Source organism: Schistocerca nitens, chromosome 10, assembly GCF_023898315.1.
Source record: "Schistocerca nitens isolate TAMUIC-IGC-003100 chromosome 10, iqSchNite1.1, whole genome shotgun sequence".
Classification (NCBI taxonomy): Eukaryota; Metazoa; Arthropoda; class Insecta; order Orthoptera; family Acrididae; genus Schistocerca; species Schistocerca nitens.
The window spans coordinates 193,748,842-194,325,557 of NC_064623.1; the positions used below are offsets into that span (position 1 = coordinate 193,748,842).

At 43.0% G+C, this 576,716-nt stretch overlaps 1 protein-coding gene and 1 pseudogene across 1 annotated transcript; both read left to right on the top strand.

Annotated features, from left to right (window-relative positions):
• Positions 1 to 155,351: 155,351 nt before the first annotated feature.
• Positions 155,352 to 464,866, top strand: LOC126209990 (endothelin-converting enzyme homolog). Its single transcript, XM_049939099.1, has 20 exons — positions 155,352 to 155,364; positions 155,423 to 155,498; positions 166,255 to 166,361; positions 175,872 to 175,928; positions 183,876 to 184,037; positions 199,429 to 199,512; positions 216,827 to 217,079; positions 241,602 to 241,890; positions 250,877 to 250,981; positions 260,191 to 260,347; positions 270,083 to 270,200; positions 334,167 to 334,266; positions 354,874 to 355,050; positions 369,273 to 369,376; positions 373,981 to 374,045; positions 379,970 to 380,018; positions 395,165 to 395,232; positions 400,831 to 400,961; positions 433,729 to 433,896; positions 464,693 to 464,866. The coding sequence occupies exons 1-20, from the start codon at positions 155,352 to 155,354 to the stop codon at positions 464,864 to 464,866; spliced, it is 2,457 nt and encodes an 818-aa protein (XP_049795056.1).
• Positions 350,460 to 350,577, top strand: LOC126211034 (5S ribosomal RNA; annotated as a pseudogene).
• Positions 464,867 to 576,716: the final 111,850 nt, after the last annotated feature.

The following is a 576,716-nucleotide window of genomic DNA, read 5'->3' on the forward strand; positions in this document are numbered from 1 at the left end:
CAGCATTTCCTGTGTCACTTGCTTTTGATTCCGATGCACAACTGCAGGTTAACTGTAACCCTTGGACCTTCACATTGACGATGAAACACAGAAATTGCATCGGAATTAAATACAAAATGCATAATGCCGACGTAGGTACAAGAAGACTGACTCTTCTTACTGTATATGATTTCAGTCTTTCCTGTGTCACCTGTTTTAGATTCCGATGCACAACTGCAGGTTTACTGTATCTCTTGGACCTTCACATTGCCGAAGAAACACAGAAATTGCATCCGAATTAAATACAAAATGCACAATGCCGACTTAACTGCAACAAGACTGACTCCTCTTACTTTCTATGATTTTAGCATTTCCTGTGTCACTTGTTTTAGATTCCGATGCACAACTGCAGGTTTACTGTATCCCTTGGACCTTCACATTGGCGATGAAATACAGAAATTGCATCGCAATTAATACAAAACGCACAGTGGCGACTTAAGTACAAGAAGACTTACTCTTCTTACTGTATATGTTTTCAGCCTTTCCTCTGTCACTTGTTTTGGTTTCCGATGCACAACTGCAGGTTTACTGTATCCCTTGGACCTTCACATTGACGTTAAAGCACAGAAATTGCATCGTAATTAAATACAACAGGCACTATGTCGACTAAAGTACAAGAAGAATGACTGTTCTTACTGTCTATGATTAGAGCTTTTCCTGTGTCACCTGTTTTAGATTCCGATGCACAACTACGTGTTTATTGTATCCCTTGGATCTTCACATTGACCATAACACAGAAATTGCATCGGAATTAAATACAAAATGCATAATGCCGACGTAGGTGCAAGAAAACTGACTCTTCTTACTGTCTATGTTTGAGCCTTTCCTGTGTCACCTGTTTTAGATTCCGATGCACAACTGCAGGTTTACTGTATCCCTTGGACCTTCACATTGACGATGAAACACAGAAATTGCATCAGAATTAAATACAACAGGCACAATGCCGACATAAGTACAAGAAGACTGAGTGTTCTTAGTATCTATGTTTTGAGCCTTTCTGTGTCACCAGTTTTAGATTGCGATGCACAACTGCAGGTTAACTGTACCCCTTGGACCTTCACATTGACCATGAAACACAGAAATTGCATCGGAATTAATTACAAAGTGCATAATGTCGACGTAGGTACAAGAAGACTGACTCTTCTTACTGTCTATGTTTTAGCCTTTCCTGTGTCACCTGTTTTAGATTGCGATGCACAACTGCAAGTTTATTGTATCCCTTGGACCTTCACATTGACGTTAAAGCACAGAAATTGCATCGGAATTAAATACAAAATGCATAATGCCGACGTAGGTACAAGAAGACTGACTCTTCTTACTATGTTTTGAGCCTTTCCTGTGTCACCTGTTTCGATTCCGATGCACAACTGCAGGTTTACTGTATCCCTTGGACCTTCACATTGACGATGAAACACAGAAATTGCATCGCAATTAATACAAAACGTACAATGGCGACTTAAGTACAAGAAGATTTACTCTTCTTACTGTATATGTTTTCAGCCGTTCCTCTGTCACTTGTTTTGGATTCCGATGCACAACTGCGGGTCGACTGTATCCCTTGGACTTTCACATTGACGTTAAAGCACAGAAATTGCATCGTAATTAAATACAACAGGCACTATGTCGACTTAAGTACAAGAAGAATGACGCTTCTTACTGTCTATGATTTGAGACTTTCCTGTGTCGCCTGTTTTAGATTCCGATGCTCAACTGCAGGTTTACTGTATCCCTTGGACCTTCACATTGACGATGAAACACAGAAATTGCATCAGAATTAAATACAAGAGTCACAATAACGACATAAGTACAAGAAGACTGAGTCTTCTTGGTATCTATGTTTTGTGCCTTTCTATGTCACCAGCTTTAGATTCCGATGCACAACTGCAGGATTACGGCATCCCTTGGACCTTCACATTGACGTTAAGACACAGAAATTACATCGGAATTAAATACAAAAGGCACTATGTCGACTTAAGTACAAGATGAATGACTCTTCTTACTGTCTATGATTTGAGCCTTTCCTGTGTCACCTGTTTTAGATTCCGCTGCACAACTACATGTTTATTGTATCCCTTGGACCTTCACATTGACGATGAAACACAGAAATTGCATTAGAATTAAATACAAGAGGCACAATGCCTACTTAAGTGCAAGAAGACTGACTCTTCTTACTTTCTATGTTTTCAGCATTTCCGGTGTCACTTGTTTTAGATTGCGATGCACAACTGCAGGATAACTGTACCCCTTGGACCTTCACATTGACGATGAAACACAGAAATTGCATCGGAATTAAATACAAAATGCATAATGCCGACGTAGGTACAAGAAGACTGACTCTTCTTACTGTCTATGTTTGAGCCTTTCGTGTGTCACCTGTTTTAGACTCCGATGCACAACTGAAGTTTGCTGTATCCCTTGGACCTTCACATTGACGATGAAACACAGAAATTGCATCAGAATTAAATACAACAGGCACAATGCCGACATAAGTACAAGAAGACTGAGTCTTCTTAGTATCTATGTTTTGAGCCTTTGTGTGTCACCAGTTTTAGATTGCGATGCACAACTGCAGGTTTACTGTACCCCTTGGACCTTCACATTGACGATGAAACACAGAAATTGCATCAGAATTAAATACAACAGGCACAATGCCGACATAAGTACAAGAAGACTGAGTCTTCTTAGTATCTATGTTTTGAGCCTTTCTGTGTCACCAGTTTTAGATTGCGATGCACAACTGCAGGTTAACTGTACCCCTTGGACCTTCACATTGACCATGAAACACAGAAATTGCATCGGAATTAAATACAAAGTGCATAATGTCGACGTAGGTACAAGAAGACTGACTCTTCTTACTGTCTATGTTTGAGCCATTCCTGTGTTTTCTGTTTCAGATTCCGATGCACACCTGCAAGTTTATTGTATCCCTTGGACATTCACATTGACGTTAAAGCACAGAAATTGCATCGGAATTAAATACAAAATGCATAATGCCGACGTAGGTACAAGAAGACTGACTCTTCTTACTATGTTTTGAGCCTTTCCTGTGTCACCTGTTTCGATTCCGATGCACAACTGCAGGATTACTGTATCCCTTGGACCTTCACATTGACAAAGAAGCACGAAAATTGCATCGGAATTAAATACAAAATGCATAATGCCGACATAGGTACAAGAAGACTGACTCTTCTTACTGTATATGATTTCAGTCTTTCCTGTGTCACCTGTTTTAGATTCCGATGCTCAACTGCAGGTTTACTGTATCCCTTGGACCTTCACATTGACGATGAAACACAGAAATTGCATCAGAATTAAATACAAGAGTCACAATAACGACATAAGTACAAGAAGACTGAGTCTTCTTGGTATCTATGTTTTGAGCCTTTCTATGTCACCAGCTTTAGATTCCGATGCACAACTGCAGGATTACTGCATCCCTTGGACCTTCACATTGACGTTAAGACACAGAAATTACATCGGAATTAAATACAAAAGGCACTATGTCGACTTAAGTACAAGATGAATGACTCTTCTTACTGTCTATGATTTGAGCCTTTCCTGTGTCACCTGTTTTAGATTCCGCTGCACAACTACATGTTTATTGTATCCCTTGGACCTTCACATTGAAGATGAAACACAGAAATTGCATTAGAATTAAATACAAGAGGCACAATGCCTACTTAAGTGCAAGAAGACTGACTCTTCTTACTTTCTATGTTTTCAGCATTTCCGGTGTCACTTGTTTTAGATTGCGATGCACAACTGCAGGATAACTGTACCCCTTGGACCTTCACATTGACGATGAAACACAGAAATTGCATCGGAATTAAATACAAAATGCATAATGCCGACGTAGGTACAAGAAGACTGACTCTTCTTACTGTCTATGTTTGAGCCTTTCGTGTGTCACCTGTTTTAGACTCCGATGCACAACTGAAGTTTACTGTATCCCTTGGACCTTCACATTGACGATGAAACACAGAAATTGCATCAGAATTAAATACAACAGGCACAATGCCGACATAAGTACAAGAAGACTGAGTCTTCTTAGTATCTATGTTTTGAGCCTTTCTGTGTCACCAGTTTTAGATTGCGATGCACAACTGCAGGTTAACTGTACCCCTTGGACCTTCACATTGACCATGAAACACAGAAATTGCATCGGAATTAAATACAAAATGCATAATGTCGACGTAGGTACAAGAAGACTGACTCTTCTTACTGTCTATGTTTGAGCCTTTCCTGTGTCACCTGATTTAGATTCCGATGCACAACTGCAGGTTTACTGTATCCCTTGGACCTTCACATTGACGATGAAACACAGAAATTGCATCAGAATTAAATACAAGAGGCACAATGCCGACATAAGTACAAGAAGTCTGAGTCTTCTTGATATCTATGTTTTGAGCCTTTCTATGTCACCAGCTTTAGATTCCGATGCACAACTGCAGGTTTACTGTACCCCTTGGACCTTCACATTGACGATGAAACACAGAAATTGCATCAGAATTAAATACAACAGGCACAATGCCGACATAAGTGCAAGAAGACTGAGTCTTCTTAGTATCTATGTTTTGAGCCTTTCTGTGTCACCAGTTTTAGATTGCGATGCACAACTGCAGGTTAACTGTACCCCTTGGACCTTCACATTGACCATGAAACACAGAAATTGCATCGGAATTAAATACAAAGTGCATAATGTCGATGTAGGTACAAGAAGACTGACTCTTCTTACTGTCTATGTTTGAGCCTTTCCTGTGTTTTCTGTTTTAGATTCCGATGCACAACTGCAAGTTTATTGTATCCCTTGGACATTCACATTGACGTTAAAGCACAGAAATTGCATCGGAATTAAATACAAAATGCATAATGCCGACGTAGGTACAAGAAGACTGACTCTTCTTACTATGTTTTGAGCCTTTCCTGTGTCACCTGTTTCGATTCCGATGCACAACTGCAGGATTACTGTATCCCTTGGACCTTCACATAGACAAAGAAGCACGAAAATTGCATCGGAATTAAATACAAAATGCATAATGCCGACGTAGGTACAAGAAGACTGACTCTTCTTACTGTATATGATTTCAGTCTTTCCTGTGTCACCTGTTTTAGATTCCGATGCACAACTGCAGGTTTACTGTATCTCTTGGACCTTCACATTGACAAAGAAGCACGAAAATTGCATAGGAATTAAATACAAAAGTCACAATGCCGACTTAAGTACAAGAAGACTGACCCTTATTATTTTCTATGATTTCAGCATTTCCTGTGTCACTTGTTTTAGATTCCGATGCACAACTGCAGGTTAACTGTACCCTATGGACCTTCACATCGTCGATGAAACACAGAAATTTCATCGGAATTAAATACAAAATGCATAATGCCGACGTAAGTACAAAAAGACTGACACTTCTTCCTGTATATGATTTCAGCCATTCCTCTGTCACTTGTTTTGGATTCCGATGCACAACTGCAGGCTTTCTGTATCCCTTGGACCTTCACATTGACGTTAATGCACAGAAATTGCATCGCAACTAAATACACAAGGCACAATGCCGACTTAAGTACAAGAAGTCTGACTTTTCTTACTTTCTATGTTTTCAGCATTTCCTGTGTCACTTGCTTTTGATTCCGATGCACAACTGCAGGTTAACTGTAACCCTTGGACCTTCACATTGACGATGAAACACAGAAATTGCATCGGAATTAAATACAAAATGCATAATGCCGTCGTAGGTACAAGAAGACTGACTCTTCTTACTGTATATGATTTCAGTCATTCCTGTGTCACCTATTTTAGATTCCGATGCACAACTGCAGGTTTACTGTATCTCTTGGACCTTCACATTGCCGATGAAACACAGAAATTGCATCGGAATCAAATACAAAATGCACAATGCCGACTTAACTACAACAAGACTGACTCCTCTTACTTTCTATGATTTCAGCATTTGCTGTGTCACTTGTTTTAGATTGCGATGCACAACTGCAGGTTTACTGTATCCCTTGGACCTTCACATTGACGATGAAATACAGAAATTGCATCGCAATTAATACAAAACGCACAGTGGCGACTTAAGTACAAGAAGACTTACTCTTCTTACTGTATATGTTTTCAGCCTTTCCTCTGTCACTTGTTTTGGTTTCCGATGCACAACTGCAGGTATACTGTATCCCTTGGACCTTCACATTGACGTTAAAGCACAGAAATTGCATCGTAATTAAATACAACAGGCACTATGTCGACTAAAGTACAAGAAGAATGACTGTTCTTACTGTCTATGATTAGAGCCTTTCCTGTGTCACCTGTTTTAGATTCCGATGCACAACTGCAGGTTTACTGTATCCCTTGGACCTTCACATTGACGATGAAACACAGAAATTGCATCAGAATTAAATACAAGAGTCACAATAACGACATAAGTACAAGAAGACTGAGTCTTCTTAGTATGTATGTTTTGAGCCTTTCTGTGTCACCAGTTTTAGATTCCGATGTACAACTGAAGTTTACTGTATCCCTTGAACCTTCACATTGACGATGAAACACAGAAATTTCATCTGAATTAAATACAAGAGTCACAATGCCGACATAAGTACAAGAAGACTGAGTCTTCTTAGTATCTATGTTTTGAGCCTTTCTGTGTCACCAGTTTTAGATTCCGATGTACAACTGCAGGTTTACTGTATCCCTTGGACCTTCACATTGACGATGAAACACAGAAATTGCATCGGAATTAAATACAAAATGCACAATGCCGACTTAACTACAACAAGACTGACTCCTCTTACTTTCTATGATTTCAGCGTTTCCTGTGTCACTTGTTTTAGATTCCGACGCACAACTGCAGGTTTACTGTATCCCTTGGACCTTCACATTGACGATGAAATACAGAAATTGCTTCGCAATTAATACAAAACGCACAATGGCGACTTAAGTACAAGAAGACTTACTCTTCTTACTGTATATGTTTTCAGCCTTTCCTCTGTCACTTGTTTTGGTTTCCGATGCACAACTGCAGGTTTACTGTATCCCTTGGACCTTCACATTGACGTTAAAGCACAGAAATTGCATCGTAATTAAATACAACAGGCACTATGTCGACTAAAGTACAAGAAGAATGACTGTTCTTACTGTCTATGATTAGAGCCTTTCCTGTGTCACCTGTTTTAGATTCCGATGCACAACTGCAGGTTTACTGTATCCCTTGGACCTTCACATTGACGATGAAACACAGAAATTGCATCAGAATTAAATACAACAGGCACAATGCCGACATAAGTACAAGAAGACTGAGTCTTCTTAGTATCTATGTTTTGAGCCTTTCTGTGTACCAGTTTTAGATTGCGATGCACAACTGCAGGTTAACTGTACCCCTTGGACCTTCACATTGACCATGAAACACAGAAATTGCATCGGAATTAAATACAAAGTGCATAATGTCGACGTAGGTACAAGAAGACTGACTCTTCTTACTGTCTATGTTTTAGCCTTTCCTGTGTCACCTGTTTTAGATTCCGATGCACAACTGCAAGTTTATTGTATCCCTTGGACCTTCACATTGACGTTAAAGCACAGAAATTGCATCGGAATTAAATACAAAATGCATAATGCCGACGTAGGTACAAGAAGACTGACTCTTCTTACTATGTTTTGAGCCTTTCCTGTGTCACCTGTTTCGATTCCGATTCACAACTGCAGGTTTACTGTATCCCTTGGACCTTCACATTGACGTTAAAGCACAGAAATTGCATCGTAATTAAATACAACAGGCACTATGTCGACTAAAGTACAAGAAGAATGACGCTTCTTACTGTCTATGATTTGAGACTTTCCTGTGTCGCCTGTTTTAGATTCCGATGCTCAACTGCAGGTTTACTGTATCCCTTGGACCTTCACATTGACGATGAAACACAGAAATTGCATCAGAATTAAATACAAGAGTCACAATAACGACATAAGTACAAGAAGACTGAGTCTTCTTGGTATCTATGTTTTGAGCCTTTCTATGTCACCAGCTTTAGATTCCGATGCACAACTGCAGGATTACGGCATCCCTTGGACCTTCACATTGACGTTAAGACACAGAAATTACATCGGAATTAAATACAAAAGGCACTATGTCGACTTAAGTACAAGATGAATGACTCTTCTTACTGTCTATGATTTGAGCCTTTCCTGTGTCACCTGTTTTAGATTCCGCTGCACAACTACATGTTTATTGTATCCCTTGGACCTTCACATTGACCATAAAACACAGAAATTGCATTAGAATTAAATACAAGACGCACAATGCCTACTTAAGTGCAAGAAGACTGACTCTTCTTACTTTCTATGTTTTCAGCATTTCCGGTGTCACTTGTTTTAGATTGCGATGCACAACTGCAGGATAACTGTACCCCTTGGACCTTCACATTGCCGATGAAACACAGAAATGGCATCGGAATTAAATACAAAATGCATAATGCCGACATAGGTACAAGAAGACTGACTCTTCTTACTGTCTATGTTTGAGCCTTTCGTGTGTCACCTGTTTTAGACTCCGATGCACAACTGAAGTTTACTGTATCCCTTGGACCTTCACATTGACGATGAAACACAGAAATTGCATCAGAATTAAATACAACAGGCACAATGCCGACATAAGTACAAGAAGACTGAGTCTTCTTAGTATCTATGTTTTGAGCCTTTCTGTGTCACCAGTTTTAGATTGCGATGCACAACTGCAGGTTAACTGTACCCCTTGGACCTTCACATTGACCATGAAACACAGAAATTGCATCGGAATTAAATACAAAATGCATAATGTCGACGTAGGTACAAGAAGACTGACTCTTCTTACTGTCTATGTATGAGCCTTTCCTGTGTCACCTGATTTAGATTCCGATGCACAACTGCAGATTTACTGTGTCCCTTGGACCTTCACATTGACGATGAAACACAGAAATTGCATCAGAATTAAATACAAGAGGCACAATGCCGACATAAGTACAAGAAGTCTGAGTCTTCTTGATATCTATGTTTTGAGCCTTTCTATGTCACCAGCTTTAGATTCCGATGCACAACTGCAGGTTTACTGTACCCATTGGACCTTCACATTGACGATGAAACACAGAAATTGCATCAGAATTAAATACAACAGGCACAATGCCGACATAAGTACAAGAAGACTGAGTCTTCTTAGTATCTATGTTTTGAGCCTTTCTGTGTCACCAGTTTTAGATTGCGATGCACAACTGCAGGTTAACTGTACCCCTTGGAGCTTCACATTGACCATGAAACACAGAAATTGCATCGGAATTAAATACAAAGTGCATAATGTCGACGTAGGTACAAGAAGACTGACTCTTCTTACTGTCTATGTTTGAGCCTTTCCTGTGTTTTCTGTTTTAGATTCCGATGCACAACTGCAAGTTTATTGTATCCCTTGGACATTCACATTGACGTTAAAGCACAGAAATTGCATCGGAATTAAATACAAAATGCATAATGCCGACGTAGGTACAAGAAGACTGACTCTTCTTACTATGTTTTGAGCCTTTCCTGTGTCACCTGTTTCGATTCCGATGCACAACTGCAGGATTACTGTATCCCTTGGACCTTCACATTGACAAAGAAGCACGAAAATTGCATCGGAATTAAATACAAAATGCATAATGCCGACGTAGGTACAAGAAGACTGACTCTTCTTACTGTATATGATTTCAGTCTTTCCTGTGTCACCTGTTTTAGATTCCGATGCTCAACTGCAGGTTTACTGTATCCCTTGGACCTTCACATTGACGATGAAACACAGAAATTGCATCAGAATTAAATACAAGAGTCACAATAACGACATAAGTACAAGAAGACTGAGTCTTCTTGGTATCTATGTTTTGAGCCTTTCTATGTCACCAGCTTTAGATTCCGATGCACAACTGCAGGATTACTGCATCCCTTGGACCTTCACATTGACGTTAAGACACAGAAATTACATCGGAATTAAATACAAAAGGCACTATGTCGACTTAAGTACAAGATGAATGACTCCTCTTACTGTCTATGATTTGAGCCTTTCCTGTGTCACCTGTTTTAGATTCCGCTGCACAACTACATGTTTATTGTATCCCTTAGACCTTCACATTGACGATGAAACACAGAAATTGCATTAGAATTAAATACAAGAGGCACAATGCCTACTTAAGTGCAAGAAGACTGACTCTTCTTACTTTCTATGTTTTCAGCATTTCCGGTGTCACTTGTTTTAGATTGCGATGCACAACTGCAGGATAACTGTACCCCTTGGACCTTCACATTGACGATGAAACACAGAAATTGCATCGGAATTAAATACAAAATGCATAATGCCGACGTAGGTACAAGAAGACTGACTCTTGTTACTGTCTATGGCTCTGAGCACTATGGGACTCAACTGCTGAGGTCATTAGTCCCCTAGAACGTAGAACTAGTTAAACCTAACTAACCTAAGGACATCACAAACATCCATGCCCGAGGCAGGATTCGAACCTGCGACCGTAGCGGTCTTGCGGTTCCAGACTGCAGCGCCTTTAACCGCACGGCCACTTCGGCCGGCTACTGTCTATGTTTGAGCCTTTCGTGTGTCACCTGTTTTAGACTCCGATGCACAACTGAAGTTTACTGTATCCCTTGGACCTTCACATTGACGATGAAACACAGAAATTGCATCAGAATTAAATACAACAGGCACAATGCCGACATAAGTACAAGAAGACTGAGTCTTCTTAGTATCTATGTTTTGAGCCTTTCTGTGTCACCAGTTTTAGATTGCGATGCACAACTGCAGGTTAACTGTACCCCTTGGACCTTCACATTGACCATGATACACAGAAATTGCATCGGAATTAAATACAAAATGCATAATGTCGACGTAGGTACAAGAAGACTGACTCTTCTTACTGTCTATGTTTGAGCCTTTCCTGTGTCACCTGATTTAGATTCCGATGCACAACTGCAGGTTTACTGTATCCCTTGGACCTTCACATTGACGATGAAACACAGAAATTGCATCAGAATTAAATACAAGAGGCACAATGCCGACATAAGTACAAGAAGTCTGAGTCTTCTTGATATCTATGTTTTGAGCCTTTCTATGTCACCAGCTTTAGATTCCGATGCACAACTGCATGTTTACTGTACCCCTTGGACCTTCACATTGACGATGAAACACAGAAATTGCATCAGAATTAAATACAACAGGCACAATGCCGACATAAGTACAAGAAGACTGAGTCTTCTTAGTATCTATGTTTTGAGCCTTTCTGTGTCACCAGTTTTAGATTGCGATGCACAACTGCAGGTTAACTGTACCCCTTGGACCTTCACATTGACCATGAAACACAGAAATTGCATCGGAATTAAATACAAAGTGCATAATGTCGACGTAGGTACAAGAAGACTGACTCTTCTTACTGTCTATGTTTGAGCCTTTCCTGTGTTTTCTGTTTTAGATTCCGATGCACAACTGCAAGTTTATTGTATCCCTTGGACATTCACATTGACGTTAAAGCACAGAAATTGCATCGGAATTAAATACAAAATGCATAATGCCGACGTAGGTACAAGAAGACTGACTCTTCTTACTATGTTTTGAGCCTTTCCTGTGTCACCTGTTTCGATTCCGATGCACAACTGCAGGATTACTGTATCCCTTGGACCTTCACATTGACAAAGAAGCACGAAAATTGCATCGGAATTAAATACAAAATGCATAATGCCGACGTAGGTACAAGAAGACTGACTCTTCTTACTGTATATGATTTCAGTCTTTCCTGTGTCACCTGTTTTAGATTCCGATGCTCAACTGCAGGTTTACTGTATCCCTTGGACCTTCACATTGACGATGAAACACAGAAATTGCATCAGAATTAAATACAAGAGTCACAATAACGACATAAGTACAAGAAGACTGAGTCTTCTTGGTATCTATGTTTTGAGCCTTTCTATGTCACCAGCTTTAGATTCCGATGCACAACTGCAGGATTACTGCATCCCTTGGACCTTCACATTGACGTTAAGACACAGAAATTACATCGGAATTAAATACAAAAGGCACTATGTCGACTTAAGTACAAGATGAATGACTCCTCTTACTGTCTATGATTTGAGCCTTTCGTGTGTCACCTGTTTTAGATTCCGCTGCACAACTACATGTTTATTGTATCCCTTAGACCTTCACATTGACGATGAAACACAGAAATTGCATTAGAATTAAATACAAGAGGCACAATGCCTACTTAAGTGCAAGAAGACTGACCCTTCTTACTTTCTATGTTTTCAGCATTTCCGGTGTCACTTGTTTTAGATTGCGATGCACAACTGCAGGATAACTGTACCCCTTGGACCTTCACATTGACGATGAAACACAGAAATTGCATCGGAATTAAATACAAAATGCATAATGCCGACGTAGGTACAAGAAGACTGACTCTTGTTACTGTCTATGGCTCTGAGCACTATGGGACTCAACTGCTGAGGTCATTAGTCCCCTAGAACGTAGAACTAGTTAAACCTAACTAACCTAAGGACATCACAAACATCCATGCCCGAGGCAGGATTCGAACCTGCGACCGTAGCGGTCTTGCGGTTCCAGACTGCAGCGCCTTTAACCGCACGGCCACTTCGGCCGGCTACTGTCTATGTTTGAGCCTTTCGTGTGTCACCTGTTTTAGACTCCGATGCACAACTGAAGTTTACTGTATCCCTTGGACCTTCACATTGACGATGAAACACAGAAATTGCATCAGAATTAAATACAACAGGCACAATGCCGACATAAGTACAAGAAGACTGAGTCTTCTTAGTATCTATGTTTTGAGCCTTTCTGTGTCACCAGTTTTAGATTGCGATGCACAACTGCAGGTTAACTGTACCCCTTGGACCTTCACATTGACCATGATACACAGAAATTGCATCGGAATTAAATACAAAATGCATAATGTCGACGTAGGTACAAGAAGACTGACTCTTCTTACTGTCTATGTTTGAGCCTTTCCTGTGTCACCTGATTTAGATTCCGATGCACAACTGCAGGTTTACTGTATCCCTTGGACCTTCACATTGACGATGAAACACAGAAATTGCATCAGAATTAAATACAAGAGGCACAATGCCGACATAAGTACAAGAAGTCTGAGTCTTCTTGATATCTATGTTTTGAGCCTTTCTATGTCACCAGCTTTAGATTCCGATGCACAACTGCATGTTTACTGTACCCCTTGGACCTTCACATTGACGATGAAACACAGAAATTGCATCAGAATTAAATACAACAGGCACAATGCCGACATAAGTACAAGAAGACTGAGTCTTCTTAGTATCTATGTTTTGAGCCTTTCTGTGTCACCAGTTTTAGATTGCGATGCACAACTGCAGGTTAACTGTACCCCTTGGACCTTCACATTGACCATGAAACACAGAAATTGCATCGGAATTAAATACAAAGTGCATAATGTCGACGTAGGTACAAGAAGACTGACTCTTCTTACTGTCTATGTTTGAGCCTTTCCTGTGTTTTCTGTTTTAGATTCCGATGCACAACTGCAAGTTTATTGTATCCCTTGGACATTCACATTGACGTTAAAGCACAGAAATTGCATCGGAATTAAATACAAAATGCATAATGCCGACGTAGGTACAAGAAGACTGACTCTTCTTACTATGTTTTGAGCCTTTCCTGTGTCACCTGTTTCGATTCCGATGCACAACTGCAGGATTACTGTATCCCTTGGACCTTCACATTGACAAAGAAGCACGAAAATTGCATCGGAATTAAATACAAAATGCATAATGCCGACGTAGGTACAAGAAGACTGACTCTTCTTACTGTATATGATTTCAGTCTTTCCTGTGTCACCTGTTTTAGATTCCTATGCACAACTGCAGGTTTACTGTATCTCTTGGACCTTCACATTGACAAAGAAGCACGAAAATTGCATAGGAATTAAATACAAAAGTCACAATGCCGACTTAAGTACAAGAAGACTGACCCTTATTACTTTCTATGATTTCAGCATTTCCTGTGTCACTTGTTTTAGATTCCGATGCACAACTGCAGGTTAACTGTACCCTATGGACCTTCACATCGTCGATGAAACACAGAAATTTCATCGGAATTAAATACAAAATGCATAATGCCGACGTAAGTACAAAAAGACTGACACTTCTTCCTGTATATGATTTCAGCCATTCCTCTGTCACTTGTTTTGGATTCCGATGCACAACTGCAGGCTTTCTGTATCCCTTGGACCTTCACATTGACGTTAATGCACAGAAATTGCATCGCAACTAAATACACAAGGCACAATGCCGACTTAAGTACAAGAAGTCTGACTTTTCTTACTTTCTATGTTTTCAGCATTTCCTGTGTCACTTGCTTTTGATTCCGATGCACAACTGCAGGTTAACTGTAACCCTTGGACCTTCACATTGACGATGAAACACAGAAATTGCATCGGAATTAAATACAAAATGCATAATGCCGTCGTAGGTACAAGAAGACTGACTCTTCTTACTGTATATGATTTCAGTCTTTCCTGTGTCACCTATTTTAGATTCCGATGCACAACTGCAGGTTTACTGTATCTCTTGGACCTTCACATTGCCGATGAAACACAGAAATTGCATCGGAATCAAATACAAAATGCACAATGCCGACTTAACTACAACAAGACTGACTCCTCTTACTTTCTATGATTTCAGCATTTGCTGTGTCACTTGTTTTAGATTGCGATGCACAACTGCAGGTTTACTGTATCCCTTGGACCTTCACATTGACGATGAAATACAGAAATTGCATCGCAATTAATACAAAACGCACAGTGGCGACTTAAGTACAAGAAGACTTACTCTTCTTACTGTATATGTTTTCAGCCTTTCCTCTGTCACTTGTTTTGGTTTCCGATGCACAACTGCAGGTATACTGTATCCCTTGGACCTTCACATTGACGTTAAAGCACAGAAATTGCATCGTAATTAAATACAACAGGCACTATGTCGACTAAAGTACAAGAAGAATGACTGTTCTTACTGTCTATGATTAGAGCCTTTCCTGTGTCACCTGTTTTAGATTCCGATGCACAACTGCAGGTTTACTGTATCCCTTGGACCTTCACATTGACGATGAAACACAGAAATTGCATCAGAATTAAATACAAGAGTCACAATAACGACATAAGTACAAGAAGACTGAGTCTTCTTGGTATCTATGTTTTGAGCCTTTCTATGTCACCAGCTTTAGATTCCGATGCACAACTGCAGGATTAGTGTTTCCCTTGGACCTTCACATTGACGTTAAGACACAGAAATTACATCGGAATTAAATACAAAGTGCATAATGTCGACGTAGGTACAAGAAGACTGACTCTTCTTACTGTCTATGTTTGAGCCTTTCGTGTGTCACCTGTTTTAGATTCCGATGCACAACTGAAGTTTACTGTATCCCTTGAACCTTCACATTGACGATGAAACACAGAAATTGCATCAGAATTAAATACAAGAGTCACAATAACGACGTAAGTACAAGAAGACTGAGTCTTCTTGGTATCTATGTTTTGAGCCTTTCTATGGCACCAGCTTTAGATTCCGATGCACAACTGCAGGATTACTGCATCCCTTGGACCTTCACATTGACGTTAAGACACAGAAATTACATCGGAATTAAATACAAAAGGCACTATGTCGACTTAAGTACCAGATGAATGACTCTTCTTACTGTCTATGATTTGAGCCTTTCCTGTGTCACCTGTTTTAGATTCCGCTGCACAACTACATGTTTATTGTATCCCTTAGACCTTCACATTGACGATGAATCACAGAAATTGCATTAGAATTAAATACAAGAGGCACAATGCCTACTTAAGTGCAAGAAGACTGACTCTTCTTACTTTCTATGTTTTCAGCATTTCCGGTGTCACTTGTTTTAGATTGCGATGCACAACTGCAGGATAACTGTACCCCTTGGACCTTCACATTGACGATGAAACACAGAAATTGCATCGGAATTAAATACAAAATGCATAATGCCGACGTAGGTACAAGAAGACTGACTCTTGTTACTGTCTATGGCTCTGAGCACTATGGGACTCAACTGCTGAGGTCATTAGTCCCCTAGAACGTAGAACTAGTTAAACCTAACTAACCTAAGGACATCACAAACATCCATGCCCGAGGCAGGATTCGAACCTGCGACCGTAGCGGTCTTGCGGTTCCAGACTGCAGCGCCTTTAACCGCACGGCCACTTCGGCCGGCTACTGTCTATGTTTGAGCCTTTCGTGTGTCACCTGTTTTAGACTCCGATGCACAACTGAAGTTTACTGTATCCCTTGGACCTTCACATTGACGATGAAACACAGAAATTGCATCAGAATTAAATACAACAGGCACAATGCCGACATAAGTACAAGAAGACTGAGTCTTCTTAGTATCTATGTTTTGAGCCTTTCTGTGTCACCAGTTTTAGATTGCGATGCACAACTGCAGGTTAACTGTACCCCTTGGACCTTCACATTGACCATGATACACAGAAATTGCATCGGAATTAAATACAAAATGCATAATGTCGACGTAGGTACAAGAAGATTGACTCTTCTTACTGTCTATGTTTGAGCCTTTCCTGTGTCACCTGATTTAGATTCCGATGCACAACTGCAGGTTTACTGTATCCCTTGGACCTTCACATTGACGATGAAACACAGAAATTGCATCAGAATTAAATACAAGAGGCACAATGCCGACATAAGTACAAGAAGTCTGAGTCTTCTTGATATCTATGTTTTGAGCCTTTCTATGTCACCAGCTTTAGATTCCGATGCACAACTGCAGGTTTACTGTACCCCTTGGACCTTCACATTGACGATGAAACACAGAAATTGCATCAGAATTAAATACAACAGGCACAATGCCGACATAAGTACAAGAAGACTGAGTCTTCTTAGTATCTATGTTTTGAGCCTTTCTGTGTCACCAGTTTTAGATTGCGATGCACAACTGCAGGTTAACTGTACCCCTTGGACCTTCACATTGACCATGAAACACAGAAATTGCATCGGAATTAAATACAAAGTGCATAATGTCGACGTAGGTACAAGAAGACTGACTCTTCTTACTGTCTATGTTTGAGCCTTTCCTGTGTTTTCTGTTTTAGCTTCCGATGCACAACTGCAAGTTTATTGTATCCCTTGGACATTCACATTGACGTTAAAGCACAGAAATTGCATCGGAATTAAATACAAAATGCATAATGCCGACGTAGGTACAAGAAGACTGACTCTTCTTACTGTATATGATTTCAGTCTTTCCTGTGTCACCTGTTTTAGATTCCGATGCACAACTGCAGGTTTACTGTATCTCTTGGACCTTCACATTGCCGATGAAACACAGAAATTGCATCGGAATCAAATACAAAATGCACAATGCCGTCTTAACTACAACAAGACTGACTCCTCTTACTTTCTATGATTTCAGCATTTGCTGTGTCACCTGTTTTAGATTGCGATGCACAACTGCAGGTTTACTGTATCCCTTGGACCTTCACATTGACGATGAAATACAGAAATTGCATCGCAATTAATACAAAACGCACAGTGGCGACTTAAGTACAAGAAGACTTACTCTTCTTACTGTATATGTTTTCAGCCTTTCCTCTGTCACTTGTTTTGGTTTCTGATGCACAACTGCAGGTATACTGTATCCCTTGGACCTTCACATTGACGTTAAAGCACAGAAATTGCATCGTAATTAAATACAGCAGGCACTATGTCGACTAAAGTACAAGAAGAATGACTGTTCTTACTGTCTATGATTAGAGCCTTTCCTGTGTCACCTGTTTTAGATTCCGATGCACAACTGCAGGTTTACTGTATCCCTTGGACCTTCACATTGACGATGAAACACAGAAATTGCATCAGAATTAAATACAAGAGTCACAATAACGACATAAGTACAAGAAGACTGAGTCTTCTTGGTATCTATGTTTTGAGCCTTTCTATGTCACCAGCTTTAGATTCCGATGCACAACTGCAGGATTAGTGTATCCCTTGGACCTTCACATTGACGTTAAGACACAGAAATTACATCGGAATTAAATACAAAAGGCACTATGTCGACTTAAGTACAAGATGAATGACTCTTCTTACTGTCTATGATTTGAGCCTTTCCTGTGTCACCTGTTTTTGATTCCGCTGCACAACTACATGTTTATTGTATCCCTTGGACCTTCACATTGACGGTGAAACACAGAAATTGCATCAGAATTAAATACAAGAGGCACAATGCCTACTTAAGTGCAAGAAGACTGACTCTTCTTACTTTCAATGTTTTCAGCATTTCCGGTGTCACTTGTTTTAGATTGCGATGCACAACTGCAGGTTAACTGTACCCCTTGGACCTTCACATTGACGATGAAACACAGAAATTGCATCGGAATTAAATACAAAATGCATAATGCCGACGTAGGTACAAGAAGACTGACTCTTCTTACTGTCTATGTTTGAGCCTTTCGTGTGTCATCTGTTTTAGATTCCGATGCACAACTGAAGTTTACTGTATCCCTTGAACCTTCACATTGACGATGAAACACAGAAATTTCATCTGAATTAAATACAAGAGTCACAATGCCGACATAAGTACAAGAAGACTGAGTCTTCTTAGTATCTATGTTTTGAGCCTTTCTGTGTCACCAGTTTTAGATTCCGATGTACAACTGCAGGTTTACTGTATCCCTTGGACCTTCACATTGACGATGAAACACAGAAATTGCATCGGAATTAAATACAAAATGCACAATGCCGAATTATCTACAACAAGACTGACTCCTCTTACTTTCTATGATTTCAGCGTTTCCTGTGTCACTTGTTTTAGATTCCGATGCACAACTGCAGGTTTACTGTATCCCTTGGACCTTTACATTGACGATGAAATACAGAAATTGCTTCGCAATTAATACAAAACGCACAATGGCGACTTAAGTACAAGAAGACTTACTCTTCTTACTGTATATGTTTTCAGCCTTTCCTCTGTCACTTGTTTTGGTTTCCGATGCACAACTGCAGGTTTACTGTATCCCTTGGACCTTCACATTGACGTTAAAGCACAGAAATTGCATCGTAATTAAATACAACAGGCACTATGTCGACTAAAGTACAAGAAGAATGACTGTTCTTACTGTCTATGATTAGAGCCTTTCCTGTGTCACCTGTTTTAGATTCCGATGCACAACTACATGTTAATGTATCCCTTGGACCTTCACATTGACCATGAAACACAGAAATTGCATCGGAATTAAATACAAAACGCACAATGCCGACTTAAGTACAAGAAGACTGACTCTTCTTACTGTCTATGCTTTGAACATTTCCTGTGTCACCTGTTTTAGATTCCGATGCACAACTGCGGGGTAACTGTATCCCTTGGACGTTCACATTAACAATGAAACACAGAAATTGCATCGGAATTAAATACAAAAGGCACAATGCCTACTTAAGTACAAGAAGACTGACTCTTCTTTCTTTCTATGTTTTCAGCATTTCCGGTGTCACTTGTTTTAGATTGCGATGCACAACTGCAGGTTAACTGTACCCCTTGGACCTTCACATTGACGATGAAACACAGAAATTGCATCGGAATTAAATACAAAATGCATAATGCCGACGTAGGTACAAGAAGACAGACTTTTCTTACTGTCTATGTTTGAGCCATTCCTGTGTCACCTGTTTTAGATTCCGATGCACAACTGAAGTTTACTGTATCACTTGGACCTTCACATTGACGATGAAACACAGGAATTTCATCTGAATTAAATACAAGAGGCACAATGCCGACATAAGTACAAGAAGACTGAGTCTTCTTAGTATCTATGTTTTGAGCCTTTCTGTGTCACCAGATTTAGATTCCGATGTACAACTGCAGGTTTACTGTATCCCTTGGACCTTCACATTGACGTTAAAACACAGAAATTACATCTGAATTAAATAGAAAAGGCACTATGTCGACTTAAGTACAAGAAGAATGACTCTGCTTACTGTCTATGATTTGAGCCTTTCCCGTGTCGCCTGTTTTAGATTCCGGTGCACAACTGCACGTTTACTGTATCTCTTGGACCTTCACATTGACAATAAAGCACGAAAATTGCATAGGAATTAAATACAAAAGTCACAATGCCGACTTAAGTACAAGAAGACTGACTCTTATTACTTTCTATGATTTCAGCATTTCCTGTGTCATTTGTTTTAGATTCCGATGCACAACTGCAGGTTAACTGTACCCCTTGGAACTTCACATTGTCGATGAAATACAGAAAATGCATCGGAATTAATTACAAAAGTGCCAATGCCGACTTTAGTACAAGAAGACTGGCACTTCTTTCTGTCTATGTTTTGAGCCTTTCCTGTGTCACCTGTTTTAGATTCCGATTGACAACTGCAGGTTTATTTTATCCCTTGGACCTTCACATTGACCATGAAACACAGAAATTGCATCGGAATTAAATACAAAACGCACAATGCCGACTTAAGCACAAGAAGACTGACTCTTCTTACTGTCTATGCTTTGAGCATTTCCTGTGTCACCTGTTTCCGATGCAGAACTGCAGGTTTACTGTATCCCTTGGACCTTCACATTGACGATGAATCACAAATTTGCATCGGAATTAAATACAAAAGGCACAATGCCGACTTAAGTGAAAGAAGACTTCCTTACTGACTATGTTTGAGCCTTTCCTGTGTCACCTGTTTTAGATTCCGATGCACAACTGCAGGTTTACTGTATCCCTTGGACCTTCACATTGACGATGAAACACAGAAATTGCATCGGAATTAAATACAAAATGCACAATGCCGACTTAACTACAACAAGACTGACTCCTCTTACTTTCTATGATTTCAGCATTTCCTGTGTCACTTGTTTTAGATTCCGATGCACAACTGCAGGTTCACTGTATCCCTTGGACCTTCACATTGACGATGAAATACAGAAATTGCATCGCAATTAATACAAAACGCACAATGGCGACGTAAGTACAAGAAGACTTACTTTTCTTACTGTATATGTTTTCAGCCTTTCCTCTGTCACTTGTTTTGGATTCCGATGCACAACTGCAGGTTTTCTGTATCCCTTGGACCTTCACTTTGACGTTAATGCACAGAAATTGCATCGCAATTAAATACAAAAGGCACAATGGCGACTTAAGTACAAGAAGACTGACTTTTCTTACTTTCTATGTTTTCAGCATTTCCTGAGTCACTTGCTTTAGATTCCGATGCACAACTGCAGGTTAACTGTAACCTTTGGACCTTCACATTGACGATGAAACACAGAAATGGCATCGGATTTAAATACAAAATGCATATTGCCGACGTAGGTACAAGAAGACTGACTCTTCTTACTGTATATGTTTTCAGTCTTTCCTGTGTCACCTGTTTTAGATTCCGATGCACAACAGCAGGTTTACTGTATCCCTTGGACCTTCACATTGACGATGAATCACAAATTTGCATCGGAATGAAATACAAAAGGCACAATGCCGACTTAAGTGCAAGAAGACTGAGTCTTCTTACTGACTATGTTTGAGCCTTTCCTCTGTCACCTGTTTTAGATTCCGATGCAAAACTCCAGGTTTACTGTATCCCTTGGACCTTCACATTGACGATGAAACACAGAAATTGCATCGGAATTAAATACAAAATGCACAATGCCGACTTAACTACAACAAGACTGACTCCTCTTACTTTCTATGATTTCAGCATTTCCTGTGTCACTTGTTTTAGATTCCGATGCACAACTGCAGGTTTACTGTATCCCTTGGACCTTCACATTGACGTTAAAGCACAGAAATTGCATCGTAATTAAATACAACAGGCACTATGTCGACTAAAGTACAAGAAGAATGAGTGTTCTTACTGTCTATGATTAGAGCCTTTCCTGTGTCACCTGTTTTAGATTCCGATGCACAACCACATGTTTATTGTATCCCTTGGACCTTCACATTGACGATGAAACACAGAAATTGCATCGCAATTAATACAAAACGCACAATGGCGTCTTAAGTACAAGAAGATTTACTCTTCTTACTGTATATGTTTTCAGCCTTTCCTCTGTCACTTGTTTTGGATTCCGATGCACAACTGCAGGTCTACTGTATCCCTTGGAACTTCACATTGACGTTAAAGCACAGAAATTGCATCGTAATTAAATACAACAGTCACTATGTCGACTTAAGTACAAGAAGAATGACGCTTCTTACTGTCTATGATTTGAGACTTTCCTGTGTAGCCTGTTTTAGATTCCGATGCTCAACTGCAGGTTTACTGTATCCCTTGGACCTTCACATTGACGATGAAACACAGAAATTGCATCAGAATTAAATACAAGAGGCACAATGCCGACATAAGTACAAGAAGACTGAGTCTTCTTGGTATCTATGTTTTGAGCCTTTCTATGTCACCAGCTTTAGATTCCGATGCACAACTGCAGGATTACTGTATCCCTTGGACCTTCACATTGACGTTAAAACACAGAAATTACATCGGAATTAAATACAAAAGGCACTATATCGACTTAAGTACAAGATGAATGACTCTTCTTACTGTCTATGATTTGAGCCTTTCCCGTGTCTCCTGTTTTAGATTCCGGTGCACAACTGCACCTTTACTGTATCTCTTGGACCTTCACATTGACAATGAAGCACGAAAATTGCATCGGAATTAAATACAAAAGGCACAATGCCGACTTAAGTGCAAGAAGACTGAGTCTTCTTACTGACTATGTTTGAGCCTTTCCTCTGTCACCTGTTTTAGATTCCGATGCAAAATTCCAGGTTTACTGTATCCCTTGGACCTTCACATTGACGATGAAACACAGAAATTGCATCGGAATTAAATACAAAATGCACAATGCCGACTTAACTACAACAAGACTGACTCCTCTTACTTTCTATGATTTCAGCATTTCCTGTGTCACTTGTTTTAGATTCCGATGCACAACTGCAGGTTTACTGTATCCCTTGGACCTTCACATTGACGTTAAAGCACAGAAAGTGAATCGTAATTAAATACAACAGGCACTATGTCGACTAAAGTACAAGCAGAATGACTGTTCTTACTGTCTATGACTTGAGCCTTTCCTGTGTTACCTGTTTTAGATTCCGATGCACAACTACATGTTTATTGTATCCCTTGGACCTTCACATTGACGATGAAACACAGAAATTGCGTCAGAATTAAATACAAGAGGCACAATGCCGACATAAGTACAAGAAGACTGAGTCTTCTTAGTTTCTATGTTTTGAGCCTTTCTGTGACACCAGTTTTAGATTCCGATGCACAACTGCAGGTTAACTGTACCCCTTGGACCTTCACATTGACGATTAAACACAGAAATTGCATCAGAATTATATACAAGGGGCACAACGCCGACATAAGTACAAGAAGACTGAGTCTTCTTAGTATCTATGTTTTGAGTCTTTCTGTGTCACCAGTTTTAGATTCCGATGTACAACTGCAGGTTTACTGTATCCCTTGGACCTTCACATTGACGTTAAAAGACAGAAAATACAACTGAATTAAATAGAAAAGGCACTATGTCGACTTAAGTACAAGAAGAATGACTCTTCTTACTGTCTATGATTTGAGCCTTTCCCGTGTCACCTGTTTTAGAATCCGGTGCACAACTCCACGTTTACTGTATCTCTTGAACCTCCACATTGACAATGAAGCACGGAAATTGCATCGGATTTAAATACAAAAGTCACAATGCCGACTTAAGTACCTGAAGACTGACTCTTCTTACTTTCTATGTTTTCAGCATTTCCTGTGTCACTTGTTTTAGATTCCGATGCACAACTGCAAGGTTAACTGTACCCCTTGGACCTTCACATTGTCGATGAAACACAGAAATTGCATCGGAATTAAATGCAAAATGCATAATGCCGACGTAGGTACAAGAAAATTGACTCTTCTTACTGTCTATGTTTGAGCCTTTCCCGTGTCACCTGTTTTAGATTCCGATGCACAACTGCAGGTTTACTGTATCCCTTGGACTTTCACATTGACGATGAAACACAGAAATTGCATCAGAATTAAATACAACAGGCACAATGCCGACATAAGTACAAGAAGACTGAGTCTTCTTAGTATCTATGTTTTAAGCCTTTCTGTGTCACCAGTTTTAGATTGCGATGCACAACTGCAGGTTAACTGTACCCCTTGGACCTTCACATTGACCATGAAACACAGAAATTGCATCGGAATTAAATACAAAATGCATAATGTCGATGTAGGTACAAGAAGACTGACTCTTCTTACTGTCTATGTTTGAGCCCTTCCTGTGTCACCTGTTTTAGATTCCGATGCACAACTGCAAGTTTATTGTATCCCTTGGACCTTCACATTGACGTTAAAGCACAGAAATTGCATCGTAATTAAATACAACAGGCACTATGTCGACTAAAGTACAAGAAAAATGACTGTTCTTACTGTCTATGATTAGAGCCTTTCCTGTGTCACCTGTTTTAGATTCCGATGCACAACTACATGTTTATTGTATCCCTTGGACCTTCACATTGACGATGAAACACAGAAATTGCATCGCAATTAATACAAAACGCACAATGGCGTCTTAAGTACAAGAAGATTTACTCTTCTTACTGTATATGTTTTCAGCCTTTCCTCTGTCACTTGTTTTGGATTCCGATGCACAACTGCAGGTCTACTGTATCCCTTGGAAATTCACATTGACGTTAAAGCACAGAAATTGCATCGTAATTAAATACAACAGTCACTATGTCGACTTAAGTACAAGAAGAATGACGCTTCTTACTGTCTATGATTTGAGACTTTCCTGTGTCGCCTGTTTTAGATTCCGATGCTCAACTGCAGGTTTACTGTATCCCTTGGACCTTCACATTGACGATGAAACACAGAAATTGCATCAGAATTAAATACAAGAGGCACAATGCCGACATAAGTACAAGAAGACTGAGTCTTCTTGGTATCTATGTTTTGAGCCTTTCTATGTCACCAGCTTTAGATTCCGATGCACAACTGCAGGATTACTATATCCCTTGGACCTTCACATTGACGTTAAAACACAGAAATTACATCGGAATTAAATACAAAAGGCACTATGTCGACTTAAGTACAAGATGAATGACTCTTCTTACTGTCTATGATTTGAGCCTTTCCCGTGTCTCCTGTTTTAGATTCCGGTGCACAACTGCACCTTTACTGTATCTCTTGGACCTTCACATTGACAATGAAGCACGAAAATTGCATAGGAATTAAATACAAAAGTCACAATGCCGACTTAAGTACAAGAAGACTGACTCTTATTACTTTCTATGATTTCAGCATTTCCTCTGTCACTTGTTTTAGATTCCGATGCACAACTGCAGGTTAACTGTACCCCTTGGACCTTCACATTGTCGATGAAACTCAGAAATTGCATCGGAATTAATTACAAAAGTGCCAATGCCGACTTTAGTACAAGAAGACTGGCACTTCTTTCTGTCTATGTTTTGAGCCTTTCCTGTGTCACCTGTTTTAGATTCCGATTGAGAACTGCCGGTTTATTTTATCCCTTGGACCTTCACATTGACCATGAAACACAGAAATTGGAACGGAATTAAATACAAAACGCACAATGCCGACTTAAGCACAAGAAGACTGACTCTTCTTACTGTCTATGCTTTGAGCATTTCCTGTGTCACCTGTTTTAGATTCCGATGCAGAACTGCAGGTTTACTGTATCCCTTGGACCTTCACATTGACGATGAATCACAAATTTGCATCGGAATTAAATACAAAAGGCACAATGCCGACTTAAGTGCAAGAAGACTGAGTCTTCTTACTGACTATGTTTGAGCCTTTCCTCTGTCACCTGTTTTAGATTCCGATGCAAAATTCCAGGTTTACTGTATCCCTTGGACCTTCACATTGACGATGAAACACAGAAATTGCATCGGAATTAAATACAAAATGCACAATGCCGACTTAACTACAACAAGACTGACTCCTCTTACTTTCTATGATTTCAGCATTTCCTGTGTCACTTGTTTTAGATTCCGATGCACAACTGCAGGTTTACTGTATCCCTTGGACCTTCACATTGACGTTAAAGCACAGAAATTGCATCGTAATTAAATACAACAGGCACTATGTCGACTAAAGTACAAGAAGAATGACTGTTCTTACTGTCTATGATTTGAGCCTTTCCTGTGTCACCTGTTTTAGATTCCGATGCACAACTACATGTTTATTGTATCCCTTGGACCTTCACATTGACGATGAAACACAGAAATTGCGTCAGAATTAAATACAAGAGGCACAATGCCGACATAAGTACAAGAAGACTGAGTCTTCTTAGTTTCTATGTTTTGAGCCTTTCTGTGACACCAGCTTTAGATTCCGATGCACAACTGCAGGTTAACTGTACCCCTTGGACCTTCACATTGACGATGAAACACAGAAATTGCATCAGAATTAAATACAAGGGGCACAATGCCGACATAAGTACAAGAAGACTGAGTCTTCTTAGTATCTATGTTTTGAGCCTTTCTGTGTCACCAGTTTTAGATTCCGATGTACAACTGCAGGTTTACTGTATCCCTTGGACCTTCACATTGACGTTAAAACACAGAAAATACATCTGAATTAAATAGAAAAGGCACTATGTCGACTTAAGTACAAGAAGAATGACTCTTCTTACTGTCTATGATTTGAGCCTTTCCCGTGTCACCTGTTTTAGATTCCGGTGCACAACTCCACGTTTACTGTATCTCTTGGACCTTCACATTGACAATGAAGCACGGAAATTGCATCGGAATTAAATACAAAAGTCACAATGCCGACTTAAGTACCTGAAGACTGACTCTTCTTACTTTCTATGTTTTCAACATTTCCTGTGTCACTTGTTTTAGATTCCGATGCACAACTGCAAGGTTAACTGTACCCCTTGGACCTTCACATTGTCGATGAAACACAGAAATTTCATCGGAATTAAATACAAAATGCAAAATGCCGACGTAGGTACAAGAAGACTGACTCTTCTTACTGTATATGTTTTCAGTCTTTCCTGTGTCACCTGTTTTAGATTCCGATGCACAACTGCCGGTTTACTGTATCCCTTGGACCTTCACATTGACGATGAAACACAGAAATTGCATCGGAATTAAATACAAAATGCACAATGCCGACTTAACTACAACAAGACTGACTCCTCTTACTTTCTATGATTTCAGCATTTCCTGCGTCACTTGTTTTAGATTCCGATGCACAACTGCAGGTTTACTGTCTCCCTTGGACCCTCACATTGACGATGAAATACAGAAATTGCATCGCAATTAATACAAAACGCACAATGCCGACTTAAGTACAAGAAGACTTACTCTTCTTACTGTATATGTTTTCAGCCTTTCCTCTGTCACTTGTTTTGGTTCCCGATGCACAACTGCAGGTTTACTGTATCCCTTGGACCTTCACATTGACGTTAAAGCACAGAAATTGCATCGTAATTAAATACAACAGGCACTATGTCGACTAAAGTACAAGAAGAATGACTCTTCTTACTGTCTATGCTTTGAACATTTCCTGTGTCACCTGTTTTAGATTCCGATGCAGAACTGCAGGTTTACTGTATCCCTTGGACCTTGACATTGACGATGAATCAAAAATTTGCATCGGAATTAAATTCAAAAGGCACAATGCCGACTTAAGTGCAAGAAGACTGGGTCTTCTTACTGACTATGTTTGAGCCTTTCCTCTGTCACCTGTTTTAGATTCCGATGCACAACTGCAGGTTAACTGTATCCCTTGGACCTTCACATTGACGATGAAACACAGAAATTGCATCGGAATTAAATAAAAAATGCATAATGCCGACGTAGGTACAAGAAAATTGACTCTTCATACTGTCTATGTTTGAGCCTTTCCTGTGTCACCTGTTTTAGATTCCGATGCACAACTGCAGGTTTACTGTATCCCTTGGACTTTCACATTGACGATGAAACACAGAAATTGCATCAGAATTAAATACAACAGGCACAATGCCGACATAAGTACAAGAAGACTGAGTCTTCTTAGTATCTATGTTTTGAGCCTTTCTGTGTCACCAGTTTTAGATTGCGATGCACAACTGCAGGTTAACTGTACCCCTTGGACCTTCACATTGACCATGAAACACAGAAATTGCATCGGAATTAAATACAAAATGCATAATGTCGACGTAGGTACAAGAAGACTGACTCTTCTTACTGTCTATGTTTGAGCCCTTCCTGTGTCACCTGTTTTAGATTCCGATGCACAACTGCAAGTTTATTGTATCCCTTGGACCTTCACATTGACGTTAAAGCACAGAAATTGCATCGAAATTAAATACAAAATGCATAATGCCGACGTAGGTACAAGAAGACTGACTCTTCTTACTATGTTTTGAGCCTTTCCTGTGTCACCTGTTTCGATTCCGATGCACAACTGCAGGTTTACTGTATCCCTTGGACCTTCACATTGACGATGAAACACAGAAATTGCATCGCAATTAAAACAAAACGCACAATGGCGACTTAAGTACAAGAAGATTTACTCTTCTTACTGTATATGTTTTCAGCCTTTCCCCTGTCACTTGTTTTGGATTCCGATGCACAACTGCAGGTCTACTGTATCCCTTGGACCTTCACATTGACGTTAAAGCACAGAAATTGCATCGTAATTAAATACAATAGTCACTATGTCGACTTAAGTACAAGAAGAATGACGCTTCTTACTGTCTATGATTTGAGACTTTCCTGTGTCGCCTGTTTTAGATTCCGATGCTCAACTGCAGGTTTACTGTATCCCTTGGACCTTCACATTGACGATGAAACACAGAAATTGCATCAGAATTAAATACAAGAGGCACAATGCCGACATAAGTACAAGAAGACTGAGTCTTCTTGGTATCTATGTTTTGAGCCTTTCTATGTCACCAGCTTTAGATTCCGATGCACAACTGCAGGATTACTGTATCCCTTGGACCTTCACATTGACGTTAAAACACAGAAATTACATCGGAATTAAATACAAAAGGCACTATGTCGACTTAAGTACAAGATGAATGACTCTTCTTACTGTCTATGATTTGAGCCTTTCCTGTGTCACCTGTTTTAGATTCCGCTGCACAACTACATGTTTATTGTATCCCTTGGAGCTTCACATTGACGATGAAACACAGAAATTGCATTAGAATTAAATACAAGAGGCACAATGCCTACTTAAGTACAAGAAGACTGACTCTTCTTACTTTCTATGTTTTCAGCATTTCCGGTGTCACTTGTTTTAGATTGCGATGCACAACTGCAGGTTAACTGTACCCCTTGGACCTTCACATTGATGATGAAACACAGAAATTGCATCGGAATTAAATAAAAATGCATAATGCCGACGTAGGTACAAGAAGACTGACTCTTCTTACTGTCTATGTTTGAGCCTTTCCTGTGTCACCTGTTTTAGATTCCGATGCACAACTGAAGTTTACTGTATCCCTTGGACCTTCACATTCACGATGAAACACAGAAATTTCATCTGAATTAAATACAAGAGGCACAATGCCGACATAAGTACAAGAAGACTGAGTCTTCTTAGTATCTATGTTTTGAGCCTTTCTGTGTCACCAGTTTTAGATTCCGATGTACAACTGCAGGTTTACTGTATCCCTTGGACCTTCACATTGACGTTAAAACACAGAAATTAAATCTGAATTAAATAGAAATGGCACTATGTCGACTTAAGTACAAGAAGAATGACTCTTCTTACTGTCTATGATTTGGGCCCTTCCCGTGTCACCTGTTTTACATTCCGGTGCACAACTGCACCTTTACTGTATCTCTTGGACCTTCACATTGACAATGAAGCACGAAAATTGCATAGGAATTAAATACAAAAGTCACAATGCCGACTTAAGTACAAGAAGACTGACTCTTATTACTTTCTATGATTTCAGCATTTCCTGTGTCACTTGTTTTAGATTCCGATGCACAACTGCAGGTTAACTGTACCCCTTGGACCTTCACATTGTCGATGAAACTCAGAAATTGCATCGGAATTTATTACAAAAGTGCCAATGCCGACTTTAGTACAAGAAGACAGGCACTTCTTTCTGTCTATGTTTTGAGCCTTTCCTGTGTCACCTGATTTAGATTCTGATTGACAACTGCAGGTTTATTTTATCCCTTGGACCTTCACATTGACCATGAAACACAGAAATTGGATCGGAATTAAATACAAAACGCACAATGCCGACTTAAGCACAAGAAGACTGACTCTTCTTACTGTCTATGCTTTGTGCATTTCCTGTGTCACCTGTTTTAGATTCCGATGCAGAACTGCAGGTTTACTGTATCCCTTGGACCTTCACATTGACGATGAATCACAAATTTCCATCGGAATTAAATACAAAAGGCACAATGCCGACTTAAGTGCAAGAAGACTTTCTTACCTACCATGTTTGAGCCTTTCCTGTGTCACCTGTTTTAGATTCCGATGCACAACTGCAGGTTTACTGTATCCCTTGGACCTTCACATTGACGATGAAACACAGAAATTGCATCGGAATTAAATACAAAATGCACAATGCCGACTTAACTACAACAAGACTGACTCCTCTTACTTTCTATGATTTCAGCATTTCCTGTGTCACTTGTTCTAGATTCCGATGCACAACTGCAGGTTTACTGTATCCCTTGGACATTCACATTGACGATGAAATACAGAAATTGCATCGGAATTAATACAAAACGAACAATGGCGACTTAAGTACAAGAAGACTTACTCTTCTTACTGTATATGTTTTCAGCCTTTCCTCTGTCACTTGTTTTGGTTTCCGATGCACAACTGCAGGTTTACTGTATCCCTTGGACCTTCACATTGACGTTAAAGCACAGAAATTGCATCGTAATTAAATACAACAGGCACTATGTCGACTAAAGTACAAGAAAAATGACTGTTCTTACTGTCTATGATTAGAGCCTTTCCTGTGTCACCTGTTTTAGATTCCGATGCACAACTACATGTTTATTGTATCCCTTGGACCTTCACATTGACGATGAAACACAGAAATTGCATCGCAATTAATACAAAACGCACAATGGCGACTTAAGTACAAGAAGATTTACTCTTCTTACTGTATATGTTTTCAGCCTTTCCTCTGTCACTTGTTTTGGATTCCGATGCACAACTGCAGGTCTACTGTATCCCTTGGAACTTCACATTGACGTTAAAGCACAGAAATTGCATCGTAATTAAATACAACAGTCACTATGTCGACTTAAGTACAAGAAGAATGACGCTTCTTACTGTCTATGATTTGAGACTTTCCTGTGTCGCCTGTTTTAGATTCCGATGCTCAACTGCAGGTTTACTGTATCCCTTGGACCTTCACATTGACGATGAAACACAGAAATTGCATCAGAATTAAATACAAGAGGCACAATGCCGACATAAGTACAAGAAGACTGAGTCTTCTTGGTATCTATGTTTTGAGCCTTTCTATGTCACCAGCTTTAGATTCCGATGCACAACTGCAGGATTACTGTATCCCTTGGACCTTCACATTGACGTTAAAACACAGAAATTACATCGGAATTAAATACAAAAGGCACTATGTCGACTTAAGTACAAGATGAATGACTCTTCTTACTGTCTATGGTTGGCTCGGAGCACTATGGGACTCAACATCTATGGTCATCAGTCCCCTAGAACTTAGAACTACTTAAACCTAACAAACCTAAGGACAGCACACAACACCCAGCCATCACGAGGCAGAGAAAATCCCTGACCCCGCCGGGAATCGAACCCGGGAACCCGGGCGTGGGAAGCGAGAACGCTACCGCACGACCACGAGCTGCGAAACTGTCTATGATTTGAGCCTTTCCCGTGTCACCTGTTTTAGATTCCGGTGCACAACTGCACCTTTACTGTATCTCTTGGACCTTCACATTGACAATGAAGCACGAAAATTGCATAGGAATTAAATACAAAAGTCACAATGCCGACTTAAGTACAAGAAGACTGACTCTTATTACTTTCTATGATATCAGCATTTCCTGTGTCACTTGTTTTAGATTCCGATGCACAACTGCAGGTTAACTGTACCTTTTGGACCTTCACATTGTCGATGAAACTCAGAAATTGCATCGGAATTAATTACAAAAGTGCCAATGCCGACTTTAGTACAAGAAGACTGGCACTTCTTTCTGTCTATGTTTTGAGCCTTTCCTGTGTCACCTGTTTTAGATTCCGATTGAGAACTGCAGGTTTATTTTATCCCTTGGACCTTCACATTGACCATGAAACACAGAAATTGGAACGGAATTAAATACAAAACGCACAATGCCGACTTAAGCACAAGAAGACTGACTCTTCTTACTGTCTATGCTTTGAGCATTTCCTTTGTCACCTGTTTTAGATTCCGATGCAGAACTGCAGGTTTACTGTATCCCTTGGACCTTCACATTGACGATGAATCACAAATTTGCATCGGAATTAAATACAAAAGGCACAATGCCGACTTAAGTGCAAGAAGACTGAGTCTTCTTACTGACTATGTTTGAGCCTTTCCTCTGTCACCTGTTTTAGATTCCGATGCAAAACTCCAGGTTTACTGTATCCCTTGGACCTTCACATTGACGATGAAACACAGAAATTGCATCGGAATTAAATACAAAATGCACAATGCCGACTTAACTACAACAAGACTGACTCCTCTTACTTTCTATGATTTCAGCATTTCCTGTGTCACTTGTTTTAGATTCCGATGCACAACTGCAGGTTTACTGTATCCCTTGGACCTTCACATTGACGTTAAAGCACAGAAATTGCATCGTAATTAAATACAACAGGCACTATGTCGACTAAAGTACAAGAAAAATGACTGTTCTTACTGTCTATGATTAGAGCCTTTCCTGTGTCACCTGTTTTAGATTCCGATGCACAACTACATGTTTATTGTATCCCTTGGACCTTCACATTGACGATGAAACACAGAAATTGCATCGCAATTAATACAAAACGCACAATGGCGACTTAAGTACAAGAAGATTTACTCTTCTTACTGTATATGTTTTCATCCTTTCCTCTGTCACTTGTTTTGGATTCCGATGCACAACTGCAGGTCTACTGTATCCCTTGGAACTTCACATTGACGATAAAGCACAGAAATTGCATCGTAATTAAATACAACAGTCACTATGTCGACTTAAGTACAAGAAGAATGACGCTTCTTACTGTCTATGATTTGAGACTTTCCTGTGTCGCCTGTTTTAGATTCCGATGCTCAACTGCAGGTTTACTGTATCCCTTGGACCTTCACATTGACGATGAAACACAGAAATTGCATCAGAATTAAATACAAGAGGCACAATGCCGACATAAGTACAAGAAGACTGAGTCTTCTTGGTATCTATGTTTTGAGCCTTTCTATGTCACCAGCTTTAGATTCCGATGCACAACTGCAGGATTACTGTATCCCTTGGACCTTCACATTGACGTTAAAACACAGAAATTACATCGGAATTAAATACAAAAGGCACTATGTCGACTTAAGTACAAGATGAATGACTCTTCTTACTGTCTATGATTTGAGCCTTTCCCGTGTCACCTGTTTTAGATTCCGGTGCACAACTGCACCTTTACTGTATCTCTTGGACCTTCACATTGACAATGAAGCACGAAAATTGCATAGGAATTAAATACAAAAGTCACAATGCCGACTTAAGTACAAGAACACTGACTCTTATTACTTTCTATGATTTCAGCATTTCCTGTGTCACTTGTTTTAGATTCCGATGCACAACTGCAGGTTAACTGTACCCCTTGGACCTTCACATTGTCGATGAAACTCAGAAATTGCATCGGAATTAATTACAAAAGTGCCATTGCCGACTTTAGTACAAGAAGACTGGCACTTCTTTCTGTCTATGTTTTGAGCCTTTCCTGTGTCACCTGTTTTAGATTCCGATTGAGAACTGCAGGTTTATTTTATCCCTTGGACCTTCACATTGACCATGAAACACAGAAATTGGAACGGAATTAAATACAAAACGCACAATGCCGACTTAAGCACAAGAAGACTGACTCTTCTTACTGTCTATGCTTTGAGCATTTCCTGTGTCACCTGTTTTAGATTCCGATGCAGAACTGCAGGTTTACTGTATCCCTTGGACCTTCACATTGACGATGAATCACAAATTTGCATCGGAATTAAATACAAAAGGCACAATGCCGACTTAAGTGCAAGAAGACTGAGTCTTCTTACTGACTATGTTTGAGCCTTTCCTCTGTCACCTGTTTTAGATTCCGATGCAAAACTCCAGGTTTACTGTATCCCTTGGACCTTCACATTGACGATGAAACACAGAAATTGCATCGGAATTAAATACAACAGGCACTATGTCGACTAAAGTACAAGAAAAATGACTGTTCTTACTGTCTATGATTAGAGCCTTTCCTGTGTCACCTGTTTTAGATTCCGATGCACAACTACATGTTTATTGTATCCCTTGGACCTTCACATTGACGATGAAACACAGAAATTGCATCGCAATTAATACAAAACGCACAATGGCGACTTAAGTACAAGAAGATTTACTCTTCTTACTGTATATGTTTTCATCCTTTCCTCTGTCACTTGTTTTGGATTCCGATGCACAACTGCAGGTCTACTGTATCCCTTGGAACTTCACATTGACGTTAAAGCACAGAAATTGCATCGTAATTAAATACAACAGTCACTATGTCGACTTAAGTACAAGAAGAATGACGCTTCTTACTGTCTATGATTTGAGACTTTCCTGTGTCGCCTGTTTTAGATTCCGATGCTCAACTGCAGGTTTACTGTATCCCTTGGACCTTCACATTGACGATGAAACACAGAAATTGCATCAGAATTAAATACAAGAGGCACAATGCCGACATAAGTACAAGAAGACTGAGTCTTCTTGGTATCTATGTTTTGAGCCTTTCTATGTCACCAGCTTTAGATTCCGATGCACAACTGCAGGATTACTGTATCCCTTGGACCTTCACATTGACGTTAAAACACAGAAATTACATCGGAATTAAATACAAAAGGCACTATGTCGACTTAAGTACAAGATGAATGACTCTTCTTACTGTCTATGATTTGAGCCTTTCCCGTGTCACCTGTTTTAGATTCCGGTGCACAACTGCACCTTTACTGTATCTCTTGGACCTTCACATTGACAATGAAGCACGAAAATTGCATAGGAATTAAATACAAAAGTCACAATGCCGACTTAAGTACAAGAAGACTGACTCTTATTACTTTCTATGATTTCAGCATTTCCTGTGTCACTTGTTTTAGATTCCGATGCACAACTGCAGGTTAACTGTACCCCTTGGACCTTCACATTGTCGATGAAACTCAGAAATTGCATCGGAATTAATTACAAAAGTGCCATTGCCGACTTTAGTACAAGAAGACTGGCACTTCTTTCTGTCTATGTTTTGAGCCTTTCCTGTGTCACCTGTTTTAGATTCCGATTGAGAACTGCAGGTTTATTTTATCCCTTGGACCTTCACATTGACCATGAAACACAGAAATTGGAACGGAATTAAATACAAAACGCACAATGCCGACTTAAGCACAAGAAGACTGACTCTTCTTACTGTCTATGCTTTGAGCATTTCCTGTGTCACCTGTTTTAGATTCCGATGCAGAACTGCAGGTTTACTGTATCCCTTGGACCTTCACATTGACGATGAATCACAAATTTGCATCGGAATTAAATACAAAAGGCACAATGCCGACTTAAGTGCAAGAAGACTGAGTCTTCTTACTGACTATGTTTGAGCCTTTCCTCTGTCACCTGTTTTAGATTCCGATGCAAAACTCCAGGTTTACTGTATCCCTTGGACCTTCACATTGACGATGAAACACAGAAATTGCATCGGAATTAAATACAAAATGCACAATGCCGACTTAACTACAACAAGACTGACTCCTCTTACTTTCTATGATTTCAGCATTTCCTGTGTCACTTGTTTTAGATTCCGATGCACAACTGCAGGTTTACTGTATCCCTTGGACCTTCACATTGACGTTAAAGCACAGAAATTGCATCGTAATTAAATACAACAGGCACTATGTCGACTAAAGTACAAGAAGAATGACTGTTCTTACTGTCTATGATTTGAGCCTTTCCTGTGTCACCTGTTTTAGATTCCGATGCACAACTACATGTTTATTGTATCCCTTGGACCTTCACATTGACGATGAAACACAGAAATTGCGTCAGAATTAAATACAAGAGGCACAATGCCGACATAAGTACAAGAAGACTGAGTCTTCTTAGTTTCTATGTTTTGAGCCTTTCTGTGACACCAGTTTTAGATTCCGATGCACAACTGCAGGTTAACTGTTCCCCTTGGACCTTCACATTGACGATGAAACACAGAAATTGCATCAGAATTAAATACAAGGGGCACAATGCCGACATAAGTACAAGAAGACTGAGTCTTCTTAGTATGTATGTTTTGAGCCTTTCTGTGTCACCAGTTTTAGATTCCGATGTACAACTGCAGGTTTACTGTATCCCTTGGACCTTCACATTGACGTTAAAACACAGAAAATACATCTGAATTAAATAGAAAAGGCACTATGTCGACTTAAGTACAAGAAGAATGACTCTTCTTACTGTCTATGATTTGAGCCTTTCCCGTGTCACCTGTTTTAGATTCCGGTGCACAACTCCACGTTTACTGTATCTCTTGGACCTTCACATTGACAATGAAGCACGGAAATTGCATCGGAATTAAATACAAAAGTCACAATGCCGACTTAAGTGCAAGAAGACTGAGTCTTCTTACTGACTATGTTTGAGCCTTTCCTCTGTCACCTGTTTTAGATTCCGATGCACAACTGCAGGTTAACTGTATCCCTTGGACCTTCACATTGACGATGAAACACAGAAATTGCATCGGAATTAAATAAAAAATGCATAATGCCGACGTAGGTACAAGATAATTGACTCTTCTTACTGTCTATGTTTGAGCCTTTCCTGTGTCACCTGTTTTAGATTCCGATGCACAACTGCAGGTTTACTGTATCCCTTGGACTTTCACATTGACGATGAAACACAGAAATTGCATCAGAATTAAATACAAGAGGCACAATGCCGACATAAGTACAAGAAGACTGAGTCTTCTTGGTATCTATGTTTTGAGCCTTTCTATGTCACCAGCTTTAGATTCCGATGCACAACTGCAGGATTAGTGTATCCCTTGGACCTTCACATTGACGTTAAGACACAGAAATTACATCGGAATTAAATACAAAAGGCACTATGTCGACTTAAGTACAAGATGAATGACTCTTCTTACTGTCTATGATTTGAGCCTTTCCTGTGTCACCTGTTTTTGATTCCGCTGCACAACTACATGTTTATTGTATCCCTTGGACCTTCACATTGACGGTGAAACACAGAAATTGCATCAGAATTAAATACAAGAGGCACAATGCCTACTTAAGTGCAAGAAGACTGACTCTTCTTACTTTCAATGTTTTCAGCATTTCCGGTGTCACTTGTTTTAGATTGCGATGCACAACTGCAGGTTAACTGTACCCCTTGGACCTTCACATTGACGATGAAACACAGAAATTGCATCGGAATTAAATACAAAATGCATAATGCCGACGTAGGTACAAGAAGACTGACTCTTCTTACTGTCTATGTTTGAGCCTTTCGTGTGTCATCTGTTTTAGATTCCGATGCACAACTGAAGTTTACTGTATCCCTTGAACCTTCACATTGACGATGAAACACAGAAATTTCATCTGAATTAAATACAAGAGTCACAATGCCGACATAAGTACAAGAAGACTGAGTCTTCTTAGTATCTATGTTTTGAGCCTTTCTGTGTCACCAGTTTTAGATTCCGATGTACAACTGCAGGTTTACTGTATCCCTTGGACCTTCACATTGACGATGAAACACAGAAATTGCATCGGAATTAAATACAAAATGCACAATGCCGAATTATCTACAACAAGACTGACTCCTCTTACTTTCTATGATTTCAGCGTTTCCTGTGTCACTTGTTTTAGATTCCGATGCACAACTGCAGGTTTACTGTATCCCTTGGACCTTCACATTGACGATGAAATACAGAAATTGCTTCGCAATTAATACAAAACGCACAATGGCGACTTAAGTACAAGAAGACTTACTCTTCTTACTGTATATGTTTTCAGCCTTTCCTCTGTCACTTGTTTTGGTTTCCGATGCACAACTGCAGGTTTACTGTATCCCTTGGACCTTCACATTGACGTTAAAGCACAGAAATTGCATCGTAATTAAATACAACAGGCACTATGTCGACTAAAGTACAAGAAGAATGACTGTTCTTACTGTCTATGATTAGAGCCTTTCCTGTGTCACCTGTTTTAGATTCCGATGCACAACTACATGTTAATGTATCCCTTGGACCTTCACATTGACCATGAAACACAGAAATTGCATCGGAATTAAATACAAAACGCACAATGCCGACTTAAGTACAAGAAGACTGACTCTTCTTACTGTCTATGCTTTGAACATTTCCTGTGTCACCTGTTTTAGATTCCGATGCACAACTGCGGGGTAACTGTATCCCTTGGACGTTCACATTAACAATGAAACACAGAAATTGCATCGGAATTAAATACAAAAGGCACAATGCCTACTTAAGTACAAGAAGACTGACTCTTCTTTCTTTCTATGTTTTCAGCATTTCCGGTGTCACTTGTTTTAGATTGCGATGCACAACTGCAGGTTAACTGTACCCCTTGGACCTTCACATTGACGATGAAACACAGAAATTGCATCGGAATTAAATACAAAATGCATAATGCCGACGTAGGTACAAGAAGACAGACTTTTCTTACTGTCTATGTTTGAGCCATTCCTGTGTCACCTGTTTTAGATTCCGATGCACAACTGAAGTTTACTGTATCACTTGGACCTTCACATTGACGATGAAACACAGGAATTTCATCTGAATTAAATACAAGAGGCACAATGCCGACATAAGTACAAGAAGACTGAGTCTTCTTAGTATCTATGTTTTGAGCCTTTCTGTGTCACCAGATTTAGATTCCGATGTACAACTGCAGGTTTACTGTATCCCTTGGACCTTCACATTGACGTTAAAACACAGAAATTACATCTGAATTAAATAGAAAAGGCACTATGTCGACTTAAGTACAAGAAGAATGACTCTGCTTACTGTCTATGATTTGAGCCTTTCCCGTGTCGCCTGTTTTAGATTCCGGTGCACAACTGCACGTTTACTGTATCTCTTGGACCTTCACATTGACAATAAAGCACGAAAATTGCATAGGAATTAAATACAAAAGTCACAATGCCGACTTAAGTACAAGAAGACTGACTCTTATTACTTTCTATGATTTCAGCATTTCCTGTGTCATTTGTTTTAGATTCCGATGCACAACTGCAGGTTAACTGTACCCCTTGGAACTTCACATTGTCGATGAAATACAGAAAATGCATCGGAATTAATTACAAAAGTGCCAATGCCGACTTTAGTACAAGAAGACTGGCACTTCTTTCTGTCTATGTTTTGAGCCTTTCCTGTGTCACCTGTTTTAGATTCCGATTGACAACTGCAGGTTTATTTTATCCCTTGGACCTTCACATTGACCATGAAACACAGAAATTGCATCGGAATTAAATACAAAACGCACAATGCCGACTTAAGCACAAGAAGACTGACTCTTCTTACTGTCTATGCTTTGAGCATTTCCTGTGTCACCTGTTTCCGATGCAGAACTGCAGGTTTACTGTATCCCTTGGACCTTCACATTGACGATGAATCACAAATTTGCATCGGAATTAAATACAAAAGGCACAATGCCGACTTAAGTGAAAGAAGACTTCCTTACTGACTATGTTTGAGCCTTTCCTGTGTCACCTGTTTTAGATTCCGATGCACAACTGCAGGTTTACTGTATCCCTTGGACCTTCACATTGACGATGAAACACAGAAATTGCATCGGAATTAAATACAAAATGCACAATGCCGACTTAACTACAACAAGACTGACTCCTCTTACTTTCTATGATTTCAGCATTTCCTGTGTCACTTGTTTTAGATTCCGATGCACAACTGCAGGTTTACTGTATCCCTTGGACCTTCACATTGACGATGAAATACAGAAATTGCATCGCAATTAATACAAAACGCACAATGGCGACGTAAGTACAAGAAGACTTACTTTTCTTACTGTATATGTTTTCAGCCTTTCCTCTGTCACTTGTTTTGGATTCCGATGCACAACTGCAGGTTTTCTGTATCCCTTGGACCTTCACTTTGACGTTAATGCACAGAAATTGCATCGCAATTAAATACAAAAGGCACAATGGCGACTTAAGTACAAGAAGACTGACTTTTCTTACTTTCTATGTTTTCAGCATCTCCTGAGTCACTTGCTTTAGATTCCGATGCACAACTGCAGGTTAACTGTAACCTTTGGACCTTCACATTGACGATGAAACACAGAAATGGCATCGGATTTAAATACAAAATGCATATTGCCGACGTAGGTACAAGAAGACTGACTCTTCTTACTGTATATGTTTTCAGTCTTTCCTGTGTCACCTGTTTTAGATTCCGATGCACAACAGCAGGTTTACTGTATCCCTTGGACCTTCACATTGACGATGAATCACAAATTTGCATCGGAATGAAATACAAAAGGCACAATGCCGACTTAAGTGCAAGAAGACTGAGTCTTCTTACTGACTATGTTTGAGCCTTTCCTCTGTCACCTGTTTTAGATTCCGATGCAAAACTCCAGGTTTACTGTATCCCTTGGACCTTCACATTGACGATGAAACACAGAAATTGCATCGGAATTAAATACAAAATGCACAATGCCGACTTAACTACAACAAGACTGACTCCTCTTACTTTCTATGATTTCAGCATTTCCTGTGTCACTTGTTTTAGATTCCGATGCACAACTGCAGGTTTACTGTATCCCTTGGACCTTCACATTGACGTTAAAGCACAGAAATTGCATCGTAATTAAATACAACAGGCACTATGTCGACTAAAGTACAAGAAGAATGACTGTTCTTACTGTCTATGATTAGAGCCTTTCCTGTGTCACCTGTTTTAGATTCCGATGCACAACCACATGTTTATTGTATCCCTTGGACCTTCACATTGACGATGAAACACAGAAATTGCATCGCAATTAATACAAAACGCACAATGGCGTCTTAAGTACAAGAAGATTTACTCTTCTTACTGTATATGTTTTCAGCCTTTCCTCTGTCACTTGTTTTGGATTCCGATGCACAACTGCAGGTCTACTGTATCCCTTGGAACTTCACATTGACGTTAAAGCACAGAAATTGCATCGTAATTAAATACAACAGTCACTATGTCGACTTAAGTACAAGAAGAATGACGCTTCTTACTGTCTATGATTTGAGACTTTCCTGTGTAGCCTGTTTTAGATTCCGATGCTCAACTGCAGGTTTACTGTATCCCTTGGACCTTCACATTGACGATGAAACACAGAAATTGCATCAGAATTAAATACAAGAGGCACAATGCCGACATAAGTACAAGAAGACTGAGTCTTCTTGGTATCTATGTTTTGAGCCTTTCTATGTCACCAGCTTTAGATTCCGATGCACAACTGCAGGATTACTGTATCCCTTGGACCTTCACATTGACGTTAAAACACAGAAATTACATCGGAATTAAATACAAAAGGCACTATATCGACTTAAGTACAAGATGAATGACTCTTCTTACTGTCTATGATTTGAGCCTTTCCCGTGTCTCCTGTTTTAGATTCCGGTGCACAACTGCACCTTTACTGTATCTCTTGGACCTTCACATTGACAATGAAGCACGAAAATTGCATCGGAATTAAATACAAAAGGCACAATGCCGACTTAAGTGCAAGAAGACTGAGTCTTCTTACTGACTATGTTTGAGCCTTTCCTCTGTCACCTGTTTTAGATTCCGATGCAAAATTCCAGGTTTACTGTATCCCTTGGACCTTCACATTGACGATGAAACACAGAAATTGCATCGGAATTAAATACAAAATGCACAATGCCGACTTAACTACAACAAGACTGACTCCTCTTACTTTCTATGATTTCAGCATTTCCTGTGTCACTTGTTTTAGATTCCGATGCACAACTGCAGGTTTACTGTATCCCTTGGACCTTCACATTGACGTTAAAGCACAGAAATTGAATCGTAATTAAATACAACAGGCACTATGTCGACTAAAGTACAAGCAGAATGACTGTTCTTACTGTCTATGACTTGAGCCTTTCCTGTGTTACCTGTTTTAGATTCCGATGCACAACTACATGTTTATTGTATCCCTTGGACCTTCACATTGACGATGAAACACAGAAATTGCGTCAGAATTAAATACAAGAGGCACAATGCCGACATAAGTACAAGAAGACTGAGTCTTCTTAGTTTCTATGTTTTGAGCCTTTCTGTGACACCAGTTTTAGATTCCGATGCACAACTGCAGGTTAACTGTACCCCTTGGACCTTCACATTGACGATTAAACACAGAAATTGCATCAGAATTAAATACAAGGGGCACAACGCCGACATAAGTACAAGAAGACTGAGTCTTCTTAGTATCTATGTTTTGAGTCTTTCTGTGTCACCAGTTTTAGATTCCGATGTACAACTGCAGGTTTACTGTATCCCTTGGACCTTCACATTGACGTTAAAAGACAGAAAATACAACTGAATTAAATAGAAAAGGCACTATGTCGACTTAAGTACAAGAAGAATGACTCTTCTTACTGTCTATGATTTGAGCCTTTCCCGTGTCACCTGTTTTAGAATCCGGTGCACAACTCCACGTTTACTGTATCTCTTGAACCTCCACATTGACAATGAAGCACGGAAATTGCATCGGATTTAAATACAAAAGTCACAATGCCGACTTAAGTACCTGAAGACTGACTCTTCTTACTTTCTATGTTTTCAGCATTTCCTGTGTCACTTGTTTTAGATTCCGATGCACAACTGCAAGGTTAACTGTACCCCTTGGACCTTCACATTGTCGATGAAACACAGAAATTGCATCGGAATTAAATGCAAAATGCATAATGCCGACGTAGGTACAAGAAAATTGACTCTTCTTACTGTCTATGTTTGAGCCTTTCCCGTGTCACCTGTTTTAGATTCCGATGCACAACTGCAGGTTTACTGTATCCCTTGGACTTTCACATTGACGATGAAACACAGAAATTGCATCAGAATTAAATACAACAGGCACAATGCCGACATAAGTACAAGAAGACTGACTCTTCTTACTGTCTATGTTTGAGCCCTTCCTGTGTCACCTGTTTTAGATTCCGATGCACAACTGCAAGTTTATTGTATCCCTTGGACCTTCACATTGACGTTAAAGCACAGAAATTGCATCGTAATTAAATACAACAGGCACTATGTCGACTAAAGTACAAGAAAAATGACTGTTCTTACTGTCTATGATTAGAGCCTTTCCTGTGTCACCTGTTTTAGATTCCGATGCACAACTACATGTTTATTGTATCCCTTGGACCTTCACATTGACGATGAAACACAGAAATTGCATCGCAATTAATACAAAACGCACAATGGCGTCTTAAGTACAAGAAGATTTACTCTTCTTACTGTATATGTTTTCAGCCTTTCCTCTGTCACTTGTTTTGGATTCCGATGCACAACTGCAGGTCTACTGTATCCCTTGGAAATTCACATTGACGTTAAAGCACAGAAATTGCATCGTAATTAAATACAACAGTCACTATGTCGACTTAAGTACAAGAAGAATGACGCTTCTTACTGTCTATGATTTGAGACTTTCCTGTGTCGCCTGTTTTAGATTCCGATGCTCAACTGCAGGTTTACTGTAGCCCTTGGACCTTCACATTGACGATGAAACACAGAAATTGCATCAGAATTAAATACAAGAGGCACAATGCCGACATAAGTACAAGAAGACTGAGTCTTCTTGGTATCTATGTTTTGAGCCTTTCTATGTCACCAGCTTTAGATTCCGATGCACAACTGCAGGATTACTATATCCCTTGGACCTTCACATTGACGTTAAAACACAGAAATTACATCGGAATTAAATACAAAAGGCACTATGTCGACTTAAGTACAAGATGAATGACTCTTCTTACTGTCTATGATTTGAGCCTTTCCCGTGTCTCCTGTTTTAGATTCCGGTGCACAACTGCACCTTTACTGTATCTCTTGGACCTTCACATTGACAATGAAGCACGAAAATTGCATAGGAATTAAATACAAAAGTCACAATGCCGACTTAAGTACAAGAAGACTGACTCTTATTACTTTCTATGATTTCAGCATTTCCTCTGTCACTTGTTTTAGATTCCGATGCACAACTGCAGGTTAACTGTACCCCTTGGACCTTCACATTGTCGATGAAACTCAGAAATTGCATCGGAATTAATTACAAAAGTGCCAATGCCGACTTTAGTACAAGAAGACTGGCACTTCTTTCTGTCTATGTTTTGAGCCTTTCCTGTGTCACCTGTTTTAGATTCCGATTGAGAACTGCCGGTTTATTTTATCCCTTGGACCTTCACATTGACCATGAAACACAGAAATTGGAACGGAATTAAATACAAAACGCACAATGCCGACTTAAGCACAAGAAGACTGACTCTTCTTACTGTCTATGCTTTGAGCATTTCCTGTGTCACCTGTTTTAGATTCCGATGCAGAACTGCAGGTTTACTGTATCCCTTGGACCTTCACATTGACGATGAATCACAAATTTGCATCGGAATTAAATACAAAAGGCACAATGCCGACTTAAGTGCAAGAAGACTGAGTCTTCTTACTGACTATGTTTGAGCCTTTCCTCTGTCACCTGTTTTAGATTCCGATGCAAAATTCCAGGTTTACTGTATCCCTTGGACCTTCACATTGACGATGAAACACAGAAATTGCATCGGAATTAAATACAAAATGCACAATGCCGACTTAACTACAACAAGACTGACTCCTCTTACTTTCTATGATTTCAGCATTTCCTGTGTCACTTGTTTTAGATTCCGATGCACAACTGCAGGTTTACTGTATCCCTTGGACCTTCACATTGACGTTAAAGCACAGAAATTGCATCGTAATTAAATACAACAGGCACTATGTCGACTAAAGTACAAGAAGAATGACTGTTCTTACTGTCTATGATTTGAGCCTTTCCTGTGTCACCTGTTTTAGATTCCGATGCACAACTACATGTTTATTGTATCCCTTGGACCTTCACATTGACGATGAAACACAGAAATTGCGTCAGAATTAAATACAAGAGGCACAATGCCGACATAAGTACAAGAAGACTGAGTCTTCTTAGTTTCTATGTTTTGAGCCTTTCTGTGACACCAGTTTTAGATTCCGATGCACAACTGCAGGTTAACTGTACCCCTTGGACCTTCACATTGACGATGAAACACAGAAATTGCATCAGAATTAAATACAAGGGGCACAATGCCGACATAAGTACAAGAAGACTGAGTCTTCTTAGTATCTATGTTTTGAGCCTTTCTGTGTCACCAGTTTTAGATTCCGATGTACAACTGCAGGTTTACTGTATCCCTTGGACCTTCACATTGACGTTAAAACACAGAAAATACATCTGAATTAAATAGAAAAGGCACTATGTCGACTTAAGTACAAGAAGAATGACTCTTCTTACTGTCTATGATTTGAGCCTTTCCCGTGTCACCTGTTTTAGATTCCGGTGCACAACTCCACGTTTACTGTATCTCTTGGACCTTCACATTGACAATGAAGCACGGAAATTGCATCGGAATTAAATACAAAAGTCACAATGCCGACTTAAGTACCTGAAGACTGACTCTTCTTACTTTCTATGTTTTCAACATTTCCTGTGTCACTTGTTTTAGATTCCGATGCACAACTGCAAGGTTAACTGTACCCCTTGGACCTTCACATTGTCGATGAAACACAGAAATTTCATCGGAATTAAATACAAAATGCAAAATGCCGACGTAGGTACAAGAAGACTGACTCTTCTTACTGTATATGTTTTCAGTCTTTCCTGTGTCACCTGTTTTAGATTCCGATGCACAACTGCCGGTTTACTGTATCCCTTGGACCTTCACATTGACGATGAAACACAGAAATTGCATCGGAATTAAATACAAAATGCACAATGCCGACTTAACTACAACAAGACTGACTCCTCTTACTTTCTATGATTTCAGCATTTCCTGCGTCACTTGTTTTAGATTCCGATGCACAACTGCAGGTTTACTGTCTCCCTTGGACCCTCACATTGACGATGAAATACAGAAATTGCATCGCAATTAATACAAAACGCACAATGCCGACTTAAGTACAAGAAGACTTACTCTTCTTACTGTATATGTTTTCAGCCTTTCCTCTGTCACTTGTTTTGGTTCCCGATGCACAACTGCAGGTTTACTGTATCCCTTGGACCTTCACATTGACGTTAAAGCACAGAAATTGCATCGTAATTAAATACAACAGGCACTATGTCGACTAAAGTACAAGAAGAATGACTCTTCTTACTGTCTATGCTTTGAACATTTCCTGTGTCACCTGTTTTAGATTCCGATGCAGAACTGCAGGTTTACTGTATCCCTTGGACCTTGACATTGACGATGAATCAAAAATTTGCATCGGAATTAAATTCAAAAGGCACAATGCCGACTTAAGTGCAAGAAGACTGGGTCTTCTTACTGACTATGTTTGAGCCTTTCCTCTGTCACCTGTTTTAGATTCCGATGCACAACTGCAGGTTAACTGTATCCCTTGGACCTTCACATTGACGATGAAACACAGAAATTGCATCGGAATTAAATAAAAAATGCATAATGCCGACGTAGGTACAAGAAAATTGACTCTTCATACTGTCTATGTTTGAACCTTTCCTGTGTCACCTGTTTTAGATTCCGATGCACAACTGCAGGTTTACTGTATCCCTTGGACTTTCACATTGACGATGAAACACAGAAATTGCATCAGAATTAAATACAACAGGCACAATGCCGACATAAGTACAAGAAGACTGAGTCTTCTTAGTATCTATGTTTTGAGCCTTTCTGTGTCACCAGTTTTAGATTGCGATGCACAACTGCAGGTTAACTGTACCCCTTGGACCTTCACATTGACCATGAAACACAGAAATTGCATCGGAATTAAATACAAAATGCATAATGTCGACGTAGGTACAAGAAGACTGACTCTTCTTACTGTCTATGTTTGAGCCCTTCCTGTGTCACCTGTTTTAGATTCCGATGCACAACTGCAAGTTTATTGTATCCCTTGGACCTTCACATTGACGTTAAAGCACAGAAATTGCATCGAAATTAAATACAAAATGCATAATGCCGACGTAGGTACAAGAAGACTGACTCTTCTTACTATGTTTTGAGCCTTTCCTGTGTCACCTGTTTCGATTCCGATGCACAACTGCAGGTTTACTGTATCCCTTGGACCTTCACATTGACGATGAAACACAGAAATTGCATCGCAATTAAAACAAAACGCACAATGGCGACTTAAGTACAAGAATATTTACTCTTCTTACTGTATATGTTTTCATCCTTTCCCCTGTCACTTGTTTTGGATTCCGATACACAACTGCAGGTCTACTGTATCCCTTGGACCTTCACATTGACGTTAAAGCACAGAAATTGCATCGTAATTAAATACAATAGTCACTATGTCGACTTAAGTACAAGAAGAATGACGCTTCTTACTGTCTATGATGTGAGACTTTCCTGTGTCGCCTGTTTTAGATTCCGATGCTCAACTGCAGGTTTACTGTATCCCTTGGACCTTCACATTGACGATGAAACACAGAAATTGCATCAGAATTAAATACAAGAGGCACAATGCCGACATAAGTACAAGAAGACTGAGTCTTCTTGGTATCTATGTTTTGAGCCTTTCTATGTCACCAGCTTTAGATTCCGATGCACAACTGCAGGATTACTGTATCCCTTGGACCTTCACATTGACGTTAAAACACAGAAATTACATCGGAATTAAATACAAAAGGCACTATGTCGACTTAAGTACAAGATGAATGACTCTTCTTACTGTCTATGATTTGAGCCTTTCCTGTGTCACCTGTTTTAGATTCCGCTGCACAACTACATGTTTATTGTATCCCTTGGAGCTTCACATTGACGATGAAACACAGAAATTGCATTAGAATTAAATACAAGAGGCACAATGCCTACTTAAGTACAAGAAGACTGACTCTTCTTACTTTCTATGTTTTCAGCATTTCCGGTGTCACTTGTTTTAGATTGCGATGCACAACTGCAGGTTAACTGTACCCCTTGGACCTTCACATTGATGATGAAACACAGAAATTGCATCGGAATTAAATAAAAATGCATAATGCCGACGTAGGTACAAGAAGACTGACTCTTCTTACTGTCTATGTTTGAGCCTTTCCTGTGTCACCTGTTTTAGATTCCGATGCACAACTGAAGTTTACTGTATCCCTTGGACCTTCACATTCACGATGAAACACAGAAATTTCATCTGAATTAAATACAAGAGGCACAATGCCGACATAAGTACAAGAAGACTGAGTCTTCTTAGTATCTATGTTTTGAGCCTTTCTGTGTCACCAGTTTTAGATTCCGATGTACAACTGCAGGTTTACTGTATCCCTTGGACTTTCACATTGACGTTAAAACACAGAAATTAAATCTGAATTAAATAGAAATGGCACTATGTCGACTTAAGTACAAGAAGAATGACTCTTCTTACTGTCTATGATTTGGGCCCTTCCCGTGTCACCTGTTTTACATTCCGGTGCACAACTGCACCTTTACTGTATCTCTTGGACCTTCACATTGACAATGAAGCACGAAAATTGCATAGGAATTAAATACAAAAGTCACAATGCCGACTTAAGTACAAGAAGACTGACTCTTATTACTTTCTATGATTTCAGCATTTCCTGTGTCACTTGTTTTAGATTCCGATGCACAACTGCAGGTTAACTGTACCCCTTGGACCTTCACATTGTCGATGAAACTCAGAAATTGCATCGGAATTTATTACAAAAGTGCCAATGCCGACTTTAGTACAAGAAGACAGGCACTTCTTTCTGTCTATGTTTTGAGCCTTTCCTGTGTCACCTGATTTAGATTCTGATTGACAACTGCAGGTTTATTTTATCCCTTGGACCTTCACATTGACCATGAAACACAGAAATTGGATCGGAATTAAATACAAAACGCACAATGCCGACTTAAGCACAAGAAGACTGACTCTTCTTACTGTCTATGCTTTGTGCATTTCCTGTGTCACCTGTTTTAGATTCCGATGCAGAACTGCAGGTTTACTCTATCCCTTGGACCTTCACATTGACGATGAATCACAAATTTCCATCGGAATTAAATACAAAAGGCACAATGCCGACTTAAGTGCAAGAAGACTTTCTTACTTACCATGTTTGAGCCTTTCCTGTGTCACCTGTTTTAGATTCCGATGCACAACTGCAGGTTTACTGTATCCCTTGGACCTTCACATTGACGATGAAACACAGAAATTGCATCGGAATTAAATACAAAATGCACAATGCCGACTTAACTACAACAAGACTGACTCCTCTTACTTTCTATGATTTCAGCATTTCCTGTGTCACTTGTTCTAGATTCCGATGCACAACTGCAGGTTTACTGTATCCCTTGGACATTCACATTGACGATGAAATACAGAAATTGCATCGGAATTAATACAAAACGAACAATGGCGACTTAAGTACAAGAAGACTTACTCTTCTTACTGTATATGTTTTCAGCCTTTCCTCTGTCACTTGTTTTGGTTTCCGATGCACAACTGCAGGTTTACTGTATCCCTTGGACCTTCACATTGACGTTAAAGCACAGAAATTGCATCGTAATTAAATACAACAGGCACTATGTCGACTAAAGTACAAGAAAAATGACTGTTCTTACTGTCTATGATTAGAGCCTTTCCTGTGTCACCTGTTTTAGATTCCGATGCACAACTACATGTTTATTGTATCCCTTGGACCTTCACATTGACGATGAAACACAGAAATTGCATCGCAATTAATACAAAACGCACAATGGCGACTTAAGTACAAGAAGATTTACTCTTCTTACTGTATATGTTTTCAGCCTTTCCTCTGTCACTTGTTTTGGATTCCGATGCACAACTGCAGGTCTACTGTATCCCTTGGAACTTCACATTGACGTTAAAGCACAGAAATTGCATCGTAATTAAATACAACAGTCACTATGTCGACTTAAGTACAAGAAGAATGACGCTTCTTACTGTCTATGATTTGAGACTTTCCTGTGTCGCCTGTTTTAGATTCCGATGCTCAACTGCAGGTTTACTGTATCCCTTGGACCTTCACATTGACGATGAAACACAGAAATTGCATCAGAATTAAATACAAGAGGCACAATGCCGACATAAGTACAAGAAGACTGAGTCTTCTTGGTATCTATGTTTTGAGCCTTTCTATGTCACCAGCTTTAGATTCCGATGCACAACTGCAGGATTACTGTATCCCTTGGACCTTCACATTGACGTTAAAACACAGAAATTACATCGGAATTAAATACAAAAGGCACTATGTCGACTTAAGTACAAGATGAATGACTCTTCTTACTGTCTATGGTTGGCTCGGAGCACTATGGGACTCAACATCTATGGTCATCAGTCCCCTAGAACTTAGAACTACTTAAACCTAACAAACCTAAGGACAGCACACAACACCCAGCCATCACGAGGCAGAGAAAATCCCTGACCCCGCCGGGAATCGAACCCGGGAACCCGGGCGTGGGAAGCGAGAACGGTACCGCACGACCACGAGCTGCGAAACTGTCTATGATTTGAGCCTTTCCCGTGTCACCTGTTTTAGATTCCGGTGCACAACTGCACCTTTACTGTATCTCTTGGACCTTCACATTGACAATGAAGCACGAAAATTGCATAGGAATTAAATACAAAAGTCACAATGCCGACTTAAGTACAAGAAGACTGACTCTTATTACTTTCTATGATATCAGCATTTCCTGTGTCACTTGTTTTAGATTCCGATGCACAACTGCAGGTTAACTGTACCTTTTGGACCTTCACATTGTCGATGAAACTCAGAAATTGCATCGGAATTAATTACAAAAGTGCCAATGCCGACTTTAGTACAAGAAGACTGGCACTTCTTTCTGTCTATGTTTTGAGCCTTTCCTGTGTCACCTGTTTTAGATTCCGATTGAGAACTGCAGGTTTATTTTATCCCTTGGACCTTCACATTGACCATGAAACACAGAAATTGGAACGGAATTAAATACAAAACGCACAATGCCGACTTAAGCACAAGAAGACTGACTCTTCTTACTGTCTATGCTTTGAGCATTTCCTTTGTCACCTGTTTTAGATTCCGATGCAGAACTGCAGGTTTACTGTATCCCTTGGACCTTCACATTGACGATGAATCACAAATTTGCATCGGAATTAAATACAAAAGGCACAATGCCGACTTAAGTGCAAGAAGACTGAGTCTTCTTACTGACTATGTTTGAGCCTTTCCTCTGTCACCTGTTTTAGATTCCGATGCAAAACTCCAGGTTTACTGTATCCCTTGGACCTTCACATTGACGATGAAACACAGAAATTGCATCGGAATTAAATACAAAATGCACAATGCCGACTTAACTACAACAAGACTGACTCCTCTTACTTTCTATGATTTCAGCATTTCCTGTGTCACTTGTTTTAGATTCCGATGCACAACTGCAGGTTTACTGTATCCCTTGGACCTTCACATTGACGTTAAAGCACAGAAATTGCATCGTAATTAAATACAACAGGCACTATGTCGACTAAAGTACAAGAAAAATGACTGTTCTTACTGTCTATGATTAGAGCCTTTCCTGTGTCACCTGTTTTAGATTCCGATGCACAACTACATGTTTATTGTATCCCTTGGACCTTCACATTGACGATGAAACACAGAAATTGCATCGCAATTAATACAAAACGCACAATGGCGACTTAAGTACAAGAAGATTTACTCTTCTTACTGTATATGTTTTCATCCTTTCCTCTGTCACTTGTTTTGGATTCCGATGCACAACTGCAGGTCTACTGTATCCCTTGGAACTTCACATTGACGATAAAGCACAGAAATTGCATCGTAATTAAATACAACAGTCACTATGTCGACTTAAGTACAAGAAGAATGACGCTTCTTACTGTCTATGATTTGAGACTTTCCTGTGTCGCCTGTTTTAGATTCCGATGCTCAACTGCAGGTTTACTGTATCCCTTGGACCTTCACATTGACGATGAAACACAGAAATTGCATCAGAATTAAATACAAGAGGCACAATGCCGACATAAGTACAAGAAGACTGAGTCTTCTTGGTATCTATGTTTTGAGCCTTTCTATGTCACCAGCTTTAGATTCCGATGCACAACTGCAGGATTACTGTATCCCTTGGACCTTCACATTGACGTTAAAACACAGAAATTACATCGGAATTAAATACAAAAGGCACTATGTCGACTTAAGTACAAGATGAATGACTCTTCTTACTGTCTATGATTTGAGCCTTTCCCGTGTCACCTGTTTTAGATTCCGGTGCACAACTGCACCTTTACTGTATCTCTTGGACCTTCACATTGACAATGAAGCACGAAAATTGCATGGGAATTAAATACAAAAGTCACAATGCCGACTTAAGTACAAGAACACTGACTCTTATTACTTTCTATGATTTCAGCATTTCCTGTGTCACTTGTTTTAGATTCCGATGCACAACTGCAGGTTAACTGTACCCCTTGGACCTTCACATTGTCGATGAAACTCAGAAATTGCATCGGAATTAATTACAAAAGTGCCATTGCCGACTTTAGTACAAGAAGACTGGCACTTCTTTCTGTCTATGTTTTGAGCCTTTCCTGTGTCACCTGTTTTAGATTCCGATTGAGAACTGCAGGTTTATTTTATCCCTTGGACCTTCACATTGACCATGAAACACAGAAATTGGAACGGAATTAAATACAAAACGCACAATGCCGACTTAAGCACAAGAAGACTGACTCTTCTTACTGTCTATGCTTTGAGCATTTCCTGTGTCACCTGTTTTAGATTCCGATGCAGAACTGCAGGTTTACTGTATCCCTTGGACCTTCACATTGACGATGAATCACAAATTTGCATCGGAATTAAATACAAAAGGCACAATGCCGACTTAAGTGCAAGAAGACTGAGTCTTCTTACTGACTATGTTTGAGCCTTTCCTCTGTCACCTGTTTTAGATTCCGATGCAAAACTCCAGGTTTACTGTATCCCTTGGACCTTCACATTGACGATGAAACACAGAAATTGCATCGGAATTAAATACAACAGGCACTATGTCGACTAAAGTACAAGAAAAATGACTGTTCTTACTGTCTATGATTAGAGCCTTTCCTGTGTCACCTGTTTTAGATTCCGATGCACAACTACATGTTTATTGTATCCCTTGGACCTTCACATTGACGATGAAACACAGAAATTGCATCGCAATTAATACAAAACGCACAATGGCGACTTAAGTACAAGAAGATTTACTCTTCTTACTGTATATGTTTTCATCCTTTCCTCTGTCACTTGTTTTGGATTCCGATGCACAACTGCAGGTCTACTGTATCCCTTGGAACTTCACATTGACGTTAAAGCACAGAAATTGCATCGTAATTAAATACAACAGTCACTATGTCGACTTAAGTACAAGAAGAATGACGCTTCTTACTGTCTATGATTTGAGACTTTCCTGTGTCGCCTGTTTTAGATTCCGATGCTCAACTGCAGGTTTACTGTATCCCTTGGACCTTCACATTGACGATGAAACACAGAAATTGCATCAGAATTAAATACAAGAGGCACAATGCCGACATAAGTACAAGAAGACTGAGTCTTCTTGGTATCTATGTTTTGAGCCTTTCTATGTCACCAGCTTTAGATTCCGATGCACAACTGCAGGATTACTGTATCCCTTGGACCTTCACATTGACGTTAAAACACAGAAATTACATCGGAATTATATACAAAAGGCACTATGTCGACTTAAGTACAAGATGAATGACTCTTCTTACTGTCTATGATTTGAGCCTTTCCCGTGTCACCTGTTTTAGATTCCGGTGCACAACTGCACCTTTACTGTATCTCTTGGACCTTCACATTGACAATGAAGCACGAAAATTGCATAGGAATTAAATACAAAAGTCACAATGCCGACTTAAGTACAAGAAGACTGACTCTTATTACTTTCTATGATTTCAGCATTTCCTGTGTCACTTGTTTTAGATTCCGATGCACAACTGCAGGTTAACTGTACCCCTTGGACCTTCACATTGTCGATGAAACTCAGAAATTGCATCGGAATTAATTACAAAAGTGCCATTGCCGACTTTAGTACAAGAAGACTGGCACTTCTTTCTGTCTATGTTTTGAGCCTTTCCTGTGTCACCTGTTTTAGATTCCGATTGAGAACTGCAGGTTTATTTTATCCCTTGGACCTTCACATTGACCATGAAACACAGAAATTGGAACGGAATTAAATACAAAACGCACAATGCCGACTTAAGCACAAGAAGACTGACTCTTCTTACTGTCTATGCTTTGAGCATTTCCTGTGTCACCTGTTTTAGATTCCGATGCAGAACTGCAGGTTTACTGTATCCCTTGGACCTTCACATTGACGATGAATCACAAATTTGCATCGGAATTAAATACAAAAGGCACAATGCCGACTTAAGTGCAAGAAGACTGAGTCTTCTTACTGACTATGTTTGAGCCTTTCCTCTGTCACCTGTTTTAGATTCCGATGCAAAACTCCAGATTTACTGTATCCCTTGGACCTTCACATTGACGATGAAACACAGAAATTGCATCGGAATTAAATAAAAAATGCATAATGCCGACGTAGGTACAAGATAATTGACTCTTCTTACTGTCTATGTTTGAGCCTTTCCTGTGTCACCTGTTTTAGATTCCGATGCACAACTGCAGGTTTACTGTATCCCTTGGACTTTCACATTGACGATGAAACACAGAAATTGCATCAGAATTAAATACAAGAGGCACAATGCCGACATAAGTACAAGAAGACTGAGTCTTCTTAGTATCTATGTTTTGAGCCTTTCTGTGTCACCAGTTTTAGATTGCGATGCACAACTGCAGGTTAACTGTACCCCTTGGACCTTCACATTGACCATGAGACACAGAAATTGCATCGGAATTAAATACAAAATGCATAATGTCGACGTAGGTACAAGAAGACTGACTCTTCTTACTGTCTATGTTTGAGCCCTTCCTGTGTCACCTGTTTTAGATTCCGATGCACAACTGCAAGTTTATTGTATCCCTTGGACCTTCACATTGACGTTAAAGCACAGAAATTGCATCGAAATTAAATACAAAATGCATAATGCCGACGTAGGTACAAGAAGACTGACTCTTCTTACTATGTTTTGAGCCTTTCCTGTGTCACCTGTTTCGATTCCGATGCACAACTGCAGGTTTACTGTATCCCTTGGACCTTCACATTGACGATGAAACACAGAAATTGCATCGCAATTAATACAAAACGCACAATGGCGACATAAGTACAAGAAGATTTACTCTTCTTACTGTATATGTTTTCAGCCTTTCCCCTGTCACTTGTTTTGGATTCCGATGCACAACTGCAGGTCTACTGTATCCCTTGGACCTTCACATTGACGTTAAAGCACAGAAATTGCATCGTAATTAAATACAATAGTCACTATGTCGACTTAAGTACAAGAAGAATGACGCTTCTTACTGTCTATGATTTGAGCCTTTCCCGTGTCACCTGTTTTAGATTCCGGTGCACAACTCCACGTTTACTGTATCTCTTGGACCTTCACATTGACAATGAAGCACGGAAATTGCATCGGAATTAAATACAAAAGTCACAATGCCGACTTAAGTGCAAGAAGACTGAGTCTTCTTACTGACTATGTTTGAGCCTTTCCTCTGTCACCTGTTTTAGATTCCGATGCACAACTGCAGGTTAACTGTATCCCTTGGACCTTCACATTGACGATGAAACACAGAAATTGCATCGGAATTAAATAAAAAATGCATAATGCCGACGTAGGTACAAGATAATTGACTCTTCTTACTGTCTATGTTTGAGCCTTTCCTGTGTCACCTGTTTTAGATTCCGATGCACAACTGCAGGTTTACTGTATCCCTTGGACTTTCACATTGACGATGAAACACAGAAATTGCATCAGAATTAAATACAAGAGGCACAATGCCGACATAAGTACAAGAAGACTGAGTCTTCTTAGTATCTATGTTTTGAGCCTTTCTGTGTCACCAGTTTTAGATTGCGATGCACAACTGCAGGTTAACTGTACCCCTTGGACCTTCACATTGACCATGAGACACAGAAATTGCATCGGAATTAAATACAAAATGCATAATGTCGACGTAGGTACAAGAAGACTGACTCTTCTTACTGTCTATGTTTGAGCCCTTCCTGTGTCACCTGTTTTAGATTCCGGTGCACAACTGCACCTTTACTGTATCCCTTGGACCTTCACATTGACGTTAAAACACAGAAATTACATCTGAATTAAATAGAAATGGCACTATGTCGACTTAAGTACAAGAAGAATGACTCTTCTTACTGTCTATGATTTGGGCCCTTCCCGTGTCACCTGTTTTAGATTCCGGTGCACAACTGCACCTTTACTGTATCTCTTGGACCTTCACATTGACAATGAAGCACGAAAATTGCATAGGAATTAAATAGAAAAGTCACAATGCCGACTTAAGTACAAGAAGACTGACTCTTATTACTTTCTATGATTTCAGCATTTCCTGTGTCACTTGTTTTAGATTCCGATGCACAACTGCAGGTTAACTGTACCCCTTGGACCTTCACATTGTCGATGAAACTCAGAAATTGCATCGGAATTTATTACAAAAGTGCCAATGCCGACTTTAGTACAAGAAGACTGGCACTTCTTTCTGTCTATGTTTTGAGCCTTTCCTGTGTCACCTGATTTAGATTCTGATTGACAACTGCAGGTTTATTTTATCCCTTGGACCTTCACATTGACCATGAAACACAGAAATTGGATCGGAATTAAATACAAAACGCACAATGCCGACTTAAGCACAAGAAGACTGACTCTTCTTACTGTCTATGCTTTGAGCATTTCCTGTGTCACCTGTTTTAGATTCCGATGCAGAACTGCAGGTTTACTGTATCCCTTGGACCTTCACATTGACGATGAATCACAAATTTGCATCGGAATTAAATACAAAAGGCACAATGCCGACTTAAGTGCAAGAAGACTTTCTTACTGACTATGTTTGAGCCTTTCCTGTGTCACCTGTTTTAGATTCCGATGCACAACTGCAGGTTTACTGTATCCCTTGGACCTTCACATTCACGATGAACACAGAAATTGCATCGGAATTAAATACAAAATGCACAATGCCGACTTAACTACAACAAGACTGACTCCTCTTACTTTCTATGATTTCAGCATTTCCTGTGTCACTTGTTCTAGATTCCGATGCACAACTGCAGGTTTACTGTATCCCTTGGACCTTCACATTGACGATGAAATACAGAAATTGCATCGCAATTAATACAAAACGAACAATGGCGACTTAAGTACAAGAAGACTTACTCTTCTTACTGTATATGTTTTCAGCCTTTCCTCTGTCACTTGTTTTGGTTTCCGATGCACAACTGCAGGTTTACTGTATCCCTTGGACCTTCACATTGACGTTAAAGCTCAGAAATTGCATCGTAATTAAATACAACAGGCACTATGTCGACTAAAGTACAAGAAAAATGACTGTTCTTACTGTCTATGATTAGAGCCTTTCCTGTGTCACCTGTTTTAGATTCCGATGCACAACTACATGTTTATTGTATCCCTTGGACCTTCACATTGACGATGAAACACAGAAATTGCATCAGAATTAAATAAAAGAGGTACAAGGCCGACATAAGTACAAGAAGACTGAGTCTTCTTAGTTTCTATGTTTTGAGCATTTCTGTGACACCAGTTTTAGATTCCGATGCACAACTGCAGGTTAACTGTACCCCTTGGACCTTCACATTGACGATGAAACACAGATATTGCATCAGAATTAAATACAAGGGACACAATGCCGACATAAGTACAATAAGACTGAGTCTTCTTAGTATCTATGTTTTGAGCCTTTCTGTGTCACCAGTTTTAGATTGCGATGCACAACTGCAGGTTAACTGTACCCCTTGGACCTTCACATTGACCATGAAACACAGAAATTGCATCGGAATTAAATACAAAATGCATAATGTCGACGTAGGTACAAGAAGACTGACTCTTCTTACTGTCTATGTTTGAGCCCTTCCTGTGTCACCTGTTTTAGATTCCGATGCACAACTGCAAGTTTATTGTATCCCTTGGACCTTCACATTGACGTTAAAGCACAGAAATTGCATCGCAATTAATACAAAACGCACAATGGCGACTTAAGTACAAGAAGATTTACTCTTCTTACTGTATATGTTTTCTGCCTTTCCTCTGTCACTTGTTTTGGATTCCGATGCACAACTGCAGGTCTACTGTATCCCTTGGACCTTCACATTGACGTTAAAGCACAGAAATTGCATCGTAATTAAATACAACAGGCACTATGTCGACTTAAGTACAAACAGAATGACGCTTCTTACTGTCTATGATTTGAGACTTTCCTGTGTCGCCTGTTTCAGATTCCTATGCTCAACTGCAGGTTTACTGTATCCCTTGGACCTTCACATTGACGATGAAACACAGAAATTGCATCAGAATTAAATACAAGAGGCACAATGCCGACATAAGTACAAGAAGACTGAGTCTTCTTGGTATCTATGTTTTGAGCCTTTCTATGTCACCAGCTTTAGATTCCGATGCACAACTGCAGGATTACTGTATCCCTTGGACCTTCACATTGACGTTAAAACACAGAAATTACATCGGAATTAAATACAAAAGGCACTATGTCGACTTAAGTACAAGATGAATGACTCTTCTTACTGTCTATGATTTGAGCCTTTCCTGTGTCACCTGTTTTAGATTCCGCTACACAACTACATGTTTATTGTATCCCTTGGAGCTTCACATTGACGATGAAACACAGAAATTGCATTAGAATTAAATACAAGAGGCACAATGCCTACTTAAGTACAAGAAGACTGCCTCTTCTTACTTTCTATGTTTTCAGCATTTCCGGTGTCACTTGTTTTAGATTGCGATGCACAACTGCAGGTTAACTGTACCCCTTGGACCTTCACATTGACGATGAAACACAGAAATTGCATCGGAATTAAATACAAGAGGCACAATGCCGACATAAGTACAAGAAGACTGAGTCTTCTTGGTATCTATGTTTTGAGCCTTTCTGTGTCACCCGGTTTAGATTCCGATGTACAACTGCAGGTTTACTGTATCCCTTGGACCTTCACATTGACGTTAAAACACAGAAATTACATCTGAATTAAATAGAAATGGCACTATGTCGACTTAAGTACAAGAAGAATGACTCTTCTTACTGTCTATGATTTGAGCCTTTCCCGTGTCACCTGTTTTAGATTCCGGTGCACAACTGCACCTTTACTGTATCTCTTGGACCTTCACATTGACAATGAAGCACGAAAATTGCATAGGAATTAAATACAAGGGACACAATGCCGACATAAGTACAAGAAGACTGAGTCTTCTTAGTATCTATGTTTTGTGCATTTCTGTGTCCCCAGTTTTAGATTCCGATGTACAACTGCAGGTTTACTGTATCTCTTGGACCTTCACATTGACGATGAAACTCAGAAATTGCATCGGAATTAATTACAAAAGTGCCAATGCCGACTTTAGTACAAGAAGACTGGCACTTCTTTCTGTCTATGTTTTGAGCCCTTCCTGTGTCACCTGATTTAGATTCTGATTGACAACTGCAGGTTTATTTTATCCCTTGGACCTTCACATTGACGATGAAACACAGAAATTGCATCAGAATTAAATACAAGAGGCACAAGGCCGACATAAGTACAAGAAGACTGAGTCTTCTCAGTTTCTATGTTTTGAGCCTTTCTGTGACACCAGTTTTAGATTCCGATGCACAACTGCTGGTTAACTGTACCCCTTGGACTTTCACAGTGACGATGAAACACAGATATTGCATCAGAATTAAATACAAGGGACACAATGCCGACATAAGTACAAGAAGACTGAGTCTTCTTAGTATCTATGTTTTGTGCATTTCTGTGTCCCCAGTTTTAGATTCCGATGTACAACTGCAGGTCTACTGTATCCCTTGGACCTTCACATTGACGATGAAACACAGAAATTGCATCAGAATTAAATACAAGAGGCACAATGCCGACATAAGTACAAGAAGACTGAGTCATCTTACTGTCTATGATTTGAGCCTTTCCCAAGTCACCTGTTTTAGATTCCGGTGCACAACTGCACGTTTACTGTATCTCTTTGACATTCACGTTGACAATGAAGCACGGAAATTGCAACGGAATTAAATACAAAAGGCACAATGCCGACTTAAGTACAAGAAGACTGCCAATTCTTAATTTCTATGTTTTCAGCATATCCTGTGTCACTTGTTTTAGATTCCGATGCACAACTGCAGGTTAACTGTACAACTTGGACCTTCACATTGACGATGAAACACAGAAATTTCATCGGAATTAAATACAAAATGCATAATGCCAACGTAGGTACAAAAAGACTGACTCTTCTTACTGTATATGTTTTCACCCTCTCCTCTGTCACTTGTTTTGGATTCCGATGCACAACTGCAGGTTTTCTGTATCCTTTGGACCTTCACATTGACTATGAAACACGGAAATTGCGTCGGAATTAAAAATAAAAGGTACAATGCCAACTTAAGTACAAGAAGACTGACTCTTATTACTATCTATGATTTCAGCATTTCCTGTGTCACTTGTTTTAGATTCCGATGCACAACTGCAGGTTAACTGTACCCCTTGGACCTTCACATTGTCGATGAAACTCAGAAATTGCATCGGAATTTATTACAAAAGTGCCAATGCCGACTTTAGTACAAGAAGACTGGCACTTCTTTCTGTCTATGTTTTGAGCCTTTCCTGTGTCACCTGATTTAGATTCTGATTGACAACTGCAGGTTTATTTTATGCCTTGGACCTTCACATTGACCATGAAACACAGAAATTGGATCGGAATTAAATACAAAACGCACAATGCCGACTTAAGCACAAGAAGACTGACTCTTATTACTATCTATGATTTCAGCATTTCCTGTGTCACTTGTTTTAGATTCCGATGCAGAACTGCAGGTTTACTGTATCCCTTGGACCTTCACATTGACGATGAATCACAAATTTGCATCGGAATTAAATACAAAAGGCACTATGTCGACTTAAGTACAAGATGAATGACTCTTCTTACTGTCTATGATTTGAGCCTTTCCTGTGTCACCTGTTTTAGATTCCGCTACACAACTACATGTTTATTGTATCCCTTGGAGCTTCACATTGACGATGAAACACAGAAATTGCATTAGAATTAAATACAAGAGGCACAATGCCTACTTAAGTACAAGAAGACTGACTCTTCTTACTTTCTATGTTTTCAGCATTTCCGGTGTCACTTGTTTTAGATTGCGATGCACAACTGCAGGTTAACTGTACCCCTTGGACCTTCACATTGACGATGAAACACAGAAATTGCATCGGAATTAAATACAAAATGCATAATGCCGACGTAGGTACAAGAAGACTGACTCTTCTTACTGTCTATGTTTGTGCCTTTCCTGTGTCACCTGTTTTAGATTCCGATGCACAACTGAAGTTTACTGTATCCCTTGGACCTTCACATTGACGATGAAACACAGAAATTTCATCTGAATTAAATACAAGAGGCACAATGCCGACATAAGTACAAGAAGACTGAGTCTTCTTGGTATCTATGTTTTGAGCCTTTCTGTGTCACCCGGTTTAGATTCCGATGTACAACTGCAGGTTTTCTGTATCCTTTGGACCTTCACATTGACTATGAAACACGGAAATTGCGTCGGAATTAAAAATAAAAGGTACAATGCCAACTTAAGTACAAGAAGACTGACTCTTATTACTATCTATGATTTCAGCATTTCCTGTGTCACTTGTTTTAGATTCCGATGCAGAACTGCAGGTTTACTGTATCCCTTGGACCTTCACATTGACGATGAATCACAAATTTGCATCGGAATTAAATACAAAAGGCACAATGCCGACTTAAGTGCAAGAAGACTTCCTTACTGACTATGTTTGAGCCTTTCCTGTGTCACCTGTTTTAGGTTCAGATGCACAACTGCAGGTTTACTGTATCCCTTGGACCTTCACATTGACGATGAAACACAGAAATTGCATCGGAATTAAATACAACATGCACAATGCCGACTTAACTACAACAAGACTGACTCCTCTTACTTTCTATGATTTCAGCATTTCCTGTGTCACTTGTTCTAGATTCCTTTGCACAACTGCAGGTTTACTGTATCCCTTGGACCTTCACATTGACAATGAAATACAGAAATTGCATCGCAATTAATACAAAACGAACAATGGCGACTTAAGTACAAGAAGACTTGCTCTTCTTACTGTATATGTTTTCAGCCTTTCCTCTGTCACTTGTTTTGGTTTCCGATGCACAACTGCATGTTTACTGTATCCCTTGGACCTTCACATTGACGTTAAAGCACAGAAATTGCATCGTAATTAAATACAACAGGCACTATGTCGACTAAAGTACAAGAAAAATGACTGTTCTTACTGTCTATGATTAGAGCCTTTCCTGTGTCACCTGTTTTAGATTCCGATGCACAACTACATGTTTATTGTATCCCTTGGACCTTCACATTGACGATGAAACACAGAAATTGCATCAGAATTAAATAAAAGAGGCACAAGGCCGACCTAAGTACAAGAAGACTGAGTCTTCTTAGTTTCTATGTTTTGAGCCTTTCTGTGACACCAGTTTTAGATTCCGATGCACAACTGCAGGTTAACTGTACGCCTTGGACCTTCACATTGACGATGAAACACAGATATTGCATCAGAATTAAATACAAGGGACACAATGCCGACATAAGTACAAGAAGACTGAGTCTTCTTAGTATCTATGTTTTGAGCCTTTCTGTGTCACCAGTTTTAGATTGCGATGCACAACTGCAGGTTTACTGTACCCCTTGGACCTTCACATTGACCATGAAACACAGAAATTGCATCGGAATTAAATACAAAATGCATAATGTCGACGTAGGTACAAGAAGACTGACTCTTCTTACTGTCTATGTTTGAGCCCTTCCTGTGTCACCTGTTTTAGATTCCGATGCACAACTGCAAGTTTATTGTATCCCTTGGACCTTCACATTGACGTTAAAGCACAGAAATTGCATCGCAATTAATACAAAACGCACAATGGCGACTTAAGTACAAGAAGATTTACTCTTCTTACTGTATATGTTTTCAGCCTTTCCTCTGTCACTTGTTTTGGATTCCGATGCACAACTGCAGGTCTACTGTATCCCTTGGACCTTCACATTGACGTTAAAGCACAGAAATTGCATCGTAATTAAATACAACAGGCACTATGTCGACTTAAGTACATGAAGAATGACGCTTCTTACTGACTATGATTTGAGACTTTCCTGTGTCGCCTGTTTCAGATTCCGATGCTCAACTGCTGTTTTACTGTATCCCTTGGACCTTCACATTGACGATGAAACACAGAAATTGCATCAGAATTAAATACAAGAGGCACAATGCCGACATAAGTACAAGAAGACTGAGTCTTCTTGGTATCTATGTTTTGAGCCTTTCTATGTCACCAGCTTTAGATTCCGATGCACAACTGCAGGATTACTGTATCCCTTGGACCTTCACATTGACGTTAAAACACAGAAATTACATCGGAATTAAATACAAAAGGCACTATGTCGACTTAAGTACAAGATGAATGACTCTTCTTACTGTCTATGATTTGAGCCTTTCCTGTGTCACCTGTTTTAGATTCCGCTACACAACTACATGTTTATTGTATCCCTTGGAGCTTCACATTGACGATGAAACACAGAAGTTGCATTAGAATTAAATACAAGAGGCACAATGCCTACTTAAGTACAAGAAGACTGACTCTTCTTACTTTCTATGTTTTCAGCATTTCCGGTGTCACTTGTTTTAGATTGCGATGCACAACTGCATGTTAACTGTACCCCTTGGACCTTCACATTGACGATGAAACACAGAAATTGCATCGGAATTAAATACAAAATGCATAATGCCGACGTAGGTACAAGAAGACTGACTCTTCTTACTGTCTATGTTTGTGCCTTTCCTGTGTCACCTGTTTTAGATTCCGATGCACAACTGAAGTTTACTGTATCCCTTGGACCTTCACATTGACGATGAAACACAGAAATTTCATCTGAATTAAATACAAGAGGCACAATGCCGACATAAGTACAAGAAGACTGAGTCTTCTTGGTATCTATGTTTTGAGCCTTTCTGTGTCACCCGGTTTAGATTCCGATGTACAACTGCAGGTTTACTGTATCCCTTGGACCTTCACATTGACGATAAAACACAGAAATTACATCTGAATTAAATAGAAATGGCACTATGTCGACTTAAGTACAAGAAGAATGACTCTTCTTACTGTCTATGATTTGAGCCTTTCCCGTGTCACCTGTTTTAGATTCCGGTGCACAACTGCACCTTTACTGTATCTCTTGGACCTTCACATTGACAATGAAGCACGAAAATTGCATAGGAATTAAATACAAAAGTCACAATGCCGACTTAAGTACAAGAAGACTGACCCTTATTAATTTCTATGATTTCAGCATTTCCTGTGTCACTTGTTTTAGATTCCGATGCACAACTGCAGGTTAACTGTACCCCTTGGACCTTCACATTGTCGATGAAACTCAGAAATTGCATCGGAATTAATTACAAAAGTGCCAATGCCGACTTTAGTACAAGAAGACTGGCACTTCTTTCTGTCTATGTTTTGAGCCTTTCCTGTGTCACCTGATTTAGATTCTGATTGACAACTGCAGGTTTATTTTATCCCTTGGACCTTCACATTGACGATGAAACACAGAAATTGCATCAGAATTAAATACAAGAGGCACAAGGCCGACATAAGTACAAGAAGACTGAGTCTTCTTAGTTTCTATGTTTTGAGCCTTTCTGTGACACCAGTTTTAGATTCCGATGCACAACTGCTGGTTAACTGTACCCCTTGGACCTTCACATTGACGATGAAACACAGATATTGCATCAGAATTAAATACAAGGGACACAATGCCGACATAAGTACAAGAAGACTGAGTCTTCTTGGTATCTATGTTTTGTGCATTTCTGTGTCCCCAGTTTTAGATTCCGATGTACAACTGCAGGTTTACTGTATCCCTTGGACCTTCACATTGACGATGAAACACAGAAATTGCATCAGAATTAAATACAAGAGGCACAATGCCGACATAAGTACAAGAAGACTGAGTCATCTTACTGTCTATGATTTGAGCCTTTCCCAAGTCACCTGTTTTAGATTCCGGTGCACAACTGCACGTTTACTGTATCTCTTTGACATTCACGTTGACAATGAAGCACGGAAATTGCAACGGAATTAAATACAAAAGGCACAATGCCGACTTAAGTACAAGAAGACTGAATATTCTTAATTTCTATGTTTTCAGCATTTCCTGTGTCACTTGTTTTAGATTCCGATGCACAACTGCAGGTTAACTGTACAACTTGGACCTTCACATTGACGATGAAACACAGAAATTTCATCGGAATTAAATACAAAATGCATAATGCCAACGTAAGTACAAAAAGACTGACTCTTCTTACTGTATATGTTTTCACCCTTTCCTCTGTCACTTGTTTTGGATTCCGATGCACAACTGCAGGTTTTCTGTATCCTTTGGACCTTCACATTGACTATGAAACACGGAAATTGCGTCGGAATTAAAAATAAAAGGCACAATGCCAACTTAAGTACAACAAGACTGAGTCTTCTTACTGTCTAAGATTTGAGCCTTTCCTGTGTTACCTGCTTTAGATTCCGATGCACAACTGCAGGTTTACTGTATCCCTTGAACCATCACATTGACGATAAAACACAGAAATTGCATTGGAATTAAATACAAAAGGCACAATGCCGACATAAGTACAAAAAACTGACTCTTCTTACTGTCTATGTTTTCAGCCTTTCCTGTGTCACCTTTTTCAGAATCCGAAGCACAACTGCAGGTTTACTGTATCCCTTGGACCTTCACATTGAAGATGAGACACAAAATTGCATTGGAATTAAATATAAAAGGCACAATGCCGACATAAGTACAAGAAGACTATCACTTCTTACTGTCTATGATTTGAGCCTTTCCTTTGTCATCTGTTTTATATTGCGATGCCCAACTGCAGGTATACTGTATCCCTTGGACCTTCACATTGACGACGAAACACAGAAATTGCATCGGAATTAAATACAAATGGCACAATGCCGACATAAATAAAACAAGACTGACCCTTCTTACTGTCTATGATTTGAGCCGTTCCTGTGTCAGCTGTTATAGATTCCGATGCACAACTGCAGGTTTACTGTATCCCTTGCACCTTCACATTGACGATGAAACACAGAAATTGCATCTTAATTAAATACGAAAGGCACAGTGCCGTTTTAAGTACAAGAAGACTGACTCTTCTCATAGTATATGTTTAAAGCCTTTCCTGTGTCACCTTCTTCAGAATCCGAAGCACAACTGCAGGTGTACTGAATCGCTTGGACGTCACATTGACGATGAGACACAAAATTGCATTGGAATTAATCCCAAAAGGCACAATGCCGACTTAAGTACAAGAAGCCTGACCATTCTTACTGTCTATGATTTGAGCCTTTCCTGTGTCACCTGTTTTAGGTTCCGTTGCATAACTGCAGGTTTACTGTATTCCTCGGACCTTCACATTGACGATGAAACACAGACATTGCATCGCAAGTAAATACAAAAATCACAATGCCGACCTAGGTACAAGAAGACTGAGTCTTCTTACTGTCTATGTTCTGAGCCTTTCCTGTGTTACCTGTTTTAGATTCCGATGCACAATTGCAGGTTTGCTGTATCCCTTGGACCTTCGCATTGACGATGAAACACATAAATTGCATCGGAATTAAATACAAGAGGCACAATGCAGACTTAAGTACAAGAAGACTGACTCTTCTTACTGTCTATGTTTTGAGCCTTTCCTGTGTCATCTGTTTTAGATTGCGATGCACAACTGCAGGTTTACTGTATCCCTTGCACCTTCACATTGACGATGAAACACAGAAATTGCATCGGAATTAAATACAAAACGCACAATGCCACTTAAGTACAAGAAGACTGACTCTTCTTACTGTCTATGCTTTCAGCCTTTCCCCTGTCACTTGTTTTAGATTCCGATGCACAAATGCAGGTTTACTGTATCCCTTGGACATTCACATTGACGATAAAACACAGAAATTCCATCGGAATTACATACAAAAGGCACAATGCCGACTTCAGTACAAGAAGACTCACTCTTCTCACTGTCTATGATTTGAGCCTTTCCTGTGTCACCTGTTTTAGATTCCGATGCACAACTGCGGGGTAACTGTATCCCTTGGACCTTCACATTGACAATGAAACACAGAAATTGCATCGGAATTAAATACAAAAGGCACAATTCCGACTTAAGTACAAGAAGACTGACTCTTCTTACTGTCTATGTTTGGAGCCGTTCCTGTGTCACCTGTTTTAGATTCCGATGCACAACTGCAGGTGTACTGTATCCCTTGTACCTTCACATTGACGATGAAACACATAAATAGCATCGGAATTAATTATAAAAGGCACAATGGCGACTTAAGTACAAGAAGACTGACTTCTTACTGTCTATGTTTGAGCCTTTCCTGTGTCATCTGTTTTAGATTGCGATGCACAACGCCAGGTTTACTGTATCCCTTGGACCTTCACATTGACATTGAAACACAGAAACTGCATCGGATTTAAAAACAAAAGGCACAATGCTGTCTTAAGTACAAGAAGACTGAGTCTTCTTACTGTCTATGTTTTGAGCCTTTACTGTTTCACCTGTTTTAGATTCCGATGCACAACTGCGGGTTTACTGCATCCCTTTGACCTTCACATTGACGATGAAACACAAAAATTGCATCGGAATTAAGAACAAATGGGACAATGCCGCCTAAAGTACAAGAAGATTGAGTCTTCTTACTGTTAATGTTTTGACCCGTTCCTGTGTCACCTGTTTTAGATTCCGATGCACAACTGCAGGTGTACTGTATCCCTTGGACCTTCACATTGACGATGATACACAGATATTGCATCGGAATTAAATACAAAAGGCACAATGCCGACTTAAGTACAAGAAGACTTACACTTCTTACCGTCGATGTTTTGAGCCTTTCCTGGTCACCTGTTTTAGATTCTGATGCGCAACTGGAGGCTTACTATATCCATTGGGCCTTTACATTGACGATGAAACCCAAAAATTGCATCGGAATTAAATACAAATGGCACAATGCCGCCTTAAGTACAAGAAGACTGAGTCTTCTTACTGTCTATGTTTTGAGCCTTTCCTGTGTCACCTTTTATAGATTCCGATGCACAACTGCAGGTTTACTGTATCCCTTGGACCTTCACATTGACGATGACACACAGAAATTGCATCTGAATTAAATACAAAAGGCACAATGCCGATTTATGTACAAGAAGACTGACACTGCTTACTTTCGATGTTTTGAGCCTTTCCAGGTCACCTGTTTTAGATTACGATGCACAACTGCAGGTTTACTGTATCCCTTGGACCTTCACATTGACGATGAAACACAGATATTGCATCGGAATTAAATACAAAATGCACAATGCCGACATAAGTGCAAGATGACTGAGTCTTCTTACTGTCTATGTTCTGAGCCTTTCCTGTGTCACCAGTTTTAGATACCAATTCAAAACTGCAGGTTTCCTGTATACCTTGGACCTTCCCATTGATGATGAACTACAGAAATTGCATCGCTATTCAATACAAAAGGCATAATGCCGACTTAAGTACAAGACGACTGAGTCTTCTTACTATCTACGATTAGAGCATTTCCTGTGTCACCTGTTTTATATTCCGATGCACAACTGTAGGTTTTCTGTGTCCCTTGGACCTTCACATTGACGATGAAACACAGAAATTCCATCGGAATTAAATACAAAAGGCATAATGCCGACATAAGTACAAGAAGACTGACTCTTCTTACTGTCTATGTTTTGAGCCTTTCCTGTGTCATCTGTTTAAGATTGCGATACACAACTGCAGGTTTACTGTATCCCGTGGACCTTCACATTGACGACGAAACAAAGAAATTGCATCGCAAATAAATACAAAAGGCACAATTCCGACTTAAGTACCAGAAGACTGACACTTCTTACAGTCTATGTTTTGAGCCTTTCCTGTGTCACCGGTTTTAGATTCCGATGCAGAACTGCAGGTTTATTGTATCCCTTGGACCTTCGCATTGACGATGAAACACAGAAATTGAATCGGAATTATATACAAAACGCACAATGCCGACATAAGTACAAGAAGACTGACTCTTCTAACTGTCTATGATTTGAGCCTTTCCTCTGTCACCTGTTTTACTTTCCGATGCACAACTGCTGGTTTTCCGTATCCCTTGGACCTTCACATTGACGATGAAACACGGAAATTGCATCGGAATTAAATACAAAAGGCACAATTCCGACTTACGTATAAGAAGACTGACTCTTCTTACTGTCTAAGTTTTGAGCCTTTCCTGTGTCACCTTTTTTAGAATCCGAAGTACGACTGCAGGTTTTCTGTATCTCTTGGACCTTCACATTGACGATGAAACACAAAATTGCATAGGAATTAAATACAAATGGCACAATGCCGATTTAAGTACAAGAAGACTGACTCTTCTTACTGTCTATGTTTTGAGCCTCTCCTGAGTCACCTGTTTTAGATTCCGATGCACAACTGCAGGTTTACTGTATCCCTTGTACCTTCACATTGACGATGAAACTCAAAAATTGCATCGGAATTAATTGCAAATGGCACAATGCCGCCTTAAGAACAAGAAGACTGAGTCTTCTTACTGTATATGTTTGAGCCTTTCCTGTGTCACCTGTTTTAGATTCCGATGCACAACTGCAGGTTTGCTGTGTCCCTTGGACCTTCACATTGACGATGAAACACAGATATTGCATCGGTATTAAATACAAAAGGCACAATGACGACTTAAGTACAAGAAAACTGACTTCTTACTGTTTATGTTTGAGCCTTTCCTGTGTCATCTGTTTTAGATTGCGATGATCAACTGCAGATTTACTGTATCCTTTGCACCTTCACATTGACGACGAAACACAGAAATTGCAACGGAATTAAATACAAGAGGCACAATGCCGACTTAAGTACAAGATGACTGAGTCTTGTTACTGTCTATGTTTTGAGCCTTTCCTGTGTCACCAGTTTTAGATACCAATTCAAAACTGCAGGTTTACTGTATACCTTGGACCTTCACATTGATGATGAACTACAGAAATTGCATCGCAATTAAATACAAAAGGCACAATGCCGACATAAGTACAAGACGACTGAGTGTTGTTACTGTCTATGTTTTGTGCCTTTCCTGTGTCACCAGTTTTAGATACCAATTCAAAACAGCAGGTTTACTGTATTCCTTGGACCTTCACATTGACGACGAAACAAAGAAAATGCATCGCAATTAAATACAAATGGCACAATGCCGACTTAAGTACCAGAAGACAGACACTTCTTACTGTCTATGTTTTGAGCCTTTCCTGTGTCACCGGTTTTAGATTCCGATGCAGAACTGCAGGTTTATTGTATCACTTGGACCTTCGCATTGACGATGAAACACAGAAATTGCATCGGAATTAAATACAAAACGCACAATGCCGACTTAAGTACAAGAAGACTGACTCTTCTTACTGTCTATGTTTTCAGCCTTTCCCCTGTCACTTGTTTTAGATTCCGATGCACAACTGCAAGTTTACTGTATCCCTTGGACCTTCACATTGACGATGAAACACAGAAATTGGATCGGAATTAATTACAAAAGCCACAATGCCGAATTAAGTACACGAAGACTGACTCTTCTTACTGTCTATGTTTTGAGCCTTTCCTGTGTCTCTGTTTTAGATTCCGAAGCACAACTGTAGGTTTGCTGTATCCCATGGACCTTCACATTGACGATGAAACACAGAAATTGCATCGGAATTAAATACAAAAGGCACAATGCCGACTTAAGTACAAGAAGACTGATTCTTCTTACTGTCTATGTTCTGAGCCTTCCCTGTGGCACCAGTTTTAGATACCAATTCACAACTGCGGGTTTACTGTATCCCTTGGACCTTCACATTGACGATGAAACACAGAAATTGCATCGGAATTAAATACAAAAGGCACATGCCGACTTAAGTACAAGATGACTGAGTCTTCTTACTGTCAATGTTTTGAGCCTTTGCTGTGTCACCTTTTATAGATTCCGATGCACAACTGCAGGTTTACTGTATCCCTTGGACCTTCACATTGACGATGAATCACAGATATTGCATCGGAACTAAATACAAAAGGCACAATGACGACTTAAGTAAAAGAAGACTGACTTCTCACTGTCTATGTTTGTGCCTTTCCTGTGTCATCTGTTTTAGATTGCGATGCACAACGGCAGATTTACTGTATCCCGTGGACCTTCACATTGACGACGAAACACAGAAATTGCATCGGAATTAAATACAAAACGCACAATGCCGACTTAAGTACAAGAAGACTGACACTGCTTACTGTAGATGTTTTGATCCATTCCTGGTCACCTGTTTTAGATTCCGATGCACAACTGCAGGTTTACTGTATCGCTTCGACCTTCACATTGATGATGAAACACAGAAATTGCATCGGATTTAAATACAAAAGGCACAATGCCGACTTAAGTACAAGATGACTGAGTCTTCTTACTGTCTATGTTTTGAGCCTTTCCTGTGTCACCAGTATTAGATACCAATTCACAACTGAAGGTTTACTGTATCCCTTGGACCTTCACATTGACGAGGAACTACAGAAATTGCATTGCAATTAAATAGAAAAGGCACAATGCCGACTTAAGTACAAGACGACTGAGTCTTCTTACCATCTAGGTTTTGAGCCTTTCCTGTGTCACCTGTTTTATATTCCGATGCACAACTGTAGGTTTCCTGTATCCCTTGGACCTTCACATTGACGATGAAACACAGAAATTGCATTAGAATTAAATACAAGAGGCACAATGCCTACTTAAGTACAAGAAAACTGACTCTTCTTCCGGTCAATGTTGTCAGCCTTTCCCCTGTCACTTGTTTTAGATTCCGATGCACAACTGCAAGTGTACTGTATCCCTTGGACCTTCACATTGACGATGAAACACAGAAATTGGATCGGAATTAATAACAAAAGGCGCAATGCCGAATTAAGTACAAGAAGACTGACTCTTCTAAGAGTCTATATTTTGAGCCTTTCCAGTGTCTCTGTTTTAGATTCCGATGCACAACTGTAGGTTTGCTGTATCCCTTGGACCTTCACATTGACGAAGAAACACAGAAATCGCATCGGAATTAAATACAAAAGGCACAATGCCGACTTAAGTACAAGAAGACTGACTCTTCTTACTGTCTATGTTTTGAGCCGTTCCTGTGTCACCTGTTTTAGATTTCGATGCACAACAGCAGGTTTACTGTATCCCTTGGACCTTCACATTGACGATGATCCACAGAAATTGCATCGGAATTAAATACAAAAGGCATAATGCCGACTTAAGTACAAGAAGACTGACTCTTCTTACTGTCTATGTTTTGAGCCTTTTCTGTGTCACCTGTTTTAGATTCCGATGCACAACTGCAGGATTACCGTATCCCTTGGACCTTCACATTCACGATGAAACACAAAAATTGCATCGGAATTAAAAACAAAAGGCACAATGCCGACTTAAGTACAAGAAGACTGGTTCTTCTAACTGTCTATGATTTGAGCCTTTCCTCTGTCACCTGTTTTACTTTCCGATGCACAACTGCTGGTTTACCGTATCCCTTGGACCTTCACATTGACGATGAAACACAGAAATTGCATCGGAATTAAATACAAAAGGCACAATGCCGACTTACGTACAAGAAGACTAACTCTTCTTACTGTCTACGTTTTGAGCCTTTCCTGTATCACTTTTTTAGAATCCGAAGTACGACTGCAGGTTTACTGTATCCCTTGGTCCTTCACATTGACGATGAAACAAAAATTGCATCGGATTTAAATGCAAATGGCACAATGCCGCCTTAAGGACAAGAAGACTGAGTCTTCTTACTGTATATGTTTTGAGCCTCTCCTGTGTCACCGGTTTTAGATTCCGATGCACAACTTTAGGTTTGCTGTATCGCTTGGAGCTTCACATTGACGATGAAAAACAGAAATTCCATCGGAATTAAATACAAAAGGCACAATGCCGCCTTAAGTACAAGGAGACTGATTCTTCTTACTGTCTATGTTTTGAGCCTTTCCTGTGTCACCTGTTTTAGATTCCGATGCACAAATGCAGGTTTACTGTATCCCTTGGACCTTCACATTGACGATGAATCACAGATATTGCATCGGAACTAAATACAAAAGGCACAATAACGGTTTCAGTACAAGAAAACTGACTTCTTACTGTCTATGTTTGAGCCTTTCCTGTGTCATCTGTTTTAGATTGCGATGCACAACTGCAGATTTACTGTATCCCGTGGACCTTGCCATTGGCGACGAAACACAGCAATACAATCGGAATTAAATACAAAACGCACAATGCCGACTTAAGTACAAGAAAACTGACACTGCTTGCTGTAGATGTTTTGAGCCTTGCCTGGTCACCTGTTTTAGATTCCGATGCACAACTGCAGGTTTACTGTATCCCTTGGACCTTCACATTGACGAGGAAACACAGATATTGCGTCGGAATTAAATATAAAAGGCACAATGCCGACTTAAGTACAGTATGACTGAGTCTTCTTACTGTCTATGGTTTGAGCCTTTCCTGTGTCACCAGTTTTCGATACCAATTCACAACTGCAGGTTTACTGTATCCCTTGGACCTTCACATTGACGATGAACTACAGAAATTGCATTGCAATTAAATACAAAAAGCACAATGCCGTTTTAAGTACAAGTCGACTGAGTCTTCTTACTGTCTAGGTTTTGAGCCTTTCCTGTGTCACCTGTTTTAGATTCCGATGCACAACTTCAGATTTACTGTATCCCGTGGACCTTGCCATTGTCGACGAAACACAGAAATACAATCGGAATTAAATACAAAACGCACAATGCCGACTTAAGTACAAGAAAACTGACACTGCTTGCTGTAGATGTTTTGAGCCTTCCCTGGTCACCTGTTTTAGATTCCGATGCACAACTGCAGGTTTACTGTATCCCTTGGACCTTCACATTGACGATGAAACACAGAAATTGCGTCGGAATTAAATATAAAAGGCACAATGCCGACTTAAGTACAGGATGACTGCGTCTCTTACTGTCTATGGTTTGAGCCTTTCCTGTGTCACCAGTTTTAGATACCAATTCACAACTGCAGGTTTACTGTATCCCTTGGACCTTCACATTGACGATGAACTACAGAAATTGCATTGCAATTAAATACAAGAAGCACAATGCCGTTTTAAGTACAAGTCGACTGAGTCTTCTTTCTGTCTAGGTTTTGAGCCTTTCCTGTGTCACCTGTTCTAGTTTCCGATGCACAACTCCTGATTTACTGTATCCCGTGGACCTTGCCATTGACGACGAAACACAGAAATACAATCGGAATTAAATACAAAACGCACAATGCCGACTTAAGTACAAGAAAACTGACACTGCTTGCTGTAGATGTTTTGAGCCTTGCCTGGTCACCTGTTTTAGATTACGATGCACAACTGCAGGTTTACTGTATCCCTTGGACCTTCACATTGACGATGAAACACAGAAATTGCGTCGGAATTAAATATAAAGGGCACAATGACGACTTAAGTACAAGAAAACTGACTTCTTACTGTTTATGTTTGAGCCTTTCCTGTGTCATCTGTTTTAGATTGCGATGATCAACTGCAGATTTACTGTATCCTTTGCACCTTCACATTGACGACGAAACACAGAAATTGCAACGGAATTAAATACAAGAGGCACAATGCCGACTTAAGTACAAGATGACTGAGTCTTGTTACTGTCTATGTTTTGAGCCTTTCCTGTGTCACCAGTTTTAGATACCAATTCAAAACTGCAGGTTTACTGTATACCTTGGACCTTCACATTGATGATGAACTACAGAAATTGCATCGCAATTAAATACAAAAGGCACAATGCCGACATAAGTACAAGATGACTGAGTGTTGTTACTGTCTATGTTTTGAGCCTTTCCTGTGTCACAGTTTTAGATACCAATTCAAAACAGCAGGTTTACTGTATCCCTTGGACCTTCACATTGACGACGAAACAAAGAAAATGCAACGGAATTAAATACAAGAGGCACAATGCTGACTTAAGTACAAGATGACTGAGTCTTGTTACTGTCTATGTTTTGAGCCTTTCCTGTGTCACCAGTTTTAGATACCAATTCAAAACTGCGGGTTTACTGTATACCTTGGACCTTCACATTGATGATGAACTACAGAAATTGCATCGCAATTAAATACAAAACGCACAATGCCGACATAAGTACAAGATGACTGAGTGTTGTTACTGTCTATGTTTTGAGCCTTTCCTGTGTCACAGTTTTAGATACCAATTCAAAACAGCAGGTTTACTGTATCCCTTGGACCTTCACATTGACGATGAAACACAGAAATTGCGTCGGAATTAAATATAAAGGGTACAATGACGACTTAAGTACAAGAAAACTGACTTCTTACTGTTTATGTTTGAGCCTTTCCTGTGTCATCTGTTTTAGATTGCGATGATCAACTGCAGATTTACTGTATCCTTTGCACCTTCACATTGACGACGAAACACAGAAATTGCAACGGAATTAAATACAAGAGGCACAATGCCGACTTAAGTACAAGATGACTGAGTCTTGTCACTGTCTATGTTTTGAGCCTTTCCTGTGTCACCAGTTTTAGATACCAATTCACAACTGCAGGTTTACTGTATCCCTTGGACCTTCACATTGACGATGAACTACAGAAATTGCATTGCAATTAAATACAAGAAGCACAATGCCGTTTTAAGTACAAGTCGACTGAGTCTTCTTACTGTCTAGGTTTTGAGCCTTTCCTGTGTCACCTGTTTTAGATTCCGAGCACAACTCCAGATTTACTGTATCCCGTGGACCTTGCCATTGACGACGAAACACAGAAATACAATCGGAATTAAATACAAAACGCACAATGCCGACTTAAGTACAAGAAAATTGACACTGCTTGCTGTAGACGTTTTGAGCCTTGCCTGGTCACCTGTTTTAGATTACGATGCTCAACTGCAGGTTTACTGTATCCCTTGGACCTTCACATTGACGATGAAACACAGAAATTGCGTCGGAATTAAATATAAAGGGCACAATGACGACTTAAGTACAAGAAAACTGACTTCTTACTGTTTATGTTTGAGCCTTTCCTGTGTCATCTGTTTTACATTGCGATGATCAACTGCAGATTTACTGTATCCTTTGCACCTTCACATTGACGACGAAACACAGAAATTGCAACGGAATTAAATACAAGAGGCACAATGCCGACTTAAGTACAAGATGACTGAGTCTTGTTACTGTCTATGTTTTGAGCCTTTCCTGTGTCACCAGTTTTAGATACCAATTCAAAACTGCAGGTTTACTGTATACCTTGGACCTTCACATTGATGATGAACTACAGAAATTGCATCGGAATTAAATACAAAAGGCACAATGTGACTTACGTACAAGAAGACTAACTCTTCTTACTGTCTACGTTTTGAGCCTTTCCTGTGTCACCTTTTTTAGAATCCGAAGTACGACTGCAGGTTTACTGTATCCCTTGGTCCTTCACATTGACGATGAAACAAAAATTGCATCGGATTTAAATGCAAATGGCACAATGCCGCCTTAAGGACAAGAAGACTGAGTCTTCTTACTATATATGTTTTGAGCCTCTCCTGTGTCACCGGTTTTAGATTCCGATGCACAACTTTAGGTTTGCTGTATCGCTTGGAGCTTCACATTGACGATGAAACACAGAAATTGCATCGGAATTAAATACAAAAGGCACAATGCCGCCTTAAGTACAAGGAGACTGATTCTTCTTACTGTCTATGTTTTGAGCCTTTCCTGTGTCACCTTTTATAAATTCCGATGCACAAATGCAGGTTTACTGTATCCCTTGGACCTTCACGTTGACGATGAATCACAGATATTGCATCGGAACTAAATACAAAAGGCACAATAACGGTTTCAGTACAAGAAAACTGACTTCTTACTGTCTATGTTTGAGCCTTTCCTGTGTCATCTGTTTTAGATTGCGATGCACAACTGCAGATTTACTGTATCCCGTGGACCTTGCCATTGGCGACGAAACACAGCAATACAATCGGAATTATATACAAAACGCACAATGCCGACTTAAGTACAAGAAAACTGACACTGCTTGCTGTAGATGTTTTGAGCCTTGCCTGGTCACCTGTTTTAGATTCCGATGCACAACTGCAGGTTTACTGTATCCCTTGGACCTTCACATTGACGATGAACTACAGAAATTGCATTGCAATTAAATACAAAAAGCACAATGCCGTTTTAAGTACAAGTCGACTGAGTCTTCTTACTGTCTAGGTTTTGAGCCTTTCCTGTGTCACCTGTTTTAGATTCCGATGCACAACTTCAGATTTACTGTATCCCGTGGACCTTGCCATTGACGACGAAACACAGAAATACAATCGGAATTAAATACAAAACGCACAATGCCGACTTAAGTACAAGAAAACTGACACTGCTTGCTGTAGATGTTTTGAGCCTTCCCTGGTCACCTGTTTTAGATTCCGATGCACAACTGCAGGTTTACTGTATCCCTTGGACCTTCACATTGACGATGAAACACAGAAATTGCGTCGGAATTAAATATAAATGGCACAATGCCGACTTAAGTACAGGATGACTGCGTCTTCTTACTGTCTATGGTTTGAGCCTTTCCTGTGTCACCAGTTTTAGATACCAATTCACAACTGCAGGTTTACTGTATCCCTTGGACCTTCACATTGACGATGAACTACAGAAATTGCATTGCAATTAAATACAAGAAGCACAATGCCGTTTTAAGTACAAGTCGACTGAGTCTTCTTACTGTCTAGGTTTTGAGCCTTTCCTGTGTCACCTGTTTTAGATTCCGATGCACAACTCCAGATTTACTGTATCCTGTGGACCTTGCCATTGACGACGAAACACAGAAATACAATCGGAATTAAATACAAAACGCACAATGCCGACTTAAGTACAAGAAAACTGACACTGCTTGCTGTAGATGTTTTGAGCCTTGCCTGGTCACCTGTTTTAGATTTCGATGCACAACTGCAGGTTTACTGTATCCCTTGGACCTTCACATTGACGATGAAGCACAGAAATTGCATCGGAATTAAATACAAAAGGCATACTGCCGACTTAAGTACAAGAAGACTGACACTGCTTACTGTAGATGTTTTGAGCCTTTCCTGGTCACCTGTTTTAGATTCCGATGCACAACTGCAGGTTTACTGTATCCCTTCGACCTTCACATTGATGATGAAACACAGAAATTGCATCGGATTTAAATACAAAAGGCACAATGCCGACTTAAATACAAGATGACTGAGTCTTCTTACTGTCTATGTTTTGAGCCTTTCCTGTGTCACCAGTATTAGATACCAATTCACAACTGCAGGTTTACTGTATACCTTGGACCTTCACATTGATGATGAACTACAGAAATTGCATCGCAATTAAATACAAAAAGCACAATGCCGACATAAGTACAAGATGACTGAGTGTTGTTACTGTCCATGTTTTGAGCCTTTCCTGTGTCACAGTTTTAGATACCAATTCAAAACAGCAGGTTTACTGTATCCCTTGGACCTTCACATTGACGATGAAACACAGAAATTGCGTCGGAATTAAATATAAAGGGCACAATGACGACTTAAGTACAAGAAAACTGACTTCTTACTGTTTATGTTTGAGCCTTTCCTGTGTCATCTGTTTTAGATTGCGATGATCAACTGCAGATTTACTGTATCCTTTGCACCTTCACATTGACGACGAAACACAGAAATTGCAACGGAATTAAATACAAGAGGCACAATGCCGACTTAAGTACAAGATGACTGAGTCTTGTTACTGTCTATGTTTTGAGCCTTTCCTGTGTCACCAGTTATAGATACCAATTCAAAACTGCAGGTTTACTGTATACCTTGGACCTTCACATTGATGATGAACTACAGAAATTGCATCGCAATTAAATACAAAAAGCACAATGCCGACATAAGTACAAGATGACTGAGTGTTGTTACTGTCTATGTTTTGAGCCTTTCCTGTGTCACAGTTTTAGATACCAATTCAAAACAGCAGGTTTACTGTATCCCTTGGACCTTCACATTGACGACGAAACAAAGAAAATGCATCGCAATTAAATACAAATGGCACAATGCCGACTTAAGTACCAGAAGACAGACACTTCTTACTGTCTATGTTTTGAGCCTTTCCTGTGTCACCGGTTTTAGATTCCGATGCAGAACTGCAGGTTTATTGTATCCCTTGGACCTTCACATTGACGATGAAGCACAGAAATTGCATCGGATTTAAATACAAAAGGCACAATGAAGACTTAAGTACAAGAAGACTGACTTCTTACTGTCTATGTTTGTGCCTTTCCTGTGTCATCTGTTTTAGATTGCGATGCACAACTGCAGATTTACTGTATCCCGTGGACCTTCACATTGACGACGAAACACAGAAATTGCATCGGAATTAAATACAAAACGCACAATGCCGACTTAAGTACAAGAAGACTGACTCTTCTTACTGTCTATGTTTTGAGCCGTTCCTGTGTCACCTGTTTTAGATTTCGATGCACAACTGCAGGTTTACTGTATCCCTTGGACCTTCACATTGACGATGAAGCACAGAAATTGCATCGGAATTAAATACAAAAGGCATACTGCCGACTTAAGTACAAGAAGACTGACACTGCTTACTGTAGATGTTTTGAGCCTTTCCTGGTCACCTGTTTTAGATTCCGATGCACAACTGCAGGTTTACTGTATCCCTTCGACCTTCACATTGATGATGAAACACAGAAATTGCATCGGATTTAAATACAAAAGGCACAATGCCGACTTAAATACAAGATGACTGAGTCTTCTTACTGTCTATGTTTTGAGCCTTTCCTGTGTCACCAGTATTAGATACCAATTCACAACTGCAGGTTTACTGTATCCCTTGGACCTTCACATTGACGAGGAACTACAGAAATTGCATTGCAATTAAATAGAAAAGGCACAATGCCGACTTAAGTACAAGACGACTGAGTCTTCTTACCATCTAGGTTTTGAGCCTTTCCTGTGTACTTGTTTTATATTCCGATGCACAACTGTAGGTTTCCTGTATCCCTTGGACCTTCACATTGACGATGAAACACAGAAATTGCATTAGAATTAAATACAAGAGGCACAATGCCTACTTAAGTACAAGAAGACTGACTCTTCTTCCGGTCAATGTTGTCAGCCTTTCCCCTGTCACTTGTTTTGGATTCCGATGCACAACTGCAAGTGTACTGTATCCCTTGGACCTTCACATTGACGATGAAACACAGAAATTGGATCGGAATTAATAACAAAAGGCGCAATGCCGAATTAAGTACAAGAAGACTGACTCTTCTAAGAGTCTATATTTTGAGCCTTTCCTGTGTCTCTGTTTTAGATTCCGATGCACAACTGTAGGTTTGCTGTATCCCTTGGACCTTCACATTGACGAAGAAACACAGAAATCGCATCGGAATTAAATACAAAAGGCACAATGCCGACTTAAGTACAAGAAGACTGACTCTTCTTACTGTCTATGTTTTGAGCCGTTCCTGTGTCACCTGTTTTAGATTTCGATGCACAACTGCAGGTTTACTGTATCCCTTGGACCTTCACATTGACGATGAACCACAGAAATTGCATCGGAATTAAATACAAAAGGCATACTGCCGACTTAAGTACAAGAAGACTGTCACTGCTTACTTTCGATGTTTTGAGCCTTTCCAGGTCACCTGTTTTAGATTACGATGCACAACTGCAGGTTTACTGTATCCCTTGGACCTTCACATTGACGATGAAACACAGATATTGCGTCGGAATTAAATACAAAATGCACAATGCCGACTTAAGTGCAAGATGACTGAGTCTTCTTACTGTCTATGTTCTGAGCCTTTCCTGTGTCACCAGTTTTTGATACCAATTCAAAACTGCAGGTTTCCTGTATACCTTGGACCTTCCCATTGATGATGAACTACAGAAATTGCATCGCTATTCAATACAAAAGGCATAATGCCGACTTTAGTACAAGACGACTGAGTCTTCTTACTATCTACGTTTAGAGCCTTTCCTGTGTCACCTGTTTTATATTCCGATGCACAACTGTAGGTTTTCTGTGTCCCTTGGACCTTCACATTGACGATGAAACACAGAAATTCCATCGGAATTAAATACAAAAGGCATAATGCCGACATAAGTACAAGAAGACTGACTCTTCTTACTGTCTATGTTTTGAGCCTTTCCTGTGTCATCTGTTTAAGATTGCGATACACAACTGCAGGTTTACTGTATCCCGTGGACCTTCACATTGACGACGAAACAAAGAAATTGCATCGCAATTAAATACAAAAGGCACAATTCCGACTTAAGTACTAGAAGACTGACACTTCTTACAGTCTATGTTTTGAGCCTTTCCTGTGTCACCGGTTTTAGATTCCGATGCAGAACTGCAGGTTTATTGTATCCCTTGGACCTTCGCATTGACGATGAAACACAGAAATTGCATCGGAATTATATAAAAAACGCACAATGCCGACATAAGTACAAGAAGACTGACTCTTCTAACTGTCTATGATTTGAGCCTTTCCTCTGGCACCTGTTTTACTTTCCGATGCACAACTGCTGGTTTTCCGTATCCCTTGGACCTTCACATTGACGATGAAACACGGAAATTGCATCGGAATTAAATACAAAAGGCACAATGCCGATTTAAGTACAAGAAGACTGACTCTTCTTACTGTCTGTGTTTTGAGCCTCTCCTGTGTCACCTGTTTTAGATTCCGATGCACAACTGCAGGTTTACTGTATCCCTTGGACCTTCACATTGACGATGAAACTCAAAAATTGCATCGGAATTAATTGCAAATGGCACAATCCCGCCTTAAGGACAAGAAGACTGAGTCTTCTTACTGTATATGTTTGAGCCTTTCCTGTGTCACCTGTTTTAGATTCCGATGCACAAATGCAGGTTTGCTGTGTCCCTTGGACCTTCACATTGACGTTGAAACACAGAAATTGCATCGGAATTAGATACAAAAGGCACAATGCCGACTTAAGTACAAGAAGACTGACTCTTCTTACTGTCTATGTTTTGAGCCGTTCCTGTGTCATCTGTTTTAGATTGCGATGCACAACTGCAGGTTTACTGTATCCCTTCGACCTTCACATTGACGACGAAACACAGAAATTGCATCGGAATTAAATACAAAAGGCACAATGCCGACTTAAACACAGGAATACTGACTATTCTTACTGTCTATGTTATGAGCCTTCCCTGTGTCACCAGTTTTAGATACCAATTCACAACTGGAGGTTTACTGTATCCCTTCGACCTTCGCATTGACGACGAAACACAAAAATTGCATCGGTATTAAATACGAGGTCCGTTCAGAAAGTAACCTCCGGTTGATTTAAAAAAATACACCAAGTTTAATAAAAATATTTTAATATATACATCTTACAACTACATCTTTGCACAATTTTTCTACATAGTCTATATAGCGATTGAGGCACTTATCGTATCTCTTCACAAGCTTTGAAATTCCTTCTGCATAAAAATCACCCGCTTGTGCCTGGAGCCAGCCTGCGACCGCATCTTTGAGCTCTTCGTCGTCATCAAACCGCTGTGACCCGAGCCATTTCTTCACATGCATGAAGAGGTGATAATCACTTGGCGCCAGGTCTTGGCTGTAAGGTGGATGGTTGATAACGTCCCACTTGAAGGACTCAAGAAGGGCCGTTGTTCTGCGAGCAGAGTGAGGACGGGCGTTATCGTGCAAAAAAACGATACCGGAAGTCAGCATACCACGGCGTTTGTTCTGTATAGCCCGTCGTAACTTTTTTATTGTTCCACAGTACACGTCTTGATTAATGGTCGTACCACGTTCCATGAATTCAACCAAAAACACCCCTTTGGCATCCCAAAACACCGTTGCCATCAGTTTTCTGGCAGAAAAATCTTGCGAGGCTTTTCTTGGTTTGGTAGGCGAATTTGAATGTGCCCACATCTTTGATTGTTCTTTTGTCTCAGGGTTCACGTACTTAATCCAGGTTTCGTCACCGGTCACGATTCTGTTTAACAATGGTTCTCCTTCGTCCTCATAACGTGACAGAAAGTCTAATGCAGAGGCCATTCTTTGAGTTTTGTGGTGGTCGGTAAGAATTTTGGGCACCCAACGTGCACAGAACTTACGGTAACCCAATCTTGCTGTCACTATCTCGTACAAGAGAGTCTAAGAAATCATTGAGAAACGTCGATTTTCACGAACTTTTGCATCAACTGTCTGAACGAGTTCGTCAGTCACCAATGATGGTCTACCACTCCTTTCTTCATCATGAACGTTTTCTCGTCCACTTTTAAATAAACGTACCCATTCACGAACAACACCTTCACTCATAACTCTTGGTCCGTACACGGCACAAAGCTCACGATGAATAGCTGCTGCAGAATATCCTTTGGCTGTAAAAAACCTTATGACAGCACGCACTTCACATTTAGCGGGGTTTTCTATTGCAGCACACATTTCAAACTGCCACAAAAACTAACTATCGCAGGTACGACGTACACTCGACCACGGCTTGATGCCGACTGACCAGTTGAGTGCGTGAACGTACAGATGGCGCCGCTACTCCCCCCACAACCCGCACTGTGACCAAACGGAGGTTACTTTCTGAACCCCCCTCGTACAAATGGCACAATGCCGCCTTAAGTACAAGAAGACTGAATCTGCTTACTATGTTTTGAGCCTTTCCTGTGTCACCTGTTTTAAATTCCGATGCACAACTGCAGGTTTACTGTATCCCTTGGCCCTTCACATTGACGATGAAACACAGATATTGCATCGGTATTAAATACAAAAGGCACAATGACGACTTAAGTACAAGAAAACTGACTTCTTACTGTTTATGTTTGAGCCTTTCCTGTGTCATCTGTTTTAGATTGCGATGATCAACTGCAGATTTACTGTATCCTTTGCACCTTCACATTGACGACGAAACACAGAAATTGCAACGGAATTAAATACAAGAGGCACAATGCCGACTTAAGTACAAGATGACTGAGTCTTGTTACTGTCTATGTTTTGAGCCTTTCCTGTGTCACCAGTTTTAGATACCAATTCAAAACTGCAGGTTTACTGTATACCTTGGACCTTCACATTGATGATGAACTACAGAAATTGCATCGCAATTAAATACAAAAGGCACAATGCCGACATAAGTACAAGACGACTGAGTGTTGTTACTGTCTATGTTTTGAGCCTTTCCTGTGTCACCAGTTTTAGATACCAATTCAAAACAGCAGGTTTATTGTATTCCTTGGACCTTCACATTGACGACGAAACAAAGAAAATGCATCGCAATTAAATACAAATGGCACTATGCCGACTTAAGTACCAGAAGACAGACACTTCTTACTGTCTATGTTTTGAGCCTTTCCTGTGTCACCGGTTTTAGATTCCGATGCAGAACTGCAGGTTTATTGTATCACTTGGACCTTCGCATTGACGATGAAACACAGAAATTGCATCGGAATTAAATACAAAACGCACAATGCCGACTTAAGTACAAGAAGACTGACTCTTCTTACTGTTTATGTTTTCAGCCTTTCCCCTGTCACTTGTTTTAGATTCCGATGCACAACTGCAAGTTTACTGTATCCCTTGGACCTTCACATTGACGATGAAACACAGAAATTGAATCGGAATTAATTACAAAAGGCACAATGCCGAATTAAGTACACGAAGACTGACTCTTCTTACTGTCTATGTTTTGAGCCTTTCCTGTGTCTCTGTTTTAGATTCCGAAGCACAACTGTAGGTTTGCTGTATCCCATGGACCTTCACATTGACGATGAAACACAGAAATTGCATCGGAATTAAATACAAAAGCCACAATGCCGACTTAAGTACAGGAAGACTGATTCTTCTTACTGTCTATGTTATGAGCCTTCCCTGTGGCACCAGTTTTAGATACCAATTCACAACTGCGGGTTTACTGTATCCCTTGGACCTTCACATTGACGATGAAACACAGAAATTGCATCGGAATTAAATACAAAAGGCACAATGCCGACTTAAGTACAAGATGACTGAGTCTTCTTACTGTCAATGTTTTGAGCCTTTCCTGTGTCACCTTTTATAGATTCCGATGCACAACTGCAGGTTTACTGTATCCCTTGGACCTTCACATTGACGATGAATCACAGATATTGCATCGGAACTAAATACAAAAGGCACAATGACGACTTAAGTAAAAGAAGACTGACTTCTTACTGTCTATGTTTGTGCCTTTCCTGTGTCATCTGTTTTAGATTGCGATGCACAACTGCAGATTTACTGTATCCCGTGGACCTTCACATTGACGACGAAACACAGAAATTGCATCGGAATTAAATACAAAACGCACAATGCCGACTTAAGTACAAGAAGACTGACACTGCTTACTGTAGATGTTTTGAGCCATTCCTGGTCACCTGTTTTAGATTCCGATGCACAACTGCAGGTTTACTGTATCGCTTCGACCTTCACATTGATGATGAAACACAGAAATTGCATCGGATTTAAATACAAAAGGCACAATGCCGACTTAAGTACAAGATGACTGAGTCTTCTTACTGTCTATGTTTTGAGCCTTTCCTGTGTCACCAGTATTAGATACCAATTCACAACTGAAGGTTTACTGTATCCCTTGGACCTTCACATTGACGAGGAACTACAGAAATTGCATTGCAATTAAATAGAAAAGACACAATGCCGACTTAAGTACAAGACGACTGAGTCTTCTTACCATCTAGGTTTTGAGCCTTTCCTGTGTCACCTGTTTTATATTCCGATGCACAACTGTAGGTTTCCTGTATCCCTTGGACCTTCACATTGACGATGAAACACAGAAATTGCATTAGAATTAAATACAAGAGGCACAATGCCTACTTAAGTACAAGAAGACTGACTCTTCTTCCGGTCAATGTTGTCAGCCTTTCCCCTGTCACTTGTTTTAGATTCCGATGCACAACTGCAAGTGTACTGTATCCCTTGGACCTTCACATTGACGATGAAACACAGAAATTGGATCGGAATTAATAACAAAAGGCGCAATGCCGAATTAAGTACAAGAAGACTGACTCTTCTAAGAGTCTATATTTTGAGCCTTTCCAGTGTCTCTGTTTTAGATTCCGATGCACAACTGTAGGTTTTGCTGTATCCCTTGGACCTTCACATTGACGAAGAAACACAGAAATCGCATCGGAATTAAATACAAAAGGCACAATGCCGACTTAAGTACAAGAAGACTGACTCTTCTTACTGTCTATGTTTTGAGCCGTTCCTGTGTCACCTGTTTTAGATTTCGATGCACAACTGCAGGTTGACTGTATCCCTTGGACCTTCACATTGACGATGAACCACAGAAATTGCATCGGAATTAAATACAAAAGGCATAATGCCGACTTAAGTACAAGAAGACTGACTCTTCTTACTGTCTATGTTTTGAGCCTTTTCTGTGTCACCTGTTTTGGATTCCGATGCACAACTGCAGGATTACCGTATCCCTTGGACCTTCACATTCACTATGAAACACAAAAATTGCATCGGAATTAAAAACAAAAGGCACAATGCCGACTTAAGTACAAGAAGACTGGTTCTTCTAACTGTCTATGATTTGAGCCTTTCCTCTGTCACCTGTTTTACGTTCCGATGCACAACTGCTGGTTTACCGTATCCCTTGGACCTTCACATTGACGATGAAACACAGAAATTGCATCGGAATTAAATACAAAAGGCACAATGCCGCCTTAAGTACAAGGAGACTGATTCTTCTTACTGTCTATGTTTTGAGCCTTTCCTGTGTCACCTTTTATAAATTCCGATGCACAAATGCAGGTTTACTGTATCCCTTGGACCTTCACATTGACGATGAATCACAGATATTGCATCGGAACTAAATATAAAAGGCACAATAACGGTTTCAGTACAAGAAAACTGACTTCTTACTGTCTATGTTTGAGCCATTCCTGTGTCATCTGTTTTAGATTGCGATGCACAACTGCAGATTTACTGTATCCCGTGGACCTTGCCATTGGCGACGAAACACAGCAATACAATCGGAATTAAATACAAAACGCACAATGCCGACTTAAGTACAAGAAAACTGACACTGCTTGCTGTAGATGTTTAGAGCCTTGACTGGTCACCTGTTTTAGATTCCGATGCACAACTGCAGGTTTACTGTATCCCTTGGACCTTCACATTGACGATGAAACACAGAAATTGCGTCGGAATTAAATATAAAAGGCACAATGCCGACTTAAGTACAGTATGACTGAGTCTTCTTACTGTCTATGGTTTGAGCCTTTCCTGTGTCACCAGCTTTCGATACCAATTCACAACTGCAGGTTTACTGTATCCCTTGGACCTTCACATTGACGATGAACTACAGAAATTGCATTGCAATTAAATACAAAAAGCACAATGCCGTTTTAAGTACAAGTCGACTGAGTCTTCTTACTGTCTAGGTTTTGAGCCTTTCCTGTGTCACCTGTTTTAGATTCCGATGCCAACTTCAGATTTACTGTATCCCGTGGACCTTGCCATTGACGACGAAACACAGAAATACAATCGGAATTAAATACAAAACGCACAATGCCGACTTAAGTACAAGAAAACTGACACTGCTTGCTGTAGATGTTTTGAGCCTTCCCTGGTCACCTGTTTTAGATTCCGATGCACAACTGCAGGTTTACTGTATCCCTTGGACCTTCACATTGACGATGAAACACAGAAATTGCGTCGGAATTAAATATAAAAGGCACAATGCCAACTTAAGTACAGGATGACTGCGTCTTCTTACTGTCTATGGTTTGAGCCTTTCCTGTGTCACCAGTTTTAGATACCAATTCACAACTGCAGGTTTACTGTATCCCTTGGACCTTCACATTGACGATGAACTACAGAAATTGCATTGCAATTAAATACAAGAAGCACAATGCCGTTTTAAGTACAAGTCGACTGAGTCTTCTTACTGTCTAGGTTTTGAGCCTTTCCTGTGTCACCTGTTTTAGATTCCGATGCACAACTCCAGATTTACTGTATCCCGTGGACCTTGCCATTGACGACGAAACACAGAAATACAATCGGAATTAAATACAAAACGCACAATGCCGACTTAAGTACAAGAAAACTGACACTGCTTGCTGTAGATGTTTTGAGCCTTGCCTGGTCACCTGTTTTAGATTACGATGCACAACTGCAGGTTTACTGTATCCCTTGGACCTTCACATTGACGACGAAACACAGAAATTGCAACGGAATTAAATACAAGAGGCACAATGCCGACTTAAGTACAAGATGACTGAGTCTTGTTACTGTCTATGTTTTGAGCCTTTCCTGTGTCACCAGTTTTAGATACCAATTCAAAACTGCAGGTTTACTGTATACCTTGGACCTTCACATTGATGATGAACTACAGAAATTGCATCGCAATTAAATACAAAAGGCACACATGCCGACATAAGTACAAGATGACTGAGTGTTGTTACTGTCTATGTTTTGAGCCTTTCCTGTGTCACAGTTTTAGATACCAATTCAAAACAGCAGGTTTACTGTATCCCTTGGACCTTCACATTGACGACGAAACAAAGAAAATGCATCGCAATTAAATACGAATGGCACAATGCCGACTTAAGTACCAGAAGACAGACACTTCTTACTGTCTATGTTTTGAGCCTTTCCTGTGTCACCGGTTTTAGATTCCGATGCAGAACTGCAGGTTTATTGTATCCCTTGGACCTTCGCATTGACGATGAAACACAGAAATTGCATCGGAATTAAATACAAAACGCACAATGCCGACTTAAGTACAAGAAGACTGACTCTTCTTACTGTCTATGATTTCAGCCTTTCCCCTGTCACTTGTTTTAGATTCCGATGCACAACTGCAAGTTTACTGTATCCCTTGGACCTTCACATTGACGATGAAACACAGAAATTGGATCGGAATTAATTCCAAAAGGCACAATGCCGACTTAAGTACAAGAAGACTGACTCTTCTTACTGTCTATGTTATGAGCCTTCCCTGTGGCACCAGTTTTAGATACCAATTCACAACTGCGGGTTTTCTGTATCCCTTGGACCTTCACATTGACGATGAAACACAAAAATTCCATCGGAATTAAATACAAAAGGCACAATGCCGACTTAAGTACAATATGACTGAGTCTTCTTACTGTCAATGCTTTGAGCCTTTCCTGTGTCACCTTTTATAGATTCCGATGCACAACTGCAGGTTTACTGTATCCCTTGGACCTTCACATTGACGATGAATCACAGATATTGCATCGGAACTAAATACAAAAGGCACAATGACGTCTTAAGTACAAGAAGACTGACTTCTTACTGTCTATGTTTGTGCCTTTCCTGTGTCATCTGTTTTAGATTGCGATGCACAACTACAGATTTACTGTATCCCGTGGACCTTCACATTGACGACGAAACACAGAAATTGGATCGGAATTAAATACAAAACGCACAATGCCGACTTAAGTACAAGAAGACTGACACTGCTTACTGTAGATGTTTTGAGCCTTTCCTGGTCACCTGTTTTAGATTCCGATGCACAACTGCAGGTTTACTGTATCCCTTCGACCTTCACATTGACGATGAAACACAGAAATTGGATCGGAATTAATTACAAAAGGCACAATGCCGAATTAAGTACACGAAGACTGACTCTTCTTACTGTCTATGTTTTGAGCCTTTCCTGTGTCTCTGTTTTAGATTCCGAAGCACAACTGTAGGTTTGCTGTATCCCATGGACCTTCACATTGACGATGAAACACAGAAATTGCATCGGAATTAAATACAAAAGCCACAATGCCGACTTAAGTACAAGAAGACTGATTCTTCTTACTGTCTATGTTATGAGCCTTCCCTGTGGCACCAGTTTTAGATACCAATTCACAACTGCGGGTTTAATGTATCCCTTGGACCTTCACATTGACGATGAAACACAGAAATTGCATCGGAATTAAATACAAAAGGCACAATGCCGACTTAAGTACAAGATGACTGAGTCTTCTTACTGTCAATGTTTTGAGCCTTTCCTGTGTCACCTTTTATAGATTCCGATGCACAACTGCAGGTTTACTGTATCCCTTGGACCTTCACATTGACGATGAATCACAGATATTGCATCGGAACTAAATACAAAAGGCACAATGACGACTTAAATAAAAGAAGACTGACTTCTTACTGTCTATGTTTGTGCCTTTCCTGTGTCATCTGTTTTAGATTGCGATGCACAACTGCAGATTTACTGTATCCCGTGGACCTTCACATTGACGACGAAACACAGAAATTGCATCGGAATTAAATACAAAACGCACAATGCCGACTTAAGTCCAAGAAGACTGACACTGCTTACTGTAGACGTTTTGAGCCATTCCTGGTCACCTGTTTTAGATTCCGATGCACAACTGCAGGTTTACTGTATCCCTTCGACCTTCACATTGATGATGAAACACAGAAATTGCATCGGATTTAAATACAAAAGACACTATGCCGACTTAAGTACAAGATGACTGAGTCTTCTTACTGTCTATGTTTTGAGACTTTCCTGTGTCACCAGTATTAGATACCAATTCACAACTGCAGGTTTACTGTATCCCTTGGACCTTCACATTGACGAGGAACTACAGAAATTGCATTGCAATTAAATAGAAAAGGCACAATGCCGACTTAAGTACAAGACGACTGAGTCTTCTTACCATCTAGGTTTTGAGCCTTTCCTGTGTCACCTGTTTTATATTCCGATGCACAACTGTAGGTTTCCTGTATCCCTTGGACCTTCACATTGACGATGAAACACAGAAATTGCATTAGAATTAAATACAAGAGGCACAATGCCTACTTAAGTACAAGAAGACTGACTTTTCTTCCGGTCAATGTTGTCAGCCTTTCCCCTGTCACTTGTTTTAGATTCCGATGCACAACTGCAAGTGTACTGTATCCCTTGGACCTTCACATTGACGATGAAACACAGAAATTGGATCGGAATTAATAACAAAAGGCGCAATGCCGAATTAAGTACAAGAAGACTGACTCTTCTAAGAGTCTATATTTTGAGCCTTTCCAGTGTCTCTGTTTTAGATTCCGATGCACAACTGTAGGTTTGCTGTATCCCTTAGACCTTCACATTGACGAAGAAACACAGAAATCGCATCGGAATTAAATACAAAAGGCACAATGCCGACTTAAGTACAAGAAGACTGACTCTTCTTACTGTCTATGATTTGAGCCGTTCCTGTGTCACCTGTTTTAGATTTCGATGCACAACTGCAGGTTTACTGTATCCCTTGGACCTTCACATTGACGATGAACCACAGAAATTGCATCGGAATTAAATACAAAAGGCATAATGCCGACTTAAGTACAAGAAGACTGACTCTTCTTACTGTCTATGTTTTGAGCCTTTTCTGTGTCACCTGTTTTAGATTCCGATGCACAACTGCAGGATTACCGTATCCCTTGGACCTTCACATTCACGATGAAACACAAAAATTGCATCGGAATTAAAAACAAAAGGCACAATGCCGACTTAAGTACAAGAAGACTGGTTCTTCTAACTGTCTATGATTTCAGCCTTTCCTCTGTCACCTGTTTTACTTTCCGATGCACAACTGCTGGTTTACCGTATCCCTTGGACCTTCACATTGACGATGAAACACAGAAATTGCATCGGAATTAAATACAAAAGGCACAATGCCGACTTACGTACAAGAAGACTAACTCTTCTTACTGTCTACGTTTTGAGCCTTTCCTGTGTCACCTTTTTTAGAATCCGAAGTGCGACTGCAGGTTTACTGTATCCCTTGGTCCTTCACATTGACGATGAAACAAAAATTGCATCGGATTTAAATGCAAATGGCACAATGCCGCCTTAAGGACAAGAAGACTGAGTCTTCTTACTGTATATGTTTTGAGCCTCTCCTGTGTCACCGGTTTTAGATTCCGATGCACAACTTTAGGTTTGCTGTATCGCTTGGAGCTTCACATTGACGATGAAACACAGAAATTGCATCGGAATTAAATACAAAAGGCACAATGCCGCCTTAAGTACAAGGAGACTGATTCTTCTTACTGTCTATGTTTTGAGCCTTTCCTGTGTCACCTTTTATAAATTCCGATGCACAAATGCAGGTTTACTGAATCCCTTGGACCTTCACATTGACGATGAATCACAGATATTGCATCGGAACTAAATACAAAAGGCACAATAACGGTTTCAGTACAAGAAAACTGACTTCTTACTGTCTATGTTTGAGCCTTTCCTGTGTCATCTGTTTTAGATTGCGATGCACAACTGCAGATTTACTGTATCCCGTGGACCTTGCCATTGGCGACGAAACACAGCAATACAATCGGAATTAAATACAAAACGCACAATACCGACTTAAGTACAAGAAAACTGACACTGCTTGCTGTAGATGTTTTGAGCCTTGCCTGGTCACCTGTTTTAGATTACGATGCACAACTGCAGGTTTCCTGTATCCCTTGGACCTTCACATTGACGATGAAACACAGAAATTGCGTCGGAATTAAATATAAAAGGCACAATGCCGACTTAAGTACAGTATGACTGAGTCTTCTTACTGTCTATGGTTTGAGCCTTTCCTGTGTCACCAGCTTTCGATACCAATTCACAACTGCAGGTTTACTGTATCCCTTGGACCTTCACATTGACGATGAACTACAGAAATTGCATTGCAATGAAATACAAAAAGCACAATGCCGTTTTAAGTACAAGTCGACTGAGTCTTCTTACTGTCTAGGTTTTGAGCCTTTCCTGTGTCACCTGTTTTAGATTCCGATGCACAACTTCAGATTTGCTGTATCCCGTGGACCTTGCCATTGACGACGAAACACAGAAATACAATCGGAATTAAATACAAAACGCACAATGCCGACTTAAGTACAAGAAAACTGACACTGCTTGCTGTAGATGTTTTGAGCCTTCCCTGGTCACCTGTTTTAGATTCCGATGCACAACTGCAGGTTTACTGTATCCCTTGGACCTTCACATTGACGATGAAACACAGAAATTGCGTCGGAATTAAATATAAAAGGCACAATGCCGACTTAAGTACAGGATGACTGCGTCTTCTTACTGTCTATGGTTTGAGCCTTTCCTGTGTCACCAGTTTTAGATACCAATTCACAACTGCAGGTTTACTGTATCCCTTGGACCTTCACATTGACGATGAACTACAGAAATTGCATTGCAATTAAATACAAAAAGCACAATGCTGTTTTAAGTACAAGTCGACTGAGTCTTCTTACTGTCTAGGTTTTGAGCCTTTCCTGTGTCACCAGTTTTAGATACCAATTCAAAACCGCAGGTTTACTGTATACCTTGGACCTTCACATTGATGATGAACTACAGAAATTGCATCGCAATTAAATACAAAAGGCATAATGCCGACATAAGTACAAGATGACTGAGTGTTGTTACTGTCTATGTTTTGAGCCTTTCCTGTGTCACGGTTTTAGATACCAATTCAAAACAGCAGGTTTACTGTATCCCTTGGACCTTCACATTGAAGACGAAACAAAGAAAATGCATCGCAATTAAATACAAATGGCACAATGCCGACTTAAGTACCAGAAGACAGACACTTCTTACTGTCTATGTTTTGAGCCTTTCCTCTGTCACCGGTTTTAGATTCCGATGCAGAACTGCAGGGTTATTGTATCCCTTGGACCTTCGCATTGACGATGAAACACAGAAATTGCATCGGAATTAAATACAAAACGCACAATGCCGACTTAAGTACAAGAAGACTGACTCTTCTTACTGTCTATGATTTCAGCCTTTCCCCTGTCACTTGTTTTAGATTCCGATGCACAACTGCAAGTTTACTGTATCCCTTGGACCTTCACATTGACGATGAAACACAGAAATTGGATCGGAATTTATTACAAAAGGCACAATGCCGAATTAAGTACACGAAGACTGACTCTTCTAACTGTCTATGTTTTGAGCCTTTCCTGTGTCTCTGTTTTAGATTCCGAAGCACAACTGCAGGTTTACTTTATCCCTTCGACCTTCACATTGATGATGAAACACAGAAATTGCATCGGATTTAAATACAAAAGGCACAATGCCGACTTAAGTACAAGATGACTGAGTCTTCTTACTGTCTATGTTTTGAGCCTTTCCTGTGTCACCAGTATTAGATACCAATTCACAACTGCAGGTTTACTGTATCCCTTGGACCTTCACATTGACGAGGAACTACAGAAATTGCATTGCAATTAAATAGAAAAGGCACAATGCCGACTTAAGTACAAGACGACTGAGTCTTCTTACCATCTAGGTTTTGAGCCTTTCCTGTGTCACCTGTTTTATATTCCGATGCACAACTGTAGGTTTCCTGTATCCCTTGGACCTTCACATTGACGATGAAACACTGAAATTGCATTAGAATTAAATACAAGAGGCACAATGCCTACTTAAGTACAAGAAGACTGACTCTTCTTCCGGTCAATGTTGTCAACCTTTCCCCTGTCACTTGTTTTGGATTCCGATGCACAACTGCAAGTGTACTGTATCCCTTGGACCTTCACATTGACGATGAAACACAGAAATTGGATCGGAATTAATAACAAAAGGCGCAATGCCGAATTAAGTACAAGAAGACTGACTCTTCTAAGAGTCTATATTTTGAGCCTTTCCTGTGCCTCTGTTTTAGATTCCGATGCACAACTGTAGGTTTGCTGTATCCCTTGGACCTTCACATTGACGAAGAAACACAGAAATCGCATCGGAATTAAATACAAAAGGCACAATGCCGACTTAAGTACAAGAAGACTGACTCTTCTTACTGTCTATGTTTTGAGCCGTTCCTGTGTCACCTGTTTTAGATTTCGATGCACAACTGCAGGTTTACTGTATCCCTTGGACCTTCACATTGATGATGAACCACAGAAATTGCATCGGAATTAAATACAAAAGGCATAATGCCGACTTAAGTACAAGAAGACTGACTCTTCTTACTGTCTATGTTTTGAGCCTTTTCTGTGTCACCTGTTTTAGATTCCGATGCACAACTGCAGAATTACCGTATCCCTTGGACCTTCACATTGACGATGAAACACAGAAATTGCATCGGAATTAAATACAAAAGCCACAATGCTGACTTAAGTACAACAAGACTGGCTCTTCTAACTGTCTATGATTTGAGCCTTTCCTCTGTCACCTGTTTTACTTTCCGATGCACAACTGCTGGTTTACCGTATCCCTTGGACCTTCACATTGACGATGAAACACAGAAATTGCATCGGAATTAAATACAAAAGGCACAATGCCGACTTACGTACAAGAAGTCTGAGTCTTCTTACTGTCTATGTTTTGAGCCTTTCCTGTGTCACCTTTTATAAATTCCGATGCACAACTGCAGGTTTACTGTATCCCTTGGACCTTCACATTGACGATGAATCACAGATATTGCATCGGAACTAAATACAAAAGGCACAATAACGGTTTCAGTACAAGAAAACTGACTTCTTACTGTCTATGTTTGAGCCTTTCCTGTGTCATCTGTTTTAGATTGCGATGCACAACTGCAGATTTACTGTATCCCATGGACCTTGCCATTGACGACGAAACACAGAAATACAATCGGAATTAAATACAAAATGCACAATGCCGACTTAAGTACAAGAAAACTGACACTGCTTGCTGTAGATGTTTTGAGCCTTGCCTGGTCACCTGTTTTAGATTCCGATGCACAACTGCAGGTTTACTGTATCCCTTGGACCTTCACATTGACGACGAAACACAGAAATTGCGTCGGAATTAAATATAAAAGGCACAATGCCGACTTAAGTACAGGATGACTGAGTATTCTTACTGTCTATGGTTTGAGCCTTTCCTGTGTCACCAGTTTTAGATACCAATTCACAACTGCAGGTTTACTGTATCCCTTGGACCTTCACATTGACGATGAACTACAGAAATTGCATTGCAATTAAATACAAAAGGCACAATGCCGTTTTAAGTACAAGTCGACTGAGTCTTCTTACTGTCTAGGTTTTGAGCCTTTCCTGTGTCACCTGTTTTAGATTCCGATGCACAACTGCAGGTTTACTGTATCCCTTGGACCTTCACATTAGCGACGAAAAAAAGAAATTGCATCGCAATTAAATACAAAAGGCACAATGCCGACTTAAGTACAAGAAGACTGACTCTTCTTCCCGTCTCTGTTCTGAGCCTTTCCTGTGTCATCTGCTTTAAATTGCGATGCACAACTGCAGATTTACTGTATCCCTTGGTCCTTCACATTGACGAAGAAGCAAAGAAATTGAATCGGAATTAAATACAAAAGGCACAATGCCGCCTTAAGGACAGGAAGACTGACACTTCTTACTGGCTATGTTTTGAGCCTTTCCTGTGTCACCAGTTTTTAGATTCCGATGCACAACTGCAGGTTTATTGTATCCCTTGGACCTTCGCATTGACAATGAAAAACAGAAATTGCATCGGAATTAAATACAAAACGCACAATGCTGTTTTAAGTACAAGAAGACTGACTGTTCTTACTGTCTATGATTTGAGCCTTTCCTGTGTCACCGGTTTTAGATTCCGATGCACAACTGCAGGTTTACTGTATCCCTTGGACCTTCACATTGACGATGAAACACAGAAATTGGATCGGAATTAATTACAAAAGGCACAATGCCGACTTAAGTACAAGAAGACGGACTCTTCTAACTGTCTATGATTTGAGCCTTTCCGGTGTCATCTGTTTTAGATTCCGATGCACAACTGCAGGTTTATTGTATCCCTTGGACCTTCACATTGCCGATGAAACACAGAAATTGCATCGCAATTAAATACAAAAGGCAAAATGCCGACTTAAGTACAAGAAGACTGACTTCTTACTGTCTATGTCTTGAGCCTTTCCGGTGTCACCAGTTTTAGATACCAATTCACAACTGCAGGTTTACTGTATCCCTTGGACCTTCACATTGACGATGAACTACTGAAATTGCATCTTAATTAAATACAAAAGGCACAATGCCGACTTAAGTACAAGACGACTGAGTCTTCTTACTGTCTATGTTTTGAGCCTTTCCTGTGTCACGTGCTTTAGATTCCGATGCACATCTGTAAGGTTTGCTGTATCCCTTGGATCTTCACATTGACGATGAAACACAGAAATTGTATCGGAATTAAATGCAAAAGGCACAATGCCGACTTAAGTGCAAGAAGACTGACACTTCTTACTGTCTATGATTTGAGCCCTTCCTGTGTCACCGGTTTTAGATTCCGATGCACAACTGCATGTTTATTGTATCCCTTGGACCTTCACATTGACGATGAAACACAGAAATTGCATCGCAATTAAATACAAAACCCACAACGCCGACTTAAGTACAAGAAGACTGACTCATCTCACTGTCTATGTTTTGAGACTTTCCTGTGTCATCTGTTTCAGATTGCGATGCACTACTGCTGGTTTACGGTATCCCTTGGACATTCACATTGACGATGAAACACAGAAATTGCATCGGAATTAAATACAAAACGCACAATGTCGACTTAAGTCTAAGAAGACTGATACATTTTACTGTCGAAGATTTGAGCCTTTCCTGGTCACCTGTTTTAGATTGCGATGCACAACTGCAGGTTTACTGTATCCCTTTGACCTTCACATTGACGATGAAACACAGAAATTGCATCGGAATTAAATACAAAAGGCACAGTGCCGACTTAAGTACAGGAAGACTGACACTTCTTACTGTCTATGTTTTAGCCTTTCCTGTGTCACCGGTTTTAGATTCCGATGCACAACTGCAGGTTTATTGTATCCCTTGGACCTTTGCATTGACGATGGAACACAGAAATTGCATCGGAATTAAATACAAAACGCACAATGCCGACTTAAGTACAAGAAGACTGACTCTTCTTACTGTCTATGTTTTCAGCCTTTGCCCTGTCACTTGTTTTAGTTTCCGATGCACAACTGCAAGTTTACTGTATCCCTTGGGAATTCACAGTGACGATGAAACACAGAAATTGGATCGGAATTTATTACAAAAGGCACAATGCCGACTTAAGTACAAGAAGACTGACTCTTCTAAATGTCTATGTTTTAAGCCTTTCCTGTGTCACCTGTTTTAGATTCCGATGCGCAACTGTAGGTTTACTGTATCCCTTGGATCTTCACATTGACGATGAAACACAGAAAATGCATCGGAATTAAATACAAAATGCACAATGCCAACTTAAGTACAACAAGACTGACTTTTCTTATTGTCTATCTTTTGAGCCAATTCTGTGTTTCCTGTTTTAGATTCCGATGCACAACTGCCGGATTACCGTATCCCTTGGACCTTCACATTGACGATGAAATACACAAATTGCATCGGAATTAAATACAAAACGCACAATGCCGTCTTAAGTACAAGAAGACTGACTCTTCTCACAGTCTATGCTTTGAGCATTCCTGTGTCACTTGTTTTAGATTCCGATGGACAACTCCAGGTGAACTGTACCCTTTGACCTTCACATTGACAATGAAACACAGAAATTGCATCGGAATTAAATACAACAGGAACAACGCCGTTTTAAGCACAAGGAGACTGAATCTTCTTACTGTCTATGATTTGAGCCGTTCCTGTGTCACCTTTTTTGGAATCCGAAGCACGAGTGCTGTATCCCTTGGACTGTATCGCTTGGACCTTCACATTGACGATGAAACACAGAAATTGCATCGGAATTAAATACAAAGGCACAATGTCGACTTAAGTACGGGAAGACTGACACTTCTGACTGTCTATGTTTTGAGCCTTTCCTGTGTCACCTGTTTTAGATTCCGATGCACAACTGCAGGTTTACTGTATCCTTTGGACCTTCACATTGACGATGAAACACAGAAATTGGGTCGGAATTAATTACAAAATTCACAATGCCCCTTTAAGAACAAGAAGACTGAGTCTTCTTACTGTCTGTGTTTTGAGTGTTTCCTGTGTCACCTGTTTTAGATTCCGATGCACAACTGCAGGTTTGCTGTGTCCCTTGAACCTTTACATTGTCGATGAAACACAGAAATTGCATCGGAATTAAATACAAAAGGCACAATACCGACTTAAGTACAGGAAGACTGACACTTCTGACTGTCTATGTTTTCAGCCTTTCTTCTGTCACTTGGTTTGGATTCCGATGCACAACTGCAGGTTTACTGTTTCCCTTGTACCTTCACATTGACGATTAAACACAGAAATTGCATCGGAATTAAATACAAAACGCACAATGCCGACTTAAGTACAAGACGACTGAGTCTTTTACTGTCTATGCTTTGAGCCTTTCCTGTGTCACCTGCTTTAGATTCCGATGCACATCTGTAGGTTAGCTGTATCCCTTGGACCTTCACATTGACGATGAAACACAGAAATTGCATTTGAATTACATACAAAAGGCACAATGCCGACTTAAGTACAAGAAGACCGACTCTTCTTACTGTCTATGTTTTGAGCCTTACCTGTGTCTCCGGTTTTAGATTCCGATGCACAACTGCAGGCTTATTGTATCCCTTGGACCTACGCATTGGCGATGAAACACAGAAATTGCATCGGAATTAAATACAAAACGCACAATGTCGACTTAAGTACAAGAAGACTGACACTTCTTACTGTTTACGTGTTGAGCCTTTCCTGTGTCACCGGTTTTAGATTCCGATGCACAACTGCAGGATTATTGTATCCCTTGGCCCTTCGCATTGACGATGAAACACAGAAATTGCATCGGAATTAAATACAAAACGCATAATGCCGACTTAAGTACAAGAAGACTGACTCTTCTAAGAGTCTATATTTTGAGCCTTTCCAGTGTCTCTGTTTTAGATTCCGATGCACAACTGTAGGTTTACTGTATCCCTTGGACCTTCGCATTGACGATGAAACACAGAAATTGCATCGGATTTAAATAAAAAAGGCACAATGCTGTCTTAAGTACATGAAGACTGAGCCTTCTTACTATGTTTTGAGCCTTTCCTGTGTCACCTGTTTTAGGTTCCGATGCACAACTGCACGTTTACTGTATCCCTTGGACCTTCACATTGACGATGAAACACAGAAAATGCATCGGATTTAAATACAAAAGGCACAATGCCGTCTTAAGTACAAGTAGACTGACTCTTCTTACTGTCTACGTTTTCAGCCTTTTCTCTGTCACTTGGTTTGGATTCCGATGCACAACTGCAGGTATACTGTATCCCTTGAACCTTCACATTGATGATGAAACACAGAAATTGCTTAGGATTTAAATACAAAAGGCACAATGCCGACTTATGAACAAGAAGACTGACGTTTCTTAGTGTCTATGGTTTGAGCCTTTCCTGTGTCACCGGTTTTAGATTCCGATGCACAGCTGCAGGTTTTTTGTATCCCTTGGACCTAAGCACTGACGATTAAACACAGAAATTGCATGTGAATTTAATACTAAAGGCACAATACCGACCTATGGACAGGAAGACTGACACTTCTTACTGTCTATGTTTTGAGCATTTCCTGTGTCACCGGCTTTTGATTCCGATGCACAACTGCAGATTTATTGTATCCACTGGACCTTTGCATTGACGATGAAACACAGAAATTGCATCGGAATTAAAAACAAAACGCACATTGCCGACTTAAGTACAAGAAGACTGACTATTCTTACTGTCTATGTTTCGAGCCTTTCCTGTGTCACCTGTTTTAGATTCCGATGCACAGCTGCAGGTTTTCGGTATCCCTTGGACCTTCACATTGACGATGATACACAGAAATTGCATCAGAATTAAATATAAAAGACTCAATGCCGACTTAAGTACAAGAAGACTGACTCTTCTTACTGTCTATATTATGAGCCTCCCCTCTGTCACCAGTTTTAGATACCAATTCACAACTGCAGAATTACTGTATCCCTTAGACTTTCACATTGGAGATAAAACACAGAAATTGCGTCGGATTTAAATACAAAAGGCACAATGCTGTCTTAAGTACAAGAAGACTGAGTCTTCTTACTGTCTATGTATTGAGCCTTTCATGTGTCACCTGTTATAGATTCCGATGCAATCAACAGTTTTAGGTACCAATTCAAAACTGCAGGTTTACTGTATCCCTTCGACCTTCACATTGACGATGAAACACAGAAATTGCACCGGATTTAAAAACAAAAAACACAATGCCGACTTAAGTACAAGTAGACTGACTCTTCTTACTGTCTATGTTTTCAGCCTTTTCTCTGTCACTTGGTTTAGATTCCGATGCACAACTGCAGGTTTACTGTATCCCGTGGACCTTCACATTAATGATGAAACACAGAAACTGCTTAGGATTTAAATACAAAAGGCACAATGCCGACTTATGAACAAGAAGACTGACGTTTCTTAGTGTCTATGGTTTGAGCCTTTCCTGTGTCACCGGTTTTAAATTCCGATGCACAACTGCACGTTTATTGTATCCCTTGGACCTTTGCATTGACGATGGAATACAGAAATTGCATCGGAATTAAATACAAAAGGCACAATGCCGACTTAAGTACTAGACGACCCACTCTTCTTACTGACATTGTTTTGAGCCTTTCCGGTGTCACCTGTTTTAGATTCCGATGCACAACTGCTGGATTACTGTATCTCGTGGACCTTCACATTGACGATGAAACACAGAAATTGCATCGGAATTAAATAGAAAAGGCACAATGCCGTCTTAAGTACAAGATGACTGAGTCTTCTTACTGTCTATGCTTTGAGCCGTTCCCTTGTCATCTGTTTTACATTGCGATGCACATCTGCAGGTTAACTGTATCCCTTGGACCTTCACATTGACGACGAAACAAAGAAATTGCATTGGAATTAAATACAAAAGGCACAATGCCGACTTACGTACAAGAAGACTGACTCTTCCTACTGTCTATGTTTTGAGCCTTTTCTGTGACACCTGTTGTAGATTCCGATGCACAACTGCAGGTTTACTGTATCCCTTGGACCTTCACATTGACGATGAACCACAGAATTTGCATCTGAATTAAATACAAAAGGCACAATGCCGACTTAAGTACAAGAAGACTGACTCTTCTTACTGTCTATGATTTGAGCATTTCCTGTGTCACCTGTTTTAGATTCCGATGCACAACTGCACGTTTGCTGTATCCCTTGGACCTTCACATTGACGACGAAACAAAGAAATTGCATTGGAATTATATACAAAAGGCACAATGCCAACTTACGTACAAGAAGACTGACTCTTCCTACTGTCTATGTTTTGAGCCTTTTCTGTGACACCTGTTTTAGATTCCGATGCACACTGCAGGTTTACTGTATCCCTTGGACCTTCACATTGACGATGAACCACAGTATTTGTATCTGAATTAAATTCAAAAGGCACAATGCCGACTTAAGTACAAGAAGACTGACTCTTCTTACTGTCTATGGTTTGAGCCTTTCATGTGTCACCTGTTATAGATTCCGATGCAATCACCAGTTTTAGGTACCAATTCACAAGTGCAGGTTTACTGTATCCCCTCGACCTTCACATTGACGATGAAACACAGAAATTGCATCGGATTTAAAAGCAAAAAACACAATGCCGACTTAAGTACAAGTAGACTGACTCTTCTTACTGTCTATGTTTTCAGCCTTTTCTCTGTCACTTGGTTTAGATTCCGATGCACAACTGCAGGTTTACTGTATCCCTTGGACCTTCACATTGATGATGAAACACGGAAACTGCTTAGGATTTAAATACAAAAGGCACAATGCCGACTTATGAACAAGAAAACTGACGTTTCTTAGTGTGTATGGTTTGAGCCTTTCCTGTGTCACCGGTTTTAGATTCCGATGCACAGCTGCAGGTTTTTTGTATCCCTTGGACCTAAGCATTGACGATGAAACACAGAAATTGCATGTGAATTTAATACTAAAGGCACAATACCGACCTAAGTACAGGAAGACTGACACTTCTTACTGTCTATGTTTTGAGCATTTCCTGTGTCACCGGCTTTTGATTCCGATGCACAACTGCAGGTTTATTGTATCCATTGGACCTTTGCATTGACGATGAAACACAGAAATTGCATCGGAATTAAAAACAAAACGCACTTAACTACTAGAAGACTGACTCTTCTAACTGTCTATGTTTTGAGCCATTTCTGTGTCACCTGTTTTAGATTCCGATGCACAACTGCAGGTTTACTGTATCCCGTGGAACTTCACACTGACGATGATGCACAGAAATTGCATCGGAATTAAATACAAAAGGCACAATGTCGACTTAAGTACAAGAAGACTGACTATTCTTACTGTCTATGTTTCGAGCCTTTCCTGTGTCACCTGTTTTAGATTCCGATGCACAACTGCAGGTTTTCGGTATCCCTTGGACCTTCACATTGACGATGATACACAGAAATTGCATCGGAATTAAATATAAAAGACACAATGCCGACTTAAGTACAAGAAGACTGACTCTTCTTACTGTCTATATTATGAGCCTCCCCTCTGTCACCAGTTTTAGATACCAATTCACAACTGCAGAATTACTGTATCCCTTAGACCTTCACATTGACGATGAAACACAGAAATTGCGTCGGATTTAAATACAAAAGGCTCAATGCTGTCTTAAGTACAAGAAGACTGAGTCTTCTTACTGTCTATGTTTTGAGCCTTTCATGTGTCACCTGTTATAGATTCCGATGCAATCACCAGTTTTAGGTACCAATTCACAACTGCAGGTTTACTGTATCCCTTCGACCTTCACATTGACGATGAAACACAGAAATTGCATCGGATTTAAAAACAAAAAACACAATGCCGACTTAAGTACAAGTACACTGACTCTTCTTACTGTCTATGTTTTCAGCCTTTTCTCTGTCACTTGGTTTAGATTCCGATGCACAACTGCAGGTTTACTGTATCCCTTTGACCTTCACATTGATGATGAAACACGGAAACTGCTTAGGATTTAAATACAAAAGGCACAATGCCGACTTATGAACAAGAAGACTGACGTTTCTTAGTGTCTATGGTTTGAGCCTTTCCTGTGTCACCGGTTTTAGATTCCGATGCACAACTGCAGGTTTATTGTATCTCTTGGACCTTTGCATTAACGATGGAACACAGAAATTGCATCGGAATTAAATACAAAAGGCACAATGCTGTCTTAAGTACAAGAAGACTGAGTCTTCTTTCTGTCTATGTTTTGAGCCTTTCATGTGTCACCTGTTATAGATTCCGATGCAATCACCAGTTTTAGGTACCAATTCACAACTGCAGGTTTACTGTATCCCTTCGACCTTCACATTGACGATGAAACACAGAAATTGCATCGGATTTAAAAACAAAAAACACAATGCCGACTTAAGTACAAGTAGACTGACTCTTCTTACTGTCTATGTTTTCAGCCTTTTCTCTGTCACTTGGTTTAGATTCCGATGCACAACTGCAGGTTTACTGTATCCCTTTGACCTTCACATTGATGATGAAACACGGAAACTGCTTAGGATTTAAATACAAAAGGCACAATGCCGACTTATGAACAAGAAGACTGACGTTTCTTAGTGTCTATGGTTTGAGCCTTTCCTGTGTCACCGGTTTTAGATTCCGATGCACAACTGCAGGTTTATTGTATCTCTTGGACCTTTGCATTAACGATGGAACACAGAAATTGCATCGGAATTAAATACAAAAGGCACAATGCCGACTTAAGTACTAGAAGACCCACTCTTCTTACTGACATTGTTTTGAGCCTTTCCGGTGTCACCTGTTTTAGATTCCGATGCACAACTGCTGGTTTACTGTATCCCTTGGACCTTCACATTGACGGTGAAACACAGATATTGCATCGCAATTAAATACAAAAGGCACAATGCCGACTTAAGTACAAGAAGACTGACTTCTTACTGTCTATGTTTGAGCCTTTCTTGTGTCACCTGTTTTAGATTGTGATGCACAACTGCAGGTTTACTGTATCCCTTGGACCTTCACATTGACGATGAACCACAGTATTTGCATCTGAATTAAATACAAAAGGCACAATGCCGACTTAAGTACAAGAAGACTGACTCTTCTTACTGTCTATGTTTTGAGCGTTCTCTGTGTCATCTGTTTTAGATTGCGATGCACAACTGCCAGATCACCGTATCCCTTGGACCTTCACATTGACGGTGAAACACAGATATTGCATCGGAATTAAATACAAAAGGCACAATGATGACATAAGTAGAAGAAGACTGACCGTTCCTACTGTCTATGTTTTCAACTTTTCTTCTGTCACTTGGTTTGGATTCCGATGGATCAACTGCTGGTTTACTGTATCTCTTGTATCTTCACATTTATGATGAAACACAGAAATTGCATCGGAATTAAATACAAAAGGCACAATGCCGACTTATGAACAAGAAGACTGACATTTCTTAGTGTCTATGGTTTGATTCTTTCCTGTGTCACCAGTTTTTGATTCCGATGCACAACTGCGCGTTTACTGTATCCCTTGGACCTTCACATTGACGATGAATCACAGAAATTGCGTCGGAATTAAATACAAAAAGCACAATGCCGACTTAAGTACAAGAAGACTGAGTATTCTCACTGTCCACGTTTAGAGACTTTCCTGTGTCACCTGTTTTAGATTTCGATGCACAACTGCAGGTTTACTGTATCCCTTGGACGTTCACATTGACGATGAAACACAGAAATTGCATCGGAATTAAACACAAAAGGCACAATGCCGACTTAAGTAGAAGAAGACTGACTTCTTACTGTCTATGTTTGAACCTTTCCTGTGTCATCTGTTTTAGATTGCGATGCACAACTGCAGGTTTACTGTATCCCTTGGACCTTCACATTGACGACGAAACAAAGAAATTGCATCGGAATTAAATACATAAGGCACTATGCCGACTTAAGTACAAGAAGACTGGCACTTCTTACTGTCGTCGTTTTGAGCCTTTCCTGGTCACCTGTTTTAGATTCCGAAGCACAACTGCTGGTTTACTGTATCTCTTAGACCTTCACATTGACGATGAAACAAAGATATTGCATCGTAATTAAATAGAAAAGGCACAATGCCGTCTTAAGTACAAGATGACTGAGTATTCTTACTGTCTATGCTTTGAGCCGTTCCTGTGTCATCTGTTTTAGATTGCGATGCACAACTGCAGGTTAACTGCATCCCTTGGACCTTCACATTGACGACGAAACAAAGAAATTGCATTGGAATTAAATACAAAATGCACAATGCCGACTTACGTGCAAAAAGACTGACTCTTCCTACTGTCTATGTTTTGAGTCTTTTCTGTGACACCTGTTATAGATTCCGATGCACAACTGCAGGTTTACTGTATGCCTTGGAACTTCACATTGACGATGAACCACAGAATTTGCATCTGAATTAAATACAAAAGGCACAATGCCGACTTAAGTACAAGAAGACTGACTCTTCTTACGGTCTATGATTTGAACCTTTCCTGTGTCACCTGTTTTAGATTCCGATGCACAACTGCAGGTTTGCTGTATCTCTTGGACCTTCACATTGAAGATGAAACACAGAAATTTCATCGGAATTAAATACAAAAGGCACAATGCCGACTTAAGTAGAAGAAAACTGAATCTTCTTACTGTCTACGTTTGAGCGTTCTCTGTGTCACCTGTTTCAGATTGCGATGCACAACTGCCGGATCACCGTATCCCTTGGACCTTCACATTGACGGTGAAACACAGATATTGCATCGCAATTAAATACAAACGGCACAATGACGACTTAAGTACAAGAAGACTGACCCTTCCTACTGTCTATGTTTTTAGTCTTTTCTGTGACACCTGTTTCAGATTCCGATACACAACTGCAGGTTTACTGTATCCCTTGGACCTTCACATTGACGATGAACCACAGAATTTGCATCTGAATTAAATACAAATGGCACAATGCCGACTTAAGTACAAGAAGACTGACTCTTCTTACGGTCTATGATTTGAACCTTTCCTGTGTCATCTGTTTTAGATTGCGATCCACAACTGCAGGTTTACTGTATCCCTTGGACCTTCACATTGACGACGAAACAAAGAAATTGCATCGGAATTAAATACATAAGGCACTACGCCGACATAAGTACAAGAAGACTGACACATCTTACTGTCGATGTTTTGAGCCTTTCCTGGTCAACTTTTTTAGATTCCGAAGCACAACTGCAGGTTTACTGTATCTCTTGGACGTTCACATTGACGATGAAACAAAGAAATTGCATCGGAATTAAATAGAAAAGGCACAATGCCGTCTTAAGTACAAGATGACTGAGTATTCTTACTGTCTATGCTTTGAGCCGTTCCTGTGTCATCTGTTTTAGATTGCGATGCACAACCGCAGGTTAACTGTATCCCTTGGACCTTCACATTGACGACGAAACAAAGAAATTGCATTGGAATTAAATACAAAAGGCACAATGCCAACTTACGTACAAGAAGACTGACTCTTCCTACTGTCTATGTTTTGAGCCGTTTCTGTGACACCTGTTTTAGATTCCGATGCACAACTGCAGGTTTACTGTATCCCTTGGACCTTCATATTGACGATGAACCACAGAATTTGCATCTGAATTAAATACAAAAGGCACAATGCCGACTTAAGTACAAGAAGACTGACACTTCTTACTGTCTATGTTTTGAGCCTTTCCTGTGTCACCTGCTTTAGATTCCGATGCACAACTGCAGGTTTGCTGTGTCCCTTGGAGCTTCACATTGACGATGAAACACAGAAATTGTATCGGTATTAAATACAAATGCACAATGCCGACTTAAGTACAGGATGACTGACGCTTCATACTGTCTATGTTTTGAGCCTTCCGTGTGTCACCAGTTTTAGATACCAATTCACAACCGCAGGTTTACTGTATCCCTTCGACCTTCACATTGACGATGAACCACAGAAATTGCATCGCATTTAAATAGAAAAGGCACAATGCCGTCTTAAGTACAAGATGACTGAGTATTCTTACTGTCTATGCTTTGAGCCGTTCCTGTGTCATCTGTTTTAGATTGCGATGCACAACCGCAGGTTAACTGTATCCCTTGGACCTTCACATTGACGACGAAACAAAGAAACTGCATTGGAATTAAATACAAAAGGCACAATGCCAACTTACGTACAAGAAGACTGACTCTTCCTACTGTCTATGTTTTGAGCCGTTTCTGTGACACCTGTTTTAGATTCCGATGCACAACTGCAGGTTTACTGTATCCCTTGGACCTTCACATTGACGACGAAACAAAGAAATTGCATCGGAATTAAATACATAAGGCACTATGCCTACTTAAGTACAAGAAGACTGGCACATCTTACTGTCGTCGTTTTGAGCCTTTCCTGGTCACCTGTTTTAGATTCCGAAGCACAACTGCTGGTTTACTGTATCTCTTAGACCTTCACATTGACGATGAAACAAAGAAATTGCATCGTAATTAAATAGAAAAGGCACAATGCCGTCTTAAGTACAAGATGACTGAGTATTCTTACTGTCTATGCTTTGAGCCGTTCCTGTGTCATCTGTTTTAGATTGCGATGCACAACTGCAGGTTAACTGCATCCCTTGGACCTTCACATTGACGACGAAACAAAGAAATTGCATTGGAATTAAATACAAAAGGCACAATGCCGACTTACGTGCAAAAAGACTGACTCTTCCTACTGTCTATGTTTTGAGTCTTTTCTGTGACACCTGTTTTAGATTCCGATGCACAACTGCAGGTTTACTGTATCCCTTGGAACTTCACATTGACGATGAACCACAGAATTTGCATCTGAATTAAATACAAAAGGCACAATGCCGACTTAAGTACAAGAAGACTGACTCTTCTTACGGTCTATGATTTGAACCTTTCCTGTGTCACCTGTTTTAGATTCCGATGCACAACTGCAGGTTTGCTGTATCTCGTGGACCTTCACATTGAATATGAAACACAGAAATTTCATCGGAATTAAATACAAAAGGCACAATGCCGACTTAAGTAGAAGAAGACTGAATCTTCTTACTGTCTACGTTTGAGCGTTCTCTGTGTCACCTGTTTCAGATTGCGATGCACAACTGCCGGATCACCGTATCCCTTGGACCTTCACATTGACGGTGAAATACAGATATTGCATCGCAATTAAATACAAACGGCACAATGACGACTTAAGTACAAGAAGACTGACTCTTCCTACTGTCTATGTTTTTAGTCTTTTCTGTGACACCTGTTTCAGATTCCGATACACAACTGCAGGTTTACTGTATCCCTTGGACCTTCACATTGACGATGAACCACAGACTTCGCATCTGAATTAAATACAAATGGCACAATGCCGACTTAAGTACAAGAAGACTGACTCTTCTTACGGTCTATGATTTGAACCTTTCCTGTGTCACCTGTTTTAGATTCCGATGCACAACTGCAGGTTTGCTGTATCTCTCGGACCTTCACATTGAAGATGAAACACAAAAATTGCATCGTAATTAAACACAAAAGGCACAATGCCGACTTAAGTAGAAGAAGACTGACTTCTTACTGTCTATGTTTGAACCTTTCCTGTGTCATCTGTTTTAGATTGCGATCCACAACTGCAGGTTTACTGTATCCCTTGGACCTTCACATTGACGACGAAACAAAGAAATTGAATCGGAATTAAATACATAAGGCACTACGCCGACATAAGTACAAGAAGACTGACACATCTTACTGTCGATGTTTTGAGCCTTTCCTGGTCAACTTTTTTAGATTCCGAAGCACAACTGCAGGTTTACTGTATCTCTTGGACGTTCAATTGACGATGAAACAAAGAAATTGCATCGGAATTAAATAGAAAAGGCACAATGCCTCCTTAAGTACAAGATGACTGAGTATTCTTACTGTCTATGCTTTGAGCCGTTCCTGTGTCATCTGTTTTAGATTGCGATGCGCAACCGCAGGTTAACTGTATCCCTTGGACCTTCACATTGACGACGAAACAAAGAAATTGCATTGGAATTAAATACAAAAGGCACAATGCCAACTTACGTACAAGATGACTGACACTTCTTACTGTCGATGTTTTGAGCTGTTCCTGGTCACCTGTTTTAGATTCCGAAGCACAACTGCTGGTTTACTGTATATCTTGGACCTCCACATTGACGATGTAACACAGAAATTGCATCGGAATTAAATGGAAAAGGCACAATCCCGTCTTAAGTACAAGATGACTGAGTCTTCTTACTGTCTATGCTTTGAGTCGTTCCTGTGTCATCTGTTTTAGATTGCGATGCACAACTGCAGGTTAACTGTATCCCTTGGACGTTCACATTGACGACGAAACAAAGAAATTGCATTGGAATTAAATACAAAAGGCACAATGCCGACTTAAGTACAAGAAGACTGACTCTTCTTACTGTCTATGTTTTGAGCGTTCTCTGTGTCACCTGTTTTAGATTGCGATGTACAACTGCCGGATCACCGTATCCCTTGGACCTTCACATTGACGGTGAAACACAGATAATGCATCGCAATTAAATACAAACGGCACAATGACGACTTAAGTACAAGAAGACTGACCGTTCCTACTGTCTATGTTTTCAGCCTTTCTTCTGTCACTTGGTTTAGATTCCGATGCATCAACTGCAGGTTTACTGTATCTCTTGTACCTTCACATTGATGATGAAACACAGAAATTGCATCGGAATTAAATACAAAAGGCACAATGCCGACTTATGAACAAGAAGACTGACATTTCTTACTGTCCACGTTTTGAGACTTTCCTGTGTCACCTGTTTTAGATTCCGATGCACAGCTGCAGGTTTACTGCATCCCTTGGACCTTCACATTGACGATAAAACACAGAAGTTGCATCGGAATTAAACCCAAAGGCACAATGCCGACTTAAGTACAAGAAGACTGATTCTTCTTACTGTCATTGTTTTGAGCCATTCCTGTGTCACCTGTTTTAGATTCCGATGCACAACTGCAGGTTTACTGTATCTCTTGTACCTTCACATTGACGACGAAACACAGAAATTGCATCGGAATTAAACAGAAAAGGCACAATGCCGTCTTAAGTACAAGATGACTGAGTATTCTTGCTGTCTATGCTTTGAGCCGTACCTGTGTCATCTGTTTTAGATTGCGATGCACAACTGCAGGTTAACTGTATCCCTTGGACCTTCACATTGACGCCGAAACAAAGAAATTGCATTGGAATTAAATACAAATGCACAATGCCGACTTACGTACAAGAAGACTGACTCTTCCTACTGTCTATGTTTTGAGCCTGTTCTGTCACACCTGTTTTAGATTCCGATGCACAACAGCAGGTTTACTGTATCCCTTGGACCTTCACATTGACGATGAACCACAGAATTTGCATCTGAATTAAATACAAAAGGCACAATGCCGACTTAAGTACAAGAAGACTGACTCTTCTTACTGTCTATGATTTGAGCCTTTCCGGTGTCACCTGTTTGGATTCCAATGCACAACTGAAGGTTTGCTGTATCCCTTGGACCTTCACATTGACGATTAAACACAGAAATTTCATAGGAATTAAACACAAAAGGCACAATGCCGACTTAAGTACAAGAAGACTGACTCTTCTTACTGTCTATGTTTGAGCGTTCTCTGTGTCACCTGTTTTAGATTGCGATGCACAACTGCTGGATCTCCGTATCCCTTGGACCTTCACATTGACGATGAAATACAAAATTTGCATCGGAATTAAATACAAAAGGCACAATGCCGACTTAAGTACAAGACGACTGGCTCTTCTTACTGTCTAAGTTTTGAGCCTTTCCTGTGTCACCTGTTTTAGATTCCGATGCACAACTGAAGGTTTACTGTATCCCTTCGACCTTCACATTGACCATGAAACACAGAAATTGGATCGGAATTAATTGCAAAAGAAACAATGCCGACTTAAGTACAAGAAGACTAACTCTTCTAGTTGTCTATGATTTGAGCCTTTCCTGTGTTACCTGTTTTAGATTCCGATGCACAACTGCAGTTTTACTGTATCCCTTGGACCTTTACATTTACGATGAACCACAGAATTTGCATCGGAATTATATACAAAAGGCACAATGGCGACTTAAGTATAAGAATACTGACTCTTCTTACTGTCTATGTGTTCAGCCTTTCCCCTGTCACTTGTTTTAGATTCCGATGCACAACTGCAGGTTTACTGTATCCCTTGGATCTTCACATTGACGATGAACCACTGAAATTGGATCGGAATTAATTACAAAAGGAACAATGCCGACTTAAGTAAAAGAAGACTGCCTCTTCTAACTGTCTATGTTTGAGCCTTTCCTTTGTCACCTGTTTTAGATTCCGATGCACAACTGCAGGATTACTATATCCCTTGGACCTTCACATTGAAGTTGAACCACAGAATTTGCATCAGAATTAAATACAAAAGGCACAATGCCGACTTAAGTACAAGAAGACTGACTTTTCTTACTGTCTACGTTTTGAGCCTTATCTGTGTTACCTGTTTTCGATTCCGATGCACAACTGCCGGATCACCGTATCCCCTGGAGCTTCACATTGACGATGAAACACAGAAATTGCATCGGAATTAAATACAAAAGGCACAATGCTGTTTTAAGTACAAGAAGACTGACTCTTCTTACTGTCTATGCTTTGAGCCTTTCCTGTGTCACCTTTTTTAGAATCCGAAGCATGACTGTAGATTTACTGTATCCCTTGGACCTTCGCAATGACAATGAAACACAAAATTTAATCGGAATTAAATACAAACGGCACAATGCCGACTTAAGTACAAGAAGTTAACTCTTCTTACTGTCTAAGCTTTGAGCCTTTCCTGTGTCACCTGTTTTAGTTTCCGATGTGTAACTGCCGGTTTACCATATCCTTTGGACGTTCACATTGACAATGAAACACAGAAATTGCATCGGAATTAAATACAAAAGGCACAATGCCGACTTAAGTACAAGAAGACTGACTCTTCTTACTGTCTATGATCTGAGCCTTTCCTGTGTCACCTGTTTTAGATTCCGATGCACAACTGCAGGTTTGCTGTATCCCTTGGACCTTCACATCGACGACGAAACAAAGAAATTGCATTGGAATTAAATACAAAAGGCACAATGCTGTTTTAAGTACAAGAAGACTGACTCTTCTTACTGTCTATGCTTTGAGACTTTCCTGTGTCACCTTTTTTAGAATCTGAAGCATGACTGCAGGTTTACTGTATCCCTTGGACCTTCACATTGACAATGAAACACAAAATTGCATCGGAATTAAATACAAAAGGCACAATGCCGACTTAAGTACAAGAAGACTGACTCTTCTTACTTTCTGTAATTTCAGCATTTCCTGTGTCACTTGTTATAGATTCCGATGCACAACTGCAGGTTAACTGTATCCCTTGGACCTTCACATTGACGATGAAACACAGACATTGCATCGGAATTAAATGCAAAAGGCACAATGCCGTCTTAAGTACAAGATGACTATGTCTTCTTACTGTCTATGTTTTGAGCCTCCCCTGTGTCATCTGTTTTAGATTGCGATGCACTACTGCAGGTTTACTGTATCCGTTGAACCTTCACATTGACGACAAAACAAAGAAATTGCATTGGAATTAAATACAAAAGGCACAATGCTGTTTTAGTACAAGAAGACTGACCCTTCTTACTGTCTATGTTTTGAGTCTTTTCTGTTTCACCGGTTTTAGATTCCGATGCACAACTGCCGGATCACCATATCCCTTGGACCTTCACATTGACGATGAAACACAAATATTGCATCGGAATTAAATACAAAAGGCACAATGCCGACTTAAGTACAAGAAGACTGACTCTTCTTACTGTCTATGATTTGAGCCTTTCCTGTGTCACCTGTTTTTTATTCCGATGCACAACTGCAGGTTTACTGTATCCCTTGAACCTTCACATTGACGATGAAACACAAAAATTGCATTGGAATTAAATACAAATGGCACATTGCCGCCTTAAGGACAAGAAGTCTGAGTCTACTTACTGTCTATGTTTTGAGCCTTTCCTGTGTCACCTGATTTAGATTCCAATGCATAACTGCAATTTTGCTGTGTCTCTGGGTCCTCCACATTGACGATGAAACACAGAAATTGCATCGTAATTCAAATATAAAAGGCACAATGCCTACTTAAGTACAAGAAGACTGACTCTTCTTACTGTCTATATTTTGAGCCGTTCCTGTGTCATCTGTTTTGGATTGCGATGCACAACTGCAGGTTTACTGTATCACTTGGGCCTTCACATTGACGACGAAACACAGAAATTGCATCGGAATTAAATACAAAAGGCACAATGCCGACTTAGGCACAAGAAGACAGACTCTTCTTACTGTCTATGATTTGAGCCTTTTCTGTGTCACATGTTTTAGATTCCGATTCACAACTGCAGGTTTACTGTATCCCTTGGACCTTCACATTGACGATGAACCACAGAAATTGCACCGGAATTAAGTACAAAACGCACAATCCCGTCTTAAGTACAAGAAGACTGACTCTTCTTACTGTCTATGATTTAAGCCATTCCTGTGTCACCTGTTTTAGATTCCGTTACACAACTGCCGGTTAAGTATATTCCTTGGACCTTCACATTGACGATGAAACACAGAAATTGCATCGGAATTAAATACAAAAGGCACAACGCCGACTTAAGTACAAGAAGACTGAGTCTTCTTACTGTCCATGTTTTTAGCCATTCCTATGTCACCTGTTTTAGATTCCGTTGCACAACTGCAGGTTAAGTGTATTCCTTGGACCTTCACATTGACGATGAAACACAGAAATTGCATCGGAATTAAAAACAAAAGGCACAACGCTGACTTAAGTACAAGAAGACTGAGTCTTCTTACTGTCCATGTTTTGAGCCATTCCTGTGTCACCTGTTTTAGATTCCGATGCTCAACTGCAGGTTTGCTGTATTCCTTGGACCTTCACATTGACGATGAAACACAGAAATTGGATCGGAATTAATTACAAAAGGCACAATGCCGACTTAAGTACAAGAAGACTGACTCTTCTAACTGTCTATGTTTCGAGCCTTTCCTGTATCACCTGTTTTAGATTCCGATGCACAACTGCAGGTTTACTGTATCCCTTGGACCTTCACATTGACGATGAACCACAGAAATTGCACCGGAATTAAGTACAAAACGCACAATCCCGTCTTAAGTACAAGAAGACTGACTCTTCTTACTGTCTATGTTTTGAGCCTTCCCTGTGTCACCACTTTTAGATACCAATTCACAACTGCAGGTTTACTGTATCACTTCGACCTTCACATTGACGATGAACCATAGAAATTGCATCGGATTTAAATACAAAAGGTACAATGCCGACTTAAGTACAAGAAGTCTGAGTCTTCTTACTGTTTATGTTTTGAGCCTTTCCTGTGTCATATGTTTTAGATTACGATACACAACTGCAGGTTTACTGTATCCCTTGGATCTTCACATTGATGATGAAACACAGAAATTGCATCGCAATTAAATACAAAAGGCACAATGCCGACTTAAGTACAAGAGGACTTACACTTCTTACTGTCAATGTTTTGAGCCTTTCCTGGTCACCTGTTTTAGATTCCGATGCACAACTGCAGGATTACTGTATCCCTTGGACCTTCATATTGACGATGAAACACAGAAATTGCATCTGAATTAAATACAAAAGGCACAATGCCGACTTAAGTACAAGAAGACTGACTCTTCTTACTGTCTATGTTTTGAGCCTTCCCTGTGTCACCAGTTTTAGATACCAATGCACAACTGCAGGTTTACTGTATCCCTTGGACCTTCACATTAACGATGAAACACAAATATTGCATGGGAATTAAATACAAATGGCACAATGCTGCCACAAGAACAAGAAGACTGAGTCTTATTACTGTCTATGTTTTGAACCTTTCCTGTGTCACCTGCTTTAGATTCCGATGCACAACTGCATGTTTGCTGTGTCCCTTGGACCTTCACATTGATGATGAAACACAGAAATTGCATCGGAATTAAATACAAAAGGCACAATGCCTACTTAAGTACAAGAAGACTGACTCTTCTTTCTGTCTATGTTTTGATCCGTTCCTGTGTCATCTGATTTAGATTGCGATGCATAACTGCAGGTTTACCGTATCCCTTGGACTTTCACATTGACGATTAAACACAGAAATTGAATCGGAATTAAATAAAAAAGGCACAATGCGACTTAAGTACAAGAAGACTTACACTTCTTACTGTCGATGTTTTGAGCCTTCCCTGGTCACCTGTTATATATTCCGATGCACAACTGCAGGTTTACTGCATCCCTTGGACCTTCAAATTGACGATGAAACACAGAAAATGCATCGGAATTAAATACAAAACGCACAATGCCCACTTAAGTACAAGAAGACTTACTCTTCTTACTGTCTATGTTTTGAGCCTTCCCTGTGTCACCAGTTTTAGATACCAATTCACAACCGCAGCTTTACTGTATCCCTTCGACCTTCACATTGACGATGAACCACAGAAATTGCATCGGATTTAAATAGAAAAGGCACAATGCTGTCTTAAGTACAAGAAGACTGAGTCTTCTTACTGTCTATGTTTTGAGCCTTTCCTGTGTCACCTGTTGTTGATTCTGATGCACAACTGCAGGTTTACTGTATCCCTTGAACCTTCACATTGACGATGAAACACAAAAATTGCATTGGAATTAAATACAAATGGCACATTGCCGCCTTAAGGACAAGAAGACTGAGTCTACTTGCTGTCTATGTTTTGAGCCTTTCCTGTGTAACCTGATTTAGATTCCAATGCATAACTGCAATTTTGCTGTGTCTCTGGGTCCTCCACATTGACGATGAAACACAGAAATTGCATCGTAATTCAAATTTAAAAGGCACAATGCCTACTTAAGTACAAGAAGACTGACTCTTCTTACTGTCTATGTTTTGAGCCATCCCTGTGTCACCAGTTTTAGATACCACTTCACAACTGCAGCTTTACTGTATCCCTTCGACCTTCACATTGACGATGAACCACAGAAATTGCATCGGATTTAAATAGAAAAGGCACATTGCTGTCTTAAGTACAAGAAGGCAGACTCTTCTTACTGTCTATGTTTTGAGCCTCTCCTGTGTCACCTGTTTTAGATTCCGATGCACAACTGCACGTTTACTGTATCCCTTGGACCTTCACATTGATGATGAAACACTGAACTTGCATCGGAATTAAATTCAAAAGGCACAATGCCGACTTAAGTAAAAGAAGACTGAGTCTTCTTACAGTCCATGTTTTGAGCCATTCCTGTGTCACCAGTTTTAGATTCCAATGCACAACTGCGCGTTTACTGTATCCCTTGGACCTTCACAGTTACGATGCAACACTGAAATTGCATCGGAATTAAATACAAAAGGCACAATGCCGACTTAGGCACAAGAAGACAGACTCTTCTTATTGTCTATGATTTGAGCCTTTTCTGTGTCACCTGTTTTAGATTCCGATTCACAACTGCAGGTTTACTGTATCCCTTAGACCTTCACATTGACGATGCAACACAGAAATTGGATCGGAATTAATTACAAAAGGCACAATGCCGACTTAAGTACAAGAAGACTGACTCTTCTTACTGTCTATGATTTGAGCCATTCCTGTGTCACCTGTTTTAGATTCCGTTACACAACTGCCGGTTAAGTGTATTCCTTGGACCTTCACATTGACGATGAAACACAGAAATTGCATCGGAATTAAAAACAAAAAGCACAACGCCGACTTAAGTACAAGAAGAATGAGTCTTCTTACTGTCCATGTTTTGAGCCATTCCTGTGTCACCTGTTTTAGATTCCGATGCTCAACTGCAGGATTGCTGTATCCCTTGGACCTTCACATTGACGATGAAACACAGAAATTGGATCGGAATTAATTACAAAAGGCACAATGCCGACTTAAGTACAAGAAGACTGAGTCTTCTTACTGTTTATGTTTTGAGCCTTTCCTGTGTCACCTGTTTTAGTTTCCGATGCGCAACTGCTGGTTTACCGTATCCCTTGGACCTTCACATTGACGATGAAACACAGAAATTGCATCGAAATTAAATACAAAAGTTACAATGCCGACTTAAGTACAAGAAGACTGACTCTTCTTACTGTCTATGTTTTGAGCGTTTCCTGTGTCACCTGTTTTAGATTCCGATGCACAACTGCAGGTTTACCGTATCCCTTGGACCTTCACATTGACGATGAAACACAGAAATTGCATCGGAATTAAATACAAAAGGCACAATGCCGACTTAAGTAGAAGAAGACTGACACTTCTTACTGTCTATGTTATGAGCCTTCCCTGTGTCACCAGTTTTCGATACCAATGCACAACTGCAGGTTTACAGTATCCCTTCGACCTTCACATTGACGATGAAACACAGAAATTGCATCGGATTTAAATACGAAAGGCACAATGCTCTCTTAACTACAAGAAGACTGAGTCTTCTTACTGTCTATGTTTTGAGCCTTTGCTGTGTCATATGTTTTAGATTCCGATACACAACTGCAAGTTTACTGTATCCCTTGGATCTTCACATTGATGATGAAACACAGAAATAGCATCGGAATTAAATACAAAAGGCACAATGCCGACTTAAGTACAACAAGACTTACACTTCTTACTGTCGATGTTTTGAGCCTTCCCTGGTCACCTGTTATATATTCCGATGCACAACTGCAGGTTTACTGCATCCCTTGGACCTTCAAATTGACGATGAAACATAGAAATTGCATCGGAATTAAATACAAAACGCACAATGCCGACTTAAGTACAAGAAGACTGACTCTTCTTACTGTCTATGTTTTGAGCCTTCCCTGTGTCACCTGCTTTAGATTCCGATGCGCAACTGTTGGTTTACCATATCCCTTGGACCTTCACATTGATGATGAAACATAGAAATTGCATCGGAATTAAATACAAAAGGAACAATGCTGTTTTAAGTACAAGAAGACTGACTCTTCTTACTGTCTATGTTTTGAGCCTTTCCTGTGTCACCTGTTTAAATTACGATGCACAACTGCAGGTTTACTGTATCCCTTGGACCTACACATTGTCGATGAAACACAAAAATTGCATCGGAATTAAATACAAATGGCACAATGCCGCCTTAAGAACAAGAACACTGAGTCTTCTTACTGTCTATGTTTTGAGCCTTTCCTGTGTCACCTGTTTTAGATTCCGATGCACAACTGCAGGTTTGCTGTCTCCCTTCGGACCTTCACATTGACGATGAAACACAGAAAATGCATCGTAATTAAATACAAAAGGCACAATGCCTACTTAAGTACAAGAAGACTGACTCTTCTTACTGTCTATGTTTTGAGCCATTCCTGTGACATCTGTTTTGGATTGCGAAGATCAACTGCAGGTTCACTTTATCCCTTGGACCTTCACATTGACGACGAAACACAGAAATTACATCGGAATTAAATACAAAGGCACAATGCCAACTTAAGTACAGGAAGACTTACACTTCTTACTGTCGATGTTTTGAGCCTTTCCTGGTCACCTGTTTTTGATTCCGATGCACAGCTGCACGATTACTGTATCCCTTGGACCTTCACATTGTCGATGAAACATAGAAATTGCATCGGAATTAAATACAAAAGGCACAATGCCGACTTAAGTAGAAGAAGACTGACTCTTCTTACTGTCTATGTTATGAGCCTCCCTGTGTCACCAGTTTTAGATACAAATGCACAACTGCAGGTTTACTGTATCCCTTCGACCTTCACATTGACGATGTAACACAGAAATTGCATCGGATTTCAATACGAAAGGCACAATGCTCTCTTAACTACAAGAAGACTGAGTCTTCTTACTGTCTATGTTTTGAGCCTTTCCGGTGTCACCTGTTTTAGATTCCGATGCACAACTGCAGGTTTATTGTATCAGTTGGACCTTCACATTGACGATGAAACACAGAAATTGCATCGCAATTAAATACAAAAGGCACAATGCCGACTTAAGTACAAGAAGACTTACACTTCTTACTGTCTATGTTTTGAGCCTTTCCTGGTCACCTGTTTTAGATTCCGATGCACAACTGCAGGATTACTGTATCCCTTGGACCTTCATATTGACGATGAAACACAGAAATTGCATCTGAATTAAATACAAAAGGCACAATGCCGACTTAAGTACAAGACGACTGACTCTTCTTACTGTCTATGTTTTGAGCCTTCCCTGTGTCACCAGTTTTAGATACCAATGCACAACTGCAGGTTTACTGTATCCCTTGGACCTTCACATTAACGATGAAACACAAATATTGCATGGGAATTAAATACAAATGGCACAATGCTGCCATAAGAACAAGAAGACTGAGTCTTATTACTGTCTATGTTTTGAGCCTTTCCTGTGTCACCTGCTTTAGATTCCGATGCACAACTGCAGGTTTGCTGTGTCCCTTGGACCTTCACATTGACGATGAAACACAGAAATTGCATCGGAATTAAATACAAAAGGCACAATGCCGACATAAGTACAAGAAGACTGACTCTTCCTTCTGTCTATGTTTTGATCCGTTCCTGTGTCATCTGATTTAGATTGCGATGCATAACTGCAGGTTTACTGTATCCCTTGGACTTTCACATTGACGATTAAACACAGAAATTGAATCGGAATTAAATAAAAAAGGCACAATGCGACTTAAGTACAAGAAGACTTACACTTCTTACTGTCGATGTTTTGAGCCTTCCCTGGTCACCTGTTATATATTCCGATGCACAACTGCAGGTTTACTGCATCCCTTGGACCTTCAAATTGACGATGAAACACAGAAATTGCATCGGAATTAAATACAAAACGCACAATGCCGACTTAAGTACAAGAAGACTGACTCTTCTTACTGTCTATGTTTTGAGCCTTCCCTGTGTCACCAGTTTTAGATACCAATTCACAACCGCAGCTTTACTGTATCCCTTCGACCTTCACATTGACGATGAACCACAGAAATTGCATCGGATTTAAATAGAAAAGGCACAATGCTGTCTTAAGTACAAGAAGACTGAGTCTTCTTACTGTCTATGTTTTGAGCCTTTTCTGTGTCACCTGTATTAGATTCCGATGCACAACTGCGCGTTTACTGTATCCCTTGGACCTTCAATTGACGATGAAACACTGAAATTGCATCGGAATTAAATACGAAAGGCACAATGCTCTCTTAACTACAAGAAGACTGAGTCTTCTTACTGTCTATGTTTTGAGCCTTTGCTGTGTCATATGTTTTAGATTCCGATACACAACTGCAAGTTTACTGTATCCCTTGGATCTTCACATTGATGATGAAACACAGAAATAGCATCGGAATTAAATACAAAAGGCACAATGCCGACTTAAGTACAACAAGACTTACACTTCTTACTGTCGATGTTTTGAGCCTTCCCTGGTCACCTGTTATATATTCCGATGCACAACTGCAGGTTTACTGCATCCCTTGGACCTTCAAATTGACGATGAAACATAGAAATTGCATCGGAATTAAATACAAAACGCACAATGCCGACTTAAGTACAAGAAGACTGACTCTTCTTACTGTCTATGTTTTGAGCCTTCCCTGTGTCACCTGCTTTAGATTCCGATGCGCAACTGTTGGTTTACCATATCCCTTGGACCTTCACATTGATGATGAAACATAGAAATTGCATCGGAATTAAATACAAAAGGAACAATGCTGTTTTAAGTACAAGAAGACTGACTCTTCTTACTGTCTATGTTTTGAGCCTTTCCTGTGTCACCTGTTTAAATTACGATGCACAACTGCAGGTTTACTGTATCCCTTGGACCTACACATTGTCGATGAAACACAAAAATTGCATCGGAATTAAATACAAATGGCACAATGCCGCCTTAAGAACAAGAACACTGAGTCTTCTTACTGTCTATGTTTTGAGCCTTTCCTGTGTCACCTGTTTTAGATTCCGATGCACAACTGCAGGTTTGCTGTCTCCCTTCGGACCTTCACATTGACGATGAAACACAGAAAATGCATCGTAATTAAATACAAAAGGCACAATGCCTACTTAAGTACAAGAAGACTGACTCTTCTTACTGTCTATGTTTTGAGCCATTCCTGTGACATCTGTTTTGGATTGCGAAGATCAACTGCAGGTTCACTTTATCCCTTGGACCTTCACATTGACGACGAAACACAGAAATTACATCGGAATTAAATACAAAGGCACAATGCCAACTTAAGTACAGGAAGACTTACACTTCTTACTGTCGATGTTTTGAGCCTTTCCTGGTCACCTGTTTTTGATTCCGATGCACAGCTGCACGATTACTGTATCCCTTGGACCTTCACATTGTCGATGAAACATAGAAATTGCATCGGAATTAAATACAAAAGGCACAATGCCGACTTAAGTAGAAGAAGACTGACTCTTCTTACTGTCTATGTTATGAGCCTCCCTGTGTCACCAGTTTTAGATACAAATGCACAACTGCAGGTTTACTGTATCCCTTCGACCTTCACATTGACGATGTAACACAGAAATTGCATCGGATTTCAATACGAAAGGCACAATGCTCTCTTAACTACAAGAAGACTGAGTCTTCTTACTGTCTATGTTTTGAGCCTTTCCGGTGTCACCTGTTTTAGATTCCGATGCACAACTGCAGGTTTATTGTATCAGTTGGACCTTCACATTGACGATGAAACACAGAAATTGCATCGCAATTAAATACAAAAGGCACAATGCCGACTTAAGTACAAGAAGACTTACACTTCTTACTGTCTATGTTTTGAGCCTTTCCTGGTCACCTGTTTTAGATTCCGATGCACAACTGCAGGATTACTGTATCCCTTGGACCTTCATATTGACGATGAAACACAGAAATTGCATCTGAATTAAATACAAAAGGCACAATGCCGACTTAAGTACAAGACGACTGACTCTTCTTACTGTCTATGTTTTGAGCCTTCCCTGTGTCACCAGTTTTAGATACCAATGCACAACTGCAGGTTTACTGTATCCCTTGGACCTTCACATTAACGATGAAACACAAATATTGCATGGGAATTAAATACAAATGGCACAATGCTGCCATAAGAACAAGAAGACTGAGTCTTATTACTGTCTATGTTTTGAGCCTTTCCTGTGTCACCTGCTTTAGATTCCGATGCACAACTGCAGGTTTGCTGTGTCCCTTGGACCTTCACATTGACGATGAAACACAGAAATTGCATCGGAATTAAATACAAAAGGCACAATGCCGACATAAGTACAAGAAGACTGACTCTTCCTTCTGTCTATGTTTTGATCCGTTCCTGTGTCATCTGATTTAGATTGCGATGCATAACTGCAGGTTTACTGTATCCCTTGGACTTTCACATTGACGATTAAACACAGAAATTGAATCGGAATTAAATAAAAAAGGCACAATGCGACTTAAGTACAAGAAGACTTACACTTCTTACTGTCGATGTTTTGAGCCTTCCCTGGTCACCTGTTATATATTCCGATGCACAACTGCAGGTTTACTGCATCCCTTGGACCTTCAAATTGACGATGAAACACAGAAATTGCATCGGAATTAAATACAAAACGCACAATGCCGACTTAAGTACAAGAAGACTGACTCTTCTTACTGTCTATGTTTTGAGCCTTCCCTGTGTCACCAGTTTTAGATACCAATTCACAACCGCAGCTTTACTGTATCCCTTCGACCTTCACATTGACGATGAACCACAGAAATTGCATCGGATTTAAATAGAAAAGGCACAATGCTGTCTTAAGTACAAGAAGACTGAGTCTTCTTACTGTCTATGTTTTGAGCCTTTTCTGTGTCACCTGTATTAGATTCCGATGCACAACTGCGCGTTTACTGTATCCCTTGGACCTTCAATTGACGATGAAACACTGAAATTGCATCGGAATTAAATACAAAAGGCACAATGCCGACTTAAGTACAAGAAGACTGACTCTTCTTACTGTCTATGTTTTGAGCCTTTCCTGTGTCACCTGCTTTAGATTCCGATGCGCAACTGCTTGTTTACCATATCCCTTGGACCTTCACATTGACGATGAAACATAGAAATTGCATCGGAATTAAATACAAAAGGCACAATGCTGTTTTAAGTACAAGAAGACTGACTCTTCTTACTGTCTATGTTTTGAGCCTTTCCTGTGTCACCTGTTTAAATTCCGATGCACAACTGCAGGTCTACTGTATCCCTTGGACCTACACATTGTCGATGAAACACAAAAATTGCATCGGAATTAAATACAAATGGCACAATGCCGCCCTAAGAACAAGAACACTGAGTCTTCTTACTGTCTATGTTTTGAGCCTTTCCTGTGTCACCTGTTTTAGATTCCGATGCACAACTGCAGGTTTGCTGTGTCCCTTCGGACCTTCACATTGACGATGAAACACAGAAATTTCATCGTAATTAAATACAAAAGGCACAATGCCTACTTAAGTACAAGAAGACTGACTCTTCTTACTGTCTATGTTTTGAGCCGTTCCTGTGTCATCCGTTTTGGATTGCGATGCACAACTGCAGGATTACTGTATCCCTTGGACCTTCACCTGGCACAATCCTCGTGGGCACAATTTAGACAGTCTCAGCACCTTGTAATGGTACTTGAATTACGTAACCATGACAGCACCTCACCTCAACCTCTCTATACCAGCAATATTCTACTGTTTTTCTGTAAAATAGTTAACATATATCTGTGACAATATTCAGATTTGATTTCATTAATGTAAAGGTACTTCGATGCATCACCATTGTCCTAACTTGCAATAGTTTAATTTTCAAGAATGGTTTATGAAACACATCTATAAAACTTTTGAATATCGCAGAATAACACCTAGGCCTCTTTGCATCCAAGCTTGGAATCATCACTACCTAGATTTTCGATGAGTTCGATGAGTTCACAACGAGACCAGCGTGGAAAACAAGAAAAAATGAGTGCCTAGTTTATCCATTATTTCAAGAAATGACTTTATTAACTGTGCTTTATTAACTTGTTATTTTTATCACCCTCTTCCTTCTTTAACTGTATTTTATTTTTCTTCAGTCTTGTAATGGGATGAAGTTAAAACAGCTGCTGAACTTTTTTTTCGTTTGTTTTGTCGTTCGTTAATGTTTACTTACTGTTAGGAATGAGACAATATCACGATGACTTACAGCAAATGAGGTTGGCTTGCTGTGCATGGAGCGTGGGTTCACAGCAGATGAGCTTATTGACGCGACAACGGACTGTTTTCAACAATTGACTGTCCAGTCGGTTTTTTCAGCCGAATGAAACAACCATATAAAACCACTCTGCGACTACGTCACTCTTCAGGTTTGAAAGGTTTCACTCAATATAAAACAACCGACTCGACTAACTCTGTCGGTTAGAGTTAGGCGCTGCCGCTGCAGTGTCAGGAGGCAGAGGAGGTGGCACAAAGGGAGCTGGGCCAGGGAGGCAGCTGGCGCGAGGAGGTGGCGCGGTAGCCAGCAAGAGTGCAGCACTGCCAGGACCTGCGCTAGCGGCGATTGACTACCTCCTCGCGCCGGCTGCCCCCCAGGTCTTGGCGGTAGCGAGACTCTGACGTGGAGTGTGCAGACAGAGGCTATGAAAAAGTTTTTTTTTTTTTTTACACGCTAGCATCATATAATTTTAATTAATATTGCGTTTATACTGGTTGCTGGTGAGGAGGAAGGTTAGTTACAGTAGAGTGTCGAATATCCGAAGTAATTGGGGCACATGGGTGTTCGGAAAACTGGTTTGTTCGGATAATCGAACTGTACATGTTTATTTGCCACAAAGAAGTACTGTACAGTAAATTTATTCGTAAAAACAGGCATCTCTTTTAGTATTACAAAGTAACATATAAAGGCAACTTCATTAGGAATATATAGTATGTGGCACAGTTTATTAAACAAAAGTATGTACATATCACATACGCATTTTGCATGAACAATACACACATTATACAAAATTAACGTTTAAAAAAAATCCTTTATTTTGGTCTGTCCAAGCAAGCCTACACGCTTACGAGCAGCTAAGTCCATTACAGATATCTGAAACTGGTCACTTTCATCTTGGGCTTCAAACCATCGCAAGGCAGTATCTACACAAGTGAACGCCTCAGAAGCTGCTGGTATACTTTCATCTTCACTTCCTGGAGCACTGACTAATGAGATGCTGGCGGCGTAATCTTTATCAGTGACGTTTACAATCTCGCTGTCCTGCATGATTTGGTGTCCTGGATCTGCATCATCGATATTCATTCATTCATGAACGTCTTCTTCATCACATTCGTGGCAATATATTTCTTTTAGCATACCGAGAATTCCGGACATATCATTCCGTTCGTCATTTTCAATCATACCTTGGGAATTGTCTTCTGTGTCCAAAATATTATTCCTGGCTTTCTTCAAATTCTCTTCCTATACACTATTCCATACTGCGCTGATCATGAAGGACGCGTCTTTCAAGTCAATATTCTTATGATTTCTTAAGAGACTTTCTTCTCCATCCTCTTCTCTTTCCAACAATAACTTACGCAACAATTCTTTGCTGTAATATCGTTTGAAAGTCTCAATAACGCCTTGATCCATGGGCTGTAATAAGGAGGTTACGTTAGGTGGAAGAAATATTACCTTTAAGAACTCGTATTTTTCGTTTAAAATATCACATGACAGATGAGTTGGTGCATTGTCAAGGAGAAGTAGTGTTTTCTCCCTCTTCCCATTCTTTAGCTGATGAGCTTTTACAGAGGGTACGAAAACGTCGAGAAACCACTTCATAAAAATCGTACTGTCCACCCAGGCACTCTTTTGTGAGGTGTACAAAACAGGCAAGGCTGGCATATTAACGCGCTCGGCCGGTCAGCAGCGCCTTGTGAAGGCCCCATTAGAAGGAATGTTCCGCCAGCGGTGGCCGAGTGCGGCGACTACTGTGGGAAACTTGGTTTGGGAGTGAGGGGGATGATGGAAGGTACGGTGGGAGAGTAACAGGTGCGAGCGAGCACACAGTTCGGTTAAGCGGTCGTTCGGTTGACCGACGTTCGAATAATCGACGCTCTATTGTATTAATATTTTATTAATGATCTCATTCATAAGCAGCCATATCACAGTCATCACAGTCGCTCAAGAAAGTTATAATTAATCTTTACTTGTTTAATTAGAATCGGACGATAACCCTCCTTGTCCGCAGTCTCGATGATTCGAAGCGATCTGCAGTCCCGTGTAAATAAAATGTCTTGGTTTTCTTGCGTTGCGCAGTCAGTCGGGAAACCTCAGATCAAGCGGAAAGTTTGCTTTGATAGAGTTTAATTATCCGATGAAATAATGACGCTCTTGGATCTAATAATTGCAGGTTCGTTTCCAATTCATCGGATGTTCCCTTCTGATTACCAACGAAACGACACCTACGTGCAAATTTCCAATTAGAGAATACATATATAATGAAATTCCTTACACACCTTTGATGTAAATGCTCAGTATATATTTTCTTGAGTAGCATACAATATATTTTCAATCTCTTTCTTCCAGTAATCTCGATAGCAAAATTACAATTATTCAGTGCGGCTATTCGGCACGGAGAAGATCCTAGAAGTCCCCTCAACACACCAGAGAGAATATTACAGAGTAATTATGCGCTCCTGTAATAGTAATAGTACTGTACTACTTTGCGCATCGATTCTGCGGGTATATACACTCCTGGAAATGGAAAAAAGAACACATTGATACCGGTGTGTCAGACCCACCATACTTGCTCCGGACACTGCGAGAGGGCTGTACAAGCAATGATCACACGCACGGCACAGCGGACACACCAGGAACCACGGTGTTGGCCGTCGAATGGCGCTAGCTGCGCAGCATTTGTGCACCGCCGCCGTCAGTGTCAGCCAGTTTGCCGTGGCATACGGAGCTCCATCGCAGTCTTTAACACTGGTAGCATGCCGCGACAGCGTGGACGTGAACCGTATGTGCAGTTGACGGACTTTGAGCGAGGGCGTATAGTGGGCATGCGGGAGGCCGGGTGGACGTACCGCCGAATTGCTCAACACGTGGGGCGTGAGGTCTCCACAGTACATCGATGTTGTCGCTAGTGGTCGGCGGAAGGTGCACGTGCCCGTCGACCTGGGACCGGACCGGACCGCAGCGACGCACGGATGCACGCCAAGACCGTAGGATCCTACGCAGTGCCGTAGGGGACCGCACCGCCACTTCCCAGCAAATTAGGGACACTGTTGCTCCTGGGGTATCGGCGAGGACCATTCGCAACCGTCTCCATGAAGCTGGGCTACGGTCCCGCACACCGTTAGGCCGTCTTCCGCTCACGCCCCAACATCGTGCAGCCCGCCTCCAGTGGTGTCGCGACAGGCGTGAATGGAGGGACGAATGGAGACGTGTCGTCTTCAGCGATGAGAGTCGCTTCTGCCTTGGTGCCAATGATGGTCGTATGCGTGTTTGGCGCCGTGCAGGTGAGCGCCACAATCAGGACTGCATACGACCGAGGCACACAGGGCCAACAACCGGCATCATGGTGTGGGGAGCGATCTTCTACACTGGCCGTACACCACTGGTGATCGTCGAGGGGACACTGAATAGTGCACGGTACATCCAAACCGTCATCGAACCCATCGTTCTACCATTCCTAGACCGGCAAGGGAACTTGCTGTTCCAACAGGACAATGCACGTCCGCATGTATCCCGTGCCACCCAACGTGCTCTAGAAGGTGTAAGTCAACTACCCTGGCCAGCAAGATCTCCGGATCTGTCCCCCATTGAGCATGTTTGGGACTGGATGAAGCGTCGTCTCACGCGGTCTGCACGTCCAGCACGAACGCTGGTCCAACTGAGGCGCCAGGTGGAAATGGCATGGCAAGCCGTTCCACAGGACTACATCCAGCATCTCTACGATCGTCTCCATGGGAGAATAGCAGCCTGCATTGCTGCGAAAGGTGGATATACACTGTACTAGTGCCGACATTGTGCATGCTCTGTTGCCTGTGTCTATGTGCCTGTGGTTCTGTCAGTGTGATCATGTGATGTATCTGACCCCAGTAATGTGTCAATAAAGTTTCCCCTTCCTGGGACAGTGAATTTACGGTGTTCTTATTTCAATTTCCAGGAGTGTAGATGGTCAAGTAGGAAACGTAATTCACTCATAGAATTGTGCTGGAATGATTAGTCGAATATAAACAGATATTACAATCATCATCACATCTTTTCAGTAAAAAGGAATGCGAACAACAATTTAATGCACAGCAACCTCTATATATCAGTTTTCAATGGTGTAAAGAAGAACTAGCCTTTCAGTACATAATTAAATTGATGTCCACACATTTCATGCTTTTTCTAACTTCGGCGTACCCACTGAATTGCGTCCGCATACACCTGCAGGGTGGGGCTACCCTTTGTGGGTGTGTATACCCCAGTTTGTATGGTGTACCACTGCTTTACCTCCATGATGAAAGTACTACAGACTTTTATCATTCAGAAGAATAACTTGATAACTCACTCAGCTAAAGCACTAGACAGTGGTTCCAGCTGAATGAACGAATGGATACATGCTTCAGCCAACAGAGAAACTGAATAATGGTTTCATTTGAAAAGAAAGAATGAATAACTCAGTGCGCTAAATGCCACCGAACTGTGTCGAATATTTTCATACGGTTGCTCCCTGAGACTAGTTTGATGTGAAAGAAGAAGAATACTTGAACGGATAAGCAAACATCCAACCAACTGATTCATGTATTTCAAATTTGTGGTAAGATCTTATGGGACCAAACTGCTTAGGTCATCGGTCCCTAAGCTTATCCACTACTTAATCTAAAACTAACTTACGCTATGGACAACACACACACCCACGCCCTAGGGAGGGCTCGAACCTTCGATGGGAGGAGCCGTGCGAACTGTAACAAGACGCCCCAGACCGCTCGGCTACCCCGCGCGCCTGATGTGTTTCCATTCGGTTGCTCTCATAGACTGGTTACGCTCAAAGGAATGAATGAATGAATAATTCAACCAATGCGTAAAGCTACCAGCGAATGAGTCGATTGGTTTTCAACAACTGACTTAACTGGTTTTTTTCTTTTTTGATTGTTCCCATAACTACATACTGCACTTTGTGGGTGGATTAACTGCAGATGAGGTGCTTGAAGTGCCTCGAGAGATGAGAACAAATCCAGTCTTGGAGTCTCCATAACCTACAGTAAATCCTACACTGCTATCTGCAGAAAGTGTAGTGTTGGATTGAGGGTCCGCCGATCTGTAATTAGTCTCAGCAGAACGATTTTCCCTTGGATCCTGACTTTCTTCAGCTGGAGGCCATGTAGAAGAGATAGATGGAGTGAGAACTCCTGTGGTTGTAGTTGCAGCAAAATCCACTACAGTAAACACGTCCATGTCGATTAGTACTACGGCACTCCTTCAAAATCCCTTTACGCCAACAGCAGGGGTAGATGCATTTAGAAAAGCCTCCCCAACCAGGCGAGACACCTGATACTAAGTGACTTGTCTTTACGAGGTTATTTCACAAGAGCGTCTCAATATTTGAAGCGTAAAAGGTGTTGAAAGGTCCAATAAAAAATACATCCAGCAGCTGGAGCTTCAAGCTGCTATGTGAGAGTGTGGGAGGGTTTATGCTAACTGCAGTTGTTTAATTATTCCTAGCCTTTTCAATGAATTCAACATTCCTCGTGTGTGTTTAGCATATTCACCAAATGTTAGACATACAGGGTAGTGTTTTGTTGCTTGAGTATACTTCAAAAATGGTCTCACTTTGCATCCTCTTGTGACAAGCAAAAGTTTTCCCAGTTGCAATACCGCCTTGGAGTTCTCCTTTCAACCGCTGCCTGAGAAATATAACGTAAGGATAAAAAATTCTTCCAGTCGACATACAAATTACAAACATAGAGAGAACGGCTCTTTTGGCGGTTGTGAGGGAGCCAACTTGGCATCTACCTTTTAGTGCAAAAACTTAAGGTGATTTAGACGGTACAGTCGGAAGCCCCATTTCATCGACACTATAGACACTATTAGGTGGATATAAGTGACTTTTCAGTAGATCCTCTAAAATATCAAAGAATTTAGCAACGTTTATTCTGTTAAATGCTTGGACTCTCGCTACCGATGTCGCCTGTGGTTTTCTCAAAACAATTTCAGGATGGTACTCTCTGATGCCACTAACCAAATCTTTCCCAGCTAATTTTTTGTTCTAGTTGAAGTTATTAGGGACATTATTCTGTTCTGCCTGTTGGCAAGCAAGGCTACACAAGCCAGAAACTGTAATTCCATAAAAACGGACCTCCTTATCCAAACATGTTATACACGCTGAAGTTAATTGAAGACAACACTTAGCGTCCTAGACATTTTTGTTTTCAGTAACGCGCTGATTTTTTATTAGAACACCACATTTCCTTAAGGTGTTCCTAGGTGCGTTAATGGTGTCAGCAGCTGTTGTTACCATATACCACCTTTTTTCACAGCATCAGTAGCTCATTGCATAGCCTGAGAGGAATGCTGCTGGCTCTTCTTTGATATTTGGACACCATAAATGCTGCTAACCAGAAGTAAAATGTTTGTAATTAATTCAAAGATAAATGTCATTTTCGCTCGGCAAAGATGAAGCTAAATGACTACAACTGAAAAGTGCGCTAGCCATTAATACCAATTTGGAAAAGTATTTAAATGCTCAAATGCACACTAGATCTTACTTTGAAACATACTTTAAAGCTTAAATCACGTCGATTTCGGTCGTGACTATCAATCGTATATACTAGAAGCTTACACGTTGTTATAACAATTAAACTAGAGTGCTTACCTTATATCTGCAAGTTGAAAAACATGACAATCATGGATAACTTCCAAACAGTTAAGTGGAATTTCTTCTGACTTCAACACAACACTAATAGCGTACTAGAGGAATAGTTGACGCGTTTGCCACTTGGTAGCAGCAATCTAAGGTAAAAAACAGCAGCCAGTGAACAATATGCCCACCGTAGCCATTATTCTCACCCTTCTCCTACATTGAGGGCGTCCATTGGGGGAGGACTTCCCTGGTGACATGCTAGAAGAGAGTCCATAGGCAAGACGTAGGAGATCCAATATTGGAGATTAACAGAGGCTTGGAAGATTTGAGATCAAATAAGGCAGAGAGCACAGGTAACATTACTTCAGAATTTCTCAAACCGTTGGGTGAAGTGTCCACCAAATAGTTGTTGTTGGTTGTAGAATGTATGAGACTGAAGATACACCATCAGACTTTCGGAGAAATATCATACACACATAATCTCGAAGATAGAAAGATCCAGGTAAATGCGAAAACAAACGTACGATCAGCTCACCAGCTCATGCATGAAACTAGCTGGTAGAGTAGTGCACAGAGTAATGGAAAAGGATGTCTCAGTTGACGATAAATTTGGCTGCAGTAGTGGTAAAAGCACTAGAGGGGCAGTTCTGACGTTGCAGAAGCAAGACGTCTGAATAATCAGGGCATGCTCATAAGATTTGTCGCTTTCAATAATGCAAAGTGGCGCAATGAGTTCGAAATTCCAGGAAAATAGGTATAAGCTGTAGGAAGGAAAGAAATCTTTTTTTCATTATATTACATACAAGTCGTCGTCTAATGTTACCATATATCTCAAAAAGGTAAACAAGTTTTAAATGAATACACTACACTCTGTAAAGGTACATTATTTAAAGTGCTGAAGGCACTTCACAGAAAAGGCAAAACAAACAGCTAAAGGAGCTTCAACAAAGACACACACACACACGTAAGAAAAAGAGAGAAAAAGTAAACAAAATTCAAATTCCGCTCCGAACTCACTCGGGAACAAATGGACGCCGACGGAGTTAGAACACACAGCAACATCGTGTACATCTCGTTTTGAGAAGTGAAAAGGCGGTTGCAAAAACGTAAATACGCGAAGTACATTTAATATGTGTGTGCAGTGTCGTCGGAACGAGAAAGAAGAAGGATCAGCCACAACAAATGTAAAGTAATAACAGATAAGTACACAAAATATGATATCTCACGTTTTTTTAAAAAAATAAAGGGATGTCTTAACTCGCCAGTGAAATTCAGGTTTACATCGTTTGGTTTGCAGGTGACAAGCTATCAGTGCAGGACACCATGCAGATGGTCCTACCAAACCATATAATGTAAAATCAACGTAAGAACAAAACCTAACAAATACTTTCTTTAAGCCTCATTTTGTTAGATCTGTTACAACCTAAAACATGTTCATTTTTACAGTTTTCCAATAAACAAAACCCGCTGATGGTGGCACAAAGGTGGTGATACGTGTTTGGATAACAAGAAAAAACAGGTGGAATCTATATCCAATAATGATTCACATTCTTTTCACAGGGTGTCAGGAGAGATACGGAGCTTGTTTTAGGCTGTCGTCAAATTGGTTTCCAGTCTGAAGAAGATCTTTGTGAAAGCCTCCTCAAAGATTCAGACATGCAAAGTCATTGGACCAGATATACGTCTGCCCCCTCAGCCTACCATAACGAAATTTGGGGACATGGATTTCAGCAGCAGTTTACTGCACTCCAAACTTCTCTAGTGTAACTAAGATGGTCATCACTCTTCAGGACGAAGCGGCTTAAATTGTAGCAGCAAAGAAGCTTTTTCAGACCTTCAGAACTGAGACATGACTTTACTTTCATTGCAGCTGAGCTCAGTTTTCCCACCAAAAGTGATCCGCCATCTTGAAGAAAAAGTGCGGTCATTGATAAAGTCAGTGAAAGCTGTGGGTGATGTAGCGTAGAGGTTAAAGAGTGTGCCAGGGAAATGGGTTTCACGAATTGAACAAAAGTGTAAAATGACGCTTTCGAAAAATCCTGATCTAGAAAAATTTGGAAAAATTTCAAACATTTTCAAGATTACAGTTATGCTGCGGAAATTACAGAGGAATCAGCTTGCTGAACATAACATACAAAATCCTGTCAATGACCATTCTGGAAAAACTTAAATCTTTCGCAGATTTCGAACAAACCGTTCCACAACTGATAATTTGTTTACTATACGACAGATCTTTGAGAAATAGTGGGAATTTAACAAAAATATCCACTGTCTCTTCATTGACTTCCAGCGAGCCTACGACAGCAGCCACAGAAGTAGCCTCTACAACACAGTACGAGAATTTAGTACACCCAGGAAAATCATGATACAACTGTGCATGGGTGGCTCCCAGGCAGCATTTAAGTTCAGAGGATCCATATCCCCGCCCCACCTTTCCAATTAAAACAGGCTTACGACAGGGAGACGCTCCTTCATGTGTCCTCGTCAACCTTGCATTAGAGAAAGTGGTTCGAGAGAGTAATTTACATCTGTACAGTGAAGTAAAACTGCTGGCTTATGCAGATGATACAGTGTTGCTGAGTGAAACTGAAGAACTGAAAGATATGCAGAGATCTCTCAGGCACAGTGCCGGTAAAATCGGGCTTTTGACTAAGAGAAAACCGAATATATGGAAATAGGTCGAGTCAAAACCCCAAATGCTTACTTTGAAATTGAGCAGCATTCTAAATTCAGAAATTTTCTCCAGTTTAAATACTTTTTATCACGTTTGAACAGTAAAAATATCGTAACAATGGATATAAATGAAAGAATAGCCTCAGGGTCAAGATGTCTGTACTCACTAAGCAACCCACTCAAAAGTAAAGCTTTGTCAGTCACCACAAAGATGAAGATATACAACACTATTATCTGCCCCATAGTACTGTACGGTTCAGAAAGCTGGACGCTTACAAAGAATGAAAGAGAAAAACTGAATGTTTTGAAAGAAAAGTATTGAAAAAAATCTGGGGACCTGTGTTGGAGAATACATGTGTGGCCAGAATGGAAAACAACAGAATCACCAAGAAAGCAGGCAACAAAACCATTCGGCCGACCTTGAACAAGGTGGAAAGATGACATAGAGAAGGACATCGCAGCATTAGGAATTTCGCAGGGTGGGGGGGGGGGGGGGGCTGCGAGAGATAGAAGGCGGTGGAAGAAGATCGTTGATGTAGCGCGTGGTCTACAGGGCCTGTGATCGCTGAGAAGAGAGAGAGACAGTTATGAAGCAGAAGAAATGTACCCTACAATTGTTCACTGTCTTAGACTTGCTCCAGTTACCTGTGTAGATGTTGAGAGGTCATATTCTCTGATGAAAAATGTATTATCTGGTAGGAGGCTGAACACACAAACTGAAAAAAAAAATTGGTTGTTTGGTGCAACCAATAAGGCACTGTAATGTACAGGATTTCAAACAAAAACATAAACATTTTTCTGTCAAGTAGGACTAGTAGTTTGTTCAAAACTTTAATGTTACTCTAAAAATATAATACAAAATGGTGTTAACGTAAGTACACTGACTGTGTTACATAAATACGAGTAATGTAACGTTTTCCTTTATTTCCTTTTACTGCCTACTTTAGCTATTCTGAATGTCTTTTCATCTACCATTTCTTATGTCTTGTAGAGCATAAACTTCTGGTCTTTGAATACGACTATAATAGCTCAGCTCTTACAAAGAAAGACACAAATGGTTTAGTATTGCAGCTCAGAATGGATGATCGTCACCAGGGGCATGTGTGGCTTGTCTCTAGGGCCAAACCACCAGCAGAAACAGGGCCAAGCAGAAACCCATGATTCAGTCTGGTACACTCGTCTGTGTGAGCTACTGACAATCACGCCATTCTGTTTGCTGGATTTCAACCCTGTATTGTTTTGGACTTTCTTATTCCAATAGTTTATATTCCCTGAGTCTTCTGCTCTCAACAAGCTTGGCTTGTACATCTACATCTACATCTACATCTACATCCACATCCATACTCCGCAAGCCAACTGACGGTGTGTGGCGGAGGGTACCTTGAGTACCTTCTGTTCCAGTCTCGTATTGTTCGTGGAAAGAAAGATTGTCGCCATGCCTCTGTGTGGGCTCTAATCTCTCTGATTTTATCCTCATGGTCTCCTCGCGAGATATACGTGAAATCAAGCAGGGAGCAATATACTGCTTGACTCCTCCGTGAATGTATGTTCTCGAAACATCAACAAAAGCCCGTACCGAACTGCTGAGCGTCTCTCCTGCAGAGACTTCCACTGGAGTTTATCTATCATCTCCGTAACGCTTTCGCGATTAGTAAATGATCCTGTAACGAAGCGCGCTGCTCTCTGTTGGATCTTCTCTATCTCTTCCATCAACCCTATCTGGTATGGATCCCACACCGGTGAGCAGTATTCAAGCAGTGGCCGAACAAGTGTACTGTAACCTACTTCCTTTGTTTTCGGATTGCATTTCCTTAGGATTCTTCCAATTAATCTCAGTCTGGCATCTGCTTTACCGACGTTCAGCTTTATATGATCATTCCATTTTAAATCACTCCTAATGCCTATTCCCAGATAATTTATGAAATTAACTGCTTCCAGTTGCTGACCTGCTATATTGTAGCTAAATGACAAAGGATCTTTCTTTCTATGTAATCGTAGACATTACACTTGTCTACATTGAGATTCAATTGCCATTCCCTGCACCATGCGTCAATTCGTTGCTTTGTGTAGGGATTACATGCCTGTCAGGAGTGGACAGAAAAAAAATTTTGGTCATTGGTGTTATGCGATAGAGTTTGTTGATGCTGAACAGCAGCAAACCACTACAAATTGATTTGGTTTACTTTATTGAAAACGTACCATTACCAGTTTCAAACTGATACAGTTTGTCATCAGACTGTTTTAATGCCTTCATCAAACCACATGCGACCTTGGTTTACAGGTGAGTTGCCCTATAACAAACAATTATTCACAGGTATAAAATTGTAATAATCATGGTTGCATATCGGAGACATGCTCGATAAGCAGTACTTGAACATTTTCAGTAGACATGACAAGAGACTGCAGGCTTTGAGCTCCTATCAAAATAACACATCCTACCTTTTAATAACTATTAAAAACACGCAAATGTTTTACAGCGGAATTGTGAAGAACTGATATAAAATTCAACTGAAGGGAAAATAGTCTACTCCAAAAAGGACTAAAATACAACATAAATCCCAACCTCAGCAACGATAAACTAAAGCAGGTCACAGCTGGAAATAAAAATACGGTTGCTGCTCAAAAACTCAGATACAAAAGCAACAATAAGTCACAAAGTAAGGGTCTTGAAAAGAAATGAAGAAAGGAAAGTTTAGATCTAAGAAAATAGAAAAATTTTAAAATACAGAAATAATAAATCGAAAACCTATCAGTCTACAACGGCAGACAAAGGCCATACACTATTCATAATGAAATAAGGGAGCACATAGACGAACCACAAGAATTCTTTGGTGCCAGTAATATTAAACACATAAAAAGCTCTCAACAAAACAATCTCGGAGTAAAGTTAAGGCGCAGTTAAAGAACATAGATTTCCTCTTGACAAAAACTGAAAAGATATGTCACACTTGTATGAAGCCAAAGCACATGTCACACTTGTATGAGCCCAAGGGCCTCACATTTCAGAGCACGGCTTAAAGTAAACAAAGAAGGGTATCCAGCAAGACCATCAGTAAACACTGTAAATAATTCAGCATACAAACTGTCACAGAAATGAATAAAAATACTGTTGACAAGTTATATATGTGGAAGAATCTATTCTATATGAAAAAAAAGATGGTAGTAACTGAAGAACTAAAAGCCACTGAACTCCATAAAAATACTCGGTTTTTATCACCTGTTATTACTAGCTTTTACTCAGACATGAAGACAAAACAAATGTGTAGCTACCATGCCATCGTCTGACAACGTCTCAGAAAAGATTGCAAACACCTACTAAAACCACAAATTAAAAATTAGGTTTTCTAAATCTACTAAAGCACAAGAAAAAAATAATACATAAGATAATGTGAATTCACGAACCATGTTCAAACTCAGGGATATACAAAATTACATACCAGGAATGCTCTATGTCTACACAGGACAAACACAAGAGATTTCAACAATAGGCATACAGAGCACATCAAAACGAACACACACAAGAAGCTCACATAAGCAGTAGCCACACGCATGTACGACACGGGATGCCAATTTGGTAAAGCAGAGCAAAATGTTAAAGCACTCCACCGACTAAAATATAAAGGTCATAAAATGGATCTCTTGGGAGAACAAGAGATATATTCTAATTACAAAAATATGAAATGCATCATTGAATGAAAGGCTGGGAAGTGAAACAGTGAATTTCTTCAGAAAAGTAAATGTAGTGACAGAAATAAGTATCAACCCTCTGTAAGAAAATATACTACACTGTGGACGACCTGTAGCATTATATCTATTGATTTCACGTAAAAATATATTTGTAACTTTCTGTTTATGTTTGTTTGTTATTTTTATTGTGTACTGTGTTCAGAAAATTGTGTGATTAGTTCGAATGGTTCAAATGCCTGTGAGCACTATGGGACATAACATCTGAGGTCATCAGTCTCCTAGCCTTAGAACTACTTAAGCCCAACTAACCTAATAGTACAGTCAAATAGCAGATATACCTTGCAAAAGGTGGGGTAGAAGAGTTTATTTTTTCAACTCGTTCATATGGTTGGAAAGATTAGAAAACCGAGTTTTGCCAACAAAATTTCGCTTGGGAAAACTTTCTGCAGTCAAAAAACTTGGAAAATTTCGGCTTTTTTAAGTTTTTCAAAATATCTCAATTTTTTGTTCCTATCGCTTTAACGTATATTTTCTTTTTTAAAGAGCACAAAATTCTCTACAAATTTGATTGTTGCCATTTTTTTCTACTCCCAGTAACTAAGGCGCTACAGCGCCTCAAAAAATACCAATTTTTCAAATTTTGAGCATAGTGGCAAGATAACTTATTTTTGAACACTAATTTTTCAGTTTCTGTTTGTGTAGTATAAATACATTATACATCATGTTATATGTTGGAATTTACCACCTCACATTCAGGTATTCAATTTCTCTGTATGCAACATGAGGATTGCTGGGCACCCAACTATTGTGATTCTTACATCACTACCTGAAGTTCACTATGGGCCACCTCAGCCCTGGTATTTGTAAAACTATAAATATAAAAATACATCATTAAGAGACATAAACACACACACACGCACACGCACACAAAATAAATTGTCTCAGGAAACTGAACTATTATTAGCTGCAATAGGTAATCTAATTAGGTAGGTAATTATTCTTGTGTATAAAAGCCACACTGTTGACATTAAAAATAAGTAGCTTTATTACAATTAAAATGCATTGTCAGTTACTAAAAAATGTTGACAGTTCTGGGTGTGTAATACTTGTAATATCGCACTTTAGCGCACTTGAGACAGATATGAGCATCATTTCCAACGTTTTGATGGGCCAGGTTCCTCAGTGTCACCAGAAATACCTAGAGGTAGGGATTCAGGGTCTGTACATAGAGTTGATCCCACATTGACATCTTCTTTAAACAGCGAGTCAGCCTCAGCAAGTTCGTTGATTTCGTCAGCGGTTGCCTCAACATCCTCAATAACATCTTCTTCACTTTCTTCATATAAAAATTTTGGCATGTTTTCACAGTTGACCCCAATACATGTCTTGCAAATTGAAGAACATTTCAAACCCGCTTTTCTGTAGGAGCACGCTCCGCCACAGTTCAGCTTGCATTGGTATGAAACATTGGAAGAAGTGCTTCAAGTGCTGAATCTTGGCTCATTATAACGGGCACTGGACCGTGGTCACTGTGATTCCAGCCTCATTTCTCAGGAGATTCCCAGTTTCCCATCCAACTTTGGACTTGTTGGTAAGTCCGCAACGAATGATGTGCAGCATCTTGTGTAGGTGACAACCGTGCAAGATTCAGTTTGCTTTTTGTGGCAGACTTGGCGGATAGCTGGTACCGCAAATGGTCTAGTGTGTGGGAACTGCTGACACCTCCACTATACAATGCGATAGTAACCTGTTCTCCTGCTGTTATTATTTCTCCACGGATGGCATGTGGTTTATTGAACGTGCAAAGCGCTGAGGTTAGGTGTTCATTTTTCGCAACAATATTGCAGCACTTAATTTTTCCTTGACCAAAAAAAGCGGATGTTGTATCACATCCGCTAAAGGCGTGAGTGAACAGAATATATTCACTGTAAAACTTGTAAGATGCAGTGGAAAACCACTCGTCTTCTGTATTTCCTCTTCCTGGCTTTAAGAAAAATAAGTTTTCAATGCCTTGCCCCAAACCGGTCATGAGCACAAGAAGGTCAACATCTTCTACTACAATGACAACACTTCCAAAATCTTTGGTTCTTGAAATGGCAGATGTTACAATCATAACGTTAGCATCTCCTTGTGCCTGGTGCACTTCAATACTACACTCCAGAAATTCCTTTTTAATAAGTGTGATCAAACGCATCTTGTTTCGTTCGTCGTACAAGAACTTGTCATGAGGGACTTGGTTCACCATCTCTGATTCAATCACAACGTCAACCGAAGAATGTTTTTTGGACCTACGAATCCTCTCAGCACTGTTTGTGCTACATTTGTCTCCCTCACATGGATACCCATCAAATACAATAGCAAATTGAGATCCAAAATGACGTTGCAGGTAAGAAACATAGCTTTGGGCTATTGACTTGAAGCAAACATTTCGAGTCCAAGTCACTTTGTGGATAAGGTACCCTCCATCAATGACAAAAAATTTACTCGGTCCACCTGTCTTCACATCTTCCACTGGAACGAAGGCATTGTAGAATGAAGATTTTGTTCCTTTTCGCACGCATTTTTCTGAGAATAGGGACATCAGGTAAGGAGCAAGTTCATATTTCAGAAAGGCTTTTAACTCTTCTTCACTTTGTTTCATTAAACAAATCCTTTGAAAAAGAGTTAAAGGATCAACAGGAGTAATTTTAGTGCTCCCATCTTTTACAGATCTGAACGCAGAAAGGAGAGTCACAACTTTATCTTTTCTACGGAACTTTACATCGTGGAAATTGTCACCAACTATTCTTTCCATGCCCTTTTCCCCCTCTTCGTGAGTTTCTAGTTTCAATCGTTTTCAGGGCAGTTACAAATCTTTTTTTGACTTGTTCCCTGAGAACACTGGTATCCTGGCCAACTGACAGTTCTGACTCACCACAAGGAGAAGACAAGTCATTCAGTGTCCCACGTTCATCTTCTGTTGGCTCAATGTGATCCCACACTTGACAGGCCAAAGCAAAGTGACACAATAAATGCGCTCTCACAGCCCTGGAATATGCATGTCCTGGCAAAATCTTTTCAACGCTGTTTTCAGCGAATATTACACCAAGTAAGTCCTTTAATCCACTTCCACCCATGATCATACCGATACATCCCATGAACGACATAAGGAAATGGAAACCACCAAGTCGAACCTCCACATAATGAAATTCAGGAAGGTCAATCTCCACAATATCCCTTGCCTTCCAATACAGAGGATGATCAAATGTGACAAAGCACGTAGTCTGATTATGTCTTTTACATGCATCTCTAGCTATCATCAGAGCAGTATATATGGTGTCATAATGCGTTGGTGATGAATTAAGAAATGGAACTCCCTTTATTTTAGAACGTTCATATTCTTTGCCTCCCGTCAAGCGTTCCATGTAACCATTCCATCCAGAAACAACTGCATTCTGTGACCATTTACAATATAACCACGTAATTTTCGCTGTTGAGATGACGATCTCACCTTTTGCAGGAACAATTATGTCCAAATCTTCAATTTTTATAGCCCTCAGCCCTCCAACTTGTGTTCTGTGAAATGTCTGTATGTCATTTTTTCCGGCTTCACTAACAAGTTCAGCTGAGGGACGATGATTCAACTTTTTAATATTTTTCTGAGGCAGCAATGCATCATGAGGAGTAACACACATTATACCTCCCATTGCATGAAAAGTACCAGTTCAGTCTACGGTGTTTACATTGAAATCTGCATTATCAATCACAAATTGGCAAAATGCGTCACTTCGTTGTCCTTCGTTGTCAAGCTGGAGGATTGAAGACACTTCCAATAGGGCAGCTTCCGTATAAGATGCTGCAAAGCCAAGGGAAGACAAAACCTGGATGAAATGTTTTGAGCCAAACTTCCGGTACAAGTATGCACTAATAGCAGTCAAAAGTGGTGAAATAAATGAACGTGGCCTCGCAGCACTTATGAGTGTATGAGCAAGAGAAGCACATATTTTCCCCCATTTTCTGGGAGACCACTTGTGTTTCAAAATTATAGTTTCAAAGAGCAATCGTACAGATTCTGGTATGACAGACTCTACATCATATAAAAAATTATCAGAGGGAGGTTACTGTTTTACATCGTGCAATACTGATCTTATATCGTCTAATATGATATTTGCAGCTGATTTGACGATTCGTAGTCTTTCTTGCAGAGGATCTGAATTTCTTTTGGTGTACCAATTTTCACTGGGTAGTTGGTGCCCAACATTCTTGAAACATACGACTGCTGGCTTTGAAGCCTTTTCAGCTATCACCACATCGTCACCATATTTCTGGAAAAGGCGAGCCTTGACAGTTCTAATATCAGGACGAGGTGATGTGGGTACTTGCTCTAACAGATCGTCCATAGAAAACTGACATTCTTCCGTACTGGTTTCCAGGTAGGCAACTATAGCCTCCATGCCTTCATCTACTTGTGTTGCAGGTCGGTAACCTCGTTTCCGTCCAGTAGCTGAAACACGCTGAAAGAACTTTCTGTAGCAAAATCTGTGGTACTACCCATCTTTCGCAACCAAATCATTAACATTTTGAATCCGCTCTATCACTTGTTGACCAAATTCATCACCACGTCGTTTAGCCTGTTCTAATACTGTCGATTGCACTTACAATTTCATTACTTTGTAAACAAAATTTCATTTGGCATATGGCAATGTTAACTGCTTGGCTAAAAAGTCATCAGAATTCCCTTTTGCACATAAGAAGCATTTCTCTTTGAAATTGAACTGACCTTTTTCCTGCGACCGACGTAGCACGCCTGTTGGTTTCTGAGGATGTCGAAGGCTAGCTGCTATCATTCTCTCATTAATGTACTTCTTGTAGCATGCTTCATGCACCATCACTTCACTCAGCGTTTTCAAAAGACGGGTGTGGGCAGACTCCCTGCGCTTAGCACTACAATCGCTAAATGTGCTCAGTCCTTTCTTTTTCAGATTGCGTCCACCACTCACCACAGTTTTTTCGCAAAAGAAACACAAATTCATGTCAGACATACTCATTTTCAGCACCACAACATATAAATGGAAGCGACTCCAAACTGTAGGACCCTTTTTGTTGTGTGCTAATAGCTGTCAGCGCGCTGTCAACAATCACCAGAGATAATCGCCTTCCGCCCGCCAAAGAATAAATACGCTTTTGTCCGCTAAAGAACAATTCCTACATACTTTTTCTTATACCTGATCGTTAACGTCAATCAACTGTAGAAAATGTACGGCACCAGCATGCTATTACATATTGTAACACGATTAAACTTCACGCAGTCCGACGTGAATGTGGTCGTAACTGAATATGATGCTGTTTGTCCTGGCCCTGCAGCAGAGTGAGATGGTAAATTCTAATGAATAACATGATGAGTAATACGTTTATACCACACAAATAGAAACTGAACTAACAGTGTTCAAAAATTAGGTAATTTGCCACTTAGCTCTAAATTTGAAAAATTGGTATTTTTTGAGGCGCTGTAGCGTCTTAGATACTGGGAGTAGAAAAAAATGGTAACAATCAAATTTGTAGAGAATTTGGTGCTCTTAAAAAAGGAAATAGACGTCAAAGCGATAGGAGCAAATGAAACTGAGATATTTTGAAAAAATTGAAAAAAGTCCGACATTTTCGAAGTTTTTTGACTGCAGAATGTTTTTCCAAGAGAAATTTTGTTGGCAAAACTTGGTTTTCTAACCTTTCCAACAATATTAACGAGTTAAAAAAATAAAATCTTCTACCCCACCTTTTGCAAGCTACAGGCTGTTTTTCTGACAGTTTCCCTGGACTATAAGGACATCACACACATCCATGCCCGAGGCATGATTCGAACCTGCCACCGTAGCAGCAGCGCGGTTCCAGACTGAAGCGTCTAGAACCACTCGGCCACAACGGCCGGCTGTGTGATTAGTATGTGTGAGTTTGTACACAAGTAGACGGTAAGAAAACTGTAGGTAGAAGCTCTCTCCAAATTGCGCCACTAAATGTATAGAAAGTTCAGTCATTAATTAAAAATTGAGCATTTTTTTATTCAGTGTGATTCAGCTGCACATACCCATAGACTTTATGCAATCCACAATACCTTCAAAAACAACTTAAGGGATTTTTGTATTCTGACGCTCGCTACGTGCAAATTATATGTCCCACAGACAAAATAAACACAAACATTTTCAGGAAATTATGCAGTTACATTTTGTACTGAGATTTGTTTTCGCTAGAGGCTGCAGTCTTCGAATTTCCAAGAAAACTGATCTTCACACTTTTTTCCCTGACTAACTCGAATACTGGACCTCCAGTGAAAATATCTCCTAGTACAGAATCTAACTACATTAAATTTTCTACACAAAGGTAACGTGCATTTTTCTGTGGTGAGCGAGAGAATACGAAAATCTTTTGTGTGGTTTTTCAAGGTGTTGTGAACTATGGACAGGGGCAGCTGAATCAGCCTGTGTATTACGTTAAAGGCAACAGAAGAACGCACCACCTCACACATCGAAAATATTACAGCGTACAGCATATAGAAAACGCACTCGAAAAAGGTAATCATTACCTGAAAACGATGGTGCAAAATATAAATATAAATAAATTCGTGACTGACAGTACAAGCTTTGTTTCATATACAAACATTGTTTTTACAGCCGCAGGCTTTCATCAACCATTTCTAAAGGGTCACGTCAAATCCATGTTGTTATTTGCATTTTCATACACACACACACACACAAACACACACACACACACACACACAAGTTGGTTTACGTTATTATACAATTTCGATTGACCAAAAAAAGTTACCAAAGTGCACTACATGTTTTACTTACTTCCGACATATTAAACAAATAGAGATTGGTTGCACAGCACGTGTCAAAGATGCTGTGACACAGTGATAAATTACAAAAATATCCGGAATATTACGGTAAATTATTGTTGTATTCAATTGTAAATGTACTTTACATTAAAAGTAGGACGTTAAATACAGGGAAATAACATTGTGGCCATTCTTTATTTGTTTCCTTGTGTTATAAATAGTGTAAGCAAGTGGTCCACATTGATGATTTTTTGTGGCCAAATGAAAGTGTTTAATAATGAAAGAAATGTCAGAGGCTGACATTTCACGCATTTTGCGTTCTAACACAAACCTGTAACGTGAAGTGTTGCTTCTTCTTCGTTATAATGGTTGACAACATTGCGGTGTCGATGTAATTTCAGATTATAACTTGAGAGAGCCGGTTCGACTCTTAAATGCATGAGAACGACCAAACTTCTAGAAGTAGAGCACAGATGACGAATGTAGGTAATTTTTCAGATAACCCGCCCTCGTGTAAGCCAGTATATAACAATTGCTGCTAGGCTGTTTTATCCCGGCTACTTGCAGAATTGCAAAGAGTGTATTACAATCGACCTCGTCAAAAACCTTCTATAAAATATCTATAAATCATATAAGCTTTAGCCTCCCTTTCTTTGACGCACCTTCTAAAATGTCTTAGGGTCAGTATTGTCTCACCTGTTCCTACAGTTCTCTGGAACCCAAACAGATTTTCCCCGAGATCGGCTTCGACCAGTTTTTCCTTTCTTCTGTGAATCATTCATGGCAGTATTTTGCAACATATTAAGCTCGTAGATCGGTTGTATTCTTACCTGTCGGAGCCTGCTTTCTTTGGAACTGCATTCTTCTTTATGCCTGAGGACATTTCGCCTGTTTCATCATCTTGCACACCAGGTGAAATCGTTTTCTCATGGCTGACTCTGTCAAGGATATCAATACTTCTGAGGGAATGTCGTCTATTTCACGGCCCTCATTTCGAATTAGGTCTTTCAGGGTTATGTCAAATTCTCCTCACGGTATCGTATCTCTCACCTCATCTTCATCTATGTTCTTCTCTAGTTTCATAATACTGCCTTCTTCTCCCATGTATAAACCCCCTATATATTACTTTCACTTTTCAGGTTTGCGTCTATGCTTAGTATTGGCTTTCCCTCTGAACTCTTAGTGATCATACAGCTCCTCGTCTTTCCTCCAAAAATCTTTTTAAAGATCCTATAGGTGGTTTCTATCTGTCTCCTAGGTATACATGCTTATACAGCCTTGTATTTATCCTCTTATCGTTCCTGCGTAGCATCTCTGCTCCCTTTTGCATGCTTCATTTTCTACAATTTTATATTTACTCCTTTCGTCAGTCAGGTCCAATGATACCCAAGGATTTCTACTTGGCATTTTCTTTTTGCTCATTTGATCTCCTGCCGCCTTTACTCTTTCATCTCTCATAGCTACCCATTCGTCTTATACTGTATTCCTTTCCCCTGTTTCGGTCAAGTCTTGTTTAAAGCTCCAGTTGAAACTGTCAACAACCTCTGGTTCTTTCAAACTTATCGACGTCCCATATCGTTAATTTTTCACCATTTTACAAATACCTTCAGTTTTAATCTCTAGTTTATAACCAATAATTTATGGTCGGAGCCTACATCTGCCCTTGGAAATGTCCTAAAGTTTAAAATCTGGTTCCGAAATCTTTATTTTATCATTATATAACCGATGTGAAACCTTTCGGTTCCTCTAGATCTCTTCCACGTATAGAACCTTAAAACAAGTGTTAGCGATCATCAAACTAAGCACGGCTCAAAATTTCATCTGGCAGATTCCTCTTTAATTCCCCTACTTCTGTATAATGTTCAAAATTATTAATCCACTCCTTTCTTGTAGTAGAACAAATCTGAACCCATTGAAATATCGTTAATTACAACGAAGAAATTATTGGTAAATACCTTTTCTTTCCTCTTCAGCTGGTGAACAAAACTATTTCTGGGTAAAATTACTTCGTTGCAATAGTAATCAATTCATTCAGTACTTTTTAGAAGAATATACGAGATGTAAGAATTTCTCTATGAGCTCCTTAATGACGCGTGACGCTTTTTATTTCAGAGCTTAAACTAAATGATATCTTCTTCCTTTTAATGCAGATTTTACCTCGGGAAATAGATACGTTACATGGTGCAAGGTCAGGCTAATAAGGTAGCTGGTCTAAAACCGGGATGTTGTACTTCGCTAGAAAGCTCTTGAGAGACAGTGCGGTGTGAACCGATGCGTTGTTTCGACACAGAACCCATTAATTGTTCTTCTTCAATCCGGGTCGACTTTTTTTTATTTTCTCACGGATTGGAGCAATAACTGCAAGAAAGTAATGGTGATTAATAGTCTCACCTTCAGGAACCCAGTGAAGGTACATAATTCCATGAACATAAAAATTCATCATCCCTTTTAATCTCGATTTGCTCACTCGAGCTTCGCTCTTGGTGAATTTGGACTCTTCCAGTGCATGGTTCGGCGCTTAGTTTCTGGATCACAAGTGAATACTCAAGATTCGTCATACATCACCACTCTTTCGAAGAAATTAGAATTGTTTTAATGGTAATGAAAGTGTCAGTACAAACATTTTCTCGAGCTTCTTTTTGTTCGGTCGTGAGAATTTTGGTCACCAGTGATCGATTGAATACTCAAACCGACGGTCAGATCGAATCTGATTACCTATATTTTCGATATTATCAACCGTTTTTAATGTTGCAGGGCGTCCCGGGCGTGAGTCACCTTCGACGTATTCTCCGTCAAGCTGGAAACGCTCGAAACACTCAGAAACTCGCGTATCTGATAAACAGACTGCATCATACACTTCTCATAGTAAAAGGCAAGTTTCAATAGCAGTTTCTCCAGGTTTCATCTGCAATTTTACGACAGTTCGTTGCTCTGTTATGCAGTCATCATTTTTTCCGGCTAAATAAAATAACAACTCTCACACAAACGAAGGCCACAGCCACAATGATTTGTTTACAGACAGCAGAGATGCCGCATTCGGCTGAGAAGGCTTCACGCTTCACAGTTATTACTCCTCCATCTTTGGCGCATGCGTACTTACTCTGTGACATCAGTCCCGCCTATTTAAGGTCCCCGTAAACGGTCAAATGTGGTTGACAAACTCGCTCTTATCTAGCGAGGGATTTGTCAAACAAGCCTGTAAAAGTCCAAACAATGTTTGTCAGTTTAACCTCACTTTGAAGCAGACGCTATTCGTGTTCGTGTGTATTTTGAGCGTAGTCAGTACGGCCACAAATGCAGACCAAGCACTCCTGGTGTTGCCTTTGGAACTGTGTTTAAAGTAGAAGAAGATAACAATATTGTTATCCAGGGAATGGCTTAAAATTGACGTTATGAAGGGTGGAATACTGGGGCGACTGGAGGCTGGTCAAACACAGCAGGTCGTAGGACGGGCCCTCTGTGTGCCACAAAATGTGATTATGGCAACGATTCCAGCAGACAGGAAACGTGTCCAGGCGCTACAGTACGGGACGTCCACAGAGTACAACACCACAAGAAGACCGATATCTCACCATCAGTGCCCGCCTGCTAAAGGTAATATTATCTCCTCAGAACCCGACGATTACATCAACTTTCATCGCATGGACAATGAAATTTTTTTACACTTTATGTTTCTCCTGAAAGAGCAAACTTGGCTGTCAAGTTCGCTCTTGTCCAGCCACAGATGTGTCAAACAAACCCATATACGTACTAAGAAAACTTGTCAGTTTAACCGTCCTTTCGAAGCAGACACTTTTCGTATATGCTGCATTTTTGCAGCAGTGCGAATGGCTACAAATGCACATAAAGCAATTCTAACATTGTCTCTGGCACTGTGTTTAAACAAGAAGAAAACAAGACGCAGGTCCAGGGAATAGTTTAAAGTGAGAAATATGCAGCTGGAAACGTGTTAATGGAAATGTTTCACTCAGAACTGATGAGTACATCAATTTTCTGCGGACGGACAGTGAAACGTTTAATAACATGTTCAGCTTTATTTCACCCTCACATCGAAAAAGAAGACAAGTATGTCTTCTAACGACAGGCCATTAAAATATCACAACGTGAGTACATGTAACCCACATCATCCGTGTAAGAACTTCGATTTCGTTGATTTCATTCCACTCCACTTGTGTCTCATTATATGCATAAAATATCGATTTTGTTCATAACCTCTTCATGCGTAACATATGGCTGGAAAAGACGTGGTACCTCTACCATTTTGGTAATTGTCAGTGTTGTTTTGTTTCTATACTTGATCGTAGATTTCATAGTAGCGGAATCTCACGATACAGTAAGATAAATCGTAATAAAACAATTTTGCAGTAAACTTATGCGGCGAAACGTCAACACAACGACGACCGCCATCTTGTCAAACTTTCTCTCCAGGACGATCTATGCTTGACAAACACGGCAAACTGCACCGTACACGGTCAAATATTTGCCAAGCATGCATAAATTTGACAAAATGTTTGATCCTTTACGGGGGTCTTTACAGACACTTCTCGTACAGCTCCACTAGAAATAATATTTCCAGCTCAGTTTCGATTTTATCGTTTATTTATGTCTTTTTAATCTATCACAAAGAGTACAACACATCCAAAATATCTCAACAAATTTTATACTTCGTGGCAAGTAACCAGATACAAATTTCAATGAATAACTTACATGGAGCAAACCGGCACAATGCGGGGATGAAAGTTTCGTGTGCGTCAGTCTTCGGCTCGTGGCGGCTACTACTGTATACGACAGCGCGGCCAGTGGTCAGACTCGCTGCAGATTCACCCACGTTCGCTCGTCACATGAGAGGGGAAAGAACTAGGTTCTGTAGTAACATAATAAACACATCCGATAAACCGTTCCTGTACACGCACTGGGCAGGCGATTGCAGACAACAGCTGTACCTGGCTACGCTTGCCTGTGTCTGTGTGCTTAAATGGAAAGGAAAGAGAAAGCACACGTTTCTAACATGTATGGGAGTTGGATATACTTCCTAATCTCCTTGTCTCTCCCCACCCTGTTCATCTTCCACTCCCCATTTCTTTGTCCATCTCTTCCCCCAGCCCCCACTCTCTCTCCATCACCTCTACCTTCTCCTCCTGTCCACTCTTCCGCCCCTCTCTCAGTCCACCTTCTCTTCCCCCCTTTCTCCATCCATCATATCCTCCCTCTCTCTCTCTCTTTCTCTCGCTCCATCTCCTCCTGCCCCCTCCTCTGACCTTGAGACTTGTTTATTGTCATTGCAGATTCCGATTCTGTAGTATTATTCTAATCATAAAGCAATAAGCCATAAACACAGCTTCCTGTCTGCTAGCAACAGTCACTGTTGCTTATTTTGCACATATGTATAAATTTGACAACTTAATAAACCATGGAATAATGTAGATAGAGAAGTAAAAATTGAGACACATGCCTGGAATGACATGGGGTTTTATTAGAACAAAAAAAAGTTCGCAAAATGTCCGACAGATGGCGCTGGACAGCAAAACGTCAGTGACTGTGCATGACAATCTTGTATAAAAGGAGCTGTAATGAGAGAGAGAATCAGACGCGCCAGCAGTCGCAGCTTGTTGACGTTACCTGAAAAGGCGCTTTTAGTGAAGCTGTATTATCAGAATGGGGAATGTGCTAGTTCAGCGTTACGATCCTATCACCCTAGGGAGGGGATTCGAACAGGTAAATGTCCGTTGACAAATGCAGCTGTGGCGAGAATGATTTCGAAGTTCGAAGCCACGGGTTGTTTAGACGATAGACCCCGCAGTGGCGGACCGAGCTCAAGGCGTAATGCTGCTGAGACAGTTCAGGAAGAAATGGAGACGGATCGTCTATGCACGGGGAAGTCTGCGCTCGTGCAGTCGCACGTCGCACCGCCATTCCATACACTACTGTTTGGTTGGCACTAAGGCGTACCCTCCGATGCTATCCGTACAAAATCCATCGGCATCATGAACTGTTACCTGGCGATTCAGTGAAGCGCAGGGCATTTGCGGTGTGGGCGTTTCAAAAGATGGCGGAAGATGACGATTGGTTGAGTAACGTGTTGTGAACCGACGAAGCTCCTTTCACGCTCCGAGGGTCTGTCAACGCCCACAACTGCAGAATTTGGGCTACCGAAAATCCTAGAACTGTTGTGGAAACTCCATTGCACGACGAGAGAGTTACGGTATGGGTTGGATTTACCACATCTACCGTTATCGGGCCTTTTTTCCTCGAGGAAATGTGTGATTCTGGTTTTGTAACTGCTACCGTGACGGGTGAGAGGTACGCCGATATGTTACAGAATCCCATCATCCCCAGCCTGGCTGATAAACATCTGCTCGAACGTACGATGTTTATGCAGGATGGCGCTCCACCCCATGTTGCTAGACGCGCGCGTCGTTTGGTGATGATCGTGTGCTCAGCCGCCACTTTCGTCATGCTTGGCCTCCCAGGTCCCCAGACCTCCGTCCGTGCGATTATTGGCTTTGGGGTTACCTGAAGTCGCAGGTGTATCGTGATCGACCGACATCTCTGGGGATGCTGAAAGAGAACATCCTACGCCAATGCCTCACCATAATTCCGGACATGCTTTTCAGCTGTAGTGATTATTCCTCGACTACAGGTATTGTTGAGGAATGATGGTGGACATATTGAGCATTTCCTGTAAAGAACATCATCTTTGCTTTGTCTTACTTTGTTATGCTAGTTATTGCTATTCTGATCAGATGAAGCGCCATCTGTCGGACATTTTTTGAACTTTTGTATTTTTTTGGTTCTATATTTTAAAAAATATATAGTTTAAATGTGGTTAAGCGTTTGTTACAGCAACATGTAAAACTCTGAAGTAAATCGAAAAGGTACATTTTGAGATATTGACGCTATACATGTCTTAATGAATTAGGTACCTAAATACACACTCGTGTTAGAATTCAACTTGTGTCAAAATTTCAAAGCAAATGGCCACCAACTTTCGAAGGATTAAAGACTTTGAACAAATCAACATTCACATTGTTGTAAGGTTCCCCCTTTTACTGCATCCATTATATATATACTCATGCTCATAAATTAAGGATAAGTGCAGAATGTGGTGCGACACAACATGGCACTACATAAAACTGGCGCTAATAGCATAGGCACATAGGGAACACACACGACACAGATCTGTAAGTCCTCGGTATTGGTGATAAGTAGCGAAAACAGTCCAGAGACACATGTGCTACAAAACGCCACTGTTTCCTGCGCATCTACCCCGACATCAGTATGGGATATGATCACCATGCACACGTACATAGACCGCACGACGGGTTGGCATACTCTGGATCAGGTGGTCGAGCAGCTGCTGGGGTACAGCGTCCCATTCTTGCACCAGTGCCTGTTGGAGCTCCTGAAGTGTCGTGGGGGTTTGAAGACGTGCAGCGATACGTCGTTTGAGAGCATTCCAGACGTGCTCGATGGGGTTTAGGTCTGGAGAACAGGCAGGCCACTCCATTTGTCTCATCTGTTTCAAGGTACTCCTCCACGATGGCAGATCGGTGGGGCCGTGCGTTATCATCCATCAGTAGGAAGGTGGGACCCACTGCACCCTTGAAAAGGCGGACATACTGGTGCAAACTGACGTCCCGATACACCTGGCCTGTTACAGTTCCTCTGTCAAAGACATGCAGGGGTGTACGTGCACCAATCGTAATCTCATCCTACACCATCAAAGCACGACGTCCATACAGGTCCCTCTCAAAGACATTAAGGGGTTGGTATCTGTTACCGGGTTCACGCGAGACGAAAACCCGGTGAGAATCACTGTGCAGACTATACCTGGACTCGTCCCTGAACATATCCTGGGACCACTGTTCCAATGACCATGTACTGTGTTCTTGACACTAGGCTTTACGGGCTCTCCTGTGACCAGGGGTCAGTGGAATGCACCCTGCAGGCCTCCGGGCGAATAAACCGTGTCTGTTCAGTCGTCTGTAGGCTGTGTGTAAGGAGACAACTGTTCCATTGGCTGCGATAAGATCCCGAGCAAGGCTACCTGCAGTACTCCGTGACCGTCTGCGGGCACTGATGGTGAGATATCGGTCTTCTTGTAGTGTTGTACACTGTGGACGTCCCGTACTCTAGCGCCTGGTCACGTTTCCTGTCTGCTGGAATCGTTGCCATAATCACATTTTGTGGCACACAGAGGGCCCGTGCTACGACCTGCTGTGTTTGACCAGCCTCCAGTCGCCGTACTATTCTACCCCTCATAACGTCATCAATATGTGTTCTTTGAGCCATTTTCAACACACAGTCACTATTATCACGTCTGAAAACGTCTGCATACTTATTCGCTGCACCGTAGTCTGACATGCACCAACACACCTCTGCCAGTACCACCGTGTGACGACCGCAGGTCAAATGCACCGTATGGTCATACCCCGAGGTGATTTAAACCCGCAAATCGCCCACCAGAGCATTGTTTCGCCGTGTATCAGCATTATCCTTAATTTATGAGCATGAGTGTATATACGTACCAGATCGCGTTCCAGTAGGCATATAAAAACATTTAAACGTTTGAGCATTCGAATGCAATGTCGTGTCAAAATTTCAAAGCAAATCAGAACTGTCGGAGATTTGAGATTTTGAAGAAACGAGCATCTACGTTTGTACTTAAATAGAGAAATGTGATGTTTATAGTAGCAAATCTCCGAAAGTTTTCGACTGATTGCTTTGAAACTTTGACACAACGTTCCATTGGTAAACACGCTTGCTTTCATTTGCCTATTTTTTTAAATGTATATAGTACATAAATTTATGTCCCTTTAATAACAGGGAAGATACACACACACACACACACACACACTATTAAAAGAAATGGTTATCTGAAAATCCGCCTGTATTTCAATGCAATGTTTTGTCAAAGTTTGAAATTAATACGTCAATAGCTTTCGGAGATGCACTATTTTGAACAAACGAACATTTACATTTTTATTTATATAAATTCTAGGAAAACTCACCTGTAAACTCACTTAACATGTGTTTTGACGGAACTATGCAGACAAACTGTATCAATTCGAAATCGGTAACTGTTCTTTTGAAACTACACCAAAACTCGTATTTTTAGCTGTTTGCTGCTCTGTGCCATCAAGTACTTGTGTTATAATAATTTCTATACATTACTGCTTAGTACATCGCTTTAGCATAAATTTCAATAAATTACGATTCAGAAAAATGCATTATTTTAAGAGCATTTATCAGAAAATTTGAGAAGAACATGAGTCTCGAAACTGATTTAAGAACTATAATAACTAAAAACTCTCACAAATTTTGACGACATGAAAGTGCACTCACCATTATCGGTATTTCAGTTGGTACTACGACTGTAAACACAGGTCCGCAGACAATGCTATGCGAGTGTAAATTAGGCGAATTCTGTTCCCGCATCCGTTGCGGACCTCCAATGTCTCTGTTAGTTCTATCTGAATTGATGGTCATTCCCTAGCCCTGCTCTTATTTCAAGAAATAAGAGTCACCCCGCAACATAAGCTGAGAACTTAAAAGGTAATTTAGTTGCCTTCGGCACAATTCGAAAACTGGTCTCAAACTAATCATGTGTCCAGAAGGTAAAGGCGTTGTAGACAATCACCCTACATTAGTAACCATTTTTTCCTTCTTTTTCAGGTTCAACCTCGACTATTTCCACCATAGGAGCATCCAGCCATGAAGATCTCATACCGATCAACACAAGGGCCACTTAGTAAGTGTATTTCATTCACATTATACAGGCAACGAATTTATGAGCAACATAGAAAGTATATTTATTTTAATTATTGAATTTTTAAAATTTGTTAATTTAGCACGTTCCGTGGGATCATGTGGGCCAAAGCGGATGGTCGTGGAACGAATAAATAACTAATTAACATAAACGTATTCCAGACATCTTGTCGTTTGGAACATTGACCAACAAAGCAACAAAAAAATTTTACTTCCTTCGATCTACAGTTGGGCCATTATTTCGTCAACTAAAAACAGGATTCGGTACCAAGTAACAGCATCAGGCCATCCTACTAACAAAAATATCTTAGTGCACAGTTAAAATACCCGTTCACGTCAACACAAACACTCCGCAAATCACTTAATATTACATGATGACGGTTATATTTACCAGGTGGTTATAATTAAACTAGACGTACTCACAGAGGTACAGTGAGGGCTCAGATTATCGTATGGCAGCGAAGTTAGGTAGGTACTGTATTGAGTTAACGTGGAACCGATTTATGCTGGAAAAAAGTTTGTAACACCATCACGGAACCAATCCGTATGCTGTCGACGTTTTATATTCGTACACGGTTACATTCCGCACACAGACGTTCAGAAAGGAATATTCTTTTGACAAATGTCTCTCTTTCAGAAATAACACTCTTGCATTTTTTATCCTCCCTATACCTGAAATCATCAATTATTTTTCTTCCCTACTACTTTTGACGTCTCCTTTCTTAGTCTAGTTACACCAGCGTCGTATCTTCTGCACATGTTGCTTCCCATTACACCTGTTTTACTTCTGTTTATCATTTTATAAGTTCGCTTTCAGATGCGTGTCGGAACACGCAGTACTGTTTCTACGACATATTTTAGAAGACAGACTGAAGAAATACGAACCTACAGTTACGGTAATTGAAGAGTTAGGGAAACCGTTTGACAATGTTGAGTGGAATATCCTCTTTGAAAAACTGAACTCAGAGGAGATAAAATATAGGGAAAGAAAAGTTACAACCTTGACAGAAACAAGACTGAAGCTATAAAACTCAATAGATATGAAATGGAAGCAGTGTTTAAGAAGGGAGTGAGACAGGGTTGTAGCCCATGTCCCATGTTACTCAGTCTGTTCATTGAGATAGCTGTCAGGGAGACCAGGGATAAATTTACAAAAGGAGAGTTCAGGGAGAAGAAATAAGAAACTTACGGTTTGCCTCTAACGTAATTCTGTTAGAGACGGCACAGGACTTGAAAGTGGAGTTGAACAGAATGTGTAGTTCTTAAATTAAATGTTCCCTGAGATTTTAAAATCTCTAATTTGTCTACGATAACGTTGGAAGCTAAAGAAATGAATTAAAATTTGCGTTCCAGACAGGACTCGAGAACCTGGATCTTTTTGTTTACAAAGCAGATGCGCAGACCATTACACCACCACAGCATTATTGTCAACAGACCTGCACTCCTCAACACAAAAACGAATTCACATCTCCCTTATATTGTCACTATTACCAGGGCTCTCCGACATTGGAATAGCACCCCAGTATTAAATTTAAGACCTACAGGATCGCATGTAATATAGGATTTCCCCATTACGTCCGATGCTGGGGTGCTATTCTAATGTCGGAGAGCCCTTGAATGAGTGTTTGTGTTGGAGAGGGTATTTGACTTGGGTAGTTCGTGCAGGTACAATGATCATAATGCTGTGGTGGTGTAATGGTCAGCATACCTGCCTACTAAACAAGAAGGCCCAGGTTCGAATTCCGGTCGCTGTAGAGATTTTAATTCACTTCTTCAGCTTCCAAAGTTAGCACAGAATGTATAGTGTCTAGAAAAAAGCTTATAGATCATCACCAACAAAACTAAAACCAGTATAATGGAATGTACTCCAATCAAATAGGTGATGGTGAGGAAATTAGATTAGCAAACGGTACACTAAAAGCAGCAAATGAGTTTCGTTATTCTGACAGCAGAATAACTGATGAGGGAAGTAAGACTATACCATTGTCCCTGTATGCACTCGTTAACCCTGTACATCCCTGTTTTCAACCAGATCGTTCATATTTCCCAGTATTCCTAGCTGCTGCAGTCTCCGTAAATTTCCTTTACTCATAACTACCTATACCAGAAAATACCTATTTTGTACAAATACAAATTATTTTTATATCTGTCACTATAATTATTGGTATTATGGTCGTTATTATTACTATTGTTATTGTTAGTGGCAGCAGCAGCAGTTGCAGAAGTACTGCCAATATTATGTTTATTAGTTCATAGTATTATTGATTCCCATTGTCACTATAGACACTCAAATCATTTTAATACTACTTGTCATATTTAAATTGTTATTTCTTAGGTAACTATGATGTTAAAGAGTTACTGTTTGCATGAAACCCTGATACAAAGTAAGAGAAGGGCTGATGTACTCAGATCAAATTAAATCAAATGAAACTATACTTTTCAGATACCTTTCCAAGTACGTGTGATTTATACAGGATGTTCCATTTAACTTGACCACCCTAAACAGCTGTTTGCCCAGATGCAAATTACTAAATGTTTCAAGCAAATGTTCTTCTTTGTGTTGGCAACACTGCGCCGACGCGGACTCTTCGAGTATTTGCTGCACTAAATAATTATAAAAAGTGTTGTTATCAAGCTATTTTTAAAAGTCTACAGGTGTTGTAAATATAATATAAATGTTGTTAAATTAGTGGAAGTGTTAGTGAAGTGTAAAATAAGATTAAACGGTGTAAGAAGCGTATTTTTCTTCTCGCGCCTGTAGCACGAATCCTAGGCCTAATTTCACGCGCGCGAATCGTAAGTAAGCAGTAAGTTAAACTTATAGGTAAACGTTTCCAGTTGGTATAAATATATTATAAGTATTGTTACATTAGTGGAAGTGTTAGTGAAGTGTTAAATAAGATTAAACGGGGTAAGAAGTTTATTTTCCTTCTCGCGCCTATAGCACAGATTTTAGGCTTAATTTCACACGTGCGTATCGTAACTAAACAGTGACTTAAACTTATATGTAATCACCAGTTTTTTTATTCATTACTCTTTCAATTTATTTATATCTGCCTGAACAGTTTCTAGGGTCCTTTGTTTACGTATTAGTCAGTACTTAAATCAGTTTATACGATTTCTGTTTTTGCCATGAGTGAGAAGTGTGTGATATGCCGTAGGATCGTTAGTTCCGGGCTAAGGTGTGATGGGTGTTGCAGTTTCTTTCATTGGGGCGAATGTAGTGGCGTGGGAAATGACATAAATGAGGCTCACCAGTGGTATTGTAGGATCTGCAGTAGAGATAGGAAAATACTGGAACAGCAAGGGAAAATTGCAGATCTTCAAGCTGACCTAGACAAGGCAAGGGAGGATCTAGACAGGTTAAAGAGGGAGAAGGGTGAACAGAGGTGGGAAGTGGCAACAGGTAATACGGGGAACAGGCCAAGGAGAGCATCAGACAGCTTTGTGATAAATCTTGAAAATAGATTTGACCTGTTGCCTCAGTCAGAATCGGATGAGCCTCATGCAGCTGAAGCTGTAGAAAGAGCACAACAAGCTATCAAGGACTTGAAAAAGGTAGGGAAATTTGTAAAGAGAAAGAAAGTTCTGTTGTTAGGTAGTTCCCATGGTAGAGGTGTTGGCCAACTACTGCAGGAAAATCTAGGTCCAGAGTACCAGGTCACAAACTTTTTCAAGCCTAGTGCAGATCTGGGTCAGGTAACAGAGGATATAGGTTCTTTATGCAAGGATTTCACGAAGGAGGATGCCGTGATTATAGTGGGTGGTCCGGGAAACAGCATTGACATAGACTCTGAATATTCCATAGAGAGTGACCTGGTGAAGATATCATCAGCAATGAAGCATACAGGTGTGGGATTTGTGTCTGTGTTGAGACGCCATGATCGGCCTCATTTGAACTCTTCTGTAGGGAGGGTGAACATGGAGTTGGAGTGGCTGCTTAGGACGGATATAGGGTCCCATATTGGTTTGATTCCTGTGGATGCTATTGATAGGTGGGACTACACTAGGCATGGCCTTCACCTCAATGGGAAAGGGAAGGGAAAACTGTCTGGGTTGATCGCAGAAAACTTAACGGGGGACACTGTCACAAGTGTTAAAATACCAGTGGTCACAGGTGTCAGAGGGATACCTTTTCTAGGATAGGGAAGGGGTGGGGAAGAAAACGAGTTTTAAGAGAGATTGGCAGGCACACTCAGTTTGAGAAAACAGATGAACAGGAGTCAAATTTTAGCATACAGCCTCCATTTAAACGATGTTTAACAGAAAGTAATCAGAAACTGCATCTTCACCAAAGCAGTTATAATCCCATTAGAATGCAGTATCAGTTATCTTTATTACACCAGAACATTCCGGGACTCAGAAATAAAGTTGATGAACTACTCATTTGCATCGATGAAATGAATTCATCTAACCAAATTGACATAATCTGCCTCTCTGAACATCAAGTGACCACTGGTATAGATATGTTAGACATTTCAGGATTTAAGCTAGCTTCCCACTTCTGCAGAGTAGATATGGATGGAGGAGGAGTTGCCACATTTATTAAAAACTGCCATAAATTCAAGAACATTGACATTAATAAATTCTGTTTGGAAATTATAATCTATTCATAAATCATCTAGAAGCTCTTTTGGGTTATTTAACAGGAAGAAACAAAGAAATTTTGATTGCTGGTGACTTTAATACAGATTTTCTAATTCAATCTTCCAGTAAACATTTACTGCAGTTACTAATGTTGTCTTTCAATCTAACTCACACTGTAAACCTTCCAACTAGGATCACTAAATCCTCAAGGACAGCCATTGATAACATTTTTATAGACAAATCAAAGGAACAAAATCATATCATAAAACCTGTAATAAATGGACTATCAGATCATGACATGCAGCTCCTTGTTTTAGATGCAAATTCTAAGCAGATTATCAATACTGCTAAATCTGAGTACAGGAGAGTATTCAATCAACCAAAAATTGAGTGTTTTAGAAAACTGCTCAAAGATATGAACTGGAATGATGTTTATAGTGCTCATGACATGAATGAAAGATATAACACATTCATGAACAATGTCAGTACCATGTTTGAAAACTGTTTTCCTCTAAAAGTTACTCAAATTAAACAGAAGTCTATAATAAAACCATGGATCACACAAGGAATAAAGATTTCCTGTAAGACAAAAAAGAAAATGTATCTGTCGACCAAGAATAGCTCCAGTGCTGATGATTTAGCTAAATACAAGGAATACCGTAAAATATAAAAAAAAGTAATTCAGACATCTAAACAAATGCACTACGAGAAGGATATAGCAATGTCATGGAACAAAATAAAAACAATATGGGATAATGTGAAAGAGGAGACTGGTAGAACCAGAAAGGAACAGGAGCAAATAGCACTAAGGGTAGATGACACATTAGTAACCGATGGGCATAGTGTGGCAAATCTATTTACCAAGTACTTTATATCCATTACTGATAGAATGGGATTGTCAGGATCAGTAAATAATGCCCTTTACAAATAGCTTCAGGTACATGAATATGTCACTCACTTCACCAAAAGAAATAACATTCATAATAAAATCTTTAAAAACAAAGCATTCTAGTGGTTACGATAAAATATCAACAAAGTTAATTAAGGCATGTTGTTGTGAGTTTAGTACAATTCTAAGTTGTGTAACCAGTCAATTATAACTGGGACATTTCCTGACTGGCTGAAATATGCAGATGTTAAGCCTCTATTCAAGAAAGGGGATAAAGAGATGCCATCAAACTAAAGAGCGATTTCACTTTTGCCAGCATTCTCAAAAATTTTAGAAAAAGTAATGTACAGGCAGCTTCTCAACCATCTGACCACAAATAACATATTATCAAGAACACAGTTTGGATTTCTGAAGGGTTCTGATATCGAAAAGGCTATTTACACCTACAGTGAAAATGAACTTAATTCATTAAATAACAAGTTACAAGCAGCAGGTATTTTCTGTGATTTGTCAAAGGCATTCGACTGTGTAAACCGCAACACTCTTTTAAATAAATTAGAACTCTATGGTGTCACGGGCAGTGCTGCAAAATGGGTCAAGTCATACCTCGCTAACAGGAAACAAAGGGTGTCAGTGCAAGGGACTAGTGAATTAAGTCATCAGTCATCATCAGAATGGGAAGAAATTACATGTGGTGTCCCACAAGTATCCATCTTAGGGCCATTGCTTTTTCTTGTGTACATTAATGATCTCTCATCAGTTACACAGCCAGAAGCAGAGTTCCTTTTGTTTGCAGATGACACAACTATTGCAATAAATAGTATGTCGAGGGTAGTTCTAGAAAGATCTGCTAATGATATTTTCATGGATATTAATAAATGATTTAAAGCCAACTCACTGACAACTGACAACTTCGAAAAGACTCACTATATGCAATTCAGAACCTGTAAGAGGCTTCCACCCGGCATGTGCATAAAGTACGAAGAAGAGCAGATAGAAGAGGTTGACAGTCTTAAATTCCTGGGATTACACCTCAATAATAAATTCAGTTGGGAGGAGCACACCACAGAACTGCAGAAACGCCTTAACAAATCTGTATTTGCAATTCGAGTGTTAGCAGACATAGGCGACATAAAAGTGAAAAAGCTTGCATACTTTGCCTACTTTCATTCCGTAATGTCATATGGTATAATATTTTGGGGTAACTCTTCAAGTCAAACAAACGTTTTCAGAGTCCAAAAGCGTGTAATACGTATTATTTGTGGAGTAAACTCACGGACGTCTTGTAGAAACCTCTTCAAAGTACTAGGTATACTAACTACTGCCTCTCAGTATATTTACTCCTTAATGAAATTTGTCCTAAATAATATATCTCTTTTTCCGACAAACAGCTCAGTTCATACATACAATACCAGGAGCAAAAGTGATCTGCACAAGGACTTGAAAGCACTTACTTCAGTTCAAAAAGGGGTCCACTACTCAGGAACACTCATCTTCAATAATTTGCCAGCAAACATAAAAAAATTAGTTACAAATAAAGATCAGTTAAAAAGGAGCCTGAAAGACTTACTAATGGCCAACTCCTTCTACTCCATTGACGAATTTTTTAATAGAAATAAATGATGTATTGTATATATTCCTACTATTAGTATTATTATTTCAGCTTTAAAAAAAAGTGACATGTTCCACATCCACGAGGATCTCCTCAACACGGATCTATGGAACGAATAACTAATCTAATCTAATCTAATCTCCTAATCTTTAGCCCTCAGGGCGACATCAATCAGCATGATGGCCTTCGTTGTAGCTTTGTTTTTTACAAAGATATGAACAGTGGTATGACTTTTTTAAATGGCATCCTGTATTTTTTATTCAGTAATTCATTTATTCTCCTAACGACCTATTCAAAAATGTATCACAGTGTACCATTCACTGAAACACAACGTTATTAATTACATAACCCAACATTCACTTTGAGCCTGGGATCACAAACTCGTCCACTTGCTGGAGTTGTCAGAAAACAAATGAAAACCAAGTAAAAACGTAACACAAAATTGACTTTGACTCTCCTGTACCATTACCCAGGAGGTGGTCAGAGTGGTGGTCCTGGACACTGATACGCTGGTGTACTCGTTGACTGAAAGAATTATTTGCTGCTTCCAGTGTTTCCTGCTGAAGAGAACTGCAAGCAAACACGATACGTTCCTGCATCTCCTCTGGAGTCGTTGGAATATCTCGATAGACAACGTCTTTAATGCATCCCTTCCACCCTCCCCCCCCCCCCCCCCCCCCCCACGCCAAATGCCAGAGGATTTAAATCAGGAGACCTAGCAGGCAAAGTAACTGTTCCTCCTCGACCAATCCATCTGGCAGGGTACCTTAGGTTCAGAACACGACGTGCACGCAAGGCATTATGTGCTGGACATCCATCGTGTTGATACCACCTAAGTATTCTGGCTCTTAGCGGTACTTCATCCAGAAGAGGAGGAAGAATTCGCCTGAGGAAGTTGGCATACGCTGTGCCGTTTAGACTACCATTGATGAAATAAGGGCCAATAATTGTAGTACCAAGCATCCCACACCAAACGTTAACTCTCCATTGACGCTGATGTTCCATCTGTCTAAGCCATCGTGGGTTGTCGCTGGACCAGTAACACATGTTCCTTGTATTTACCTGTCCTTCGTTTGAGAAGGAACATTGATCGGTCAGTAGAACACTGGAGAAGAAATTCGGGTTGGCGTGGATTTGCTGCTGTGCCCGCTGACAGAACTGTACACGATTCTGGAAACTATTCCCATGTAATTGTTGATGTAGGTGTACATGGTAAGGATGGAACCGGTGACTTCTAAGAATTTGATGTGCACTGGTTTTAGGAATGCCAATCTCGTGTTCAAGCTGTCGTGCGCTCACCTGTGGATTCAAAGCAACGGAAACGAGAACAGTAACTTCGGCAGCTTTGTCTGTGCGAGTGCTACGACGATTGCGTTGTCGTGGGTTGAAACTTCCCGTTTCCGAAAGCGTCGCAACAAGACGAGAAAACATCCGTCGGAAAGGTGGTTTCTTGTCAGGATATCACTCTCTGTACAGCTCCGCTACCTGCGTAGCATTGCGCCTACCTTCAACAACAACAATAAAAGAATCGTTACGTCGCTGCTGTTTGTAGGAAGGACAGCCTTTACTGTATGCCTACTCTACACAACAGTATTTAAAAGGTCTAAGCTACTGTGCTGAATGTACCCGTACATAGGAAAACAGTATTGCAATTACTTTTCTGTTAACTTACATTCCCCATAGACGAGTAGCATTTCTGCCTTCTCTTCGCTGGTGTACTTTCTACTCAGACAACTCTTTAAGTGACGATGGTTGACGGAATGATGGGTGTGCATTCTACTTATGTTTACATTTCTCCTCTGTCAACGTCAGCACGTGGATGTGTTCCATTGCCCCGAGTACCTCCACTAAGCGCTGGGAGCGTCAACGTCAATGTTGTGTTGTGTAATTAATAACGTTGTGTTTCAGTGAATGGTACACTGTGACACATTATTGGTTAGGTCTTTAGGAGAGGAAATGAATTACCGAACAAAAACTGCAGGGTGCCATTTAAAAAAGTCATACCGCTGTTCATACCTTTGTAAAAAACAAAGCTACAACGAAGGCAATCATGCTGATTGATGTCCCCCTGACGACTAAAGAACATCTGCTTCAAACATTTTGTAATTTGCATCTGGGCAAACAGTTATTTAGGGTGATCATGATGAATGGGACACCCTGTATATGCAGACTGAAACGGTGAATGAAAACTTGTACCAAGGCTGAGAATCGAAACCGAGTCTCCCAGCCACTACGCCACGCTGGCACAGTGGCTTTGCACAGCTGCATGGATTACTGTAGCATCCCTTCCTCCTCAGTCCAAGTTTCCATTCACTTTTGAATACCAAGTGGTCTGAGGTGAGAATGCGAATTCGATTGAGGAAGCGCGCTAGGGTAGTCCGTACAGCTGTGCAAAGCCACTGTGTCAGGATGGCGTGGTGGTTAGCACGTCTTTCCAGTGAGTAGGAGACTCGGGTTCGAATCCTGATCTCAGCATAAGTTTTTATTTGTCACTTCAGTCCACATATATGCATCATACAAATAAATTAACTAAATAGATAAAAAATAAAACGCAGAAATGCGTAGTATGAAAAACATTTCTGACACTTAAACATTTGTCAACATCAACGATAAATTTCAATGTTGCGAAGTTGTTTCTGAATGTAATTGTCAGGAGCGGGTCCTTTGCTGAAGTGGAGTTTGGATCATAAGTAGAACAGACAACATGAGAATAGATGCTTTCCAACTATGACCCTACAGAAGAATTCTGAGGTTTACATGGGAGGACTGGAAAACTAATGAGGAGGAACTGGACCAAAATGAGGGGGGGGGGGGGGGGGGGGGAAGAAAGAATTTGTGATACGGTGTGACAAAAAGTATGGATTTGTTGACAGAACATGTTCTGAGGTAATAAGGAGTAGTGTGTATGGTAGTCGGGTAGAAGGCTGAAGCTTGGAAGGCAAAAATTGTAGAAGGAGGCAAAAGATTAAATGTCGCGAGCAGGTGCAGATGGACATTGGACGTTGTAATGCAGAGATGAAAATACTTGCACAGGACAGGCTGGTTTAACGAGCTGTATCAAACCAGTATTCAGGTTAAAGACCACGACAAGGGCAGAGCCAAATGCGAATCGAGGAGCAGGTCCAGTTGAGCCACATCATGCAGCAGAGGGACGACTGTCGGTCTGTATTCAGTCAGCCTGACTGCGGCTTTTACTGTCTTCAATGCCCATTTTGGAAAGATGGTAGGTTTGGCGTCAATTTCCACCTCACAAAATGCGATACACCAACAGTTAAAGTACCGTAACACAGAGAATAAAGTTCACACGCACAGATTCCGGCAGGTTTTGCCAATGACTTTGTTGACAGGATGACACTACGCACAAGCTAAATAAAATAAATTTGCCAAGGCATGAAATGTAACAGCCCTCAGATGACAGCATAGCTCTAGGAAAGACTTATACTGTGCATCAAAATCAGGTGGGGATGACTGGGGGACAACTAACACAAACGTGCTATAAAGACGAAATACGCAGTCTGTGCAGCTCACATTTCGACACTTTGACTTTGGTGTCGGTCAAAACATCCAGCGGCTCTTCTCTCCAGATCTTGTAAACTGGCCGAGCAGACGCTCACCTCACCGACGTCTCACGCCTTGCTTCTCTGTCCACAGCCTCAAGAGGACGACGAGACGCGAGCGCCGCCTGCTGATGCTGCTCGTAGTTCTCGGACTGACCGCTGCGGCGCTGCTCATCGCCCTCATCATCCTCGCCTGTCTCTGTGAGTATGAACAGACTCTGGAGACCGAGCTATGCAACATCACAGAAGGGGGAGCTACCTCCATACAAGCCCAACAATTTATCAAACATCACATGTTTATCAAATTATTTGACAGTGTGATACTTTGTTTGACGTGTTTGTCAAACATACACTGTGCTTGAAGCGTTTGAGAGGAATTTTGTTTCACGGCCGATGTTGACATTCGGTTCTGACAGTGTACACTGGGGCTTCTCAAACAATACAGATTTCGAGATGACAGACTGAACGAATGTTTGGAAAAGAAAAAAGATTCTGTCGTTAGTTTCCACAATAGTGTAAACTAAAATCGAAGCATTGTAAGGACAAAAGAAGCAGATTACAGGCTATTACCAAAATGGTACAGGTGTCCCATTTTTCCCATCGAAATGCTACACAGGTAGACATAAAGAAAAAAATCAATAATCTCCATGTGACATACATACAGACAATAATTAAATATTGCTTCACATGTTTTTCATAACACTGTCATACAGTGTTCGAAATCTGTTTCACTTGACAGATATCTCAAACTGGTAGAGAATCACTGTGAAACTGGATAAATTTTCGCATAACTGCCTTCTTTTTCAAGGTGAGTGGGAAGTAACTCCAACAAGTTATTAAAAACTTGACTGTGCATTGACATAATCATCAGGTTCTGAGTCCTCTTGCACATTTTCATGGGTACATTTATCTCTGAGTTTCAACCATTCCTTGGACAAGCATCTCGTTTTCCTTTTCTTCTTTGTACACAGCGCTAAAGTCAATGAGAGAAGAAATTGGTCTGCATCGTTGCCAGTCCCAATGGTATCAAAATACTTTGCGACACCGTACTGCCCGCACAGACTAAGTTGACACCCGGCACAGTTGCTGACGGGAGCGACAGTAAATGGCAAGTGGCGTCACATACGGTCGCTCTCATCAGCCAGTGCAGGCAGTACACATAGCGTGACAGCTGCTTCAAAACTTAGGTTAAGTCTGATAAACTTAAGTGATAAGTCCATTCACTTGTACTCCTGGGAGCTTGTTTGACAGACCCGTGCTGGGAGCTTATTTGACAGACCCGTGGATACCAAAAAGTAAATTTGACATATAAGTTCGTTTACAGAGACCTTCAGGGAAGTGACTACCATTTCTATGAAGTTAAGTCGTAAAGTATTAATTACCACCTCGAAAAAATCAAGCCGTGACAATGAAAGTTTGTGATTATTTCAGTACTTCTCTACTGTCTACACACCTCTATGCGACAGAGAGAACTTGGTTACAGAAGGCCACAGTTTGGCTATTAGGAAACATTCCACCTCACAAACCTTACCGTTGTGATTCCGGAAATTCTTGTCACAAAACAGTTGCTTCATCTGAGGAAATAGGAAAAAGTGGCGTCATCGAATACAGGGAGCGTGCAGACTTTGATTTCGAAAAGAATTAGCTACAGTGTTGTGGCGAAAAGACACCTCTTGGGCAGCTTCTCTCGACGTTTCATCTTGAGAGCCTTCCCATTACTTGGTCAGGAGCTCTCAGTTATATGCTCCTGTAACAGTTTGCACCTTAACAGCATAATACGTTAGCACCACGCCATGGCAGTCCCAAATAACTCACAGTATTTCGTATGTTGCGATGAAGTCGCAGCAAAATTTTCAAAGTAATCGGAGAAGATATGTAAATTTTTTTCAACAATGGATCACAAGAGAAATTTTGCGTATCACGTTATTGATTTCAGTCAGTAGTGACCATTTTCAGATCTGAGTACACGCATTGATCATATCTATGTGGCATATGTAGAAAAGATACAGTGAGAACGATTGGCCAAATAACCATCGTCATATACATGTAAAATTTAAGTGCCATATGCATAATTGTAACAGAGGTGCTGACTATATGAAAAATTTATTAGCCTATGGTTTTATTTCAGACTTCAAGAAGAATATAATAATTCCAATCCCAAAGAAAGCAGGTGTTGACAGATGTGAAAATTACCGAACTATCAGTTTAACAAGTCACAGCTGCAAAATACTAACGCGAGTTCTTTACAGACGAATGGAAAAATTGGTAGAAACCGACCTCGGGGAAGATAAGTTTGGATTCAGTAGAAATACTCGAACACGTGAGGCAATACTGACCCTACGACTTATCTTAGAAGAAAGATTAAGGAAAGGCAAACCTACTTTCCGGCATTTGTAGAATTTTACAATGTTGACTGGAATACTCTCTTTCAAATTCTGAAGGTGGCAGGGGTAAAATACAGGGAGCGACAGGCTATTTACAATTTATACAGAAACCAGATGGCAGTTATAAGAGTCGAGGGGCACGAAAGGGAAGCAGTGGTTGGGAAGGGAGTGAGACAGGGTTGTAGCCTCTCCCCGATGTTATTCAATCTGTATATTGAGAAAGCAGTAAAGGAAACAAAAGAAAAATTCGGAGTAGGTATGAAAATCCATGGAGAAGAAATAAAAACTTTAAGGTTTGCCGATGACATTGTAATTCTGTCAGAGACAGCAACGGACTTGGAAGAGCAGTTGAACGGAATGGACAGTGTCTTGAAAGGAAGATATAAGATGAACATCAACGAAAGCAAAACGAGGATAAAGGAATGTAGTCGAGTTAACTCGGGTGATGCTGACGGAATTAGATTAGGAAATGAGACACTTAAAGTAGTAAACGAGTTTTGCTATTTGGGAAGATAAATAACTGATGATGGTCGAAGTAGAGAGGATATAAAGTGTAGACTGGCAATGCCAAGGAAAGCGTTTCTGAAGAAAAGAAATTTGTTAACATCCAGTATAGATTTAAGTGTCAGGAAGTCGTTTCTGAAAGTATTTGTATGGAGTGTAGGCATGTATGGAAGTGAAACATGGACGATAAATAGTTTGGACAAGAAGAGAATAGAAGCTTTCGAAATGTGGTGCTACAGAAGAATGCTGATGGTGGTGGTGGTGGTTAGTGTTTAACGTCCCGTCGACAACGAGGTCATTAGAGACGGAGCGCAAGCTCGGGTTAGGGAAGGATTGGGAAGGAAATCGGCCGTGCCCTTTCAAAGGAACCATCCCGGCATTTGCCTGAAACGATTTAGGGAAATCACGGAAAACCTAAATCAGGATGGCCGAAGACGGGATTGAACCGTCGTCCTCCCGAATGCGAGTCCAGTGTGCTAAGAATGCTGAAGATTAGATACTAATGAGGAGGTATTGAACAGAATTGGGGAGAAGAGGAGTTTGTGGCACAACTTGACAAGAAGGGACCGGTTGGTAGGACATGTTCTAAGGCATCTGGGGATCACAAATTTAGTATTGGAGGGCAGCATGGAGGGTAAAAATCGTAGAGGGAGACCAAGAGATGAATACACTGAGCAGATTCAGGAGGATGTAGGTTGCAGTACGTACTGGGAGATGAAGAAGCTTGCACAGGATAGAGTAGCATGGAGAGCTGCATCAAACCAGTCTCAGGACTGAAGACCACAACAACAACAAGAACAACAACAACGGTTTTATTGTGTGACATTAATAACCTGATATACAGAGTGTTCACGAAGTCGCTGTGCTGGTACAACGTATATCGGAAACGATGTCCACCGATAGCTATACAAGTCTAAACTCGCTTAATTTTATTGGAAAGCACTTTCTGCAGATCTGATTGTGATATGCTTCTCACGTACGCTGTTATTTCAATTTTTAAGTCACAGAGCATATGTGACCGACTTCGACTCACTACAGATTTTGCTGCACCCGGAAGGGAAACGTGTGGTGGAGTAAAGCCCTGCGGACGCGGGTGCCATAGTTTTTTGAGATGACACAACGAAAAAAACTCTTCCAGAAGTCGTGCAGTCTTGTCAGCTGTGGGCACAGTAGCGGCATCCTGTTGAAACCATGATTTCATCTTCTTTTAGTTGGCCAGTGAAATCGTTGTTCATTAAACAATGACGTCTACTGTTCACGGTATCTTCAGAAAAATAACGATCTACGTACTACCGGGCCTTCTAGATATTGCTGCCCTTCTCAATATTGCTACCCACACACCAGTTTCCAACGAGTTTCAAGGATAGTTCGACAACTCTCCATTGGCCATAACAGAGTGTTCTGTGTGTTAATATGACCATAGAAGTCGAACCAGGCCGACTGGATACAAGGTGATGTCAGGAGCATCACTGGCATTCCTTTCAATAAAGGATGGAAACTAATTACATTGGCATTAAATGAAACAAATGGCTCTGAGCACCATGGGACTTATTATCTATGGTCATTAGTCCCCTAGAACTTAGAACTACTTAAACCTAACTAACCTAAGGACATCACACAACACCCAGCCATCACGAGGCAGAGAAAATCCCTGACCCCGCCGGGAATCGAACCCGGGAACCCGGGCGTGGGAAGCGAGAACGCTACCGCACGACCACGAGATGCGGGCTGAAATGAAACAACAATTTTACTATTACCAGTCACTGTTTATTTATCTCCACGACGCGTTTGAAAGGTTTAAACCTCCATCATCAGGTGGATTGACCTTTTTTTTTTTTTTTTTTTTTTAGGGTCTTATGGCACTGTATCCAGTGGTCACAGGTTCCTGTCACAGTCGTAAGACATCACATGTATACTATCATATTTGTTTACAAATTATGACGTCTGGCATACCGAACATATCATAACCTAAATCCAAATACCTGTAGTAACGTTTACACCTTGAATAAAGTGTATGCACGCCGTAATTTGTAACTAATTTACTTTTTTTCATATAGTGCAATAACTGCCATCCTGCACATATAGATTCTAACTGCCGCATGGGTAACAGTCGTTCGAAGAACGCAAAAGCGATTCCAGTTCTGGTGGTGAGGTCTGTATCTACAGATAAGGCTCCCCAGATGTGGAAATCTGTCAACATTTTTAATGCCTCCTGTTGCCCTATAATTTCAGAACGTAGATACATTTCCACTTTTATGCCAATCCTGTTTGTCTTGTAACCGTCTCTTTTTGGCGCTACAGAGATACCCATTCGATCCAGCTAGATAGTCGTTAGCTGTAAACTCTGTAGTGTTTCTGCAAAAATTATGGTATACAATGTTTTGTGTTGGCAGAAGAGCCAACACCGTGTTACGAGTGGAGGCCGAAATGCACGCGTTTTAGCTCACGCAGGCTGGCGTGAGGAGGGAAGAACTATACTGTCGTGAGGTCTGGAACATGACAAGGAATGAGAATTCAGAAAGCGGACGTAATTAGTTTGATACTTAACTTTAATCCATTAATGATGAACGTCGCTCTTGACGGTACATAATTCACAATATTATCTGTTCAGAATACATTCTTGAAGATAGTTCTTATAGTAACTGAATAGGGTGCCTTGCTAGGTCGTAGCAAATGTAGCTGAAGGCTATGCTAAACTGTCGTCTCTGCAAATGAGAGCGTATGTAGACAGTGAACCATCGCTAGCAAAGTCCGCTGTACGACTGGGGCGAGTGCTAGGGAGTCTCTCTAGACTAGACCTGCCGTGTGGCGGCGCTCGGTCTGCAATCACTGATAGTGGCGACACGCGGATCCGACGTATACTAACGGACCGCGGCCAATTTAAAGGCTACCACCTGGCAAGTGTGGTGTCTGGCGGTGACACCACAGAATGCATTCTGGCAAAAGTAACAATAGCACTTCTAGGCAAGAGATGTTCGTTAACTCGGAGATAAATTTAATGGATAGAAAGTGTCTTCAGAAGATGGAGAGTAGTCTTGCACGGAAGTAAAACGTGGACGATGACCAGAGCAGACAAGCTGAGAATAAAAACATTTGAAGTGACATGCTATAAAACTACGCTGAACATTAGATGGGTAGATCAAATAAAGAAATGAGGAGAAACTGAATGTAATTGGGAGACAAAAGACATTTATGGTACAGCTTGACTAAAAGAAGGTATAAATTAGTAGGACGTATTATGAGGCGTCAAGGAATATTTATGGTAATGGAGGGAAGTGGTTGGGGGAGGGAGGTGGTTAAAATGATAGAGGAAGACCACGGCATTAATACAGTAACCAGGTGCAAATGGATTCAAATGGCTGTATGTTGTATTAGTTAAGATAAAGAGACATGAACACAAGTGTGGAGAGCTGCATCAAATCAGTATTAGGACTGAAGTCCACAGTCACATTATTTGATACGTAGGTTCCTGTACCTCTGGATTGCGTAATTTCGTCGAGATATCTCCATCCGACCTCGGAAAATGGGATTTTGGAGTAAGGCTCTTCCGCGACGGAAAAGTCTTCTGTAGCCTGTGCAATTGTAGTTTGTCGAACATTTCGGTTACACTCTTTCAGCTTAGTAAGAGTCGAATAGCGGCGAGTTATGCTCAAGAACTGTTCGAACCAATGTTTTGTTAGTGATCTTCTTTTTGGGATAAGAAGCTGCCTCTTGATGTTTCCAGTTGCTTTCAGTCCGTCAGCTGACTATCCCAACGCCAGATTTATGTAGTCGTCCCGCATTAATTGTATGAAGATAGGTCCTCTTTGATAATCTATGGTTGTCACTGATTGCTGAGACTGGCCAATGATGACAGATATCATGTTTAAAGCGTTACGTTTATGTATGTTGGGGCTATGCTGCCACGTTTGGGTAGGGCATTCCACGTCTTGAAGTTCTATGTGAACCCTTTGGTATCAAACTGTGTTTCTGAATAACCATAACAGACTTAAGAACGTTATCACATTTGAGACGAACTTACGTTTTCTTAAGTAAATAATCATTTCAAGGGTTTCTTTTTAGAATAACAAAATGTACTCATTGATTTTTTTTTCCATTTAAGGAGGGTAGGACGTCAAACCGGCCCCTTCGAGCAGGAGAGGCACCACACGACATTATAATTTCCACTGTCTATAGTTTTACAAAAAAATTCATAAAACTTTGTCAGCATGACCAGGAAGGATTCAGAATTTACACCCATAGCAGTGGAAGTTCGAAAACATAACGAAATATTTTTTTTACATGTGAAATTTCATCATTTTTTTCACTTACTAATGGCTGCATTTGTTGCTATAGGTACACTTTCCTTGATAAGTAAGAGAGATTCTTCGATGAATTTTGCGCAGCATACAAACCATACTTGAAGGTGTATGAAACTCCAGAATTTTCAAAATCTATTAAAAACTGTTTTAAAAATTGAGGTAATTAACTATAAAATTTGTGTTTTTTCTAAACATGAAGTTTAAAATATAACAGCTCATTCGTTTTTTCAGAAATTAAATAAATTCCAGAGTTTCATACACCTGTGAGTATGGTATGTATGCTGTGCAAAATTCATCGAAGAATCTCACTAACTTATGAAGAAAAGTGTACCTACAGCAACAAATGCAGTCATTTGTAAGTGAAAAAAATGATGAAATTTCACACTTAAAAAAATTAATTTTGTTATGTTTTCGAACTTCCACTGCAATGAGAGTTAATCCTGAATTCTTTCTGGTTATGCTGACAAAGCTTTATGAATTGATTTGTAAAAGTATAGACACTGGAAATTAAAATGTCCTTTGATGCCTCTCCTCCTCCAAGTCGGCCCGTTTGACGTCCTACCCCCCTTAAAAGACTTTTACTTTTGGAATAACTGTCCCAGGAGGGCATGTGTGAAGATTTTTCTTTATGTTCCATTCGTGGAAAAGCGGTCAGTGTAAAAATAATCAAATTATGTTATTTGTGTTACATATTTATTCATTCACGCAAGAATGTCATAAGCAAATATAATATTTTATTATGAAATAAGAACCAACCAATTGCATATAAGAAATTTCATTCCTGGACCGGTATAACATTGTATTGTATTGTATTGAACTGGGGACCTAGAAACGACGGAGAGGCTTCCTCACCGCCGTAGCCCCCCAGTGTTTCACAACCCCACAACGGGCTACAGCAGTCCACCCACCCCACCGCGCCCTCACACCGAACCCAGGGTTATTGTGCGGTTCGGCCCCCCGCGGACCCCCCCCCCCCCCCCCCCCCCCGGGAACGTCTCACACCAGACGAGTGTACACGTACGTGGAGACAGTGCTTGCGCAGCAATCGCCGACACAATGTAACTGAGGCGGAATAAGGGGAACCAGCTCGCATTCGCCGAGGTAGATGGAAAACCTCCTTAAAAACCATCCACAGAACTGGCCGGCACACCGGACCTCGACACTAATCTGCCGGTTGGATTCCTATCGGAAAGCAGTGCGTTAGACCGCACGGGCAGACTGGTATAACATTACTGGAACAGGCATTTTATGATTCTTTTCGCTAACTTCATCACATGAACTTGTGTCCTTTGCCACATACTTTCTCTTGTTATCATACCTCAGTCTTTCTGTGACCCTCTTTTCACCAGATCTGCACAATTGACAAGAGGTCTTTCCATAAAACGTTATAATGATGTTTTAGTGAAATGAAATGAAATGTCGTGTGGCTAGGGCCTCCCGTCGGGTAGACCGTTCGCCTGGTGCAGGTCTTTCGATTTGACGCCACTTCGGCGACCTGCGCGTCGATGGGGATGAAATGATGATGATGATTAGGACACACAACACCCAGTCCCTGTGCGGAGAAAATCTCCGACCCAGCCGGGAATCTAACCCGGGCCCTTAGGATTGACATTCCGTCACGCTGACCACTCAGCTACCGGGGGCGGACGATGTTTTAGTAAGTCTGGCATATTGATTCGCACATTCACACGACCGCTGTTCCAGAAATTTTGGGTGCTCAGACACCTAAATTGGGGGAGGGGGGGGGGGCAGTGAGCATTTCGAATCCCACATGGCGCGGGATTAGCCGAGCGGTCGAGGGTGCTGCAAAAAAATGGTTCAAATGGCTCTGAGCACTATGGGACTCAACTGCTGTGGTCATAAGTCCCCTAGAACTTAGAACTACTTAAACCTGCCGGCCGGTGTGGCCGTGCGGTTCTAGGCGCTTCAGTCTGGAACCGCGTGACCGCTACGGTCGCAGGTTCGAATCCTGCCTTGGGCATGGATGTGTGTGATGTCCTTAGGTTAGTTAGGTTAAGTAGTTCTAAGTTCTAGCGGACTGATGACCTCAGATGTTAAGTCCTATAGTGCTCAGAGCCATTTGAACCATTTGTACCTACTTAAACCTAACTAACCTAAGGACATCACACACATGCATGCCCGAGGCAGGATTCGAACCTGTGACCGTAGCGGTCGTGCGGTTCCAAACTGTAGCGCCTTTAGCCGCTCGGCCACTCCGGCCGGCTTAGGGTGCTGCAGTCATGGACTGTGCGGCTGGTCCCGGCAAAGGTTCGAGTCCTCCCTCGGGTATGTGTGTGTGTGTCTGTCCTTAGGATAATTTAGGTTTAGTAGTGTGTAAGCTTAGGGAATGATGACCTTAGCAGTTGTCCCAAAGATTTCACACACATTTGAACATTTTTGTTTAATCCCATACGACATAGGGCCTCATGCTGTTCAAGAAGGTTCTACTGACTGTGCTACATATCTTTTACAATTCTTTGAACGCCATTGTAATAACTAATTTTCTTCTTTTTCTTTTTCAGACCTCAAGAGAAGCTATGCCGTGCGGATATGTGACTCACCGGAGTGCATCAGATCGGGTGAGCTTCATAAAATGTTAGGAGTTTCGGTGATTGATTCAAAGCCACACCACACATGAAGTAGATTTACGGAGGTGGCCACTCACATCAAGTAATTTCAAACGGTCAGTGACGGAAATGTAAACGATGCGAGTTATGTGGAAAAGTATTAAAGAAAGTTAATAAAACTAAAAGAGAACAATCGTTACTCGCATATTCTGCATGACGTACCAGACACCAGACCACAGGTTACGACAATATTTTTCGCAAAAATTTAACTAAGGTTGCCTGTGGTGACGGTAAATCTATCCTAATGAGAATTTCCCGTAGATTATTGTGATTCCGCGTTGAGAAAGACCGTAAAGCTTCGGTAGCTCACCATACGCCTGGGAATGATAGTCAGGGCAACGCTATGCCTACCATTTTTACGATTAGTGAAAGAGGTTTCCTCGTGGTATATTCACAGTGATTCAGCTTAAGCATTTCGGCTGAAATATTTGCGGAACCGTGTAAGGTATGCTAAATCTGTTTGCTTCCAGATGAAATGAGGAAAAGTCGAAACTAAGTATGGTACCGCGTCACAATACAGAAATTTTTATTGAAGAAACCAACGTTCCCGCCACGGCTACAAAGGTCGTCTTCTGTTTTAGCGGTGCAGTGTCACTTATATTTTATTATTACTGCTCAATGAGCGTTATATTACGTCTCAGCTTCGAAAGATCGTTGTTGTGATTTGTCTCTTTGAGATGGGAGGAGCATGAACTTTGTTGTAACGGGTTACTACGATAAAGAGAGTAAGGACGATCTTTTAAAAGTGAAACGTACTGGCTTGTTCAGTGATCAGTTGTAACGAAATATAAGTGACTCTGCGCCGCCAAAACACACCGGTAGCTCAGAAAAAGCTCCCTCAAATTTTTTTTTTTTTTTTTCATTACGGCACCGCACCGAACGTAACCCCTCCTTACAAATCTGGTCTTTTTTGAAACAAAAATTTATTGTAGAATGAGATTTTCACCCTGCAGGGAAGTGTACGCTGATATGAAACTTCCTGGCAGATTAAAACTGTGTGCAGGATCGAGACTCGAACTCGGGACCTTTGCTATCGCGGTGAAGTGCTCTACGAACTTTTTTTCTTTATTATTATTCATTTTGTTCGTAGTTGATCGTTGTGTTTGGTCGTTGCGGACATTAGAGGATAGCTCTTCAAGTTCGTTGTTGTTTCTTTCACTCAGTTTCGTATTACAGAGGCCAACCAGCTCTCTGACCGAACACGCTGAGCTACCGTGCCGGCTAAAATAGTATCGTTCAGGTTAGTTTTGAACCCACGATCCTAGATACAACAGTTCAGTATTATAACCACTATACCACGGTGCTACTCACCAACTGAGCTATCCAAGCACATGATACGTCCTCACAGCTTCAATTCTGCCTGTACCTCGTCTCCTGCCTTCGACCCTTCGCAGAAGCTCTTCTGCGAACCTTGCAGAACTAGCACTCCTGGAAGAAAGGATATTGTCGAGACAAGACCTAGCCACAGCCATATTTGATATAAAATAACGAATTCTAATTTTAAAGGAGAAAAATTAAAGAAAAGAATAATAAGAGTCAATCGAATAGAGTATTATATGCAAAGTAGTAAGGGGCTTTATTCAAAGAGTTTCTAACAAACGTCCCTTAACCCAAACAGCTATTCTTAACGTATCTAGCGTCTGTGAGTTTTTAGCGTCAGGGTGTCTTCAACGTTTGAGATTTTAGTGCCCGACCTTTTAGCGTTGGGAGTCCTGAATATTCGCCTCTCTTAAGTTCGTGTGCCGCGGCGTGAAATAGTTGAACTCGTTGGAACCCGGTCTAACTAAAATTAAATTTCTTTGACTTTCGATTGCAGAACCTGTTTGGACATTATCGGGCTTAAGTATGACCATTTATCGCAGTGAATCATATCGAAGAAACAGTGTTAATAAAAACCGAGTTAATGAAAACTATAGCGTCCTACCACTTCGAACACAGTATCACGAGAAGTGAACCGTATATTGGATTCTCTCTAGAAATTTTTTGTGTTAGCTTAAGAGCCAACACCACGTTACGAGTGGAGGCCGAAATGCACGCGTTTTAGTTCACGCAGGCTGGCGTGAGGAGTGAAGGACTATACTGACGTGAGGTCTGGAACATGACCAGGAATGAGAATTCAGAAAGCGGACGTAATTAGTTTGATACTTAACTTTAATCCATTAATGATGAACGTCGCTCTTGACGGTACATGATTCACAATGTTATCTGTTCAGAATACATTCTTGAAGATAGTAATTATAGTAACTGAATATGGTGCCTTGCTAGGTCGTAGCAAATGACGTAGCTGAAGGCTATGCTAAACTGTCGTCTCTGCAAATGAGAGCGTATGTAGACTGTGAACCATCGCTAGCAAAGTCGGCTGTGCAACTGGGGCGAGTGCTAGGGAGTCTCTCTAGACTAGACCTGCTGTGTGGCGGCGCTCGGTCTGCAATCACTGATAGTGGCGACACGCGGGTCCGACGTATACTAACGGACCGCGGCCGATTTAAAGGCTACCACCTAGCAAGTGTGGTGTCTGGCGGTGACACCACAATAATAATAATAATAATAGTTTGTTCAATATTAACATTAAAGGGAATAATTTTCAACGGACAAAACTTCGTGGTGTGGACGAGCGGTGTTTCAGTCTTCAAAAATCCGATTACTAGTTTTGGAGGTATTACAGTATTTAGAACTTACGAATTATCTGCTTTGAACATGAAATAGATTGCTGTGTTGAGCGCGAGTTTTTCTTTTCATACACAAGTAAGGAAATACGTCACGTCGGACAAGGAGGAAACAGTCTTGTACTCCCACAAACTGGTATAAAAGTGACGCAGAGGATACGTAGCTTTCATTCCGTTCGTGTTGTCCAAGTCTTCCGAGAGCCGGTTAATTTGAAAAAGTAATATACAGGGCGTAAGAAAAATGTACGGCACAAACTGCAGAATACTTTTCTCTCACGCAGACGAAGAAATTATGTTATATGAACATGGGCGTGGAAACGCTTTGTTTCCATGTTAGAACTCATTTCATCTAACTCATTAATCTTGGGAAACACACAAGAACAGAACGTTATAATCATGAGATTACTGAAATTTCCGACTCCACCTATGATGTCACTACATACACACGGCAACAAACACGAAGATACGCACAAATACGACAATAACATCCCCCTCCAAAAATACAATCAAACTAACGGGGAAGCAGCGGGAAATTGGGGGTTTTAGGGAGGAGACAAGCTAAATGCAACAGTAAAAAAAAAGACACACCACCATCCAAAAACACAAAAATGACGAACAAAAATAATTTACAAAATCTACAGGAATCAGACAATTCCCTTGACCTGTATAGGTCAACCATAACTATTGATACGAAAAAACTACCACCTACAACTACGAAAAACAAAACCAAAACCACAACACCTCAAAAGTTCAAAAGCCAAACATCCCTACGTAAATTAAGACACATTCAATACACAAAAAACACAAAAAGACGACATCAGCAAGCACAACCAACTCATAAACTCCGCGCTGTAATGACGTCCAAGCAGACGGGTGGAATCGGACGCTTCCGTTGACCCCTCTTGGTGACGTCTGGTTACGTTGTGCACCGCCAGTGTTTTGTTTTACACGTCCCTGTCCCCATGCGATGAAGGTCGTCTCTTGTTTACATTGTTTACAGGTAACATCAACTGCTCCAGCGATCAGTACAACCGTTGAAAGCACTCGGGTTACTACGTAGAGTTAATCACAGACTTGGCTCGTGTAGTGGCGGTGTACACAAATGCAGACATGGCACATTCCCATTTGATGTATGGATTAGCTGACGGCAATGACGCTCGCTGTCAACCCTTGTACCGGGAGAGATTTCCAAGTCGGAGGTGCCCAATGACCCAATTCCCTAGCCCCCACGCTCTTCAGGCCTTAACCCGCTGGACTCTTATCTGTGGAGCCATTTGAAAGCTTTTGTGTACAGAACCCCAGTAGAAGATGTTCAGAGTCTCCGTGCACATATCATGGAATTCTGCGAAACCATACTCAGTACTCCAGGAATACATTATCGCATCCTTGGTTCGCTATGCCGGCGGGTTTATGCATGTATCTTTGCCCACGGAGGGCATACTGAACATCTCCAGTGTAAAAAAGTTGCATTTAGTATTCTAAGACGTCGTGGTCTCCTGACCTTCATTGCTTACATATTCCTCCCTCACAATCATATTCTGCATATCAAGACGCTTCATTCAAACCCGAACTCGATAAGATAAATTCAGTGTTGTATGAATTCATGTAAACGATATGCAAATAACTAGTAAATCGCAAATGCGCTCCGAGATTGAAATACTCGAGGCTGGCGTACACACACACATTCAAGACATGAAGGTCACAGGGGCTTTTAGTTCTGGAGACACCAACCGCACAACGGGATGCTGGTCCCTTCAGAGGACGAGTCAACCTAGACCGCCCGTGGAGCGGACAGCGTTTGCCCGAGTGAAAGGAAGAACGACCCCATGTTCGGCTTAAAAGCAAATTCCGCTACATTGTGTGGGAGCGCCCAGCCTACGCATTCTTTACAAATATACCACACAGTTTCAGAAATTTTCACAGGGAGACAGCAGACGCCAAACGCCGATGCTACAGATTTCCGGATTGGTCGCCTTAAACGATGTGTCATTCTCCCGTTTTAGAAGAGTAATGCTGATTGGCAGACGATATTTCTGATGCCTTGAGCTGAAGGAGTAATGGAAGTGACCAAAAGATATACCCCTTCACGTCTGGCGTGGAGAGGGACCGTTCTGTTCTCGCTCTTGGAGCGAGAACACATAACGAGATCGTGTGCGCTCGTACGTGTACTCAAAGAGCGAGGAACAAAGTCTCTCCTCAGTACTTCACTGGGAGAGCACCTCTTTCGAGAGCGAATCGGAGTGCGACTCTGTATTGAGTCCTTGCGATTAAGCGTTGTTCACTATGGTGGCTGCCACATTTATTGTGCCGTGTGAACGGACAGAGTTATAGTTAAATGCCTGCCAGCAAATTTTTGAGTGGCATCGTGATGGACTGGTTATCTGACCGGTGTACCACGCCAATAGTTAGACTAGGGGCGAATAGGAGTCCTTGACTTCATCAGGGCGTAGGGAGAGTTTGATTGGCGAAGGTCAATCCAGATAGAACGAGAGTTATCTTATTTGTCAGCAGCAAGCGGCGCAGACAGCAGTCATCGCAGCTTACGGTATTGTGCGCTACAGCTCTTGCGAGCCCCATATTTCCTCCACAACAGTACATTTCACTGCATTTCACACGCGACAGCCTCGACCATACCTAGCAACATTCTAATGGATAATTATTCAAGTTGAGTAGGCGCGGCTCTCAGCCATTCCGCTAAGTCAATAACAATCTTAAACTTTGTATTGAAATTTCATTAGTGAATCCTATCCATGAGAGGTAACTTCACATTCTGAAAAGAACCCGGAAATAATTTGTTCAGTTCATAACTAAAGGTGCCATTGTGATTTCTCAGAATTTTAGCAAAATAAATAATAATTTTCGTTAGTTTCATGTTTTTCTTACACTAACTATCACTACTCCAGTACCCAAGTACCCCACTAGTTACGTAAGAAATTTTGTGAATTTTTGTGTCATTTCCTTACAGCGGACGACTCCAGAAGATATTTATTGCTGAAAGTTTTTCAGGCATTTCTCTGTAGAACATTAGGAGCGTCTGTCTGACTTCTGTAGTAGTGTGGGGGTGGAAATTGCATCTTGCAGGAGCCACAGGGTAAACGTTACATCTCAGATTAATCCGTTGCGCAGAATAACAGAATAGCACCCACACGCTCACAGTATGCTGGTGCGTTCTATTCCTGTTTGTTTCCCACGATTAATGAATTGGAGAAAATGATTTGTAACATGGAAACAAAGCGTTTCCAGACCAATGTTCATATGACATAATTTCTTCGTCTATGTGTGAGGAATGTGTCCTCCAATTTCTGCCGCAAGTATCTGTTACACCCAGTATTTACAGAGAATGCAGAAAGACCTTGAAGAGGACAGTTGAATTTTACACACAGAGGTATTACGACAGACAGCGTACAGCAAGAATGATAATACAACAAATCTGCAAAAAATTATTGCTGGAAGTGCACTAGAGTACTACGCAATACGGTAAGGACAAAACCTGCAACGGACGAGGCGAATGAAAGAGATGTTCTGACAGCTGTTGTTTATAATACGCATGTCGGCTCCAGAGAAACTAGTAGTGCCTCTAGAATAAGTCAGCCCGGTGCTGTTCGCAATTCTCTATCACGCAGCACTTCACCAGCAGATTAACCAGCGGGCCTACAGAAAACGTATGGAATTCTGTCCATCGGTTCTGATTCGACGTTAGAACGATAGGTTCTTCCATCAAAGTACTCTCTTAACCGATAATAATAAAGTTGTAAATTTTCAAGCGTGATGATTGTAAGTGCTCCTTCTAGTTAACGAAAGTTATTGGCAAAATAAATGTTTTACAATAGGTAGTGTTAAGTTTATAATTGCTACTTAATTGCTGTTTAACCTGAGTTCTTGTTATTCGAGATATTCTGCCATCAGCACTATGGCGTGGGGAGGACTGATTTCCTTAAAATAAGTATTGACATTTCATTTCTGCCCTTTTGAACATATAACGTTCAGAGAAAACAACTTTCTCTTTCACAGCTTTGATCGAACTTTTGCAACACCACTGAGCAAAGTTTCCGGAAAATCGGGTTATGGCACTCGTCGTGTTCTCCTCGTAAATGAAATGCTGTTTAATTTTCTCATGGGTGGGATTTACAGTTATATAATATTTCTTAAAAGACATAATTGCCGCCGTTGACTGTATGAAAAATTTATTATTACGATTGCAATTTCGGCCTTAGGACCATTTTCAAATAACACTTAGATCAACATGTTGTCAGTGCACCTGAGCTTTATTTGTGATAGATTATTAGAACAAGGCTGACACTGAAACTTCCTGTCAGATTAAAACTCTGTGCCGTACCGAGACTCGAACTCGGGACCTTTGCCTTTCGCGGGCAAGTGCTCTACCAACTGAGCTACCCAAGCACGACTCACGGCCCGTCCTCATAGCTTTACTTCTGCCAGTACTTCGTCTCCTACCTTCCAAATTTGCCCGCGAAAGGCAAAGGTCCCGAGTTCGAGTCTCGGTCCAGCACACAGTTTTAATCTGTCAGGAAGTTTCATATCAGCGCACACTCTGCTGCAGAGTGCAAATCTCATTCTGGAAACATCCCCCAGGCTGTTGCTAAGCCATTTCTCCGTAATATCCTTTCTTTCAGGAGTGCTAGTTCTGCAAGGTTCGCAGGAGAGCTTCTGCAAAGTTTGTAAGGCAGGAGACGAGGTACTGGCAGAAGTAAATCTGTGAGGACGGGCCGTGAGTCGTGCTTGGGTAGCTCAGTTGGTAGAGCACTTGCCCGCGAAAGGCAAAGGTCCCGAGTTCGAGTCTCGGTCCCGCGCACAATCTGCCAGGAAGTTTCATATCAGCGCACACTCCGCTGCAGAGTGAAAATCTCATTGTGGATGGTAACACTGACAATTCAGCACATATTTAACAACAAATTACGATGTAATAAGTATTGTATTCATCGGATCTAGTAGGACTCTCGCATTCAAAAGGATGCATTTTGACTTCGACATGTACTCATGTCAGATAGTCTTATATTCTGACAGAATGTAACTATTGCAGTATTACTTGAAAATGCCCCTACGGCCGAAATTGCAATCGTAATAATAAATTTTTCATACAGTCAACGGTGACTATGATGTCTTTTAAGAAATGCTGTTTGGAAGTCGAGAAATATATCACGTACCTACCTTCATCTACAGCTTCCGGCACCTCACATCTGAGTCGCGTAATTGTAACGCGTGTTGGTTGCAGCGGCGAATCTGAAGCGCTCCATGGACCCTACTGCGGACCCCTGCGACGACTTCTACCGCTACACGTGCGGCGGTTGGCCGAGAGACCATCCAATACCGGGGGCGGCGTACGCCCACAGCTGGTTCGACGAGCGGGCCGACCGCGTCCAGATGGAGATACGGGGTGAGCTGCTTCACGATTATTGTTCAAAAATGATCAAATGTGTGTGAAATCTTATGGGACTTAACTGCTAAGGTCATCAGTCCATAGGTTTACACACTACTTAACCTAAATTATCCTAAGGACAAACACACACACACCCATGCTCGAGGGAGGACTCGAACCTCCGCTGGAACCAGCCGCACAGTCCATGACTGCAGCGCCCTAGACCGCTCGGCTAATCCCGCGCGGCTTCACGATTATTCTCACCACATCTGGTAGTAGTAGCTAGTAAAGTAGTAGCTTGCTCCGTGCATCGAGACCACGACAGGAGTTATGACGTGGGACGTGACAACAGAACCACAAAGAACGCTTGTTTTGTTGTGGTTTTCAGTCCGAAAATGCAGGTCTCCATGCTATTCTAACTTGCGCGGGCCTCTTCATCACCGAATAACTACTGCAGCCTACATCCTTCTTAACCTGCTTGCTGTACTTATCTGTAAGTCTTCCTCTACTATTTTTACCCCCTATACTTCACTCCAAATGTTAAATTGGTGTTCCCTTGTCAAATTGATTCCATATTTTTAGATTTCTAGAAGGCTTTAGACACCTTTCCTCACAAGCGTCTTCTAACAAAACTGCGTGCATACGGAGTATCGCCTCAGTTGTGCGACTGGATTCGTGATTTCCTGTCAGAAAGATCACAGTTCGCAGTAATAGACGGAAAGTCATCGACTAAAACAGGACTAATATCCGGCGTTCCCCAAGGAATGCTATAGGCTCTCTATTGTTCCTGATCTATATTAACGACATAGGAGACAATCCGAGTAGCCGTCTTAGATTGTTTCCAGATGATGCTGTCATTTACCGTCTTGTAAAGTCATCAGATGATCAAAACGACTTGCAAAATGATTTAGATAAGATATCTGTATGGTGCGAAAAGTGGCAATTGACCCTGAATAAGGAAAAGTGTGAAGTTATTCACATGAGTACTAAAAGAAGTCAGCTAAATTTCGATGACGCGATAAGTCACACAAATCTGAATGCTGTAAATTCAACTAAAGACTTAGGGATTACAATTACAAATGACCTAAAATGGAACGATCACATGGATAATACGAGGGCTATCCACAAAGTACATTACGTTTTGGAATTAAAAATAAATAAAGTATTGGAAATTTTTTTTATTATATACAGATGAAAGCCACACTTAAATAATACGTTTCTACATAGTTGCCATTTAAATTAAGGCACTTATCGTAGCGATGGACGAGCTTGGAAATTCCTTCGTCGTAAAATTCGGCCGCCTGCGCCTTCAACCACGTGGTTAATCAGTAACCCGGTAGAAATACGATTTTTGTGGATTTCCTGGAAAGAGGCACTACAATAAACTCTCAAAGGTTTTGCCAAACTCTGCACAACCTCAGAAGAGCAGTACAAAACAAGCGCAGGGGAAAGTTGGGCTTAAAGATCTTGCTGATTCACGACAACGCCCGGGCCCACACGGCAAATGCCACTCGTGAAGTTCTCGAATCTTTTAAGTGGGAGTTGTTTCCTCATCCGCCGTACAGTCCCGACCTGGCACCGAGCGACTTCCACTTATTCCCAGCAATGAAGAAGTGGGTGGCTATGCAGCGTTTTGATGACGACGCACAGCTTCAAGAAGGGGTAACCACGTGGTTGAAGGCGCAGGCGGCCGAATTTTACGACGAAGTGTGGCTTTCATCTGTATATAATAAAAAGATTTTCCAATACTTTATTTATTTTTAATTCCAAAACGTAATGTACTTTGTGGATAGCCCTCGTATTGTGGGAAGAGCAAACCAAAGACTGCGATTCATTGGTAGAACACTTAGAAGTGCAACAGGTCTACTAAAGAAACTGCTTACACCACGCTTTTCCACCCTATTCTGGAGTATTACAGTGCGGGGTGGGACCCGCATCAGGTGGGACTGACGGATGACATCGAAAAACTACAAAGAAGGGCAGCTCGTTTTGTATTATCGCGAAATAGGGGAGATAGTGTCACAGACATGATACGTGAACTGGAGTGGCAATCATTAAAACAAAGGCGTTTTTCGTTGCGGCGGGATCTTCTCATGAAATTTCAATCACCAGTTTCCTCCTCTGATTGCGAAAACATTCTGTTGGCACCCACCTACATAGGGAGAAATTATCATCACGATAAAATGAGAGAAATAAGGGCTCGCACAGAAAAATTTAAGTGCTCGTTTTCTCGCGTGCCGTTCGAGAGTGGAACGGTAGAGAGACAGCATAATGGTGGTTCTTTGAACCCCATGCCAGCACTTTATTGTGAATAGCAGAGTAATTACGCATATGTAGATGTAGATGTCTCCGAATGTGTCGTATCAACCGATCCCTTCTTTTAATCGAATTATGTTATAAATTTCTTTTCTCCTCAGTTTCATTAGTTATGTCACATATGCATCTAGTCTTTAAAATTCTTCTGTAGCACCACATTTGAAAAGTTTTTATTTTCTTCTTGTCTGAGCTGTTTACCACCCACGTTTCACTTCTATATATGGCTCAACTCCATACGAATACTTTCAGAAAAAGCTTCCTAACACTTATATCTATGAAACTTCCTGGCAGATTAAAACTGTGTGCCCGACCGAGACTCGAACTCGGGACCTTTGCCTTTCGCGGGCAAGTGCTCTAACTTCTGGAAACTTATATCTATATTCGATGTTAGCAGATTTCTCTTCTTCAGAAACGATCTTTGTGACATTGCCAGTCTAGTATTTATATCGCCTCTACCTCGGCTAACGTCAGTTACTTTAATGGCCTAGTACTAAAACAGTACTACTTTAATTGTCTCGTTTCCTAATCCAATTCCCTCATCATCGCCTGATTTAATTCCACTACATTCCATTGTCCTTGTTTTTCTTTGCCTATGTTCATCTTACAATCTCCTTTCAACAGACAACCCGCTTCTTTCAACAGCTCTTCCAAGTCCTTTGCTGTCTCTGATATAATTACCACGTCATGCGCGAACTTCGAAGGTTTTGTTTCTTCTCCCCGGACTTTAATTTCTACTCCACATTTTTCTTCGGTTTTACTTTACTGCTACTCAATGTACAGATTGAATTACGCCATGGATGGGCTGCAACTCTGTCTCACTCCCTTTTCAACCACTTCTTCCCTTTCATCCCTCCGACTCTTATAACTGTCATCTGTTTGGCTGGTTCAAATGGCTCTGAGGACTATGGGACTTAACATCTGAGGCCATCGGTCCCCTAGAACTTAGAACTAAAACCTAACTAACCTAAGGACATCACACACATCCATGCCCGAGGCAGGATTCGAACCTGCGACCGTAGCGGTCGCGCGGTTCCAGACTGAAGAGCCTAGAACCGCTCGGCCACACCGGCCGGCCTGTCATCTGTTTCTCGACCCTTATATATAGAACTAAAAATAACAAAATAGATAATAATGATTACACGCTGATCATTTGTTGTATTTTCCACTATGGTGCAGAACGAGGAGTGAAAGAGAAACAGCTTTAATCTAGGTTTGCGAAAAATTCTACAATCTCTAAGACATTTTATTTCGCAGTCGGCCGTTATTACCGAGCGATTCTAGGCGCTTCAGTCTGGAACCGCGCAGCTGCTACACTCGCAGGTTCGAATCCTGCCTCCAGCATGAATGTGTGTGATGTCCTTAGTTTAGTTAGGTTTAAGTAGTCATAAAAATAGGGGACTGATGACCTCAAATGTTAAGTCCCATAGTGATTAGAGCAAAAAAAAAATTATTTGATGGGTAGATTAATAAAGAGTTTATGACTGCGTATTTGAAACGTTTCTGTACAAAAGTTGTTCTTTCGACAGTCAAAGTTGACAATTTCACTGTTATTTACTTGATGGCTTGATCACTCTTGCTTCAATTATTGTCACCTCAGCTGGCGATTATATACGTGACACCCTGTCCCCTATTTCGCAATAATACAAAACGAGCTGCCTTTCTTTGAACTTTGTTGATATGCTTCGTCCATCCTATCTAGTACGGATCCCATACTGCGCAGTAGAAATCCAGAGGGGGTGGACAAGAGTAGTGTAGGCTGTCTCCTTAGTAGACCTTAACGTCTTCTAAGTGTTCTGCGAACAAAACGCAGTCTTAGTTTTGCCTTCCCCACAACATTTTCTAACTGATCGTTCTAATTTAAGCTGTTCCTTTTTGTAACACCTAGGTATTCAAACGGATCGACTGACTTGAAATTTATATGAAGGGTTGAGAATGACATAATCCAAAGCCACAAAATGTAAATTTTTCAGGGGAGGGTTTTAAAACTTCGAATAAATCCATAAATCATATTTCAACTTTTCGGGTTTTTTGACAAAACTAGTTTATTTCTCTAATGTGTTAATAGACATTTTTGCATAGTTATATTGTGAATAAAGTTAAACATTGTTAATAAAAATATGTTTTTCCCTGGGTGACACAACATTGGGCTTTGGCCTGTCTCATACTAACTTTACACAAAGTTTACAAAAATTTGTGCATCAATATACAACATAACTTACAATGATAGTCACTACAGTGTTTCACACAATATAGCCATTATCTACCACCTCTGTTTCATTTTCATCGCTTTGTTCCTTTGATTCACTCAGACTGTTGAAGTATCCCTTCGAAACATCCGGTATGTATGGCATTAATGACATAACATCTTTGAGTTTTTTGTCACATGTTGGAATGGGCTTTAAGTACTTCCTTGAGAGCTGGAACGGATTACTCTCCTGATGTGCTCTTCCTTTTTTTAGTGAATTTTCTGAATTCTTCAAATTCAGTGTACTGATACTTCACTTTTAAATGTGATGGGATTCCTTCATCAAAACACCGGCCGTGGTGGCCAAGCGGTTGTAGGCGCTACAGTCTGGAACCGCGCGACCGCTACGGTCGCAGGTTCGAATCCTGCCTCGGGCATGGATGTGTGTGATGTCCTTAGGTTTGTTAGGTTTAAGTAGTTCTAAGTTCTAGGGGACTGATGACCTCAGATGTTAAGTCCCATAGTGCTCAGAGCCATTTTAACCATTTTTTTGAACCTTCATCAAAACGAAAAGTTTTCGTTTCAGAAAATCGGACTTGAGATTCATCATCATGTTTGTCCTTTTTTACAATATTTATCTGCAGGGATGTCAGATCTATAAAGTCTGCTTGCTTCATTTTAACGACTGAAAATGGCTTATTCTTGCACGATTCTTTAATGACTGTAACTCAATCATGAAGGGTGTACACAGTGGGGTTTCTGTTCCTAACGTGCTTCTCAATTCGACCGAAATCTCGGTCACAGGGCAGTCGAGTGTGTCCAACTTGTGGAAACCAATGTTCAATGGCTTTAAATTTTCCTGAACGCACTAGTGATCTCTCTAGAGCAACAATTGCCCAGTTTTTGCCTTGGCCTCTGCAATTACCACTAATAATGTGAAGAATGTTTGCCTGAGAATTTTGTATTTCTAAGAATTTTATCAGACAGCTTCCTATCTCATGAGATCCACGCTTTGCTTCATCTTCACTCCACACGAACATATGTCCCTTTTCAGACCCGCAATCATGAATACCAAAATTGTAAGTCCACAACTTCCTCTTATAGAATGCAGGCCCAGATGTAAGACTTGGTGTTGAAAAGGTTTGTTGTAGATCAAAGGATATCTTACTTTCCCTAGCTAATTTGGAAAGCTGTGTAATCATATTTTGTCCAGCAGATGCTTTGGCATGATGTAGGTCACTTTCAATTTTTAATCTTTTTATAATATCTTCAGAGTTGGTCAACTGTGCATTTTTTAATTGAATTTGAAATTCGTCACAAACATGATATGTGTCTGAACGAGGCAATTTAAAACCAATATTAAAATCTTGGTTAAATATATCTTGAAACTTCGAAACTTTTACTTGTGGTGCATTATTTTCTTCACAATATTTCAAATAATGTTCTTGATATAATGAAGAAATGGACATGTCATGGTCGAAGTACACTTTATTGGGTTTCTGTGAGCGGCTGTAGTGACTGGCATACTTAGGTATATTATTTATGAAATTGTGAACTGTCTGAACTGCTTCTTGTGAAATTTTCCTTGATGGGTTCCCTTTTTTCCTGGAAACAAAGAAAAAGAAAAAGTGATTTTAAAGGTAAATGCCCAGGTCAGACAAAATTTAGTGAATTTGTGTCTGAATATGATATGCAAAGAAAAACACTGGATAAATAAGCACAACAGAACAAAATTATGGTTTTTCTTGGAAGCGACATTAACTTAATCGTTAAATACCTCTTCTATCTTTTGAAGAAGTGGAGTGTCCCTCACGCAAGTACTTTTGTAAGTTCTTAAGGCGTCCTTGATTGTTCTGAAGCCCATGCACACTTAAAAATGCTTCTCTGCATACCAAAATATTACAGCCATTAACCTTAACCTGGTACGAAAAAGTGACCTTTCGCCGTGAAATTGTGCTTTTTCTTTTCATTGGGTACCTTAAAAAGTGAAATTTATTAATCAAAATAATAATATTTTATTTATAAAAAGTACGTGATATAAAAATCAATTTCAAATTATCATTAATCATAGTTACCTCCTTTGCACTTGTTGCATCTTAATATTGCTTAGAAGTAATTATTTTGTCAATTGAAATCGCCCATATACCAAAAAGAATTGAATATCTGCTCTACACATTCATGAATTTTGCCCCAACACCTGTTTTTACATTTACATCCAGGAACAAGCATTTTAGCACCGACAGCCGCCCGGGATTAGCCTGCGGTCTAAGGCGTTGCAGTCATGGACTGTGCGGCTGGTCCCGGCGGAGGTTCGAGTCCTCCCTCGGGCATGGGTGTGTGTGTTTGTCCTTAGGATAATGGTTCAAATGGCTCTGAGCACTATGGGACTCAACTGCTGAGGTCATTAGTCCCCTAGAACTTAGAACTAGTTAAACCTAACTAACCTAAGGACATCACAAACATCCATGCCCGAGGCAGGATTCGAACCTGCGACCGTAGCGGTCTTGCGGTTCCAGACTGCAGCGCCTTTAACCGCACGGCCACTTCGGCCGGCTGTCCTTAGGATAATTTAGATTAAGTACTGTGTAAGCTTAGGGACTGATGACCTTAGCAGTTAAGTCCCATAAGATTTCACACACATTTTTGAGCACCAACAATTTGTCCTGTTTTATCAGATATGTACTGTCTGCCACAACTTCTACGACGTTTACATTTTTCCTTTTTTCAATTTCTCATATTTCTCCCATTTTTTCTGCCTTTAGGTTCTTTAGCAGGTGATACTTCAGGAGACCTTTCACATTCATCAGCATCCTAAGCCAAATAAAGTATTCAGAATGAGAAAAACCAAAGCCACTTTAACACATATACCAAACGTTAATATATTATACAAATAGGCTTATAATATTTAAATTATTACCAATAATGCAGTAATTAATAGGAGAAGTAGAATTTGTTCATGATTCACATGTACATATTTTAATTAGCGAGTAGATAACAGTTATAATTACGCAATAATATTTCACTTTAATGCAGACCTAAGCCTCAATCTTTCAAATGTTTAAAAAGTAAGTATTTTAGACTTACCAATTCATTTTCAGATGAAAATTCATGAGAGGGGCAATAACTGCTGCCACTGGACGAAAAGTAGTCTTCAGAACTAGCCATTTCTGTATCTGAATCTTCTTTTTCGCTTATGCATGGAAGTAGCCTCTTCTTTGGAAGCGCCATTGTACTGTGGCTTTGGGTTGTTTCAGATGCGAAAAAGACTGCTTCCTCACCGTATGAGAACAACAAGTTAAAATATTTACGCAGTAGCTTCCTCTGTTGAGGAAGCAGAACTAACACAAAAAACGTATTTTGAGAAAAGTGCAGCTTTGGGCTATATCATTCTCGCCGCTTCAATGATTTTACGTGTAACCGAATTTCAAAGGATTCCTTTTAGTATTCGTTTAGATTACTTCATGCTTTTCATTATTTAGTGTCTATTTTCAATTTTCGCATCATGCAAGTTTCTTATCTAAATCATTTTGTAGCTGGTTTTCATAATCAGATTACATTAAGACGGTAAATGAAAGTATCATCTGCAAACTATCTAAGAGAGCTGTTCAGATTGTGTCCTAAATCGTTTACATAGATGCGAAACTATAACACATCCTTGGAGAACGCCAGATATCATTTCTGTTTTTCCCAATGACTTTTTATCATTCATCATGAACTGTAACTTTCTGACACAAAATCACAAATCCAACTCACAACTGAGACGATACGCCATAAGCATGCAATTTGATTAAAAGCTGCTCATGAGTAACAGTGCCAAAAGCCTCCTGTAAATATAGAAATATGAAATGTATGTGAAATCCCCCGTCGACAGCAGTCATTACTTCATGTGAATACAGGACCATTTGTGTTTCACAAGAACAATATCCTCTGAACCTCCGTTTGCTGTGTCGAAAGATCGCTCTCTTCTAGGAAATTCATAATGGTCGAACACAACATATGTTCCAAAAACCTTGCTGCGTATCGACGTTAATGATGTGGGCCTGTAATTTAGTGGATTACTCCTATTGCGTCTCTTGAATACTGGTGTGATATGTGCAGCTTTCCATTCTCTGGGTACGAACTTTTCGTCGAGCGGGGTTATATGTGATTGCCAAGTATGGAGCTACGAGGATTGTTCAAATGGTTCAAATGGCTCCGAGCACTATGGGACTCAACTGCTGAGGTCATTAGTCCCCTAGAACTTAGAACTAGTTAAACCTAACTAACCTAACGACATCACAAACATCCATGCCCGAGGCAGGATCCGAACCTGCGACCGTAGCGGTCTTGCGGTTCCAGACTGCAGCGCCTTTAACCGCACGGCCACTTCGGCCGGCTACGAGGATTGTCCAGAAAGTAAGTTCCGATCGGTCGCTAAATGGAAACCACAGTGAAAATCAGAGACATTTTATTTGCAAGAATTAGCTACACTTTCCAGATACTTCTCTACATAGTCGCCGCTCCCTGTTAGACATTTGTCAGAGCGGTATACCAAATTTCCAACAACATCGTCATAGAAGGCAGCCGCCTGTGTTTTCCGATAGTTCTCTACACTGGTCTATAGCGCGTAGCCTGCGCCCAAGTGTTGTCTTCGTATCCAGCGTTTCATGTGAACAGAGATGATACTCAGGACGAGCCAATTAGGGCTGTGTTGTAGGTGATCGAACACATCCCATCGAAAAGGCTGCAGGAGCATCTTCACTGCCCCTGCAGAGTGCGGCTGAGAATTGCCAAGAAGGAGGAAGTGCGTGGCAGTTGTGTTAGGTGGGCTGCATTCATTAAGGCGAAGCCTCCTAGCGGCCCCTCCTACTTGGCGGGAGGCATCGTTGTTCTAGGCACCTTTACTCACTCACAGTGCGCTCACATCTGAAAAGAGCGTCTTGATGCGATCGACGGGCATACTAGAGACACTGCCCAACACATTTGTGCAAAGCTTCATCGTGTTTTCACTGTGGTGACCATTTCGCGACCGATCACAACTTACTTTCTGGACAACCGTCGTACTACATCAGCAAACTCTGATAGGAACCAGACTGGCATACAGTCTGGACCCGAAGACTGTCCTTCTATGATTTGAGCTGCTTTGCTACATAGAGGACTCCAGATCTACTTCTAAGTTACTCTTGTTGGCAGTTGTTCACGATTCGAACTCTGGAACATTTACTTCGTCTTCTTTTGTGAAGGAATTTCGGAAAATCGTGTTTAGTAGCTCTGCCTTAGTGGACTTGTCATCAATAACAACACCATTTTTATCGCGCAGGGAAGGTGTTGACTGCGTCTTTCTGTCAGATTTCGAGAGAGAGTTACGTTGTGGAAACTGTTAAAAGCATCTCGCTTTGGAGTTTGCGGTAAATTTCGAGCTTCTGTAAAACTTCGACGATCTTGGGGATTCCACGTTCTTAAAAATTTGGCATTTTTAGTTTCTCCTGTAACAGTGCTTTGTTTTGTGTAGGATGGGAATCAGTACCATCTCTTAATAATTTATTTGGTAAATATCTCTCAGTTGCCTCCGACAGTATTGATTGGCGACTCCATGCACCACGACCAAATAGTGGATATAATTGGAAGGAGAACCAGCATTGATCGTATTTTTTTTGTTTTATTATCCGCAAAATCGATTTTCGGTCACTTAGTGAGCATCCTCAGTGCTGTTATATACAATTAAAATTGGTAGGCACTGGTATCAACAAGCTTAGAGCGATCACATCATCTGAGCTCTAAGCTCTAAGCTTGTTGATACCAGTGCCTACCAATTTTAATTGTATATAACAGCACTGAGGATGATCACTAAGTGACCGAAAATCGATTTTGCGAATAATAAAACAAAAAAATACGACCAATGCTGGTTCTCCTTCCAGTTATATCCGATAGTATTTCTTTCAACATACATTTGGTCTGCGGTTACACAGTTACTTGGAATGAGTGGAAACAGTCTCTTAGGAAGGCGTCAACTGTATTTTTATTTGAGTTTTAAATAGAATCATTTCATCAACATCTTCAACTTTTTGTAGTCCTGTCTTCGTCAGTTGCATGTAATATTACGATATACTGATAATTTTTACTTGTGGACCGTCTGACAGCAACTGAATAAAACACAATTTTAGTATCATACGCGTTTCGCCTTTATTTTCTGCAAGGCATCATCAGTGGCCTGGAATATGTACACATGTTAGCAATTTAATTAGGCACAGGGACAAAAATGTAAATTAAATAGCTAACATATGTACATATTCCAGGCCACTGATGATGCCTTGCAGAAAATAAAGGCGAAACGCGTATGGCACTAAAATTGTGTTTTATTCAGTTGCTGTCAGATGGTGCACAAGTAAAAATTATCAATATACCGTAATAAGAATCATTTCATGTTTATTTTTGGTGGATTTGGATGTCGCGATGTCCAGTCTCACTAAAACGACCTGCAAAGTAGGGGTGCGTGGGATGACCACGAGAGTGCTCCAGCGTCATACCCCAGAAGGTACCTCAAGGTGTGGGTCTGGTGTGTCTGGCGCGCAGACAGGTTGGTTACAGGCCCAACACACGGCCATCGCTGCTACCGAAGCAGATCCAGCTGTCATAAGAAAACACAACTGAAATCCACCCTGCCCTCTAATAACGAGCTCTCGCTTGACACCACTGAAGTCAGTCTGGTGATTCGACATGTTGTGCTGCCATTCATGAACAGCATTCCAAGGGATGTGTTTTCCAACAGGATAACACTCCAGAATGAGATTTTCACTCTGCAGCGGAGTGTACGCTGATATGAAGCTTCCTGGCAGATTTAAACTGTGTGCCTGACTGAGACTCTAACTCGGGACGTTTGCTTTTCGCGGGCAAGTGCTCTACCATCTGAGCTACCGAAGCACGACTCACGCCTCGTCCTCACAGCTTTACTTCTGCCAGTGCCTCGTCTAATACCTTCCAAACTATACAGAAGCTCTCCTGCGAACCTTGCAGAACTAGCACTCCTGAAAGAAAGGAGACATGGTTTAGCCACAGCCTTGAGGAAGTTTCCAGAATGAGATTTTCAATTCTCCAGCTGAGTGTGCGCTGATATGAAGCTTTCTGGCAGATTAAAACTGTGTGGCGGACAGAGATTCGTACTCGGGACCTTTGCCTTTCGCGGGCAAGTGCTCTAGCATCTGAGCACTTTGGAAGGTAGGAGACGAGGTACTGGCAGAAGTAAAGCTGTGAGGACGGGGCGTGAGTCGTGCTTGGGTAGCTCAGATGGTAGAGCATTTGCCCGCGAAAGGCAAAGGTCCCGAGTTCGAGTCTCAGTGCGGTATACAATTTTAATCTGCCAGGAAGTTTCGGGATAACACTCGCCCACATACCGCTGTTGTAGCCCGACATGCTCTAAGAGTGTCGACTTGTTGCCTTAGCGTACTCGATTGTGAAATATGTCCACGATAGAGCACGTATGAGACATCATCGGATGACAGCTCCAGCGTCGTCCTCAACCAGCGTTAACCGTCCCTGTACAGACCTACAAAGTGCAACAGGCGTCGAACTCCATACCACAAACTGTCATCCAGCGATTGTACGACACAATACATGCACGTTTGGATGCTTGCACTCAAAATGCTGTTGGTTACACCTGTTATTAATCTACCAGCATTCCACATTTGCGATGGCTTATCGTGCCATTTTTACATTTACCTGTGCTGTTGCAATATCAGTCACGTAAATATGTTACCTAGACAAATTCATTCCCAAAATTTCATTACTCTGCACTAACTGTTTTAATTCTTTTCCGTCAGTGTACGTTATTGTTGCAAGATCTTCCTGTTATGAAGCCTCTTCGTTCTTCTAGAAGTACCACTGCCGTAATAAACTTTAATCTGTTGTTTAGTACATCTGAAAACACTTTGCTGATAGTTTTTAACGTATTGATACCTCTATAATTTGAAGTATTCCTGTGATCCCCTCTTTTCAACAGTCACAACACTTACACGAAAGCCAGTCTTCTGGAATTTTACTGTTCAGGAAACAGGTATCAATAAGAAGTAAAATTCTGAGCGTAACATATAATCCACCATGTTTAATCAAATCTATATTAATCCCGTTAGGTCCTAGGCATTTCTTGCATTTTTGTTTTGTTTAATTATTACATTTTCCATTTCATGTAAGGTAGTTAAATTTGTGTTAACATAATCCATACAAATATTATAAGTGCGAGAGTAACTCTGTTACAGTTTTACCACTAAACCGTTGAACCGTTTTTGATGAAATGTAATTTGAAGATAGTCTGAACACTGAGGGAGAACATGCGCTACTTCAGAACGTGTGTAGCACATTTATTGCTTTCAAGAATTTAACGCCAAATATGGAACGATAATTACTCTTTGAAACAGCTGTTTACTCTCTGACTTTTGATTTTTATCGTGTGTGTGAAAATGGTTTTATTGTTTCGTATATACTACATAACACGATTCAGACCATTGAATTCAATGCTTGTACAGTCCTCAACGTGTTTAATCGCTACTCTCACACTAATATCGCTGACAAGGCCATCGCATTTTAGCCGCTGAGCGTCACGTGTCTCATAGCTTCTGAGAAGCTTGAAGATTCACAACAACAGCGTCATTTTCAATGCTGTACGACAAAATAGAGAGACATTGTGCCTTTATATGTAGAATGTCGAAGGCTTTTAGTGAGGCTGCATTTGATTATGACATTCGATAGTAGGTTGCTCTGAGCACTATGCGACTTAACATCAGAGGTCATCAGTCTCCCAGAACTTAGAACTACTTAAACCTAACTAACCTAAGGACATCACACAGATCCATGCCCGATGCAGGATTCGAACCTGCGACCGTCGAGAGTAGGTGTGGGTAACAAGCAGACAAGTGAGGGTAGCTGACGCTATTGCGTGTACAACTATTATTAAACTTGAGCTGCTGCAAGCTACAAATTATTTGTTTTCCTTCTTCGTAAGTTAAACTCTTTTTAACAATTTTAGAAAGTCCATATTTTCTTTCAGTTCCCGTCACTCATCTGATACCAAACTAAAGCTTCAACAGGGTTTTTTTCCATTCGGGGGTGGGTGTTTGTGTTGTCCGCATCGCCCTTTTATCATTATCGAATACCTAGTCGCTGAAGAGACGACCAATAAAAATATGACGTAAAGATGGGGAAGCAGGGAATGGAGCATCATCTTTTTAAGCCAGTGACTATACACCATATCAAAAAAACATTAAATTTGTTGCTTAATGCACACGCTGCACTATGTACAGATGCCAACGCTCCTGTTGAAGTACGAGTAGTTGGAGGAGTTCGCACAACTTGAGCTACACTTACCCCAACAGGTGGACACGTGATTGAAACTGACATTATGGCACGTGCTATAGGTGACTTACTCACCACGACTCATCATAACAGAACTGCTGATGTGCAAGTGCAGCCATGGGTAAGAGGTGGTCAGTCATATTTTCACAATGACTACTCGTCTTTTCGTCTTTGCATTATATAACAGGCCGGGAGACCTGTTTGAAACTGCCAGCCGGTGTGGCCGAGCGGTTCTAGGCGCTTCAGTCTGGAATCGCGCGACCGCTACGGTCGCAGGTTCGAATCCTACCTCGGGCATGGATGTGTATCTTGTGCTTCGGTTAGTTAGGTTTAAGTAGTTCTAAGTTCTAGAAGACTGATGACCTCAGATGCTAAGTCCCATAGTGCTCCGAGCCATTTGAACCATTTGTTCGAAACTTTCACATTCCTGTTGTTGTAAATGATGACATTATTTGGAATAAATATAGTCATTTGGATAAGGGTAGTCGTGGGAACGAAGAAAAGCCATTTTTATAAATGAACTGAATGAGGTGAAATAATAATCGTGAATTTATGACACACTTGTGTACCAATGTATATAACTTCCAACAAAATTCTCTACAAAGCATTACAATACCTAGATGTAAACGATATTTGACGTAAGAATGTAATATTCGTGTACTTTTGGTTTTTTATTTTCTTTAAGTGATAGGGGAAAAGATACAATTGACCACTGCAATGGTCAAGCTTACTATATGAGACAATGCTATATACAAATTATGCAGCTAATAAGTATCTTAAAACAAATAAAATGGTATTTGCGATAGGATAACACGAAAAGGCAGTCTGTTATTCGTGAGTAATAATTGTACTTCGTAAAATATAGGTATGAAGCTAGATGTGTATTAACAGTCAACAGCCTAATCAGAAGCCTGTCAAAGAACCTTTATAACGATGCCTCACCTTCACTGTACGATTAGTATGTGTTGAGAAGAAATTTCGCTATTCGTCCGTCTCCTCCAATGGGGTGGATTAATATAAAGACCAATAGAAAACAGCTTTTTCAGCCAATGACAGATAATAAAGGAAACACCAATAAAGCATACCTTTCACCCCTCCTGCTCCTCCTTTTACAGCCAATCAAGTAATGACACGGTTTTCTCGTGCAGCTATTTAAGGAACCAAGTGTGTTCATTTAGCAGTTAACGTAAGGCCCTGATGAAGGCTAGCTGCAACGCTGGCCGAAACGTTGGCGCATTTTAAATTATGACGATGCGGTCTGATACCCTGAAGAATTTTATTGAAGTATGTGATTAACAGTTTGTACGCTGTGTATCCAAACTCTACTAGTTTTGTGTCAGTACCATAATCTCTATCATGGCCGACCTAACGTCCCAGATAGTTGAAAGATGACACTTTTCTGTGACTACGAATTTCGTCAACTCAAGTACTTTAGTATGGTGTCTTCTTGACCGACTACCACCGAATCGAACTCGAATGTGACGCCATATACGACGCATATAAGTCTCCTGGTAACGAACACTATTTTACCTACCACTCTTCCTTGGACAGTAGCTCACGGAGGGGCCTTACTGCTTGTTTCAGATTTCCTGAAGCAGAACGACAGCGATGAGGACCCCGAGCCCGTGAGGAAGGCCAGACTGATGTACCGCGTCTGCATGGACACCCGTAAGTAGCGTCACAATAGTTCAGAAGTGAGTCCCCATCGTTCCGTGTGTACTGATCACCCACGACGTTATATCCACCCCTCCACAGTGGGAATAAGCACTTCCCGATCACGGGGGACACCCTGACGAAGCCACATCATGCGTCTCATCTATGAACGGTGTTTCAGAAGTGAAGGTCAATAATTCACACAAGAAAGGCACAGGCCAAAAGTAGCCAAAACGCTCCAATAAACATGGGTACACAAATCAACCGATGTCGAGGTATCGCATTAATTCGAGCTGGGAACCAACTGTAAACGACCCTGGATTCCGTGGTACTGATGTTGGTATCTCAAGGTTTGGTATCGACTATCTGTTTACGCATGCGCAACTACTTCCCTCTCCCCCTCCGTGCACTGTGCTGTACCGGCCTCAAGATCAGTTACGACTATGAAGGCACCATGGGCAGGGCTTACACCAATGAAAAGTACGCTGCCGCGCGGAGTGGCCGCGCGGTTTAAGGCACCGTGTCACGGATTGCGCGGCCGCTCCTACCGGAGGTTCGAGTCCTGCCTCGGGGATGACTGTGTGTGCTGTTCTTAGCATAAGTTAGTTTAAATGTGTGTAAGTCTAGGGACTGATGAACTCAGCAGTTTGGTCTCTTAGGAATTCACATATCATCTGAAATTTTTTTTTTTTTTTTGAAAAGTACGCTGACATGCGCGAAATACATTTGTTCATGTATGGCAAACCGAATGGCAGTGCCCTTGAGGCTGCACAGTTGTATGAAGAAGCTTTTCCTCTCCGCAGACAGCCCAACAGACGCACATTTAGCCGGTTACATCAGCGTCTCCATAACACCTGATGTTGGGGAAAGAGTGTTACGCATTGCACACGGACGTTCTAGTATTTCAACAAGGAGAATTGTTACCCAAGAGCGTGTCCTGAACCATGGCAGTGCGTACCAAGTATCCTATCCACATCATCTCCAGCGAGTGCATGCCCTCAACCATGCAGGCTTCCCTCCTAGAAAGAATTTCTGACAATGGGAGCAACAGCAGCATCCTCTGTTTGTAAGCAGTATTCTGTTCGCTGATGAGGCGAAATTTACCCGTGACAGTATTTTTAGCTGCTGAGAATTCTTCCGGTTTGTATGGCCGTGGGCCATGGAACTCTTCTATCCCTGACGTTAAATCCAAGGCTTGCCGACTGTCGGCAAGACTCGGCAAGACTCGGCAAGACCCGGCTAGACTCGGCAAGACTCGGCATGACTCGGCAAGACTCGGCAAGACTCGGCAAGACTCGGCAAGACTCGGCAAGACTCGGGTAGACTCGGCAAGACTCGGCAAGACTCGGCTAGACTCGGCTAGACTCGGCAAGACTCGGCTAGACTCGGCAAGACTCGGGAAGACTCGGCTAGACTCAGCAAGACTCGGCTAGACCCGGAAAGACCCGGCAAGACTCGCCAAGACTCGGCAAGACCTGGCAAGACTCGACAGGACGGCAGGACTTGGCAGGACCCGGCAGGACTCGGCAGGACTCGGCACAACCAAGACCACCCCCAAAGATGTCCAGCGTAGCCTTGGACGAAATGTCAGGGATAGAAGAGTTTCATGGACCATGGCCATACAAGCCGGAAGAATTCTCAGCAGCTGAAACATCCGATCGTGAAAGCCTTCATTGTACGGTATTTTTAACTACCATAACTGTCACATTTGGGCTAATGTCAGTGCTATTGCAAAATACGTATCATGAAATCAACAGCATTGTTCGTTGAGCGTGTGGGTAGGACTGCTCGGAGACCGCACCACTGGACCACACTTTCTATCACAGACACTAACGGGACAGTAGTACATGCGGTTCTGGGGACTGTACTTCCAGATGCACATGATGATGTCCCACTGAACCAACGCCTGAACGTGTGGTTCATGCATGACACAGTGATCCAACACATTTTCATTTACGAGCGCGCCAGGTTCTAACTCGGACGTATGGTCAACATTGGATACATACAGGAGGGCCTATGCCATGGACTCCAAGGTCTCACGATTTAAAACCCATGGATTTCCGTGTGTGGGGTCATGTCAAAAGCCTGGTCTATGCTACGTCTTGAGCAGATTGAAGCAGCTTTCAGACATTTACAGAATTCCCCAGGACTGCCTGAGAGGATTCGCAACTCATTTCAGACACGAGTTCAGTGTTGCATTCAGACGTATGAACAACATTTCGAACACATACTGTAACGTTTAGACATGCCATTTGTTCGTAGACACTGATGAACTGCAACGGAAAATGTGTTGTAATTCGACAACGGTTGATCTGTGGACCAATGTTTAGTGGAGCTTTTTAACTACTTTTGGCCTGTACTTCCCATGTGTGAATTATTGACCATCACTTCTGAAACAGCCTGTATAAACGATTTGCAAAATTTCACGTACAGAGCCCAGCTAAATGACTTAGCGAATAAGGTGCAGCAACAATAACATGAAGCAAGAAACAATAAAAACGGACAGACACACGCTGATTGAAAGATAACTCGCAAAAATATGCGTCTAACTCGAAGCGACGGCAAAAAGGCTAACATTCGCCGAAAGATGGATCGGCAGAAATGGTAGCGGTTCTTGGTCGCTAACGTCACGGAAACTTATCCCCTTGTATTTTTGCATGTGGAGATGGTTGAAAGGCGAACTCTACAAAGAATACGTTGTGATGCCTGTGATGGCAGGACAGAGCGGATTAGGTTGTGAAAAGGGGCCAAAATATGTTGCTGTCAGTTCCACTCAACATACAAACTTTATTCATCAATACACAATATCAAAACAAGGATGCAAATCACTCAAAACTTTAATCGACCTCCTTTGATTAAGTTTAGATCGGCTGAAGGCCACACTCAAAATTCAAGACACAGGGCCTAAGTAAGAAATTGAAAAACAAGGTTCTTCTGGAGGTTTCACCCAAGAATATTTTGCAAATATTCAATCTAAACAGGCTGAAGGCCTTAGGAATTTAATTTTAATGAGACTTGGCTGGAGGCCGCATATTAGGCAATAAGAAGAGTTTCAATCAAAAGGCAGAAGGCCTTGTCTTAAAACAAAAGCGTAACAAACTTAAGCCTTAAGGGAAAGACAAGGATATTAATTTAAGAGACATTAATACTCGGCTGAAGTCCACACATGATCCAAATAAATAAAATCCAAACAGGGAAATTACTACATGATACACTCCTGGAAATGGAAAAAAGAACACATTGACACCGGTGTGTCAGACCCACCATACTTGCTCCGGACACTGCGAGAGGGCTGTACAAGCAATGATCACACGCACGGCACAGCGGACACACCAGGAACCGCGGTGTTGGCCGTCGAATGGCGCTAGCTGCGCAACATTTGTGCACCGCCGCCGTCAGTGTCAGCCAGTTTGCCGTGGCATACGGAGCTCCATCGCAGTCTTTAACACTGGTAGCATGCCGCGACAGCGTGGACGTGAACCGTATGTGCAGTTGACGGACTTTGAGCGAGGGCGTATAGTGGGCATGCGGGAGGCCGGGTGGACGTACCGCCGAATTGCTCAACACGTGGGGCGTGAGGTCTCCACAGTACATCGATGTTGTCGCCAGTGGTCGGCGGAAGGTGCACGTGCCCGTCGACCTGGGACCGGACCGCAGCGACGCACGGATGCACGCCAAGACCGTAGGATCCTACGCAGTGCCGTAGGGGACCGCACCGCCACTTCCCAGCAAATTAGGGACACTGTTGCTCCTGGGGTATCGGCGAGGACCATTCGCAACTGTCTCCATGAAGCTGGGCTACGGTCCCGCACACCGTTAGGCCGTCTTCCGCTCACGCCCCAACATCGTGCAGCCCGCCTCCAGTGGTGTCGCGACAGGCGTGAATGGAGGGACGAATGGAGACGTGTCGTCTTCAGCGATGAGAGTCGCTTCTGCCTTGGTGCCAATGATGGTCGTATGCGTGTTTGGCGCCGTGCAGGTGAGCGCCACAATCAGGACTGCATACGACCGAGGCACACAGGGCCAACACCCGGCATCATGGTGTGGGGAGCGATCTCCTACACTGGCCGTACACCACTGGTGATCGTCGAGGGGACACTGAATAGTGCACGGTACATCCAAACCGTCATCCAACCCATCGTTCTACCATTCCTAGACCGGCAAGGGAACTTGCTGTTCCAACAGGACAATGCACGTCCGCATGTATCCCGTGCCACCCAACGTGCTCTAGAAGGTGTAAGTCAACTACCCTGGCCAGCAAGATCTCCGGATCTGTCCCCCATTGAGCATGTTTGGGACTGGATGAAGCGTCGTCTCACGCGGTCTGCACGTCCAGCACGAACGCTGGTCCAACTGAGGCGCCAGGTGGAAATGGCATGGCAAGCCGTTCCACAGGACTACATCCAGCATCTGTACGATCGTCTCCATGGGAGAATAGCAGCCTGCATTGCTGCGAAAGGTGGATATACACTGTACTAGTGCCGACATTGTGCATGCTCTGTTGCCTGTGTCTATGTGCCTGTGGTTCTGTCAGTGTGATCATGTGATGTATCTGACCCCAGGAATGTGTCAATAAAGTTTCCCCTTCCTGGGACAATGAATTCACGGTGTTCTTATTTCAATTTCCAGGAGTGTACAAAAGGAACGGCGCTCTGCAGAACGACCACAAGATTTGAATACACAATGCACAGAATATCGGCGCCCGCACCGACCTACAACACCTCAGCTGTCGAACTACACGCCACGCTGGACAGCAACAACATGACGAGGAAAATACACTGCATAAAATTACGTCAACGACCAGGGCAGGTAACCAGAACGTCAACGGCCACAAGACAGAAGATACCGCTGGTGCACTTCCATAGCAGGGAATAAATTAAGTTTAATTTCACAGGAAGACAGCTGCAATCTTAGCAACTTAAATACACGTACGTTGTTTTTCGCGGGAATGTCCCAAAAGAGACAACCAGGATCAAACCAAGGCTCGATAGTAAGTAAAGTGAGGACTCAGCTTTCATGTCCAAGATCGGTGGGCGGAGAACTTTGTAGCACTCGCAAGCAGCAGCTCACACTCCAACCGCGCGTGCACGCCGCCAGCGGCTCCAGTCCGAGTCCGGGCGACGGGGGCTCGCTTGCTGCTACATGCCTACCGACCCACGCGACTGCTGGTCCGTCCGCGACTGCTGCTCTGTCGCGACTGCACTGATGGTGCATCTCCCACTCACTGACTACCCGACACACGACGGTCCGGAAATACTATCGGTCGCTCCAGAGATGGTACAACAGTGCGCTTATCGATAAGCGCTGCTGCTGCCACTCACAGACAAGTAAGGCAGGAAGTTAGTGACACCAGTGAATGGAATAAGTAAACGAGGCGGCAGTACCGTAACAGAAGATGACAAACAATTAACGGGCTGAACACTGGCCGTGCAGGGCTCATACATAAAAAGAAACCAATTGATCGTTCGGGTTCGAATTTGGTATTCGTGTAAACTGAATTGAAGCTTAATTGCTTGCCATTGCTTAATGCCGTAGTGAATATTTATTTCTGTCAGATTTTAACATCTGCATGTCTATGATCACTGGATACATACGAGGTGCATTCAAGTTCTAAGGCCTCCGATTTTTTTTTCTAATTAACTACTCACCCGAAATCGATGAAACTGGCGTTACTTCTCGACGTAATCGCCCTGCAGGCGTACACATTTTCCTCAACGCTGACGCCATGATTCCATGGCACCGGCGAAGGCTTCTTTAGGAGTCTGTTTTGACCACTGGAAAATCGCTGAGGCAATAGCAGCACGGCTGGTGAATGTGCGGCCACGGAGAGTGTCTTTCATTGTTGGAAAAAGCCAAAAGTCACTAGGAGCCAGGTCAGGTGAGTAGGGAGCATGAGGAATCACTTCAAAGTTGTTATCACGAAGAAACTGTTGCGTAACGTTAGCTCGATGTGCGGGTGCGTTGTCTTGATGAAACAGCACACGCGCAGCCTTCCCCGGACGTTTTTGTTGCAGTGCAGGAAGGAATTTGTTCTTCAAAACATTTTCGTAGGATGCATCTGTTACCGTAGTGCTCTTTGGAACGCAATGGGTAAGGATTTCGCCCTCGCTGTCCCAGAACATGGATACCATAATTTTTTCAGCACTGGCGGTTACCCGAAATTTTTTTGGTGGCAGTGAATCTGTGTGCTTCCATTGAGCTGACTGGCGCTTTGTTTCTGGATTGAAAAATGGCATACACATCTCATCCATTGTCACAACCAACGAAAAGGAAGTCCCATTCATGCTGTCGTTGCGTGTCAACATTGCTCAGCAGCATGCCACACGGGCAGCCATGTGGTCGTCCGTCAGCATAGTGGCACCCACCTGGATGACACTTTTCGCATTTTCAGGTCGTCATGCAGGATTGTGTGCACAGAACCCACAGAAATGCCAACTCTGGAGGCGATCTGTTCAACAGTCATTCGGCGATCCCCCAAAACAATTCTCTCCACTTTCTCGATCGTGTCGTCAGACCAGCTTGTGCGAGCCCGAGGTTGTTTCGGTTTGTTGTCACACGATGTTCTGCCTTCATTAAACTGTCGCACCCACGAACGTACTTTCGACACATGCATAACTCCATCACCACATGTCTCCTTCAACTGTCGATGAATTTCAATTGGTTTCACACCACGCAAATTCAGAAAACGAATGATTGCATGCTGTTCAAGTAAGGAAAACATCGCCATTTTAAGTATTTAAAACAGTTCTCATTCTCGCCGCTGGCAGTAAAATTCCATCTGCCGTACGGTGCTGCCATCTCTGGGACGTATTGACAATGAACGCGGCCTCATTTTAAAACAATGCTCATGTTTCTATCTCTTTCCAGTCCGGAGAAAGAAAATCGGAGGCCTTAGACCTTGAATGCACCTCGTATTACATCTGATATTTCATTCGAATCAATCTACACTACCACTTCCTAAAATATGCTGCCAGAAAAAAATTAGTACACCCTTTTAGGGGTTTCCAGTTCACTCCTGATTTATTGTTGCGACAGTACATATGGATTACATGAAATAAATACATTTACAGATCAATATCACAAGCGGTTGTGAGGTACCAGTTACCGACCCATGGTGAAATACCGATGTTGATACGTGGTGTAGTCTCCACAAGTATCAATGCAGATGCTGACGCTGGGATCCAGTCGATCGTACAGATGGCGAATACCGTCTCCCGATACGTTATGCCACGCCAGTTCGAACTCTTCACGTAGTTCTGTAAGAGTTGTTGGTAGACGTGGTGCAGGAATCACCTCTCGGTCCATCATATCCCCCACATGCTCAATTGCAGACAGATCCGTAGATCGTGCTCGCCAGGGACGTTGGTGCAAAACACACTGAGTTTGATGGGCAGTAAGTGGGCGAGCACCTTTCTGCTGCACAAAGGTCAAAATGGTTCAAATGGCTCGGAGCACTATGGGACTTAACATCTCAGGTCATCAGTCCCCTAGAACTTAGAACTACTTAAACCTAACTAACCTAAGGACATCACACACATCCATGCCCGAGGCAGGATTCGAACCTGCGACCGTAGCAGTCGCGCGGTTCCGGACTGAGCGCCTAGAACCGCTAGACCACCGCGGCCGGCGCACAAAGGTCAAAATAACGGATACAACAATATTCTGCAGCCGGCCACTGTGGCCGAGCGGTTCTAGGCGCTTCAGTCTTGAACCCCGCTGGAGGTTCGAATCCTGCCTTGGGCACGGATGCGTGTGATGTCCTTAGGTTTAAGTAGTTCTAAGTCCAGGGGACTGATGACCTCAGATGTTAAGTCCCATAGTGCTTAGAGCCATTTGAACCAATATCCTGCATGTACTGAGTGCTGGTTAATGTCCGCTTCAAAAACACCAAAGGCGCAATGAGTGTTCTAGCTTGTCGCATCCCAGACCATAAGGTGTGTGGTGGGGCCGGTGTGTCTTGAATGAGTACACTCTGCAAGATGGCACTCTCCAGGTCCCCGCTGTAAGCGCAAACCGATCACTTGCCTGCAGGCAGAATCCGCTTTCATCGTTGAAGACCACAGCGCGCCGCTCCAAGTGATCCCCTGGTGGCACGTGTCGAGCGATGCACATCAGTGCTGTGGCGTGACTGGAAGATGGGCCAGAGGTGGTGCGTGACCGTAGACCCACTGCTAATAACCGGTTCACAACCCGTCTGAGCTCACACCTCCTATGTGTTATATGCGAGTGCAGGCTTTCTCGGCGAATTTCATATATGAACTCGTCACGTGTTGTCAGCCGACTACCGTCGTCGTCTCGTAACAACGTTTCGATGGAATGCGTCTCCATCTTCAGGCGAAGTGTCGGGATATCGTCGGTCGTGGGATGATATCTCTGCTGGGCCGCTCTCCGCGGCCGGCCAATCATGCGCCCGAGGAATCGCCCGATGCGCCTGGATCGGCCGGTGATGGGGGGGGGTGGTGGGGGGGGGGGGGACGCTTGCGCGGGGTTCGAGTCCCGGCGTCCGTCTCTGTCTGCTCCGTGCGCGGCCCTTGGTGGAACGGAACGTTCTTCTCTGATTTTCCTGATTGCAGGCTCCCAGGCTGTGCTGAGGTGGTAGCCACTGTCGCGGTGGATTAGGTTGTCGTGGTACTGTATCTTAACGCCAATAGCTGCCACCACCCTGCGCAACGCAATGCTATACTCAACACCTTAGTGCATAGGGCCAGGTCCATCTGCGATAAGGAAAGCTTGCCAGGATAATTGCAACACCTAAAGGACACTTTCAAGAAAAATGGATACAGTGAGACACAAATAAGGAGAGCTCTGAAGACCGACCACAAGAAGAGAGAAGAGAGACCGGATGAAGACGAAGCAATGGGCTGTGCGTTCTTGCCACAAGCGGGTCCTCCGACGTCCAAGATCGCCGAGAATTCTCGAGAAACATAAAGTGAAGACCGTTTTACGCGCAGCAGGAAAAATCAAAGACCTTCTCGGTTCAACCAAGGATCCACTAAGTGTGACGGCACCAGGTGTGTACAAGATCGGATGCGAATGTGGGATGCAATATATACGGCAGACGCAGCGTTGCATCTCACAGCGCCGCAGTGAACACATTAGGCATGTACGCTTGGGTCAGACCAACAAATCTGCTGTGGCGGAACATACACTCCTGGAAATGGAAAAAAGAACACATTGACACCGGTGTGTCAGACCCACCATACTTGCTCCGGACACTGCGAGAGGGCTGTACAAGCAATGATCACACGCACGGCACAGCGGACACACCAGGAACCGCGGTGTTGGCCGTCGAATGGCGCTAGCTGCGCAACATTTGTGCACCGCCGCCGTCAGTGTCAGCCAGTTTGCCGTGGCATACGGAGCTCCATCGCAGTCTTTAACACTGGTAGCATGCCGCGACAGCGTGGACGTGAACCGTATGTGCAGTTGACGGACTTTGAGCGAGGGCGTATAGTGGGCATGCGGGAGGCCGGGTGGACGTACCGCCGAATTGCTCAACACGTGGGGCGTGAGGTCTCCACAGTACATCGATGTTGTCGCCAGTGGTCGGCGGAAGGTGCACGTGCCCGTCGACCTGGGACCGGACCGCAGCGACGCACGGATGCACGCCAAGACCGTAGGATCCTACGCAGTGCCGTAGGGGACCGCACCGCCACTTCCCAGCAAATTAGGGACACTGTTGCTCCTGGGGTATCGGCGAGGACCATTCGCAACTGTCTCCATGAAGCTGGGCTACGGTCCCGCACACCGTTAGGCCGTCTTCCGCTCACGCCCCAACATCGTGCAGCCCGCCTCCAGTGGTGTCGCGACAGGCGTGAATGGAGGGACGAATGGAGACGTGTCGTCTTCAGCGATGAGAGTCGCTTCTGCCTTGGTGCCAATGATGGTCGTATGCGTGTTTGGCGCCGTGCAAGTGAGTGCCACAATCAGGACTGCATACGACCGAGGCACACAGGGCCAACACCCGGCATCATGGTGTGGGGAGCGATCTCCTACACTGGCCGTACACCACTGGTGATCGTCGAGGGGACACTGAATAGTGCACGGTACATCCAAACCGTCATCGAACCCATCGTTCTACCATTCCTAGACCGGCAAGGGAACTTGCTGTTCCAACAGGACAATGCACGTCCGCATGTATCCCGTGCCACCCAACGTGCTCTAGAAGGTGTAAGTCAACTACCCTGGCCAGCAAGATCTCCGGATCTGTCCCCCATTGAGCATGTTTGGGACTGGATGAAGCGTCGTCTCACGCGGTCTGCACGTCCAGCACGAACGCTGGTCCAACTGAGGCGCCAGGTGGAAATGGCATGGCAAGCCGTTCCACAGGACTACAGCCAGCATCTCTACCATCGTCTCCATGGGAGACTAGCAGCCTGCATTGCTGCGAAAGGTGGATATACACTGTACTAGTGCCGACATTGTGCATGCTCTGTTGCCTGTGTCTATGTGCCTGTGGTTCTGTCAGTGTGATCATGTGATGTATCTGACCCCAGGAATGTGTCAATAAAGTTTCCCCTTCCTGGGACAATGAATTCACGGTGTTCTTATTTCAATTTCCAGGAGTGTAGTATTGACGAGAAGCACACCTTCGATTTCGAGGACACAAAGAAAATATGCAGTACAAACGGATTTTGGGGCTCAGTAATCAAAGAGTCCATAGAAATCCGGTTACACGACAACCTAATCAACTGTGACAGTGGCCACCATCTCAGCGCAGCCTGGGAGCCTGCAATCAGGAAAATCAGAGAAGAACGTTCCGTTCCACCAAGGGCCGCGCACGGAGCAGCGACGGACGCCGGGACTCGAACCCCGCGCACGCGTCTCCCCCCCCCCCCCGCCCCACCCCACCACCACCACCGGCCGATCCAGGAGGCGCATCGGCCGATTCCGCGAGCGCGTGGCGCGTGATTGGCCGGCAGCGGGAAGCGGAGAGCGGTCCAGCAGAGATGTCAGCCCGCGACCGACTACATCCCGACATTTCGCCTGAAGATGATGGAGACGCATTCCATCGAAACGTTGCTACGAGACGACGATGCTGCTCGGCTGACAACCCGTGAAGACTTCATATACCTCCTATGTGTGCAGTGGTACCTGTAGGACCTGCCACTGCTGTCATTACAATATGGCAATCCAGGCGGGCGTCTGTACTGCGTGGATGTTCAGAACCTCCTCCGTGGATGAGAGTGTTTTCACACAATCACTGCTACCAACGTCGTTGCACAGTTGGCACAGCACGTAGAACTTGTGTGGCAGTTCTCCGAAAGCACCATCCCATCCCTCGAAAAGCTGCAATTTGACCCCTTTCAAGGTCGCTCATTTGCCCGTAGTAAACACGAGTGGGTCTACGTGGTATGGTTGCCTACCTGCTTCACACATCTGTACCACACTAAACCTCTGATCTACCACTCAACCTCATCCTGCACTTGACTTCAAAAATGGTTCAAATGGCTCTGAGCACTATGGGACTTAACTGCTGAGGTGATCAGTCCCCTAAAACTTAGAACCACTTAAACCTAACTAACCTAAGGACATCACACACATCCATCCCAGAGGCAGGATTCGAAACTACGACCGTAGCGGTCACGCGGTTCCAGTCTGTAGCGCGTAGAACCGCTCGGCCACTACGGCCGGCGCACTTCGTTGACAACATTGCGAAGACGGGGAGGAGTCCAGACTACCAATGTCCAGTGGCCAGACGGAAGCTTCTACGCAGAGTGGGAGAGAAGCTAGCAAACACAACAAAATGTGCTTGTGCGTGAACGGCGATTAGGTGTAAAAGTGAAAGAGATGCGTCAGAAGATAAAATGAATGACTAACAGTCGCGAAACCTGTTGTCTCAGTTGAAGACGTTCCGTAAACGACACCGCGCGGAGTCGCCGCGCTGTTTAAGGCACCTTGTCACGGTTCGCAGCTCCCCCCACCCCCTCCCCATGCCCACCCGTAGGAGGTTCGAGTCCTCCCTCGGGCATGGGTGTGTGTGTTATCCTTAGCGTAATATAGAATTTAGTTTAAGTTAGATTAAGTAGTGTATAAGCCTAGGGCCCGATGACCTCTGTTGTTTGGTCCCATAGCAACTTACCATCCGCGCCATTGCTACGGTCACAGGTTCGAATCTTGCCTCGGACATGGATGTATATGATGTCCTTAGGTTAGTTACGTTTACGTAGTTCTAAATCTAGGGGACTGATGACCTCAGATGTAAATGGCTTAGAGCCATTTGAACCAAGCAACTTACCACAAATTTTCAATTTCCGTAAACGACGTTCGAATATTGGTGCAGTTACAGTCACGAAACACACTTGTGTAAAAAGCAAGTAGGTGGCGGGAAGAGAACTGTTTATCACCGAAAGTAGTTTCTGTTAAGTGGTAGCTTACTTTCACATACCAACTAACAGTCTCGTTTTACGATAATATGGGGATATGCAAACCATGGGCAAAAGACATATCCACACATTATCCGATGGTTCCCCACGACTTTTGGCCACCTTGTGTAAGACCAACTACATCTCTTTCCATCCTGAACATTCTTGTTTAAAGATACTTATAAAGTGTGTAATTAAATGGACTGCTGCTACAGTAGTTTAGTGTTTTCACTGCGATGCATCCATTTCGGCTAGAAAGCCACATTCAGACCATCTGCGAAAGTTACATAACATTTTTTATTTTATTATAGTGTTGATTGATCGTATTTTCAGATACATAAATCTGGTGTTTTATCCACCTCAGCAACTGTTGTTGTACATAGCCAAATAACCAGCAACCAGCTGAGAAAATTAATCTTCATCGGTTTCACGCATTTATTGTAGTAATGGATTCATTATTCCATTACTCATTGCTGTTGTATTTTTCAGTGCCACGGCATTTTGGTGTATGAATCTTATTGCTGAACAATCGCAAATAATGCGATACGTATAACCTTCTGAAAATGGCACTGTGATAGTAGGTAAGAAATTAAATTTATTTTGTGCAACTACTTACTGATTATTTCGATGTATACGAATTTTGCGTTTACCTTCCTATATCGTCAGTGATATTGTATTACAACGTGGTGTCGATTTAGGACTCTTATGCTGCAAGCTGTCTGAGGTTTTTTGCTGTTGTTCATCGACCTTTCTCATAATTTTTATTAATTGACGTTTTATTGTCAGAGTCAACGGACTGACGGATGTGACAGTTGGCCAAAGACGCTCGATCATTACATTTGCCGTGGTTTTGACGTTATCATTTTTAGCTGTATGTATGATCTTTGGTCAAGTGCCACAACTGTCAATCTGTCAATCTTCTCATGGCGTGACAACGCTGCGTGGGTTTCAGTCTCCTCAACAGGTTTCAGCTGTTCTGACTCCCCAGAGCGGTTATCCGCCATCCTCCGCCTCTAAAGACATTTCATACCTTCTTTCACGTAGTGTATCCAAGGGTTTCGTGGCCTTCCTTCATTCAAATACCTCTTTTTCTTCCAGAATTCGTCCTAACGACATGTCCAAGCAAGGCTACTCTTCTCCATTTTCTTATTTTTGCTATGTCAGCTCCTTGTACGCAGCGATCCAGCTCATTGTTCGTTCTGTATCATTGTTATCCTCAACTGCCACGTAGATCTTGTTGCAGAACCCCAAGTTCAAATGTCTTCAGCTGCTGCTCATCAGTACTTGTTAGTGCCCATGTTCCTCATCCGTAGCTTACAACTGGTCTGACCATGAGCTTACGTAACACAGAACGCGCACAACTGGTGCAAGGCAAGAGATGCAGTCCGGCAGAAAAAAATTATCAGCCAAATGGTGTGGGTTACGCTGCAAAGTGGTATTAGGCTACCTTTCTGTAGCACGTATATATGAGGGGTGTTTAAAAGAAAAGGTGCAAAACAATACTGTTCCTGTAACTCAATCTTTATTAAAAGTAATCACCAGAGACCTGACTGACCGAAGGATTCACTGTTCCCAGAATTCTTGTGCCTGTGGCAGGAGCCAGTTCTCCATTGTCTTTCAGTTGGTCGTCCGAGATCGCTTCCTCTGAGTTGCTTTTGAAGAGCAAGAAACACATGGGAGTCGCAGGGTGACATGTCCGGGCTGTAAGGCAGATGCTCAAACTGTTCCACTTGACCTTGGCCATCACAGTTTGTGTGACGTTGGGGAGACGTGAGAATGCACATTATCGTGGAGCAGAACCATTCCCTCTGTGAGCAGCCCAGGCCTTTTGCTGTTGATAGACGTATGTAGGCTACAGAGTGTCTCGCAGTAGACGTCGCTATTAAAGGTTTCACCGTACTCGAGGAATTCGATCGGCATCGGACCTTGGGCGTAGATAAAGATGGTGAGCGTCACCCAGCCTACGTTATCCCATACCAGCATATAAAAATTCCAACCAGTTCGGGTGTTAAGACGTTTCGTACCTCTTCAGTTCAATACTATGTGATTAAAAGTATTCAGACACCTGGCTGAAAATGACTTACAAGTTCGTGGCAACCTCCATCGGTAATGCTAGAATATGGTGTTGCCCCACCCATAGCCTTGACGACAGCTTTCACTCTCGCAGCCATACGTTCAATGAGGTGCTCGAAGGATTTTTGGGGAATGGCAGCCCATCCTTCACGGAGTGCTGCACTCAGAAGTATCGATGTCTATCGGTGAAACCTGTCATGAAGTCGGCTTCCAAAACAGGGACAGGGCTCTATGCAGGCCAGTCCATTACAGGGATGTTATTGTCATGTAACCACTCCGCCACAGGCCGTGCATTATGAACAGATGCTCGATCGTGTTGGAAGATGCAGTCGCCATCCCCGAATCGCTCTACAACAATGGGAAGCAAGAACGTGCTTAAAACATCAATGTAGGCCTGTGCTGTGATAGAGCCACGCAAAACAAGTGGTGCAAGCCCCTCTCCATGAAAAACACGACAACACCATATCATCATCGCCTCCGAATTTTACTGTTGGCACTGTGCACGCTGGCAGATGACGTTCACCGGGCATTCGCTGTACCCACCCCCTGCTGCCGGATCGCCGCATTGTGTACCGTGATTCGTCAAGCCACACAACGTTTTCCACTGTTCAATCGTCCAATGTTTACGCTCCTTACACCAAGCGAGGCGTCGTTTGGCATTTACCGGCATGATGTGTGGCTTCAGCCCCTCGACCATGAAATCTTACTTTTCTCACCTCCCACCTAATTGTCGTAGTACTTCCGGTGGATCCTGATGCAGTTTGGAATTCCTGTGTGATGGTCTGGATGGATGTCTACCTATTACACATTACGACCCTCTTCAACTATCAGCGGTCTCTGACAGTCAACAAACGAGGTCGGCCTATACGCTTTTGGGGTAGGAGTGTGGAAACCTCGCGTGCAGACGTATGACACAAGTGACACCCAATCACCTGACAACGTTCAAAGCCTGCGAGTTCCGCGGAGCGCCCCATTCTGCTTTCTCATCATGTCTAACGACTGCTGAGGTCACTGATGTGGAGTACCTGTCAGTAGGTGGCAGCACAATGCACCTAATATCAAAAACGTATGTTTTTGAGGGTATCCAGATACTTTTGATCACATAGAATATATAACGGTCCATTTTAAGACGGGTAATGTATCACGAAGCAAATACCGTCAGCACTGGCAGAATGTTACGTGATACCACGTGCTTATACGTTTGTGACTACTACAGCGCCATCTACCACAGAGCGAAAAAAGTGGTCCAACTAAAACATTCATATTTCTTCACGTACTACACGAATATGTAATAAAAATGGGGGGTCCCATTTAAAAAACGCAGTTGATATCCATTTAACCTATGGCAGCGCCATCTAGCGGGCCAACCATACAGCCATCTGGTTTCCGCCTTCAAGCTAGACGAGTTTCGTTCTTTGTAGTTTTGTCGTTTGATGCATTGTTTTCGTGAGATATTTGGCCCTGTCACTATTTGGAAAAGTAAAGATACAATGGCTCGCAGTCATTTATTTAGAAAACGGCAGTTACATCTTATTAATTGGATTATTTGTTATTTTTAGACATAATCACCCCCGTTATCCAAACATTTGTTATATCGTTGCAGAAGCTTTTGTATCCTACAGTCATGGAAGGTTGCCGCCTGTTGTCTGAACCACATTTCAACTTCATCTTTGATCTCTTCATCGTCGTGGAATGATTTTCCACCAAGACGTGACTTCAGGTAACGGGAGACATGGAAGCTTGTGGGTGCAAGGTCCGGGCTGTATGGCGGTTGGTCCAATACGTCCCATTTGAATTCTTCGAGTAGCGCTTTGGTTAGGAGTGCTGTGTGAGGCCGAGCGTTGTCACGAAGCAAGCGGACTCCACTTGTCAGCATTCCCCTGCGTTTGTTTTGAATTGCCCTTCGAAGACGTTTCGAAGTCTGGCAATATGCAGCAGCATTAATTGTCGTTCCAGGAGGCATAAATTCCAACGGAAGCTTGCCTTGTCTGTACCAAAAAACAGAAGCCATGATTTTCTTCGCTGAAATCGACGTTTTGCATTTCTTGGCTTTTGGTGAATTCGAATGGCGCCATTGCATTGATTGTTGCTTGGATTCAGGTGTATGGCGATAAACCCACGTCTCATCGCCTGTCACAATGTGATCGAGGAACTCATCACCTGCTTCAGCATAGCATGTGAGGCAGTCGAGTCCAAAGCCCATCCTTTTCTTTTTGTGTTCTTCCGTTAACAGTTTTGGAACCCAGCGCGCACACAATTTCCTATACCCTAACTTGACAGTCACAACGTCATAAAGAGTTGCCATTGACACGTCCAGTATGATCTGAAGCAATTCTTTCAATGTGAGACATCTGTTCGCACGAATTGCTTCCTCCGTTCTCCGAAGAAGGGCATCAGAGATCACAGATTGCCGACCTGTTCTTTGTTCGTCATGAACATCGGTCCTACCGTCAGAGAAATGACGACACCATTTCTTAACATTTTGTCGATTCAAAATGTTCGCATAAACAGAAACAATTTCTTTGTGAATATCCGCTGGTCGCTGACCTTCTGCATGAAGAAAACGTATGACGGAGCGCATTTGGCGGGATTCTGAATCGCCGCAGCCATTTTAAGCACGACCTATTCCAACCAGAGGCAACGTTCAACTGCCGAACAACCGCGAGGAGAAAGCTAACGGTTCAAGGTTAACACCAGTGTTGCCAACTTGCTCGCCAAAACTCTTCTGTTCCTCTGGCGTAGATGTATCTTTACTTTCCGAAATACCCTCATGTTCATTATTTTTTAAATACGTCTTGTATCTTGGTTGCAGTTTGGATGTGGTACACAGTTCAACCTACCACGAATGCACAGTGTTGCACCAAAAAGTAAGGGATCTGGCTGGATTGCAGAGACGCTGGAGAGCCGCGGCCTGAGCCCAGCCAAGCACGCCATGGAGTCTGTCGGTCTGGAGCTGGAGGCTCCAGCACCACTGGGAGGGGGCGCGGTGCCCGCCCAGTCGTCGTGGTCGGCGGTGATGGGCCGCACGCGGCGCCTGCTCGCCTACGAGACGCTGTTCGGCGTCGGCGTCTACTGGGACCTCCACAACCGCTCCGTCAACACCATCATGCTGGGGCGGCCCGCAAGCAAGTCGCCGCTGCCCTCGTGAGTCGCCAGCCTGCACCCTTTGTCCTGTTCCTGACAGCATGTCGCTTCATCTTCTCCTGGTGGGCTCGCTCATACACTGCGGAACACAGCTAAATGGTCATCTTTTATTTAAAGAAATCCTTTCAATTATCCCACTGTGACGCAGAAATTCTGAATTAGGCTCTAAGGGGCCTACAATCTTCCTCTGCAATGGTCCAAAGGCGTGGCACCGCTGACGTTACTCTCAGGTTCTGCGAGGTTTCAAACAGCAAGATGTCGACACATGTGGAAAAAAGGCCAGTGCTCTGAGGTTCACACGAGTAGATAGGTGGCTTAGTGATGTCACACTGGCACCAAATTTCATGTGGAAAAAAGGCCAGTGCTCTGAGGTTCACACGAGTAGAAAGGTGGGTTACTGACGACACACTGGCACCAAATTTCATGTGGAAAAAAGGCCAGTGCTCTGAGGTTCACACGAGTAGAAAGGTGGGTTACTGACGTCACACTGGCACCAAATTTCATGTGGAAAAAAGGCCAGTGCTCTGAGGTTCACACGAGTAGAAAGGTGGGTTACTGACGTCACACTGGCACCAAATTTCATGTGGAAAAAAGGCCAGTGCTCTGAGGTTCACACGAGTAGAAAGGTGGGTTACTGACGTCACACTGGCACCAAATTTCATGTGGAAAAAAGGCCAGTGCTCTGAGGTTCACACGAGTAGAAAGGTGGGTTACTGACGTCACACTGGCACCAAATTTCATGTGGAAAAAAGGCCAGTGCTCTGAGGTTCACACGAGTAGAATGGTGGGTTACTGACGACACACTGGCACCAAATTTCATGTGGAAAAAAGGCCAGTGCTCTGAGGTTCACACGAGTAGAAAGGTGGGTTACTGACGACACACTGGCACCAAATTTCATGTGGAAAAAAGGCCAGTGCTCTGAGGTTCACACGAGTAGAAAGGTGGGTTACTGACGTCACACTGGCACCAAATTTCATGTGGAAAAAAGGCCAGTGCTCTGAGGTTCACACGAGTAGAAAGGTCGGTTACTGACGTCACTCTGGCACCAAATTTCGCCATTAATCCACCGAGTGTGAACGTGAATGTGGTCACACGCAAGGTCGTCACAACCCCACACCACCTACACCTTGCCTAATGTCAGTCACTCTCTTGACACCTCTGCGACAGACGTCAGAACCGTGAGGCCCAGTGTTGAAATCACGCTGTTTTCTTATGGGGGCCGAGGAAAACATTTCCACACACACCGCCGATCCTAATCGACGCAAAAGGGGCGGCATAGAGGGCGTCAGTGAAACCACCCCTTCCCTTGGAGCGATCATGTACACACAACTCGTGGTCGAAAGCGACAGTTTGCTCTGCACTGCGAAACATACAAATAACACCTTCCTTGACAACCTAGCACACGGATGACACCAGGCCGACGAATAAAAACTTCTCTAAGGACGTTACGCGATGCAATCCCAGCGAGCGTGATCTGACTTCCTTTGAGTCGAGCGCGACCGCAGTTTTTTTTCTAGTATACAGGCTGAGTCACGAAGATATGAAAATATTTTAATATGTTATTCTACATGTAAAACTAAAGACAAAAGTTCATGTAAACATAGGTCCGCAAATGTTTACAAAAAATGGTTCAAATGGCTCTGAGCACTATGTGACTTAACATCTATGGTCATCAGTCCCCAAGAACTTAGAACTACTTAAACCTAACTAACCTAAGGACATCACACAACACCCAGTCATCACGAAGCAGAGAAAATCCCTGACCCCGCCGGGAATCGAACCCGGGAACCCGGGCGTGGAAAGCGAGAACGCTAGCGCACGACCACGAGCTGTGGACAGCAAATGTTTAGTTACGGGGTTAAGGCTAACAAAAGATTTTGCCTCACATTTAGCAACTCCGATAATATGAAGCCATCGCGAAACTGTACGATGTAAAATTAAAGCATAATTTCCGTTTATTTTGTTGTTGGTCTGTTGAATCTAATAAAATACGTCCCAGACGCGTATCTGCAGTAGTTTTCCAGAACATCCAGAGAAGCAAAGATTATCATGCAAGTAAATTTGTTTACTTTCGATTGACAATGTAGAAACGTTTATGTCATTGTTGGCAACAGTTAGTGAATTGTTTCAGACGTACCTGACCTTGAAACGAGTCAGTTATTTGTATTGTTCAGTGAAAGAACATATAACAACAGTGCATTTCAGTGAAACCATATAGCAACTGTTGTAGTTTGTAGATTATTTATGAAATAGGGATGCCTTTCAAAGTTACGACAGAGGAATACGCCGATATGGTGTTTATTTACGGCAAATGTGATGGTAATCCTACGACTGCAGTTAAGGAATATCGCGTACGTTATCCAACTCGGAGGACTCCGAATGCACGAACCATTAGTGGAGTATTTCGAATGTTACGGGAGCGTTCATAATCAGTACGAGAGCTCCATACGTGAAATACGATGATGAAGGTATTATGGATGCTGCTCAACGTAGCCCGGGTACCAGTAAACGACGTATCTCTTAACGATTAGTCATTTCACAATCTAAGGTATGGCGTACACTGAAGTACAATAATCTGTGTCCTTACCATAAACAAAAAGTGCATCATTTGCACCCGGAAGATCCTGCCCTTCGCTTGGATTTGTGCAACTGGTTGAATACTAATCGGCAGTAACACAAATGGCTCTGAGCACTATGGGACTTAACATCTGTGGTCATCAGTCCCCTAGAACTTAGAACTACTTAAACCTAACTAACCGAAGCACAAGATACACATCCATGCCCGAGGTAGGATTCGAACCAGCGACCGTAGCGGTCGCGCGATTCCAGACTGAAGCGCCTAGAACCGCTCGGCCACACCGGCTGGCAGTTTCGAACAGGTCTCCGGGCTGTTATATAATGCAAAGACGAAAAGATGAGTGGTCATTGTGAAAATATGACTGACCAGCTCTTACCCATGGCTGCACTTGCACATCAGCAGTTCTGTTATGATGAGTCGTGGTGAGTAAGTCACCTATTGCACGTGCCATAATGTCAGTTTCAATCACGTGTCCACCTGTTGGGGTAAGTGTAGCCCAAGATGTGCGAACTCCTCCAAATACTCGTACTTCAACAGGGGCGTTGGCATCTGTACATAGTGCAGCATGTGCATTAAGTAACAAATTTAATATTTTTTTGATATGGTGTATAGTCACCGGCTTAAAAAGATGATGTTCCATTCCCTGCTTCCCCATCTTTACGTCGTATTTTTATTTGTCGTCTCTTCAGCGACTAGGTATTCTATAATGATAAAAGGGCGATACGGACAACACAAACACCCAGCCCCGAATGGAAAAAAAAAACCGTTGAAGCTTTAGTTTGGTATCAGATGAGTGACGGGAACTGAAAGAAAATATGGACTTTCTAAAATTATTAAAAAGAGTTTAAATTACGAAGAAGGAAAACAAATAATTTGTAGCTTGCAGCAGCTCAAGTTTAATAATAGTTGTACACGCAATAGCGTCAGCTACCCTCACTTGTCTGCTTGTTACCCACACCTACTCTCGAATGTCATAATCAAATGCAGCCTCACTAAAAGCCTTCGACATTCTACATATAAAGGCACAACGTCTCTCTATTTTGTCGTACAGCATTGAAAATGACGCTGTTGTATGAATCTTCAAGCTTCTCAGAAGCTATGAGACACGTGACGCTCAGCGGCTAAAATGCGATGGCCTTGTCAGCGATATTAGTATGAGTAGCGATTAAACACGTTGAGGACTGTACAAGCATTGAATTCAATGGTCTGAATCGTGTTATGTAATATATACGAAACAATAAAACCATTTTCACACACACGATAAAAATCAAAAGTCAGAGAGTAAACAGCTGTTTCAAAGAGTAATTATCGTTCCATATTTGGCGTTAAATTCTTGAAAGCAATAAATGTGCTACACACGTTCTGAAGTAGCGCATGTTCCCCCTCAGTGTTCAGACTATCTTCAAATTACATTTCATCAAAAACGGTTCAACGGTTTAGTCGTAAAACTGTAACAGAGTTACTCTCGCACTTATAATATTAGTATGGATTATGTTAACACAAATTTAACTACCTTACATGAAATGGAAAATATAATAATTAAACAACACAAAAATGCAAGAAATGCCTAGGACCTAACGGGATTAATATAGATTTGATTAAACATGGTGGATTATACACTCCTGGAAATTGAAATAAGAACACCGTGAATTCATTGTCCCAGGAAGGGGAAACTTTATTGACACATTCCTGGGGTCAGATACATCATATGATCACACTGACAGAACCACACGCACATAGACACAGGCAACAGAGCATGCACAAAGTCGGCACTAGTACAGTGTATATCCACCTTTCACAGCAATGCAGGCTGCTATTCTCCCATGGAGACGATCGTAGGGATGCTGGATGTAGTCCTGTGGAACGGCTTGCCATGCCATTTCCACCTGGCGCCTCAGTTGGAACAGCGTTCGTGCTGGACGTGCAGACCGCGTGAGACGACGCTTCATCCAGTCCCAAACATGCTCAATGGGGGACAGATCCGGAGATCTTGCTGGCCAGGGTAGTTGACTTACACCTTCTAGAGCACGTTGGGTGGCACGGGATACATGCGGACGTGCATTGTTCTGTTGGAACAGCAAGTTCCCTTGCCGGTCTAGGAATGGTAGAACGATGGGTTCGATGACGGTTTGGATGTACTGTGCACTATTCAGTGTCCCCTCGACGATTACCAGTGGTGTACGGCCATTGTAGGAGATCGCTCCCCACACCATGATGCCGGGTGTTGGCCCTGTGTGCCTCGGTCGTATGCAGTCCTGATTGTGGCGCTCACCTGCACGGCGCCAAACACGCATACGACCATCATTGGCACCAAGGCAGAAGCGACTCTCATCGCTGAAGACGACACGTCTCCATTCGTCCCTCCATTCACGCCTGTCGCAACACCACTGGAGGCGGGCTGCACGATGTTGGGGCGTGAGCGGAAGACGGCCTAACGGTGTGCGGGACCGTAGCCCAGCTTCATGGAGACGGTTGCGAATGGTCCTCGCCGATACCCCAGGAGCAACAGTGTCCCTAATTTGCTGGGAAGTGGCGGTGTGGTCCCCTACGGCACTGCGTAGGATCCTACGGTCTTGGCGTGCATCCGTGCGTCGCTGCGGTCCGGTCCCAGGTCGACGGGCACGTGCACCTTCCGCCGACCACTGGCGACAACATCGATGTACTGTGGAGACCTCACGCCCCACGTGTTGAGCAATTCGGCGGTACGTCCACCCGGCCTCCCGCATGCCCACTATACGCCCTCGCTCAAAGTCCGTCAACTGCACATACGGTTCACGTCCACGCTGTCGCGGCATGCTTCCAGTGTTTAAGACTGCGATGGAGCTCCGTATGCCACGGCAAACTGGCTGACACTGACGGCGGCGGTGCACAAATGCTGAGCAGCTAGCGCCATTCGACGGCCAACACCGCGGTTCCTGGTGTGTCCGCTGTGCCGTGCGTGTGATCATTGCTTGTACAGCCCTCTCGCAGTGTCCGGAGCAAGTATGGTGGGTCTGACACACCGGTGTCAATGTGTTCTTTTTTCCATTTCCAGGAGTGTACGTTTCATTTACTGATGAGGCACAGTTTATTGGAAATGGTATAAACAGCTTACATAATGAGCACGTACGGTCTGAAGCAAACCCAAATACAACAGCGCAACGCAATTTCCAGCAACAATTTAACATAAATGTGTGGTGTGGTATAAGCAGCACACACTTTCTCCAGGACGTCTAATTGGCGAGACGTACTTATAATTCCTTCAAGAAGAAATGCTCCGTTTGCTCGAAAATGTTCCACTTGCTACGCAATTGTAAATGTATTTTCAACATGGCGGCGGCCTCCAAATTTCACCAATACCGCCACTACACATTTAAATGAACATTTTCCCCAGAAATGGTTCAAATGGCTCTGAGCACTATGGGACTCAACACCTTAGGTCATAAGTCCCCTAGAACTTAGAACTACTTAAACCTAACTAACCTAAGGACATCACACACACCCATGCCCGAGGCAGGATTCGAACCTGCGACCGTAGCAGTCCCGCGGTTCCGGACTGCAGCGCCAGAACCGCACGGCCACCGCGGCCGGCCCCCAGAAATGTATTGGTCGTGTAGCTACACATCTGTGGCCACCCAGACCGATCAATTTAGCACCAATGGATTTTTGTGTATGGGTGTGGATGAAAGACATAGGTTATGAAGGCAAAGTCAATACACGTGAGGCATTACTTGCTCGCATTATGAATGCAATACAAAATTAAGAACAACCCTATGAAACTGAAACAAGCAACAGAATCTGTTCATACGCGTGCAGCTAAATATATTGAACTCGGTGGAGACATTTTAAAATATTTATTGTGAATGGATTGTAAAAATTATATGTACACTGTACAACTTCCTTAACACCGAGCTTTGTTCTTTCCGGTTTAACATGAATTCACGTGTGCTATGGCATTAATAAAAACAGATTATCTGACACATTCATGCAGTTTCAGTTAACGTTATTACCATCATTCTTCCAGAATTAAATTCTCTACAGCATCTGTTGAAAACTTTGTGCCATTGTCTGGAATTTAAAAAACAAATTGGGCCAAGTACTTAATAAATTAGAAATTTTGCTTCTCTGGATGTTTTGGAAAACTACTGCAGATACACGTCTGAGACATGTTTTATTAGATTTACCAGACCAATAAGAACCAAATAAATGGAAATCGTGCTTTGCTTTAACCTCGTACAGTTTTACGACAGTTTCATATTAGCAAAGTTGCTAAATTTCGCCGGACGCTGTGACCGAGCGGTTCTAGGCACTTCAGTCCGGAAAAGCCGCAGGTTCGATCCTGCCTCGGGCATGGATGTGTGTGCTGTTCTTAACGTTAGGTTTAAGCAGTTCTATGTCTAGGGGACTGATGACCTCAGATGTTAAGGCCCATAGTGCTCAGATCCATTTGAACCATTTGATTTGCTAAATTTCAGGCAAAACCTTTTATTGTCTGTAACTCTGTAACTAAACATTAACGGACCTATGTTTATATGAACTTTCTCTTTAGTTTTACTTGTAGAATAACACATTAAAACATCGCCCTGTATAGGGTGGAAACACTAGAGACCGTTCAAAATTATTTGACGAAATTTGAAGTCATCCGAGGCAGCAAAATCTATGCTTTGTCAGTCGCCCTGTTTGGCGCTCTGCTGTAGGATGTTCATTGGGAGTGTTTCGCGAAGTGTGTTTTTTCCTAATGGCAGTCTCTTAATGCTCTCGCATCTTCTGGCACCTTTAATTTCATCCATGAACTCCTGTATCGATCTTCCTGTCTGTCCCCCCCCCCCCCCCCCGCACCTCTCCTCAGCCCCCCCCCCCCCCCCCAATAATTCTATCTGTCAGAGTACTGACAATATAAAGTAGTGAAAAATGTTAGAAATTCTCAGAAAAATATGAGTAAGCTATATTGAAAGACGTATAATATACAATGCGCACAACAACCAACAGGAAACAATAGGAGGAGAAGACCCAGAAGCAAATACTCGTATTATGAAGGATCTAAGATAGAGATGTACCGGTTTGCCCCCACTGTTCAATCTACACATCGATGAAGGAATGACAGTAGCAAAGGAAATGTTCAAGACTGGGATTAAAATTCAGGAAGAAAAAATATCGATAATATGATTCACTGACCACATCCTTAGTGAAAGTGGAGAAGAATTACAGGAGCTGTAGAATAGAATGAAAAGTCAACTGAGTGCAGAATGTAGATTGAGAGTCTAGCAGAAAATAACAAAAGCAATTAGAAGCAGCAGAAACGATAGTAGCGAGAAGTGTAGCATGAAAACTGAGAACCAAGAAGTAGATGGTTTCCGCTACCTTGGAGGCAAAATAACATTTGACGGACGAGGCAAGGAGACATGAAAAGCAGATTATCACAGAGGGCATTCCAGGTCGAGAGGAGAATGCTTGTATCAAATACCGTCCTTAAGCTGAGGAACAATATCTGAGAACGTTTGTTTAGCGCACAGGACTGCGTGAAAGTGAATACCCGCCAGGGTAGCCGAAAGCCCTAATGCGGTGCTTCCTGGACTCGGGTAGGCGCGCCAGCTCCCGATCGAATCCGCCCAGCGGATTAACGACGAGGACTGGTATGCCGGCCAGGCTGGATGTGGCTTTTAGGCGGTTTTCCACATTCCGATAAGTGAATACCGGGCTGGTCCCCACGTTTTGCCAAAGTTACACAACTCACAGACATTTGAAGACGTTTGCACTCTTTCATGGCTTACACGAGACTCAGACAGCTGGGGTACACTACATACGTCCCAGGGTGTTCAGGGTGGGGTCAGGAATGGCATCCAGCCATCGTCTGCACCTAACACTGCCAAATCCGTAATAACACGGCCGTCCCCGCGTTGAAGCGGGACAAGGCCCACAGAAAGAAAGAAAACTGTGTGAAAGTGAATCGTGGACTATAAGAAAACCGTAACAGAAGAGAATCAAAGTCGTTGAGGCGTGGTGCTATAGGTGGCTGTAGAAAGTTTGGTGGACTGATAAGAAGTGAAGGGGTTCTGCAAGGAATCAGCTAAGAAAGGAACATATCGAAAATCCTGGAAAGAAGAAGGAACAGCATGACAGGACAAGTGTTAAAATATGAGTGAGTCACTTCCATAGTACTAGAGGGAGCTGTAGAGTGTGAAAACAGTAGGGGAAGACAGAGATTGGAATTCATCCAACAAATGGTTGAATACATAGCGTAAATGGAAGTGGGAATGTCGTGTGGCTAGGGCCTCCAGTCGGGTAGACCGTTTGCCTGGTGCAGGTCTTTCGATTTGACGCCACTTCCGCGACCTGCGCGTCGATGGGGATGAAATGATGATGATTAGGACAACACCCAGTCCCTGAGCGGAGAAAATCTACGACCCAGCCGGAAATCGAACCCGGGCCCTTAGGATTGACAGTCTGTCACGCTGACCACTCAGCTACCGGGGCGGACAGTACATAGGGTGTAAGTGCTACTCTCATACGAAGAAGTTGGTACAAGAAAAAAAATTCGTGGCGGACCCTATAGAACCGCTCAATAGAATGAAGCAGGTATAGCTAACGATGTTCCTCCCTGTAAAAATCTGTTTGGAGTAGGTTCATGGTCTGCTCTGCTCGTCTAAGCACTTTTTTATTCCAGAGACGACTACCTGTTCTTGGTATGTTGAATATTACATTCCACCAGCACAAGTCTAAACGTTGCTGTTTTCCTTTTGCCATCCCCCCCTCCCCTCCCCCCCCCTTACAGAATTTAGATCTAGACCGTAGTATACGGAAGAGTCTAGTGGGCTGGTCCATCTACCAGTGGATGGAAAATGGTAATGATAATGACCACGACAGTGATGATAGAGGTGATAATAAGCTCTTGATTATGTATAAAATTACCCTTTGTTTAAATTTTCTGCTCCTAGCTTCGCAAATAAAAAACATGACGAGGCAGGTTCTGATCAGGTGTGAATATAATCCAACGTATAGAAATACTGGCAGGCACCATCCTTTAGGGAGGTCGGTTTGGGGTCTGACGAACTGTAGGAACACGCGATTACAGCGTTTAGAAAAAGTCTTTGACAGTTTTGACTGGAATATATCGTTAAAATCAAAGAAGTCGGTTGTACGCGTTGGAATTATATGGAATGGGGTCATGCTTTAGCTGACAAAACAATCTGTGCATTAACTAAACGGCGGACATCTCGATGCGTGACGCTTGGAACTCCAGGGCAAAGCAATACTTGACACAAAAAGCATGCATCATCTAATTGAATATCTGAAACATTTTCTCCATGATTTATCACTTGAAAAATGCCAATGGACAAGCAACAGAATACCGAGAACACAACAGAACTGAAAACTTGTTTTGCTGAGAAATGGAGCTTAGACATTTGACATTCCACTCTTCAATTGACGTCAGAAAGACATGGGCCTAAGATGAACATGCTGCACTTCTAATAGGTGTATTATGTATGAGACACATGTAATGGTTAGACTGGAAGCCTCTAAATCGAACATGGTAATTCTTTTTCCCTCTATTGAATCATGCAAATGTGTTGAATTAGAAAAAGCTTGAAACAATGTGAACAGAAGAAAACTGTGGGACATACCGTTTATAAGCTCATATCCTACACACTTTAGGGAAGCTATAAAAGGCTTATAGATGGAGATGAAAGTAATAATAAAAGTAGGCAAAAATAAAACTGAAGATATCGCTACCAATAAGGCTGCAACCCTCACCAACCTTATGTAATGTCTGTATAAATGATTTGATTAAGAACTGCAGACAGTAAATCTGATCGTACAGATTAATAGAAATGAATGTTAATATCCTTAAGTGTGCAGCTAATAGCACAATTTTGAAAGAAAGATGAACTGCAAGAAGTCTACAAACTACATCAGTTAGTAAAAAGAGAACATAACTTTCGCATATCAATAACGAAAACTGCAGTTACGTCTCATCATGAGAAATACTTTACCTCCTCAAAAATAATGATTCATAATCCCCCACATGAGCAGATCTCCAGCTTTGTTATTTTTTAGGGTATGATATAAGTCATAATACGGACAAGGATATAGAATGTAAGGTTTGCAAATATCAATCAGTGTGAAGAGTGATAAACATAATATTTATAAAGGGGGAAAAATTAAAATTTTGTAAAACCATGGCTTTACCGTATTGCTGTACGGAACTCAGTAATGGATCCCTAAACGATGCGGTAAAAGCAAGCTACAAGCAACAGAAATGAGAATCCTGAAGAAAGTGAGAGGCTATAAAGAATCGTCTAGATATTTATAATATTAATGAAAAGATTAAGAAGGGGCGTAAAAAGACCCCGAACGAGATGATAGTGAATAGCCGAATACGGTACAGGTGAAATGTCCAAGCCCTGCAGTCCGAAGAAGAGGAAGGAGAAGAAGAAGAAGAAAACTATATTCCCCATAGCCACAACAACAATGGGAACGTTAAACAGTGACATCCTTTTAATTCAAAATTGCTGCCCGGTAGTTTCCATATAGTAAAGTAGATAAGTGCAGCTACGGGGTCCCTACCAGAAATAACCATTACAGCTTTGTTCGCTGAAAGGTGGGTCCGATTTGGAAGTTTTCCATGGAAGCATCCCTGTATAAAGTCTTCGCGTTGTTCAGAACGCATCAGATCAGGGTTGCAATCGAGCCTTCCAAGATTATCACCATCTTCTTCGTCAGGAAATAACGCCCTACCGGGAACGAAATCTGCTATCTGTATAGAGGCCTTCAAGATTGTGATTGGTCACGTGACTTCACGTTGGCGGTGACGCCACCTTAAGGGCAGGATCAGCATGCGCAAATCCAAGAAATTGGTAATGTGGCGTTATGCAGCCCCCCACCCCCATCAAATGGGCACCGACAGAGCGGCGGAAGGGGAAAAGAGATAACCCCCAGCATTACCTCTTTTGTTATGATTTTGTTTGTATTAATTTTAAGCCGTTTAGTTTTACTTAGATTTACATCGACGCAGCTAATCTGCAAATCACACGCAAGTGCCTAACAAAGGGTTCATCGAAATGCCTTCACACGAATTCTCTATTATTCCACTCTGGAACAGCGCGGAAAGAAAGAACACATATATCTTTTCTTATAATGATCATTTCTCTATATGTAGTTCGGCGTCGACAAAATATTTTCATATTCAGAGGAGAAAGCTAGTGATTGAAACTTCGTGAGATGATCTCGCCGCAACGAAAAACTCATTTGTTTTGATGATTTCCACCTCAAAATCTGTATCATGTCCATGACACTCTCTCCCCTATTTCTCGATAATACAAACCGTGCTTCCCTTTTTTGAATTTTTTCAATGTAATCCGTGAAGTATATCTGATAAGGATCCGAGACCGCGCAGCGGTATTTCAAAAGAGGACGGACAAGTGTCGTGCGGGCAGCCTCTTTAGTACAGCTGACATCTTCTAAGTGCTCAGCCAATGAAACGCAGTCTTTGGTTCGTCTACCCCACAACATTTTCTGTGTGTTCTTTCCAATGAAAGATGTGATGAGCATTACATGTTTGAGCTGATTTCAACTACACAGTGCAAGAACGAAATTGCAATTATCTGTTGAAACACCAGAGTAAATGCGCCTGGCGACTTAGGAAATACTGTATAAAGTTGAAACGTTGTTTCCGAAATGGTCGAAAAGTTCTCGACTGATTTACTTCAAATCTTCACGCGCTGCTCTGATAAACGTTTAGAGCGACAAAAGCTACATATTTTTTTTTAAGAACACTATACTGGTTTTCTGTTAAAACTGACTGGGAGGAAAAAGTTGCTCTGCTGTACTGAGAAGATGCGTGGTTCCCTTTTCATTTCTATCAGTCTGCTCTAACCACGGCTGCAGTTCACGTATACTATTGGATGAAATTGTTTATCTTCACATATTATTTCTCGTAGTACATGATTTTGAGCAAAAATTGTATGCGCAACAATATGCTGTTCTGTTTTCTCCTCGCAGTCGTTTTTAACGCAAAACTGGTAATTTGTACGAGGGTAAGTCAATTATTATCCGCAATTTAGTTATATTTTTGTTTAGTTTCATATAAGGTGACCATATTTTCTTCGGACGAAAGTGGGACCTTCATACATTTTCTTGGCCAAAAAGTGGGACAATTTTTTAGTTCTCGTTAAATATCACTTTTAATGCTAACATTTCTTCTTCCTCTGTTAATATAGCCTTCACTGATATCAGTGTGTGTGTGTGTGTGTGTATGTGTGTGTGTGTACAAAACCAAATAAAGAATGGAAAGACTGGAAAGAAGTACATTTCAAGTTTTCAGAAATTTACTTATTAAGAAACATAACACTTATAACACAGAATGTAGAAAGACATACACTAACAATCACTACAAAAAAAGTTCTTAGTGAACACTAGGAATTTATGGTTTTGTGGATTCCACACTGCAATCATATTTCTTTGAAGATGAAATTTCATTCAGTAACTCAGGTTTGCCTAATAGGTATGAATAGAAGTCAGTGCAACTGTATTTACTGAAGTTAAAACAGGTAAGTAAAATACACTTAACGCTCCTCATCGTAAATCTGTTCTTCTCATCTGTCCACTGTGACGATAATAAGCTGAAAACTCTTTCAACATTTGCGTTGTGGGCAGGGAGTGAAAAGAAGTACTGCGCTATATTAAGCGATTCTCTGAACAGTTCATTACACTGGCAAGATCTGAAAAACCTACAGCATTTTTCATGTGCAATCAACTGATTCCATTGTTCACTGTCTATTTCCACTTGTTGTTTTACAAATGACTGTATATGAACTGCTTCATCAAATAAGAGGCTGTCATTTACTAGAATGCCCTTTTCATTTAGCCACATTAAAGTATTTTCAACTACTGACCATTCTGGTGGCTCTGTGAGTATCATCCATGAGAATACAGAAAATTCAGCTATTCCCTGTAACCATGAGGATAAACAGTTTACTGAAGCATCATAAAACGTTGATACTGCTATGTCAAATTTCTTAACAGACTGGTCATCACAATCATTCAGCAGTTTTTTTACACTTAGTGGTACAAAATGTTCATGTTTCCTTGAATTAAGATTTTCAAAACTTTATTGAAGACTGCTAACACTTCACATATGGAATTATTCTGCTTCTCAATGCTGAGAATGGATTGTTGGAAAACACTCATTTGTGAATGTACAAAAAGTAAATAACATTCATTTATAGGATCACTGAAAAAACTCTTTAAGATTACAGAGCACTTTGAGTTAGACTGTGACAAAAAGGAAGGTTTCAAAGGTTCATACATTTTCAAGATCCTTTCTATGGCTGGCAACAATGAAAGCCACCTTGTTTTGGAAAAGGAAAGTAAATTTTTGTAACTGACACCAACAAATTCACAGAATTCAGTGAGTTCTGCAACACGAATAGAAAAAATAAGAAAATGGTTGTACAACTTCATGACAATGGAGTCAATGTCAACAGGTAAAACATCACAAGCACTTTGAAGTGTGTTATGAACAACATGTGCTGGACAACCTATGCCAACAATGTTAGGTTTTTTTAATTTTTCTTTCAGATGTGTGAAAACATTATTACCCTTATTCTTCAAAATTACAGTTAGTATTGTCTGCACCAAATGCAACACACTTTGAGATGATTTTGAATGACTGTATAACATGAGAAAGATAATTGGAAATTGTTTCGGACTTTTCGTTCTGCAATTCATCAAGATCAAGCAATTTCGTCTGCAGTCCACCCTCACTTACAGAAAAATACTGAACTATCAGAGGAAAAATTTTCTGAAGCCCATGGTTGCTAGCATCAGTAGCTATTGAAAAGTATTTTGCACTGTTTACAGCAGCTATTTCCTGTTTCTGGGAATGCGGAGCTATAATATTGTTGATAATTGCTTCACACTTTGTTCTTCCACACGAAACATTTCCTGCAATCTTAGAATCAGGAAAATTTTTTTTGTTTAGTTGAACACTGCAGTCATTAGAACGATAGCTTTGGTGGTGTTCAACAACATGGAATGACAGTGTTCCTTCTGCTGCAGCTACGTTTTTCTGTTCCTGTGTATTTGAAATTACAAAATATCTCGTCATTTTTTGCGAGGAACCTGCCGATCTAAGATTCTTCCTGTGTTTCTCTGATTCCATATGATACTTGAGATCTGCAGCACCACCATGAGACACGGATACAGCACAGTTACATACGTCACATTTTGCTGAATAGTCATTGTCTGTAGTAGTGAAGCAAGGAAATTTCCTCTGAAGCTCTTCCGAAAACTTCTATTTTCGTTTCGGCATCGCCACGACGTGCTAGCACTTCACGAAACTGATACTGAGTGCCGACAACAATGGGAAGCAAAAACAAAGAAAATAAGAGTACGCAACAATTATAGTGCGTAAGCTGTAGATTATCAGGGGGTACCAACGTACGGAATGTCAGTTTCAATTGATAGTTTATAAAATCGACACTCAGAAAATATTTTAACCACTTTGTAAATGTCTGAAAATAATCCTTGAAAATCGGGACAAATTGCTTGTTAAAAAAAAAAAGTCGGGACAAATTTTTGAGCCTCAAAAAACGGGACAATCCCGATTAATGGGGATGTATGGTCACTCTATTTTCATAGTACCATCGTTTTAGGTTGATGACGCATCCTTTGTTCATTTGCTGTTATATCTTTGCAATTTTCAAGCTGCTAGGTTAGTTTCGTTATCGCTGCCGTGCTGTTAATCATGGCTGCTCCGCGTCTTTTTGCACCAAAGAAGAGCAATGTTCAGTGATCCGTTTTCTGTGGTCGAAAGGCGTATCAGAGGCCGAAATTCATCTAAGACTTTAGGCACAGTACGGGAACAGTGTTTTGCCACAACGGAGCGTCTACGAGTAGATTGCAAAATTCCGAAATGGTCGCAGAAGTGTTACGCACGATGAAGGAGCCGGACTACCGTTTATCGCCACAAATGAAGAAACCATTGAGCGTTCGAGTGAAATGATTGTCTTAAACAGACGAAGTGGCACATCTTCTGCAAATTAGTCACGGTTCTGCCACGAACTCATCCACAACCGACTTGGGTTTCATAAAGTTTATGCAAGATGGGTCCCAAAACAACTCACACAGTTGCATAAACAAACGCGCTCGGACATCTGCAAAAAACGTTTGGATCGCTATGTTAACATAGGGGACAACTTCTTAGACAGGACCGAGCGAGGTGGCGCAGTGGTTAGCACACTGGACTCGCATTCGGGAGGACGACGGTTCAATCCCGTCTCCGGCCATCCTGATTTAGGTTTTCCGTGATTTCCCTAAATCGCTTCAGGCAAATGCCGGGATGGTTCCTTTGAAAGGGCACGGCCGATTTCCTTCCCCATCCTTCCCTCCCCCGAGCTTGCGCTCCGTCTCTAATGACCTCGTTGTCGACGGGACGTTAAACACTAATCTCCTCCTCCTCCTCCTTAGACAGGATCATTACCGGTGACGAAACATGGATCCATCATTACGAGCCGGGGACTAAACGGCAGAATATGGAATAGAATTATCCAAATTCGCCGTGGAAGACAAAGTTCAAGACCCAACTGTCCGCAGGAAAACTTATGCTTACGGTTATTTGCGACGCACAAGGTCCAGCACTGGAACATTATTGGGAAAGGGGCAGAACAATAAACAGTGTACGTTACAGTGAGATGCTTACTGTCAGGCTAAAGCCTGCAATTCGAAGCAAACGCCGAGGACTGCTGTCAAAAAGTGTTGTGTTGTTGCACGACAATGCCCGACCGCATACTGCTGCCCACACTGCTGAAACGCTCCAGAAACTCAAATTTGAAGTACTGGACCATCCTCCGTATAGTCACAACCTTGCCCCTTCTGCCTATCACTTGTTTGGTCCTCTCAGGCATCAAGGGACGTCGATTTGCCTCGGACGAAGCAGTGAAAGAAGCGGTGCATTCCTGGCTCGCAGCTCAACCGAGAACCTTCTTTTATGAGGGCATCAGGAAGCTTGTACAACGATGCACCAAGTGCGTTGAAACTCAAGGAGACTATATAGATAAATGATGTTCTTGTAAGTTGATACTTACTGGCGGATTAAAACTGTGTGCCGGACCGCGACTCGAACTCGGGACCTTTCTTGTAAGTTTCCTATTTGATTATAAAAAAATTTGATTACAAAAAAATTCAATCTGTATATTGAGCAAGCAGTAAAGGAAACAAAAGAAAACTTCGGAGTAGGTATTAAAGTCTACGGAGAAGAAATAAAAACGTTGAGGTTCGCCGATGACATTGTAATTCTCTCAGAGACAGCAAAGGACTTGGAAGAGCTGTTGAACCGAATGGACAGTGTCTTGAAAGGAGGATATAAGATGAACATCAACAAAAGCAAAACGAGGATAATACAGGTAGGATGTAGTCGAATTAAGTCGGGTGATGCTGAGGGAGTTAGATTAGGAAATGAGACACTTAAAGTAGTTTGCTATTTGGGAAGCAAAATAACTGACGATGGTCGAAGTAGAGAGGATATAAAATAATTGACTTACCCTCGTAGTTATGACTTACCGATCTATGATTAGAATACTACAACGGATCTGAATCGTCTGAAACTTTGTAATCCTACCTGTTCGCAGATTAAAACTACGCTAAATACTGTTATAGGAGCTACTACCCTCACAGACCCAGTAGCTGAAGAGGCATTCCATAAGGAAGTGTTATAGGCCCTCTATTGTTCCTAATCTATATTAACGACATAGGAGACAATCTTAGCAGCCCTCTTAGATTATTTGCAGACGATGCTGCCATTTACCGTCTTGTAAAGTCATCATATGACCAAAACAAATTGCAAAATGATTTACACTCCTGGAAATTGAAATAAGAACACCGTGAATTCATTGTCCCAGGAAGGGGAAACTTTATTGACACATTCCTGGGGTCAGATACATCACATGATCACACTGACAGAACCACAGGCACATAGACACAGGCAACAGAGCATGCACAATGTCGGCACTAGTACAGTGTATATCCACCTTTCGCAGCAATGCAGGCTGCTATTCTCCCATGGAGACGATCGTAGAGATGCTGAATGTAGTCCTGTGGAACGGCTTGCCATGCCATTTCCACCTGGCGCCTCAGTTGGACCAGCGTTCGTGCTGGACGTGCAGACCGCGTGAGACGACGCTTCATCCAGTCCCAAACATGCTCAATTGGGGACAGATCCGGAGATCTTGCTGGCCAGGGTAGTTGACTTACACCTTGTAGAGCACGTTGGGTGGCACGGGATACATGCGGACGTGCATTGTCCTGTTGGAACAGCAAGTTCCCTTGCCGGTCTAGGAATGGTAGAACGATGGGTTCGATGACGGTTTGGATGTACCGTGCACTATTCATTGTCCCCTCGACGATCACCAGTGGTGTACGGCCAGTGTAGGAGATCGCTCCCCACACCATGATGCCGGGTGTTGGCCCTGTGTGCCTCGGTCGTATGCAGTCCTGATTGTGGCGCTCACCTGCACGGCGCCAAACACGCATACGACCATCATTGGCACCAAGGCAGAAGCGACTCTCATCGCTGAAGACGACACGTCTCCATTCGTCCCTCCATTCACGCCTGTCGCGACACCACTGGAGGCGGGCTGCACGATGTTGGGGCGTGAGCGGAAGACGGCCTAACGGTGTGCGGGACCGTAGCCCAGCTTCATGGAGACGGTTGCGAATGGTCCTCGCCGATACCCCAGGAGCAACAGTGTCCCTAATTTGCTGGGAAGTGGCGGTGCGGTCCCCTACGGCACTGCGTAGGATCCTACGGTCTTGGCGTGCATCCGTGCGTCGCTGCGGTCCGGTCCCAGGTCGACGGGCACGTGCACCTTCCGCCGACCACTGGCGACAACATCGATGTACTGTGGAGACCTCACGCCCCACGTGTTGAGCAATTCGGCGGTACGTCCACCCGGCCTCCCGCATGCCCACTATACGCCCTCGCTCAAAGTCCGTCAACTGCACATACGGTTCACGTCCACGCTGTCGCGGCATGCTACCCGTGTTAAAGACTGCGATGGAGCTCCGTATGCCACGGCAAACTGGCTTACACTGACGGCGGCGGTGCACAAATGCTGCGCAGGTAGCGCCATTCGACGGCCAACACCGCGGTTCCTGGTGTGTCCGCTGTGCGGTGCGTGTGATCATTGCTTGTACAGCCCTCTCGCAGTGTCCGGAGCAAGTATGGTGGGTCTGACACACCGGTGTCAATGTGTTCTTTTTTCCATTTCCAGGAGTGTAGATGAGATATCTGTGTGGTGGGAAAAGTGGAAGTTATTCACATATGTACTAAAAGAACTCAGCTAAATTTCGATTAAGCGATAAGTCACACAAATGTGAAGGCTGTAAATTCAACTAAATACTTAGGGATTACAATTACAAATAACCTAAGTTGGAACGATCACATAGATAATGTTGTGGGTATGACCAACCAAAGACTGCGATTCATTTTCAGAACACTTCGAAGGCGCAACAGGTCTACTAAAGAGACTGCTTACACTATAATTTGTCCGCCCTGTTCTGGAGTACTGCTGTGCGGTGTGGGATCCATATCGGGTGGGACTGACGCATGATACTGAAAAAAGTTCAAAGAAGGGCGGCTCGTTTTGTACTATCGCGAAACAGGGGAGATAGGGCCACAGACATGATACGTGAATTGGATTGGCTATGATTAAAACAAAGGCGATGTTCTCATGAAATTTCAGTCACCAGTTTTCTCCTCCGATAGCGAAAACATTCTGTTGGCACCCACCTACATAGGGAGAAATGATAATCACAATAAAATAAGAGAACTCACGGCTCGCACAGAAAAATGTAAGTGCTCGTTTTTCCCGCGCGGCGTTCGTGAGTGGAACGGTAGAGAGACAGCTTGAAGGTGGTTCATTGAACCCTCAGCCAGGCACTTAATTCTCAATGGCAGAGTAATCACGTAGATATTGATGTAGATTAGAGGTCTAACTCACACCTCATATATCTATGATTCTTAACTATTTACCCATTAATTTTAACCCTTGTTGCTCACACGGAACATCTAAGTCGTACACTGTTTTCTGCAACATGTTTAAGTTTCGTCTTTGGATGGGTGTCGGTGCCTGAAAGCAACAATTACGCTCTCACATACAGCAATATCCTGTTGTCTCTGGTGAGAAGTTTCTGAATAGCGTGCGTCTTTAGCAGATACGAATGTAAGTAGATGTACAAATGTATTAGCGAATTCTTACCTTGAACATTGCAAATGTACTACATTTTCTGGGAAGATCAAGCCTGGCCTTGAGTGCTGGATGGACAACAAGACCGGAAGAAGAAGAAAACAGCAGTTCCTGTGACAGTGAATGATATACGGTATGATAGTTTTGGTCAGTGTATTGAGTATGAAGATGTAAACTTTGCGCTCAGGGACAGTCGATTGTACAAAATTGCGGAAAATATGAAATTGGTCAGTGCTTTGTAGCAAAAAGAAACTGTTTTTAGACGTTTCATGTAGTACTTCTATTATAACAACCACAGACCTTTTGTGGGCAATGATAGTTAAGGTATCATACTGTATTTTGAAACAATGTACTTAAAAACTTGTAAATAATAGATTTCAGCTATCAGTCGTCCTTTTGAAATTTTATTGGCAGATCTACACTCCTGGAAATGGAAAAAAGAACACATTGACACCGGTGTGTCAGACCCACCATACTTGCTCCGGACACTGCGAGAGGGCTGTACAAGCAATGATCACACGCACGGCACAGCGGACACACCAGGAACCGCGGTGTTGGCCGTCGAATGGCGCTAGCTGCGCAGCATTTGTGCACCGCCGCCGTCAGAGTCAGCCAGTTCGCCTTGGCATACGGAGCTCCATCGCAGTCTTTAACACTGGTAGCATGCCGCGACAGCGTGGACGTGAACCGTATGTGCAGTTGACGGACTTTGAGCGAGGGCGTATAGTGGGCATGCGGGAGGCCGGGTGGACGTACCGCCGAATTGCTCAACACGTGGGGCGTGAGGTCTCCACAGTACATCGATGTTGTCGCCAGTGGTCGGCGGAAGGTGCACGTGCCCGTCGACCTGGGACCTGTACGCAGCGACGCACGGATGCACGCCAAGACCGTAGGATCCTACGCAGTGCCGTAGGGGACCGCACCGCCACTTCCCAGCAAATTAGGGACACTGTTGCTCCTGGGGTATCGGCGAGGAGCATTCGCAACCGTCTCCATGAAGCTGGGCTACGGTCCCGCACACTGTTAGGCCGTCTTCCGCTCACGCCCCAACATCGTGCAGCCCGCCTCCAGTGGTGTCGCGACAGGCGTGAATGGAGGGACGAATGGAGACGTGTCGTCTTCAGCGGTGAGAGTCGCTTCTGCCTTGGTGCCAATGATAGTCGTATGCGTGTTTGGCGCCGTGCAGGTGAGCGCCACAATCAGGACTGCATACGACCGAGGCACACAGGGCCAACACCCGGCATCATGGTGTGGGGAGCGATCTCCTACACTGGCCGTACACCACTGGTGATCGTCGAGCGGACACTGAATAGTGCACGGTACATCCAAACCGTCATCGAACCCATCGTTCTACCATTCCTAGACCGGCAAGGGAACTTGCTGTTCCAACAGGACAATGCACGTCCGCATGTATCCCGTGCCACCCAACGTGCTCTACAAGGTGTAAGTCAACTACCCTGGCCAGCAAGATCTCCGGATCTGTCCCCCATTGAGCATGTTTGGGACTGGATGAAGCGTCGTCTCACGCGGTCTGCACGTCCAGCACGAACGCTGGTCCAACTGAGGCGCCAGGTGGAAATGGCATGGCAAGCCGTTCCACAGGACTACATCCAGCATCTCTACGATCGTCTCCATGGGAGAATAGCAGCCTGCATTGCTGCGAAAGGTGGATATACACTGTACTAGTGCCGACATTGTGCATGCTCTGTTGCCAGTGTCTATGTGCCTGTGGTTCTGTCAGTGTGATCATGTGATGTATCTGACCCCAGGAATGTGTCAATAAAGTTTCCCCTTCCTGGGACAATGAATTCACGGTGTTCTTATTTCAATTTCCAGGAGTGTAGATTTCAGCTAGAAACTAGCCATCCTCAATGCAATATCATTTTTGATCAATGCATGTAATGCCTGTTGGTCGGGCTTCATTCACAGTTCATTGAATTGAGTATTCTCACCAAGAACAGTGAAACACAAAATTTTTCATCTCTAACCGAGAAGCCAAACACCAGTTTTCAAAAATACAACTTTAAAATTCTTTCGTAATGAAATATTTTCGTAAAACGTTTCACCCCCGTTTCACTACCTTAGGGACTGAATTCCCAAAAACAGTGACATGCGCATGTTTTATTTCCAACAGAGAAAAAAATATATTTAAACAGAAAAATGCGTTTCACTGCCAAAGGGGTTGAATTTCCAAAAACAGTGAAACATGTACTGTACTTTTTATTTCTGTCTGAGAAGTCAAATTTAAATTTTCATCGACTTATCGTTAAAAATGTTTTCGTAATAAAATATTTTCATAAAAAGTCTCATCCACTATTCCACCCTCTCACGGGTTCACTTCCCAAAAACACTGAAACACGTATTTTTTGTTAGTAACTGAGAATTCAAATACCAATGTTCACAGATGTAGCATTAAAAATACTTCAGTAGTTCTTTAATAAGGATATATTTGTGAAAAATGCTATCAGCTACTATTTCACCACCACAGGTCTAAATGTCTTTGTATTTGACCGAGAAACCAAACACAAATTTTCGTATATCTAGCTTCAAAATTTGCTGAATAGCGAAACTTTTAAAAAGAAACCTTCTTCCCCTATTCCACCCGCCTACAGTCGGAATTTCCAAAAATCGCTTCTTAAACGACGCCTTCAGTATAAGAACGACACCTTCTCCAAATATCAAGTTTCTATCTGGGCGATGGTAGGTCAGTCAGTCAGTCAGGACTGACATTTATATAGAGGATAAGAAGTTTTATCCTAGGGAACAAAAATCAAATAATCCCCGTACTGTCGTACATTGTTTCTCTTCATCATCCAGGTATCTCTCCACGCATGTCCCAGGTGATTCCACTGGTTGCTGGTAGTGTTCTCGTCAGTTCAATCAGTGGGTATCTTCTCTACCTGTTGATGGCCCAGCTGCGTGGATATTGGCGTACGGCAGTCCCAAGGCAGCCCGTTCTTCGGATTCCATGCAGTCTCGCTATGACCTTCTTGTAGGTCCAGCTTCGAAACTGTCTTAGTAGCGACCTTCATAAAAACTTTCATGGCCTATTTCACCTCCTTAGGGTTGAAACTGGAAAAATTCCTTCTTAAATGACGCCTACAGTGTAAGATATACATCTTCTCCAAATTTCAAGTTTATGTCGTCAGCGGTGTTGGCTGAGCGATGGTGAGTCAGTTAGTGAGGACATTGCCTTTTATACACTACTGGCCATTCAAATTGCTCCACCAAGAAGAAATGCAGATGATAAACGGGTATTCATTGGACAAATATATTAGAACTGACACGTGATTACATTTTCACGCAATTTCGGTGCATAGATTCTGAGAAATCAGTACCCAGAACGACCACCGCTGGCTGTAATAACGGCCTTGATACGCCTGAGCATTGAGTAAAACAGAGCTTGGATGACGTTTACAGGTACAGCTGCCCACGCAGCTTCAACACGATACCACAGTTCATCAAGAGTAGTGACTGGCGTATTGTGACGAGCCAGTTGCTCGGCCACCGTTGACCAGATGTTTTCAATTGGTGAGAGATCTGCAGAATGTGCTGCCCAGGGCAGCAGTCGAACACTTTGTGTATCCAGAAAGGCCCGTAGAGGACCTGCAACATGCGGTCGTGGATTATCCTGCTGAAATGTAGGGTTCTGCAGGGATCGAATGAAGGGTAGAGCCACGGGTCGTAACACATCTGAAATGTAACGTCCACTGTTCAAAGTGCCGTCAATGCGAACAACAGGTGACCGAGACGTGTAACCAATGGCACCCCATACCAACACGCCGGGTGATATGCCAGTATGGCGATGACGAATACACGCTTCCAATGTGCGTTCACCACGATGTCGCCAAACACGGATGCGACCATCATGATGCTGTAAACAGAACCTGGATTCATCCGACAAAATGACGTTTTGGCATTCGTGCACCCAGGTTTGTCGTTGAGTACACTATCGCAGGCGCTCCTGTCTGTGATGCAGCGTCAAGGGTAACCGCAGCCATTGTCTCCAAGCTGACAGTCCATGCTGCTGTAAACGTCGTCGAACTGTTCGTGCAGATGGTTGATGTCTTGCAAACGTCCCCATCTGTTGACTCAGGGATCGAGACGTGACTGCACGATCCGTTACAGCCATGGAGATAAGATGCCTGTCATCTCGACCGCTGGTGATACGAGGCCATTGGGATCCAGTACGGCGTTCCGTATTATCCTCCTGAACCCACCGATTCCATATTCTGCTAACAGTCATTGGATCTCGACCAACCCGAGCAGCAATGTAGCGATTCGATAAACGGCAATCGCGATAGCCTACAATCCGACTTTTATCAAAGTCGGAAACGTGATGGTACGCATTTCTCCTCCTTACACGAGGCATCACAACAACGTCTCACCAGGCAACGCTGGTCAACTGCTGTTTGTGTATGAGAAGTCGGTTGGAAACTTTCCTCGTGTCAGCACGTTGTTGGTGTCGCCACCGGTGCCAACCTTGTGTGAATGGTCTGAAAAGCTAATTATTTGCATATCACAGCATCTTCTACTTGTTGGTTAAATTTCGCGTGTGTAGCACGTCAACTCCGTGGTGTAGCAATTTTAATGGCCAGTAGTGTACATAGAGGCAAGTACATCTGACAACGCTGTCTCATGTCCTTTTCAACTCATTCGGTTCATTTGCCGTCTGTGTGCTTGTAACGCTCGGAGTGCATGACGGAGACCCTCGTTGGCAGGCACCAGGAGCTGGAGGAGCGCATCCGCAAGCTGTGGCGCATGAGGGCGCGCCAGCAGGCCCGCCCAGGGGAGCCCCGGCAGTGCAGCGGCCGGCTGTGCGCCGTCGTCAGCCAGAGTCGCAGGAAGGGGGCCTCCAGGGAGGAGCTGGCCTACGTGGACTACATGCGCGCCGCCGCCACCCACGCACACGTCTGGACCAGGGGCAGGAGCAGCGCCGCCGCGCTGGACCGAGACCTCCAGGACGAAGCCGCCTGGAGCATCCTGGACTTCGAGCAGAGTCTGCGCAAGGTCGGTCTACACCTAGCCTCCCCAGGTCACCTAACCGTTACTGGCGCTTCCCCCCCCCCCCCCCCCCGGTCACCTGTTCCATCATTTCCGAATGGCGTGCAGGGAGGTCGACCTCTGGCAAAGCTCCGTGTAGGCTACATCTCTCATTTTCTCTTCGGGCCTATGTCGGAGTAACTACACTGATCAGCCAGAACAATATTGTTGATGTTGTTGTGGTGTTCAGTCCTGAGACTGGTTTGATGCACCACTCCACGCTACTCTATCCTGCGCAAGCTTCTTCATCTCCCAGTACCTACTACAGCGTACTTCCTTCTGAATCTGCTTAGTGACTTCATCTCTTGGTCTCCCTCCACGGTTTTTATCCTCCACACTGCCCTCCAGTACTAAATTGGTGATCCCTTGATGCCTCAGAACATGTCCTATCAACCGGTCCCTTCTTCTTGTCAAGTTGTGCCACAAACTGCTCTTCTCCCCAATTCTATTCAATACCTCCTCCTTAGTTACGTGATCTACCCAACTAATCTTCAGCATTCCTCTGTAGCACAACATTTCGAAAGCTTCTATTCTCTTTTTGTCTAAACTATTTATCGTCCACGTGTCACTTCCATACATGGCTACACTCCATACAAATACTTTCAGAAACGACTTCCTAACACTTAAATCAATACTCGATGTTAACAAATTTCGCTTCTTCAGAATCGCTTTCCTCACCATTGCCAGTCTACATTTTATATCCTCTCTAATTCGACCATCATCAGTTATTTTGCTCCCCAAATAGCAAAACTCGTTTACTACGTTAAGTGTCTCATTTCCTAATCTAATTCCCTCAGCACCACCCGACTTAATTCCACTACATTCCATTATCTTTGTTTTACTTTTGTTGATGTTCATCTTATATCCTCCTTTCAAGACACTGTCCGTTCCGTTCAACTGCTCTTCCAAGTCCTTTGCTGTTTCTGACAGAATTACAATGTCACCGGCGAACCTCAAAGTTTTTATTTCTTCTTCGTGGATTTTAATACCAACTCCGAATTTTTCTTTTGTTTCCTTTACTGCTTGCTCAATATACAGATTGAATAGCGTCGAGGAGAGGCCACAACCCTGTCTCACTCCCTTCCCAACCGCTGCTTCCCTTTCATGTCCCTCGACTCTTATAACTGCCCTCTGGTTTCTCTACAAATTGTAAATAGCCTTTCGCTCCCTGTATTTTACGCCTGCCACCTTCAGAATTTGAAAGAGAGTATTCCAGTGAACATAGTCAAAAGATTTCTCTAAGTCTACAAATGCTAGAACATTATTAACCTTTACGTTTCTAGTATTTGTAGACTTAGAGAAAGCTCTTGACAATGTTGACTGGAATATTCTCTTTCAAATTCTGAAGGGGAGCGAAAGGCTACTTACAGTTTGTACAAAAACCAGGCGGCAGTTATAAGTCGAGGGGCACGAAAGGGAAGCAGTGGTTGGGAAGGGAGTGAGACGGGGTTGTAGCCTCTCCCCGATGTTATTCAATCTGTATATTGAGCAAGCAGTGAAGTAAACACAAGAAAAATTCGGAGTAGGTATTAAAATTCACGGAGAAGAAATAAAAGCTTTGAGGTTCGCCGATGACATTGTAATTCTGTCAGAGACAGCAAAGGACTTGGAAGAGCAGTTGAACGGAACGGACAGTGTCTTGAAAGGAGGGTATCAGATGAACATCAACAAAAGCAAAGCGAGGATAATGGAATGTAGTCGAATTAAGTCGGGTGATTAGATTAGGATATGAGACACTTAAAGTAGTAAAGGAGTTCTGCTATTTGGGGAGCAAAATAACTGATGATGGTCGACGTAGAGAGGATATAAAATGTAGACTGGCAATAGCAAGGAAATCGTTTCTGAAGAAGAGAAATTTGTTAACATCGAGTATAGATTTAAGTGTCAGGAAGTTGTTTCTGAAAGTATTTGTATGGAGTGTAGCCATGTATGGAAGTGAAACATGGATGATAAATAGTTTGGACAAGAAGAGAATAGAAGCTTTCGAAATGTAGTGTTACAGAAGAATGCTGAAGATTAGATGGGTAGATCACATAACTAATGAGGAGGTACTGAATAGGATTGGGGGGAAGAGACGTTTGTGGCACAACTTGACTAGAAGAAGGGATCGGTTGGTAGGACATGTTCTGAGGCATCAAAGGATCACCAATTTAGTGTTGGAGGGCAGCGTGGAGGGTAAAAATCGTAGAGGGAGATCAAGAGATGAATACACTAAGCAGATTCAGAAGGATGTAGGTTGCAGTAGGTACTAGGAAATGAAGAAGCTTGCACAGGATAGAGTAGCATGGAGATCTGCATCAAACCAGTCTCAGGACTGAAGACCACAACAACAACAACCTAATAGTTGGTCTGACCACCTTTGGCACTGGTAACAGCGGCGACGCTTCATCACATAGAAGCAATGAGACTTTGGTAAGTCGCTGGAGGGAATTGACACCACATCTGCACACACACGACTCCAGTAATTCCCGTACATTCTGGGGAGGGGGCGATGAGCTCTGACGCCACGTTCCATTACATCCCAGATCTTCTTGATCGGATTCAGATCTGAAGAGCTGGGGAAGCAGCACATCAATTTGAACTCGCCACTGTGTTCCTCGAACCACTCCATCACACTACTGCTCTTGCGACATGGCGCATTGTCTTGTTGAAAAATGCCACTGCTGTCGGGAAATAGGATCGTCACGAAGGGTGTAAGTGGTCTGCAGCCACCGTACGATTCTCCTTAGCCGTCATAGCGCCTTGTACAAGCTGTGGATGCTCACGCGAATTTTCCGCAAAGCATGATGGAGCCGCTGCCCAGCGTCCCACAGTACAGGTGTGAAAGAGCTGTTCCCCTGGAAGACGATAGATCCGCGCGCTCCCATACGCATGATGAAGAAGGTAGCGGGAGTCACCAGACCATGCAGCGCTCTGCCACTGCGCCAACGTCCAGTGCCGATGGTAACGTGGCCATTTCAGTCGTAGTTGGCGATGTCTTGATGTTAACTTTGGTACACGCATGGGTCGTTGGCTTGCGGAGGTCCATCGTTAGAAGTTTTTGGTGCACTGTGTGTTCAGACACACCTACAATCTGTCCAGTGTTAAAGTCTGATGTTAGTTCCGCCACAGTTCGCCGCCTCTTTTGTTCCACCAGACTGCCAAGCCTACGACGTCCGTCATCCATAATGGGGGGTGGTCACCCAACCCCACGACGTCTGGACGAGGTATCGCCTTGGTTTCGCCACGTGTTGAAGACACTCACCACAGCATTCGTCGAAACCCCTACAAGTCGTGCCGTTTCCGAAATGTTCGTGCCGACCCTCCGAGGCATCACAATCTGCCCTCGGTCAAACACACGTGGATGGCACGCCTTCCCCATTCCACACACGTTCACTGATACTACATGCACCGTGTGTGTGTCCGACTACGAGCCATTCCCCGCCAGGTGACGCTGTTATATCGATAGCAGGTCGGTGCTTCTAATGGTTCAAATGGCTCTATGGGACTTAACATCTGTGGTCATCAGTCCCCTAGAACTTAGAACTACTTAAACCTAACTAACCTAAGGACATGACACACATCCATGCCCGAGGCAGGATTCGAACCTGCGACCGTAGCAGTCGCGCGGCTCCGGACTGAGCGCCTAGAACCGCGAGACCACCGCGGCCGGCAGGTCGGTGCTCATAATGTTCTCGCTGAACAGTCTAATATGTATGTAGGGCAAATACCAAACAGCAGCCGCATTTCAGTCAGTTGTATTTACACTACTGGCCATTAAAATTGCTACACCAAGAAGAAATGCAGATGACAAACGGGTATTCATTAGGCATATATATTATACTAGAACTGACATGTGATTATATTTTCACGCAATTTCGGTGCATAGATCCTGAGAAATCAGTACCAAGAACAACCACCTCTGGCCGTAATAACTGCCTTGATACGCCTGGGCATTGAGCCAAACAGAGCTTAGATGGCGTGTACTGGTACAGCTGCCATGCAGCTTCAACACGATACCACAGCTCATCAAGAGTAGTGACTGGCTTACTGTGACGAGCCAATTGCTCGGCCACCATTGACTAGACGTTTTCAGTTGGTGAGAGATCTGGAGAATGTGCTGGCCAGGGCAGCAGTCGAACGTTTTCTGAATCCAGAAATGCCCGTACATCCCCTGCAACATGCGATCGTGCATTATCCTGCTGAAATGTAGGATTTTGCAGGGATAGAATGAAGGGTAGAGCCACGGGTCGTAACACATCTGAAATGTAACGACCACTGTTCAAAGTGTCGTCAATGCGAACAAGGGGTGACCGAGACGTTTAACCAATGGCACCCCATACCATCACGCCGGGTGATAAGCCAGTATGGCGATGACGAATACACGCTTCCAATGTGCGTTCACCGTGATGGTCGCCAAACACGGATCATGACGCTGTAAACAGAACCTGAATTCATACGAGAAAATGACGTTTTGCCATTCGTGCACCCAGGTTCGTCGTTGAGTACACCATCGCAGGCGCTCCTGTCTGTGCTGCAGCGTCAAGCGTAACCGCAGCCATGGTGTCCGAGCTGACAGTCCATGCTGCTGCAAACGTCGTCGAACTGTTCGTGCAGATAGTTGTTGTCTTGGAAACGTCCCCATGTGTTGACTCAGGGATCGAGACTTGGCTGCAAGATCCGTTACAGCCGTGCGGATAAGATGCATGTCATCTCGACTGCTAGTGATGCGAGGCCGTTGGGATCCAGCACGGCGTTCCGTATTACCCTCCTGAACCCACCGATTCCATATTCTGCTAACAGTCATTGGATCTCGACCAAGGTGAGCACCAATGTCGCGATACGATAAACCGCAATCGCGATAGGTTAAAATCCGACCTTTATCAAAGGCGGAAACCTGATGGTACGCATTTCTCCTGCTTACACGAGGCATCACAACAATTTTTCACCAGGCAACGCCGGTGAACTGCTGTTTGTGTATGAGAAATCGGTTGGAAACTTTCCTCATGTCAGCACGTTGTAGGTGTCGGCACCGGCGCCAACCTTGTGTGAATGCTCTGAAAAGCTAATTATTTGCATATCACAGCATCTTCTTGCTGTCGGTTAAATTTCGCGTGTGTAGCACGTCATCTTCGTGGTGTAGCAATTTTAATGGCCAGCAGTGTATTTCTGTTTGAGCTACCAGGTTCGGCACTTCATTTGCGGCATCCTCAAGCCCGTGTGCACGCTGTGAAGGCATGTACCACAAAACTTGGTGCAGTACCGCAGGAGCCATCAAATAAATCTGGATTCCGTGAATATCTTTCTGAAGGGTGTATCTCAACGGTTAGACGAATACTGTCTCGAAATGTCAGGAGTAAACCTGTCCGTGCTACTCAAACCTCTCCCGTAGCGTCCGCCACTGGAATTTCTTGAACATATCCGTAACGCTCTCGCGCCTACTCAGAGAGCCCACGTGAAACCGTGCCGCTCTTTAGTGGTTCTTCTCTATCGTCAATCCAACTTTGTAACGTTACCTCACCAACCTTCGGCTCCAGCTCTCCCTGTAATAAAAGTTTATTACATTTTCTTATTCTATATGGAAACTATAGCATCCATTTGGTATGTGCTTCACTCTTCCTCAGAGACTGCACATATTAGTAGAGAAAAATAAGGTTTTCTAAATGTGAAAAACTTTTCCAACGTAGAACATGGTGATGTACCTACAAAAATTTTCTGTTCAATTTTAAAAATGTTGCCGTCCACAAAACAGTGTCAATGTGGTACCGTATATTATTAATTTACCACACATAAATAATATGTGACTGAAATCAAATTAAGAAGAAACATTATAAAAAAATGTAATGAAAACCATTACATGTTGAAAATGAAGCTACTGGCAACGAACTTTCTCCGTTTTCTAGACAGGGAAAATAGTGAAGACATAAGGAAACACAGTGTCTCTGGAAATATCACGTGTTCCATGGTAAAGGAGCTTCTGTTCCACGGCCGACGAAGGACGCCTAATCGTCCGCACGTTATATAAGTAATTTTCAAAAAATCCTCAATTTTATTCACCATTAAATTCTGTATGTATGCAGATGTCAATGACGTTCGAGTTGAGGAACAATACGGAATAGGCAGAGGCGTGAACGGGAGTTTGGATTGGGAGGGAGGCGTGCTAAGATAATGTGTGCCGCTGTGCGAAGTCACAGTGCCTGTCTGTCACAGTGGTTAGCGCATCAGCCTACTGAGCGGGAGACTCTGGTTCGAATCCCAACCTTGGGACAAATTTTCATATATATACTATTGATGTTCGAGACTTAAAAAGGTCCCTGGAACAATATTATAGATTCATAAGATAAAACTCTGTAACTGAAGAAGTCACCCTCCAAACAGCTTTAATATGAGGGCTGTTCGGAAAGTAAGGAAAGATAGGCCGCGAAATGGAAAACACACTGAGAATCAAAGCTGTTTTATTGGCAACGGTTAGCTACACCTTACAGCTGCTTCTCTACACAGTCGCCACTCAGACTTAGACATCCGTCGTAGCGTTGTATCAACTTTTCAATTCCCTCGTTATAGAAGACAGCCGCCAGTGCTTTTCGACAATTTTCTACTCTGGGCTGCAGCTCGTTTTCTGTGTCAAAACGTTGTGTTCATAGCTAGCGGTTCATCTGAGCGGAGATGAACCTCTGGGATAGCCAATTACGGGCTGTATTGTGGGTGACCAAACACTTCCCATCGAAAACGCTGCAGGAGCATCTTCATTGCCCCTGCAGGGTGCGGCCGAGAACTGTCGTTTAGAACGAACAGCATGACAGCTATGTTACGTGGATTGCATAGCTTCAGGCAAAATCTTTCGCCAGGCCCTCATACTTGGCGGGAGTCGCTAATTTCCAGCCATCTTTAGGTTCTCACTGTGAGCTCAGAACTGAAGAGAGCGACACGATGCGATAGACGGGCGTAGTAGACACACTGCCCAACGCATCTGTGCAAAGCTTCATCAGATTTTCACACTATTTTCCATTTTGCGACCGATCGTTCCATACTTACCGAATAAACTTCGTGTATTACACAGCAATTAAATGAGTAGAACTCATTTTAATCACAAACGCTGCACAAAACAAAACCACATGTCCCACAAAAATAAAACCAAAAAACTAAACTGAAACTAAAGTCCATCCAGACAGGCGTTATGGTACCAACCGAACGCCATGTCATCCTCAGCACATAGGCATCACTCTATGTGGATATAGAGGGACATGTGGGCAGCTTTCGTGTTCTGAACTGCTACTTCGCTGTCAAGTAGCACCTCAATTGGTCTCACATGGGATGACTGCAGCCCACTTGGCAACAGAGCTCGGTAGAACCGGATGGTCACCCATAAAGCAATAGACGACATTTCTACTACTACCAAGGATTTCGTAGGCGCCGAAGTCATCTTGCATGGTCCGTCGGTGTTTTGCGGTGGAGTTTTGAAATTCACACTCGCTAACAAGGATACGAATGAACACGGTAGTGACTGGGTCACCGTTGCTCTTGTACGTGGACCAAAAGTCGATAAAGTAGAAGGGCTAGATAATTTCAACTCACATGATGTCAACGCTTATCGGACATTTCGGACTTGTGAAGTGTACAACAGAGATAAGGGTTCATCGTATTACATGTCCCTCGTGATGACTGGGTGTTGTGTGATGTCCTTAGGTTAGTTAGGTTTAACTAGTTCTAAGTTCTAGGGGACTGATGACCTCAGAAGTACAGTCCCATAGTGCTCAGAGCCATTTGACCCATATTACATGTCGACTATGCCTTTGGTTCTCAGGACCAGGAATCGTCGTAAAATAAATGAATCAGAATCTGTCTCAGTGTGGGTGAAAGGTGTTGCCAACTGTAAAAAGATCGCACTCGTTGGTGATCTGACTCATTACTATAGAAATTAAATAAAGTTCCCTTCCTTATCCTTAATCCTTATCTATTAAAAAAGCTACACATTGATCTTGCCAAAAGCCGAGAAGCGGTTCTTCTTGGTGTTCAAATCGCTCTGAGTACTATGGGACTTAACGTCACCAGTCCCCTAGAACTTAGAACTACTTAAACCTAACTAACCTAAGGACGATACACATATCCATGCCCGAGGCAGGATTCGAACCTGCGACCGTAGCTGTTACGCGGTTCCAGACTGAAGCGCCTAGAACCGCTCGGCCACTCCGGCCGGCTCATCTTCGTGTTGTAGCTTTCTGGGGTACCCTGGGATGCTCTTTGGGGCACCCTGTGATGCTAAACGTTCATTAATATTTGTTCATATGGGCGAAAATGTCTCGAAAGTGTTGTAGCTGGTTGCCTATCTGCCTGCCCAGCACTGCTTAACTTCGGTGATACGATGGTAAACGGTGTTTGTGACAAGGCCGTTGGCCCAAAAAAACAAAAGCTGCATAAAACCCCAGCGAACTGCTTATGGAATTTTCTAGTGTGTATTCCTTTGTGTGCTTTTAAAAAAACCCTCACTAGAGTAAAACACGACCAGAGCCAGCATTTGTTCCTAAGTACATTATCCTCCAGGTAACATCTGTCCTCTACTTGCAGTCTTGTTTTGGCCAAGAATACCTTCGTCGCCTGAAGTGGCCTCCTTTTTCTGTTCTTCTTGCTTTTTCCGTCATTTCTTTGTTTCTTAATTTCTAGAATTCCTCTCCTTTGACTTCTTTGTAGTCTCCAATTTTGATATTAATTTTTCACTAACCTCATTTCTGCTGTTTATCACGACTTTCGACTTTTACTCTTAATCCACAGTGCGAGTTCATCTGACTGTTCATGCGATTCAACAGATCCTTCAGTCCTTGCTCACACCTAGATATTCGAAATAAGCTCCATTTAAATTCAATTCTTTTTTAAATTCGTGAGGTGTGATATGTATAATTGTATTCGAACTGTGACATGTACGTGTGCTACTGTTGTACTGCTGAACTTCACTCTCCGTTCTTCTGCTGTTCCACAGGCGTACTATGAAGAATCTACAGGCCAGGACTACAGCCTGATGACCGTGGCAGAGCTGCAGAATCTGACTGACGCAGCCGCCGAGAAAGGGACCACCGACGTCAGAGTGAGTAGCGCCGGAGAGACCACCTGCAACTATGCATCCCCATTCCCCTCCGTATCCCGAATCCACTGCATCAAGAAAACATTCCAGAATGAAATTTTCACTCTGCAGCGGAGTGTGCGCTGGTATGAAACTTCCTGACAGATTAAAACTGTGTGCCGGACCGAAAATCGAACCCGGGACCTTTGCCTTTTGCGGGCAAGTGCTCTAACCTGCCAGGAAGTTTCATATCAGCGCACACTCCGACGTAGAGTGAAAATTTCATTCTAGAAACATCCGCTCCGCTATGGCTAAGCCATATCTCCGCATCATCCTTTCTTCCAGGAGATCTAGTTCTGCATGGTATGCAGAAGAACTTCTGTGAAGTTTCGAAGGTAGGAGACGAGGTACTGGAGGAATTAAGGCTGTAAGGACGGGACGTTAGTCGTTCTTGGGTAGCTCTGTTGGTGGAGCACTTGCCCACGAAAGGCAGAGGTCCCGAGTTCGAGTCTCGGTCCGACACACAGTTTTAATCTGCCAGGAAGTTTCAAGAAAACATTGTCTGAAATTTCGAAACTTTCTGTGCGTATCATCCTCTATGCATCCCTACCACCCTTCCAAAACCAATCCAATCATTTCATCTCCAGTGTAACACGTGGTACCTCTCTATCATCCTTGCAAGCATTTAGGCCATAATAACAAGAAAAACCACTGGTATATTCTACCCTAAGACTGCTATCTAACAGTTCACAACCTTACATTCCACCGAACTAAAACACCAAAATACCTATGGCTAGGACGTATGTAAACTGGAAGATGTAACTCTCGACTGTTTTCAATAAAATCGAGTTTGAAACTCTTAGGAGTGCTTACACACTTTGCATGGTCGCTAGTATTCAAGAGGAACGCAGCTGACAGCTACACTTAAACACAGGCGTGTGCAGCGATATCAAGCTCATTTCGCTCCAACACATCACTGGCGCGATATTACGATGTTCCTGATTTTTTTTTTAAACAGACCTCGTATGGCAGACAATGCAACGGCCATTAAAATATACCAAAGAAAAGAGTTACCTTTTAAGATTGTTGGTATTGCCATTATAGGCGCTCTAAAGCGGCCACAGGCCGAAACTGTCCAGTAACCCAGAGGCGTTGGATAAAAATATGGAATCCTTGCCGGAAATGAATGTGAATGGAGATACTAGCCAAGCCTGCACATTGCGCTGTTGTGGCTGACCACAAGTGGCGCCTGTACAGTGCCCTTAATACCTATGGCAAACCACAGCTAAAGAACTTGCACAGAGTGTGACGGACAGTCAAACAACTTAAAATCAGAGATGGTACAGTAGTCCATATCAAGAGTAAACTGAGTGAAAGGCCACAACCGCAGTAGCTCTTAATTGTGATTTCAGTGTATGATGACCGGTTTCCTACCCTGGAGAAATATCTTCAAAATTAAGGTGTCTCGACTTCCAAGGTCCTATCATACGTGGATTATCATGTGCTGTCTGGGCTCGTCTTTTGACTGCATTGTGGAGATGTTTCACTGATCATGGACGGTTCGGATGTCCATCTGCCATTTCATTCAATGTTTCACCGAGTAGTGACATATTTCCATACGCACTTGCACCTTGAAAGTGTGGAACATGAAGTATTAGTTTTATATGACCAGAATATACACTACTGGCCATCAAAATTGTTACACCACGAAGATGACGTGCTACAGACGTGAAATTTAACTGCCAGGAAGAAGATGCTGTGATATGCAAATGATTACGTTTACAGAGCATTCACACAAGATTGGCGCCGGTGGCGACGCCTACAACGTGCAGACATGAGGAAAGTTTCCAACCGATTTCTCATACATAAACTGCAGTTGACCGGCGCTGCCTGGTGAAACGTTGTTGTGATGCCTCGCGTAAGGAGGAGAAATGCGTACCATCACGTTTCCGACTTTGATAAAGGTCGGATTGTAGCCTATCGCGATTGCGGTTTATCGTATCGTGACATTGCTGCTAACGTTGATCCAATGACTGTTAGCAGAATATGGAATCGGTGGGTTCAGGAGTGTAATACAGAAAGCCGTGCTGGATCCCAACGGCCTCATATCACTAGCAGTCGAGATGACAGGCATCTTATCCGCATCGCTGTAACGGATCGTGCAGCCACGTCTCGATCCCTGAGTCAACAGATGGGGACGTTCGCAAGACAACAACCATGTGCACGAACAGTTCGACGACGCTTGCAGCAGCATGGACCATCAGCTCGGAGACCATGGCTGCGGTTATCCTTGACGCTGCATCAAAGACAGGAGCGCCTGCGATGGTGTACTCAACGACGAACCTGGGTGCACGAATGGCAAAACGTCATTTTTTCGGATGAATCCAGGTTCTGTTTACAGCATCATGATGGTCGCATCCGTGTTTGGCGACCATCACGGTGAACGCACATTGGAAGCATGTATTCGTCATCGCCATACTGGCGTATCACCCGGCGTGTTGGTATGGGGTGCCATTGTTACATGTCTCGCTCACCTATTATTCGCATTGACGGCACTTTGAACAGTGGACGTTACATTTCAGATGTCTTACGACCCGTGGCTCTACCCTTCATTCGATTCCTGCGAAACCCTATATTTCAGCAGGATAATGCAGGACCGCATGTTGCAGGTCCTGTACGGGCTTTTCGGGATACACAAAATGTTCGAATGCTGCCCTGGCCAGCACATTCTTCAGATCTCTCACCAATTGAAAACGTCTGGTCAATGGTGGCCAAGCAACTGGCTCGTCGCAATACGCCAGTCACTACTCTTGATGAGCTGTGGTATCGTGTTGAAGCTGCATGGGCAGCTAGCTGTACCTTTACACGCCATCCAAGCTCTGACTCAATGCCCAGGCGTATCAAGGCCGTTATTAAGGCCAGAGGTACTGATTTCCCAGGTTCTATGCATCCTAATTGCGTGAAAATATAATCACATGTCAGTTCTAGTATAATATATTTGTCCAATGAATACCCATTTATCATCTGCATTTCTTCTTGGTGTAGCAATTTTAATGGCCAGTAATGTACTCTTCCTGGGTATGACACGGTCGTCATACAGTGAAAACACAATAAACAGCTATTGCGGATTTGCACTTTCACTCAGTTTAATATAGACAATTTTACCATCACTGATTTTAAACTGTTTCATTGTCCTTCACATTATCCTTAGTATGTTCTAAGTCTCAGCTGTAGCCACTACGGTGTTCTATGTAATTGTGAGCGCATTATGTCTGAGCTAAAGGAATTCGAACATGCGCAAGTTGTTGGTGCTCTTATGGTGGGTACTTCAATAACCAACGGAGACAATGGAAAATTCATATCGCATACAGGGAAAGGGCAAAAACATATGTCTCAACATATGTGATTAGTAATCATAATGGACAGTCTTTTAGAGAGTTGTGACGAAAAGTACGAGAACCTGCAGCTGCAACACTCATTACAGAACTGAATGTGCGCTCCCAGACTCCCTCGGCACCAGAGCAATACGAGAGACCTCCATAAGCACGGAATTCCAAGGCGAGCTGGAATTCTTAAAATCATTCATTAGTGATTCAAATGCCATTAAAAAGAAAACGTGGTGCCAAAGCCACAGAACCTGCTGTGTGGGACTATGGAAGAATTTAATGAGGTCAGATGTGTCTTGGTGCGCAATGTTTCCAACTTCAGGCTGAGCTTACGTCCCAAGAGTGAACACGGTGGTGGTTGGTGATGATATGAGCAGCCATATCGTGGTATTCCATGTGTCCCATTATTACTCTGCAAGCCTGCATTAATGCCTAGGCTTATGTGACCATTTTGCCATCTCCTAGTACAATGTTTGCTCCATAATGGTGATGGTGTACTTTATAACGATAGGTCCCCTGCTCACAGAACTCGCATCATCCAGGACTGGTTTTGAGAGCACGAGGATGAATCCTCGTATCTCATCTGTCCACCACAGTTACCAGAGCTCGAGACTATTGAGCCTTAGTGGTCTACTTTGGAGAGAAGGGTGTGTTATCGGTATCCAGCTATATCACCATCACCTGGACTTGTCACTAGTTTGGTGGAAGAATGGTATAAGATCCCCTTGGAAACCAGACACGACTTGTAGTTATTCACTCCAAAATTACTGCAAACTGTTATGAACATCAACTGCTTTCCTACACTGTATGAGCCATGCTAACGTTTTGTGTTTTTGGCGTTTCCATCTTGTCGTCCACACCTCGTGAAGTATGATACAACGTATGTCATCCTGTATAAAGAATTTTACGGTCTTTGCTAAATGTTTAAACTTGTTTTAATATCGAGAAATTACATCGAGACTGAGGACCCACACATAAGCAAACTAATTTCAACAAAATAAGTTTAGTGTAAGGAAAAATATGTTCAAGTTATCATCTACACTGAGCAACAGACTTAAGGGGACACGCCCCTGAACAGGCCGCATTTTTAGTATTATCTTCACCCTCATAGTGCAACTAATCTACAGATGAGAGCTAGCTCAAAATTCTTACACGCAATTAGGGTCATTAGTCAAATCATTTCCCAAAACATCATTGCGATATTTATTATATTTTGGTACTGCCAATTATATTTATAATAATACATAAAACGGAACACTTTTTCACTGCGGTACCATTTTCCTTAGAACCACTCACTGCATAGATTGAAAAAAGAGCCAGAGTACAGACAACATTCACATAAGTATTTTATGCCTCCAATTTCCTTCCCTGATGCTGATTTGTGAAAAAGACAAGTAATTTATTTTACTACAACTAAAATATTTAAAAATGTAGCTCAAATATCACCGACATCATCATCACGTTATAAATTTTTCAGGAAATTGTACGCAAGGGAGGTACAGGTGGTCATTCTAAATATCTGTACCGATTTTTGCGAGTTTAACTTCAGTCGTTTAGGAAAAAAGTCTATCTGAATGATTAAAATTCAAGTTTTCGGTATTCTCTCCCATATACAGCTGTTGAAGCAATCATTTGCATTCTGAGAGAGACCATACATACATTTCCTAAGCTGATTTTTATTTGCCAGATTCCTATCTATAGACCTAATTGCCTCCACTACAGCAAGTGGTAAGGAATGCTTGTGGGTATATTGTATACCTGTGGCATTGCTCAACCAGTACTTGTGCCACAAATCTTCACCTTTTGGACACAAACCACGCGGTGGGGTTTCACATGTTGACGCTCTGTGAAACCATGTTGCCCAAACAGCTCGTCTCATGTTCTCCAAATCTCCTACATTTCTTCCTATTGCTAGTCCATAATATTCAGTCAAAGAGTCAATTTCACTTTTTGTAAGATGACCTGGACCACCTATGCGTTTTCCGTCTTACAGTTTTTTCCGTTGGAGTCTACATAATTCTCTCAGCCGAGCTCCCATTCTTTTTGTACATATCCAACCCATTCAAGCTTTCGTATCAGAGCGTCTCCATATGGTCTTCCATTAACAACAGTAGTGCGTCCTTTACTGTCTCCATCTCCAAGGTAGCCCAGGCACCTCACACCACGACTGACCCCTGATCTTCTAAAAATATGTTTAGAACTCCTATCGTTTCCATGTTTCCCCTTGGCCCATCAAAGTACTTTACACAAACATGGGTGCCAATAAATTTAATTGAACAACCCTGACAGTGCTTTGTTAGACATTTATAATCTAGTATCTTACCAGTTTCAATAAATATGGCAGTTACAACCCCATTCAGAGAAGTATGACCTCTCTTCTGGCAAGATCCATCAAATGCTGCTACAATGTCTGCATTCTTGGACAAGGCTACTGTTTCTTCTGCTCCTCTTTTCATTGAATGTTCACTTACACCGCATAACGCATCATGTATTAATTTATTGTATCTGTCAAACCTCAGTGGAGGTGGAGGCAAATCCATCAATGCACAAAAAGGCTAGGCAGTTCTCCTTCCCCTTCCAATACATCGCATTGCATAATCAAGCTGAATATTTACACTGTAATGTCGACTATAAGTTACTGGCGAGGTCATAGTGTCACTGTGCATCTTACACAAGTTACAGGAAATAACTAACCGACTTGTAAGACCCTTCCTTGCTGAAATGTTCTCAGAAACGTCAATACTATCTTCACAATTACACTACTCACATTTCACAGCACTCTTAAAAAGTCTTCACAGCATATTTAGGTTCGTAGTAACATTTCCGTCGTTATTTGCTACTCAAATACTACAAGGCTTGTCTTATTACATTCAGAAAGCGAAAGTTTACGTCTAGAAGCACTGCGTGTAGACACAGTTTCCGCAGGCGACTTTTGAAGCAGCTGATGTGTATTATTCAGTTGTGTTTGGAGCTGGTTGCCTCAAAACTTTCATTTGGGGCTAAATTTATTTACCCTCGGCATTTGCAGCACAGGAAGCACACACACACAGAAACAAAACAACACACAAGAACTACAAAACCAAAAGCGTATGAAATCCCGTAATCATATATTCTCAGATCTTTGTTTACATTCAAATCATAGCCTTCTAGACATGCCTGTACTTTGGTTCTGGGAGTCAGTGCCTTCTAGAAGACACCTGTGCTAACAATCCGTAACTAACGACGGAAGAAACGGAAGAACAAAATAATGCATCAAGTATTCTGACATACTTCAAACTGACAGATGGGCGTGGCTCCTGTGAAACATTAAGTTCAACCTCAATTTTAGAACGAACGGAAAATGATAATGCCCAAAAACGATACTTTTTTGGAATCAGCATGAAATTCTCTCTTCTATAGCCTAAGAAAACTTTTTTCAAACTTTTGGTCATTTTCACATGCATGTCCCCTTAAAGTAGCACTTTTTCAAAACCCCGTAATCCTCTATCACTGCGACGGATAAGTTTGAAATTTGGCTCATCCTCTGGAAAGATGCAAAAACATGGCACCCTGCGACGTCACCCTCGGTTCAGTGATGCTTCGCTCAACACAGTGTCGACACGTGCGTAGGAAAGGTCAGAGCTCCGAAGTTCATGGGACATGTAAAGTGAGTTAAAGATCTCACAATGGCAGCGAATTTCCCTACAATTTTACTCAGTGCCGGCGGGGACGTTTCGCATGGTACGAATGCTGTCACAGCCGCTCTTACCCACATTTCACCACTCATCATGTGCCTGATCGTTCGTCCCTTTTTCCTACAGCCACACCACATACCTATTGCTTACAGCGCCATAATTTCACTCCACTGCAAATATTTTTTCGGTATACTCCGTGTGCTCATCGATTATTGAACATTTCTACGATGTTTCAACATCCTGCTATGTATACAGCTCGCGTTTCACCATTTACAGCACTGCCAGTTTAATTATAACCATCTGGCACCATCATTCCTTCTTATCTGTGGCCTTCCTCAGCCCCTTCTGTTCTCCACGGATCGCCTCTGTGGTGGAGGTCAGAACCGTGGCGTCCAGCGGTTTTCTAATAAGAGACACACACCACTGCTCAGAGAAAACTTGCGGATCAGCCCCAGGCGCCTGAAGGCAGGCAACTGGCAAAGCAGGTGTGTCATGTGCTTACCTGCCTACAGGCGCCTGGAGCAACTGTTGCAGCTTTTCTCTCTAAAGGCGCATTTTGAAAAATCTCATTAAAAGTGGGCCGGCACCACTGATGGTTTTGCCGGACTGGGGATTCTTATAGAGAACCTGTGCCGTATTATTCCCGCACGTGTCGTGTCACACCCCTCTGTGAACACACAACATAACTGTGTAAACAGGAGCACTGAAAATGCGTAAATACAGTTTGCTGTTTCGGATCATGTTCAAATTTCGACGAATGGTTGTGAATGCTCTTTAGTGGTCTTGCACTGCACTCCAATAATTCAATAAGGTTGCTTGTTCACAATCTCCTTAGAGAAGGGTTGAAGCGCCAGACAGATGTCAGCAGTATGAAAGATGGAAAAGAAAGTTTTGCGTAGGTCATCGCACTATAAACAGTCGTTTTCACCTGAAAAATGTACGGGAATGTTACAAGAAAACTGATGGCTTCAATGAGCCCCTCATGCCACGCCCTGAAGCCTTTTCGCGTCGACTCTGAATTGCAGATGGTATGAAGAGTTTCCCTCGGCCACACATAAGAAAACCGCGTGATATCAACGTTAGGCGTCATCGTTCACATCTTCATAGGAGAGATAAGAAAATGAAACACCTACAGCCGTCCTTATGATGTCATTTATTGTATGGTTCAAATGGTTCAAATGGCTCTGAGCACTATGGGACTTAACTGCTGAGGTCATCAGTCCCCTAGAACTCGTAACTATTTAAACCTAACTATCCTAAGGACATCACACACTTCCATGCTCGAGGAAGGATTCGAACCCGTGACCGTAGCGGTCTCGCAGTTCCAGCATTTATTGTATGGCTACCAGCTTTGGTGCATCAGTGCGCCCTGTTCATAGCTTGTGCCGAGAGGGTTAACACGATCCGTGTACACGATGTATTAGAGGTCTACATCTGAAACTGATTGATAGTTGATGGTTGGAGAGAGAACACTGCGGTTACAGGTAACCTGCAAAGACCAGTTGTAGATGTTGGCCAATGATACGTCGTGTGTATGGATGATGTTAACCCTCTTGGCATCAGCTGGGGCCTGAAGATGGTGCACTGAAGCACCAAAACTGGTAGCCATACAATAAATGACATCATAAGGACGGATGTAGATGTTTCATTTTCTTACCTAAGTGAACGACCAAAGCCCCCCAGACCTCCAACCACAAAGATGGACATACTAAAACTCCATACAGGAGCATCAAAAGAAAGGGTAAAATGTGTGACCAGTTTCCCTTCGTGTGAAACGTCGACCATGGTACTGAGCATAATTGTGATGAAACTTGTTGGCACTATGACATCATTAACCCACTTTGAACGTCACATGAAGTTTGAAACTCTGACCTATCTTCGCATGTGTCGCATGAAGCGACGCCTAGCCCGAGGGTGAAGACGCAGGGCACCAACATTTGCGCCATTACAGAGGTAGACTGTAGACAGTTTTGAGCCAAATTCCATACTTATGCCCCGCAGGGCGGGAACAATTACGGGGTTTCGACAAAGTGATCCTTTAATTTTGTTGCGCAGTGTAGTATGTTACAAACGTGTGACAAACACTGAGAACACACTGAGAAAAGTGACACGTCTTGCAGTATGCGCAAGGCAGCTGGTTTTTTTACGAGATGTGGGTGTGTTTGTCCCGCAGGTGAACTGGCGCGAGTTTCTGGAGGAGGTGTTCTCCGGGGTGGAGAACGTGACTCTGCGCCTGGATGGTCGTGACGCAGACCTGGTGGCCGTGCTCGATGTGGACTACCTCACCTCCGTGGCCGCCATACTGGCCAACCACACCGCCGACACCGTCTGTGAGTTGCGAATCCTGTCCTGCCAATACACAGGGTGAATCAGCTGCCCTTATCTATGGGTTTTGTGCAACACGCAATGCCATCAAAACTCACGCACGTGATTTTCATATTCTCTCGCTCGGTAACTGCAGACTATTGGTCCTACATAGAAAATGAACAGGAATTTTTTGCTGGAAGTTCAGTATTGTTAAATTTTGTACTGGGATACATTTACACTCGAGGCCACACTTCTCGTGTGATTCAAGAACATCGCATTTCAAGGTCACATTTGCTCATTTTTCTTGAATAATTCGAAAACTATGGCTTCTAGCGAAAGCGTATTCCACTACAAAATACAGGGCTATTACAAATGATTGAAGCGATTTCATAAATTCACTGTAGCTCCATTGATTGACATATGGTCACGACACACTACAGATACGTAGAAAAACTCATAAAGTTTTGTTCGGCTGAAGCCGCACTTCGGGTTTCTGCCGCCAGAGCGCTCGAGAGCGCAGTGAGACAAAATGGCGACAGGAGCCGAGAAAGCGTATGTCGTGCTTGAAATGCACTCACATCAGTCAGTCATAACAGTGCAACGACACTTCAGGATGAAGTTCAACAAATATCCACCAACTGCTAACTCCATTCGGCGATGGTATGCGCAGTTTAAAGCTTCTGAATGCCTCTGTAAGGGGAAATCAACGGGTCGGCCTGCAGTGAGCGAAGAAACGGTTGAACGCGTGCGGGCAAGTTTCACGCGTAGCCCGCGGAAGTCGACGAATAAAGCAAGCAGGGAGCTAAACGTACCACAGCCGACGGTTTGGGAAATCTTACGGAAAAGGCTGAAGCAGAAGCCTTACCGTTTACAATTGCTACAAGCCCTGACACCCGATGACAAAGTCAAGCGCTTTGAATTTTCGGCGCGGTTGCAACAGCTCATGGAAGAGGATGCGTTCAGTGCGAAACTTGTTTTCAGTGATGAAGCAACATTATTTCTTAATGGTGAAGTGAACAGACACAATGTGAGAATCTGGGCGGTAGAGAATCCTCACGCATTCGTGCAGCAAATTCGCAATTCACCAAAAGTTAACGTGTTTTGTGCAATCTCACGGTTTAAAGTTTACGGCCCCTTTTTCTTCTGCGAAAAAAAAACGTTACAGGACACGTGTATCTGGTCATGCTGGAAAATTGGCTCATGCCACAACTGGAGACCGACAATGCCGACTTCACCTTTCAACAGGATGGTGCTCCACCGCACTTCCATCATGATGTTCAGCATTTCTTAAACAGGAGATTGGGAAACCGATGGATCGGTCGTGGTGGAGATCATGATCAGCAGTTCATGTCATGGTCTCCACGCTCTCCCGACTTAACCCCATGCGACTTCTTTCTGTGGGGTTATGTGAAACATTCAGTGTTTAAACCTCCTCTACCAAGAAACGTGCCAGAACTGCGAGCTCGCATCAACGATGCTTTCGAACTCATTGATGGGGACATGCTGCGCCGAGTGTGGGAGGAACTTGATTATCGGCTTGATGTCTGCCGAATCACTAAAGGGGCACATATCGAACATTTTTGAATGCCTAAAAAACCTTTTTGAGTTTTTGTATGTGTGTGCAAAGCATTGTGAAAATATCTCAAATAATAAAGTTATTGTAGAGCTGTGAAATCGCTTCAGTCATTTGTAATAACCCTGTATAACTATATTAATTTCCTACAAAAAGGTCCTATTCATTTTTTTCTGTAGGACTAATAGTTTCCACATAATAAATGAGAAAATATGAAAATATTGAGTGTGGTATTTAAAGACGTTGGGGTCGCATGAAACCCATGAGTGCGGGCAGCTGACTCACCCTGTATATCAGCTGACTCATATGCTACTTTCACTACAGCGCATACAGTTGCTGTTGTGGTCTTGAGTCCAAAGACTGCTTGGATTCTCTCCACACCAGTCTGCCTTCACTGGCTGTTTTTAAAATGATTACTTTATTTCCTGGTTTAACTGTTAGCTACTTTCCATCCATTATCAAGCTCTTTCTGTTACTTGCATAACAGTAAAATATTTTCAGCATATTCGGCTTCTTCTTCTTAACTGTGGCTCTGACCTGAGAGACCATAAGCTTTCTGCACATTCCTCCACTAACCGTTTCTGCTCCTGGCTCGCATGATCCATTCTTCTTTTACCATTGTCTCCTTATCCTTGATGATGCCCAGTGGCTGTAACTAAACTGATGATGCTCCTTATGCTCCAGTGCAGGCTGTCAGATCCACCGTTATCATGTGTTTGATCATTCCTTCTCTTTTCCTGTAGCCACACCACGTTCTAACTGCTTGCAGCGCCGTATTTTCATCTGGTGGCAGAAAGTGCAAATAATGAACAAATCTACAATGTTCCAGCATGCTATCATATGTACAGCCTACACTTCAGCATTTACAACACTGACAGTTTAATTATAACCACCCAGTCTTTTCTTCATCCTTCAGCCAATATCTGCTTGTAAGTACATTGGTCTGTCAGTTCCAAGATTTTTACGAGGGCAACCTGGAAACTAATGCCTCCAATTTTTTATTCTGTCCTCCATATCGGTTGATATATAACATTTGCTGCATATTACTCGGTCGAATTTCCCGCTTCCTGAAACTTGTCAAGATCTGCAAGTCCTCTTCCCTGTGACTTATTAGACCACTACTGTCCGCATATCGAGGCCAATTTATTGTTTTATTGCTCAGTCTTACTCCATCTGGGTTTAATTTTTGGTGTTATCTAGCTATTCTAAGTTTGTGGCACCAAATATTCCATACATATGTGTGGAGGAAACATTATATGACTTCCTTAATAACGGTTACAACTACCTCAGACGGAGGGAGATGGGGAAGGGGAGGGTGGAGTGCGATTTGGATTTTAAGTCGCTGACCACGACATGCGCTGTCACATTTTAATGTTACAATAAGGTATTGTAGCGTGTTATGCTTTGGCACAATGACGAAACCCGCATAAGGGTCACTTATATTCCTTTTCTACATATGGACTTCACGTCTGAGATTGTTGTGTCCGTAACTACCAGGGTTGTGCGAAACTTTTGCTAAGGATGGCATCGCAATTGCTTTCTCCACAAAGGAGCAGATGATGCTGTTCTTATTGTTGTGGTCTTCAGTCCAGAGACTGATTTGATGTAGCTCTCCATGCTACTCTATTCTATGCAAGCTTCTTCATCTCCAAGACATTACTGCAACCTACATCCTTCTGACCTGCTTAGTGTATTCATCTCTTGGTCTCCCTCTACGATTTTTACCATCCACACTGCCCTCCAATACTAAATTGGTGATCCCTTGACGCCTCAGAACATGTCCTACCAACCGATCCCTTCTTCTAGTCAAGTTGTGCCACAAATTCCTCTTCTCCCCAATTCTGTTCAGTACCTACTCATGAGTTACGTGATCTACCCATCTAATCTTCAGCAATCTTCTATAGCACCGCATTTCGAAAGTTTCTTTTCTCTTCTTGTCTAAACTATTTGTCGTCCATGTTTCACTTCAATACATGGCTACACTCCACACAAATACTTCCATCAAAGACTTCCTGAAACTTAAATCTATACTCGATGTTACCAAATTTCTCTTCTTCTGAAATGCTTTCCTTGCCATTGCCAGTCTACATTTTATATCCTCTCTACTTCTACCATCATCAGTTATTTTGCTTTCCAAATAGCAAAACTCTTTTACTACTTTAAGTGCCTCATTTCATAATCTAACTACGACAGCATCACCTAACACAATTTGATTACATTCCATTAGCCTCGTTTTGCTTTTTTTGATGTTCATCTTATATCTTCTTTCCAAGACACTGTTCATTCTGTTCAACTACCCTTCCACGTCGTTTGCTGTCTCTGACAGAATTACAATGTCATCGGCAAACCTCAAAGTTTTTATTTCTTCTCCATGGATTTTAATTTCTACTCCAAATTTTTCTTTTGTTCCCTTTAATGCTTGCTCAGTGTATAGATTGAATACATCGGGGATAGGCGGCAACCCTGTCTCACTCCTTTCCCTACCACTGCTTTCCTTTGATGTCGTTCGACTCTTATAACTGCCATCTGGTTTCTGCACAAATTGTAAATAGCCTATCGTTCCCTGTATTTGACCCCTGCCACCAGCAGAATTTGAAGGAGAGTATTCCAATCAACATTGTCAAAAGCCTTGTCTAAGTCTACAAATGCAAGAAAGGTAGGTTTGCCTTTCCTTAATCTATCTTCTATGTCATAGGGTCAGTATTGTCTCACGTGTTGCAACATTTCTACGGAATCCAAACTGATCTTCCCCGAGGTCGACTTCTACCAGTTTTTCCATTCGTCTGTAAAGAATTCGTGTTAGTATTTTGCAGCCGTGCCTTATTAAACTGAAAGTTCGGTGATTTTCACTTCTGTCAACACCAGCTTTCTTTGGGATTGGAATTATTATATTCTTCTTGAAGTCTGAGGGTATTTCGCGTGTCTCATACATCTTGCTCACCAGACGGTAGAGTTTTGTCTGGACTGGCTCTCCCAAGGCTGTCAGTAGTTCTAATTGGAATGTTGTCTACTCCCGGGACCTTGTTTCGACTTAGGTCTTTCAGTGCTATGTAAAATTTTACACGCAGTATCATATCTCCCATTTCATCTTCAACTATGTCCTCTGCCATTTCCATAATATTGCCCTCAAGTACATCGCCCTTGTATATACCCTCTACATACTCATTCCACCTTTCTGCTTTCCCTTCTTTGCTTAGAACGATTTTCCATCTGAGCTCTTGATATTCATACAAGTGGTTCTCTTTTCCCCAAAGGTCTCTTTAATTTTCCTGTAGGCAGTATCTATATTACACCTAGTGATGTATACCTCTACATCCTTACATTTGTCCTCTAGCCATCCCTGCTTAGCCATTTTGCACTTCCTGTCGATCTCATTTTTGAGACGTTTGTATTCCTTTTTGCCTGCTTCGTTTACTGCATTTTTATATTTTCTCCTTTCGTCAATTAAATCCAATATCTCTTCTGTTACCCATGGATTTCTATACGATGCTATATGCTTATAATGTATTTCTGTGATGTAAGTAACGGAGGCATCTTGATTATACCTATGGTACCATCCTGAGATCGCTATGCCGCACTAGAGTCGTCAACGTGAATCGATGATACAGACATTAGCGAAGGTTCGCTTCAATCTTCAACAACCAAAGGTAGGCACTCCAGAAGACCATACCACCCTCTCGGCGTAGCAGCGCCCTCACGCTGAGGTCAGTATAGTTCCCAGCACGCAAGAGCTCGACTCCAGTTCGTGACCTCAGCTTCAACAGTCAGCTTCACCGTGATCGGCCGCCCTCAGGAGCTCAGTTCGTCAGCGCACCTGACGATGGCGACATGTCTGATAGCCGAAATATTGTGCCCGTTGGACACCATGAACCGGCAGTAACCCGTGGACTGTTCGAGCAACAAATACTCCGGGAGAAACTGAAGAATCACTTCAAATCATTGTTTTTATTTTCCTTCTTTCGCAACATTTTTTCGAGTATGCGCTTGCTTTTAAACATTTTTCTCTTCTAGAAATCATAAGTATGCCGCTGTGTTCAATATCCTCATATACACTCCTGGAAATGGAAAAAAGAACACATTGACACCGGTGTGTCAGACCCACCATACTTGCTCCGGACACTGCGAGAGGGCTGTACAAGCAATGATCACACGCACGGCACAGCGGACACACCAGGAACCGCGGTGTTGGCCGTCGAATGGCGCTAGCTGCGCAGCATTTGTGCACCGCCGCCGTAAGTGTCAGCCAGTTTGCCGTGGCATACGGAGCTCCATCGCAGTCTTTAACACTGGTAGCATGCCGCGACAGCGTGGACGTGAACCGTATGTGCAGTTGACGGACTTTGAGCGAGGGCGTATAGTGGGCATGCGGGAGGCCGGGTGGACGTACCGCCGAATTGCTCAACACGTGGGGCGTGAGGTCTCCACAGTACATCGATGTTGTCGCCAGTGGTCGGCGGAAGGTGCACGTGCCCGTCGACCTGGGACCGGACCGCAGCGACGCACGGATGCACGCCAAGACCGTAGGATCCTACGCAGTGCCGTAGGGGACCGCACCGCCACTTCCCAGCAAATTAGAGACACTGTTGCTCCTGGGGTATCGGCGAGGACCATTCGCAACCGTCTCCATGAAGCTGGGCTACGGTCCCGCACACCGTTAGGCCGTCTTCCGCTCACGCCCCAACATCGTGCAGCCCGCCTCCAGTGGTGTCGCGACAGGCGTGAATGGAGGGACGAATGGAGACGTGTCGTCTTCAGCGATGACAGTCGCTTCTGCCTTGGTGCCAATGATGGTCGTATGCGTGTTTGGCGCCGTGCAGGTGAGCGCCACAATCAGGACTGCATACGACCGAGGCACACAGGGCCAACACCCGGCATCATGGTGTGGGGAGCGATCTCCTACACTGGCCGTACACCACTGGTGATCGTCGAGGGGACACTGAATAGTGCACGGTACATCCAAACCGTCATCGAACCCATCGTTCTACCATTCCTAGACCGGCAAGGGAACTTGCTGTTCCAACAGGACAATGCACGTCCGCATGTATCCCGTGCCACCCAACGTGCTCTAGAAGGTGTAAGTCAACTACCCTGGCCAGCAAGATCTCCGGATCTGTCCCCCATTGAGCATGTTTGGGACTGGATGAAGCGTCGTCTCACGCGGTCTGCACGTCCAGTACGAACGCTGGTCCAACTGAGGCGCCAGGTGGAAATGGCATGGCAAGCCTTTCCACAGGACTACATCCAGCATCTCTACGATCGTCTCCATGGGAGAATAGCAGCCTGCATTGCTGCGAAAGGTGGATATACACTGTACTAGTGCCGACATTGTGCATGCTCTGTTGCCTGTGTCTATGTGCCTGTGGTTCTGTCAGTGTGATCATGTGATGTATCTGTCCCCAGGAATGTGTCAATAAAGTTTCCCCTTCCTGGGACAATGAATTCACGGTGTTCTTATTTCAATTTCCAGGAGTGTACTTTCTCTTTCTCTACATCTTCAGCTAGTGACGTCCGCATGTATACCTGAACTGTCTGTGTTTGCTTGCTGTCGATTCTGACGAGAACAACCCTACCACTGAACTGTTCGCAGTGACTCACTCTCCAACTCTCTTTCCTATTAATACTGAACATACCATTTTCTGCTGCTGTTGATATTATGCTATACTCGTCTGAGCAGAGGTCCTTGTCTTCTGCCGGCCGCGGTAGCAGAGCGGTTCTAGGCCAATGTAGATGTTTGGCAATGATACATCGTGTGTATGGATGATGTTAACCCTCTTGCCACCAACTGAGGCCTGAAGATGGTGCACTGAAGCACCAAAACTGGTAGCCATACACTAAATGACATCATAAGTACGGATATAGATGTTTCATTTTCTTACGTAAGTGAACGACCAAAGTGCCCCAGACCTCCAACCACAAAGATGGACATACAAAAACTCCATAGGGGAGGCGTCAAAAGAAAGGATAAACTGTGTGCGGGTCAATGTGGCCGAGCGGTTCTAGGCGCTTCAGTCTGGAACCGCGCGACCGCTACAGTCCCAGGTTCGAATCCTGCCTCGGGCGTGGATGTGTGTGATGTCCTTAGGTTAGTTAGGTTTAAGTACTAAGTTCTAGGGGACTGATGACCTCAGATATTGTCCCATAGTGCTCTAAGCCATTTGAACCTTGTCTTCTTCCCATTTCACTTGAATGACCCTAAATAAATGTAGACTGAGCCTTAGCATTCCCCTTTCAGATTTTATAGCTTCGCTACGACGCTGAAACTTCTGACATTCCATGCCCAGTTCGAAGAACGTTGCCCTTTCATTAATTATTCAGTCTTTTTCTCGTGGTCAGCTCCCCCTTGGCAGTCCCCTCCCAGAGGTCCGAAGGGGGGAGTAGTCCGTAATCTTTTGGCAAAGGAGTGATGGAGAGATCATCATGACACTTTCTCAATTACAGGCCACATGTCCTGTTAAGACAACACATCTGTCTTTAAAGCAACGGTTGCCTCTGCCGCTTGCATCCTCATGTCATAGATCATTGCTGATTCTTCCGCCTTTTAGGGACAGTTTCCGCACCCTGAACCAATGTCTGCTCCACAGCTCTCTTTGCCAGTGTCATTGGCAGGGTGAGGGTCACTTCATATGCCGACAGTCTTTTTTTTTACTGCATTGGCCGCCGCTCATGACGATTTTTATTCAGAATTTAAGCAATGGTGAAGTACGAACTCTTGACGACTTCTTAGATGTGTTAGTTACTACACTACTGGCCATTAAAACTGCTACACCAAGAAGAAATGCAGATGATACACGGGTATTCATTGGACAAATATATTATACTAGAACTGACATGTGATTACATTTTCACGCAATTTCGGTGCATAGATCATGAGAAATCAGTACCCAGAACAACCACCCGTGGCCGTAATAACGGCCTTGATACGCCTGGTCATTGAGTCACACAGAGATTGGATGGCATGTACAGGTACAGCTGCCCATGCAGCTTCAACACGATGCCACAGTTCATCAAGAGTAGTGACTGGCGTATTGTGATGAGCCAGTTGCTCGCCCCCCATTGACCAGACGTTTTCAGTTGGTGAGAGATCTGGAGAATGCGCTGGCCAGGGCAGCAGTCGAACATTTTCTGTATCCAGAAAGGCCCGTACAGGACCTGCAACATGCGGTCGTGCATTATCCTGCTGAAATGTGGGGTTTCGCAGGGATCGAATGAGGGGTAGAGCCACGGGTCGTAACACATCTTAAATGTAGCGTCCACTGTTCAAAGTGCCGTCAATGTGAATAAGGGGTGATCGAGACGTGTAACCACTGGCACCCCATACCTTCACGCCGGGTGATACGCCAGTATGTCGATGACGAATACACGCTTCCAATGTGCGTTCACCGCGATGTCGCCAAACACGGATGCGACCATCGCGATGCTGTAAACAGAACCAGGATTCATCCCAAAAAATGACGTTTTGACATTCGTGCACCCAGGTTCGTCGTTGAGTACACCATCGCAGGCGCTCCTGTCTGTGATCCAGTGTCAAGGGTACCCGGAGCCATGGTCTCCGAGCTGGTAGTCGATGCTGCTGGAAACGTCGTCGAACTGTCCGTGCAGATGGTTGTTGTCTTGCTAACGTCCTCATCTGTTGACTCAGGGATCGAGACGTGGATGCACGATCCGTTACAGCCATGCGGATAAGTTGCCTGTCATCTCGACTGCTAGTGATACGAGACCGTTGGGATCCAGCACGGCGTCCTGAACCCACCGATTCCATAATCTGCTAACAGTGATTGGGTCTCGACCAAGGCGAGCAGCAATTTCGCGATACGATAAACCGCAATCGCGATAGGCTACAATCCGACCTTTATCAAAGTCAGAAACGTGATGGTACGCATTTCTCCTCCTTACACGAGGCATCACAACAACGTTTCACCAGGCAACGCCGGTCAACTGCTGTTGAGAAATCGGTTGGAAACTTTCCTCATGTCAACACGTTGTTGGTGTCGTCACCGGCGCCAACCTCGTGTGAATGCTCTGTAATCATTTGCACATCACAGCATCTTCTTCCTGTCGGTTAACTTTCGCGTCTGTAACACGTCATATTCGTGGTATAGCAACTTTAATGGCCAGTTGTGTACCTTATGGCTGCTCCTGGTACCTGCAGTGAGAGGTGTCTGTGAGCCGCGGCGCGATGTTGCAGGGACGTCGCTGTGGTGGCAGGTGTTCCGTGTGCTGTCTCCGCACACGGACCGTGCCATGCGCCAGCTCAAGCACAACTACCTGGAGGCGTCGCTGGGCATCCAGTTCCGGCAGGCCAGGTGCGTAAAGCGCGCTGCCATTGCACCCAGAGTGAATTCTCACTCTGTTGCGGAGCGAGCGTTGATTTGAAACTTCCCGGCCAATTGAAGAAGCATCGTGTCGGGCTCGAACCTGGGACCTTTGTCTTTCGCGCCTCATGACGCATTCCCACAGCTGTAGTTCCACCGGAACCAATTTTCCTACCTTCCTAACTTCCCGGAAGCTGCCCAGCATACATTGTGGAACTAACACTCCTGAAAGAAAGGATACTGCGGAGACATGGCTTAACCACAGTGTTGGGAGTGCTAGTCTAGCATGGTATGCTTAAGAACTTCTGTGATACTTGGAAGGTGGGAGACGACGCACTGACTGGAATAAGGATGTGACAGCCAGCAGTGTGGCGAACCTGGACAGCTCAATCGGGGGAGCATTTCCCACATGAGGTCGAAGTCCCAGGTACGAGTCATGGATCGGCAACAGTTTTAATTTGTGATGAAGTTTCAGTATAATTTTACTTTATCTCGAAGTAATATATCCTGATTTCCAACCTAATTGTAATAGGTATCGACGCTTGAACTAAAGTGATATATGAAAAATCTGTGCTGGACCGTGACGCAAACCCGGATTTCTCGCTTATTCGTAGCGGTCGACTTACGAGTGTGGGTAAATTAATTAATAATCTATTAGAATAAACAGATAGGTGTGCGACATACAGAAGTTTCTATTGGTCCAGAAAGTTTGCTCAGATAGCCTAAGTCGTACGGTGTTCGGTCAGGAGCTTGAGAAGTTGGCGGTGGCTGAACACTGCCTGGAGAATGGATTCAAAATGCAGTTTGGAAATATGAGAGCCTCGACTCATGTGGTACCATAACGAGATTCTGTTATGAAGGAGGCTGCCAAGGTTAGAATAAACTGAAGCAATTCCAGCTGAGACCAGGTATTGTCATTTTGTAGAGTATGGGGACCAGCTTAAGGGGACTCTCCCCTGAATGGGCTGCAGTTTTAGCATCACCTTCACCCTCATAGTGCAACTGATCAATAAATGAGAGCTAGCTCAAAATTCTTACACACAAATCGGGTCATTAGTCAAAAGATTTTCCAAAAAAACATTACGATATTTATTATATTTTGGTACTGCAACAATCTTTGTAATAGCATTAAAAACGGAACACTGTTTCTCTGCAGTACCATTTTCCATGGAACCACTGACTGCACAGCTTGGAAAATGAGTCAGAGTACAGACAACATTCACATAAGTGTTTTATACCTCCAGTTTCCTTCCCTGATGCTGATCTGTGAAAAGACAAGTAATTTATTTTACTACAACAAAAATATTTAAAAATGTAGCTGAAATATCACCGACATCGTCATCATGGTTATAAAGTTTTCAGGAAATAGTTGGCAAGGGAGGTAGGTGACGTCATTCTAAATATCTGTACAAATTTTTTGCGTGTTTAACTTCAGTCATTTAGGAGAAAAGTGTATCTGAATGATGAAAATTCAAGTTTTCGGTATTCTTTCCCATATACAGCTGTTGAAGCTTTCATTTGCATTCTGAGAGAGACCATACATACATTTCCTAAGTAGATTTTTATTTGCTAAATCCCTATAAATAGGTCCAGTTGCCTTCATTACAGCATGTGGTAAGGAATCCTTGTGGGTATATTGTATGCTTGTAGCATTGCTCAACCACTACTTGCACCACGAATCTTCCCCTTTTGGACACAAACCAGGCTGTGGGGTTTCATCTGCTGACACTCTGTGAAACCACGTTGCCCGAACAGCTGTCTCATGTTCTCCCAATCTTCGATATTTCTCCTTACTACTAGTCCATAATATTGAGTGAAGGAATCAATTTCACTTTTTGTAACAAGACCTGGATCACCTATGTGTTTCCCATCTGACTGTTTTTTTTCTCACTTAAGTCATTACATAATTTTTTCAGCCAAGCTCCCATTCTTTTTTTGTACATGCCCAACACATTCAAGCTTTTCTATCAAGTGTCTCCATATGGTCATTCATTAACAACAGTAGTGTGTCGTTTACAGTCTCCATCCCAAAGGTAGCCTACATACCTCACATCACGACTGACCTCTGATCTAAAAATGTTTAGAACTCCTTTCGTTTCCATGCTTCCACTTGGGCCATCGAAGTTCTTTACACATACATGGGTGCCAATAAATTTACTTGAACAACCCTGGCAGTGTTTTTTTAGACATTCATAATCTACTATCTTACCAGTTTCAATAAATGTGGCAGTTGCAACCCCACTCTGCCAAGATCCATCAAATGCCGCTACAATGTCTGTATTCTCAGACAAGGCTACAGCTTCTGCTCTTTTCATTGAATGTTCACTTACACCGCCGGCCGGTGCGGCCGAGCGGTTCTAGGCGCTTCAGTCTGGAACCGCGCGACCGCTACGGTCGCAGGTTCGAATCCTGATTCGAGCATACATGTGTGTGATGTCCTTAGGTTAGTTAGGTTTAAGCAGTTCTAAGTTCTAGGGGACTGATGACCTCAGATGTTAAGTGCCATAGTGCTCAGAGCCATTTGAAACATTTTTTCACTTACACCACATAAAGCATTATGTATTAATTTATTGTATCTGAGAAACCTCAGTGGAGGTGGAGGCAAATCCATCACTCCATAAAACGTCTGGGAAACTCTCCTTCCCCTTCCAATACGTTGCATTGCATAAGGAAGCTAAATATTTTACACTAAGGTCGGCTGTGATGGCTGAGTGGTTCTAGGCGCTTCAGTCCGGAACCGCACGACTGCTACGGCCGCAGGTTCGAATCCTGCCTCGGGCATGGATGTGTGTGATGTCCTTAGGTTAGTTAGGTTTAAGTAGTTCTAAGTCTAGGGGAGTGATGACCTCAGATGGTTGGCTCTGAGCACTATGGGACTCAACATCTTAGGTCATAAGTCCCCTAGAACTTAGAACTACTTAAACCTAACTAACCTAAGGACATCACACACACCCATGCCCGAGGCAGGATTCGAACCTGCGACCGTAGCAGTCCCGCGGTTCCGGACTGCACCGCCAGAACCGCTAGACCACCGCGGCCGGCGATGACCTCAGATGTTAAATCCTATAGTGCTCAGAGCGATTTGTACCATTTTTATTTACACTCTAATGTCGACTATCTGTAACTAGCGATGTCAATGTATTACTGTGCATCTTACACGAGTTACAGGCAATCACTAACCGACTTTAAAGACCCTTCCTCGCTGAAATGTCCTCAGTAGCGTCAATACTATCTTCACATTTGCAGTACTTACATTTCACAGCACTCTTAAAAAGCCATGACCGCTTATTTAGGTTCACAATAACATTTCCGTCGTTATTGCTGCTCACAATACTACTAGGCTTGTCCTTGTTACATTCATAAAGTGAAAGTTTACGTCTAGAAGCACTGTCTGAAGACACAGTTTCTGCGGGCGACTTTTGAAGCAACTGCATGGTTTGGAGCTGGTTGCTGCGAAACTTTCGTTTGGGGCTAAATTTCTTTACTTTCGGCATTTGTAGTACAGGAAATACACACACAGAAACAAAGCAACTCACAATAACTACAAAACCACGCGCGTATGAAATTACGAAATCTTCTATTTTCAGATCTTTGTTTAGATTCGAACCATAGCCTTCTAGACATTCCTGTACTTTGGTTCTGGGAGTCAGTGCCTTCTAGAATACATCTGTGTTAACGATCCGTAACTAACGACGGAAAAAACGGAAGAACAAAAAAATGCATTACATATTCTGACGCACTTCAAACTGACAGATGGGCGTGGCTCCTGTGCAACATTATGTTCAACCTCAATTTTAGAGCGAACGGAAAATGAAAATGCCCATAACCTATACATTTTTGAAATTAGCGTGAAATTCCCTTTACTATAGACCAAGAAATTTTTTTTTCAAATTTTTGGTCAGTTTCACGAGCATGTCCCCTTAAGAAATGGTGTGAAAGCAAAAACTGATGATTGACGTTTCCGGGATCGACAATTTCAAATGTGGTGTCATGCCGACCGCTCACGCCACCTGAAGTCACTCCATTCACGGATGCTGTGAGCTGCCCAACAAGCCGTCCCAAGCATGTGGCCCTCTCTGGAAGTATAAGGCAGTCCTGTCACACGAATTTCAGGAGAACACAATTTACGCTTATGACGACGGTGGAAACGTCTGTCGAAAGATCGAGTTTTTTACTCGAAGCGATGTGGCATGAAAACCGAGAGCAGTTGATGGCCATCGTAACACTTCCTAAACAAAAGGTTAGGTCATGAAAGTAAAGTTCCGTATACGAAATGCAGCCACCCTTTTCGCCCCATTTTGCTACCGTTTGCAGATCGTAATGGTCTTAACTCGTGTCACATCACACTGCCGGCCATATTGGGCCTTCTTCTTAGTACCGTTCGCACACCGCAAGCTGCACTCAGTGCAGTGGCTGATGGGAACGAATAAAAAGGGAAAACGCCTTTACAGTCCCTCCCATCAGCCCCTGCACTGACTGTTTTCACGGACAGCGAAAATTACATGAGGGCAAATCAGAAGGTATTTGCCCCTGTTTTTCACTGGCCAAAGTAAGGCACTGAAACGTCCCCTTAGAAAAATTTATAAATGACTGTGCTGATAAACCTCTTACGTTATTTTATTTTCAAACAGCTGAGCAAAAATGAACGTGCTCAAACAGTTTTCTCTTTACTTATTCTGATCATCACTAAACTGACACGCAATATTTTTAGCGCAATGCGATCTGACTTTCAACAATCCCTACAAAAGAGTGGCCCTGACTAACAATAAACTATACCTTTCATGAATCACTTACCTCACAAAAATCTTCGTTACTCGAACTACTGCAATACAGCGAGCGCCAATACTGACAGCTAAATAAAAGATTCTAACTACTGAAGGCACTAATTACTATTAGGCATATAGTTAGAAAATGAAAGAATTCGATAGAGAACAAACAATGTATTTAACTTAATAGTGTTCAAAAGTCATAATATATATGTATAAGCCGGCCGCGGTGGCCGTGCGGTTCTAGGCGCTGCAGTCCGGAACCTCGGGACTGCTAAGGTCGCAGGTTCGAATCCTGCCTCGGGCATGGATGTGTGTGATGTCCTTAGGCTAGTTAGGTTTAAGTAGTTCTAAGTTCTAGGGGACTGATGACCTAAGATGTTAAGTCCCATAGAGCCATTTGAACCATTTATGTATAATTTGTGACATCCAGTTTGGCAAATTTCCTTTTTCTGACGGGCACACGTCCAGCTCGTCCGCTCATATTAACATCTCAAAATTCTGGATTCTCTCTCCCCACATCCACCACTGCTGGCGGCTCACCTCCAACTGCACAACGCTATGCGCTGTTCACACCCAACTGCCCAACACTACAATAGCGAAAATCCAACAATGCCAACCAGCCACAGACTGCACACAGCACGGTCAGTGATGTTCGTACGGAGCGCTACGTGGCGTTACCAACATAAAAACCTAAACAGCCTACTTACAGCACATCCCATCCTACCCACCCTATACTATTTTGCCACATAGTCCCCTCACCGGTTCACAAATTTGCCTCATCACAGCACTAAATTTTAGATGCCCCTGCAGTAGAAGTCATCCAGCTGACTATGGGACCACCTTGGGATTGCTGTCTTGGCTTCATTGTTACTTGTGAACCGCTGTCCTGCCGTGAACTTCTTCAGCGGCCCGAAAACGTGGAAATCACGTGCCGATCCGCTTTCGCTGTTGCATGCAGGCGAGAAATGTTGTCATCTGTCAGCGACGAACGTGGCCTCCCCGACCGCTCCTTGACTTCACGGCCTTTGTTGAACTCTCAGCACCACCACATCACAGTTCTCAAAGCTAGACAGCTTCCCCATATGTGGGCTGCACTCAACCGTAGATCTCGATAGGCATTCGTCCCTTGCTCCATAGAAAACGAATCAGACTTCGTTGCTCTAACGCTGTGGACGTGTGGAGAGCAACCGCCATCTTTAACGACTGAGAGCAGCGCCGTGCGGCGGAGCTACCGGCAGACAAGGCCGGCACAAAGGCCCATCGCTGGGAATGACTTCTCATTTACAGCGGTAATTTGGCTAAAAAAAAAATAAGGGCAAAGATTTTCCAATTTTGCCTTGTATATGATGCACGAAGATCACTCTGAAATATTGTCACAGTGCTCAGCATTCGGCTTCACTTTTCGAGGCCAGAGGGGAGGAAAATATTCTAGGATTCCCGCTGATGGGAGTTATACAGCAACAAGAAATATTTATGCATTGACATGTATCGTCACAAGATGTACGAGGTGCATTCAAGTTCTAAGGCCTCCAATTTTTTTTCTCCAGACTGGAAAGAGATAGAAACATGCGCATTGTTTTAAAATGAGGCTGCGTTCATTGTCAATACGTCCCAGAGATGGCAGCACCGTACGGCAGATGGAATGATACCGCCAGCGGCGAGAGTGAGAACTGTTTTAAAGGCAGAACATCGTGTGACAACAAACCGAAACAACCTCGGGCTCGCACAAGCCGGTCTGACGACATGATCGAGAAAGTGGAGAGAATTGTTTTGGGGGATCGCCGAATGACTGTTGAACAGATCGCCTCCAGAGTTGGCATTTCTATGGGTTCTGTGCACACAATCCTGCATGACGACCTGAAAATGCGAAAAGTGTCATCCAGGTGGGTGCCACGAATGCTGACGGACGACCACACAGCTGCCCGTGTGGCATGTTGCCAAGCAATGTTGAAGCGCAACGACAGCATGAATGGGACTTTCTTTTCGTCGGTTGTGACAATGGATGAGACGTCGATGCCATTTTTCAATCCAGAAACAAAGCGCCAGTCAGCTCAATGGAAGCACACAGATTCACTGCCACCAAAAAAATTTCGGGTAACCGCCAGTGCTGAAAAAATGATGGTGTCCATGTTCTGGGGCAGCGAGGGCGTAATCATTACCCACTGCGTTCCAAAGGGCACTACGGTAACAGGTGCATCCTAAGAAAATGTTTTGAAGAACAAATTCCTTCCTGCACTCCAACAAAAACGTCCGGGAGGGCTGCGCATGTGCTGTTTCATCAAGACAACGCACCCGCCCATCGAGCTAACGTTACGCAACAGTTTCTTCGTGATAACAACTTTGAAGTGATTCCTCATGCTCCCTACTCACCTGACCTGGTTCCTAGTGACTTTTGGCTTTTTCCAACAATGAAAGACACTCTCCGTGGCCGCACATTCACCAGCCGTGCTGCTATTGCCTCAGCGATTTTCCAGTGGTCAAAACAGACTCGTAAAGAAGCCTTCGCCGCTGCCATGGAATCATGGCGTCAGCGTTGTGAAAAATGTGTACGTCTGCAGGGCGATTACGTCGAGAAGTAACGCCAGTTTCATCGATTTCGGGTGAGTAGTTAATTAGAAAAAAAAATCGGAGGCCTTAGAACTTGAATGCACCTCGTAAGGTTCGATGATGAATATGTCATACAGCAGAGAACTGCAGTGTTTTAACTCGAAGAAATTCCTAAGCTAAATTGCTAACTAATGACGTGAGGTCAAGTTCTTGCTTTACCATAAAAGATGGTAACATGCTGACGGAATGAGTGTTGCAGACCAGATGCATCGCGATCCTGGGCAAGTTCCCAGCGGGTGCGGTTTTCTGCTGCCTTCCCCCAACCTGTTGTGAAGTGTCAGGTGTGTATCTGTGTCATGTAGATGACTGTGATGACGAGTGCATGTACGGTACAGTGTTGGGTTTGTGTTGTTATGGATGGAGGGAAGGGAGAGGGTGAAATCCAGTGTTGGCACACCACCGTCTCCTCTCGAATAGCATCAAGGGAGCCACCGAGCTTAACTTCCCTATCCAATGGACAGATCACCATCTATAGTGTCACATGCCCTCTCTTCATAAATAACAGTGGAGACGCTTGGACATTGACGCAAAGACTGACGATCAAAAACTTCACGCATTCGCTTGTCCCCCTTTTGCCGGGCAAATACCGAAAGCGAAAAATTTCCCACCACCGGGATCCAACCAGTGTACCTTCCAATTGAGCGCCACCAAACAGGCGTGAAATCCCGATCTCGGCTACGAAGGCAGTAGGACTAAATGGGCATCATGAGTGGTCACAGTATTGTTTGACTCACGAGGAGGTGTTGCAGATATTCTGAAAAATCTGGATTATGAAACGTTGAAAAGATCAACTGTCCCACGAATTTCTAATGTTGGACGCCAGAATAAATCCGGAGCATACGCCCCAAACTTTTTTGAAGTTTCTACCCAACGGGCCCTTAGCCAAGCAGGCAACCTCATGACCAGTATGCCATTCGTATGTTTACGTGACGTACCGCTGATGTAGCAGAAGGCAAGGCACTATTCAGGCAGTATTAAATAACATTCTGTTACTCCAAGCACCAGAACGCCGCTCCAATAGTCAAACATCGCAGACAGCCCCGAGCGCGGCGACTCAGAATAATTATTCACCAACTATGATTACTGAAGGAATGCTGACGAGTCCAATGAACAAGTTCTTTCATCCACCTACAACCACCGCATCATAAACACGGGCTCCACTGCTTAAAGAACTGGTTTTCCGAGCTCACATTCACATTCAGTTATGTTGCCATCCTCTCCTTATCATATATTTGAAAAAAGTGGAAACGGTGCAAATAAGGTCGAGAAAGCTGTGTGGAAAGCCTCAGGCCAGTAAAAATGTCGATAATTCTGGGCCGTCAGGCGGAGGGATAACTATAGTTCCGTTTCCTGGCGCCGAGGCCCCTGAACACAATAACCCTCCTTTGCCTTCGCCACTACTTGTCCACGTTCTGTTATCTTTTGGGGATGCTCGCTATTGGAATGGACTACGGAAGAATGGGGAACGGTTATTGCAGATTAGCCCACTTTTTTTTGGTACCTGGAGATAAGTCGTGTGAGCCTTGGTCAACGGAAAGCTCACATCGCGAGACTATAAAGCCACCAGCATCCGTGTGGCTGAACTCCTGGGGTGTGAGGGTAAATGGCTCAAGTTTGATCGTTATTAGTCTGAAGCAGTATCTTGGGCGCTGGGTCCCGGAGACCATACTGAAGTGGTGGGTCCTGGTTTATTTAATTTTCTATATATACATTGTCTTCACACAGCTTCATTATGGAAGATCTTCCACGATGGCTCACGGTTCCTTGACCTTATGCCACCGTGCTGGTACCACAGAGCCGACGTACTCAAGAGGCCTGGATGTCGGAAGTAATGCTTAAACCTTCTTGAGAATTTTCATAGTGGACTCCATTCCCTGAGGAGCGGCATGTCAAGTTCATTGTGGAGATCGTGAATCCTGGACCAACGAGGTGCCTGGAGTGTGCCCCGAAAGCACCCGTTCGGGACTGTCTGGAGGAGGCGTAAGGAAGAGAGGCAAACTGTGCCCCAAGTTGAGCAGCCACAAAGAAGCGCCGGGAGCATTGTTGCAGAATAAAGGTGGAGTTTTGTCCTGGTCCGTAATTCTCTGCTGGCCACCGTATGATAGATCTGATGAAGAAGGTGTAGCAGCTGGATTCGTTTCTCAAGTACATGTGTATTAAAAGTAGCTTCTTATCAAGAATAATACCAAATATTAAACTCTGTCCGTCCAGTTCAGTGGAGAATCAGGCGATCATGGAGGTCAGGGCGTCGTCGTGCAAACATCACCACCTTCGTCTTTTTTGCATTGAGTGTAATACAGTTTTGCGCCGCCCATTGTTGAGTTAATGTCAGCTGTCACTGGAGGCTGCTGAAGACGGCTTTTTTTGGTCATCAGTCTACTGACTGGTTTGATGCGGCCCGCCACGAATTCCTTTCCTGTGCTAACCTCTTCATCTCAGAGTATCAGAATAGCACATGCAACCTACGTCCTCAATTATTTGCTTGACGTATTCCAATCTCTGTCTTCCTGTACTGTTTTTACCCTCTACAGCTCCCTCTAGTACCATGGAAGTCATTCCCTCATGTCTTAACAGATGTCCTATCATCCTGTCCCTTCTCATCAGTGTCTTCCACATATTCCTTTCCTCTCCGATTCTGCGTAGAACCTCCTCATTCCTTACCTTATCAGTCCACCTAATTTTCAACATTCGTCTATAGCACCACATCTCAAATGCTTCGATTCTCTTCTGTTCCGGTTTTCCCACAGTCCATGTTTCACTACCATACAATGCTGTACTCCAGACGTACATCCTCAGAAATTTCTTCCTCAAATTAAGGCCGGTATTTGATATTAGTAGACTTCTCTTGGCCAGAAGTGCCTTTTTTGCCATAGCGAGTCTGCTTTTGATGTCCTCATTGTTCCGTCCGTCATTGGTTATTTTACTGCCTAGGTAGCAGAATTCCTTAACTTCATTGACTTCGTGACCATCAATCCTGATGTTAAGTTTCTCGCTGTTCTCATTTCTACTACTTCTCATTACCTTCGTCTTTCTCCGATTTACTCTCAAACCATACTGTGTACTTATTAGACTGTTCATTCCGTTCAGCAGATCATTTAATTCTCCTTCACTTTCACTCAGGATAGCAATGTCATCAGCGAATCGTATCATTGATATCCTTTCACCTTGTATTTTAATTCCACTCCTGAACCTTTCTTTTATTTCCTTCATTGCTTCCTCGATGTACAGATTGAAGAGTAGGTCCGAAAGGCTACAGCCTTGTCTTACACCCTTCTTAATACGAGCACTTCGTTCTTGATCGTCCACTCTTATCATTCCCTCTTGGTTGTTGTACATATTGTATATGACCCGTCTCTCCCTATAGCTTACCCCTACCTTTTTCAGAATCTCGAACAGCTTGCACCATTTTATATTGTCGAACGCTTTTTCCAGGTCGACAAATCCTATGAAAGTGTCTTGATTTTTCTTTAGCCTTGCTTCCATTATTAGCCGTAACGTCAGAATTGTCTCTCTCGTCCCTTTACTTTTCCTAAAGCCAAACTGATCGTCACCTAGCGCATTCTCAATTTTCTTTTCCATTCTTCTGTATATTATTCTTGTAAGCAGCTTCGATGCATGAGCAGTTAAGCTGATTGTGCGATAATTCTCGCACTTTTCAGCTCTCGCACTCGTCGGCTACTACTAAGCAAAGCCGTAGCGTCAGCAAATTTGGCAAGCATCACTTGCAGCAGAACTGGAAGGTCGTCAACATAGAGGACAAAGAGAATCGGTGACTAACCCGACCCATGTGGGATGCCTTCCGAAAGCTGAGACTGGACCATTATCCTTCTATCTTAACTGTTATCTTCTCTTCCTGTCCTGAAGAAAGCCGATGATGGACTTAATGCAGTGGTCACGAAGGACATGAAGGTCACACAATTTGCTGATCGGTTTGTCACGCCAGATCCGGACCTATGCCTTCTCTACATCCAAAGAAATGGCGGCGGTATAACTGGACATAATCATGTCATAAATGATAATTTCTGAGATCCATAGGAGTTGTAATTTCGCCGGAAGCCGAGGTTGTAATGCGGAATGCTCCGTCCTTATCACGTCCTGGTCCAGGATTACAGGTCGGATCCTGTAGAGTAGCAACCGTTCAAGAATTTTTGACACTGTCGGCAAGAGATTGATTCGTCTACAACTGGAGGACTGGTTTAGATCTTTAGCAGGTTTCGGAATAGGCCCCACCTGAGCAATCTTCGAAGGGTGTGGGAAACATCCCAACAGCAGCATCCTGTTGACCTCCCTCATTTTGTACCAGTTTCTCGCAGACCTTACTCGAGTTACGTGACCGTTCGCAGTCCACCTCCGCCACCAGCGCTACGACATGTGGGCAGCTTCCATGAGGTGAGTCTTCCGTCATTACTATCCCTTGCAGCACACTAAAGGATGTTTCACAACGTTTTGACGATGTCAAATTTGAATAACACACAAACTAACTGCGAAAAGAAGTTGAACATTTTACACAACAAACGAAATTTATTCTAGTTTTTTTATGAAGTTCTACATTGGACAAACGGCGACCATTCACGTCTGCACAATATTCGAGGCGTTTCACCCAGTTTTTGCCGTTTGACATATTTTTAATAACTGCCAGAGGAATACCGGAAATTTCATCGTGAATTTTATCTTTCAACTGTTGCAAGTTTCTCGAGCAGTCGGAGTCGAGCAGTCGCCTTCAATTAACCCCACAGGTATAGGTTGAAGATTATCGCGTCTGGACACTGCGATAAGGACGCAACAGCAGTAGCAGGTCTTAACGACATCATATTGGCAAGTTCCAAGTGCACGACTGCACAATCAGACTAGTATCAGAAATTGATTGCGAGGGGTTAGCCACTTTCCTCCAGTGTTCCTGTTATACTCCACCATTTTGATAAATATGACTTGCTCACAGGCTATTTGAAAGCTACCGGCACCCAAATTTAATTTGCTAGTTTCCAAGGTCCTCATTTTCACATGAGATCAGCCCGGTCCGTAATCGGGTGCGTAATTTTGTGTTTTAATTTGTGCACAGACGTCTATTTGTACATTAAATTTTCATTATTGCTCTGTTGTGCATTTTATGTCACTTTACTACTGGCACTATTTTACATGCCATTGGTTGTATTGTGTTTGGCATTGTGGGTTTTTCTTTTATTTCAAGTACATCTGTATGCTACACTTCTTACATTGTTATATGATGTTATTTATAGTTTTGTTCTTCAGCTATTGCGGTACTTATGGTGTGATGTATGATGTTCCCCCCTTTCAACTTTTGCCTTTCACAGGGTGCTAGTTATTGAACTACATAAAAAAAATAAAAAATGTAAATTAGTTACAAATTACGGCGTGCACATCTGAAGGTCACTACAGATATTCGGTTTTAGGTTATGACATGCTCGACATGCCTGCCACCATTGGCGACTATGTGGGGCAGACGAATGGCGAAATTCTGCACAACCCGCTGAAGTATCAGAACATGGATGCTGTCGATGACCTGAAAGGCTGTTTTCAGCTCAGAAATGGTTTTGGGGTTGTTGCTGTACACCTTGTCTTTAATGTAGCCGGAGAATATGTATCCGGAGAATATGGCTGCCAATCGAGACCCATGATAGTGGCCTCTGGGTACCCCAGAGCCAGAATACGGTGCCCAAAGTGCTCCTCCAGGATATCAAACACTCTTCTGTTTCGATGGGGTCAAACTCCGTGTTGCATGAACCACACCTTTACGAAATCAGGGTCACTTTGGATAATGGGGATAAAATCCAAAATATTCACGTACCGTTCGGTAGTCACAGTGCCATCAAGGAATATCGCACCGGTTATTCCGTGACTGGACATTGCGCACCACACAGTCACCCGTTGGGAGTGAAGAGACTTCTAGAACGCTAAATCTCTGTCGCCAAACGCGTCAATTCTGCTTATTGACAAACCCATCCAAACGAAACTGGACTTCGTCGCTAAACCAAACCATGCATGCCGAGACTAATTCCCATCATGTCCCGCGCCAACCGTGCAGTTTGAACGACCTAACGCAAACCGTTCAGAAGTTCTGACGATTTTATTTCATATACTTCAATAATTGTCACCCTGTAATATAAGAGCATACGCATGTTTGTCATAATGTTGCTGTATAGTGTTGTCTGTAATTCTGCTCCAATGTAATTGTCACCACTTCCTCCGGCTGTCAGGTGCTCATCTAATTTCGATTTTGTTTTGTTTTTTGTGTGTTCGCGTGTTAACTTTGTAATTTTGTGCAATTTGCTTTTTTGCAATTATGTTTCTTTTGAACTTTATAATCGTTGTTGCTGTATGGCCCTGTAACCCAACACCAAAGAATTACAAAAAACCTAGGTAAAAGTTTGGCACGGTTAAACCAGGAGACATCCATCTTTGGAAATTACGCGTTTATCGAACGCTTCACAGAGAAATTGCAAGATCGCAAGCGCCTTGCCGCAACCAACTTTCCGTAACTAACAACGAAGGCTTGCCCGTAAACTGCTGCGCATGCGTTCGAGGTACTCTGGAGTTCGAACGGTTTTCATGGGCCGTTTGACTTTCGATTCGATGCGCTTGCGGTTGCATTGAAGTTACTCAGACAATTCAGTACTGTTCCAAGAGCAGGAATTGGACACGGCGGCTGAATCATGAAATGCTTACGAAAGGCGTGTTGCAAGTGCATGACATATTCGCCGTAACGAAAATAGCAATCCACCGCGATCGTTATTATTTTATTTATTTATTTATTTGCTGCCAGTTACAAATGACCTGCCACCTTACTAAGAGTGGTCGTGGTTTCACAAAACTAATTTGTTCCTGTACAGAATGTGAAACTTATTTGTTATTTCTCATTTTTAATAAGGATTGATAATATTGCAGCTTAGAATACTTACAGACTTAAAAGCAATTAAGAAACGAAAATTTTAACATAAACTCTTTATGAACAAAGATAGGAATTTATGGAGACAGAAAAAAGGTTATGACATATTATAACTTTAAGACATACTACGAGGGTTGGAACTTAAATAGTGGCAATTATTTATTCACAGCCGATACAAGAGAGTTACGTGTTTGCACCTGTTACTGTCCTTCAAAGTAGTCACCAGCGTTGTGTAGAACCCGTTGCCAGCGATGCGGAAGGCGTAGTATACCGTTAGCAGAGCCTGTTCTGTTGATGGTGCGAATGGAGCGGTCTAAAGTTATGGTAATTCTCGTGTACGACTGTGATGGTGTTATCCTAACGCATTACGTTCTTCCACGGCAGACCGTCAGTGCACAGTATTACTGTTCGTTTTTGGAGCATCACCTGCGACCAGCTTTGCGAAAGAAGCAGTGACACATTCTGGGCAACCCACCCATCATTTTGCACGACAATGCGCGGGCGCATACAGCGCAAGCTGTGGCTGCTCTGTTCTGTCGATGGGACTGGGAAGTACTGTACCATCCACCATACTCCCCGCACTTAATTCTTTATGACTTTGATTTGATTCTGAAGATGAAGGAACCATTTAGCGGCATTCGCTTCAGAACTGTTCCAGAGATTCGACAGGCAGTAGATCGCTCCATTCGCTCCATCAACAGAACAGGCTCTGCTAACGGTATACTACGCCTTCCACATCGCCGGCAACGGGTTCTCCACAACGCTGGTGACTACTTTGAAGGACAGTAACAGGTGCAAACATGTAACTCTTTCGTATCGGTTGTGAATAAGTAGTTGCCACTATTTAAGTTCCAACCCTCGTATAAATTCGGATTTTTTTATAAAGTAAACTTCCATTTGATGGATAAATAAAAGATAATAAACATTTATGAAATTGACACAATTGTGGAAAATCGAGGTGTAAACCATAACCATACTTTTAGAAATTACAAAAACAGAAGATTGGGAAGATCATAAAGGGAAAATGTCCCTTCACCAAGTGTGTATGACGGTGAGTGTTTCCGAATTGTCCATCAAACGGCCGACCGCCAATGACAGCTCTTCATCTAAATCTAACATCTACTCTAGATTTCCAAATAACTGAGTTTTTTTTTTTTTTTTTTTTTTTTTTTTTTTTTTTTTTTTTTTTTTTGCTTGAACCAATATGACATGATTACTGACCTGTATGTGGGGTAAAACTTGACACTCGACACGACTGACAGACGGCACCACCGTCAGTGTATTTTGTCTTTAGCGCGCACTATTCAAATTTGGATTCGACGAAACATCGTGAAATAGGCTATACACCAATTCCTCCTCGGTCTAGGCCTTTCTTAAGATGGTTAACCAGCTGCAGTAACGCAGTGGGACGTAATTAGGCTCTCCGTGTAATGTTCGCACGCTCTCTCCTTTGTACTGTTTCATTCAGCTTCAGGGCAACTTCCCCCACAGCTATGTGCTAAAGTAAAACTATTAAAAACGGTTCTGGTGATCCAAGCATGTGCTGTTCCGGAATAAACTAATGGTACTTGTTTTTCAATGACAAACTCATCTTCTTATTGTTTTCATTAAGGTACGTAGAGAGGAGATAAGTTATTCGTTGCAAGATACAATCATTATAAAAACAATTACAGGCCGCGAAAAAATAATTACATTCCGCGAATTTCTCCTGAGAATTGGGAATGAAATACGCACTGACTCTGCAAGGGATGAACTGCTTTAATCATTATAGTTGCGTGTGAGTTAATTTCATGTACACATCTCCAGTTATCAGCCAGCGACTGAAGCAGTTGCTCGTTTCCAACCCTCACCTTCGCTCTACTGCAACCTAGTTTTTTTCTTTTGGATCATCTATCTTCTGATTGGTTTGATACGAACCGCCACGAATTTTTCTCCTGCGCCAACCTCTTCATCTCAGAGTAACACTTGCAACCTACATCCTCAATTATTTGCTGGATGTATTCCAATCTCTGTCTTCCTGTACTGTTTTTGCCATCTACATCTCCCTCTAGTACCATGAAAGTCATTTCCTGATTGCTTAACACTTGTCCAATCGTCCCGTTCGTTCTCCTTGTCAGTGTTTTCTACACATTCCTTTCCTCTCCGATTCTGCGCAGAGCCTCCTCATTCCTAAAATGGTTCAAATGGCTCTGAGCACTATGGGACTCAACTGCTGTGGTCATAAGTCCCCTAGAACTTAGAACTACTTAAACCTAACTAACCTAAGGACAGCACACAACACCCAGCCATCACGAGGCAGAGAAAATCCCTGACCCCGCCGGGAATCGAACCCGGGAACCCGGGCGAGGGAAGCGAGAACGCTACCGCACGACCACGAGATGCGGGCTCCTCATTCCTAATCTTACCAGTCCACCCAATTTTCGATCTTCTTCTGTAGCACCACATCTCAAATGCTTCGATTCTCTTCTATTCAGGTTTTCCCACAGTACATGTTTCACTACCATGCAATGCTGTTCGCCATACGAACAGTCTCAGAAATTTCTTCCTCAAATTAAAGCCTATGTTTGATACTAGTAGACATCTCTGCCCTTTTTGCCAGTGCGTCTCCGCTTTTGATGTCCTCCTTGTTCCGCCAGTTATTTTTCTGCCCCGGTAGCAGAATTCCATAACTTCATCTACTTCGTGACTATCAATCGTGATGTTAAATATTTCGCGCTTCTCATTTCTGCTACTTCCTAATACTTTCGTCTTTCTTCGATTTACTGTCAATCCATACTCTGTACTCATTAGACCGTTCATGTCGTTCAGAAGATCATATAATTCTTCTTCACTTTCACTCGGGATAGCAATGTCATCACTGAATCGTATCATTGATATCCTTTCACCTTGAATTTTAATCCAACTCCTGAACCTTTCTTTTATTTCCATGATTGGTTCTTCGATGTACTGGTTGAACAGTAGGGGCGAAAGACTACATCCCCGCCTTACACCTCATTTGATCCGACCATTTCGTTCTTGGTCGTCGACTCTCATTACCACCTACTGGCTCTTGTACAGATTCTATATTACATGTTCAAAATGGTTCAAATGGATCTGAGTACTATGGGACTTAACATCTGTGGTCATCAGTCCCCTAGAACTTAGAACTACTTAAACCTAACTAACCTAAGGACATCACACACATCCATGCCCGAGGCAGGATTCGAACCTGCGACCGTAGCGGTCACGCGGTTCCAAACTGAAGCGCCTAGAACCGCTCGGCCACACCGGCCGGCTATATTACATGTCTATCCAGATAGCTTACCCCTATTTTTTTCGGATTTTGGAACATCGTCGTCTATAGAACACTTAAAGGAAGCTCATTTTAACTTTTTTTCCTGTCCGGAGGAGAGTATTTTACGAAGTCTCCTCCTATACTACTTCTACCTGTTTGACAAATATTGCGTGTCCTTCCACATACTCTCTCTTTCTCTGTGACGCTCCCACTCTCTCTCTCACTCTCTCTCTCTCTCTCTCTCTCTCTCTCTCTCTCTCTCTCTCTCACCCTCTCCCTCCTCCTTTATAATTGCTATCTGTCTTAATAAAGTTAACGGCAAGTCGCAGCGAAAATAGAGAATGAAGTTTGTGTCCAGTAACTGTACCCCGTGAACATGATACGGATTTTCATATAATTATGCAATAGTTTCCTTCGCTTCTACGCACGTGAAATGTGTAAATGTTCACTAATTACGTTTATAGAGTTGATATATTTCATTTTATCGTTACATAATTTAACATATTTCACTATAATTACACCTTTTTGCATACTTTATCTTTACGCAACATAAAATTACATAATAATGCTTTTGTAACCTTCTTTATATTTCCCTACCCCGTCACTATGCTCTTACCTTAGAAATATATTCGAATCCGACCTACCATAAAAGCTGAAGACAGGAAGTGAATTTTCTCAAAAATCAACTTATGCGGCAGTAAATCCTGGTTAAGTGCACTTAGATTTGCTTTATGAAGCACATTCTGGTGCTTAATTTTCTGAGATTCGTCATTTCAGTTACAAAAAGTGGAGCCTACACAGCGTGTAGAATTGTAGTAGTCATTAATGTGTTTAGTAAATGGTTTGCTGAGCTGTCTACATTGGCAGAAGGGTCAAGTGAAGACTAACGACCCGAAGTTTTCCAACTACTAGCGACTTCTATCGATCCGTAACTAGCGGGAGTCTGCAAAAAGGGAAGTTTGTCAAATATGAACCGTACTTCGTAAGAATTAACAACTGTTTGTATTCATGATGTCTCATTTTTGCATGAAAATTAATCATCTAGCCCAAAATTTAGGGGCACGGTGTATGACGCTTTCGTTACTGCTGGACGCTATGAATGCATACCACTTAGGGTGAACGTTAATGAAACAGACAAATTGCAGGGGCGGATTCCAGACTGGAATAGAAGGAAAAGAGCTCCTATGAACACGTGTCCGGCAATGCTTGGTTGCCACAGTAGATGGAGCTGACGAGTGAAAGTTCCTCGACCACGTGCCTTGCGTTGCAAGCTGTTGGTATATATATGAAGATGGTATCTGTTCTTTCGAAGATGTCCGAAAGAACAGATACCATCGGCGACTGTGAAGCTCGTTAGAATGAAATTACAATTAAATCAATACAATGAAACGAATCCTGTTAATTGCATGCAGAGGTTGATATACGTCAATGGGGACAGATGAAAATGTGTGCCCCAACTGGGACTCAAACCCGGGATCTCCTGCGTACATGGCATATATATATATATATATATATATATATATATATATATATATATATATATTGAGTGATCAAAAAGTCAATATAAATTTGAAAACTGAATAAATCATGGAATAATGTAGATAGAGAGGTACAAATTGACACACATGCTTGGAATGACACGGGGTTTTATTAGAACCAAAAATATACAAGCGTTCAAAAAATGTCCGACAGATGGCGCTTCATCTGATCAGAATAGCAATAATTAGCATAACAAAGTAAGACAAAGCAAAGGTGATGTTCTTTACAGGAAATGCTCAATATGTCCACCATCATTCCTCAACAATAGCTGTAGTCGAGGAATAATGTTGTGAACAGCACTGTAAAGCATGTCCCGAGTTATGGTGAGACATTGGCGTCGGATGTCTTTCAGCATCCATAGAGATGTCGGTCGATCACGATACACTTACGACTTCAGGTAACCCCAAAGCCAATAATCGCACGGACTTAGGTCTGGGGACCTGGGAGGCCAAGCATGACGAAAGTGGCGGCTGAGCACACGATCATAACCAAACGAAGCGCGCAAGAGATCATTCAAGCGTCTAGCAATATGGGGTGTTTTTTTTTTTTGTTCTAATAAAACCTCATGTCATTCGAAGCATGTGTGTCAATTTTTACCTCTCTATCTACATTATTCCGTGGTTTATTAAGTTTTCAAATTTATACTGACTATACTCCTGGAAATGGAAAAAAGAACACATTGACACCGGTGTGTCAGACCCACCATACTTGCTCCGGACACTGCGAGAGGGCTGTACAAGCAATGATCACACGCACGGCACAGCGGACACACCAGGAACCGCGGTGTTGGCCGTCGAATGGCGCTAGCTGCGCAGCATTTGTGCACCGCCGCCGTCAGTGTCAGCCAGTTTGCCGTGGCATACGGAGCTCCATCGCAGTCTTTAACACTGGTAGCATGCCGCGACAGCGTGGACGTGAACCGTATGTGCAGTTGACGGACTTTGAGCGAGGGCGTATAGTGGGCATGCGGGTGGCCGGGTGGACGTACCGCCGAATTGCTCAACACGTGGGGCGTGACGTCTCCACAGTACATCGATGTTGTCGCCAGTGGTCGGCGGAAGGTGCACGTGCCCGTCGACCTGGGACCGGACCGCAGCGACGCACGGATGCACGCCAAGACCGTAGGATCCTACGCAGTGCCGTAGGGGACCGCACCGCCACTTCCCAGCAAATTAGGGACACTGTTGCTCCTGGGGTATCGGCGAGGACCATTCGCAACCGTCTCCATGAAGCTGGGCTACGGTCCCGCACACCGTTAGGCCGTCTTCCGCTCACGCCCCAACATCGTGCAGCCCGCCTCCAGTGGTGTCGCGACAGGCGTGAATGGAGGGACGAATGGAGACGTGTCGTCTTCAGCGATGACAGTCGCTTCTGCCTTGGTGCCAATGATGGTCGTATGCGTGTTTGGCGCCGTGCAGGTGAACGCCACAATCAGGACTGCATACGACCGAGGCACACAGGGCCAACACCCGGCATCATGGTGTGGGGAGCGATCTCCTACACTGGCCGTACACCACTGGTGATCGTCGAGGGGACACTGAATAGTGCACGGTACATCCAAACCGTCATCGAACCCATCGTTCTACCATTCCTAGACCGGCAAGGGAACTTGCTGTTCCAACAGGACAATGCACGTCCGCATGTATCCCGTGCCACCCAACGTGCTCTAGAAGGTGTAAGTCAACTACCCTGGCCAGCAAGATCTCCGGATCTGTCCCCCATTGAGCATGTTTGGGACTGGATGAAGCGTCGTCTCACGCGGTCTGCACGTCCAGCACGAGCGCTGGTCCAACTGAGGCACCAGGTGGAAATGGCATGGCAAGCCGTTCCACAGGACTACATCCAGCATCTCTACGATCGTCTCCATGGGAGAATAGCAGCCTGCATTGCTGCGAAAGGTGGATATACACTGTACTAGTGCCGACATTGTGCATGCTCTGTTGCCTGTGTCTATGTGCCTGTGGTTCTGTCAGTGTGATCATGTGATGTATCTGACCCCAGGAATGTGTCAATAAAGTTTCCCCTTCCTGGGACAATGAATTCACGGTGTTCTTATTTCAATTTCCGGGAGTGTATATAGAGGGTGTTACAAAAACGGTACGGCCAAACTTTCAGGAAACATTCCTCACACACAAATAAAGAAAAGATGTGGACATGTGTCTGGAAACGCTTAATTTCCATGTTAGAGCTCATTTTAGTTTCGTCAGTATGTACTGTACTTCCTCGATTCACCGCCATGATTTCATACTGGATACTCTACCTGTGCTGCTAGAACATGTGCCTTTACAAGTACGACACAACATGTGGTTCATGCACGATGGAGCTCCTGCACATTTCAGTCGAAGTGTTCGTACGCTTCTCAACAACAGATTCGGTGACCGATGGATTGGTAGAGGCGGACCAATTCCATGGCCTCCACGCTCTCCTGACCTCAACCCCCTTGCCTTTCATTTATGGGGGCATTTGAAAGCTCTTGTCTACGCAACCCCGGTACCAAATGTAGAGACTCTTCGTGGTCGTATTGTGGACGGCTGTGATACAATACGCCATTCTCCAGGGCTGCATCAGCGCATCAGGGATTCCATGCGACGGAGGCTGGATGCATGTATCCTCGCTAACGGAGGACATTTTGAACATTTCCTGTAACAAAGTGTTTGAAGTCACGCTGGTACGTTCTGTTGCTGTGTGTTTCCATTCCATGATTAATGTGATTTGAAGAGAAGTAATAAAATGAGCTGTAACATGGAAAGTAAGCGTTTCCGGACACATGTCCACATAACATATTTTCTTTCTTTGTGTGTGAGAAAGTTTTCCTGAAAGTTTGGCCGTACCTTTTTTATATAGTGAAGGCTCACCGGACATTCAACCACCTTCTTCTGTGCGGATGCACAAACAGTGCCCGAAATCTTACAGGAATCGGTAAAGCCGTGAGTAACGAGTGTAATGGGCAGAAGCACTACACATATAGCGCGGGAATGTGGGTCTCACGGGAGGCGTGCCAGAGATAAGTCCCTTCAGTCGCACTATCCTCTGTGCCTTCGGTGGGTGAGATGGATACACTGTCTGCCATGTAAGCAGGAGATCCCGGGTTCGAGTCCCGTTCGAGGCACACATTTTCAACTGTCGCCATTGACGTATATCAACGCCTGTATGCAGGTAAGGGTATTTATTTCATTTCATTGTTTTAATTGTAATTTGATGCAAACTGTTTGATTGACGCAGCGTATTGTAAGCAGCAGAATAGTCCGGTATTCATGTCGGGAACACGTCGAGATGGCACATTACACGTCATTTTTAGGAGTTTGTGTGATCGGGAGTCCCTTCAGCCAGATGAACGTGCATTGAGGCGGTGGACTGTGCGTACATCAGATTCGGAGGGCCGGATTCTACAGGACATTGATACAAGCCCTGGTACTAGTTCCAGGAAAGTCTCTCCCCAACTTGGTGTGAGCCAAAGTACGATTACGTGTGTCCTGCATGACAACCGCTACTGAAATGTGTGCCAAGGAACATAAACAACGGATTTCTCTCCACGGGAAGGACTTTTAGTCGATGGTCTTTGCACCCCGCCATCACATTATGGAATTTCTGTCATCAATCCTCTTTACCAGAACTGAGATCATCAATGTGCATAATCGTTGTCCATGGGCTACAAACAATCTGCGGCGAATGGTTCAGGCGCCTCATCAGCATCGCAGTGGGCAGCGATTCTTGTCGACTACACGCCTGGACCGATTATTATCCCACTACGCCTCGGCAGTGGAACAACCTAGACTTCCCGGGAATGCTCTGCGTGGGATGCTTGACGATGTGCCATTGGCAATACGACAGGTCACCTGGTTTCTGCATGGCCGAGCACCACCCCACTCCCGCATTAGAGTTCGCCGACAACTCATCTTCTGCGGACTGGATAGGACGCGGAAAAATTTTGGAAATTTGTGGTAAGGTTGCAACGGTTCTTTCGCGTTCTCGTCAATACGGTCCCAGAACGTTTAAGTTCTACCACCGTAAAGACGGAAGATCCGCGATTCGGAATGTCAGAACTGTGCAGCAAGTAGCGGCAGGAACACCACCACAAAATCACGCAGCACTAACACTCCGAACCATCGACTCCCGGAGAGATATTTTAACAGTGTTCAACCTAATGGTAAAGTATCGAACTATTTTTCTCCCAATCATACAGTTTATGGGAAAAGCAGTCAGAATAATTACTTTTGGAAACCTTTTATCAGACAAAGCCTGTTATAACAAATCGGGCACAGTGTCTACACAAAAAGATGAAGTCAATTTTCGACACTGAATAAATAACTACTTTCACTTACCACGTAATTTAAACACAACCACTTAATTTCCATTTACTACGGTCGCTTGGCAGTAAGTACTATTAATTGCACTTTCTGTTACTTATGGAGTTTATCACTATACTTCAGTAATTATTTAATCAAAACACACATATGTTTCAACAAGGATACAAAAAATATTAGACTTACAGCTATCATTAATATGCCCAAAACTATTATTTAACACGTCTAAATTTCATTTCTATAGGACTGTTATTTGTTAACATTTTACTAACACCAATATTGTCTGGCTTTCTTTGACATGGACAAGCAACACGAACAATTACTGTTGATTGTTGCAGTTAAACAATTATGTTACTTTACTTTCAGAAATGCTATTGAAAACTTATCCTCATGGTCACGCAAAGCGGTGGCCCTTAAACTGATACGCGCAAACTTTAGTATTTAACAATGATTTTCAGAATTTACTACCAAAACAGTACTATTGCCAGTAATTTACTATTTATTATTCAAGCTTCAACAAACATCAGGGTACTCGGAATAAATTCGTTTAGGTAAGGACCCTACTGAGGTACATGACACAGGAAAATTACGGTTAAACACAAAGGTACATTTAACACTTATATTCCACTGACTGAAGATGGATGGTTCATACTGTGAAAGACTTCTAAATAAAGTACTTCGCCTGTTACTGATGTCGATGGTGGCGTGAGGCGGTGCTGCGTAGTAACATTGCGCAGGTACGACTCTTAATGTACGAGGCGCATTCAAGTTCTAAGGCCTCCGATTTTTTTTCTATTTAACTACTCACCCGAAATCGATGAAACTGGCGTTACCTCTCGACGTAATCGCCCTGCAGACATACACATTTTTCACAACGCTGACGCCATGATTCCATGGCAGCGGCGAAGGCTTCTTTAGGAGTCTGTTTCGACCACTGGAAAATCGCTGAGGCAATAGCAGCACGGCTGGTGAATGTGCGGCCACGGAGAATGTCTTTCATTGTTCGAAAAAGCCAAAAGTCACTAGGAGCCAGGTCAGGTGAGTAGGCAGCATGAGGAATCACTTCAAAGTTGTTATCACTAAGAAACTGTTGCGTAACGTTAGCTCGATGTGCGGGTGTGTTTTCTTGGTGAAACAGCACACGCGCGGCCCTTCCCGGACATTTTTGCTGCAGTGCAGGAAGGAATTTGTTCTTCAAAACATTTTCGTAGGATGCACCTGTCACCGTAGTGGCCTTTGGAACGCAATGGGTAAGGATTACGCCCTCGCTGTCCCAGAACATGGACACCATCTTTTTTTCAGCACTGGCGGTTACCCGAAATTATTTTGGTGGCGGTGAATCTGTGTGCTTCCATTGAGCTGACTGGCGCTCTGTTTCTGGATTGAAAAATGGCATCCACGTCTCATCCGTTGTCACAAACGACGAAAAGAAAGTCCCATTCGTGCTGTCGTTGCGCGTCAACATTGCTCGGCAACAAGCCACACGGGAGCCGTGTGGTCGTCCGTCAGCATTCGTGGCACCCACCTGGATGACACTTTTCGCATTTTCAGGTCGTCATGCAGGATTGTGTGCACAGAACTCACAGAAATGCCAACTCTGGAGGCGATCTGTTCAACAGTCATTCGGCGATCTCCCAAAACAATTCTCTCCACTTTCTCGATCGTGTCGTCAGACCGGCTTGTGCGAGCCTGAGGTTGTTTCGGTTTGTTGTCACACGATGTTCTGTCTTCATTAAACTGTCGCACCCACGAACGGACTTTCGACACACCCATAACTCCATCACCACATGTCTCCTACAACTGTCGATGAATTTCAATTGGTTTCACACCACGCAAATTCCGAAAACGATGATTGCGCGCTGTTCAAGTAAGGAAAACGTCGCCATTTTAAGTAATTAAAACAGTTCTCATTCTCGCCGCTGGCGGTAAAATTCCATGTGCTGCCATCTCTGGGACATATTGACAATGAACGCGGCCTCATTTTAAAACAATGCGCATGTTTCTATCTCTTTCCAGTCCAGAGAAAAAAAATCGGAGGCCTTAGAACTTGAATGCACCTCGTACATAGCTCTGTCTTCCTCTTGGTGGCGACGATTAAATTGCAATTTTCTGAGCTGTTAATTTATTGCCGTACTGCGCCAGCCATGTAGAACACGTCCGAGGCCAAAACCCAGTCTTGCAGGTAAATTCGGGGCCTCTAGTGTTTGACCAACGTAATGCGTGTTCACCACTTGCAGGGCAGCTACCGACTGTCTGAGCCACTTGCGCGCCAATTCTCACTCGCGTGCCCCACCACCTTTTACATTCCACCACAGAACGTGTAATGTCCCCTTAGAAAAAATTATGAATGACTGTGCTGATAAACCTTTTACATTACTTGATTTTCAAACAGCTGATCAGAACTGAACGTACCCAGACATTTCGCTCTTTACCTACTCTGATCAACACTAAACTGATACACAATATATTTTTAGCACAACGCAATCTGAAAAATCCCTACAAAAGAATGGCCCTGACTAACAATAATCTATACTTTTCATCAATCACTTCCCTCACAAAAATCTTCGTTAGTGGAAATACTGCAATACAGCGAGCGCCAATACTGCCAGCTAAATAAAAGATTCAAACTACTGAAGGCACTAACTACTGATAGGCATAGTTAGCAAATGAAAGATTTTGATAGAGAACGAACAATGTATTTACCTTAATAGTGTTCAAAAGTCATAATATCTATATCAGTCCATGATATCCAATATTACAAATTTATTGTCTCTGTCCAGATCATCCGCTCTCAAAACTCCGCCATCTCACTCCCCACATCCACCACTGCTGGCGGCTCACCTCCGACTGCGCAACGCTACGCGCTGTTAACAGCCAACTGCCCAACACTACAATAGCAAATTCCAACAATGCCATCCAGCCACAGACTGCACACAGCACAGCCAGTGATTTTCATACAGAGCGCTAGGTGGCGGTGGCGTTACCAATATAAGAACCTAAACAGCCTACGTACAAACGGAGTTCAGTTCTACATATGATCCCTACACCTTTTCAGTTAACACTTGTGCTTACAAATACCCTAAGTATGAACCATCTACAATTGCATGATAGCATATACATACAAAATTGACATAATTAATTACAGTTGTACTTGAAATATTACATAATTATTTTGAATATATGTTTCAATACATTCATTCAAAGAGGTTATTTTAAACAGATAAACTACACTTAACAAAAGCTTACTCTCATTATAGTATTTGCTTAATTTTTCAAAATTGTTACGGAACAAAAAAAAAATTTAAATACAGGGTTATTACAAATGATTGAAGCGATTTCATAAATTCACTGTAGCTCCAGTCATTGACGTATGGTCACGGCACACTCATAAAGTTTTGTTCGGCTGAAGCCGCACTTCAGGTTTCTGCCGCCAGAGCGCTCGAGAGCGCAGTGAGACAAAATGGCGACAGGAGCCGAGAAAGCGTATGTCGTGCTTGAAACGCACTCACATCAGTCAGTCATAACAGTGCAACGACAGTTCAGGACGAAGTTCAACAAAGATCTACCAACTGCTAACTCCATTCGGCGATGGTATGCGCAGTTTAAAGCTTCTGGATGCCTCTGTAAGGAGGAATCAACGGGTCGGCCTGCAGTGAGCGAAGAAACGGTTGAACGCGTGCGTGCAAGTTTCACGCGTAGCCCGCGGACATGCTGGAAAATTGGCTCATGCCACAACTGGAGACCGACAGCGCCGACTTCATCTTTCAACAGGATGGTGCTCCACCGCACTTCCATCATTATGTTCGGCATTTCTTAAACAGGAGATTGGAAAACCGATGGATCGGTCGTGGTGGAGATCATGATCAGCAATTCATGTCATGGCCTCCACACTCTCCCGACTTAACCCCATGCAATTTCTTTCTGTGGGGTTATGTGAAAGATTCAGAGTTTAAACCTCCTCTACCAAGAAACGTGCCAGAACTGCGAGCTCGCATCAACGATGCTTTCGAACTCATTGATGGGGACATGCTGCGCCGAGTGTGGGAGGAACTTGATTATCGGCTTGATGTCTGCCGAATCACTAAACGGGCAAATATCGAACATTTGTGAGTGCCTAAAAAAACTTTTTGAGTTTTTGTATGTGTGTGCAAAGCATTGTGAAAATATCTCAAATAATAAAGTTATTGTAGAGCTGTGAAATCGCTTCAATCATTTGTAATAACCCTGTATACAGATTAATGGCGGTATTATATTTACAATAGCATTACAAGGTCTTACGGCACCAAACTGCGGAGGTCATCGGTCCCTAACCTTACACACTACTTAATCTTACTTAAACTAACTTACACTAAGGATGAGACACACACACCCATGCACGAGGGAGGCCCCTAACCTCCGACAGGGGGAGCCGCGCGGCCCGTTACCAGGCGCCTAAGACCGCGCGGCTACCCCGCGCGGCTAGGACGCGGAGGCGCTGTAGCATGTCCCGCTAGATCACCGGACTTACGCCTACCGAATTTTTACCTCTGGTAGCATCTGAAAAGCGTGGTGTATGCTGAAGCAGTTAGTGATGTGGGCGCGCTCCAACGGCGTGTTGGCGACTCCTGTGACGCTATTCGGAGAGAGGCCGGAACACGCGAAAGCGCGGGGCAGTCCACGATCCGACGTGTCAACGCGTGCACTGAACCCCTTGGAGGCCACTACGAACACCTGTTGTGACGTGGGTGCGATGCATCGTGCGGCTGATCCCGGCGGATGTTCGAGTCCTCCCTCGGGCATGGGTGTGTTTGTGTGTTTGTCCTTAGGATAATTTAGGTTAAGTAGTGTGTAAGCTTAGGGACTGATGACCTTAGCAGTTAAGTCCCATAAGATTTCACACACATTTGAACATTTTTTGCGATGCATCTCTGTAATGTGTTCCGGGGCGATTTCCTGTCGTTTCACGCACACCGCACATTTCCAGACACATGTTCATAGGACCTTTTCTTTTCTCCATTTCCAGTCGGAAATACGTCCCTGCAGTTTCTTGGCTTAATTAACGTTGATCATGTGTAGTAGGCTACAGTGTTACTCAGAAGTTTGGTATTATTATTTTACTTTACTTTCCGCAGTGAATACACTGGTTCCCGTCAGATCACGGAAGTTAAGCGCTGTCGGGCGTGGCTGGCACTTGGATTGGTGACCACCTGCGCCGCCATCCGTTGTTGCCATTTTTCGAGGTGCACTCAGCCTCGTGATGCCAATTGAGGAGCTAGTCGGCCGAATAGTAGCGGCTCCGGTCAAATAAAACCACCATAACGACCGGGAGAGCGGTGCGCTGACCACACGCCCCTCCTATCCGCATCCTGAACTGAGGATGACGCGGCGGCCGGAAGGTCCCGATGGGACACTTGTGTCCTGAAGTCGGATTGCTTTTTACGTAATCAAACATTTTCGAGACATTACATATTTCACCCATTTTCATTACATAAATACGTACAAATTTTGCGTTATGATATTACATAAAAGCCAGTCAAACTTCGTACAAACGTCGAAATGGCAGATATTGAGATAACCAATCTCGGAATTGAAAAGCAGCTACAAATCGCTTAGTAGTGGAAAGGCTTCAGGACCAGATGAGATACCTATAAGATTCTATAAACATTATGTGAAATAACTTCTAGCAGTAATTTATCGTAGATCGCTTGAACAACGAAAGGTACCTAACGACTGGAAAAGAACGCAGGTCATTCCCTTTTCTAAGAAAGGCCGTAAGACAAATCCACACAATTACATGTCGTTGACGTCAGTCTGTTGTAGGAATATGGACCACGTTTTATGCTCAAGAATTATTTCTTGGAAAATGAACAACTCCTGTATAACAATCAACGTGGATTCCGCAAACAGAGATGCGAAACTCAGCTCGCTCTGTTCCTCCATGGGATCCTCAGCGCAATGGACAACGGGGGTCAGGCTGACGCCGTGTTCCTTGACCTCAGTAAGGCATTTGATACCGTCACGCGTTGCCGTTTAATGAAAAATACAGGGTGAGTCACCTAACGTTACCGCTGGATATATTTCGTAAACCACATCAAATACTGACGAACCGATTCCACAGACCGAACGTGAGGAGAGGGGCTAGTGTAATTGTTTAATACAAACCATACAAAAATGCACGGAAGTATGTTTTTTAACGCAAACCTACGTTTTTTTAAATGGAACCACGTTAGTTTTGTTAGCACATCTGAACATATAAAAAAAATATGTAATCAGTGCCGTTTGTTGCATTGTAAAATGTTAATTACATCCGGAGATATTGTAACCTAAAGTTGACGCTTGAGTACTACTCCTCCGCTGTTCGATCGTGTGTATCGGAGAGCACCGAATTACGTAGGGATCCAAAGGGAACGGTGATGGACCTTAGGTACAGAAGAGACTGGAACAGCACATTACGTCCACATGCTAACACCTTTTTATTGGTCTTTTTCACTGACGCACATGTACATTACCATGATGGGTGAGGTACACGTACACACGTGGTTTCCGTTTTCAATTACGGAGTGGAATAGAGTGTGTCCCGACATGTCAGGCCAATAGATGTTCAATGTGGTGGCCATCATTTGCTGCACACAATTGCAATCTCTGGTGTAATGAATGTCGTACACGCCGCAGTACATCTGGTGTAATGTCGCCGCAGGCTGCCACAATACGTTGTTTCATATCCTCTGGGGTTGTAGGTACATCACGGTACACATTCTCCTTTAACGTACCCCACAGAAAGAAGTCCAGAGATGTAAGATCAGGAGAACGGGCTGGCCAATTTATGCGTCCTCCACGTCCTATGAAACGCCCGTCGAACATCCTGTCAAGGGTCAGCCTAGTGTTAATTGGGGAATGCGCAGGTGCACCATCATGCTGATACCACATACGTCGACGCGTTTCCAGTGGGACATTTTCGAGTAACGTTGGCAGATCATTCTGTAGAAACGCGATGTATGTTGCAGTGCTCTCCGATACACACGATTCAACAGCGGAGGAGTGGTACTCAAGCGTCAACTTTAGGTTACAATATCTCCGGATGTAATTAACATTTTACAATGCAACAAACGGCACTGATTACGTATTTGTTTATATGTTCAGATGTGCTAACAAAACTAACGGGATTCCATTTAAAAAAACGTAGGTTTGTGTTAAAAAACATACTTCCGTGCATTTTTGTATGGATTGTATTAACCAATTACACTAGCCCCTGTCCTCACATTCGGTCTGTAGAATCGATTCGTCAGTATTTGATGTGGTTTACGAAATATATCCAGCGGTAATGTTAGGTGACTCACCCTGTATACGAGCTTACGGAGTATCGAAGCACACCTACGGTTGGATTCAAGACTTTCTTGCAGATAGTACTCAAATGGCTCTGAGCACAGTGGGATTTAACTTCAGAGGTCATCAGTCCCCTAGAACTCAGAACTACTTAAGCCTAACTAACCTAAGGACATCACACACATCCATGCCCGAAGCAGGATTCGAATCTGCGACCGTAGCAGCAGCGCGGTTCCGGACTGTAACGCCTAGAACCGCTCGGCCACTCGGGCCGGCTGCAGATAGTACTCGGACACGTCGCTCTTAACGGAACTAACTCGACAGATGTAAAGGTAATATCTGGAACACCACACGAAAGTGTGATATGACCGTTGCTGTTCACAGTATATATAAATGATTTAGTAGAAAGGATCGGATGCTCTTTGAGGCTTTTCGCAGATAATGCAGTTGTCTATACCAAAGTAGCAACGCCAGTAGATAGTAACAATTTGCAGAACGACGTGCAGAGAACTGATGAATGGTAAAGACTCTGGCAGTTGACCCTGAACGTAAATAAATGTAATATATTGCGCATACACAGGAAAAGAAATCCACTACCGTACAGCTACACTATTGATGATAAACAGCTGGAGACAGTATCTCCCGTAAAATATCTAGGCGTATCTATCCATAGTGACCATGTAAAACAGATAGTGGGAAAAGCAGACTCAAGACTCAGATTCATCGGAAGAATCTTAAGGTAATATAACTCATCCACGAAGGAAGTGGCTTATAAGGCGCTTGTTCGCCAGACTCTTGAGCATTGTTCATCTATCTGGGATCCCTATCAGGTAGGGCTGATAGAGAAGATCCAACGAATAGCGTCGCGTTTCGTCACGAGATCGCTTAGCTGGCGAGAGAGCGTTACGGAGATGCTAAACAAACTCCACTGGTAGTCGTTACAAGAGAGGCGATGTGCATCACGGAGATATTTACCACTGGAATTTCGGGACAGCACCTTTCAGGAGGAGTCAGACAACATATTACTTCCTCACACATACTTCTCGCGTATTGACCACGAGGAGAAAATTCGAGAAATTAGAGCCAATACACCGGCTCACCGACAATCATTCTTCCCACGCACTATTCGCGAGTGGAACAGGGTTGGAGGGATCAGATGGTGGTACCGAAAGTACCCTCCGCCACACACCATTAGCTGACTTGCGGAGTACGATGTGGAAGTAGATGTACCTACGGCCGTGGAGCAACATCGTCCTGTACTTTGCGTTAGGAATGGGCTATACTTTGTTGCGTGAAAAATTTTTGTCCCTGCATGTCTCAAGTTTCTTGATTAGCAAGAATATTCCAATATTAATACGATTAAGTCGTTCCTATCCTGACGTGACTCGGTATATGTACTACGATCGCTGAAAGTAAGCCGTGAGGCGGTGACGAAACACATCGAGAAAGGAGCGGCCCATTCGTACAAGCAGAGTGTTGCTGTTAAGTCTTTATAAGGAGCTTTTCAGTGCCTTGCAAGCAGTTTCGAGCGCAAGGGCTAGGAACGACATTCGCTTAGTGCTAGAACCTCGGCAAAAAAGCGCATGTGTTGACCATGAATGGGAAGGAAATTTTGTTTATGACACAGTAAGTTGCTTTCCATATTTTTTCAAATTACGTACCTTATTTATTTCCAGTTTTAGCAGGTACAATCGGCGTCGCCGCCTACGGTATTGAGTTTAGTTCCACACTAGATCGCAAGAGGGCAGTATCACTGTGTTTAAGGGCATGGTCTAGGGTGACGTACGATATACGTGATTTTTTTTTTTCCGTGAAATGACAAACAAGGAACGAATCTGACTTCAGATCTTTATTGCACACACTTAAGTTTACATTAGGTTTTCTTTTTAGAAAAAAAAAATTGCACCCGGACTTCACGACATCGACGACACGAAGTGGACGAAAAGCATTCGCGGAGTGCGAGGCCATTTGTTGGGAGCTCTGAACGCCACGATTTTCAGCTTAGGACAAAATTTCAAAAACTGTTTTCGAACTGATGGTACTGTGTAACGTAATACGTAGGGATGTTTAAAAACAGATAGTTTCTAATAGAATGGCGGCGCTCTGAAATAAAATTAAGTTTTTTCTACAAAAATGTCGTTATAAAAACGTGCGCCTAGATTTGAAAATAAAATATATCGCAAAAAGTCCTATATACTGCAATAGAGTAAACGTCGACGCACACAAGGTACAAAAAGGTATAATGCGATTGCGTGCGCATTTCGTCAGTTATAGCTTCTGCCAATTTGAAAAATATTGTTTTGAAAAAAAGCAAGCGTTTGAAGTTCCAACTTGTATTTTTTAATATTGAAACTGAACACACATTTAATCGGCAATAGCAGCACAGTACAGTTGGGCTTTTTTTCGCCGATGTGGAAACACTCTCATTTTGACGAAATTATGCCGGTTACCTGTTTTCTTTTTGTTTATTGATTTTCGATTCCGCCTCCCCCCCCCCCCCCCCACAACTAGAGAGGGGTGGGCAGACAGCGGCTTAATACGCTGCTCTACAGCCGAGAGAAAAGGTAAACAAACAATGGTGACAGAACAAACAATATATAAAAAGGAGATAAAACGGTGACTTCGTTAAAAACAATAAAATGGCGGAAATTGGCGGAACGTAAAATACAAAAACACGGCGTTGATGATGCGGACGAAGACACACAGGAAGTAGACAGGCACAATTAAAAAACACGGCGACAGTCTGGTTTCTGTTCGCACGAGATAAAAAACACAACTAGCGACATTACGGTGGTTGCTCGCAACACTAACAGGGACGCACAAAACTGAACACCCACTTAAACCAGTACTGTAGAGGCGACACGGTGGCAGGGGGGTAGAGGGGGGGGGGGGACCCGGACCGATGAAGGGGAAAAAGGGGGGGAGGAACGATTACCTGTCTTCCAATTACCAATTGAAGCAATTTTTTTCCACGATTGGTATTACGTTTCGAACCTTTTCTATTGGTAGAAACATGCTTGTTAGTCATTAACAAGCACTCATGTTTTACTTTGTGTAAGAAATAACAAGCGAAATGACAAGTTAAGCAGATGCGAGATAAGCACGTGCTTTCAGCATGTTTACCACTAACGAATCACGTTTTGAAGATAAATCTTATTGTGACTAGTTGACGCTAACGCCCTCTGTGATACATCAGAAACTAACATGTCCTATTCCGACAGTATTATATCGGTTGCATTCGAATGCTCCGATGCGCCAAATCCCCATGCAGTAAACCGCCATTTTAACACGTTTTAAAAATTGTGGCATACTTTGTTTGACTCGCTAAGGTACATTTTAAGCCATTATGAAATTAGGTAAAAGGTTCCTACCCTGGTCTACCCCGTTAAGGTACAGTTCTGTATAAGTAATAGAACCCAGTACGTTGTCCTCGATGGTGAGTGTTCATCGGAGGTGAGGGTATCATCTGGAGTGCCCCAGGGAAGTGTGGTAGGTCCGCTGTTGTTTTCTATCTACGTAAATGATCTTTTGGATAGGGTGGATAGCAATGTGCGGCTGTTTGCTGATGATGCTGTGGTGTACGTGAAGGTGTCGTCGTTGAGTGACTGTAGGATTATACAAGATGACTTGGACAGCATTTGTGATTGGTGTAAAGATTGGCAGCTAACTCTAAATATAGATAAATGTAAATTAATGCAGATGCATAGGAAAAAGAATCCTGTAATGTTTGAGTACTCCATCAGTAATGTAGCGCTTGACAGAGTCACGTCGATTAAATATTTGGGCGTAACATTGCAGAGCGATATGAAGTGGGACTAGCATGTAATGGCAGTTGTGGGGAAGGCGGATAGTCGTCTTCGGTTCATTGGTAGAATTTTGGGAAGATGTGGTTCATCTGTAAAGGAGACCACTTATAAAACACTAATACGACCTATTCTTGAGTACTGCTTGTGCGTTTGGGATCCCTATAAGGTCGGATTGCGGGAGGACATAGAAGCAATTCAGAGGCGGGCTGCTAGATTTGTTACTGGTAGGTTTGATCACCACGCGAGTGTTACGGAAATGCTTCAGGAACTCGGGTGGGAGTCTCTGGAGGAAAGGAGGCGTTCTTTTCGTGAATTGCTACTGAGGAAATTTAGAGAACCAGCATTTGAGGCTGACTGCGGTACAATTTTACTGCCGCCAACTTACATTTCGCGGAAAGACCACAAAGATAAGATAAGGGAGATTAGGGCTCGTACAGAGGCATATAGGTAGTCATTTTTCCCTGGTTCTGTTTGGGAGTGGGACAGGGAGAGAAGATGCTAGTTGTGGTACGAGGTACCCTCCGCCACGCACCGTATGGTGGATTGCGGAATATGTATGGAGAGGTAGATGTAGATGTAGAAGATGTCCATCCCGTCTGACTGGTTAGCCGGCCCGGTAGCTCATCGTGCTCGGTCAGATGGTTAGCTGCCCTCTGCATTAAAAAGTATCTGAGTGACCGAATCATCGACGATCTTGAATGGGTGTCGTATGACGTCTGCCCCGAACAAATGCAACGAACACTAACCAACTAATTGAGATTTTTTTTTTAAAAAAAAGTGAGTGGTAATGTGTCTCCCTACCATGCAGCGGACCTGGGTTCGATTCCCGGCCAGGCTGGAGTTTTTGTCCGATCGTGGACTTGGAGTTGTGTTGTCCTCGTCATCGTTTCATCATCGCCGACACTCAAATCGCCCAGTGTGGCGTCACCTGAAGTAGGACTTCCAACTCCGCGGCCGAACTTCCCGTCAGTGCCACCCAATCATTTCCTTTTTTGTCATGGTCATCATGAGCGGTCGCATGAATGTCAGTGACGGACGATGCAACGGATTAGGGTAGAGTCGAGCATCGTCGTTCATGAGTGAGGAGAGAGAGAATGGCTTATTGATTTACCACGAATTGCGTCCACTATCACTTGTTGCTATTTCAAGTTGCTGCTGCATATAGCTTTTTAATCGTAAGACGAATTACAAGAACGTTATTTGGGAATATTTTGTTATAAACAATGATAATACTAAGTTTTATGTTTCATTATCGTACCGATTTCAGATTTCTCGTGGGGGAGAAGGAAATCAAGCAGGTATGATGGGACTTAACATCTGAGGTCAGCAGTCCGCTGGACTTAGAGCAGCTTAAACCAAACTAACCTAAGGACATCACACACAGCCATGCCCGAGGCAGGATTCGAACCTGCGACCGTAGCAGTAGCGCGGTTCCCGACCGAAACGCCTGGAACCGTTCATATTAGCTGTATTGTACTGCCACCTACTGCCAGATACTCCGTATCAGCGACCTCAGCAGTCATTAGACATCGTGAGAGAGCAGAATGGGGCGCTCCGCGGAACTCACGGACTTCGAATGTGGTCAGGTGACTGGGTGTCACTTGCGTCATACGTCTGTACGCGAGATTTGCGCACTCCTGAACATCCTTAGGTCCACTGTTTCCGATGTGACAGTGAAGTGGAAACGTGAAGGGACACGTACAGCACAAAAGCCGACCTCGTTTCTTGACTGACAGACCGCCGACAGTTGAAGAGGGTCGTAATGTGTAATAGGCAGACATCTGTCCAGACAATCACAGAGGAATTCCAAACTGCATCAGGATCCACTGCAAGTATTGTGTGCTCTTGAACAGTGGGAAGCAAGATGTACTTAAAATATCAATGTAGGCATGTGCTGTGATAGTGTCACGCAAATAACAAGGGTTGCAAGCCCCCTTCATGAAAAACACGACCACACCATAACACCACCGCCTCCTAATTTTGCTGTTGTCACTACACACGCTGGCAGATAACGTTCACCGGGCATTCGCCATACCCACAACCCTGTCACCGGATCGCCACATTGTGTACCGTGATTCATCACTCCATTCTACGTTTTTCCGCTGTTCAATCGTCCAGTGTTTACGCTCCTTACACGAAGCGAGGAGTCGTTTGTCATTTACCGGCGTGATATGTGGCGTATGAGCAGCCGCTCGACCATGAAATCCAAGTTTTCTCACCCCCCGCCTAACTGGGCTGTATTCGTCTTTGTAGTTGACGCGACTGAGCCTATGTGATCAAATGGTTCAAATGGCTCTGAGCGCTATCGGACTTAACTTCTCAGGTCATCAGTCCCCTAGAACTTAGAACTACTTAAACCTAACTAACCTAAGGACATCACACACAGCCATGCCCGAGGCAGGATTCGAACCTACGACCGTAGCTGTCGCGCGGTTCGAGACTGTAGCGCCTAGAACCGCGCGACGATAACAGCCGGCCCTATGTGATCGTTACATTTCATATCCCTACCAAGCGGTACACACAGGTACAGTTGAAAGACTCCACTGGTGAGTCACTGAAATTGTAATCATAGATGCAGCCTTTCTGCGTTTTGTAAAGTGCAGAATATTTTATTGCACGCCGAAACATTTAAAGCAAGTTGACAATTTTAAAAAAAATTCTCAATAACAGAATCTATAGTTTTTTGTCAGTGGTTCATTGCGCATCAGTTTCGTCCACGATAAGACGGGACTTCGAAAAGTAAGTGACACAGGTAGTTCCACGCTAAGACGCTAAGACCACTGCGCAACATGAGTGACAAATTGTAATAAGACAGTACATATTCCTGGTCTCCTGCGGACACAGTAGAAGGTGCACCACAGTTTGCGAATGAAGTGGCGTGGCGACTGGATTATTCTCGCCGAAACGTCGAAACTTCACACAGATTCATCATGTAGTTCTCGCGATATATGGGTCAAATGCAGTACTACATCCAGTCGTAATAAAGTGGTTGTAATAATTCGAGCAATGCCACCGAGACGTGGTTAACGCTGATCGGAAATGAAGGTTTTCGACGTCGACAAAAGATGACAATTCTCTACATCTACATCTACATGACTACTCTGCAATTCACATTTAAGTGCTTGGCAGAGGGTTCATCGAACCACAATCATACTATATCTCTACCATTCCACTCCCGAACAGCGCGCGGGAAAAACGAACACCTAAACCTTTCAGTTCGAGGTCTGATTTCTCTTATTTTATTTTGATGATCATTCATACCTATGTAGGTTGGGCTCAACAAAATATTTTCGCATTCGGAAGAGAAAGTTGGTGACTGAAATTTCGTAAAAAGATCTCGCCGCGACGAAAAACGTCTTTGCTTTAATGACTTCCATCCCAATTCGCGTATCATATCTGCCACACTCTCTCCCCTATTACGTGATAATACAAAACGTGCTGCCCTTTTTTGCACCCTTTCGATGTCCTCCGTCAATCCCACCTGGTAAGGATCGCACACCGCGCAGCAATATTCTAACAGAGGACGAACGAGTGTAGTGTAAGCTGTCTCTTTAGTGGACTTGTTGCATCTTCTAAGTGTCCTGCCAATGAAACGCAACCTTTGGCTCGCCTTCCCCACAATATTATCTATGTGGTCTTTCCAACTGAAGTTGTTCGTAATTTTTACACCCAGGTACTTAGTTGAATTGACAGCCTTGGGAATTGTACTATTTATCGAGTAATCGAATTCCAGCGGATTTCTTTTGGAACTCATGTGGATCACCTCACACTTTTCGTTATTTAGCGTCAACTGCCACCTGCCACACCATACAGCAATCTTTTCTAAATCGCTTTGCAACTGATACTGGTCTTCGGATGACCTTACTAGACGGTAAATTACAGCATCATCTGCGAACAACCTAAGAGAACTGCTCAGATTGTCACCCAGGTCATTTATATAGACCAGGAACAGCCGAGGTCCCAGGACGCTTCCCTGGGGAACACCTGATATCACTTCAGTTTTACTCGATGATTTGCCGTCTATTACTACGAACTGCGACCTTCCTGACAGGAAATCACGAATCCAGTCGCACAACTGAGACCATACCCCATTGGCCCGCAGCTTGATTAGAAGTCGCTTGTGAGGAACGGTGTCAAAAGCTTTCCGGAAATCTAGAAATACGGAATCAACTTGAGATCCGCTGTCGATAGCGGCCATTACTTCGTGCGAATAAAGAGCTAGCTGCGTTGCACAAGAACGATGTTTTCTGAAACCATGTGGATTACGTATCAATAGATCGTTCCCTTCGAGGTGATTCATAATGTTTGAATACAGAATATGCTCCAAAACCCTACTGCAAACCGACGTCAATGATATAGGTCTGTAGTTCGATGGATTACTCCTACTACCATTCTTAAACACTGGTGCGACCTGCGCAATTTTCCAATCTGTAGGTACAGATCTATCGGTGAGCGAGCGGTTGTATATGATTGCTAAGTAGGAAGCTATTGTATCAGCGTAATCTGAAAGGAACCTAATCGGTATACAATGTGGACCTGAAGACTTGCCCGTATCAAGCGATTTGAGTTGCTTCGCAACCCCTAAGGTATCTACCCTAAGAAACTCATGGTGGCAGCTGTTCGTGTTTCAAATTCTGGAATATTCCATTCGTCGTCCTCTAGCAGTCCAGGAACTGATTCACAGCAGTCGCAGATTTTCCGACGACAATGACGTTCACACAATAGTTGTCGAATGGCTCGCACGACCAGTAAGCGGATTACTGTTTGGAAATATTAAAGATCGGTAGAACGCTTCGACTATTTACGAAAAATGGTATCGTCTGCTGTCGAAATTCAACCAGTTGCGTCAGTGGACCTCATCTGTGACAGCAAATGCCATGTATCTTAAAGATTCTGAAATTTTACTAGTAGAACTGCTCCGTGGCAAATGCGGCATTGTAGCTAAAAGTGTTGTTCAAATAATTGGTTCAAATAGTTCTGAGCACTATGCGACTTAACTTATGAGGTCATCAGTCGCCTAGAACTTAGAACTAATTAAACCTAACTAACCTAAGGACATCACACACATACCCGAGGCAGGATTCGAACCTGCGACCATAGCGGTCGCTCGGTTCCAGACTGTAGCGCCTAGAACCGCACGGGAACTCCGGCCGGCGTTCAAATAATTCTCTGATATCTCTTTAACTGTTCGATCACTTTGAGGGAGTCTTTGATACTTTTTTTTCTTCCTTTTTTTTTTTTTTTTTTCATCAGTCTACTACTGACTGGTTTGATGCGGCCCGCCACGAATTCCTTGCCTGTGCTAACATCTTCATCTCAGAGTAGCACTTGCAACCTACGTCCTCAATTATTTGCTTGACGTATTCCAATCTCTGTCTCCCTCTACAGTTTTTGCCCTCTACCGCTCCCTCTAGTACCGTGGAAGTCATTCCCTCATGTCTTAGCAGATGTCCTATCATCCTGTCCCGTCTCCTTATCAGTGTTTTCCACATATTCCTTTCCTCTCCGATTCTGCGTAGAACCTCCTCATTCCTTACCTTATCAGTCCACCTAATTTTCAACATTCGTCTATAGCACCACATCTCAAATGCTTCGATTCTCTTCTGTTCCGGTTTTCCCACAGTCCATGTTTCACTACCATACAATGCTGTACTCCAGACGTACATCCTCAGAAATTTCTTCCTCAAATTAAGGCCGGTATTTGATATTAGTAGACTTCTCTTGGCCAGAAATGCCTTTTTTGCCATAGCGAGTCTGCTTTTGACGTCCTCCTTGCTCCGTCCGTCATTGGTTATTTTACTGCCTAGGTAGCAGAATTCCTTAACTTCATTGACTTCGTGACCATCAAACCTGATGTTAAGTTTCTCGCTGTTCTCATTTCTACTACTTCTCATTACCTTCGTCTTTCTCCGATTTACTCTCAAACCGTACTGTGTACTCATTAGACTGTTCATTCCGTTCAGCAGATCATTTAATTCTTCTTCACTTTCACTCAGGATAGCAATGTCATCAGCGAATCGTATCATTGATATCCTTTCACCTTGTATTTTAATTCCACTCCTGAACCTTTCTTTTATTTCCATCATTGCTTCCTCGATGTACAGATTGAAGAGTAGGGGCGAAAGGCTACAACCTTGTCTTACACCCTTCTTAATACGAGCACTTCGTTCTTGATCGTCCACTCTTATTATTCCCTCTTGGTTGTTGTACATATTGTATATGACCCGTCTCTCCCTATAGCTTACCCCTACTTTTTTTCAGAATCTCGAACAGCTTGCACCATTTTATATTGTCGAACGCTTGTTCCAGGTCGACAAATCCTATGAAAGTGTCTTGATTTTTCTTTAGCCTTGCTTCCATTATTAGCCGTAACGTCAGAATTGCATCTCTCGTCCCTTTACTTTTTCTAAAGCCAAACTGATCGTCACCTAGCGCATTCTCAATTTTCTTTTCCATTCTTCTGTATATTATTCTTGTAAGCAGCTTCGATGCATGAGCTGTTAAGCTGATTGTGCGATAATTCTCGCACTTGTCAGCTCTTGCCGTCTTCGGAATTGTGTGGATGATGCTTTTCCGAAAGTCAGATGGTATATCGCCAGACTCATATATTCTACACACCAACGTGAATAGTCGTTTTGTTGCCACTTCCCCCAATGATTTTAGAAATTCTGATGGAATGTTATCTATCCCTTCTGCCTTATTTGACCGTAAGTCCTCCAAAGCTCTTTTAAATTCCGATTCTAATACTGGATCCCCTATCTCTTCTAAATCGACTCCTGTTTCTTCTTCTATCAGATCAGACAAATCTTCACCCTCACAGAGGCTTTCAATTTATCCTTTCCACCTATCTGCTGCCTCCTCTGTGGAATTCCCATTGCACTCTTAATGTTACCACCGTTGCTTGTAATGTCACCAAAGGTTGTTTTGACTTTCCTGTATGCTGAGTCTGTCCTTCCGACAATCATATCTTTTTCGATGTCTTCACATTTTTCCTGCAGCCATTTCGTCTTAGCTTCCCTGCTCTTCCTATTTACTTCATTCCTCAGTTACTTGTATTTCTTTGATACACTGCGTTAAAAACTAGATTTTGTGTTAACGCGCCAGATTCACTTTTCGTTTATGACAACACAATGCCACTGTATCGTGTAAAGCCACCTCAGACGCGAAATTATTTGCATTAAAAAATCTACACGGTAAATTCATCATACCGCAATTACAGTTCTGAAAATTGTTTCGGGTTATGTTCAGTGCACATTTAAATGTGTCTTTCAGAACGACAATATAATTATCGTTATCAGCATATGCATTATTCCTACTAGTTTCTATATTTAAAAATTGTGCCTCTCTAGGGCTTCGTCTCTCATTCCGACCAGTTACTGTTTTTTTCTTTGAGGTATACCCTAAAAAAATACAGCTTCCTGATATCAAGGGACGTTGTAACTACTCAAAATGAAGATACTGAAAATTAGGAACACTCTAAATTAAGTGGTGTCGGCGAGAAACGGACACAGACTTAGTTCCGTTTACTCTTAGACCAAAGTAACGGAAAAAACGGCGCTAGTACACAACGTTTGTTGCCATCGGACGACTTCGTTTCTACGTTTCGTTTTCCACTGATGACATCAACGACGTGCCAGTTGCGGCATTGCATCTGTCCGGTAAGCGTGTGTTATTGCAAGTGTCTGCACGGCTGCAGGAAGGCGTGCCGGTCCCCGGCACCAATCCGCCCGGCGGATTAGTGTCAAGGTCCGGTGAGCTGGCCAGCCTGTGGATGGTTTTTAAGGCGGTTTTCCATCTGTCTCGGTGAATGCGGGCTGGTTCCCCTTATTCCGCCTCAGTTACACTATGTCGGCGATTGCTGCGCAAACACCGTCTCGACGTACGCGTACACCATAATTACTCTACCACGCAAACATTTGGGGTTATACACATCTGGCATGAGACGTTCCCAGGGGGTCCACGGCGGTGAGGTGGATGGACTGCTGTGGCCTGTTGTGGGGTTGAGAGCCACTGAGGGCTATGCCTGGGACGAAGCCTCGCCGTCGTTTCTTCGTCCCCGGTTCAATACACACACATACTGCAAATGAACCATGTTGTGGATTGGCAAGAGAGCCAACCCACTATGAGAGGAAGCCGAAAGGCACGCGCTTTAGCTCACGCAGGCTGGCGTGAGGTCTGGAACAGGACAAGGAAGTTAGACTTTAGCAAAAAAGGACGTAGCTGTTGCAATACTTAACTTTAATGCGTAAATGGTGAACATCGCTCTTGACGGTACATGTTTTACAGCATCAATAGTAACTGGTAATGGCGCCTTGCTAGGTCGTAGCAAATGACGTAGCTGAAGGCTATGCTAACTATCGTTTCGGCAAATGAGTGCGTATTTTGTCAGTGAACCATCGCTAGCAAAGTCGGTTGTACAACTGGGGCGAGTGCTAGGGAGTCTCTCTAGACCTGCCGTGTGGCGGCGCTCGGTCTGCAATCACTGATAGTGGCGACACGCGGGTCCGACGTATACTAACGGACCGCGGCCGATTTAAAGGCTACCACCTAGCAAGTGTGGTGTCTGGCGGTGACACCACAAACCATGTGCAATATTTCTGCATGAACGTCTCTATAATGAAACTTCACGAAACTTTGTCGCTTCTACAATGGCACCCGATCGTTATGCGTGGTAGAAGTTGGCAGAAATGTCAGAGACAAAGGAAAACATTTCAGATGGGTGTGTGTTCTTCCTTTTACCTCTCTTAATGGGTATCTATAATATGAATTTTTTCTTTTGTGCAAATGTACGCCAAAGTTCCTTTCGTTTTATTCAACTTTCATTGGTCTCCTTGTACAATTCATTTTAAAAGCCGGTACTTCAATTTTCGATGCTCACGTACTGATATTGTTGTTGTGGTCTTCAGACCTGAGACTGGTTTGATGCAGCTCTCCATGCTACTCTATCCTGTGCAAGCTTCGTCATCTCCCAGTACTTACTGCAGCCTACGTCCTTCTGAATCTGCTTAGTGTATTCATCTGTCTCCCGTTTTGTCCAAATACAAGTTGGATACGATATTCTGCCTGTGTTGTTCGTAAGTACGGTGCAGTGTTCCTTGGGCATTCATGCATGTACTTATGAACAACACAGGCAATGCAATATCGTCTGCTGGTGCTGGGCAAGAGACGAACAATTATAATTTCTCCCCTGTACGAGAATATACATAACGAATGTACGAGCGCAGGCTGTAGGCACTTGGTTGACGGCTTGTGCAAATTTTGAGTATGGGCACAAGTTGTGCTTGGGTAGCCCAAGGTGCAAAAAATTTATGAAAATCTGGTTTTTGCCGTTGCCTCAGGAACCGTCCATAAGCCGTCTAAGGTCCACCGTAGATCACATACGAGGGTTGGAACATTTAATAGTGGAAACTACTTATTTACAGCTCGTACAAAATACATACGTGTTTGAAAGTTTTACTGACCTTCAAAGTAGTCACCAGCATTGTGTGTAACCCGTTGCCAGCGATGTGGAAGTCGTAGGATACTCTTAGCAGTGCCGGTTGTGTTGACAGTTCGAGCGGCGTGGTTTATTGCCCGACGAATTTGCAGCAGTTCTGAAGCGAGTGCCGTGAAGTGTTTCCTTCAGTTTAGAAATCGAGTTGAACTCACGAGGACTTACGTCAGGGGGGTTCAGTAGGTGGTGTAGCACTTAGCAGCCCCATTAGTCAAACAAATCAGTAACAGCTTGCACTGTACGTGCTTGAGCATTGTCCTGCAAAATGATGGTCAGGTCCTTCAGAAAGTATCATCACTTCTGTCAATGCTGTTCATTTTTGGAACACAGCCTACGACCAGCTTAGAGACAGAGGTGATGACACTTCGCAAGAGACAGGTAAGCGTCACAGAAATGTCGTTCTGTGATTGTGGTGACTTCTTGTTAGTTAACGTCACAAACATACACTATTTGATCAAAAGTATCCGGACATCTGACTGGAAATCACTTACAAGTTCGTGGCGCCCTTCATCGGTAATGCTGGAATTCAATATGGCTCACCCTTACCCTTGATGACAGCTTCCACTCTCGCAGGCATACTTTCAATCAGGTGCTGGCATGGCAGTCCATTCTTCACGGAGTGCTGCACTTATGAGAGGTATCGTTGTCGTTCGGGGAGGCCTGGCACGAAGTCGGCCTTCCAAAACATCTCTTTAAGGTTTTCTATAGGATTCATGTCAGGGCTCTGTGCAGGCCAGTCCATTACAGGGATGTTATTGTCGTGTAACCACTCCGCCACAGGCCGTGCATTATGAAATGGTGCTCGATCGTGTTGGAAGATGCAATCGCCATTCCCGAATTGCTCTTCAAAAGTGGGAAGCAATAAAATGATCGAAACATCAATGTAGGCCTGTTCTGTGATAGTGCCACGTAAAACAACAAGGGGTTAAAGCCCCTCCATGAAAAACACGACAACACCAGCACCTCCGAATTTTGCTGTTGGCATTACACATGCTTGCAGATGACGTTCACCCGGCATTTGCCATACCCACACCCTGCCATCGGATCGTTACGTTGTGTACCGTGATTCGTCACCCCACACAACCTTTTTCCACTGTTCCATCGTCCAATGTTTACGCTCCTTGCAGCAAGCTAGGTGTTGTTTGGCGTTTTCGGCGTGATGTGTGGCTTATGAGCAGCCGCTCGACCATGAAATCCAAGTTTTCTCACCTTCCGCCTAACTGTCATAGTAGTTGCAGTGGATCCTGATGCAGTTTGAAATTCCTGTGTGATGGACTGGATAGATGTCTGCGTGTTACACATTACGAGCGTCTTCAACTGTCGGCGGTCTCTGTCAGTCAACAGATGAAGTCGGCCTGTACGCGTCCCTTCACGTTTCCACTTCACTATCACATCAGAAACAGTGGACCTAGAGATGTTTAGAGGTGTGGAAATTTCACGTACAGACGTGTGACACCCAATCACTTGACCACGTTCGAACTCCGTGAGTCTAGTGACTACTGAGCTGGCTAATATGTAGGACCTGGCTGCAAGTGACAGTATGTTTTTGGGGGTGTCCGGATACTTTACTCTGGTACGTTGTTTATATAAGTGCGGCTCAATGTGAAAAAAACTGACAAAACATGGCTTTTGCAGTTGTGTCAGGAACCACTCATGAATAAATGGCACCGTGCGCCCACTACGGTCGCAGGTTTGAATCCTGCCTCGGGCATGGATGTGTGTGATGTCCTTAGGTTAGTTAGGTTTAAGTAGTTCTAAGCTCTAGGGGACTGATGACCTCAGAAGTTAAGTCCCGTACTGCTCAGAACCATTTGACTAAATGGCGCTTCTATAAGCTGCCTAAGGCCCACTTTAGATCACATCTAATACGAAAGAAGCAACTGATTCTCTCAATTTGCTTGGCCTGAAGGAGGTGTGTAATGTTTAAATCTTGACCCTGTCGCGTAGAATTGATGCACTGTGCCTGTTCTTCATATATGTGTACAAACGGTCGCAGGTGCAAGGGCTATCCGGAACACTTGTTGCCTTATTTCTGTGATCAGTAGAACCCGAGGCGTGATCAATGAAAAATCTCGTTTTAGCGCTTGGCTTCTTGAAACATGCTGGTACCGTGCATTGTCGTGTACGATTTTGTGTGTGTGTGTGTGTGTGTGTGTGTGTGTGTGTGTGTGTGTGTGTGTGTGTGTGTGTGGTGGTGCTGAAGTCTGATCAACTTCGTTGATTTTTACTTCTGTAGGGAATGGAAAGGGTAAAAATTTTCTCTTTATTTATTTATTCTTCTTTCAGCTTTAGTTTGGGCACACAGAAGGGTCCTCTAACTCGCTGCTTTTGTTGTGTGTTTGAAAACATGTGTGTAGAAGTGCTAAAGGACGATATGTCCTTAAATTATGGAGAATTACGGTGGGATATCATTTACGGAGGCTCAAATACTATCGCCTTCGGTACTTTATATTTGTGGTTGCGTAAGGGTTCTACCACACCTACTGTGGTGAGTTGTGGTGTACTGTCACGTATCATGTCCAACTTCCGAAATAAGGCTCGTGCCTTCTCCTTGACCTTGTCTGAGAGGTAAGATTCGCTTAAGGCTCGATGAATGTCATGATTTCGGATCCACCATTGGGCTCCTGTGATCCATCGTAGGCATCTGCTTTGTACAACCTGTAGCTTCTTGTAGTTAGTGGCACACGTAGTACCCCAAGAGGTCGATCCATACAAAATAGATGGTTCGACTGTGGCATGGTACAACTGGAGTTTCGTGCGTTGGCTGAGGTACGAGCTCTTCAGAAATGGGAGGAGAGCTCCCAGCATTTTGAGGCCAGACGTCTTCTTCTCCATAATGTGATGACTATACTATAGTTTGGCGTCCAGATGCACTCCCAGGTATTTTACAGTTGTTGCCCAGGGGAGTGGCTGGTCTGATATCCGTAGGCGTTCATTGACGATGGGTCTCCGACGTGTGAAGACAATAACTTTGGTTTTCTCTGCATTGACCGTTATTTTGTTCATGTGGGTCCAGTGGTCCACTAAATCTAGTTGGCGCTGCATCCGTGTGACGAGGTGGTCCATTCTGGTGCCTGCAGTCAGGAGCGCTGTGTCGTCGGCATAGAAACTGGCAGTAACATGTGGCACCGTCGGGAGGTCGTTAATATATAAATTAAACAGCAGTGGAGATATGACCGATCCTTGTGGAAGTCCTTCAAGGACAGGCCGTGTTGTTGAATTCTTGTCGTCGATGCGAACATATAATCTGCGATCCTGAAGAAAATTGTCAAGAAGTTTTAAATAGCAGTCTGGTAGGGGAGTGGTACGTCGGAGCTTGACGATCAAGTTGCGTCGCCATACTTTATCGTAAGCCTTCTCTATATCGAGAAATACGCCAATAGTATGTCGTTTCTTGTTGAAATTGTCTTGGATAGATTCCGTGATGCGCAGTAGTTGTAACTCAGCCGATAGCTTCGCCTGGAAGCCAAACTGCTCCCGTCGGATGATGTTGTGTGCCACAAGGATGTCCAGCATGCGTTTCAGTAGGACACGTTCCAGGACCTTTCCCAGCGTCGGCAGTAAACTTATGGGTCTGTAGCTGTCAGGGTGTGAGAGATCCTTACCCGGTTTTGGTATTGGCACTATTCTGGCAATCTTCCATGCCTCTGGGAAGTATCCAGTCCTGAGGCAGCTGTTCACTATCCGGGTGAGAAGCACAACAGGCTTTCTCGGGAGGTGTTTCAATTCCGTATTGCTGATTCTATCTGCTCCAGGTGAGGTGTGTTTGCTATACTTGATAATCCTCCGAATTTCCTCCGGCGTTGTCAGCCGGGGCACAGTGTTAGTCGGGGCGTCCCGAATAGCTTCCCATTCCGCCGCTGTGTCCTCCTCTGCACGGTGGAGTGCATCATCTCCATCCTCCGTGGGGGGCGTAGTCATCTGTTGTTGGTATGTGTCCGCATACAGCTCCGCCTGCGCCAGTGAGTCGTACAAGAGGCCATGTGGTCCGCGAATTGCCCTTTTGGGGGGCTGTTGCTGTCTGAGACTTTTAACTATTCGCCATTCATCTTTGGTGCGTAATAGAAAGTTGTCCATTTTGAGTTCCCACGTGTGTTGCTTCCAGTTCTGAACCTTCCGCCGGAGTTCTCGGGTTAGTCTGTGAGTCTCCCGTCTATCATCCGGATGGCGGTAACGGACCCATCGTTTCCGAAATCGATTGCGCCTTGTCTTAAGTTCCTGCAGTGGTGGTGGAAACTCGTCATAATTGACTTCTGGTTGCAGGTGCTCCGTGAGTGCTCGTTGTTTCGCATTGTTAATCTTCTTCGTGAGTACTGCGACTGCCACATCAATCGCTTCTCTGGTAGTAACAACCTGGGTTGGTCGCACATTATTGTTGAGGTACGCTTGGAACTGCTGCCAGTCGTAAGTTCTTGTCGTCGGAAGTGGGAGTTGCAAAGTAGCCCTCTCTATGAGTCCTAACACCGGTCTGTGGTCCGACGAAAGATCATCCAGCGTCCGCAGTTGGAGATTCGGGTTGATGTTCTTGATTATGGCGATGTCTAGAACATCAGGGTCTTGTGTCTGGACGTAAGGTATCCTCGTTGATTCCCGTGGTCCATGGACGGAAACATGTAAATTCTCAGCCAGTGCAAACAACATATGTCCTTTTGGGTTAGTCTTACGGGAATTCCAGGCAACATGTTTACTATTAAGATCCCCTCCAAGGAGGATCTTGTCGTAACCCTCTGTAACGGCGTAAAGATCTTCTGGGTGGAGAGGCTTCTTTGGGCTAAGGTAAGCCGCAATACAGGTAATGTTTCCGAGCGTCGTGTGGATTGTTACTGCCGTGGCCTCTAAAGTCTGGAGTTGGGGTAAACGTTCTGGGTGGTGACGAATGCATTTTTTGATCAGAACTGCGGTCCCTCCACCCCGTTGGTCCCGTCTGTCCGTCCGGTAGATGTGCATGTTCCTCAAGCGGAGGTCGGTTGACTCGCGGAGATGTGTTTCGGAGACAAATGCTACGTCTATCTTGTGGCGATGTAAGAAGTCCGTGAATTCTATTTTCTTCAGTTTCAGGCCGTTGGCATTCCAAATGCAGAAGTTAAGATTCCTCGTGTGATGCCGTCTACCCATTTAGGGTGTTTGAAAAGCTGTCAGTACGCTTTCTACAAGCGAGAGGATAGACGTCAGCTTCTGCTGGAGGGCGGTGAGTAGTTGAAGAATATCCGTTAACGCTGGTGTAAAGGTGGTCGACCAGGCAGATGACGTCTCCGCTGGTGTTGGCGTCGGTGGATGGGCACGTATTGCTTCGGAGTACGAGCGCTGTTGTCTTGTCTGTCGTAGAGTCACTCGGGGTGCCGGTTGTGGTCGAGAGGCGATTGTTTCCACAGGGAGAGGTGCCGCTTGTTGTTGGGTGGCCGGAATCGCTGCCATGGCCGAGTTCTTAACAATTATAGGCCGTTGTGGGGTCGACTTCTTTGGTGTCCTTCTAGTATATTTCCGTAGGAGTTCTTGAAATTTGGGGCAGCCACGGAAGGTCGCTGGATGTTCTTGATCACAATTGGCGCACTTTGGGGGCGCCGTCCTCGGATGGGTACAATTCGATGATTTATGGGATCCACCGCAGCGGACGCAGCGTGCTGGCATGCTGCAGTAGTTCGCTGTATGCTCGAAACGTTGGCAATGTCGGCACTGGACTGGTCCTTCTTTACTATTATAGGTTTCTATTATCACTCGTGTGTAGTGCAGGTATTTGACATCATAGATCTTGTCACTGTCTTTTCCGGATGGGAGGGTGACTCGGTACACAGGTTGCGGTATCAACTGTTTCGCCTTCTCGTCGCGTTCCTTAAATTGGTAGACTTGTAGCAGTTTGAAGCCTTTTTCCTTGAGGGCATAGTAAAGTTGTTCTTCGGTAACTTCCGCCGGAAGGCGTTTGACAACTACTTTCAGTTCCCTGTCGTCTGGTGCTTGATGCGTAAAATAGGAGAAGCTGTGGTTCGTGAAGAACTTTATTGCACGCCTTTGGTCTTCGAAGGACTCAAAGTGGTATTTGATGCGGTCCTTTTGGTATATAGCTTTAAGGTTGCCCTCTATAAGTCCGTTGAGCGTTTCATTGAGGTGAACGTAATCCTTTGTGTAATAAATTGTGACTGGGGGCACTTTGCGAAGCACATTCTTGTCTCTGTCCACGGCTTCTGCGGAATTAGAAGTTTGTGCCTGCGGCTTGTTGGTGGTTGATGGAGGCGCAGCTTGAGGTGCCAGTGGGCGAATCGGTTCGTTGTGGGGATGGCCTCCGTTCGTCTCTTAGCCGGGTTGGCTAAGTCCTTGGCTAATGCGTTGCTTCTGCGCCGTTTGTTGTGTACGAGCGTAAAGTCCCCCTCTGCGTGTGGGGAGTCGTTGTCGTTGTCTGCTGGAAAGGCCGCTGCCATCTCCGCGTCGTCGACCGTTTGGTGGGAGTGCTGTGATTCGACATCTGAGTCCACAGATGAAGATGCCAGACAGGTGTCGTTATCCTGCTCTTGCGTTTCCCGTGAATAGCGGATAAGGCGTTGTATGTCCTTCAGCGTTTCTTTGTCCTCCTCCCGACATATATCGAGTCTTCTGGCGTAGTCCTGGCGGTCGTCTTCATTGCTGCGTCCGTCGTGATGTGATGTATGGCCGACATCCGAATACGGTTTCGTCGTGTGGTGTGTAGTTTTCTGCGGTCGAATAGCGCCTGTCGATCGTCGTTCTATCCTGTCATGAACCGGTGCAGAAGCCTGGGTCGTCAACCTGGGATCCGTCCAGTGTGGAGCGGCCGCTGGAGCGTCCGGCGGGCCAGGCCCAACCGACCGACCAGCGGCCGACTCCGGCGCGTCCGAGGCGGCTGCCCCGGCCGCGCGCGCATCGTCCTCGCTCGTCGGCATCGCGAACTCGACTCCACTCACCTGTCGTGTACGAGCTTTTACGGAGCTCTACCTGAAAGAGTGGTGCTGCCCTCTTCCGACGTAGTGCGGAACTCAGGTCACAGGCAGCAAAAGTGTCGCTGATTATACATGTTGACACTGAAAATAAAGAACGGTTTATGACTGTAAAAGTAGGCTTTCTTCCGATCATTTCAACATACGCGCATTGTTTCTAAGTTGCTAGCACTAACTGAACCTGGTTCGCTCGCTCCCGCGCTCGAAACGACTCGCTAGGCGCTGAGGAAGTACTTATAACGACTTGACAAGCTGTGTCTCGTGCGAGTGAGTCAGTCCCTTCCTGGTGTGTTTCCCGAACGCCTCAAGGCTTTATTCAGCGGTCGTAGTATGTACTCCGCTGCACATCGGGTCGGACTGGCTCTCTCGTGCATATATTGGAATATTCTTATTCATCATCAAGACTCTGGCTATGCCATAATCTTTTGGTGGTCTGCTATCGCTTCGTTAGTTGCAAGAAGCAAACCAATAGTGTACATTTGTGTAGGTAACATTATATATATATAGTCTTATTAATCAACAAAGCTAAGAAAAGCTGGGACGTGCCCCGTTCACGCAACAAGGGACATCCCCTATTATAATGCAAGGTACAGTATATCACGACGTTATTCTGTGTTCATAATTGACAGCTGCCGGTCACAGGAATGTCGTTCTGTGATTCTTATGACGACTTGCCGTTAGCACTATAAAGACTGGTAGCAATTAGGCGAGAGACAGAGAGTACGGGAAAAGAGATGGAATTTTTGCAAATATGTAAAAGTATTACACGAGAAGACTGTGTAAAATTCTCAGTATACACCGCACTATGGCGAGCAGAATGTCACTATCTTCTCAAGGGAGGAAAGAGGGATCCACATGCGCTTAGTTTAAGTTTTTTGTGGATGATTTGTGTTTATCTACATCTAAAAACGTACTCTGCAAACAATTGTGAAGCGCATGGCAGAGGGTACTTCCGACTGCATCTCATACAAAATTCCATTCCCGTTCCAAAGGAGCACGGAACACGGATAGAATGAATGTCTAAATGCTCTTTGCTCGCTTTGATTAGTCTAACCTTGTGCCTGCAGTAGCCACGGGAGTGATGCATATTCTTCTATTCTGAAAGTTCGTAAGTGGAAATTCGTGGGACAGTTGAAGTCTATCTCCAGGGTCGAACAGTTCGGATTTTTCAGAATTTCCAAGATATTCGTCTGTCAAACAATATTGTGACCATTCGTGCTTCCTTCTTCGCATACGTTGACTATCCCCCCAGTTAATCCTGATTGGTATGGATCCCACACATTTGAGCAATATTCTAGGATGCATCGTAGGGGATGTTCTGTACGAAGCGCCCTTGCTTTCTTCCCAGTAGCTTACCAGCGGACCTAAGCCTTACATCTGCTTTACCTACGACTAAGCCCACGACTCATGTAGTAGTCACAGTTTCATGTCGTGAAGTGCACGATTTCACATTTTCCGAAAGAATAAAGAAGTTGTCATTCTTTGCACCACTTTGAAACTCAATCAAGATCTCGTGGTCTTATACTAGACCGTAACACACCATCGCTCGTGTAGCGGCGCGAGTTGACGCGACTGCTTCCGGAATGGTGAGGTATACCGGCGGATAAGTCTGCCCCTGGTAGCTGAGTTGTCAGTGCGGCGGAATGTCCTACCGTTAGGTTCGATTCGCGGCTGGTTAGGAGATTTTCTCCGCTCAGCGGCTGGGTGTTGTGTTGTCCTAATCATCATCATTTCATCCCCATCGACACGCAAGTCGGCGAAGTCGCGTCAAATCGAAAGACTTGGACCAGGCGAACGGTCTACCCGACGGGAGGCCCTAGCCACACGGCATTTCCATCTTAGTACGAGGAGTCTGTGCGCCGACCAGCCTGGACGGGATTTTTGGGCAGTTTCCCACATCCTAGTGGGCAGTCTGCCTTCGGTAGGGAAGCAGCGAGGACGTCTTGTTTGCGTCTCGTTCGCAGAGTCAAAATGATCCAAATGGCTCTCAGCAATATGGGACTTAACATCTGAAGTCATCAGTCCCCTAGAACTTAGAACTATTTCAGCCTTACTAACCTAATGACATCACACACATCCATGCCCGAGGCATGATTCGAATCTGCGACTGTAGCGGTCGCGCGGTTCCAGACTGAAGCACCTAGAACCGCTCGGCCACAGTGGCCGGCTCGTAGAGCCGCGAGCGTTCTTATTTTGTTGACTTCTCCGCCGTAACTAGTACTTGAATCTGTTGACATTGAGTTGCTGTCGCTCGTTCTTACAGAAAATCCGTTGACATTGAGTTGCTGTGGCTCGTTCTTGCAGAAAAGCCACCTTTAAGATCAGTTTCCAACCGGATCACGCACGTCCAAGAAATCGAACGCTCCCTCCATGAGGCAATTCAAATAGAACCACAGCACATCGTCGATATCCACCATCCATCATTTAGCGCCGTCTATGTCAAGATTACCAATGGCACGATATGAAACGGTGTCGTGAGCAGACGTGCCAATACCTCAAATTGCAAACACTCCGACTGTCACATTGGGGCAGTTACCGTTGACCATGCGGTACTAGGATTACGCACTCTTCCATCCGAAGGGCGGCCAGGCGCCCTCACCGAGGCTTTCGGACGGTATGAGCCGGTCATTAGCCACGTGACTGGAAAATGGAACACTTTCGAGACATACCTGGTCTTCTACGGCGTGCAAAAAGTAAAAATTGAATGAACAACACGTGCCGTTCTAATTAGTCATAGATGCATGTTAGGCGATCCTGATGTAGGATGAACATCTACGCACTAGTTCTAGTTGCAAATTATAATTATATATAAATACCTTCAGCTGCTTACGGGCGTTGATATATAGTATATCAACGGGGACAGGTGGAAATGTGTGCCCCGACCGGGACTCGAACCCGGGATCCCCTGCTTACATGGCAGACGCTCTATCCATCTGAGCCACCGAAGGCACAGAGGATAGTGCGACTGCAGGGACTATTTCATGCCCGCCTCCCGCGAGAGCCACATTCTCACCTTATATGTCCACACACTACATTCGTAGTGTCCCTATTCAATGAACTCAATACTCGTGGAAGACATCAACTGCCCTAAGAGTTCGGGTAATATGTGTGCATCCGCACAGAAGAACAAGGTCGTGGCCGGTATTGCTAGAAGTATATACTTACACAGACACCACATCCATATAAGTATATAGTTGTAGTTGCGGTGAGGAAGGTCATGTACGTTCAGCGCGTATTCAATGTGATAATACATTAAGTCAATCGGCATCACCCCGTACGATTACGCAACTCCCCTTCAATTACGTAGGAGTGTCGAGATCGATCAACATGTCAAAGCCGGCCGTGGTGGCCGAGCGGTTCTAGGCGGTACAGTCTGGAGCCGCGCGACCGCTACGGTCCCAGGTTCGAATCCTGCCTCGGGCGTGGATGTGTGTGCTGTCCTTAGATTAGTTAGGTTTAAGTATTTCTAAGTTCTAGGGGACTGATGACCTCAGAAGTTAAGTCCCATAGTGCTCAGAGCCATTTGAACCATTTGAACATGACATAGGACCACTTGGAAGACAGGGAACATCAGACTCCATAAACGTGACAAATTTAGAATTGACGGGCACCGTGACAGAATCGTCAGAGATTGAGAGTGATGACCCAGTGCCTTCGCACTGCGATCTGGATGAGAGGATGGAACTCGACACTAGGGTTGATCTCTGCTTATCTCCCTGAGGGGGATACAGTGAAGGAACCACATGCTCATTAAGACACAGAGATGCCAGTGCGTCTTCCACTGTTCGTAGACCTTGAAACATCCCCTTAAAAAAATTATAAATTACTCTTACGTTATTTGATTTTCAAACAGCTGAGCAAAACTGAACGTGCTTAGACATTTCTCTCTTTACTTATTCTGATCATCAATAAACTGACACAATATTTTTAGCGAAACGCAATCTGACTTCCAATAATCCCTACAAAAGAATGGCCGTGACTAACAATAACCTATACCTTTTATGAATCACTTACCTCACAAAAATCTTCGTTACTCGAACTACTGCAATACAGCAAGCGCCAATACTGCCAGCTAAATAAAAGATTCTAACTACTGAAGGCACTAACTACTGATAGGCACAGTTCGCAAATGAAAGATTTTGATAGAGAACAAACAATGTACGAGTATTTACCTTAATAGTGTTAAAAAGTCATTATATATATGTCTACTTTCACATCTCCAGCTGGGACCCATTTGTTGGATACTACTTTTGTTTTGGATATATATATATATATATATATATATATATATATATATATATATATATATATATATATATATGTCCAAAACAAAAGTAATATCCGACAAATGGGTCCCAGCTGGAGATGTGAAAGTCAAGGACAGTCTACTAGAAGAGGTCAGTGAATATGTCTACCTTGGCCAGATTATAAATATGAAGGGAGACATAAGACCACAAATCTATCGACGCATCAAGCTTGGCTGGCAAGCATTTGGGAAGAATTCAAAAGCATTCAGATTAAAAATGCCAGTAAATCTGAAGAAAGCAGTATTTGATCAATGCATTTTTCCTGTGATGACGTATGGCTGCGAGACATGGACACTGAACTCATTTACAAAAAGGAAACTTAGAACAGCACAGAGAGCCATGGAGAGATCAATGCTGGGCTATACAAGAAAGGACAGGAAAAGGGCAGATGACATCCGGTCTGTGACGAAGGTTAATGACGTCTTAGAGAGAGTAGGTTCCTTGAAATGGCAGTGGGCTGGCCACGTTGCAAGAAGAAAAGACAACAGGTGGACGAAGCTAGTACTGGATTGGAGTCCGAGAGAGCACCGAAAGCCTAGAGGAAGACCACCAGACAGATGGGACAAAGACATCAAGAAGATCGCTGGTAACACCTGGCAGAGAACTGCATAAGACCGTCCCACTTTGGAAAAGACTTCTGATGAATCCACGACTCGAAGGGGCCACATCATCTAATGATTGAATTCGCTGATTATATATATATATATATATATATATATATATATATATATATATATATATATATATCAGTTCATGACATCCAGTCCGCTCTCAAAATTCCGCCATCTCTCTCCCCACATCCACCACTGCTGGCGGCTCACCTCCAACTGCGCAACGCTACGCGCTGTTAACAGCCAACTGCCCAACACTACAATAGCGAATATTCCAACAATGCCAACCAGCCACAGACCGCACACAGCACAATCAGTGATTTTCATACAGAGCGCTACGTGGCGTTACCAATATAAAAACCTAAACATCCTACTTACAACGTCTCGCAGCGATGCGCTCTAACAGACGTGTGTACTCAGGTTTCTGACATGTGTAACTGGACAGTGTCAAATTCGATTTTGTCTAAAACATTTGAGGCTTGTGTCATTCTGTCTACACATGTTGAAGTCCTATTCGTGCCCTACGTACCCTGTCAATATGAATCAAATCGCTGAGGGGCGTTCGTATAGCCTCCTCGTTTAAAGCGCGAGGAAGCGAGCTAGCGGCAGAGGAATGCGCCATATTGTTTACGCTCTTACGACTGGCTGGCTCACACCGAAACCTCCAGATGTCGGACGCTCAGATCGGTACCAACTGTTGTGTTATAACGGATCTTTTACGTTGGGATAAATTTATTTTATTTTTTGTTAGATGTTTTATTTGTTAGATGTTTTCGTTAAATAGCCGAATAAATTGTTCAAATGGTTCAAATGGCTCTGAGCACTATGCGACTTAACATCTGTGGTCATCAGCCCCTTCGAACCTGCGACCGTAGCGGTCACGCGGTTCCACACTGAAGCGCCTAGAACCGCACGGCCAAACGGGCCGGCGAATAATTTAATTAAGCAGAATAGAAAAGATAAAGTCAAAGAGATTTTCATTGGGCGGACATTGTCGTAATGTAAGGTCATTGCGTTGTTCGGTTGTTAAAACAAGTCGTTTGTGTTCCGTACTGCTGTTCGGTCGTGCGCGTATCTGAAAAGAATTAATTCGGGGACTAGAATAAACTTTCACATAATAGTTACGATTCGATGTTCCGACAAAAGGGGTTAACGTCAATGTTAATTTGAATTGTGGGCGACAGGATTAGTTTTGACAGATACGTGAAAACGGACGTAACGAAAGTTGTTCGCATATCACCCTTGATCGTGACTTTTTATTTAATTAACGATTGCGGGCTCATTAAGAGCTATTATCTCATGATTAAGATCAATCCCTCTTTCCTCCTAGATATTGATCATTCATTAGCATTTACGTCATAAGAAAATGGATTATTAATAAAAGTGATGTTAAATGACAATTACGTGTTATTCCGTTAGTGTGGAACCGACGTAATATCTCTGAAATGACATTGATATATAATTTGTGTTAAATACTGAACTGAGATAGGAAGTAAATTGAAATTAGTGAACATTTGATACTGAGACTATAGAAGCAGATGCGCTTAAGGTTTCTCCTCTCTAAAATGGCAAAATAAGTACGAACTTTAACTCAATAGTCGACATTGTGTATTGCAAAGACATTAGCATTTCATACTTATTTTGACGACGCGCTGTTAAACAAAGGAACATTGAGTCTCTGTACGAGTAATAAATCTAAAAACATAATTAATAACGGCGAACTGCGCTTTAACAAACTGTATTGCGTGTCGTCATCGGGCAATAACTGCTCAACCCTGGAGACTTGAGTGGTGAAATTCGAAGTCGGGCATATAAAACAAACTTAAAAATCCATTCAAGCTACAGTGGAGTCGGCACAACACGACGTGTGCAGTTATAGTGTGTCGATAGAGTACCGACCAAAACATCGATTTAGTCCGAATTATGTGCTGTCGTCGAGTAGAAGCCGCGTAAACGGTAATTAAAAGTAACGCGAGAACTACGGAGTATACGGAAATTGTATCCGTGAGCTGTGAATGTAAAGATCTCTGAAAGCTGAGTTGATAGTGGCACGTTAGCTCAGCGTGTTCGGTCAGAGGGTTAGCTACCCTCTGTAATAAAAAAAACTGAGTTAATGGATCAACTACTAACTTGAACAAGCGTCATGCGACGTTCGCCCCGAACACGTACAAAGACCACTAACGAACAAAATGAGATCGACACAAAAAAGTTGGTAGAGCGTCATCTCGTTGTATTTAAGGTACCATGTTTGAAACCAAGTGAGGGCAAGTATTCTTTTAACAGTTCATGCCTGAAATTTTTATATCGGAGAACAGTTTTCTGATACGTAAAAGGGCGTTTCGGAATTTGTTGTTCTTTTGGCAGTCTGCTTTCGCTTCGTTAGTTTAAATTAGTGATTTATATAGAATGGGGCCCCTCCACGCCCGCACCAACGTGGTGACCAACACGAAAGTTCTACTGTCACCTCCGTAAACATGTTAGTTTTTGAATCAGGCGTCACAGGATGCAGGCTGTGATGTTGTCCATGCGTCTGGGTAGGATTACTCATTAACATGGTCCATCAGGAGATAGAAGTGGTCGAAAACGATTGAAGGGTAGCGGTTGTAAGGGCAGAGGAAAAAAAGTGCCAAGGCCAGCGCCAAGGGAAAAAAACCTCTGCGACACTAGGACGGGTAGTAAGGGCAGTAGCGGCTTGCTAGCTGCGACAGAGCATGAAAGGTGAGGGGTGGTTAGCGTGAGGTATCGTGCGACGTTACCTATGTACTGCGTGGTCGTTAGCTGGGTCAGTCCGGTGCTGCGGCTGGGCTCGCTTGTAGTCTCCTGGGCCGGCCGCAGTGGCTTCCTCCCTGTAACATAAAAGTTCGGCGCGGCAACGCATGCGCTGCTGTTAGGCCCTCTGCTGCGCCTTGTCGTCAGTGACTTGGTGCAGCTTCATCAGGCTGTCGCAGAACGACGGCGATCGGCTACCGTACAGCGTCCTCCTCTACTGCACGGCGCAGCCCTTCTGCAATGCAGCTGTGAGCTGCTCCGCTTGTCCAGTGATCCGCGCCGCTTCAGCGTCGGAGAGATGCACGCCGTTCGCTCGCGCTTGCGCGATGACGGCTGCCTTTCTGTCTTCACGGTCCCTTGGGGGCGGCGTCGCCACCGGCTCCTCTGGGGCGGCGGTTGTCTTCTTAGCGCCTCTCACCTGCGGTGCTGCTGGAACAAAAGCTGGGATAGGCGCGCGAACGTCCTTCTGCGAGGTCGCAGGAGTGTTCGCAGGTACGACTGCACTGAGGCCTTGGGCGAAGACTGCTCGCAGTTGCCTCGAGCCCTCTTCCTTCTCTGCAGCCACGGCGGCTGCGAAGGCAACCCTCTCCGCCGCCATGACGGCTTTGAGGGCTGCTGTGGCCTCCTCCACGACGGTGCCGAGTTCGAGGTCACATCTCTTCACGGGAGAGCGAGCTGCGTCCTGGCTGCCCGTTTCCGAGCGGCCGTCCCCGCCCCTGGCAGGTGGATCTGCTGCTGCGCCGTCCCTCAGCTGCATCGGGCTGTTCTGCGCCCTACGCCGTTTCCGACGTCGTCTTCTCTTCTGCTGCTGCGTCGGTGCGGCCGCGGCCGCCTCGCCGCCCCCGGCACGGCTGCGGCTTGAGAAAGCCGCACAGCCGCGCCAACTGGCGACGTGCGGGCCGCCACACCGGACACAAGTCGGCAGAGCGTTGCTGCCGCGGTCGCAGGCGCGGCTGTCGTGCTCATATGAGCACTTGACGCACCGCGCCGCGTTGCGGCAATACTTCGCAACGTGGCCCTCGCCCTGGCACCTGAAGCACTGGGGCTGAGGGTCCGTGGCGGTCGGGAGAGCCTCCGTCGTAACCGGGAAGCCCAGCAACTTCCGCAAGTCGAAGATGTCGCTCCCGCCTTCGACCGTTTGCACGGTCACGGCATAGAGCGGCGCCCTCTTCCTGTCGGTCCGGTTGTGCAACCTTGCGGCTGCATTACCAAACCCGGCTCGCAGCAGCCCTTCCCGGACCGCTGCCTCATCACAGCACCGAGGCAACCCCCTGAGGAGTGCCTTAGTCGTCTTCATCCTTCCTACGGAAGGTGCCTTCTCACGCGCCAGCGGCGCGTCGACGATGTGGTCGGCCACTGCGACCTCGATCGCCCTGTGGTCGGCCACGTTTGCGGCTCGAACGCAGATCAGCGAGTCTGTATCGACAGACTCGTAGACCACCTCGTTCCGAGCGCAATTCGTCACGGTGTCGAACAGCGCTGTCCACCCGCCTTTGCAGTTGACGTACAAAGGGGGGACAGGCCGCGACTCGTCTTCTCGGGAGTTCCTTGCACGGTCGGCAGACTCGGTGAGTTGCACAACCGAAGGACCCTTCGTAGCGGCAGGTTTCCTCTGCGCACCCTTCTTTCCCATGCTGCGAGGCACGGAACACGACAATTTGCACGCATTGTCAGAACAACGCACGACAATTTGCTCTCCGCGGCGCCCACAGCACAGAAAACCTCTTCACGAGCTCTCAACGGCCGAGTAAGCGAAGCGCGCAACAGCAGCGATGCGCTCACCTCGCCAGCTCAGGCCGCTCTCGCCCACCCGCTCTCGCCAAATTAGTGAGTGATTCAAACACATATATAAGGGTGGCATAGACAGAGTTCTGCTCTTAATGGGGACTTAATATGTACCATAGTATAGTATACTAAGCCTCTCGGCTTGGCAAGATCATTGTGTAGTATCCATAGGGTGGGGGGGGGGGGGTGAGGCCCCCCAAACCCCCCCCCCACCCATATGCTATGCATAATGTACATGTAGTAGTGCAGTGCAGCTGCTGTGTATAGCTGATAAGATCTACATGTTAAACTCAATATACTTTGTGCGGGCAGTCTTGGGTCATAAGTTAGTCAGTGTAAGTCATGCTGTTATGTGACTAGTAGTAGTGGAGTAATGGCAATTCTGCATACCATATGGGAGTGTGGCTGGCCTCTTCCCCCCCCCCCCCCCCCCCCACCGCAACTAGGATACTACACATTGATCTTGCCAATCCGAGAGGCTTAGTATACTATACTATGGTATATATTAAGTCCCCATTAAGACCAAGAGTCTAAACGCCAGAATCATCAAGACTCTGGCTATGCCACCCTTATATATATGTTTGTATAGGTAGATGTAGTGTTACCTATACAAATGTACACTATTGGTTTTCTACTTGCAACTAACAAAGCAATAGCAGACCACCAAAAGAATGTGGGTACAAACTCCGTAACCTCCTTTTACATCTCAGAAAAATGTTCTCCCATATAATAATTCCACACGTAAGGTCTTGAAAAAATCGCTCTCACTGAGTCTCGAACTCCAGAGGTTTTGTACAACGATCTGACGCTCCCCCAACTCACCTACCAGAGATCTTCATATCAAAAGTTCACAGATATGCTTTTCGTGTACTCCATAGCTCTGGTGTTACTTTTAATTGCCATTTACACATGTTCTACTGGACGACAGCACACAGCACGAACTCAATCGGTGTTTTGGTTTACTCTGTCGACATACAGCATTTGGTACCGATCTGAGGATCTGGTATCTGGAGGTTGGGGGTCAGTGTAGACATGGACACAGTCTCTCGCAGCATTATGTGTTGATAACATGTGGCGTGTGTAGGATACAAATGTTAACACTAAAAGCAGCACGAAAAGACAATTATTTCTGATGTACACGGTGGAGGATATCGTTTGAAGTGTCAGGTTAACGACAATGTTTTTACATGTCCCGTCATCCCATCCCTTCTTCTTGTCAATTTTTTTCATATTTGCAAATTTTTGGTACGTTCCTGTGGGACCAAACTGCTTAGGTCATCGTATGAGACCAAACTGCTGAGGTCATCGGTCCGTAGGCTTACACACTACTTAATCTAACTTAAACTAAGCGCCTCATATCGCACGGCGTTTTTCATATGTTCCTTTCTTCGCCGGAAAACACCTTCAGTCTTCATCTTATTGGTCCAATTCATTTTGAACAACCTTCTGCAGTATCATACATTAATTCGATTCTCTTCTATTCCGATTTTCCAACAGTCCATGATTCAGTACCATACCAAACTTACACTGTCGGAAATATCTTCCTGGGATTCAAATGGTTCAAATGGCTCTAAACACTTTGGGACTTAACATCTGAGGTCAACAGTTCCCTAGACTCAGAACTACATAAGCCTAACTAACCTAAGGACATCACAGTCCATACCCGAGGCAGGATTCGAACCTGCGACCGTAGCAGCAGCGCGGTTCCGGTCTGAAGCGCCTAGAATCGCTCGCTCACAGCGGCCAGCTTCCTTGGGGTTTGGGCCTATCTTTGATACTAGTAGACTACTTTTGGACAACAATGACCTTTTTGCCAGTGCTTGTGTGCCTTTTATTTCGTCCTTGCTCTGTCCATCATTGGTTATTTTGCCACCTAGCTAGCAGAATTCCTTAACTTCATCTACTTCGTGGTCCCCAAATCTGATGTTAACTTTCTCGTAGTCCTCATTTGTATTACTTCTCTTTAATTTCGTATTTCTTCGATTTTCTCTAAATCCATATTCTGTACTCTTTAGACCATTCCAACCAACAGATTCTGTAGTTCTTCAGATTTACTGACGATAGCAATGTCATCAGCAAATCTTATCACTGATCCTTTCGCCCTGAATCTTAATCCAACTCCTTATCCTTTCTCGCGTCCGTCGGCCGTCGTAATTTAATATATTATTATTATGTTGATTGTTGCGGACTTACGTGGTGGGCCTTAATAAAAATTATATTTTATTTTATTTTGATTTACAATCAAACGCTTTTGTGAAGTTCTCCCTTTCTTTAACAATATTAATCTTCAACATAAATTATTTGTTACGTTAATGAACGTTAGACTCACTGAATCTTAAAACATGAGCATATAAGTTGAACAATGGAGTAAGCTTTCCCTATTAATTTCCTCGGCTAGTCAGCTCACTTTAAAGCAAAAAATCTTTAGTTATCAATTACGATTGCCCTCACACGCGCGAGAGTATTTCTTCTTACCTCCGTTAACCATTGAATTGTAGTCAGAGTCCTGGCTCTGGCTCTCGGCTGTGGTACTGAAAATAAGAATCTTAAAGCTACGTATTTTCTGCAGCGTCGGGCGGCTGTGGAGGAAAATGTATATTATGTTAATAGCGGGCGAGTTTTTCGTTTCCGCTAATTTTTATGTTAATATCACCACGTAATGGCGTCGTTGGCTGCATCGACCGCTGCGATTGTTGAACTGTAAATTACTCGAATGCAGGTTGATTCAAAGGAAGGCGGACATGAAATCGGGATCACCTCTTGCAAATTAAAAGTGCGCAATAATATTAAATCAATATATTATCTCCCTAATTAGTACAATTATGCTTACATTTGCCAGCACTCGCAAGATGTCCGTCTACACACAACCAAGACAAGAGAAGAAGCGAAGACGACTAAAAAATTAACAAAAGAGCGTATCTTGTCGTCTCTTTAGATCATTTTGTTATATTTCTTTGCCATCGAAACTTACACAGAGAAATTATTATTATACGGGTACATGAGAAAAATGTATATTATTAAATTTTAAATGTCTCTTCTTTATAAATAGTGTTTTTTTAAGTCTTTTCGTATTATTTCACTGGGGACGCTATACCTTTCTTTTACTTCCATCATTGCTTCTTTCATGTATAGATTGAACAGTAGAGGCGAAGGATTACATCCCTGTCTTACACCTTTTTTACTCCGAGCACTTCGTTCATGGTGTCCCACTCTTATTGTTCCCTCTTGCTTCTTGTACACATTATACATTACCCTTCTTCCCTTTAGCTTCCCCTTGTTTTTCTCGGAATTTCGAATATCTTACACCATCTTACACTCCTGTCGACAAATCCTACCAGCAACGTTACTTAATTTACATGACTCTTGTTTCTGTTATAAATTACGTCAGAACTACCTCTCTGGTGCTCTTACCCTTCCGAAAACCAAACTGACCGTCTAGCAGCTACTTAACTTTCTTTGCCATTCTTCTGTATAGTTTTCTTGTAAGAAACTCGGATGCATGAGCTGTTAAGCTGTCGCTATATGTTCGTGCGTGTTTTGCAGGCCCCTGCTGTGCGCCAGCGAGGTCAACCAGCTGCTGGGGATGGTGGTGAGCTACATGTACGTCGCAGAGCCCAGGTTCCTCAACAGCACGCGCAGGAAGGTCAGTAGCCGAACCAGAAGCAGGCCTTGCAAACCAAGACCTACGCTCACAGTGAAGAATAAACTGAGCTCAGAGTTTAACATCGAGCTCAGCAAAGACAGAGAGCGCAGTACCACAAGAACTCAGGAAACAGCCCAGAATTCCCCTATTGCCAACTTCATTCGCAGTGAAAGTCAGCAGACTCCATTGGCTGTTGTCGTTGAAGGTAGAATCTTCTCTGTGGTTGGTGTGATCACTCTAGTACCTCGGCAGAAAAAATAGAAATTACCATTCTGAATAATTAGCATATGTTACGAGACAAGTTTTTATTACTGTTCATGACATTAACACTGAAATAATAAATGTCAAAAGACTACGAACAGCAAAGTCTAAAGAACGTGAAGCTGCAATTGGTGTATTGTTTTTACCATTTACATGTATACTGATTTAAGACATAGTGTCAGCTCTTCTTCCTTCTTGTCCCCTGTCTCTGGTGTCTTGTGACTTGCGTTTTATATCATGTGTCACGTCTGCGTTTGAAAAAAGGAAAATACGACAGTTTTGAAATCAAGGGACTTTCCTACAAGTAGTTTGGGGAAATTTTATCCTAAGATGTGAATGGCAGAGACTCGAGAGACCAACAGTTGTCTGAATCTAGCTAGGTAAACGGAGCACCGTCTTTTAAATGTGATTCACTGCAAACTGTCTAAAAATTGCGGTACGGAGGGTATTCGAAGGACCTTGGTACAAAGTATTTCTCAATTGTCAGACCATGTCTGATGACCTCGTTGTTCAAAAATGGTTCAAATGGCTCTGAGCTCTATGGGACTTAACATCTGAGACCATCAGTTCCCTAGAACTTAGAGCTACTTAAACCTAACCTAAGGACAACACACACATCCATGCCCGAGGCAGGATTCGAGCCTGCGACCGTAGCAGTCGCGCGGTTCCGGACTGAGCGCCTAGAACCGCTCGGCCACCGCGGCCGGCACCACGTTGTTAACAGGAAGTTAAGCCCTAATCTATCAATCGTCGGAGCAATCGACTGCGAGCAATAATTGCTATCTTCAGGTTTCATTTGTGAGCTAGTCGGGAATTATCAACATAATACTTTAGATCACGTAACTTTCATTTAAATGTGGAAAGACAAGAAACGGTCACATGCAGGAAAATCAACAATCTAACCAAAATATATAAACTACTGGAGAAAGCTTTCACAGGTAGAATTAGATAGTGGTAGAGCTCTCGACCGTAGAACCGTTTTGCATGTGTTACATCGTAGTCACGAAAACTACGAGGTTTTGTTTTGCATCTATAACTTCATTTGGTTAAAAAAAATGGTTCAAATGGCTCTGAGCACTATGGGACTTGACAGCTATGGTCATCAGTCCCCTAGAACTTAGAACTACTTAAACCTAACGACAACACACAACACCCAGTCATCACGAGGCAGAGAAAATCCCTGACCCCGCCGGGAATCGAACCCGGGACCCCGTGCTCGGGAAGCGAGAACGCTACCGCGAGACCACGAGCTGCGGACATAACCTCATTTGGATAGATTATTTATAGAAGAGTGTACCTTCTTATACTGTTATTCTTTTTACCTAACGACTCGCGACTATTAAAAAAACATAAAATAGTCAATAAAAAAGCGATGGTTCACTGACAAAATACGCTCTCATTTACCGGGACGATAGTTAGCATAGCCTTCAGCTACGTCATTTGCTACGACCTAGCAAGGCGCCATTACCAGTTAATATTGAAATTATACTTTTGTATCGTCAAGAGCGATGTACACCGATTATGGAGTAAAGTTAAGTATTACATCAACTACGTACTTTAATCGCTACTATTAATTCCCTTAACTGTTCCAGACCTCACGCCAGTCTGCGTGTAATTAAACGCGTGCATTTCGGCCTCCTCTAGCAACACGGTGTTGGCTCTTCTGCCAACACTTCACTTGTTATCTTATATAAGCGTTGCCGACCGCAGCGCCGTATTCTGCCTGTTTACATACCTCTGTATTTGAATACGCATGCCTATACCAGTTTCTTTGGCGCTTCATTGTGTAATAACAGCCAGAGATCAGCGCTGGATTTCTAGTGGGGAACACGGCCAATGGTTAGTGCGGCTTCCTCATAGATATCTCCTGAAAGACTCTGTAGCTTATAACAGTTAAAAATAGTTACTCGTAAAATCCACTCGTAATTTAGGCTGCGTGGTAATTTTTATGCGGATTACAGTAAATTTTTGTACTTCCGTACATCGTTTGTTTCTTTTACTTGTCTGATTTCTTGTCGCTGTTGCTGATAGAGCTCTTCACCCTACTCTATGTTGTGTAGTCTCTTCAAATCTCCATAATTACTGCTTCATAAGAGGCGGTCAAATGAAAACGAGATAAGTGGAAAAAGCTGTTCATATTTCTAAAGTAATCGCCATAACTGTTAATGAATTCAGTCCACAGTGAGACAAGACGGTGAAACAGAGAAAATATCTCGTGCTATACATGAGATTAAAAAACAGGTGAAACGACTGAGGAACTAAAAGAAGGGCACAGGGAAATATCACTGGCTGACCACTTATTAAAAAAACGCGAGTGACCCAGTCACACGGTTAACGCATTAACACCATCTCTATGAAACCTTGGAAAAAATCTTGGACAACGGAAAATCGTTTGCGGTTGCCTATGGACCATTATTGTATCCAAGAGTGCATCTCTCCATCCGAAGCAAATCGACGGCCAGGACACTGTCCGTGCTCCCCTCCAAGCCCCATGTACCGGTTCATACCGAGTTCTCCGGCGCTCAGCCAACACCTATGACATGTAGATAAAAGATTCAGCTGTTACAGTCTCTCTCAACAGACTTAACCCTAAAACGGAGTTGTGGGGTCCTTTTTGATACCAGTCAAACTGTACACACGTGCCATTTGCTCTGTTGGTCATTCTATTGTTGACCGTTCTACATACCTTCTCGGCAGTTGATAGTGAACCTCCTGACGAACTAGCAGCATTGTCGAGTTGTTCTCTTTCTCAGAGCGCAGCTGTAAATTTTGGGTGGTGCCATTATTGACCCCACGACACCGTAAGTGTTTCTGTTTGCCCTACGTCAAAAGTTTACTTATCTACGAAATGTCATTTTATTTTTAGGCTTAGTGAGTGTTTTATTTTCAGTGTTACTATGGCTTCGAGCTCTCATTCACGTATGTCAGTGCTCATTCCAAGTTTTCCAGGCTTTGCGAGAAAAACGCTAGAAGAACTAGAAGAAGGAGAAGAGACTAATGATGCAAATGATCTGGACGATGAAAATGATCCTTCTTACAACAGTGAACATGAAACTGCTTCAGAACAAAGTCGTGACTCTAGTGAATCAGATAAATTAGAGGGAAATAAACATAGAGGGGAATCATCTAGTTTCTATGGCAGAAATAGGTATAAGTGGTCCACTCTAGAACCTCAAAGGAATGTGAGAACACCAGCCCACAACTTGATAATAAAATTTCTACACTGAAAGACCCTGCAAGCCGATTGGGAGACTCATGTAGTCCATTGGAAGCGTGGGAGTGTTTGTTTACCAGAGATATGTTAGAAGAAATTGAGAGTAACACCAATGTGAAAATTTCTTCATATCGATCAAAATTTTCTGATGAGCAGCGCACAGAACTACGAGACATGAACGTCAATGAACTTAGGGCACTATTTGGATTATTATACTTCAGTGCCATTTTCAAATCTAATCATGAAAATCTGGAGTCTATGTTTGCAACAGACGGCACTGGAAGAGATATTTTCCGCGCCACACTATCCATGAAGGGAGTGCTGATATTTCTTTACTACCTAAGATTTGATGACATAACTAGCAGAGGTGAGAGGAAGAAAAATGACCCTGCAGCAGTGATTTCTTGGATTTTCTATAGAATGGCTCACAATTCTCAGGCATCTTATGACATATGTTCACACGCATTTCATTTCAGTTTTAAGTAGTGTTGCATAAACTTGTTTTCCTTTTGTGATTTTTACAGAGATTTTTTTAGTTTAAGTGAAGTTTTGTGTTGTAACATAGGCAATTAAGGAATTTATAAATAAATATTTCTAATTAAAGTAAAGTAAATTGATTTTCATGGATAAAATTGAGTGGTATCCTTTTGGATCCCACAACACCATTTATGATACTAAGAAGTCACCACTCCGTTTGTAAGTAGGCTGTTTAGGTTTTTATGTTGGTAACGCCACGTAGCGCTCTGTATGAAAATCACTGGCTGTGCTGTGTGCAGTCTGTGGCTGGTTGGCATTGTTGTCTGCCATTGTAGTGTTGGGCAGTTGGCTGTTAACAGCGCGTAGCGTTGTGCAGTTGGAGGTGAGCCGCCAGCAGTGGTGGATGTGGGGAGAGAAATGGCGGAATTTTGAAATTTGTAAGACTGGATGTCATGAACTGCTATGTATATTATGATTTTTCAACACTATTAAGGTAAATACATTGTTTGTTCTCTATTAAAATCTTTCATTTGCTAACTATACCTATCAGTAGTTAGCGCCTTCCGTAGTTTGAATCTTTTATTTAGCTGGCAGTAGTGGCGCTCGCTGTATTGCAGTAGTTCGAGTAACGAAGATTTATGTGAGGTAAGTGATTTGTGAAAGGTATAGGTTAATGTTAGTCAGGGCCATTCTTTTGTAGGGATTATTTAAAGTCAGATTGCGTTGCGCTAAAAAATATTGTGTGTCAGTTTAAGCACAGTCATGTATAATTGTTCAAAGGGGACGTTTCACGTTTGAGGGTTAAGCCTGCTCATGTCGAGCCCGCTTCTACCCCACTTCAGGCCACGACCGCGCCACTCACCGTCGTGGCTCACGACGCTCCGACCACTCCCTGCACGTTGGACTCACTCACCCAGTCGAGTGACTTCCAGCTCCAATCATCTCCGACCTCGCCTTCTACTTCGGTCTCACGCACTCCGTCGAGTGATCACATGCTTTTCACGTGGAGCTTACCTACGGTCACGCCCTCGCCGCCGGGCCCTTCTCTGGTCCCTTCGACTTCTCCCCCGTCGCCTGCCTCGCCCTGTCGAGGTTTCTCACCCCCCCCCCCCCACCCGATATTGAACGTGCCCTCGCTCGAGGTGTTTGTGCCTGTCCCCCCGGACATAATCCACGACATCTCGTTAATACTGTTCGTCGTGTGTTTGCCTTCATCCAGTGCTCATGACTCAACCTCCACCATTCCCTGCCACCTTGTCAAATGTGTTCCCCCCTCGCCCGACGTAGACTTGGACATGCTTCGTCTGTTCGCCACGCCCACCGTAGACGTCGTCGTCGTCGCTCCGTTCCTCCCGCAAACCGCCGGCCTACCTGTCGCCGCACGACCAGCACGCCCAGTCCGACGCCCGGCTCGCTTCAACGACTTCCAGGTTCGGTGGCCGGACGGAACTTCCTTCACGACATCCACCCACACAGCTCCCCGACGACGCTGTCGAGCCTAGCGTGGTCCGGCTGACCACCTCTGCCGACGCCCGACGCCATTGTCACCTCCCCTCCCCCCGGCCTCTCAGGAGTACTCCGTAGGGCGGGGGGGGGCGGGGGCTATGTGGCGCCGATCAGGTCGACACCAGTATCGATCTGAGCATCATCTTTGCACTAAGCGAAACATTATCTTTGTGTAGTTCCGCCATCCAGTTCTGTGTAAGCCTTACTTGTGTGAAGAGGTGAATAAATGAACTCCTGATTATAAGGTGTTGTTTGGTGTATCTCACCCGAGCATCCACCTCACTGGTGACCAGGCCAGGAATGTCTATCTTCTCTGTTTCAAAAACATGGAAATCGCAAGGGGAAACGGCATCGTTCTGTTGCAGGATTATGTCTGGCCAAACGTTGCCAAGGCTGTTTCGACTTCATTGTGAAGTCCACGCGCATGCTCCATACAGTCCCGATGACTCGCCATGAGATTTCCATATTCTTGGACCGTAGGATAAAGATATTCGTGATCGTCGATTTGCTTGGGACGAAGAAATTGCACGCCTTGTCTGACAGTGGGATAAATTTATTAACAGCTACGACGATTACTTTCGCAATAACAGACAGTCTGCTTTCTTTTTTTTTTTTTTTTTGTATCTGTTTCGTTTTAATTTAACTGCCCCTTATACGAGATCGTGCTGAAAAGTAATGCCCCAGAGTATTTTATGTGAAAACTCATAAACGTTTTTGAACAAAACAAACTTTATTAACATTCGAAATCTTTTTCTTCATCTCACATATTTATTTCTCAACATAGTCACCCTGGCAAGGTACCCATTTCTCTCAACGAGAAACGTTTGTTGATGCTGTCGAATCACAACCTGACCATTGCTTGCACCGCTTCATCACTATCGAAGTGAAGACGTCGATCGTGGTTTTAAGTTTTAGAAACAGATGAAAATAGGATGGGGCCAAGCCAGGAGTGAATGGAGGACGATCGATGTCAGTGAACTGAAGGCGTCGGATTGTCGCAGCGCTCGTGTGTAGTCTGGCGTTCTCGTGCTGAAAGAGCGGGTGCCCTATGTGCGGACGACGTTTTCTGCGGACAGAAACTCGATTACAGCAAGCTGTTTCTTCTGCACCGCCATAGTTACGTTACACACCGCGTTGTTACACTCTACAATTCGGAGCCCTCTAGCGGCAGATTACTGCAAACTGCCTCAGCCAAGCAGTGATATTGTCTGATTAACATGCATGACATGCATCAGGTGATTTCAGATAAGAATAAAAACTTCCGGGGCCGTACTTCTCAGCACGTCCTCGTACATTCATTCGAAGCTGTTTACCGGTGCTCAAGACTTCGTCTCTCTCTACAAGGACCCGGCCGCAGTGGCCGAGCGGTTCTAGGCACTTCAGTCCGGAACCGCACTGCTGCTACGGTCGCAGGTTCGAATCCTGTCTCGGGCATGGATGTTTGTGGTGTCCTTAGGTTAGTTAGTTTTAAGTAGGGGACTGATGACGTCAGATGTTAAGTCCCATAGTGCTTAGAGCCATTTGAACCATTTTGAACCCTCTACAATAAAAACGTTCTCCCTTTCCGCGCTCAAAATTCTAAGTCCGAATCAAGGTCACGCGCTCAAAGAAGCAACATTGTTTGGAGTCATCTTGAAGCTGTCAACTGTTTTATAAACAGTCATCCTGCTCCTCCTTGAGTATCTTCTGCGTGGGTACGGCATGGCTGTGTGCACAGTGCGGCTGCCTCGAGCCGAATGAGCCTGCAGCTGCCTGTGCAGTCTCTTATCAAGCAACATGGGCGTGGCAGGAAGTAAACCCGCGCGCCAGCGCAATGGCGGCGCGTATTGCGCAACCGGAAGTGAGTTTTCCAGCAACAGTAAATGCACACAGCCATGGAAATAACACACCCACCTCCCCAGGGGTCGTAACCCCTGCAACCCACAGAAGATAAAGATGCTTCAGTAGCTGATAAGAGTTTTCTTTTTTTTGGAAAGGAAAGGTTCTTTATTAAGCATGATAACACAAAGTCACATCTCCTTGTACAACAACATATTTGGTAATAGGACCATCAATCTTGACCCATATATGTACTCTCCAAACAATGTTTCACAGCAAGAACTTCTTACAGGATCCATTTCTTTTGTTGGAGCTAAAATTAATTTCAGCTGCACTACCACTGAAGTGGTTAGTGGTAATGGTTGGTTGACTACTGCTGTAGTCAGAGGAGGTGATACTGCTTTGCAAGGACTTGAAGCTTATTATGATCGAGACATCATTGCTTATCGCACTATAGCAATTGGTGTTATTCCTAATAGAGATTATGGTACTTGTGTGATTCCTGTATGCCTCAGGATATATCGAATCAAGCGATCTGTTCTCTTAGTCCAGCTGTGACATAAATTTTTCCTCCAATTCTACTCGGTACCTCCTTATTAGTTACTCGATACACCATCTTATCTTCAACATTCCTCTGTAACATCACGTTTCAAAATTTTTGAAATGATTGTAATTCACGTTTCACTTCCGTCCTATTCTTCACTCCAGACAAATGTGTGTGCGTGTATTTGGAGCTCACAGGCGTTCAACGGCGGGGCTATCAGGGCCGTTACGCAGTTAAAGGAAACGAATGTAGATAAAATTACGAAAATGTCGTCATACAGTGATGAGGAAACCTATAAAATAACACTCATGCTGTTACTTCCATCTGACTCGAGGTGACAACACAACCACTCTATCTCACACGGGCTAATGCAGTGACCACTTACAAAAAAACCGTCGGTTAGCCAGTCACACTGTTAACACATTGAAGCCATCTCTCTGACATCTTGAAAAAAATGTTGTACAGTTCACAAAACTTTAAAACTCTAACCACATTCGTTTGAACGTTACCTAAAATAAGGGACAGATCCATCGGCAAATCCGCCGCGGCCTGCAGGTCGCAAAATGAAACTCAGTCCAATAAAATGTGACGCAGAGTGATCAGCACACCACAAGCACCACACATTGCAGGATATGAAACATATTTGCAGTTGCGTATATGGACAATCATCAGCTGTATAACGGAATGACGACTCGCGGCGGACGTCCCATGAGCCCCCCCCAACCGTTCAAGTTCGTCGTTGATCTATTCATTCAGATTTTATTATTATTATTATTATTATTATTATTATTATTATACAAATTTGGCCGTTAAAGACCGTGAAAACAGTTATTTCTTGCGCTTCTGGGAAGTCTTCTTTCTCTCAGTCCACACTTCTTTCATTCTTGCGCTGAAGGCGGCTTTTCTCTCTTCAGACCATTTAGTTCCACAAGTCTTCTTAATTTTCACACCGAAACCCGTGAATGAATTCAGTTTTTTTCTAAAAAGGTTTCTATTAAATATTGTTTCCTGATCTATGTCCATTTCTTTTAGATCTCTTTCTGTGTTGATAAACCATAAATTTTTATTTTTTAGATTTGCGATGTACGAAAATATTTGTTTTGTAAGCCTATTCGGGTTCATCCTCATGATGTGAGCATAAAAGGAGCATCTTCTTTTTCTAATTTCGTCTGTAATTTTGCTGCACTTCGTATACACTTATTTGTTGCTTTTTAGTCTGTATACAGACTTCCTTGATCATCTGTTATTTTCCTGTGTCCAAGAATTGTCCTCACAATTCTTCTTTCACGATTTTCTATCTGTTCTGCGTATGTAAAATTTGCCAGTGTTTCTAACGCATATAGTATCTGCGGTCTAATGACAGTCTGGTAGTGTCTGAGTTTAATGTTTTTGGATATACATTTTTTTGAATACATTTGTCTGCAGTAGTGGGTTGCTGTCTCTAGTTTTTGTATTCTAGCCCTGCAGCCTGGATGACCTTTTGCCACAGGCTGAATTAGTTCACCAAGATATTTAAAATGTTTAGATACCTGTATTTTCCCGTATTTCGTAGTTATTTTCTTTGGTGGATTTTTGATATTTGTAATGATTTCTGTCTTTTCAAATGAAATTTGCAAGCCTACTTTTTCAGCAGTTTCTTTAAGTAATTCTATTTGTTTTATTGTGTCTTTTTGTGTGTAAGCTAAACAGGCGAGATCGTCAGCGAAGGCAAAACAGTTGGTTTCAATGGCTTTGTAGCACTTCCCTTCAATTTGGACTTTCTCAACTCCATGTTTTTGCGTGAGTTTTCTCCATTCTGCTATGACTTTATCCAGAACAGTTGAAGAGTACCGGGGACAGCGCATCTCCTTGTCTGACGCCGGTTTTGACCTCGAAATGCCGTGAAATTTCTCCTTGGAATTTTACTTTTGATGTTGTATTTGTTAATGTTTCTTTGATTATGGTGATTGTTGTTTCATCTATTTCATATTCTCGAAGTGTTTTGATGAGTGTGTCCCTATCGATTGAGTCATAAACTTTTTTGAAATCAATGAATGTTATGAAATATTTCTTGCTCCTTGTAGATAAATAGTTCATTGTTCTTTTGAGGTTAAAAATTTGTTCGGCGCAGGATCTTCCTGGTCTGAAGCCAGCTTGATATTCTCCAAGTTTTCCCTCTATAATTGGTGATACACGATTGAGCAGGGCCTTTGATAGAATTTTGTATGGGACTAGGAGAAGCGACATTCCACGATAGTTGTTAACATCCCTTTTGTCACCTTTTTTAAACAAAGGGTGAATTAGGGCAGTTTTCCAGTGACTTGGGATTTTCTTGGTTTCCCACACTTGTTCAAGTTCTTTGTGTAGTGCTTCTACTGATGTTTCTCCCCCAAGCTTGAGCATTTCTGCTGTAATTGTGTCTTCTCCACCCGTTCATGTTCGTCGTTGATCTATTCATTCAGATTTTATTATTATTATTATTATTATTTTAAATCTCGCTCACCGAACGCGCTGAGCTACCGTGCCAGCTGCCATTTGACCGGTACTCGTAAATCCATTACGTATATTCCTACAGGGGACACATTATACTTGAAAGTCCTTTTCCCGGTGTCAGCAGATAATTACGATGTTACAGAGCCTGTATTATTCCGAACTACAAAGTCCCTTCGGACATGCATGTGAAAACTCGCTCAGATATTCATGATTGTCTCCACACTGTGGGAGGGAGTCTTTGTAGTGGTATATGTTAGTGCCAGAGTCTAACTGAACGAAATTGGGAAAACATCAAAAGAACGCACTAAAGGGCACGAAAGAGTCACCCGTTTGAAGAACTATGTAAAATCTGCGATAGCAGCTACGACAGCTGACAGAACATCGATATTCCGATATATACACTACCGGCCATTAAAATTGCTACACCACCGAGAAGAAGATACCGTGATATGCAAATGATAAGCTTTTCAGATCATTCACTCAAAGTTAGCGCCAGTGGCGACACCTACAATGTGCTGACATGAGGAAAGTTTCCAACCGATTTCTCATACACAGACAGCAGTTGACCGGCGTTGCCTAGTGAAACGTTGTTGCGATGCCTCGCGTAAGGGGGAGAAATGCGTACCATCACGTTTCCGACTTTGATAAAGGGAGGATTGTAGCCTATCGCGATTGCGGTTTATCGTATCGCGACATTGCTGCTCGCGTTGGTCGAGATCCAATGATGGTTAGCACAATATGGAATCGGTGGGTTCAGGAGGGTAATACGGAACGCCGTGCTGGATCCCAACGGCCTCGTATCACTAGCAGTCGAGATGACAGACATCTTATCCGCATGGCTGTAACAGATCGTGCAGCCACGTCTCGATCCCGGAGTCAACAGATGGGGACGTTTGCATGACAACAACCATCTGCACCAACAGTTCGACGACATTTGCAGCAGCATGGACTATAAGACCGGAGACCATCGCTTCGGTTACCGTTGACGCTGCATCACAGACAGGAGCGCCTCCGGTGGTGTATTCAAAGACGAACCTGGATGCACGAATGGCAAAACGTCATTTTCCCGGATGAATCCAGGTTCTGTTTACAGCATCATGATGTTTGGCTACATCGCGGTGAACGCACATTGGAAGCGTGTATTCGTCATCGCCATACTGGCGTATCACCCGGCGTGTTGGTATGGGGTGCCATTGGTTGCACATCTCGGTCACCTCTTGTTCGCATTGACGGCACTTTGAACAGTGGACGTTACATTTCAGATGTGTTACGACCCGTGGCTGTACCCATCATTCGATCCCTGCAAAAACCTACATTTCAGCAGGATAATGCACGACCGCATGTTGCAGGTCCTGTACGGGCCTTTCTGGATACAAAAAATGTTCGACTGCTGCCCTGGCCAGCACATTCTCCAGATCTCTCACCAACTGAAAACGTCTGGTCAATGGTGGCCGAGCAACTGACTCGTCATACTACGCCAGTCACTACTCTTGATGAACTGTGGTATCGTGTTGAAGCTGCATGGGCAGCTGTACCTGTACATGCCATCCAATCTCTGTGTGACTCAATGCCCGGGCGTATCAAGGCCTTTATTACGACCAGAGGTGGTTGTTCTGGGTACTGATTTCTCAGGCTTTATGCACCCAATTTGCGTAAAAATGTAACCACATGTCAGTTCTAGTTTAACATATTTGACCAATGAATACCCATTTAATCATCTGCAAATTTAATGGCCAGTAGTGTAGATACATTTCCCAAATATAACGATATATAAGGGCGAATTGTTTCTCTCAGTCGTAACGATGTATCAATACCGAAAATCAATATCGAGAACCACTATTTTTATTTTTTATTATTCTTTATTAGCAGTTTTCTGTAAATATTTGAAACTGCTTTTTTCAAATTTTTCAAAAATGGTTGAAATGGCTCTAAGCCATGGGACGTAAGATATGAGGTCATCAGTCCCCTAGACTTAGAACGACGTAAATCTAACTAACCTAAGGACATCAGACACATCCATACACGAGGCAGGATTCGAACCTGCGACCGTAGCAGCCGCGTGGATCCGGACTGAAGTGCCTAGAACAGCTCGGCCACAGCAGCCGGCTTCGAAATTGTTGTTGTTGTTGTTGTGGTCTTCAGTCCAGAGACTGGTTTGATGCAGCTCTCCATGCTACTCTATCCTGTGCAAGCTTCTTCATCTCCCAGTACTCACTGCAACCCACATCCTTCTGAATCTGCTTAGTATATTCATCTGTTGATCTCCCTCTACGATTTTTACCCTCCACGCTGCTAAATTTGTGATCCTCTGATGCCTCAGAACATGTCCTACCAACCGGTCCCTCCTTCTTGCCACAAACTCCTCTTCTCCCCAATCCTATTCAATACCTCCTCATTAGTTATGTGATCTACCCATCTAATCTTCAACATTCTTCTGTAGCACCACATTTCGAAAGCTTCTATTCTCTTCTTGTCCAAACTATTTACCGTTTCACTTCAATACATGGCTACACTCCATACAAATATTTTCAGAAACTATACTCGATGTTGACAAATTTCTCTTCTTCAGAAACGCTTTCCTTGCCATTGCCAGTCTACATTTTATATCCTCCATACTTCGACCATCATCAGTTATTTTGCTCCCCAAATAGCAAAACTCCTTTACTACTTTAAGTTAAGTGTCTCATTTCCTAATCTATTTCCCACAGCATCACCCGACAATTCGACTACATTCCATTATCCTCGTTTTGCTTTTGTTGATGTTCATCTTATATCCTCCTTTCAAGACACTGTCCATTCTGTTCAACTGCTCTTCCATGTCCTTTGCTGTCTCTGACAGAATTACAATGTCATTGGCGAACCTCAAAGTTTTTATTTCTTCTCCATGGATTTTAATACCTACTTCGAATTTCTCTTTTGTTTCCTTTACTGCTTGCTCAATATACAGATTGAATAACATCGGGGAGAGGCTACAACCCTGTCTCACTCCCTTCCCAACCACTGCTTCCCTTTCATGCCCCTCGACTCTTATAACTGCCATTTGGTTTCTGTACAAATTGTAAATAGCCTTTCGCTCCCTGTAATTCACCCCTGCCACCTTTAGAATTTGAAAGAGAGTATTCCAGTCAACATTGTCGAAAGCTTTCTCTAAGTCTACAAATGCTAGAAAAGATAAGTCGTAAGGTCAGTATTGCCTCACGTGTTCCAACATTTCTACGGAATCCAAACTGATCTTCCCCGAGGTTGGCTTCTACCAGTTTTTCCATTCGTCTGTAAAGATTTCCCGTTAGTATTTTGAAGCTGTGACTTATTAAACTGATAGCTCGGTAATTTTCATATCTGTCAACACCTGCTTAGTTTGGGATTGGAATTATTATATTCTTCTTGAAGTCTGAGGGTATTTAGCCGGTCTCATGCATCTTGCTTACCAGATGGTAGAGTTTTGTCAGGACTGGCTCTCCCAAGGCTGTCAGTAGTTCTAATGGAATGTTGTCTACTCCCGGGGAATTGTTTCGACTCAAGTCTTTCGGTGCTATGTCAAACTCTTCACGCAGTATCTTATCTCCCATTTCATCTTCATCTACATCCTCTTCCATTTCCATAATATTGTCCTCAAGTACATCGCCCTTATACAGACCCTCTATATACTCCTTCCACCTTTCTGCCTTCCCTTCTTTGCTTAGAAGTTTCCATCTGAGGTCTTGATATTCATGCAAGTGGCTCTTCAATTTTCCTGTAGGCAGTATCTATCTTGCCCCTAGTGAGATAAGCCTCTACATCCTTACATTTGTCGTCGAGCCATCCCTGATTAGCCATTTTGCACTTCCTGTCGATATCATTTTTGAGACGTTTGTATTCCTTTTTGCCTGCTTCATTTACTGCATTTTTATATTTTCTCCTTTCATCAATTAAATTAAATGTTTCTTCTGTTTCTACTAGCTCTCGTCTTTTTACCTTCTTGATCCTCTGCTGCCTTCACTACTTCATCCCTCAGAGCTACCCATTCTTCTTCTACTGTATTTCTTTCTCCCATTCCTGTCAATTGTTCCCTCATGCTCCTCTGGTTTAGTCAGTTTATCCAGGTCCCATCTCCTTAAATTCCCACCTTTTGCAGTTTCTTCAGTTTTAATCTACAGTTCATAACCAATAGACTGTGGTCAGAGTCCACATCTGCCCCTGGAAATGTCTTACAATTTAAAACCTGGTTCCCAAATCTCTGTCTTACCATTATATAATCTATCTGATACCTTCTAGCATCTCCAGGCTTCTTCCAAGTATACAACCTTCTTTTATGATTCTTGAACCAATTGTTAGCTATGATTAAGTTATGCTCTGTGCAAAATTCTACCATCGGCTTCCTCTTTCATTTCTTACCCTCAATCCATATTCACCTAGTATTTTTCCTTCTCTCCCTTTTCCTACTCTCGAATTCCAGTCACCCATGACTATTAAATTTTCGTCTCCCTTCACTATCTGAATAATTTCTTTTATCTCATCATACATTTCATCAATTTCTTCATCATCTGCAGTGCTAGTTGGCATATAAACTTGTACTACTGTAGTAAGCATGGGCTTTATGTCTATCTTGGCCACAATAATGCGTTCACTATGCTGTTTGCAGTAGCTTACCCGCATTTGTATTTTTTTATTCATTATTAAACCTACTCCTGCATTTCCCCTATTTGGTTTTGTATTTATAACCTTGTATTCACCTGACTAAAAGTCTTGTTCGTCCTGCCACCGAACTTCACTAATTCCCACTATATCTAACTTTAACCTATCCATATCCCTTTTTAAATTTTCTAACCTACCTGCCCGATTAAGGGATCTGACATTCCACGCTCCGATCCGTAGAACGCCAGTTTTCTTTCTCCTGATAACGACGTCCCCTTGAGTAGTCCCCGCCCGGATATCCGAATGGGGGACTATTTTACCTCCGGAATATTTTACCCAAGAGGACGCCATCATCATTTAACCATGCAGAAAAGCTGCATGCCATCGGGAAAAATGACGGCCGTAGTTTTCCCTTGCTTTCAGCCGTTCGTAGTACCAGCACAGCAAGGCCGTTTTGGTTAGTGTTACAAAGCCAGATCACTCAATCATCCAGACTGTTGCCCCTGCAACTACTAAAAAGGCTGCTGGCCCTCTTCAGGAACCACGCGTTTGTCAGGCCTCTCAACAGTTACCCCTCCGTTGTGGTTGCACCTACGGTACGGCCATCTGTATCGCTGAGGCACGCAAGCCTCCCCACCAACGGCAAGGTCCATGGTTCAATGGGGGAGGGGGGTGGGGGGTAGTATGTAGTATAACATAATTTTACTTTTACTGTGATAAGGCATGTTACCACTTTTTGAGCTTTCATCACGTTCAGCCTTTTCTTTGACTGTGTGAAAAAAGTATAAGTGGCAGGAAGAAGAAGCCCGATTGCACTGAAGGCTGGCAGTGTGAATGGTATAACAAGGTTTCTGATGTGAGGAAATTGCATGAAAAACCAATTTTTAACGCAACTGGTGTGGTATTTCTTCAAATCGGCATTCTTCAGAAAAAAAAAAACAGTTGCTGAAAATATGAACAAAAATCTAAAAGACCCGATTGGTCATTGCGGTGGGCGGAACGTGCGTGGGTGAATGCTGACGTAATTGGCGCTTGGCGCTGCCAACAGAAACTGCAGCGTTCAGCTTCACCACGCAATTTTGACTCTCCAACTGCTAGGACGGTGGCGTCTCTAGAAATAAGAAAACAGGGAAGTTGACATGAACTGTCTCTGACAAATCTCATATGAGACCTGCAGTTTCCACATATGTGCATCGTTCTCCTTTCCATTCTTGCTCTAAGGGAGAGAAGCAGGCTGCTAGTTTGTTGATGTACAGAATATATAATAATGAATCAATACTTAAATATGGCAACGGCCTTGCCGCAGTGGATACACCGGTACCCGTCAGATCACCAAAGTTAAGCGCTGTCGGGCGTGGCCGGCACTTGGATGGGTGACCATCCAGGCCGCCATGCGCTGTCGCCATTTTTCGGGGTGCACTCAGCCTCGTGATGCCTACGGACGAGCTACTCGACCGAATAGTAGCGGCTCCGGTCAAAGAAAACCATCGTAACGACCGGGAGAGCGGTGTGCTGACCACACGCCCCTCCTATCCGCATCCTCAACTGAGGATGACACGGCGGTCGGGTGGTCACGTTGGGCCACTCGTGGCCTGATGACGGAGTGCTTATACTTAAATATACAGCTGTAAATCTGGAAGTATATTTACCATGTGCAGCCGATATTTTTGTAGGCACGTGCGTCGGAAATTCTTCCGTCGACATATCGATATTTCGATTCTTTTTGTTGATATATCGAGGGCGGAACGCGATCATTTTTAAAATACTGATAAACGGGATCCTCGATACTTTTAAAAACATCAACTGTCCTAGTAGTAGTGCCACAAGAGAACTGACGTACTGAAATGCTAATCACATTATTCTTCGGAAAACAGGATTTCAATGCATCATTTTATTCCCCACTCTTTTCGCTTTTAGCATCATCTCCGTTAAATGCACCGGCCTTACGCCATCTTACTGGGAGGGCTGTATGCATGAATGCGGCCGCTCTACTTGTCGATGTCGGAGCCCACGTCCTGTTGCATGACTAACCTTCCGGTCTTCCCGCGGAATGCACCTCTGATTGGCCGCAGACAAACAGAATTCAGAAGGCGCGAGATCCATGCTGTAGTGCGGATAAGGAACAACAGTCCAATGATTTTTTATAAGCTCCTCTCGAATGCGCTGACTTGTGTGAGACCTTGCGATATATTGAAGAAGGAGGTGTTTGTTTGCATTCTTGTGGCGACGAACACGCTGAAGTAATTTCCTCAGAGTCCTGAGGGTAGCACAATACACTTCAGATTTGATCGTTGGACCAAGAAGGACATCAAACAGAATAGTCTGTTAGCATGAGTGACATAAAAGTAGATATCTTAGGTGTTGCGATACAACTCTAATCACTTAAGAAAGGCAAGTCTTCCGGTCCAGATGGTAAACCATTCAGGTTCCTTTCAGAGTATGCAGACACAAAAGCGCCTTTCTTAGCAATCATATACTACCGCTCACATGTCGAAATGTCTGCTCCTATAGGCTGCAAAGTAGGAAAAAATGGCTCTGAGCACTATGGGACTCAACTGCTGGGGTCATTAGTCCCCTAGAACTTAGAACTAGTTAAACCTAACTAACCTAAGGACATCACAAACATCCATGCCCGAGGCAGGATTCGAACCTGCGACCGTAGCGGTCTTGCGGTTCCAGACTGCAGCGCCTTTAACCGCACGGCCACTTCGGCCGGCTGCAAAGTAGGAAAGGTCACACCAATATACAAGAGAGGAAATAGGAGTAACCCATTGAATTACAGACCCATATCACTGACCTCAATTTGCAGTACGATACTGTACTCGAACATTATGAATCACCTTCAAGAAAATGACTTATTGATACATAACCAACACGGATTCAGAATATATCGTTCTTGTGCAACACAGCTAGCTCTTTATTCCCATGAAGTAATGAGTGCCGTCGACAAGGGATCTCAGATCGATTCCATATTACTAGATTTCCAGAAGGATTTTGATACCGTTCCTCGCAAGCGACTACTAATCAAATTGCGTGCATGTGGAGTATTGTCTCAGTTGTGTGACTGGATTCGTCATTTCGTCTCAGAGAGGTCACAGTTCGTAGTGATAGACGGTAAAACATCGAGTAGAACAGACCTGATATCTGGCGGTGCGAAAGGTAATGTTCCTGATTTACATAAATGATGTAGGTGATACTCTTAGCAGCCCCCTTAGATTGTCTGCAGATGACGCTGTAATTTACCGTCTAGTAAAATCATCAGACGATCAATTCCAATTACAAAATGATCTAGAGAGAATTTCTGTATAGTGCAAAAAGTGGCAACTGGCACTAAACACAGAAAAGTGCGAGATCATCCACATGGGTACTAAAAGAAATCCGATAAATTTTGGGTATACGATAAATCGCACAAATCTAAGGGCTGTCAATTTGACTAAATACCTAAGAATTACAATTACGAGCAACTTAAATTGGAGAGACCATTTAGATAATATTGTGGGGAAGGCGAAACAAAGACTGCGCTTTGTTGGCAGAACACTTAGAAGATGCGACAAACCCACTAAAGAGACAGCCTACATTACACTTTTCCGTCCTCTGCTGGAATACTGCTGCACGGTGTGGGATCCTTACCAGGTACGATTGACAGAGGACATCGAAAAAGTGAAGAGAAGGGCAGCCCGTTTCGTGTTGTCGCGCAATAGGGGTGAGAGTGTCACTGATATGATACGCGAGTTTGGGTGGCAGTCACTGAAACAAAGGCGGTTTTCTTTGCGGCGAGATCTGTTCACGAAATTTCGATCACCAACTTTCTCTTCCGAAAGCGAAAATATTTTGTTGACACCCACCTACGTAGGGAGAAATGGTCATCGTAATAAAATAAGAGAAATCAGAGCTCGAACGGAAAGGTTTAGGTGCCCCTTTTTCCCACGCGCCGTTCGAGAGTGGAACGGTAGAGAAGTAGCATGAAAATGGTTCGATGAACCCTCTGCCAGTCACTTAAGTGTGAATTGCGGAGTAACCATGTAGATGTAGATGTAGAGTCCCAGAAAACCGTCGCCGTGACTTTACAGGTTGAGGGTGCGCCCCTGAACTGTATGAATTCATGATTTGTTTCCGGTTCGACGTGATGAACCCATCCATGTTCGACAAAGAATTGTCACGATTAGCATTTCCGTGCAGAATGGTCCTTCGTTGCTCTTCGGGGTCTTCTGTTAGGCGGCAAAGAACCTAGCGGGCACACACCTTTGAGTACCCCAACTAGCGGGCGGGTGTATTAGCACCACCGACAGAGACGCCAAGTTGATCATCGAGGTGTTTGACTGCGATCCGTCGACCATCTGGAATGAGAGTGTCCGCACGTACCAACACTGCAGGAGTCACAGCTGTACGCGGCCGGCCGGCACGCTGAAGATCGGACTCATTAGAGCGACGGTGTTGCCATCATGACAGACACCTTACCCAACGTCTCATCGTGCTTTTGTTCCCTGCCGGGTGTTCGTATACAGTCTCCAAGTGCCTCGATTTTCCGCCAAAGAAAATTCAATGACAGTTCTCTGCTTGGAACGCACCTCGTAACAGATTCGATTTTGAAGGCTATGTATAGCGCCTGCTACGTATCGGAACTTCACAAAACTATAGTGGCTGAAATGGGAATCTTCCACAATTTTTGGACAACAGGGTTGTGGATATGAAGCGACGATTACTATGATTAATCAATCTTAATCGCATTTATTATTATTATACCACGAACCGGTTTCAACCCGACGTAGGGGTCATCTTATGGCCATTTACACCATTGGTCGACTGCTGGTGGTGTCACTCCTGTCTACATAACGGCAGCAAACTATTCCACAATGCCCCACAACAGATTTCGCAATTTTTCAAACTAAGCTGCTCGGGGAAAAAATGTGTTGCATTAATTATTTTAAACGTCTCTCATACTAAGTTGAGCAAACTATTAAAAGTTTAAATGAAGGTATCAGTATTTCCGGAATACTATTTTGATAAAATGAAGCATACACTTTGCTTCTAGCTACGCCCAAGCTGTACGTGAAAATCCAATGAACTTTGATCTAGTTGCCGGCCGGAGTGGCCGAGCGGTTCTAGGCGCTTCAGTCCGGAACCGCGCAACTGCTACGGTCGCAGGTTCGAATCCTGCCTCGGGCATGGATGTGTGTGATGTCCTTAGGTTAGTTACGTTTAAGTAGTTGTAAGTTCTAGGGGACTGATGACCTCAGATGTTTCAGATGTTAAGTCCCATAGTGCTCAGAGCCATTTGAACCATTGATCTAGTTGTTTGGGGGATTAGCGTGTTGAAACAGAGAGACTAGGCGGGTTTACACTTTTGTTATTGGTATAGACTCGGCACCAATTTTTTCGACCGGTATCGATTGCTAGGACCGATACCTGCTATCTGTGCTTTTTACCCCTTAAAATATGATGTCAAGCGGGCGAAGCTTCCTTTTTGATCTAAAGCCTCTTCATCGTCTGTGCATTTCTTGTCACCAGGGAGAGGCCAGTTGCGGCCACTGTGTGTATACCATCTCCCAGGAAACACTCACTGATAGCTGGTAACCCTTTTTTTTTTTTACTTTCCTTTTAGTTTGCAATTTCTCTGTCAATTCTTACTGAGTGTTACGATTTTCACTGGATTTTCGTGTCACTGATAGCGACAGCTATATTTTGAACACCTCTGTGACAGGTGGAGGAAATGATCGAGGACATCCAGAAGGCGTTTGAGACGCTGGTGACGCTCTCTGACTGGCTGGACCAGACCACCAAAGAGGCCACCATCACCAAGGTCCGCGCCATGAGCCGGCTGGTCGCCTTCCCCGACTGGCTGGCCAACAGGACCACCTTTGAGGAGTACTACCAGGAGGTCAGTAAGCCCACGCTGTGTTAATATCTACGTATCATTGGGCTATCGTTCTTCTGACTGGTTTGTCACAGATAGAAACGATTTCCTCTCCAGTGTCAACCTCTTCATCTCACAATAACACCTGCACGCTACACTATGTGATCAAAGGTATCCGGACACCTGGCTGAAAATGACTTAAAAGTTCATGGCGCCCTCCATCGGTAATGCGGGAATTCAGAATGGTGTTGGTCCACCCTTAGCCTTCGTGACAGCTTCCACTCTCGCAGGCATACGTTCACTCAGCTGCTGGAAGTTTCTTGGGGAATGGTAGCCCATTCTTTATGGAAAGCTGCACTGAGGAGAGGTATCGACGTCGGTCGGTGAGGCCTGCCACGAAGTCGGCGTTCCAAACCATCCCAGTGGCGTTCTATAGCATTCGGCTCAGGCCTCGGTACAGGCCAGTACATTACAGGGATGTTACTGTCGTGTAACCACTCCGCCACAGGCCGTGCATTACGAACAGGTGCTCGATCGTGTTGAGAGATGTAATCGTCATCCCCGAATTGCTCTTCAACAGTGGGAAGCAAAAAGGTGCTTAAAATATCAATTTAGGCCTGTGCTGTGATAGTGCCAGAAAAACAACAAGGGGAGCAAGCCTGCTCTGTGAAAAACACGACCACACCATAACACCACCGCCTGCCAATTTTCCTGTTGTACTACACAGCCGGCCGCTGTGGCCTAGCGGTTCTAGGCGCTTCAGTCTGGAACCGCGGTGATGCTACAGTCGCAGGTTCGAATGCTGCCTCAGACATGGATGTGTGTGACGGCCTTAGGTTAGTTAGGTTTAAGTCTACGAGACTGATGACCTCAGATGTTAAGTCCCATAGTGCTTATAGCCATTTGAATCATTTGTACTACACACGGTGGCAGATGACTTTCACCTCGCATTTGCCGTACCCACGCTCTGACATCGGATCGCCACAGTGTCTTCGGTGATTCGTCACTCCACACGACGTTTTTCCATTGTTCAATCGTCCAATGTTATGCTCCTTACACCAAGCGAGGCGTCGTTTGGCATTTACCGGCGTAATGTGTGGCATATGAGGAGTGGCTTGAGCATAAAATCCAGTCCGTAGCTTGTGGCCGTGCGGTAGCGTTCTCGCTTCCCGCGCCGGGTTCCCGGCGGGGTCACGGATTTTGTCCGCCTCGTGATGACTGGGTGTTGTGTGATGTTCCTTAGGTTAGTTAGGTTTAAGTAGTTCTACGTTCTAGGGGACTGATGAGCATGCATGTTAAGTCCCATAATGCTCAGAGCCATTTGAACCATAAAATCCAAGTTTTCTCACCTCCCGCATAACTGTCATAGTGATTGCTGTGGATCCTGATGCAGTTTGGAATTCCTATGTGATGGTCTGCATAGATGTCTGCCTATTACACCTTACGACCCTCTTCAAATGTCGGAGGTCTCTGTCAGTCAACAAACGAGGTCGGCCTGTACGCTTTTCTGCTGTACGTGTTACTTCACGTTTCCACTTCACTATCACATCGGAGACTGTGGGCCTATGGATGTTTAGGAGTGTGGAAATCTCGCGTACAGACGTATGACACAAGTGACACCCAGTCACCTGACCACGTCCGAAGTCGAGTTCCGCGGGGCGCCCCATTCTGCTCTCTCACGATGTCTAATGACTACTGGGGTCACTGATATGGAGTATCTGGCAGTAGTTGGCAGCGCAATGCACCTAATATGAAAAACGTATGTTTTTGGGGAAGTCCGGACACTTTTGATCACATAGTGTACGCCAGTCATTTCTTAGATATATACCAATCTGTGTATTTCCCTACAGTTTTAGCCTGTGCAGTTCACATAATTGCGACGTTGCTCTGCACCACTGTTTTTCGGCAAACCACGTTTTCTCGTTAGTCCGCCTAGGTTTCAATCTACTTTTGTCGCGCAGCGTTTCAGACTCTTCGATTCCCTTCTTCTGCCCCACAGTCCACAGTTTTTTACCATACAATGCTACTCTCCAAACGTACAATCTCAGAAATTTCTCCCTCAAATTCACGTTGATGTTTGATACTAAAAAACTTGTTATGACCGGAAATAACCTCTGTGCCTACGCTAGTCTGCTTTTTATTTTGCTTCCTGGCTAGCAGAATTCCCTCACTTCGTAATCGTCGTGAGCTGCAGTTTCCTCGTTAAATTTGTCGCAAATCTCATTTCAGCACGTGCTCATTACTCACTCCGTATTGCGTGCTCATGAGGCAGTTCATACCGTACAGCCGGCCGGTATGACCGAGCCGTTCTAGGCACTTCAGTCTGGAACAGCGCGAGCCCTACGGTCGCAGGTTCGAATCCTGCCTCGGGCATGGATGTGTGTGATGTCTTTAGGTTAGTCAGGTTCAAGTAGTTCTAAGTTCTAGGGGACTGATGACCTCAGATGTTAAGTCCCATAGTGCTCAGAGCCATTTGAACCATTCCATACTGCACAACAGGTCCTGCAGTTGCTCCTCATTTTCAATGAGAATTTCAGTGTCATCAACGAAACTTATAATTTATATCGTTTCACGCTGAATGTTACTTCTGACCTTTTCTTTTGTACACGTTATTCCCTTTGATGTACAGACCGAAGAAACGAAGCGGACGAATACACCCCTACACTATATCTTTCTTGGCCTTCCTCTCATGATTTTCCTCAAAAATAAAAGAAACGACATCGCTATATGTCATGTACATGCACACATTCACAATATATATAAATGACCTAGTAGATAGTGTCGGAAGTCCCATGCGGCTTTTCGCGGATGATGCTGTAGTATACAGAGAAGTTGCAGCATTAGAAAATTGTAGCGAAATGCAGGAAGATCTGCAGCGGATGGGCACTTGGTGCAGGGAGTGGCAACTGACCCTTAACATAGACAAATGTAATGTATTGCGAATACATAGAAAGAAGGATCCTTTATTGTATGATTATATGATAGCGGAACAAACACTGGTAGCAGTTACTTGTGTAAAATATCTGGGGGTATGCGTGCGGAACGATTTGAAGTGGAATGATCATATAAAATTAATTGTTGGTAAGGCGGGTACCAGGTTGAGATTCATTGGGAGAGTCCTTAGAAAATGTAGTCCATCAACAAAGGAGGTAGCTTACAAAACACTCGTTCGACCTATACTTGAGTATTGTTCATCAGTGTGGGATCCGTACCAGATCGGGTTGACGGAGGAGATAGAGAAGATCCAAAGAAGAGCGGCGCGTTCCGTCACAGGGTTATTTGGTAACCGTGATAGCGTTACGGAGATGTTTAACAAACTCAAGTGGCAGACTCTGCAAGAGAGGCGCTCTGCATCGCGGTGTAGCTTGCTCGCCAGGTTTCGAGAGGGTGCGTTTCTGGATGAGGTATCGAATATATTGCTTCCCCCTACTTATACCTCCCGAGGAGATCACGAATGTAAAATTAGAGAGATTAGAGCGCGCACGGAGGCTTTCAGACAGTCGTTCTTCCCGCGAACCGTACGCGAGTGGAACAGGAAAGTGAGGTAATGACGGTGGCACGTAAAGTGCCCTCCGCCACACACCGTTGGCTGGCTTGCGGAGTATAAATGTAGATGTAGATGTAGATGTAGACAAATTGCAAGTTCAGAAATACTTGATTATTCATTCAGGAGATAGAGTTTCACAAATTGAGCTAGGCAACAACGCATTGGTCAACCTGTGGCCCTTACGCAAGCAGTTATTCGGTTTCGCATTCACTGACAGAGTTGTTGGATGTCCCCCTGGGGGACGGAGTGCCAAACTGTGTCCAGTTGGCCCATTAGATCGTCAAAATCGCGAGCTTACTGAGGAGCCCTGCCCATAATGCTCCAAAGGTTCTCAATTGGAGAGGGATCCGGCGACCTTGGTGTCAAGGTAGGGTTTAGCAAGCAGTAGAAACACTCGCCGCGTGAGGGCGGCCATTATCTTGCTGAAATGTAAGCACAATTTGGCTTGCCATGAAGGGCAACAAAGCAGGCAGTAGGATAGCGCCAACGTACCACTGTTCTGTAAGTGTGCCGCGGCTCACATTCACAGGAGTCCTGCTATGAGTCCAGAAATGATACCCCAGACTGTCACTCCTGATTGTGGGGCTGTATGCTGGCAGAGTCCCAGGTTGGTATCCTGTCGCTAGACAGGGCGCCTCCGGATACTCTTCTCCCTGGAATCTCATTGACTGGTCTTCGGACGTGAGTCCCGCTCCGAATTAAACCACCACGAGTATAACAGCAGCAAAAATCGAACACACATAGGCCTCTATCGAATAACATAAAACGCACTGCCAAAACCATTTATTATCCAAGCAAAATTTTCAAATAAAGAAACAGGACTTATGTGCCAGTCCGGTACATTGGTAGTCGGGCTGACGAAAGGGCGTAGTCGCATGTCGTTCTGAGGCATGCATACAGCGTGCTAGCATCGACTTATGACAGGAGAATACTGCCACACAGTGTATGTGTCGATGTGTCGGCAGCGGACGGTATCTTTACCTTGTCGACCAACGAATCGACGAGGATTAGCGCCTACCGTCTGTGGCCGCTGACGGACGTTGCACAGAGGAAGGAAGTGGCTCCCTCCTCTCGAACAGCATCAAGGAGGTCGCCGCCGTTATCTCTCCCATCCGGCAGTCAGATGCTGTTATTATCATTATTATTATTATTATTATTGCTGTTGATGTTGTTGGATGCTTATGGCGCCCAGTGTCGTGGTCATCGGCGGCCTTGTATGTAATATTTAAGATTTCTTTCTTTCTTTGAGCCTTGCCCGCCCCAACGCGGGGTCGGCCGTGTTATGACGGATTTGGCAGTGTTAGGCACAGAGGGTGGCCGCATACCTTTTCTGCCGCCACCGCGAACCCCCCAGCATGTAAGTGGTCTACCCAAGCTGTTTGCGTCTAGTTTAAGCCATGAAACAGTGGGGACGTCTGCAAATGTCTGTGAGTCATGTAACTGAGGCAGAACGTAGGGACCAACCTGTATTCACCTAGCGGGATGTGGAAGACCGCCCAAAAATCACATTCAGGCTGGCCGGCATCCCGGAGCTCGTCGTAAACCGCTCCGATCCGAGGCCGACGCGCCAACCCGAGTATAGGAAGCAGCGGATTAGCGCTCTTGGCTACCCTGGCGGGTCTAAATACCATTTAAGATGTTGTTGTTGTTGTTGTTGTGGTCTTCAGTCCAGAGACTGGTTTGATGCAGCTCTCCATGCTACTCTATCCTGTGCAAACTTCTTCATCTCCCAGTATCTACTGCAACCTACATCCTTCTGAATCTGCTTAGTGTATTCATCTCTTGGTCTCCCTATATAACTTTTACCCTCCACACTGCCCTCCAATACTAAATTAGTGATCCCTTGATTACTCAGAATATGCCCTACCAACCGATGCCTTCTTTTAGTCAGGTTGTGAGACAAATTTCTCTTCTCTCAAATTCTATTCCATGCCTCCTGATTAGTTATGTGATCTACCCATCTAATCTTCAGCATTCTTCTGTAGCACCACATTCCGAAAGCTTCTATTCTCTTCTTGTCCTAACTATTTATCGTCCACGTTTCACTTCCATGCATGGCTATACTCCATACAAATATTTTCAGAAACGACTTCCTGGCAAATCTACACTTGATGTTAACAAATTTCTCTTCTTCAGAAACGATTTCCTTGCCATTGCCAGTCTACATTTTATATCCTCTGCACTTCGACCATCATCAGTTGTTCTGCTCCCCAAATAGCAAAACTCCTTTACTACTTCAAGCACCTCATTTCCCAATCTAATTCCCTCAGCATCACCCGATTTAATTCTACTACATTCCATTATCCTCGTTTTTCTTTTGTTCGTGTTCATCTTATATCCTCCTTTCAAGACACTGTCCATTCCGTTCAACTGCTCTTCCAGGTCCTTTGCTGTCTCTGACAGAATTACAATGTCATCGGCGAACCTCAAAGTTTTTATTTCATCTCCATGGATTTTAATTCCTACTCCGAAGTTTTATTTTGTTTACTTTACTGCTTGCTCAATATACAGGTTGAATAACATCGGGGATAGGCTACATCCCTGTCTCACCCCCTTCCCAACCACTGTTTCCCTTTCATGCCCCTCGACTCTTATAACTGCCATCTGGTTTCTGTACAAATTGTAAATAGACTTTCGCTCCCAGTATTTTATCCCTTCCACCTTGAGAATTTGAAAGAGAGTATTCCAGTGAACAGTGTCAAAAACTTTCTCTAAGTCTACAAATACTAGAAACGTAGGATTGCCTTTCCTTAATCTATTTTCTACGATAAATCGTAGTTTCAGTATTGCCTCACGTGTTCCAACATTTCTACAGAATCCAAACTGATCTTCCCCGAAGTCGGCCTATACCAGTTTTTGCATTCGTCTGTAAAGAATTCGTGTTAGTATTTTGCAGCCGTGGCTTATTAAATTGATAGTTCACATATGTCAACACCTGCTTTCTTTGGGATTTGAATTATTATATTCCTCTTGAAGTCCGAAGGTATTTCGCCTGTCTCATACATCTTGCTCACAAGATGGTAGCGTTTTGTATGGCTGGCTTTCCCAAGGCTGTAAGTAGTTCTAATGGAATGTGCATTTAAGATGAATGTCGTTAAAGTAAATCGCTAAAAAGCTAGATAAGATCATACTAGAATACAAACCCATATCACTACCGTCCATATGCAGCAGGATTTTGGAGCATACATTGTGTTCGAGCATTATGATTTACTTCGAAGACAAAGGTCTAGTGACACACAGTCAACACGGATTTAGGAAACATAGTTCTTGACAAAGGATTTCAAACTGATTCCGTATTTATTGATTTCTAGAAGGATTTGGACGCTGTACCTCACAAGCGGCTTCTAATCAGATTCGGTGCTTATAGTATATCGTTTCAGTTATGCGACGAGATTCGTGATTTCCTGTCAGTGAGGTCATAGTTCTTACTAATTAACACAACACAAAAGTGATTTCCGGCGTTCCCCAATGTAGTACTACAGGTCCTCCGCTGTTCCTTATCTATATAAACGATTGTCGAGACTGTCTGACCAGCAGTCTTAGGTTGATTGTAGAGGATACTATCGCTTATCGTACAGTTAACTCACCAGAAGATCAAAACAAATTGCAAGACGATTCAGAAAACGTACCTGTATGGTAAAAAATTGTCAGCTAACCCTAAACAACGAAAAGTATGAGGTCATCCACATGTGTGCTGAAAGGAATCCGTTAAACTTCGGTTACACCATAAATCAATCAAATTTAAAAGCGGTAAATTGAACTTACTAAGAAATAACAATTATAAACAACTTAAATTACACTCATGCTCATAAATTAAGGATAATTGCAGAATGTGGTGCCACACAACGTGGCATTACACAAAACTGGTACTAATAGCATAGCCACATAGGGAACATACACGACACAGATCTGTAAGACCACGGTATTGGTGATAAGTTGAGAAAACCGTCCCGAAACACGTGTGCTACAAAACGCCACTGTTTCCTGCGCATGTACCCCGACATCAATATGGGATATGATCACCATGCACACGTACACGGGCGGCACAATGGGTTGGTACACTCTGGTTCGAGTGGTCGAGCAGCTGCTGGGGTATAGCCTCCCATTCTTGCACCAGTGCCTGTCGGAGCTCCTGAAGTATCGTAGGGGTTTGAAGACGTGCAACGATACGTCGACCGAAAGCATCACAGTCGTGCTCGATAGGGTTTAGGTCTGGAGAACAGGCAGGCCACTCCATTCGCCTGATATCTTCTGTTTCAAGGTACTCCCCCACGATGGCAGGTCGTTGGACCCTTGCGTTATCATCCATCAGGAGGAAGGTGCGACCCACTGCGCCCCTGAAAAGACGGACATACTGGTGGAAAATGACGTCCCGATACACCAGACCTGTTACAGTTCCTCTGTCAAAGACATCCAGGGGTGTACGTGCACCAATCGTAATCTCATCCCACACCATCAAACCACGACCTCCATACAGGTCCCTTTCAAGGACATTAAGGGGTTGGTATCTGGTTCCTGGTTCACGCCAGATGAATAGCCGAATCCACTGTTCCATTGACCATGTACTGTGTTCTTGACACTAGGCTTTACGGGCTCTCCTATGACCAGGGGTCAATGGAATGCACGTTGCAGGTCCCCGGGCGAATAAACCATGTCTGTTCAGTCGTCAGTAGACTGCGTGTCTTTAGACAACTGTTCCAGTGGCTGCGGTAAGGTCCCGAGCAAGGCTACCTGCAGTACTCCGTGGCCGTCTGCGGGCACTGATGGTGAGATATCGGTCTTCTTTTGGTGTTGTACGCTGTGGACGTCCCATACTGTAGCGCCTGGACACGTTTTCTGTCTGCTGGAATCGTTGCCATAATCTTGAGATCACATTTGTGGCACACGGAGGGCCCGTGCTACGACCTGCTGCGTTTGACCAGCCTCCAGTCGTCGTAGTATTCTACCCCTCATAACGTCATCAGTATGTGTTCTTTGAGCCGTTTTCAACACACAGTCACCATTAGAACGTCTGAAAAAGTCTGCACACTTACTCGCTGCATCGTACTCTGACATGCAGCAACACACCTCTACGTATGCGGACTGCTGCCAGCGCCACCGTGCGACGACCACAGGTCAAATGCACCGCACCGGCATACCCCGAGGCGATTTAAACCCGCAAACCGCCCACCAGAGCGTTGTTTCACCATGTATCGGCATTATCCTTAATTCAAGAGCGTGAGTGTAGAGAGAACACATAGAAAATGTGGGGAAGGCGATGAAAAGGTTGTGATTTATTAGCAGAATTCTTAGAAGATACAACAAAATTATCTGCAGTACGTTTTTCCTTCGTCTTTGGGATTACTGCAGCGCGGTGCGAGATCCTTACCGGATGAGACTAACCGAGTACATCGACCAATTCCAAAGAAAAGCAGCAACTTTTGTATTATCCAGAAACAGGGGAGAAAGTGTTACAGACATGACACAGGCGTTTCTTTCTCCTCCGAATGCTAAATTATTTTGATCTACACAGCGAGTAATCATCATCATAATAAAGTAAGGGTAATCGGCGCTGTGAGCGTACAAGCTGTGGGGTGAGTTTAGAGCGGCAGTTTCCCGCCGCATAGCACGTGGCTGGCGGTTGCTACGGGGCCGTGGCGAGCGGCTGGCGCCTACTCGGCCTTGGAAAAACCCGAGCGCTTGTCAGGGGAGCGTATGGCTGGGTTTTCGCCCTTGGAGGAATATACAAGGGCGGTTCAGAAAGTAACCTCCGATTGGTCACAGTGCGGGTTGTGGGGGGAGTAGCGACGCCATCTGTGCGTTCACGCACTCAACAGGTCAGTCGGCATCAAGCCGTGGTCGAGTGAACGTCGTACCTGCGCTAGTTTAGTTTTTGTGGCAATGTGTGCTGCAATAGAAAACCCCGCCAAATGTGAAGTGCATGCTGTCATAAGGTTTTTTACAGCCAAAGGATATTCTGCAGCAGCTATTCATCGTGAGCTTTGTGCCGTGTACGGACCAAGAGTTATGAGTGAAGGAGTTGTCCGTGAATGGGTACATTTATTTAAAAGTGGACGAGAAAACATTCATGATGAAGAGAGGAGTGGTAGACCATCATTGGTGACTGACGAACTCGTTCAGGCAGTTGATGCAAAAGTTCGTGAAAATCGACGTTTCTCAATGTCGGAGTTGTCTACTGGTTTTCCACAGATTTCTAAGAATCTCTTGTACGAGATAGTGACAGCAAGATTGGGTTACCGTAAGTTCTGTGCACGATGGGTGCCCAAAATTCTTACCGACCACCACAAAACTCAAAGAATGGCCTCTGCATTAGACTTTCTGTCACGTTATGAGGACGAAGGAGAACCATTGTTAAACAGAATCGTGACCGGTGACGAAACCTGGATTAAGTACGTGAACCCTGAGACAAAAGAACAATCAAAGATGTGGGCACATTCAAATTCGCCTACCAAACCAAGAAAAGCCTCGCAAGATTTTTCTGCCAGAAAACTGATGGCAACGGTGTTTTGGGATGCCAAAGGGGTGTTGTTGGTTGAATTCATGGAACGTGGTACGACCATTAATCAAGACGTGTACTGTGAAACAATAAAAAAGTTACGATGGGCTATACAGAACAAACGCCGTGGTATGCTGACTTCCGGTATCGTTTTTTTGCACGATAACGCCCGTCCTCACTCTGCTCGCAGAACAACGGCCCTTCTTGAGTCCTTCAAGTGGGACGTTATCAACCATCCACCTTACAGCCCAGACCTGGCGCCAAGTGATTATCACCTCTTCATGCATTTGAAGAAATGGCTCGGGTCACAGCAGTTTGATGACGACGAAGAGCTCAAAGATGCGGTCACAGGCTGGCTCCAGGCACAAGCGGGTGATTTTTATGCAGAAGGAATTTCAAAGCTTGTGAAGAGATACGATAAGTGCCTCAATCGCTATGGAGACTATGTAGAAAAATAGTGCAAAGATGTAGTTGTAAGATGTATATATTAAAATATTTTTATTTAACTTGGTGTATTTTTTTAAATCAACCGGAAGTTACTTTCTGAACGGCCCTCGTATATTCGAGAGAAAAATTGCTAAAAGAATTGACTCGCCAGTGTAGCCGAGAGTGCTAATGTGCTGCTTCTGGACTCAGGCAGCCGCGCCGGCCCCGGATCGAATCCTCCCAGCGGATTAACGACGAGGGCCATTGTAGTGGCCAGCCTGGATGAGGTTTTTAGGCCGTCTTCCACATCTCACTAGGTGAATACCAAGCTGATCCCCACGTTCCACTTCAGTTACACCACTCAAAGACATCTCAAAACGTTCACACTGTTCAATGACACAGACAGCTGAGGTACACAAATTCCTTGCCAGGGGTTACAGGGTGGCGACAGGAAGGCATCCGGCCACCCCATAACATTAAATTTGCCAAATCCGTTCCTAACCATGCCAACCCTGCGACCTTGGTATAAAGGCATCAGTAAAAGAAAGAAAGAAAAATTGATAAAACTAAAACTGACACGGAGATGCAAGCTGGCACTCATGGACAGAAAAATATGTGAAACTAAATTATCTAGACGCACCACAAAAATATATAATAGTTTAAAAGTTATTGTCGTCTTAAAAATTGTAAAATTTGTTCATATTAATCGGCCAAAGCATTGCTGAAATATTAGCTTTATATGATCATTCCATTTTAAATCACTCCTAATGCGTACTCCCAGATAATTTATGGAATTAACTGCTTCCAGTTGCTGACCTGCTATTTTGTAGCTAAATGATAAGGGAACTATCTTTCTATGTATTCACAGCACATTACACTTGTCTACATTGAGATTCAATTGCCATTCCCTGCACCATGCGTCAATTCGCTGCATATCCTCCTGCATTTCAGTACAATTTTCCATTGTTACAGCCTCTCGATATACCACAGCGTCATCTGCAAAAAGCCTCAGTGAACAACCGATGTCATCCACAAGGTCAATTATGTATACTTTGAATAGCAATGGTCCTGTGACACTCCCCTGCGGCACACCTGAAATCACTCTTACTTCGGAAGACTTCTCTCCATTGAGAATAACATGCTGCGTCCTGTTATCTAGGAACTCCTCAATACAATCACACAATTGGTCTGATAGTCCATATGCTCTTACTTTGTTCATTAAACGACTGTGGGGAACTGTATCGAACGCCTTGCGGAAGTCAAGAAACACGGCATCTACCTGTGAACCCGTGTCTATGGCCCTCTGAGTCTCGTGGACGAATAGCGCGAGCTGGGTTTTACACGACCGTCTTTTTCGAAACCCATGCTGATTCCTACAGAGTAGATTTCTAGACTCCAGAAAAGTCATTATACTCGAACATAATACGTGTTCCAAAATTCTACAACTGATCGACGTTAGAGATAAAGGTCTATAGTTCTGCACATCTGTTCGACGTCCCTTCTTGAAAACGGGGATGACCTCCGCCCTTTTCCAATCCTTTGGAACGCTACGCTCTTCTAGAAACCTACGGTACACCGTTGCAAGAAGGGGGCAAGTTCCTTCGCGTACTCTGTGTAAAATCGAACTGGTATCCCATCAGGTCCAGGGGCCTTTCCTCTTTTGAGCGATTTTGTTTCTCTATCCCTCTGTCGTCTATTTCGATATCTACCATTTTGTCATCTGTGCGACAATCTAGAGAAGGAACTACAGTGCAGTCTTCCTCTGTGAAACAGCTTTGAAAAAAGACATTTAGTAGTTTGGCCTTTAGTCTGTCATCCTCAATTTCAGTACCATTTTGGTCACAGAGTGTCTGGACATTTTGTTTTGGTCCACCTACCGCTTTGACATAAGACCAATATTTCTTAGGATTTCTGCCTAGTCAGTACATAGAACTTTACTTTCGAATTCATTGAACGCTTCTCGCATAGCCCTCCTCACACTACATTTCGCTTCGCGTAGTTTTTGTTTGTCTGCAAGGCTTTGGCTATGTTTATGTTTGCTGTGAAGTTCCCTTTGCTTCCGCAGCAGTTTCCTAACTGAGACCACCCACATCTCTGGGCCACTTAATTAAGCTGAGTTTAACAAATATATATTTTTTTCGTGCCATAGCACGTTCGGGTTCGAGAAAAAGTATTCATACCTCAATGAGTACTGCCTACAACTGTCGTACAGCTCACATGGAGAGATATAGGCGTTCATTTTTTCCGCGCGCTGTTCGAGAGTGGAGTAATAGAGAATTATTGTGAAAGTGCTTAGATGAACCCTCTGCCAGGCACTTAAATGTGATTTGCAGAGCGTCCATGTCGGTGTAAACGTTCTCTCTCTCTCTCTTTCTCTTTCACTCTCTCTCTTTCTCTCTCTGTCTCATCCTCTCTCTCTCTCTCTCTCTCTCTAACAGTACACACACAATCCCTTCGGTATATAGCTGAAGACTGTCGACCGAATTCGACAAACGACGCACCACTAACACTCACTGCACGAGACGCTGTGAAGAGATCTGGAATTTAGCCAGATCGCTGGCCCAAACTTCACACCACCATATCTCCACGACCTTGGCAGCCAAATACTGATGACGATAAGTTCTCATCAGGATTCGAACCATGTACCTCCCATATGAGTGCCACCTCAAAGGCATGAGATATCTGCTACGGAGGAGAGTATGCCTTTGTTCATTACGGGTCGTTCAGTTTCTAACAAACATCGAGGCACTAACATTATTTTCAGTCTATAATCTGTCAACAGCTGTAAGCGGTGATTACAGCCGTATGTGGCAGGTACATTTGTTAGTTTCACTAACGATTTGGAAAGCAAGAGACAGGTTTCCTGTTTAGGGATGCAATGTCGTAGGGCTAGGACCACCCGTCGGGCAGACAGTTCACCTGGTGCAAATAATTTGAGTTGACGCCATTTCGGTGACTTGCGTGTCGATGAGGATGAGATGATGATGATTAGGACAACACAACACCCAGTCTCTGAGCGGAGAAAATCTCCGACCCAGCCGGGAATCGAACCCGGGTTCCTTGGCATGACATTCTGTCACGCTGACAGCTACCGGGGCGGACTGTTTAGGGATTATCTCATGTTACAAGGCGGCCAACAAACTGTTGTCTTCGAACAATTTCCCTGTTGAGGGAGACAGTATATCTTCCCTACATAAATGCCACATTTTTGGTGTATATGGGGATTTTCACTGAGATTTGTCACCTTTCATTGTTTCATGTTACGCTGGTCCCTGCCCGTCTTCCCTGTTTGACGACTAGTCGTTTCATCAGCACAGAACATCTCCTAACGTTGGGTGTTCATGAAGAGCCCCACTTTCTTGGCCTAGCTACTGCTTATTTGTACTGGGAAAGCAGGCGAAGTTACTTCGTCTCAATCATCCTGTCAGCACTTAAGCAAGTTATGTACTGATTTTTGACTGTGTGCTCTAAAGAAACCTGATGATCTTATGGAACACATCATTTAAACATATGCTCCAAATTTTTACAGTGTGTTATCTATTGAGCCAGGTTAAAACTCATGAATAAATTGATGTGTTTTCCAATCGCGCAAGTGATGTAAGCAAATTTCTTTGAGTTTCTGTTTACTGAAACCCTCTGCGAAAATCCACTATATCCTCATTCCTGAGTTGTATGAATTCAGTTTGTTAATTAAGTGCGAAGTGATAGGATTTTTAATGTATGACTTTCAATAGTTGTCTTTATAATGGATACTTTCGTAATCTTTGCTTCCCACAGCTGGAGATCCAGGTGGGGGAACATCTGGAGAATATGCTGGGAATCGTGCGGTTGCAAGTCTACTCCATGCTGTCGACTTTACGAACCACAAACAATAACCTCAGGTAAGATAAATTTTCATGTGATGGGATCAAAATATTTTTTACAATAATAAGACATACCCACAATGAACATACCTACTGGGGGTAACAAAAAAATCAGATTTCAATTTACAAGGTCAACGCTGTCTAGGTAAAAAAAGAAAGAGCGCATTATGACCTTAATGGTCCATTCAGGACCCACCAGCCGCCGTCTCATCCCTAGGAAACCACCTGTACTGTAACTGGTGCGCTGCAAGGGCTTCAGAAACTGGCGCGTGTAATGCCCTCCTATGACTTTGCTGCTGTCATGAGTATCTACGGGAAGAGGTAGAAGGACAGCGAAAGTACCACTATGCGCAAAGTGGTGGACAGTCCACGCCTCTTCATAGAAAGTGGGGTTCGCAGGCTTAACTGCTCTGTTACGTAGCACAGATGGTGGGTGATCTTACAAGGGAACCTCCTCATCGCACCCCCCTCAGTGGTTATAAATTGACACAGTGGATAGGTCTTGAAAAACTGAACACAGATCAATCGAGAAAACAGGAAGAAGTTGTGTGGAACTATGAAAAAATAAGCAAAATATACAAACTGAGTAGTCCATGTGCAAGATAGGCAACATAAAGGACAATAATTGCTGATGAGCGCCGTGGTCTCGTGGTTAGAGTCAGCAACTGTGGAGCGGAAGGTCCTTGGTTCGAGTCCTCCCTCGAGTGAAAATTTTTCTTTCTTTATTTTCGCAAAGTTACGATCTGTCCGTTCATTCATTGACGTCTCTGTTCACTGTAATAAGTTTAGTGTCTGTGTTTTGCGACCGCACCGCAAAACCGTGCGATTAGTAGACGAAAGGACGTACCTCTCCAATAGGAACCGAGATTTGATTGCAAGGTCACAGGTCAACCGATTCCTCCACAGGAAAACACGTCTGATATATTCTTTACGACACTGGTGACGGCATGTGCGTCACATGACAGTAATATGTTGTCGACCCACCTTCGGCGAATGGGTAAAAAGATTCTTCTACCTTGCCCGATTTAGGTTTTCTTGTGGATGTGATAATCACTCCAAAAAAAGTGATGAAAACATAAGAGTTTGTCACATAAACTGCATCAAATGAATGCAACAGTTTCAGAGTCGCACAGTTTTCCCTGTGCTCTGTCAAAACATATGTTTTTTACGTTTTCAAATGTTTCCGTGCGTAGACCGTCAAATTCTGTATATGTCCAAGCAAATCTGAACATGTCCTGGAATTTTGGAGAGCGAAGTTGATTATGTGTGAGTGCCTGAACTTTGATAATTATCTGAAAATAAAAAATTAAAACTTTCACCCGAGAGAAGATTTGAACCAAGGACCTTTCGTTCCGCAGCTGCTGACGCTAATCACGGGACCACGGCGCTCGTCAGCTCACAGTCTCCTTTATGTTGCCTATCTTGCGCATGGACTACTCAGTTTGTATATGTTGCTTATTTTTTTCATAGTTCCACACCTTCCTGTTTTCTCGATTGATCTGTGTTCAGTTTTTCAAGGCCTATGCCTGTGCCAACTTATAACTAAATCTGAGGGGGGTGCGATGGGGAGGTTCCCTTGTTAGCATCTCGGCCGAAAGAGCACAATGCTGGTGCACGCACAAGTGTTTCGCGGCACACCGTTCATCACACGTTGTTGAACATGGATCTCCGCAGCAGACCATCCCTATGTGTTCACACGTTGGCCCATCTATATCGTCAGTTACGATTGTAGTGGCGGCGGGACCATTGGAATTCGACTATCAATGGAAACGTGTCGGCACTTCACACTTTTGCTACACTAGGTCGCAGGTCGTCTCCACAAGTACTGTGATCGAGGTGAATGGCGGCTCAAAACGTGCAGCGCGCCACGGACGTAGTCTGCTGGAGGCAGTATTATGCTATGGGAGACATTCTTCTGCTCATGCGTGGGACCTGTGGTACTAATCAAAGACACGCTGACAGCTGCGGACAACCTGAATCGCTCCATGCTTGGTGTCTTCCCCGATGGTGGTGTCATCTTTCAGCAGTCGGGGCCAGAACTGTGATATAGTGGTTTAACGAGCATTTTAGTGAACTGACGTTGATGTCTCGGCGACCATGTGAATCCTATGAAACCCACACGGGTCGCTATCGGGCGCCATCTGCGAGTACGCCAGACAGCGGCCTTTTTTATGCGAATCACATGACCTTTGCGTAGACATCTCATGCTACATACCTCAACAAACCCACCAAGAAACTGTCGGATACCTGATACGCAGAATCGGTGATGTATTTCGTTTCAAAGACGGACAAACTGTTAAACAGGTGGTCATAATGTTTTGGTTCATCAGTGCATGTAAGTGCTGTATAAAATATTTATGCTGTTTGGAATACATGTTAGTTCTTCAGTCACTCATTGTTATGGTTGGTAAAATCTGTATATTTTTAAGGCTCATAAATTAAGGATAATTGCAGAATGTGGTGCCACACAACGTGGCACTACACAAAACAGGCGCTAATAGAATAGGCACATAGGGAACACACACGACACAGGTCTGTAAGTCCACGGTATTGGAGGTAAGAAACTCGTGCCGAAACACACGTGCTACAAAACGCCACTGTTTACGGCGCGTGTACCCCGACATCAGTATGGAATATGATCACCATGCACACGTACACAGGCCGCACAACGGGTTCGCATACTAAGAATCACGTGGTCGAGCAGCTGCGGGGGTATAGCCTCCCATTCTTGCACCAGTGCCTGTCGGAGCTCCTGAAGTGTCGTAGGGGTTTGAAGACGTGCAGCGATACTTCGACCGAGCGCATCCCATACGAGCTGTATGGGGTTTAGATCTGGAGAAAAGGCAGGCCGCTCCATTCGCCTGATGTCTTCTGTTTCAAAGTACTCCTCCACGATGGCAGCTCGGTGGGGCCGTGCGTTATCGTATCAGGAGGAAAGTGGGACCCACTGCACCCCTGAGAAGGCGGACATACTGGTGCAAATTGACGTCCCGATACACCTGACCTGTTACAGTTCCTCTGTCAAAGACACGCAGGGGTGTAGGTGCATAATCCCACCCCACATCATCAAACCATGACCTCCATACAGGTCCCTCTCAAGGACGATAAGCAGCCGGTATCTGGTTCCTGGTTCACGCCAGATGAAAACCCGGCAAGAATAACTGTTCAGACTATACCTGGACTCGTCCGTGAACATAACCTGGGGCTACTGTTCCAATGACCACGTACTGTGTTCTTGGCACCAGGCTTTATGGGTTCTCCTGTAACCAGAGGTCGGTGGAATGCACCTTGCGAATAAACCGTGCCTGTTCAGTCGTCTGTAGACTGTGTGTCTGGAGACAACTGTTCCAGTGGCTGCGGTAAGGTCCCGAGCAAGGCTACCTGCAGTACTCCGTGGCCGTCTGCGAGCACTGATGGTGAGATATCGGTCTTCTTGTGTTGTACACTGTGGACGTCCCGTACTGTAGTGCCTGGACACGGTTTCTGTCTGCTGGAATCGTTGCCATAATCTTGAGATCACACTTTGTGGCACACGGAGGGCCCGTGCTACGATCTGCTGCGTTTGACCAGCCTCCAGTCGTCGTAGTATTCTACCCCTCATAACGTGATGAATACGTGTTCTTTGAGCCGTTTTCAATACACAGTCACCAGTAGCACGTCTGAAAACGTCTGCACACTTACTCGCTGCACCGTACTCTGACATGCATCAACACACCCTTGCGTATGTGGACTGCTGCCAGCGCCACGGTGCGACGACCACAGGTCAAATGCACGCATGGTCATACCCCAAGGTGATTTAAACCCCCAAACCGCTCACCGGAGCTTTGTTTCATTATGTATCAAAAGCACTCCGTCTTCAGGCCACAAGTGGCCCATCGGGACCATCCGACCGCCGTGTCATCCTCAGATGAGGATGCGGATAGGAGGGGTGTGTGGTCAGCACACCGATCTCCCAGTCGTTACGATGGTTTTCTTTGACCGGAGCCGCTACTATTCGGTCGAGTAGCTCCTCAATTGGCATCACGAGGCTGAGTGCACCCCGAAAAATGGCGACAGCGCATGGCGGCCTGGATGGTCACCCATCCAAGTGCCGTCCACGCCCAACAGCGCTTAACTTCGGTGATCTCACGGGAACCGGTTGCCTATCACGTATCAGCACTATCCTTAATCTATGAGCGTGAGTGTAGATCTTTTTACATTTAACATATGATACTAGAAATTAACTGAGTTTCGTTAACGGCTAAACAATTTTACTTCTCTTATAATTTAAAATTTGGGTTACTTTCCAACATCTTCAGTTTCTAAATGTATTTAACTTTTTGATACAACTGGTATGAATTCCTACTAGGGATCAAACTTCGTCCTGGTTTTGAACGAATACAGGTTATTATCAGTTCTGAATTCAGAGTTAATGCAATTTACGAACGTAAAGAGAGATTAAATTGGCAGTTAAATTAATTTTCTTCACCTCTTTAACCCAGTTTCGTGATTACCACTCAAAGCGCTCCCAGAATGTTTGCATCTACTTTGTCTTTGCTTTTTCAATTACAATATCAGGCAATATTTTATGACGTGTGCACAGGAGAAAACGTTGCCTAATGAATGGTAATTACGTTTTTCAGTGCGGACTGGGCCAGCGATCCTACAACTGTCAACGCGTACCACACATTCCAGTCCAACGCTATCAGTAAGTAATAAACACAAGAACTCTTTATCATGCAAATTAAGTAAAACCTGGACATAACAGAAAAATGAATATGAAATCCTGCAACAGTGTTCTTCATAGATTCTTTGGGTCACTGACTAAGAACCGGATGTCAGAATTACAAAATTGAAAACGGCGGATCCAATTTAGCGGATCAAAAATTAGAAATTTTGCGGATTCAAGTAGGCCTACGGGTTCAAAGTATTTTGAGGTCGCTGAGGATGAATTAGAAGTCGAAACTGCTGTTCTGAAGCCGGTCGCGGTGGTCTAGCGGTTCTAGGCACTCAGTCCGGAGCCGCGCGACTGCTACGGTCGCAGGTTCGACTCCTGCCTCGGGCATGAATGTGTGTGATGTCCTTAGGTTAGTTAGGTTTAAGTAGTTCTAAGTTCTAGGGGACTGATGACCATAGATGTTAAGTCCCATAGTGCTCAGAGCCATTTTTTTTTTTTTTTTTTTTTTTGCTGTTCTGAAATGTTGAAAGACGCTCGTTTTTTGCTCTCCTTTCATATTTTTTATAATATTTAATCCCCCATTTTTGGTCGGTCAATGTCAAGCCCAGTTGGTTTTTAATTTTCTACACTTAAAAGCATACTGTGACTGAGGACGAGGGCAAGGTATTTCTGTTTTATTTTCTTAAAAACTGCAGTCTCTCCTCTCAAGTAGCCATAATGGAGTCCTTTTTCCTGCCTAGACTGTCTAGCTTGAAAGCGTGACTCGTTCGTTTGAATACCTTGTCTGGACCAAGGAAGCCCCTTTACTTATTCTCACAAGCAGCAGTACCAACCTTTGAAACCTTGCCTCGCCTGCACGAATGGTGGCGCAAAGAGGTCCCCCTGCTTACTATAATACTTGACACAGCAATTTTGCGCGGCCTCGTTGGCTAGAAAGGCGAGCGCCACTTTCCGTCCCCACAAAGTTGTGACTCTGCTTTGAACAAGGTAGAGAGGCTGAATTCGCGAGAGAGATTGTGTTCCTGCCGTTGATGGGTAAGCGTGTGTTCCCAGAGGACAAAGATTTAGACTAACGTCTGTTAAGTTAGAAACCCCGAAACTTGAAAGCACGAGCGCTTGCTTGTTCTATTATACAGGGTGTACATTTTAAGTTGACAAGCCAGAATAACTTGAGAAAAATAAGCTTCACACGAAAAAGTGTGTAGAAACCAAAGTTGATTATTTTCGAGGGGGACGTCTGTTGGTGCTAAAATTAGCCCGCCACCCCAGCCCCCTGGAGTGGGGCTGGAGGCAATTTTAAAATTTCAAATGGGGACCCCCATGTTTTATTGCAGAATCAGATTCTGCATAAAAAACTACGTATACTTTGTCTTAAACATTAGTTTTGAATCTTTGTAGATGCCTGTAGATGGCGCTGTAATCCAAGAAAATCCATGTTCTCATTTTTGCGTGGAAAATGATTACGGATAGATCAAAAATACTTATTTACTTCGTAAATTTTGATTCTCTAAAACTAGAACTGTCCCTCTCTCCCCATAGGATGGGGTTTGAGAGAGAGGAATTAGAGTTTTACGAATGTTGAACCAAATATTAATTTTTTTCTGCAGATTCGGATAAGTATTGTTTGTTTCGTGGTCATGAGGCCACACAACTTTTAATTATCCAACAAATCATCTGACTAGCTAACTAACTAACCAAGCATCGTACTTAAGTATTTTTTTATTTATCCATAACCATTTTACACGCAAAAATGAGAACATGGATTTTCTTGAATTACCGTTAGTTAGACCTCATGCATGTGCAGACACCAGTGAGTATTTTTGTAACCGTTGTAAGTTGGCTGTTTAGGTTTTTATATTGGTAACGCCACGTAGTGCTCTGTATGACAATCACTGGCTGTGCTGTGTGCAGTCTGTGGCTGGTTGGCATTGTTGTGATATTCGGTATTGTGGTGTTGGGCAGTTGGATGTGAACAGCGCGTAGCGTTGCGCAGTTGGAGGTGAGCCGCTAGCAGTGGTGGATGTGGGGAGTGAGATGGCGGAGTTTTTAGAGCGGATGATCTGGACGTGTGTCCATCAGAGAGAGTAAATTTGTAAGACTGGATGTCATGAACTGATATATATATTCTGACTTTTGAACGCTATTACGGTAACTTTCATTTGCTAACTATGTCTATTAGTAGTTAGTGCCTTCAGTAGTTTGAATCTTTTATTTAGCTGGCAGTATTGGCGCTCGCTGTATTGCAGTAGTTCGAGTAACGAAGATTTCTGTAGCGGTCGCGCGGTTCCAGACTGTAGCGCCGGCGGTCGTCGTAGTCCGGGCAGAGTGACAAAACAGTACAGACGGCGACCTGTGGCGGAACTAACATCAGACTTTAATGCTGGACAGAGTACAAGTGTGTGTGAACACACAGTGCACCAAACACTCCTAGCGATGCGCCTGTGCAGCCGTCGACCCACGCACGTGCCAATGTTGACAACAAAACGTCGCCAACTACGACCGAAACGAGCACTTGCCCATCGGCACTGGACGCTGATGCAGTGGCAGAGCGTTCCATGGCCTGAAGAATCCCGATACCTTCTTCATCACGCCGATGGGAGAACACAAATCCGTCGTCTTCCAGGGCAACAGCTCTTTGACACCTGTAATGCCGGACAGAGACAAGCTAGCGGCTGCTCCATAATGTTCTAGGGAACATTCACTTGGGTATCCCTGGGTCCAGTGGACGTCGTCCAAGGAACCAAGAGGGCCAGTCACTATCGTACGCTGGTTACAGACTACGTACGCCCCTTCATGACGATCATGTTTCCCGACGGCAGCGGTATTTTTCAACAAGATAATGCGTCATGTCACAAGGCGAGAAGTATAATGAAGTGGTTCGAGGAACACAGTGGCGAGTTCCGGTTGATGTGCTGGCCCTTCAACTCTCCAGATCTGCACCCGAACGAACACATCTGGGAGTGACTGAAAGTTTGCGTCAGGGTTCATCGCCCCCTCACCGGATTTTACGGGAATTAGGTGACTTGTGTGGCGCCAACTCCCTCCCTCCCTCCAGCCATCTACCCAGGCCTCATTGCTTCCATGCCACGAAGCGTCTCCGCTGTTATCCGTGCCAAAGGTGGACATACCGGCTATTAAGAAAGTAGTCACAATGTTCTGGCTGATGAGTGTACAACCCGCAAACAACCGTAGATAAAACGCATGAAATTGTAAAGAACGTTTCATGGTCTGCGTAAGAAGAACAAATAAGTTAGTAAAAATAGCATTTGGCTTTCGTACGTCGTCACGAATTTCGCGTTGTCGTTGCGCTACTGTTTTGTTAAATTAAACCTAGAGCTGAGGGCGTTATATATCAAAATCCATTCTGATCACTGCATTCATTAAAGACTAATGCACTTCAGCGCACACCAGGAGGAAAACTTGCAGACCAGAAGCCGAACGCTGTTTAGCGGACAGCTGCCAATCGCTGACGACATGGACATCCACGAATAGCATGTTTCCTTACATCTTCTCTTACGTCTTGACTAGCCAATCATATTAGAGGGCCAATTAAAAGTTTTACAACAGTGACGTCAGACATCGATAGTCTGTAATAAATACACTCCTGGAAATTGAAATAAGAACACCGTGAATTCATTGTCCCAGGAAGGGGAAACTTTATTGACACATTCCTGGGGTCAGTTACATCACATGATCACACTGACAGAACCACAGGCACATAGACACAGGCAACAGAGCATGCACAATGTCGGCACTAGTACAGTGTATATCCACCTTTCGCAGCAATGCAGGCTGCTATTCTCCCATGGAGACGATCGTAGAGATGCTGGATGTAGTCCTGTGGAACGGCTTGCCATGCCATTTCCACCTGGCGCCTCAGTTGGACCAGCGTTCGTGCTGGACGTGCAGACCGCGTGAGACGACGCTTCATCCAGTCCCAAACATGCTCAATGGAGGACAGATCCGGAGATCTTGCTGGCCAGGGTAGTTGACTTACACCTTCTAGAGCACGTTGGGTGGCACGGGATACATGCGGACGTGCATTGTCCTGTTGGAACAGCAAGTTCCCTTGCCGGTCTAGGAATGGTAGAACGATGGGTTCGATGACGGTTTGGATGTACCGTGCACTATTCAGTGTCCCCTCGACGATCACCAGTGGTGTACGGCCAGTGTAGGAGATCGCTCCCCACACCATGATGCCGGGTGTTGGCCCTGTGTGCCTCGGTCGTATGCAGTCCTGATTGTGGCGCTCACCTGCACGGCGCCAAACACGCATACGATCATCATTGGCACCAAGGCAGAAGCGACTCTCATCGCTGAAGACGACACGTCTCCATTCGTTCCTCCATTCACGCTTGTCGCGACGCCACTGGAGGCGGGCTGCACGATGTTGGGGCGTGAGCGGAAGACGGCCTAACGGTGTGCGGGACCGTAGCCCAGCTTCATGGAGACGGTTGCGAATGGTCCTCGCCGATACCCCAGGAGCAACAGTGTCCCTAATTTGCTGGGAAGTGGCGGTGCGGTCCTCTACGGCACTGCGTAGGATCCTACGGTCTTGGCGTGCATCCGTGCGTCGCTGCGGTCCGGTCCCAGGTCGACGGGCACGTGCACCTTCCGCCGACCACTGGCGACAACATCGATGTACTGTGGAGACCTCACGCCCCACGTGTTGAGCAATTCGGCGGTACGTCCACCCGGCCTCCCGCATGCCCACTATACGCCCTCGCTCAAAGTCCGTCAACTGCACATACGGTTCACGTCCACGCTGTCGCGGCATGCTACCAGTGTTAAAGACTGCGATGGAGCTCCGTATGCCACGGCAAACTGGCTGACACAGACGGCGGCGGTGCACAAATGCTGCGCAGCTAGCGCCATTCGACGGCCAACACCGTGGTTCCTGGTGTGTCCGCTGTGCCGTGCGTGTGATCATTGCTTGTACAGCCCTCTCGCAGTGTCCGGAGGAAGTATGGTGGGTCTGACACACCGGTGTCAATGTGTTCTTTTTTCCATTTCCAGGAGTGTAGAAGCACCTATCCATATGCAAAATCAGTCGTGCCCTGAGGAAGGCCGTTGCAATTCGACCGAAACGTCGGTTTTAGTTTATTATTGTTTTTAGTTTTTTAGCAACGACGTGGCATAATACCAAGAAGAATTTTAATCACTATGACACCGGCCGCCGGAGCCTACGTTCTTATACAATTGAATATAGTTCCTTCTAGTAAACAATCCTTCGTGTCTTATTGCTGTGTACGAATTAAAATTTCACTTGATACGGTGAAAGAGGATGCTTGCTTTTTGAAATAAAAAGTATGCATTTATTACTTAAGATCATTCTATGAAGGCATCCTTCCTTATATTCCCTCCTGAATATCGGCGTTTATGACGAAAAGTTACCGTCAGGGAATCGTAACCTTCTCTGTTTTCGGCTCTTGAGGAAGAATGTCTGTACCATTCCTCAACGGACATTCCCCATCAAAAGTATCCCCAGGACAGCTCAAGCTATCACACAGGCAAAGCTGCACACATCACTTATTAATGTCCACTCATAGGAGTCCGGATACTTTTAACTGACTAGTATATTGTTAATTAAATTCTGAGAAAATGTATCCCAGACAAGAAATTTAAAGCCTAGTGTAGGTGAGAGTGCATTCATTTGTGTGGATGTAAGGTAAAGTGATATTGCTGCTTATTTCTACTGTTTAGTCCGAGTGTATAGCCTAAATTCTTACTATAGTGACAAACTTCCTTACAGGAAGAAATATAAATATTTGCAGATGCTTTTCTGAATGTCCATCTGCGTTAACTATTGCATTTTCCCGCTCAACACAATTACAGCTGACGTCGTCCTTTACGCGCTGTCAATGACTGTCTTAAAATTGTTCCTTGTCAGGGCAGTAGGTGACGTCTTGACTAGTCGAAGCTGTCTTAACACACAATTTTTTTTCATTTTCCAGCTATTCCAGCAGCAATTCTGGACTTTCCATTCTACGACCTAGGAGTTGAGTGAGTATTACCAAATATCACCTGTATCAGAATGGCTAATTACTTCTTGTACCGCTCATTTGATATATATATATATATATATATATATATATATATATATATATATATATATATCTGTGTGTGTGTGTGTGCGTGTGTGTGTGTGTGTGTGTGTGTGTGCGCGTGTGGTTGCTCTAGGGTAGCTGGCGACAGTAACGACTAACACTGTACCCACATGTCTAGCAACTGGAGGCAAGAAAGGCTGGTAGCAAAACTAACGGAAAGTGAACAGTAGTCTATTACGTACTGTAGATTTGATTCGAGTGTGGACTGTTTGCCTGAAGTATGTTGTTTGCTGGAGAGTAGGCTAACCATATGGTTTATTAGCTATTGCTACACTTCATGCATACTAAAATAATCACATTTTGTATTTCTTTAAGACAGTGGCGAATTTTTGTCCAACATGTTGAACATGATGGTTCAGGGTTTAAGGAACTATAATAATTAACTCGTAACAAATTAAAACACTCAATTTGCTACTTTACGAAACTTAACAAGCTTAAAAAGCAAGGTACGAATGGAATAAGTTACATAAAATGGGAAAGTAGCGACATATATCATTATTTATTTTACATCGTGTTAATTCATACATAGGGACTTCCGTCGTCACCCCCTTACCCCCGCCCCCTTCCTCTGTGATGCAATACGCATAACCCTACTGCCTGCATGTACTGTTATTCAAGCAAAATTGAGTGAAAGTATTTCATTTACACTGAAACTTTTTCTCTGCAAATCAATATGTCTTGATTATTGATTATCTTTTATTGAGTTTTTGTTTATTTAATTTTTTAATAAAATAATTTTAGTATATTAGTGTATTTTGCACAACTGATTTTTTACATTATATTTTGCTAATGCTAGAAGTAACTATAAGTAACTTTTGGTTTAAACCTCCTATCGCTCCAATAGTAATTCTTATAATAATAATAATAATAATAATTCAAATAAATATTTTTAGTTGACTACAATATGAGAGTGCTATTACAGGAGCTATTTTTTGTCATGTCATTAGTGTTAAACAATTATTTCAACTTGTTGCCCTATGACTTCCGGAAATCAAAAGTGCAATTATGCAGCCCCAATTTTTAATAGTAGTCTAGATCTAATGGAACAACTAGTTTACTGTTGCTAGTCACTGGTTATTTATCTCCACGACGCGTTTCAAAGGTTTAAACCTCCATCATCAGGTCAATCTAATTGGTTAGTGTTTTGTTTCTCCATTAGACAGTGCCAAAAGTTCGTCCAAAAAACGTAACACAACACACACAAATATCCATACTAACAAATGTAAATCGACCTAATGATGGAGGTTTAAACCTTTAAAACGCGTCTTGGAGATAAATAAAGTGACTGGTAGCGGTAAACCCTGTTGATTCATTTAATGTCAATAACGGTCACTGTAAAGCCTAACCTAAACTGTTCGCATTTAGAATCTAGATCTAATTATTATCGATGGGATAAATTCTCTTTCCCAGCCTATTGGTTATTTTATCTGAATCAGCAAAATTGAAAACAATAATATTGTCGATGCTACTGCTTGGACAATGAAATCAGTTGGATGTGGGAAACTTCCTTAAAAAAAAAAAAAAACACCTACGCTCGCCGGCTTCTCGACTTTCGTCGTTTATCTGCCAGACGGACTCAATCCGGGTCTGACGCGCCTCCCCGTCCTGGAAGTGGTGCTTTAATGCGCGCGGATATCCGGGACTTAACAAAGTAAGTTACACATTTCGCCCAGGACGCAGTACCCAAGCCTTCCGCGGTGAGAAAAATAGGATGCATGCCTCCCGGACCCTTCTGGTCAACCTGGGGCACAACATCCAAGGGCGCCACGGTCAGGGAAGCAACCAAGTCCTCCCGTTGAATTCACGTAGTAACATACATACTTCTAGCCGAAGCTATAAAACATTTTTATTCATAAGTAAGAAGGAAAAACGCTTCTGATTACTCTGCTATTGCTTAAAAATTATTTGGTGGTTTTTGTACCAGTTTGTTTAGCGATATCCAGGGTGCACCATGTAGAGGCGGACTGCCTCATGTTTCACTGTATAGGAAACTAATTTCACATATTGTTTTCTTCTAATTTTTTCATCCTTAAATTAGCCACTTGTTGGTTCACGAGTTTTAAATTCGAACTACTTCTTTTCTTCTTTTTGTTTTTGAGAAAGTGATTGCAATTTTGGTGTATCTGTGTATATGTGACCTGTAGGAGTAGAACACTATGGTACTTGCTGTGGACGCTTCCAGAAGCATTCGTCGTTTCTTATTTTTGCCCACATGGACGAAGGAAGTCTACTCAATAGTCGCAGAATGTTCGTAGTTTTTCACATACAAACATCGTTGACATTATGTTCTCAACAAAACAGTCAGCAACCATAGAAGGATCCAGCACTGACAAACCTATACAAGAAAGAAACTTCGCGATTTGATGTTTGTTATCCTTCACCACCAGCTCTGTGGTAGATGAAATTTACAACGTTGGATTCTTGCATTAGTCCAAACTTCACTTCTACCTTGCATTAAACTTCCTCCAAACTCTGAAAGTTCATAGAGCCGGCCGGGGTGGCCGAGCGGTTCTAGGCTCTACAGTCTGGAACCGCGCGACCGCTAAGGTCGCAGGTGCGAATCATGCCTACGGCATGGATGTGTGTGATGTCCTTAGGTTAGTTAGGTTTAAGTAGTTCTAAGTTCTAGGGGACTGATGACTTCAGAAGTTAAGTCCCATAGTGCTCAGAGCCATTTGAACCTTTTCAGACATAGAGCATCACATTTGTCAAAAACTGTTGGTTCAAATGGCTCTGAGCACTATGGGACTCAACATCTGAGGTCATCAGTCCCTGGAACATAGAACTACTTAAACCTAACTAACCTAAGGACATCTCACACATCCATGCCCGCGGCAGGATTCGAATCTCCGACCGTAGCGGTCGCGCGGTTCCAGACGGAAGCGCCTAGAACCGCTCGGCCACAACGGCCGGCCAACAGCTGTGGAAAGGACACATTGAAAAGGTGAAGTTTTCTTATCGTTCAACAAAGAAAGAGAACCATTGGAATATAACGTCCATTAACAAGACTATGGATCGCAAATAGTTGCTAAAAGACTTAATTCAATGCTTGAAAGCTCCATCAACATGTATTGTGTCAAACTACGTATTTAGAGGTTTCATCTTCAAAGTATATTACAAAATTCTTGTCAGCATCATCATATAACTAATTGTCCATCTGCAGTATTCACACTTAATGTATTCAGAACAAGATGAACCTCCTTCAAATGGTTCAAATGGCTCTGAGCACTATGGGACTCAACTGTTGAGGTCATTAGTCCCCTAGAACTTAGAACTAGTTAAACCTAACTAACCTAAGGACATCACACACATCCATGCCCGAGGCAGGATTCGAACCTGCAACCGTAGCGGTCTTGCGGTTCCAGACTGCAGCGCCTTTAACCGCACGGCCACTTCGGCCGGCGAACCTCCTTCATACTTGTTGGTAAATAGTATAGAATTTTCCGTCCGGCACTGTAAATTGGTTCACGAAACCTGTAGAAATCGCTTCCGCGTATTCTTTTTCCAGTTAATTATACACACTATGTGATTAAAAGTATCCGGACACTCTCAAAAACTTACGTTTTTCATATTTGGTGCATTGTGCTGCCACCTACTGCCAGCTACTCCATGTCAGCGACCTCAGCAGTCATTAGACATCGTGAGACAGCAAACTGGGGCGCTCCGTGGAACTAACAGACTTCGAACGTGAACAGCTGACTGGATGTCACTACCGTCATACGTCTGTACGCAAGATTTCCACGCTCCTAAACACCCCTAGGTCCACTGTTTCCTATGTGATAGTAAAGTGGAAACGTGAAGGGACACGTACAGCATAAAAGCGTACAGGCCGACCTCGTCTGTTGACTGACAAGAGACCGCCGCCAGTTGAAAAGGGTTGTAATGTGTAATAAGCAGAGATCTATCCAGACCATCACACAGAAATTCCAAACTGCACCAGAATCCACTGCAAGTACAGTGACAGTTAGGTGGGAGGTGAGAAAACTTTGATTTCATATTCGAGCGGCTGCTCATAAGCCACACATCACGCCACTAAATGCCAAACGACGCCTCGATTGGTGTAAGGAGTGTAATCAATGGACGACTGAACAGTGGAAAAGTGGAGTGACGAATCGCAGCGCACAGTGTAGTGATCCGATGGCAGAGTGTGGGTGTGGCGAATGTCCAGTAAACGGGCATCTGTTAGCGTGTGTAGTGCCAACAGTAAAATTCGGAGGCGGTGGTGTTATGATGTGGTGGTGTTTTTCGCGGATGGGGCTTGCACTCCTTGTTGTTTTGCGTGGGAGTATCACAGCGCAGGCCAACATTGATGTTTCAAGCACCTTCTTGCTTCCGACTGTTGAAGAGGAATTCGGGGATGGCGATTGCATCTTTCAACACGATCGAGCACCTGTTCATAATGCACAGCCTGGGACGGAGTGATTACACGACAATAGCATCCCTGTAATGGACTGGCTTGCACAGAGTCGTGACCCGAATCCTATAGATGTTTTGGAACGCCGACTTCGTGCCAGCCCTCACCGACCGATATCGGTCCCTCTCCTCAGTGCAACCCTCCGTGAAGAATGGGCTTCCATTCCCCAAGAAACCTTCCAGCACGTGATTGAACGTATGCTGCGAGAGTGGAAGCTGTCATCAAGGCTAAGGGTGAGCCAAAACCATATTGAATTCCAACATTACCGATGGAGGGAGCCACGAACTTGTAAGTCATTTTCAGCCAGGTGTCTGGATACTTTTGATCACATAGTGTATACGTTTTGATGGTCTGTGACATATATATTCTGTAGCTTTCTTCTTCAGATCACAAACTCTTTTCTGTCTCTGAATTTTACCACCAGCTGTTTCTTTATGGTTGTAGTTGACTTGATTCTGGAGCACATCGGTGTCTTCAGTGGAGACAGTTGTTACTCGTATAAAACTTTTGCAACTGTTAATGTTGCACGCCAATCACGCTACACCACATTTTACCAATTTTTGGAATCCGATAGCGTCTTCTTGTTGTGATCTTCAGTCCTGGGACTGGTTTGATGCAGCTCGCCATGCTACTCTATCCTGTGCAAAGTTCATCATCTCCCAGTACCTACTGCAACCTACATCCTTCTGAATCAGCCTAGTGTATTGATCTCTTGGTCTCCCTCTACGATTTTTACCCTCCACGCTGCCCTCCAATACTAAATTGGTGATCCATTGATGCCTCAGAACATGTCCTACCAACCCATCCCTTCTTCTAGTCAAGTTGTGCCACAAACTCCTCTTCTCCCCAATCCTATTCAATACCTCTTCATTAGTTATGTGATCTACACATCTTCAACATTCTTCTGTAGCACCACATTTCGAAAGCTTCTATTCTCTTCTTGTCCAAACTGTTTATCGTCCATGTTTCGCTTCCATAGATGGCTACACTCCATACAAATACTTTCAGAAACGACCTCTTGACAAATCTATACTCGATGTTAACAAATTTCTCGTCTTCAGAAACGCTTTCCTTGAAATTGCCAGTCTACATTTTATATCCTCTCTACTTCGACCATCACCAGTTATTTTGCTCCCCAAATAGCAAAACTCCTTTACTGCTTTAAGAGTCTCATTTCCTAATCTAATTCCCTCAGCATCACCCGACTTAATTCGATTACATTCCATTATCCTCGTTTTGCTTTTGTTGATGTTCATCTTATATCCTCCCTTCAAGACTCTGTCCAGTCCGTTCAACTGCTCTTCCAGGTCCTTTGCTGTCTCTGCCAGAATTACAATGTCATCGGCGAACCTTAAAGTTTTTCTTTCTTCTCCATGGATTTTAATTCCTACTCAATATACAGATTGAATAACATCGCGGAGAGGCTACAAACCTGTCTCACTCCCTTACCAACCACTGCTTCCCTTTCATGTCCCTCGACTCTTATAATTGCCATCTGGTTTCTGTACAGATTGTAAATAGCCTTTCGCTCCCTGTATTTTACCCCTGCCACGTTCATAATTTGAAACAGAGTATTCCAATCAACATTGTCAAAAGCTTTCTCCAAGTCTACAAATGCTAGAAACGCAGGTTTGCCTTTTCTGAATCTAGCTTCTAAGATAAGTCAAAGGGTCAGTATTGCCTCACGTGATCCCATATTTCTACGGAATCCAAACTTATCTTCCCGAGGTCGGCTTCTACCAGTTTTTCCATTCGTCTGTAAAGAATTCGCGTTAGTATTTTGCAGCCGTGATTTGTGAAACTGATAGTCCGGTAATTTTCACATCTGTCAACGCCTGCTGTCTTTGGGATTGGAATTATTATATTCTTCTTGAAGTCTGACGGTATTTCGCCTGTCTCATACATTTTGCTATCCCAGATGGTAGAGTTTTGTCTTTCTAAAGTAGAATATTCCTTCCCGGTCTACTCACAGTAACTGCAGCAGCGTCGGAGGACATGTCCAAAAGAGCAGATAGCATTGGTGTTCTAGCAGCTCCCGAAGAATGAAATTACAATGTAATCCAGACCATTAGCTGCTTCCACTGGTTGATAAATATCAACTTGGAGAGTTGAAAATGCGTGCCCCAACCGGGACTCAAACCTGTGATCTCCTGCTTACGTGACAGACGCTCTATCCGAATGAGCCACCGAGGATACAGAGCAGAGTGCATCTGCAGGGACTTACCTCTGACACGCTCCCCGTGAGACTCATGCTTCGAACTTACTGCCCACGCACTGCATTTGTAGTTCTCCTGTCCACTACACTCACTACTCACGGTAGTGAATCTACCGATTCCCGTAAAAGTTTGCCTTATTTATATGAAGATGGTATCTATTCTTTTGGACATGTCCGAAAGAACAGATACGATCTTCATATAAATGAGGCTTACCGGCCAATGATCTTCTTCAGTGCGGATGCACTCACATTGCTCAAACTCTTGAGGGAATCGGTAGATTGGCTACCGCGAGTAATGAGTATAGTGGGCAGGAGAACTACAAATGTAGCCGGCCGGAGTGGCCGTGCGGTTCTGGGCGCTACAGTTTGGAGCCGAGCGACCGCTACGGTCGCAGGTTCGAATCGTACCTCGGGCATGGATGGTGTGTGATGTCCTTAGGTTAGTTAGGTTTAATTAGTTCTAAGTTCTAGGCGACTGATGACCTCAGAAGTTAAGTCGCATAGTGCTCAGAGCCAACTACAAATGTAGTGTGTGGACAGTAAGTTGGACTCGTGGTTCTCACGGGGAGCGTGCCAGACATGCCCCTGCAGTTGCACTATCGTCTGTGTCCTCAATGGCTCAATGGCTCAGTCTGCCATGTAAGCAGGAGCTTCCGTGTTTGAGTCCCGCTTGGGGTACATATTTTCAACTGTCCCCGTTGATATTTATCGAAGCCTGTAAGCAGCTAATGGTCTGGATTTCATTGTAATTTCATAGTTCACTATGAGACTACCTGACGTAAACAGAAACCTACCCTCACAAAATAGCACTCCCGACGAGGCATGGTTGGGTGAGATCTTCTAGCTGCTGGTACTTAGACTTGTTCGGGAGGCAAGGGTTCTGCTACCTGCAACGCCAACCTGCTTGTGGGAGGCTTCGGTCCTGCCCCCTATCGTCTCACACTAAGACCACTGTACAAATGAACAGTGCATTGTCAGAAGAGGGTGGATGTAGTGCGTTTCCTGTAGACACAGTTTTGCTGCGATACGGATAAATGCGCCATCTCAGAGTGCGAGCGATGTGGTGCAGCAACTGGAAACGTACTCCAGAGTTGAAATTCTCGGAACGTTACAATTCTTGTGGACACAACATGGGAATTCCACAAAGATTCGCCGTGAAATCCTGGCACAGACACGTGGGTGATGTTGATTGGGAAGTCCGATCTTGCACCGTGTGATTTCTGTCTTTGCCGGCTGCTGTGGCCGAGCGGTTCTAGACGCTTCAGTCTGGAACCGCGCGATTGCTACTGTCGCAGGTTCGAATCCTGCCTCGGGCACGGATGTGTGTGCTGTTCTTAGGTTAGTTAGGTTTAAGTAGTTCTAAGTTCTAGGGGACTGATGACCTCAGATGTTGTCCCATAGTGCTCAGAGCCATTTGGACCATTCCTACCTTTTTGGTGAGCTGCAAGAGCATCTGGGGGGGGGGGGAAAGAGATATTACAACTATGAAGATGTTCACACGGCGGTTCTCCAATGGCTCTGCAACCGAGGATCAGATTTCTGTCGACAAGGAACTGAACTACTAGTAGAACATTCGTACCGTTGTTTCGGAGACTTGGTGGGTATGTTGAAAAGCCGTGTCATGTTTCTGTGTCACACTGACGTACTGTGCAGCACTGAATAAGTTATTTGTCCTGCCATAAGAACGTGTAACTTTTATGTTCTACCGTGCGGGGTAGCCGCCCGGTCTCAGGCGTCTTGTCACGGCCCGCGCGGCTCCCCCCGTCGGAGGTTCGAGTCCTACCTAGGGCATGGGTGTGTGTGTCGTCCTTAGCGTAACTTAGTCCAAGTTAGATTGAGTAGTGCGTAAGCTTAGGGTCCGATGACCTCAGCAGTTTGGTCGTGTAAGATCTTACCACAAATTTCCAATTTTTTTTAAGTCCACTCATAATATGCTGTGTTGTCGCACTGATGTTTGTTGCGAGTTTCTCTTTTTGCGTAACTTATTCCGTATAAAATCTTAATGTATCTTCATTCAGATAGACATTAGGATTATAATACACGCCAAACGTATCGCTGTCGAAAAGACAAGGCTAGACTTACGGTAGGCGTAGAGGATTTCAGGCAACCACTTTTCCAGCGCTAGGTATGTGAATTGAATGAGGAAAAGCCTTAATAAGTTATACAATGCGAAGTACGCTCTGCCACGCACTTAATGGTAGTTTTCAAAGAATGCGTGTAGAGGTAAATGAACCTGATGGCTGCAACTGGTAGCGTTCCTAAACAATGAAATGTTGTAATTTGTTTCCAATGGCGAAATTGTAAAAATCTGAATTGTATACCACAGAGTATGTAAAATTATGCAAGTACACTGTTCAGTTACATTAATGTGACCGCTTTCTATGTGTGACGTGCATTAACAGGCGGCAGCTGGCAGCACTAGCAATGGAGGGTATACAGGGTGTGCGGAAATACCCGTTACAAACTTCAGTCACTTGTAGAGGGGAGTGAGTACATACTATATTTGTTAGGTTGTTTCACTACGTGGTATTCATGGTGAGAGAGGGGGGGGGGTAGTGATTACGTCAAATTGGATGACGTCATTTGAAGTCTCACCGGTTCAAGTCTCATTCAGGAGTCTGTGCGTGTTAGAGGTGGTATGGAGTGTTGAAGGTGGCAGAGATGTAGTTGTTGTTCATCACAGCACACCAGACGGCACTGGGATTAACATCGACTACACGCGCAATTGCTCGTGTACTCGCCGACGGGTTCTTTTCAACATGAGGCGTCTTCCAGTTCGGGTATGCTGTGTCTCCTTGGAGCACCACTGCCACGCCTGCTCAGGATGAAGATACTCAATCCTCGAAGTCGTCGGGTAATTGTGGCGAAAAGGGTGTCTGGCGGTGCCGGACATTGTGCACAACGATCTTCATAAAGGTGGCGAGCAGCTCTTCCACTATCAGGCGATCATTGTAGGCAAATCCACCCCTTCCTTCCGTCTCCTCGATTTCTATATCACCATTTATGGCCGTCCTATCGCCCTCACCCCCACCCTTAAGTACCTTGGAGTCACCCTTGACCGTCGCCTCTCCTGGACCCCCCATGTCTGGACAATCCAAGCCAAGGCACGCTCCCGACTCCGTCTCCTCAAGCTCCTTTCTGGCCGTACATGGGGTCTAGACCCCTCCACCGTCCTCCACACCTATAAATCCCTCATCCGCCCTACCTTCTGCTACGCCCACCCTGCCTGGATCTCCGCTCCTCCTACCTTTTACAAATCCCTTCAAATCCTAGAACGCCATGTTCTCCGCCTCGCCTATCGCATCTGTCTCCCCTCCCCCATGCGGATCCTGTAGGTCCTAATTCCGTTCCCGCACCTCCTCCTTTTCCTCGAATGGATACGGATCCTCTACACCTCCTAAACTTGATCCCCCTCACCCACTAGTCTCTCCCATCCTCTCCCCCCCCCTCCGTCTGCTGACGCGCCTGTATTCCCACGTCCCGCCTGCTCTCCATCTCTCCACTCTCCATACCTTCTCCCAAGGTGGCTTCCACCAACTCCCCCTCCCTGATGATGCCCTTATCCCCTCCATCTACCCCTTCTGTCAACTTTGATCCTCCCTATCCCCTCCCTGTATTTCCTTAGGGCACCCTCTCTCCCTTCCTCCTCCCTTCCTCCCTCCCTCCTCCCACCGGGCTTCCCCTACCCCCTAACCTTCTTCCCTCCCCCTCCCATCTCCACTGCCACTGGCATCTACACTCTCCCCTCTCCCTCCTCCACCGCTTTTTCCCCTTTTGGCAGGTCCCCGGACTCGCACACGTCAAGTGAACATTTGCGCGCCGGAGATCATCGCCATCGGTTCTGTGTGTGTGCCGTCGTGTTCGTGCTTCGGCGTTTTCACCGCACCACGCTCCATCGTTGACGTGTGTTATCTCAGTCAACAGTGTTCGTGTACAGTCGCCTCTCCTGGACCCACCATCTCTGGACAATCCAAGCCAAGGCACGCTCCCGACTCCGTCTCCTCAAGCTCCTTTCTGGCCGTACATGGGGTCTAGACCCCTCCACCATCCTCCACACCTATAAATCCCTCATCCGCCCTACCCTCTTCCATGCCCACCCTGCCTGGATCTCCGCTCCTCCTACCTTTTACAAATCCCTTCAAATCCTAGAACGCCATGTTCTCCGCCTCGCCTATCGCATCTGTCTCCCCTCCCCCATGCGGATCCTGTATGACCTAATTCCGTTCCCGCACCTCCTCCTTTTCCTCGAATGGATACGAATCCTCTACACCTCCCGTAAACTTGATCCCCCTCACCCACTAGTCTCTCCCATCCTCTCCCCCCCCCCCCTCCGTCTGCTGCCGCGCCTGCATTCCCACGTCCCACCTGCTCTCCATCTCTCCACTCTCCATACCTTCTCCCAAGGTGGCTTCCACCAACTCCCCCTCCCTGATGATGCCCTTATCCCCTCCATCTACCCCTTCTATCAACTTTGATCCTCTCTATCCCCTCCCTGTATTTCCTTAGGGCACCCTCTCTCCCTTCCTCCTCCCTTCCTCCTCCCCCCGGGCTTCCCCTACCCCCTAACATTCTTCCCTCCCCTCCCATCTCCACTGCCACTGGCGTCTACACTCTCCCCTCTCCCTCCTCCACCGCTTTTTCCCCTTTTGGCAGGTCCCCGGACTCGCACACGTCAAGTGAACATTTGCGCGCCGGAGATCATCGCCATCGGTTCTGTGTGTGTGCCGTCGTGTTCGTGCTTCGGCGTTTTCACCGCACCACGCTCCATAGTTGACGTGTGTTATCTCAGTCAACAGTGTTCGTGTACAGTGCTGACCGTTTTTTTTTATTTTTTACTAAACCTGTGAACGGCTCCGTGTTTTTTACTCATGTGTCTACTGTTTTATGTCCACCATTATGTTATGTTTTTCTGTATCTTCATTGTTTCTATTTGTACTGACTGTGGCCGAAGAGCGGCGTAATATTGCCGCTGCCGGCCCACCTTTTGTATAAGGTGTCAAAATAACAATAAAGAAAAAAAACACTCTTCCACTACCGTGAGCTCCGCCATACAGAATGATTATGTTGGTGTATTCTGCAAACGTCTACTTACAGATACTTGATGAGGCTCGAATCAGATTAGAGAGGCAGAACAAACGTCAAATGACATCAGCCGATCCAAGGTAACCACCTACACCCTTCCTCCCCCCCCCCCCCCTCCGCCCCGCCCAACCGTGACTACCCTGTTGCAAACCTACCTAGCAAAATATGTTTTCAAACGGCAGTTGGACGGAAATTGTACGTTTCTGGACATGGGTTCTTATTCAGAACACTATGTACTCGCTCCCGTCTACAGGTCCTAGAAGTTTGTAACGGAAATTTCCGAACACCCTGTATGAAGCGTGTGAGGCGGATGTGGAAACAGTGCAATCGTTGTGGCAATGTGGAAAGGGAGCCATTTATCTGGCGCCCAAAGGGCATGATCATTGGCTTTCGAGCCAAGAGGGATAGGATTTCCAAAACAGCAAAGTTTGTAAACAGTTCTCGTAGCTCCGTAGTTGAAGAATACTGTGCTTACCAAATGGCGTTACCCAAAGTTCGAAGTGCAATAGCCGGCCGGTGTGGTCGAGCGGTTCTAGGCGCTTCAGTCTCGAACTGCGCGAACGCTACGGTTGCAGGTTCGAATCCTGCCTCGGGCGTGGATGTGTGTGATATCTTTACGTTAGTTAGGTTTAAGTAGTTCTAAGTTCTAGGGGACTGATGACCTCAGATGTTAAGTCCCATAGTGCTCAGAGCCATTTGAAGTGCAATAGCCACTCACAGGCGGCCGGTGTTCGGAAATTCCCATTACAGACCTATAGAACTTGTAGAGGAGAGCGAGTGCATAATATTCTCAATAGGAACCCATGTCTGTAAACATACCATTTCCGTACTACAGCCGTTTGACCACATGTTTGCTCGAAGGGTAGTCTTGCTGTACCACGGGCAGTAAATGTGAAGAGTGAACAACCGTTGCGGATATGTGTACGAGAGAATAGACGGTCAACCTTTGAGCAACTGACCGCCCAGATGTACCAAGGCGCTAACAACAGTGTCTCCTCAATGACCGTTTAGCGATCGCTGTTGCGTGTAGGCCTGGAGCAGACACCTGGTTCATGCGCCCACTGCCGACTGCTGTCCATCGGCGACAAAGGCTGGATTTTACTCGCCAGTAATGCAACAGGGCGTACACTGAGTGACGACAAGTGACTTTTTCAGATCAGTGACGTTTTACACATCATCGGCATGAAATGTTTGGAAGCAAACACCCTGTAACAGTCGCTGAAAGGCTCGAGGCAGGAGGATGGAGCGTAATGGTCTGGAAAATGTCTTCATGGCATCCCCTGGGTGATCTCGTTAGTTTGGAAGGCACTGTGCATAACGCAATTTGTGGTGTGCGTACTGTAAGACCTTCGGTAACACACAATCAGATTATTTGACTTGTCGCTCTAACGAAGTAGGCGAGTGTCAGCAATATGTGTTGTGGTCTTATTGTGGCGTGTTTATCTTCTGCCGTTAGGTCTGCTTACAGTAGCAGATTGACGGTGGCCAACTTTAAACAGAACTTGATTAATTTTCACACAAATTTATTAAAATAATAAAAAACATAGACATTACTTAACTTGATTCTGGATGCTGTTTACAATTGAAAATCTGAAGTTCCTTTGGTCTTGGTACGTTAATCTTATTCTCACATATCTGTGATACTTGACAAAGTGTCTATTCATTTATCTTCATGGCATATACTTGGCGAAGTGTCTATTCATTTATCTTCATGGTTATGTCCAGGAATATGGTAATCTTATGAGGCGCAGACTGAAACTTGACTATAGACTGGTACAGACTGGTGCAGACAAATGCAGACTGGTACAGACTGGTGAAGACAAATGCAGACTAATGCAGACTAATCGGAGTTCTGTACACTCGTTATAATACCTCGTGCGTTCATGTATCAGTGCGTGAGTCTGATCCGCGAGGAGAAAAGGTTCTACATTAGCAGCAATCTCATTGGCTGCGTTACATATTAATACGCGGATGGGCGGAAACAAAATTTGGTCCATCTCTAAGGCAGCGCCATCTCGTACTGTGGAGACAGACGAGCACTGCGCCTGCGCTGTTGTGCTTAGCGGGGCGCGCTCTAGTGGGAAAGATGTGTACACGCTGACTACGCAGAACTATGTACACAACACAATTATGCATCTATTCTTCGGGACCATGTAGACACCTATATGCTATTTGTTTCTCCTCGGCATGGTGGCATCTGCCACCATGAGAGTGTAACCACACAGCTCACAGTGTACTTGGGTGGTTCGAAGAGCATTTTACCTTGCTCTTCTGGCCATCAAATTCCCTGTATTTAAACCCAGTCAAGAATCTGTGAGACCACCTGGATTGGGGTGTTTGCGCCATGGGTCCTCAACCGAGAAACATAGAATCAGAATGGCTCCACATCCATGTTGGTGCCTTCAAGAACCTCATCGACTCTCATCCAGTATGTCTGTAGGTGTGGACATGGTCTGCCGTTATTGAGGGTTGAGTTGATTTGGGGGAGGAGAACAAACTGTGAGGTCATCGGTTTCGGGAAGGATGGGGAAGGAAGTCAGCCGTGCCCTTTCAAAGGAACCATCCCGACGTAAAGCGATTTAGGGAAATCACGGAAAACCTAAATCAGGGTGGCCGGACGCCCGTTTGAACCGTCGTCCTCCCGAATGCAAGACCAGTGTGCTAACCATTGTGCCACCTCGCTCGGTCGTTATTCAGGCAATTGACAGGCGGTCACATTAATGTGGATGGACACTGTAGAATTAGTTTTATATTACAAGAAATTTAATTCATGTTCATGCAAAACTTTGAACATAGCTGCTAAGGTTCAGTGACCGTGTGAGAATTATATTGGAACAAATAAGCCCTCGGTCACAAATATTAAGTCAAAATTGACCTGGTTTCGACGCTACTATGAGCGTCGTCTTCAGAATTAGACTAACCGTTGTAAAACATATTAGGTATATAGTACATTAATAAAATTAAAGTTTGTACTGACTTGAAAAGATGCAGTACTTACAAGTCACATATTAAAAAAACATTTTAATTTTATTAATGTACTATATACCTAATATGTTTTAGAACAGTTAGTCTAATTCTGAAGACGACGCTCAAAGTAGCGTCGAAACCTGGTCAATTTTGACTTAATATTTGTGACCGAGGGCTTATTTGTTCCAATCATGTTCATGCGTCATAGAAGACTGGAATAAATATTATGTAATCGTCAGTGTAGGTTAAATAGCTAATCTTTACATGCTAATAAGATGTAAAAGCTGCAGACAGGCTTGATATAAGAATCCTTTGTACACATTTTGTTCCTCACAGTGCACTTGTCTTGAACACTCTGCTGCAGGGCACTGAATTACGGGGCCATAGGGACCATCCTGGCTCACGAAGTCACTCACGGCTTTGATGATACAGGTGAGTCTAGTGTGGGACGGTACTGCGTGTCACACCCAGCACTTTGAAAACTTCACGTAGTATCCAGACATTTTGCACATCTGCACTTTAGCGTTCTGTAATGTGAAGCACTGTAGCACAGAAACACGGAGTACAACAGTGATCTGTATGATCAGAAGCCGATTACGTATGTTTGAAACACTGTCAATTCTTTTACACATTCTTTCTCGCGGAAACGTGAACATGATTTACAAGTTCATAAATATCCGTTACTTTGATGTGCATTGACTTTCCTCGATGAAATCAGATTTTTTAACAAATTACATAACGCGACTGCGAAGTTAAATAACATAGGCGGCTCACTGCTTGTCGAATTCAAACTATTATTTGCTTCAAATTCGATACTTAGTACAGAGATTATGACACATAAAATAACCAAATACACGATTTAATTTGAAGAAACATGTTCCGAGAAGACATGATGTCATTATCGAGTTCTACAAACAAGCTAAACGCGATTCATTATATCGCATTATTTCACGTTATTACATGTAACGTGTATGTACCTTCCTTGTCCACGTAGTATTACGTATCTTAAAAGGATCACACTATTAGGTACAGTCAGAAATAGGCAAGCAACAAACAAGTCATGGTATAAAGATCGTAATTCACGGTGGCGCTTAACACCCACACATTTACTAACGGAAGTCAGCTGCCACTTATCTACGAAACAAGGATTGCATATCAATACAGCTGTCTACTCTACGGCTGTATGTCTAAGTCATAGCAAAAGCGAAAAACATTCTTACACCTATGTCAGATTTTTGCATTTATTGATATTTGAGAGAATATTACAGTATTGACTGGTATATTATCCCACGTAAACAATCATTTACAGCCAACCGAATCTTCATGACTGACTCTACCATATTACGCTCACTGCATATACTATATCTTGTAAGTTGTTAACCGTGCTAGAAATAGTGTGCAGAATGGCCTGTAGGTGGCAGCATAGTGCAGATGCACACATACTGTCACAGTACCAGTATAAAGATGGCCGCCCCACTTGCGACTTGCACCAGGGAAGAACAGCGTTCTGTTATTCGGTTTTTGCGTAGTGAAGGTGTGAAACCTATTGAAATTCGTCGACAAATGAAGGTACAGTACGGTGATGCATGTTTGTCACAGCAGCAAGTCTACGAATGGCTTAGGAAGTTTGCAAATGGTATGACTTCAGTGGAAGATGGTCCTCGTCCAGATCAGGCACAACGAGTTGTGACTCGACAGAACATTGCAGCACTTGAAGCTATAGTGAAGGAAAACCACCGAGTGGCACTGAATGACATTGCAGCATGTTTACAGATTAGTCATGGGTCAGCACACCACGCTGTGCATGATGTGGTCCAGTTTCACAAAGTGTCTGCAAGATGGGTGCCACGGCAGCTGACTCCTGGAATGAGAGAACGACGTGTAGATGCTTGTGCAGAACTTCCTCGGCGCTTTGAACGAGAAGGTGACAGCTTCCTTGCAAGAATCGTTACTCGAGACAAAACCTGGGTTCACTTCCACCAGCCGGAAACGAAGAGAGGGAGCAAGGAATGGCGCCATTCCTCGTCACCAAAACCAAAGAAGTTTCGAACAGAACCATCAGCAGCGTAGGTTATGCTGACTCTCTTTTGGGACGAAAAAGGCGTCATTTTGGAGCATTACATGTCTAGAGGGACCACTGTCACCAGTGCATCATACACAGATACGCAATGAGAGGAAACAAGTTCCGTTCTGATGAAGAGGTACGCCACGCGGTGCATGAGTGGTTGCACGGACTACCAAAAGAATTTTTTTCTAAAGGAATTTATGCACTTTCTAAGTGCTGGAGGACTTGCATTGAGCGTGGGGGAGATTATGTTTATATGTGATACAGTTTTGTACCACTTCTGCACAATGAATAATATTTTTAAAAATTTTTAAGGTTTTCATTTGACTCATCCTCGTACTAAAGCATCTTTGAACAAAATATTATGGCATATGCAGTGATGTCCTCCCCCCATGAACCATGGACCTTGCCGTTGGTGGGGAGGCTTGCGTGCCTCAGCGATACAGATAGCCGTACCGTAGGTGCAACCACAACGGAGGGGTATCTGTTGAGAGGCCAGACAAACGTGTGGTTCCTGAAGAGGGGCAGCAGCCTTTTCGATAGTTGCAAGGGCAACAGTCTGGATGATTGACTGATCTGGCCTTGTAACAATAACCAAAACGGCCTTGCTGTGCTGGTACTGCGAACGGCTGAAAGCAAGGGGAAACTACGGCCGTAATTTTTCCCGAGGGCATGCAGCTTTACTGTATGATTAAATGATGATGGCGTCCTCTTGGGTAAAATATTCCGGAGGTAAAATAGTCCCCCATTCGGATCTCCGGGTGGGGACTACTCAAGAGGATGTCGTTATCAGGAGAAAGAAAACTGGCGCTCTACGGATCGGAGCGTGGAATGTCAGATCCCTTAATCGGGCAGGTAGGTTAGAAAATTTGAAAAGGGAAATGGATAGGTTAAAGTTAGATATAGTGGGAATTAGTGAAGTTCGGTGGCAGGAGGAACAAGACTTCTGGTCAGGTGACCACAGGGTTATAAACACAAAGTCAAATAGGGGTAATGCAGGAGTAGGTTTAATAATGAATAGGAAAATAGGAACGCGGGTAAGCTACTACAGACAGCTTATTGAACGCATTATTGTGGCCAAGATAGATACGAAGCCCACACCTACTACAGTAGTACAAGTTTATATGCCAACTAGCTCTGCAGATGACGAAGAAATTGAAGAAATGTATGATGAAATAAAAGAAATTATTCAGATAGTGAAGGGAGACGAAAATTTAATAGTCATGGGTGACTGGAATTCGAGTGTAGGAAAAGGGAGAGAAGGAAACGTAGTAGGTGAATATGGATTGGGGCTAAGAAATGAAAGAGGAAGCAGCCTGGTAGAATTTTGCACAGAGCACAACTTAATCATAGCTAACACTTGGTTTAAGAATCATGATAGAAGGTTGTATACATGGAAGAACCCTGGAGATACTAAAAGGTATTAGATAGATTATATAATGGTAAGACAGAGATTTAGGAACCAGGTTTTAAATTGTAAGACATTTCCAGGGACAGATGTGGACTCTGACCACAATCTATTGGTTATGACCTGTAGATTAAAAACTGAAGAAACTGCAAAAAGGTGGGAATTTAAGGAGATGGGACCTGGATAAACTGAAAGAACCAAAGGTTGTAGAGAGTTTCAGGGAGAGCATAAGGGAACAATTGACAGGAATGGGGGAAAGAAATACAGTAGAAGAAGAATGGGTAGCTTTGAGGGATGAAATAGTGAAGGCAGCAGAGGATCAAGTAGGTGAAAAGACGAGGGCTAGTAGAAATCCTTGGGTAACAGAAGAAATATTGAATTTAATTGATGAAAGGAGAAAATATAAAAATGCAGTAAATGAAGCAGGCAAAAAGGAATACAAACGTCTCAAAAGTGAGATCGACAGGAAGTGCAAAATGGCTAAGCAGGCATGGCTAGTGGAAAAATGTAAGGATGTAGAGGCTTGTTTCACTAGGGGTAAGATAGATACTGCCTACAGGAAAATTAAAGAGACCTTTGGAGAGAAGAGAACCACTTATATGAATATCAAGAGCTCAGATGGCAACCCAGTTCTAAGCAAAGAAGGGAAGGCAGAAAGGTGGAAGGAGTATACAGAGGGTCTATACAAGGGCGATGTACTTGAGGACAATATTATGGAAATGGAAGAGGATGTAGATGAAGATGAAATGGGAGATACGATACTACGTGAAGAGTTTGACAGAGCACTGAAAGACCTGAGTCGAAACAAGGCCCCCGGAGTAGACAACATTCCATTGGAAAAATTGACGGCCTTGGGAGAGCCAATCCTGACGAAACTCTACCATCTGGTGAGCAAGGTGTATGAAACAGGCGAAATACCCTCAGACTTCAAGAAGAATATATTAATTCCAATCCCAAAGAAAGCAGGTGAGGACAGATGTGAGAATTACCGAACAATCAGTTTAATAAGCCACAGCTGCAAAATACTAACACGAATTCTTTACAGACGAATGGAAAAACTAGTAGAAGCCGACCTCGGGGAAGATCAGTTTGGATTCCGTAGAAATACTGGAACACGTGAGGCAATACTGACCTTACGACTTATCTTAGAAGAAAGATTAAGGAAAGGGAAACCTAAGTTTCTAGCATTTGTAGACTTAGAGAAAGCTTTTGACAACGTTAACTGGAATACTCTCTTTCAAATTCTGAAGGTGGCAGGGGTAAAATACAGGGAGCGAAAGGCTATTTACAATTTGTACAGAAACCAGATGGCAGTTATAAGAGTCGAGGGGCATGAAAGGGAAGCAGTGATTGGGAAAGGAGTGAGACAGGGTTGTAGCCTCCCCGATGTTATTCAATCTGTATATTGAGCAAGCAGTAAAGGAAACAAAAGAAAAATTCGGAGTAGGTATTAAAATTCATGGAGAAGAAGTAAAAACTTTGAGGTTCGCCGATGACATTGTAATTCTGTCAGAGACAGCAACGTACTTGGAAGAGCAGTTGAACGGAATGGACAGTGTTTGAAAGGAGGATATAAGATGAACATCAACAAAAGCAAAACGAGGATAATGGAATGTAGTCAAATTAAATCGGGTGATGTTGAGGGTATTAGATTAGGAAATGAGACACTTAAAGTAGTAAAGGAGTTTTGCTATTTGGGGAGCAAAATAACTGATGATGGTCGAAGTAGAGAGGATATAAAATGTAGACTGGCAATGGCAAGGAAAGCGTTTCTGAAGAAGAGAAATTTGTTAACATCGAGTATAGATTTAAGTGTCAGGAAGTCATTTCTGAAAGTATTTGTATGGAGTGTAGCCATGTATGGAAGTGAAACATGGACGGTAAATAGTTTGGACAAGAAGAGAATAGAAGCTTTCGAAATGTGGTGCTACATAACTAATGAGGAGGTACTGAATAGGATTGGGGAGAAGAGGAGTTTGTGGCACAACTTGACCAGAAGAAGGGATCGGTTGGTAGGACATGTTCTGAGGCATGAAGGGATCACCAATTTAGTATTGGAGGGCAGCATGGAGGGTAAAACTCGTAGGGGGAGACCAAGAGATGAATACACTAAGCAGATTCAGAAGGATGTAGGTTGCAGTAGGTAATGGGAGATGAAGAAGCTTGCACAGGATAGAGTAGCATGGAGAGCTGCATCAAACCAATCTCAGGACTGAAGACCACAACAACAACATGCAGTGATGTATTTATAAATGAACAGGATGATATTAGATGTATTTGTCTGTCGATTATTAATCAGTTCTATAAATTCACCATTTCACCTTGATGTTAAGAACTTCGACGTTTTGTGGTCGACTATTATCGACAGTCGATATTGACGAGTAGATGAAGAAATCGAACTATCGACGATTTATCAACATATCTTATGTCTAATATAGCAGCAACGGACTAACCAGACAATCAAAAAACACCTTAGGCGCCATTTCAGTCACTCACGCAGCTGACTGCATAGATGTTGCTGGCACACTCATGTTCATTGTTGCTCTGCTGCCCGCAGGTCGTCAGTACGACCCGAGAGGTGAACTGGTGCCGTGGTGGACCAACAGAACAGTGGAGGCATACAGTAACCGCACACAGTGCTACATCAACCAGTACAGCGCCTACGAGGTTCCGGAAGTCAGCAAAAAGGTAAGAGCACCTTCCTGCCCTCTTCCACAGTAAGGTACACCAGACTGTTCCTAGCTCGATGTTCAGTCCCCTTGGAGGTAGTCACTACACACGTGGCCCTGAAGACCATGTGTCTGTGGGAGGCTCAGTGGCTGCAAGTGAGGAGCAATCGGCTGTGGTCATACAGACCACCAGGTGTGCCCGTGGTTTACCTACTTCCGAGCACGATGACTGAGGAAATGACCCTTGCCAAGCCTCAGTGCGGGACGCTGCCCATCAACAAATGATTTTCTCTTCCGGTCAGGGGAGCCACCACTGCGTCAAAGACGTTGAACACAGGTGTCGATGCAGCATGCACTACTGGCCATTAATATTGCTACACCAAGAAAAAATGCGGATGATAAACGGGTATTCATGAACAAATATATTATACTAGAACTGACATGTGATTACATTTTCACGCAATTTGGGTGCATAGATACTGAGAAATCAGTTCCCAGACAAACCACTTCTGGCCGTAATAACGGCCTTGATACGCCTGGGCATTGAGTCAAACAGAGGTCGGATGACGTTTAAAGGTACAGCTGCCCATGCAGCTTCAACACGATACCACAGTTCATCAAGAGTAGTTGCTCGGCCACCATTGACCAGACGTTTTCAATTGGTGAGAGATCTGGAGAATGTGATGTCCAGGGAAGCAGTCGAACATTTTCTGTATCCACGAAGGCCCGTACAGAACCTGCAATATGCGGTCGTGCATTATCCTGCTGAAATGTAGGGTTTCGCAGGGATCGAATGAAGGGTAGAGCCACGGGTCGTAACACATCTAAAATGTAACGTCCACCGTTCAAAGTGCCGTCAATGCGAACAAGAGGTGACCGAGACGTGTAACCAATGGCACCCCATAACGTCAAGTCGGGTGATACGCCAGTATGGCGATGATGAATACGCGCTTCCAATGTGCGTTCACCGCGATGTCGCCAAACACGGATGCGACCATCATGATGCTGTAAGCAGAACCTGGATTCATCCGAAAAAATGACGTTTCGCCATTCGTGCATCCAGGTTCGTCGGTGAGTACACCATCGCAGGCGCTCCTGTCTATGATGCAGCTTCAAGGGTAACTGCAGCCATGGTCTCCCAGCTGATAGCCCACAATGCTGCAAACGTCGTCTAACTTTTCGTGTAGATGGTTGTTGTCTTGCAAACGTCCCCATCTGTTGACGCAGGGATCGAGACATGGCTGCACGATCCGTTACAGCCAAGCGGATAAGATGCCTGTCATCTCGACTGCTAGTGATACGAGGCCGTTGGGATCCAGCTCGGCGTTCCGTATTCCCCTCCTGAACCCAGAGATTCCATATTCTGCTAACAGTCATTGGATCTCGATCAACGCGAGCAGCACTGCCGCGATACGATAAACCGCAATCGCGATAGGCTGCAATCTAACCTTTATCAAAGTCGGAAACGTGATGGTACGCATTTCTCCTCCTTACACGAGGCATCACAACAACGATTCACCAGGCAACGCCGGTCAACTGCTGTTTGTGTATGAGAAATCGGTTGGAAGCTTTCCTCATGTGAGCACATTGTAGGTGTCGCCACCGGCGCCAACCTTTTGTGAATGCTCTAAAAAGCTAATCATTTGCATACCAGAGCATCTTCTTCGTGTCGGTTAACTTTCGCGTCTATAGCACGTCATCTCCGTGGTGTGGCAATTTTAATGACCAGTAGTGTATTTTAATTGAGAGTGATTTGTATGACGACCTGTGAGCAGAACTGTTTCCCCCACAGGACCTGCCCTCTTTACTTTAAACGACGAAAATGCGGGTGTGTAGACAACACGGTACCGAGTATAGACTTCTGATAGAATAGCCACGTGTGCTAGTAACAACGATCCAACAGCAAATGCGCCAAGGAAATCAATTAGTCTTCTGGCAGTGGTGAGGCCTGAGGATGGCGGTACCGTGCCGCCGAAACTCGTCGCTTATCGAATAAAGACATTCTCAAAATACAGCTGTGGTGGTACTTTCTCTGATATTTTAAGCTTTTGTTTATTGCCACGGCGAAATACTCGATGTTCCAATTTAAATGTGTACCAAAGTGGCTTGGTTAGCATTCACACTTAAGCACTCCCTCACCTAAAGTAACCTGGCACCTTTTACACAGGGTGCGATTCAAAAGTTTCAAGACTTAACACAGAACTAGAAATATATTGGACATTTAACTACAGTGGACTAAAATTCTTCAAAATATGTTCCTTCAGCATCAACACAGCGATGCCAGCGCGTTTTCCACTGTTCGTAGACCTTGAAACATCCCCTTAAAAAAATTATAAATTACTCTTACGTTATTTGATTTTCAAACAGCTGAGCAAAACTGAACGTACTCAGACATTACTCTCTTTACTTATTCTGATCAACATTACACTAAACTGACACACAATATTTTTAGCGCAACACAATCTGACTTTCAAAAATACCTACAAAAGAATGGCCCTGACTAACAATAACCTATACCTTTCATGAATCACTTACCTCACAAAAATCTTCGTTACTCAAACTACTGCAGTACAGCGAGCGCCAATACTGCCAGCTAAATAAAAGATTCTAACCACTGAAGGCACTAACTACTGATAGGCATAGTCAGCAAACGAAAGATTTTGATAGAGAACAAACAATGTATTTACCTTAATAATGTTCAAAAGTCAATAATATCCAGTATTACAAATTTACTCTTTCCGATGAACACACGTCCAGATCGTCCGCTCTTCAAATTCTGCCATCTGTCTGCCCACATCCACCACTGCTGGCGGCTCCCCTCCAACTGCGCAACGCTACGCGCTGTTCACATCCAACTGCCCAACACTACAATAGCGAATATTCCAACAATGTAAACCAGCCACAGACTGCACACAGCACAGTCAGTGATTTTCATGCAAAGCGCTACGTGAAGTTACCAACATAAAAACCTAAACAGCCTACTAACAACCTTCTGGAACGCCTCGGGCGTCATGCTGTCAAGGGCTCTCGTCGAAGCCTGCGGGATGGCGCGATGATGGACTCGAATCACTTCCCTTTTAGGCCTGTCTTGATTCGGGGGAGACGAAAAAGTCACTTGGAGCCAAGTCGGGGCTCTAGGGTGGCTGCGGCAGTGTTGTCATGTTGAACTTCACCAGAACTTCGGCGGCGGCGCGTGACATGTGAGCGGGCGCGTTGTCGTGGTGGAAAATCCAATCGCGCTTGATCTCCAGGCGGACGCGGCGAACTCGATCCCTCAACTATGTTTTGCGGCCAATACATGGGCGCACAGACTCAACCTCGTCACAAACAGAACAGCAGTTAGGCGAGGACAGAGAAGCGTCCTAATACGACTATCTGGAGCATTTGGCGCGACATCGATCGAAGCGCTGTGTGTAGTGCTTGGAATCTTCCCGATAGATATAACAATTAGGCATCGTGCCACACGGTACTGGTTAAAGATGGGCAGACTAGACCAGGTTAATATAATAACTGGTTCTCCGCTGAACGACAAGCGGGACCTCAAACAATGAAAAATCGATACATGGCCAGAAGAATGGGGCACAAGTGATAAGGGACGGAGAGTACATACACTTTTTCCGGATATCACGGAAAGGTTAAGAATAAAACATGACGGTCCTAGCCGCGGCATGGTGCATTTCTTGACTGGGCACGGACCTTATCCCACGCACTTGAACCGTGTGAGTCTAAGAGACACATCTACATGTACGTGCGGAGGTATGGGAAGCCCCAAACACACAATCCTATTCTGCAGCAAATACAGACAACACAGGAACACACCAGGACTACAAAACTTACAAACTGAACGACACATATACGATGCAATCAGATCACCAGACTTACGGGACAAACTAAACTTACTGACAGAAAAAATCTTAGATGAATACCATAAAGCATACAGGCTTGAGAGACCGTACAGACGACAAACCTAGATGCAGCACCTATATAAACGCCATTATGTGGAGGATGAAAACCGAGACAGAAAGAAGACCGACAGAAATGCATTAGTCTAAACATAATGTACAGCTATCACAATAGATTACACATAACCAAAGCTCAACGTGAATAGATGTAAACAGTGATGGCGCACCATCTCAATTGCCACAGGCAAACATGGCACTTTAAACCTGTTAATAGTGTAATTATCTTAGTAGCAGCTTTAGTAATTAGCATAGATCTTCTTAGTTAAAGGAAGCGAAGGATTGGAGACTGAGGATCATGCCTTGACGACTAATGCCAAGGCTTTCATCCTCAGTTCCCCAGGGTGGAGGGACTATAAACTTCTTTTCCTATCTTCTTTCCTCGTCTTCATTCTAAACTATATTTTTGTATTTCTTTTTCAAAATTTAAATTTCAAGTAAATTTTTGTTAAACTGTTTGGGAAAGCTGCCATAAAGAAAAGAAAAGAAAGACTAATAGCAAACAGAGATAACCAAGTAAAAGAAAATAAAATAAAAGAGACAAAAGCAAAACACGATAAACTATGACCCACCTCCACGTGGCGGGACATGGGTAACGGTGCGATCAGATGCGGGAACTGGTGCGGAGGTTCAGCCATATCAGCGCCCATATACCAATCGCAGCGGCTAAGTGGTCAATAAAGACTCACCTTAAGCAATTAGGTGGTGGGTCGTAAAATCAGGGCGGCAAGTGAAAAAAAAGATCCCTCAACTCGATGGACATTGTTTAGAAGTTCCTGTACGCTCTCCACATTTTGATCCGTTCGGCTTGATGATGGCCTCCCGGAGCGTTCGCCGTCTTCACCATTCTCGCAGCCATCTTTGAAACGTTTGCGCCACATGAAAACCTTTGCACAGAACATGGCTTTTTCCTTAAAGGCCTCTTGAATCATACTGAGAGTCCCTGTGGTGGTTTTGTCAAGTTGCACGCTAAACTTAATCGCATAACGCTGCTCCACTTTCGCGTCTCCCACTTTTCGACTGAGGTCAATGACACATAGTCACGCTGCAAGCAATGCGCACTTTCCAGGGTTCTGGAGGAAACTGCCGCAGCGTCAGTTCGTTCCCTGAGACCCCCTTCATCCCCCACTACTTCCCCCACCTGGCGGAACCAGTATGTGTCTGCTCCCCTACTCAGAAATGACTGTCTTGAAACTTCTGAATCACACCTGTGCTACTTTATACTTTATGTGATGTACTTATTCTGTAGCTTTATCTGCATTATGTGGATGGTCTTTTCTTAATTACTCGATGTCTGTGTTTTATTTTAAATTCCTGTTTGTTGATAGAGCTTGGTTTTACAATTTTTTGTTTTTAATTGATTTTCACGGCTTTATTTCATGCAAGGACACTGATGACCTCATCATTTGGCGTCCTAAAACACCGAACACTTATTAACTAACTAAACTGTTTGTCTCTTGTGACACCAACAGTACTGCCACATTGCCAGAGGAATTGCATAAGCGTGATGGAGTAAATTAGTCCTGAACGACAAATAGCTTTTTGCTACTTCTCAGTCATGTTCTCTGGAAACATCTCACCACCACCACTTCCTTGAAATAAATGTCTCAACCATTAGTAACTAATATGATTATTCTTGACTTCTTATAGCCATGTTCATGCTGTCAAATGCGATGTAGCACTTGTAATGAACTTACATGGAGCATCACTTCGCAGACGTGGTTTGAAGCATATGTTACAGTCGCCAACACTGCTCAATGAGTAGAATTCACATAATGGAACAGAGTAAAATCTGAAGTCGCTCGCAACATAGTACGAATACTAATATTACTTTCCTTATACACAAAACGGCATATCTTCAGCACTTAAGCAGTACAATAAATAACCAGACGACAAAATGTCTTGATGAACTTCTTTCCTGAAGTTCCTCGGAAGATTAAAACTCTATGGCGGACCGTCAGTAGAACCTACTACCTTCACCTTTCGCGTGCAAGGCTCTACCGACTCAGCTACTCACGGATGACTCACGACCCGTCCTACCACCTATAGGGAGGGTCGTGAATCGTGTTTGGATATCTCAGCAGGTGAGCATTTGTCCGTGAAAAGCAAAGGTCCCAATTTCAATTCCCTGTCCGGCACACATTTTTAATCTGCTAAGAAGTTTCAAATCAGTGTATATTCCGCTGCAGAGTGAAAATTCTTTCTTGAAATTTCTTTCTTGTTATTCTATTAAAGTGGTTGTTTGTTAATAAATTACTCTTATTTATGAAGGCTTGTTTAGTTACCGAACTACTTCTTTTAACGTCTATTACAGTTTTGTTGTCTCTGTTATTATACTTCCCAAGTAGCGAAATTCACGTACCTGCATTAGCATTTTGTTAACTGTCTTAATATTTGCTCTTCCTTGTCCGTTATACTGATTTATCACCATTATTTTAGGCTCATATGTATTTATTATTGTAGTTTTGTCTGCGGTTATTTACAGTTTGTGGTTATCCAGGACAACAACAAAAATTTTTTTTAACATACAGTTCATGTCCTCCTAAGGATAGCACGCATCATCAAATCGAATACGATGTACTTATTTATAGTTAATTTTGAACCATTTGGTGCCACTTTTCACTGTTTTTGAACTTTTTATGAATAAATTAAATAAGTATGAAGAGAGCAGCTTCGTCAGACACCTCTTATTATCCTAGCCTATTCCTTAGTACCACTGAAATATATTCTGTACTCAGGGTTTCGTACAGACTGTGACTCAATCTTTTATCTTTTCAGATTTCTAAACAGTACCGTCCAGTCCAATCTATCAAAAGTCTTCTCTAGGTCAATGAAAAAAAGCATACGTCTTCCTGTTCCTCACACATTTTCTTTCTGAGCTAATTTGTAGTGTCATTATAACCTTGCTGCTTCCATTTCCTTCCCCCCAAAACAAACCGTCTTCTCCTAAATGTCGTTTAATCTTTGCTTTTAGTCTTCCCTTAACGGTACTGACTACAATTTTTGGGCATGGCGCAGTAGCGCCAAAGTTAAATCATTGGAATGATCATTAGTATTTCCGCTCTTTGATATGTTGTTTTACTTTTTGTTAATTCCGTTGAAGCCGGCCAGAGTGGTCGAGAGGTTCTAGGCGCTACAGTCTGGAGCCGCGCCACCGCTACGGTCGCAGGTTCGAATCCTGCCTCGGGCATGGATGTGTGTGACGTTAGGTTTAAGTAGTTCTAAGCTCTCGGAGACTGATGACCACAGCAGCTAAGTCTCATAGTACTCAGACCCAGCCAATTCCGTTGGTAGTGTTCCATCCTATTAGCTTTTGCAAGGTCAGTTATCCTTTCCCGTGCGACACATAGTTGTATTTGGTTTCTTTTATTCTTATCTCTTGGTTAAAATTTATTTTTCTCAACCAGGTTAGTTTTTTATGGGATCTTGAGCCATTTGCGGTTTTCTTGGGTTCCGTTGCTTCTTCCCTAGAACACCCTCTGCTCTTTCAGTGATACATCTTATCTTCCCCCAACTTACTGTCTCCCAATATACCTTGTCCATCTCCATTTTAAATTTCTCAGCACTATCTCTATTCATTATTCTTTCTAGCTATCCTATGAACTCTATTAATACAGTGAAATTAAAAATTATATCACATCCCTATCCACAATAAATAAAAATGACGACCGTCAAAAGTAGGAGTCTGTAAGGTTTCACGATATTTTTTAATATCGTTCCGAATTGTTATGTTGTTATAGTGTGTAATGTTCTTAGTTATGTTTGTAAACCATAAGGTTACAGATGCAGTAGGCGTAACATTGCATACATAAATAATTCAGCGAATTTCTCTTGGGGGAAACGATAGCATTTTGTTGATCGATATCTCGACTCCACATGAACCCACGAACGTCATCAGACACTTTAAGAACCCGAAGAGTCTTTGATAATAATCTGCTCATATCAAGAATAATAAATATCGAAGCGTGGATTTTGCTCTATATTTCTTGACCCCAAAGTCACACGAAACGGAAAACGGTCGGGATCTAAAACTTTCTTTTTTGTTAAGTTCTTAAGCATCATACCATTAATCTCGACGTAGCACCAAACGACTACTTTCTTCTAGCCATTTTAAAACCGTTGTATAATACATCGGTAGATGCTGAATACGGTTTATGAGTGACCGAAGGAGTTTCCAGCAGGAAAATTTTAGTGTTCAGGTTTTTTTGTGTAAAATCATACGACATAGCGTTTCCACTGGGCACTGAAGGTCCGTTGGACTCTCTCATGTATCGAAGAGGTGCATCAGTTTTGTGACTGGAAGTGACTTTTGATTGTATGCTGACCGATGTTGTGCCCTTCACCAGAACCACTTACTTGCACAGTGTTAAATATACGTTCGAGGCACATTAAAATCATGCACGCGTGGTCTTCTAAAGTCTGAAATACGCTGGCGATGTGTCACAGTAGAATAATTATTTGCTAGCGGCTTTCGGTGGTGTAAAACTGTCTTCAGTTGAAAGTAACTCTGTAGTATGCTCAAGTTAGGGTTGCTCCTCTACCTTGTACATACCCGAAATTTTCTATTATTGTATCAAATTTGTCTTAAAGCTTTATAGATATTGGTCAATCGTCACCAAAGGATGTGATTTTATAGTTGGTGGTGGACGTCTGCCTTTCTAGTGAACATTGAATTAACTGGATGTTGATGCTGGAGCATGTAATGGTGGACATTATGGCACCGCTAATAAGATCTGAACGTACGATATTCGAAATATCGACACATGTTTAAAAGTGCCTCTTCTTTTCCGCCTTGTGTTCTTTCTAAAAAAAATGCCACCTTACCTGGAGAGAAGCGTCACGAGTTTCGCTGCATTAGCAATTCACCCTATGGCTTTTTACGTTCCTCCACACTCAGAATCTTTAGTTGGGCTGCAGACGTCAGTTTACCTTCAGAACACGGCGAGACTCTCTTAGACCTTCTCTCTCTGAAATCTACATATGTTTCGTCGTTTAGTTCGCAAAAAAGTAATCTTTCATCGGCAGATTCCAAAATGTGAAACTCCAATGGGTACACACTCAAGTCACGTTTATGTGACCACCAGCCAAAAGCCCGAATAACTGCCAGTTGTAGCACGGTCCTCTGCGAGACGTGCATTAAGAGATGATGATGATGATGATGTTTCGATTGTGGGGCGCTCAACTGCGCGGTTATCAGCGCCTGTACAAATTCCCAACCTTTGCTCAGTCCAATCTCACCACTTGCAAGAATGATGATGAAATGATGAGGACAACACAAACACCAATTCATCTCGAGGCAGGTGAAAATCCCTGACCTCGCCAGGAATCCAACCTGGGACTCCGTGCAGGATGAGTCAGTGAGTTTCTGAAAGATACCGACTGGGGTGTGGAGCCACACTGACTCCATTGCTGTAGCCAGCTGCCACAGGTTTCTCGGTTGAGGGTCCACGGCGCGAACAGCGTGTCTGAGTTGGTCCCCCAGTTTCTCGGTTGGGTCGTAGTTTGGTGACTTTAGTGGTCAAGGGAGTATGGTGACTCATCCTGGTACTCTTCAAATCATGCGCGTGCACTGTGAGCTGAGTGACATGCACTGTTCTACATGCTACCATGTTGAGGAAAAACAAACTGAATATGGAGTGTGAACATGGTCTGCGAGGTCAGATGCATACTTGTGTTGATCCATTGTACCTTCCAGATGACGAGATCATCCAGTGAACGCCACGAAAACATTCTCCAGACCATAATGCTCTCTCCTCCATCCTGGACTCTTCCAATGTTTGCTGCAGGGTGTTTTCTGTCAGTCAGAAGGAGTCTAAAACGTGATTCATCTGGACAGGCGACCTGTCGGCATGCAGTAGACGTTCAGTTGTGGTACGGCTGCGCATATTCCAACCATCGTTGCCAATGAACGACAGTCAGCACGCGTGCATGAACCAAGCGCCTTCTATGGAAGCCCACGTCCAGCAACGCTTGCTGAACAGCTGTTGTGGAGACGTTGCTGGTAGTCCTTGATTCATCTTGATGCTCAGCTGTTCAATAGTTGCCCGTCAATTCGCCCATACACATCTCCACAGCCATCACCCCCACCCTGTCATCTACAGTCCGCAGTGCACTGCAGTTGCCCCCAGTGCCAGAACTGGATAGACCCATTTTCGCACCGTGGCATATGAACAGTTCACAAACTTAGCACTTTCAGAAATGTTCCACCCTTGGAGCAAAAGGCAATGGCTATGCCCTTTTGGACATCAGGTAAATCGCTCCATTTTTGTAATACAACGGCTACACTGTTTTCTATGTCGCCTTGCCATGCTTTGTGTACCCCACAGTGCTAGTGCAACCACCTGCCGTCGGTGACTGGTTATTGCAGTCTGACATCGAACATTGGCGGTGGTCACATTAACGTGAATAAACCATGTCGGTATCTTCTGGTCGTTAACTGCCGATTCGCCCAGATACCTACGCTTGGCGGCATGCAACTTCCCAAATGATATCTGGGCGGCTAATTCACGGCGAGGTCCGTTGTTCTGGCCAGCCTGGGTGTGGATTTTAGGCGTTTTCCTATATGTGACCAGGTGACTATTTGGCTGGACACAGGTCTCACCTAAATTACACGATTCATTGGCATGTTCATATGCTTCCAGGTGGGATAACGCTAGAAACAGACTGTTGGCGTACACACATTCCATCGCTGGGATTCAAAGGGGTGGCGACAGGAAAGGTACCTGGCCACCATCAACCAGCAATATTGCCAAAGTCATAAAAAACATGCTGGCCCAGCGTAGAAGCGTGATGAAGGCCAGGAAAAAGAAAAAGAAGTGGTTAACAGTTGTCCAAAGTTGTAGGTGTTTGATATTCGTAAATAATAAACAAAAATTCAAGTAATACTTGTTTATTGTTGCTCAGAACAAAAACCGAACCATCTCGCACCTAGCTCAGTGATTGTTGCCAATGTGTTATTTTGAAAAATAGGATATCAAGCCTAATTAACTCGGCATTCTTCAAAACTGTCCACGAAACTGCCCACAGTCAGCTCAGACCTTTTTTTTTCATGTGGCTTGTGACATCATTGCCATGGGGCAAGCAAGACATACGTCAGAATTACGATGTGTCTGAGGAATGAAATTAAGTTACATGTAATTTTGTTATGTTGATGGCCAGTTATGTGGATAACTCAATATAGCTAACTGACAGACTGCTTGTTTTGCTCGCATCTAAATCGTGTTTATAAGAAATATAGAACTTAAATCTTTGTACAGTTGTCGACATTTATTTTACAAGGGCTATATAACTTACAAGTTTGTGGTTTGTGACAAATGAAGAATAAATCTCCAAGCTTTTGCTATGATACCATTAAAGCACAACATGTATGCCGTTCGTTGCTCTTATAATCGATTTTCGTTCTCACTCCATACGTTGGACAACATCGCTTGTGTAATAGCTGCAATAGCATCTGTTATAGTCTTCCTCATCAGGTAACGTAAACCTTGTCCGTTACATAGCCCCACAAGAAGAAATCTAAAGGTGTTATGTCTGGTGACCTCGCAGGCCAGGCAATGGGACCATCATGCCCAAGCCACCTATCAGAAAGTGCATCATCAAGAAAATTTCAAAAAAAGATTGATGTTAGCTGTTACCGATCTCTGACCAAAAAAAATGGCTAATTACTCTGTCATGCATTTAACCGCATCACACATTCGTCTTAGGGGAATCCATAACCTGATCTACAGCAACAAGTGGACTTTCCGAATACCATATCCTCTCAGTGTCCCTGTTAACTTTGCCTTATGCATGGAAAGTAGCCTCATCTGAAAAACAATTTCGTTGAAGATGCTTATTGCTAGTGTCGATTGGTGCCAACGTCTCAATCGCAAAAGCTGCTCGACAAGTTCCATAATCTGGTTGCAATGTGTGTCTTGTCTGGACCCTAAATGCATGCAGGGTCAATCTGTTGTGTACAATTCTTTGCACCGTCGTCCTAGAACTCGCTAATTCACGAGGTACATTTCGAGTAGATTTGGAAGGGCTTCATAAGAACACCTGTTGCACATCTCCGACACTTTATTCTCCAACAGGGGGCCTGACCCAACGCAGCCCTGTTCACAGGAGATGCAACACACTACCAGCGTGTTTAAACTTCATGTACAACGCACCAATACTCCATCAGGCGCTTCTCTTCCGTATTGTCTTCGAAAATTGCGCTTCACAGTAGATGCAGATTTTGTCTCGTGATGCCACAAAACTCACTGCACTTTCTCTTCGCGTGACGCCATTTTACAACGACAGTGGGTGTAGTATTTTCTACTCAGCTTCACCTCCAACAAAGATATGCAAATAAACTTGGTGATTTATCTTTCAGTTGTCACAAAAGACAATTTTCTGAGTTCTACAGTTTTTGTGAACTAAATATAGATAATTGCACAAAGATCGAAAGGGTGTGGAAGGACTAAAAATATAAAGAACGAAAATCACTGTCAAATAAAAATGTAACCTAATGTCATTGTGATTGTTATAAAAAACCTGAAATTGTACCTTGATTAGGCGAAATACACTACTGGCCATTATAATTGCTACGCCACAAAGAAGACGTGCTACACATGCGAAATTTAACCCACAGGAAGAACATGCTGTCATATGCAACTGATTAGTTTTTCAGACCATACACACAAGGTTGGCGCCAGTGGCGACACCTACAATGTGCTGACATTAGGAACGTTTGCAACCGATTTCTCATACACAAACACCAGTTGACTGGCGTTGCCTGGTGAAACTTTGTTGTGATGCCTTGTGTAAGGAGGAGAAATGCGTACCATCACGTTTCCAACTTTGATAAAGGTCGGATTATAGCCTATCGCCATTGCGGTTTATCGTATCGTGACATTGCTGCTCGCGTTGGTCAAGACCCAATGACTGACAGCAGAATATTGAATCGGTGGGTTCAGGAGGGTAATACGGAACGCCGTGCTGGATCCCAACGGCCTCGTATCACTAACAGTAGAGATGACAGGCATCTTATCCGCCATGGCTGTAACGGATCGTCTCGATCCCTGAGTCAACAGATGGGGACGTTCGTAAGAAAACAACCATCAGCACAAACAGTTCGACGACGTTTGCAACAGCATGGACTATCATCTCGGAGACCATGGCTGCAGTTACCCTTGATGCTGCTTCACAGACAGGAGCGCCTGCGATGGTGTACTCAACGACGAACCTGAGTGCACGAATGGCAAAACGTTACTTTTTCGGATGAATCCAGTTTCTGTTTACAGCAGGGGCGGGCAGGAATCCTGCACGTATGCGGTGCACTTGCACATGTGCAGTAAACAGGTGTTCTGCGTGCACACAGGGGCAAGATCGCCACCAGCTTCTCTCCCCTCCCCACCATACCGTCTCTCCGCTTCTTCCTCTGTAATGCGTTGTTTTTCCTGGCCTGCTTTATTGAATGAAGGAATAAGGTTAGTACGAGTGCTTGAAAGAAATCATGGTTTGAAAGAGTACCTATTACCTACGATACGTTGTATTTAATTATCACAGGTGGAGTTTACAATACGTTTAATGTCTGGAACAAAATTTCTACATACAGACAAACGCAAACAGTTACGTAAATTTTCATTACTGATGTTTACTCTTAACCGACACTTATTAATTTTCATAACAGAAAAAAATCTCTCGCAAAGGCATGTCGAGCCAAACATATTATCTTCGCAGCTTCACGATGGAGATGAGGAAACTCTTGCTGTGGAAAGTTGTGATAAAAATCTATTACACGTCTTGCCAAAAGGAACTTGTCTCTCATACGAGAATTACGCTGTAGAATCTACAGTGTAGATCTGTTAATTCCATTTGCAAACTGGGATGAATATCATCTACAGAAACAGCAAATTGTCTCGAGAACTATTCAAAACCTTGAGATAAGTATGATATATCCCCAAATCGCTTGAGAATTTCCTCTTTTATTGCACTAAGTACGGGAACATATTGAAATTTATTATAATGGCGTTCAATATTAAACTTCCGCTGACCAGCGAGAATACTGTCATTTCGAATTTTCACGTTTTTGCACAACGAAAAAATGATTCTTCCATTCCTTTTTAAAAGATAGCAATTCCATTTTAAAAGATAGCATCTCTCCATTTCTTCGTTTCCTTGATTCACCCTGCATTTTCCGGTTCTTGAAATACAACGCTCACTACGTAGTGGTCGCTTCGCTTCAACGTCCACAGCTTAGCCTGGCACTACACTGCCGCACCCTGCCGGCTGTCGCCACAGTCCCATTCGACGATTGCACGCGAGCAGCACACGAGCAGCGCTGTGTGCTCATGAGCCGTGTGCAACGTTTGCCCGCCCCTGGTTTACAGCATCATGGTGGTCGCATCCGTGTTTGGCGCAATCACGGTGAACGCACATTGGAAGCGTGTCTTCGTCATCGCCGTACTGGCGTATCACCTGCCGTGATGGTATGGGGTGCCATTTGTTACACGTCTCGGTCACCTCTTGTTCGCATTGACGTCACTTTGAACAGTGGACATTACATTTCAGATGTGTTACGACCCGTGGCTCTACCCTTCATTCGACCCCTGCGACACCCTACATTTCAGCAGGATAATGTACGACCGCATGTTGCAGGTTCTGTACGGGCCTTACTGTATACAGAAAATGTTCGACTTCTGCCCTGGCCAGCACATTCTCCACATCTCTCACCAACTGAAAACTTCTGGTCAATGGTGGCCAAGCAACTGGCTCGTCACAATACTCCAGTCACTACTCTTGATGAACTGTGGTATCATGTTGAAGCTGCATGGGCAGCTGTACCTGTACACGCCATCCAAGCTCTGTTTGACTCAATGCCCAGCCGTATTAAGGCCATTATTACGGCCAGAGGTGGTTGTTCTGGATACTGATTTCTCAGGATCTATGCACCGAAATTGCGTGAAAATGTAATCACATGTCAGTTCTAGTATAATATATTTGTCCAATGAATATCCGTTTATCATCTACATTTCTTCTTGGTGTAGCCAGTTTAATGGCCAGTAGTGTATTACAAGAGTTGTCAATGATTTTAAGTAAAATTACTTACCAGAATCGAGGTATTTTGACTTCATACTTCAATTGAGAAAACAATTTGGATACTAGAAACGATACCTGACTGAGAATGTTACTTATACATCCACTCAACAAATAGTACTAGTCTTAAGTAGTGATACATTGCCAGTTGTCATCTTTTCAAGACGTTTGATTGTGTAATCATTTTTATGGAACTGATAGCTTTACACACACGTAATTTGATTCATACTTAACAAACAGAATGCAAAAGGTTGGGCTGAATAATTCAGTGTCGGAAGGGTAGAAAATCTTAGCGACTGGGTGGGGGAAGAAAATCATAAAAGAGTCCCACAGGGTTCAATTTTGGGTCTACTCCTATTGCTCATATATGTCAATGACCTTCCACTTAAAATTCAACAAACAAAATTGGTACTTTTGCAGACAATACTAATATTATAATAAGTCCCATTAGTGAGGAAGCAGTATTAAAGCTGGTAAATATTTTCCAAAGACTTATTAAGTGGTTCGCTGACAACGGAATCTGCATTAATTTTGAAAAAAATATACTATAGACAGTTCTATGCAACAACTAGAATCGTAACAAGAACTGATGTAGTACATGAGAAGAAGCCAGTAAGTAGGGTAGAATGCTCCAAATTTTTGGGTGTACATATTGATGAAAACTTTAACTGGAAGAAACATATTACTGAGATTCTCAAACAGTTAAGTTCAGTTACTTTTGCTGTTCGTATGACTGCTAATCTTGGAAATAAACGTATCAATCTCCTGCAATATTTTGCATATTTCCGCTCAATAAATTCTTACTGAATAATTCTCTGTGCTGTCTCATCACTAGGAAAGATAGTATTGATTGCACAAAAGTGAGCAGCCATACTACTATGTGATGTTAACCCATGGACCTCATGTAGGTATCTTTTCAAGGAGCTAGGCAATTTAACTGCGCTGTCACAATACATATATTCACTAACGAAATTCGTCATTAATAATCCATCACAAATTGAGAAGAACTGTGAGGTACATACCTGCAACACTAGGACAAATGACCTTTAATACCCATTGTTAAAGCTGTCAGTGGGTCAGAGAGGAATTCAGCAATCATTTTCCCAATAACAGAAAATACCTGACGACTTTTAAAGATAATTTAAAATAATTCCTCCTGGACTGTTCCTATTACAGTGAAGATTTTCTACTTGGAAACTGGTAGTCAGAAAACAATTAAGTGAAGCTGCATGGCTAGGGCTAAAAATAACAATATGTACATTAATGTTAACACTAATCATGTACACATATCCTGCAAAGTGACCCGTCGTTCACGTAATTTCGGTAAAATAATAGTACACATGATCAATGGAACATGTAACTAACTTACTAAATAACTTAATTTGTCAAATGGGCGCATGTTTCGGGCCTTCTCCTCACACAATGAATTTACATCCGAAGGTCTCTTGTTTCATTTCCTTTCCGATTTTTTTTTTTTGACAACTTCTGACTTATTTTGCACGCTGATTACATGAGTGATTAGGATGTAGCTTGTAGTAATTTATCCTAGGCATGTTCGATAGGGTTCATGTCTGGAGAACATGCTAGCCACTCTAAGCCAGCGATGTCGTTATCCTGAAGCAAGTCATTCACAAGATGTGCACGATGGGGGCGCGAATTCTCGTCCATGAAGTCGAATGCCTCGCCAATATACTGCCGATATGGTTGCACTATCGGTCGGAGGATGACATTCACATATCGTACAGCCGTTACAGCGCCTTCCATGACCACCAGCGGCGTACGTCGGTCCCACATAATGCCACCCCAAAACAGCAGGGAACCTCCACCTTGCTGCACTCGCTGGACAGTGTGTCTAAGGCGCTCAGCATGAGCGGGTTGCCTCCAAGTACGTCTCCGACGATTGTCTGGTTGAAGGCATATGCGACACTCATTGGTGAAGAGAACGTGATGCCAATTCTGGGCGGTCCATTCGGCATGTTGTTGGGCCCATCTGTATCGCGCTGCATGGTGTGGTGGTTGCAAAGATGGACCTCGCAACGGGACGTCGGGAGTGAAGTTGCGCATCATGCAGCCTATTGCACACAGTCTGAGTGGTAACACGACGTCCTGTGGCTGCCCAAAAAGCATTATTCAACATGGTGGCGTTGCTGTCAAGGTTCCTTCGAGCCATAATCCGTAGGTCGCAAAATGTGTGTGAAATCTTTTGGGACTTAACTGCTAAGGTCATCAGTTCCTAAGCTTACACACTACTTAACCTAAAGTATCCTAAGGACAAACACACACACCCATGCCCGAGGGAAGACTCGAACCTCCGCCGGGAACAGCCGCACAGTCCATGACTGCAGCGCCTAAGACCGCTCGGCTAATCCCGCGCGGCCCGTAAGTAGCGGTCATCCACTGCAGTAATAGACCTTGGGCGGCCTGAGCGAGGCATGTCATCGACAGTTCTTGTCTCTCTGTATCTCCTCCGTGTCCGAAAAACATCGCTTTGGTTCAATGCCAGACGCCTGGACACTTCCCTTGTTGAGTGCCCTTCCTGGCACAAAGTAACAGTGCGGACGCAATCGAACGGCGGTATTGACCGTCTAGGCATGATTGAATTACAGACAACGCGAGCCGTGTACCTCCTTCCTGGTGGAATAACTGGAACTGATCGGCTGTAAGACCCCTTCCGCCTAACAGGTGTTGCTCGTGCATGATTGTTTACATCTTTGGGCGGGTTTAGTGACATCTCTGAACAGTGAAAGAGACGGTGTCTGTGATGCAACATCTACAGTCAACGTCTGTCTTCAGGAGCCCTGGAAACTGGGATGATGCAAAACTTTTTTTGATGTGTGAAGTTCTAAATGTGCACAGTTCTGGTCAAGGGAAGTCCTCTTCGCTGGAAACTAAAAGACGAAACGTTTCGCAGGCTCTTGAGGAGCTGTCTGTCACTAAAAGTGCAGGGTTTCTCTTAGCGAACCGCACAGGCAACCGAGCAACCCTTTCAGGATTTATCTTTAAGGTACCTCAAACAATGGGCGGTAGAACGGTCGACTGGCGTTCTCTGTAGCAAAATGGGAAACCAGTGGTGGAAAGGGTGAGAACTACGCCTGTTGACAAGCTTTTGGTGGGGTTCTCAGTTTTTCACTTGCCGTTATGCCACTGTGCTTCGGACTCCAGACGCAGTTTCCACAAGTTATGTAACTGTTGGCACACGATTCTGCGAAATTTCCAGACTCTTCCCGTTCCCTGAGAATCCTCTGTCATGCTCTACAAAATTTCCAAGATTTCCGACAAACAAGCCTGACCGTGGGAACGGTGCGTTCCTCGATCTTTGATTCCATAAAAACAAAGCTCACTGAAGGATACATCTTCCACTTGATGATCGGAGCTGGTGAACAGACTTCCAGACACCTCACTGGAGGAGCAGTTAGACCATTTCCTGGACTATGTTGGTCCATCATGGACAGGGGACATCCGCTGAGTAAGTAACTGTCAACGTAAATAAAATTCCCAACAGCCGTGTAACTTAACATGTCATTTTATTTTATTTTGAAAGCTATCAGTTTCAGCATTTCATTATGCATATGAAGCCTGAAGATGGCATAGTGAAATGCTGAAACTGGTAGCCTTCAAAATAAAATAAAATAACGTCCTAAGTTACACGACTGTTGGGAATTTTATTGAGATTGACAGTTATTTCTGGAACTGGCTAAGAATACTGTGCCGGGTGCCTTTCCGCTGTTCGAAAGAAGGCAATCAAAATTTAGGCAGGGACTCGATTTCGGATTCTCATTTGGATGTTCATAATTTTCAGATTCCGCGTTTGCACCAATCTTTCTTGACTTCACCTATCTGCCAAGTTTTCGAAGTTCTAGTTTGAACTTATCGGCATCTGTGATCGGTTTATCAGGAAGACCACGGTGAGATTCTCCACTCGCGATCACCACATCGCCGCGCCGGATTAGCCGAGCGGTCTTAGGCGCTGCAGCCATGGACTGTGCGGCTGATCTCGGCGGAGGTTCGAGTCCTCCCTCGGGCATGGGTGTCTGTGTTTGTCCTTAGGATAATTTAGGTTGTGTGTAAGCTTATGGACTGATGACCTTAGCAGTCAAGTCCCATACGATTAGACACACATTTGATTTTTTATCACCACATCGGGCCATGGCGACAGCAGTTAACAGCCGCTACAGCAATTCGCACGGTGACTCGCCTGGAGTCAGCTCAACCACAGTCACGTGAAGATTCCTGACTTCGGTGACCACGATATAATGAAGGGAGAGGATTTCATTCCCACATTTTCACTTCATAATTTGATCTATGCGCTTCACGCACTAGCCTACATGTATTCTGCATCTAATTCATGTTTCAAACAGGATCTTTCTCCGTCGCTACTCGTGTTTCGTTTGGGTATTTAGTTAATTCACTGAAGTTCACCCGTCTGGTTACGATTCTTTCCGTTCCTTCCTTTATTCATTGGCTTGTCGTGTGCTCTTTTCAGATTCATACTTTTCTTTTTTTTTTAGATAGTTTCACAGTCATGGTAGAAAATGTATGTTGTGTTGTATACTTTATGCATGTGGTCACGATGTCAACTGTATTTGTCCACCATCACGCTGGTGACAAACCTAATAACTATTAATTTTTTTTGTGGCCGAGCGGTTCTAGGCGATGTCAACTGTATTTGTCCAGCATCACGCTGGTGACAAACCTAATAACTATTAATTTTTTTGTGGCCGAGCGGTTCTAGGCGCTTCAGTCTGAAACCGAGCGACCGCTACGGTCGCAGGTTCGAATCCTGCCTCGGGCATGGATGTGTGTGATGTCCTTAGGTTAGTTAGGTTTAAGTAGTTCTAAGTTCTAGGGGATTGATGACCTCAGATTTTAAGTCCCATAGTGCTCAGAGCCATTTGATCCCATTAATTTTTCGATCGATGTTTTATTTTATTTACGTAAAATTCATTCTCAAATTGTTTGTACTCTTGACGTTGATGTGTTCAGACTAAATTGCATATTGTTTTAGTAACGTGTACCAGATCAAATGCTATCTTTCAGCAACCATTAAAGTAAATTATTCAATTGAAATTGGCAGGTCCTGTAAAGATAAGCAATACGTGAGGCCCCTGACGAGTTCAGGATCTTATCAAACAAGTTTCTTTTGTGCACGGTAGTTGATTTTTCAGATAGCCTATTAACTTCATGGGAGTGATAAATCATTTTATTTGATCTGGAGTGATAGAACTACAGTAAATCTAATCTGCATACCTGCGAGGCATCTGATGAGCATGTGGTCGTATTCACAGCGTACCCAGCTTCTGGCAAATTGATTCAATACGCTTTTCTAATTACGGCGTTAAAATTAAGATGAGCAGTGCTCAAATGTTCAAATGTGTGTGAAATCTTATGGGACCTAACTGCTAAGGTCATCAGTCCCTGAATTTACACACTACTTAACCTAAATTATCGTAAGGACAAACACACACACCCATGCCCGAGGGAGGACTCGAACCTCCGCCGGGACCAGCCACACAGTCCAGGACTGCAGCGCCTAAGACCGCTCGGCTAATCCCGCGCCGTGAGCAGTGCTCTCATATTAAGTGTGCAGGGTTAGTTGACGGAAGCTATTCGCCACAAAATCTAATAGTAATAGGTCGTACTGACCCCCAACACATATTAATAAAGTATATCGCGATACTCGGGATTGGGAGTTTTGTTAAATTCTATACATGCAGTGATTAATCAAAAACAAAAACTGAATACTGCAATATTATTTACTCCGTACTGCAATATTATTTTCTCTGTTAAATATTCTGTGCAAGCATGTGACTCTGAAATAATCCAGTACCACGATAACATACGTACGGACATCGGCAATTCCGAAGTACACACGAAATGATATTTTATACACCGCGCGATTCACCGCCTTCTAACACATAGTTCGCGTGAGCGCTGCTATTATGGAGAGAAAATATGTGTGCTTTTACACAAACTGTAATGATTAATTTGGTTGTCAGGGGCTGCTGGTCATTTATGTACCAACTTTCACAACGAAACTGAGATATTTTTATGCTTATCAAACGAAAAATTTTTCTGTATTTACTATTCGTTATCTGCAAGACAAAAACTGAGGAGACTCTCATCTGTCGTTAAGCGGCCAATCTTAAACATACTGAACTCATTCAATACAAAAACATTAAAGAATGGAATTTGTCTTTTCTTTACTAGCTTTTAAACTATTAAAAGACCAAAATAGAGAAGTCTCCCGCATTTTCATTTAATATTACAGACTGAATCTCCAACTAAAAAATATTGTCAGCGTAATGGCCGACCAAATGCTGCTAGGGAAAGAGAGCCCCCCGCAATACGAAGTTCTGAAATAGAGTTACTAATTACAATTAATGGTGGCTATTATAGGAGGTGCTCACTACCTCAATAACCAACACTTTTAATAACAACTTGCCACACATTCCGATAACATACAGACAGACTTACATTAAATATCAGATTGTGATACAAGGGCGGCCTTCCGCTAAACGAAACAAACAAGGAAAAAAAATTCTAATCCAAAAAAATTATCTCTGTTCTTCTTCATCTGCATTACACAGATACTATAAAGAAAATGCTATTTGTTAAACGCATCGCTGTTTGCGAGCGTTACAGATAGTAAACTACACTTTTTAATATTTGATATTCATCGCGCACACGGACGCAGTCTTTCAATAAATTACAGTTCACACGTCACTATTTTTTAACACACAAAAAACCCTTTTAATTTTTCTCGAAATGTCAATATATGTGACGTTTCCGTCACAAGTGAGCGACTATTTCTAAAAGAGAAACCAAATACAAAAACCTGAACCACACGAAGAAAGCTGATAGAGTAATTACAAAGTGAAAAGATCGATATGGAAGGGTCGGGTAATTGTATGTAGTTGTTGAAAGTGTCTGCTACGTTACTTCAGAACCAACTTCTATTACGAAGGAGTTTTCATTTTACGTAATAGTTTTGGAATACTTACAGTGGTTACAATCGCTCTCGGCCTTTTTAAAAGAGCGTGCGTGAAGTTACAAAGATCTGTAATTCGAATGTTAGATTGGAGAGTTCCGGGTGGATTATGAACTGGATAAGCGTTGGTACAGTGGAACATATGAAAACACTCGTGTTGATCAACCGGCTAGGATAACGACAGCGAAAGGAACGTATCAATAGGAACTGCAAAATACGTTTATTTACTTCAACGTAACTTGATTCCTAGTCAACACAGCAAGAAGTAATCATGTTTTAGCCATGCTTACGACTGCCATCATAATCCTTTGGAAATGTGAAGGGTGGTTATAAATTAAACTTTCTCTACCTGAGCCAGTGTAGGCTGAAAACTTTTTGTCTTATGGGTACCCAACTTTACAGGAATGATGTTCAGACTGTGCGCTGCAGGATTTGCGTTGTTATCAGTGTTAGTTCGGCAACGACCTTGCCGCAGTGGATACACCGGTTCCCGTGAGATCACCGAAGTTAAGCGCTATCGGGCGTGGTCGGCACTTGGATGGGTGACCATCGTGGCCACCATGCGCTGTTGCCATTTTCCAGAGTGCACTCAGCATCGTGATGCAAATTGCGGAGCTACTCGGCCTTTGCTCAAATGGTTCAAATGGCTCTGAGCACTATGGGACTCAACTGCTGTGGTCATAAGTCCCCTAGAACTTAGAACTAATTAAACCTAACTAACCTAAGGACATCACACACATCCATGCCCGAGGCAGGATTCGAACCTGCGACCGTAGCAGTCGCACGGTTCCGGACTGCGCGCCTAGAACCGCGACACCACCGCGGCCGGCGCCTTTGCTCAAGAATACCATCATAACGACCGGGAGAGCGGTGTGCTGACCCCACGCCCCTCCTATGCGCATCCTCCACTGAGGATGACACGGCGGTCGGATGGTCCCGGTAGGCCACTCGTGGCCTGAAGACGGAGTGAGTACCAGTGATAGTTCGATGACAAGCCTTTAGGCGCCAGTACTGATACGGTGACATAGGGTCAATAACACAGGCATCAGTGTGAATTACAGTTCCAGACGGTCAACACGGTTCTGGACTTGGTGAGTAAAGCTGTTTTATATTTAAAAAAAAAAACAGCAATAGTTCTACTGCTCTTCTCGAGAATCGACGCATTAAAGGAATATGGAGGCGTCCTCTTTCTACACAGAAGTTGAAGAACGTTTGGGAAACCGAATCATCGGCTGATTATTCCAAACGGCGTGGCCACTAAGATCGTCATATTCGAATTCTGTGATTTCTGGCTTGTAAAAGGCAAGATCTTTTTTTATTACACATGCAAAGGAAATCGGCACACAGCACACATGAGTGGCCATTTTTTCTGATCCAAATTTAAAGGGCATGTTTATTGTTTCATTGTTATAGAAGGCAAATCGACTTACAACCGAATGAAGCCCACACTTCGTAATCGAGTGTCTGGTGTCACATTTTGTAAAGAAAATATGATAACTCCTACAATATTATTTCAGTGGTACAGGGTGGCGCACGAAAAATCCGCCCCGAGTACTAGACTGCTCATTGTAGCCCACCAATCGTCATCTACTGTTTGGAAGTTGTTGTTTGCATTACCTTTTTTTGTTATTTCTTCACTGCCTAACTATCACATGTTTATCTATGCTGCTCGTAGGGGTCAACAAATCGTGCGTAATTGGCGAGCTCGGGGCTGGTTTTTCGCGTGCCTCCTTACATTATTTCACCGCGATCAACCACATAACGCTACAGTTGGCTAAACGAGATGTAAAATCGAACGGTTCCCAAAAAAGAGCGATCACGAGTCATCTAGTTCCCAAGGGTGAATGAGTTTGCCCATCTCTACCTTATTCCTCTTCCGCATGTCCTTACACATCTTTCCACAAAGTTTCGTTGTCCTACGATCACTCGCTTTCCATGGGCGTCCGTCCTCTTAGGCACCGAAATTTTAATTATAACCATCCTCTATCTAGCGCATTCGTATCTGTCAGGACCGAAAACTCAACTCTTAGTTCAGTATTATTATGTCCCTCCCTAACACCTCAGCATTGGCCACTCGTCCACACTAGTCTGATACAGATGAAGTTGTCCAGTGTCTTACATCTACATCTACATAGATACTCCGCAAGCCACCGTACAGTGCGTGACGGAGGGTACCTTGCATCAATACTTAAATTTCCTTTCCCGTTCTACTCGACAATGGAGCTGGGGAAAAACGACTGTCTCTATGTCTCGTATGGGCCGTAACTTCTCGTATCTTGTCTTCGTGGTCCCTACTCGCAATATATGTTGGCGGCAGTAGAATCGTTCGGAAGTCAACTTCAAATGGCAGTTCTCTTAATTTTCGCATTAGTGTTTCTCGTAAAGAATGTCGTCCTCCCTCCAGGGATTCCCATTTGTGTTCTCAAAGCATCTACGTGACACTTACGTGTTGTTCGAACCTGCCGGTAACAAATCTAGCAGCCCCGCTTTGAATTACTTCAATGTCTTCCTTCAATCCACCTGGTACGGATCCCAAACACTCGAGCAGTTCTCAAGGCTAGGTCGCACCAGGGTTCTACAGGGTGTTTCAAAAATGACCGGTATATTTGAAACGGCAATAAAAACTAAACGAGCAGCGATAGAAATACACCGTTTGTTGCAATATGCTTGGGACAACAGTACATTTTCAGGCAGACAAACTTTCTAAATTACAGTAGTTACAATTTTCAACAACAGATGGCGCTGCAAGTGATGTGAAAGATATAGAAGACAACGCAGTCTGTGGGTGCGCCATTCTGTACGTCGTCTTTCTGCTGTAAGCGTGTGCTGTTCACAACGTGCAAGTGTGCTGTAGACAACATGGTTTATTCCTTAGAACAGAGGATTTTTCTGGTGTTGGAATTCCACCGCCTAGAACACAGTGTTGTTGCAACAAGACGAAGTTTTCAACGGAGGTTTAATGTAACCAAAGGACCGAAAAGCGATACAATAAAGGATCTGTTTGAAAAATGTCAACGGACTGGGAACGTGACGGATGAACGTGCTGGAAAGGTAGGGCGACCGCGTACGGCAACCACAGAGGGCAACGCGCAGGTAGTGCAGCAGGTGATCCAACAGCGGCCTCGGGTTTCCGTTCACCGTGTTGCAGCTGCGGTCCAAATGACGCCAACGTCCACGTATCGTCTCATGCGCCAGAGTTTACACCTCTATCCATACAAAATTCAAACGCGGCAACCCCTCAGCGCCGCTACCATTGCTGCACGAGAGACATTCGCTAACGATATAGTGCACAGGATTGATGACGGCGATATGCATGTGGGCAGCATTTGGTTTACTGACGAAGCTTATTTTTACCTGGACGGCTTCGTCAATAAACAGAACTGGCGCATATGGGGAACCGAAAAGCCCCATGTTGCAGTCCCATCGTCCCTGCATCCTCAAAAAGTACTGGTCTGGGCCGCCATTTCTTCCAAAGGAATCATTGGCCCATTTTTCAGATCCGAAACGATTACTGCATCACGCTATCTGGACATTCTTCGTGAATTTGTGGCGGTACAAACTGCCTTAGACGACACTGCGAACACCTCGTGGTTTATGCAAGACGGTGCCCGTCCACATCGCACGGCCGACGTCTTTAATCTCCTGAATGAATATTTCGATGATCGTGTGATTGCTTTGGGCTATCAGAAACATACAGGAGGCGGCGTGGATTGGCCTCCCTATTCGCCAGACATGAACCCCTGTGACTTCTTTCTGTGGGGACACTTGAAAGACCAGGTGTACCGCCAGAATCCAGAAACAATTGAACAGCTGAAGCAGTACATCTCATCTGCATGTGAAGCCATTCCGCCAGAGACGTTGTCCAAGGTTTCGGGTAATTTCATTCAGAGACTACGCCATATTATTGCTACGCATGGTGGATATGTGGAAAATATCGTACTATAGTGTTTCCCAGACCGCAGCGCCATCTGTTGTTGAAAATTGTAACTACTGTAATTTCGAAAGTTTGTCCGCCTGAAAATGTACTGTTGTCCCAAGCATATTGCAACAAACGGTGTATTTCTATCGCTGCTCGTTTAGTTTTTACTGCCGTTTCAAATATACCGGTCATTTCTGAAACACCCTGTATATGCGGTCTCCATTACAAGTGAACCAGTCTCTCCTAAAATTCTCCCAGCAAACCGTAGTCGATCATTCGCCTTCCCTACCACACTTCTCATACGCTCGTTCCATTTCACATCCCTTTGCAACGTTACGTTCAGATATTTAAATGGTTTGACTGTGTCAAGCAGGAGGCTACTAATACCCCATCCGGACGTTACAGGTTAGTTCTTCCTGCTCATCCGCGCATTAACTTACATTTTTCCACATTCAGGGCTAGCTCCCCATTCATCACACCAACTAGAAAGTTTGCCTGTGTCGTCTTGTATCTTCCTACAGTCATCCAACTTCGACACCACGGCATCATCAGCAATCAACCGCAAATTGCCGCCCACCCTCCGAGCGGTTCTAGGCGCTGCAGTCTGGAACCGCGCGACCGCGACGGTCGCAGGTTCGAATCCTGCCTCGGGCATGGATGTGTGTGATGTCCTTAGGTTAGTTGGGTTGAAGTAGTTTTAAGTTCTAGGGGACTGATGACCTCAGATGTTAAGTCCCATAGTGCTCAGAGCTATTTTTGAGCCGCCCACCCTGTTCGCCACATCATTTATGTATATAGAGAACAACAGTGGTCCTATCACATTTCCCTGGGCTACCCCTGACGATACTTTTACTTCTCGCTACCCATCGCTGCACCACACCTCCAGCGCCTTTGTCGCTTCACCATCTGCGCTCACACTTGCCAATGCTACTTCTCATCCCCTTTCCTAGTCCCTCACCTCTCCCGATAATTTTCCTCGTTCCTTGTGCAATCACCTGCTTCCCACTCTCTACCGTGAAATTACCGGACTGGCTGCCCCTAATCTGTTAAGAAAAATCTTCTTCTTTTGTAGTTTGTTATGCTCTACTTCTATGCGCAACTGCGAACACTCCATCCTTACGTCATTCCTTTTTCTAGGTCCGCCCGATTGTGGGATTTTCTGCATTGGTGAGAAAATTTGCAAGTTGTGGTAAGCATGTTATCCTAGCTACCTGTCATGAGGTGAGCGCTCAAGGGATTCGCTAAGCCATTAAATTAAGCAGGCTGGAACATCCACACGTTTTTAGCTCAGCTCATCTGTGGGCCGCTGTAGACACTTTCATCACAAGAACCACATACAAAAAATACCCATGCCTTCCTGTTTCCAGCTGACGTCGATCGTGTCCTTTGAAGTCCACCTTCGTAGCTCTGCTATGAGTAGGACCAGGATTCGATTCCCAATACCGCCAGAGATTTCTCCTAGGTGGGAGGACTGCAACGGGATGCACTCACCTTTGTGGGGCCTTTCGAGGAGCTGTTTGAGTGGGAAATACCGGCTTCAAGGTATAGAACGGCCTAGAGAGCCGTGTGCTGGCCCCAAGCCCCTGCATACTGCATCTAGTGACAACATTGCCAGAGGACAACACGACGGTCGGTCGGCCCCAATTGACCCATGACGGTCAATACCCGGAGCTTTGCCTTTGCTTTTCTATCCCTCCAAAACCCTTAGACACAGGTTTATTTGCCTGCCATAGAAGTAAAGATGACATATTATGGTATAAGAGGGCATGTAAATTTGCGTTTAAGCATTTGCTTATGAAGACTAGAGTGACAAATCAAATTGTTTGCCAAGGCTGGGATTCGAACCCAAGTGTCCTTCGCACTACGTAGATGCACTAACTGCTACGCCACCCTGACACATGGCTTTACACACCTGCACAATTCCCCTAACACCTGTACCTCTTCAATGCAAATTCCCATTCATGAATCAACCCATTTGGTGTTCCTCTCAACTCGAACGGCATTGCAGAGGCACTCCAACTGCATTGGAATGGCACTCCAACAAGGAATGAAAAGCGAGAGCCTGCCTGAAACCCAGGCCTAGTTGCTTTAATCATTTGAAGAGAGAACTTTTCAAGTCTCAAACATCAGTGGTGTATACAGGGTGGTCCATTGATAGTAACCGGGCCAAATATCTCACGAAATAAGCATCAAACGAAAAAACTACAAAGAACGAAACTCGTCTAGCTTGAAGGGAGAAACCAGATGCCGCTATGGTTGGCCCGCTAGATGGCGCTGCCATAGGTCAGACGGATATCAACTGCGTTTTTTAAAATAGGAACCCCCATTTTTATTACATATTCGTGTAGTACGTAAAGAAATATGAATGTTTTAGTTGGACCACTTTTTTCGCTTGTGATAGATGGCGCTGTAATAGTCACAAATGTATAAGTACGTGGTATCACGTAACATTCCGCCAGTGCGGATGGTATTTGCTTCGTGATACCCATGTTAAAATGGACCGTTTACCAATTGCGGAAAAGGTCGACATCGTGTTGATGTATGGCTATTGTGACCAAAATACCCAACGGGCGTGTGCTATGTATACTGCTCGCTATTCTGGACGACATCATGCAAGTGTCCGGACCGTTCGCCGGATAGTTACGTTATTTAAGGAAACAGGAAGTGTTCAGCCACATGTGAAACGTCAACCACGACCTGCAACAAATGATGATGCCCAAGTAGGTGTTTTAGCTGCTGTCGCGCCTAATCCGCACATCAGTAGCAGACAAATTGCGCGAGAATCGGGAATCTAAAAAACGTCGGTGTTGAGAATGCTACATCAACATCGATTGCACCCGTACCGTATTTCTATGCACCAGGAATTGCATGGCGACGACTTTGAACGTCGTGTACAGTTCTGCCACTGGGCACAAGAGAAATTACGGGACGATGACAGATTTTTTGCACGCGTTCTATTTAGCGACGAAGCGTCATTCACCAACAGTGGTAACGTAAACCGGCATAATATGCACTATTGGGCAACGGGAAACCCACGATGGCTGCGACAAGTGTAACATTAGCGACCTTGGGGGGTTAATGTAAGGTGCGGCATCATGGAAAGAAGGATAACTGGCCCCCATTTTATCGATTGCAGTCTAAATGATGCAATGTATGCTGATTTCCTACGTAATGTTCTACCGATGTTACTACAAGATGTTTCACTGCATGACAGAATGGCGGAGTATTTCCAACATGATGGATGTAAGGCACATAGCTCGCGTGCGGTTGAAGCGGTATTGAATAGGATATTTCATTACAGGTGGATTGTTCGTCGAAGCACCATACCATGGCCCGCACGTTCACCGGATCTGACGTCCCCGAATTTCTTCCTGTGGGGGAAGTTGAACGATATTTGCCATCGTGATCCACCGACAACGCCTGACAACATGCGTCAGCGCATTGTCAATGCATGTGCAAACATTACGGAGGGCGAACTATTCGCTGTTGAAGGAATGTCGTTACACGTTTTTCCAAATTCATTGAGGTTGACGGACATCATTTTGAGCATTTATTGCATTAATGTGGTATTTACAGGTAATCACGCTGTAACAGCATGTGTTCTCAGAAAAGTTTACAAAGGTAAATGTATCACATTGGAACAACCGAAATAAAATGTTCTAACATACCTACGTTCTGTATTTTAATTTAAAAAAACCTACCTGTTACCAACTGTTCGTCTAAAATTGTGAGCCATATGTTTGTGACTATTACAGCGCCATCTATCACAATCGAAAAAAGTGGTCCAACTAAAACATTCATATTTCTTTACGTACTACACGAATATGTAATAAAAAATGGGGGTTCCTATTTAAAAAACCGCAGTTGATATCCGTTTGACCTATGGCAGCGCCATCTAGCGGGCCAACCATAGCGGCATCTAGTTTCCCCCTTCAAGCTAGACAAGTTTCGTTCTTTGTAGTTTTTTCGTTAGACGCTTATTTCGTGAGATATTTAGCCCGGTCATGATCAATGGACCACCCTGTATATGCAGACTGAAGAGACGAATGAAAATTTGTAGCTATGACAGGATTCGAATCCAGCTCCCCTGCTCGCTAGGCAGATCAGCATACCACTTTGTCACCCTACGCACAACCGCATGGACTATCCTGGGAGGAATACCAAGTGAGCAGAGACGTAAATGGGAATTTGAACTGAGGAGGCAGATGTGCTACGGTAGTCTGTGGCTAGCCACTGTGCCACAGTGGCGTATAGTTGGCGTATATGTCTCCTGATCAGGACAACTGGATTCGAACCCTGTCTTGGTACATATTTTTGGTCTGCATATAAACTTCTATGTCGTTTCGTTGTCTCTGTAGGCCGCGCGGGATTAGCCGAGCGGTCTGGGCGCTGCAGTCCTGGACTGTGTGGCTGGTCCCGGCGGAGGTTCGATTCCTCCCTCGGGCATGGGTGTGTGTGTCTGTCCTTAGGATGATTGAGGTTAAATAGTGTGTAAGCTTAGGGACTGATGACATTAGCAGTCAAGGCCCATATGATTTTACACACATTTGAACATTTTTGTCTCTGTACACCTGTACCATGATGAATCATGGTTTCTGTTTAAAAGGAGCCTGAAAGACTTACTAGTGGCCAACTCCTTCTACTCCGTTGACGATTTTTTTAATAGAAACAAGTGATGTATATATTCATACTATTAGTATTGTTATTTCAGCTTAAAAAAATTGACATGTTCCACATTCACGAGGATCTCCTCAGTACAGATCTATGGAACGAAAAACTAAGCTAATCTGATCTAATCATCAAGCAAGGAGAGGTTTTTGTTTGGTGGCCAGTATCGTCTTTCTCTAACACAGACTGTTTACTTACTCAAGATATTCGTTTTGGTACAAGCTCTTCTGTATAGTCCACATTAACCTTACTGCTGATGAAGTGCAAAGTCCGCTATGTTCACAATTATGCCTGCTGTGTGCTGCCTGTCTCTGAGTTAGCGGCGTAGCTAACTGCTACTGCGATTCCCACTGTGCCACGACTGATGACGCTGGAATTCACTCAGTGCGACAGTCTCAAACAGACACGTCCTCCAGTCCGTGGCGGCGATCCTAAATACTGGCAGCCGAGAGGGCGTTGGCGGCGCGTTTCCTGTGAGTCTGTTGTTGGCCTCTGTCTATCGCCTCGCAACCTCTTTGACGCATGGTGGGCTGGCGCTAGCTTATGCCAGCACGTAAACATCATAAGTGCCTGAGACTTGGAAAGGACTTGGAACCACACAGTTTCATTTGATTGTGTTTAAACAGCTTGTCATCTGATGACAGTACAGGTTTATTGCCTTTTCAAATTACGCTGCTCAGTGACGTCAGTGACTTACGTTGAAGTGGTAATTTTCGTTTCAAATATAAAGACTTTAGAAATAGATTTGACCTTGTAAGTTTTAAACTTCAGACAAGATTATCGTTACAGAAATCGTGCTGGCTTATACTTATATGTGTTAAGGTATGTTTTGTGACCCACTGGTGAGCTACAGTGATTTTCATTGTAAAACTTCCTGGCAGATTAAAACTGTGTGCCAGACTGGGACTCGAACTCAGGACCTTTGCCTTTCACGGGCAAGTGCTCTACCAACTGAGCTACCCAAGCACGACTCACGCCCCGTCCTCACAGCCTTACTTCTGCCAGTACCTCGTCTCCTACCTCCCAAACTTAACAGAAGCTCTCCTGTGAACCTTGCAGTACTAGCACTCCTGAAAGAAAGGATATTGCGGAGACATGGCTTAGCCACAGGCTGGGGGATGTTTCCATCATACATGTTTCATATCAGCGCACACTCCGCTGCAGAGTGAAAATCTCATTTTCGTTGTAGCTTCTTGTGCCCATTTTGAGTGTCATGCCAAGAGCATATCCAGTTTGAGATCGGTGGGGACGGGGGGAGGGGGAACAACTATCCTCTACTACCAACTCCCCTACCCTCCCCCAACTACAGAAGTAAATGATCTTTACAAATTGAACTGTCTCACTAAACAGACAGATGCATCAATTCAGTATCAATTTGAAAAAATGCTCAACATGTAACAGCCAGATACTGCAGTGATGTGCAAGTAAGAAGAAGGGTGTGTGAAGTGTTGCGTATAGGGACTGACGGAGCATAATTTGCGGTGCCACCCGTGTGTTCTTTGTGTCTATCTCACTCCACATGAACCAGCCGTTGCCTACCCTGGTAACCGACAATACTGGGGTAAGTGCCATATTGGGTCATTCCTTCTACTCCTGACTCTCTCTAGTACAATTTATATCGTCCGAAAACTATCGTTTTCACAATGTATTAATTGCCTTTTTGCTTTCTGGCACCCATAGTGGCCAGTACAGTGGCTAAGTATCCTCAGCGCCGGCCGAAGTGGCCGTGCGGTTAAAGGCGCTGCAGTCTGGAACCGCAAGACCGCTACGGTCGCAGGTTCGAATCCTGCCTCGGGCATGGATGTTTGTGATGTACTTAGGTTAGTTAGGTTTAACTAGTTCTAAGTTCTAGGGGACTAATGACCTCAGCAGTTGAGTCCCATAGTGCTCAGAGCCATTTATCCTCAGCACTTGTAACCTAATATGAAAACAACGGTAAATATTCTACATGCGCCCCGAAGCATATGCTACAGGCAGATGTAATGGGATAACGCCCTTGGCTGGAGCACCACGGACTACACTGATCCATGCCATTACGCAAAGCATCACCACCCGTCTTCTTACGTGCTCATCATTAATATAAGTTATTCCTGTCCTACAGGTCACAACTTTGGATACACTCTTGTACCATATTATACATAAAATAACAGGCAGAAACGTTGATTTTTGATGTGTCGGTGACTGTCGGTAGGTGGATGGAGAGCAGACGCTGGACGAGAACATCGCAGACAACGGGGGGCTGCTGGAGGCGTTCGTGGCCTACCAACTGTACCTCATACGCAACCGTAATGAGGATGGCGTGCTGCCTGGATTCCAGAACTTCACTCATAACCAAATGTTCTTCATCGGATATGGAAACGTGAGTCAATCAGCACCCGCATCTCTAGCTATCAACGTTTTCCATTATCAAAATATACACTAGGTGATAAAAAAAATCCGCACACCCCAATGAAATGTGCAAATGGCCACTAGATGTCACGAAAGGTGGCCCCGCCAGCATAAAAGGAGGGAAGGAATATTGTGCTGCCAGTAGAGAATCAGGAACAGCAGTATGGGTTGGTTGGTTGATTTGGGGGAGGGGACGAAAGAGCGAGGTCATCGGTCCCTTTAGACTAGGGAAGGAACCTTTCAAAGAAACCATCCCGGCATTTGACTGTAGTGGTTTACAGAAATCACCAAAACCTAAATTAGGATAGATGGACGTGGGTTCGAACCGATGCCCTCCCGATTGCATGTCCAATGCGCTAACCACTACCTCTCTTGGTAAAGGGTTGGTCAGGAGAGCTCAGTGACTTTGAATGTGGGTTAGTTTTTGGATGTCACCCGAGTAAAAAAGACCATGAGGAACACTTCAACACATCTATAGCTGCCAAAGTCGACTCTTGCTGATGTGATTGTGAATTGGAAATGTGAAGGAACGACCACAGCTAAACCGAGACCAGATAGAACTTATGTGATCACGGACAGGGACCGTCGAGCGTTTCGAAGGATGGTTGGAAAAAGTCGCATGAAAACAGCAGAAGGAATCACTCGTGAGTTCTACCGCACTACCAGCAGTATAGCTGGAATAAGGAGTTAAAAAGCGTGGGGTAAAAGTGTCGAGCAGCTCCCTCTGAACAACAGATCTTCGTCATGAAATGTATTCGCAGTAGCGAAGATGAACCACTTCCAACTGTACACTGGAATGAAAAAGTGTGCCAGTCCACGACTCAAACTCGAACTTCCCGCTTTGCGGGAGTGGTCTGACCGTGAGTCGTGCTTGGATAGCCGAAATGGTTGAGGAGACCGCTCGCATAAAGCAGGAATTCCGGGTTCGTGTCCCGTTCCGGCACAAATTTTCACTGGCATCATTCCATTATACAGCTGGAGCTGGTTCACATTCGCAACTGCGAATACATTTCATGTTTTTCTTAGCAGCGGTAGTTGCAGCCATATCTGTTTCTTCGGACATGATCCACTGGACAGTGGATGACTGGAAACGACAGATTTGGAGTGATGAATCACGCTCCATCCTGTGGTAGTCCGGTGGGAGTGTTTGGGCTGGCGAATGCTTTGAGAACGTTACCTGTCATCATATGTACTGCCAATACTCAAGTACGGAGGCTGTGGTGTTACGGTATCAGGTCTGTTCAAAACATTCCGGAACATTCGTAACTTCGAGCTAATAGTTGTTGACTGAGCACTGAAATACTTGAGTCGCAACAAGGCCCCGGGAGTAGACAACATTCCATTAGAATTACTGACACCCTTGGGAGAGCCAGTCCTGACAAAACTCTACCATCTGGTGAGCAAGATGTATGAGACAGGCGAAATACCCTCAGACTTCAAGAAGAATATAATGATTCCAACCCCAAAGACAGCAAGTGCTGTCAGATGTGAAAATTACCGAAAATAGCTACAAAATACTAAAGCGAATTCTTTACAGACGAATGGAAAAACTGGTAGAAGCCGACCTCGGGGAAGATCATTTTGGATTCCGTAAAAATACTGGAACACGTGAGGCAATACTGACCCTACGACTTATCTTAGAAGAAAGGTTAAGGGAAAGGCAAATCTACGTTTGTAGCATTTGTAGACATAGAGAAAGCTTTTCACAATGGTGACTGGAATTCTCTCTTTCAAATTCTGAAGGTGGCAGGGATAAAATACAGGGAACGAAAGGCTATTTACAATTTGTACAGAAACCAGATGGCAGTTATAAGAGTCGAGGGGCATGAAAGGGGAGCAGTGGTTGGGAAGGGAGTGAGACAGGGTTGTAGCCTATCCTCGATGTTATTCAATCTGCATACTGAGCAAGCAGTAAAGGAAACAAAAGAAAAGTTCGGAGTAGGTATTAAAATCCATGGAGAAAAAATAAAAACTTTGAGGTTCGCCGATGACATTGTAATTCTGTCGGTGACAGCAATGGACTTGGAAGAGCAGTTCAACAGAATTGACAGTGTCTTGAAAGGAGGGTATAAGATGAACATCAACAAAAGCAAAACGAGGATAATGGAATGTAGTCGAATTAAGTCGGGTGATGCTGCGGGAATTATATCAAGAAATGGGACACTTAAAGTAGTAAAGGAGTTTTGCTATTTGGAGAGCAAAATAACTGATGATGGTCGAAGTAGAGAGGATATAAAATGTAGACTGGCAATGGCAAGGAAAGCGTTTCTGAAGAAGAGAAATTTGTTAACATCGAGTATACATTTAAGTGTCAGGAAGTCGTTTCTGAAAGTATTTCTATGGAGTGTAGCCATGTATGGAAATGAAACATGGACGATAAACAGTTTGGACAAGAAGAGAATAGAAGCTTTCGAAATGTGGTGCTACAGAAGAATGCTGAAGATTAGATGGGTAGATCACATAACTAATGAGAAGGTATTGAATAGGATTGGGGAGAAGAGGAGTTTGTGGCACAACTTGACTAGAAGAAGGGATCGGTTGGTAGGACATGTTCTAAGGCATCAAGGGATCACCAATTTAGTATTGAAGGGCAGCGTGGAGAGTAAAATCGTAGAGGGAGACCAAGAGATGAATACACTAAGCAGATTCAGAAGGATGTAGGTTGCAGTAGGTACTGAGAGATGAAGAGGCTTGCACAGGATAGAGTAGCATGGAGAGCTGCATCAAACCAGTCTCAGGACTGAAGACCACAACAACAACAACAATGGTTTGTTGGAGCGAAATGTGGCTGCCATCCCTGCACACGCCTATGTTTAATGTGTAACTGCCGGAAATTTCATTGTTGCATGTATGTTAGTGTTGTACTGAATAGAACGTTGTGTCGCAGAGTTTACGGATTTCGAGATAGCAGAGGAGCAACGAGTCTGCATAAAATTCTGCGTGAATCTCCAGAAAACCTTTACATAGAAACACCAAATGATGCAGGAAGCCTACGGTCATGAGTGCTTAAGCCTTACTCGGTGTTACGAATGGTTCAAAAGCTTTAACAATGGCCGGACGAAAGTTAAAGTTGGCCCTCGTTCGGAACGCCCTCCGACGCTCATGTCGCGAACGTCAAAGAATCTGTCCATGCCAATCGAAGACTGATTGTCCGAGAGATTGAACAAGAATGTAACATCTCAGCTGGATCATGTCATGAGATCCTGATACAGCATCTTGGAACGCATCGTGCTGTCGCCGAGTTCGTCCCACGGCTCATGAGTCAAGACCAGAAAGACCTTCGCCTCGATATCTGTGAAGAGCTTTTGGGTCGCACAAATGAGAAAGAGATGTTCTTTAAGAGAATCATTAGTGGTGATAAGACGTGGTTCTACAGTCAAAATGTTGAGACCAAGGTTCAGACTTCACAATGAGTCGGGAAAGGTTCTCCAAGACTAAAAGTGCCCGTCAGGTCAAATGTGAATGCCATGCTGAAAGTTTTCTTTGACTTTGAAGAATTTGTTCATCATGAATTCGTGCCACAGGGACAAACTGTTTATCGGTGGTACTGTCTGGACGTGTTGCGACGCCTGCGAGAAAATGTGAGAAGGAAATGGCTTGCAATGTGGCGAGACAATTCACTGCTCTTGCATCAGGATAATGGACCCGAACATTGATCCCTGCTGGTGCGTGACTACTGCACAAAAAACGAAATCGATGCCCAGAGTTGAAAAATCCTTTTAAAGGATTTGCAACGATGGACGAGACCACGGAGGTAAGAATAAGGGGAGATGGCGCTACGTATCCCAGCCGTACTACGTTTTGAAGCCATAGGGGTGTGGCTCGCTGCCACGCCACTCTGACCAAAACATTGCCAGTGTGCTATAGCGCTGCGTGTATTACAGTCGCTAATTGCACCATATACTCATGTAACGTTATCGGATTGGTTGTTTCAAAGTTTTTTGATAAAATAATAAAATCTCGTAAAGGCGAAATTCCGCGTTTCTCCTGTTTAAAAATAGTTTTTAATGTAATATTACGAATAGCTAGTCTTCAATGTAAACGATACAATTTTGTTAATTCAGTAATAAACGTGTATCACAAACTAAATAATAGAAACTGAAAACTAAGTTAGCTATACCCTCCCTCCAGAGCCCCATAAATACATCTTGTTTGTAATACGTACTGGAACATTTCAGTTACGTTACACTACTGGGAAACACTGTTAATTACCACCAATATTTACTGAAATACGGTACGTAGAATGGCAAATCTACACAGTGTCCTGTTTAGGCCTATACTTTACGCCAGTTAATGTAGTGTTAGCTTTTAATTTGGTACATAATGAAGACAAAGTGAGTTACTCAACACTTCGATTATCGACGATACGTACGTATTATACTGAAACGTGAACTTGAAAACTAAGAATTTAATTCTTTGAATTAACATACCTTTTGCAAATGTTTTGGGTGTGTAGGGAAAACTGATGGTACAGCATTTTGTCGGAGCCTTACTGTTGAAAGGGAAGTTCGGTCTATGTCCTCTTCTCGGAAATGCTGAGAACATATAGTGCTCCATTTAGACGCACGCCAATTCTTCCTCCTCACGGCATTCTCCCACAGAGCTTTCCGACTTTCATTTTTAGGAAATCTAAAATCGTACAGGAGAAAAACACGCTATAGTACAAGTACCGATGTAGCACACGTTCATTCACAATGAAGTTGTAAAATCACACTTAACGAGACAACTTACACATGAAATGTTATTCCCTTCGATTTCGCATCGCAATCAGAACGATTCGTACATCCGAACACCACACAAGTCACCATAATAGCGCAAAATCCTTCCAAAAGCGAGCGCAAGCCTATGCACACAAGCTTACAGCAGCAATGTTTTGGTCGGATTGAGATGGCTACCCTCGGCTTCACATAGCTTCGCAGCTGTGACGTCACGGCGTCTCCCTCTATTCTTACCTCCATGGACGAGACAAAAGAAAATTCGCAGATGGCGCTTCGAGCGATCCAACAAGAGGCGTACCAAGAATGCTTCCGGAAGTGGAAACGGCGTTGGCAGCGCTGTATCAATTGTGGAGGAGAGTATTTCAAAGGAGACCATGCACAATAAGTAAAAGGTAGCAGTAGAAAAGTTTTGTGGACAAAGTTCCGGAATTTTTTTAACAGATCTCGTAGGTGGGTGGTTTTTATGGGAGTGGTCCCCTTAAAATGCTGAATACCCAAGAAGATTGACACATTGTATAGCATTGTGTGCCACGTACAGTAGAGAAACTGTTCACAAACTGTGACTGTATCACCATGACAATGTTCCCTGTCGCAAGGCAGCAACTGTGAAGCAGTGGCTTTGAGACAATAACATTTCTGGAATGGACTGTCCTGCCCTGAGACTCCGCCTGAACACAACGCAACACCTGTAAGTATGATATACAATGCCAACTTCGCTCCAGACTAGTTGTGGCCCTTGAGAAATAAATGACTGCCATTCCTAAACAGATATTCAAAAACCTCACTGGAAGTGTGCACGGCAGAGATCTAACAGTCATAAAGGTAGAGAATTGGCACACCCTACATTAATGTCCACTAATAAGGGGTGGCCCTCCCAGCTAGCCGCACGGTCTAACGCGCTGCATACGTATTACTATTGTTGCATTGGTTGTTTATGTATGGTATGTTGAATTTAGGGCCAGAAGATGATGTTGTAACAACATCGAAACTAGTTGTCAATAAAACCAACACCTTAATACAGCTGGATGAATTTCGTCAATTTTTAACATATACAGGGCTATTACAAATGATTGAAGCGATTTCATAAATTCACTGTAGCTCCATTCATTGACATATGGTCACGACACACTACAGATACGTAGAAAAACTCATAAAAGTTTTGTTCGGCTGAAGCCGCACTTCAGGTTTCTGCCGCCAGAGCGCTCGAGAGCGCAGTGAGACAAAATGGCGACAGGAGCCGAGAAAGCGTATGTCGTGCTTGAAATGCACTCACATCAGTCAGTCATAACAGTGCAACGACACTTCAGGACAAAGTTCAACAAAGGTCCACCAACTGCTAACTCCATTCGGCGATGGTATGCGCAGTTTAAAGCTTCTGGATGCCTCTGTAAGGGAAAATCAACGGGTCGGCCTGCAGTGAACGAAGAAACGGTTGAACGCGTGCGGGCAAGTTTCACGCGTAGCCCGCGGAAGTCGAGGAATAAAGCAAGCAGGGAGCTAAACGTACCACAGCCGACGGTTTGGAAAATCTTACGGAAAAGGCTAAAGCAGAAGCCTTACCATTTACAATTGCTACAAGCCCTGACACCTGATGACAAAGTCAAACGCTTTGAATTTTCGGCGCGGTTGCAACAGCTCACGGAAGAGGATGCATTCAGTGCGAAACTTGTTTTCAGTGATGAGGCAACATTTTTTCTTAATGGTGAAGTGAACAGACACAATGTGCGAATCTGGGCGGTAGAGAATCCTCACGCATTCGTGCTGCAAATTCGCAATTCACCAAAAGTTAACGTGTTTTGTGCAATCTCACGGTTTAAAGTTTACGGCCCCTTTTTCTTCTGCGAAAAAAACGATACAGGACACGTGTATCTGGACATGCTGGAAAATTGGCTCATGCCACAACTGGAGGCCGACAGCGCCGACTTCATCTTTCAACAGGATGGTGCTCCACCGCACTTCCATCATGATGTTCGGCATTTCTTAAACAGGAGATTGGAAAACCGATGCATCGGTCGTGGTGGAGATCGTGATCAGCAATTCATGTCATGGCCTCCACGCTCTCCCAACTTAACCCCATGCGATTTCTTTCTGTGGGGTTATGTGAAAGATTCAGTGTTTAATCCTCCTATACCAAGAAACGTGCCAGAACTGCGAGCTCGCATCAACGATGCTTTCGAACTCATTGATGGGGACATGCTGCGCCGAGTGTGGGAGGAACTTGATTATCGGCTTGATGTCTGCCGAATCACTAAAGGGGCACATATCGAACATTTGTGAATGCCTAAAAAAACTTTTTGAGTTTTTGTATGTGTGTGCAAAGCATTGTGAAAATATCTCAAATAATAAAGTTATTGTAGAGCTGTGAAATCGCTTCAATCATTTGTAATAACCCTGTATAATACTAGCTGACGTCTCAAGTCGTCCGTTTCAATTATGGATACACGAAGAACAATAAAAGCAGCGGATTCAAGATGTATGCGCTGATATTATATCACATGACATCCCAGGTTGGTGGACATTTTTGGATATTCAGTGTTTTGCTTTGGCCCTGCAAGGCACAACTACGCATGTTACCCGTCCTGCTGGTCCAGTACGATCGGAGACGGTTGGCGCTATTTGTGGCAAAACAGTGAACGGCGTAAGGCTTGCACCGACACTGAAGACTGCAGGCAGTGCGTGCGTTAATATCGATGTTTCCGCTCATTATACTTCTCTCTACTTTGTATCACAGCCACGGGTTCGCCGGCATCCCGTCAGCGGATTTTATGACGCACACATTCTCTGGAGGCACTGTTTTTCTTTGATGTTCCCATGGAAACAAAGGTCCGTTTGTTACATTTTGCACGGTTATCCGTAACAGTGAAAAGTGTTTAAAGACATTCCAAGAATTATTGCTCCCCACTGACTTGGTGATCGCCAATTTGTGTCCTCAGAGTCGGCACATATCACATTTCTACTGTTTCGATTCGTGAACTAGTTTCCAATGTTGACTATACAGCCAAGGACTGGCGTACAAAGGGACCAAAGTACTCGTATTGGCTGTGATTCGCGATAACTCGGGTTCTTCAAGCGAGGCCTTCTTACAGACATTTAATTTCTGTTGGCGTTTATAACCTGCTCAGTTCTGAGGTTAAAAAAATTGCAGGAAATTTTTTTAATACTTTCCAACATATTAATAAACAAGTATGGCATCTATGCAAATGAAATGTTTTTTGGTTATTCTCTACGACGTAAATGGAGGTCCACGTATGTAGAAGTCTAGCTTATCGAGAAAACATAGTAGTCTTTATTTTGTATTTTCTGTCCCCTTTCTTCAATAAGAATATTTTATTCGCATATGTATATATTGAAACAGTAAACTGTGTATGGTAATGTACACCGAAAATACGTTTTTTAATGTTAATATTTGTTCAAAAATGTTCAAATGTGTGTGAAATCTTATGGGACTTAACTGCTAAGGTCATCAGTACCTAAGCTTACACACTACTTAACCTAATTTATCCTAAGGACAAACACACACACCCATGCCCGAGGGAGGTCTCGAACCTCCTCCGGGACCAGCCGCACAGTCCATGACTGCAGCGCCTTAGACCGCACGGCTAATCCCGTGCGGCGATTAATATTTCTGAAGTATATGATTCCCAATACAAATTTTTTGGTGCTCTAAAACAACTTGACAAACTCAGGAAAATAATGATCATACAATAATTTCCGGCGATTAATTACATCCTGCTCGCCCGGTTAGCCGTGCGGTCTAACGCACGGCTTTCCGGGCGGGAAGGCGTGCCGGTCCCCGGCAAGAATCCGCCTGGTGGTTTAGTGGATGGTTTTTACGGCGGTTTTCCATCCACCTCGGCGAATGTGGGCTGGTTCCCCTTATTCCGCCTCAGTTACACTACGTCGGCGATTGCTGTGCAAACACTGTCTCCACGTACGCGTACACCATAGTTACACTTACACTACCACGCTACCACGTAAACATCTGGGGTTACACTCGTCTGGTATGAGACGTTCCCGAGACGGGGGGGGGGGGGGGGGGTCCACTGCGGGCCGAGGTGCACAATTGCCCCGGGTTCGGTGTGGGGCGTCGGTGTGGTGGGTGGACTGCTGTGACCTGTTGGGGGGTTGTGGACCACTGAGGGCCATGGCGGGACGAAGCCTCTCCGTTGTTTCTACGTCCCCGGCTTAATACACAGTACACAATATGGGGTGAGTAAAAATTATGTGAACACTGTTTGAGAGCAAGCATTTACTCAGAATTTTCATTATACAGTCCCAACCCGATCAGCAGCATGATTAACGCACTCAGACCATTGTTCAACGGTACAATTTAGTGCCCGAACACGCATTTCTGAGAAATGTTGGAGATTACACCTTTTATTCTGTCCTTGAGTTCTTACAGGACTCTTATTTTTGCCCTATGCACGCGTTCCTTTATCATACCCCATCACCGGAGGTCATTAGGTGTGAGACCTGAAGATGGGGGAGGTCGTAACAACGGTCTGTCGCGACCAATCCAACGTTTTGGGAACGTTTGTTCAAGATAACCACGAATGGGAGAGCAAAATGGGGCGTGCACCATCATGGTCAAAATACCTTAACGTCGGAGTTGTATGGGCACGTTATTAACGGCAAACTCTTTCAGCAGTTCTAAGTAGTCACGTGGATTTACCGTGGTGGTTGTAGAGAACAGTGGGCCAAGAACACCAGTGGCAGTCACGGCACACCACACACTTGCCTCCGGAGATGCACATTAATGCTCACAAACGATACGTGAATTTTCAGTAGCCGGCCGGAGTGGCCGAGCGGTTCTAGGCCCTACAGTCTACAACCGCACGACCGCTACGGTCGCATGTTCGAATCCTGCCTCGGGCATGGATGCGTGTGATGTCCTTAGGTTAGTTAGGTTTAAGTAGTTCTAAGTTCTAGGGGGCTGATGACCTGAGAAGTTAAGTCCCATAGTGCTCAGAGCCATTTGAACCATTTTTTTTTTAATTTTCGGTACTTCAGAAAACTGTGTTATGACGATTAACATGAGCAAACAATGCCCAGATCCGTCCGTTACGTTTCTTCCAGAATCTCAAAGCGTTACAATAGCACTTGTTTCTGCCGAGCAGTCAAACGTTGAACGATTTGTAGGTGACATGGTCGCATGCCAAGGTCCCTGAATCGAAGTTGGTGCACCGTCCACAGTGGAATCCCTGTTTCCAGACTGCAACGTCTCCTCGTTTTTTATGAACTCTGTGATATGCCCTCCTGCATTCTAGCGATGTACTTCTGCCAGTCCTAGGTCGCCCGGCATTTCTGTTATAATTGTCTGCAGCTGATCGAGTTGGTACAGACTTCTGGTAAATGCGATAAATTTTTGACCGAGCTAATCGCCGTCTATCTGGAACTCGTTTGTCGCGGATTGCACGACTTCCATTAAGCTTGCAACCACTCTTTTCTGCTCCGATGTGAGTCTGTCAGCCATGGGTACCAACAACCCGGAATAGAAAACAAAACAAAATGATAAATGTTCACATAATTTTGACTCACCCTGTAGTTGTCCGCATACTCTTCATCAGATAGTCTATACGCCCGATCACCACACTTTCTTGTGTAATTATACCTGGTCAAGATTACTTTACGCCTACCTTACACGGAGACACTAAATTGCGAAATTAAGTTTCAAAACAGTGCTGCTAGCCACTGCACTTTCGCCCCGCACAGTAGCGAAATTCGTTGGCGAAACTGTTAAGTTCCTGGGTCTCTCAACTTCTACGACACGGGACTGTCAGTTGCATATAACTTCAGGATGAGTGGCGCTTTAATAAGTGCAGTAGGAAGCGGTAAATTGAAAAAAGCTTTTGGCTTATGCACAGTTACACTATGCATATGTTCTTATGGGACGTTAATGATAATCGTTATAAGAATAAATTGGGATGAAGTACTGCAGTTGAGACAGTTCTTCATGAGATGAACGCGGAGGATGCCGTTGATATGACTAAAATGCGTTTGGGAGAAATAATAAACATCTGAGATAAATAAAGATACCTTTATCAAAACTAGACATGATTGTCTTAATGGGATTGTCGCGATCGTTCTTTAAATAAAAATGTGGCATTTCAGTCTTTGATCGCTATTTTTTATTTTCAATGACCTGTTTTCCGGCTAACTGCCCATCTTCAGATCATATATTGCAGTTACAGAGTAACTTGTCAGTACAGAACTAATGGTTCGCTGTCATAACTAAATAATTTATTTAGTTAGCTGCCCATCCGTCATAACTAAATAACTTATTTAGTTATGACAGCGAACCGATATTTCTGTAGTGACAAGTTACTCTGTAACTGCAATATATGATCTGAAGATGGGCAGTTAGCCAGAAACCAGTCACTGAAAATAAAAAAATAGCGATCAAAGACTGAAATGCCATATTGTTATATAAAGATACCTCTCTGGAAAACGCTCCGAGGCCATACGACGTGTTCTTCAAGATGCTGACGAAATAGTCAGTGTCGATAAAAGCACAGCGACGCAGTTACGGAAGTTACTCAAAGAATAGAATGTGGAGTTGATGGCGGACATTATAAAACTTAATATGTACGAAGTGAAAAGCTTTGGTGTCTGAATACTGTAGAGAAGAATGTTTCCTAACAGATGTTACCAAAGATATCTGGGACGAATTTCCCAATCGTGGAGTTTGACAATCAGTACGGATTTTACAGAGGCATACGAGAATTTCCGCTTGCCAAAATAAACGCAGAGTGGTCTGTGATTTCAGTTCCGACGAATTTGGTTCTCAGATTCAGTAGGAATCTTAATTCCTTAATACATCTTGAATTCAGTTGAGGAGATCCTTGCACTGTTCTGACGTCATTCTTGGTTGGTCAAAACAGTTTCTGGAATTTCAAACAATAGTTTATTTCAACAGCTATGCTGAATAGCACAGCCAGCACCTGTGGACGAGCGGTTCTAGGCGCTTCAGTCCGGAACCGCGCTGCTGCTACGGTCGCAGGTTCGAATCCTGCCTCGGGCATGCATGTGTGTGATGTCCTTAGGTTAGTTAGGTTTAAGTAGATCTAAGTTCTAGGGGACTGATGATCTTAGATGTTAAGTCCCATAGTGCATAGAGCCATTTGAACCATTTGAATAGCACAGCGGATGTCTTCTCTTTATTTAGTCACGAATCCAAACATGATTTTTTTTTCCTTTTCTTTTGTTCCGATTTGAAGCTAACAAGCATGAACTCCGTCAGCTCGTGCTGAAGAAGATTTGTGGCAGTCTTCCACCATGCGATGGCAGCGACAGCGAACGACGGAGTCCACAACGGCAAATTAACAAATCTTTATCATAATGCAGCGGTTCAGCAACCGTGAATTGCTCAGAGAATAAGAAATTCAGCCGTCAATTGCAAGGTTGCAGTTGCAACTAAAGGCTGAATTTCTTATTGTCTGAGCGGCAAATTGCACTCGCGCGTTCAAAGCATATGACCACACGCCACTGCGAGGAAGCACGCAGAAGCGGAATTTTGCTGTAGTCAGTAGCGAGCCAGGCGTCAACTGGACATTCAAAGAAGCTACGATCCGCCTCGAAAATATCCTCCGCAGACGGGGTTTTAAGGTGAAATCCATTCGACTACGGCATAAGACTCCAAAGCATTTTATTAATTGCGACATTTATGGCTGTGAAATTTCACATTTTACAATTAGACAAAGGTCTACAGTCGCCGGCCGCGGTGGTCTAGTGGTTCTAGGCGCGCAGTCCGGAACCACGGGACTGCTACGGTCGCAGGTTCGAATCCTGCCTCGGGCATGGATGTGTGTGATGTTCTTAGGTTAGTTAGGTTTAAGTAGTTCTAAGTTCTAGGGGACTGATGACCACAGAAGTTGAGTCCCATAGTGCTCAGAGCCATTTGAACCATTTGAAAGGTCTACAGTCCCTTACCGGTGTAAAGGTCAATGCGATCAAAAGATACGGCCGTTTATGTCACATGTTTTGATTCTAGAAAACTCACTCGTGAAAACCTAAAAGGGTACCTCCCTTTGACGCAGACCCATCAAATTTGGCAAGAACCGGGGTTTCAAGGCAAAAGTAAACAATCAAAAAATTGTTAATTTGTACTTACATCAAAGAGAAAAAAATATTGCTTTTGTCATTTGTTATCCGACGTCATAGTTGAAATTAAGACATTCTTCAGAGTCATGGAATCCCTGCGAGTGATATCTTGCTAGCATCATTGTGGGTCACAGCCAAAACTCATCGAGTTTCTCGATGCCCGTAATGTAGCAACTGTCTACATACGTAATAAAATTTGTACGAAAACGTGAGTGCGCTGGTTCTACTGCTCGTTGCGTTGTATTATAACAGCCTCAATTTAATTCCCTATTCGTTGGTATAAATATGTTCAAATGGTTCAAATGGCTCTGAGCACTATGGGACTTAACTGCTGTGGTCATCAGTCCCCTAGAACTTAAAACTACTTAAACCTAACTAACCTAAGGACATCGCACACATCCATGCCCGAGGCAGGATTCGAACCTGCGACCGTAGCAGTCGCGCGGTTCCGGACTGAGCGCCTAAAACCGCTAGACCACCGCGGTCGGCTACAAATATGTACGGTATTTGAAGATGACCATCTCTATAACGCGCACTCATAAATCCATCTTACCTCCGTGACTAAATTTATATCATAGCACCTGTGTGGTACGTCCGTGAGTTCCCAGCACTGGGAGACAAATAATATTCCCCTTCTCACATCCTCTAACGCTGCGGTGGCTGCGCTACTTACCATTCTGCCTCTGAGATAAGCGGCTAACTTACCTCATGGCCGAATTCGCCTACGTCAGTTAAAATTAAAAACATCTTAAAATATTACTGTCTGTGTAAGTATTTTTGTTTCTTGCCAAGAAGAAGAACTACACTGTTAAGAAGCGTCAGTGTTACTTGATGTTTTTGGAATTTTAAAATGCTGCTGAGAACCGTGCGTCGCAGTTTGACGATCCCTGTACTATAGTAGCGGTACCAAGAAACCGGCGTCTCGTTGGGAGAAATGTGTTCGTCGCCAAGGCGACCAGGTTGAAAAACAAATACTAGACACGAAGAACAAAGATGTAGAATTTTACTTAAGTTCGTTTTATTTGAAATGTTTTAATAGTTTTCACGTAAGAATTCGGAAGCACTATTTATGAGAAAGCGAGCTTTTCCGAGCATTTTTGGCCACTTTCAACTGCAGAATCCGGACCATAATTAGGAAAACAGTTTCCTTTCGTCAGTTTAAAGATACAACCTTTTTCTGTTTTCAGGCAGATTTTCGTTATGTTCTGATCAGTTGCTTCATTGCTATATGTCAAAAACAAGAAGCTGAGATTGATCTTTCCGTTGTAGATACTGCGGCGGAGAAAGCACGACTGTGAAGCTTGAATTTTTGTTGATTACATCGTATGTCATTACTAATCAATACTCCCTGTGTTTGACAGTTACTAGATTGTAAAGCAGTTGCGTTAGTAGTCGCAGTCTATGGGGTCTGAGGTGGAGCGTAGTCATACCAGCACGCCGCCACTGATAAGTTCACAGTAAGCACCTATCCACCAGCGAAGAATGGAGACTTCGTAGTCGCATTCCAGTACAGCATTGCCGCGTTCATTTGTTATGGGTAGAGGGCAATCACATGCGAAATTATAACTGAACGCTCGGTATACAAGGACCACCCAGTAAACGAACAATGAAATGTATTTTACATTTTAGCAGTAAACGAACCCGACTAGCTCGAATACAGTCTGCAGGTAGTAATAACGAATGAAATAAAACCAACTTAGCCGCTTTCTCTCCTGGCAGAGATCTCGCTGCTGCTATTACAGTCGTCTGCTTGGCTCTGCAACGGTTCTATGTCAAGACAGAAGGCTCTTTGTTCATACCTGTTTTCAGATCTGTGCACGTGACTCACTAAATTCCTCCGTACGCTGTGCAGAACACTTTCCAGTGCGCAGCGGGACAACTGTAAAGTGTCCCTTACCGTAACAGTCTTGTTCTAGTTTCCAACATGATCTTTGCAAATGGTCAAATATTTCTACTAGCGTTGAATTCGAAATGCTCCACAGGCAACCACAGAAGTTTAATTTCCTTGCCCACTGAGCAGAATACATTTTACAGAAGGTAAATCCATTTTCCAGACCTGCACACTATTTCAATTCTTCCACTCCAGCCACTCCATTGTGAACACTTCCTCTGTGATAAACGTGTACATTCTCTGAGGCATAAGGCATTTGTTTTCCCTACCATCCAAACTTCCTGCAATGATTTGCACGCCAATCGTTCAGTGTTAAAATCGTTCAAATGGCTCTGAGCACTATGGGACTCAACATCTGAGGCCATCAGTCCCCTAGAACTTAAAACTACTTAAACCAAACTAACCTAATGAGATCACACACATCCATCCCCGAAGCATGATTCGAACCTGAGACCGTAGCGGTCGCGCGGTTCCAGATTGAAGCGCCTAGAACCGCTCGGCCACACTGGACGGCTCGTTAAGTGTTACAAATGGTCTATTCGGTGTCTTATATCCTTCAAGAACACGTTCCCTTTCCCTGCTACTCGGTTACGTTTTGTCAGCATATGTTTTGTGTTGGACTTTTTGGATGTGAAGCCCTATTTCCGAATAGCGCGCTAAAGAGTTGTTTCACTCATATCAGGAGAGTCTTTCACTTCAACATTCAACTTTTCCAATACAGCTGCTACCGTTGGAAAATGTTTCTCCACATAGATGTCGTCTATTTTCCTTCTTACACTACTGGCCATTAAAATTTCTACACCAAGAAGAAATGCAGATGACAAACGGGTTTTCAATGGACAAATATAATATACTAGAACTGACATGTGATTACGTTTTCACGCAATTTCGGTGCACCCTGAGAAATTAGTACCGAGAACAACTACCTCTGGCCGTAATAGCGGCGTTGATACGCATGGGCATTGAGACAAACAGAGCTTGGATGGCGTGTACAGGTACAGATGCCCAAGCAGCTTCAACACGATATCACAGTTCATCAAGAGTGGCGTATTGTGACGAGCCAGTTGCTCGGCCACCATTGACCAGACGTTTTCAATTGGTGAGAGATCTGGAGAATGTGCTGGCCAGGGCAGCAGTAGAACAATTTCTGCATTCAGAAAGGTCCGTACAGGACCTGCAACATGCGGTCGTGCATTATCCTGCTGAAATGTAGGGTTTCGCAGGGATCGAATGAAGGGTAGAGCCACGGGTCGTAACACACCATAAATGTAACATCCATTGTTCAAAGTGGCGTCAATGCTAACAAGAGGTGACCGAGACGTGTAACCAGTGGCACCCCGTACCATCACGCCGGGCGATACGCTACTATGGCGATGACGAATACACACGCTTCCAATGTGCGTTCACTGCGATGTCACCAAACACGAATGCGACCATCATGATGCTGTAAACAGAACCTGGATTCATCCGAAAAAATGACGTTTTGCCATTCGTGCATCCAGGTTCGTCGATGAGTACACCATCGCAGGCGCTCCTGTCTGTGATGCAGCGTCAAGGGTAACCGCAGCCATGGTCTCCGAGCTGATGGTCCATGCTGCTGCAAACGTAGTCGAACTGTTCTTGCAGATGGTTGTTGTCTTGCAAATGGCCCCATCTGTTGACTCAGGGATCGAGACGTGGCTGCACGATCCGTTACAGCGATGCGGATAAGATGCCTGTCATCTCGACTGCTAGTGATACGAGGTCGTTGGCATCCAGCACGGCGTTCCGTATTACCCTCGTGAACCCACCGATTCCGTATTCTGCTAACAGTCGTTGGATCTCGACCAACGCGAGCAGCAGTGTCGCGATACGATAAACCACAATCGCGATAGGCTACAATCCGATCTTTATCAAAGTCGGAAACGTGATGATACGCATTTCTCCTCCTTACACGAGGCATCACAACAACGTTTCACCAGGCAACGCCGGTCAACTGCTGTTTGTGTATGAGAAATCGACTGGAAACTTTCCTCATGTCAGCACGTTGTAGGTGTCACAACCGGCGCCAATCTTGTGTGAATGCTCTGAAAAGCAGATCATTTGCATATCACAACTTCTTCTTCCTGCCGGTTAAATTTCGCGTCTGTAGAACGTCATCTATGTGGTGTAGCAATTTTAATGGCCAGTAGTGTACCTATCCCTTTGTAAACTTGTTAAATACAAACTTTTGTCGCCCGCCAGAAATCTTTTTTTTGCTGATACGAAGTTCATCTATATTCTCTCGAAATTGAGTTCCGTGTACTTTAACTAATACCGAGACATTAGGAAGTTTATACTGGCTGTGATGCTCAAATGCTAGTGTCCTGTTCTTTATCGGCCTTAAGGTAAGCACTCGCACTGATGATCATGAACTTCCCACACTTCCGTAAGTTCATGGTTTCATACGAGTACAAGGCAAGTGATTACATTACGAAGGCTATCACACGCGTACACAATAAGGAATTGCGGCACGGTTGTTTTCTATGCGACGGGAAGTCCTGATGCGCAAACTGAGACAATGCATAATTGAAATGCAAACAACATATGCGGGCACGAGGCCCATAAAGAAGCAAGTGCAAATAAATGGCACTCCTGATATTAGAGATTTATGTAAATTTATGTGCATAAAACATAAGTTATTAAAGGCAACAATAGAGCTGACACTTATTCGTGTTGTTCATACGTATCTCCATTAGCCGAATTGCGGCAATCTCTCTAATCGCAATGATTACGATGAAACGTCTAATCAGAAAGCAACGAAAATTCGCCTTTAAGAAGCGACTCGTTGTATCTTTAAATTGTTCAAAGGTTACTGTTAAGTACCGTCTAGTTTCAATGATCAACGACATGAGGATGCAGAAGGCAATGGAAACCACTGCATTAAAGACACGTAACGTGTATCCACAGGACATGTGGCCTGTATTTGAAGGAGTGTCATAATGATCTCTCCATTGGCAAAAGATTCCGGAATAGTCCCCCATTCGGATCTCCGGGAGGGGACTGCCAAGGGGGAGGTTACCATGAGAAAAAGACTGAATAATCTACGAAAGGATAACGTTCTACGAGTCGGGGCGTGGAATGTCAGAAGCTTGAACGTGGTAGGGAAACTAGAAAATCTGAAAAGGGAAATGCAAAGGCTCAATCTAGATATAGTAGGGGTCAGTGAAGTGAAGTGGAAGGAAGACAAGGATTTCTGGTCAGATGAGTATCGGGTAATATCAACAGCAGCAGAAAATGGTATAACAGGTGTAGGATTCGTTATGAATAGGAAGGTAGGGCAGAGGGTGTGTTACTATGAACAGTTCAGTGACCGGGTTGTTCTAATCAGAATCGACAGCAGACCAACACCGACAACGATAGTTCAGGTATACATGCCGACGTCGCAAGCTGAACATGAACAGATAGAGAAAGTGTATGAGGATATTGAAAGGGTAATGCAGTATGTAAAGGGGGACGAAAATCTAATAGTCATGGGCGACTGGAATGCAGTTGTAGGGGAAGGAGTAGAAGAAAAGGTTACAGGAGAATATGGGCTTGGGACAAGGAATGAAAGAGGAGAAAGACTAATTGAGTTCTGTAACAAGTTTCAGCTAGTAATAGCGAATACCCTGTTCAAGAATCACAAGAGGAGGAGGTATACTTGGGAAAGGCCGGGAGATACGGGAAGATTTCAATAGATTACATCATTGTCAGACAGAGATTCCGAAATCAGATACTGGATTGTATGGCGTACCCAGGAGCAGATATAGATTCAGATCACAATATAGTAGTGATGAAGAGTAGGCTGAAGTTCAAGATATTAGTCAGGAAGAATCAATACGCAAAGAAGTGAGATACGGAAGTACTAAGGAATGACGAGATACGTTTGAAGTTCTCTAACGCTATAGATACAGCAATATGGAATAGCGCAGTAGGCAATACAGTTGAAGAGGAATGGACATCTCTAAAAAGGGCCATCACAGAAGTTGGGAAGGAAAACATAGGTACAAAGATGGTAGCTGCGAAGAAACCATGGGTAACAGAAGAAATACTTCAGTTGATTGATGAAAGGAGGAAGTACAAACATGTTCCGGGAAAATCAGGAATACAGAAATACAAGTCGCTGAGGAATGAAATAAATAGGAAGTGCAGGGAAGCTAAGACGAAATGGCTGCAGGAAAAATGTGAAGACATCGAAAAAGATATGATTGTCGGAAGGACAGACTCAGCGTACAGGAAAGTCAAAACAACCTTTGGTGACATTAAAAGCAACGGTGGTAACATTAAGAGTGCAACAGGAATTCCACTGTTAAATGCAGAGGAGAGAGCAGATAGGTGGAAAGAATACATTGAAAGCCTCTACGAGGGTGAAGATTTGTCTGATGTGATAGAAGAAGAAACAGGAGTCGATTTAGAAGAGATAGGGGATCCAGTATTAGAATCGGAATTTAAAAGAGCTTTAGAGGACTTACGGTCAAATAAGGCAGAATTTCTAAAATCATTGGGGGAAGTGGCAACAAAACGACTATTCACGTTGGTGTGTAGAATATATGAGTCTGGCGATATACCATCTGACTTTCGGAAAAGCATCATCCACACAATTCCGAAGACGGCAAGAGCTGACAAGTGCGAGAATTATCGCACAATCAGCTTAACAGCTAATGCATCGAAGCTGCTTACAAGAATAATATACAGAAGAATGGAAAAGAAAATTGAGAATGCGCTAGGTGACGATCAGTTTGGCTTTAGCAAAAGTAAAGGGACGAGAGAGGCAATTCTGACGTTACGGCTAATAATGGAAGCAAGGCTAAAGAAAAGTCAAGACACTTTCATAGGACTTGCCGACCTGGAAAAAGCGTTCGACAATATAAAATTATGCAAGCTGTTCGAGATTCTGAAAAAAGTAGGGGTAAGCTATAGGGAGAGACGGGTCATATACAATATGTACAACAACCAAGAGGGAATAATAAGAGTGGACGATCAAGAACGAAGTGCTCGTACTAAGAAGGGTGTAAGACAAGGCTGTAGCCTTTCGCCCCTACTCTTCAATCTGTGCATGATGGAAATAAAAGAAATGTTCAGGAGTGGAATTAAAATACAAGGTGAAAGGATATCAATGATACGATTCGCTATTCGCTGATGACATTGCTATCCTGAGTGAATGTGAAGAAGAGTTAAATGATCTGCTGAACGGAATGAACAGTCTAATGAGTACACAGTATGGTTTGAGAGTACATCGGAGAAAGACGAAGGTAATGAGAAGTAGTAGAAATGAGAACAGCGAGAAACTTAACATCAGGATTGATGGTCACGAAGTCAATGAAGTTAAGGAATTCTGCTACCTAGGCTGTAAAATAACCAATGACGGACGGAGCACGGAGGACATCAAAAGCAGACTCGCTATGGCAAAAAAGGCATTTCTGGCCAAGAGAAGTCTACTAATATCAAATACCGGCCTTAATTTGAGGAAGAAATTTATGAGGATGTACGTCTGGAGTACAGCATTGTATGGTAGTGAAACATGGACTGTGGGAAAACCGGAACAGAAGAGAATCGAAGCATTTGAGATGTGGTGCTATAGACGAATGTTGAAAATTAGGTGGACTGATAAGGTAAGGAATGAGGAGGTTCTACGCGTAATCGGAGAGGAAAGGAATATGTGGAAAACACTGATAAGGAGAAGGGACAGGATGATAGGACATCTGCTAAGACATGAGGGAATGACTTCCATGGTACTAGAGGCTGTAGAGGGCAAAAACTATAGAGGAAGAGAGAGATTGGAATACGTCAAGCAAATAATTGAGGACGTAGGTTGCAAGTGCTACTCTGAGATGAAGAGGTTAGCACAGGAAAGGAATTCGTGGCGGCCGCATCAAACCAGTCAGTAGACTGATGACCAAAAAAATAATATTCTTACACCAAATGAAAGCACACAGTCGCAATATTTCGGCAGAACACAACTCATTGATACAGCTAATACAGTTACTACCCGGCGGGGTCAGGGATTTTCTCTGCCTCGTGACGACTGGGTGTTGTGTGATGTCCTTAGGTTAGTTAGGTTTAAGTAGTTCTAAGTTCTATCGTGCTCAGAGCCACAGTTACTACCCCATCTGTAAATGAAATACAGCAAGCAGTAAAGAAATTAAAGAATAATAAGGCTTGTGGCGAAGACCAGATATAGGCTGAGTTATTAAAGAATGGAGGCCCACAACTGGAATTAGAAATACAGGCGCTAATAGAAACAATTTGGAAGACAGAAAGCATTCCTGCAGATTGGAAAACTGCAATTGTGTGCCCCATGTTTAAGAAGAATGATCCACTTGTTTGTGATGACTACAGAGGAATTGCCTTACTGGATGTCACTTACAAAATCTTATCGAGCTGCCTGTTAAACAGGCTGATTCCAATAACAGTAGAACCGATTGGGGACTACCAATGCGGTTTCCGCAGAAACATATCCACATTAGATCACTTATTCACCCTAATACAAGTAACTGGGAAGGCGTGGGAATTGAATGAAGATGTCTACATATTATTCGTAGATTTTAAAAAGGTCTGTGACAGCATACACTGACAGACACTCCTAAATATAATGAGGGAATTTAAAATACCATTAAAATTAATCAGATTAGTTAAAATGTGTATAGACGAAATCTTATGTCGCATAAAGACACCGGTAGAAGAAACTGAAGATTTTAAGGTGTACACCGGACTGAGACAAGGAGATGCCATTTCACCTATTTTATTTAACCTTGTCCCAGAGAAGATCGATAGAGATTTTTCTAAAACCAGTCCACAAGGGATCCAGCTACAGAATGTGAACATTACTAGACTTTCCTATGTAGATGATGTAGCACTACTAAGCAGCTCCAAAACAGAATTAATCAGAATTCTGCAAAACTATTATAAAATTGCTGAGAAAACAGGATTATATGTTAATGAAGAAAAGACAGAATACCTGCCCATAAGTAAAAAATCAGAAAAGGTGCACCTCTGACTGCGGATGGATTCAATTTCAAGACTGTTGACCACTTCAAGTACCTAGGAAGTCTTCTTAGTAATAACAACAGAACAGGCATAGAAATAGATGCCCGTTTGACAACAGAAAACAAGACACCTTTTAGTTTCATTAAAATTCTAAGAAAAAGATCACGTAGCAGTAACTTCAAAATCCGCTTATATCAATCGACCATTATACCTGTGATGTTATATGGATGTGAAACATTAATATTTAGAAATAAAGATGAAGAAAAACTGTTAATATTCGAAAGAAAAGTACTAAGGAAAATTTTTGAGCCTGTATATGACGAAAACAACATGGAATGGAGAATAAGAAGAAATGAAGAATTAAGAGGGATGTACAAACACCGTAACATCGTCGAGATGCTCAAGAGAAGAAGGTTGAATTGGACAGGGCATATAGCAAGGATGACAGAGAAAAGACTACCTAGAATGTCATTCAGCAGAACAATAGATGGAACGAGAGGAAGAGGGAGATCCAGAATCAGATGGCGGGATAACATTCGGGAGGACACAACTAGGACGAACAGCAACAGCAAGTGGACAAACAGTGCATTGGACAGACAGAAGTGGAAGAGGCTCATGCAGCAGGCGTATTGCCACATGTAAAGTAAAGTAACGTAAGTACAACTCATTGATGTTCGACGTGGCGTGAAACCAGAATATGACCACAAAATCACTGGGTAATCAATTTGAACTGGATAATAGGGATGGGTCCGAAATCACGTGAATGTTACAAATTACAGGTTATTGAGAAGTCACAGCTTTCTTATTTACAAGTTATCGTATCTGGTTGTGATTTCAGTCATGCTGTTTCAACTGTTATGATGTTATTTCGACCGTTCTCAAGGACGATATAAGTCAAAAGTAACAACAAAAAGTAGCATTATAACATTAACCGCCGTGTGCCGCCTGTTTACCGACGTTACAAGCAACGGTCGATTGATCTGTGGGGGAGTGTCACAGAGATGCTAAAGGAACTGAAATGGAGGGCCCTTCAAGCTAGACATAAACTATCCCGGAAAGTCTACTAACAAACTTTCAAGAACTGGCTTTAAATCATTATTCTGAGATACTACAACCCATTAGGTATCGCTCACATAGAGATAGTGAGGACAAGATTAGAACAATTACTACGCGCACAGAGACATTCACACATTCTTCTCGAGCTCCATACATGAATGGAACGGGAAAAAATCGTAATAGAGTATAGATGTACAAGTAGAAATTTTATTCACAGGGTAAAATTGCTAACATTTCCGGTAATGAAAGCACTTGAGCGGGGGATGTCATCGACTTGCAAGTTTTCACAAACTTAGAATGTAACCTCTCCTCAGACGAACATTGTTTAAAGAAGCAGTGGCAACTTCTACAATTCCGCTGACAACGATATTTACTTATAGTGAATAACTGAAAAATAATTCAGACACCTGTGAACATAATAGAACAGAAATCATATTCTAAACACGAAGGCGTACTATACTGTGCGGCAATTTATGTTATGATTCTCAATATCAAACTGTTATAATATTTTCACACTTGTTTGATTACTTCCAACCTGAAAGCCAAAGGCAGAGCAAAATGCACAGCGTCAGAGGCTACATTCTATTTTGTCAGGACGAAATTTTCTCCGAGGCCAAGAGTATCCATTTCTCCCTAAACTTTTGTATACCATATAACAACTAGTGTCGCCAGATTAAACTGACAAGATTACCAAACAATGCTTCGCGCTGAGGGTGAACACTAAAACAATTGCCGCGCGAGATTAGCCGAGCCGTCTGAGGCGCTGCAGGCATGGACTGTGCGGCTGGTCCCGGCGGAAGTTCGAGTCCTCCCTCGGGCATGGGTGTGTGTGTTTGTCCTTAGGACAATGTAGGTTAAGTAGTGTGTAAACTCAGGGACTGATGACCTTAGCAGTTAAGTCCCATAAGATTTCACACACACCTAGACACCTAGTAAAACAATTCACGAATATTAATTCCGTGGAACACAGTTTGGGAAACCATGAGTCAATTGTGACTAATCACAGTGTAACAGCTATGGCTATCAACAACAGAAGGAACATTTTTAGCGTCACTAGAGTGCGGAGGAATATAGGTTGTGCATTGGTAAAATGTTTACTTAAATCTGTTACAAAGTAGAACTAAAATACCACTTACCGAAAAGTAATACTAACAGCAATCACCGTTATTGTAAAGTAAAAGTTTTATTCATTTTTGCCTCTGGATAGCTTAAAGCCATCTGTAGTTACAAAGGTACCACGTTCACATAATTGCAATTTCCACAGTAGAACAATACAAAGAGTTCGACGTACTAACGTAAATTCTTAATGTAAAATAGAAACCCTAAAAGATGGCCGCCATACCGCCAGCAGTAAGTACAGTGCCAAGTTAACATAAGTGCAATTTTCGCATTAAAACAATGATAAGAGTGTGAATTACAAAGGCTAGTTCATAATACAAATTAATAATATAAAATGACGACCCAGGTTTAGAATTGGGCCACGTCCACAGGAGAATGACATCCACAGCAAGCTGGACAACGGCGTTGTTTGCAAAGATAAGTTCTTAATGCAAAGTAAAAACCCAAACAGATATCCCAGTTTTTCGATCCTGGCTGGTTCCATGGTAGGACCAGATCCACACAACTTATAGGACATAGCAGGACACTGGTGTCTTTTAAACAGCTCCCGAGCAAATAATACTTATACGGGGTGAGTCACCTAACATTACCGCTGGATATATTTCGTAAACCACATCAAATACTGACGAATCGATTCCACAGACCGAACGTGAGGAGAGGGGCTAGTGTAATTGGTTAATACAAACCATAAAAAAAGGCACGTAAGAATGTTTTTTTAACACAAACCTACGTTTTTTTAAATGGAACCCCGTTAGGTTTGCTAGCACATCTGAACATATAAACAAATACGTAATCAGTGCCGTTTGTTGCATTGTAAAATGTTAATTACATCCAGAGATATTGTAACCTAAAGTTGACGCCACCGAATTACGTAGGGATCCAAAGGGAACGGAGATGGACCTTAGGTACAGAAGAGACTGGAACAGCACATAACGTCCACATGCTAACACCTTTTCATTGGTCTTTTTCACTGACGCACATGTACATTTCCATGAGTGGTGAGGTAAACGTACACACGTGGTTTCCGTTTTCAATTACGGAGTGGAATAGTGTGTGTCCCGACATGTCAGGGCAATAGATGTTCAATGTGGTGGCCATCATTTGCTGCACACAATTGCAATCTCTGGCGTAATGAATGTCGTACACGCCGCAGAACATCTGGTGTGATGTCGCCGCAGGCTGCCACAATACGTTGTTTCATATCCTCTGGGGTTGTAGACACATCACGGTACACATTCTCCTTTAACGTACCCCACAGAAAGAAGTCCAGAGTTGTAAGATCAGGAGAACGGGCTGGCCAATTTTTGCGTCCTCCACGTCCTATGAAACGCCCGTGGCCCGTGTTTGTTACAACACGCACCTGAACGTCGGAGGGTGCAAGCGTCAACTTTAGGTTACAATATCTCCGGATGTAATTAACATTTTACAATGCAACAAACGACACTGATTACGTATTTGTTTATATGTTCAGATGTGCTAACAAAACTAACGGGGTTCCATTTAAAAAAAGGTAGGTTTGTGTTAAAAACATACTTCCGTGCATTTTTGTATGGTTTGTATTAAACAATTACGCTAGCCCCTCTCCTCACGTTCGGTCTGTGGTGTCACCGCCAGACACCACACTTGCTAGGTGGTAGCTTTAAATCGGCCGCGGTCCATTAGTACATGTCGGACCCGCGTGTCGCCACTGTCAGGATCGCAGACCGAGCGCCACCACAAGGCAGGTCTCGAGAGACGTACTAGCACTCGCCCCAGTTGTACGACGACGTTGCTAGCGACTACACTGACGAAGCCTTTCTCTCATTTGCCGAGAGACAGTTAGAATAGCCTTCAGCTAAGTTAATGGCTACGACCTAGCAAGGCGCCATTAACCATTTGTAACGTTGCATGTACCTCAAGATAGAGTCTCACTTGTATCATCCAGAATGCTGTATACCAAAGGACAATATAAAAGTTAAGTGTTCTAGTAGCTACGTTCTTTTCTTTATCACATTCATTACGAATCTTGTTCCAGACTTAACGCCAGACGGCGTGAGTTGACGCGTGCCCTTTCGGCTACTTCACTGTGGACTGGCTGCCTTAACAGTCCACTACACGGTCTGTGGAACCGGTTCGTCAGTATTTGATGTGGTTTACAAAATATATCCAGTGGTAACGTTAGGTGACTCACGCTGTATATATGACAGCGGTGAAGAAAAGCAGCTACATTCGTAGAAAGGAGGTAGCCCCACAAACCATTTTTTGTACAAGACTGCCTGCACTGCAGAGTACTTTGCACACGCCAATATGACGTGTTTCAGATCCGCCACCAGCGTCGTGTCCTGATAAGTGTCCAGAAGCGATGGTTTTCGACCGGCCTCGTGTGGGTAAGAGAGGTCACATGATATCTACTTGGTTTCACCGAGATAAACCCCGGCTGCGAAGAGACGTTCGGTTGTATGGACGCTCTCATAGTTCTGGAATACGTGCCATCCACAACTCCATTCGACATAAGTAGCGTCCCTGACCGTCGACATTCGTATCAGGGATTGACGCTGGGTGGAACTGTCCTTAAGTAATGCTCCTCTTAGAGAGGCGGTCAATAGTTTCATTATGGAAAATGCCAAGATGCCCTTTCGTCCAAAATGAGGGGACGTCAATGAACAAAGTCCGCCTGTCTGTTATGGCCTCCAAGACATACCTGTTGGTCTGTTTTCCAAAGGCACCCTGTACCAGCTTCTGCAACATACACTCATGCTCATAAATTAGGGATAATTGCAGAATGTGGTGCCACACAACGTGGCACTACACCAAACTGGCGCTAATAGCATAGGCACATAAGGAACAAACACGAAACAGATCTGTAAGTCCACGGTATTGGTGATAAGTTGAGAAAACCGTCCCGAAACACATGTGTTACATAACGTCACGGTTTCCTGCGCATGTACCCCGACACCAATGTGGGATATGATCACCATGCACACGTACACAGGCCGCACAACTGGTTGGCATGCTCTGGATCAGGTGATCGAGCAGTTGCTGGGGTTTAGCCTCCCATTCTTGCACCAGTGCCTGTCGCATCTCTTGAAGTGTCGTAGGGGTTTGAAGATGTGCAGCGATACGTCGACCGAGAGCATCCCAGACGTGCTCGATGGGGTTTAGGTCTAGAGAACAGGCAGGCCACTCCATTCGCCTGATATCTTCTGTTTCAAGGTACTCCTCCACGATGGCAGCTCAGTGGGGCCGTGCGTTATCATCCATCAGGAAGAAGGTGGGACCCACTGCAGCCCTGAAAAGGTGGACATACTGGTGCAAAATAACGTCTCGATACACCTGACAAAGACATGTGTTCATGCATCATAATCCCATCCCACACCATCAAACTACGACCTCCATGCAGGTCCCTTTCAAGGACATTAAGGGGTTGTTATCTGGTTCCTGGTTCACGCCAGATGAAAACCCGGCGAAAATCACTGTTCAGGTTATACCTGGACTCGTCCGTGAACATAACCTGAGACCACTGTTCCAATGACCATGTACTGTGTTCTTGACACCAGGCCTTACGGGCCCTCCTGTGACCAGGGGTCAGTGGAATGCACCTTGCAGGTCTCTGGGCGAATAAACCATGTCTGTTCAGTCGTCTGTAGACTGTGTGTCTGGAGATAACTGTTACAGCGGCTACGGTTAGGTCCCGAGCAAGGCTACCTGCAGTACTGCATAGCCGTCTTGGGGGCACTGAAGATGAGATATCGGTCTCCTTGTGGTGTTGTACACTGTGGACGTCCCGTACTGTAGCGCCTGGACACGTTTCCTGTCTGCTGGAATCCTTGCCATAATCTTGAGATCACACTTTGTGGCACACAGAGTGGCCGTGCTACGACCAGCTGTGTTTGACCAGCCACCAGTCGCCCTACTATTCTACCCATTATAACGTCATCAATGTGTGTTCTTTGAGCCAACCCTCGTCCGGCCATCCTGATGTAGGCTTTCCGTGATTTCCCTAAATCGCTCCAGACAAATGCCGGGATGGTTCCTTTGAAAGGGCACGGCCGACTTCCTTCCCCGTCCTCCCTAATCCAATGAGACCAATGACCTCGCTGTTTGGTCTCTTCCCTCAAACAATCCAATCCAAGCAATCCTTTGAGTCATTTTCAAGAGACAGTCACCATTAGCACGTCTGAAAATGTCTGCATACGTACTCGCTGCACCGTACGCTGACATACACCAACACACCTCTGCATATGTGGACTGCTGCCAGCGCCACCGTGCGACAATCGCAGTTCAAATGCACCGCATGATCATACCCCGAGGTGATTTAAACCTGCAAACCGCCCACCAGAGCGTTGTTTCACCATGTATCAGCATTATCCTTAATTTATGAGCATGAGTGTACTTTGGGGATCGCTGAGGATCAATACGAACCGGAAAGTCTGCGTGTCATTATAAATAGTCTCCCCGTGGCCAATATCGGGTAAGAAAGTGCTCCAGGTCGTGATTAATCTTCACCCCCGTTCTGAAATTGAATGGCAAGTGCGGCACCGGGGCTAGAGTGAAGACTGCACCAAACGGAGGGCGAAAGCAAGGGAGGTTCGGGTCTTGTAGGATTAGCGGTAAAAGATGCTGCCATTTCGCATTGCTGCGAATTAGTATGGGACTTCGGTACGTTCTTCGTCTGTGAGGTGCCTGTGTGAGTCCCCACGGAATACTGCCTTGAGGGAAGCACAATCAAATATGGGAGAACAACTAAAGAGAGTTCTCCCCCGGTAGCTGAGTGGTCAGCGCGACAGAATGTCAGTCCTAAGGGCCCGGGTTTGATTCCCGGCTGGGTCGGAGATTTTCTCCGCTCAGGGACTGGGTGTTGTGTTGTCCTAATCATCATCATTTCATCCTCATCGACGCGAAAATCGCCGAAGTGGCGTCTCATCGAAAGACTTGCACCAGGCGAAAGGTAGGCCCTAGTCACACGACATTATTATAGCTAAAGAGAAAATTGTCGGACTACATCTGGTGACGTGTGGCGAGTGGCACTGCAGACGTTTTCACTAACAGTGCTTTGGTGGGAGTTGATTGCATGGTTCCAAGAACAACACGAAGCATCCTATAATGGACGACATCGACTTTACAAAACGTCGATTTCGTCGCGTTGCCACAGACGATGTTTCCATAATCTAAGACAGAGCATTTTTTTTTATAGAGACGGGGCCCCTCCACGCCCACACCAACGTGGTGACCAGACCAAAAGTTCCACAGTCACCTCCGTCAACATGTTAGTTATCTAATAGGTGGATCACAGGATGCTGGGCTATCTGTGCGTCTGGGTAAGACTACGCATTAACACGGTCCATCAGGTGATAGATAGTGGACGAAACGCGAATGAGGGTAGCAATTTGAAGAGCAGAGGGAAAAAAGTGCCAAGGCTCGTGTCGTGGGAAAAAAACCTCTGTGACAGTGGGATGGGTAGTAAAAGCAGTAGTGGCTTGCTATCTGCGATAGTTCATGGAAGGTTGGATTTGTTAGTACGGGTATCATGCATCATTACCGTGGCAAGCGATAGCGATGTATCCCAGTTGCTGCAGCCGCTACATTCCGGAACAATCAAGATCGTTATACAGTACTGGGAGATCGGCCATAGATCATCTCACTGTGTGGGGGGTGTGTGGAGCTTGTCTGCATGCAGTGTACGGTACGGCTTCCCTGCGTGGTGCCAGTAAGTCGGCAGTGTGTTCCAGATGGATATCCAGTAATGGCGTCTGATTAACAGGGGCTCACCTGTACCGTTGTGTTTGCGTGTGCTTGGCCATAGATGTTAGGTCCTTTCAAGTATGTCTTTTGGTCTTTTATGTTTCCATCTATGGTTGTGGTCGTAGTTCCCCAGATTCAAAATAGACGGGTTCTGTGAATGTCTGGAGTTTCTGTATAGTCTTGTGGTGAGTTTGTGGAATACCTCCGTGAGAGTCTCAAGTCGGTATTCCAGATGAAGGTCCGCGATGCGTGTGTATCGTAGAGCATTGCTTATGATTTTGAGTAATTTGTTTTGTAAGAGCTGCAGACAGTTCGAGACAGAGTTAAGAGGTCTGCCCGTTCTGCGCCTCACCAAACTGTAGCAACCATATGCAGCCCTCCACTGATCTGATAGCGGACCGCCCCTCACAGTTCGTTCTTGCAATCTTTTTCTTTTTACTGATCTTTCACTCCTTTCCAGGAGAGGGCAACAGCTAGCAGACCTTAGTTCTTTCGAGAATACATTGTTGTAACTCTGTTTCTTAAATGGAGTGAATATTAGTAAAATAAATGGTGCAAACTAATTATGTGGCGTTTTGCCCCCCTCTTACGGCCCTTACTTTGTGAAAGTCACGGGTTGCGGCCCGCTACACTGGCAAGTGGTTACACCTCTGATTTAGCCCAACATTAGTGCAGACGGAAAGTGTTGTAGCAGTGGGGGGGTCAGCCGGCCGTTGGTGGCCGAGCGTTTCTAGGCGCTTCGGTCTGGAACCGTTCAACCGCTACGGTCGCAGGTTCGATCCTGCCTCGGGCATGGATGTGTGTGATGTCCTTAGGTTAGTTAGGTTTAAGTAGTTGTAAGTTCTAGAGGACTGATGACCTGAGATGTTAAGTCCCATAGTGCTCATAGCCATTTGAACCATTTTTAGTGGGGGGTAAAGGTAGCGGCTATACAGCAAGCCTCGTGGGTTGAGTGAATGTTGTGGTCCCTGAGTGGGGCTCACCCCATTAGTTCTACGTAAATACTTATCCTAATGTGATCTTGAAGTACAATGTATTCAGTTTATTCAGTTGCAGGGAAATGGCGGGTAGGCAAATGCCAAGTTAGAGTCTTGGTTGAGAACACATGTTAAACATGTGAAGAAAACTGTCTGGGTTAGGGGCAGAGGATGACAAAGTGTGTTGTTCGGTTCCAGATGTGGTGCACAGCGAGCACGCCCCGAGGCCTCAAGTGGGCCCTGGAGGACGAGCACGCGCCCAACCACGTGAGGGTGCAGGGCACGCTCTCCAACCTGCCCAACTTCGCCGAGGCCTTCAGCTGTCCAAATGGGTCGCGCATGAACCCTAACAACCGCTGCAAGCTCTGGTAGACGGCCATCACCTCGATCGGTCACCGCAAATGGTCAGACGAACTTCGCCCATGGAATCCACCTCCTCCTGATCCTCAAGGAAGAAGGGGCCAAGTTAAGGGGCGGGGGGGGGGGGGGGTTGGACGTCAAACGGACCGACTTGGTGCAGGAGAGGCAGCACAGGGCATTTTAATTTCCACTGTCTATACTTTTACAAAAAAATTCATAAAACTTTGTCAGAATGACCAGGAAGGATTCAGAATTCACACTCATAGCAGTGGAAGTTCGAAAACATAACGAAATAATTTTTGTACATGTGAAATTTCATCATTTTTTTTCACTTACTACTGGCAGTATTTGTTGCTATAGGTGCACATATAAACACAACTATCACTAGAAGAACGCCAAAAAGAAAAAGAAAACAGAATATTGCAGTTATGGTAACTGAATGAATCCGTTTCTTCAGGGTGTCACGAAACTGAAATTTTATTTTGTTTACGCGAAACATTACGAAATTTATCGATCTATCTTATCGATGTTGTAATTATCAATAATTAAATAATGTCTTTTAAGAAGATTACGTATGACAATCGAGATCTTTGACCTCGTCCTTCCACTGAAACACCATAATTGCTTCAAAAGACTTTTCAAAAATCGAGTCAAAATTAAAATGCGTTGTGTTCTCATATCTGGCCTTGTAGGACTAATATATATATGGAAGGTTTCAGCCACACAAACTATATCACTGGGAACAAGAGGTGGCTTTGATTTCCAGTATACGTTAGTATAACTGGGGTGGATAAGAACTTGAACAACACGAAGAAGGCTGCTGAAAAAAGTTACAGGCAAAAAAAAATCTTTGTGGGAAGGGAAGGATAATTTCAAACAATTTTATGTAGTGGCCGAATACTTCTCTTACTTTTAATCAGAACCAACTTTTATTACGTAGAATTTTAGGATATAGTTTAGACAGAAATTTTAATCAAATGCAGTAGTCATGAAGTAGATCGAATGGTCACAATCGATCTCGGATTTTTGAAACGAGCGGCGAGTTCAGTACTCGCGTAGTACCTCCGAAATCTGTTGACAAAACTCTTTGCGCCTATGTAGCAACTTAACGTCGTATTATGTATCGGAATAAAGTAAAAATTCTTAAACTGACCAATGCTAACAAATATGACATCTTTGAAGCAGTATATAATATGTTTCTAGTTTTATGTGCCCATTTCCTTAGATCATCATCCCAGCAACTCGAAATTTCAGTCTTCAACGTATGTTGAGAGTAGCAGTGTAATTCACCTGTGAACCAAAAATAGATGTGTGTTAGAACACCTTTCAGGTTCCTGTTACGCATTTGCTCCATATTAGCAGAGCAATTTGTACATAGGAAACATTCGAAGACAACAAATCTAGGTGCCAGTCTTTGTTAAGTGCCACCTGCGTATTAGAAATAGACGATTACTTAATGGTTTACTCGGACTGAATGGGTTAATGTTTAGTTTTTTCCGAGCTTCTCTTAAATAACAGACTTAAAAATCGAAAATCAGCAGTGTGCTTTCTTTTACGCACGGTGCACTGTCTCGAAAACATGCTTCAAAGCAGAAATTTCGAAGTCACCGAAACCTTTTTACGCTCACTCTATGCAAATGTATGTAATTCGTAATTCTTGGACAATAACCATTCCTACGTGGTCCTTAAATTTACTGGTACGTGTATTATGCCGTGCTCAGTAAACGGAACGCATACTATGCGAACTGATAATTACCACACGGCTACGAAATAGAAGATCTTAAACCCAAGGATCTGTTTCTTTTAAAAACTACAAAAAGCTGAATGGGTGTCTCTCCCCTTCTCTGAAGATCAACACCGGACCATTAACAGCCCCTTGGAAGGTAACAGGTCGAATTAGTACTAATGGCGGCGCATTCCTCTCCCATTACGGCAGCCTTGCACGACATGAGCTGGACGCAAATATTAAAATGGACGGCACTCGATGAGAACTGCAGTTTACCTTGATGCAGCGGACCACAGCACATTCTGAGAGATGTTAGCTGGCGCATTGTTGATTAAATGTGTCAACAATGAATCGCAATACGAAGTATCTGAATACAGCAAATTTCAACATGCTTAGCCACTGCTATTTCTGGAAGTTCAGACGCTAAAGTTGTACAGTCGTACAAAATTAGTGTAATAAATGCCTGGCATTATTTGAAATAGTACAAAGCAGATGTCAGAGGTAGAAAGGCAATGGTCGTTAGTCCTGGGCGCCTACAAGGCAGAATTAACAGTGGGGATTCATAAGACCCACGGACGTGAGGAGGGTTTCGTCACGCTGGGAAGGTAGATTCTCATTTCACAGCACATCGAATGCGTTGTTATGGAGTTGAGAAGCTAAATACTTGTGACAGACAAGTGTACAAATGTCATTGCTACTCGTTTCACTCGCAGTAAAATAAGCTATACTCTTAGGCTTATGTTAAAAGAAACCCTCGGAAATAGTGAAATATTCGAAAAAAGGGACAAATATTTTTGACACCTCGCGCTGTTTCATTCGCAACAGTTCCGTCTTTCGTTTACTTAATCATGTAGAAGTCACAAAGTCGATGAAACTCATTCTTGAGAGAGCAACCTCTTAACATGTAAATAACATCGTATATTGCAAAATATAGTTCTATTACATGAATAGGAAAGTCCCAGAAAGTGTTACAAACGTGAAGACGGAAAAAAGAGCGTATAGTGGGACACGAACATGATCCATCGACTCTGTAACTGCGCCTCTCTAACCACCTGACGTCTGCGATCACATACGACTCTGTGTATTATTATTGTTCACCTCACTACCCCTTAAATGTTTTTACTGCGGATGTATCATTAATTGTTTATTAAACATACTGTATCCAGAGTGATATGCTTGCGATAAATCTTCAATGCGCCATTTCCCTGAAACTGAATACTCTCGGAACACGCTAGTTCTAATACGGAAACAAAGGAATACGATGAATCCAATATGGCGTCTCAAAAGTAATGAGTGATGGACGTCACGTGACTGATTTCCGATTTCAGCCGAACGCCAGCCGTATGCCATTGTATGTCCTCAATTTAGTCATTCGTGTCTTGGGCTCTCTTGCCCCTCTCCTCCGCGAGTGGGCAGCGCCTGGTGGATGATTGGCGACTGTCGGCGGCTGAACGGTCTGTTCCTTTGTGCAGGATGAGATAATTAGCGCTGTCTCTGTATGTCTATCTTTATACAAGATGATCGCAGCATTTCAGCTGTTCAGTATAAATGTCAAATCAAAATACCTTCAACTGTTTAAATTTGCAGTTTTATTTTATTCGTGCAGCCATCTTGAAGTGTTGGTCAAAGGCGTTTTCTTTTTTTTTAATTTTTGTGGTAAGTTCCCATCGGACCAGTCTGCTGAGGTCATCGGTCCCTAGGCATACACACTACTTAATCTAACTTAATTAATCTAACTTACAACAAACACACCCACGCCCAAGGAAGGACTCAAACCTTCGCAGGGGGAACCGGGCGAACCGTGACAAGGTGACGCTGACCGTGCGGCTACCCCGCGCGGCAATGATCAAAGGAATTGCTGTGTTAAAAAGAAATCTACGGACACCAATAACTGAATTCTAATCCTATTTCGGCTGGGTAGGATTCATCCTAAATGTCAGTCAGGGGGGCTGAAAATGGCCTATTGTAACGCTGACATTGGTTGTACAAACAAAACTAGAAAATTAGGTAACTGAAGTAGTTTTGATTTGACACTTAATTATCGCTGTGGGCCACTGGTGAGCGCTACATGGCTGACACATTTAGCGTTCATATAGTTGTGCTACGAGGAGTTGGTTCTCCGGTGTTTTGTACATAGTGGAATTACAGAGGCTTCACACGGTTTTTAACAGGATGATAATGGGGATGAGAATGACTCGTTGGCAACAGAGTCAGAACTCGGATTAGTATTTAAATTAGACGGCATTAGCTGATAAACGAAAGACTGGCTTCAGAAAAGGAAACGAAGTCGAATGCGCTTGAAAATAAACATCGAACTGGGATGAAATTCAGCAAATTATGCAATGGATATGAGAGAAAACATAGAGTAGATTGAAGTCACAACGAAACTGGACCAGCACCAAGAGCAAGTACAAACCAAGTCTTCACTACCGAGCCTTGAGGTGAATTTCCAATACTATCTATCTATCTATCTATCAGCCCGGTATTCACCTAGCGGGATGTGGAAAACCGCCTGAAAATCACATCCTGGCTGGCCGGCACATCGGCCCTCGTCGGCTATCCGTCGGGCGGATTCGATTCGGGGCCGGCGCGCCTACCCGAGTCCAGGAAGCAGCGCGTTCTCTCTCTCTCTCTCTCTCTCTCTCTCTTTGTTTATTTATTTATTTTTTAAAAAGGTGTAGTAGGTCAGGGGGCAGCGTGGGCAGAGGTCGTACTTGGAGCCCTGGCCGCGGAGTCCCCGACAGGATAAGGGAGAGGCAGCGGGAAGGAAACATTGTACAATTATGTAATTTTTTTTATTAGTAAGAATAATATTTTATTTATTCATTTAATTTTAATGTCCCAAAAGAAAAATCATATATGAGAAAGAAGGGAAAGAAATATAGGGACGAAGTGACATCCTCAACACTTCACTTGGAGTAAATCCTATCCCTCGAAACAACGTAAACCTGGGACTCCCCACCGCTTCGAGTGGTTATGAAACATGCTGCCTAGAAAGTTCGCAAAATGTGTTTTATATTTAGAGTGGCGTCGGATGATTTCGTGTTGTTCTAGTAGATAATGCTAATAGTCCATGCCCGATATCAAGGTCCGTGAGAGCACGTAGTGCGATGCGTGTCCTCCAATCCATCGGATTGCCGATGTTTTTTGTGAGGGGAAAAAGACAGCGTCAGGGAAAAATAAAGCATCCGTCGTGATCGTGGAGTCGTCGGTGCGTCGGAGGAGGGTCATGATGCGTTGTGTCAGCCGCCAGACATCCTTTGCCCCACCGCACTGCAGAGAATGTTCGTCGGTGTCCTGCATGCCACATATAAGGCAGAGTGGGGAATCTACCATGCGAATGTCGTACAATCGTTGGCGGTTGACTGTCTTGCGGTTGATGAACGTATACCATGACGATCTCGCTGCCGTGGTGAGGAGAGGCGTATGGACAGCTCGCCAAATCTGTTGCCAGTCTCGCGTTGGGTATTTTAAGTTCGACAACATTGCTGCCGTGATGACGCCGCAAGTATCGATATATCTCACTGGTAGTGGGGATTCTTGTAGAAGCGCTCTCGGCTACCCTGGAGGGTGTGAATTTCCAACACTAATATTTCCAAAAGTATCCCCGAGAAAGTGTACCGAATGTCGTCACCCTAGCGACATCAAAGAGTCCACGTCCCTGAACGTCAGTTTTCATCCATGTCCCCGCTCCCTTGCGTTACTGTGTACAAATAGCACGCGCACGCGCTTAGCAAGCATCCTCACGGCCTTGTCCCACAATATGACGGTTCGCTGAATGTTGAAGGCAAGCTTATCCCTCGAGGTGGCCTAGCGATGGTCAGACGTTGGCAAGAAGGTTAGCTGATTCTAAAGGAGGCGTAGATTTAGCGAAGGAAAGTGTTTTCACAGCGCAGAAAGACAAATGTCTATGAGTCTCCTAAGTCAAAAGTATTTCCACAGTAAGGTCGAAAATAGAGGGATCTCGGTCTGTTCGCATTGTCCGCATCCATAACCAAGCCCTTAACGGTTTCTTTTCTGCGAAAAGTCATACTGTCTGTTAAACTTTTGTCATTCACTACAATACACACAATTTTTGTAATTCACAGTTTGGTGGGGTGGAAAGATAAAAATTTTAGAGTAATTTTCAACACAAAACACCAGAATGAACAATATCTTTGAGTGCCAAACATGGTGCATAAATTAAGAGGAAGATGTCAGCAGACGTTTTGAAAGGTATATTTTCAATTTTTATATCTGTCCGCTACTCCTGTGCGCACTGATCTATTTTAGGAATAGGACAGAGCTGTTAAATTTTCTGCATAGTAGCTGTGTGTTTGTGCAGATATTATCTGTGCACCGTGTGTTTCCTTATCCTTGTCACAGGCTGTGAGAAATAACTGTACTGAAAAAGTGTAAACAAATTCAATAATGTGTATTTTCTTAAGACGTATTGTACAAAGAGAAAATATTTTGTGTGGAAAATTAAATTAAACGTGTTGAGCAAACTGAAAATTTGCAATATTTGTTTATTTATCTGAGACCTATTACGCATCATGAACGTATCATCTACATATCTGTAGTAGCGACAATTTTCTGCTGAATGACGTGTCATTGTCTTTCAAAACTTTATTTTCAAGGTGATTAATGAAAATTTCTGCTTTGATCTCACCGACTAAACTACTCATTGAAGGCCATACATGTTTCCACTGAATGTGACATGAAGAAATAGAAACTTTGTTAAGTAAATTCACTTCACTGTACAGTAGAGCACGAGAAAGATAACAAAATAAAATTTATACCCGTGACTATAAAATAAATAAACGCAAACCAAACCCTGAACATCAGTGTACACAGGAAACCAGTGAGCTTAGACATGATCATCGATTCAGGGTGACAGTTATAGAACAATATGAAGAAAAACGTAAATTAGTCGCAACCTACAGCGCGCAAACACTTTATTCAACATGCAAACTTCACTACGGATATTCCGATTTCGGTTATGGCATGTTCGATAGGCCTGACATCGTTGGCGATGTGGCGCACACGAATAGCGAAATTCTGTAAGACCGGCTGAAGTGTTGGAACATGCTGTCAATGAGCTCCTGAATGTCTGTTTTCAGCTCAGCAATGGTTTTGGGGTAATTGCTGCACACCTTGTCTTTAATACAGCCCCACAAAATGGAGTCGCATGTGTTCAGATCCCGAGAATATGGCGGACAATCGAGGCCCATGCCCTGCTTCGATGGGGTCGAGCTCCGTCTTGCATGAACCGCATCTTCCCGAAATCAGGGTCACTTTGGATAATGGGGATAAATTTCCCTTCCAAAACCTTCGGTAGTCACCATGCCATGAAGGAATATAGCACCGATTATTCCGTGACCGGACGTTGCACACCACACAGTCTCCCGTTGAGCGTGAAGAGACTTCTCAATCGCGAAATGCGGATTAACAGTCCCAAAAATGCGCCAATTTTGCTTATTGACGAACCCATCCAAATGAAAGTGAACTTCGTCACTAAACCAACCATAATGTACATAATTCCCATCATGCCCCGCGGCCAATCGTGCAATTTGAACTTCCAAACGCAAACGGTTCAGAAGTTATGACAATTTTATTTCACGTACACTGCCCTCCATAAGTTTTGAAACACCAAGTTGTGTATTACAACGGAGCAAGATGTAAGTGATCTATGTGAGTTATTGGTTAGAATACGGAATAGCAAGCTCAAATAACGGTTAATAATGACACGTACAGTATTGTACACTTAATTATTGTACATATACATACATATTGGAACATACTAGTATTGCACAATTATATGTAAATCGACGTTACCAGTCCAAGCATTTCTACTGAACACGCCAGTTGGCTATGTAGAGGTACGTTGTTTACATTTCTGTTCACTCGTAGTTGCGTTTGCGTAAAGGTATAACACGCCGCGAAAGTAATTGAAAATTCCCCCAAAGTGCCAGATTCCACATGAATCACGGGTAATGGTAATCACTTTGCACAAAGCAGGCAATAGTGTCCGACAAGTAACAAAGAAACTGTTGATTTCCATAAGCGGAGTTGTCAAAAACATACACGGACATCGAGAAACAGGCTCCCATGGAGACCGTCCTCTCTCAGAAGCACCCAGGAAAATATCAGAACGCCAGGAAAAGTATTTGGTAGTGGCCAGTAACCGTAACAGATTAAAAACTGTCCGTGAGGACAGGGATACACCGGTGAGTGAGTCAACAGTGAGACGACGCCTGGCAGACAACAACCTCCGAGGTTATGTAGCAACAAGGGAACCACTGTGGCGCCCTGTTAACAAGAAGAAAAGGCTTCAGTAGGCTAAGACACACCGGGGATTGGGAAAGAGTCTTATTCACTGATGAAGCCAAGTTCGAAATATTTGGAAGTAAACGCCGTCAATTTGTACGCCGTTTATCCCATGAACGCTTGAATCCTGAGAGCATAATTCCAACTGTAAAGCATGTAGGGGGTTCTGTGGTGGTATGTGGATCCTTTGGAGGGAATAAAGTCGTAGATTTGGTGAAAACAGATGGAAAAATGAACCAAAAGCATTATCATGCCATTCTCCAGCGACATGCTAAGACATCTGGTTTGCGTCAAATTGGGAAAGGGTTCGTCTTGCAGCAAGACAACGACCCGAAACATACATCTCGCTTGTGTAAGAAGTATGTGACGTCTATAGAGGCTCGTAAAATATTGAAAAACATGGAATGGCCGCCCCAATCCCGTGATTGTAACCCAATCGCGCTGCCACGGGATGAACTGGACTTGAGGATCTGAAAACGGGAAATCATGAGTGTGTCATAATTGTGGGAGGCCGTGCAGCAAGAATGGAGATTAATTCCGGCTGAAACCTTGGCAAAATTGACGCAGCGCATGCCGAGAGTGTGCTAGGTAGTGATGAAAGCAAAGGGCGACTATTTTGAGGGATCGAAAATTTAATTGTTGCATCTTCCTGTGTATTATTTGAGCTTAATAAACATTTGGAAAACAACAAAATGCATTTTATACTGCATTTACTTTCCGTTGTCTATAATTACTAGGTGTTTCCAAACATATGGAGGGTAGTGTAGTTCAATAATTGTCACCCTGTAATTCCTCCACACACGCAACTCAGTGAACAAAATGCATTCAGAACTTTCTTAAACGGAGCACAGAAATTCCCACTTAACAAAGAGCTGCCGGCTATGAGACAGAAATGTACACAATCAAATACACTGCATAGCAAATGCTATTATGAACATGTAAGAGACGCACATTGATCACACATAACAAAAATTAAAAGCCACCAACCACAACAACACATAAAATTCTAATCATATAAATACTAGCTGAGCACTTGGCGTTGCCCTAGTGTGTATTTATTACAACCTCCTATTCGTCTATTCGTCCATCTCCACCTTTTCCCTACTCTTTCCATTCCACCTCCCTCCTCTCCATCACCTGCTCCACCCCTCCGTCTGTCGTCCTCCACTGCGCTCTCTCTGTCCACCTCATCCTTCTCCCTTCCTCTTTCTATCTCCTCCTCGCTTGCTCTGTCCTCCTCTACCCTCTTTGTCCACTTTATCCTCTCTCCTCTGTCCATCTCACTCCCTTCCTCTGACCATTTCCTCTCACCACCCTCTGACCTCCTCCCCCTCTCTGTCCATCTCCTGCCTCCTCTCTCTGTCCACCTCATCCTCCTCCCTTTCTTTCACCATTTCCTCCTTGTCATTGTCCACCTCCCTCCTCCCTCCTTCCCACTCTAATTCCATCTTCTGCTCCCCCCTCTCTGTCCATGTCCTGCCCTTTACTTTCGGTCCATTTCCCACCCTCCCTTCTTCCCTTCTCTCTGTCCGTCCATCTCCACCCCCCCCCCCCCCCCCGCCGCCGCCTATTGGAGATTGGAAGTGGCTGATTCTTACATCCACAGTATTTCTTACCATATGGCAAGTAATATTTGTACCAACATGGAGAAACAAGCATTCTTGGTTGCAGTGTTAAAATTTATTATAATTCCGGTCATTAATCTAAGAATTTTATCAACAATTTTTAGAAGACTAGTTATCTATAATAACTGTCATTGTTTGTTTGTTTGTTTTTGACAAGATTTAGCAACTAACACTATCAGCTCACACTAAGCAAGCGCTCTCTACCGAGAGCTGCGTGCACTAGTCTTAGGGGCATTGTATGTTTCCATATCCAGTGTGATGTGTGCAGCCATAATATGCACTAAACCTCCGGCATGTTCATGATTTAAGGATTCACTGTATGCCTAATCACGTTTAGTTTGCACTGGACTGAGCCATATGCTGTAATAAGGTAATCTGCTGCTTCCTTGTTATTTCTGGCGTGGGTTGTCAATTTAGCGACAAAGCAGGGTACAATTTTTTTTTAAAAAATACCTTTCGCTTGTCTTCTGTTATCTTATTTTATAGGACACCGCTCAGTGATTTAAAGCAAATGCAAGAGGCAGTTCCCTACTGCATTTTATACACGATATCCCATGTACCCATCGCTACCAAATATCACTAATATCTTTTATATTTTATAGGTAATTCAAACTCCCTAAATGGGGTCACACCACTATCTGTAGACTAATCCGAAGATGCCAAAATAGTAAAAAAATTTAACACCGCAGCCAAGAACGCTTGTTTCTTCACATCGTACATACTGGTTGCGGTACCAATCTCATTATGAGCTGGAAAATGTTTTATTTCTACTAAGTTTGGATGAAATCGATCCGGGGGCTTAGGAGAAGTAATTTACCCGTGGCTTTGCCTTCGTGCGCACATATCATATACAGGATGAGTCACGTAACATTACCGCTGGATATATTTCGTAAACCACATCAAATACTGACGAATCGGTTCCACAGACCGAACGTGAGGAGAGGGGCTAGTGTTATTGGTTAATACAAACCATAAAAAAATGCACGGAAGTATGTTTTTTAACACAAACCTACGATTTTTAAAATGGAACCCCGTTAGTTTTGCTAGCACATCTGAACATATAAACAAATACGTAATCAGTGCCGTTTGTTGCACTGTAAAATGTTAATTACATCCGGAGATATTGTAACCTAAAGTTCACGCTTGAGTACCATTCCTCCGCTGTTCGATCGTGTGTATCGGAGAGCACCGAATTGCGTAGGGATCCAAAGGGAACGGTGATGGACCTTAGGTACAGAAAAGACTGGAACAGCACATTACGTCCACATGCTAACACCTTCTTAGTGGTCTTTTTCACTGACGCACATGTAGATTACCATGAGGGGTGAGGTACACGTTCACCCGTGGTTTCCGTTTTCAATTACGGAGTGGAACAGAGTGTGTCCCGACATGTCAGGCCAATAGATGTTCAATGTGGTGGCCATCATTTGCTGCACACAATTGTAATCTCTGGCGTAATGAATGTCGTACACGCCGCAGTACATCTGGTGTAATGTCGCCGCAGGCTGCCACAATACGTTGTTTCATATCCTCTGGTGTTGTAGGCACATCACAGTACACACGGTACATGATGGCCACCACATTGAACATCTATTGGCCTGACATGTCGGGACACACTCTGTTCCATTCCGTAATTGAAAACGGAAACCACGTGTGTACGTGTACCTCACACCTCATGGTAATGTACATGTGCGTCAGTGAAAAAAGCCCATAAAAGGTGTTAGCATGTGGGCGTAATGTGCTGTTCCAGTGTCTTCTGTACCTAAGGTCCATCACCGTTCCCTTTGGATCCCTACGTAATTCGGTGCTCTCCGATACACACGATCGAACAGCGGAGGAGTGGTACTCAAGCGTTAACTTTAGGTTACAATATCTCCGGATGTAATTAACATTTTACAATGCAACAAACGGCACCGATTACGTATTTGTTTATATGTTCAGATGTGCTAACAAAACTAACGTGGTACCATTTAAAAAAACGTAGGTTTGTGTTAAAAAACATACTTCCGTGCATTTTTGTATGGTTTGTATTAAACAATTACACTAGCCCCTCTCCTCACGTTCGGTCTGTGAAATCGGTTCGTCAGTATTTGAAGTGGTTTACGAAATATATTCAGCGGTAACGTTAGGTGACTCACCCTGTATATTTCATACATATTTCACTCATAACTGTACGTGCATTTCTTCTGTATCTCTAGCGAATTTCGCGATGCAATTCCGTTTTCACGCAGCACAGTATTTGACATATCTCATGACGCCTGTGGCGTATAATGGTGCAATTTTGCAGGTATACCTAGTGTTATATCTGGATATTGTCTGTGAAATGTGTTGCGAATACAGTAACTGATAAAGAAGTAATAAATTAAGCGGTCGTTCGTGACGCAGTAAATATACTGCAAAAACAGCAAATATGTAGAAAGTGATAAACTTTTTTCCTTTCATCATTTTGTTGGGCTGTCTGCGAGGTGGTTATTGCCCCACAATGGTTTCTTCTAAGTGATATGTGTACCAAGTTTGGCTGAAACCGATCCAGTAGTTTAGGAGGAGATGTGGAACATACACTCCTGGAAATTGAAATAAGAACACCGTGAATTCATTGTCCCAGGTAGGGGAAACTTTATTGACACATTCCTGGGGTCAGATACATCACATGATCACACTGACAGAACCACAGGCACATAGACACGGGCAACAGAGCATGCAAAATGGCGGCACTAGTACAGTGTATATCCACCTTTCGCAGCAATGCAGGCTGCTATTCTCCCATGGAGACGATCGTAGAGATGCTGGATGTAGTCCTGTGGAACGGCTTGCCATGCCATTTCCACCTGGCGCCTCAGTTGGACCAGCGTTCGTGCTGGACGTGCAGACCGCGTGAGACGACGCTTCATCCAGTCCCAAACATGCTCAATGGGGGACAGATCCGGAGATCTTGCTGGCCAGGGTAGTTGACTTACACCTTCTAGAGCACGTTGGGTGGCACGGGATACATGCGGACGTGCATTGTCCTGTTGGAATAGCAAGTTCCCTTGCCGGTCTAGGAATGATAGAACGATGGGTTCGATGACGGTTTGGATGTACCGTGCACTATTCAGTGTCCCCTCGACGATCACCAGTGGTGTACGGCCAGTGTAGGAGATCGCTCCCCACACCATGATGCCGGGTGTTGGCCCTGTGTGCCTCGGTCGTATGCAGTCCTGATTGTGGCGCTCACCTGCACGGCGCCAAACACGCATACGACCATCATTGGCACCAAGGCAGAAGCGACTCTCATCGCTGAAGACGACACGTCTCCATTCGTCCCTCCATTCACGCCTGTCGCGACACCACTGGAGGCGGGCTGCACGATGTTGGGGCGTGAGCGGAAGACGGCCTAACGGTGTGCGGGACCGTAGCCCAGCTTCATGGAGACGGTTGCGAATGGTCCTCGCCGATACCCCAGGAGCAACAGTGTCCCTAATTTGCTGGGAAGTGGCGGTGCGGTCCCCTACGGCACTGCGTAGGATCCTACGGTCTTGGCGTGCATCCGTGCGTCGCTGCGGTCCGGTCCCAGGTCGACGGGCACGTGCACCTTCCGCCGACCACTGGCGACAACATCGATGTACTGTGGAGACCTCACGCCCCACGTGTTGAGCAATTCGGCGGTACGTCCACCCGGCCTCCCGCATGCCCACTATACGCCCTCGCTCAAAGTCCGTCAACTGCACATACGGTTCACGTCCACGCTGTCGCGGCATGCTACCAGTGTTAAAGACTGCGATGGAGCTCCGTATGCCACGGCAAACTGGCTGACACTGACGGCGGCGGTGCACAAATGCTGCGCAGCTAGCGCCATTCGACGGCCAACACCGCGGTTCCTGGTGTGTCCGCTGTGCCGTGCGTGTGATCATTGCTTGTACAGCCCTCTCGCAGTGTCCGGAGCAAGTATGGTGGGTCTGACACACCGGTGTCAATGTGTTCTTTTTTCCATTTCCAGGAGTGTACATACATCCACTTTTATTATATGTATAGATATCATATTTAAGAGTTATTTCAGACAAAACAGCCAAGTTGTTTTTAAACGCAGTCACCATGAGCAGTTTTGTCATCAACTACAACTTAAGGAAGAAACTTGTGCAAGACATCGCAGCCACCTGAAAAACTGAGCAAATCAGGAATTTTTAAATTAACGGGTAGACGTTCCAATAAATACTATATTTTGAAATGGGCAGAAATTTTTATATCCGGTTTAAAGGCCACATTGACTGATCCACACTTGACAAAGCTAATAACACGTAGACGTACACAACACACCGTTGCAACAGACAACAATCTTATGATATTTTATATTAGAGAGAGCCGGCCGAAGTGGCCGTGCGGTTCTGGCGCTGCAGTCTGGAACCGCGTGACCACTACGGTCGCAGGTTCGAATCCTGCCTCGGGCATGGATGTGTGTGATGTCCTTAGGTTAGTTAGGTTTAAGTAGTTCTAAGTTCTAGGGGACTAATGACCTCAGAAGTTGAGTCCCATAGTGCTCAGAGCCATATATTAGAGAGACGGGCTAGAGATGGAGAACTTGAAGGAAACGGAAATATACATCCGTGGGCAGAAGTGGAATGACGGAATTCTAGGCCGGCCGCGGTGGTCTAGCGGTTCTAGGCGCTCAGTCCGGAGCCGCGCGACTGCTACGGTCGCAGGTTCGAATCCTGCCTCGGGCATGGATGTGTGTGATGTCCTTAGGTTAGTTAGGTTTAAGTAGTTCTAAGTTCTAGGGGACCGATGACCATATATGTTAAGTCCCATAGTGCTCAGAGCCATTTGAACGGAATTCTAGACGAAATTACAGAGTTCACGAAGTCACATTTCTTCGCCAAATGCAGTTCAATAGTGTCAAAATAGAAAATACGTAACTACTAAGAACATAATATGAATCTGTCTTCCAGAAGCATCAGTTTCCTTTGCAATTTTATGAATAGTGGTTAACAAAATCCACGGAGCCATATTAATGGAGGTAAGTGTATGTACAGTAAGAAGACAGCCATTTCATACCTACAAAGTGATCATTTAAAATTTTTACGTAAACAACAGACTACGTATTACATTTTCCTTTTCTTTCTCAACAGGATGACCACAGCATATGCCAAAACTGTACAGAACAACTGTAATATCGACGTGAACTTCCGTTAAATTTTTTGTATTCCAATGTTAACTGAAGTTGAGATTTATGCCTCGAAACATATTGCTTCATTAAATGATCTATGTTTTCAACACATTTCCTGACCAGTAGCGATCTCTGACAAACTTTTCATATTTTTGAAGCAGTCACGATAAATTAACTTGGCTTTAAATTGTCCTTGGTTATATTTACAAGACTGCTTCACTTTCAGTATGAGCATAGTCTTTTTGTCGTTCATATCTTTGTATGCTATGACAAAACAAAAGCTAAAAATTACTTCTAAAATAACTGTAATTAAGTCCATGCTTCCAGTCTCTCCGAGGACAAAATTATTATATGCTGCGCCAGAAAATATTTGTGACTAAAAATGTCAGTGATTAAAATGTCAGTATGTTTGCATGGAGTACCAAACTATGTGCTGCCACAATACATATAAAGCACATATCCTCCCCTAACAAATATAACGAATTAGTCGTTCACATTAGGAACTTTGTAGAGTATTTAAAATAGGTAAGAGCTGTGCCTCTGTTACAGAAAGACAATGCCGAAGTAATAGAAAACCACCGATCCATTTCGCTGCTGTTTCATTCTCAAAAATAATATTATCAATTGTGAAAAATTATTATTGAATTACTTGAATAAATACTATCTTCTGAGTGAATCACAGAGTGCGTTCTTAAATGGCTAAAGCACAGAATCAGTCATATTAGAATTATCAAAAATGATACTTAATGCTCCTGACGAGGATGAATTTTTTTTTTTTTTTTTTTTTTTTTTTTTTTTTTTTTTTTGTCATCAGTCTACTGACTGGTTTGAAGCGGCCCGCCACGAATTCCTTACCTGTGCTAACCGCTCCATCTAAGAGTAGCACTTGCAACCTACGTCCTCAATTATTTGCTTGACGTATTCCAATCTCTGACTTCCTCTACAGTTTTTGCCCTCTACAGCTCCCTCTAGTACCATGGAAGTCATTCCCTCATGTCTTAGCAGATGTCCTATCATCCTGTCCCTTCTCCTTATCAGTGTTTTCCACATATTCCTTTCCTCTCCGATTCTGCGTAGAACCTCATTCCTTACCTTATCAGTCCACGTAATTTTCAACATTCGTCTATAGCACCACATCTCAAATGCTTCGATTCTCTTCTGTTCCGGTTTTCCCACAGTCCATGTTTCACTACTGTACAATGCTGTACTCCAGACGTACATCCTCAGAAATTTCTTCCTCAAATTAAGGCCGGTATTTGATATTAGTAGACTTCTCTTGGCCAGAAATGCCTTTTTTGCCATAGCGAGTCTGCTTTTGATGTCCTCCTTGCTCCGTCCGTCATTGGCTACTTTACTGCCTAGGTAGCAGAATTCCTTAACTTCATTGACTTCGTGACCATCAATCCTGATGTTAAGTTTCTCGCTGTTCTCGTTTCTACTACTTCTCATTACCTTCGTCTTTCTCCGATTTACTCTCAAACCATACTGTGTACTCATTAGACTGTTCATTCCGTTCAGCAGATCATTTAATTCTTCTTCACTTTCACTCAGGATAGCAATGTCATCAGCGAATCGTATCATTGATATCCTTTCACCTTGTATTTTAATTCCACTCCTGAACCTTTCTTTTATTTCCATCATTGCTTCCTCGATGTACAGATTGAAGAGTACGGGCGGAAGGCTACAGCCTTGTCTTACACCCTTCTTAATACGAGCACTTCGTTCTTGATCGTCCACTCTTATTATTCCCTCTTGGTTGTTGTACATATTGTATATGACCCGTCTCTCCCTATAGCTTACCCCTACTTTTTTTCAGAATCTCGAACAGCTTGCACCATTTTATATTGTCGAACGCTTTTTCCAGGTCGACAAATCCTATGAAAGTGTCTTGATTTTTCTTTAGCCTTGCTTCCATTATTAGCCGTAACGTGAGAATTGCCTCTCTCGTCCCTTTACTTTTCCTAAAGCCAAACTGATCGTCACCTAGCGCATTCTCAATTTTCTTTTCCATTCTGGTATTACAAGTATACAGGGTGAGTCACCTAACGTTACCGCTGGATATATTTCGTAAACCACATCAAATACTGACGAATCGATTCCACAGACCGAACGTGAGGAGAGGGGCTGGTGTAATTGGTTAATACAAACCATAAAAAAATGCACGGAAGTATGTTTTTTAACACAAACCTACGTTTTTTTAAATGGAATCCAGTTAGTTTTGTTAGCACATCTGAACATATAAACAAATACGTAATCAGTTCCGTTTGTTGCATTGTAAAATGTTAGTTACATCCGGAGGTATTGTAACCTAAAGTTGACGCTTGAGTACCACTCCTCCGCTGTTCGATCGTGTGTATCGGAGAGCACCGAATTACGTAAGGATCCAAAGGGAACGGTGTGGGACCTTAGGTACAGAAGAGACTGGAACAGCACATTACGTCCACATGCTAACACCGTTTTATTGGTCTTTTTCTCTGACGTGAGGGGTGAGGTACACGTTCGACGGGCGTTTTATAGGACGTGGAGGACACATAAATTGGCCAGCCCGTTCTCCTGATCTTACACCTCTGGACTTCCTTCTGTGGGGTACGTTAAAGTAGAATGTGTACCGTGATGTACCTACAACACCAGTGGATATGAAACAACGTATTGTGGCTGCCTGCGGCGACATTACACCAGTTGTACTGCGGCGTGTACGACATTCATTACGCCAGAGATTGCAATTGTGTGCAGCAAATGATGGCCACCACATTGAACATCTATTGGCCTGACATGTCGGGACACACACTATTCCACTCCGTAATTGAAAACGGAAACCACGTGTGTACGTGTACCTCACGCCTCCTGGTAATGTACATGCTCGTCAGTGAAGAAGGTGTTAGCATGTGGACGTAATGTGCTGTTCCAGTCTCTTCTGTACGTAAGGTCCATCACCGTTCCCTTTGGATCCCTACGTAATTCGGTGCTCTCCGATACACACGATCGAACAGCGGAGGAGTGGTACACAAGAGTCAACTTTAGGTTACAATATCTCCGGATGTAACTTAGATTTTACAATGCAACAAACGGCACTGATTACGTATTTGTTTATATGTTCAGATGTGCTAACAAAACTAACGGGATTCCATTTAAAAAACGTAGGTTTGTGTTAAAAAACATATTTCCGTCATTTTTTTATGGTTTGTATTAACCAGTTACACTAGCCCCTCTCCTCACGTTCGGTCTGTGGAATCGATTCGTCAGTATTTGATGTGGTTTACGAAATACATCCAGCGGTAATGTTAGGTGACTCACCCTGTATTCTCTGATCTTTTAAGGCTGTAGATACTATCGACTACAAGATTCTGCCAAGTAACCCAGAAGCACTAGCAGTAAGAGGTATAGCTAATTACTGGTTCTGATCATATCTACCAGATAGCGTACAAAGATAAGAAACAACACATATCATAAATAAGACTAAATATTTACTGGAACACTTATCAGAATGAAAATATATTAGACGTTACTTCGGGTAGCGCTACTGCCCATGGACTTGAGTTATGTGGCCTTTCCGTGGTAGGCATTTAGTCTAATTTTCGTCAACGCTGCTTTTGTCAACTAAACCGTAGGGCACTGATTGTTTAAACGATAGTGATAGCCCAACCCGCGTCGCGGCTCGTGGATTCTTCAACAACTTTTATTAACAGCATGAACCACACAATTATCACAGTGCACACTAAAGAAAACAAACCAAGAGTTGTAGTCAGCTTTACAAACGACTGAACACCTTTACAACAGCATAGAAATTCAGGAACGTAAGCTGTCGCACCTCAATAATAATAAAGCCTTATTGTGGCACCAGTGAACATCAAATCAGAAAATCTTAACCTAATGTATGTAAGAGTGTATCGTCCAATATAAATACATCGCCCCACTGACATTAACTTGAAAGGGGGCACTCAGTATAACGTACTACGACACACACTGCTCAGCAAGGTAGCACAGTGATACACCTTAAAGCATACATAGACAGGCAACACTGCATATACGTGATCTACTGTAACAAAACAACCAAATGTTCGTCAGTTATCAAGGCACACAGAAAGGCAACTTGAAGCAATAAGAGCTTTCAGTATTCATGCCCCACATGGCCTCACTGCATTTCAGAAAAATACAATACACTTTTATTGTAAAAGGTATAGATCCCACAATTACTGGCCTAATACAGGCCCTGCCATGTTTCATTAGATCGGAATGTTGGCAATACACAATTGACACCACAGATTCTTAAGGCCAGAGTAACAAAATGGCGGAAGTTACTTCTACACGTAGCCTTTCAATCGTCATAACAGAAATCTTTCTTCCGCAAATTCTTGCTGCCTTCTGGCCATCCGGAAGCAAGCACCATATGCTACCCCAACCAAACGGTGCCTCATGTTAACAGCGGACACATCCAGTGCTGACCGATTGCAAGTTCACTGCCTGCTGCCTCCACCCTATGGACTCCTACTCCAGGCGGTACTGTTTGAAGACGTTCGCTTTTTCCAATGGATTCCAACTCCGAGATTGCTCCACCGCACCTCCCCCGTCACACCGAACAATACATCAATACATCTGGGCTGACCCTGCCAATACCAAACAAGCTCAGCCATTGCGCCAATGCCTGTTCCCAGGCGATGCACCACTGACTAGAGTGGCCGACACGAAATTAATCACCTCAGATGCCTCACCCACTGCCTGCAACCCACAGGCACTACGGGCTGTGGTTCACACGCTTCATAGCTTTGTTGGCACACAGTTAACAGTGCAGTATGTCAGTGCGTCGTGTGGCTTCAGTCTTGTCTTCTTTGTCTTCATGTGTGTTTTGTAGTGAGTGAAATGGATGAGCAGGACCTATGTGATGTTTCAGGATCGACTGTATTCCATATTAACAGTGCAGTAAACTAAGAATTTCTGTATGTGAGCATATGTTTCGGTTCTCCAAGAAAGAAAAATAAAGGAAAACGGAACTCTACAGAGTTTGGCGACAAGAAATTAGTTTGAAGAACTGTCTTCCTCGCTCACCTGGTTATTGATTCAGTAAGTGTAATGGTAGACGAAAATTTTTAATGGAACGAAGAAACATCGCAGCAGCGCGAACGAAGTTTTGCGTACACGCACTTATTGCGTGACGAGGACAGTATTATTGTAGTATACTTCGATAACACTGGGTTTCACGGAACCATCGCACAAGTATGTTTTGCTCGACTTCAACAGAAGTACTGGCTTGAAAGTACCTACAGTTAGTTTTGTATAATGTATATCGACGATTTGGGTGATGGGTGCAGTAACGGTTGGAGCTGCGAGCAAAAAACTTTCTCGAGGTACCAGTATGGAAGATTCTTGGTAGTATTAAGGCGAGCCATCGGAAGGGAAATCCTAGCGGTGGCACAGAAGTACTGGCATGCTGCCATGCACCGAGTCACTAGCAAGTAAAATGCTTTCACCGATTATACGATACAATTATGATGTCTTAGATGTTACCAACATTAATTTTATAGTTTTCTAAACAACATTTTCGCTAGAACTTTCTACAAGATCCAACACAAAGGCCATTCATCGGTAGCGACATTTTTCGGTACACATACGGAACAGCTTCACAACACTCATATTATTTCATTTTTTTACCTCGGAATTTTTTATGTTGTAATGATAAAATATTTATCACATGCATCTATAAACTTTCAGAACGTATATATATATATATATATATATATATATATATATATATATGTACCGTCTGTACTGTGATGTGCCTACAACACCAGAGGATATGAAACAACATATTGTGGCAGCCTGCGACGACATTACACCAGATGTACTGCGGCGTGTACGACATTCATTACGCCAGAGACTGCAATTGTGTGCAGCAAATGATGGCCACCACATTGAACATCTATTGGCCTGACATGTCGGGACACACTCTATTCCACTCCGTAATTGAAATCGGAAATCACGTGTGTACGTGTACCTCACCCCTCATGGTAATGTGGATGTGCGTCAGTGAAAAAGACCAATAAAAAGGTGTTCGCATGTGGACGTAATGTGCTGTTCCAGTCTCTTCTGTACCTAAGGTCCATCACCGTTCCCTTTGGATCCCTACGTAATTCGGTGCTCTCCGATACACACGATCGAACAGCGGAGGAGTGGTACTCAAGCGTCAACTTTAGGTTACAATATCTCCGGATGTAATTAACATTTTACGATGCAACAAACGGCACTGATTACGTATTTGTTTATATGTTCAGATGTGCTAACAAAACTAACGGGGTTCCATTTAAAAAAACGTAGGTTTGTGTTAAAAAACATACTCCCGTGGATTTTTTATGGTTTGTATTAACCAAGTACACTAGCCCCTCTCCTCACGTTCGGTCTGTGGAATCGATTCGTATTTGATGTGGTTTACGAAATATATCCAGCGATAACGTTAGGTGACTCACCCTGTATATATATATTACACTAATGTGTTTTCAATATATATATATATATATATATATATATATATATATATATATATATTGTTCTTACATGAAGATGAAGTAAAAAATTATTTTTCTTGAAAATTTCTTATTACATCAGATTTTATAGTATTTTATTTTTTGTAGCAGTTGGCAACAATTTTATTTTGCGAAGTACTCTATCATAGTCTTGACTAAAAATAGAGTTTTCTAATATTTTTTTCGAAAAAAAAAGCGGTCTAAAGCGCTGCAGTCATGGACTGTGCGGCTTGTCCCGGCGGAGGTTCGAGTCCTCCCTCGGGCATGGGTGTGTGTGTTTGCCCGTAGGATAATTTAGGTTAAGTAGTGTGTAAGCTTAGGGACTGATGACCTTAGCAGTTAAGTCCCATAAGATTTCACACACATTTGAACATTTTATTTTTTTTTAAGATAGTGAGATGACCTTGAAGCTCCTATTTTCGTGACAGCCGTTATAGCCCGCCACTTTCCATGGTAATCCAACTCTGGCTCCCAGAAAACGTGGACTGTTACATTCCAGTCGTGCACTTGCCTCGGCGTAACACTGCATGTGCTAATCAGCTGATACGCGCATCCTCTGGCCCAAATACAGCCTCAAATCCAGGCTGGCACGAAACACTGGGGCGAGGGAGAATTTAAGTGTACCGTGAAATAGCTTATTCACAGGACTGCACATTTACTTTTCCCTCTAGTAGAAAGCTAAGGCAGCTAAGACAGCCCGCCTAAAACGTGCCCGTAACGAGTAAATATTGGGTGTATCAAAATGGACTTCCCAGCTTTGAAGACTCATACTGATTAATTCATTTACCTTACAGTCATGGTCATGGTGTCTTTTTACAGCAAAATACACCACGTTTTTTTACGTTATAGGGAAACAGGTTCAATGTGACATCCACTGGTTATGTGGCACATATCTATCTCCAGTCAGTTGCTTACCAAATCCGCTTCAGCATGTCAGGGCTGACTTGTAAAGTTGCGAGATAAATTCAAGCTCTCAGATCGGGTGCAGAACCTGGCAAGGCCTACTGAAAGGATCTAGCACGTTGCAGAGTTGTGGCAGAGTTAGACCCTTCAAACCAATACACACAGCATCTTTGCTGCACATACTGCTACAGCTCGCTTTGGTGCGATTCTGAACTAGCGTACTAGGCGAGTCAAAATGAGATCTACGTTTTAAGATGAGACGAAGACTGAATCTGTTAAAAAGTCGTACAAATAAGTTTGTACGAATTTTGTAAAGTCCTTTTCGATACACCTCGTATATATACACGGTCTTTTTCCTTACAGCAAACAATGTGGAGAATTTTATGATGTTGTTACGTGAGTTTTGACGTACACACTTACAAAAAAAAAAAAAAAAAAAAAAAAACGCACCACGAATCAGTGGATGTGATGTACATGTGCGGACAAACAACTGATTACAATTTCAAAAAAGTTGTTGTTATTGTTGTGGTCTTCAGTCCAGAGACTCGTTTGATTCCATCCTGTGCAAGCTTCTTCATCTCCCAGTATCTACTGCAACCTACATCCTTCTGAATCTGCTTAGTGTATTCATCTCTTGGTCTCAGTCTACGATTTTTACCCTCCACGCTGCCCACCAATACTATATTGGTGATCCCTTGATGCCTCAGAACATGTCCTACCAACCGACCCCTTCTTCTACTCAAGTTGTGCCACAAACTCCTCTTCTCCCCAATTCTATTCAATACCTCCTCATTAGTTATGTGATCAACCCATCTAATCTTCAGCATTCTTCTGTAGCACCACATTTCGAAAGCTTCTGTTCTCTTCTTGTCCAAACAATTTATGGTCCACTCCATACAAATACTTTCAGAAACGATTTCCTGACACTTAAATCTATACTCGATGTTAACATATTTCTCGCCTTCAGAAACGCTCTCCTTGCCATTGCCTGTCCACATTTTATATCCTCTCTACTTTGACCATCATCAGTTATTTTTCTCCCCAACTAGCAAATCTCATTTACTACTTTAAGTGTGTCATTTCTTAATCTAATTCTCTCAGAATCACCAGATTTAATTCGACTACATTCCATTATCCTCGTTTTGCTTTTCTTGATGTTCGTCTTATATCCTCCTTTCACGACACTGTCCATTCTGTTCAGCTGCTCTTCCAGGTCCTTTGGTGCTCTGACAGAATTACAATGTCATCGGCGAACCTCAAAGTTTTTATTTCTTCTCCATGGATTTTAATACCTACTCCGAATTTTGCTTTTGTTTCCTTTACTGTTTGCTCAATATACAGATTGAATAACATCGGGGAGAGGCTACAACCCTGTCTCACTCATTTCCCAACCATTGCTTCCCTTTCATGTCCTCGACTCTTATAACTGCCATCTGGTTTCTGTACAAATAGTAAAAATCGTTGTCTAAGTCTGTAAAGAATTCGTGTTAGTGTTTTGCAGTCGTGACTTATTAAACTGATAGTTCGGTAAGTTTCACAACTGTCAACACCTGCTTTCTTTGACATTGAAATTATTATATTCTTCTTGAAGTCTGAGGGTATTTCGCCTGTCTCACACATCTTGCTCACCAGATAGTAGATTTTTGTCAGGACTGGCTCTCCCAAGGCTATCAGTAGTTCTAATGGAATTTTGTCTACTCCCGGGGCCTTGTTTCGACTTATGTCCTTCAGTGCTCTGTCAAACTCCTCACGCAGTATCATATGTCCCATTTCATCTTCATCTACATCCTCTTCCATTTCCATTATATTCTCCTCAAGTACATCACCCTTGTACAGACCCTGTGTATACTCCTTCCACCTTTCTGCTTTCCCTTCTTTGTTTAGAACTGGGTTTCCATCTGAGCTCTTGATATTCTTTCAAGTGGTTCTCTTTTCTCCAAAGATCTCTTTAATTTTCCTGTAGGCAGCATCTATCTTACCCCTAGTGAGATAAGCCTCTACATCCTTACATTTGTCCTCTAGCCATCCCTGCTTAGCAATTTTGCACTTCCTGTCGATCTCATTTTTGAGACGTATGTATTCCTTTTTGCCTGCTTCATTTACTGCATTTTTATATTTTCTCCTTTCATCAATTAAGTTCAATATTTCTTCTGTTACCCAAGGAGTTCTACTAGCCCTCGTCTTTTTACCTACTTGATCCTCTGCTGCCTTCACTACTTCATCCCTCAGAGCTACCCATTCTTCTTCTACTGTACTTCTTTCCCCCATTCCTGTTAATTGTTCCTTTATACTCTCCCTGAAACTCTGTACAACCTCTGGTTCTTTCAGTTTATCCAGGTCCCATCTCCTTAAATTCCCACCTTTTGCAGTTTCTTCAGTTTTAATCTACAGTTAATTACCAATAGATTGTGGTCAGAGTACACATCTGCCCCTGTAAATGTCTTACAGTTTAAAACCTGGTTCCTAAATCTCTGTTTTACCATTATATAATCTATCTGAAACCTACCAGTATCTCCAGGATTCTTCCATGTATACAACCTTCTTTCATGATTCTTGAACCAAATGTTAGCTATGATTGAGCTATGCTCTGTGCAAAATTCTACCAGGCGTCTTCCTCTTTCATTCCGTACCTCCATTCCATATTCACCTACTACGTTTCCTTCTCTTCCTTTCCCTACTATTGAATTCCAGTCACCCATGACAATTACATTTTCGTCTCCCTTCACTATCTGAATAATTTCTTTTATCTCATCGTACATTTCATCAATCTCTTCGTCATCTGCGGAGTTAGTTGGCGTATAAACTTGTACTAGTGTGGTAGGCGTGGGCTTCGTATCTATCTTGGCCACAATAATGCTTTCACTATGCTGTTTGTAGTAGCTTACCCGCATTCCTATGTTCCTATTCATTATTAAACCTACTCCTGCATTACCCCTATTTGATTTTGTGTTTATAACCCTGTAGTCACCTGACCAGAAGTCTTGTTCCTCCTGCCACCGAACTTCACTAATTCCCACTATATCTAACTTTAACCTATCCATTTCCCTTTTTAAATTTTCTAACCTAGCTGTCCGATTAAGGGATCTGACATTCCACGCTCCGACCCGTAGAACGCCAGTTTTCTTTCTCCTGATAACGACGTCCTCTTGAGTAGTCCCCGCCCAGAGATCTGAATGGGGGACTATTTTCCCTCCGGAATATTGTACCCAAGAGGACGCCATCATCATTTAACCATACAGTAAAGCTGCATGCCCTGGGGGGAAAAATTACGGCTGTAGTTTCCCCTTGCTTTCAGCCGTTCGCAGTACCAGCGTAGCAAGGCCGTTTTGGTTAGTTTTACAAAGCCCAATCAGTCAATCATCCAGACTGTTGCCCCTGAAACTACTGAAAAGGCTGCTGCCCCTCTTCACGAACCAAACGTTTGCACCTACGGTACGGCTATCTGTATCGCTGAGGCGCGCAAGCCTCCCCACCAACGGCAAGGTCCATGGTTCATGGGGGGTCAAGAAAGATAGTATGATTTATTCAAGAGAAAGAGTTTCAGAAACTGTCAATAACGCACCGATCAACCTCTCACCCATGTGCAAACTGTTACTCGGCTTGTAATTGGTTGACAGAGTTATTGGATGTCCTCCTGAGCGATGTCGGGCCAAATGTTGTCCAATTAGTTCGTTAGATCGTCAAAATCCCGAACTGGTTGTATAGTCCTGTTTAGAAAGCTCCAAACTTTCTCAACTAGGGACCTTCTGGCCAAGGTATGATTTGGCTAGCACAAAGTCAGCCAATAGAAATTCTCGTCGTGTGTAGAAGGGCATTATCCTGCTGACGGGTAAGTCCAGAATGGCTTGCCAAAATGGGCAACAAAACGGGACGCAGACGTACTGCTGTGGTGGAAGGGTGCGGATTACAACCAAAGGCCTCCTGCTGTGAAATCAAATGGCACCACAGACCAACACACCTCGTTGCCAGGCCACACGGCTGGAGACGCTCACCGCTGTCTAGGGATTCTCCAGACGCGTCATTGCTGGTTATCGGGGCCTGGAATCTCACTGACTGCAGTGGATTGATTTGTCTTCAGTGATGAGTCCCGTTCTCAACTGAGCGCCACTGACCAGCGAAGATGTGTGTGTGTGTGTGTGTGTGTGTGTGTGTGTGTGTGTGTGGAGACGCCCCAGACAAAGGTGGGTTGCCATTCCGACTGTCACCCGCGCTATGACCCGACAACCAGGTGTGATGGTCTGAGGTGCCATTTCGTTTCATAGCAGAACGATAGTTCAGGTATACATGCCGAACTCGCAAGCTGAGGATGAAGAGATAGAGAAAGTATATGAGCATACTGAAAGTGTAATACAGTATGTAAATGGAAATGAAAAATCTACTACTCATGACGGCCTGGAATGGGGTTGTAGGTGAACATGAGCTTGGGACAGGCAATGAGAGAAAGAAAAAGACTAATTTTCTGTAATAAATTTCAGCTAGTAATGGCGAATACTCTGTTCGAGGATCACGAGAGGAGGAAGTACACTTAGATAAGACCGGGTGATATGGGGAAATTTTCGTTAGATTACATCATGGTCAGACAGAGATTTTGAAATCAAATACTGGATTACAAGGCGTACCCAGGAGCAGATATAGGCTCAGATCATAATTTAGTAGTGATGAAGATGGTTCAAATGGCTCTAAGCACTATGGGACTTAACATCTTAGATCATCAGTCCCCTAGAACTTAGAACTACTTAAAGCTAACTAACCTAAGGACATCACACACATCCGTGCCCGAGGCAGGATTCGAACCTGCGACCGTAGAAGACGCGCGGTTCCGGACTGAAGCGCCTAGAACCGCTCAGCAGGCAATGATGAAGAGTAGGCTGAATTTTAAGAGACTAGTCAGCAAGAATAAATACTCAAAGAAGTGGGATGTGAAAGTGCTAAGGAATGACGAGATACGCATGAAGTGCTCTAAAGCTATAGATACAGCAATAAGGAATAGCTCAGTAAGCAGGACTGTTGAAGAGTAATATACATAACTACAAACGGTAATCACAGAAGTTGGAAAGGAAAACATAGATGGAAAGAAGGTAAGTGCGAAGATACCTTGGGTAACAGAAGAAATACTTCAGTTGATCTATGAAAAAAACTACAAAAAAGTTCAGGGAAATTCAGGACTAGAGAAATACAAGTCTTTGAGCAACGAAATAAGTAGGAAGTACAGGGAAGGTAAGACAAAATGGCTGCAGGATAAACGTGAAGAAATCGAAAAAGAAATGATTGTCGGAAGGACTACTCAGCACATAGGAAAGTCGAAACAACATTCGGTGAAATTAAAAGCAAATGTAGTAATATTAAGAGCGCAACGCGAATTTCACTGTTAAATACAAAGGAGAGAGTGGATAGATGGAAAGAGTACACTGAAGGCCTCTGTGAGGCGGGAAGATTTATCTGATTTGATAGAAATAAGTCGATTTAGAAGTGGTAGGCGATCCCGTATTAGAACCGGAATTTAAGAATGGGCTTAAGAGCAAATAAGGCAGAAGGGATAGATGAAATTCCATTAGAATTTCTAAAATCATTGGGGGAAGTGGCAACAACACGACTATTCACGTTGGTGTGTAGACTGTATGAGTCTGGGGACATACCATCCGGCTTTCGAAAAAATATTATCCACGCAATTCCGAAGACTGCAAGAACTGACAAGTGCAAGAATCATCGCACAATCAGCTTAACAGCACATTCATCCAAGTTGCTGACAAGAATAATATACAGGAGAATGCAAAAAAAACTGAGGTGACGATAAGTTTGCCTTTAGGAAAGGTAAAAGGCACGATAGAGGCAATTCGGACGTTGCGGTTGATAATGAAGGCAAGACTAAAGAAAATCAAGATACGTTCGTAGCATTTGTCGATCTGGAAAAATCGTTCAGCAATGCAAAACGGTGCAAGATGTTATAAATTCAGAATAAAGTAGGGATAAGCTATAAAGAGAGGTATACCCAATATGGACAAGACCCAAGAGGGAATAATAAGAGTGGACGACCAAGAACGAAGCGCTCGGATTAAATCGGTGTAAGGGAGGGACGTACTGTTTCGCCCATAATATTCAATCTGTGCATGAAAGAATCAACGATGGAAATAAAAGAGAGGTTCAAAAGTGGGATTAAAATTTGATGTTAAAGTGCATCAGTGATACGATTCGCTAATGACATTGCTACCCTGAGTGAAAGCGGAGTAGAATTACCTAATCTGCTGAGTGGAATGAAAGGTCTAATGAGTAAGGAATATAGACTGAGAGTAAATCGAAGAAAGTAGTGAGAAGTAGCAGAAATTAGAACAGCAAGAAACTTAACATCAGAACTGATGGTAACGAAGTAGATGAAGTTACAGAATTCTGCTACCTAGGCGGCAAAATAACCAGTGACGGACGGAGCAAGGAGGAAATCAAAAGCAGACTAGCACTGGAAACAAGGGAAATGCTGGCGAAGAAAAGTGTACTAGTATCAAATATAGGCCATAATTTTAGGATGAGATTTCTGAGAATGTACGTTTTCAGCACACCATTGGATGGTAGTGAAAGATGGACTGTGAGAAAATCGGGACAGAAGAGAGTCGAAAAATTTGCGACAGACGAATGTGGAAATTAGGTGGACTGATAAGGTAAGGAATGAGGAGGTTCTGCGCATAATCTAGAAGTGAAAGGAATGTGTGGAAAACACTGAAAAGGAGAAGGGACAGGATAATAATACATCTGTTAAGATATCATGGAAATAGAGGGAGCTGTAGAGGGCAAAAACTGTGGAGGAAGACAGAGACTGGAAAACATCCAGCAAATAATCGAGGACGTAGGTTGCAAATGCTGCTCGGACATGGAGAGGTTGGCACAGGAGAGGAATTCGTAGCGGGCAGCATCAAACCATTCAGAAGAATGATGACTCAAAAAAAAAAAAATGGCAGGGCTACTTTGGTTGTCCCCCACGGCACTCTTACAGCACAGCGGTATGTCAATAATATTCTACACGCCGTGTTGTCGCCCTTCCTGGCAAACCATCCTGGCTTACATTTCAGCAAGATAATGGCCGCCCGCACACGGCGAGAGTTTCTGCTGCTTGTTTTCGTCCTTAAGAAACCCTACCGTGGCCAGTAAGGTCGCCAGATGTCTTCCCAGTTTGGAATGTTTGGAGCATTCTGGACAGGTACTTCCAATCAGCTGGGGATTCTAACGATCTAACGCGCCAGTTGGACAGAATCTGGAACGATGTCTCAGGAGCACATCCAACAACTCTATCGAACAATGCCAAGCCGAATGCCTACTTGCATGAAGGCCACAGGTGGACCAAAACGCTACTGACTTGCTCAATTTCTGAAGCTCTTTCTCTTGAATAAGTCATCCACTTCTTCCTGATTTTTTTTTTTTTTTTGTCTATACATCTACCGATTTCTGTCCCGGTCGGATAATTCCTCCCAAGTGCGTCTTCATTCTGTCTTAGAGTGTATTTATTTTTGCAAGTGTTATTCGACATGAGCAGATAAACTAAAATGGCTGATAAACAAAACAGTTTATTTTCCATAGCAGAGCTTCGCGACACAATGAAGTTCGAAATTCTGGTTGAAAAAGCTTTCTAAATCGCTGGCTTGTAGCGGGCCCGAAGCGAGCGACTGACTGCAGACGATATCGCCAGCGATTTATACGGAGTGTTCAAAAAGTCTCTCCGCAGTGCCGTATGATTGTAAGCCGCGCTTGCCGTATGTCGCAGTGAATATGAAATGAAACTCAGTGGAATACAAGTTATTAATTTATTGACTATTCATTTTTGCTTACAAATTTTCACATTAAATGTTGAAAGTCTCCACCCTGTTGTTGAATACACAATTCAGTTCGTCTAATCATGTTTCCAAATACAAGCTGTAACATTTCTTCTGTTCAAAATTGTTCAAATGGCTCTGAGCACTATGGGACTTAACATCTGAGGTCGTCAGTCCCCAAGAACGTAGAACTACTTAAACCTAACCAACCTAAGGACATCACACACATCCATGCCCGAGGCAGGATTCGAACCTGCGGCCGTAGCGGTCGCGCGGTTCCAGACTGAAGCGCCTAGAACCGCTCGGCCACCACGGTCGGCATTTCTTCTGTAACAGAAGCTGCGAAAGTGGATATTTGGACGGTTTTTATAGACAGCGGCTTTCGCTGCACCCAGAAGAAAAAGACAAGCGGTGTTAGGTCAGGCGATCGTGGAGGCCAAAGTCCCTGTGAAATTATGCGATCACCAAAAACAGCAAGCAGCAACATTAAAAAGCGAGCTGTATGCGCGGTTGTACCATCTTGTTGAAAATAATCATTCAGTATTTCGCTTAACACAAGTTCTCCTATGAATGGGTACAGAATAGCACTTCAGTATCGTTGTGCATTTATTGTTTCCTTGAATAATATGGGACCCACAGTCCGACGTCTAGAAATAGCAATCCAAACTCCTATTTTCACAGAATGAAATGGTTCGTCATGAATACACAATGGATTTGCAGTACTCCACATACAAGAATTTTGCGAGTTCATGAACCGGGATAAATGAAACCACGCCTCATCATCGAAAAACGTTTCATTAAAAATATCCCTTCCATTTTGTTGGACGTAATTTTTGAACCATTCACAAAAATGCAGTCTCTTGCCATGATCAGTATTTTTCAGTTCTTGTACGACTGTCACTTCGTATGGGAAAGGTTCTAATTTTTTCCTTACAGCGATGTGGGCCGTTCCGACACTAACATTGATTTCCTGGGCGAGTTTTTTTACTGACTTGTTCGAACTCATGGACATTTTATCGCAAATATCGAATAGTTTATTCCCAGACAAAACGCTAGGGCGACCACTACTCGGTGCATCTGTCACTGAATCCGTATTTCTAAATTTGTTAACGAAATCTCGCAAGGTATAGCGATGTGGGAGTGTTGTCTCCGTGGTAACTGAATGAAATGTTTGACGAACTGAAACTGTGTATTTACCGCCAGCTTTGAACACTTGTTCGACTAAAAACACACGTTCTTCAATGGTTAACACTTTAACAGTGACAAAAACGAAACAAACGAACAAAGGAACTAAAACGTTGACGTCAACACGTAACGCCACACACCAAAGATACTACTGACGTTGGCTGACATAAACGAAACAGTGGAATGTTGGGAGAGTCCACTTGAAGGGAAGTGACCCAGGCAGGCGAACAATCATAAGGCACTGCGAAGAGACTTTTTGACCACCCCGTTGTATGTGAACGGTAAATACGTTGGAAGACGCCTCGCACATAGAGTGAAAGCTTAAACACAATGAATTCTGTACCATGAGCGGTGGGAAAGCGAGCCAGACGTCTCTATGTTGTGAAGCCTCAAAAGCTGTTGCTGTGGTCAATAATATATAAAATTGCGTCGCCCTTGAAACAATGCCACGCCACAGTCTGAAGGAGAGAAGTTCTACAACTTTACGCGTAGATAGACCTCACATCGTGTTAACTTGCAGATGGCAAACTTTCTCTCAATACAGTCTTATCTACAGTATTACCAACCATTTGCAATAATGTGTCTTACCTGAAACTGAAAGTACTGAATATGATACTAATTGCGAAAAGTCGTATCTACTATTAAGACTTACATTTTTTGGTCAAGTTTAGCTGAAAAGTTAAAACATTTATTAAATCTGCTAGGTGACTTCATTAAAAATAATATTTTTCTGAGAATATTAAAATATAAAGTATCTGACTACATTACAATGTTTTGAAAAGATGGCCATAAATTACTCCCCGACTCCCCCCCCCCTTCCCCCTCCTCGACACCCAGTATTTCGATGATTATGACACCTGACGCAATGTAGATGAAGTCAAACGTTTTTAAAACGTCCTTTTCAGGCGAATATCAGCATGTACATAATTTAAGAACTGCATAACACGAATCCTGACTTTCATTGTATTTGATTCACCAACCGATTTCAGGACATGCCGTACGTCTTATGAAAACGTAAGAAACATAATTAAATCCAAACAGTACAGACACAATGAACAATGGCTATGTGAGAAGCAGCCGCACATCCGTTCAAATAAAGCCAGTGAAGCAATAGCATTTTGACTACCGTCAGCATGGCCTTGCACTGAAAGCGGTTGGTGACTAAAACATAAGCATTCATGTTATGCATTTCTTACACGTTACAGAAGCGTAAAGATTATACAAAGTTCACAACCGAATCATGTGGTAGAAACCTCTGCAGAGGCCATGGGATTCAGACACTGACATCTCAGTTCATTTATTCCATAGTGGTATTCATTGTTAACACCGACGAGTCGATGCAGTCGACTGTGTGTTTCAAAGCCACGATAGCAGGAATAAATTATTTCCATATGGACTATGCATGCCTGTCTAGGGGTCACAACGTTTTTATATTCTTTTGCATAGTCTACAACAGCTCGCCATCAGACGTGTCAGGAAACTCGAAATTGCCCGATACTCAAAGGGAAGATAGAAGAGTACCAAAGTAACCGCGCCTCTTTTTTAGGTATTTATTTCTCAGCAACACCACCTGCAGTCAATACCAACATTCATATTAAGATGGTTTTTACTTTACAGTTTACAAGATGGGTGGATCAGTCCTCTGAAATCTGTTGTTTCATATGCGGTTGGAATGAAGCAGTAGAAAAAAACAGCAGCTGCGCAGTGTAGGAGAAAGAGCAATCGCTCAAAGCGTTCTTTTCAAAGTCGCTCTTTTACTCGTACTGTGTATATTTCTAGATATTATAAACACTTAAGTTTGTGGTAATGGAAATTATATAGTAATGGCAACGGAAATAACATACTTGCTATTTATCTTTTGTTGGTAGTTGCAAAATTGACTCGATTACACTGACACTTCTTCAAAGAAAATTATTACCTAACCTCTGTAAATAGTCTTGTTTGCAGTATGTTACTACTTGCCACATAGCTTTGTAATTGCACAGCTCCTTGCCGTGTAGCTAACAAATTAATCTAGAAAATCTTGTGTCTGCAGTATCACGTTAAAGATCTTAGCATCAGTGCAGACCATAGCGCCATTATACTGTGATTATGAAGTAAGTAATGTTCACAGGGAAATTACTTTGTTGTCTTGGATTTCACCTGCATTACATTTTGGCTACTAGCCACAAGTATTATTAAGCAGCAAATGACGTAGGAGTTTGAACGCATTTCAAGTTTCTTGAAGAGACCCATAAAAATATTCTTTACATAAATTCAAAAAAATATGAGGAGCTGCAATGGTGAAGTAACATTCCGTCAGAAAATGAACGTGGGAGTGAAATTGTTTGCAAAGAACTGTCAGTGCTTAACTGTAGCACTAGGTTTGGAAGAAAAATCACTATCAGTTCAAAACTTTGAGATTTTTCTTCGGTACAGATTCCCAGATAAAATCAGGACTGGTTCGTCATATATAAGACAACCATCATAAGAACAATATTATTTGGGAAGTTTGCTTTGAGACTGAAGACGTGAAACTTAAGAATGCTTCTGTCAGGATATGACAGCAAATTGACACTTTTTGTGGTGTCACCGCCAGACACCACACTTGCTAGGTGGTAGCCTTTAAATCGGCCGCGGTCCGTTAGTATACGTCGGACCCGCGTGTCGCCACTATCAGTGATTGCAGACCGAGCGCCGCCACACGGCAGGTCTAGAGAGACTTCCTAGCACTCGCCCCAGTTGTACAACCGACTTTGCTAGCGATGGTTCACTGACAAAATACGCTCTCATTTGCCGAGACGATAGTTAGCATAGCCTTCAGCTACGTCATTTGGAATAGCAATAAATGCTGTATTTATGATAAATGTTGCATTTATGCGGTTTTGTATCTGTATTCACTTACTCATTCCTTGAAATCCATTCACCCGTGATGAAAGGAAACCTTCAAAATTATACAATTAATCGAGGCATTCACAACAAATGTCATACAGCTCCTAGAAACTGAATAAGTCATTATCTATCACTAAGACACTAAAAATGTCTCTGTTTTGCCAAAAGTTGACATTGCAGTTAGCTCAGAAGCCACCACTGTCAGATAAATATACTACTTCTCCGTTCATTGAAATATCTTTATATGGACACGGTCACACTGCAGTAGTTAGTTATCTGTGCATAGTTCAAAGAGAGAACTGATTATGGCTATCATTACTAAATATGATACGGAAAATATGGATCTTCAGTCTTTGAAACAGGTAAACAAATAACCCGTATATGGAATGGCTCATAAAAAATACATTTAGCTGTATTCTGTATGTGCTGGTATTCCTAATTTTTCTCTTAAAAACTTTTCACGATCAACAGAATTCCGCTCTGATCCTAACGTAATGACATAAACTGATGTGGAATTTCCTTTAGTACCTTGCACTGTGGTTGTGTTGATTGTAGTTCGTCGCAATTTCTAATAAGTGATATAATTGTGCAAGCAAAGGAATTCCATGGAGGTCTCTACAAGGTGTATGATTATCAGCTTTACAAAACTTTAGAATAACAGGAGGATCTGTAACGATCACCTAATATTTAATCAGAAAACAGTTTGGAAAAAGACACCATCATGTGACAACAACAATAATACAAGTGTTCTCTTTGCATCAAGGCATTATGTATCACTTCGAAATTTTCGTGTCTGGCTTTTGTTCATTCGACAGCATAACGATCAGCAAGCACTGCCTGTATGTTTGAAAGAAATCAAAGCAGAATCACGGGAAGGATGAACGCTTTCTGGAATTATGCCTGAGTGCCGCAAGATTAATAGCTTCACAACTTAGGAACATATCAGGGAGACACACCGCCTTCTACATTATAATTCTTTCAAAATGCATGCTCTCTTATGTGATAATTTGGCCATTAGCAGGTGTCGTATAAGTGTTATAGCCATGCAGTATTCTCCATGCAGATATATTACGAAACCAGTGTACACAACTACCTTGAAGTAAAATAATAAAGAATATTCTGTAACGAAACTTCTAAAGAAACAGAGATTACTGCATAGTAGGTGTAAACAAAGCGTAGGGCCATAGATAGAGAGATACTGAATAAAACGCGTTTGGCTGTCAAAAGAGCAATGCGTGATGCCTTCAATGACTACCGTAGCAGAATATTGTCAAGTGACCTTTCACACAGCCCAAAGAAATTCTGGTCGTATGTAAAGGCCGTTGGTGGTACCAAAGTTTGTGCCCAGTCCCTAGTGAATGAGAAAGGAAATCGACGGTACCCAAGCAAAAGCTGAAATGCTTAACTCCGTTTCAAATGTTCCATTATGAAGAAAAACCCAGGAGAACTGCCCGAATTTAATCCTCGTATTACGGGAAATATTGGCTCGCTGGAATACCTATCACATTTTAAACTGAATTTTCGGCTGTGTTAGTTCTCGTGTCAAAGAACAGTGCTCAGTTCGTGTAAGAACGTCACTGTCACACCTGTCTGCAAGACGGGAAGTAGAAGTGACCCACTAAACTACCGTCCAATGTCCTAGACACCGATTTGTTGCAGAATCTTAGAATGCATTCTGGGCTCAAACATAATGAGGTATCTTGGACAGAATGACCTCAATGCCAACCAGCATGGATCCCAAAAACACCGATCATGCTAACTCGCAATTATCTCACATGACGTTCTGAAAGTTTTGGATCGAGGCAATCAGGTAGATGCGGTTTTTCTTGATTTCCGAAAAGGATTTGACTCAGTACCACACATACGCTTATGGTCAAAACTACGATCACACGACATATCAAGTGAACTTTGTGATGGGATTGAGGACTTGTTTGGTAGAGAGGACGCAGCGGTGTGTCTCAGGGAAGTGTGTTGGGATCCTTGCTGTTCAAGTTGTATATTACTGACCTAGCGGACTATATTAATAGTAAAATCAGGAGTTTTGCAGATGATGCAATTATCTGTTATGAAGTACTAACTGAAAGAAGCTGCACAAATATTCAGTCAGATTTTGATATGATTCAAAGTAGTTCACCGATTGGCAACTTACTTTAAATGTTCAGAAATGTAAAAATATGCACTTCACAAAAAGAAAAAATGTAATATCCTGTGACTATAATATCAGCGACTCACTGTTGGAATCGGCCAACTCATACAAATACCTGGGTGTATCACTTTGTAGGGATACGAAATGGAATGATCACATAGTTTCAGTCGTGGATAAAGCAGGCTTCGGTTTCTTGGTAGAATAGTGGGGAAGTGCAATCAGTCTACAAAGGAGTTTGCTTACAAATCACTCGTGCGACCGGTTCTAGAATATTGCTCAAGTGTGTGGGACCCGTAGCAGATAGGACTAACAGGGGATATGAACGTATACAGAGAACAACAACACGAACAGTCTCAGGTTTATTTAATCCGCGGGAGAGTGTCACGAAAATACTGAACGAACTGAACTGGAAGACTGTAGATAGACAACTATCGCGAGAAAGTCTGTTAACAAAGTTTCAAGAACCGGCTTTAAATGATTATTCTAGAAACATGCTACAATCCCCTTACGTATCGCTCACATGGTGATTGTGAGGATAAGATTAGAATAATTACTTCACGCAAAGAGACATCCAAGCGATGATTCTTGACGCGCTCGATATGTGAATGGAAGATGAGGAAACCCTGATAACTGATACAGTGGGACGTACCCTCTGCCATACACCTCGCAGGGGTTGGAAAAATATAGATGTAGCTGTAGGGGTAACGAGAGTGCAGCAAATATGGTAATTTGGTTGCGTCATTTTCACAATGTATGTATTGTTTTTGTTGAAAACATATATTGTTAACTATAATATGTATAAACACGAACTATCATAAATGACACACTCGAAATTGGTATTATACGCTTTTAATTTATTTCGTTGGACGGTTTTCGGCTCCGAAGTCCATCATCAGACTTTAACATCTATATCATTAATTTGGCGTTTTTCATTTATAATTACGAAGTTGTTCGATCAAAATGCGGCAGATGAAAAAGCTAACATTTGCTACCCTTTTGCAGTCAACAATTCGAAAACAAATAACGTATAACGAATAATGCGAAAAAGACAGGAGGAAAAGCAAAACCAGGAAGATAGTTGATACACTTAGAATGATAACAGTTGTTTCGCCTAGCTTTTATTTGTGGAAAATTACATTTCTGTTGCTATTTCTTAAGGTTTCAGAATTACTAGTAAATCTGTTGAATATTTGGAGAAAAAAGTGAAACAATGTTGTTTTATTTCCAAAATACGCAGCAAAACTAGCAGGTTACAGATGAAACAAGTTTTGTTGTTACTCCAGTATCCAGATGGGACACATTCTTTGAACTGTAAGCCGAGAGACTGAGTCCCAGCACCATATGTGTTGCATTCGTCTTCACCAGTAGTTCTGAGTATGGGGCTAAATTACCCCTTGAGGCTTAAAATGTAATTTTCTGAGGGAATAAAACAATAGGGTTGAACTATACGAGGTGCGGCTAGAAAAAAACCGGACTGATGCTGGAAAAAACATTTATTTACAATTATTTACAATTTCATGTTATCTCCTTCAATGTACTCTCCTCCTCGGTCTCTACACCGCTCCATACGAATTTTCCACTGTTCATAGCAATGCTGCAGATCATTTTCGGTAAGTCCATACATTACTTCCGACGCTTTTTCTTTTACTGCTTGAACAGTCTCAAATCTAGTTCCTTTCAAAGCTGACTTTAGGGAAAAGAAAAAAGTCACAGGGGGCCAAATCAGGTGAGTAGGGTGGATGATCTAAGATGGGAATGTTGTGTTTTGCCAAAAACGTCTTCACTGACAACGCACTGTGAGCTGGGGCATTGTCTTGGTGAAGGATCCATGACTTTTTTCTCCACAAATCGTTCCGTTTTCTCCGTACTCGCTCACGTAGGGTAGCCAGGACGCTAATGTAGTAATGCTGATTCACTGTTTGTCCCTCTGGTACCCAATCAATGTGCACAATCCCTTTGATGTCAAAAAAAAACAATCATCATTGCCTTGAATTTCGATTTTGACATTCGTGCTTTTTTTGTCGTGGAGAACCAGGAGTTTTCCAATGCATCGATTGGCGTTTAGTTTCGGGATCGTAAGTAAAAAACCAGGATTCATCGCAAGTAATAACATTTTGTAAGAAGGTGGGATCACTTTCAATGTTTTCCAGGATGTCAGAACAAATCATTCTTCGGCGTTCCTTCTGTTCAATTGTGAGACACTTTGGAACCATTTTTGAACACACTTTGTTCATGTTGAAACTTTCATGAAGAATCTGCCTAACACTTTCCTTGTCAACTCCTGTTAACTCAGACACTGCTCTGATTGTTAAACGGCGATCTTGTCGAACAAGTTTACCGATTTTTTCAATGTTTGCATCAGTTTTTGCTGACAATGGTCTGCCAGTGCGAGTGTCATCACTGGTGTCTTCGCGGCCATCTTTAAATCGTTTAAACCACTCAAACACTTGTGTTCGCGATAAACAATCATCGCCGTACACTTGTTGTAACATTACAAACGTTTCACTTGCAGATTTTCCTAGTTTGAAACAAAATTTGATGTTAACACGCTGTTCTTTCTGAACACTCAACATTTTCCGACGCACAGACAAAACGTCAACTACTTAAAACAGACGCCACGGGCAGACTGAGTGCAGGAGGCAGATGAAACTCGAGCAGTAGGCGGAGCGAGAGTCACGTGACAGGCCACGCGACTTTCAGCCTTATTGCATTCGTTTTATTGTTTCACCAGTACTAGTCCGGTTTTTTTCTAGCCACACCTCGTATATCAGTTATGAAACTAAATTATTTTTAATGGATCATTATTGTTACCAATGTTTGGTATGACTGTTACGCCAGTTTCAAAAGTTATCGATAATTACATGTTTTTCTTGTACTAGATTAATGAGTGACATTCTGTGGTATGGGGTACAATTTGTGTAACAAATGTATTAACAATATCTTCTTCATTACTTACTTCGCAACAATAAGCAAACTGGCAACAGTAACTAACTGGCGTTCCCCAAGGTAGTGTTATGGGCCCTCTGCTCTTCCTTATCTTTGTAAACGACTTAGTCTGAGCAGCCGTCTTAGGTTCTTTGCAGGTGATGCTGTCATTTGTCGTCTAGTGAAGCCATCACAACATCAGAACAAATTGCAAAACGGTCTAGAAAAGAAACCTGACAGTGCGAAAAATGCCAATTGACCCTAAAAATGGAAAGTGTGAGGTCACCCACATGAGTACTAAAAGGAATCCGTTAAACTTCGGTTACACGATAAATCAATCAAATCTAAAGGCCGTAAATTCAACTAAACACTTAGCAATTACAATTACGAACAGCTCAAATTTGAAAAAAAAACCACAGAAAATGTTGTGGGGAAGCTAACCAAAGACTGAATTTTATTGGTAGAACTCTTAGAAAATGTAACGAATATACGAAAAAGATTGCCTACACTACGCTCGTCCGTCCTCTTTTGAAGTACTGCTGTGCGGTCTGGGATTCTTACCAGATAGGATTAATGGTGTGCATCGAGAAAGTTCAAAGAAGAGCAGCACGTTGTGTATTATCGAGAAATACGGGAGAAAGTGTCACTGACATGATACAGGATTTGGAGTGGGCATCGTCGAAACAAAGGCGTTTTTCGTTGCGGCGGAATCTTCTCACGAAATTTCAGTCACCAACTTTCTCCTCCGAATGCGAAAATATTTTGTTGACGCCGACCTACATACGTAGAGACGATCATCATAATCAAATAAAGGAAATCAGAACTCGCACGGAAAGATACGGGCGTTCGTTTTTTTCGCGCGCTGTTCGAGATTGGGAGAGCTAGGGGCGTAACATCTGATTACACTCAGGCTACTGATCTCAAAAAAGCTGGGAACTATGCCAGGCCTGTGCAGAATTCTTGCCGTTATTCAAAGAGACAGATGCTATGTCAAAGCTATACCAATGTCAGTGCCAGATGGGTGGCGCCACAGGCACAGATCTTTCTCTTTTTTACTACTTTTAGTCTTTGGCAGTTGCGTTTACTGTCTATAAAGTGACATAGATGGCTTGTATGAAGTGGTAAACAAAAGTAGCAGTTGAATATTGTAAGAGAAAGTGTAGTAATATTTTTTGATGTAGTTGTTGTTAGCATAGCATATATAATTTACAGTGGTCACTTCCTCCTACTAGTACATAGTTTAACTCTTCCTACATGCTTCAAATGGCTGTGAGCATTATGCGACTTAACTTCTGAGGTCATTAGTCGCCTAGAACTTAGAACTAATTAAACCTAACTAACCTAAGGACATCACACACATCCATGCCCGAGGCAGGATTCGAACCTGCGACCGTAGCGGTCGCACGGCTCCAGACTGTAGCGCCTAGAACCGCACGGCTACTCCGGTCGGCACTCTTTCTACATCCATAAGGATTCTTCTTCGGACTGGCATTTATGGAACAAACTGTGTGACTGAATGAATGAAAGAAGAAATAAAAAGTCTTCATTGCATTCTGTGAAATCCTGGTTATGTCTTGATTTTCAAATGGTTCAAATGGCTCTAAGCACGATGCGACTTAACATCTGAGGTCATCAGTCCCCTAGAACTTAGAACTACTTAAACCTAACTAACCTAAGGACATCACACACATCCATGCCGGAGGCAGGATTCGAAACTGGGACCGTAGCAGCCGCGTGGTTGCGGACTGAAGCGCCTAGAACCGCTCGACCACAGCGGCCGGCGCCTTCATTTTACGCTCCTAAATAGATGTGCGGAACGAGTCAACTTATATACACCTGTGTCCATAATTAAAGCAACAAACCACTATTTCCCCGGCCTGAGTCTAATTCGCGATATAGTCATAAGAGCTGTCGAGAGATGTCCGTAGAATCGTGTTCTGCACGGAAGATGGCATTTCGGACAACGGGCAACCATGCCAAAAATGACGTCAGGACACCTACCAAACACGGTAGCGTTTGTCGGGTAGTCCAAGAACCACAATCGCTTTGTCCACTGTCAGAGACGGCAGAGTATAGCACAGTGAAGACGGCTACCTGATGTCTGCAGTCGAGCGCCTTAGGAAGAATGGAAGCAGGACAGTCGCAATCTGATGTGGCCCGATGGCTGAATTGAAATCGTTCAGTCGTTTCTCGGATGTTGCGACGATTTACAGAGACCGAAACTGTATCCCGAAGACCAGGACAGGGCCAACCACGTGTGACATGAGAAACAGAGGATCACCGTTGGCTGTAAGGACACGACGGTACCGCCTTTGTACTGCACACAAACTGGCATCTGACCTCGCAGCTACCACTGGTCGTGTTGTATCGAGGCAAACGGTGTGCGGAAGACTCCGGCAGAGTGGCCCTTATTGGCGCAGACGTGCATTACGTTTACCTCTGAAACGCCTTCACAGAAGGGAGCGTCTAGAGTGGAGTCGTCAACATGGCCCATGTTCTTTTTACAGATGCTCCTGATTTGGTCTGGAGAATGATTATCGACGAACTCGCATCTGAAGGGCATGTGGAACACGATTTCGGGACCCAAACACTGTGGAAAGAGACCGATATCGAGGAGGATCCGTAATGGCAGGGATTATGTTGACCATTCTAACATTTCTTTATGAAATTGTGGCGGTGAATTGGCAAGGCTTAATTGCCATGAGGTATCATGACGAGGTCTTGGGCCCTCATGTACGGTTGTTGCGAGGTCTCGTGGGCTCAGACTTAGTATTCAAGGACGATAATGTTCGACCTCATAGAGCATGTGCGGTTAGTGTTTTCTTGAAAGCGGAAGATATTCCACGCCTGGCATAGCTTGCTCGCTCTCCCAATTTGAATTCCATAGAGTATGTCCAGGATGCACTAGGGAGACGGGTTGCATCATGTCAGCATCCACCAACCACTCTCCAAGACTTGCCCACAGCTCTGCAAAAACAATGGGTGTTATTGCCTCAACATGAGACTGATGATATAATTCACAGCACGCCCCGTCGTTGTGAGGCCTGTATTGCCGCCAGAGGTGGCCACACCCCATACTGAGCACATTAACCAGTTGTCAGAATGTGTGTGCAAACCCGTTAAGTTTGAAAAAATGAAGAAAATTGTTGCCTACCGTTATGCTGTTGCGGCTGTTTACTTTCTGTATTCTACACATTGTTCCTACTTTACCATTACCTTTTTATATTGTTTTGTGGCAAAATAAATGCAATCTTGCAAAATTTCAATTTGTTGCTATAATTTTGGACACCAGTGTACCAACAGAGAGAAGCACTGGCTATTTATGTACAGTATACTAACGAGAGATTGTCACTACTGCTGATCTACTTCACTGATAGTTACCGAAATTACGCCTTTATTACTTTATAAATGCATATTAAGTAAAAAGCACTTACTCTGACAAAAAGCCCCTTATCCTACGTTATTCAGCTTCTGTGTTTACCTGACACTTCAAACGAAGCATTTATGTGACTTAACCCAGGCCGTTATCAGCTGTATAAATATTGGCAAACTCAAGTTGTATCTACACTCCTGGAAATGGAAAAAAGAACACATTGACGCCGGTGTGTCAGACCCACCATACTTGCTCCGGACACTGCGAGAGGGCTGTACAAGCAATGATCACACGCACGGCACAGCGGACACACCAGGAACCGCGGTGTTGGCCGTCGAATGGCGCTAGCTGCGCAGCATTTGTGCACCGCCGCCGTCAGTGTCAGCCAGTTTGCCGTGGCATACGGAGCTCCATCGCAGTCTTTAACACTGGTAGCATGCCGCGACAGCGTGGACGTGAACCGTATGTGCAGTTGACGGACTTTGAGCGAGGGCGTATAGTGGGCATGCGGGAGGCCGGGTGGACGTACCGCCAAATTGCTCAACACGTGGGGCGTGAGGTCTCCACAGTACATCGATGTTGTCGCCAGTGGTCGGCGGAAGGTGCACGTGCCCGTCGACCTGGGACCGGACCGCAGCGACGCACGGATGCACGCCAAGACCGTAGGATCCTACGCAGTGCCGCAGGGGACCGCACCGCCACTTCCCAGCAAATTAGGGACACTGTTGCTCCTGGGGTATCGGCGAGGACCATTCGCAACCGTCTCCATGAAGCTGGGCTACGGTCCCGCACACCGTTAGGCCGTCTTCCGCTCACGCCCCAACATCGTGCAGCCCGCCTCCAGTGGTGTCGCCACAGGCGTGAATGGAGGGACGAATGGAGACGTGTCGTCTTCAGCGATGAGAGTCGCTTCTGCCTTGGTGCCAATGATGGTCGTATGCGTGTTTGGCGCCGTGCAGGTGAGCGCCACAATCAGGACTGCTTACGACCGAGGCACACAGGGCCAACACCCGGCATCATGGTGTGGGGAGCGATCTCCTACACTGGCCGTACACCACTGGTAATCGTCGAGGGGACACTGAATAGTGCACGGTACATCCAAACCGTCATCGAACCCATCGTTCTACCATTCCTAGACCGGCAAGGGAACTTGCTGTTCCAACAGGACAATGCACGTCCGCATGTATCCCGTGCCACCCAACGTGCTCTAGAAGGTGTAAGTCAACTACCCTGGCCAGCAAGATCTCCGGATCTGTCCCCCATTGAGCATGTTTGGGACTGGATGAAGCGTCGTCTCACGCGGTCTGCACGTCCAGCACGAACGCTGGTCCAACTGAGGCGCCAGGTGGAAATGGCATGGCAAGCCGTTCCACAGGACTACATCCAGCATCTCTACGATCGTCTCCATGGGAGAATAGCAGCCTGCATTGCTGCGAAAGGTGGATATACACTGTACTAGTGCCGACACTGTGCATGCTCTGTTGCCTGTGTCTATGTGCCTGTGGTTCTGTCAGTGTGATCATGTGATGTATCTGACCCCAGGAATGTGTCAATAAAGTTTCCCCTTCCTGGGACAATGAATTCACGGTGTTCTTATTTCAATTTCCAGGAGTGTATAAAATATACTTATAAAATATACCAGCATTAAATGGAAAAAAAATTATTTGTGCAGTCACTGAATGATATTTAATAATAAGTTTATTGCAGCCAAATATCCATACGAGTTCAACGTACGACGATAATAATACACGAAATTAGAAAGTTTTAATTTTGTTATTTGCATAGTCATTTATTGATCGTGTCCTTTTGGTATAGAGTTCTATATGGAATCGTTTGCATATATGATGACACATTTTACACTTACACATTGCGTTTGGCTCATGATACGACGTTTCGTTGCAAGTAAGGTGGTGGAAACCATGGACTGCCAATCTGCTGATCACGTGTCTCGTTTCAAAGTTTCCCTTTTTCCGTGTTCGGTCAATCATGGCGCCTGTTTTATAAAATTCTGGAGGTACGTCTTCCCTTTTTTCCTTCAACGTTTTCGACAGACTTTCCGAACCGCTGACGTTGAGTAGCATCTGATTTGTCCGTAGGTCTTCAATGAGGAAGCATTCCCTCGCCAGCAGATATAAAAGTCTGGATCGTGTTGTTTTGGAGAGTCCTATTGCTTTCTTTATATAGACCGCCTTTACTCTTTCTAGTGTCGTTAGGTTTCTCACTATAATATGTGGTTCGATAATTACTAGGCGTGTTTTTCAAGTAAGTACCTTTTTGAAATTAAAAAAAGATGTGCTGAGATAACTCAATAATTTTATTTTTACATGAAAGCCTGTACCTTAATCTACTTTTCTACATAATTTCCGTCAATACTGGGGCACTTGTCATAACTTTGTACCAGTTTTTGAATACCCTCTTCATAAAAGTCTGCCGCCTGGCTTGTTAACCACCGCATCACCACTGTTTTGACTTCTACATCTACATGATTACTCTGCAATTCACATTTAAGTGCTTGGCAGAGGGTTCGTCGAACCACAATCATACTATCTCTCTACCATTCCACTCCCGAACAGCGCGCGGGAAAAAACGAACACCTAAACCTTTCTGTTCGAGCTCTGATTTCTCTTATTTTATTTTGATGATCATTCCTACCTACGTAGGTTGGGCTCAACAAAATATTTTCGCATTCGGAAGAGAAAGTTGGTGACTGAAATTTCGTAAATAGATCTCGCCGCGACGAAAAACGTCTTTGCTGTAATGACTTCCATCCCAATTCGCGTATCATATCTGCCACACTCTCTCCCCTACTACCTGATAATACAAAACGAGCTGCCCTTTTTTGCACCCTTTCGATGTCCTCCGTCAATCCCACCTGGTAAGGATCCCACACCGCGCAGCAATATTCTAACAGAGGACGAACGAGTGTAGTGTAAGCTCTCTCTTTAGTGGACTTGTTGCATCTTCTAAGTGTCCTGCCAATTTCTTTTGGAACTCATGTGGATCACCTCACACTTTTCGTTATTTAGCGTCAACTGCCACCTGCCACACCATACAGCAATCTTTTCTAAATCGCTTTGCAACTGATACTTGTCTTCGGATGACCTTACTACTTCGTCATCGTCTTGAAGACGCTGACCGCCCAGGTGTTTCTTCAAGTGCAGGAACAGATGGTAGTCACTGGGCGCAAGATCGGGGCTGTACGGAGGATGATCTAGAATTTCCCATCGAAAATATGTGATACGATCTTTAGTCTGATTCGCCACATGCGTACGGGCATTGTCTTACAGCAAAACGATGCCCTTGCTGAACTTCCATGGACTGTTGCTTTGATTCTGGTGTGACGTAGGACACCCATGTTTCATTGCCCTTAACAATTTGGGTTAATAAATCATCACCGTCGTTGTGGTACCGCTCAAGGAAAGTCAATGCACTGTCTAAACGTTTGGTTTTGTGCACATCCGTCAACATTTTCGGTAACAAGGTGCACACAGTTTTCGGTAATTAAAGTGCTCGGTCACAATTCCATACAAAACACTCAGAGAAACATTCTGAAAGTCATCCCGCAAGGAGGAAATCGTAAATCGTCTGTTTTCCCTCACTTTATTGTCCACTTCCTGTACCAAACTTTCATTAACGACCGAAGGACGCCCACTACGTTGTTCATCATTCACATTTGTGCGGCCATCTTTAAATGCTCTCACCCACTTCCTTACCATTCCATCACTCATAATGTTTTCTCCGTAAACTGCACAGATCTCACGATGAATATCGATCGCTTTTAGGCCTTTAGCGCTAAGAAATCTTATAACAGCCCGTACTTCACAGTCGGCGGGACTCAGGATTATCGGAGGCATCTTATACACTCAGTCATCATCGTCAGTTATCTGCTATATTAGCAGGTCCTTTGCCTCTCCATTTTCTGCAATCCATTGCTTCCTTCTTAAGGCTGCTGTATTTTGTACCGTCCATCATGTCATCCAGTATCTGGAATCTCTTCTTTCCTCGCTTCCTTTTCCCTTCTACATAACCTTTTAATACTGTTTTTATCTGTCCGTCATTCTTTCTTAATATATGCCCAATCCAATTTCTTTTTCTTCTCTTTATTACATCTAGTAACTGTCTTTTCTCTCCCACTCTTCTCAGCACCTCTTAATTATTTTACTTTGTCCATCCAACTTATTCTTTCTATCTTCCGCCATGTCCAGATCTCAAAAGCCTCCAGCCTTTCTCTGTCTTTTTTCCTCATAGTCCATGTTTCAGCGCCATATAGAAGAACACTCCATACATTTTATGAGTCTCTTTCTGAGTTCTCTGTCCAGACCGCTGCAGAAGATTCTCCTTTTCTTATAAAACGCCTCTTTTGCCATTGCTATCCTAGTTTTAATTTCTGTGGTGCACTTCCAGTCTGTGTCTATCCTGCTTCCAAGATACTTAAAATTTTGCACCTGTCCTAGTGTTTCTCCATTCAGCATAATTTTTATTTCCTTATTTCCTCCTAGTGCCAATACTTTTCATTTATTTGTCTTAATTTTCATTCCATACTTTTTTCCGTTAGTTGCAATGGTGTCCACCAAATCCTGTAATTCTTTTTCCCCTGTGGCTAGAAGGACCATGTCATCAGCAAATCTCAAACACCCTACTCTTCTTCCTCCAATTTCTACTCCTTTGTCATCTAATGAGCATTGGTCAATCATATTTTCTAAGTAGAGGTTGAAAAGAGTAGGTGATAGATAGCATCCTTGTCTTACTCCTTTTCCTAGTCTGATCCAGTTTGTACTTTCTCCTCTCACTTTAATTGAAACTTTTTGATTAAGATATAATGAGTTTATAAGTCTTCTGGTTTTCCAGTCCACTCTCTTTTCCCTCATTATAGTCGCCAGCTTGTCCCAAACCACATTGCCAAATGCCTTTTGTAGATCGATAAAGCACATATATAGGTCTCTTCCTTTTTCAATAAACCTTTCTCCCAAGATTCGTAGGAGCCCTATTGCATCTCTGGTGCCCGTATTCCGTCTAAAGCCAAACTGCTCCTCGCCAAGACTGTCCTCCATTACTTTTTCAAGTCTTTTATTAATTATTCTTAACATCACTTTGGCTGCATGTGAAATGAGGCTGATTGTCCTGTGCTCGCTGCATTTCTTGGTTCCTTGTTTTTTCGGCAATGGGATCATTACTGTTGTCAAAAAGTCCTCAGGCCATTCACCACTGTCATCAGTACACAACGTAAACAAGGAAGAATAAGACTGTAATGGCGTCAGTGCGTAGATTAAGGTACAGGCTTTCATGTAAAAATAAAATCTTTCAGATATCTTAGCACGTCTTTTTTTTAATTTCAAAACGGTTCTTACTTAAAACAGCACGCCTCGTACTAGGCCGTATGTCAGTATTGGGAAGATTTTGACTCTGAACAGTGCCATTGCTGTCTCTAAGCTGAGGGATGTAATGTATTCCATTTCATGGATTGCCATTATTGATTGCATTGCTTTCTCTGTTACATGTTTTGTGAAACACTTCGCAATTGTTTGTATAGTGGCCCCCAGATACTTGAAGTCTGGTACGATTTTCAGTTTTCTCTCCCGTATGCAGATCTCGGCTGATGCAGGTCCTCTTCCCTTCTTTTCGGAATACCATTATTTCTGTTTCTGCCACATTTATTTCAAAGCCGTGTTCATCACACCGATCTTCCATGTCGTTTATTGCTTCTTATAACTTTGCAATGTCCTCTGCGCCTATTGCAATATCGTCTGCAGATGCATATGAGATTACACCCTCCATTTGCGGTATTCTTACAACTTCTTCCGCTGCAAGGATAAATAACAGAGGATTCAGTGCGTCTCCCTCAAATACTTCGTTTGATTGGAGTATCGGCTACGATAGGGAGAGGTTTTCCGATGTCCTTATTTCGTTGCATCGCGGTATTGCGCCTATGGTTCGTGTCCATATGTTGTTTTTTGGTCACTAATTTTCTGTTTACAAAGCCAAAGACTACTGTGAAGTATACAAATACTACATAAAACTTTTCTCTGTCTTCAAGGCCTTCCCAAACGCTATTTAGCAGGTGTTTTATTGCAGTCAGAGTTGACCTTCCTTTCCTGAATACCATTTGGCTTTCGGGGATGTGTTCGTTGATTGTTTAATCTTTCTGTCAATATTTTTGTGAACACTGTGAAAGGTAAGTTTTCTAGGGCTGAGCCTCTGTATTTGCTAGAGTCCTTGTGGTTTCCTTTCGCCTTATATAGCAGTTTTACTATTGACTGTCTCCACTGTTCTGGAATAGATGCTATTTCTATGCACTTACTGTAGAGTTTTGTCCACATTGACGTTAGTACTTGGGCAGTGTCTTTTTAATATTCGCTATAGAGTCAGTCAGGGCCTGTAGCTAATTTGTTCTTGGTGCTGTTAATGGCATCTTTGACTTCTTCTGTGGCCAAAGGGACCCACTCCGTGGTTGTTTGTGGCATTGTATCCTGTTTGCTACCTGGTCTCCCTTTTAATTCTTCCTTGTTCAGTATGTTGTCTAAGTGCGTCTCTCATATTTTCATATCGATGTAAAGTGTTTCCGCTCGTTTTCTGGGACATGAGCGCAATATATGGGTCTTTTGAGGCTTCCTCTAGGAGTTTCATTCCTTCTCTTGCCCAAAATGCTCTCTTCTGTTAGAGTTTCCTTGTAGATATATCGTTTTTCGGCGTAACTCATGAGAAGTGTACGATTTTCTGCGCACCGTTTTAGTTGATGTAGTCTTTCTAGAACGTCTTTTCTTATACTGTACCACTCTATGTCGAACCATTTTATCGCTCTTGTTTTTTAATTGGGATTGGCGGCTTGACCTAGGAGATCTCCTATCGCTCCTGTTGCTTTCTCTAGTCGCGAATTGACTACTAGCATTTCAATTTGTTTTAGGTCGTCTGATTTTGCTTATACTTTCCCGATGTCTTTTGTTCTCGAAAGTGCTTCTTCCTCTTCTTCTTGGGCTTTTCGCCGTGCTTCTTGGATATTTATTTCCAGAGGAATATGTTTCCGAAGTGGTATGTGGTCTGCGCTCCAAAGAGGTAATATATTTACCCTGGTTGGTCCCGTTATGAATGCAATGTCTATTGTGCTTCTGCCGTTGTGGGAAATATATGTAGGTACGTTAGTATTCTGTAATAAGATAAAGTTTTCATCCTGCAGCTTTTGCACTATTATTTCAGCTTTGTAGTTTTGTATATCAATTCTGCAGTTTAAGTCTCCGGCAACAATTAGTGGCTTATTATGTTTACTCTGAATAATCAGCTAGCCTATTGCATCTGTTATAACAATAGCTGTTTTTTTCGGATGTAAGTATGCTGATATTGTTGTAATGTGTTACGTTTCTGTCAGGAGTGTATGTTCCTGTTTGATAGGACCATTATTCCTCCACTGCGTCTTCCTCTGTCGCCTTGTTTTGCATGGAGATGAACGCAGTAAAATTCTGGGTGTTGCCAGTTTTCGGTTAAAATGTTTCTCTCAGGATTGCTTTCTCATATCCCTGTAGAACGTCTGCCGGCCGGCGTGGCCGAGCGGTTCTAGGCGCTACATTCTGGAACCGCGTGACCGCTACGGTCGCAGGTTCGAATCGTGCCTCGAGCATGGATGTGTGTGATGTCCTTAGGTTAGTTAGTTTAAGTAGTTCTAAGTTCTAGGGGATTGTGACCTCAGAGGTTAAGTCCCATAGTGCTCAGAGCCATTTGAACCATTTTGTAGGTCTCTAGGAGCTATCTTCATTGCACTTTTTAGACCTTTTATATTCCACAGGGCGATCTTTAAGGTTCCTACTGCTGCTATTTCTTTGCGTTTTCTGGGCGGCGTTCTAATGTCTTCTGGATGACAGAAAGAAAGAAATAAAATAATAAAAAACCTGGAAAACGAAAGCGTGTGACAGTGATTTCTGGTGGCCAGAATTCAGTTTTATCGCCAACTCCAAGTTGTGAAAAAGCCTGCCTACTTTAAAGGATTTCGTATTATTGTTGTTTGCCAGTTCTTCACATTTCCCGTTTTCTTTTATTCCTTTCTTATTGAGGAATTGTTCTTGAATCCGCTGTTGTCCCAGGTTTGAGACATCCTACATAAGGGCCAGACAAACGTGTGGTTCCTGGAGAGGGGCAGCAGCCTTTTCAGTAGTTGCAGGGGCAACAGTCTGGATGATTGACTGACCTGGCCTTGCAACATTAACCAAAACGGCCTTGCTGTGCTGGTACTGCGAACGGCTGAAAGCAAGGGGAAACTACGGCCGTAATTTTTCCCGAGAGGACGCAACTTTACTGTATGGATAAATGATGATGGCGTCCTCTTGTGTAAAATATTCCGGAGGTAAAATACTCCCCCATTCGTATCTCCGGGCGGGGACTACTCAAGAGGACGTCGTTATCAGGAAAAAGAAAACTGGCGTTCTACGGATCGGAGCGTGGAATGTCAGATCTCTTTACCAGGCAGGTATATTAGAAAATTTGAAAAGGGAAATGGATAGGTTAAAGTTAGATATAGTGGGAATTAGTAAAGTTCGGCGGCACGAGGAACAAGACTTTTGGTCAGGTGAATATAGGGTTATAAACACAAAATAAAATAGGGGTAATGCAGGAGTAGGTTTAATAATGAATAAAAAAATACAAATGCGGGTAAGCTACTGCAAACAGCATAGTGAACGCATGATTGTGGCCAAGATAGACACGAAGCCCACGCCTACTACGGTAGTTCAAGTTTATATGCCAACTAGCTCTGCAGGTGATGAAGAAATTGAAGAAATGTATGATGAGATAAAAGAAATTATTCAGGTAGTGAAGGAAGACGAAAATTTAATAGTAATTGGTGACTGGAATTCGAGAGTAGGAAAACGGAGAGAAGGAAACATAGTAGGTGAATATGGATTGGGGCTAAGAAATGAAAGAGAAAGCCGTCTGGTAGAGTTTTGCATAGAGCATAACTTAATCATAGCTAACACTTGGTTCAAGAATCATGAAAGAAGGTTGTATACATGGAAGAATCCTGGAGATACTAGAAGGTATCAGATAGATTATATAATGGTAAGACAGAGATTTAGAAACCCGGTTCTAAATTGTAAGACATTTCTGGGGCAGATGTGGACTCTGACCACAATCTATTGGTTATGAACTGTAGATTAAAACTGAAGAAATTGCAAAAGGTGGGGATTTAAGGAGATGGGACCTAGATAAACTGAAAGAACCAGATGTTGTACAGAGTTTCAGGGAGAGTATAAGGGAACAATTGACAGGAATGGGGGAAAGAAGTACAGTAGAAGAAGAATGGGTAGCTCTGAGGGATGAAGTAGTCGAGGCAGCAGAGGATCAAGTAGGTAAAAAGACGAGGGCTAGTAGAACTCCTTGGGTAACAGAAGAAATATTGAACTTAATTGATGAAAGGAGAAAATATAAAAATGCAGTAAATGAAGCCGGCAAAAAGGAATACATACGTCTCAAAAATGAGATCGACAGGAAGTGCAAAATTGCTAAGCAGGGATGGCTAGAGGACAAATGTAAGGATGTAGAGGCTTATCTCACTAGGGGTAAGATAGATACTGCCCACAGGAAAATCAAACAGACCTTTGGAGAAAAGAGAACGTATGAATATCAGGAGCTCAGATGGAAACCCAGTTCTAAGCAAAGAAGGGAAAGCAGAGAGGTGGAAGGAGTATATAGAGGGTCTATACAAGGGCGATGTACTTGCGGACAATATTATGGAAATGGAAGAGGATGTAGATGAAGATGAAATGGGAGATACAATACTGCGTGAAGAGTTTGACAGAGCACTGAAAGACCTGAGTCGAAACAAGGCCCCTGGAGTAGACAACATTCCATTAGAACTACTGATGGCCTTGGGAGAGCCAGTCCTGACAAAACTCTACCATCTGGTGAGCGAGATATATGAGACAGGCGAAATACCCTCAGACTTCAAGAAGAATATAATAATTCCAATTCCAAAGAAAGCAGGTGTTGACAGATGTGAAAATTACCGAACTATCAGTTTAATAGGTCACAGCTGCAAAATACTAACGCGAATTCTTTACAGACGAATGGAAAAACTGATAAAAGCCTTCCTCGGAGAACATCAGTTTGGATTCCGTAGAAATATTGGAACACGTGAGGCAATAAAGACCTTACGACTTACCTTAGAAGAAAGATTAAGGAAAGGCAAACCTACGTTTCTAGCATTTGTAGACTTAGAGAGAGCTTTTGACAATGTTGATTGGAATACTCTCTTTCAAATTCTGAAGGTGGCAGGGGTAAAATACAGGGAGCGAAAGGCTGTTTACAATTTGTACAGAAACCAGATGGCAGTTATAAGAGTCGAGGGGCATGAAAGGGAAGCAGTGGTAGGGAAGGGAGTGAGACAGGGTTGTAGCCTCTCCCCGATGTTATTCAATCTCTATATTGAGCAAGCAGTAATGGATACAAAAGAAAAATTCGGAGTAGGTATTAAAATCCTTGGAGAAGAAATAATAACGTTGAGGTTCGCCGATGACATTGTAATCCTATCAGAAACAGCATAGGACTTGGAAGAGCAGTTGAACGGAATGGACAGTGTCTTGAAAGGAGGATATAAGATGAACATCAACTAAAGCAAAACGAGGATAATGGAATGTGGTCGAATTAAGTCGGGTGATGCTGAGGGAATTAGATTAGGAAATGAGACGCTTAAAGTAGTAAAGGCGTTTTGCTATTTGGGGAGCAAAATAACTGATGGTGGTCGAAGTAGAGAGGATATAAAATCCAGACTGGCAATGCCAAGGGAAGCGTTTCTGAAGAAGAGAAATTTGTTAACATCGAGTATAGATTTAAGTGTCAGGAAGTCGTTTCTGAAAGTATTTGTATGAGGTGTAGCCATGTATGGAAGTGAAACATGGACGATAAATAGTTTGGACAAGAAGAGAATAGAAGCTTTCGAAATGTGGTGCTACAGAAGAACGCTGAAGATTAGATGGGTAGATCACATAACTAATGATGAAGGATTGAATAAAATTGGGGAGAAGAGGAGAATGTGCCACAACTTGACAAAAAGGAGGGACCGGTTAGTAGGACATGTTCTGAGGCATCAAGGGATCACAAATTTAGCAGTGGAGGGCAGCGTGGAGGGTAAAAATCGTAGAGGGAGACCAAGAGATGTATACACTAAGCAGATTGAGATGGATGTGGGTTGCAGTAAGTACTGGGAGATGAAGAAGCTTGCACAGGATAGCGTAGCATGGAGAGCTGCATCAAACCAGTCTCAGGACTGAAGACCACAACAACAACAACACAACATAGAGCCAAGCCGTGTTATATGCAGCTTGTAGATTGACATCTCCTGGTCCAACATCAGTCAGCGTCCCATGTTGTTTAGCTGGTCTCCTCTTTCTTCTAAGGGTAACTTCAGTCCGGTGTTCTGCGTTTACATTTGTTTCCGTTTCTTGATACTGTGTCATGTCTAGTGTTTCATTTTCTTTCGTGCGAAACACATTTTCCGTTTCCCTCTTCGTGGAGTTGGGTCCTCGCTACGATTTGACATATTTTGTCTTGTACTCGCTATTTCTTCCATTTTCGAAATCTTCGCACTGTTTGTGAAATCTTCCAACGTCTTTTGCGTTAACATTTCCTGTGAATTCTGCTTCTAAGATGGTGGCGTGGTCAAGAGGCTGGTTGTCGTAGTTACAAGTAGACACGCTAGGTGTCGGTATGTAACGGTTGTCGCTCTCGGTTTAATGTATTACGTCAAAAGATGGCACCACGTGTCCATCAATTCTGCGGTCCTCTCCCTCTGTGAATTTATGAGTTACTTACCTCACCGGGATCGTGTTGTCTCTAATTCCATGCTCACGTCCAATTTTATTACACTGAAAAATTCTCTCAACGTACTAACCGACTTCAATATGAATGATACTTGAGGCTTGGTAAAAATTCCTGAAGGATGGAAGGTAGCGAGAATTCTTAGGTATATACAAGAAAGGAGAAAAAAAGAACATTCAAATTACAGGAGTACATCCATTTTAAATGGTGCATATGAAATCTGTCCCTCTATCATTAAAAGAAGCTCCAGTCAAAAGCAGAAATACTTTTACGACGAAAGCAATGAGAATTTTGTAAAGGTGGGTCTTGCCTGGATACAACATTTGTTTTGGAAAATCTGACAGAAAAGATAAGGATAGAAGCTGAAGCAATGAATTAAAATTTGTTCCAAGACTGGGACTTAAACCCGTGCCTCCCGCTTGCTGTACGCTAGAATAGAGAAGAGTTGAACGAGGCACTATTTTTCTTCTTCCTAGAGTATGAGAAGGCCTGCTGTAAGGTGGGCACGATGAAATTGAGGAAAATACTCACTTACTATAATGTACGCTAAATTTGTTGAATGCCATTAAATAACTATACGATAGCACTAAAAATAGTATATACGAAGAGTTATTGACTTTTAACGAGGGTCTAAAACAGGGTGTGTTCTCTCACCATTCATTATCCGTATATACTCGTATATCGAGGGAGTTCTAGAAGAATGGAATTCTAAAAATCCTACGAAGTTAAACCTAGAAAAGGCAACGTTCTTAATACTGTTTTGTTTTCAGACGAGCAAATTCTCTTGGCAATGAAAGCGCTTTACGAGAAAAGTGTTTAAATTGAATAACGTGTTACACGCTTATCAGATGGCTAAATCTGGTAATAAAGCGAAAGTGATTTTTGGCAATGGTAGGAAAACATATAACAAGAGCAAAAATAGTGACAACAACAAAATAATATGACACGTAAATTATTTTAAATATCTCGGCACAGATATATGTTATAAATGGTTGTATAACTGTGAGGAAAGAGGTAGGACTAAGACTACATAACGTGGTGGCTAAGCTTGCTCTTATGTATTGGTCATGCAAACTGAATACATATAAGAAAACGAACGAAAAATTGGAGCAGCTGAGATGAGGTTTCTGAGGTCACTTTTTGGAATAACGCTGAGACACAGAAAGCGCAGTGAAGATATAAGACAACAACTAAAAAAAAAAAAATGACAGAAGAGAATAGATGCTACCAATAAAATAGTATGAGCACATCAACAGAATGCCACGTGAGCGCCCGCTAACTCATACACTAAGTATAATCAAACTGGAAAATGGATTATTGGGCGGCCAACGTGCAGATGGAGACTACAGTTTTGTGAAATTCCGGAAAGGGCTATCACCCACTCCTTCAAATGGAAGAAGAAGAAGAAAACGAAGAATGTAATGTAAATGTTATTGTTACGCAGAATTTACATCCCTAAACTCAAAAATTCTGAAAAATTATATGGGAGCTAATCAGGTAATCGATTACTTTGTTTCCGAATATTTTGAGATTTTCAGCTTTCTGCCTGTAGGCCAGAAGCACCCTGGTATATATAGTCCAAGTAAAGCTGACCTCCAACTGAGGGTTGGTTTTTGATCTGCAGCTGCCCATAACAGAGAAAGGATTCAATATGCAGCAACAAATATGTTTATTTGTCAATCGCATAAAATGTCAGACGTGTAGCAAAGCGTGTTTTAAAACTAACTGAAAATCATTTCTCCTGGACAACTCCTATTCCATGGGCAATATAACTGACAGGAAAAACTGCAGTCGTGCATGGGATTACACTGCGAATCTATGTTTGGAGTCTGACCGTTCACTTTAATCTCATTTTGTTCATTATCGTTCAATGCCTTTATTCCTTGCGGACGTTTTATGACAAAACTTTGAGTCCGTAGCTAATATATTCAGTCAGCTTTACGTATTTAACAGTGCCATTACATCGCTAACAGAACAGACTGAGCTACCACGCCGCCTGTCAGCCAAGCTGTTAACAGCGTTAAGATGCCGTGCATCAAAATGCTATGACGTGAAGGTGGGGTTTACTTTCCGTGTGAAGAACACAACGTCGCCTAAAATTTGCTTGTTGTAAAGCACAATACTACAAAGTGATCCACCTAATAAAAATGTTGAAACATACAGTATCTCTACACAAACACTACGTGCAGAAATACTGGACACGATATCACTTCAAGAAATCCGTACTGGAAAATGGTACCAATTCTAATGAAATTAATGAATCGTTAGTATGAGATATACACGTCCAAATCATTATCCTGAATTTGTAAGATCTTTGATCGATGTTCATATATTACTGTAATTACTTTCAAAGGTTCAGTAGCACTCACTCGCAAGAACTCTAAAACTGAGCCTAATAGCGAGATTTTCTCTGTACCTAGATGCGTCCCAAGATTGAAGCAAATATCAAGGTCTGAATTACCCTGATTCTATCTGCAGCATAAAAAATTTTGGTGTAATGTTAAGTAGTAACAAATTAGTCTCTGCTACATGGTGATTCGCGAGACAAAATGCGATCGATAAAAAAAGACGAAGGATGGAGATCACGCTATAATTTATACAGTGCCCATTATGTCGCAGCTCGGGAAAGGTAAGTTATAAATTGTGTATGTCTTGTCTCTACTTTTAACTCATTTCATTGCTTAAAGTAATGAAAGTTAATTAATCGATTGCGATCGTGATTCACTGAAAAGTGACGTTTACTTGAACGGATGAAGGCGATTTACATTCATGAAGTTAGTAAAACTGTAATGTTCACAACATAATGCATTTATGCTAGCACCAGAAGAAGATTAAAACATTATCATTGTGTGAATTTTAAATAATTTGTACCGCGATAACATCTTTTGAATACTAGTATTTAATTCCGTTCCTTTGTCTAATTCTGTCATTCAACATGTGATGTCTGAGTCTAACAATGGTGCGAGTTGGAGAGCAAGCTAAAATTCTCGCAGAATTAGCAAATAATTGATTTAGTGTTCTTTCTCGCAAATGTACTTATACCATAATTCAGTATCTCATGTAATTTTGAAAATCCTTTTGGCGGAAATGAGATTAACAAAACGTGTCATGCCTTTACGCTGTCACCAGCCTCGGGCTGCAGAATTATCGCTATACATATGTCAGAGTAATTAGAGTTTATTACATCTTTGAAAGTGTAATTTGTAATCACTCACATCATTGTTTGAAATAATTCTGCCAGATAACACGCGGGGTCTGTGCATAACAATGACGTGATTGAAAAACAAAAAATAGGATCTCTCAGAACTAGCAAATGTCCGATCTATAGCAAATTTCGTGTCCTTTCTTGCAAAAGTACTTATTTACAATTCTGTATTCCGTCAATTTTAGGGAAGATTTGCTTCCCTGTTACTTTTTGTTGAACATGTGGTTATCCTTGCAAATCTTTTATCGTCCTATTAAAAACGGCGTGGAATACCTTGATTGTAACACCAGAAGTGGCTTACGAATTATGACTATACAACTTGGATAGTGTTTCATAATTTTTCAACGTGTTTTTGAAATATTAAGATTTAATTCCATTGTTCATTGTGTGTATTAATTAAGCCAGATAACACGTGCCACGTGTCAGTGCCTAACAATGGTACAATTAAAGACAACGTGATAGTTACGCGCGGAATTAGAATATATCTAATTTGTCTCAAATTTCGAGTCTTCTGTAAGTATACCTATTTCATGATTTTGTATGCAATTAATATTTAGAAAAGATTTTTTTTTTCTCTGCAAATGTGGCTATCTTTCCAAATCATCTGGTATCCCGTCACACAAAAGCCTGCAATGCCTTGATGACGGTAACTATAACCAATTACGAAATTATGGCTATACAAATACGACACTCTTTATAATTTTTAACGTCTTTGAAAATAATAGTCTTCAACTTCACTATCAATTCCGCAAGTAACGTGTGTGTCACATACCATGGTTTATCTCTGAATAACGACGGTACGAGTTATATAACACGCCAAAGGCGCTCATGAAATTAGGATATATCTGATGTATCACATATTTCGTGCTCTGTCTTGGAAATATACCTATTCTGTGAGTCTACATTCGGACCTTATCAGGAAGATCTTGACTTTTTTATGACATGAGTGAGATTATCTTCTCAAATAGTTTTTCGTCTCACCATTATCAGTATGTCTTACGTTGATACTAACGTCAAGAGTAGGCTACAAATTATGGCTACACAGTTCTTAAAAATTGTAAACGCTTCAAGATTTCCGATAATTCGATAATTTCCAAGAATGATTGCCTATCGAAGTCGCTGGGTCGAAACGATACATATCCAAAGTGCGATCGTAAATCGATCGTGCGATTCCTGTGGCGGGCGTTGTGATCAATTATTTGTGATCTTCATTTTTATCTGTTTCCCGTTGTTCCTGTAGTTGCTCTGAATGACATAGGCCTACCTCCGCGAATTATTTGTGATTGTGAGTTGCTAGTGAAACCCAGACGATTTATGTAGTTAGTTAGTGGGATGTCTGGTGTTCTTGATGTTTCTTCGGCGGGTTCTCTCACATGGAAAAATCGAATTCCATGTTTATCTAGCGTAGAAAATTGTTTTTCTTTTTGTCGCGTATATGGAGTACTACCAGACGAGGGAAGAAGGGACTGTGTAGAGTGTGGTGGTGCGAAGTGTGTAAAAGTACGTAAGAACAGTTTCAAAGCTGAAATACTGTTACAATTTCATAGCGGACAGTGCGGGAAACGAACGAGTATCAGGAAGAATACATGTTTCGACTCTTCCAAATTATCCATCCAGACCACCGTAATGGACTGTAACATGACGACAAATCCGACGACGAGTAAGGTAAAACGTCTCCTTTGCAATTGCAAGTATTTTTGTAACGCTTTTCTTTTGTCGTCGCTGTAGTGAGCATCGTAAACATACTCATAACGTCCGCCTCAGAGCTGCATGATCGATTTACAATCGCACGTTCGATGTGTATCGTTTCGATCCAGCGACTTCGATAGGCAACCGTTCTTGGAAATTACCGATTATTCTCCCACAGAAAACAAGAAATCAGCGCTTAACAATGTCATGAACAAAAGCATCAAATACTGTTGAGTTGCCGATCTACATGTCTTGTCTGATCCTTGACGGGATGTGCATGGCTTCTAACCCACGACGAAGTATCCACTATAGCGATATGTCATGTTTTTGGTCGTACAATTCTAATTGCAACAGGTAATTTGACTGGGAGAAATTCGGTCATAAAAAAAACGTGCTTCCTAGTACAGAGCTCTGTCACAGGTTAATAAAAGGAACACTTATCGGAAGCAAAACCAATGGAGTACCATAAAAAGATCTAACTGTGGCCTGGAAATGACAGATGACGACACAGTGCGAACTAAAATTCAAGCGTCTATCAAAAAGAAACAGAAGTTATTATTGCAAATTAAACCATTGCTGCGTAGCTCAAGTGGAGACTGCTATACGCAATTACAAATACACGTGTGAAATAGGAGAAAATCGAAGTGGCTATCGCAAAAAAAAGTAGCTGTTTATCGTAAAGGAAGCGAATCGAGTGGACTGACAGCGATGTTTTTCGCATCGACGCACCTTAAAATATTGTTGTATTCTGCCTGTTTTGCGAATTGTTTTTTTTTATATACTTTATTACGAAACAGATACTTCGCTTGGGTCTTCTCCGTTATTAGGTACCAACACAAAGCAATGCACTTGTCAAACAAAAAACTGTTATATAGCGATGTATTTTTGCTTAGCAGGCACAAATGCTTTAATAAGGGGAACATTAATGAATACGTTTGTTATTTGTCTTAGTTGTCTGAACCGCTCCTGTTCTTGGTTTACATGACTTATGGGTCAAGAGCAAGGTCTGATTTCACCCCTCCGCTTTGACCCCTAACGTTCCGTATGAATGCATTAGTTTACGTTAAGAATGATGTAAGTGACCTGTTATTAATGTTATCTGTGCTTGTCTTGGTTGTATGTACATGTATGATGTTTGTAAACAGCAAGATTAGCTTAAATTAGAGAAACAAGTAGCGTTTATAATTTTTTACATAAATACTGGCTGTTAATATCTGAATTGGGCATGATTTCTGAGGGTAAGATAAGGTAGGAACTTTGATCAGAAGTTAAATTGCTGCTAGTGAAACAATTAGTAATTACAATGTAGTTTCTTACAGTTACTTGGTTGTTTTTGTAATGTGGGGCTATCCAGGAACGTGAATAGATTGGTCATATGTTCGTGAGTGAAATGAGTTGTAATGGTATTCATAATATTGTTTTTTCCAATAATCTGCTTTTTTTGATGTGACGTCGTTGAGGCATTGCTATATGAAAACGAGTGATCTGTTGCCATGTTGTTGTTAATGGTAGGCCATTCTTGTAGTGGATGTGTTTTTTGGTGACGTGGTTTGTAGTAAATGGTTTAGTTACGTGAGTAGAGTCGTGAACATATATTTTGTTACTTTTCTTTCTTTGTACGATTGATTTTTGCTTTCGTTTGTGTTGTGCTTTTATATCATTTTCTTTCTGTTTATTGTGGAGGAATTTGAGTTTTTCGATTAATTAATTCGTTGTTTTTTGGAGGAGTTTATGGTATCCTTGTTTTTGTTTCAGCTATATCCGTCAGGCGAATAATACGATTGTAATTGTGGGATTTTTTGGTTTATTTTAAAGAGGAGTGAGGTATCTGTTATCCCGTATTTGACTGAGATACGTGGGTTTAGCGTACGTTTTGATTATCCTTGTGTGTTTTTTTTTATTTTCGTTCACTTTGGTTTGGAAGAATTTGTTTGTGTTGTTATACGATTTTTTCGTTACTTTGTGGACTTAACGTCTGGTATCCCTGTCTCTGTTTGAGTTATGTAGGTCAAGCGAAATATTCGACTCGAAATGCGTCTTCATTACTTTTGTATTTCGGTCTGTTTTGAAAGAATTTCTGCGTATTCGTTTTCAAGTTTGTGGTTCCTTTGCGGTGGGGATGTCTGGCATCGTTGTCTATGCTTGAATTACATAGCTCCTGTGTATGTTGAGATACTACTTGCGTGGTTTTTGTACATTCCTGTTCGGTTCCGTGTAGAGGAATTTGTTTTTGTTATTTCTCGTATATGCAGTTCTTTTGTGGCTCTGTGGTTGGTATCGCTATCTCCCTTTGAGCTATACAGATCAAGAGAACAATTCAGTTCCTACTGTGCTAAATGGCTTCAAATGGCTCTGAGCTCTATAGGACTTAACATCTGAGGTCATCAGTCCCCTAGAACTTAGAACTTCTTAAACCTAACTAACCTAAGGACATCACACACATCCATGCCCGAGGCAGGATTCAAACCTGCGACCGCAGCGGTCGCGCGGTTCCAGATTGAAGCGTCTAGAACCGCTCGGCCACTCTGGCCGGCATATATATATATATATATATATATATATATATATATATATATATATATATATATATATATATATGTCTGCTGTTGCTGACTTCATTTGAGCTATATATGTCAAACGAGTAATTCCACTCCAGCTTTGTATTTTCTCAGTATTTTTGTTCCATTTATGCTAGATGAATTTGCATGTCCTGTTTAACGATATCTTGTCTGCTCTGGAATGATCTTACCTTTATTAACCTGTTTTTTTCGCCCAAAACCTCCTATTCCCACGGTTGCCCCGTTTATTTCGTTACCTAAGCTGCTTGACATACTTTTCGTCATTTTTTTACGTTAGTTTATGAACATCATGCTCTATATTGTCGTCGCCACTTGAAGAATGTAATCAGCCTTTATTAAATGTTTTCTGTGTTTGTCTAGTAACGAAGGTAAGCGATAGTCTTTACGCATAATATGACTTCATTGATCAAAGCAGACGAATGGAATCAGAGCTTACTCCGTTCCCTAAATTATTTACCCAGCACACTGAAGTACTCTAAATTGTAATGTTTCTTTATAACACACGTACATTGGTAAAGGATACAAACAGATATAGGGGAATAATGGAATTTTTCACAGCCACCAGATTTACCCTTAATCTTTCAAAAAGCCACACTATGCGTTCCAGACAAAACAAAGTGGCTTACCGGTAACTACTTAATAGGTATACACTGGATGATGCTCCGTCTGCGAAGCTCCTTGGCATTTAGATGGAAATGAAGCAGGGTGGCGGCAGCAACTGTATAAGTTAACTAAAGAGCTCAGTTCTGCTTGCTTCCCACTTGTAAATTTCTTTCATATGTTGATCTGCATGCTGTACCGCTAGCATGTACTTTGTGCACTTTCTTCAGTACTGTCTTTCTGGGACAATTCAACTACGGTTAAAAAGTATTTACTCTGCAGAAGAGTGCAATAATAATATTCTGTAAAGATGATGGCGAAACATCTTACATTAGCCTCATCAAGGTCAAAATTTCAGGAATAAATTTAAAAAGTCTTTCGTGAATCATTCCTATTAGTAGGCATGGGTCTAAAATTAAAACTATAGGACTACTGATGCTTAACTCTATAATGCCCAACAGCATTCCCCTAGTCCCAAAAATTTTTAATTCACCAAAACCTCTTATTATTGCCTCTTTTCACTATTTCATGTGCAGCTCTAACGCTTTTAACATTTTACACCCCAAAATTTTAATGTGACATATTGATCACACCAGGCAATAGACACTATGAAATACCGGATTACAGGACATGCTGTTAAAATTATAATTTAATTAATAGGTTCTAGTTGCAAAATATTTTTAGTCTCATTTTTATGGAGTATTCTGTATTGAAGAATGAATATATTAATACCAGCTTATATATTTCCCTGCCAATATTAGTCCACTTGCAGTTTCTGCTTGGATTTTGCGCTACAGAACGTGTCGTTCTTGAGGAAACTTGCACCCCTTTCAGTAATTGCGCCAACTGTTGACTGCCGTCACTGTAATCTTGTGCCAGGAGATGTGTAGATACCACTTCCTTCATTTTATATTTGTATAGTGATGATAACATGTCCATCAGATCAATGCACACATACAGGAGTTGTAAACTGGGATAGCAGTGACCTTGGGACTTGCACATACTCTCTTTGTGATTCGTCCCACCTTTTTGTCTTATCTTGGGGCTCAACACCAACGAAAGATGACACCAGAGTAACAGGTTTGTTGTCGTACCATCTCACTGCAATGAATCGTGAATGTGTGGTCTTCTAGGCTTGCTGACGCTTCTCGTCCTCCAGCCTTCATGTCTTTCTCGCTGGGCAGGTCACAATGCTTCGGCCTATTTGCTCTCGATGTTCCAATGAAATGTCGTTGCTGTTGTTGTGGTCTTCAGTCCTGAGACTGGTTTGACGCAGCTCTCCATGCTACTCTATCCTGTGCAAGCTGCTTCATCTCCCAGTACGTACTGCAGCCTACATCTTTCTGAACCTGCTTGCAAGGGAACCTCCCCATCGCACCCCTCTCAGATTTAGTTATAAGTTGGCACAGCGGATAGGCCTTGAAAAACTGAACACAGATCAATCGAGAAAAGAGGAAGAAGTTGTGTGGAACTATGAAAAAAATAAGCAAAATATATAAACTGAGAAGGCCATGCGCAAGATAGGCAACATCAAAGACAATGTGAGCTCAGTAGCGCCGTGGACCGGTAGTTAGCATGAGCAGCTGCAGAACGAAGGGTCTTTCGTTCAAGTCTCCCCCGAGTGAAAATTTTACTTTCATTATTTTCGCAAAATTATGATCTGTCCGTTCGTTCATTGACCTCTCTGTTCACTGTAATAAGTTTAGTGTCTGTGTTTTGCGACCGCACCGCAAAACCGTGCGATTAGTAGACGAGAGGACGTGCCTCTCCAATGGGAACCGAAAACATTTGATCGCAAGGTCATAGGTCAACCGATTCCTCCACAGGAAAATACGTCTGATATATTCTATACGACACTGGTGACGGCATGTGCGTCACATGACAGGAATATGTTGTCGACCCACCTAACTTGTACACTTGGCGAAGGGGTAAAAAGATTCTTCTACCTTGCCTGATTTAGGTTTCCTTGAGGATGTGATAATCACTCCCAAAAAAGTGATGAAAACATAAGAGTTTGTCACATAAACTGCAACAAATGAATGCAACAGTTTCACAGTCACACAGTTTTCCCTGTGCTCTGTCATAACATATGTTTTTAACGTTTTCAAATTTTTCCGTGTGTAGACCGTCAAATCCTGCATATGTCCAAGCAAATCTGAACATGTCTTGGAATTTTGGAGAGCGAAGTTGATTATGTGTGAGTGCCTGAACTTTGATAATTGTCTGAAAATAAAAAATTAAACTTTTCACTCGAGGGTAGACTTGAACCAAGGACTTCTCGTTCAGCAACTGCTCACGCTGCTACTCACGCTAACCACGGGACCACGGCGCTCCTAAGCTCACACTATCTTTGATGTTGCCTATCTTGGGCATGGACTACTCAGTTTGTATATTTTGCTTATTTTTTTCATAGTTCCACACAACTTGGTGGTTCAAATGGCTCTGAGCACTATGGGACTCAACTGCTGTGGTCATAAGTCCCCTAGAACTTAGAACTACTTAAACCTAACTAACCTAAGGACATCACACACATCCATGCCCGAGGCAGGATTCGAACCTGCGACCGTAGCGGTCGTGCGGTTCCAGACTGTAGCGGCTATAACCGCTCGGCCACTCCGGCCGGCCCCACACAACTTCTTCCTGTTTTCTCGATTGATCTCTGCTCAGCTTTTCGAGGCCTATCCACTGTGCCAACTTATAACTAAATCTGAGGGGGGTGAGATGGGGAGGTTTCCTTGTTAGTATATTCACAGTAAGTATTAAAATAATTGTCGTGTACATTGTGTATCCCATCTATACTTCACAATGGAGTTTCATATTCTGGCATAGGAATTTATAACAGGTTGCAGACATCAGGCAGAAACTGAAAATTTCTGGTATTCCAAAACAAAGAACATCTTATCGTGCGCGCCTGCAGTTTATCAGAATATCTGCTCTCAGGGATGTAAATTTCACGTAATTGTACCGTTTGCATTAAACATATAATGTTTACCAGTATACGGACAGCTGATAGCCTGTGTGAAGCTTCATGTAAAGCTTAGCTTGACGTATAAGATAAAACAGCGGCTGACTAGTATAACAGGGAAAACAGCAGTATTTTTTAAAGTAGCTAATTTTTCTCCTAATGCACATTAACATATACATAGTAATTTAAAAATAATACTCCCAATTATCAGAGTGAGTAGAAGAGCAGTAGTGACAATCTGTTGTTCGTATAAGTTACAGAAGCTTACTGCAGTGGCTGTATAACTTGACTCGTTCCATATGCCTAAATGATTTCCCTCGAGATGGGATTTACGGAACGCCGCGAGTGAGTTAATCTATGACTGAGAGTAATAGAGCTTCAAATGTGTGTGCAGACGGGATAGTTTTCGTAGCGGCATTCTTTCTCACGTATATAGAAACGCCACAATGCTCTGTCGTAACGTAGATCATTGCAACTGAAAATTATTTGCGACAGTAACCCATGGTTCTTTACAGATACACGCAATTTTAGCCGGCCAATTTTAGCCGGCCGGAGTGGCCGTGCGGTTCTGGGCGCTACAGTCTGGAACCGAGCGACCTCTACGGTTGCAGGTTCGAATCCTGCCTCGGGCATGGATGTGTGTGATGTCCTTAGGTTAGTTAGGTTTAATTAGTTCTAAGTTCTAGGCGACTGATGACCTTAGAAGGTAAGTCGCATAGTGCTCAGAGCCATTTGAACCATTTTGAACACGCAGTTTCAAGCTGTGAATGGGGTACAACTGTAAAAACCCATATATGCGAGCGATGGATCACTGGCCATATGGCTGCAATCGCTCGCTCGCCTCGCCACACAACAGCGATTTGCCAAGCAATTTCAAGCAGCATTACGAACTCCACTGAGTCGGGAAGTTCTAGTGTGGAAAATGAACTGCTATGTTTAGCAAAAATAGCAGATGTTCTGATCCACTTATCTCCAACCCTCGCAAAGAATAAAGAGTATGGGAACTGTGATTTGTTAGCTCGTTTGAAAACTCTTTTCTTAAGAGCTGTAGGTTATTTTAGAGAATCTAGTGATGTCAAGTGGATTGTATGTGCCCTTCCAATGAGCTAATACAATTCGTTTTTTGGTCGTCTGTCCTCAATTTATTTTTAATTCATTAGTCTTATAGTTTAGCTGCAAGTAACTGTAACTTAGCATACAGGCTCCCAAGTTATGATCGGTAGCAGTCGGTAACACTCGGGAGACATATGTCGTACTGATTTTTCATAGATTAGCTGTCAAATGTGCAGCGACTCTTGGCTGGTGTTGACTGCAATGTTGTCTGATTTGTCGCTGAGCTATGCTTCCGCTGTCTGTCTTTTGTTGGGCTGATTGGACTATTTTTATTGCGATTTTTTAGAAAATGAACGTTGATGTGGTTGTTCGTCCATTGTGTGTGTGAGTGTGGGGGGGGGGGGGGGGGGGCTCCAATTCGGAAAAGAAAGCTGGGTCGGATGGAAGGAGCTCATTGCGGAAGCTTAAAATACAGGTTTGTGTTACTTACAGTACATGGCGCTAGCAAGATGCCAAGTTACAGTTCTCGAGTTATTGTTTTGCAGACTCGATTTGCTAGCAGCAGCATTGCTGACTGCCAAAACTCTTATTATAAATTGTGTGAACGAGAGTCGGGTTATATAAAATGACACGGTAATTGAGTAAAGCTGTATAACAGATTTGTCCTAAACATTTATATTAAAATGTCGACGTAACATTACCGTAATAAATTCTGTTTAGAAGTTACAAACGTTAATAGTAAGTGTGGGTCATTCATAAGGAACTCAAAACCATCAGCCCAGTGCACCGTGACTATTACTAAGAACCTTCCATATCTGTACTTCTACAGTGCGAGTTTCAAAACGCCAGTCGCTGAAATAACTGTGAGTGTTACATGCTTTTTATTTATATTGCTTCTTAATATAAATTACAACTCCGGCTACAGCTACATGTCTCAGAGTGGGTTCGTGGTCCGCGGATAGCTAAAGTTCTTATTCAGCGTGGGCAAAGCGTAACGGAATAAAACAACACAACCACCCTTAATAACTAGAAAAACAAGTCGCAACCTGGCATTCACGTTGTCGCAAGCCGCACGCGATTTATCAGATTACAAGGGATTCAGAGCGATCAGCGATCGCTACGATTTGCAATATACGATCTGTGGAAAGATCACATGATCAGGAGACGGATTACTGCCATACGTAGCTAGTCTGTGGAGTCTCCAAGTGAAAGACGAAAATTTCAGACGGCAACATTTTACTTCTAAAATTTAAGGGCAGCACAATATATCGCTGACTTTACTTGAATTATAAAGGGTGTTCATTTCCCCTGAAGACGGGATCAAAACAAGCTATGATTGATTACCATACTACACTCGACCCTCCCTCCCCACCCGCCGTGCGTGGGTGGCGGGGAGCAACTTTGAAATCTTCAATGGGGACCCCAGTTTTTTACTGCAATTATGATTCCAAGGTGAAGTCTACATACGTTTTGTCTGAAGCATTTTCTTCCTTTCGCCTCCGATGGCGCTGTAATCGGAGGAATAGAAATGGTTACACAAACGTGATTTAGGACACGCTACTCAATGACTCTTGAATATACGGGGTGTTCAAAAAGTCTCTCCGCAGTGCCGTATGATAGCCGCGCGTGCCGTATGCCGCAGAGAATATACCGAAATGAAACTCACAAGTGAAATACAAGTTATTAATTTATTGAATATTCATTTTTACTTACAAATTTTCACATTAAATGTTGAATGTGTCCCCCCTGTTCTTGAATACACAATTCAATCCGTCTAATCATGTTTACAAACACAAGCTGTAACATTCCTTCTGTGACAGCAGCAGTGAAAGTGGATATTGCAGTTTTCAATTCATCAATGGATTTTCAACGGTTTTTATAGACGGTTGCTTTCCCTGCACCCCAGAAGAAAAAATCAGGTGGTGTTACGTCAGGCGATCGTGGAGGCCAAAGTCCCTGTGAAATTATGCGATCACCAAAAACATCAGCAGGCAGTGACATTGAAACGAGAGCCGTATGCGCGGTTGCACCATCTTGTTGAAAATAACCGTTCAGTATTTCACTTAATACAAGTTCTCCTATGAATGGGTACAGAATATCACTGCAGTATCGTTGTGCGTTTATTGTTTCGTTGAAAAATATGGGACCCACAGTCCGACGTCTAGAAATTGCAATCCAAACTCCTATTTTCACAGAATGAAGTGGTTCCTCATGAATACACAATGGATTTGCAGTACTACATATACGAGATTTTGCGAGTTCATGTGCCCGGATAAACGAAACCACGCATAATCAGTGAAAAACGTTTCATTAAAAAGATCCATTCCATTTTGTCAAAATGGTTCAAATGGTTCTGAGCACTATGGGACTCAACTGCTGAGGTCATTAGTCCCCTAGAACTTAGAACTAGTTAAACCTAACTAACCTAATGACATCACAAACATCCATGCCCGAGGCAGGATTCGAACCTGCGACCGTAGCGGTCTCGCGGTTCCAAGCTGCAGCGCCTTTAACCGCACGGCCACTTCGGCCGGCTCCATTTTGTCGAACGAAAGTTTTGAACCATTGACAATAATGCAGTCTCTTGCCATGATCAGTATTTTTCAGTTCTTGCTCGACTGTAACTTTGTATGGGAAAAGTTCTAATTTTTTCCTTACAGCTGTGTGGACCGTTCCGACACTAACGTCGATTTCCTGGGCGAGTTTTCTTACTGACTTGTTCGGACTCAAGGGCATTTTATCGGAAATATCGAGTAGTTTATCCTCAGACAAAACGCTGGACGACTACTTCTCGGTACATCTGTCACTGAACCCGTACTTCGAAATTTGTTAGTCAAATCGCGCACAGAATCGCGAGGTGGGAGTGTTGTCTCCGGGAAAACTGAATTAAATTTTTGACGAACTGAAACTGTGTATTTACCGCCAGCTTTGAACACTTGTTCGACTAAAAACTCACGTTCTTCAATGGTTAGCATTTTAACAGTGAAAAAAACGAAGCAGGCCGCGGTGACCGAGCGCTTCTAGGCGCTTCAGTCCGGAACCGCGCGACTGCTACGGTCGCAGGTTTGTCCTTAGGTTAGTTAGATTTATGCAGTTCTAAGTTCTAGGTCACTGATGACCTGACATGTTAAGTCCCATAGTACTCCGAGCCATTTGAACCATTTGAACAAAAACGAAACAAGCGAATAAAGGAACTAAACTTAATCGTTCACGTCAACACGTAACGACACACACCAAAGATGTTACTGACGCTGGCTGAGACAAACGAAACAGTGGAATGTTGGGAGAGTCCACTTGAAGGGAAGTAACCCAGGCAGGCGAACAATCATACGGCACTCGTGGCTAACAACCATTCATTGTTGAAGATGAGCTGGCTCTGTAGGTGACAGCTGTATGCAATGTTGCCATATAATCCATGTGATGCCTATTCGGCAGCAATCATTAAAGAGTGCTACTTGGACGATATGACACTGTGAGAGGAGCGTTATATTTGCAGTCTCGGTCCAAAGGAAAGATGGAAACAAGTCGGGAATGAAAATCCACATACCATGCCTTGTTAATACTTGAATCGTTTTTCTTGGTATTTTTGTAAGTTCTTGCATCCCAGATTGTGCTGTCCTCCTTGGCGGGGTCCTATCTCGCCATGGCCTTGGTACGGCCCTGCAAGTAATCAGGATAGTTCTGTACAAGATGGTGGGATATGTTCAAGTACTTGAATGTCACAGGTACATCGAACCAATTCTAGACGCTTTCTTGAGAAAGACGTACAGGGTTGTTGTTGTTGTGGTCTTCAGTCCTGAGACTGGTTTGATGCAGCTCTCCATGATACTCTATCCTGTGCAAGCTTCTTCATCTCCCAGTACCTACTACAACCTACATCGTTCTGTATCTGTTTGGTCTCCCTCTACGATTTTTACCGTCCACGCTGCCCTCCAATACTAAACTGGTGATCCCTTGATGCCTCAGAACATGTCCTACCAACCGATCCCTTCTTCTGGTCAAGTTGTGCCACAAACTTCTCTTCTCCCCAATCCTATTCAATACTTCCTCATTAGTTATGTGATCTACCCATCTAATCTTCAGCATTCTTCTATAGCACCACATTTCTAAAGCTTCTATTCTCTTCTTGTCCAAACTATTTATCGTCCATGTTTCACTTCCATAAATGGCTACACTCCATACAAATACTTTCATAAACGACTTCCTGACACTTAAATCAATACTCGATGTTAACAAATTTCTGTTTTTCAGAAACGCTTTCCTTGCCATTACCAGTCTACATTGTATATCCTCTCTACTTCGACCATCATCAGTTATTTTGCTCCCCAAGTAGCAAAACTCCTTGACTACTTTAACCGTCTCATTTCCTAATCTAATACCCTCAGCATCACCCGACTTGATTCGACTATATTCCATTATCCTTATTTTGCTTTTGTTGATGTTCATCTTATATCCTCCTTTCAAGACACTATCCATTCCGTTCAACTGCTCTTCCAAGTCCTTTGATGTCTCTGAGAGAATCCCAATGTCATCGGCGAACCTCAAGGTTTTTATTTCTTCTCCATGGATTTTAATACCTCGCTATATAATCAACAGCTGCAAGTATAAGCGTTTGTACAAGTGTCGGTTCAGATCATTAGGGATGAGATTTTTATATTTTTTTTAGGGCACGGAAAGATGGTGACGTCTTTTCGCCATTACAATTATGCACTCAGTTGACTTTAGTCTTTTATCTATTATTATTCCTTGACTCTTTGCCGAGAGAGAGAAGTATAAAACACCCCACAATTTCACTATACTGTACCTTCAGTGGCTTCTGACAACCAATGCTTCAGCAGCTTTCTTGGATAGACAATTTCGGGGGCAGAACGCCCAACATTCAGTCAAATTTCGTGAATAGCTACGTACATGCGACAACTTTCGTGATAAAGACTTTTGGGTAAACACCGCCAACTTTTTCATGCGCTTTTGTCTACACCAGCCAACTTGCAGTGTGTGGCGGAGGATACGCCCCTTCCTGGTATCATAGAGCGCGGGGAGAGTAGGAAGAGACTGCCTACAACCAGCTGTATGACCTCGAGTTTCTCTGGGCTGTCTTTGTTCCCCCGCGCGATGTATCAAAGAGAAAGGATCATGTTGCCTCATCTTCTCTGAATGCACATCCTTGGAATTTCGACGTTAAAACTAACACAATATTGAAATGTATGTCGTGGCGCATTCCTACAATAGTTGCGTCGTTCTCGACACGCCTAACCCGAAAATCACAGAACTTTCGTTGGTTGTTTGGAGATATTTTCTGTGCGTTTTTATACGCAGCACTCATAGAGTCCTGCAGCTCGTTACAGAATAACATCGTAACTATTGTTTATTCAGCTTGTTACCGCAATTTCCACTGCTTCTGTGAAAATAACTTCGCACTGATGAATAATCCTGTAACACATAATCAACATAACACGGAAGGATTCGATTTCTCTTAGGCGTCTATGAACAGGTTACAGTTACTACCTTTTTTTATCAAATAAAGTACATTGGTTGTTAACATTAGGAAAAAAAGTACAGCGTATCAAAATAAAGTATTATCTACTTTAATAGGTTATTTTCTTTAAAAATATTTTTATGTCTTTAAGCAGTTCTTAACAAATAACTGTAACCGCTAAATATCTTCACAGCACCTTTGCAGTCAGTATTTAAATTAATATAAGTAAGTAATTCAGTTTTTATCAAATTCAGAGTTGCTTTGATTCTTTCGTCTTGCCACTTAATACTCATTACAGAATAAACTGTCTCTGCGGCAGCTGAAGTGACATGAATCGACAACAGGAACGAATTAGTAAAATCATCATTTGAATTATTAAATATTTGTTGACATATTTCTGCATTGGCTGATTGTACAAAACCTAACTATGTATTAGATTATATATGTTTTTTACTAATGCAATTTACTCATAAAGCTCAACCATATTTAAAATGAATTTTTGCAGCTTTAAATTTTCAAGTATGTTAACAATATGGTCAAATTGTTTTTTAAATGTATTGACAACACTGACATTTGAGGTTAAGTTGCGTTCAAAAATAATTTAATGATTTGCTTAAAATGAATGCTGGATAAAATCAAACTAAGTGAAATAAAGTGTTTTCATGTCCTTTATTGTTCTCTTAAAGTGTACCGACCAAGTGTCCGAAATACCGTACAATATTTTATTATAGAGTACAGGTGGCAAGCCTCGTACGAATGCGTAAGTACTGTGATGTGGTTTCCGTCGATGTGTGAGCAGGTCAGCCCAATGTAGTTCTGCCATTTCCATTACATTCAGCCAACCCACACACGAGGTGCGTACATATAGGTCAGCTCTTCATTAGTGCAAGTATCCCTAGCCGTCCGCAAGGATTTTTTCTGTCACCTATAATATCACGTGCTTATGGTTTGACATATCTCGAAACAGTGCAACTCATTTATATAACACATTGCAGTTTCCAGACACTTGCACGTCACGAAAAATTTCTGCGATCGCACACGCTGCTGTGTATCACTGTTAATACGAAATGTCACATTGCCGCATAGCCAAATGCGATACAGAACCCAGCAGTACTGAACGCAATTCGGGCGAAAAGTGGGCATTACTGTTTTTAACAGCATGTAGCAACTGAAATTAATAGCAGTGAGATTTCTGGGGAAAATTTAAGTGTATATTGAAAGGCTAGGAAAGCGGGAAATGAAGGTGGTGTATTCGTCGTAGTAGACGAGGAACTCAAATCCGCCGACATAGAAATTGAAGCTGGATGTGAGACTGTTTGGGTAATATTCAGTATCAGGTGTGGGCATAAAATGATAATTTGGGCCTTCTATCGCCCACCAGACTCATCTCCTGATGTAACAGAAAACTTTAGGAAAAACCTTAGTTCACTTGTACATAAGTGCGCCAACTATACTGTAATCATCGGTGGAGACTTTAATCCAAAAAGTAATTGGGAAAATTACACTTTTGATATTGGAGGGCATGCATCCTGTTAAACTTTACTAAATTCCTTCTCTGAAAACTACCTAGAATAGATAGTTAGGAACGCCATTCATCATGAGAATATATTGGCTCTAATGGCAGTGACCTATATGAAGCCTGCCGAAGTGGTCGAGCGGTTCTAGGAGCTTCAGTCTGGAACCGCGCGATCGCTACGGTCGCAGGTTCGAATCCTGCCTCGTGCATGGATGTGTGTGATGTCCTTAGGTTAGTTAGGTTTAAGTAGTTCTAAGTTCTAGGGGCCTGATGACCTCAGAGGTTAAGTCCCATAGTGCTCAGAGCCATTTGAACCATTTTTGAACCTATTTGAAGATGTACACACCAGTGATAATAACGCGGTTGTGGCACCAATGAACACCAAAGTACAAAGGACAACTAAAACAAGCAGAAAGATGTATACGTTCAGTAAACTAGAAAAAAAGTCAGTAATGTCATATCGCAAGGAGAGACTCGAAACTTTCAGCACAGGGCGGGAGCAAGTAGAGGAACTCGGGCTCAAGTTTAAAAGGATAATTGACCACTAGAAAGAAATGTACCCAGTAGAACTGATCATAATGCGATGGAACCTCCATGGTATACAGTCACTGTAAAGAAACTGCTAAAGAAACACAGATTACTACGTAATAGGTGTAAAACAAAGCGTAGGGCTATAGATAGAGAGATGCTGAATGAAACGTTGGCTATCAAGAGAGCAATGTGTGATGTCTTCTATGACTGTGGTGGCAGAATATTGCCAAATGAGGTTTCACAAAATCCAAAGAAACTTTGGTCATATGTAAATGGTGTTAGTGGCACCAAAAGTAGCGAATGAGACAGTAACTGAAATTGAGGGTAGCAAAGCAAAAGCTGAAATTCTAAACGCCGTTTTCAAATATTCCTTTGCAAAGAAAAACTAGGAAAACTGCCCCAATTTAATCCTGGTACCGCTGAAAAGATGAATGAGTTAACTATAAGTGTCAGTGATGTTGAGAAACAGCTGAAATCTTTAAAATTGAACAAAGCTCCGGGCCCCAATGGAATCCCTCTCAGAGTCTACACTGAATCTGCGGCTCTGGTACCTCCTATTCTAACTATAATCTATCGTAGATCCCCCGAACAAAAAACCGTTCGCAGTTCTTGGAAAAAGGCACAGGGCATGCCCATCTACAAGAAGTGTAACAGAAGTGATCCACAAAACTACCATCCAGTAATCTTGACATAGATTTGTCGTAGAATCTTAGAATATATTCTGAGCTCAAACATAATGAGTTATCTTGAACAGAGTATCTTCCTCAATACCAACCAGCGTGGATTTCGAAAACATCGATCATGTGGAACACAACTCGGACTTTTCTCACATGACGTACTGAAAGCTTTGATTAAGGCAACCGGGTAGATGCAGTGTTTCTTCATTTCCGATAAACATTTGACTCAGTACCTCAACTACGCTAATTGTCAAAAGTACGTTCATATGGGTATCAAGTGAAAGTTGTGACTAGATTGAGGACTTTTTGGTAGGGAGGACGCAGAATGTTTTCTTGGAAGGAAAGTCATTGTCAGATGTAGAGAGCGCGCGGGTAGCGTGTTGGAACCCTAGCTGTACATGTTGTATATTAATGACTTTGCAAACAACATTAATAGTAAAACCAGGTTTTTTGCAAATGGTGCAGTTATCTGTAATGAAGTACTATCTGAGAGAAGCTGCGTAAATATTCAGTCAGATCTTGATAAGATTTCAAAGTGGTATAGAGACTGCCAACTTGCTCTAAGTGTTCAGAGAAGTAAAATTTTGCACTCCACAAAACGAGAGAACGTAGGATCCTACGACTATAATATCAATGAGTCTCCGATGTAATCGGCCAACTCATAGAAATACCTTGGTGTAACGCTTTGTAGGGATATGAAATGGAATAATCACATGGACTTAGTCGTGGGTAAAGTAGGTGGTTGCCTTCAGTTTATTCGTAGAATACTGGGGGATTACAATCAGTCAACAAAAGAGACTGCTTACAAATCTCTCGTACGACCGGTTCTGGAATATCGCTCAATGTGTTTGACCCATGCCAGGTAGGACTAACAGGGCTTATTGAACGTATACAGAGAAGGGCAGCACGAATGCTCACAGGTTTATTTAAACCGCGAGAGAGTTTCACAGAGATACTGAAGAAACTGGAGTGGCATACTGTTGAAGACAGATGTAAACTATCCTGGGGAAAGTCTGTTAACAAAGTTCCAATGATTACTCTAGGGATATACTACAACCCCTACGTATCGCTCACATAGGGATCGTGAGGATAAGGTTAGAATAATTACTGAACGCACAGCTCCATACGTGAATGGAACAGGCAGAAACCCTAATAACTGGTACAAAGGGGCGTACCGTCTGCCATGCACCTCACAGTGGTTTTCAGGGTATATATGTAGATGTAGAAGTACCTTTGTTTCCAAACAAGACCCACAGCACACATCGGCATCTGCACTGTTACGAACCATTTTCAGTGTAATACAGATGCCAAGATGAATGGGAGCAAGATATCAAGTGAAATGAAAACACTTTGTTACAGAAGAGTCTCTTATACCAAAAACTAAAGAAATGTTTCCGAACAAACTCAGAGATTATGTCGGAGGAATTCGAGTTCACCCTGTAGTTCTAAACGGCAGAAGTCGGAAGGATTTTTGGGGATGTACTGTTCCCATCACGCAGAGCTATATTCATAGAGAGAGGGGGAGGGGGGGGGGGATGTAAGACACGTACAGGGTGGTGCGAAAGTCCTTTATACGTGCAGTCGTTCCACTGTTTCTTTAAAAACGCTTACAGTTGTTCATCCAAAACATTCATATGCACACCAGCATTATTCCTGCACAGCTTAATACGCTTACAGCGTTTAATGCATCGTCCATTAGATCGTTGATGGCCATTGGTCGGAATACTTCCAGCACTACTATTTTGATGTGTAGTTGCAATGAGCTCCTTTCAATTTCAAGTGCTGCAGCATAATTTCTGGTCAACTTGTAGGGTGGACGCGTCACTGTTGTACTAACTACAGTACATGATTCCCTTTTCCCACGTGACAACTTGGTGGCTCCTTTCGATATCATTCTTGAAAGATATCTGTCACTTGTACCATATGTCACTAAGCGCTCTTCCAAAGTGAAGTGACTTGGTATCTTTCTTTGTTTACCAAACACGGAGAGGCCAACAATGAACTGGTCAACACAGACTTTAGTTAATTAGTTAGTTACATGTTCCATAGACCATTTGAACGATTCTTTTATCGAAAGGATGTGAAATGACCCAGTTTACAGTACATGTATACATAATTACTGTTAACTTTAACCTCCTGCCGGAGGTTCGAGTCCTCCCTCGAGCATGGGTGTGTGTGTAGTTCTTAGCATACGTTAATTTAAGTAGTGTGTAAGTCTAGGGACCGATGACCTCAGCAGTTTGGTCCCTTAGGAATTCACACACATTTGAACATTTTGTTAACTTTAAGGTACACATTATTATTTTTAGTCCTACTCATACAACTACACCTTTTTTTACTGTCTACCAGTTTTTAAGTAGGAATTTATCATCGGAATAGAAGGAGTTGTCTAGGAAAAACGATTCTAAATTAGATTTAAAACTTGCTTTGCCACATGTCACACATTTTACTTTACTGGGCAAATCATCAAACATTTTTGTTGCTGCATATTTAACTTCTTTCTGACCCGCTGACAGCTTTAACAAAGAAATACAGGTCATTTTTCCCTCTATCGTTGAACGTAAGTACATAACTATTCTTCTCAAATTGTGATGGGTTCTTCATGATGTATTTCATTAGTGTATATATCTACTGTGACGGCGCAGTTAAAATACCTAGTTCCTTGAACAATTACCTAAATGACCTCCGTAGGTGAACACCACTGCTCGCTTTTGGGCAAACAATACTTTTTTTCTGTGTGAAGAGTTACACGAGAGAATTATTCCGTGCGACATTATGGAATGGAAATATGCAAAACATGCCAAAATATTTATACATTTGTTCCCAAGATTAGCTATTGTACGGATAACAAAAGCAGCTTAATGGCTTGAGAAGCTCTGTAATATGCTTCTCGTAGTTCAAGTTTTCATCAGGATGCACACTTCAAAATTTGCAACATTCTGTCCTACTTGCTGGCACCTGCTCATGGGCTAAAACAATTGTTGGTATTACTCAATACTTTGTACAGATCTGAATGTAGTGCGTTCTTTCAAAATTTAAGGAGAGTCCATTTTCAGAGAACGACTTAACAATTCTATGGAAAAAATCATTTACCAACTCTTCTGTTGCTTTCTCTTTAATGGGATTTGCTATAACAGTAGTATCGTCTGCAAAAAAGTAGCAATTTTGCCCACTGAATGTTATGTGGAAGGTCATTCACAAATATGAGGAATAGGAGTGGACCACAAATTGAACCCTGTGGTACTCCCTTTGTGATTTTTTCCTCCCCTCCTCCCAGTCACTAAAATTTTCTACGTTTCCGACATTTTCTGAATTATTCAGCACAGCTTTCTGCATTCTGTTTGTGAAGTGTGTTTCGAACCAGATGTGTGCAAAGCCAGCCCGCATCTCGTGGTCGTGCGGTAGCGTTCTCGCTTCCCACGCCCGGGTTCCCGGGTTCGATTCCCGGCGGAGTCAGAGATTTTCTCTGCCTCGTGATGGCTGGGTGTTGTGTGCTGTCCTTAGGTTAGTTAGGTTTAGGTAGTTCTAAGTTCTAGGGGACTGATGACCATAGATGTTAAGTCCCATAGTGCTCAGAGCCAATTTTTTGTGCAAAGCCATGCATTGCATGAAACTAAGAAGGAGTGTGTCATGATCTACACAAACAAGCGCCTTGTAAAGACCACAAAAAATAACCGACTGTCAATATACTATTATTTAATGCTTTTACTGTTTGATGAGTGGATATGTAAACAACACTTTCAGTGAAGAACCCCTTCTGGAATCCAAACTGATATGCTAAATACATTGTTTCGACTTCAGTGTGCGACTACACTAAAGTACATCACTTTTTCTAATATTTTGGAAAATTATGTCAGTACGGATATTGTATGATAACAGTTTAACCCTGTCTTGTCATTTTCTTAAGAAGCTGTTTAATAACTGTATATTTTAAAAACGTGTTTGAAAAATGCCCTTGCAGTGACTCATCCGCGGGCACTCACGTGGCAATTACGCAACAATCACATTGCGATTCACGTAAGGGGTATTATTGCCATATCAGTGATCAGGAGGAGAAGTTCAAATCTCAAAGACCTTACACTGTTAACATGCATTTAGCACAGGTGTAAAGCCACTTTCTGACCACCGTGTAGTCTACATACACCTGGCGGCACGTATCGGGTTCCAAGCTGCCAAGCTTTACCAAGTGATGCTGCGGACAACAATGAATAAAATCAAACTGAAACTTAGCTACGTAGCGGTCTGGAGAAGTAATTACTGTCTAAAGCTGGTCGCAGGCGGTATTCTAAAAAATGAAAATCGTACAGAAAAAGAGCCGGCGATACTTTTCTGCAGGACCTGCCCATCATTTTCCAGGACAATGCTCGGGCGCATATTGCGCAAGTTGGGTCACATTTGTTCGATCGTTGGGGACAGTTAAAAACTAGTGCTGCATCGCCCGGCACACCCCCAGGACTTCAGCCTTAGTGACTTCAACTTCCTAAACTGAAGGGGGTTTGTCGGGTAACACACCGCTTCACTCGAAGCATCGACACAACTGGTCAAGGATGGGGCGGGGAGCGGTCCAGGCGAGCCAGATCCCACCATCACTAAAACGAAATTACACACGAGTTACGAGTTAGTTGAGGCGTAGTTTAACTGAAAGATACGCGGGAGAGCCAGAAATTCCGTTTGAGGGCGTTGCTGCAGTGTATATGCGACGTAGTGCGACTCCAGTGCGAGTATATAAGCACCGAAATAAAGGCAAGGGATCATTGTGGGTATCGTGTCTTTCCGACGTGCGTGCGGTATGTGCAGTTATTCTTTTCTTGGCTGCCGAAAAGCAAACAGCGATGGACATCCATCGGAGAGTGAAGAATGTATATGGCGCTTGTCTGTCGGAAACTGCCGTTGTGGAATGATGTGACAAGGGGTGATGCTGCTTCGAGATAAAGCACTTCCCCACCTCGTAAATACTGTTACGCGGAAGCTACTCCAACTTGAGTGAGAGGCAGTCGAGCACCCGTCGTATTGTCCTGATCTTTCCCAATGTGGTAATCGCGCCTTCGGTCACTTACAAAAAGCCGTCAAGAGCCGACAGTTCTCGTCGAACGAGAACGTGCGGCAAGCAGTCACGGACTTCTTCACGGCGTTTTACCAAACGGGTGTCTTCAACCTGCTGCGCCGATGGAATAATTGCATCCAAGCTGACGGCGATTTTGCTTGAGTGGCATACCAATTCTGGATTGTACGGCTACGAACGGAAACTTTTTGATCGCCCCTTATATTCTGGTTTTCAATCATACTGTCGTTAATCCACAATGTCATAGATATATTTAACCAGGATGTATACGCCCCGGGACAACCGGGAAATCCGTGAAAAACCCGAGAGTTTCTTCATCCGGTAGAAAACCGGGAAAAACCGGGAATTTTTCATTGTTTTAGTTTTCAGTTAAATTTATGTAATTTTGACTGGTAAGAACTGACACTAACAAAGAAATATCCCGCCACTGCAGCAACAAAACATGAACAAGAGATAAAAAACAAAATAGTTACAAAGGAAATGCGCCATCAACAATAACAAAACACTGTGCTCACATAAGCGTCTGTCAACAGCACAATGTATCAAAGGCCCGAAGGATGAAGACTTCGTAACAATAAATGCTCCCTATGAGCATGACTTCAAAACCGTTAGCATCAGGTTCTCTTGAGCAGATGCTTGCGGGCCCACGCGCATGCCCTGTTCGAGTCGCGTATGAGCAGTACCTTCTCCTGCTTGCGGCAACTTGAAGTGTGGCTGTTAGCTATATCGGCAGTAACAGTAAGCAGCCAAAAGCTAAAGAGAAAAAAAAATTTTCTGGTGCGCCCTAGCGGTCTGAGTTGTAGTGGAGAGGCCCGAAGTCTCCATGTGACCCGTGTTTACGTTTAGTGATTTCGCTGTTGCCTCTTTGCTTACGGCTCCCACGTCAAATAAAAACAAAAATGGTTCAAATGGCTCTGAGCACTATGGGACTCAACATCTTAGGTCATAAGTCCCCTATAACTTAGAACTACTTAAACCTAACTAACCTAAGGACATCACACACATCCATGCCCGAAGCAGGATTCGAACCTGCGACCGTAGCAGTCCCACGGTTCCGGACTGAAGCGCCTAGAACCGCACGGCTACCGCGGCCAGCTAAATAATAATAAAACGGATCTCTGTAACTGAGATCTATCAAGTGAATTAAAATACATTCACATAATTTCTGAAGACTAAAATGCAAAACTAGTTTCAGGTTTCCCGTTTTTTTTTTATTTCCACGTTTGTGAAAATCAAGTATTTATCGTCCTGCAGAACAATAAAGTTATTTTTGTCGGTTTGCTAAAGAAATTTGGCTTTTATTAATCTTTCCCGCTGAGGCAGTCAATTTATTTGAAACGATGTGTTTCATTCCATAGCATTGGCTAGTTCCAATGGTTTGCGAAGTTCAAGTGCACGTATTCATCTTCTGGCACGAATGGCCTTATGGCATAATAAAGAACCAAACATGAGATAGTACAGTACAGTACTAGTACTCGAAAAAAAAAAAACTACTTCCCGAAAACCACACTGAAAAGCTTAAATCAGGTGGGGCCTACTTCATTGTGAATCTGGACAAACCAGTGTGCATTTCAAGCCAAATTATTCATTTTAATCCGGCCGGGGTGGCCGAGTGGTTCTAGGCGCTTCAGCCCGGAACTGCGCGACCGCTACGGTCGCAGGTTCGAATCCTGCCTCGGGCATGGATGTGTGTGATGTCCTTAGGTTAGTTAGGTTTAAGAAGTTCTAAGTTCTAGGGGACTGATGACCTCAGATGTTAAGTCCAATAGTGCTCAGAGCCATTTGAACCATTTTTTATTCACTTTAGTATAGTTTACGAAATGCCGATGTTTCTTTTATGACGTAATGTAAGATCTCTTAATGCTTTATACATACGAACATATGGGCTTCCTGTATAACCGCAGCTGCGCACGCGCAATAATGCCTCTTTTCTGGTGCTCTCTGGCAACTGCTAAAACGAACTTATTTCTTAAAGGTGTCTGTAAAATATTGATACTGGTGATTTGAAAAGCGTGACTTTCAATTAATAAATTTAATTTTATTATTTTACGTGTGGGAATGTGGGATGAATTTCTTAAATACCAGAGCGTTTGACTCTCGTTCAAAATTTCACACTTCGAGGACCAGCCACCCTTACAGCAATTTCGAGTCCAGAACACCAGACACTTATTTTACTATTTTAAATTTCACTGGCACGTATGCGTAATGTATCTTAAAGCGAAACACTTGCAAAAAGGACCAATATTACATATGAAAGCTTACATTCCTTTGTAGCTTATAAATCTTCGAGACCAATATTATATGTGAAAGCTAGCTTTTCTCGTAGCTACAATATGTATATTAATATAAATCATTAAGTTTTCCTCTTTGTGTGTTCGCGCTACTTACCAGTGACCTTGCTATTGGCTGACTATATCACGTGTCCTATGCTCTGATAAACTGCTGTCAATCGGCTGGCGAGATCACGTGACATGAGCTACGATTGGCTTACAAAAGGGCATCGCAATCTCGATTTCAATGCTCCAGAAACCAACGTTCCGTGTTTGGTGGAATTCGAATTTGTTGTTGTCGTCTTCAGTCCAGAGACTGGTTTGATGCAGCCCTCCATTCTACCATATCCTGTGCAAGCTTCTTCATCTCCAAGTAACTAGTGCAAACTACATCCTTCAGAATCTGCTTAGTGTATTCATCTCTTGGTCTCCCTCTTCGATTTTTACCCACCACCCTACCCTCCAATACTAAAATGGTGATCCATTGATGCCTCAGAACATGTACTACCAACAGACCCCTTCTTCTAGTCAAGTTGTGCCACAAACTCCTCTTCTCCCCAATTCTGTTCAGTATCTCCTCATTAGTTACGTGATCTATCCATCTAATCTTCAGCATTTTTCTGTAGCACCACATTTCGAAAGCTTCTATTCTCTTCTTGTCTAAACAGTTTATCGTCCATGTTTCACTTCGATACATGGCTACAACCATACAAATACTTTCAGAAACGACTTCCTGACACTTAAATGTATACTCGAGGTTAACAAATTTCTCTTCTTTAGAAACGCTTTCCTTGCCATTGCTAGTCTACATTTTATATCCTCTCTTTTCGACTATCATCAGTTATTTTGCTCCCCAAATAACAAAACTCATCTACTACATTAAATGTCTCATTTCCTAAACTAATTGTCATGGCATCACCTGATTTAATTCGACTACATTTCATTACCCTCGTTTTGCTTTTGTTGATGTTGATCTTATATCCTCTTTTCAAAACACTGTCAATTCCGTTCAAGTGCTCTTCCAGGTCCTTTGCTCTCTCTGACAGAATTACGATGTCATCGGCAAACGTCAAAGTTTTTACTTCTTCTCCATGGATTTTAATTCATTAATTTATTGAATAACATCGGGGATTGGCTAGAACCCTGTCTCACTCCCTTCCCAACCACTGCTCCCCTTTCATGCCCCTCTACTCTTACAACTGCCATCTGGTTTCTGTACAAATTGTAAATAGCCTTCCGTTTCTTGTATTTGACCCCTGCCACCTTCAGAATTTGAAAGAGAGTATTCCAGTCAACATTATCAAAAGCTTTCTCTAAGTCTACAAATGCTGGAAACATAGGTTTCCCTTTCCTTAATCTGTCTTCTAAGATAAGTCGTAGGGTCAATATTGCCTCACGTGTTCCAACATTTCTACGGAATCTAAACTGATCTTCCCCAAGGTCAGCTTTTACCAGTTTTTCGATTCGTCTGTAAAGAATTCGTTTTAGTATTTTGCAGCCGTGATTTATTAAACTGATAGTTCGACAACTTTCATGCCTGTCAACACCTGCTTTCTTTGGAATTGTAATTACTATATTCTTCTTGAAGTCTGAGGGTATTTCGCCTGTCTCATATATCTTGCTAACCGGATGGTAGAGTTTTGTCAGGGCTGGCTCTCCCAAGGCTATCAGTAGCTCTAATGGAATGTTGTCTACTTCCGGGACCTTATTTCTAGTCAGGTCTTTCAGTGCTCTATCAAACTCATCTCCCATTCCATCTTCATCTACGTCCTCTTCCATTTCCATAATATTGCCCTCCAGTACATCGCCCTTGTACAGACCCTCTACATACTTCTTCCATATTTCCCTTCTTTGTTTAGAACTGGTTTTTCATCTGAGCTCTCGATATTCATACAAGTGGTTATCTTTTCTCCAAAGGTCTCTTTAATTATCCTGTAGGCAGTTTCTATCTTACCCATAGTGATATATGCTTCTATCTCCTTACATTTACCCTCTAGCCATCCTTGCCTAGCCATTTTGCACTTACTGTCGATGTCACTATTGAGACGTTTGTACTCCTTTTCGCCTGCTTCATTTACTGCATTTTGATATTTCCTCTTTTCATCAATAAAATTCAGTACCTCCTCTGTTATCCAAGGATTTCTACTAGTTCTCGTCTTTTTGCATACTTGATTCTCTGCTGCCTTCACTATTCCATTTCTCAAAGCTACCCATTCTTCTTCAAAAAATGGCTCTGAGAACTATGGGACTTAACATCTGAGGTCATCAACCCCTAGAACTTAGAACTACTTAAACCTAACTAACCTAAGGACATCACACACATCCATGCCCGAGGCAGGATTCGAACCTGCGACCGTTGCGGTCGCGCAGTTCCAGATAGAAGCGCCTAGAACCGCTCGGCCACTCCGGCCGGCCATTATTCTCCAACTGTATTTCTTTTCCCTGTATTTGTCAATCGTTCCCTAATGCTCTCTCTGAAACTCTCTACAACATCTGGTTCTTTCAGTTTATCCAGGTCCCATCTCCTTCAATTCCGACTTTTTTGCAGTTTCTTCAGTTTTAATCTTCAGTTCATAACCAACAGATTGTGATTAGAGTCCACATCTTCACCTGGAAATGTCTTAAAATTTAAAACATGGTTCCTAAATCTCTGTCTTACCATTATATAATCTATCTGAAATCTTCCAGTGGTTCCAGGCCACTTCCACGTATACACCATTGTTTCATAATTCTCAAACCAAATGCTGGCTATTATTAAGTTAATCTCTGTGCAAAATTCAACCAGGCGGCTTCCTCTTTCATTCCTTACCCCTAGTCCATATTCTCCTAATTCTTTTCCTTCTCTTCCTTTTCCTACTATCGAATTCCAGTCGACAATTAAATTTTCGTCTCGTCTCACCTTCTGAATGATTTCTTTTATCTCATCATACATTTCTTCAATCGCTTCGTCATCTGCGGAGCTAGATGGCATATAAACGTATACTTCTGTGATAGGCATGGGCTTCATGTCTATCTTTGTTACAATAATGCGTTCACTATGCTGTTCGTGGTAGCTTACCCGCACTCCAATTTTTTTATTCATTATTAAACCTATTCCTGCATTACCTTTACTTGATTTTGTATTTATAACCCTGTATCCACCTGACCAGAAGTCTTTTGCCCCCTGCCACCGAACTTCATTAATTCCCACTATATCTAAATTGAACCTATCCACTTCCCTTTTTAAATTTTCTAACCTACCTGCCCGATTAAGGGATCTGACATTCCACGCTCCGATCCGCAGAACGCCAGTTTTCTTTCTCCTGACAACGACGTCCTCCTGAGTAGTCCCCGCCCGGAGATCCGAATGGGGGACTATTTTACCTCCGGAATATTTTATCCAAGAGGACGCCATCATCATTTAATCACAAAGTATAGCTTCATTCCCTCGGAAAAAATTACGGCTGTAATTTCCCCTTGATTTCAGCCGTTCACAGTACCAACACAGCAAGGCCATTTTGGTTAATGTTACAAGGCCAGATCAGTCAATCATCCAGACTGTTGCTCCTGCAACTGCTGAAAAGGCTGCTGCCCCTCTTCAAGAACCACACGTTTGTCTGGCCTCTCAACAGATACCCCTCCGTTGTGGTTGCATCTACGGCACGGCAATTTGTATCTTTAAGACAACGCTAGCCTCCCCACCAACGGCAAGGTCCATGGTTCATGAGGGTTCGAATTTATGCCTTCGTAATACAATAATATGCAACGTATATGTTGCTGCACTCAAAGGTTTTTCTGTTGTTTTCTCTTTTTCGTTTTCTATGGTGCCGGGAACTTCGACGTCGGTACACACAACATTAACCATTCAGAGGATTGTTACGTTTTACAGTTACGAGTGAAAATCTACTGTCACTTAACACATAAAAAGTGTATTGTCACCCGGTGAAGGTGTATTTTTTAACCGGGATATCCGGGGAAAATCCAGGAATTTTTTTCCTTGTCCGCCTTTACATCCTGTTAAACTATCGATATATCGATTTCACTATCACATATATATTCTTGAGAACATATGTTATACTTTTTTAAGAAAATCTTTTCTTGTTGAATTCTATAAACCGACTACTACACTCCTGGAAATTGAAATAATAACACCGTGAATTCATTGTCCCAGGAAGGGGAAACTTTATTGACACATTCCTGGGGTCAGATACATCACATGATCACACTGACAGAACCACAGGCACATAGACACAGGCAACAGAGCATGCACAATGTCGGCACTAGTACAGTGTATATCCACCTTTCGCAGCAATGCAGGCTGCTAATTTCCCATGGAGACGATCGTAGAGATACTGGATGTAGTCCTGTGGAACGGCTTGCCATACCATTTCCACCTGGCGCCTCAGTTGGACCAGCGTTCGTGCTGGACGTGCAGACCGCGTGAGACGACGCTTCATCCAGTCCCAAACATGCTCAATGGGGGACAGATCCGGAGATCTTGCTGGCCAGGGTAGTTGACTTACACCTTCTAGAGCACGTTGAGTGGCACGGGATACATGCGGACGTGCATTGTCCTGTTGGAACAGCAAGTTCCCTTGCCGGTCTAGGAATGGTAGAACGATGGGTTCGATGACGGTTTGGATGTACCGTGCACTATTCAGTGTCCCCTCGACGATCACCAGTGGTGTACGGCCAGTGTAGGAGATCGCTCCCCACACCATGATGCCGGGTGTTGGCCCTGTGTGCCTCGGTCGTATGCAGTCCTGATTGTGGCGCTCACCTGCACGGCGCCAAACACGCATACGACCATCATTGGCACCAAGGCAGAAGCGACTCTCATCGCTGAAGACGACACGTCTTCATTCGTCCCTCCATTCACGCCTGTCGCGACACCACTGGAGGCGGGCTGCACGATGTTGGGGCGTGAGCGGAAGACGGCCTAACGGTGTGCGGGACCGTAGCTCAGCTTCATGGAGACGGTTGCGAATGGTCCTCGCCGATACCCCAGGAGCAACAGTGTCCCTAATTTGCTGGGAAGTGGCGGTGCGGTCCCCTACGGCACTGCGTAGGATCCTACGGTCTTGGCGTGCATCCGTGCGTCGCTGCGGTCCGGTCCCAGGTCGACGGGCACGTGCACCTTCCGCCGACCATTGGCGACAACATCGATGTACTGTGGAGACCTCACGCCCCACGTGTTGAGCAATTCGGCGGTACGTCCACCCGGCCTCCCGCATGCCCACTATACGCCCTCGCTCAAAGTCCGTCAACTGCACATATGGTTCACGTCCACGCTGTCGCGGCATGCTACCAGTGTTAAAGACTGCGATGGAGCTCCGTATGCCACGGCAAACTGGCTGACACTGAGGGCGGCGGTGCACAAATGCTGCGCAGCTAGCGCCATTCGACGGCCAACACCGCGGTTCCTGGAGTGTCCGCTGTGCCGTGCGTGTGATCATTGCTTGTACAGCCCTCTCGCAGTGTCCGGAGCAAGTATGGTGGGTCTGACACACCGGTGTCAATGTGTTCTTTTTTCCATTTCCAGGAGTGTATTTCTGCGAAGACCTCCTAAAATCATACACTCCTGGAAATGGAAAAAAGAACACATTGACACCGGTGTGTCAGACCCACCATACTTGCTCCGGACACTGCGAGAGGGCTGTACAAGCAATGATCACACGCACGGCACAGCGGACACACCAGGAACCGCGGTGTTGGCCGTCGAATGGCGCTAGCTGCGCAGCATTTGTGCACCGCCGCCGTCAGTGTCAGCCAGTTTGCCGTGGCATACGGAGCTCCATCGCAGTCTTTTAACACTGGTAGCATGCCGCGACAGCGTGGACGTGAACCGTATGTGCAGTTGACGGACTTTGAGTGAGGGCGTATAGTGGGCATGCGGGAGGCCGGGTGGACGTACCGCCGAATTGCTCAACACGTGGGGCGTGAGGTCTCCACAGTACATCGATGTTGTCGCCAGTGGTCGGCGGAAGGTGCACGTGCCCGTCGACCTGGGACCGGACCGCAGCGACGCACGGATGCACGCCAAGACCGTAGGATCCTACGCAGTGCCGTAGGGGACCGCACCGCCACTTCCCAGCAAATTAGGGACACTGTTGCTCCTGGGGTATCGGCGAGGACCATTCGCAACCGTCTCCATGAAGCTGGGCTACGGTCCCGCACACCGTTAGGCCGTCTTCCGCTCACGCCCCAACATCGTGCAGCCCGCCTCCAGTGGTGTCGCGACAGGCGTGAATGGAGGGACGAATGGAGACGTGTCGTCTTCAGCGATGAGAGTCGCTTCTGCCTTGGTGCCAATGATGGTCGCATGCGTGTTTGGCGCCGTGCAGGTGAGCGCCACAATCAGGACTGCATACGAGCGAGGCACACAGGGCCAACACCCGGCATCATGGTGTGGGGAGCGATCTCCTACACTGGCCGTACACCACTGGTGATCGTCGAGGGGACACTGAATAGTGCACGGTACATCCAAACCGTCATCGAACCCATCGTTCTACCATTCCTAGACCGGCAAGGGAACTTGCTGTTCCAACAGGACAATGCACGTCCGCATGTATCCCGTGCCACCCAACGTGCTCTAGAAGGTGTAAGTCAACTACCCTGGCCAGCAAGATCTCCGGATCTGTCCCCCATTGAGCATGTTTGGGACTGGATGAAGCGTCGTCTCACGCGGTCTGCACGTCCAGCACGAACGCTGGTCCAACTGAGGCGCCAGGTGGAAATGGCATGGCAAGCCGTTCCACAGGACTACATCCAGCATCTCTACGATCGTCTCCATGGGAGAATAGCAGCCTGCATTGCTGCGAAAGGTGGATATACACTGTACTAGTGCCGACATTGTGCATGCTCTGTTGCCTGTGTCTATGTGCCTGTGGTTCTGTCAGTGTGATCATGTGATGTATCTGACCCCAGGAATGTGTCAATAAAGTTTCCCCTTCCTGGGACAATGAATTCACGGTGTTCTTATTTCAATTTCCAGGAGTGTATTATGCACATATAATTAATAAACATATATAAATATGTTTTAAGAATAAAATGAACAGAATGAGTCTGTTTAATGTCCTCTTTAACAAATCGGACTCCTTTCCCCCTTTTTGACAAAATCCAGTCTACGTGCCTGAACTGGTGCTACTAAGAGTACCTACTCTACATGGGGTGAAACTGTTATACACTACGTTTACATGTGATACATGTACCCAAAGACGAAAACCGAATTTCGGAAACCGTTTTTCGCTGTCGTGTTTACATTAAGGTCGAAGCGTATTTGTTGGCGAAGATAAATATGGCGTCTGGAAAACAGCTTATCCAGTTTCTGATTCAGTCAACACAATCTTTATTTCTCTTCACTTAAATGTTAAGGGTAAACAGCCTTATGCTCAGTCTAATATTTCTGCTTCTTTTTCACCGCACAGTAGGTCCATAATAACCGAACATTCATGCGACAAAAAATCGATTTCAGAATTTGAAAAACCGTTAACTACAAGCAGATTTAAAGAATAGATTTTGAGGAGTTTACATGAACACACAGAAGCGGTATTGAGAAATCGATTTACGAAATCTGGTGTTGAGAGCCCCATGTAAAATGGATGATAAACAGCAACAATGCATGATAAACGACAACACGGCTGCCACGCCACTTGAAGCGCTGCTGGTTTATAAATCAAAAAGCCCTGAATAAATGGCTTTATTCAGAGCTTCAGTAAATCAATCATCTTGATTTCTTATCGTCTGATTTTTGGTCTTCTATTTTTGTTTTCGTTTCAAAGTTAAGAAAGTCTGGTTTCATCACAGCGTGCTTTTGATTACGACTTCGAGTATACGCTGCACTCTTTGAACTGCGTTGTAAATATGTAGTCGCATTCCGATTGCGTTCCTCTCGCATCCGATATATTGGGTAGTGTAAATGGTTCCAAATTAGGTTTTGTTCCACATAAAACAGGAGGTGCTACCTGTTATTGCTTACGAACAGAGATTACTGCACAATAGATTAAAACATAGCGTAAGGCTATGGATAAGAGAGGTGCTAAATAAAACTTGTTTGGCTGTCTACAGAGCAATAAGTGATGCCTTCAATGACTACCACAGCAGAATACTGTCAACTGATCTTTCGCAGAATCCAAAGAAATTCTGGTACTATGTAAAGGCTGTTAGTGGCACCAAATTTAGTATCTAGTCCCCATCGAATAAGACAGGAACTGACATTGAGGGTAGAAAAGCAAAAGCTGGACTCCGTTTTCAAACGTTCCTTTGCAAAGGAAAACCCAGGAGAACTACCCCAATTTAATCCTCGTACCGCGAAAAGATGAATGTAGTAAGTACTAGTGTCAATGATGCTGCGAAACAGCTGAAATCATTTAAGTTGAACAAAGCTCCAGACCCCAATGGACTCCCTGTCATATCTTATACTAAACAGATCCTTCGAAAAAAAAAAAAAAAAAAAACCGTGCCCTGCAAAAAGGCACACATCACACCCGTCTACAAGAAGGGTAATAGAAGCGATCACGGAACTATCGTCCAATATCCTTGACAACGATTTGTTGTAGAATATTAGAACATATTCTCAGCTTAAACTAATGAGGTATCATGAACAGAATGACCTCCTCAATGTGAGCCAACATGGATTTCAAAAACATCGACCGTGTGAAACCCAACTCGCACATTCCTCACATGACATACTGCAAGCTTTGGATCAAGGCAAACATATAGATGCAGCGTTACTTGATTCCCGAAAAGCATTTCACCCAGTACCGCACCTACGTTTATTAAAAGTACGATCATATTGAGGTATCAAGTGAAAGTTGCGATTAGATTGAGGACTTTTTGGTAGGGAGGACGCAGCATGCTTTCTTGGATGGAGAGCCATCGTCAGATGTAGAAGTAACTTCGAGCGTGCCCCAGGAAACGTGTTGGGACCCTAGCTGTTCATGTTGTATATTAATGACTTTGCAGACAATATTAATAGTAAAATCAGGCTTTTGCAGATGATGCAGTTATCTATGATGAAGTACTATGTGAGAGAAGCTGTATATACATTCAGTCAGATCTTTATAAGATTTCAACGCGATGCAAAGATTGGCGACTAGTTGTAATGTCCAGAAATGTAAAATTTTGCACTTCACAAAACGAAAACACCTAGAATCCTATGACTATGGTATCAATGAATCAGTGCTGGAATCAGCCAGTTCGTATCAATACCTGGATGTAACTCTTTGTAGGGATATGAAATGGATTGATCACGTAGATTCAGTCGTGGATAAAGCAGGTGATAGTCTTCGGAGTATCAGTAGAATCTGGGGAACTGCAATCAGTCTACAAAGGAAGTTGCTTACAAATCCCTCGTGCAACCGGTTCTAGCAATATGCTCAAGTGCGTGGGACGCGTACCAGATAGTACTAACAGGGGATATTCAAGGCCAGCACCCATGGTCACAGGTTTGTTTAATCTGTCGGAGAGTGTCACAGAGATCCTGAAGAAACTGAACTGGCAGTCGCTTGAAAACAGACGTAACCTTTCCAGAGGAAGTCTATTAACAAAGTTTCGTGAACCGGCTTTCAATAATTACTCTAGGGATATACTACGACCCCCTTCATACAGCTCACACAGGGATCGTGAGGATAAGGTTAGAATAATCGTTGCAAGCACAGAGGCACTCAATCATTCTTCCCGCGCTCCATACGTGAATGGAACAGTAAAAAACCCTAATAACTGGTGCAATGGGACGTAACGTTTACCTTGCACCTCACGGTGGTTTGCAGAGTATGGATGTAGATGTAGTTGGTGTAGAATCTGAGTGTGAACTGAACTGATCGATTTAAATCCACTGTAAGTATATTGCTCGTATTCTACGTTACGTTTGTCTGCATCCGTTTCCTGTGCTTTCTCGCGTTTAATGGAGAACTCCATGTTAACAGGTTTTGAAGGACTATTATTCATCTTTATTATGTCTTGCCGCGGTAAGAGAATGTAATTCTGCTTTGAATGGTATTGCTTTTTGCCACTGAGTGCCATGCATTTCACATTGTTTTGCACTATAGTTTCTAAAATGTTGTAAAAGGGAAAATTTTATGGTAATCTGAAGGTGCTCCACGAAGGCGAAACGCGTTGTTAATAAAAGAATACATTTTCAGTACAAATATTCTACATACGGTGCTGTACCAAACGGAAGTCTGGAGGCGGAAGATATACAGTACCTCGAATGCACCTAACATTCTAAGAATGTCGCCTCGACATTTTGTCACCGTCCAGAAAAGACGGAAAGACATTATTAAAAATTGCAACCAAGAGATTTGTCTATCTTCCCTGAACGGTTTAGCAAACCTCCACATAAAATTTGAACTGCATATGAGATGATCGTGTGGAGCTTGTTCTTTCGACACGTGATATTTCGGGACACCCAAAGAGAGCGAAGATGGGACTTTGGTTTCCTTTAGAACTGGGAGAGAAACAGTCTGAACACCTCTCGCAGCAAACTTTAAATAGGTACAGCAGACTCCTGCTAATCCGAACCCCAGTAATCCGAACGTTCGGTTAATACGAACAAGAAAAATGTTAGTCTAAGTAAAGACAACTGTCCCGTAAACTGCTGTACATACACACTATTTTAATTTATCCAGTACAGTAAACATGTATTAGAAAAACTGGCAAGATAACATTAGATTTAAACAATGCAGAACAATGAAAGAAAAGCTGTCAAACTTCCTAAAATACAGTGGGCATTTTATCCCTACTTGTTAGATGACAAAAACTTAGTCATTGTTTGTTGGCGTAATGAAGACAGTGTTATATGACGCGTAGTTGCGTCATCATCTCATAAACATCAAATCAGCCAGGTGTAGCAGTGGGCTGTTGCTCCAAATAACGTAGCGCGAGGTAATGGGCTTTGCTGCGTCACTGTGGGGCACCAGCTCCCCGTTGCCGCTTTCAGGCTCATTGTCACTTCTGTCACAGTAGTCCACTTCTTCCTGGTCTAGACTCACAGCAGTAACTAAATTAGCGTCAGTAAGGTTCTCCACACATGCCCCACCCACTGCTATCCACTCATCTACGTCTCCTTCACTAGCTTCTTCAAAACCAGGGATTGTCTGTATCATTTGTAGAAGATTTTCCTCTTCATTTTCAACTAGGTTGTCCTGAAATTCAAGAGAAGTCCACAGTTTTCTCCTCGATTTTCTCGGAGTATTTTCTAAAATATTCTGCCATGCCTCAACGGCCCAATAAACAACACCCTTCACATTGGTCTTTTTTATTTTGCCCTCTAAAGGAATGCTATCATCTTGAATCAGCATTCTGAAAAATTGTTTTCTGTAAATCAGTTTTAATGTTTGCAGTACGCCCTGGTCCATTGGCTGTAGAAGTGGTATAAGATTCGGCGGCAAAACTTCTCCACAATTTCTCCATCATGTAATTCCTCGGTGCTGGGGTGAGATGGCGCGTTATCAATCAAAAGGATTGCACGGGGAGACAAATGATTTTCGTTAGAAAACCGTCGAACAGAGGGAACAAACTGGCCGTGAAACCATTCTTTGAACAGCTTACCATCCATCCATGCTTTTTTCTGGTTGCAGTAATATATGGGCAGGGACATCATGTTGCAGTTTTTAAAAGCTCTGGGCCTAGCAGATTTGCCGATCAGCATTAAAGGCAGCTAGTAATTACCAGCAGCGTTGCTGCACGCTAATAAAGTCACACGGTCTTTGCACATTTTAAAACCAGGAGCATAGTCTTCTGCTTTAGATGCCAGGCATTTTGTTGCCAATGCCCTAAAATTGAGGCCAGTCTCGTCAGCGTTATAAATTTGTTGAGGAGAATACCTCCCCTCTCTTATCATTTTTTCAAATTCACCCAAGTATTCCTTCGCTGCATCACGGTCAGAAGAAAGCTTCTCTCCAGTAATTGTTAGCTGATGGGTTCCATGATGTTTTTTGAATCTCTCCAACCAACCCGTACTCACACTAAAAGACTCATCACCATTCATTAACTTGTTCAGGTAAACGGCCTTGTCCTGCATCAGTGCTCCCCTCTCAAAGGAGTTCCCTTTCTGTTTCCTGCGTAAACCAAAGGAAAAGAACTACATCCACTTAATCGTACTGGGACTGTTTCAAAGTCAGCCGAATTTCGATTTTTTCCCCGAAGACGTTGCACAGAACTGTTCAAGCTTCACTCGGTTCTTCTTCCAATCACAAATGGTTGTTTTACTAACACTCATTTCCGTTGCCAGTTTAGATACATTCTTACCATGTGTATACGCTTCAAAGCATTCAGTTTTACTGTGAGAGTTAACGTTGTATGTGTCCGTTTACTCATGACGAAAATACGTACACCACTACACCTTAAAGAATACGATAGAACTGTTAAGCGTGCCAGGGATCGATAAGTAACATAACCAAGCGCTTTGCGAGCCAGCTGGCAGTGCACTGACCTCAGACACTATAAAGGTCTCAACAACTCACAACAAGGGCTGGGGCGCGACAGTGAGGTATTGTTCCCACATTTGTTCCCATTTATTACCACGGTGTACCTACTTATCTGCTTGGTACACTTCATTCTAGAAACTCGTCACCGTAATTCCTGCTAATCTGAACAAATCGGTAATACGATCAAGGTCCAAAAAGGTTCAAATGGCTCTGTGCACTATGCGACTTCACATCTGAGGTCATCAGTCCATTAGAACTTGTTGTTGTTGTTGTGGTCTTCAGTCCTCAGACTGGTTTGATGCAGCTCTCCATGTTACTCTATCCTGTGCAAACTTCTTCATCTCCCAGTACCTACTGCAACCTACATTCTTCTGAATCTGATTAGTGTATTCATCTCTTGGTCTCCCTCTACGATTTTTACCCTCCACGCTGCCCTCCAATGCTAAATTTGTGATCCCTTGATGCCTCAAAACATGTCCTACCAACCGATCCCTTCTTCTAGTCAAGTTGTGCCACAAACTTCTCTTCTCCCCAATCCTATTCAATACCTCCTCATTAGTTACGTGATCTACCCACCTTATCTTCAGCATACTTCTGTAGCACCACATTTCGAAAGCTTCTATTCTCTTCTTGTCCACACTAGTTATCGTCCATGTTTCACTTCCATACATGGCTACACTCCATACAAATACTTTCAGAAACGACTTCCTGACACTTAAAGCTATACTCGATGTTAACAAATTTCTCTTCTTCAGAAACGCTCTCCTTGCCATTGTCAGACTACATTTTATATCGTCCCTACTTCGACCATCATCAGTTATTTTGCTCCCCAAATAGCAAAACTCCTTTACTACTTTGTCTCATTTCCTAATCTAATTCCCGCAGCATCTCCCGATTTAATTCGACTACATTCCATTATCCTCGTTTTGCTTTTGTTGATGTTCATCTTATATCCTCCTTTCAAGACACTGTCCATTCCGTTCATCTGCTCTTCCAAGTCTTTTGCTGTCTCTGACAGAATTACAATGTCATCGGCGAACCTCAAAGTTTTTACTTCTTCTCCATGAATTTTAATGCCTACTCCGAATTTTTCTTTTGTTTCCTTTACTGCTTGCTCAATATACAGATTGAATAACATCGGGGAGAGGCTACAACCCTGTCCCACCCCTTTCCCAACCACTGCTTCCTTTTCATGCCCCTCGACTGTTACAACTGCCATCTGGTTTCTGTACAAATTGTAAATAGCCTTTCGCTTCCTGTATTTTACCCCTGCCACCTTCAGAATTTGAAAGAGAGTATTCCAGTTAACATTGTCAAAAGCTTTCTCTAAGTCTACAAATGCTAGAAACATAGGTTTGCCTTTTCTTAATCTTTCTTCTAACATAAGTCGTAAGGTTAGCATTGCCTCACGTGTTCCAACATTTCTACGGAATCCAAACTGATCTTCCCCGAGGTCAGCTTCTACCAGTTTTTCCATTCGTCTGTAAAGAATTCGCGTTAGTATTTTGCAGCTGTGACTTATTAAACTGATAGTTCGGTAATTTTCACATCTGTCAACACCTGCTTTCTTTGGGATTGGAATTATTATATTCTTCTTGAAGTCTGAGGGTATTTCGCCTGTCTCATACATCTTGCTCACCAGATGGTAGAGTTTTGTCATGACTGGCTCTCCCAAGGCCATCAGTACTTCTAATGGAATGTTGTCTACTCCCGGGGCCTTGTTTCGACTCAGGTCTTTCAGTGCTCTGTCAAACTCTTCACGCAGTATCTTATCTCCCATTTCGTCTACATCTACATCCTTTTCCATTTCCATAATATTGTCCTCAAGTACTTCGCCCTTGTATAAACCCTCTATATACTGCTGCCACCTTTCTGCCTTCCCTTCTTTGCTTAGAACTGGGTTGCCATCTGAGCTCTTGATATTCATACAAGTGGTTCTCTTCTCTCCAAAGGTCTCTTTAATTTTCCTGTAGGCAGTATCTATCTTACCCCTAGTGAGACAAGCCTCTACATCCTTACATTTGTCCTCTAGCCATCCCTGCTTAGCCATTTTGCACTTCCTGTCGATTTCATTTTTGAGTTGTATTCCTTTTTGCCTGCTTCATTTACTGCATTTTTATATTTTCTCCTTTCATCAATTAAATTCAATATTTCTTCTGTTACCCAAGGATTTCTATTAGCCCTCGTCTTTTTACCCACTTGATCGTCTGCTGCCGTCACTACTTCATCCCTCAGAGCTACCCATTCTTCTTCTACTGTATTTCTTTCCCCCATTCCTGTCAATTGTTCCCATATGCTCTCCCTGAAACTCTCTACAACCTCTCGTTCTTTCAGTTTATCCAGGTCCCATATCCTTAAATTCCCACCTTTTTGCAGTTTCTTCAGTTTCAATCTGCAGATCATAAAGAATAAATTGTGGTCAGAGTCCACATCTGCCCCTGGAAATGTCTTACAATTTCAAACCTGGTTTCTAAATCTCTGTCTTGCCATTATATAATCTATCTGATACCTTCTAGTATCTCCAGGATTCTTCCAGGCATACAAACTTCTTTTATGATTCTTGAACCAAGTGTTAGCTATGATTAGGTTATGCTCTGTGTAAAATTCTACAAGGATGCTTCCTCTTTCATTTCTTCCCCCCAATCCATATTCACCTACTATGTTTCCTTCTCTCCCTTTTCCTACTGACGAATTCCAGTCACCCATGACTATTAAATTTTCGTCTCCCTTCACTACCTGAATAATTTCTTTTATCTCGTCATACATTTCATCAATGTCTTCATCATCTGCAGAGCTAGTTGGCATATAAACTTGTACTACTGTAGTAGGCATGGGCTTTGTGGCCACAATAATGCGTTCACTACGCTGTTTGTAGTAGCTAACCCGCACTCCTATTTTTTTATTCATTATTAAACCTACTCCTGCATTACCCCTATTTGATTTTGTATTTATAACCCTGTATTCGCCTGACCAAAAGTCTTGTTCCTCCTGCCACCGAACTTCACTAATTCCCACTATATCTAACTTTAAACTATCCATTTCCCTTTTTAAATATTCTAACCTACCTGCCCGATTAAGGGATCTGACATTCCACGCTCCGATCCGTAGAACGCCAGTTTTCTTTCTCCTGATAACGACGTCCTCTTGAGTAGTCCCCGCCCGGAGATCCGAATGGGGGACTATGTTACCTCCGGAATATTTTACCCAAGAGGACGCCATCATCATTTAATCATACAGTAAAGCTGCATCCCCTCGGGAGAAATTACGGCTGTAGTTTCCCCTTGCTTTCAGCCGTTCGCAGTACCAGCACAGCAAGGCCGCTTTGGTTAATGTTACAAGGCCAGATCAGTCAATCATCCAGACTGTTGCCCCTGCAACTACTGAAAAGGCTGCTGCCCCTCTTCAGGAACCACACGTTTGTCTGGCCTCTCAACAGATACCCCTCCGTTGTGGTTGCACCTACGGTACGGCCATCCGTATCGCTGAGGCACGCAAGCCTCCCCACCAACGGCAAGGTCCATGGTTCATGGGGGAAGCCCTAGAACTTAGAACTACTTAAACCTAACTAATCTAAGGACATCACACACATCCATGCCCGAGGCAGGATTCTAAACTGCGACCGTTGCGGTCGCGCGGCTCGAACAAGGTCCGGTCCCAATTAGTTCGGATTAACGGGACTCTACTGTTTATTTAAGTTATGTAATAATTTTTCAACAACGATTTTCTTCTTATTTAAAATTCATAAACGTTGAGGCTATTTGAATGAAAAAAAGTACTTGTATTAGAAAGCAGAGAAAATTTTTTCTCACAACTTCTTATTCGTTCTTCGCTTAAGCGACACTCAACTCATTAACCAGGAATAATTCCCGATAATTTAATCGAACCAGCACAACAATCCAAAAACGGTGTTTGGTCCAGACAAAAATTCACACAACTTATCCTCTCAGTACGAATGTAGTGCCCCTTGCCCATAATTCGCGGCATTTCGTTGATTCCCGTAGGAGTTTGAGCCTGGTATGCATCCGCACTGAAGAGATCTCCTTTTCAGCGTATTTCATGTTAATTAAGCTCTTTGGTGTTGGTTGTGGCAAAGTGATCATGACGTTATTAACGACAGTGCAACGCAAGAATCCGAACTCACAAGGGGAGGCCACGACGTTTGGAACGCGGGTTTACTGGAAACTTCGTACACTCGTAGTACCCCATGAGAACAACAAAATGTGTAAGCAGTAGCGCGTACTTCTCAAGCGTTATTGAGAAAATCGCAAGATAATTTCGGTCGTCAAAAATATATCTGTGCCTGGCCAATTTTACCATGAGGCGGCTACAGCCGAGTGCTGCCGGCACGATAGCTCAGCGTGTTCGGTCAAAAACAATATAGAACAAAATGTTTTTTTTATTTTTTCAAAAAAGTGGTTGGCACCCAAGCCGCTGGATCGAGTACCGTTCGTCAGTTTTTTTATATTCAACACAATCATTTTCTTTATTATTTATAATACAATTGATTTATTGGGGAAAATACGTGTAATCGGATGAACTTTTATTAAATTTACAATGTTATTTGGCAGTCTACTAATTTTTATTATCACAAATAATGTAATATTCATAACTATCGACTAGTAAACGACCAAACCCATAAAGTGATACTGAAAATGTATGCTTGTCAGTGATTTGAGATATCCCTTATACCTGGAAGGAGCCCGAAACGACTTGTTACCTCATAGTTTGACGGGTTTTCGAAAGATGTACAATTAATCGCCGCTTTCGACATTACGAGTACAAGTTGCAGGATGGTATTTTTCGTAAAAACATGGAAAACATAATGTTTCCGCATACGCAAGGTCTTTTGACGTTTTCCGTGGAAAAACAAACCTCGTTAACATTTTCCACAACCTCTCTTTCAGACGATAGTTTGGAAGCAAACCATGCATAACGCAGTATTTTCTTAAAAATAGGCAGTGATAATTGGTTATGCATTATCGAGTGTATTTTAATAGTGTCTTCCGAGAAGCAATTTTTCGTTCTCTTTCGATTAAATACGAACAGTTTTGAAGACACGCACAAGCATACATTTTCAGTATCACTTTATGCGTTTGGTCGTTAACTAGTCGATAGTTATGAATATTACATTATTGGTGACAATAAAAATTAGTAGACTGCCAAATAACATTGTAAATTAATAAAAGTTCATCCTATTACATGTATCTTTGCCATTATATCAAATGTAATATAAATAGTAAAGAAAATGATTGTGTTGAAAATTAAAAAAAAAAAAAACTGACGAACGGAACTCGATCCAGCGGTCCAGTGGCTAGAACGCCAACCTCTTAAAAAAAAAAAAAATTGTTCCACACTGTTCACTGAATTTGTTAGGCGGACGTCCGATGACACCCGTTCAGTTTGTTCGTTCATCCGTTCGCTCAGTATTTTTATTAGAAAGGGTAACTAACGCTCTGACCGAGCACGCTGAGCTACCGTGCCGGCAGCACTCGGCTGTAACCGCTTCATGGTTAAAATGGCCACGCACAGATTTATATTTGACGAGACCAAAATTATCTTGCGATTTTCTCAGGAACGCTTGAGAAGTACGCGCTACTGCTTGCACATTTTGTTGTCCTCATTGGGTACTACGACTGTACGAAGTTTGCAGTAAATCCGCGTTCCAATCGTCGTGGCCTCCCCTTGTCAGTATGTGTGATTCATTACACTAGATCGCCTCTGGTAGACATTCGACCATTGTGATCTGTGATAGCAAATGTCACGTACACTGTGTGATCAAAAGTATCCGGAGACTCCCAAAAACAAGTTTTTCATATTAGGTGCATTGTGCTGCCTCCTATTGCTAGGTACTCCATATCAGCGACCTCAGTAGTCATCAGACATCGTGAGAGAGCAGAATGGGGCTTTCCGCGGAACTCACGCACTTCGAACGCGGTCAGGTGATTGGGTGTCATTTGGTAGTCAGGTGATTGGGTGTCATTTGTGTCAAACGCCTGTAAGCGATATTTCCACACTCCTAAACATCCCTTGATCCACTGTTTCCGATTTGATAGTGAAGTGGAAACGTGGAGGGTCACGTACAGCACAAAAGCGTACAGGCCGACCTCATCTGTTGACTGACAAGAGACCGCCGACAATTGAAGAGGGTCGTAATGTGTAATAGGCAGACACCTATCCAGACCATCACACAGGAATTCCAAACTGCATCAGAATCCACTGCGAGAGGCGAGAAAACTTAGATTTCATGGTCGAGCGGCTTCTCATAAGAAACATATCACGTCGGTAAATGCCAAACGACGCCTCGCTTGGTGTAAGAAGCGTAAACGATGGAAAAACGTTGTGTGGAGTGACGAATCACGGTACACAGTGTGGCGATCCGATGTCAGCGTGTGGGTACGACGAATGCCCGGTGAACGTCATCTGCCAGCGTGTGTAGTGCCAGCAGTAAAATTCGAAGGCGGTGGTGTTATTGTGTGGTCGTATTTTTCATGGAGGGGGCCTGCACCCATTGTTGCTTTCTGTGGCACCATCACAGCACAGGCCTACACTGATGTCTTAAGCACCTTGTTGCTTCCCACTTTTGAAGGGCAATTCGGGGATCGCAATTGCATCTTTCAACACGATCGAGCAGCTGTTCAAAGTGCACGGCCTGTGGCAGAGTGGTTATAAGACAATAACATACCTGTAATGGACTGGCCTGCACAGAGTCCTGACCTGAAAACTATAGAACACCTTTGGGATGTTCTGGAACGCCTACTTCGTGACAGGCCTCACCGAACGACATCGATACCTCTCCTCAGTATAGCACTCCGTGGAGTAGGGGCTGCCATTCTCCAAGAAACTTTCCAGCACTGACTGAACGTGTGTCTGCGAGAGTGGAAGCTGCCATCAAAGCTAGGGGTGGGCCAACATCATATTGAATTCCAGCATCACCGATGGAGGGCGCCACGAACTTGTAAGTCATTTTCAGCCAGGTGTTCGGATACTTTTGATCACGTAGTGTATCTTAGTGTCTGAAATTTTAGCAGCAGAACTGATCCTTGGCAAATGCTGTATTGCAGCTACGTGTATTCTTGAAAATCTTTGATTTTCTTTTAATTGTTCGATCATTTAAAGGGAGTCTTTAATACATTGCATTGAAAAATAAATTTTAAGTTAATGGCGGTAAATTAACTTCTCCCTTATGTCAACACAACTTCAATGCCAATGTATCGCGTAAATTCATCTTAGACGCGAAATGATTTGCATTACAAAATCTGCACTATAAATTCATCAAAACGCAATTGCAGTTCTCAAAATTATTTAGAATTATGTTCTGTGTACATTAAAATGTACCTTTCAGAACGACAATAGGATTATCGTTATCAACATCTGAATTATTCCTATTACTTTCTCTACACAAAAATTGTGTCTCTCTAGCTCTTCGTGTTTCAGTCCAACCCGTTAATATTCTCCTACGAGGTATAGCCTAAAACAAATCTAGTTTCCTTACAATAAGGGACGTTGTAGCTACTCAAAATGAAGGTACTGAAAATTAGGAACACACTAAATTTTGTGGTGACGGCGGCAAACGAACACAGTGTTAGTTCCGTTTACTCTGAGACCAAAGTCAGTGAATAAATGACGCCGATAAACAAACGCTTAGTGTCCCCGACGGCTTCGTTATATACGTTTCGTTTTCCACTGTTTACATCAACGACGGTATGCATGTGTTACTGCAAATGAACTATCAGCAACATTTAAACATGAACGTTCCTCGTGCGAAACTTCGCGAAACGTTATTTTCGTGTGTCGTTTCTACCATAGCAGCTGTTCGTTACGCGTGACTGAAGTTGTTAGCAATGTCAGAGGCAAAGGAATACTTTTTTCATGTGTGTGTCTACTTCCTTGGGTCTAGTGTAGCAGGGGATACAACCCATCGGCTTTGAACAATGACGTCACAAGTCGCCAGAGAGCATGTATTACAAAGATGAAAGAGCTGAGGAGAATGTTGAGAAACAAAGGAATGCGAGAGAGATAAACTTTATTTCACATATGTAAGGGCAAGTAGTATTTTCACGTTAACGATATCGCGTGTTTGTATCTTAGTATTTCTCCGCAAAATACAATGGAAAGAAATGAATGAAATTACTAGCAAAGAATACATCACGTTACATGTATGTCAGTTGTATCTCGAAAGTCTTTCGAACTGTATTGCTTAAGTGCAGTACGGGATACAAGTTCAGCGTAGTCGATTTCTTAGTTTCAACTAGCATTGCTGTCCTGTTGTTCACTTGAACTACGTATCCCCTGCTTCACTAAACCGCAAATGAAACACCCGATACAAATTAAAAGCTCATTCGAAGTGTGTTGCGTAAGTACAGTCCGGAATACGAGTTTGTCGTAAGGCGATTTCTTCGTTTTGACTAGCATTACTGTCCTGTTCTTCACCTGAACGATGTATCCTCCGCTTCAGTAAACCCTAAGTGGAACACGGGATACAAATTGTAGATGTGCTGTTTATTTCGTCTCCGCTATTACTAACAGTCTTTTCTTACGTACATATCAGTATTACTGATGACAGAAGGACCTACGTATGTAATATATGTATACCAGACTTCCATTGACCTCGATATATGTACACTGGTAACGAATAGGTGGAAATACACGTACGTTAATTTGCAACCTGTTTCATTTTATATGTTTTGGTTGTTTATTTAATCTTTGCGTTTCACTTGTTGAAAGGGAACTACACATTGATCTTGTCAAAAGCCGAGAAGCGATTCTTGTTAGTGTTGTAGCTCCCTTCAGTAGCTGATAAGTGTTTTGTGGCTTTTTTAAAAAAAAATCTCACGAGATATAATAAACTGATCCTAAGATACAGATGCTTCAGTAGCTGATAAGTGTTTTTTGGCTTTTTAAAAAAAAATCTCATGAGATAGAATAAACTGATCCTACTTCATTAAGCAATCAATAAAAATAAACTAAAACATAACAGCAAAAGCGAAAATGGTAAACTGAAAATAGAATAGATTACGAAGTCTTTTGCTGTTATGTTTTAGTTTAGTTTTTTTATTGATTGCTTAATGAAGTAGGATCAGTTTATTCTATCTCGTGAGATTTTTTTAAAAAAGCCAAAAAACACTTATCAGCTACTGAAGCATCTGTATCTTAGGATCAGTTTATTCTATCTCGTGAGATTTTTTTTTAAAGCCAAAAAACACTTATCAGCTACTGAAGCATATTGGTGGAATAAGAAAGTGAAATATGGCAAAATAGTGAAATATAGATAAATGATCGCTTTTAGATTCACATTCAATTATTTTAATGATCGCGCTTATTAGAACACAGAACTGCTTTATTCTCTATGCCTCGAAGTGAAGACATTACTATCTATGACTAAGGAATGACGTCATTGTTCAAAGCCGACGGGTTGTATCCCCTGCTTCACTAGACCCACTTCCTTTTACCTCTCCTAATGGCTATGTACATACCCGATTTTTTGTTGTGCACATCTACGGCAAAGTCCCTTTCGATTTACACAATTATTGGCCTAACCTCACACAACTAGCACAATTCGTTCCAGAATCTTACTCGTAGTACGAAACACTCGATAAGCGAAACAATTTATTCCATATAAATTAATATAAAATACGATAATGCGTTTAATGCGGAAATAGTATTAACAGTTTTATCTTATTCATGCTATTTATTCAAACAAAATTATGCATACAGTATTATGTAATTTATTATTCGCGATACATAACTAATTAATTTTTACTAGGAAGCTATCTCTAGTCATTTGTTTCTGCCTATACTTTAACTTGGCGAAAATGCGACACAGCATTAGCCTCAAATAAATTTGTATGATGCAACCGATTCCCATGCTTTCAGCATTTCTCTTATTGCACCAGTAAAGATTGCTGCTCTGCTGCTACCGCCTCCTCCTTCTCTGAACTTCTCTCCACAACTTCCTGCTGCGAAACATACTGCAACTCCATTAGCTCTTCGATGGTAATTTCTTAGCTGTGATCTTCCACAAGCTCATCAATATCATTGTTATCCACTTCTAGTCGCATGCCCTTAGCCAAAGACACAATCTAATTGACTAAAGACTCCACAGGTACTGATTCAAATGTCTCATAGTCACATTCGACAACGCGCTCCGGTCAAAGTTTCATCCAAGCAAAAGTGAGAATTCTCTTGGCATCCCCTTCCTACTCCTTTTCGATCATCTTACCGCAGACAACGATTTCGAAGTGATACACTCCTGGAAATTGAAATAAGAACACCGTGAATTCATTGTCCCAGGAAGGGGAAACTTTATTGACACATTCGTGGGGTCAGATACATCACATGATCACACTGACAGAACCACAGGCACATAGACACAGGCAACAGAGCATGCACAATGTCGGCACTAGTACAGTGTATATCCACCTTTCGCAGCAATGCAGGCTGCTATTCTCCCATGGAGACGATCGTAGAGATGCTGTATGTAGTCCTGTGGAACGGCTTGCCATGCCATTTCCACCTGGCGCCTCAGTTGGACCAGCGTTCGTGCTGGACGTGCAGACCGCGTGAGACGACGCTTCATCCAGTCCCAAACATGCTCAATGGGGGACAGATCCGGAGATCTTGCTGGCCAGGGTAGTTGACTTACACCTTCTAGAGCACGTTGGGTGGCACGGGATACATGCGGACGTGCATTGTCCTGTTGGAACAGCAAGTTCCCTTGCCGGTCTAGGAATGGTAGAACGATGGGTTCGATGACGGTTTGGATGTACCGTGCACTATTCAGTGTCCCCTCGACGATCACCAGTGGTGTACGGCCAGTGTAGGAGATCACTCCCCACACCATGATGCCGGGTGTTGGCCCTGTGTGCCTCGGTCGTATGCAGTCCTGATTGTGGCGCTCACCTGCACGGCGCCAAACACGCATACGACCATCATTGGCACCAAGGCAGAAGCGACTCTCATCGCTGAAGACGACATGTCTCCATTCGTCCCTCCATTCACGCCTGTCGCGACACCACTGGAGGCGGGCTGCACGATGTTGGGGCGTGAGCGGAAGACGGCCTAACGGTGTGCGGGACCGTAGCCCAGCTTCATGGAGTCGGTTGCGAATGGTCCTCGCCGATACCCCAGGAGCAACAGTGTCCCTAATTTGCTGGGAAGTGGCGGTGCGGTCCCCTACGGCACTGCGTAGGATCCTACGGTCTTGGCGTGCATCCGTGCGTCTCTGCGGTCCGGTCCCAGGTCGACGGGCACGTGCACCTTCCGCCGACCACTGGCGACAACATCGATGTACTGTGGAGACCTCACGCCCCACGTGTTGAGCAATTCGGTGGTACGTCCACCCGGCCTCCCGCATGCCCACTATACGCCCTCGCTCAAAGTCCGTCAACTGCACATACGGTTCACGTCCACGCTGTCGCGGCATGCTACGAGTGTTAAAAGACTGCGATGGAGCTCCGTATGCCACAGCAAACTGGCTGACACTGACGGCGGCGGTGCACAAATGCTGCGCAGCTAGCGCCATTCGACGGCCAACACCGCGGTTCCTGGTGTGTCCGCTGTGCCGTGCGTGTGATCATTGCTTGTACAGCCCTCTCGCAGTGTCCGGAGCAAGTATGGTGGGTCTGACACACCGGTGTCAATGTGTTCATTTTTCCATTTCCAGGAGTGTATTTCAAAACCTCCGAGAATGAAATCGGTAGCTTCAGTCAACTCAAAGCAATGCTCGAAGAGTGCTTAGCATAGAGCTTCTTAAAGCTAGAAATAATCTGTTGATCCATAGGCTGAAGTAACGGAGGCAGTAACTGGATCTTGATGAATTGAAATTCTTCAAGGAGTTGGTCTCGTAGGGCTGGAGAATGGGCAGGAGCGTTGTCCGTAACAAGCAAGACATCGAGTGGCAGATTCATGTCAAGCAAATTTTTTTCACCGAAGGGCCGAACAATTCATTGAACCAATCACAAAAAAGGATTACTTGTCACTGAAGCCTTGTTGTTGGACCTCCACATCACAATTAACCTGCTCTTCTGGACTTTACACTTTTTGAGGGCTCGTAGAGTTTCTGAATGGTAAACAAGCACCGTTTTAGTTTTCAAATAACCTCTTGCATTGGCACAGAATAGCAGTACGAGGCGGTCTTTCATTGGCTAGTGACCGGGCAGTGCATTCTCCACTGCTGTTACCAAGTTACGCTTCGGTATCTTTTTCCAGAATATACCCATCTCGTCACAATTAAAAGCCTGTTGCGGCAGATAACCCTCAGAATCTAGGAGCAACTTGCTGATGAAGTCCTCTGCTACCTTTGTGACGGAGCTAGCTGCTTCGCCGTGCCTCAAAACGCTCTGGATGCCGGCTCTTCCCTTAAATTTCTCGAACAACCCACGGCTTCCCTTGAACACTTCTTCGGCCGCTGATGAGGTCGGCGAAAATCATTCTCGCCTTCTCAAGAATGGTGTTGCTTTGCAACTGCTTTTCATTTACTGATGTACGGAGCAACTTTTCGATATCGTTCACAATACGTTGCTTAGATACTCCCTTTAAAGCATTTACCCCTTAACCTTGTCCTTTTTTCTCGAGGACAGTGCAAATAGTTGATGTAAACCGGTTGTTGTGCGTGCTGAACCAGCAACGCTCACACCACGTTCGCGCTTTTAAATGATTTTACGTTTCATTTCTAAGGTCATTTTCTTTCTCTCATGATCGTCTTCTTGCGGCTTTATCTTCGGGAAGATTCCTACTAAGGTTATTAAAATTTGCACACGAAAAAGACTGTGTGAACATGAGTTTAGAAAAATATGTGATCACAAGCTGCACCAAGATGATAGCAGAAAAAATGTTAAACCCAGATTGCAGTACGTACGAAAGACATTATTCGTATGCCTCACCCGACAATGATAGGTGTTCATATTGTTGAACGTTTACCCCGGCCCGCGCGAGCGGCTGGTGACGTCACACTAAATCGACGTCACTTGTTATGCGAAACATAGTACGTTAGGCGAATCATTTTTTTACAATTTGTTTTGCTCCTTATGCGAATTGCGCGTTATGGGAGGTGCTCGTTAAGCGAATTTCCACTGTGTTAATCGTGAAATAAAATAAATGCATTATCATTATGAATGTCCACATTGCTATTACTTCTAAGCAAAAACTGTGTCTAGCTCTGTGTCTTCCATGCCGACCCGATGGCATTCTCCTTCTACCCATACTCTATAGTTTACGAGTAAAGAGGGAAGTTCGTAGTTATTTAAAATGAAGAAATTAAAAATTAGGAACTTACTTCAAGTTTTCTGGTAATGGCAGCAAATGACCAGACTACTCTTTCAGAACAATAAGCAAAATAATGTCGCCAATAATTAAAGTCATTTACAATCGTCTTTACTACGCTATGTTCATTTTCACTGCTGACATCATGCACCTTGTAGTTGTCGCATTCTACCTGCCTGGTATTAACGTTTTACTGCAAATGAACTGCGTAAACATAAAAACTCCCTATAATGCGATTTCTCGAACTGTTATTTCTTTCGTGTGCCATTCCTACCATAGCACAAATTCGGCGCGCAGGGCAGAGATTGGTACTTCAACAATTTTCGATGTTCAGGCACTGGAGATTTTAATGCTTGATGGAGATGAGTGTTGTGAATGTGGAAGCTTCTACTTCCTTTTACCACTCTTAACGACTACAAACATGAAATCTTTGTGAGCATCAATGGTAAGTACTTCTCGAGTCATATAAGCATAATTGACATCCTTGTGCAAATAATATTAAAAATCGGTGCATCAGTTTTCGTGTTCACGTATTAATATTACGATGAGGAAAAGGTGAAAAAAAAGGAAAAGGCTGGAAAAACACCTAACAAATTTGTGGGGACAGGGTGAGGAGTGGTGTTCAGAATATCGCACCGCTGTCTTCATACAAATAATAAATATGAATTTTTAAATACGCTCTACTGCAGCGCTGTAAAGTTTTTAATATGTACGCGTTTGCAAACTTTATCTTGAAAATCTTTGAAGCATACCACATGAAAAGTTTGATTGAGATTTCCTATGGAAGAGAGAAAAATATTACGTTAGCATATGAAAAATTTTGCCAACGAAGTAGCAACATTAAAGATATTGTATCCGTGGATGACAATGCAATTCCTTCATTAAAGAGAAGGCATCTGTCTGTTCTTGATTGTGGAATGGCAACACATGATTTTTCCATGTGGAACAGGGAGATCTCTGTGCTGACGGAAAAAAACGAAAATGCGCTCTGGGTGACCAGTTTGAGTCATTCTTCAAAAATATTACGGGTAAACGAAGTGCAAGTACGAATGCAACCAGACTGACTATTATACCAGATGAAGTAGCAGACACATCTAAACTTCCCAGTTAATCGAGAACAAACATGCATGACTGTCACTAATGAAAACCCTACAATGCAGCTCAGAATATTAAAGGTCAGTGGCAAAGAATAGCAGATATCTTGGAAAGGAATTCAAATGCTGAACATAACACAAATTTTCACCAAGATTGGAACTGATTCGTCGAAGTTACAGACTCTTATCAAATTTTATACTATTTATTGTCGAAAAAAATAACAGACGAAGATCTCGAAAAAAATTATGTACAATCTATATCGATCGCTCGTCGCAAAGAGAGCAGCAACGGAAAGGTTCAGTCAGGATGAACAGCCAAATACGAATTCATGAAAAGCTGTCAAAAAAACACAGATTTTATATAAATACGTAATCATATTACATATATGTATATAAATATGCAATCATAATTTTACATGTACCTAGTTTGTTGATTATCTTACATAGCGTGTACATCTCTGAATGTAATTTCATTTATATCCTATATAACAAAAGTAATACTTGAAGACTTAATTGGCCATAACACATAAAAAGTGCCCCAAAACAAACACGGATTTGCAGCGCTCAGTCAGCAATTATAAACCAGTGCACGAATTAGGACGCGTGTCTTGAACTGCACACGAATTTAGAAAGTGAATTAGCATAGGAAACTCGTGCGTGTATCAAGGCAGTATTGCTTCCGGTTGAACACGGAAAACAAAATACGCAGAATGGACGTGACGACTCCATGTCCTCCTCTTGCCCTCCTAGATCTCCTGACCTGACTCAATGGAGTTCTTTTTGTGGAGTTATGTGAAAGACCTTGTGCCACCTTTACTGAAATCAATTCCAAAACTCAGAATGCGCATTTATAAAACGTTGGCCTCGGTGGCTCGGCATAAGCTTCAGAATATATGTTGTGTAGTTGGTTATCACGTAGAATTCGTCCATGTGTCCAAGGAGATTCATATAGAACGCCTATAAAGCATAAAAGAAATATGTTCTTACTTACACTTCCCCTGTAATTCTTATCGATGTTTCGCTATGCTATGCATATAATAGAGCGTTCGTAAACGCTGTATTTATTTTGAACTGCTCTACAAAACGTGTGCGTGCAAATATATATTTTTTTATTTTTTAAAAAACGTACCTTTCTTTTGCGTGAATGAGGGACTCACAGCTACGCGACAAATTCCCACGCACACGTTGCACTCCGTCGCACTCAAAGTAGCAATAAGGAACGGACCTAGAGACCGAGAACTCACGAAGTTTCCCGAGGTCGGCGCACGCTTCATAGCTATCCACGACCAGCAACAAACATTACAACAATTCAACGCACTTTTTCTCCTTTCCCTACGTGACTGCACAACTAATTGGTTTTGAGGCATATTCTCAGAATGAATTGTAACCAAATTGCTTTGGAGACTGGTTTTCGTAAACGAACACTGCAACTCCTAGAGTGTCCCACAGTTCCTGGATAATTCCATGACTTTTATAGTAAATTCAGTTCCCCAGAAAATTCCAGATTTTCCACGTTTTCAAGATAAGACGCCACCTAAGAACGCCAAAGGCCTACATATACATAGATGCTTCGCAAGTCACCGTGTGGTGCATGGCGGAGGGTACCTTGTACCACTGCTAGTCATTTCCTTTCCTGTTTCACTCGATAACAGAGCGACGGAAAAACTATAATTTCTCCTGTCTTCGCAGTCCTTAACGCGAAATGTACGTTGGCGTCAGTAGAATCGTTCAGCAGTCAGTTGCAAACGTCGATACTAGATTATATTAGATTAGCTTAGTACTTGTTCCATAGATCATGAATACGACATTTCGTAATGATGTGGAACGTGTCAGGTTAATAAAAGGCGTCTATACAAGATATTACATTACACAAAATATTACATGACACTCAATATTTAAATTTTTTTGTGGGAGGTGGGAAATTACGCACTTACTATATCCAAAAATTCATCTAATGAGTAGACGGAGCTGCCATTAAGAAATTCTTTTAAATTTCCTTTTAAATGCTATATGGTGGCTTTTCTGTTAGCAGAAGAGCCAACACCGTGTTACGAGTGGAGGCCGAAATGCACGCGTTTTAGCTCACGCAGGCTGGCGTGAGGAGGGAAGAACTATACTGACGTGAGGTCTGGAACATGACAAGGAATGAGATTTCAGAAAGCGGACGTCATTAGTTTGATACTTAACTTTAATCCATTAATGATGAGCGTCGCACTTGACGGTACATGAGTCACAATATTATCTGTTCAGAATACAGTCTTGAAGATATTACTAATAGTAACCGAATATGGCGCCTTGCTAGGTCGTAGCAAATGACGTAGCTGAAGGCTATGCTAAACTGTCGTCTCTGCAAATGAGAGCGTATGTAGACAGTGAACCATCTCTAGCAATGCTAGGGAGTCTCTCTAGACTAGACCTGCCGTGTGGTGGCGCTCGGTCTGCAATCACTGATAGTGGGGACACGAGGGTCCGACGTATACTAACAGACCGCGGCCGATTTAAAGGCTACCAATTAGCGGTGACACCACAGTGGCTATCTGTCAAACTTTTGATGCTATTAGGTAAGTGACCAAAGACTTTTGTGGCAGCATAATTTACCCCCTTCTGAGCCAAAGTTAGATTTAACCTTGAGTAGTGAAGATCATCCTTTCTCCTAGTGTTGTAGCCATGTACACTGCTATTACTTTTGAATTCGTTCGGATTGTAAATAACAAATTTCATAAGTGAATATATATATTGTGAGGCTACAGTGAAGATCTCTAGCTCTTTAAATAAGTGTCTGCAGGATGATCTTGGATGAGCTCCAGCAATTATTCTGATTACACGCTTTTGTGCAATGAACACTCTTTTACTCAATGATGAGTTACCCCAGAATATGATGCCATACGAAAGCAGAGAATGAAAATAGGAGTGGTAAGCTAATTTACTCAGATGTATATCGCCAAAATTTGCAATGACCCTGATAGCATAAGTAGCTGAACTCAAACGTTTCAGCAGATCCTCAGTGTGTTTTTTCCAGTTCAACCCCTCATCAATGCATACACCTAGAAATTTTGAATATTGTACCTTAGCTACCGATTTCTGATCGAAGTCTTTATTTATTAATGGTATCATTCCCTTTACTTTGTGGAACTGTATATACTGTGTTCTGTCAAAGTTTAATGAGAG

What these genes read in the sequence shown, in the direction of transcription:
- LOC126209990 (XM_049939099.1), top strand. An exon ending in ATCCAGTTCCGGCAGGCCAG is followed by an intron (nt 270,201 to 334,166) that starts GTGCGTAAAGCG and finishes CGTGTTTTGCAG; the next exon opens with GCCCCTGCTGTGCGCCAGCG. An exon ending in ACCACAAACAATAACCTCAG is followed by an intron (nt 369,377 to 373,980) that starts GTAAGATAAATT and finishes TACGTTTTTCAG; the next exon opens with TGCGGACTGGGCCAGCGATC.